General features: G+C 40.0%; 1 protein-coding gene across 6 annotated transcripts; it reads right to left on the reverse strand.

The window, feature by feature from the left end:
* Window positions 1–76663: 76663 nt before the first annotated feature.
* LOC126182569 (histone deacetylase 6) lies at window positions 76664–401720 on the reverse strand. 6 transcript variants are annotated; one of them, XM_049924863.1, is made up of 22 exons: window positions 401621–401668; window positions 401386–401528; window positions 356128–356229; window positions 343865–343995; window positions 326773–326956; window positions 321349–321446; window positions 299681–299854; window positions 289763–289955; window positions 278009–278068; window positions 267012–267101; window positions 252814–252920; window positions 218597–218883; window positions 194342–194423; window positions 194049–194136; window positions 170958–171140; window positions 143444–143601; window positions 139981–140176; window positions 131518–131647; window positions 119287–120293; window positions 115007–115165; window positions 97508–97636; window positions 76664–76984 (listed from the first exon to the last, which is right to left on the reverse strand). In XM_049924863.1, the coding sequence occupies exons 2-22, from the start codon at window positions 401425–401427 to the stop codon at window positions 76910–76912; spliced, it is 3675 nt and encodes a 1224-aa protein (XP_049780820.1). In that variant the 5' UTR covers window positions 401428–401528; window positions 401621–401668; the 3' UTR covers window positions 76664–76909. The 6 variants fall into 6 exon arrangements, with proteins under 6 accessions (XP_049780820.1, XP_049780819.1, XP_049780818.1 ...); XM_049924862.1 differs by lacking the exon at window positions 278009–278068 and adding an exon at window positions 277909–277968 and having other exon boundaries at window positions 401386–401720; XM_049924861.1 differs by having other exon boundaries at window positions 401386–401719.
* Window positions 401721–433346: the final 31626 nt, after the last annotated feature.

The following is a 433346-nucleotide window of genomic DNA, read 5'->3' on the forward strand; positions in this document are numbered from 1 at the left end:
AATAGACCCCCAAAATTTCACTTTCACTTTATTCTAGGTGCATGACAGCAGCATTTCTAATGATTTTTGTTACGATTCGAACCTGATATTAGCTTCCTTACAGGGCCAGGGTCATATTTCTTTAGAATGTCTGTTTGACACCCTGGGATTGAGAAGACACTCGCTGTGCAGATACAAAGGTCAGACGTACAACAAAATTGTGACTCTTCCAGAATGCAAAATTACAGCATTCTGATAGACTGAGGATTTGCTTTTGATAGGTACAGAACACATAAACCTTCCAAAGAATAAGCTGACACAAATTAAACATTCCATATAATTTGTGTTAATCAGAAATTAGTACATCACTTCAGAATAAATTCTAAGAAATTATAGTTCAGGTAATAACATCACCTGAAAACCATCTGTCCAAATACACACACCAAAAAAAAATTGTATCACCTCGGTTCCAAGAGTTCCCGAACCTGTACAGAAAATTTAAATAGAGATCAACATTAACATCATTTCCGCCCTTTTTATTGCTCATCAAAACCACACATTGCATGTTGTACCACCATATAGCGAGACCTTCAGAGGTGGTGGCCCAGATTGCTGTACGCACCGGTACCTCTAATACTCAGTAGAACTCTTGCACTGATGCATGCCTGTATTCGTCATGGCATATTGTCCACAATTTCATCAAGGCACTGTTGGTCCAGATCATTCCACTCTTCAGCGGCGATTCGGCGTAGATCCCTCAGAGTGGTTGGTGGATCATGTCTTCCATAAACAGCCCTTTTCAATCTATCGCAGGCATGTCGACAGGGTTCAAGTCTGGATAACAAGCTGGCCACTCTAGTCGAGTGATGATGTTATCCTGAAGGAAGTCATTCACAAGATGTGCATGATGCGGGTGCGAATTGTCGTCCATGAAGACGAATGCCTTGCCAATATGCTGCCGATATGGTTGCACTATCAGTCAGAGTATGGCATTCACGTGTTGTACAGCCGTTATGGCGACTTTCATGACCACCAGAGGCGTACGTCGGCCCCACATAATACCACCCCAAAACAGCAGAGAACCTCCACTTTGTTGCACTCGCTGGACAGTGTAGCTATGGCGTTCAGCCTGACCAGATTGCCTCCAAACACGTCTCTGACAATTGTCTGGTTGAAGATATATGCAACACTCGTCGGAGAAGAGAATGTGATGCCAGTCCTGAGCGGTCCATTTGGCATGTTGTTGGGACCATCTGTACCATATTGCATGGTGTCATGGTTGCAAAGATGGCTCTTACCACAGACATCGGGAGTGAAGTTGCGCATCATGCAACCTAATGCGCACTGTTCGAGTCATAACATGACATCCTGTGGCTGCACGAAAAGCATTATTCAACATGGTGGCACTGCCGTCAGGGTTCCTCCGAGCCATAATCCGCAGGTTGTTGTCATCCAATGCTGTAGTAGCCCTTGGGTGGCCAGGGCGAGGCATGTCATTGACAGTTCCTGTCTCCCTGTATCTCCTCCACGTCTGAACAACATCGGTTTGGTTCACTCCGAGACGCCTGGACACTTCCCTTGTCGAGAGCCCTTCCTGGCAGAAAGTAACAATGCGGACGCGGCCGAACCGCGGTGTTGTTTGTATAGGTATGGTTGAACTACAGACAACAGGAGCTGTGTACCTCCTTCCTGGTGGAATGACTGGAACTGATCGTCTGTCCGACCATCTCCGTCTAAGAGGCGCTGCTATCTTTGGGCGGTTTTAGTGACACTTCTGAACAGTCAAAGGAACTGTGTCTGTGATACAATATCCACAGTCAACGTCTATCTTCAGGAGTTCTGGGAACTGGAGTGATGCAAAACTTTTTTTAATGTGTGTATTTGAGAAATACCTGTGTCACTTTATTGTTTTAAGGACTATAATAGTAACAAGCTTTTCCAACTTGACACTTTCATTATTTATACGGTTTGAAATCCAAGTGTGCACTCGCCATTGTCAGCATTTCACTTAGCTCTAAGATTATGAACACAGGTCTGCAGACAGTGGTTATAAGAGCTTGTAAAAGACGACAATGCTGTATTCTTCTGTGGTTCTAGTCGGGTTGTACCACAAATTTCTTTCCTCTCTAAATCTATTCAGTACCTCCTCATTAGCCACGAGATCTACCAATGTAATCTTTAGCATTCTTCTGTAGCATCACATTTCAAAAGTTTCTGTTCACTTCTTGTCTAACCCTGTTTTCACTTGGCCTGAAGTTCTGTTCCTCTTGCCACCAAACATCACTAATTCTCGCTACATCTAACCTCAACCTGTCCGATTGCTTTAGTTTACTCACCTTGAATGGCAAGGGGCGATCTGAAATAATTAGTTAAGTGAAGGTGAAATTCTTGGCCAATATTGCTTTCAAACAACCTTGACTGTCGATTAGCCGTTTCTTGGCTAAGAAGTTCACCTTCTCTCAAGTAACTGTCCGTTTCCCTTTATAAATTTCCTAACCTACCTGCCCAATCAAGGATCCAACATTCCACGATCCGATCTGTACAACGCTAGTTTTGTTTCTCCTGATGGTGACATCCTTCTGACTAACCGCTGTCCACAAATCGGAAGGAGGGACTATTTTACCTCCGGAATATTTCAGCCAAGTGGATGCCATTATCAATTAACCATACAGCAGAGCTCTACGACCTCGGGAAAAATTAAGGCTTTGGTTTCCCCTTGCTTTCAGCCGATCGCAATACCAGCACAGCAAAGCCGTTTTGGTTCGTGTTACAAGATCAGACAAGTCAGCTATCGAGACTGTTGCCCATGCAACTTCTGGAAAGACTGCTGCCCCTCAAGTTTGTCTGGCTTCTTAGCAGATACCCCTCCATTGTACATCTACATGTCTACCACGCAATCACACTTAATTACCTGGCAGAAGGTTCATCAAACAACCTACACAATTGTAATTGCACCTGCGATTCGGCTATCTGTGTCACTGAGGCACGCAAGCCACCCTAACAGCGGCAAAGTCCCTGGTTCATGGAGGGAGAGGGGCTGTTATAACCTCTTAATTGCACTGAAAATACTTTCCAGCACTAATTACCCAAGACTCGGATATTTGTTGAAGTCAGAGATTGACAAATGAGAATAACTGTTCATCCAGTTTATACTTTAAATCCCTCAGTTTTCGTATTGCCAAAGTACCTCTATGGGCTCTTTCATTATCCTGATTAAAAATTGTTTATTTTTATTGACCAGTCCTGGCCTCTTTTTATATTTTTTTCCTCTCATCCAGCTGCACCCTCCAAAGTCGTGGTCGGTAACGAAAGATTGTGTGGCGCCGTCAGACTCGGAGACAGTCAGCTAAAATCGTGGTGGTGGAAGAAACGTTCACCCTATAATATCTGACTGGCTAGCCAGATGTCGACGTTTAAACTTCGTGGCGTCCTTTTTGCTATTCGAGGAGGGTGGTTTATGTGCCAGCAACACGTTTCACCCTCTCCCTTCTTTCACTCGCCGGCATGGCACTACACTCTACACAAACCCAACACACCCAACCATATTGGAGAGACACACTGAAGAGATGTCAAGCTTTTCGGAAGAAAGGTGATATTGCACACGAAGAAAGAAAACCCTTCCAATTAGACGGTTCACTCTACCCCTTGGAGTCCCCCAACCCAAAACTGACATACGACTTTACTTCAGCAGCTGAAAAGTCTTGCGCACGACCGACACATGTGTCGCGACTGCAGAGGATCTCTCGGCAAGAATTCTGGCTGACTGTGACGTTGTTCTAACAACGCCATGGTTGTTCAAACGAGGACGAATGAACTTTGTGCCACGATGTCAAATCACGCATAGAAGCATGTGGATTATATGTCACACTGAGTAAGTTGTGAAGACAGAAAAAACTACAATCGTAGTGACGATAAGAAACCTATTAAGAATGAAGAGATGGAATCATACTAAGAAAATACTGCCTATTCCGATCACTGAGTAACAGTTTATATTGCAGAATATTCTTGAATATTAATTGTTTTAATACAGGTATGTAAAAACTTAATAGCTACTCCCAACAAATTTCCGAATGATGGTGCTCCAGGCCTCTGTTTGATATTTCAACAGTTTCATTCTTATGTGGACGACCTGAATAAGAGAACACCACGGTGTTTCCACGTGAAACGTTTTCTAGTTCACTGTAGGGTCTTGTTGATATTGTTACTTCACGGATATCAAATAGCAAGTGCATTTACCGTACATGTCCATGTAAAAGTGATGATTAGAACATATTCGTGATATAACATGATTAGTAGTTATAGGTATATAGAAAAGAGATTAATACGAGGGTCATTGCAAAAGTCAAAGCAACTATTTTTTGTTTAGAAAATTGTAACGAATTAAAAAATTCTTAAATATGCAAGTGGAAGGTTATTTCATACGTAAAACTTGCATGTAGGGAGATCAACGAACACACACACCTCCATAAAGATACAGTATGAGAAAAATGACGAAACAAATTTTGTAGTTTCAACTTGTTTTACTGTCGGTTGCAACAGTTCACAATAGTGCAAGGCAGGAACACGGACCTGCGACATCTTGGAGTTTCTCGAAAGAGTCTTCCAACGAAGCCGTCACACACACTGTCAATGCTGCCGACGCTGTGGAAGACGCCAGATACCCGTGGCCTCACAATGAGCGAATCGTCGCATCTCACGCGTCAGTGCTGTGGCAATGTCTTCATATATTCGGAAGCGGGTTCCACGCAGTGGTTCTTTCAGTTCTGGTGTGAAGTCTTAATCGGAAGATGGTAAGTCTGGTGAATATGGTGGATGCTTCTGTACTTGCTATCCCCATAGCGGGGTTGTCCTGAAGAATTAATGCATTGTGTAGACGTTCAGGACTTCCTCCTCCTCCCCCCCCCCCTCGAAGAACCCATCATAAGTGCGACAATAATACAGTGCATTAACAGTTTGTCCACGTGGGACGAATTGGCACAAAATCATTTCTCTGATCGGTGCATGATGGCCGTTGCTGCTCTGCCACGCCTGAATGCACCTATCCACCGAACAACTGTTCGGTACGATAGAGCAGTGTTCCTTCCACGGTGAACTGCAATCTTTACGTAAAAGCGCTGTTCAAATCGCCTAATATCCATCCTGAAAGGCTGACCAACTCACACTGTGGTCTCACTTCATACTTCGTTCTCCTGGAAAGAACTGCCATCTAACGTCACGCCATGTTACTGTTGGTTCTTGCGTAGGCTCCTGATGCGATGGAATGCGCGTAGTTTGTAATGTACTACTATGTACCGCTGCAGTTGATAGAAAAATGCCTTTGAAACGACAAAATATGTTTCGTCTTTTTTCTCGTGCTACAGCTTTATGACAGTGTGTGTTCATCCATTTACCTCCATGTAATGTTTACATGTGAACAAACCTTCCATTTGCAAAGTTCAGTATTTTTTTTAGTTCGTTACCACTTTCGAGGCAAAAAATAGTTTCCTTGACTTTTGCAATAACTCTCATAGTTTTATAGCAATTTTCTTTTTGGTCTAAAACGATCCCATTGCTTATTAGTAAGTTAACAATCTCAAGTACACGGTGGTTCAGCAGTAATCTTACAAATAGGGGTCTTCTCGTTCTGTTGAGACGCGGAAACTGCCAGGGAAATCTCTTAGACGAATTCTCTCAGTGCGAAAGTCTGCACGCATCGCTGAAAGGCCGAGCCAGCTGAAGATTTATTGCGAGTTCGAGGGTGCGGCGAGGGAGCTGTCAGGGACAACTAGCGACCCATAGCTCAGTTTTTCTTACCTACTATTTCCATGAATATTTCATCAGATATCGGCGGGCAGCCTGCGAAGAGTACTTTTTAGTCATGTAGTGGCGCATGATGCTTCCAGCAGCACGACACAGAACACGCACTATAAAGACCCACAATAAAGACAAAACCTTGTCGATACCATATGCACTGTTTCTTACAATACATCACCCAATGTGAATGGTATATCTTCACCCTTTATATGGAGTAATAAGTCATATGCTTTCCAATTGTGCGCCAGCCAAATTGGTCTGTATAACTCCTGATTTCATGATAATAGATAAGTCTTTTACGACGGATTTGTTGAACTACTTATTTATAATGACCTTTTCGCCTCTAAATGATATGAGTCCAATCTTACCACAATCTTCATCACGAAAACAACTGATAAGGCTGCCAGGAAACTGCAGGTGTACACTCATGCTCATAAATTAAGGATAATGCTGATACCTGGTAAAACAACACTCTGGTGGGCGGTTTGCGGATTTAAATCATCTCGGGATATAACCATGCGGTCGTCGCACGGTGGCGCTGGCAGGAGTCCACATATGCAGAGGTGTGTTGGTGCATGTCAGAGTACAGAGCAGCGAGTAATTATGTAGACGTTTTCAGACGTGCTAATGGTTACTGTGTGTTGAAAATGGCTCAAAGAACACATACTGATGACATTATGAGGGATAGAATACTAGGGCGACTGTAGGCTGGTCAAACAGAGCAGGTCGTAGCACGGACCCTCTGTATGCCACAGAGTCTGACCTCATAATTATGGCAACGGTTCCAGCAGACAGAAACGGGTCCGGGCGCTACAGTACGGGACGTCCACAGTGTACAACCCCACAAGAAGACCGATATCTCACCATCAGTGCCCGCAGATGGCCACGGATTACTGCAGGTAGCATTGCTCTGGATCTTACCGCTGCCACTGGAACATTTGTCTCAAGACACACAGTCTACAGACAACTGAACAGATATGGTTTATTTGCCCGGAGACTTGCAAGGTGCATTCCACTGAACCCTGGTCACAGGAGAGCCCATAAAGCCTGGTGTCAAGAACACAGTACATGGTCATTGGAATCGTGGTCCCAGGTTATGGTCACGGACGAGTCCAGATATAGTCTTAACTGTGATTCTCGCCGGGTTTTCATCTGGTGTGAATCAGGAATCAGATACCAACCCCTTGATGTCCTTGAATGGGACCTGTATGGAGGTCGTGGTTTGATGGTGTGGGGTGGGATTATGATTGGTGCACATACACCCCTGCATGTCTTTGACAGAGGAACTGTAACAGGTCAGGTGTATCGGGACGTCATTTTGCACCAGTATGTCCGCCTTTTCAGGGGTGCATTGGGTCCTACCTTCCTCCTGATGGATGATAATGCACGGTCCCAACGAGCTACCATCAGGGAGGAGTACCTTGAAACAGAAGATATCAGGCGAATCGAGTGGCCTGCCTGTTCTCCAGACCTAAACCCCATCGATGGGATGCTCTCGGTCGACGTATCACTGCACGTCTTCAAACCCCTACGACACTACGGGAGCTGCGACAGGCACTGGTGCAAGAATGGGAGGCTATACGCCAGCAGCTGCTCGACCACCTGATCCAGAGTATGCCAACCAGTTGTGCGACCTGTGTACGTGTGGATGGTGATGATATCCCATATTGATGTCGGGGTACAAGCGCAGGAAACAGTGGCATTTTGTAGCACATGTCTTTTGGGATGGTTTTTTCGATGTATCACCAATACTGTGGACTTACAGATCTGTGTCGTGTGTGTTCCCTATGTGCCTATGCTATTAGCGCCAGTTTTGTGTAGTGCCACGTTGTGTGGCACCACATTATACAATTATCCTTAATTTATGAGCATGAGTGTAAATCGTTGTGACTAGAGATTCAACATAACCAACGATGACATGTCGATAGTAGCGTCAAGATGTACAGGGTGGTTATAACTAAACTTTCGCTACTTGAGAGGGCCCCCACGAATAACGAATGATCGTAGGACAATGAAACTTTGTGGAAAATGAAACTTTGTTGAAACATTTGTAAGGGCATGTGGAAGAAAAATGATGACTAAACCATTGAGAGAAACACATTTTAATCTCCACATGAGAGGGTAACATTTGATAATTGTGTACCCATATATACGTTCCAGGTTACAAAGTATGCTCAATATGATGCTCATTTGCACTCACGACAGCCAGGAACTGCACTAGAGATACTATTTCACAACTCTTTGCAGCACTTTTCGAACAGTGGGCCATGGAATGTTCAGCTGTCGTGACACAGCTTGTGCACTGCTTGAGGACTGCACATTGTATCCAGTGTTCTCAGTCATGGCAACAATAACTTCTTCAAAAACCGGTGGAGCAATTGGTCGTCGGCCTCTCCCAGGAGTAAGTCCCAAATCGCCAGTTCATTCGAACTTCCGAATCATATTCTTCAACTCCAGTACCGAAAGAGGACCTCTCCCTATTCTCCTAATGCAGAGGCCAGATTTTGGTTCGCATGCCCTGCCCCGGCGTGAGAGCTCAGCTTCGCTGCACAGTTCACCCACAGCCATGCCACGTCATCTGAGTGGTTAGAGGTGCGAGAGGGGGAAACTTCGAAAACGTCACCTTTAAATGGCAGTGCAGTAGCACTGCATAAGTCTTGGTTTTATATTTCAGATCTCTCAACATAGCAGATCCAAAGATAATTTTCAGTATTATTTAATTATTTTTGGAGCACCGAAGACAATTTTTATCTGGCACAGACTGTTGGCATACGAACAGACGCAGGCAATTTCACAGACTTTCGCACTCAAGATGCCACGTAATCGTAACTTATTTAGTTTCATAATTGAATAAAGGTCTTTTACGCAAATAAGTCGATCGAAATGTTGCAGCACTTTTACCACCTATTATGGAGACATGGAAACTCTACCTGAGAAAAGTAATGTAAACGTCCTGGACAGTTTTAATGTAGAGGAATTTGTCTTTAAAACGGGAACTACCTTGCAGATCAATCAGTTACATCTGCACATGCACAGGAGAACTTTCAACTGCAATGCCAAAAGATGTAAGATTGACAGTGTGCTCAAAACGTTTGGGAAACTATTTTTGTAGTTCATTCAAGGCCACAATGAATTCTTCAACCCTCTCGTTTTGCTTAATGGCAGTGAGCTTAGGTAACTGGACTGTGTTTGCCAAAATGGGTCCCTTCTACAACAGTGTCTTACTGTAGGCAGTCTGCAGTAAAGTCCACTTAAAATGCGAGGTGTGCAGTCCATTCAGAATGTTCGTTGCTGCATGAGTTTTGTGGTAATATATTAAGTCTCCACACTCTTAGTTCAATTCCATGTTTAATAGTTGCAACTTACAATGGAATATGCATGCGACTCCAGACATTTTCCTGTCCATACCATCAATACCTTCAAGTCCTGCATGCCTTTGTAAAGAACAATGAATCCCGTCTGTTGATCGTGTAATTCTTTGCTCTTCCATTGTAAACTAAATCTTTAAATTCTTTCTGCATGGCATTGTAGTATCGTTTCACTGGACCTGCGAACCTCATCCTCACCACGAACAAACAGCGAAGGAGTAACAGCGCTGACACCACTATTCTGCCGAACTGAAGAGAATTGTGTCTACCGAACCGTAAAATGGCACACCGCACACCAATACTTCCGAGACGGAAAGAGCAAAGGCTATACAGGTGGGTCTTCGCTCGCCCGTGACCCGCACACTCGGTCCGCGTGAAATCTGGCACACCGTGCCCGGCCCTGCTTTAATGCGTCGATACTCGCGAAGAGCAACAGCACTATTGATGTTGTTTTGACAACACAGCTTTACGAATAAAGCCCTGCTCAGCTTGTCCGCATGCATGTTGACTCTTTGCAGATGTGACGCGCACTAATGCTTGTGTTTCCGAGGCCCACGAGAAAGACAGGCACGTGACATTACAGGTCTTCCAGCCGTCTCCGGCCGGGAGCAAGTAACTATTTCAGACTATCATAGTAATTCGTAACTGCGTGTTTAAATGCACCTAAGTTCTCGTTAGTACACGACAAAGTGAAGACATTCAGTGCGCACCTTTCCTGTTACATACTGATTTCTCGTGGGCCCTGCCCGGACACGAGCGTTTGTGAAGTGTTGTAGAGAAGCAGGCAAACGTCAGGTCACAAGATCGTAGCAGGGCCTGTATACCTCGTTGGCACCGTTGTGTTTCAACCCCGCGTCATCGTACCAGTACTGGTGCCTAATGGCAAGACACAACACTAACGCTCCCTACAGCGCAAATCCTGTAGCACACAGTCTAAACATCATTTCTATAAAGAGGGGTACGCATACTGTAAATGGTTTTGTATGTACACTGGCTCAAGTAGTAATTGTTTAACTATAACCAACCTGTGTACCGTATGGTACAGGCATCTATGCATCCTCAGAGAATGATGGGAGGAACATCCTGATCTAACTAGTACATTTCCGAGAGTGGATAATTAAATCTACTGTATGGTGCCAGTCCCTCGCACAATTCAATTCAGACAAGAAGAGTTTGAAAGAACTTTGTCCGAAAATGCTACAACTTTCCTCTTCTAATTAGTTCTCTTTGCGGTGAGTTCGCCACTTAGTCTTTTATTCCCCTCAAGTGCAGTTGGGTTGATTTGAGGGAGGAGACCAAACTACAAGGTCATCAGTCTCATCGGATTAGGGAAGGATGGGGAAGGAAGTCGGCCGTGCCCTTTCAAAGGAACTATCGCCTGAAGCGATTTAGGGAAATCATGAAAAACCTAAATCAGGATGGCCAGACGCGGGATTGAATCGACGTCCTCCCGAATGCGAGTCCAGCGTGCTAACCACTGCGCCACTTCGCTCGATCCCTCAAGTTTTACAAACATTTCTAAAGCTAAGGTGAAGTCTTTGAAGTTATGTATATTCTCAGGAAGTTAGGTTTAATAGTTATTCACACAAGACATCTGCGCCTGACGTGGTCTAGCCATTTAAGTCGTAGCTGACTGAGTAAGCTATACAAGTTAAAGATACCTGCTCGCAGTAGAACATCGATTTTTGGGACTTTGTCCCTCCTAGTGCTCTGGAGGCTCCTTCAGAAACATTGGAACTTAAAACTGTTCAACCTGTGCTCTTGCCTGTCAAGAGTTGCTGAAGTTTCGCTGCTGTAAAGACGTTATTGACTGCAGACGTCCAGTATACTAGAAGCTTGGTATTTTCAGTAGAAGCTTGGTATTTTCTGTAATCAAACTTTAGTCCCAGCCCTATTCCTGAGCCTGAACATAGCAGACGCTGCTCTTGCCGCGACGGTCGTGATTTCAACGTCCAATGAAAGGCTAATGGTTATGGCAGATCTTACACACATTTAGCTATATACTAACTCCAGAGAGGATCGCTGATGGTAAGAATCGATTAGCATTTGTACCTTGTACCACGATGTTTTCTTCACCTGATGTGGTCCCTGAAAGAAGCACCGAGAAAAATATGTTGAAGTTAGTAGGAGTCAATAACAATCTTGTCTGACACAGGCTTGTGACAACTTATCACTGAAACACGTGATAGCCTCCATGTTCTTATGGAATGCTAAGGTGATAGCCACCGGGCAGAAAAAGTATGAAAAGCCAGCTTATGCTGACAAGCTAAGGCTTTTAACAGCAGGAAGGTCAACTCTAAAATCAGACTGAGATTCGAAATAGGTACTGGATCAAAGAATGCCAGGCTCATCAGCACCTTTCCAATTTCACACTAGAGAAAAATTGTTTAGCAGTGGTTGCTGCTGCTATGATTCACTTTCTGCTTGTAAAGTGTGACAATTTAAGCGTCGGTTAGTTTCAGTGGTTCAGGATAACACAAAAGAAGAAAGAAGAATTAACGGTGATATGGACCATCTAAACCACATAAAAAGAAGGTATCAAAATGTCCATTGGTGCAACTGTGAATCCGTTACATTTTTCAACAATTTGTTCCAGTGACTGGAAAATCTTATGGCGCTGCAGCTTCAACCACTCCAGCATCAGCATTAACAAGTCTGACAGAAGGAGGAACTTCAACAGGATCCACTAACACCTCACCCAACTCCGAAGTAATCTCGCCAACAGCAACTGCAACCACTCCAGCATCAGCTACCCTAGCAGCAGTAGTAGTTTAGCACACACAATTACTAGAAGCATGAGGCAGCCAAGATATTTTATTGCCAAAAGGCCTCTGAAAAACCGTGAGATAAGTAGTGCTTTCAACTTGTCAGTTCAAAATTGTGCTATAAATTACATAGTTTACGTACCAAATTACGTGAACTTGAAGTCTTATTAAGCAACAATCTAAAACAGGTTTCTGTATCATGAACCAATGAACACTGGTTAAAAAGCTCACAAATCTTTACTACTAAAATTCTCGATTTAGAAATGACCACCAACTTTTGCTGAGAAAGGTATAACTGTATGTATTTGTATCGGAAATCATCTTATTTATAAAGAAATAAATCCACAGAAAATACTATATAGTCTATATGTGTGAGCCGACAGAGAGAAGTATCGTAAATGTTTGCATATACAGATTACATGCAGGCAATTTTCCCACATTCTTAGAAAGCATAGAATATCTTCAACATGAACTCAGATATAAATCAAAATGCACAATTTTGCTGGGTGACTTCAGTGTAAGTTTTAAAAATAATAGAGTCTAAAATGATGACCTGAACCTGGAAGCAATAATAAATAAAGTCAATAAATATGGAGATAGGTGTGATAATTTAATTGAAAACGTTTTTATAAATTATAATTATGATGCTGAAGTAACAAAGACTGGTTTCTCTGGCCAATTGAAAATTAAGTACAACTGGTTAAAAAACTAAACAAAACAGCAAGATCAACAGTAATCAGTTCCTTGGTCAAGGGATAATCCATCTGTAATTAGTGACACCAGCCAGGAATTTGATCAAATTTTGATGTAGGAGTGGTAAAACTGAGGCACTGAAAGCCTTATTGATGCCGTAGATGAGTTAGGTGACGATAAGTTCGGATGTAGGAAAAGTGAAGGCAGCGGTGAATCAGTTCCAGTGTTGTGGTTGATAATGGAAGCAAGACTAACGAAAAATCAACACACATTCATAGGATTTGTCGACCTGGAAAAAAAATTTGACAGTGTAAAACTGTACAAGATGTTCAAAATCCTGAGAAAAATGGGGGTGAGCTACAGGAAAAGATGAGTAATATACAATATGTACAAGAACCAAGAGGGAAAAATAAAAGTGGAAGACCAAGTATGAAATGCATGGATTAAAAAGGTGTAAGACAGGGATATAGTCTTTTACCACTGCTGTTGAATCTCTACACCAGAGAAGCAATGTCAGAAATGAAAGAAAGGTTTAAGAGTGGGATTACAATTGATTCACTTATGACATTGCTATCCTCTGTGAAAGAGAAGAAGAATTACAGGATCTGTTGAATGCAATGAATAGTCTAATGAGTACAGAATATGGTTTGAGAGTAAATCGAAGGAAGACAAAAATAATGATAAGTAGCAGAAATGAAACTGAGAGAGACTTACAATCAGAATTGGTGATCACGAAGTAGATTAAGTTAAGGAATTCTGCCACCGAGGCTGCAAAATAGCCCACGGTGGATGGAGAGAGGAGAACATAAAAAGCAGACTAGCAATGGCAAAAAGGGCATTCGTGGCCAAGAGAAGTCTACTAGTATCACACAGGTGTTAATTTGAAAAAGAAAATTCTGAGGATGAACGTTTGGAGCACAGCATTGTACTGCAGTGAGACATGGACTGTGGGAAAACTGGAAAAGGAGAGAATGGATGCATTTGAGATGTGGAGCTACAGAAGAATGTTGAAAATTGAGTGGGCTGATAAGGTAAGGAATGAGAAGGTTCTCAGCAGAATCAGCAAGGAATTGAATATATGAAAAAGACTGACAAGAGGAATGGGAAGGATGATAGAACATCTGTTAAGATATCAGGGAATAACTTCCATGCTACTAGAGGGAGCTCTAAAGGGTAAAAACTCTACAGGAAGACAGGAAATTGGAATATTCCAGCAAATAATTGAGGACGTAGGTTGCATGTGCTATTCTCAGATGAAAAGGTTGGTGCTGGAGAGGAATTTGTGGTGGTCCGCATCAAACCAGTCACAGAGAGAAGTATAACTGAATGAGGGTTAAAAGTATAGGGGACGGTCCAAGGCTGCAGGTCAGAGAATAGATGAGGGTTCCAAGGGTTTATCTGTGGTTGGAGGGACCTCTGCAACGTATGGCCCTCTGCTGAACCACTGCCGGGCAAGACAACAATGAAACAAATAATTGGTTTCAGTTGCACAGGATAGTCGAACGAATGGTCGATAGGCAGGTCTGTGCACTTGAGTGTCCTCCAGGGCTCACCATGTAGTGGTAGGCATCCCTCCCACAATGATCCAACCCCTAACCCGTTATAGTTAATGTATTAAAAATGGAATCCACTCTCTCAGAGAAAGCATAAAAATCTGTTCAACTGTTCTTTCATTATCAGTTAGTATTGAGGATAAGGAATCCTTAATATCTAGCCTTCATCAGAGCACTATATGAAGGGGCTCTCCTAAAAGTGTGAAATATGGTGCAGCAGAAAAAAGCAGCTAAAGGGGGTTCGAAAAGAGTGCCTGTCTGAAAAGGCTGGCGAGTTTTTGTCAGTTGGTTATATTGTTTTGATTTGTTTCTGTTTCCAGGAACATTCCAATTGTTGACTCAGTTTGAATTTCTTGCATTTCATGTCTATCCCTCGAGCAGTTCACTTGTGCACAACATATGCTAATCGTGAAAACATTTTATCAGAATGGAGAAAGTTATGCAGCAACTGTCAGGGAACTTTACGCGATTCTAGGGCATAATGAAGCACTGAATGAATCAACAGTTCACAGACTTATGAAAATGTTCTTTGAAACAAGTTCAGCAGTAAACCTTAAAATTCCTTGGTGTTGTCATCCTGGCCTCAGTGAGCAGAACGTTGCAGTGGTTTGTGACAGTGTAGCTATTGCCCAATGAAATTAGTTCGTCACCATTCTCAACAATTATGCTTAAGCTGTTCTTCAGCGGAGAGAATTCTCCAGTTGATCTTCATTGCCACCCATACAAAATTCAGTTGACACAGTAGCTGAAAGTGACAGATCACCAGGAGAGATGACAGTCTGTTGACTGGATTCTCAGAGGACGATGAAAGGACAACAGCTTCACAAACAAAATCATCTTCAGTAATGAAGCACATTTACACTTCAATGGTTGTGTGAATAAGCAGAACTGCTGTACCTGGGGGACAGAAAATCTTCGCATGATCCAAGAATGTGAAATGCATCCACAATGAGCGACAGTTTGGTGTGGCTTTTGGTCGAGCAGCTCAATCAGCCCTTATTTTTTTGAAGATGCGTCAGGGTAAGCTGTGAAAGTCAATGGAGACCAATGATAAAGGAGTTTTTGTGGCCTCATTTAGATAGAATGGACAATGAAGAGTTATAGTTTCAGCAGGATGATGCCACCTGCCATACTTCCCACAAAACAATTCAATTACTATGTGAGCAGTTCCCAGATCAGCTCATTTTGCACAGTACTGATCAATGGCCACTAAGGTCATGTGACTTAACTACTTGTGACATTTTTCTTTGGTGTCATCTTAAGTCAATGGTTTATGCCATAAAACCCCGAAACATCCACGACTTGAAGGATGAAATTTGATGAGTGCTCAGTTAAATGCTGGTGGAAGCTCATCGTGCAATCATAGTGAATTTTGTGGGCATGCCAGTGCAGTAGAGGTGGTCATGTGCCTCACATTTTTCATACACATTTATTTATTTATTTATTTATTTATTCTTGTAAAAATAAACTTCTTTCTTTGATTTTTCAAAACTAGTGCTCTTTTTGAACCACTATGTACAAGTAATTAAAACAGAGTGACTGAAGAATGATCAGGGCAGTTGGCAGAGGAGGTACAGTCAAGAGAACCCCTGGCCTAGCACGTAGTGGGAGACAACCCAACCAGCTAGACCCCCACACTGAAAGCAGCTTAAAACATTAGGTATGATCATAAAAATCACTTCCAGGGGAAACTAGGAGCCAGGTCAACTGTCCATTAATCATCCACCAACTCTAAAGCAAGGAATCCAGACATACATGCTTAAGATGGTGAACTGGAAGAGGGGATATTCCAGCGTGACGTCAGTACTTACTGTCTATAAGGCTCAGCAACCTTGACATGGGGGTCACTCAATTCATAAGATAAGAAAATGTGTTACTCTGGCAGAGGTGACATAGGAGAACGGATTCTTTCCAGGACGAATGGAAGAAAGAGTGCCATGCATGTGTAGTCTTCTTGGTGGTGTGCAGTTTATTAGTGAGCTACCAGATATTGCGCCATCTCTAAGGCCTTATCCATAAATGCAAATCTACTTCTGGGATTGTCAAAGCAAATGTTGTGGGAATAATCATTTCTCTAGCAAAGCTGTCAGCCAGCTCAGTCCCCAGGATAACCAAATGATTTGGACTCAGAGAAAGACAGTATACCAGTGATTCTCAACATTTCTGAGACTATTATCTCTGAATGCAAGCAAATATTACCACCTAACTACACTGTAGAATGAAAAAGAATTTTGTTTTTAACCCTTTTGTTTTTAATGTGAAGGAAGATAAACAATATATAGTTTTCGCAGTTGTTTTATTGCACCATGAACTAATAAGCCAATGAGACAATTGGTTCTGCTTATTCATAAAAACCTTTTTTTATGGAAGGATGAAGCAATTCTCAGTGCATCACCAGTGCAACCTACTACTCCTTCTAAGAAAAGAAAGCAAACTATCCATATTGAGGGTAGATACTTGTTACAAAACATGCTTCCTCTGCATCACACCTCTCTGCAGTGATACTTGCTTCTTCTGCAACCTGTACCACCAGTTAAACCATCCAATTAAAATATATGCACTATCCTTTGTAAATCATTCGACTGAAGGACTCCTTACTTCTGAACTGGCAGAACTTGGAAGACTTCAGGCGGTCTTTGACCACCACCACTAATAATAATAATAATAATAATAATAATAATAATAATAATACTGTGTAGGCCCTACAGCAATGTTGTAGCCATTACATAGTTACTGTTATGTTGTATTCTCATTAATTTCGCTTATCTGTTGTGAAATGTATAACAAAGCAATTACTTGGTCCACTGTAGGAATTACCAATAAATCAGAGAAGGCATGTGGCACCTCTGGTGAGAAGCACCATGTCTCTGGACATGATGTTCTTTGACTTTACTTTAGTTGTCTATGTCTCGCTGTGCCCCATGTTCGAGAGCTTCTCTTGTATTCACTTTGATCAGTAGTAAAATAAATGTTTATTCGACTGCAAAAGTGGTTATTACGGTTCTGCGTCACGTAATACCCACAGTGGTGACCCCGACATCGTCATTAAGTGTTCACAATTATTTTGTGCTTCTTTTCATCATTAATGGACTTCATGTGCTAGTCCACATTGTCTTTGGAACAATGGATCTACCAGTATCTTCCAGTGCAAGTGTAGCAGACCTAATTGACTTTGCTTCCGATCACAAATATATAAGTGTACCTAATGTGGATCTGGTTAAAAGTGAACAGTTACCTATGCCCAGCCATGCCGGCAGCCACTTAACCTTAATCTGCTCAACATGGGCACCATCAAATGCTACTATGCAGCAACGTCTACTGCATGGACAGTGCACGCCGCTTAGTTACATTGTGAACGATAACTGTGTGAAGGACGTTGTGTTTCATGCCTCAGCTAAACAGCCGCCTTCGGGTTGGTTTGATGTACCAACAAAGTTCAAGAACTGTAATTAGAACATTTGTGCACATGGAGCTGCACATTCTTATATGCCTGACACCATTGCAACCCCCACCCCCTGCACACTGCCTCAACTGCACCAGTTTCCACACCCATCACTCCGCGCTCACATCACACTCGCCTTCCACCCGCTCTCGTAATGGCACCAGCCATTTCATCTGTGCCGGTTTCTGGATCAGCCCCTGCTTGGCTGCATCGTGGCCACCTCTGCCCACTGTTGCAATGGCACCAGCTGTTACACCCGCACCGCGCCTGCCTCCGGGCCTGCAGTTGGGACACATAATGCTGTCAGGTGCACCGGCTCACTCCAAATCGGGTGCTGCCTGCGGCCACTCCCCCACATAGACCTCAAGCGACGCATCGTCCACCACTACTGCACTCCCAGCGTCAGGGGCTTCCTACACCGCTCACACAGATCTTCGCCTCCCTGTACTGCATCAACAAGTGTTACCCAGCAAATTTCCTGCCTGCATTGAAAAAGGTCAGTCCTAAGACTTTGTTCACATTGGTGGATCATCTACTGGATATCCACAGGATTTCGGATGACAACGCACATTTCATCTGCCTGGTGAGCCACCTCCATGCTCATCAAGACCTTATCAGTGATCTGCTCCTCTCACCACCTGCCTTGTCCAAGTATTTAACAGCAAAAACATTACTCACTGAACACCTTTCTCGCCCTGCAGCAGAGGCTAGCCACCACATCATCCATGACAAGCACCTTGCCGACCACACACCTTCGCAGTTTTGTCAGCGCCTTCATGCATTAATTGATGACCGAGCTCTAACAGACGCTGTGCTTTGTACTTTGTGGATGGCCAAACTGCTGTTGGACCTACAACTTCACTGGCTATCTCATACAACTGACCCTACGAGGTACATCTACACATGGCTGATTGGGCCTACGCAGTCATTCATCACCGACACCACCTGTCACAGACGACATCGCCATCACCTTCAGTTGGAATGCCTGCACCTTCGGTTCCACGCTCTGCCAGCAGAGACCAGTGTGCTCACCTCAGCTGCCTCTCAGGAGCCTACAGGAGGTACTGCCCGCTGCCCCGACAGCCGCCGATCTCTCCCGAGCAGCAACCTGATCGGCTTCTGGCCCTGATGCAGTCAGCTGCACTGTGCTGGTTCCACGCTACTTATGGGGATGCTACCCGCAACTGCCGCACTCCTTGTGCCTTTCCCAACCGAGACTGGCGGACACGCTTAGGCACCATGTACCACCACGATCCTTCATAGCACCTGCCGCCTGACACCACACCACTTGCTCCGGTGGTGCGACGCCTCTGCATCACTGGCTTGTCATCAGGCAACTGCTTTCTCGTCGACACACCAGTGCCAATGTCAGCATTATCCCAGCCGAACACGTGAGCACCATACTTTCACCTGCTAACCTCACTTTGATCGCTGCAAATCATTCTCTTATCGCGGTCCTTGGCTCCATCAAGATGTGGCTTCACCTGCCACCAGACACCACCTTTCCTTCGACTTTCCATGTCGCCGATGTGGATGAACATGTGATTGGACTTCCTACACCATTACGAACCTTTGCCAGACCTACAGGCCATCACACTCTGCCATTTCCGTGCCATCGCTGTCAAATCTACAAGACACTCATATTCTCACTTCATGGGTTTCCTTCCATCGCATGGCTGCTGTGCCATGCCCTTCATCATCGTCTGCTATCAACGCCCTGCTCATGCCGTTCCAGCTCCACAAGGCCAATGAACTGTCGTCACAACAGCCCCCCTCTCTTACCCTCCCCTGCCTGCCCCCTTCGCGGCTTTCGGCCATCAGCTCGTCACAGAATCTGCACATGGACGTCATAAAGCTGGGCATCTTAACACCTCAAAAGTTCTGTGCACAAATGAAATCACTCACCTATGTCCACCTCTGCCTCGCACTCATTCCACGCTGCCAGTGTTTGTACATGACGACCTGACATCGTGTGAAGTCATTGTGCTACGAGGCAACTCTGTACGGGTGGCCCTGCAACCACCATACTCTGGTCTGCACCGTGTCTTACGCTGCAGAGTTAATACTTTCATTATACTACTAAATGGACTACCGAATACAGTTTCAGTGCACCAATTAAAACCTATGTGGTCCACCTCCAAATCACGTTTAATGCCTTCCACCGACCTTCCTTCGCCAGGGCCTCACCCGCTGATGCTGCCTCCAAAGACTCCCCACCACCTGCGCATGTTCGATGTGGCTTCCGAGACATACCCTTCACACACCGGGCAATGCCTTCATCCGCCACGCTGGCACAAGGATTTTGTGTTGAAGTGAGCTAGCTTTGCCCCTGGGCTCCTCACTGCCAGGGGGGGAGGGGCTCTATGGTTCCTCTGACATGAAGTGCCATGTCTTTGGACGCGATGTTCTTTGACTTTATTTTAGTTCACTTTGTCTATGTCTCGCTGCGCTGCAGGTTCAACAGCTTTTCATGTATTCCCTTTGTTCAATGGTAAAATAAATGCTTATTCGACTGCAAAAGTGGTTATTACAGTTCTACAACACATAATACCCACGGGCATTTTAATAATATATTTAACCATACGTAACATATATGTTTCAATTTTCCTGTCACATATGTATGATACAAAGTACAAAATATGCGTGTAGTGGGTGGATTGTGTGAGAAATATGTTAAGATTTTCATAATATTCTTTTCACAAGCCATAACCTCCACCACATTGTGTCACGCGTTAATGCCAGTATTTTTTTTTTTTTAATGTAATTCCTTTTAACTTGTATAATCAGTTTTACAGTCTCATGAAATAGTGACAAAAGTAATGATATTTTAGTTTTGTGGCCAAAAAACAATCAACTCTTTTCTTTTTAATCCTCAGAAAATTTCATTTTACACCTCAGAGGGTAATTACCTGCAGGTTGGGAACAAGTGGACCGTGTTGCATGATTAAAGTCAGAGGAAAAAAATCATGAATAATAGATACCATAGGTGAATATGGATTGGGAATAAGAAATGAAAGTGGAAGCCGACTGGTAGAATTTTGCACAGAGCAGAACTTTATCATAGCTAACACTTGGTTTAAGAATCATGAAAGAAGGTTGTATACGTGGAAGAAGCCTGGAGATACTGACAGGTTTCAGATAGATTATATAATGGTAAGACAGAGATTTAGGAACCAGGTTTTAAATTGTAAGACATTTCCAGGGGCAGATGTGAACTCTGACCACAATCTATTGGTTATGAACTGTAGATTCAAACTGAAGAAACTGCAAAAAGGCGGGAATTTAAGGAGATGGGACTTGGATAAACTGACTAAACCAGAGGTTGTACATGGTTTCAGGGAGAGCATAAGGGAACAATTGACAGGAATGTGGGAAAGAAATACAGTAGAAGAAGAATGGGTAACTTTGAGGGATGAAGTAGTGAAGGCAGCAGAGGATCAAGTAGGTAAAAAGACAAGAGGTAGTAGAAATCTGTGGGTAACAGAAGAGATACTGAATTTAATTGATGAAAGGAGAAAATACAAAAATGCAGTAAATGAAGCAGGCAAAAAGGAATACAAACGTCTCAAAAATGAGATCGACAGGAAGTGCAAAATGGCTAAGCAGGGAAGGCTAGAGGACAAATGTAGGGATATAGAGTCGTATCTCACTAGAGGTAAAATAGATACTGCCTAAAGGAAAATTAAAGAGACCTTTGGAGAAAACAGAACCACTTGTATGAATATCAAAAGCTCAGATGGAAACCCAGTTCTAAGCAAAGAAGGGAAAACAGAAAGGTGGACGGAGTATATAGAGGGTCTATACAAGGGCAATATACTTGAGGACAATATTACGGAAATGGAAGAGGATGTAGATGAAGTAGAAAAGGGAGATATGATACTGCGTGAAGAGTTTGACAGAGTACTGAAAGACCTGAGTCGAAACAAGGCCCCGGGAGTAGACAACATTCCATTAGAACTACTGACAGCCTTGGGAGAGCCAGTCCTGACAAAACTCTACCATCTGGTGAGCAAGATGTATGAGACAGGCGAAATACCCTCACACTTCAAGAATAATATAATAATTCCAATCCCAAAGAAAGCAGGTGTTGACAGATGTGAAAATTACTGAACTATCAGTTTAATAAGTCACAGCTGCAAAATACTAACGCGAATTTTTTACAGACGAATGGAAAAACTAGTAGAAGCCGACCTCGGGGAAGATCAGTTTGGATTCCACAAAAGTATTGGAACACGTGAGGCAATACTGACCCTACGACTTATCTTAGGAACTAGATTAAGGAAAGGCAAACCTACATTTCTAGCATTTGTAGACCTAGAGAAAGCTTTTGACAATGTTGACTTCAATACTCTCTTTCAAATTCTGAAGGTGACAGGGGTAAAATACTGGGAGCAAAAGGCTATTTACAATTTGTACAGAAACCAGATGGCAGTTATAAGGATCGAGGGACATAAAAGGGAAGCAGTGGTTGGGAAGGGAGGGAGACAGGGTTGTAGCCTCTCCCCAATGTTATTCAATCTGTATATTGAGCAAGCAGTGAAGGAAACAAAGGAAAAATTCGAAGTAGGTATTAAAATCCATCGAGAAGAAATAAAAACTTGGAGGTTCGCCGATGACATTGTAATTCTGTCGGAGAAAGCAAAGGACTTGGAAGAGCAGTTGAACGGAATGGATAGTATCTTGAAAGGAGGATATAAGATGAACATCAACAAAAGCAAAACAAGGATAATGGAATGTAGTCTAATTAAGTCGGGTGATGCTGAGGGAGATAGATTAGGAAATGAGACACTTAAAGTAGTAAAGGAGTTTTGCTATTTTGGAAGCAAAATAACTGACAATTGTCAAAGTAGAGAGGATCTAAAATGTAGACAAGCAAAGGCAAGGGAAGTGTTTCTGAGGAAGAGAAATTTGTTAACATTGAGTATAGATTTAAGATTCAGGAAGTCATTTCTGAAAGTATTTGTATGGAGTGTAGCCATGTATGGAAGTGAAACATGGACGATAAATAGTTTGGACAAGAAGAGAATAGAAGCTTTCGAAATGTGGTGCTACAGAAGAATGTCGAATATTATATGGGTAGATCACATAACTAATGAGGAGGTATTGAACAGAACTGGGGAGAAGAGGAGTTTGTGGCACAACTTGACTAGAAGAAGGGACTGGTTGGTAGGACACGTTCTGAGGCATCAAGGGATCACCAATTTAGTATTGGAGGGCAGCGTGGAGGGTAAAAATCGTAGAGCAAGACCAAGGGATGAATACACTAAGCAGATTCAGAAGGATGTAGGTTGCAGTAGGTACTGGGAGATGAAGACGCTTGCACAGGATAGAGTAGCATGGAGAGCTGCATCAAACCAGACTCAGAACTGAAGACCACAACAACAACAACAACAACAGGGTGACAAGAGTAGACTGCTCACTGAGTCACTGCTCACTGTATCACTACAAATTAAAACACCATTGAGGGAGGTTTATTTAACAAAATATAAGAGGGTATGAGCTACGCCATAAAAGGCTGCATGTTACCAGCAATTAATGTTGTTCCTAACCTCCAAAAAATATAAAAGTGTATTCCATCTTTCCTCTGATTTTAGAATGGTCAGTGTACGAAGGTAGCACCTTAATACTCCTGAAGAACTGAAGGCACAGACTCTGAAAGGTCATAGGGATACTGAAACTTTAGGTGCTTGAAACAGATCCGTCCTAATTCATTTTCTGAGTAGTAACCAAGGAAGAGTGCACAGGAATACATGAGGAGCACATTTGGGGGGGGGGGGGAGCAAAATGGGAGATGGGGGAAATAGATGGAGGTCCTGACAGTGTGTCTTGAGCAAGACAGAATCCATGACTTGCATTTAGCAGGAGAAAAATGAAAGCCATTGTAAGAAACCCAAGTGGAAGTCCTTTGGATGGCCCCTCATTCAGGCAGAGCTACAGCCTGGGAGCTATGCCAGATGCAAAAATCATTGATATACAATGCAGGGATAATCACTGGCCTGACAGAGGTCACTAGCCCATTGATTATGATAAGGAAGCAGGCAGCTATGAGGGACATTATTCTATTGGACCTGTAGGGAGTTGAGCGTCGTTCCAATTCTCACCTGCAACTACCAGGTGCATAAAAGCTGATAAAGAAATATTGACAGGGAGGGTGCAAAGCATTTTCATATAACCTATGTAGGTAAAAAAATATTGCAAAGGGATGTTGATGTTAAAAAGTCTATTTAACTGCCATTTCCATCCTAACCAAACGGTTTATTGTGGATCATCACTCCCAAAAATCAGACTGATAGTGGGACAATAGCCTCTATGATTTGGGAATCCAGCACAATAGTCAGGCTATCAGCCCTTCAAGCAGTTTGCAGAGCACATTGGTGAGTTTAACCTGTTGGTTGCTGTCAACAGACTTGGGGTTTTTGCCTGGTTTAAAGATTGGGATGTCACTAGCTCAACATTGTAAAGGGAAAAGACCTAGCTAAAGACAATTTAAGACCCTGAGTAGCTGGATTCTGCAAATCACATTCAGATGTTGAAATATCTGATTATGAATCACAGCCTGGGATCATATTGAGTCGAGAGCCTGAACCAGTTCCCAGTTGTTGAAAGATCCATTATATAATTTACATCTTTTTTAAAAAAACTTTTGAAAGATAGCCATGTAAGAAGAGGACACTGATGCTGTAGCAAAATGGATCATGGTTCAGCAACAATTGATTCATTGCTAGAAATACCACCATGACAGGGGGGACGCAAAGAGCTTGTCAATCTTTCATGGCCCAGTTGGCTTTAGAGCTTGGCCCACACAAGGGAGCAAGTGGCAAATGTTCCTATGATGGTGACATGTCATTCCCAGCATTCCTTCTTACTGTATTTAATATGTTAGCAAGCCTTTGCACAGAGTTGCTTAAAAGTGATGTGTGTATGATGGATGTTGCCTGACATATTTCAGTGCACTTTGTCAATCCTGAATAGCTGTTGTAATATCTTTGGTGCACCTGATTGCTGTTGCAATATCTTTGGTACCTCATGAAACTGCCAGCTGGCCTGCAAGGCCTGTAGAAAGAGGAATAGCAGTTCTAGTGGAGATCACATTGGAGATGTCTCCAACAATCTTGACAATGTAATCTGACAGAAAGGGGGAAAAGGTGACAGTAGAGATATACAGCTGCCAGTTGGCCCTTCATAGGGTCCAGCTCTCAGGTGGTGGCAAGGACAGCAGAGAGTGACCAATTTCAAAAATAATATCATGCAGCAACGACTGTAGTGAAGCAAATGAGGGAAAAGACATTTAGGTCAGTAGGTGAGATGATGTCATGGACAGCACTAAAGCATGTAGGGATATTGTCACTGAGAAGACACAGATAAAGATCAGAGAGAAGTTGGTCAATCAGAAGGCCTCTACGAGATGATGTGGTACTTCCCCAAAGGGGGTAGTGGACAATGAAATGCTTAAATTGTAAAAAAAAGTGATGAGAATTGTTGGATTCATCTACATGTACATGGCTTTCAAGAAATTCACTATTAAATGTCTGGCAGTGTTTATTGAGCCACCTTCCAAGCTATTTCTCTACTGTTCCACTTTTGGACAAAATGTGAGAAAAACAAACACTTAAATCTTACTTTGTGAGTTCTGAATTCTTTTATTTTATTATAATGACCATTTCTCCCTGTGCAGGTGGATGCCAAAAAAACATTTTCAATTCGGAGGAGAAAGTTGGTGATTGAAATTTCATGAAAGGATCTTATCACAATGACAAACAGCTTTGTTTTTATGACTGCCACCCTAACTTGGGTACCATATCCATGACCCTCTCTTTCCTGAAAGCTCATGAAAATGTCTTACCACAGTGACAAACAGCTTTGTTTTTATGACTGCCATCCTAATTTGGGTTGCATATCGATGACCCCCTTTCCCCTACTTCATGATAATACAGAAAAGCCAACTCAAATGCCCTGCCTAGGGATAAATAAATATTGCAAATGGTGATAAATGGAAATGTCCTGTGGCTAGGGCCTCCCATCGGGTAGACCGTTCGCCTAGTGCAGGTCTTTCGATTTGACGCCACTTCGGCGACCTGCGCGTCGATGGGGATGAAATGATGATGATTAGGACAACACAACACCCAGTCCCTGAGCAGAGAAAATCTCCGACCCAGCCGGGAATCGAACCCGGGCCCTTAGGATTGACAGTCTGTCACGTTGACCACTCAGCTACCGGGGCGGACGCAAATGGTGATCACTATGGTTGTTTGTGTTCACATTGCTATTTCTTCCAATGTGGTGTGAAGGGGAACATATTCACTGATGATCACTGTGCGATCCAGTATACAGACCCCTTCAGATGCTCTAGGAGGCAGTATGGTTCTGACAGAAGGTGCAATAACCTCAAAGGGTTGGAGAATGTTCATTAAAGAGAGAGCAAGACAGACTGCTGAACATGAGGATATTATTTGTTGTAGTTCTGAAAGGTGACGGTAATATCCATTGCAGTTCCACTGAATTATCAAATTAAGGGTGTCTTGGTTAGGCATGAGGGGATCGAAAGGACAGGCCACACACCAGGATCACTGTCTATCAATGGTGGAGGTGGAACAGCATTGAAGAATGTAGGTGCTGAGTCTGAAGGTGTGGGAAGATCAGGTGCCTCTGGGATCACTGGAGTAGCCTTCTCCTGAGATTTCTTCTTTTTCTCCGTAACTACTTTTGAGGGTTGGCACACTTGTGAGAGCTTATCTGCTGTTTAGCTAGGAATTGAAGAGGAGTGGGCAAACCTTGGGAACCACAGTCATGGTTCCTTCAGTCACTGCCTTCTGTCAAGTCTATGGTCTGCAGACCATAGGCTAGACAGGCATTCTGTTCATAAAAGGGTGGATGGCCTTTCAGACCATGATGCACAAATTTTAACACTAAAAGGCTTTTGTACTCAAACAAATCCCTCATATAATTACAAACTATGTACGAAAGCTAATCCAATAACAATAGAGAGTTTTTTAAACCTCGTTAAGGGAGTGGCACATAGATGACAAATATGATGCTTTCCTTAACATAATTCTCATGGTCTTTGAGAGCTGCTTTCCATTAGAACTTTCTAAACGGGGTACTAGCAGTAAAAGGCACCTTGGATGGCTGCCTAGAGGGTAAGGGTGTAGAACAAAGCAGAAATAATACTAAAATGTTAGAAGTAGTCACAATCAAGCTACAGAAACCCATTACAAATAGTATTGTAAGGCGCTTACAAATTTTATTGTGAAGGCAAAGAGTACGTGGTATGCAAATAGAATAGCTAATCCACAGGATAAAATTAAAACCATATCGCCAGTTGTGAAGGAAGTGGGTCAGCAGCACAAGATCAATGACTCAGAGTCAGTTTGTAGTAAAAATATTTCTGTTACTGATAAGTCAGATACATGTACAGTGTTTAACAATCACTATCTGAGCATTGCCGGTGAATTAAATAAAATTTAGTTCCTACAGGGAATCATATAACTCTCTTGGAAAATGCCTTTCCAAGACTGATGCCTCAAGTACACCTGACTCAAATACTTACTGACAAGGGGGTGATGGAGTCAATAATTAAATCACTGAAGACTAAGGACTCTCATGGATATAATGGAGTGTCTAGTAGAATATTAAAGTACCGAGCTGCAATTGTTAGCCTTGTACTCAGCCATATTTGTAATTTTTCCTTTAAGAATGGTCAGTTTCCAGAATGATTAAAGTACTCAGCTATAAAACCACTTTATAAAAAGGGAGAAAGGGATAATGTAGACAATTTTAGACCTTTGTCTTTGCCATCAGTGCTTGCTAAAGTTATTAAAAAGGCTATATATGTAAGGATAATTGATCATTTTATATCACATACTGTAATTTGCTATCAAATGTACAGTTTAGCTTTAGAAGTGGTTTAACAAATGAAAATACCATATTCTCTTTTCTCTGTGAGCTATTGGATGGATTAAACAGTAGGCATATTTTTCGATTTAACTAAGGTATTTGATTGTGTTTATCACAAAATATTGCTCCACAACTTAGAGCGTTATGGAATACAGGGAGCAGCTCACAATTGTTTCACATCTTACTTCAACAACAGACAGCAACATGTCATTATTAACACTGTTGAGAATGGCTGTGATGTGGGGTCTGCGTGGGGTATGGTAAATGGGAGGGGGCGGCGAAAGGGGGGGGGGGGGGTGGTTGCCCCAGGGATCAGTGTTGGGGCCACTGCTGTTCCTTAGTTAAATAAATGATATGCCCTCTGGTATTACAGCTATTCTAAAATATTTCTGTTTTCTGATGACACTTGCTTGGTAGTACAAGAGGTTGTGTGCAATGTTGGCTCTGTTTCAAATAGTGCAGTTCATGACATAGTTTATTTTCTATAAGACATGAACCTAACATTAAATCACAGTAAGAATCAGTTTCTAAAACACAATTCAACGAAGTCCAATGTTTTAATTTCATAGAATGGGCATATAATTAGTGAAACTGAACAGCTCAAATTTCTAGGTGTTCAGATGGATGGTAAACTGCCATGGAAAGCCCAATTCAGCATCTTGTTCAGAAACTTAATGCTGCCATTTTTACTATTCGAATGATAACTAAAGTAAGTGATCATTCGACACGAAAATCAGTCTTCTTTGTTTATTTTCATTTGCTTATGTCGTATAGTATTATATTTTGGGGTAACTCTTCCCATTCTAAAAGGATATTTTTGGCTCAGAAATGGGCATTTCGGACAATAAGTGATGTAAGTTCATGAATGTCTTGTCAACCCCTTTTCATCAGCCTTGTTATTTTGACATTGGCCTCTCAATATATATATTCTTTACTGTCATTTCTTGTTAACAATATCAGCTTTTCCCAAGAATTAGCAGCTTTCACTCAGTTAATAATCGACAGAAATCTGATCTGCATTTGGAACCTTCCTTCACTCTTGTGCAGAAAGCTGTGCAGTATACTGCTGCATCTATTTTCAATTAACTACCACAATAATTCAAAAATCTTAGTAGGAATCCACACACTTTATAACTGAAACAAGAATTTCCTCATAGGTCACTCCTTCTATTCTGTTGAGGAGTTCCTTGAAAAATTAAGCTGATTCTTATGTTACATCATTGATTGCATTTACTTAAACTTGTGGCTTGACCTTTTTTGGGTTGATAAACTTTTTATTTTATCTGCTATTACTTTTATGTTGTAATTTTATGTACTGACACGTTCTGTGACCTTGGAAATTTGCTCCTCAATTTGGTCCTACGGAACTAGATTAGATTAGATTAGATTAGATTAACTATTCATTCCATAGACCCATAAAAGAGGGAATCCTCTTGGGTGTGGAACATGTCAGATAGACACATTACAAAAATGTAATTAGAAAAACTTGAGTTTCATTAATTTTAATGATCCTCAGTAAATAAATAGTAAAATTATGTACATGGATTAAATTTAAACTTCTAATATTTACAGGTTTAATACTTACAACTGCTTTCATTAAATCCATCATTCAGACATTTTCTAGTTTCTTAACTATCAACCAAGTATTGTCAAAAATTAAAGTAAATTAGTCACTTCAGTGATCCTCAGTTAAAAACAGTCAGATTATGTACAAGATTTAAAATTAAACTTCCACTATTCACAGACTTAAGACTTACATCTGCTTTCCATACATCCACCATTCACACAGTAGGTAGTTACTTGCCTGTTAAAAGCAAGTATTGTCAAAAATTAAAGTATAATAAATTTTCATTAAAATGGTCTACTGCACTTGTTGAGAAATTCATGGATGGAATAGAAGGAGTTGGCCACCAAAAATTCTTTTAAATTATGTTTAAATTGTGCCTTGTCTGAAACTAAACTCTTAATGGTTGCTGGTAACTTATTGAAAACATACGTTGCTGAATACTGGACTCCTTTCTGGGCAAGAGTAAGTGATTTTAAATCTTTATGTATATTGTTCTTATTCCTAGTACTGATACTGTGTACTAAGCAGTTAGTTGGAAAAATAGATGTATTATTTACAACAAACTTCATTAAGGAATAAATATACTGAGAAACTGTGGTTAATATACCCAATTCTTTGAATAGGTTTCAACATGATGTTCTTGGATTTACACTACTCATTACTCTTATTATACTCTTCTGTACTCTAAAAATTTTTTCTCTATTTGTGGAGTTACCCCAAAATATGATACCATATGACATAATGGAGTGAAAATAAGCAAAATATGCGTTTTTTTTAAATATTTATATCTCCTATGTCTGACACCACTCGCATTGCAAACACAGACTTGTTTAGGCGCTTTAGCGGTTCGTTAGTATGTTGCTCCAAACTGAATTTATTATCAAGTTGTAATCCCAAGAATTTTACACTCTCAACTTCTCCTATTTCCATGTCATCATATTTTATACACACACCAGAAGGAAAACTCTTGGAAGTTCTGAACTGCATATAGTGGGTCTTTTCAAAGTTTAATGACAGTGATTTGGCTATGAACCACTTATTAATGTCAGTAAAAATTTGATTAGCTGCCCTTTCTAAGTTTATATTTGATTTACTATTTATTGCAATGTTTGTATCATCTGCAAATAAGACAAACTTGGCATCTGGTAATGTAACAGATGACTGGTCATTAATATACACAAGATGCGTAAATAAAATAAAATATATTTCTGTGGAGATGGTTCCCTAAAGTGAGTCATGTCACTGGAAGGAACTAGAAGAGAATGCTGCTTCTGCCACATGTGGCTAGTTGAGCTCCCTGAAAATGGTCCTGAAGGAACAACAAGAGGTGAGGGCCTATCTTTCTGGGCTAATTTACTTGTGCAACTGCCAGAGGTCAACAAAGAGGAACTGGAGGGTGTAAATACTTGTACTGGCAATGACCTGGCCACAGTAATGACGAAAATCAACACCACTAGCATGGCATACAATGGATCATACTTTTTCCAAGCTTCAAAATATGGGAGTGAATCAAATACCCCAACTTCCCGGATTAGGATAGAACAGTTTGGGAACAGGGACAGTAATTATAAGCATGAGTGATACAGGTGGCTATCACATACTGAATTTTCATGAACAAGCCTTCCAAAGTCTTCATAAAATGAGTTGTTCATATAATGAGAATACATACGCTCAAATCACTGACATTTAAAGCACAACGTCAGAGGTAGGAAACATGGCTTCATATCACAATGGTAAATCACAATTTTGAATTTCTCAATACATGACCCCTTCAAAAGCAAAGATGAATGATCAGGCACCTACTTTGTTGTTTGGCGGGCTTCAACGTACATGACATACGAAGTGGACCCATCACTTCATGATATCACATAACTCCTCATCCACCTGCAACGTCAAGTCCTAGTGAGGAATTAAACTCTGTATCATGTTCAGGTACTTAAGAGGAGTTACAATAACGATATATCACCAAAGTTTTTGCAAGAGAGTAATATGCAGTACTGGATAGGACTTTTTTAGACAGCACCACCTTGTAATTTGCTGAGGGAAGAGATTTTTCCAAATACATCTTTGGTATCCTTCACACAGAACATTGGCTTAGTAAGTAAAAAGGACCCTCCAGCAGTCTGAGCACAAAATAGGAACTAAGGGGAGCAAAATTTATGCAGCTCACTTGATTTTGCTTTCCTCCCATGGTGTGGTCATGGAGGGAAAGTTCTTGGATTCATTACACTCTGGTCTGAAGCATTTAGTTCCACCTTTAGACAGTGCTGGGGCCTCATGGCTCTTGACTACAAACTGCTATGATGCTTCTCTCAATGAGGGCTCTCCCCATGAGCACACACCTTGCCAGAGCAGGGGCCACTTGTCTTGGTGGCCATTTCGTGAAGTCCCAGTGGCCCCAAATGAACAGACATTTACTTCTCAGCACCCACCTACTGCTCAGGCATCAATAGTGTGTTCCCTGATTACCACGTGCACCCATTCATCCACCTACCTCACCCCCCCCCCCCCCCCCATCACCACCACCACCACATGGACTGGCTGGGTATTGGGCAATCTTCCCTGCATGGGCTGCAAGAATGTAAAAAATTTTGAACAGGTTGAGATCAAACCCAGATGTGTGAAGTAAACATATGTTAAACAAAATAAGTGGGGTAAGAAAAATAAATGAAGTGGAAATAGTCATAACCAGTGTCCTACAAATGGGCTACGTATTCAACAGAGAATTTGTCCTACAGGTCAAGCCCAAGAAAACTGTTCTTGGCTAGCAATTCCCATTTTTCTGGTCCGTTTCTTTGCATATCATTTGCAAACATTGCAATATGCCTGGTAAAATTTTGTGTTTACAGTTGTTCTCCTCAGAACACACACTGATTGCACTGTGCCCTCAATATCAGAAAAAAAATAATGAGCATGATTGTGGTATTCGATTTTGAGGGCTGTGTCTTTTTATGGTGAGGAGATACATTGATTTTCCATTTTCATCTCAGGGTCATACCCATAGGCCTAAGTTACATCTCCAGCTACACTTTTGGACTTGAAGCTTGGATACAAACGAAGACGATCGTTCAACTCCATGCAAACTGATACACAGTTTTCATTCTGTTCATCATTTACAAGTCTGAGTACAAATTTTGCACCCATTCAACCCATTTCCAAACTGTCGGTTAAAATGCTTTGCATGGACCTGTATGAGATGCTAAGTTCTTCAGTAAGCTCTCCAACAGTTAAACAGGCAACTATTTGGATGAACAATTTTTGCCACAGTTTGCATTTTTTGAGGTTAATAGACACCCCAAAAGCTGCTACTCTTCCACAGACTCATTTCCACTTTTAAAATGCTCTTCTCACTTGTAAACAATCTTGAATGTTACACTGTTATCATCATACACCAATTTCAAAACTTCATGAGTTTATTTGGAACTTTTTTGCAACTTGCACCAGAACTTAATTTTCAAGCTCTGTTCAGAATTCATGATGCGCAATGGATATGGTAAACACAACCTGACTCTTGTGTCTCTGGATGCTAACAAGTCAGAACGTGTTCCTACTTGATGCTGCCTGTCTTAATGGATCAGGCTATCAGACATATAACATCATACAACTGTAGCATCACCAATTGCAGCTAAAAACTTCATTCAAAATATCTTTTGACCACACCTCATGTACATGTAATCCTCATTAATGATGGCAGCATTAGGATTTTTAACAATATACTGCTGAGGATTAAATGGGTCAATGGTCCAAACAAAATTTAGATAGAGAGTTCAAGTCATTTTTCTCTGTTTTAAATACTGCTATGATGAGGCAACCCATTTTAAAATAATTAAAGGCAATCACAAGTCAAAATCAAAATCTTGGTTGACTTCAGGTATAAAAAAAATCAGCAGGCATAGTTTGAAATCTGGGGAAGTATAGAAAGCATAATACAACAATACAGACATTTCTTAGTTGTTACATTAAAGCCTACAGGAAAGTTATATGTGCGGCAGAACAGTTAAACAATGGCTTATCAGAAGAAGTAACAAAAAAAGTTATTTTTGAAAGTAATAAATAATATCATAGGTAAATATACCATGGAACACAATAAGTTCACCACAAAAAAATTAAAGAAAAGTTTATGAAGACGTCAATATATTGTTAATATATTTAATAAATACTACATACATTCAGCATAAATCCTGATTAAAAACTTGGGAAATACAAAAAATAAAAACATGAAAGTTATCATGAATTAAAAGACAATGCTTTTGTAGCCTGTTACATAATCAGAGGTAGGAAATGGTAAAAAATGAGAAGTCTTGTGAATTTCATGGCATGCCTGACAAGGGACAGTAATTAAACAGTCCAAACAAGATAAATACACAATTAACTGGTATAATAAATATTTCTTTTAAGACTAGTGTATTCTCATCTACACTTAAACAATCAACAACAAAACCTACATCTACATCAGAACTCCACAAGTACCCAGATGATGTGTGGCCACAGGCACCTCTGGTGCCACTACCTGATCCCTGCTTTTGTGTTTCCTTTGCGAATGGCAGGTGGGAAAATGATTGTTGGTAAACCTCTGCATTAGCTCTAATTTCTCAACTTTTCTCACTGTGATCATTTCACAAGTTGTTAGGGAGGAATAAATATTTTGTCTGACTCTTATCAGACAGTACTCTCTCAAAATTTCAATAATAAAGCTCTCTCTGATGCACAATGTCTCTTTTGTATGTATGTCACTGCAGTTTGTTGAACACCTCTCTAATGCCCTTGCAGTGACTAAACAATCCCGTGACAAAATGCACCATTCTTCATTGAAGCTTCTCTGTGTCTTCTATCAGTTCTACCTGGTAAGGATCCCAGACTGATGAACAATACTCAAGAATTGTTGAACAAATGCCTTGTAAGCCACTTCTTTCGTGAATGAATTACATTCTGTTAAAATTGTTGCTACGAATCTCAATCTGCTTTTCCTACTGTTTGTCTTACATGGTCATTCGACTTCAAATCATTGCACTTGGTTACTGCTAGATATTTTATGGTAGATACTGTTTCCAGCAATTTGTCATCAGTGGTGTAGTTGCACAGTAGTGGATTTCTTCTCCTATGTATGTCAATATGTTTCATTTATTTATGTTCAGGGTCAACTGCCAGTCCCAGCACAGTTCATCAATCCTCTGCATGTACTTTTGCAAATCGCTACAGTCTTCTGGTGTTTCTGTCTCCATGCAGAAAATGGCATCATCTGTGAATAGCCTTAAGGAACTTCTGACATTTTCTATAGACCATTTATGTGCACTGTACACTGTAACAGCCCTATCACACTTCCCTGGGGTACCCCTGAAATTTCCTTTACATATGTCAATTTTGTTCCATTAAGAGCAACATGTTGAGTTCTTTCTGGAATGAAGTCTTGAATCAAATCACAAATCTGGTTCAGTACTTGGTAAGCTTGTACTTTTTCACTAAATAGCAGTGTGGGACAACGTCTAATGTCTCCCTGAAGTCTAGGAACATGGCATCAGCTTGAGAGCTGATGTCTGCAGCACTGTGGATGAACAGGGCAAGTTGAGTTTTGCAAGATCTCTGCTCAAGGACTTCCTCAAATCCTGCCCTGAAATGAGATCCATCCTTCATGAAATCCTCCCCACTCCACCAAGAGTGTCTTTCCGCCGTCCACCTAACCTTCGTAACCTCTTAGTTCATCCCTATGAAATCCCCAAACCACCTTCCCTACCCTCTGGCTCCTACCCCTGTAACCGCCCCCGGTGTAAAACCTGTCCCATGCACCCTCCCACCACCACCTATTCCAGTCCTGTAACCCGGAAGGTGTACACGATCAAAGGCAGAGCCACGTGTGAAAGCACCCACGTGATTTACCAACTGACCTGCCTACACTGTGAAGCGTTCTATGTGGGAATGACCAGCAACAAACTGTCCATTCGCATGAATGGACACAGGCAGACAGTGTTTGTTGGTAATGAGGATCACCCTGTGGCTAAACATGCCTTGGTGCACGGCCAGCACATCTTGGCACAGTGTTACACCGTCCGGGTTATCTGGATACTTCCCACTAACACCAACCTGTCAGAACTCCGGAGATGGGAACTTGCCCTTCAGCATATCCTCTCTTCTCGCTATCCGCCAGGCCTCAATCTCCGCTAATTTCAATCTGCCGCCGCTCATACCTCACCTGTCTTTCAACATCATCTTTGCCTCTGTATTTCCGTCCCGACTGACATCTCTGCCCAAATTCTTTGCCTTTACAAATGTCTGCTTGTGTCTGTGTATGTGTGGATGGATATGTGTGTGTGTGCGAGTGTAAACCTGTCCTTTTTTCCCCCTAAGGTAAGTCTTTCCGCTCCCGGGATTGGAATGACTCCTTACCCTCTCCCTTAAAACCCAATCCTTTTGTCTTTCCTTCTCCTTCTCTCTTTCCTGACGAGGCAACCATTGGTTGCGAAAGCTAGAGTTTTGTGTGTATGTTTGTGTTTATTTGTGTGTCTATCGACCTGCCAGCGCTTTTGTTGGGTAAGTCTCATCATCTTTCTTTTTAAATATATTTTTCCCACGTGGAATGTTTCCCTCTATTATATTCATATCATTAATTTGAATCCAACAATCACGTTTGTTATTGTTATTGTTATTGTCACTGTTACATTTCGTAGTCTTTTCTGTCATCTTATTTCCTCCTTCTGTTTTTGCCAGCAGTTTTACTTTCTATTCACCTTCTCCTTTTTTACCGTAATCCAGTATACAATTTTATCCCGCCAATATATACTCAATAGTACGTATTAATACGTAACCCACTTCCAAACCATAACCAAAAAAATTTTTTTTTTTTTTTTTCCGCTTTCAACACTACCGCTGCTATAAAATCCACCGTTTCCAGTTCACAAACAGTTCCTTTCAGCTATTAAACAACCCTTTCGGCTAGTTTTAATATCTTTTGCTTTATTTCCATTTCCGTTTTTCTCACATCATCGATCATTTTTAGCCGCTTCCCACAGGTTTTAACGTCATTATTTCTTCATCAGACAATTGTTAGCTTCATTTCCATAATCTGCCACCACCAAACCACCCTTTTAATACATCCTCACGTAGTTTTTTCGAAATTTTCCCGTATTTCTCCACCCTTTAACGTGTTTTGGCGGCAACACAACCACCTAACCTTTGTGCACATCATTATCTACCTACACAAGTTCACCACAGGATCAACATAGCCCAGCTCTAACCAACCCTTTTTCGCCTTTTTTCACACCAGATCTCCATTTGCTTTCCAGTTTTACCTTTATCTCTCCCCATATATTTTTATATTTATTTTCATTTTCATTTCAGCCTCGTGTTCCACTTTCCACCTTCCAGTACCATGTCACCCTCACAACACCTCCACAACGACCCCATTAAGTTTTATTTACATTCCCTCCGCAAACATGCCTTCGCCCTAGCCAGATTACACTCCCATATTTTATTTTCTCAGGCTTGTCTGACATTTGGCATCACCCCCAAAGGCCTCACACTTAAAGTTCCCATCTCTGGCTGCAACCCTTCTTTCCATCAGTCCCTATACCAGTTCCAAACCGAACAATCCATTGCCCTCACCCACCTAATCCTTCACCTACACATCCACTCAGCCAATCAACACACCCATCAACTCCTGTCCCTAATAAAAGTCCTCAATCTTTCCTCTCCCACATCCACACCAGTTGTTCAGAGCATCCTCCTACAGGCCAACCGCAAATTAGAACAGCATGCCACCCTCCACCTTAAAAAACTATCCAATCTCCTGGTTTCCCACCTCCGGAAAGGCAACTCACTCACCCTTCACAACCTTTCCAGCAAACCTCAACCTCCTCTCATTGCACACAAACCCAGTCTCTCCCATCTACTCAATCTCCCACTTCCAGCTCCACTCCCTCCAAAACCTCAAAACTCCAATCAACACAATCTGGAACCACAACACCCCAATTCAGTAGTTAACCTCTCCTCCAAACCTCTCTCCCAATCCGAAACCTCTGTCCTATCCAAAGGCCTCACCTTCAGCCCCACTCCCAGATTTAACCAAACAGCCCTTGTCAAAGATTTACTGTCCTACAGCCGTACTCTCTGCTGGAAATATCACTTTGCCACGAAGAAAAATGATCCTAATCCTACTCCCAATGATCCAACTCCCCAAGATACTATCCAAATTGAACCATGCCTGGAACAGTTCCGTCCTCCGTCACAGCGGGACCCACCTCCTCTTCCTCAAAATCACCCTCTCCTAACCTTCCAGGAATTTCTGACTTCCAGCCTTGCCTCTCAATCCTTCTTAAAAAACCTTAATCCTACTCCCAACATCACCACTGCTGAAGCCCAGGCTATCCGTGATCTGAAGGCTGACCAATCCATCGTCATTCTTCCGGCGGACAAGGGTTCCACGACTGTGGTACTTGATCGTCGGGAGTATGTGGCTGAGGGACTGCATCAGCTTTCAGACAACACTACTTACAAAGTTTGCCATGGTAATCCCATTCCTGATGTCCAGGCGGAGCTTCAAGGAATCCTCAGAACCTTAGGCCCCCTACAAAACCTTTCACCTGACTCCATCAACCTCCTGACCCCACCAACACCCCGCACCCCCACCTTCTACCTTCTTCCCAAAATTCACAAACCCAATCATCCCGGCCGTCCCATTGTAGCTGGTTACCAAGCCCCCACAGAACGCATCTCTGCCTACGTAGATCAACACCTTCAACCCATTACATGCAGGCTCCCATCCTTCATCAAAGACACCAACCACTTTCTCGAACGCCTGGAATCCCTACCCAGTCTGTTACCCCCGGAAACCATCCTTGTAACCATTGATGCCACTTCCTTATACACAAATATTCCGCATGTCCAGGGCCTCGCTGCGATGGAGCACTTCCTTTCACGCCGATCACCTGCCGCCCTACCTAAAACCTCTTTCCTCATTACCTTAGCCAGCTTCATCCTGACCCACAACTTCTTCACTTTTGAAGGCCAGACATACCAACAATTAAAGGGAACAGCCATGGGTACCAGGATGGCCCCCTCGTACGCCAACCTATTCATGGGTCGCTTAGAGGAAGCCTTCTTGGTTACCCAGGCCTGCCAACCCAAAGTTTGGTACAGATTTATTGATGACATTTTCATGATCTGGACTCACAGTGAAGAAGAACTCCAGAATTTCCTCTCCAACCTCAACTCCTTTGGTTCCATCAGATTCACCTGGTCCTACTCTAAATCCCATGCCACTTTCCTTGACGTTGACCTCCACCTGTCCAATGGCCAGCTTCACACGTCCGTCCACATCAAACCCACCAACAAGCAACAGTACCTCCATTATGACAGCTGCCACCCATTCCACATCAAACGGTCCCTTCCCTACAGCCTAGGTCTTTGTGGCAAACGAATCTGCTCCAGTCCGGAATCCTTGAACCATTACACCAACAACCTGAAAACAGCTTTTGCATCCCGTAACTACCCTCCCGACCTGGTACAGAAGCAAATAACCAGAGCCACTTCCTCATCTCCTCAAACCCGGAACCTTCCACAGAAGAACCCCAAAAGTGCCCCACTTGTGACAGGATACTTTCCGGGACTGGATCAGATTCTGAATGTGGCTCTCCAGCAGGGATACGACTTCCTCAAATCCTGCCCTGAAATGAGATCCATCCTTCATGAAATCCTCCCCACTCCACCAAGAGTGTCTTTCCGCCGTCCACCTAACCTTCGTAACCTCTTAGTTCATCCCTATGAAATCCCCAAACCACCTTCCCTACCCTCTGGCTCCTACCCCTGTAACCGCCCCCGGTGTAAAACCTGTCCCATGCACCCTCCCACCACCACCTATTCCAGTCCTGTAACCCGGAAGGTGTACACGATCAAAGGCAGAGCCACGTGTGAAAGCACCCACGTGATTTACCAACTGACCTGCCTACACTGTGAAGCGTTCTATGTGGGAATGACCAGCAACAAACTGTCCATTCGCATGAATGGACACAGGCAGACAGTGTTTGTTGGTAATGAGGATCACCCTGTGGCTAAACATGCCTTGGTGCACGGCCAGCACATCTTGGCACAGTGTTACACCGTCCGGGTTATCTGGATACTTCCCACTAACACCAACCTGTCAGAACTCCGGAGATGGGAACTTGCCCTTCAGCATATCCTCTCTTCTCGCTATCCGCCAGGCCTCAATCTCCGCTAATTTCAATCTGCCGCCGCTCATACCTCACCTGTCTTTCAACATCATCTTTGCCTCTGTATTTCCGTCCCGACTGACATCTCTGCCCAAATTCTTTGCCTTTACAAATGTCTGCTTGTGTCTGTGTATGTGTGGATGGATATGTGTGTGTGTGCGAGTGTAAACCTGTCCTTTTTTCCCCCTAAGGTAAGTCTTTCCGCTCCCGGGATTGGAATGACTCCTTACCCTCTCCCTTAAAACCCAATCCTTTTGTCTTTCCTTCTCCTTCTCTCTTTCCTGACGAGGCAACCATTGGTTGCGAAAGCTAGAGTTTTGTGTGTATGTTTGTGTTTATTTGTGTGTCTATCGACCTGCCAGCGCTTTTGTTGGGTAAGTCTCATCATCTTTCTTTTTAAATATATTTTTCCCACGTGGAATGTTTCCCTCTATTATATTCATATCATTAATTTGAATCCAACAATCACGTTTGTTATTGTTATTGTTATTGTCACTGTTACATTTCGTAGTCTTTTCTGTCATCTTATTTCCTCCTTCTGTTTTTGCCAGCAGTTTTACTTTCTATTCACCTTCTCCTTTTTTACCGTAATCCAGTATACAATTTTATCCCGCCAATATATACTCAATAGTACGTATTAATACGTAACCCACTTCCAAACCATAACCAAAAAAATTTTTTTTTTTTTTCCGCTTTCAACACTACCGCTGCTATAAAATCCACCGTTTCCAGTTCACAAACAGTTCCTTTCAGCTATTAAACAACCCTTTCGGCTAGTTTTAATATCTTTTGCTTTATTTCCATTTCCGTTTTTCTCACATCATCGATCATTTTTAGCCGCTTCCCACAGGTTTTAACGTCATTATTTCTTCATCAGACAATTGTTAGCTTCATTTCCATAATCTGCCACCACCAAACCACCCTTTTAATACATCCTCACGTAGTTTTTTCGAAATTTTCCCGTATTTCTCCACCCTTTAACGTGTTTTGGCGGCAACACAACCACCTAACCTTTGTGCACATCATTATCTACCTACACAAGTTCACCACAGGATCAACATAGCCCAGCTCTAACCAACCCTTTTTCGCCTTTTTTCACACCAGATCTCCATTTGCTTTCCAGTTTTACCTTTATCTCTCCCCATATATTTTTATATTTATTTTCATTTTCATTTCAGCCTCGTGTTCCACTTTCCACCTTCCAGTACCATGTCACCCTCACAACACCTCCACAACGACCCCATTAAGTTTTATTTACATTCCCTCCGCAAACATGCCTTCGCCCTAGCCAGATTACACTCCCATATTTTATTTTCTCAGGCTTGTCTGACATTTGGCATCACCCCCAAAGGCCTCACACTTAAAGTTCCCATCTCTGGCTGCAACCCTTCTTTCCATCAGTCCCTATACCAGTTCCAAACCGAACAATCCATTGCCCTCACCCACCTAATCCTTCACCTACACATCCACTCAGCCAATCAACACACCCATCAACTCCTGTCCCTAATAAAAGTCCTCAATCTTTCCTCTCCCACATCCACACCAGTTGTTCAGAGCATCCTCCTACAGGCCAACCGCAAATTAGAACAGCATGCCACCCTCCACCTTAAAAAACTATCCAATCTCCTGGTTTCCCACCTCCGGAAAGGCAACTCACTCACCCTTCACAACCTTTCCAGCAAACCTCAACCTCCTCTCATTGCACACAAACCCAGTCTCTCCCATCTACTCAATCTCCCACTTCCAGCTCCACTCCCTCCAAAACCTCAAAACTCCAATCAACACAATCTGGAACCACAACACCCCAATTCAGTAGTTAACCTCTCCTCCAAACCTCTCTCCCAATCCGAAACCTCTGTCCTATCCAAAGGCCTCACCTTCAGCCCCACTCCCAGATTTAACCAAACAGCCCTTGTCAAAGATTTACTGTCCTACAGCCGTACTCTCTGCTGGAAATATCACTTTGCCACGAAGAAAAATGATCCTAATCCTACTCCCAATGATCCAACTCCCCAAGATACTATCCAAATTGAACCATGCCTGGAACAGTTCCGTCCTCCGTCACAGCGGGACCCACCTCCTCTTCCTCAAAATCACCCTCTCCTAACCTTCCAGGAATTTCTGACTTCCAGCCTTGCCTCTCAATCCTTCTTAAAAAACCTTAATCCTACTCCCAACATCACCACTGCTGAAGCCCAGGCTATCCGTGATCTGAAGGCTGACCAATCCATCGTCATTCTTCCGGCGGACAAGGGTTCCACGACTGTGGTACTTGATCGTCGGGAGTATGTGGCTGAGGGACTGCATCAGCTTTCAGACAACACTACTTACAAAGTTTGCCATGGTAATCCCATTCCTGATGTCCAGGCGGAGCTTCAAGGAATCCTCAGAACCTTAGGCCCCCTACAAAACCTTTCACCTGACTCCATCAACCTCCTGACCCCACCAACACCCCGCACCCCCACCTTCTACCTTCTTCCCAAAATTCACAAACCCAATCATCCCGGCCGTCCCATTGTAGCTGGTTACCAAGCCCCCACAGAACGCATCTCTGCCTACGTAGATCAACACCTTCAACCCATTACATGCAGGCTCCCATCCTTCATCAAAGACACCAACCACTTTCTCGAACGCCTGGAATCCCTACCCAGTCTGTTACCCCCGGAAACCATCCTTGTAACCATTGATGCCACTTCCTTATACACAAATATTCCGCATGTCCAGGGCCTCGCTGCGATGGAGCACTTCCTTTCACGCCGATCACCTGCCGCCCTACCTAAAACCTCTTTCCTCATTACCTTAGCCAGCTTCATCCTGACCCACAACTTCTTCACTTTTGAAGGCCAGACATACCAACAATTAAAGGGAACAGCCATGGGTACCAGGATGGCCCCCTCGTACGCCAACCTATTCATGGGTCGCTTAGAGGAAGCCTTCTTGGTTACCCAGGCCTGCCAACCCAAAGTTTGGTACAGATTTATTGATGACATTTTCATGATCTGGACTCACAGTGAAGAAGAACTCCAGAATTTCCTCTCCAACCTCAACTCCTTTGGTTCCATCAGATTCACCTGGTCCTACTCTAAATCCCATGCCACTTTCCTTGACGTTGACCTCCACCTGTCCAATGGCCAGCTTCACACGTCCGTCCACATCAAACCCACCAACAAGCAACAGTACCTCCATTATGACAGCTGCCACCCATTCCACATCAAACGGTCCCTTCCCTACAGCCTAGGTCTTCGTGGCAAACGAATCTGCTCCAGTCCGGAATCCTTGAACCATTACACCAACAACCTGAAAACAGCTTTTGCATCCCGTAACTACCCTCCCGACCTGGTACAGAAGCAAATAACCAGAGCCACTTCCTCATCTCCTCAAACCCGGAACCTTCCACAGAAGAACCCCAAAAGTGCCCCACTTGTGACAGGATACTTTCCGGGACTGGATCAGATTCTGAATGTGGCTCTCCAGCAGGGATACGACTTCCTCAAATCCTGCCCTGAAATGAGATCCATCCTTCATGAAATCCTCCCCACTCCACCAAGAGTGTCTTTCCGCCGTCCACCTAACCTTCGTAACCTCTTAGTTCATCCCTATGAAATCCCCAAACCACCTTCCCTACCCTCTGGCTCCTACCCCTGTAACCGCCCCCGGTGTAAAACCTGTCCCATGCACCCTCCCACCACCACCTATTCCAGTCCTGTAACCCGGAAGGTGTACACGATCAAAGGCAGAGCCACGTGTGAAAGCACCCACGTGATTTACCAACTGACCTGCCTACACTGTGAAGCGTTCTATGTGGGAATGACCAGCAACAAACTGTCCATTCGCATGAATGGACACAGGCAGACAGTGTTTGTTGGTAATGAGGATCACCCTGTGGCTAAACATGCCTTGGTGCACGGCCAGCACATCTTGGCACAGTGTTACACCGTCCGGGTTATCTGGATACTTCCCACTAACACCAACCTGTCAGAACTCCGGAGATGGGAACTTGCCCTTCAGCATATCCTCTCTTCTCGCTATCCGCCAGGCCTCAATCTCCGCTAATTTCAATCTGCCGCCGCTCATACCTCACCTGTCTTTCAACATCATCTTTGCCTCTGTATTTCCGTCCCGACTGACATCTCTGCCCAAATTCTTTGCCTTTACAAATGTCTGCTTGTGTCTGTGTATGTGTGGATGGATATGTGTGTGTGTGCGAGTGTAAACCTGTCCTTTTTTCCCCCTAAGGTAAGTCTTTCCGCTCCCGGGATTGGAATGACTCCTTACCCTCTCCCTTAAAACCCAATCCTTTTGTCTTTCCTTCTCCTTCTCTCTTTCCTGACGAGGCAACCATTGGTTGCGAAAGCTAGAGTTTTGTGTGTATGTTTGTGTTTATTTGTGTGTCTATCGACCTGCCAGCGCTTTTGTTGGGTAAGTCTCATCATCTTTCTTTTTAAATATATATATATATATATATATATATATATATATATATATATATATATATATATATATATATATATATATATATAATAGAGGGAAACGTTCCACGTGGGAAAAATATATTTAAAAAGAAAGATGATGAGACTTACCAAACAAAAGCGCTGGCAGGTCGATAGACACACAGACAAACACAAACATACACACAAAATCTAGCTTTCGCAACCAATGGTTGCCTCGTCAGGAAAGAGGGAAGGAGAGGGAAAGACAAAAGGATTTGGGTTTTAAGGGAGAGGGTAAGGAGTCATTCCAATCCCGGGAGCGGAAAGACTTACCTTAGGGGGAAAAAAGGAGGGAAAAAAGGACAGGTATACACTCGCACACACACACATATCCATCCTCATATACACAGACACAAGCAGACATTTGTAAAGGCAAAGAGTTTGGGCAGAGATGTCAGTCGGGGCGGATGTACAAAGGCAAAGATGATGTTGAAAGACAGGTGAGGTACGAGCGGCGGCAAATTGAAATTAGAAATTAGCGGAGATTGAGGCCTGGCGGATAGCGAGAAGAGAGGATATGCTGAAGGGCAAGTTCCCATCTCCGGAGTTCTGACAGGTTGGTGTTCGTGGGAAGTATCCAGATAACCCGGACGGTGTAACACTGTGCCAAGATGTGCTGGCCGTGCACCAAGGCATGTTTAGCCACAGGGTGATCCTCATTACCAACAAACACTGTCTGCCTGTGTCCATTCATGCGAATGGACAGTTTGTTGCTGGTCATTCCCACATAGAACGCTTCACAGTGCAGGCAGGTCAGTTGGTAAATCACGTGGGTGCTTTCACACGTGGCTCTGCCTTTGATCGTGTACACCTTCCGGGTTACAGGACTGGAATAGGTGGTGGTGGGAGGGTGCATGGGACAGGTTTTACACCGGGGGCGGTTACAGGGGTAGGAGCCAGAGGGTAGGGAAGGTGGTCTGGGGATTTCATAGGGATGAACTAAAAGGTTGCGAAGGTTAGGTGGACGGCGGAAAGACACTCTTGGTGGAGTGGGGAGGATTTCATGAAGGATGGATCTCATTTCAGGGCAGGATTTGAGGAAGTCGTATCCCTGCTGGAGAGCCACATTCAGAATCTGATCCAGTCCCGGAAAGTATCCTGTCACAAGTGGGGCACTTTCGGGGTTCTTCTGTGGAAGGTTCCGGGTTTGAGGAGATGAGGAAGTGGTAACCCACCAACAAGCAACAGTACCTCCATTATGACAGCTGCCACCCGTTCCACATCAAACGGTCCCTTCCCTACAGCCTAGGTCTTCGTGGCAAACGAATCTGCTCCAGTCCGGAATCCTTGAACCACTACACCAACAACCTGAAAACAGCTTTTGCATCCCGTAACTACCCTCCCGACCTGGTACACAAGCAAATAACCAGAGCCACTTCCTCATCTCCTCAAACCCGGAACCTTCCACAGAAGAACCCCAAAAGTGCCCCACTTGTGACAGGATACTTTCCGGGACTGGATCAGATTCTGAATGTGGCTCTCCAGCAGGGATACGACTTCCTCAAATCCTGCCCTGAAATGAGATCCATCCTTCATGAAATCCTCCCCACTCCACCAAGAGTGTCTTTCCGCCGTCCACCTAACCTTCGCAACCTTTTAGTTCATCCCTATGAAATCCCCAGACCACCTTCCCTACCCTCTGGCTCCTACCCCTGTAACCGCCCCCGGTGTAAAACCTGTCCCATGCACCCTCCCACCACCACCTATTCCAGTCCTGTAACCCGGAAGGTGTACACGATCAAAGGCAGAGCCACGTGTGAAAGCACCCACGTGATTTACCAACTGACCTGCCTGCACTGTGAAGCGTTCTATGTGGGAATGACCAGCAACAAACTGTCCATTCGCATGAATGGACACAGGCAGACAGTGTTTGTTGGTAATGATGATCACCCTGTGGCTAAACATGCCTTGGTGCACGGCCAGCACATCTTGGCACAGTGTTACACCGTCCGGGTTATCTGGATACTTCCCACTAACACCAACCTGTCAGAACTCCGGAGATGGGAACTTGCCCTTCAGCATATCCTCTCTTCTCGCTATCCGCCAGGCCTCAATCTCCGCTAATTTCTAATTTCAATTTGCCGCCGCTCGTACCTCACCTGTCTTTCAACATCATCTTTGCCTTTGTACATCCGCCCCGACTGACATCTCTGCCCAAACTCTTTGCCTTTACAAATGTCTGCTTGTGTCTGTGTATATGAGGATGGATATGTGTGTGTGTGCGAGTGTATACCTGTCCTTTTTTCCCTCCTTTTTTCCCCCTAAGGTAAGTCTTTCCGCTCCCGGGATTGGAATGACTCCTTACCCTCTCCCTTAAAACCCAAATCCTTTTGTCTTTCCCTCTCCTTCCCTCTTTCCTGACGAGGCAACCATTGGTTGCGAAAGCTAGATTTTGTGTGTATGTTTGTGTTTGTCTGTGTGTCTATCGACCTGCCAGCGCTTTTGTTTGGTAAGTCTCATCATCTTTCTTTTTAAATATATATATATATATATATATATATATATATATATACCTAAAAACAAAGATGATGTGACTTACCAAATGAAAGTGCTGGCAGGTCGACAGACACATAAACGAACACAAACATACACACAAAATTCAAGCTTTCGCAACAAATTGTTGCCTCATCAGGAAAGAGGGAAGGAGAGGGAAAGACGAAAGGATGTGGGTTTTAAGGGAGAGGGTAAGGAGTCATTCCAGTCCCGGGAGCGGAAAGACTTACCTTAGGGGGAAAAAAGGACGGGTATACACTCGCACACACACACATATCCATCCACACATATACAGACACAAGCAGACATATTTAAAGACAAACTCTTTGTCTTTAAATATGTCTGCTTGTGTCTGTATATGTGTGGATGGATATGTGTGTGTGTGCGAGTGTATACCCGTCCTTTTTTCCCCCTAAGGTAAGTCTTTCCGCTCCCGGGACTGGAATGACTCCTTACCCTCTCCCTTAAAACCCACATCCTTTCGTCTTTCCCTCTCCTTCCCTCTTTCCTGATGAGGCAACAATTTGTTGCGAAAGCTTGAATTTTGTGTGTATGTTTGTGTTCGTTTATGTGTCTGTCGACCTGCCAGCACTTTCATTTGGTAAGTCACATCATCTTTGTTTTTAGGTATATTTTTCCTTCATGGAATGTTTCCTTCTATTATAACCATATATATATATATATATATATATATATATATATATATATATATATATATATACACACACACACACACACACACACAGAAATATATATATATATATATAGAAAGATGATGAGACTTACCAAACAAAAGCGCTGGCAGGTCAATAGACACACAAACATACACACAAAATTCAAGCTTTCGCAACAAACGGTTGCTTCGTCAGGAAAGAGGGAAAGACGAAAGGATGTGGGTTTTAAGGGAGAGGGTAAGGAGTCATTCCAATCCCGGGAGCGGAAAGACTTACCTTAGGGGGAAAAAAGGACAAGTATACACTCGCACACACACACACATATCCATCCGCATATACACAGACACAAGCAGACATTTGTTTGTGTATATGCGGATGGATATGTGTGTGTGTGTGTGCGCGAGTGCATACCTGTCCTTTTTTCCCCCTAAGGTAAGTCTTTCCGCTCCCGGGATTGGAATGACTCCTTACCCTCTCCCTTAAAACCCACATCCTTTCGTCTTTCCCTCTCCTTCCCTCTTTCCTGACGAAGCAACCGTTTGTTGCAAAAGCTTGAATTTTGTGTGTATGTTTGTGTTTGTTTGTGTGTCTATCGACCTGCCAGCGCTTTTGTTTGGTAAGTCTCATCATCTTTCTTTTTAGATATATTTTTTCCACGTGGAATGTTTCCCTGTGTATATATATATAGAAAAAATAATTGAAGATCCTGTAAGTGGATATCTGTATCACAGATTCTGGTTGTATGTACAGTTTGCTGGCGGCAAGACACAACCAATGTCTTCTCTGCATGACAGCAATGGAAATACTATCAATGACAGAGCTGCTGAAGCAGAGTTACTAAACACAGCCTTCCGAAATTCCTTCACCAAAGACAACAAAGTAAATATTCCAGAATTCAAATCAAAAACAGCTGCCAACATGAGTAACTTACAAATCGATATCCTTGGAGTAGTGAAGCAACTTAAATTGCTTAATAAAGCAACTGCTCTGGACCAGACTGTGTACCAGTTAGGTGATGCATTGGCACACAGTCAACACAGATTTAAAAAACATCATTCTTGTGAAATACAACTAGCTCTATAGTCACACTAAGTGTTCAGTGCAACTGACATGGGATTTCAAATTGATTCTGTATTTCTAGACTTCCAGAAGGCTTTTGGCACTGTAACTCACAAGTGGCTTGTAATCAGATTGTGTGCTTGTGGAATATCCATCTCAGTTATGTGACTAGATTCGTGATTTCCTGTCACAGAGGTCACAGTTCCAGTCATCGAGTAAAACAGAAGTGATTTCTGGCATTCCCCAAGGTAGTATTATAGGCCCCCTGCGGTTCCTTATCTATATAAAAGATTTAGGAGACAATCTGAGCAGTCGTCTTAGGTTGCTGGCAGATGATGCTGTCATTTATCGTCTAGTAAAGTCATCAGAAGATCAAAAGGAATTGCAAAACAATTTAGGAAAGCTATCTGTATGGTACAAAAATTTGCAACTGACCCTAAATAGTGAAAAGTGTGAGGTCATCCACACGAGTGCTAAAATAAACACAATAAATCAATCAAATCTAAAGCCATAAATTTAACTAAATACCTCAGAATTATAATTATTAAAATCTTAAATTGGAAAGAACACATAGGGAATGTAGCAGGAAAAGCGAACCAAAGACTGTGACTTCTTGGCAGAACACTTAGAAGATACAACAGATTTACTAAAGAGACTGCCCACACTTGTCCATCCTCTTTTCGAGTACTCCTGCACGGTCTGGGATCCTTACCAGGTAGGATTCATAGAGTACAATGAGTAAGTTCAAAGAAGGGCAGCATGTTTTGGATTATCAAGAAATAGGGGCGAGAGTGTCACAGACATGATACAGGATCCCCGTAGATGCAGACGTAGATGTAGATGTAGAGAAGTGAGTGGATCACAGCCATAATGAAAGAACCAGAAGTCTTTGAAATGTGAGGTTCTTGAAAGATGAGATTCTTGAAGTTTTCCCATTGGACAGAATATTCTATAATCTTTTAGGCATGCATCACGCACAGCAATACATTTTCAGTAAACAAAATAATTTCTTCTACATTCCTAAAATGAATCAATAGCATTTTTTCAAACAAAACCACTGGATGTGGCAATGGTAATACATGCCTACAAACTCCACTTCTGTAAGTCTCAAAAACCTTCTGACTTATGGTGAATCAAGCCATAAATTTTACACAGTTAAAGACATTATTCTCAAGAAATACAAAAATTATACTTTCTAGTGTCACTATTGCATTTCTTTTCTACACATAAGACCATGCTGACACTTGACCACTTACAGTGAATCATCAATGCACAGAGTGGAATCTCTGTAACATAAACTTCATGTTTATTGCTTTCCAAACAGGCTGTAACAGTGCAATAAAAAACAAGCACACGAACATGCCACGACACAGGAAGTACTGCAAAAGAAATACACAGTCCATAGTCTTTCTATTAATTCATATTGATAAATAGACAAAACATGTGGTGAAACACTTAGTTTCAACAGGAAATGTTCCTCCTGAATGCTGCCCATTCAAAGTTAGGAATATGGTGATTTTGGTTTACAGTAAAACTGAATGACGATACTTTATTTTTCAGGAACTGGCAGCTGGTTATATAGCAGTGACAAATATCTGCTCACCGGAAAACAGAAAGATTTGCTACTGCCGGTGGATGAATGTGGCCAATGATGTGTCGAATGAAGAACAAAGTGATTTTTGTAACAGCCTTTTTGGAAGTATTTTCTAATCTGTTGATGATTATTCTTTGGCAGGTTTTGGACGTTTTCTCATATCTCGCGAAGAGACCATGAGGATAAGATCAGAGAGATTAGAGCCCACACAGAGGCATATTGACAAACTTTCTTTCCACGAACAATACGAGACTGGAATAGAAGGGAGAACCAATAGAGGTACTCAAGGTACCCTCTGCCACACACTGTCGGGTGGCTTGCGGAGTATGGATGTAGATATAGATGTACTGCCACTTCACACTTGCTCAAAACAGCTTTTTCAGCAGTTGTTTCATTCTGTCTATTTAGTGTACACTCACAGTAACTAGCTACCAGTTTGCTATGTGCTGATTACAGCTGCAGGTAAGCGCCATCTATACTGCTTGCAGTGTACGTCCAGCTTACCCACACGAGTAAATATGTCGCCACTGAATTCATAAAAAACTGGTTTGAAATTGAATTAATTATTACCAATATTCTGTTTGACACTTCCAAGTGAAAGACAGTTACTACAGTATCATTCCATGTAACAGAATGGGACATTTGCATAGCATTTCACATTTCAAAATTATATGTCTATTGACGCAGGAACATATTTTCTGTGGCTGTAAAATGGTATAGGTATAATTTAACTTTATTAAGATAAAATAATTTTATGGAAGTGTTACCTATTAGTGTATAAATAAGTAAAAATATACTGGGGGTGGAATGGGACACAGACAGGATACAAAACAGAATGTAATATAATGAGAATAGAACAAAACAATTTCATTTTAACCTCATTTATTTTGAAATTATTGATTTACAACATTAACAAATACACAAACGTTACATTTTGACAAAAAAAATACACCAGACTAAGAAATATTATTGACACCCAAGTCAGGGACAACAGTCAGCATCAGATGTATCAAGAATTTGAAGAATGTCAGACTTTGATACCCATGCAGTATTATCATCTTTAAATGTAAATTTCTTTACATTGTTCTTCCTCAAGAAGATTACTTCTTCCTGAACAGCATCTACTGTTTTAACCTGCCCTACAAAGTGGTTAATTGACATTTTGGTTGCAAATTTAAAAACTACAGTGGAAACCACATTAACACCTTTCTTTTGTCACCTGTTTGACTATTGACTATTTACTGGGTGTTAAGGAACCACTGTTGTGAAATTTCCTGAAACACGGTTAAATCCAAACTTAATTTTTGATATTGGAATGCCCTCTGTAGATTATTGTGTAGGGCTTGCCCACAATGAACAAAATCTCATTAATATCACAAAAAGGTTCCACAAATTAACTTAAGCTGTCAAGGCTGATCTTCCGGACAAAATGTTACCAAAAATATTAGAACTGAATATCTCACTTTGCGGCATGGCCAGCACTTATAGCATCGCCGACACCTACTACCTACTAACATAGTACATAGTCAGATCAGATTGCATGAAGTCAATCTCTCTCTCTCTCTCTCTCTCTCTCTCTCTCTCTCTTCCCCCCTCCCTTTCTTTCAGCCAGAAAGAGAAAGTGCAGAGGACAAGTAGTCTTGCACTGCAGCATTAAGAAACATAATCACCTAAACTCAGCACATAACACATTCATGACACCAGATGCTACCAGTGAAGAAATAATAACAGCTCGAGAATAGTTTATCGTCACACTGAATAGTGGATGTGTCAGCAGTTCCCAGATGCTAGACAATTTGTGGTACGAGCTATTCACTAAGTCTGCACAAAAACAAATGGAATCTTGGAAAGTTGTCACCCACAAAAGACAATGAGCAACATCATTTGTTACAGAGTTACAAGCAAGTCCATAATTAGATGGGAAACTGGAAACATCCTGAGAAATGGGGCTGGACTCAAAGTAACCATGGTCGGAGGTTGATCTGAGATAGTTCTTCATGTTGGTCCTCACTCATATGAATGGAGCTGTGAAAGTGTGTGCTTCTGCAAAAAAGCAGGTTTGAAACTTTTTTCCATTTTCAGGAACTCCAATGAAGTCCACTGTGAAAATGGGCCAGTATTTTTACATGAAGAAAATGAAGAAGTAGTAAATTTTGTGGAAATCTACCTACCCTGATTCTACTACTCAAGGCACTTCAGGTGGCACTACGGAATTTGGCTCATCAAAGCATCAGAAGTCACTCACATATCCACATAAAGTGTGCCAAAGGTTGAAGAAGAAGAAGAAGAAGAAGAAGAAGAAGAAGAAGAAGTAGCAGTAGTAGTAGTAGTAGTAGTAGTAGCTTTATTCATCCATAGATCTCTTTTTACAAGAATTTAGGACATGTCAAAGTATTTACAAATTTATATCTAAAAAGAAAGATGATGAGACTTACCAAACAAAAGCGCTGGCAGGTCAATAGACACACAAACATACACACAAAATTCAAGCTTTCGCAACAAATGGTTGCTTCGTCAGGAAAGAGGGAAGGAGAGGGAAAGACGAAAGGATGTGGGTTTTAAGGGAGAGGGTAAGGAGTCATTCCAATCCCGGGAGCGGAAAGACTTACCTTAGGGGGAAAAAAAGGACAGGTATACACTCGCATACACACACATATCCATCTGCATATACACAGACACAAGCAGACATTTGTAAAGGCGTCTGCTTGTGTCTGTGTATATGCGCATGGATATGTGTGTGTGTGCGAGTGTATACCTGTCCTTTTTTCCCCCTAAGGTAAGTCTTTCCGCTCCCGGGATTGGAATGACTCCTTACCCTCTCCCTTAAAACCCACATCCTTTCGTCTTTCTCTCTCCTTCCCTCTTTCCTGACGAAGCAACCGTTTGTTGCGAAAGCTTGAATTTTGTGTGTATGTTTGTGTTTGTTTGTGTGTCTATCGACCTGCCAGCGCTTTTGTTTGGTAAGTCTCATCATCTTTCTTTTTAGATGTATTTTTTCCACGTGGAATGTTTCCCTCTATTGCATTCATATTTACAAATTTAGATCAATTTAAAATAAGCTAATTCATATCATTTGATTTACTCCTGGCATACAATACTTTATTTACAAATAACTTATTAAATAATGTAATGCCACATTGTTCACTTATATCTCACTATCAGTCACTGCACACACTATACACACATTGTTTCTTAACACTTCACTCTCTACACACACACACACACACACACACACACACACACACACAATTATTATTATTATTATTATTATTATTATTTATTTGTATAACTTTTTTATCAAACCCCTACTCTGTTTTAGCCAAGTAATCCTTCAATGTATAAAACGTACTGCATAACAGGTACTTTTTAGCTGCCTTTTTAAATAAGTGTATTTTTGCAATTTCTTTAATCTCTTTTGGTAATTAATTGTACAGTTTTATTCCTTGGTAGAAAATGCTGTTTTGAGTTTTATGTTTATTTTTTCTTGGTAAATGTAAATTGAATCTGTCTCTTGTTGCATGGTCATGGACAGAGCTGTTTGTACAGTAATTACCAATGTTATTTTTGATGTGTACAACTGACTGGTAAATGTATTCACATGAAGCAGTTAAAATCCCCAGTGTTCTGAACAGATCTTTACAATGAGCTCAACTACTATTTTTGGTTATTATTCTTATGGATCTTTCCTGGAGTTTGAAAACTATGTTCATATTTTGTGCATTTGTTCCCCAAAAAAGAATGCCATAGCTAAGAATTGAGTGTACATATGGATAATATGTAGCTAAAAGACACTGCATGTTACACACTGATGATAGGATTCTAAGGGCATAACATGCTGATGACATTCTGTTTGCAAGTACCTTTGTGTGTTCACACCACTTCAACTGAGAATCAATATTAATTTCTAGAAATTTTGCATTTGTTACACAGCCTATAGACGTGCCATCTACATTTAATTTAACATTGTCATTTTTCCTCTTCAAACTGAAATCCATGGCATTAGTTTTCTTTATGTTCAATGTCAATTTATTACTTATTGACCATTTATAAACTTCCTTGAGAGTTTCATTTGCTTTCTCGGCAAGGAGTTCTTTTGTTTTCTCAGTGACTATAATAATGCTGTCATCAGCGAAGAGGATTTTTTCACCATGAGTAACACTACTGGGAAAGTCATTGATCTATATAAGGGAACAGTATTGGTCCTAATATGCTACCTTGTGGAGCCCCTATGTAAACGTATTTTGGTTCTGATAAGTGTTAGCTCTATTTGAAGTATGTGTTATCTCTACTCTTTGTACTCTATCTTTTAGGTATGACCAAAACCAGTCATTAGCTACCCCTCTTATCCCTAATGCTTCTAACTTATTTAATAGAATATTGTGGTCGACTGTATCAAATGCCTTAGAAAGATCCAAAAATATGTACACTGTCAGAAATATTATGCATCCCAAAGTGATAATAATACGTGTTAGTAAATTATCTAAATCTACGTGATTACTCTGCTATTCACAATAAAGTGTCTGGTAGAGGGTTCAATGAACCACCTTCAAGCTCTCTCTAGTGTTCCACTCTCGAATGGCACGCAGGAAAAACAAGCACTTAAATTTTCCTGTGCGAGCCCCGATTTCTCTTATTTTATCGTGATGATCATTTCTCCCTATGTAGGTGGGTGCCAACAGAATATTTTGCAATCGGAGGAGAAAACTGGTGATTGAATTTTCATGAGAAGATCCCATCGCAACAAAAAATGCCTTTGTTTTAATGATTGCCACTCCAATTCACGAATCATGTCTGTGACACTATCTCCCATATTTTGCAATAATACAAAACGAGCTGCCCTTCTTTGTACTTTTTCGACGTCATCTGTCAGTCCCACATGATGCGGATCCCACACCGCACAGCAATACTCCAGAATAGGGCAGACAAGTGTGGTGTAAGCAGTCTCTTTAGTAGACCTGTTGCACCTTCTAAGTGTTCTGCCAAAGAATCGCAGTCTTTGGTTTGCTCTACTCACAATATTATCTATGTGATCGTTCCAATTTAGGTAATTAGTAATTGTAATCCCTAAGTATTTAGTTGAATTTACAGCCTACAGATTTGTGTGACTCATCGCCTAATTGAAATTTAGCTGATTTCTTTTCGTACTCATGTGAATAACTTCACACTTTTCCTTATTCAGGATCAATTGCCACTTTTCGCACCATACAGATATCTTATCTAAATCATTTTACAAGTCGTTTTGATCATCTGATGACTTAACAAGACAGTAAATGACAGCATCATCTGCAAACAAACTAAGACGGCTACTCAGATTGTCTCCTATGTCGTTGATATAGATCAGGAACAATAGAGGGCTTACACCACTTTCTTGGGGAACGCCAGATATTACTTCCGTTTTACTCGATGACTTTCCATCTATTACTACGAACTGTGACCTTTCTGACAGGAAATCATGAATCCAGTCGCACAACTTTTTTAATTATAATAAAACTACCTATGTTTCATTCGCATTGCACGATTTCTTTATAAAAAGTAAAATTAGCTAACTATCTTGCTTTGCATATTTCAGTTAATAGTAGTTCAGTTTTTGGTCACTTGTTATTTAATATAAATAGTATAATGAGTAAATGATGTAGTTTTATAAATATGCATGAGTCAGGGCTGAAGTGTCCATTGACTTAAGGGGGGATGTAATGGAAAATGTAGACATTTATTTAAAAAATCATTACAGCCCTATTTATTAATGTACAAATCTAAAATTTTGGATGTGAAAGCAAAAAAGCTGTGTTTTAATGGAAAAATACAATAAAATATGCAGGATTAATATTTTGCCACAAATTTGAATTTTTAATTTTTTTATCGTCTTTTTTATAAAAAAAAGCCATAACTCAGATTCTAATCATGCAATTAATCTGAAAATTTTATTATGGTGTCCTGAGAAGGTTATAAGACCACTGAACTACAGTTATTAATTTATGTTACAAATTGTATCATTAACAGTGTTTTTAATGTAGCACATCCAAAATTAACTTTTTTTTCTACATACAATCATCTAAAAATCAAAATGTAATTGCAGGATCTCATATTTTTTAGTTCCAGGGAGACAGCAACACGTTGCAAACAGTTCCTGAAAATTTCATAGCATTTGTGCATATACTTTTTGAGAAAAGGTTTCTAATAACTTAAAAAATGTAAAACAGAGAAAATGAAGTTCAAATATTTTCTTCTCACATTTTCTACATATAATAAGCGTACCTCACTTTTAAAATCCTCCATACTGATACTCTTCATCGTCCAGGTTTCTCTTCTCTCTTCGTTGAATCTGTCTGGCCTGTATTCGCAGGTAAGACACTGATCTGTTAGCTTTCTTTACCCTGCTCTCGTCAATGGTGTAAAATGCTTTTGTTGTAAACACACCAGGATCTATACCAACTCTCTTCAACGTTTCAATTGTTTCTGTTATTGTAACATAAAACTGCACCATAGACACCCATTTTGAGTACTTCAAGTCCACAGAATGTCCTTTTTGAGCATCTAATCCAGATTAAATTACTGGGGCTTTCATTTACATTTTGTACATTCCGTGAAGATACTTCCTCAATAAATCAGGGTTTGCAAGAAACCTGAATGTGGGCTTAATTGCATTCATAACAGGTTCTGGTAATGAGTGTTAATTGAAGAGAATCAATTTCTTTCAGAATAAGCCTGCCTTTTCCTCATAGTGTTTTCCATCCTCAAGTACTTCACCTTTCTTCTCTTCCAGCAAGTCACAAAGCGTACCACCAAGCCTCTTTTGGATGTGACCAACACATTCCAACTTTTCTATTGTTGTATTGTATCGATTTTTATCTGTTACAGCTCTGAACAAAGAGGAGTCCCTATCACCAAGGTATTTAGTATACGAACACCATACTGGTCCTCAGATCTGGAGAACATCCTCAAAACTGCAGCATCCTCCATGCCCCCACTTGAGCCACTATAATTTTTAGAGCATGTTACTGCAGGTTTTTCTTGCCACAGTTTCTCACTGTCTTCATTGTTGGACATTTTCCTTTTTGCACACTGGTGGAAGTATTTAGACTTAATTTCTACATCTAAAACTTTACCTGAGTCAATACCAATAACAGATGCAACTCCATACAGAGATGTGTAACCCCTTTTCATCCAAATCTCATCTACAAACACATCTCAGCAACATTTGATGGAGATTCACTGTCATGAATATCTACTCCAGGATCTATTGCTTTTGGTTCATTTCTGCCAATTCCTCCAGGGCTTTCTTCATAGAAACTTTGGCAGTATTGCATACAGCATCAGACATTTCTTCCTTTATTTTTTCAAACCTCGCACAAGGTGGAAGTATGTTTAGAAAGCCACACAACAAATTACCTCCTTCCCTGCCCTGTCCTAGGCATCTAAGAGAATATGCTAACCTAAAATTGCTTTCATAGGTACCAGTGTCAGTTTTTTTGGAGAAGGAAAATGAAAATTCATAACCACACCAATTACAAATTAATTTAAAATCACAAGCTATTCCCACTCTTCTTCCTTCAACAACAATCATGCATTCCATATTTTTAGAGCTAACACATGAACATGAAAACTTTATAGCCTGGCAGAGAAGCTCTAAATCAATAAGTCTGGATCCAGTGGAATTCATATCAACATCATTCACATACCTATACAATTCTCTTGTCCCATGTTTAGATTCTCAAGTTCAGAGCTTATCTTCTTCATTTAGAGCTGCTTCCTCTTTTTTGTTGGTAAACCAATTTCCATGAAACCTCTGTTTCCTAAATACAGTTTTTCCACCACCCATTATGCATAAATCTTTACTTCTATGTAAGGGTTTGCGAATTCAACCTTCCACCTACTAATATGTGTTAGTATTGTCAAAACGTAAATAAACCACATGCAAGAAAGTTTTCAGGCAAAGATAGAGACATCAGCCAGAGGTATTAAAAGAAAATAGTCTTTATACTGACAAGAATTCTGCTGAAGCAAGCAGTTTGCCAAATGTTGAAAAAGGTTTGGCTGCCAGTGCAGAGTTAATCAGTTTAACCATTTAAAGGTATTTCTAAAGCTGCTATCGTGATGAAATTCACGCACAACATGGATTAAACTGTGTAGACGAAGAAAATAATATTTTTGAAAAATCAATTTTTTTGGACCAAAATCCATTACATCCCCCCTATCACTAGTGATGTATAGATCAAAATAGGCCCAGGAATCACCCTATTGTGCAAGGCGTAATTGGATACCATTATGTGAGATGTTTAATTTCAATATATAACATAATATACATTTCTACTATATAAACAGAAATGAAAAAAAAATGCTCAAAAACTATGTACTTTGCCGTTTTGCACAAACTTTGAAACAATTATATCTTTTGATAAACTGTTGCACCCTTGGTATTGTGTGAAGATAAAAGTTATAGCAATCGAATTTGTACAGAATCTTGTGCTCTTTTAAAATGGAAATAGATGTCAAAGCACTAGGAGCACAAGAAGCTGAGAGTTTGGATCTTTCCATTAATATGAATGACTAAATGAAATCTACTACCCCACCTTTTGCAAGGTACATCTACCATCTGACTGGACTAGAACCTTGCAAAAGGGCGCTTGATTTTTAATGAGGTGTTTCCCACCTAAAACTGCATGCATTAATATTCATTTGAATTCACTACCAACTCCATTAATAGTGCCTTCTAATGACCTCACTACCATGTTGTATTAGGCTAATACTATACAGAATGTATGACTTTAAATAAGTGTATTAGTTACACTTGTAATAGAAGAAGTAATGTGAGGCTGAAATGGCAACACAACCACCTAACCTTTGTGCACATCATTGTCTACCAACCCAAGTTCACCACAAGAAGTAATGTGAAAATTACGTACCTTAATAAAAATCAAATATTACTTCAAGTACAAAAATCCTACCTTTATGAAAGTTGTTACCTCAACTTTATTAAAATAGTTACTTGAAGTTCATTAGAAGTATGGAATAATTAACTTTCTCTGGATGTCTTCAAGCTGGTCTTTTGAGCTGTGATATAACAGGCCACATTACAAAAATTAATTTGAAAGTAAAAATTTAAGGGCATTCTATGTATTAGTAATGGAAGTACTACAAAATTTATAAAAACTCAAATACAGAAAATTAATCACAACTCACTGTAGAACACTTGTCTTATTAAACTGTTGTTCAAGAGCTTACTCTCTTATTAGCAAACACCACATCAGATCAAAAGTATTAAGGACACCTATTAGTGGACATTAGTAAGGGTTGTGTCCACCCTTTGCCTTTACAATAGGTTGAACTCTGCTGGGGTCATTTTCAGTGAGGTGTCTGAATGTTTCTGGAGAAATGGCAGCCCATTCTTCCTCAAGAGCCAAATCCATGAAGGGATGGAAGACAGGGTCTAAAATAAAGTCAACATTCTTAACTTGTTCCAGAGTAGTTCCTTTGAGTTCGGGTCGGGACTCTGAGCAGGCAGTCCATTTCAGGAATGTTATCATCCACAAATCATTGCCTCATAGATACTAGGTGAACTATCATGCTGATAAAATCCTAATTTCTGAACTGTTCCTCTACTGCATACAATGCTGTAAAATGTGTACATAACCTTCCTCATTCAATAAGGGGACCACACTGTAATCAATCCAGGCATTCGCCAAAACCAGATTGCCATTGGCTTGCCATACAGTGTAGTGTGATTCATCATTCATTTCAATCATCCTCTGCCCGATGGCATCACTCTTTACACCACCTTAAGTATCCATTGCCAATGACTACAGAAATGTGTGGCTTATGACGAGCTTCTCCACCACTGTACCTCATTCTTTTTTAACCTCCAATGCACAGTCATTGTGCTAGTTGGGACTGCTGGCAGCACGTTGGAACTCATGAGTAATTCCTTCCATAGATTTCGTGCAATTTTTACAACCACCTTGCACAATGTTCAATAGTTCATATCCATCAGCACAATGTTCAGCAGTTCATATCCATCAGTACATGATGTCTGTCTGGTGCTGATGTAGCTGTGATTGTTCCTTTTTTCCATTTCCACTTCACAATCACATCATCAAGAGGTGACTTAGGTAGCTTTAAAGGGTTGAAATGATCGCAGGGATTTTTTACTCAGGTGACTACCAACGAAAAGTAAACATATGAATTCACTGAGCTCTCATGGCTGACCCATTTTGTGGTTACTGCTTCTCTACTGACAAAATAATATTCTCCACATACTTTTCTACTGGTGGGTCCACCTCTCGTAACATCTAGGGGCCAATTCTGCATTACCTAGGTATGTCTGGGTACTACTGATCAGACATTGTACCTAGTATATAATAAAAGTCATAGGTTGAACGATGTTCTTTATTAACTCTTAGAACGACGTGTTTTGCCTGGTTAGGGGCACATCAAGTTATGTAACAAAATCAAAAAAAGTTTCTGCCAAAAAACATCCATCAAAAAAGGTATGTTGCCAAATAAAACATACTAAAAGGCAACTTGTTAATTCAGTATCATACCTTCTTTGGTGGATGCTTTTTGGCAGAAACTTATTGACTTTTCAGACATGATCCAGGCCAAAGGTGTCATTCTTGAGTTAATAAAGGACACTGTGCAACCTATGACTATTAAATAGTAGCAATAACGAAGTTGCTCTACAATTACGATAAAATGGAATGGAATAATTTTTATAATGTAGCTAGGTTTGTATACACAATTACGAAGAAAACACAGTGTAGGCAACCTTGAACTCTATTGCAACATATTTACCTACAATAAGCTCTCCATGCTTGTGTATCTTGTGCAAGTCTCTCCATCTTTGCACAACTACTGCAAACTGCATCCACTTGAACTGACTTACTGTAGTCAAGCCTTACTTACCTCCTACAACTGTTACTTCCCATATGTCCCCAGTTTACAGAATCAGCAGTTTCTTGATGGCTCAGGATGTGTCCTATTAACTTCTTTCATTTAGTTAAGTTATGCCATAACTTTCTTGTCTTCTCAGTTTGATGTAGTACCATATCGATAGTTACCTGATCAAGTAATCCAATCCTCAGCTTTCTTCTGTAGCATCACATTTCAGGAACTTATACTAGCTAAACTGTACTCCACTTTAAATTCCTCTTTTTAAAAAATGCTTTTCTTACTCCTGACAACCTGTTCAATATGTCTGCCCTAGTTGGGCCATCATCACTTATTTTGATGACCAAGTAGCACGACTCGTCTACAACTTTTAGTCCCTCATTTTCTAATCCGAAAATTTGTGCAAGATGGTGGAGAAGACCAAGGCGTGTCTCGACAGTGCCCTGACACAACTAGTGAATATAGCAGAAGGAAAACAGAAGCCCAGAGGCAAGTGAAAAGGCAACAAAGAATGCAACAAAGAATTCTCAAAATAAGGTCGGAACAGGCAAAAGAACAGATATAGAGGAAAATGCCAGTTACTCAACAGGAAAACTAGCGACATCTAGTGACCCGAAGCAAGAAGCAGCATACAGATACCAGACACCAGCGACGCCTGCCGGACAGCGGAGCACTCATGGCAGTTAGGAGGTGACACACACAAGCAGTCGGACAGCAACCTAGCAGTGCTGACACATTGTGGCCACCAGGGCAACCCATTCAGCAAAGACAGCAAGAAGATAAGACACGATACTCAACAACCTGCAAAAACAAGCGAGTTGGAAATAGAAGACGTAGACAAACTAGAAGAAAAAATTATAATGGAAGCCATGATGGATCATCTCACCAACAATCTAAGAAATTTAATAGATGAAAAAATCAGAACCGAAACTACACACTTAGCTAGGGGAGGGCCCACAGCAAAAGCAACAGCTGAGACCATACATCTACATCTACATCCATACTCCGCAAGCCACCTGACGGTGTGTGGCGGAGGGTACCTTCAGTACCTCTATCGGTTCTCCCTTCTATTCCAGTCTCGTACTGTTCGTGGAAAGAAGGATTGTCGGTATGCCTCTGTGTGGGCTCTAATCTCTCTGATTTTATCCTCATGGTCTCTTCGCGAGATATACGTAGGAGGGAGCAATATACTGCTTGACTCTTCGGTGAAGGTATGTTCTCGAAACTTTGACAAAAGCCCGTACCGAGCTACTGAGCGTCTCTCCTGCAGAGTCTTCCACTGGAGTTTATCTATCATCTCCGTAACGCTTTCGCGATTACTAAATGATCCTGTAACGAAGCGCGCTGCTCTCCGTTGGATCTTCTCTATGTCTTGTATCAACCCTATCTGGTACGGATCCCACACTGCTGAGCAGTATTCAAGCAGTGGGCGAACAAGCGTACTGTAACCTACTTCCTTTGTTTTCGGATTGCATTTCCTTAGGATTCTTCCAATGAATCTCAGTCTGGCATCTGCTTTACCGACAATCAACATTATATGATCATTCCATTTTAAATCACTCCTAATGCGTACTCCCAGATACTTTATGGTATTAACTGCTTCCAGTTGCTGACCTGCTATTTTGTAGCTAAATGATAAAGGATCTATCTTTCTGTGTATTCGCAGCACATTACACTTGTCTACATTGAGATTCAGTTGCCATTCCCTGCACCATGCGTCAATTCGCTGCAGATCCTCCTGCATTTCAGTACAATTTTCCATTGTTACAACCTCTCGATACACCACAGCATCATCTGCAAAAAGCCTCAGTGAACTTCCGATGTCATCCACCTGGTCATTTATGTATATTGTGAATAGCAACGGTCCTATGACACTCCCCTGCGGCACACCTGAAATTACTCTTACTTCGGAAGACTTCTCTCCATTGAGAATAACATGCTGCGTCCTGTTATCTAGGAACTCCTCAATCCAATCACACAATTGGTCTGATAGTCCATATGCTCTTACTTTGTTCAATAAACGACTGCGGGGAACTGTATCGAACGCCTTGCGGAAGTCAAGAAACACGGCATCTATCTGTGAACCCGTGTCTATGGCCCTCTGAGTCTCGTGGACGAATAGCGCGAGCTGGGTTTCACATGACCGTCTTTTTCGAAACCCATGCTGATTCCTACAGAGTAGATTTCTAGTCTCCAGAAAAGTCATTATACTCGAACACAATACGTGTTCCAAAATTCTACAACTGATCGACGTTAGAGATATAGGTCTATAGTTCTGCACATCTGTTCGACGCCCCTTCTTGAAAACGGGGATGACCTGTGCCCTTTTCCAATCCTTTGGAACGCTACGCTCTTCTAGAGACCTACGGTACACCGCTGCAAGAAGGGGGGCAAGTTCCTTCGCGTACTCTGTGTAAAATTGAACTGGTATCCCATCAGGTCCAGAGGCCTTTCCTGTTTTGAGCGATTTTAATTGTTTCTCTATCCCTCTGTCGTCTATTTCGATATCTACCATTTTGTCATCTGTGCGACAATCTAGAGAAGGAACTACAGTGCAATCTTCCTCTGTGAAACAACTTTGGAAAAAGACATTTAGTATCTCGGCCTTTAGTCTGTCATCCTCTGTTTCAGTACCATTTTGGTCACAGAGTGTCTGGACATTTTGTTTTGATCCACCTACCGCTTTGACATAAGACCAAAATTTCTTAGGATTTTCTGCCAAGTCAGTACATAGAATTTTACTTTCGAATTCATTGAACGCCTCTCGCATAGCTCTCTTCACACTACATTTCGCTTCGCGTAATTTTTGTTTGTCTGCAAGGCTTTGGCTATGTTTATGTTTGCTGTGAAGTTCCCTTTGCTTCCGCAGCAGTTTTCTAACTCGGTTGTTGAACCACGGTGGCTCTTTTCCATCTCTTACGATCTTGCTTGGCACATACTCATCTAACGCATATTGTACGATGGTTTTGAACTTTGTCCACTGATCCTCAACACTATCAGTACTTGAGACAAAACTTTTGTGTTGAGCCAACAGGTACTCTGAAATCTGCTTTTTGTCACTTTTTCTAAACAGAAAAATCTTCCTACCCTTTTTAATATTCCTATTTACGGCTGAAATCATCGATGCCGTAACCGCTTTATGATCACTGATTCCCTGTTCTGCGTTCATCATCATCATCTTGGACAGTTTCCAGCCACTGGCTGGGTCTGTCGGGAACACAAGCCTCTCCATCGTGTTCTGTCTTTCCACCATTCCCCCTCTTCCACCTTCGTCCAGTTCTCTCCTCTTCTCGTCACACATTCCTTCACTCCCTTCACCCATCTATCTCTTGGTCTTCCTCTGGGCCTCTTCCCCTCCAGTTGCAGATCAAACATCCTCTTAGGAATTCTTCCCTTATCCATTCTCTTCATGTGTCCATACCACTGCAGTCTTGATTTTTCTATCCTGTCCTGTACTGGTTCCTCCTTTAGTCTTTCCCTCACATACTCATTTCGCAATCTGTCTCGTCTTGTTACACCCAACCTGCTCCTCTGGAACTTCATTTCGCTAGCCTGTATTCTACTTTTGTCGCTTTTGTGCATTACCCATGTCTCACTTCCGTATGCCAATATGGGGACAAAGTAGGTTCGGTATATAATTCCCTTGGATTTCTGTGGCACCTCCTTGCTCCAAATAAGCCCCCTAATGCATTTGTAGAACTGCCCTGCTTTTCTGCACCTTTCATTTATTTCCATTGCGTTTCCCCCCTTACTTTCAATCACGCTTCCCAGGTACTTGAAGTTCTCTACCACTTGTAGTTTTTCCCCTCCACAAGTTATATCCACATTTGGCCTATTCGTCTTCCTTGTTGTGACAATTATTTTACTTTTCTTTGCAGAGAAATGCATTCCATATTGTGCTGCCGTTGCCTCCCATGCATCTAACTGCTCTTGCACCTCCTTCTCGCAATTTCCCCATAACATCAGGTCATCGGCAAAAAGCACTGCTTTCATTTTATGATCTCCAATTGCATCTGACACTTGCTGTAGGATTTCATCCATAACAATAATAAACAATAAAGGCGAAAGTGCACTTCCCTGTCGCAGCCCATTTTCCAGCTTGAACCATGCAGTACATTCCCTCCCCACTTTCACACAACTCTCACTTCCCTCATACATTTTTCTGACTTTTCGTGTTATCTCTTCATCTATCCCTTTTGCGTTCAGCACATCCCAGAGCTTGTCCCTACAGATACTGTCATACGCCTTCTCAATATCTAAAAAGGCCATGATTAAGTCCTTCCCGTACTCATAGTGCCTTTCCTGCAGTTGCCTTACCGCAAATATGAGGTCCGTTGTTGATCTTCCCGGTCTGAAACCATACTGCTCCTCTTGCAGTCTACTTTCAATACTGCTTCTTATTCTCTTCTCCAGGATCTTTTCATAGATTTTTCCACAGTGGCATAGCAGGGTGATTCCTCTGTAGTTCTCACATCTCCTTTTATCCCCTTTCTTGAAGATCGGGACTATAATTCCTTTCTTCCAATCCTCAGGAATTCTGTTCTCCTTCCACACCACCCTCAGCACTCTGTATAGCCACTGGGTTCCTACTTCTCCTGCTGCTCGTATCATATCCACTGTTACTTCGTCCCAACCTGGTGCCTTGCCCCCTTTCATCCTCTTTATGGCTTCTTCCACTTCATTCCAAGTTAGATCATCAATTTCCCCACTATTATCATCGTCTGCTGCCTTAGGCTCTCCATCGCTGTTAGTTACCCGCTTGGCGGCATTCAACAGATCTTCAAAGTACTCCTTCCAAATCTTTTTGAGCTCATGCATTTCCTCCACAACTCTTCCATTATTATCCATGATCCTCAGGCACTCGCTTCTGTCCTTCCTCTTATTTCTTACCATGGTGTAAAGTACTTTTTTGTTCCCTTCACTGTCCTCTTCTAACATTCTTGTCCATTTTTCCATCCACTTCTTCTTCTCCGCCCTTACTATGGTCTGGGCCGCTTTCTTGCTTTCCTTATATTTTACCCTAGCTTCCTCTGTTCGGGTCTGGAACCATTCTCTGAAGGCTTTGTTCTTTCGAAGTACTGCCTCTTTACATATGTTGTTCCACCATGGGGTTTCCTTACTTCTCCTCTTTGTGCTAGTTCTTCCGCACACAATCTCAGCTGCCTCAACTAGGGCCCTCTTAAAATCTCCCCATTCTTCTTCCACTGTTCTCTGATCTTCCTTTGGCAGCTTCTTCCTGATCAGTGTCTGGTACTGGGTCCTCCGTTCATCCTCTTTCAGCATCCATGTCTTCAACCTTTTCTCCTGTATATCTGTTGCCCTCCTATCTTTTTTCTCTCTCAGGGTGGCTACCAACAGCCGATGGTCACTGTCTAAGGCCTCAGATGGAACGACCTTAACATCTGTGAGTTCTGCGTTAACTTTTTCAAATAGTTCTGGTCTGTTTGTCACCAGAAGGTCTAATATGTTATCGCCACGTGTCGGTTCTCTGTTTAACTGCTCAAGGTAGTTTTCAGATAAAGCACTTAAAAAAATTTCACTGGATTCTTTGTCCCTGCCACCCGTTATGAACGTCTGAGTCTCCCAGTCTATATCCGGCAAATTAAAATCTCCACCCAGAACTATAACATGGTGGGGAAATCTACTCGAAATATTTTCCAAATTATCCTTCAGGTGCTCAGCCACAACAGCTGCTGAGCCAGGGGGCCTATAGAGACATCCAATTACCATGTCTGAGCCTGCTTTAACCGCGACCTTCACCCAAATCATTTCACATTTCGGATCTCCGTCAATTTCCAGGCTGAACCAAACCAAACGAAACAACGTGGAAAGTTCCCAACCCACCAACTACACAAGGAGTCATAATCAAAAACAAGAAAGATGAGGAGACCACACTAAGGGACAACAAAAAGGAAGCAGACTCCAACAAAACAACCAGCGATGAAAACAATCAAGCATGGATTGAAGTCACTTGAAGGAACTGCCAAAGGAATCAACAGACTGTGACCCCAACAGTAGTGGGCACCCAGCAACAACCCCAACAAGAAACAGACTCAACAGACGGCACATTCCAGGCAGCAATACACAGAGCATGGCTCTACATAGGACGGCGACACTGCAACTCCACGCCGGAAAAACTTATCTGACGCCTTGGAAAACTGAATGTGACTGAAATCCAGAGGATTATTAAAAGCCTGCAAAGTAGGCATTCCACTAAATGAATTTAACAAAATCACTGATCCAGAAAAATGGCCTGAAGGGGCCAAAATTAGAAGATACCAGTTGTTTCGCCCCCAAAGCCAAGGTGCCGATCTTGAAGTTTAACCTACTTCTTTGGAATTTAGAAAGACGAATTGATGGAAGGCGAGCTCCTAAGAAGCCATGACATATTTATCCTGAGCAGCACCTTAGACATAATCCTTTACAAAGGCAATGATCTCGAAGTAACAGGCCACAATGTGATATATTCCGCTGCGGGGACACCAATAAAGAAACAGTGTCCAGTGAAAACTACCTTTCAAAATGAAAGAACCTAAATGCACACAATAGAAAACAAAGTACACGAGAAGAACCTCCAGAAAGATAGACGAGAATAAAATATGTGAAAATGGAGACAAACTTACTGTCTTTGAAAACAAAATACAGGAAAAGGACCTAGATGCTACAGCAACAGTGCTAGTAAACATAATTAAAGCCGCAGCCACCACAACCAACAAGAGAAAGGCAGAGAGATGGTTCGATCAACAATGCCACACAGAGAGAAAGAGAGTATTATTAGCCCTCCATGTGGCCAAACACACACAAAAACACGATGACCTGATCACATATAGCAGACTCAGAAAAGAATACAAGAACCTCCCTAAATAAAAAAACGAGACGATTTCACAGAACTTGAGGCTAGAAGAATGGTGGAAGAAGCAAAAGAAAACCCCCAACATAGCTCTAAAGCCACGACAGTCACAGACAATGGGGAAAACAGAGATGCAAGTCTGGGAGGACCACTTCACCAACATCCTAAACCAACAAGGAGTCCACGAAGCTCATGAAAAAATAAGACAATACAAACACATCAGAAGATTCATGGCAGAGGAAATTAGAAACACTATATCAACACCGAAAAACAATAAGGCAGCAGGGCCGGACAAGATATTCAACGAACACATCAAGGTAGCCCCCGGAAGATTTAATTCCAGCAATCACAGACATGATGAACTTATGTCTGCACACAGGACGAATCCGGGAGAGATGGAGAACCTCAACAATCGGAATGGTATACAAGGGGAAAGGAAGATTACATGACCCAAACTGATACCGGGGAATCACACTAGAGAAAAACCTTCTCAAAATACTGACAAGCCTAGTGAAGATAAGACTAAAAGAAGAAATCAACAACAAGATTCCAGAGGAACAATTTGGATACAGGAAAGGCCGAAGCACCCTACACACAGTAAAAAACCTCATAGACGACATGGTAGAAAATAGAGTCCCAAAAGGAAAATTCCAAAGAGTATTCGTCGATGTCACAAAGGTGTTTGACAATCTAAGCAGGGCCATAACATCCGCCAAACTAGAACAGATGGTGGAACAAAAAAAGGAACTAAGCATCTTGACACACAACGTCCTAAGCAAAAATACCATCATAGTATCAAACAATGTAACAACCTCGCAACAAAATACACAGACAAATGGAATGTTACAAGGAGATCACCCCTTTCCCCTTCTGTTCAACATAGCCACACACAACGTGGTACTGGCAATAAGAACTTCGCCTCCATCCCTCAAGATTTATATATATGCAGACGACATGGTGGTGGGATCACACGATACAAATGAACTACAGAAAGGAGTAAATGTTCTTGGAACATGGGCTGAATACAACAGACTGCAGATAAATGCAGAAAAGACTGTACAGACGGTCTTCAGGAAAGGACACCTATCCACGAAGGACAAAATATACCTCAAACAAGAACCTCTACAAATTACGAACAGCCCAAATATCTGGGCGTAACAGTTCAGACAACAGCAGTCTCACACAGAATCCATACAACATAATGAGCAGCAGCCACAACCAAAACCATCTATATATATACTAAGATGGTATCCGTTATTTCAGACATGTCCGAAAGAACAGATAACATCGGTGACCATGCAGCTCGTTAGAATGAAATTACAATGAAATGAACACACTTAGCTGCTTACAGGCGTTGACATACGTCAACGGGGACAGATGAAAATGTGTGTTCCGACCAGGACTCGAACCCGGGATCTCCTGCTTACATGGCAGACGCTGTATCCATCTGAGCCACCGAGGACACACAGGATAGCGTGACTGCAGGGATTTATCTCTGACACGCCTCCCGCGAAACCCACGTTCTCAATGTATTGTCCCGCACTACATTCGTAGTGCCCCCGCCCATTATACTCATTACTCGTGGCGCGTTGCCGATTCCCATAAGAGTTCGGGCACTGTTTGTACATTCGCACAGAAGAAGAAGATGGTAAAGTGGCCGGTGAGCCTTATATATATATACGAAGATGGTATTTGTTATTTTGGACATGTCCGAAAGAACAGATATGGAGACCTACTACAAATGGAAAAAGCGAATGCCAGAGTCCTGTAGGCAGCCCTCGGAATTTCCAAGTACACCAAGTCAAGACTAGCGTACAAACTCACGAGAGAAACATTTCTAGTAGAGGACCTGAGATGGAAATTCAACTTGCCTTACACAGACATCTGGAAGAAACTGTGACTAGAAAGGGAGAAGAAAAAGAAGGAGATATGGTCAGAGTTCTTCTCTTCAAAGGCAATGATGAACAGAGCATGCACCGGCACAAACCAGGAGCTGAGACTCTTCATAACTTCCATGGCGGCCCACAGCTACCATCACGTAATCTGCAGGATGAAGACATACCACGACCCAGACTCGATATGCATATGTGAATTCTGTGAGGAACATTGTGACCGACACCACGTACTAACATGTAAAAACTGTGTGAAATCAGTCATAGACCTCTGTGTTAAATAATGTATCTTCATATGCACAACTTGTGTGCAATAAAGTTTATTATTTCCCTTGCCAGCATCTGATTTAATTCAACTACACTCTATTGCCTTTCTTTTACTTCTGTTGATGTTCATCTTACATCTTTTTAAGACACTGTCTGTCCTGTTCACCTCATCTTCCAACTCCTTTGCAGAATTGCATCATTGACGAACCTCAAAGTTTTTGTTTCTTCTCCCTGAAATTTAATCCCTTTACCAAATTTCTACTCTTCTGCTTGTTCTATGCACAAATGTAAGAGCATAAAGAATAAGCTACAATGTGGTCTCATTCTGTCACATTTTAATGAGGCTGTCACCAGTAATAGTGTCACATGCAGTCTCACTTACAAAGTAAAACTTAATGACTAATGACTAGTTTTGGCTGTCTGCCATTCCTTTTCAAGTTAGAATTAATGGTGTAGTCATCACTTCCTCACAGTCTTGGGGCACAATACAAAGTCAGTGAATATCAACTGGAAAAACTTCCACCAACAAACATCCATGTAGTGTGTCGGGCTATTTGTGCTAGAGTGACAAATCTTCTTCTTCTTCTTCTTCTTCTTCTTCTTTTGTTGGTATGGATTTGCACGAGTGATTTGAAAATAACTCCATGAACATTTCACAACCCTGATCCTACAATCCCATACATTTAATTTCTGTTGCAGTCCACAATAGCAACTCATTACATGAGCTGTAACTAACTAACTAATCTTATAAGACACTACTTTGTTTCAATGCGATGCTCTCAGTAGCTCAATATCTGCCTCATTTGCCAATACATAGCAATTTCAACAGCAGTTAAATCATTATCAGGTAACTTACCTGTTATATTCCTTCAACCTGGAAAATGTTTTTCCTCTTTCCTTTACACACCTTTTTTTCCCAACATAACATTTATCCACTCTTCTGCAGGTAACGACATTTTTAGCTAGCACCAAACACAGATCGGACCAGGGGTGTATATAACTTCATTTTTTCTGAAAAAAAAGAGCATCATGTTGAGATAAAGAAGACTAATTTTGTTGTGTACACCACCTTACTCAGCATCATGCAACTGAGTGCTGCCCATCATTCAGCCCTAGGACACACTCAGCAGGGTGCAGGGGAGGGTGACTCTCCCCCTCTCAACCAACAGAAAATAAATCTTTTCTACCTAAACTGGCTCCTCCTCCACCGAACATACCGACACGTCAACTCAGTAACAGTTTGAAGAAAGCAATCCATTGTTAGATGCAACAGGCAGAAGATGTACTTTTTGGTTCTATACATTTTAGTGATTTTGACGGAGATAAACTCATGCAGCAGTGTTCTCCAACACGCCTTTGTAGAAGTGTGCATAGAAACAGCAAAATGAAAAATCCATGCAATACACATATTTATTGATACATAAAAGCCAACTTCAGAATTGTCCCTTGTGTGAGACAGCATGTACATGATTTGTGTGCCAATTTAAAGTCCCAGATTCACAAATTTTACTATGCATACTACATCTGCATGATCTTTCATTGATTTTATCAATACCTGTTTATATTGTGATATAATGTGAAATTTGTATGGAGTGTAGCCATGTTTGGAAGTGAAATATGGATGATAAATAGTTTAGACAAGAAGAGAATAGAAGCTTTCGAAATGTGGTGCTACACAAGAATGCTGAAGATCAGATGGGTAGATCACATAACTAATGCGGAGGTATTGAACAGAATTGGGGAGAAGAGAAATTTGTGGCACAACTTGACTAGAAGAAGGGATCGGTTGGTAGGACATATTCTGAGGCATCAAGGGATCACCAACTTAATATTGGAGGGCAGTGTGGAGGGTAAAAATCGTAGAGTGAGACCAAGAGATGAATACACTAAACAGATTCAGAAGGATGTAGGTTGCAGTAGGTACTGGGAGATGAAGAAGCTTACACAGGACAAAGTAGCCCGGAGAGCTGCATCAAACCAGTCTCTGGACTGAAGACCACAACAACAACAATGTGAAATTTTGACCATTCGCAAGTGGCACGACAAACTCGTATTGTTATAGGCTTAAACTTAATTGCACTGTCTTAAAATTTTTGAGAACTGTAGGTCTATCCTCATTCAAAACAATTGTTTTCTAATTTCCTTGTATAATTATGTGAGAAATAGGGGATATTTTTGAGAATTTTTGGATGCTTACACAACTATATTTTTGTAAGTTAGAGGTATGAGTATTTTTGATATGTAACTTATTTCGTAGCAAATCAGAGTTTGTGGTTCACAGGTCCTGCCAAGGAATACATCACCCCTGAATTTCATTGTATTTCAACGAGAAAAAAAAGTATGTTTTGAGAATTTTTGGAATCTACCACTGTCCTCTGCATAACCTACAAGCAATCTGTAGTAAATCAGCGTTTGTGATTTAGTTACTGTAGCAGATTTCTAACTAACATATTGTGTTTTGTATAGATTTCCCTTAAAGAGGAGTATCTCTATTTATTGTCTGCATGTATCGTAAATAAAGTTTGTTTTCAAGTTTGCTAACTATAATTAACCTCAAACATTTTAGGAAACTAATAATTTTTATCATAGCTTTTTGTGTTGTTTCAACAGAAATCTCGTTTTTTGTATTCACTTCATTTCTTGTAGAGAATTAGCAACTTTATAGCTCAACAGACTAAAAGGTGATCAGCCGGCTTAGTTTAAAGTTATTTGTTCACTGAATTGCAATATATTCCATCAGCCAAAATCAAAATGCAGGGCCATTGTGAATGCTATTCTTGAACACAGGATGAGTTGTTTGACTTTTGTAAGCAGCTGTAAATCACCCTGACTACCATCAAACGATTGGCACCTACTGCGAATTGGTGTGTTGGAAGAGCTCTTAAGAGTCATGTACCTGTGACATCAGTACCAGAGGTACTGAAGTACTATCCTCTTCTGTGGATCCTGTCTTCTTTGTAGAAAATACAGGACATGTCATTACACATCTACTTGACTGCAAGTGGTGTGTCAATGGTAGGTCTAAGTGTCCTGTACAGGGCAAACAGGGATGAAGGGCGACTCAGGGTGTTGTACTCATCCAACTAGAGATGCTGTCTTTCACTGAAACTGACACAGACACTGTGACTCACTTCACATGCTTTAGGGAAACCTGTTTCATCCAGTGTCAAGAGGAGGCAAATGTTAAAAAGTAGGGGTCTATTAATCATCGGCAGTTCAATTGTACAATGAATGATGGTACCCCTTAGGAAAACAACAGCAATGGGCAGGAAAGGACACTAGGTGCACTCATTATGTATGCCTAGGGAACCTCATTCAATATGCTGAAAAGATTATTCCAGCAACCATTGAGGGAAGAAGATGCAACTAACTGCAGGTTGTGGTGCACATTGGAACAAATTATGCCTGTAGTCTGGGCTCCAAGGTCATACTTTAATCATTCCAGTGACTGGCAGAGAAGATTGAGAAGACAAGACTTGTGCATGGAGTTTCAACAAAGCTTACATTTTGCAGCATTGTCCCAGAACTGATGGTGGCCCTTTGGTTCTGTGTAGACTGGAAGGACTTCGAAGGTTCTGTGACAAGCTAGGCTGCAACTTCCTGGACTTGGGCCACAGGGTTGAGAACTGTAGGGTTCCCTTAAATGGGTCATGTGGGCACTACATGTCAGAGGCTGCTACTCAGGTAGCTGACTGCGTGTCAGGTGCACACAAGGGTTTTTTAGATTAGGGACTCATCATCCACTCCAGCGAACAACAGCTGTAAGAAATCCAGAAGTATCAGTGTAAGTTCATAATAAATACATCACATAGGTGAGAGTATTAAAATCCTAATGGTAAACTGCCAAAGCATTCACAAGAAAGTGCCAGAGTTTGAAGCGCTTCCAAAAAGCAGTGATGCTCATGTAATACTAGATACGGAAAGCTTGTTGAAACATGGAATTGATAGGAGGGAGATTTTTGAAGAACATTTGAGTGCATATCAAAAGGATACGGAAATGGGAAATGGAGGTGATGTATTTGTCGCAATAGACAAGAAACTCAAATCCACCGAGAACTTGAAGCTGCATGTGAGAGTGTTTGGGCAAGACCCAGTATCATTGGGGGGCATAAAATGATAACTGGGTCCTTCCATCACCCACCAGACACATCTCCTGATGTAACCGAAAACTTGAGAGACAATCGCAGATCACTTGTATGTAAGTTCCCTACCATACTGTAATCATCGGTGGAAACTTTCACGGACCAGCAATTAACTGTGAAAAGTTACAGTTTTGTTAGTGGTGGGTGTGAGAAGACATAATGAAATGGAACAGTACGAAATGCCCTCTCTGAAAACTACCTACAACAGATTGTTCAGAACTGCACTCATGATGGAAATATTTTGGATCTAATGGCAACAAATACATCTGTTCTCATTGAGGACTTCAATATCAAAACTGGTATCAGTGACCATGACAAGGCTATGGCAACAATGGTTACCAAAGTACACACAACAACTGAAGCAAGTGGAATATATGTTCACTAAACTAGATAAAATAATCAGTAGTGTCATATCTCAATGAGGAATTTGAAACTTTCAGCATAGAAGAGGAGCATGCACAGGAACTATGGCTCAAGTTCAAAAGAACAGTTGACCATGCACTGGATACGTATGTTCCAAGCAGAACAGTTCATAATGGGATGGAACCTCCATGGTATACTTCTGAAGAAACAGAAATTATTGCATAATAGGTGTAAAACAAAATGTAGGGCTATAGACAGAGAGATGCCGAATGTAACACATTTGGCAGTCAAGAGGGCATCTGATGCCTTCAGTGCCTACCATAGAGGGATATTGTCAAATGATTTTTCACAAAACCCAAAGAAATTCTGGTCATATGTAAAGGCTGTTACTGGCACCAAAGTTAGTGTCCAGTCCCTAGAGAATGAGACAGGAACTGAAATTGAAGGTACCAAAGCAAAAGCTGAAATGCTTAACTCTGTTTTCAAACATTCTTTTACAAAGGAAAAGACAGAATTAACCCAATTTAATCCTTGTACAACTGATAAGATGATTGAAATAATATCAGTGTAATTGGTGTCGAGAAACAGCTGAAATCTTTAAAATTGAACAAAATTCCAGCTATCTTTCCAAATGGAAGGACAATGTCTTGCCACTGCACCATCTCGCTCGGTGCCTTGACAGCCATCCAATCAATCAGCACAAAGCGAAATGTTGAATTTAAATGAGCTATCTGATTTACTTGAAATCTGGACATATAACCCCTTAGTGCCTGAATAAATTTCTAGATGAAAAATGAAAATCAAAAATCTTTGAGATTTAGAGATACCTGAAACACTCAGGAGAATGCAGCACCTGTCAGAGGCATTGGTAGCTTCATGAAGATTAAGCACCTACTGGCACTGGCATTCGAAAACATTTATCACTATGGCAGCTCAGAGTTTAGGATAATTGAGGGCTGAGGCATTTCCCTACTTGTGGACCCCAGTTTCTCCACACCCGAAACAAGCTATTTCTGAAAGAGTTCTCTGGGGAAAGATAACCTTGGAACTCTGCACTGTATGATATGGGACACATTTTGTTTGGTTTCTCTGCTGAGGCTTGTCCAGCAAGGTGACCTTGATAGTATGTACATTAATCAAGGGAACAATGCTCAGCTTCACTGAGATGCTCAAACCCTTGTTCACAGCACTAGAGGCGACTACGTAATCCCATCTGCAGAACGGAAGCCCACCTACCTCTTTCCATCTATTCCGATCTTCTCTTAAATGGTGAACTTCGACTGCGACAGTAAAGCCAACAAAACATACATCCAAACACAAAAGCAACAAGCAGAAGAGGAAGGGAGAGGGGCATACCAATAAGGATAATCACACAGTTTTCTTATTAGGTTGGTGCATACATTGACAGCATTTCTATTTTGCACATTGGTATTCTGGTTGCTATGGGTTTATTTCTTGATTGTCATTTTTTATTTGTAGCCCACTGTTGCTATTTGAGTTTACATATTTTCACTTTGAGGTAGGTATCGGAGCTTGAGACGCTAGAAAATCGAGTGCCTAGTGGAGAAATAGGAACATTTCCAACATTTTCTTCTCTTTGAATTCAATAGGGGACGACAGCACCTGATGCAGCCAGAAACATTTGCACTGTGTATGAGGATTATGCCACTGGACAGGGCACAGCAAGAAAATGGTTTTCTCATTTTAAGGAGGATAACTTTGACATTGTGATCCCTCTACATTCAGAACGACCTTCGAGGTTTGATGAAGATCGTTTAAATGTATTAATCCATAATGATCTACAGAAGCGTGCTCGAAAACTGGCAAATGTGATGAACTGTGATCATTCCATTGTCGTACGACATTTGCATGCAGTGGGGAAGGTTCAAAAATCAAGTGTATGAATGTTTTATGCTAAATCATAAAAATTGATTCGTGGTCATAAGTGCATCTCTGCTTCCTCGTCATCAACTGGTTTGTCAACAACACTGAGCATTCCCATTCTGTACCATTACTGGTGATGAGAAATTGTTTCTTTGAGCTAAGGTAGGGAACAGAAAGGAATGGTTGAGCCCAACTCCCTGTACAAAGAAAGACCTGTGCACAACCACAAAAGATATTGTCATGCAGCTGGTGGAACAGCGACGGTGTGGTGTACTATGAATTTTTCCCCAAAGTGTGGAAGTTATTCCGCACCCATCTTATTTACCTGGTCTTTCACCCTCAGATTTTTATCTTTCCTACTTTCTATCAATCAACCTTCAAGGAACTTCTTTTCCAGATGTGCTCTGAACAAGGCCTGATGAGTAATTTGCCTCAAAACCATGTGGTTTCTACAGTCAAAGAACCGAAAAGTTACCCCTGCATTGGCAGACTATTGTAAATAGTGAACTGTTGTGTCTATTAAACTTATGAGAAAATGCTACGAACCTATGAGCCAACTCAATACTTTTGTCAGGAATGGGACATTTGTAGGTAATCTTCAGAAGTTGCCTTATTTGTTGATGTCCAAAATTTGGAATTTAGAAGCTTCCTACTGTGACGCCATTTGCAACAACAAATAACTCCTTGCTTGTATTCTCAGACTGAATGAAATACATTATTCAGAATTACTACCACGTTCCTCTTTGACTTCAACTAATACTAAAATTTGTCTTGATTTGGAAGGGAACTTAAGGATGTAATAATTAACACAGAGAGAGCATCATTCTTAATTTTGTATTAAGAATGGCAGGTACATATTCTCAAGTACAAAAAGGCTGTACATTCCAAAATAGAGTATTACAAGGAAAAATAATACATTTGCACACTATAAAAGCAAATAGGTCTTTGTCTTCTGTTAATACATAGAACCATCTTAAAAGTATCTTTTATCAGTCATTATTACATTAAAAGTAAAAAGCAGTTTTGTTAAAGCTATGAAAACTGCATATACCCATCTTTACGTCTTAATCGTTATATGACCACGGCATTTCAGTTCCAAACTTGCTGCGGTGAACTGCATTTTTGGCACTGTACAGAACCTGAAACACAAAGACTTACATTTAGAGTACCTTCCCACAGTCCTAGGCTAACTATTTAAACCAACTGTTTACTAAAAGCAAGCACAAATCAAGTATTATTCCATTTGCAGTTTCTACTCAAGACAGAATTGAAAAACCTGCAGACAGGATCGATTTAAAAAATTATATATAAAAAACAATGTAACTACAGTTTTGATATACTGTACTTACCCAAGTGTAAGACGACCCCTTTTTTAAGAGGTTCCTTGAGAAAAATTTATTTTTTAGCATACATTGACTGATCAAAATTATAAACTTTTGCTGATGTAAGGGATCTGTCTAAAAAGTTAACATTAGACCTATTCTAAATTTCTGCCATTTATTGAGTCTACAGGATGATAATACAAGGAGAAATAAATTAAATGAAAGGAAATTGTTTACATTAATTTTTGTCTCCACTGCTTTTTTTTGTTTATTTAGCCTGTTGTCTGTGGTATCACTATTTTTAATCACCACCATCACCAACAACAACAACAACATAATCCAAACAGGACAGCTACGAAATGTATATCTCCATTGTCACAAATATTTGGCTGTTTCTTCTGAGGTTTTGGTTATTATGGGACCCGAGAAAACAGTTATTTTTTACTGGACACACAGCAGATTTCTTTTCTATACTGATACGAGAATGTTACAACATCTCTTGCTTCCAAGCATGCAGCCTGTGTGCCACTCTCTTGTTGGCTGTGTGGAACCAGCAGCTTGAGCTGACACACCCCAATAGTTCCCATCACACTGCATAGTAAGCATTGACAACATTGCTGCATGAAACACGTAAGTAAGCCACTGGCCCCCAATACACTTTTAGCATCTCTTGAAAAAAGTACGCTATTGTTGAGTATTTATACAATTTTAAGGACAACTTGATTCTGAGTACAAATGGATGCAGGAAAACCACAGTTGAAACATGGTTCGTAAAAAGCCAAAGTGTGACAAATTTCTGGCTGCTCAACACTCATTGCAGTTCTCAGCCAAGCTGGGTCACTCCTCCCTCGAACTTTCCATTGTGCTGTAGTTGAGCAACAATGAACATGGACAGCAATATCTTCTAGGGTGCTGGTCATACGTAACAACAGCAATTAATACAGAAATATATGATCGCAATCACTATTCAGTCCAATTCTTGAACTTTCGCTCATCTTCCAATCTTGTGATGTCTGACTGTGCTATCTCCATAACAGGTCTTTCCGCTGTACTTTATTATCGTGTCAACAATTACAGTCCATTTTAATGATTTATTTCATTTATTGGACATTTCATTCTGGATTAATTTTCCTTCCCTTTTCATCTGAATGTCTTCTTCTTGTTCTAAGCCTGATTAAAAGCTGGTAATGATTTTCTCCAGTATTCTAATATGTGTACAGCAACCAAATTTCTCATCTGCAAAGCACTTCATAAATTATTACCTTCCCATAACCAAATAAGATACTGACTTGGATTTAGAATCAAGTAATGGTTTTTGAGGACAAGATTTTCGCCTGTGATTGTTATCTTTAATTAAAAAGCCGCATAAATGTCTGCATACGATATCCATACATGTAAGACAGCTTTTACTGTAAATCTGTTGAAGACAACAAAAGGTTGTGAGTTGATAGACTTTAATGTTATTTCCTCCTCTGTTTCACGAAATTGTCAATTTTTAAGCACAGCGTCAGACTGTTGTAGTGGATAGTTCATTGTTTCTCGCAATCTCTTGCACTAGCACTACGAGCGAAATATCACATGTTTGTTCGAGCAAGATTGATACTGTATAGAAAGCTTTGGTGTATCGTGTATCGGGAAATCTGAAGCCTATTCGAAGGCAAGTATTGTGTGATATGCCCTACCCTTGAGGATTGTCCAAAATAAATTTGTACACAACCTCAATAGCCAAATCTTCATCAGTTAACGTGAGACGACCCCCATATTAATCTATTGAACAATATAAAAACATTGACCTCAGCAGCAAATAGCTTGATCTTCAATTTTACAACCACTTGATATTTTCTGAAAGATGAATTTGGGAAAAAACCTCATCTTACAATCGGGTAAAACAGTATATGTCAAGCTAAAATCTCTGTTAAACACAAAAACAATAAAGGACATTTAAAACTTTGAATTCACGTGATGTTTTTCATGGAAAATTGCTCTCATCTCTGATTAGTTGCAAAATAATTTAAAATTTATACACCTGTATACTCTACATTCATTCAGACTCATTCCAATCAGAAATTGTTGTCATTGTACTATTGCTGGCATTCTGCAATCATTTGCTACACATTCTCAGAGATAACTCAAGAGTTTGAAAATTAATTTTGGAGGAAATACTTTATACATACAGGAACAAAAGGTAATGTAATGATAATAATGATATTAAAAAATCATGACAAAATAATAATGTAAATGATTTAAGAAAAGGCAATAGTTATTATTTTAGAAACAAAAGACTTTGTATTTGAATACTTTTATACGTAAAATTGCACTACTCTATCATTCCTCATGCGACATCATATTATCTGTCCTTACTTTTTCAGATACCAATATCCTCACCCCTTCCATTTGTATTACATTTGCAATAACTGCTTCATATTAGAAAATTAGATTAGATTAATTATTCATTCCAAAGACCCATAAAAGAGGGAATCCTCCTGGGTGTGGAACATGGGAACCTTCATTACAACAAAATTGTTACTTAGTCGAAATGAACATTCTAGCGTCTTACTACATGTACTACTAACGCCCCCATTTACATCACATTTGCAATCACTGCTTTACATTAGTAAATGGCAACCTTCATTACAACAGAATAATGCTTAGTGCAGATCAACATTCCAGCATCTTACAAAATGTGACAGTTGTATCTTGTTATTTTTTCACTAATGGTAATATGGTTAAATACATATTATGAAACTTTTTTATATTTTGCAAGTATTGTGTGTCCTACATTATATGACCTTCATTGGAGTATTTTACTAATGAATGCACTTCTATATTGTTTCAGAACATAATTTGCTGTTGTTCCTATGTTTGTTTATGCAATTAGCACTATGTCTTTTGTCCATTGTCGAGCCTCAAATATAAAATGCCTTAAATTTTCAGCGAACAGATTCAATCTGGGTGTTCTGTAGAACTGCAATTCAAATAGGGGACATGGTTTGTTTCACCTTTTATTTCTCATTTTTTATTTATTTTATTCTTTTTTTTTTTTTTCATTTGGTGCATATTCCTAAAGCTTGCACACACAAATTTTTGGTTTTATTTGCTACTGTCAGGCATTTTATTTAACCTGCCAGTGTTCTACCATGAGACTCCTTAGTATAATTGTGGATTATACATTCAATAGAATAGAACCCAATGAGGATGGGTCAGCTGAAATATGTGCTTACTTAAAAGCTGCTTCGACTTTTGCAGCTGAAAGCTGTTGCAAATGGGTGTGCTGGGAGAACTATTAAAATGAATTTACCTATGATGTTCAAACTACTTACAATATTATGTAATCTTACAAATGCTGTTTCCTTTCCATGAAAGTTTCTTGCAACATGTCCATCCAGTTCACTGTGTGTGGCGGTACAATGTGCAGGATAGCAATGAAGGGAAAGAGCCCAGAATACAACATCCACCAATGCGCAGTTCCCTTCCAAACATGTATAAAGTGCTGTCAGAAACTGACAAGGATCTGAGCTAGTGTAATATACTTACGCAATTGGTAAGCCGTATACACTATGTGATCAAAAGCATAGGGACACCCCCAGAAACATACGTTTTTCATATTATGTTCCTTGTGCTGCCACCTACTGCCAGGTACTCCACATCAGTGACGACAGTACTCACAAGACATCGTGAGAGAGCAGAATGGGGCACTCCACAGTATTAATAGACTTTAAATGTGGTCAGATGATTGGGTGTCACTTGCATCATAAGTCTGTGCAAGAGATTTCCACACCCCTAAACATCCCTAGGTCCATGTGACGTGATACTGAAGTGGAAACATGAAGGGACACGCACAGCACAAAAGCGTACAAGCCCACCATGTCTGTTGACTGACAGGGTCCACTGACAGTTGAAGAGGGTAGTAATGTGTAATAGGAATACCATCACACAGGAATTGCAAATTGCATTAGGATCCACTGCAAGTACTATGACAGGTCGGCTGGAGGTGAGAAATCTTGGATTTCATGGTCAAGAAGCTGCTCATAAGCCACACATCATGCCAGTAAATGCCAAATGCCGCCTCGCTTGGTGTAAGGAGCGTAAACATTGGATGCTTGAACAGTGGAAAAATGTTGTGTGGAGTGACGAATCACTGCACACAATGGGCAATCCGATGGCAGGGTGTGGGTATGGTGATTGCTCAGTGAACATCATCTGCCAGCATGTGTAGTGCCAACAGTAATATTTGGAGGCGGAGGTACTACGATGTGGTTGTGTTTTTCATCGAGGAGGCTTGCACCCATTGTTGTTTCGCATGGCACAATCACAACACAGGCCTACACTGATGTTTTAAGCACCTTCTTGCTTCCCACTGCTGAAAAGCAATACGGGGATGGCGACTGCATCTTTCAACACTATTGAGCACCTGTTCCTTTGTGCACGGCCTATGGCAGAGTGGTTGCACAATAATAACGTCCTGTAATGGACTGGCCTGCACAGAGTCCTGACCTGAATCCTATAGAACACCTCTGGGATGTTTTGGAACGCCAACTTCATGCCAGGCATCACCGACTGACATCGACACCTCTCCACTGTGCAGCACTCCATGAAGAATGAACTCCCATTCCCCAAGATAACTTCCAGCTCCTGACTGAATATATGCCTGTGACAGTGGAAGCTGTCATCCTAAGGCTAAGGGTGGGCCAACAACATATTGAATTCCAGCATTACCAATGGAGGGCACCATGAACTTTAAGTCACTTTCAGCCAGGTGTCGCAGATGCTTTTGATCATATAGTGTACATCACATGTCAGGCCAAAGAAAATGAGGTGGTGGAGAGATCCATTAGCCATCGGCAGTTAAAACATGCAGTCAATAATTGCAGCATGTGACAGAAAGGGGAACTATGTGCACTCATTGTACATGCCTGAGGTGTCTTACAGTAAACAGGCCATGTCAACACCAGTTGAGGTCACAATGTGCAACCAGCTGCTGACCAGCTGATGTTGATACAAGCAATGCCTGAGGCCATACCTGGATCCTTATCACTAATGTTTGGGAAGGTGAACGCAAAGAGTCCTGTCCCTGGTATTATGACTAACCTCGCAATGTGTAGCATTGTCTTCGTAAATGACCATGGGATGCTAGTTTTGAGTTACATGGAAGAACTGGATCAGAAACCAGTATCTGTTAAAGCAGAAACCAGTATGATTTGCACACAGAAGGAGACACACTATCCAGCTGCTACAGAGGACTCCAAAATACATACGTCAGACTTCAAAATATACCTATGATACACTACTGTCCATTAAAATTGCTACACCAAGAAGAAATGCAGATGATAAACGGGTATTCATTGGACAAATATATTATAATAGAACGGACATGTGATTACATTTTCACGCAATTTGGGTGCATAGATCCTGAGAAATCAGTACCCAGGACAACCACCTCTGGCCGTAAAAACAGCCTTGATACACATTGAGTCAAACAGAGCTTGGATGGCGTGCACAAGTACAGCTGCCCATGCAGCTTCTACACGATACCACAGTTCATCAAGAGTAGTGACTGGCATATTGTGACGAGCCAGTTGCTCAGCCACCATTGACCAGACGTTTTCAATTGGTGAAAGATCTGGAGAATATGCTGGCCAGGGCAGCAGTCGAGCATTTTCTGTATCCAGAAAGGCCCTTACAGGACCTGCAACATGCGGTCGTGCATTATCCTGCTGAAATGTATGGTTTCACAGGATTGAATGAAGGGTAGAGGCATGGGTCGTAACACATCTGAAATGTAACATCCACTGTTCAAAGTGGCATCAATGCGAACAAGAGGTGACCGAGATGTGTAACCAGTGGCACCTCATACCATCACGCCGGGTGATATGCCAGTATGGCGATGACGAATACATGCTTCGAATGTGCATTCACTGCGATGTCGCCAAACACGGATGCGACCATCATGTTGATGTAAGCAAAACCTACATTCATCCAAAAAAATGACATTTTGCCATTCGTGTATCCAGGTTCATCCTTAAGTACACCATCACAGGCACTCCTGTCTGTGATGCAGCGTCAAGGGTAAACGCAGCCATGGTCTCCAAGCTGATAGCCCATGCTGCTGCAAATGTCGTCGAACTGTTCGTGCAGATGGTTGTTGTCTTGCAAACATCCCCATCTGTTGACTCAGGGATCGAGATGTAGCTGCACGATCCGTTACAGCCATGCGGATAAGATGCCTCTCTTCTCGACTGCTACTGATACGAGGCCGTTGGGATCCAGCACAGCATTCCATATTACCCTCCTGAATCCACCGATTCCATATTCTGCTAACAGTCATTGGATCTCGACCAACGCTAACAGCAATATTGCGATACGATAAACCACAATTGCAATAGGCTACAATCCGACCTTTATCAAAGTTGGAAACGTGATGGTACGCATTTCTCCTCCTTACACGATGCATCACAACAACGTTTCACCAGGCAAAACCGGTCAACTGCTGTTTGAGTATGAGAAATCGGTTGGAAACTTTCCTCATGTCAGCATGTTGTAGGTGTCGCCACCGGTGCCAACCTTGTGTGAATGCTCTGAAAAGCTAATCATTTGCATATCACAGCATCTTCTTCCAGTCGGTTAAATTTCGCGTCTGTAGCACGTCATCTTCATGGTGTAGCAATTTTAATGGCCAGTAGTGCAGATTGGTGATGTGGTGTCACCGCCAGACACCACACTTGCTAGGTGGTAGCTTTTAAATCGGCCGCGGTCCGCTAGTATACGACGGACCCGCGTGTCGCCACTGTCAGTAATTGCAGACCGAGCGCCACCACACGGCAGGTCTAGAGAGACGTACTAGCACTCGCCCCAGTTGTACAGCCGACGTTGCTAGCCATGGTTCACTGAGAATTACGCTCTCATTTGCCGAGACGATAGTTAGCATAGCCTTCAGCTACAGTTGCTATGACCTAGCAAGGCGCCGTATTCAATTGCTATAATACTTCTGTATCATCAAGACCAATGTTCTACAAATGTGGATTAAAGTTAAGTATTCCAGAAGCTACGTACTTTTCTTTATAGCATTCATTACGTATCCTGTTTCAGACCTCACGCCAGCCTGAGTGAGCTTATAGCGTGCATTTCGGCCTCCTCTAAAAACAGTGTTGGCAATTCTGCCAACACTTCAGGTGATACCTTGCAAAAATGTTCATAAAATGGCACCAGATCTTGAAGTACTATTTAAGGGGAGTTGGAACACCCTATCCCGACAACGTTAAATTTAGTGACTTGGCTTCCCTGTATTTCAGGAACCACTGTAGCTACTGACACGTAATTTTTACAGGAAATTAAACTTTATATTCTGAGTCTACTGAACTACAATAATTGCATTTCAGCCACTGCTTTCAAAAATACAATTTTTTAATTACACGGTCAATTTTTTGTGTACTTTTTTTGTATGTTATCCTAAATATTTTTAATTATAAATAACATTATGTTCTTTTAGTTCAGTAGACTCAGTATATGTATGTTGTTGCTCCCTGAAAATTTGAATACTCTACTCGAAGTGGTTTGTGAGATTTAGGGAAAATGCAACAGAAAATGTAAATTTTCAGGAACGGCTTCTGAAGTTTCAAAAGACTGTAACTCAATATATGCTTAATTTTTTATTTTTAGTCACTCAGAAGCATCCTGCACCATACTATATATCATCCTCTTGATTTTTTTCCAAGTTTTTCCTTCTTTTCTTCGTTCTGGACTCCTTAGTGGCCAATTGTGCTGCATACTCTACTTTATCATTGCGAACATTGTCCATCCATTCAAGTTCTGTGAAGCAGTTTGCTCCAGGATTAATTCCCATATGCTGTAGCACTTTCTCCCTACCAATGTTGCCATCATTAAAAGCAATAACAGCGTCACTGACCCCCACTTTAGTGTCTTCATTCCAACAAAAACATTTTTTTGTAAGCGAGTCTATATAAGATTATCTAACGACTCATTGGGATTTTGAGTCTGACCATGCAGACACTTCTTCAGTAATTCAAGATTTGCCAGGTCCCTGTAAATAGGTTTTATGATAGCCATGACTGCTGCTGGGATGGAATGTTTACGGCTGTATGAACTGTTTGGGTTCTGGGCACTGTGGTAATTGCAGCATGAATCAGGTCCAGGAGGGCGAAGGTGATGTACTGGTTTTTCATCAGTTGACAGCCTTTGGAAGAAGGTAGCCCACACTGCCTGCTTGATTTTCAACAAATCCACAGTATTATTTCTAATGGCCATCCCATAATACTGCTGTAGTTCATCAATCATTTTGTCTGTCAGTCTGCCTCTTATGGTTTTACCATCATAAAGTTTCTTGTCTCTCAAACTTTGTTTCAACTTCCTTTGACTTAAAAGCACTTACTTTAGTTCAAAAAGGAGTCCACTACTCAGGAACACTCATCTTCAATAATTTGCCAGCAAACATAGAAAATTTAGTTACAAATAAAGATCTGTTTAAAAGGAGCCTGAAAGACTTACTAGTGGCCAACTCCTTCTACTCCACTGATGAATTTTTTTAATAGAAACAAATGATTTATTGTGTATATTCATAATATTAGTATTGTTATTTCAGCTTAAAAACAAATTAAAAAAAAAAAAAAATTGACATGTCCCACATCCATGTGGATCTCCTCAGCACGGCTCTATGGAACAAAAAACTAACTAATCTAGAAATCTAACTTGGTGCCCATCCTCTTCTGGACATGAGCAACACATTCCAGTTTTGTGATAATCTTCTGGTGAGAAGATTATCACAAAACTGGAATGCGGCTACTACACTGTTATATGCTTTTGAGTCTCCATCATCTAAGAACTTAGTGTAACACACTCCCCTTTCATTCACAGCTTGACTAAAAATTTCAATAGCTGCAGAGGCCTCCATACCACCACTAGTTCCTTCATAATTTCTGTCACAGATATGCCCTCCTTCATTCCCTGATTTACACTTATAACAATGTTTGGTTAAAATCTGGAAATCCATTACCTTTCCAGTATCCACACTGGTCACCGTATCAACAGAATTCTTAGAACTGTAGCCGCACTTCTGCCAAGTGGCATCCTAAGCTACTGGTATGCCAGTCATACCATCATTTATTTCAACAGCTTCGTTTGCAGCACCCTTCATTGACTCACATGCAACAGATTCCACAACAGCTACAATAAATCCTGTATACTAGTCATGGGCGTGGTATACTCATTACAGCACAAATTGTTTCTGCAGCAGTGTGTCCTTTGCTAGTAGCTCTCAATCCATAAAACCAACTAACATTTACCACAAAATAATTATCTTTACACTTATCAGAATTCCAAAATGAATGAGTATATTTACAACTGGCACAATTAATGATAAGTTTCCTCGCTAGTCCATTTAAAACCTCACTGTCTTCATGTAAACTAACTGGCCCTCCACATATTTTACAACACACACATTCACCTAACACCATTGTTATGGTGTGTAAATATATCAGAATATAACCTAACCTAACCTACCATTTAAATCACTTCTGTTTTGACAAAATTGTGCATTACGACATTTTATTTTAATCTTCGAAGCACTAATTGGTGTTTTTCTAGATACTGATGAGTTTGCCTGTATTTCATTGTCTGTAACTTCACATGCCACATATTGAACACAATGTTTCCCTTCATTTGAAAATCTATTACCATGAAATGCACATTTCTTAAAAACACTTCATTTTGGCATCATGCTTTACGTTTTGAGAGATTTACCAATATGCTTGTCACTTTTCCTCGGAAAAACATTAGCATTTTGACATACAATGGGTGTTTATACTATGAAATGATACGATACTGTTTTTGACAGAGCTATCAATATAAACACGCGATTTAACCTTTGTAACACAGCAATCCACAGTCTTCTATATATAAAAAAATTACCGATTTTATTAGATTTTGAAGAAATGAACGTAAAATTTTAACATTTTCAACCAGTGTAGATTACATTTAAAAAAAATAAAATACTTCCCATGTGAGTTTATAAGTGATACATGTATCATTTTATTCGGAAAATTGCAAATGTGGAAGGGGGGTGGCAGAGGGTACCCTGTATCTCTACTTGTCATTTCTCCTCCTGTTCCACACACAAATAGAGCAAGGAAAAAAACGACTGTCTGCTTGCCTCTGTATGAGCCCGCATTGACGTCTTCCTTCACTCCAACCTGGTAGGGATCCCAAACACTCACAGCAGTCAACAATAGGTCGCACCAGTGTCCTGTGTGTGGTCTCTTATACAGCTGAACCTCTCTTTCATAAAATGCTCCCAATAAACCAGAGTCGACCATTTGCCTTTCCTGTCAGTTTTCACATGCTCGTTCCACCTGATATTGCTCTGCAATGTTAAGTCCAGATATTTAAACGACTTGACTGTGTCAAGCTGGGCACTATAGTAATACTGTGTCTGAACATTACAGGTTTGTTCTTCCTACTCATCTGCATTAACTTACATTTTTCCACATTTAGGGCTACCTGCCATTCATAACACCAACTGAACATTTTGTAATTTTGTCTAAGTCATCTTGAATCTTCCTACAGTCACTCAACTTCGACACCTTACTGTACACCACGGCATCATCAGCAAACAACGGCAGACTGCTTTCCCCCCTGTCCTCCAAAGCATTTCTGTATATACAGAGAATAGCAGCAGATCTATCACACTTCACTGAGGCACTCCAGACAATACCCTTGTCTCTGATAAAACTCACAATCAGGGACAACATACTGGGTTCTGTAACTCAAGAAGTCTTCGAGCCACTCCTATATCTGTGAATTTATTACATATGTTCATACCTTCATTAACAGCCTGCAATGAGGCACTGTGTCAAATGCTTTCCGGAAATCTAGAAAAATGGAATCTGCCTGTTGACCTTCGGCCATAGTTCTCAGTATGTCATGAGAGAAAAGGGCAAGCTGAGTTTCATATGAGCAATGGTTTCTAAAAGGTAGTAGCAAGATTGTGTAAGCAAATCCAAATGTTGGCCAAAAAGATAGGCCCCGTGCGATACAGGGTGGCATATTTTTAACAGTAAACACGAATCGAAAACCAACTGAAGAGAAATGGTTTTAGTATAAAAAATATCTGTTCTATTCCATTCATGAACTGAGTGCAGGAAAAAATGACTGTCTGCATGTCTCTTTACACCCCATTATCCCTCTCATGGATTCCTATTTACATTCCCCAAGCATTCCTATTACATTTTTATATGGGATATTGACCTGTTGTGATCCTGGCCGCATGTCTCTGAGATCACTTAATGTCTGCTGTCATGCCTACTTCATTATGACCCCAAACACTTTACCATTACTCTAGAATTGGTCAAACTGTTGTATAGAATCAGTCACACTGTTCTCAATTGTCCTACACATACATTTTATTTTCCCAGAACCATTCCAAAAAAATCTACTACTTTTAGTTGCCTTTCCTACTACTGATTTTACCTGGTCACCTCATTTCATACTGATTCTCAGTGTAACCTCAAAAATCTTATTATGACGTGATATGTTCAGAGTGTTCATAATGGGATAATATTGGATTCTCTCTCTTTGTTCATGCATCGTCTCACATCTATCCAGATTTAAAGAGAGCTGCCATTCATGTTACTCTCTTTCTGTTAAACAATCACCAGCCAATATAACGTATCAGGATCTATTAGCCCATATTCATTTAGTCATATAAAGCAAACGCTGTTTCTCACGCGTGGTTTCTCTGAGTCCACGATGTTTCTTCGAGAGACTTTTCTTTACCTCAGGATGTGCCAGAATGTTTGATCACAAAATATGCACTGTAATCCCTGCAGACAGACAGACAGACAGATATTAGGATCCCATAGCAGATGGACGTCTAATTCTGTGTCTCCAACCACGCAAAAGTATGCAAAAAATGTCGACCTGTTCAGTAAAAGGAATAAGAAGGATATCATATTATTTCTCAGACAGAAGCTAGTATCATTTGATTCAGACAGTGAACACAGAGGGAACAGTCAATCAAGTTTAAGTGAATAACAAGCTATAGAAATATACGCACTTAGCAGAATAATTAATGATGGTAGATATCCTCCTCGGTACACAAACAATATCAGAAGCTTCTACAAAATAGTGTCTGCTGTACAATAGATACAAAACAAACCATAACTCTGCCTATAGACAGAGTTAAATTAAACATGTTCAGCTACTAGAGGGGCAACGGATGAAGCCTTTAAGTTATTATGAGTTAAATTTTGTCATGGAGCCTGTCTCAAAACCCTGATAAACTCTGGTTGTATATTAAGGCTTCAGTGGAACAAAATTGAAACCCCAAACACTTGTAAGAGAAGGAACCAAAATATAAAATTAAAAAAAATAACCAAAATGTTTTCTTTCTTCAAATGTGCCTATGATTCAAAAGCCATACTTTGAGAGTTGTCAATTTCTTCTACATCACATTTAGGGGCATCAAGGTAACACCAAATTTTTACACTGATCAGCTGTTATTTTACTACATGAAAGACATGGAGAGTGTAGTAAATTGGAAATGTATGTTAATCAATTTAGTGTAAAATTCTGTATTAGTAACTCCAAGTTTACAGAGCTGTTTAAACATTTACAAAATGTTGAACAATGAATGTCAACATATATCAATCCATCATCATTAAGCTAATCTCTGAGAACATCGTGTTTACCTGTTCATTTTGCTGTAGACAACAGTTTCCTGTCATTTTCACCACTGTCCAAAAACATTCTAACAACTCGTATGTTATAAATTGCACATTTTGCCTTGATTGAACTGTTATTACCACACAAAGCCTATGGATATTTTTTCTTAACTTTCTGTACAAGCACACAGCCACTGAACTCATTTAGAAAGTGAATTAGACACTATTACTACGATGTTAATCGTATCAGTGCAACAAGCTAATGTCGAGTGTTGACCCTAGACAATTGATGGCTCTTGCCTATGCATATTTGTAACTGCCAATGGTTTGGAACTTCAGTTACTATTGGCTCATTTAAATAAAGGATCATTCATTATTGTCACAACATTTCAAACTTCAAAGTATTGCTTAGTAATATACAGATTGCATTATTTAAGTTAACTTTGACAACTGACTTGAGCTACAGTTTCAATAAAGCAAATTCGACAAACAGGTCTAATACGATGTAAATTTGCAAATGAGTTATACAAATAAGATAAATTAGTGGAAAAATATTAATTACAGGATTTTAATGTACCATATACAAGGTCTATATGGCACAATTTTTGTAATCATGAAGTACAGGAAAATCCTTACTATAAGGGACAGCTTATAACCCTACATACCTGTGCTAACAAGGAGAGATGATCAGTTCTGGGATTGAATTTTTGAGACAATCTCTAGTATTATGGAGGTTAAGATCCCAGGTATCACATCCTGCAGCCCCCATTACACCCATCACACTCTGGTGGGTCCCTGTTTGTGAGTACTCGCTGGTCAGAATTTTGCAGGATGCACTAAAACTCTAAAAAAGCAATGTTGAGTAGCGTAATGGTGAATTATGTTTTCCCTAGGAAAATGTTGTAAGTTTGAATCTCATCAGGTGCCCTGAAATTTTTTATCTTTAAATCTTTATAAAAACTGCTTTGATCATTATTTTTATTCAATTAACTGGTTTAAACATAATCTTCCTTATTTTAATTCCACTGTCATAGCATTTTAATCATCGTCATATAAAATTTCTCATTTGTTCTCATTTTTTCTTCCCATGATTCTGTTTCCACTTGGAATCTTTGTTCAAGGGCTTTTTATGTACAAACTTAAATTTGATTTCTTCTGTTTTATCATACTATATTTTTTCCCTGTTATTGTATTCATTATTTCCATTCCTTATTTTGTTTGATTTTCATCTTACTTACAATCTCTCCTTTCGTTTAAATCTTCATCTGTGCTATTTTGTTGTTAGTGCAATAAGAATTTATGTTTTAAATGTTTATTTGATGATTACTGTCTATGAAATTTTACATATTGTAACAAAAAATACATCTTTAACACCATTGCACAGTCAATATACATAGATTATTTCGTCTTTTGTTTTTTAACCAACACACTGGCATTTTCAAATGTTTAAATATTATGATAGATTAAAAAATAATTAAATTCACATCCATAAACTTCCAAGTAGAAAAAGAGTGACGGGAAGAAAAAATGAAAGTTACTGAAAAAGTTAATGTGGTTATTAAAATGATATGACAAAGAAATAGAAATAAAATAATTAGATTTAAACCCATCAACTGAATAAAACTAATGATCAAAGTTATTTCAATAAAGATTTAAAAATAAAAAATTTTCAAGTACTTTACAAGATTCAAACCCATAACCTTTTTCATGTGAAGACTATTCCTTACAGTTTACACTAAGCAACCAGTCTGTACAACATTCCCTTTTAAAGCTGCAGAGTATCATGCAAAAGACCAAACTTTTTTTTTTTATCAATTATTTGCAATGTGGGCCCCACCAGGGTGAATGGTTGCAGGATGTGATACATGGGCCCTTAAACTACATCACCATATACAGTACAGTACAACCCTGTTTTTTTACACTCTTGCACTTTGTGTTTTCTCCACTTTTTATGTTTATTTTTGTCAGACCCAACTGCAGTCCTATTCTCTCAATACAATGCTTCCCAATCTTTAACGATTACATGTTACAACATTTCCCACATTTTAAGTTTTCTCTGGCATTATCACGACCTTTAACACAGATTTTCAGACATATTTCTGCAAAAATTGCATTGTATTTCTGTTCAAAGTCAGCCTTCGAATAAAGCCGAAAATGCAGACTATATGCAAAGTTATAGATCGTATAAAATCATGTTACCACGGCTAGCAAGATTTTCATTGTCGGCCTGTTCAGTCACGGCCGTCTGTATTATAGGTTCACAGGGTTTGGAAAGGTGGGAAAGTACTCACGATCTGACAATAGTTACTCTGGTAGTAACCTTCATTCTGCTCATTGTGTTGTATTACAATAGCTTTCATTTAATTACAGTCATTTACACAAACACCACTTTTGAAGATAGCCTTCTCTACAATAGGCTTTACAAATTATTGTTACTGTCACACGAAATATGGTAGTCCATACCAAGTGCACAGTATTAGACTGGTACAACAGACAAAAAAATTTCTCCTCAAGATGCTCATAACTTACAAGACAATTTCCACCCTATTTCTTACCCAGAACTTCCCTGAGCCAAGTGACCTCCTTGTCACCAACAAGCTGTAGATTTCATGCTTACTGTTCTCTGTTTACAAAGACTGCCAAATTCAGTGTTTTAACTAACACTGTGTTACAGTCTTTATTTACCATAATTTTATAATTATTGTCAATAGTAAGTTACATATTAGGACACGAATTTCTTTTTAATGTGGTTTCATGAAAGACTTTTGATTCCATGTTTTATTTACACCACTGGATTGATCGGAACAAAGAGACAAACCGATGAGCACATTTGTGTGTGTAAGCACTCAGCCACTGCTTTTGTGATTATCACAAAGGTAGCGGTTGAGCAATAACATGCTCAAACAAGTTTCCTTTGTTCTGATCACATCCAAGGGTGTAAATAAAATATGGAAGCAAAATCTTCTGTGAAACCACATGAAAAAGATATTCGTATCCTAATATGAGACTTTTTATTGATAGTCATTATAAAATTAGGGTAAATAAAACTTGTCCCACAATATTAGTTAAAACACTATCGGCAGTGGTCGTGCATGGAGAACAATTGGCAAAAAATCTACAGCTTCTTGGCGACAAGGTCACTTGGCTCAGGAATGTCCTTGATGAGAATGAGGGCAGCAACTGTGTTTACATTACAGAGCATCTTGAGGAGGAATGTTTACATCTGACACTAGGGTGTATCAACCTAAGACTCTGTGCGTAGTAACGATTTGTAAAAGCACATTACAAAGACGTCCATCTTCAAAAATGGTGTTTATTTGTATAAATGACAATGAAAAAAAGTAAAGCTTTGTAACACAATGCAATGAGCTGAATGAAGGCTGCTACTAGAGTCATTATCATTAGATCGTTACAGTAACAACCTAATCAACAACATAATCAGACAGGGATTGGTGTTAGCTCTTTCGGCTTTACTCCACTCAGCTCGTATAGCCCGTTCCCCTTTTGCCTGCAGGAAAGTATATTTCTAGGTGTGACTAGGATTACCCAGTTAGACATCACGTACACTATGCACACATTCAAAAATAAACTTATGATTCATTCAGAAATCAACTTACAGAGAGTGTTCAAAAACCAACAAGGATGCGTTTCAAAATCATACGAATAATCGATAGACCAACGTGCGCTGGATGCTGGGCGCTTTGGGAAACAAGGATTTTTTTCTCCTCAAGAATATGAGGCCTTAGAACTTGAATGCACCTCGTATGTGACAGAAATAAAGAAATTTAAAAAATACTCAAACTAATTAAATGAATAAAAATGATGCTCAAAGTACTTGCGATGAAGAGAAAAGGAGTAGGTAGAATCTTCCAGGACTCAATACTGACAACCTTCAACATATCACCTTAATGTGTTACCTGTGGGGTACCCCTCTCCAGTATCTTCAGGCTTTAACGTATATTGAGACATTCTTTTTTTGTCAATTACTCCCAAAAGGCAGCTCACCAGGGTGAAGGGCTGCAGGGTGTGATACTTGGGGCCCTAACTTATACAACCATATGTTGTTGTTGTTGTTGTTGTTGTTGTTGTTGTGGTCTTCAGTCCAGAGACTGGTCTGATGCAGCTCTCCATGCTACTCTATCCTGTGCAAGCTTCTTCATCTCCCAGTACCTACCGCAGCCTACATCCTTCTGAATCTGCTTAGTGTATTCATCTTTTGGTCTCCCTCTACGATTTTTATCCTCCACGCTGCCCTCCAGTACTAAATTGGTGATCCCTTGATGCCTCAGAACATGTCCTACCAACCGATCCCTTCTTCTAGTCAATTTGTACCACAAACTCCTCTTCTCCCCAATCTTGTTCAATATCTCCTCATTAGTTATGTGATCTACCCATATAATATTCAGCATTCTTCTGTAGCACCACATTTCGAAAGCTTCTATTCTCTTCTTGTCCAAACTGTTTATCGTCCACGTTTCACTTCCATACATGGCTACACTCCATACAAATACTTTCAGAAACGACTTCCTGACACTTAAATCTATACTCAATGTTAACAAATTTCTCTTCTTCAGAAACACTTTCCTTGCCATTGCCAGTCTACATTTTATATCCTCTCTACTTCGACCATCATCAGTTATTTTGCTCCCCAAATAGCAAAACTCCTTTACTACTTTAAGTGTCTCATTTCCTGATCAAATTCCCTCAGCAGCACCCAATTTAAGTCGACTACATTCCATTATCCTCGTTTTGCTTTTGTTGATGTTCATCTTATACCCTCCTTTCATGACACTGTCCATTCCGTTCAACTGCTCTTCCAAGTCCTTTGCTGTTTCTGACAGAATTACAATGTCAACGGCGAACCTTGACGATTTTATTTCTTCTCCATGGATTTTAATACCTACTCCGAATTTTTCTTTTGTTTCCTTTACTGCTTGCTAAATATACAGATTGAATAACAACAGGGAGAGGCTACACCCCTGTCTCACTCCCTTCCCAACCACTGGTTCCCTTTCATGTCCCTCGACTCTTATAACTGCCACTTGGTTTCTGTACAAATTGTAAATAGCCTTTTGCTCCCTGTATTTTACCCCTGCCACCTTCAGAATTTGAAAGAGAGTATTCCAGTCAACATTGTCAAAAGCTTTCTCCAAGTCTACAAATGCTAGAAACGTAGGTTTGCCTTTTCTTGATCTATTTTCTAAGATAAGCCATAGGGTCAGTATTGCCTCACGTGTTCCCATATTTCTACGGAATCCAAACTGATCTTCCCCGAGGTCGGCTTCTACCAGTTTTTCCATTCGTCTGTAAAGAATTTGCGTTAGTATTTTGGAGCCGTGACGTATTAAACTGACAGTTCGGTAATTTTCACATCTGTCAACGCCTGCTTTCTTTGGGATTGGAATTATTATATTATTCTTGAAGTCTGAGGGTATTTCGCCTGTCTCATACATTTTGCTCACCAGATGGTAGAGTTTTGTCAGGACTGGCTCTCCCAAGGCTGTCAGTAGTTCTAATGGAATGTTGTCTACTCCCGGGGCCTTGTTTTGACTTAGGTATTTCAGTGCTCTATCAAACTCTTCACGCAGTATCATAACTCCCATTTCATCTTCATCTACGTCCTCTTCCCTTTCTATAACATTGCCCTCAAGTACATCACCCTTGTATAGTCCCTCTATATACTCCTTCCACCTTTCTGCTTTCCCTTCTTTGCTTAGAACTGGGTTTCCATCTGAGCTCTTGATATTCACACAGGTGGTACTCTTTTCTCCAAAAGTCTCTTTAATTTTCCTGTAGGCAGTATCTATCTTATCCCTAGTGAGATAAGCCTCTACATCCTTACATTTGTCCTCTAGCCATCTCTGCTTAGCCATTTTGCACTTCCTGTCGATCTCATTTCTGAGACGTTTGTATTCCTTTTTGCCTTCTTCATTTATTGCATTTTTATATTTTCTCCTTTCATCAATTAAATTCAGTATTTATTCTGTCACCCAAGGATTTCTACTAGCCCTCGTCTTTTTACCTACTTGATCCTCTGCTGCCTTCACTACTTCATCCCTCAAAGCTACCCATTATTCTTCTACTGTATTTCTTTCCCCAATTCTTGTCAATTGTTCCCTTAAGCTCTCCCTGAAACTCTGTACAACCTCTGGTTTAGTCAGTTTATCCAGGTCCCATCCCCTTAAATTTCCACCTTTTTGCATTTCTTCAGTTTTAATCTACAGTTCATGACCAATAGATTGTGGCTAGAGTCCACATCTGCCCCTGGAAATGTCTTACAATTTAAAACCTGGTTCCTAAATCTCTGTCTTACCATTATGTAATCTATCTGAAACCTATCAGTATCTCCAGGCTTCTTCCATGTATACAACCTTCTTTTATGATTCTTGAACCAAGTGTTAGCTACGATTAAGTTGTGCTCTGTGCAAAATTCTAGCAGGCGGCTTCCTCTTTCATTTATTACCCCCAATCCATATTCACCTACTACATTTTTTTCTCTTCCTTTTCCTACTATCGAATTCCAGTCACCCATGACTATTAAATTTACATCTCCCTTCACTACCTGAATAATTTCTTTTATCTCATCATACATTTCTTCCATTTCTTCGTCATCTGCAGAGCTAGTTGGCATATAGACTTGTACTACTGTTGTAGGCATGGGCTTCGTGTCTATCTTGGCGACAATAATGTGTTCACTATGTTGTTTGTAGCAGCTTACCCGAACTCCTATTTTTTTATTCATTATTAAACCTACTCCTGCATGACCCCTATTTGATTTTGTATTTATAATCCTGTATTCACCTGACCAAGAGTCTTGTTCCTCCTGCCACTGAACTTCACTAATTCCCACTATATCTAACTTTAACCTATCCATTTCCCTTTTGACATTTTCTAACCTACCTGCCAGATTAAGAGATCTGACATTCCGAACTTCGATCCGTAGAATGCCAGTTTGTTTTCCTCCTGATAAGGCCATCCTCCTGAGTAGTCTCTGCCCGGAGATCCAAATGGGGGACTATTTTACCTCCGGAGTATTTTACCCAAGAGGATGCCATCATCATTTATCCCTACATTAAACCTGCATGCCCTCGGGAAAAATTACGGCCATAGTGTCCCCTTGCTTTCAGCCGTTTGCAGTACCAGCAAGCAAGGCCGTTTTGATTAGTGTTACAAGGCCAGATCAGTCAATCATCCAGACTGTTGCCCCTGCAACTACTGAAAAGGCTGCTGCCCCTCTTCAGGAACCATACGTTTGTCTGGCCTCTCAACAGATACCCCTCCGTTGTGGTCGCACCTATGGTACGGCTATCTTTATCGTTGAGGCACACAAGCCTCCCCACCAATGGCAAGTCTATGGTTCATGTAAGTGTTTAAAAATCAGTTCCATCATTGGGGTTCCATATTTTTAAGATGGGTAAAAGAAATTGTCTGTGATCTTGTTAGTATAATGATTTTGGGACACCAAGGAAAATCTAAAGGAAAATACCTGGACCAGAAAGAAACCTCACTAATGAAGCACAACAATATTTAAAAATCAGATTAAGTAGATTCTTACTTGCAAGTATAATCAAGCTTTTCTATAACAGATGATTTTTACTTTAATAACAGAGACACTATAGACGGCAATAACAATCAACTTTAATCTGCTAATGATCACTGAAATTCAAACCTGGTTTTCAATATATGCTTCACATGCATAGCACCAGACTGAAATGTCAGAAAAACTGAGTGTGATTGGGTGTGACATTTCCATACCGTGCTCCACCATATGCCCATTTACGTATCGGCCACAGTGAACCTGAGAAAATAAAAGAACTTTACAATTTCCTTGAAGATGAACAGAGGTATAAAGTACTGGATGAAATGGACGAAGTCACTTCATTACTTATTACGTTGTTTGAAAGTTTTTACAAGTTAATTATTTCTACAATAAATCATCATAATCATTACCAGTGTAACTTTAATAAGAGTTTTCATTACATAATGTGCCTTTTAAGTATTACCACCTCACTTTTGATACAGTATTCTACATGCAGTGAGCTATATAATGATGCTTGTAAATATGGCACATTTATTTGCTGCTACTCACCATATGCTGAGCTGCAGATAGGCACGCAGTAAACAACCAACAAGCTGTCTGTCCATATGAATGGCCACCGACAAAATGAGACCAAAAAACAAATAGACCACCCTGTTTCTGAGCATGCTGCCCAACACACTGTTCTTCATTTCAATGACTGCTTCACAGCCTGTGCCATCTAGATCCTTCCCACTAACACCAGCTTTTCTGAATTGCACAGGTGAGAACTCTTCCTGCAATATATCCTATGTTTTGTAACCTTCCTGGCCTCAACCTTCATTACTCACTGTCCTTACCATCTAAACCCTTCCCTGTTCTCATTCCAGCACTACACAGCCCTCTATTCCACCAACGCACCCAGTCTTTTTACTTCTCTCCTTTTCTGCTACCACCGCTGCCCCCTCTCTCGCCCAACATCCATCCAACATATGGACTGTACCTAGCTGTCTTACCCTCTCTCCATGTCGTCCCTGCACACTCCAGCAGCAGCACTTCACCATTCCCCACCCTTACCCTATTACCCCTCCCCGCCCGCCCCTGCCTCTTCCTTACCCCCATCCAGTTGCCTCTTCCATCATGTGTTGCTTTTTTTAGTGTGGCTCCAGGTGTCAGAGACTGTGGTCGTGTGTGTGTGTGTGTGTGTGTGTGTGTGTGTGTGTGTGTGTGTGTGTGTTCTATTTTTGACAAAGGCCTTGTTGGCCAAAAGCTTTTTGTGATAGTCTTTTTGTTGTGCCTACCTGCAACTCAGCATCTCCACCATATGCTGAATAGCAACTATCCTTTTCATAATATTGTTATATTCCATCGTGGATTTCCCACTGTTTGGAATTGCATATTTATTTGTTTTGATCAACCTTTTACAATGACTCTTAACACTGAATACATAGTAATGTGACACATGATTCAAGGAAGTAACACATATTTAACACAAATATAGAATATTACCACAAATTGAGAAACCCACATGCAACAACTTAATTTATACATGTTCTGATATTCCAAATGTGTTAATGAAAATGGCATTAACTTTCCATATAGACTATTTGACTTCAATCGCCAGCATGATATGCTTTTTATATGCAGTCTAACATTTCAGTGTCTTTCTACCTGTGTTAGTATTATATTCATGAACAAGTGAATGGGCAGAAACCTGAGGGCAAAGTTTAGCAATAGGTCAACTGACCAGTTTCTGTAAAATAATTTTCCATATGTAGATCATCATCTGGTGCAAAGCATACCAAGGTACTCTTTCAACTATAGCGGAGCAATGAGTGTATCTCGCCGCCTTACAGTTGTGCTGCTATTCACCACAACAAACCCGAGTTCTACCCAAGTCATATTGTATCCTGCAATCACTTGAAAATGATACTTTCCCGTACACTACCAAGTCATCAGCAAACAATCACAGACAGTTGCTTGCCCTATCCATGAGATTGTTTGTGTGTGTGTAGGGAACAAGAGTTGTTTTATCACTATTCCTTACGGCACATTTGTTTCTGATGGTATACTTGCCATCCAGGACATTGTCCTGAGCTCTATTAGGTAATAGTTTGCATCGTGGCACTGTGTCAAATACTTTCCAGAAATCTAGGAATGTGGAAGCTGATTGTTGTCCTTTATCCATGGTTCACAGGATATAGTACCAGAAAAGGGCAAGCTGAGTTTCACACAAACGATGTTTTCTAAATCCTCAATTTGTGAACAGCTTTTCTCTCTCTCTCTCTCTCTCTCTCTCTCTCTCTCTCTCTCTCTCTTATTAAAAAAAAATATATATATATATTATTCACTGTTCCATTATTGCTTGGGATTTTATGCTGGGTGAAAGATTAGCACTAAATGCAAGCTAAGAAGGGGGCCAATGCCAAAGAGTACTCTCCCAAAAATGAACTGGGATTCAATCCAGAGCTGGCAGCTTATTTGTTGTAAACTCTTCAGTTTCCTTTCAATGCCAGGAATGGCTATTTCTATATCCTCCATATAGAAGCTTGAGCAGTAGTCAAACAATGGTATGTCTTCATGAACTTTCTTGTGAATGATTTCTTAAATGCAAAATTTAAAACTTCAGCTTTCCTTCTGGCATCATATATTGCCACATCAGACTGGTTGATGAGTGACTAAATGTGACTTTGATCCGCTTAGCAATCTTATATAGGACCAGAATTTTCTACAATTCGCAACATGATATTTCAATAAAATATAATGGTTGTAGTTGTTTTATTCTTTACATATAAGTCTTACCAACTTTTGCCTGCTGACATTCCTTCATCATTTTTAGAATCGAGAGTGGATCAATCACTGTCTGCCCATGATTTTTCAAATTTTCTGATTAAAGCACAGTGGTTCTTCTGTATTCTTTACCCACTTACTTCTCAAGACTGTGATTTACAATCCGTTTAAACTTTCCTCAAATTCCTCTACATCCATCATACTGGAAGTAAATTATGTCCAGTCACTGTCTAAGAAAGAAAGTAACGACTGCTTATCTGCTCTTTCTAGCATAAAAATTCTCCTGCCCTTGTTGTCACAGGTATTAATTTTAATAACCATTGCAGCTATGACAGCACCGTGAGCACTAGTTCCTGTCTATATACTGACACTTTTAATGAGGTCAGGACTGTTTTTAGCTACAAGGTCTAAAACAAGCTTTAGTACTCAGTCCCCCCACCACCTCAATCTCAACAATAATTGAGATTAAAGCGCACCGAACTTTCAAAGCAGGTAACAATTGAAGCAACCTTAACCTACACAGCATTCTCAATGGCATATCAGGTGTCTACATTATAAATAACATTAACTGTAGGTGACGTCTTTTGCTCACTCTTCATCTCATTGTAATCCACAGATACTGCTGCTGAGAAACCTAGTGCTGTAACATAGCCTGTCCATCTCAAATAGCTCCATAGAATGCTGCCAAGCTTAACACAGACATACAAAAGACAGTTCACCATAAATAGAGTAATGTGTTCTCAATACAAGAGCCACTGCAGCAAGGTCTGCAATTTAACCCAGGGCACTAGCAAGTTTGGTGATAAGAAACTTCACATCGTAAGTCCCCCTTTGTCAGCAAAATACTAGCAATGAAAATTCATCACAATTCAAGCCAGCTACTTCCAGTGTTCCTACAAGACATTCAGTGAGTTCAGCCAAAACTTATGTAACTGAGAAATCTACCGACAGTTCTTTGCACCGTGAAGTTTATCATCCCCATTAGATGAGGCTAACATTAAGACGAATGAATCTTTGAGAGTTAGATATAAGCTACTACGTATCCTATGGGAAATTCAATTGAGAAAACTGTTAAATTGAAAGGAGACAGGATGGCTGGCCTTTACTTATCTTCAAATACAAAATGTCGAGTACTGGCAAATCACTCAAAACAGAGAAAACTATTCCAAACTTGTACATTTCTGTCTCAAGGACAAAAGAAGGATTTGTTGGGAATGGTTGTAAAAGAGTTGCAGGTCACTCGGACCCCTGTTTGTGAGGACAAGTGTGTGTGTGTGTGTGTGTGTGTGTGTGTGTGTGTGTGTGTGTGTGTGTGTGTGTGTGTGTCAGTACTGTCGCTTATTGATTGATTTTATGTAAAATGAGATTTGGCTGCCAGCTTCAGTGACAAAAGTCTACATCAAGAAAGATGCCTTAGGCCAGAAATGGCCAAACTTTGGTGACCCACAGGCCTGATTCACGTACTTACTTCAGCTTGTGGTCCACCTCCTTATGGCGCAACAGCAACGCTCCTAGCTCTTGAAGTCAGAACTACAGAATTTGTGACCTTATGTTTATTGGCTAATACGTCAATATGAATGGCATCCTATTTGTGACTTGCCATCCCAACAAATTATGCCACAAAACACGTGTTTTTGAAAGTATATTCATTCTATGTTCACTCTGAGTTTCCTCTATGGGCCAGGTTGAAACCAGTCATGGGCTGGATGCAGTCTACAGGCAGCTGGTTGCCAACCAATGTCCTTGCATTTAGAAAGGGGGAAGGTAAATTTCGATTGGGAGAGAGAGTTCTGCTGTTGCGTGAAGTGCAATGAGTTCTTCACCGTGAGTTTGGTCCACAAAGATGTAATCAATAAATTTGTACAAAATCATGTGACCGCAGTTTCTCATTGTTGAGGAATGCCCCTTTCATGGAGCTCATGAAAAAGATTCTATGGGACCACCACAAATGAACCAACACTCTACAGTGGAGTGCGAACTGTACTGAAACCCGGCCAACAGATTTAATCTGATGTGACAGGTTTGAGTCACATTCTGGCACAAAGTTCTAATCTACCAGGAAGTCTCACGAGACACGGCCAGCCTGGTTCCTGTAGTCATTCCTCTGATACTTTTGTAGATCTGGCCCTCAGAAGGGAAGTAGTTATGGGTAAGAATGGTGTTAACTAGAGCGACAATAAGGAAGGTGAGTGGCCCTGTGTTTGTGAGATTTTGGTGTAGAGTGGGGATGGCTAAAGGTAAAAAGTAAGGTTTCAGGTTGGAAAGGAGTGGGAATAGGTCTGTGATGTTGCAGAAAGTGGTTGGTGTATCATGTAACACAGGAGGCTCTGTGGTGAGCTGGAGGTCTAGCAGCTGGGTTTCTCTCAAGCTGTGTTCTGAGTGACAAGCCCCTCCTTTCCAACCTTCCACCACCAATCTGTCCCCTCACCCTCTTTCCCAACTGTGGAAGTAAAATAAAAATTCCAAATGCCAGGAACACTCTCCCATTCTATATTTAAAAGTTCATCCACAGTGCCTGAAATTCTTCCTTCTGAAAGTAAGTGCAAGCGAAATATGCTGTCTCCTTCTAAAATGACAACTATGTATCTCATTCAATAACGATCAACATCAAGCTAAAAGTATTATATTACGCACCTGCTTTACATTGCACAAACAGTTCCCCTGTGGACATCCATCCATCAGATGTGGGTACAAGCAGACATATGGCTCCACTCAGTAGTAAGTTAGATAGTACCTCAGGACAGTGTCTCATGATTAATCAACAGTCGCCACTAATATGATGAACAAGCCCAAACAGACATTATAGAAGTTACTTATAGATGTCAGTCATTGTTCACTGGATCTACAAGCATACCAAAGTTTAAAGCAAATCCGTGCAACTGAACTCTGATCTATACTGTCAGGCACAATCTTCATACTCCAGTGGAGTATTGAAACTTTTATCAGCAAATCATTGTGAATTGTTACTAATCTGTGTTGTCATCTATTTTTGCCGTATCTGTTGCCAAACATTACTTGTCCCTGGGATGACTGTGTATAGTTGCTGTGATCATGCAAGCCATCTCATAATAGCAACTACTTGGTGCTAAGGGGTTCTCCTCCTGCCACTAAGTGTGTTTGGTGAAAACAACAAGTACAGTCTAGGAGGAACATTGAATGGAGAATTTCTCAAGCCATACTTGATATTCGAATATCCACTTTTTAAAATATTAGAACATTTAATTTTAGTTTCTTTCTTGTGTAGCTAAATACTACTGTACAGGAATGATGCTTTTTTTTGTATTATTCCTTTGGGAGATACAATGGTAATATACTTGGATTACAGATATAAATGCCAGAACACTACACACTATGAAATACACTACGAAAATAACACATAGCATGTGCATTCTAAGCTAGTGCAATAAACAAACTGCCAAGCAGAAATGGGTAAATAGGATATTAGTGGCATAACAGTAACTGTAATTATACATGGGAAATAAGAAACTGTATATGCCGCTGAAACTATCAATATACATGAAACATTAAACCAAAGTTAAACAAGATTTTTGTTTAAAAAGAAACTCATGAAACTGATAGTATTGTATATATCATGAGAAAGAAAGTCTCTCATATATTAGAGTTCCTGTGATTGCTGACATGAGGAAACATATCACTCTGAAACGAAACCTGTAGCACAGGTAAGATGCCAAATATTTTGCTTCTAATATTGTCAACAGCAGCATTACTAAGATTAAGTACTAGCTCAGCACGAAAAAATTCACAAATAATCGTCTCACTGGACAAACAAACAAGAAGTATGACAACTCCCTCCTAAGAAAATGATGTGGAAAGAGTGAAAAATGATGGAAAGAATGGTCATTCCAAACCAATCTATTATTAATTTCAGTTCCTTCCCACATGTGGTTTCTCAATCCATGGTTTAAATGGAGTTTCCTTCTGGCTGTAAATTTGTCCTTCCATTTTGCTATAGCTGTATCTATTCCTTTATCATCTTACAATGGAAAATCCAGGATGGAATAATGATAATAATATGAAGAAGATAAGACTGCTACTCACCATATAGTTGAGATGTCGAGTTGCACATGGGCACAGCAAAAGACTGTCAAACAGGTAAGCTTTCAGCATTATTCACTTCACATGGTCCTCCTCCACCCAACAAGTCACCTTCCTCAATGTTGAACTCCACTTCAAAGATGGTTACATCAGTACCTCTGCCCACATCAAACCTACTTAAAACACGAGCAATACCTCCCACTTCAACGAGCGAAGTGGCGCAGTGGTTAGCATACTGGACTCGCATTTGGGAGGACGACGGCTCAAACCCATGTCCAACCATCCTGAGTTAGGTTTTCTGTAATTTCCCTAAATCAGTCCAGGCAAATGCCAGGATGGTTCCTTTGAAAGAGCACAGCCGATTCCCTTCCCCACCCTTCCCTAATACATTGGGACCAGTGACCTTGTTGTTTGGTCGCCTCCCTCCAAATCAATCAACCAACCAACCTCCCACTTCTGACAGCTGCCACTCATTCCATACCACAGAGACCCTTCCATAAAGCCTAGTCACCCATGGCCGTCGCATCTGTAGTGATGAGCACGTCCTCTCGAAATATATCAACGGTCTCACTGAGTCCTTCACAGACTGTAATTAACCTCGCAAGCTTGTACAGAAACAGATTTCCCACATCTTATCTCTCCAGTCACCCACCACCTCCCAAAGTTCCACCTTCCAGTCACAGACAAGCATTCCCCTTGTGACTCAGTACCACCCAGGATTGGAGCAACTGAATCACATTGTCTGCCAGGGTTTCGACTACCTCTTGTCATGGCCTGGAATGAGGAATGTCCTACCCACTATCCTTCCCACCCATCCCACAGTGGTATCCGGTCACCCACGGAACCTCCACTACCCTCATCTTTCTTGACACAACTCCTGCTTCCAACTCTTGCCTCATTCAGGGTGTATACACAGATAGAGAAAAAGAATTTCCGGATTTTCCGGTTAAAAATACACATTTTCCAAGGTGTAAATACATTTTCTCTGTTTTAACTGAAGTATATTTTCCCTTGGAACTCTAAAATTTATCAATCCTTTGAATGGTAAAGGGTTTATACACTGGCCTAGAACTTCTTCCTATTACAAAAGAATAAATACGAATTCCACCAAACACAGCACATTAGTTTCCGAAGCAGTGAAAGCGAGATTGCGATGCACTTTTGTCAGTGAATCATGGCTCGCATCACATCTTGCAAGCCAATGACAGCAGATATTCAGAGCATAAGACACGTGATGTAGTCGGCCAACAGCAACTCAATGTTAAGTAGTGCACAGAAATAGGAAAACTTGCTGGTTTAAATTAATATGAACATAGTTACAAGAACAACTAAGCTTTGGCATATAATATTGGTCTGTTTTGCATTGTGCTACCCTTTAAGATATATCAAATCTGAAATGTGCCACGAAAGTTTTAAATAGTGACTTACATGTCTGGTCTTATGGGTCCGAAATTTTTCAAAGGAGCTGATCCTCAAAGTGTTAAGTTTTGAATGAGGGTCAAATGATGTGTGATTTAAGAAACTCATTAGACATTCTCACACACAACATAATTCATCTTGCATAAAGGAAATTTACTCTGAAAGTAACACTTCTCAAACCACCAACTACAATATTTTTCCTGTGAGCTGTTAGAAATACAAACAGTTGTGACGCCACACTCATCAAAAGCAGCTTTTTGTTATTAAGTATTGCATAGTCTTCATCCTAAAGAATGTGACATAATTTTCTGTCAGCAGACGCTTGCATGCATACTTCATTCTGTTGTCATAATTGGCACATTTTCTTTGCCAACGTACGTTCTATTTTGGTGATTTTCTCTTGTTTATGTTTTACTGCTACAGCATAATTCTGCAGGAGGAGGCTAAAGTAAAATTCTTTATTAGAGTATCAGTTCTTAACAGTCAAACATAGAAAAATTTAACTAAAAATTAGAACAATGAAAAATTCATGGAATTCTAAAAAGTTTCCAGGTTTTTCCCTAGGATGAAAAAATTCCTGGGATTTTCCTGGATTTCCTGGTTGTTGCAGGGTGCATACACCCTGTCATGGCTCGCATCCCTTTAATAGACATAGATGCAAGACCTGTCCCTCATATCCTCCCATCATCATCTACTCCAGTCCAGTCACAAACATCACCTATACAGTCACAGGCAGGGCTACCTGAGAAACCAGTCATGTGATCTATAATCTAAGCTGCAACCACCATGCTGCATTCTATATGGGCATGACAACCCGTAAGCTGTCTGTCCACATGAATGGCCACCAACAAACTGTGGCCAAGACACAGCTGGACCACCCAGTAGCTGAGCACGCTGCCCGACAAAACACTCTTCGATTTAATGACTGCTTCACAGCCTGTGCCATCTGGTTCCTCCCTACCAACTCCAGTTTTTCTGAACTGCACAGGTGGGAACTCTCCCTGCAACATTTCCTACATTCCCATAACCCTCCTGGCCTCAACGTTAGTCCCTGTCTATCACCCACTTATCTCCTTCTCTGTTTGCACTCCAACACTATATAGCCCTGTATTCCACCAACACACCCACAGTCGTTTTACTTCTCTCCATGTCTCCACTGCCCTTGCTCTCTGTCTAACCTCCCGACTGCACCTAGCTGCCTTAACCTCTCTCCACCTCTCCCTTCATGCTCCCACAAGCAGCATTTTACTATACTTCACCCTTACCCTGCTATCCCTTTCCCTCCACTCCCCAGACTACTACTTACCTCCACCACCCAGGTTGCTTCTCCCATCATCCTATCATGTAAAGCTGTTCGCGGTCTGGCCTCAGCAGCCAGAGACAGAGGTCGTGTATATGCGTGTGCTTTTTGTCTAATTCAGAAGAAGACCTTTTTGGCCAAAAGATAACTTGTTTGACAGTCTTCTTCTTGTGCCTTCCGCAACTCAGCATCTGCGCTATATGGTGAGTAGCCATCTATCATTTATCATCTTACAGGGATTGAGTAAAGGTGGACAAGAATATTATGTTCTTACAAAGTGAATCACAAAGTTCAATACGTCTGATATAAATATGGAAAAAATGCTGCTACCTGTATCAGTAAACCACTATCCTAGAACAATGTAACCAGTTGCAGGTTGCGTAACTAGTGAGTTCTATGGGCAATAAACATTTGATTTTTAATATTTTACATAATTATCGACCAAATTTAACTATTTAAAATGCTGTGTCTTGAGGCATGGTAGCTGACGGGGCACAAATACTCAGCCTACATTCATCCAGTATCTGAGAATGAGGGCACGTAGTAACTACCAAAAAACTTCATAAATTCAGACATTTCATAACATTTTTCTCCCTTACATGCTTGAAGTGAAATACTTAGCACATTAACTCATTTCTAAAATAATTAGACATTTGAAGCTGTTTTATATGAACTGCATCCAGAAGCTAAGTTCACATCATGTCCAGAGATGGCACAAGTTGTCGGATAGTAATGTACATGCACAGGAGTAGAGAGTAGGTGAAAATGCAGTTCAGTTTCAGTCTCGTGACAGCAGTAGATACCGCACAGTGCTAGAATAAAATGGCTGCTCTGATACTGTCTCCCAAAAACTTCAAAGTTTGTTCATTTATTTCTGCATGCTCAGAAACAGTCTCCAGCAGAGATCCATCCCCAGTTATCCCACACGTACGGAGACGACTTTATGAGTGACAGTGTGGTCAGACGATGGTGCAGGCAATTCATTGAAGGACAAACCAATATTCACAATAAAGAGCACACATGCCAATTATCCCTGGTGATACCATAACGGATGGGAAGTGTGGGGTATGCAAATTTGTGGAATCAGCATTTCAAAATTCTCTCGTCAATCCCTCAGATGTCTCACTCACTGTTACACGAAACTGTCTTCCTGGTGGCTTGGTTTTCATAAAGTGCATGCAAGATAGGTTCCAAGGCAACTGACAGAGACACAAAACCAACAGTCTGGCCCTAGCATTGACATTCCTAAAGCAGTATGCAGAGAAAGGTGACAAATTTCTCAATCATGTTGTCACTTTGGACGAAACGTGCTTCGCATGTCACACCAAAAACCAAACAACAATCCATGCTTTGGCAGCGTAGTGGTTCACCTGTGAAGACCAAATTGAAGCAGATAGTCTGTCAAAAATCGTGTGAACTGTCTTTTGGGATCAACGTGGTGCCCTGTGAGAGTTTTTACTGCAAGGAGAGACATGAATGCTGATTGCTATTGTGAGACACTGAAAAATCTGAGAAGAGTGATCCAGAACTAGAGATGAGGGATACTGACAAGAGGCAATATGATTGTACATGATAATGTCAGACACCATACAATAATGTCCCAAGAAACGTGTTGAATCAGTATGGAAGAGAGATCTTCAACCATCAACCCAAAAGCCTCAACCTTGTCCCTAGTGGCTTTCATCTTGTCCATCTCGTGAAGTGATTTCTGGCAGGAAAACATTTCCATAATGACGCTGAGATGCAGACTGATGTACCTTCATGACTCTGGATGTTGGCAACAGACTCCTATGATATAGGCATACAAATAATGGTGCATCATTGTGTTAAATGACTCAACAATCGTGGTGTCTATGCTGAGAAGTATCCACTGAATCTACACTATGTGATCAAAAGTATGCAGACACCTGGCTGAAAATGATTTACAAGTTTGTGGTGCCCTCCATCGGTACTGCTGGAATTCAATATGGTGTTGGCCCACCCTTATCCTTGATGACAGCTTCCACTCTCGCTTGTATACGTTCAATCACGTGCTAGAAGGTTTCTTGGGGAATGGCAGCACATTCTACACGGACTGCTGCACTGAAGAGAGGTATCAATGTTGGTCGATGAGGCCTGGCACTAAGTCGGTGTCCCTAAACATCCCAAAGGTGTTCTATACGATTCAGGTCAGGACTCTATGTGCATGTCAGTCCTTTACATGGATGTTATTGTCGCGTAAACACTCCACCATAGACCGTGCACAAAGGAACAGGTGCTCGATCGTATTGAAAGATGCAGTCGCCATCCCCAAATTGCTCTTCAACAGTGGGAAGCAAGAAGGTGCTTAAAACATCAATGTAGGCCTATGCAGTGATACTGCCAAGCAAAACAAGAAGGGGTGCAAGCCCCCTCCATGAAAAACATGACCACACCATAACACCACTTCCTCCAAATTTTACCGTTGGCACTACACATGTTGGCAGATGACATTCGCCAGGCATTCACCATACCCACGCCCTGTCATCAGATCTCCACATTGTGTACCGTGATTTGTCATTCCACACAACGTTTTTCCACCGTTCAATTTTCCAATGTTTACCGTATTTACTCAAATCTAAGCCGCACTTTTTTTCTGGTTTTTATAATCTAAAACACCGCCTGCGGCTTAGTATCGAGTGCAAAGTAAGCGGAAGTTCTGAAAAATGTTGGTAGGTGCCGCCACAACTAACTTCTGCCGTTGAATATATGTAGCGCTACACAGGCATGCTTTGCAGGCACAAAGATAAATACTGGCGCCTAAACCTCTGTGTCAGTAAAAAAGGGTCGAAGACGAGCTTTTTTTCTCTGCCCCGAGTTTCGACCACTGCATTTTCATACACTATCCAACGAAGTAAATACAAATTCAGTATTGTTCATCTTCGAATGTAGCAGCATTTCAATGTACTACGAAAATTCGACTGGAAAGACTGTGTGGGATGTTAGTCAATATGGCCAACTCTACATCCTGAATTTTTTCCTACCTGTGAGAAGAGATGGTCGCTAATAGGAGCTTTTATGAATTGTGAATCACATGCAGTATTCTCTTCGCCATAAGACTAATACGAATATAAACATTTTGCCATGTATTCTTTCATGTTTGCTGCTATCTCATTTAAATCCTGTCTGCCTAATAAACTACAAAATTAGAGTGAGACAATAGCAAAAGCGGAAGAATATACATATCATGTCATGTTGATATTCGTATTATTCTTATGCCGAATAGTGATACAGTCAGAAATGAAGCACGACAACTGACTAGATTTTTAAATCTAAGATGACTCTAATTTCTGTGCAGAATGTAATGTACTAAAGAGGCGCCTGCAAAAATTTTCAAACGGAGAAAATTTTTCGCTAAACTCTTGTTCAGAACATCTTCTATCATACGCAGTCTATTGTTTGGTTCTTGTTGATCATTATCAAAGAAAGCAGCAGTGTAAGTAGCAACAAATAGCAGTCTCTTGCCATTGTTTCCCTAATGAGACAATTCCTCTTTTTTTATTGTAAGCGGCGGTAGCGCACATAAAAGCAAGCCATGCCACGAGCGGCGACAGGCCGTAAACACTCATTATCAGAATGCGACAAACAATGGATGACACAGTACAGTAATGCATTTTCAGCTTAGAATGACGTAAACACCTATAACAAAGAGAACGGCACTTACCAGATCAAAGAAAAATAAGCAATCAATTCAAACCAGACGAAGCATGTGAAAAAGGAAGGGTACCCGTATAAATATGGACAGAGCGCCTGATGCACAACAGTGGCTACCTGGTAAAGCTTAACTGCTAAGCTTACGACTCGAACCAAACTACTGTAGGTATCTCGTCATTCATTCGACCTAAATTGTGTCTCATATTACAATGGACCAACTTTGTTTCGATTTGGAGGTGCGGCCTAAAACTTTTCTCTCTCCTTGAATTTCGAGTGTCAAATTTCAGGTGCAGCTTAGATTCGGCCAAATTTTATTTTTTCCTTGATTTTGAGTCTCATTTTTCAGGTGCGGCTTAGATTCGAGTAAATACGGTAGCTCCTTACACCAAACAAGGCGTCGTTTGACATTTACCAGCATGATGTGTGGCTTATGAGCAGCCACTCAACCATGAAATCCAATTTTTCTCACCTCCCACCTGTCATAGTACTTGAAGTGGATACTGATGCAGTTTGGAATACCTGTGTGATGGTCTGGGTAGATGTCTGCCTATTACACATTATGATCCTTTTCAACTGTGAGCGGTCTCCGACAGTCAACGGACGAGGTCGACCTATATGCTTTTGTGCTGTATGTGTCCCTTCACGATTCCACTTCAATATCACACTGGAAACGGTGGACCTAGGAGTGTGGAGATCTCGCATACAGACATATGACACAAGCAACAACCAATCACCTGATGACGTCTGAAGTCCGTGAGTTCCGCAGAGTGCCCCATTCTGCTCTCTCACAATGTCTTATGACTACTGAGGTCACTGATATGGAGTACTTGGTAGTAGTTGGCAGCACAAGTCACCTAATATGAAAAACATATGTTTTTGGGGGTGTCCAGATAATTTTGATCACATATTGTAAATATGCCAATAAATATTTATTATTTAGTGATATCTTTGTTTTCTATATTGGTCACCAGAATTTACCTTCTGGACACACCTAATAGGTGAGAGTTTGATTGTTTAAACAATCAAGGATTTGCTGTAATATTTTGAAACATAATGTCTGAAAAGTAAAATTATGAGTTTTGTACAGGGTCTTTCATAAGTACCTCCGGGGTTTCAGAAGAAGACCACCTGAAGAATACAAGCCATACAGGTGATGTGCATGACGGAGTACCAAGTTTTGTTGTGTGTGTGTGTGTGTGTGTGTGTGTGTGTGTGTGTGTGTGTGTGTGTGTGAGAGAGAGAGAGAGAGAGAGAGAGAGAGAGAGAGAGAGAGGTCTATCTGCAGGCATGGCTAAAAAGATGCAACCATACAAAACATCTGCCCCTTAGTGATGCATTCTACAACTATGCCACAACATATATTATGAACTGAGACTTGGAGAGATACTCTGTCCACTGACACTTGTCATTAGTATTGCAGTTTTCACACTGTCTTTTGAAATGCTGGAGGTGCATACAAATAACTAGGACCTGGAAATATGAATTTGCAATAAATACGAACACAGACGCAAATTTTGCCTCAAAATACAGAGATGTGAAACTACCTAATAAAGACTGTTTCATACCTAACTGCATCTACATGAATATTTTATTAGAGATAATTTAAATACATTTATTTTCTGCATACAAATATGGAAAATGTAATCAATTTTCAGTTACTGGAACTATTCATCACCTGGCGAAGGTAATTGTAACGGATCTGGGGAGCAGTTGTAATGGATCTGGGAGATATGTTATTTTTCTTACCGTATTTATCGATACCAAATTGTGAATGTTTTCTTATAATTTTTGTCAGAATATTTTTTATTATAATTTGCTTAATTTAAGTAAATAAAAAATAGTGATCATATTTTCAACTTGTGTCTTAGCCGGGATGCCATATTTCATAATCTACATAAGAACACGTTCGCAAAATAAAAACCACAAGTGCATGTAGGACTCCTGCTCTAATGGATCTACGTATATAAATAGTTCATCCATAGGTTATGATGAGTGATTTTATGAATATCAAGATATGGCCGTATCTTTTGATTGTGTTGTCTTAGAAGCTTAAATTTTTTACACCGTCAAGAAAGTGTACACGTAAGTATTTGAAATGCATTTCAACTTGAGACCATGACACATTCCTGAGATAACAGATGGACAAACAGGTGGACAACAAATTGATCCTACAGGGACTCCATATTTACCGAATGGAGTACAGAACGCTAAATAGTGCGCAAATGCAATTTATAAAGGTCCCTGAAAAGAATTAAACTTGTTTCTCTAATTTGTTGTTTCCTTTGCACAGGTTTGTAAAAGAAGCAAGTATATGTATCAACAAAGTTTATCAAAGTTTAACCTCAATTTTAAAGCCCCAAAAGATTTTGATATCGATTAAAAGCATTTCTTGCAATGTGTATTTAAAAATTTAAAAAAAGGAGGGGGAGAGGGTGTGTGTGTGTGGGGGGGGGGGGGGGGGGGGGGCAAGACACTGGTGCAGGGAATGGTTGAAATTGAAAGAAAAAGCTAATGAATGTGCATTAATATTTGACAAAAATGGAACATGCACCACACACATCACCTGTGGAAGAAATTGAGAGCTTCCATTTTTATTTTATTTTATTGCATTCCCATCTGTACATTGTACGATTTTCTTCTTAATGTGTTCCAGCCTAATACAAGGCTGTAAAAGATGTAATACCTCTCCCATTTTGGTAACTATCAGTGCACTTTTGTTTTTATCCATATATTCTATTGGCTGTAGTTTCCACAATATTGTAAACCCATGATACGGTGAGAAAATCTCTTTCTCACTCAACATGTGTGGTGAAACATCATAAACAACACCAAACATCTCATCAAATCAGCCGTCAATCAAAATTCCTCTCAAAAACATAAAACATCATCAGTGCTTAGCAAACACAGCAAGCAGAGCTGCACTCTACCACATAATATGGCAAATCACTGAAGTTGACAAACTGTTTGTTTGTTTGTTTGTTTGTTTACAATGGCGTAAAGAATCACATTGTGTAATGCGACATGGGACTTTGTTGTTGGACCTAGCATTTTTTAGAACACAGAAATGTGTACATTTGTCCACTAGCTGAAACGCAAAAGTTAGTGTAAAATGGCAGTTTTAGGTGGTGGTTATTTTGAACTATGGTTGTGTCAAATACTAGAAGAGATCGGGCCTGAACTACCTCATTTATGACATCGTGAACCGAGGTATGCAACTGCACAGCATCCATTCCTGAATGCTTTGCGCTGTGCATTCTTTTCATATCTTGAAATGATTGAAGAGACCTGCGAGAGACAGGCGGGGCTTTTTCCCTCCACACCATTCCTCCAGCAGCCATAATTCTACTTTCTTCACACACGAGGCAGACTGCCAATTTACAGTATCCATACTCTGCACCACACCAACCAGAGAACAAAATCTGTGAATATGTACTCTGATGAGGCTGAGTCATACTTTCAGTTCTACTTCTATGCTAAAAACCTTGTCAGTCATGAAAGGTCAAAATCAATATTCTGCCTTTATCAAACTGAGTGCGAATAGAGAAATCATGTCCAGAAACAAATCAGTGAACATAATCTGTTCACTGGCAGGAAAATTTTGGTCCTTCTCAACAGAAAAAGCTTACATAGAGCAAAAAGAAGAAAACAAGCAAAAGCCATTTCAGTGATAAAAGCAAACATTCCAATACAAAAGCTCCACATCACTATTATTTTGAACAGTCAATTTCAAAGTAGTGTGGCAATTTCAGGCATGTATCGTGACAAACTTTCAAATTTGTACATCTAATCATTTACAAAGAAAAATAATTTAGATGCACAATTAAAAGACACTTAGACACAAGCTTTCGGCCACAGCCTTCATCAGAAAAAGAAAGAGAAATACACATCAATCACTCACAAGCAAGCGCACTTCACACACACGACCCCAAACTTTGGCCAGAATGCAAGATTATTTAGCCCAAGCTGCCAGATCCAGAGTTGGCAGTCATGTGTGTGTGAGGTGTGGTTATTGGATGGCGTGTGTTTCTTTTTCTGATGAAGGCTGTGGCCAAAAGCTTATGTGCAAGTGTCTTTCAACTGTGCCTAATTTCAACTTAATGCGTCATCTTTATGGTAAGTAGCAATACATTTTGTCTTACATTTTTGATGTTCTGACCTGGAGTTTCCGCTGTGTAATAATTTAGATGCGAATTTTGCCAGAAATGGATGCAAATCTTGTGGAAAATAAAGATACTACATTTCAAATTACCCTCTTACATTACAAATAACCCTCTATTTATGTGATCCATGTGGTATGAAGTTCTGAATAACACATTTTTGTAGTGATCAAAATAAACACATCTACACAGCTCACTGTACACAAGATGATAATATTTTAAATACACACATATATAAGTGCAGTGTTATAAACTTACAGTATAACATTCAAGACAAATCCAATTCTCTCTTGTTGATCCACACTCAAGACAAGGTAGAGTGCAGTTTATTCCACATGGAGGCACTTCTCTTACACGATCCAAGTGAGGACAACCAGGCAATGGTACAACAGCAAACATTTCTCCAGCCACCAACATCTGCAAAAAACATTATTATGAAGGCAATACTTCCATATATAGCTTGTTTAGTTCATTCCTTTAGGCAATGTGTTCCTCAGAACCTGTCATGAAGGACAACATTGATAGATGCGGAAAGAGTCAAAGCATATGCTAATAAAGAGAAGCAGCTGTACGCTGTACTAACAATTACACATCAATCTGTCTTCAAAAGACTATAAATCAACCAACTGAAACTAGCAAATACTGCTCCTACTTAATAAAAAAAGTAGTTGCTTTTTCCAGTGATACAAAGTAGCCTATATTACCAACATGACTACACTGATTACCACCAAAGAATGACACTAACTACCTCTGTTGACAAGAGTTTTCCATTCTTCGACGAAGACTTTCAGATTAGTACTTAATTTTAATTTACTTGCTTAAGGCAAGAAGAAAAACACTTTGTGTGCCACAGATACAATACTGATATCAAAGAAATTTTGTATTTGTTATTGATACATGCTTTGAAATGATCAAAGTCAAGTGGCAAAATGAGTTGTGGAATAGTTTTCAGCATATAGATCATTGAAGCAGTTGTGTTGTCTGTCTGTTTATTCAAACAGACAAAACAGAATACCATGCATTCATCAACAGAAACTCATCCTAACAACTGAAAGTCCAAGATGGAATAACAATATAGATAGGCTGATAGTCACCACATAGAGGAGGCATTGAGTTACAGACAGGCACAATGAAAAATAATGCAACAAATATTCAACTTTTGGAATAAGTCCTTCATCAGAAGTAGAAAAATCACATACGTTCGAAGAAGCACAACTCATACACTCATGGCCACTGCCATCTTTGGGCACTAAAGTCCGACTGCAGTCTCCTTACAACCTGGAGATGACAGTCACTCCACCCCCTCCCTCCCCCCACCCCCGCCCCCCTTTCCTCTCTCTCTCTCTCTCTCTCTCTCTCTCTCTCTCTCTCTCTCTCTCTCTCTCTGTGTGTGTGTGTGTGTGTGTGTGTGTGTGTGTGTGTGTGTGTGTGTGTGTGTCACTTCTGATAAAGGTCTTAGCCTGAAAGCTGAAAACTTCTAGCACTCTCTTTCACTGTGCCTGTCTGCAGCTCAATACTTCCTCTTTGTGGTGAACAGCAATCTATCCTTTCCACATTGATGAAAATTTATATGCAGTCTGTTTCTTCACTTTCAACAGTTATTAAATTTGAATGACCCAATGTACTTGTACATTATGTGAAGAACATTACACATCTACACCATCTTCGTTATGAAATTGATCAGTACATTGAAATGGTGAGGTGTTTTCTTGATGATTATCCTCATGAAGAAAGTCTCAAAACTGTAATCACTGAAGAAATTATCAAAAAAGTGTACAACATGGTAATGGATGGTTGACAGTAAGAGATGTAAGAAAAAGTTGACACCATAAACATATCAAAAGAAAATTACTGCAAATTTACGTGAAGAATTTACGTGGGCATAGTTCTTTCACAATAAGAACAACAGAAATAATGAATTCTAGTTAAGTGGAGTGTGTCTACTTGCTGTAATCCCACTCTTTTAATATATAATTTTTCCATTTTCTTTTATCTTTTCTACGCATAATTCATACACCATGATTACATATAATTCATACATTCTTATTCACAATAAAATTTGCTAAACTTGATTACTCAATGTATTGATTTCAAGCCAACCATAACAATAGTCAATTTGTGACTAAAGTCGTGAATACCTCCAAAAAAATTAACAGCCACCATTCTCTTCTTGCTAAAGAATGTATTATCTTTTCCTAAAACTTAGTACTTCAAATGTTATTTCTCATCAAAATTACATTTTAGAAAGCTCAAATCTTAAAATGTAATACTTTAAAAAATCCAATGTTATTGTATGGCAGCCTTAAATTTTGTGATATCAGAAACGTAAATTTTCCTTGAATAATATGTCAATTTATGAAATAGTTAAATTAGAGAATTTAAGTTTCCAGAAAATTATTGATGGGCTTTGGTAGATCTAAGTGTGCACCAAAACTTCTGCCTCATACTACTGAGTAATTATTTATACCAGTTTAAGAAAATACAGTTCATAGTTAAACAGATTTACTTCACTTTCTAATATGTTGATGTATTTTCTATTTTTCTTTTACATTAATATTTAAAATATATGAGCTTTCTATTTTAACACTTTGTAATTTCTCTTCTACACACGTCTTTTTAAATGGGCATCATGCATGAAGTTAGTAGATCCAGTCATTTTCCGTCATTCAGTATGCACAGTTGTGTGTCAGTCAGTTGGCAGCTAGCATTCAAAGAGGGAAGTTACTGTGTTTGTTTTATGAACCATTTGTGAATTTTTATTAGGCCATTCTTAAGCAATTGAGCTTATTGATCTGTGTTGTTAAATTTATGTAATTCATTACAAGCAAAGTGGTGATCATGATCGTATTTAGTTGCAATAAATGTGAATGAAATGAAAAGTAAACTTGGCAGTGCTGTGTTGAATTACTTAATAAGTGTTTAAACACCATACAACGATCAGGAGATTATTAGTAGAAGAAGATATACAAGACTTGTGGTGAATCAGAATAGGTCAGCAAAGTTGCAATAGGGGATAGATTTAGGTGTGTTATGAAATTTTTACAATTTGTTATAAGTGAAAGAAGATCAATAAGATTCATAATAGAGAAGTTCTATTTAGTGCCACAAGTCTGGAACCATTTTAATGAAAACTGTTCTCTTGTTTATAGTCGAGGATAAAACATTACAAATGGCGAACAGTTCTTTACTACTAAACACACACACACACACACACACACACACACACACACACACAATTTACACGCTATTTGGCTAATAGCTGGATAAATTCAGCATCAAATTTTGATTAGCAGTTGTTGTGAAGCCAAATATCTGCTCAACAGGTTTCCATATCTGGGAAAGGATGAACATCAACCACAGATTTAAACCCTTTCCAATATGTTGCTAAGAAGCTTGTGATACATCACAACGAGTAAGGGTATTAGCTTTGTTGATACAGTGAAGCATCTGAGAAAAGACACCAACTTCAGTAACAATATGAAAAACACAACTGTGTGAGACTACTGTGATGAAACACAATGAGACAACCTTGTTCCTCCAACAACACACTAAAAATAAAAATTCTCATTCTTAATACACTTCATTCTAGTGTAGCTCTTAGGAATGATTGAAAATGTCTTCCAGAAACTCTGTAATTATATAATAAAATTAAATATGGAGAGAAAATACTGACCAGCTGACTAGAAAATATTAACTGAAAGTGGCCTCATGGAAATCACCAAGGCAATTATTTTTACAATACATTGAACTACACTGGAATAAATTCAGACAATCATTTAAAGAGAAAGTTAACAGCTGTCAACAGTTTCCCCATTGTCTTAGATGAGAACTATGATACGAAAACATGAAAAATAGGTGCCAAAAAGTATTTCCTATAATAAGCGAGCACTGGGTCAAATAATGAAGACAAACCAGCAAGTAAGAAATGTAGATTGTAATGTTTCAAAACATGTAAACAAAATGATTGACAAATGTCAGAAACCTGTAGATGGAAAATTTATGAAATTTATCTCCAAGCACTACATTGTTTCCATTCATGACTGATGATTAAAGGGAAACACAGTTTTACATTACTTTATTCTTAGCCCAAAACAGAGTCAGTCACAAACTATAATGACAACTATAGAAAACAATGTACAACTTCAATTTGAATATTCTCCTTAAAAATAAAGTTCTTTTCTTAAAATATAAAAAAGGGATAAGCTCCGCCTGTTTGAGCACTGTCATGGTTACAGGTACATAAAGCCTTATGTTTCTTGTGTGACAGAATGTAAATTATAGGATGTGCAATATGTAAAATAAGGGAACAAGGTCTCACACAACATTTCTTTGTCCAAAATGCCTTTCATGTTCATTAACAATTAACTCATTCTACATAGTTTCCATAATTTCATACAAAAGACCTACAGAACATGTGACCAACATCCCAAAAGTAATTTCAAATGTATGGCTATTCCCACCCCATTTGCCCAATTACCTTTGACATTATAAATTTACAAATTATGATAATGTTGTAAAACCAAAAGTAGTGTTCTCACCTGCATATTTTCAGCTAAGTAGTCCACAAGACGACGTGGTCTGCTGCTTGACCCAGACGCAGCAGAAGAATCAGCAGCATCCCCACCATCTGCAGAATTACTTGCCCCAGCTTGTTGGGAGTTGCTTCCACTGCTGCTTGTATTATTATCTGCCATTCTGCGAAGTGATACTTCGGTATCTCCTATACCTTTTGGATGTTTTTCTGTGATTGGATTCTCATTGCTATCATGTCCTAAATCTGACAAAAGTGAAAGTTCAGAATTTTTTCTTGCTACATTTCTGTTTTTCTCATCTAGTTCAAGTTCAGCTTCAATTTTGTCAGAAAACTGTGTATTTACAACTGTTTCATTACAAACATTCTCTGGTATTGTGACACTGACTGGTGGGCTAAGAGACCAAGATGGGTTACAGTCTCCTGGAGAAGAAATTGGGCTTATAAGTGAACTTGTTCCTGAAAAGTCCATAGGACTGTCTGGAGACTTGTCTTCACCAGAACTTGAGAAATAATTGCTATCATTTAAGTAATTATCTTTGGTTGTTATGTGACTAGATGCAGATTTTGAATAGTGTAGTGCCACTTCCTCTCTTAAATTTATTCTAGCGAATGTATCTTCCAATGAAATCGAACTGGCATTGGGAATCTGTGCTGACATTTCTTCTTTGCATTGTGAACAGCTGCTTACCACATCAGTATCTCCCACTGCTTTCATATGGTCAGTCAAGTACTGCTGATCAAGGAAAGAAACTCCAAATCTAAGACAAGACCAATAATTACTCTGAACTTTTACAACATTGCGAATTGTATTTATAGCACTTTGGCTAGGAGCTAACTTTGCTTGTAATGGTGGTAAAGGATCACCAAGAAGAGCTTTTGAGCAAAGTGTCATAGCATAGGAGATTGATGTAATATTGTATCCGCCTTCTAAACATAAAATTATTTTGCCATTTGCTAATGAAGACAGCCAATGTGCCATGTGACCATATGCTTCAGGTGTTACTTTACAACCTGTAATGAGAAAAACAAAAAATTACATATGAATTATTAGTGAGATATAAATAACAGTTTTCAAACTTTAAAATGGTGTGTGTGTGTGTGTGTGTGTGTGTGTGTGTGTGTGAACGGGGTAGGGGGCTATATGCTAAAATGCTAAATTCAGTAACAGACAGCTCTTTATCATTAAGGCTCTGATCAAAACCCAACATGCTAATTGGAGATAAGTAAATGCTGATGATATACTTTTATTATTTTAAGAGGGCATTTGACTCCATAGCCAGACATACAATTATAGTAGTTGTGAGAGTTTGGAATGGACAATAGCGTCTATACAACAAACACTCTGGAGCACCCGATCATAAGTACTTTTGCGCAAAATCTGGGGCAGCTACAAATGGTAGGTTTGCCTTGTATTGCATGTTCCTACATTTCCCCAGAACCCAACATGATCTACCCCAAGGTTGGTTTCTACACATCTTCTCATTTTTTTTGTAAATTATTCATGTTGGTATTTAGCAAACATGACTTATGAAAATGACTGTTCAATACTATTCACACCTGTCAACAACTGCCTTGGTTGGAACTGGAGTTGTTATATTCTCCTTGCAGTCTGAGGGTGTTTTGCCATAAACGGTTCTCCCTTGTGTAGCTTATCAATAATTTAGAGTGCATGCCTGGGTTTCTTTGTTCAGCTTAGACCTTTCAGTACTTCGTCCAATTCTTCTCGCAGTATCATGTCTCCCATCTCATCTTTTCCTAATTCCTTTTCTCCTTCTGTTATACTGTCTTCAAGTTCGTTTCCTTTATACAGCACTCCTACACATTCCTTTCACCTTTCAGATCTTGTTTCTTTTGTTAGCATTTGCTTGCCATCTGAGCTAACCATTTCTCATGATTTATGCAGTTCTTTTGGATGGAATGTGCTAAATAAAAGTGCAAGTCTGATTAAAGTTTAACCAGTAGTTTCCAAAATAAGTGTGAAATGCATTCTTAAAGCAGAATTAATGTTACTTGTATTAAATCACTAGAACTTTAGACCTCTTAAATAAATTTCCTTAACTTTACACAAATAAAAACTGTTTTAATCTTTTCCTTTCTTTTTGTGACTGCCAGTCTGAGAAGTATGGCACAGAACTATTGGTGGTGCAAATGTAATGTTTTAGTTATCATATATAAATATATGGTATTTTGTAAAATAGTACCAAAATATAGTTATTACTAATGAAATGGAGTATGATAAAATTTCAGTAATTATTTCATAATTGAAGTTTATGTTCATAATTATGACATGTAGACTGTCCTTGATTAAAGAGTTTTCTTGTTACAGGAACATCTGGAGATTAAACTGGACGTTTTGAAATTGATTACATAAATAACAAAAGACATATAAGTTGCAGTCAGTGGATTCTATTTTCATTTTATATTTCTGTCTTGTATGATCTACACTACTTGTGGAATGGGGACATGATTTCAAAGAAACTGTTTCAGAAGCAGTGACACATCTGAATGCATGTTATCACTGAAGCTGGTCAACCAGTTCAAAGAAACATGGCTCAAAACTCCTGCTCAATATGTGTGATACACTATAAAATGCTGAAGTGCAGTACACCCTAGTGACATCTATCAATCCATTTAAGTGGACATTGTGTACAGATATGCTTTCAGAAACATGTGCACTGTGTTCTATATTTGTAGTGAAAACTCTTGCTTTAAATTCTGCAGGTCTTATGATTTTCAGTCTTAACTTATTGATATTTAATCCAAAATGATATGATTTAAAAATAATGGAATAAATAAATCTTGTACATTGTTTATGTATGTAGTAAAAAATAAACTCTCCCCAGAGTTAATCTGACTGCACACTGTGTCACTCCTCACTTAAATATGTGGAAGTGCCACCGCAACCTCTTTTAAGAGCAGAGCTATATCTTGAATTGCTGTGTTGTGTTGAACTAAAGCAACAATCCGGAGTGGGGTAGAGAAGGGGAAGGGATAGCAGAGTAGGGGTTGGAGAGGGGGGGGGGGGGGGGGCAAGCCTGCTGTCTGGCGGAGAATGCACAGACTAGACAGCAGCAGGACAAGGCTGCCCGGCAAAGCATTGGGAGGCTGTGGGACAGGGGAGGTGAGGGGGAGGGGGGCAGGAGGAGAGGAGTAGCAGAGAAAGGAAGAAGATCCATGGGTGCGATGGTACAGAGCAGTGCACAATGAGTGTGAGAGGACATGTAATGGTTGGAGATGTGAGGAGAGAGGGGGCAGAAACCATTGGATGAAATGTCTGGGGACACTAGATTACTATAAATTGATGCCAGGATAATTTCAGGAGTGGAGAATGGGTGGTTAGGATAAATCCCAATTCACAGTTCAGAAAAGTTCTTCGAGGAGTAAAGGATCCACATGGCCTGGGCTGTGATCCAGCCACTGAAATAAAGCATGTTATGTGTAGCTTCATGTTGCGCCAGAGGGTTGTCTACTTTGCTCTTGGCCAAAGTTTGGCAATGTCCGTTTATGCCAATATAAAAAGCTGTGCAATGATTGTAGCAGAGCTCATATACATCACTGTTAAAGGAGGGGTGGGATCCAGAGAAAGGAATTTTTATGGTTAGGCCATTGCAGGAGGGGGGGGGAGGGAGAAATTCCATGGTTTAGGCAGCATTTAAGGAATGGGATGTGGGTCCAGGTTTCAGCCAGGGAAAGGGATTCCATTCCAAAGGCTTCACTTTGAGGCCTACACCCAAATTTACCCACGATGGACTTGTCAAAGACCCACTCTCCTCCTATCAGTTCCTGCAATGGAAACACTTCTTTGTCCAACCAAATCCTAACACTAAACCTGAACCTGCCTCATGCAGTTCATATCGCCACCCAACGGTGATCCTCCTCTGTTGCCTCCCACCTAACCACCGACTAGTCATCTTCCAGGAATTCCTTATCTCCAACTTGGCATCAGCATCCTCCTCTAGGTATCTTCCTAAGAACACCAACCTTCCAGCACAAGAAAGGACAGCCATACACAGCCTCAAAACAGATCCTCACCTAATCATGCTACCTACTGACAAAGGTTCCACCACTGTTGTTATGAATCACAGTGACTACCTGGCAGAAGGCCTCTGCCAACTGATTCTTTCACTTATAAACTCTGCCAGAGAGATTACTAGGCAGTTCCTGGAACTTCTGCCCTGAATACATTTCCCTTCTCACCCCTATGGCACCCACACATCCACTTCCACATGCTCCTCAAAATCCAAACCCAACAATACTGGACACCTCATTGTAGCTGGTTATTGTGCCCCCACTGAAAGAATTTTGGGCCTCAATGACCGACACCTCCAACCAATTGCCTGAAATCTAGCCTCCTACATCAAAGATACCAACGACTTCTTTCACTGATCCTCGACTGTCCCACTCCTTTGCCTTCTGCATTCCTGCTCGTCACAACTGATGCCACTTCCCTATAAACCAGCATCCCTTATGACAATGGTCTTGACTCTAGTGAAAACTACCTCCCCCAACGTCCTACAGACTCAAAACCCACTACCTCATTTCTCATACACCTTACTAACTTTGCCCTAAGACATGACTACTTGTCCTTTGAAAAAAAGCCACATAAACAAATCTGCAGTATGACCAACTCCTATGCCAACATGTTCATATGCCATTTAGAGAACCATTCCTAGTGTCCCAAACCCTCAACTCTGGGTCTGGTTCAGGCCACTGATGATATCTTCACGATCTGGACCCAGGGCCAGGGCAACTTTCCTTCATTTCTTCACAACTTCAACACATTCTCTCCCATCCACTTCACCTGGTCCTCTTTAACCAAACGTGTCATCTTCCTGAATGCTGACCACCTCTTCTCTGATTGTTCCATCCACACCTTTGGCCACATTAAACCTCTTCAGTCCTGAGACTGGTTTGATGCAGCTCTCCATGCTACTCGATCCTGTGCAAGCTTCTTCATCTCCCAGTACTTACTGCAACCTACATCCTTCTGAATATGCTTAGTGTATTCATCTCTTGGTCTCCCTCTACGATTTTTACCCTCCACGCTGTCCTCCAATGCTAAATTTGTGATCCCTTGATGCCTCAGAACAAGTCCTACCAACCGGTCCCTTCTTCTTGTCAAGTTGTGCCACAAACTCCTCTTCTCCCCAATCTTGTTCAATACCTCCTCATTAGTTATGTGATCTACCCATCTAATCTTCAGCATTCTTCTGTAGCACCACATTTCGAAGGCTTATATTCTCTTCTCGTCCAAACTATTTATCGTCCATACAAATACTTTTAGAAGCGGCTTCCTGACACTTAAATCTATACTCAATCTTAACAAATTTCTCTTCTTCAGAAACACTTTCCTTGCCATTGCCAGTCTACATTTTATATCCTCTCTACTTCGACCATCATCAGTTATTTTGCTCCCCAAATAGCAAAACTCCTTTACTACTTTAAGTGTCTCATTTCCTAATCTAATTCCCTCAGCATCACCCGACTTAATTCGACTACATTCCATTATCTTCGTTTTGCTTTTGTTGATGTTCATCTTATATCCTCCTTTCAAGACACTGTCCATTCCGTTCAACAACTCTTCCAAGTCCTTTGCTGTCTCTGACAGAATTACAATGTCATCGGCGAACCTCAACAATTTTATTTCTTCTCCATGGATTTTAATACCTACTCCAAAATTTTCTTTTGTTTCCTTTACTGCTTGCTCAATATACAGATTGAATAACATTGGGGAGAGGCTACAACCCTGTCTCACACCCTTCTCAATCACTGCTTCCCTTTCGTGCCCCTCTATTCTTCAGGGTGTCTACGTGGACAAGGAAAAAAAATTCCAGATGTTTCCCGGATTTCCCGGTTAAAAACACACTTTCTCCCGGATGACAGTATATTTTCCCCTATCACTCCTTTGAATGGTTATGGTTTTGTACACGGGCGTACAATTTCCCGACACTTTAGAAAACGAAACTCAGAGAAAAAGACACGTTTTGGAAATATCTTTGATGTGCAGCAACATGTACGCTGCGTATTTTCGTATTACGAAAACATACATTAGAAAATCCACCAAACACCGCATGTTACTTTCCGAACCATTGAAACAGAGATTTCGAAGCGCTTTTGTAAGCCGTTCGTAACTCATGTCACGTGATCTCGTCAGCCGATGACAGAGGATATTCAGAGCATAGGACACGTGATGTAGTCAGCCAATAGCAACATCAGTGTTAATAGCGCGCCAAACAGGGAAAGTTAATAGTTTAAATTAATATACATAGTGTTGTTACAAGAAAAGCAAAGCTTTCACATAAAATATTGGTCTCAAGCCGCAAGAGAAGCTAAGCTTTCGCATATACTGTTGATCTTTTCTGCGCGTGTTACACTTTAAGAGATATCATACAAATGTGCCTGTAAAATTTTTAATAATGACATAAATGTCTGATCTTCAGGGTTCGAGGGTTCGAAATGCTTCTAAATGGCTCGTCATAAGACGCCTGATTTTTAAATGAGAGTCAAACGCTTTGTGATTTAATAAATTCACGGTCCATTCTTGTACGTAGTTCAACTTACGTAAAAGGATATTTACTTTGAAAGTAACGCTTTTCAAACCACCAATCGTAATATTTTCCCGCGACCTGTTACAAATAGGTTCGTTTCAGCAGTTGCCAGAGAACTCAGGTAACAGGCGACACTGCGCTTGGGTAGATATCATGACTTAGGAAGCCCATATGTACGTACGTGTAAAAGATCATCAATGAAAGATGATACTGCAAGAGCATCGGAATTTCGTGAACCATGTTAAAATGTGCACATTTAAAGTGCATACTTAAAGGCACACTCATATGTCCAGATTCCCAATGAAGTACCGTAGACCCCGACCTGATATTAAGCTTTTAAGTGTGGTTTTCAGGATGTAAACTTTCTTGGAGCACCAGTACTGTATTATATCATGTTTGGCTCTTTATTATGGCATAATGCCATACGTGCTAGAAAATGAAAACGTGCAGTTGAAATGCAGCGAACAGTTGAAACTACCCATTACTGTGGAATTAAACATTTCGTTTCAGATACACTGACTGCCTCTGCGGAAAAGATTAGCAAAAGTCAAATTTCTTTAGCAAACAGACAAAAATAACTTCATTGTTCCGCAAGGCGATTAATGCTTGACTGTCAGAAAGGTGGAAATAAAATAAAATCTGAAACTAATGACATATTTCAGCCTTTAGTAATTATGTGAATGTGTTTTAATTCACTTGATAGCTCCCGGCCACATATATCCGTTTTGTTTTCATTTGACGTGAGAGTAAACGAAGGGGAAACAGCAAAATCACTGAACGTAAACACGGGTCACGTGGAGACTACCGGTACCCACTATAGCTCAGATTGTTCTGCGCATCAGCCCCGGATCTACGACATTTGCGAACCGGGTCAATACTAAAAAAAATCGAATTTTCAAAATATGTTCATCTTGTAGCGCACATCTTTCTGAAAAGTCTGAAACCTAAAACGTATGTATTCGAGGAAATGTAAGACATATTATTTGGTCTTAAGTATGCCCAAGTGCAGTTCCATGCCTCTTTTTCTACTGCACGTCCAAACTATATTCAGGAGAGTGGAAATTGAAATGTCCTCTGGTGCCTCTCCTGCTCCCAGTCGGCCGGTTTGGCAGCCTGCCTCTCTTTAAAAAAAAATCTCGCAATTAATAGCAGATGGGATTATTTGTAATCGAGAGAACAAGAACTCTTCGGAAAATCTGAACTCTTCATTGCCCATTAGTTAATAACTTGCTGTTTTGTGTGTCATAAAATTAAATATAGGATATATAAAACCAGTACTGACAAGAGATAAGCAAGAACTTACACATTTCTTCAAACCTTAGCTCCTAGCATTTTTTTTCTCTCTAATCTTGCTACAGCTTTACATGGCGTGTTTTCCTTTCTGTGAAAGAATCTTTTACCTCATCAAAGTTTGTCAAACTTTTTGCTACATGGAAAATCGAAATGTAGTTATCTAATACTGAAAAAGCTGTTAATACAAATAATACCCAAGACTGGTGTGGTTTCTCGATCTGATTACGTCTATTTTGTCACTGTCTGCTAGATAAAACAAAATAGGCCTTTCTAATACGGCAGTAATTTTATAACACACCAAATAAACGAGACTGTTTTGGCACAAATGGTCATTTTTATAACACGACAGAATATAATCCAATAAGTATCAATATCAAATGCCTATTAGGCCTACTACACGCAAAAAGCTTTATGTTAGTAAATAGTTTCACGTTTCATTCATATGCACCAGATTCTCTAGCATGGCATCGAAAACTAGTATTACGAAATTTTTATATAAATTTGGAATCGTCTTATTCTTCCATAATTTGTGTGATGTCCTTGTTTCTTCTCCGTCCTCATTCTAACAAACAATCCTGTCATCACCAATTCTTTAGCTATTGCTGCCACTGTCAAAATTTGTTCGCCGATTAACTTCACTAACCCTGCCAGAATCACTGGTTTAGTTCTCCCGCAATTATTCTCCTGTTAGGCGTTGTTACGTGTTCGTACAACACGTTTTCCGTGTTACTTCCATAACAGAACTTAAGCGGCTGGTAGCCGGGGACTGTACTACTGGTCCTTACTAGTGTAGCGATCTGGCCAAACATTTTCTGTCAAAACTTCATTTTCTTGGACACACCGAGAAGATAATACATAATCTCTCTCACCTGTTATTCCTGTCAGTCGTTTATTTCCATTCTGATAGTGTGAATCTATGGATTTCGCTAGTAATTATAACAACGCTGAGCCGGCCGCGGTGGTCTAGCGGTTCTAGGCGCGCAGTCCGGAACCGCGCGACTGCTACGGTCGCAGGTTCGAATCCTGCCTCGGGCATGGATGTGTGTGATGTCCTTAGGTTAGTTAGGTTTAAGTAGTTCTAAGCTCTAGGGGACTGATGACCACGGATGTTAAGTCCCATAGTGCTCAGAGCCATTTGAGCCATTTTATAACAACGCTGATCATTCCCACACTCAATCAGCCACATAATCAGACAGTGATTGCCATTCATCCATTCGGCTTTACTCCACTCAGCTCGTATAGCGCCGTCCCCTTTTGTCTGTAGAAAGTTTATTTCTAGATGCGACGAGGATTCTCCTGACAGAGACATCACGTACACTATGCATGCATTCAAAAGTCAGCTTATGATTCATTCAGAAATCAACTTAAAATGTGAGAAGCGTTTCAAAATCATATGACTAATTGATAGGCAAATGTGCGCTGGATGCTAGGTGCTTTGTGAAACAAGTTTTTTTTTCCCCTCAAGAATATGAATTAGGCGCCCCCTTTTCCCGGAAGTATCTAGCTGCTTGCTGCGACTGCTTGCACAGCCAACAGCCACATTCCTGTTTACAGAAGCGGGAGAATCTACTACTCAAACGTGACACTACTGCGCATGCGCATGAGCCCGCGCGTTAACTGCTAAAACAAATCGAATGTAAACAGTTGCGACTTCACACTGATTGGAGGCAATTTGTTGTTATGAAGCACTGCATAGTCTTCCTAAAGCCTTTGACACATTTTCAATCGGCAGACGCTTGCATGAGCACTTGTGTCGTCGTTTTATATGGCGCATTTCCTTTGCAATTTAAGTTATTTTCGTTTTTTTTCTCTCGTTTATGTTTTATTGTTGAAGTATTATTCTGCAGTAGCGGGATACAGTAATATCCTTTGTTAGTGCGTCGGTTCTTACTAGTCAAAATTACAAAAATGTAACTGAAAACTAAAACAATGAAAAATTCCCGGAATTCTAAAAATATCCCGGGTTTTTCCCGGTTTTCTCCCGGATGAAAAAAATCCCGGGTTTTTCCCGGATCTCCCGGTTGTCCCGGGTCGTAGACACCCTGTTCTTATAACTGCCATCTGGTTTCTGTACAAATTGTAAATAGCCTTTCGCTCTTTGTATTTTACCCCTGCCACCTTCAGAATTTGAAAGAGGGTATTCCAGTCAACATTGTCAAAAGCTTTCTCCAAGTCTACAAATGCTAGAAACGTAGATTTGCCTTGCCTTAATCTATTTTCTAAGATAGTCGTAGGGTCAGTATTGCCTCACGTTCCAACATTTCTGCGGAATCCAAACTGATCTTCCCCGAGGTCGGCTTCTACCAGTTTTTCCATTCGTCTGTAAAGAATTCGCGTTAGTATTTTGCAGCTGTGACTTATTAAACTGATAGTTCAGTAATTTTCACATCTGTCAACACCTGCTTTCTTGGGATTGGAGTTGTTATATTCTTCTTGAAGTCTGAGGGTATTTCGCCTGTCTCATACATCCTGCTCACCAGATGGTAGAGTTTTGTCAGGACTGGCTCTCCCAAGGCCTTCAGTAGTTCTAATGGAATGTTGTCTACTCCTGGGGCCTTGTTTCGACTTAGATCTTTCAGTGCTCTGTCAAACTCTTCACGCAGTATTTTATCTCCCATTTGATCTTCATCTACATCCTCTTCCATTTCCATAATATTGTCCTCAAGTACATCGCCCCTGTATTAAACCTCTATATACTCCTTCCACCTTTCTGCTTTCCCTTCTTTGCTTAGAACTGGGTTTCCATCTGAGCTCTTGATATTCATACAAGTGGCTCTCTTTTCTCCAAAGGTCTCTTTAATTTTCCTGTAGGCAGTATCTATCTTACCCCTAGTGAGATAAGCCTCTACATCCTTACATTTGTCCTCCAGCCATCCCTGCTTAGCCATTTTGCACTTCCTGTCGATCTCATTTTTGAGACATTTGTATTCCTTTTTGCCTACTTCATTTACTTCCAGGCATAGTCCGCACAAAGTTTTCTGTGCCATATCCCCCACACACTCCAATTCTCCAACCAACTGCAAAGGAGTGCCCCCTTCATCATCTAATAACATCCTGGATTGGAACAACTGAACATCATCCTTCATCAGGGTTTTGATTATCTATGATCAAGCTCTGAAATGGTGAAGAACCTACCCAAGGCCCTCCCCACCCTCCTAATATGGCGTTGTGTCCACCATTTGACCTCCACATCATCTTAGTCCATCCGTATGCTGCTCGCAATCCTAACCCCTTGCCAAAGAGATCACATCCCTGTGGAAGACATAAGTGCAAGAGGCTGGGCCACCTCCAAAAGCAGCCACCATGTCACATACAAGCACCGCCAGAGTCATTGCATAGTTTTTTTACATTGGTATGACAACCAGCCTGATGTCCAGCAGGACGTGTGTGTGTGTGTGTGTGTGTGTGTGTGTGTGTGTGTGTGTGTGTGGGGAGGGGGGGGGGGGGGGGTGTTCTGAAGACGGCTTTAGCCGTAAGCTGAATGTGTTGCCTGTCGGCAGCTCAAAATGTTATACATATGGAGAGTAGCAATTTATCCTTTTCATAATATTGTTGATATTCCAACATGGACTTTCCACTGTTTGATAATTTTCTGACTGATGGATTGCAGTGCTAAGGGACAATATTGCCAGCATGTACCTGGCTTTGCTTGACGAAGCTCTACTTGTACCTATTAAACAGTAACACAAAGAGAACTACAACTGGCCAGCAGCTGGCACCTACCACCAACTCACTGAAACCTAGTTATTTTAATCCAAGCATACCAAAGTGGGGCCTTATGTTCTCACTCTTTAGTTTCCTTAGAGACTATAACATAAAAGCTGCACATTTCAGTCTGTTCTGTGATAAAATTCACTTCTAGTCTTTTGTTTATCAAAATATAACAGAGTTGGATGAGAAATTTTGTCAGCAGCTATCATTCAGCTGGAAAAAGAGGTAGGTAGACAGACAGACAGACAGACAGACAGACGAGAGAGTAAGAAAGAATGGAAAGTACTGATATAACTAAAAGAGGCATCATAACTATGTATACTTTATTTTGTGACTTAAAAACATAACTTTTTATCCCATAAAGATCGCAATTTTATTTTATTTAATTACTTGTGTATGTATATATCACTGGCCACAACATATTAGAATAAACACATGTAAAGAATCTGATGATGGCAACAGATGAAACTATCTATTTTAAAGAAATTAAAATCGCAACTTTGAGGTAAAATTGTTATAAAAGGCATGGACTCTTGATTTTTTGTGTTGAATAAATTTACACACGTAAGGCAATAATACCCTAACATGATTAATACCGTCATGGCTGCCTAAAGAACTAGGTAGTTGCGACAAAGCAATTCAAAAAACACTTAAGTGAAAATTATTAAAGTGTATCTATATACCTCCTAATGGATCACCAATAGCAGCATCAAAGCCAGCAGAGACAAGTACCAGTTCTGGGTTGAACTGATAACACACAGGAAGCACTACCTGGTGAAACGCCGTGACGTAATCTCCATCACCCATTCCACGCTTTTTAAACAAATCAGTAAGAATCAAATTAAAGATGTAGCTACAAAAATATGATGATAGTACTACTGATTCAGTTGTCTTAATTGTATGACATGTATAAATTCAGTTGCATACATTTATCTGTTGCACGATTTAAATGGTATAATGTCAGCATCACGATGAAATGGGAGTACTGTCAAACGGGGTGATTTCGGACGGTTTTGTCGTTATTTTGACTGTAACTTTCGTATATATTGTTAGATTAAATTGATTGTTATGGAAGTGGTAGGGCATGTTGTTGTTGTTGTGGTCTTCAGTCCTGAGACTGGTTTGATGCAGCTCTCCATGCTACTCTATCCTGTGCAAGCTTCTTCATCTCCCAGTATCTACTGCAACCTACATCCTTCTGAATCTGCTTAGTGTATTCATCTCTTGGTCTCCCTCTACGATTTTTACCCTCCACACTGCCCTCCAATGCTAAATTTGTGATCCCTTGATGCCTCAAAACATGTCCTACCAACCGATCCCTTCTTCTAGTCAAGTTGTGCCACAAACTTCTCTTCTCCCCAATCCTATTCAATACCTCCTCATTAGTTACGTGATCTACCCACCTTATCTTCAGCATTCTTCTGTAGCACCACATTTCGAAAGCTTCTATTCTCTTCTTGTCCAAACTAGTTATCGTCCATGTTTCACTTCCATACATGGCTACACTCCATACAAATACTTTCAGAAACGACTTCCTGACACCTAAATCTATATTCGATGTTAACAAATTTCTCTTCTTGAGAAACGCTTTCCTTGCCATTGCCAGTCTACATTTTATATCCTCTCTACTTCGACCATCATCGGTTATTTTACTCCCTAAATAGCAAAACTCCTTTACTACTTTAAGTGTCTCATTTCCTAATCTAATTCCCTCAGCATCACCCGACTTAATTTGACTACATTCCATTATCCTCGTTTTGCTTTTGTTGATGTTCATCTTATATCCTCCTTTCAAGACACTGTCCATTCCGTTCAACTGCTCTTCCAAGTCCTTTGCTGTCTCTGACAGAATTACAATGTCATCGGCGAACCTCAAAGTTTTTACTTCTTCTCCATGAATTTTAATACCTACTCCGAATTTTTCTTTTGTTTCCTTTACTGCTTGCTCAATATACAGTATTGAATAACATTGGGGAGAGGCTACAACCCTGTCTTACTCCTTTCCCAACCACTGCTTCCCTTTCATGCCCCTCGACTCTTATAACTGCCATCTGGTTTCTGTACAAACTGTAAATAGCCTTTCGCTCCCTGTATTTTACCCCTGCCACCTTCAGAATTTGAAAGAGAGTATTCCAGTCAACGTTGTCAAAAGCTTTCTCTAAGTCTACAAATGCTAGAAACGTAGGTTTGCCTTTTCTTAATCTTTCTTCTAAGATAAGTCGTAAGGTCAGTATTGCCTCACGTGTTCCAACATTTCTACGGAATCCAAACTGATCTTCCCCGAGGTCGGCTTCTACCAGTTTTTCCATTCGTCTGTAAAGAATTCGCGTTAGTATTTTGCAGCTGTGACTTATTAAACTGATAGTTCGGTAATTTTCACATTTGTCAACACCTGCTTTCTTTGGGATTGGAATTATTATATTCTTCTTGAAGTCTGAGGGTATTTCGCCTGTCTCATACATGGTGCTCACCAGATGGTAGAGTTTTGTCATGACTGGCTCTCCCGAGGCCATCAGTAGTTCAAATGGAATGTTGTCTACTCCCGGGGCCTTGTTTCGACTCAGGTCTTTCAGTGCTCTGTCAAACTCTTCACGCAGTATCTTATCTCCCATTTCGTCTTCATCTACATCCTCTTCCATTTCCATAATATTGTCCTCAAGTACATCGCCCTTGTTTAAACCCTCTATATACTCCTTCCACCTTTCTGCCTTCCCTTCTTTGCTTAGAACTGGGTTGCCATCTGAGCTCTTGATATTCATACAAGTGGTTCTCTTCTCTCCAAAGGTCTCTTTAATTTTCCTGTAGGCAGTATCTATCTTACCCCTAGTGAGACAAGTCTCTACATCCTTACATTTGTCTTCTAGCCATCCCTGCTTAGCCATTTTGCACTTCCTGTCGATATCATTTTTGAGACGTTTGTATTCCTTTTTGCCTGCTTCATTTACTGCATTTTTATATTTTCTCCTTTCATCAATTAAATTCAATATTTCTTCTGTTACCCAAGGATTTCTATTAGCCCTCGTCTTTTTACCTACTTGATCCTCTGCTGCCTTCACTACTTCATCCCTCAGAGCTACCCATTCTTCTTCTACTGTATTTCTTTCCCCCATTCCTGTCAATTGTTCCCTTATGCTCTCCCTGAAACTCTGTACAACCTCTGGTTCTTTCAGTTTATCCAGGCATATGTGTAACAAATAAAATATCCCAGAACCAGAAAGTGTATGTTTAGGTATATTTATCTGAGGTAGTTAAATAAAGTGCTCGAAGTCACCCCATGGATTGGGATGATTTCGGACACCTGTTTTTTAAATCTCTGTCCAAAGTTACAGTATATAGAGGGTGAATTCGGACAGTTACTGCCTTTTTCTTTTTTTTTAATTCTACATGCCTTTTATTTGCTTTTGGCGCCGTTTTACACATTTTAAGGTAGTCCTTCGTTATGAATAAGTGATATGGAATGATTGTTTCATCATGGTTGATAATGTTGCTAGGTGGGAGGTTTTCCAGCTTTGCCTTGATACTGGAGAAAAACATCTTAACCGTCTCTTTGTTCATTTCTGCACGAGCTCATTTAATATTTTCGCTTAAGAAAACAGAAATATCTTCTGACTGTCGTTTGAGGAATAAATGCACCAATTCTTCTCCTGGCAAATTAATATGAAATTTCTTCTCTTTTTGGCCAGATTTATCAAGGTAGCCTTTAACTAAATATCTAATACCGAATTTAGTGAAGTGAAATCCCCAATGTGCAGCCCTCAAGATACCTTGCTTCAACATTTCTTCTTCTTTTTAGCACTGGCTGCTCTCACATTTTTTTCGGATGTGCTTCCTGCACTTTTTTTTGTAGGGTTGATTTAGGTATACCATACAAATCACAAGCTTTTCTGTACGATAATTTACCACTCTGAATATCGCGAAAAGTTTTATGTAAAAGTTCTGGGTCATAATTACACCGTACTGTAGCACCTCTCCTGCTCTGATATGTTCTCGGCATTGTCCAAAATCACCCCATACAGTACACAGTTTTACAAAAATCGTCATTATTTTATAACCTTGCACAAGAAACTCGACAAACTTGTACAGAAATTGTCTCAATGCTGTTAGCTACGTAGCACATCGACAATTACGGTTACAATAACTTCCCGAATGGATTTTTAACACTCAGACTGTTCGTCAGTTATTCACCTAGGGAAACAATTGACGCAAAATAAAAGTTGTGGAAAGTGACAAATGCAATCTTGTGGTTAAAATAAGTAACTCTTTGTTTCTATGCAGTGGCAAAGAGCAAATAAGCCGTACTGTCCGAATTCGCCCTGGAGTCCGAAATCACCCCATTTGACGGTACACTTCTAGTCTCAATGGAGAAAATTTTGAAACTGAAATACCAATGAGGAAGCCACAATAAACTAATATAAATTAGGTCAAGTTCAAAGATTCTTGATTTTGTGTAAGACTGTTTCACTTAGTCGAAATGGAACTCATTATATGACATTGTTCATGTACTCTGTCCAGTCTCTTCAAAATCCTTCTGGGTGTACTATTGTCTTATAAAATACTTAATAGGTCAGTTACTTGAATGTTAATTTTTTATAAGATGACGCAGTAGTACACCCAGAAGGATTTTACTGATACCGGCCACAGAAACTTATGGCTCTATCCCATGCCTGAACTATATTACCACAATGTCAACAAAATATCCATCAGTGGCTATTGTTAATTGTTTCATTGTACTTAAAAACATTTCTTTCAATGTGTCAATACATAAAAAATTCAAGATAATGACAACTGTAGTAAATAAGGCAAATGTTCTAAGAATCCATATTTCAAATCTCTCAGGTTCTCCAACACCAAATCCGTTCTGTGGGTGCATCACACCTCTTCTCACAATTTTTCAAGCCAATTGGCCCAATAGATTTCTATAGTATTTGCCTCTTGGTTGTTATGTTATGAAGAGTTAAAAAACAAGAATAATACCTCGGGCCTTCCAGAAAACACTACCCACAATCTTTCAGGCACATGAAACAGACTTCATTTGGTAGAGGGCTTTCTCCAACCCACTGCTACAACAGCTGCTTCACTTCTACCTTGAAGTGGTGGACTCTATTCTCATCCACAATTACAAATTGACAAAGTCAAACATTTTGCTTTTGGTCAGAATTCAAAAAATTGGCACCAATCTTATATAAAATTCGTTATAATTAATTCTTCATGTAAAAAATGAAGCTATTTTTGTTTTAATTCTGAAACACCTATAGCATCAGATTATTTATACACTTTTATTTGTAAATTTTATATCCTTATTACTTCAGTCATTGTCAATTATTCTGCTGTCGAAATAACAAGATTCATTTACCACCTTTAGTGTCATTTTCTGACCTAATTCTCTCAGCAGTGCCTGTGCCTGATTTACCATATTTACCCAATTATAAGACTAGGTTTCTTCCCAAATTTGTCATTCGAAAAATAGGGGATCATCTTATATTCGCAAATTAAACTATTGCTGCTAAGGTCAACATTTTTACATTCTTTAATGGATGAATATAGGGGTTATCTTACATTTACAGATGAAGCTTTGGCTTTTGCGTTTTGGTACAAATTTATTTCCAAGGATCCCGTAGGGTAGGGCTTAGAAAACAATACTTGAGTTCAAATAGGCTCAAGATTTCCCGATACACAGAAGCACTCCTGTGATCGATACAGTATCGACCTTAATCGAACAATCACGTGACATTCGACTTGTGGCACCAGTGCACGAGATACTCGCAAAACTATGAACTAGCCACAACAATATTCTAATGATCTGCTTAAAAACTACACAGGAGGAAACAGCATTAAATTCTATTAACTTATGAACTTTTGTTGCATTTGAACAGGTCTGCAATAAAAGTTCTCGTGTATGTATGGATATTGCATACATACATTTATCTGCTTTTTAAGTAAAGCTAATTTCTAAAGGCTAAAATCTTGTCATTCAAAAACTATTGCTTGATTATGAATCCAAGTTAATACTTTATTTGTTTATGAGAAACTCGAATGACGTACCATGTGGGTTGCAAATGAGAAATTCGGTCACTGTTCACATCTTAGAATACCATGAGAGAATGTTTCCAGCTTTAGAACAAGATGGCGACAGTCAGATTAAATGAGAAAGAAAATTAATTCAGAATTAAATGTCTAAGATACGAAATTAATCATATAAACTGACTGCAATTATTATTGCAAAAGTAAGTTGCAGCAGAAAGACCCATTATGTAGACAGTACCAACAGATGTGACTAGATCGCCGGTCGATGTGGCCGTGCGGTTCTAGGCGCTTCAGTTTGGAACCGCGTGACCGCTACGGTCACAGGTTCGAATCCTGCCTCGGGCATGGATGTGTGTGATGTCCTTAGGTTAATTAGGTTTAAGTAGTTCTAAGTTCTAGGGGACTGATGACATCAGAAGTTAAGTCCCATAGTGCTCAGAGCAATTTGAACCATTTGACTAGATCGTGGGACAAGTGGAAGTCTGAGAACTTGACTGAATTGTGATTGTGTTCTTTCATTTATATATTAGCTGCTGCTTTTACATATGACCTGCACCCTAGAAAATACTGACTTCCGTGTTCCACATTTGCTCAAGCACACCATTACAGAAGGGTTGGAGGGAGAAAAGTGACATCAGCAACATTGAGAATTGAGAACTATGATGATGAATGCGAGGAGGGGAGAGTTGAGCAGGCAGCAAATTTCACTGTGTTGCAAACTATGGGAAGCTATGGCTTTTTATTGTCATCTACCATGTATAAACTGCAGTTTGCCTGAATTGATTTGTACTCTGAATCAAACCGACTTTAAAATTGAACAAATACTCAACAACAGTGCACGCCTCTGCAGCAGATGGTAAATGTCTAGGTTGAAGGTAGTAGTGTACTTATGTGTTTCGCACAGCAATGTTATCAACTCTTGCCACCTGGTATGACAAGAACGATAGGGGATGCATCAGTTGCTGGATCTACACAGCAAATGAGAGAGTGGTGGGCAGACGATGTATTTAGAAGCAAGAAACACAGTAACATTCTCATGTCAGTATAAAAGTGAAATCCACAATTTATTCAGAAAAAATAATTGTGGCCCACTGTAACCACCACCTTAGAAATCACAACCTATTCGGAAGAAACAGCCAAATATTTGTGATATCGAAGATATAAGTTTTACACCTGTACTGTTAGGAGGATGATGATGATGATGATGATGATGATGATAGTTGAAAATAGTAATACCACTGATACCACAGACAGGCTAACCAAACAAAAGGCAGTTACGATGAAGATTAAGGAAAACAATTTCTTTTTGTTTATTTCTCTTTGTATTAAGAAAATGCAGACAACCATTAAACGGCATACGTTTAGAGTAACTGTAACGTTAACCTTTTAGGCAGATACCTTACGTTAGTAAAAGTTTGGAACTTTGATTAGTAAGAATATGTTAAAAATAAATTTTAATCAAGGAGCCATTTAAAAAAAAAAAAGAGGGGAGGGGGTGATTGTCTTATGTTCAGGGTCATCTTATACTTGGGTAAATACAGTAGATCAACTATGTTCAATTACATTGTTTCACTTTCTCTCTGTTTGTCCTATAACCTCTTTTCAAGACACTATCCAGTCTAACTTTATCCTGCTCTTTCAGCAAGTCTCTTGCATCTCTACAGTTACACTGGTATCAGCACATCTTAGTTTTTGTATCTCCTCCCTCAAGATCAGCATACCTTAATTTTTATATCTTCTCCCTCAACTTTAATTCTATTTCAAAATTTTTCCTTGATTTCCTTCACAGACTGTTCAATGTACAGATCAAACAACACTGGGGATAGCCTGCTCTCCTGTCTCACTTCTTTCTCAATGGCTGCTACTTTTTTATCCTTCAACTCTTATGACAGCAGTCTGGGTTCTATGCAAGTTGCATATAACCCATTGTTCCAATTGTTCCCTGTATCTTAGCCCTGCTTCCTTCAAAATTTCGAAGCATGTAATTCAGTCAACATTGTCAAAAGCTTTGTTTAAATCTATATATTCTGTAAATATACGTCTGCCTTTTCTTCAACCTACCGTGTAAATCAAATGGTTGTATTGCCTCTCATATTCCTACATTTCTCTAAAATCCAAATTCATCTTCAGTTTGAAGCTATGACTTATTAAACTGATAGTTAAGTAATATTCACCTATGTCAACTCCTGCTCTCTTTGGAATTGGGCTTAATGCATTCTTTTTTGAAGTCTGAGTGTATCTCACCTGCCTCACATTCTTGCATATGAGGTGGAATTGTTATGTCAGGCTACTGCCAAGGATCACAGTAATTCTGTGGGGCTGTTGACTAGTCCAGATCTTTCAGTGATCCATCTCCATCAAATTCTTCTCACAGAACCCCATCTCCAATCTACTCCTGTTTCCTTCCAACAACACAAGTCTTCTAGTTTGTTTCCTTTGTATATATTCCTCCCATATTTCAGCCTTCACTTCTTTGCATTGGCTTTCCAAGTGAACTCTTCGTTTTCACACAGGTGTGTCTCACTTTCCTGTAGCTGGCATCTATCTGCCCCATATTCATGCATACTTCTACAGCTTTCCATTTCTCTTCTAGCCATTATTGCTCTGCTATTTTGAATGTTATTTCAATTTCATTTTCTTTTGATGTATATAACTCTAATAGATATCGTTTATCCGGCTATGATGAAATTTGTTCTAGATAAAAGATCATGGGCAAATTAATCCATAGATTATGAAGTTAAGCCTCGAACCATACAGATTTTCAAATTATTCATGAAATAAACCACTTCACCATTTAAGCAGGAGCAAAACCAAGTTTTATTGGTGAAGACCAATAGTAAACAGGCAGACAAGCAGTTAGCTGCTAGGAGATAACTCTGTGGATTCTGTTTTTATGTTGCTCTATTAATGAAATACAAGTGATGTTAAAATTGGGTACATACTGGATTTTCATACATGCTAGCAAATTTTGGCAAAGAAGATTCAACGAATGTTGGAAGAATGGAATTCACAATTTTACAAAAAGTTTAACAGTTTGAACAATAACTTTTATTTTGCTTTTGTTATTCACCTATAGTTCTCAACTTATGAATAATCCTGTATTATAAATTAGTAATACAAACCTTGTTCCAAGGTATATTGATATTATAACCTTTTCCTGGACCCACACCAACTTCTGTGTAGTTTGCATCTGTTGACCCCGGAAAGAAACTGCCATTGTCATACCGATGAAGTGATATGTATAGAACACTAGGGTCTTCCTCAAACATGTGCTGAGTGCCATTGCCATGATGAACATCCCAGTCAAGGATAAGAACTCTGTAAAAATTATATTAATACAACCACAAATAAGAATACACACACACACACAAATTACATTAATAGAACCAAATATAGAGCGCGCGCGCGCTTGGTGTTATTGGCATTGACTATACTGCATTGTACTGCTTGTCTCAAAATGAGAAAGTTGAATGCCATGTGCTATTTAGGAAGATAGTGGTAAGTATGGTGCTGAAAAATTCACATTTGCAATATTCCATATTTCTAGATTTCCGGAAAGCATTTTACATGGTGCCCCATTGCAGATTGTTAACAGAAATACGAGCACATGGAATAAGTTCACAGACATGTGAGTGGCTCAAATACTTCTTAAATAATAGAACCCAGTATGTTGTCCTCGAAGACAAGTGTTCATCAGAGACATCGGTATCATCAAGAGTACCCCAGGGAAGTGCGATAGGACTGCTATTGTTCTCTATATACATAAATGATTTGGCAGACAGGGTGGAAAGCAGTCAGCAGTTGTTTGCTAATGATGCCTTGGTGTACGAAGATACAAGACAACTTAGATAAAATTTCCAGTTGGTGTGATGAATGGCAGCAAGCCCTAAATGTGCTAACATGTAAGTTAATGTAAATGAGTAGGAAGAACAAACATGTAATGTTCAGATACAGTATTACCAGTGTCTTGCTTGACACAGTCAATTTGTTTAAATATCTCAGCATAACATAGCAGAGTGATATGAGGTGGAACCAGCATGTGAGAACTGTGGGAGAGAAAGCAAGTGGTTGCCATAAGTTAATTGGGAGAATTTTAGGAAAGAGTGGTTCACCTGTAACAGAGACTGCATACAGCACACTGGAGCAACCTATTCTTGAGTACTGCTCAAGTGCTTGGGATCCGTACCAGATCGAACTGAAAGAAGACATCAAAACAATTCAGAGGCAGGCTACTAGATTTGTTACCAGTAGGTTTGAACAACACACAAATGTTATGGGAACTCAAATGGGAATACCTGGAGGTAAGGCAACATTCTTTTCGAGAAACACTATTGAGAAAATTTAGTGTACCAGAATTTGAAGCTGACTCCCAAACGATTCTACTGCCGCCAACATACATTGCGTGTAAGGATCACAAAGATACGAGAAATTAGGGCTCATACAGTTGCATACAGACAGTAGTTTTTCACTCTCTATTTTTGCAAATGGTACAGTAGGGGAACTGACAAGTAGCGGTACAGGCTACCCTCCGTCACACATCCTATGGTGGCTTGCGGAGTATCTATGTAAATGTAGATGTAGATTTAGAAATGCAGATATAGACTTGGATTCTGCCTCAAAATGAGAAGTTATCTAATAATGCTATTTAACAGGGAATTTTATCTGGATGAATTATTTTACCAAACATAGTACGAAATAGCTATACTTTCTGCAAATATCGAAAAGAACCCTATTTTTGGTTACTGGTGCTAAAAAGGTCTGGTGAAGCTCAGTTTCAGAAGAGAGCATACAAACATGTTTACAAATCAATGATCGTAACTTTGCATGATTGCAACGATATACCAGTGCTCTTTATAAGTTATTCTCTGATGCCATGTCAGCTGTGGGGAGTATAATGATTTATAAGAAACAAGTTGTGGATGGCTATGTAGATATCATGCCATGGACCTAGAAACTTAAAAAACACAGAAACCTGTACTTCTTTGCTAGTTAACATTGGTACAATGCGGACACTTTAAAGTTACAGTTTATTTTAAGTGGGAAGGTACTCTGAACTATGGTTGCTTTAAGATACTGGTAGAAGGCAGGCTTGAACTAGCTCGTTTATGACACTGCCAATCTCAACAAGCAACTGTGCAGTAGCTGTTGTCAAATGCTTGTGCAAATTGCTCTGATATGTGTTTCACTTCATTCATTGCTTTCTTTTCTTATTTTGAAATGAGTAAAGACTCTAACTCACATCAATCACAGTGTTTGAGTTTGACTATCTCAACGGCAGAAGGAATTGATGATTATTATGACAAAGTGTCAGTTTTGTTTCTGCTACAGCACAGAAAACTGGTGAAGGCTATCTGCTTTGTGAGAGGGAGGCATGGCTTGTTCTCCCAACCATTCCTCTTCTGACAGGTAGTCGACATTCTCAATTGTTTACACTCGTGGCTGACTGCATTTCAGCATATTTTGTAATTCTTGAAGTGGGTGGGGAAAAAAGATAATTTTGAGAAATGTCTTAAGTCACAGAAGCACTCTGTTCACTGGAAAGATAGTACTGCCGCTTGTCAACAGATATAATCATCTGATGAAAGCTTACACACAGCCAAAACAAGAAAAACAAAGAAAGTCCATTTCAGGGAAAAACTGGAGTTTTTGCACAAGCAAATATTCCAGTGAAAAACCTCTTATTATAGAGAAGATCATATATTTATTCTCTTTTAATATCATTTTATTTCTGATCACTGGTTCCCTCAGCAAATCAGCAACCAAAAAAGATACCAACCATACTTTCAACAAGGAAACACTTACAGAAGTCTAAATTAAGCCCACAGGCAATATGGGTAATGACAGTACAAAGCACAACCAGCAAACGAGAAATACTTCATCGGGTTGACAATTAGCAATTACTGTGAGATGTACTACTGATCATTATGAAAATGTTGAGTGCCACAGAGACAGGAGCGATAAATATTTGCTTAACTTTCTTAAGTCTTGTTATTTTGCATGTCAATTTAAACACAGTTGCACACACATTACAAATGCCACAGTATGTCAGGCAAGCTGTGGCACAGCCTGAACAGTGTGGGAAGGCATTTATGTACAAGTGAGTGGAAGAAGAGCATCGCAGGTGCATAGCAAGACGTAGGAAACTTCCACACAAGAGTGAAGGCACGAGCTGTTCCAATCCAGGAGAGGACAGGGGAATGGAAGGGTCTGTTGTGAAATCTAGACCATCTGTCTTATACTACATGGATGCTTTTCTCCCATTTCCTCCCCATCCACAGCATAGTAGTGAAATACTCTTAATACCAATCTACCACAGTCAGCACTCACCACTGTTACTTTCTCTCACACTTCTTGCACTCTAATCCTTCAACCTTATCCCATTTCTCCTACAGCTCGCATGGTAAGAGCTGTTGTGTTTGCACGTAAGTTTTCAAAAACATTCGAATGACGCAACTAGCCAAATGATACAATACATATGATTTACAAAATGTCCACAAATTTTAAACAAGAGTTATACATAACAACAGTTATGTTTTTACAAATAAATTCACTACCTTCAAAACAGAAAAATCTATTCTATCATACCTTTTCAGACCATGTATCTTCACAGCATATTTTGCTGCTAAGGCAACATTGTTGAAAACACAAAAGCCACATGGTTCACCTTCCTCTGCATGGTGTCCAGGAGGTCTTACAATTGCTACTCCTGATCGGCTGTCTCCATTTAGAACAGAGTCTACCACCTATAACATTTATCAAAAGCAAACAGATTCTTTTAAAAGACAATTACTAACAATACAGTCAGTGGTGTATATAAGCTAGCAGCTCTCACAATAAGAACAATGAAAAGAAAAGAAAATTGTCAATCTCATCAGTATAAAACGCATCAAAAGCTTCATAAATTCTCACGTAAGTCTCAACACACTGCATCCTAGAGTGAAAGTTAGAAACAACGTGAAAAATCAAATTATGAGTACAAGCAATCCTGCTTAAATATTACAAACTGATAAAAAAATAAGTGAAGAAAGCATGGTCAGATATTAACTACAAATGCGTGCACACGCACATTTACAGATTGGAGGGGGGGGGGGGGGGGGGGGTGGAGCACGCGCACATGCACGCACACAAATCACTGGGTGCGTAAATGATTAGAGTTGCAATTCTCTGCGACAGGTAGAATGACCTCCAAAGAGCATTCGAATTAGTTGTATTTCATGTTGTTTCCATGTCTGGTACAGCATATAAGGGGTATGAACAGCATCATACGTTGAGTGTTCACTGTGAAGGACATGTGAGGTGCCCTGTACTCATGTGAGACAGTGTTTGAAAAGGACCCATTGTGGGTCTCCATTTGACCAGCTGGTTGAATTACATGACTGTGACCTGATGTTGGACTGCATGGATGTGTATTCAGGCATACATGTCAAGGTTCAAGTCGAACACCTCTGACTACCACATGGCACATGTCTCTATGAACTGTCCGCATTATGTTGTGATACTCCCAAGGGTAGCAAGATCCCCAGGTCTGTCCCCAACACAATATGTGGGACCAGCTTGGAAGTCGACTCTGTCCCAATGCTAGAGTCAAGGACATCAAGAGCAACTGCAACAGTTGTGGGCCAGTTTGTCTATGGAAGATACAACAGCTTTAGGACATCCTTCCCAACTGAATCAGTGCATGCATTCATGCCAAAAGGGGTGCAACGTCATGCCGATGTGTGAGTTCATATAGCCAAGTTCTTTGTAAATTTGACTCGATACTGCCATGAGGTGTAGGACATAAAAAGTGATGTAATAGTTAGCATCACTGGCTGGTGTGCTGTGGATTTCCAGTTCAAACCCAACCACCAGCAATTATTTGTTATTTGGTGTTTATCATTTCTGGATGGTTCTTGAAATATCTTATGTTTGCAATGTCTGTATATTCTGGAATACCCCATGTTTATATAAATACCAGCATTCTGGAATGTTCAGCGTTTGTATAAATACAAGGGTAATCCCAAAAGTAAGATCTCTTATTTTTTTATAAGTACATAGACCTGTTTATTTCTACAATGGTTTACATCAGTTTACAGGCTTGAACATTTAGCTATTTTTCAACATAATCACCATTTCTGTTGATGCATTTTTGTAGATGCTGTGGCAGTTTTTGTATGACCATTTCATACCAGCTTGTTGCCATGATGTTCGGAAAGTTATGAGCCTCTTCTTTCACCTCATAATCGGAGCTGTATCACTGGGTCCACAATTAACGCTGACAGGTACTGTGAGACTCTGAAAAAACTCAAACGAGCAATTCAGAAATGGAGAAGAGGAATGTTGAGAAAGGGCATACCCATTCTCGATGACAACGCTCGTCCACACATCGCTCGGCAAACCGTTGCTCTCTTGCAACAATTTCAGTGGAGCATAATCACCCACCCACCCTATAGTCCCGACTTGCACCCAGTAACTATCACCTGTTCCATAGGTTAAAAGAACATTTGGCCGGAAAACGATTCAGATCCGACGATGAGGTGAAAGAAGAAGTTCATAACTTTCTGAACAGCATGGCAGAGAGCTGGTATGACACGGGCATACAAAAACTGCCATAGCATCTACAAAAATGCATCGACAGAAATGGTGATTACGTCGAAAAATAGCTAAATGTTCAAGCTGTAAACTGATGTACACCATTGTAGAAATAAACAGATCTATGTACTTATAAAATATAGGAGACCTTACTTTTGAGATCACCCTTGTAGTTGCACACACACTGTCCAAGAGGTCAGTTTTGCTGTATGTTAGTGTCAGTAATAAATGTGCTTTCAGTTTTAAGAGCTGTGCTGTGCTGTGCTGTGATGACCCTGCCTTTGGAAAGTGTGCTTTTTAGGTGGCAATATCGTAACATCACCTAACCCCTAAACCTGTGAAATTTCATTTCGATTGTCCTCCCCTGCTGGACACTGTCTCTCTCTCTCTCTCTCTCTCTCTCTCTCTCTCTCTTTTTCAGTCAATGTATGTTTGTTCATTACACATGCATCAAACTTTCTCTGCTGTACACTGTACTTGAAAAGGTTACTTATTTTAAAATAAATAAGTTGAACAATTTCTGTAAAACAGGCAAAATAATGGCTATGTATCTACAATGTTTGTCATGCAAAATATTATCCCCCTCCTCCCACTATTACTGACACTCAAGCTCTTGAAATTATTACCTCTGTTGAAATTATTCACTCTACCCATAATTTAGCTGTTTGTAAAATAGTTACTTGAATAAATGCAACTTGCCATGCAATTTACAGCAATCGCCAGAGTACAGGTATGGAGAACAAAAAGAATAACAAGAACAACAACTGACAAATAATTCTGTGTATGAGAAAGCAACAATTCAAATGCAAACAAGAAGAAAATAAAATTAAGAATACAAAACGGAACCGAGTTTCTCAAAATGACACGCGCGCGCGCTCGCTCACTCGCACGCACGCACGCACGCACGCACGCACACACACACACACACACACACACACACACGAGAGAGAGAGAGAGAGGGGGGGGGGGGGGGGGGGGGGGGCAAAACATTGTGAAAATCCACTGCATCATGTGTTGGTCCACCTTTGTAACACAATACAGCAGTGATTCTGCATGGCAAGTTTCATCAAACTTTTGGTAGTTTTCAGAGGGATGAGGCACAGGTCTATGCGTATGACACACAATTCCCAAAAATGTATATGTGGAGCTGGCTCCAGATATCATTCCATATGGTTCAGGTCAGGCAACTTTGGCAGCCAAAACATCAATGCAAGTTCATTTTAATGCTCCTCAAAACACTGTAACACAAGTTTTGCTGTGTGACATACACAGTTATCAAGCTGGAACACACCATCTCTGTTGGGAAAGACATTAAGTGTGAAGAGATGAAGGTGGTCCACAGTCGTGTTCACACAGTCCATAGTTGTCACACTGCCTTCAATTATCACCACAGGTCCCATGACCTACTGGCCTATGCCTGCGACTTGCTGCATTTTGAGCAGACATTTGTCTGGACACAAGCATCCACCTGGTGTAACAAGAAATATGATTCATCTTATGAAGCGGACATTTTCATTTGATTAATAGTCTGATCTCTACGATCCCATGCCCACTGCAATTGTCAGATCTGCTGCAGATTGCCACCTACCCTGCTTTCTATAGAATGCAACATTCCAACCTCTACATTCTATGATTAGGCGTGGGCATCTAACACCTTGTCACCTACTCATGGTTTCCCCATCCTTCAAACACTTTCCATATGTGCTTAATACAGCACCAAGCAAACCACCAACTACATGCACGCAAAATGCTCTTTCCCTGGCACCTGCCTAGAACAATCTGCCCTTTACTAAAGACACTTATGTCAGTGTACTCCACCATTTGTGGCTCGCATCATCACTAAAATGATACCGCATTCATCTTCACGCGTTTAAATACATCCCTGGCCACACTATGTGCCCACAACCCTACTAGGAGGCATTCAATCTTACAGTGGTCATTCTGTTTTACTTCATCAGAACGTGTGTGTGTGTGCAGAAAATAATGACACTCATAAGAAAAGAAACTGTATTAAATGTTGGTGACCATTATCTCTAGCCTCAGTGCTGTTATTATATGGCAATGCCCAAAGCACACTGATTTCATAAAAAGCACAAGAAAGCAACAGTAAGGTATGACTACAACAATTATGCGCTTCTCTAGCACTGAATGTTCTGGATTTTATGGTATTTATCACCTTGCACTCGCAGTGGCAGAATAGAATAGACACACTGACCTTATTGGGCACTGTCCAACTGTCTTGCCACAAACCTTAGTGGATTAGTATCACATAACTTCTACAGCCACATCAATTTCCAGCCCATTATTGGCAAAAGACAATGAACAATATCATCCACTTCAGTTTACAAAATTTTTGAAAATTAAGATATAATATTGGATAAATATTTAGAAAAACACTTCAAGAAGCAATGTGACATCTACAGTTTAAAAAGCAAGTACTTGTAACGGGTGTTTGTTAGATGAAGAAGAGATACATCTTGGGTTCATATACGAAGATGGCATGATCTTACTTAATTTAAGCAGGAGAAGACAGTGGGGATCACACATTCTGATAACAAACACAATGGGTTAGAAGTGAATGGAACAGACTACTTCTGAAACTGTGTAGATATTTAACATTACAGAACTACAGAGTCAAATGTGCACTAGCAATACTGGACCAAATTGTTAATATTCATAATGGCAATTTGGCTATCAGTGTTCAGCAGACCAACACACTTGCATAATTCTTAACATCAATTACAGATGATAGACATAGAAAAATATTAACATTTACCAGAAAGAGATCACAACTAATAATTCAAACAGGACATCTCTAAAAATATCACCTCAATAATTGCAAGGAAATTCAACACAACCAACACAAAATTTCTACTTTGTGTAATAAATGAATCATTGACAAATATGGATCAGTATAAATTAATAGACATAAACAATAGGAAGAAATCACCAGTAGTTCACTAAAGCATTGTGCACAGCCTACAAGCAGTACAATGAATTAAAAATCTACAACTATCATTTTACAGAGATATGAAGTGGAAGGAAGAAAATTAGTTAAATTACAGAAATAAGCTGTTGGGTAATTTATATAATTATTAATTGACAAACTATGATATTATTTTATACCATACCTCACACATCTCAAGTAAGGACAACGAGAAAGTATACAGGATAATTGGATTTCCATGGAAACATTTAGTTAATTTACATTTACTTCACTTGTGAATGCAAAAGGACATTAATAACTGATAATAATATGGAATATCTTGCACCATGCACTGATAAGTGACTTGTTGAATATACATGTAGTGCTCAATGTGAAACTGAAGGAATTTCAACATGGCCATAAGGGCTTCATTTTACTTCTGTCACTATTTTTTTTAACAAAGGAAAGCTGAATGCACTCATGGAAGATGGTTTTGTTTGCAAGTTTCAGAAATTTTTAATGGAATATCAAAAAATACTACTTGCTGGCATAGTAGGTAAAGGAACTTATCTATTGACAGCAAAAGATGGAGGGCCAACATTTTTAATGTCTGCAAACAGGGCAGCATGGTATCCCTCACCTAATGTGATGTATTTTGTGAAAGTCTCAATGCTTACAGTAGCTTGCCCAGTTTATTTTGAATGAATCTGAGATACTGCCTGAAACATTCCATCCACAACCTATAATGTGCCCATCTACTTTGTACCTGTGACAAGATTATGCACAACCTCATTACCTACAATGTCACCCGAGGTTTTGAAATGTACGTCAGTGGCTCAGATACTTTGCCTGGGGGGATCTTCATAAGTGTGGTGCTCCGCTAAATATAGCCATTGACCATCGTGGGAGAATCACACCTCTGAAAATGCCACATGCAGCTGCAATTGAAATGTCAAAGAGATAATGCACACCCACTGGACTACAGCCTATGGGCCTGTTAAGTAGAGAACATATTAACATCACTGGCTGTCAACACCACAGTATGTATGTAAGTCCTGGCAAATATTTAACCAAATGTATGGTGCACACACCCTTTGGGATTCTTATCTTGTTCAAGTATTTTCTTCTTCCCCTTCAGAAATTGGATAATATAAAGTTAGGAAATCATTATTTTGAAATGAAATCATCCATTTTGAGATTACTTAAATTGCTTTGCAAATAAAAAATAAATCCCTTTGGCTTCTGCCTCGGGTTCTTTGGCCAATGTATGTTTGATGATTTTCGTAACATTTTACCAGTACGAGTGGCTGGCAGTGTCAAAGCTTCACGCTCCAAAGCATGTAACGAACTGCAGTAAATCTTCGCAATTGCAGATTAAAAGTGCCTGTCGCACCAGTGTCTGAGCACTTTTTCCTGGTTATTACTGCTGTGGTTCTCCCCTTGTTACCTGCAACAGTCATTCACGGCAGCACAGGAGTCTAGGATCCATTTAGCTTGAGGTTTTCCTCTTTTCTGTTGAAGTTAATTTCCCAACTTGTCCCAACATGCAACACCATTTATTTTCAGTGCTCCTGGTGTTGATGGACTGTGCAGTCATTCCCACATAGATTTTTCCACTTGCGCTGAATATGCTGTATATTCCTGAACGTAGCAAGTGGTTTCCTTTTGTCATTTGCTGATCTGAGACACTCTTTGATCTTCTTGGTCCATTTGTAAATAGTCTTTACATCGCATTCACACAACATGGAGCCAAATTTGTGCCTTGGGATATATGGCAGAAAGGCCAGACCCTAAACTATTATTTTCAACATGTCACTCTGCCAAATGTAAGATTTCATGATACTTCTTATGCAACTGCTGGCGTAATTAATGCTCCTCAGAATGTTTTCCAGATCTAGCATTTCATGTCTAATGTGCCACAACACACAAATTTATCTCAAGGGCTTTACAAAAGTATTAATCATTCCTTTTTCTGACTTGCATGGTGAGTTCCCAGTTTGCACAGGTTTTCAACAGATGCTTTGTACTGGATTCTTCTTTGTGAAAAAGCTGAGGAACTATGCACTGAAACTGGCAGGATACCGTGCCAACCAAAACCACCAATTTGCAATATGAAAAAGGAACCGTTACAAGCTATCGAGAGTCTCTACGGTGATAAGGGTACATTACTGCATGCCGACAAGTGAAGTGTGACTGCTGTAATGAAGACTGAAGATTACGAGCAGAAGATTCAGTACCTTTTAGATCCGACATCACGCTGAAAGCTAAGAGAAGATCCGGTGCAGTGGTTCACACAGAATACAGGTTGGTTAATCAAGAAATCTTATCACTCAGTGGACATTCCTGTACAACACCAAAGCTCAACACCTCAGCTGAATCGATTACCAAAATTCCATAAAGATTATGTATCACTAAGACCAACTGTATGTGCTCCTGGTTCATGGACACAAAAACTGACAAAATATTTGATCACTCTGTTTCCTCCACACAATCATCATCCTGGCCAGCTTTGTTGCTGTTGTTTTTTTTTTACATGTCACTCAATGATTCCCTGGAGCATACTGACTCCATTTTCCTCACATGACGTCAACAAGCTCTTTCATGGATATCTTGGCTTGAGCTACTTCATGTGAAATAGCAATTTCTATGAACAGGTACACTGAAGACGCCATTGTCGTGTGTAGCCATGTTGAGGAACAGCTTGATGACTTCATAAGACACCTGCACAGCCTCCGTACCAACATAAAATTTACTATGGAGGAAGCAAAGGAGAAACAGTTACCCTTTCTAGATGTATTAGCATATGAGGGATGGTGAGAATCTGTGACACAGTATCAAAAACTGACATACACTAACCAATATCTGTACAAACTGTCAAATTATCACCCAAACCAGAAAAGAAGAATGATTTAACACGCTAGCAATGCCAGCAAGATGAATATGTAAGCTGCAGCACCTTGTAAATAAGATGCAACATCTGGCAAGCATTCTGAGGAGCTCTGGGTGCTCCAAAGCATGCACAAGAAGTGTCACGAAATCTAACACTCAATGAAGTGACACATTGGTAGAAGAAATCTGAAACATCCCCACAGTTACAGACTAAATTGGTCATATTTTGCACAAACATAATGTAAAGAATATTTACAAACATACCAAGAAGATCAACGTGTGTCTCAAATCCAAATCGTCACAGGACAAAAGGCACCAACTTGCAATGTTAGGAATACATTGCATATCTAGTACATTTGAAAAAGTCTATGTGGTTATGACTGGATGGATCATCAACACCACGATCACAGTACATTAAACAGTACTACAGGTTGAGACAGGTGAAGAAATCTGCATGGTGGAGCACGCAATGTGTAAGACTGGCCACATAATAAAATTCATCAACACAGTAGCGCTTTCTGAGGATAAGAGCTACAATGCTCGAGTGTTTAAGGAAGCCACAGAAATTCATAAAAATGACAATAGCTTCAACAAGAAAGACGAAGGTCTGAAGCTCTATGGATCCACGATTCCTGTGCTGCAGAGAACGGCTGCTGGAAGATAGCAGGGCAAGGACCAAGCAGTAACAACTTGGGAAAAGCCCTGACAGGTTGGTGTGACAGGTACATATAATCTGTGGCCATGAGCTCGACTTCAGTCGGCCACCAGCAATGGATGGTGAAGCTTCAACAATACCAGCCACTTGAGCTGACAAAATGCAAGAAAAATCATCAGACAAATATCGACTGAAGAACCAAAGACAACTATTCTGACTGACATTTGGTATTAGAAAAATACAGTAATCAAGAATAATGGAACTTTTGATACAGCCTATTAGTGTTACAAGATGAGCCTAACAAATGGCATTTCTCCTTCTCCTCCTAACAACTTGTTCAATAATTGAGTCCCTTACAGCACAAGTGGTACAATGCCACTTCTTCTTCTTCTTCTTCTTCTTCTTCTTCTTCTTCTTCTTCTTCTTGTTAATAGGGCAGAGATCTTGTTCAGTAACTGGTGTTTGCTAACATTTCAAACTGTGTAATTCCTACCTCACTTAGAAACTGTACAGGTTGATAGACACATCTAACTACTGAGAGCTGAAGTGGTGCAGTTGGGAGTTACACCAAAGTGGCTAGTATTGTTTTTCCCCCCCTATTTAATGTGACCACATACTTTTTACTTTATTAGAAAATGTACAACAAAGATGATGTGACTTACCAAATGAAAGTGCTGGCAGGTCGACAGACACACAAACGAACACAAACATACACACAAAATTCAAGCTTTCGCAACAAACTGTTGTCTCATCAGGAAAGAGGGAAGGAGAGGGAAAGACGAAAGGATGTGGGTTTTAAGGAAGAGGGTAAGGAGTCATTCCAGTCCCGGGAGCGGAAAGACTTACCTTAGGGGGAAAAAGGGACGGGTATACACACACACACACACACACACACACACACACACACACACACACACACACACACATATCCATCCACACATATACAGACACAAGCAGACATATTTAAAGACCATGTCTGCTTGTGTCTGTATATGTGTGGATGGATATGTGTGTGTGTGTGCGAGTGTATACCTGTCCCTTTTTCCCCCTAAGGTAAGTCTTTCCGCTCCCGGGACTGGAATGACTCCTTAACCTCTTCCTTAAAACCCACATCCTTTCGTCTTTCCCTCTCCTTCCCTCTTTCCTGATGAGGCAACAGTTTGTTGCAAAAGCTTGAATTTTGTGTGTATGTTTGTGTTCGTTTGTGTGTCTGTCGACCTGCCAGCACTTTCATTTGGTAAGTCACATCATCTTTGTTTTTAGGTATATTTTTCCTACGTGGAATGTTTCCTTCTAAAATATATATATATATATATATATATATATATATGTTCTGTCGAGCTAGGACCCTTATTTATTAAACCTTCTAAACCTTCGGTTTCATCACCTTACATAAAGATGAAGTACGTCTGCTTCAGACAACTCTTATACTTGTGTTACCTCGATGTTGTAAATGCTTTATATCTCCCCATATAGAAAATCTCATTGTCCTACATCTCATTGTACTGTGGACATTTGGTGATACCTTCACTACTAGCAATGCTTTCCAAAAAAGTGATTTGTTTGTTCACAAAGTAAATGCATTTATTCTTTGCTGTCCATTTCTCAGACTAAGATTAATGTGAAGCCATAATATAATACATACATGATCTAAACAATTGTTACAATCAGTTCTTGCTAATGCTATTTACATATTTTGTGTAAAACTTTAAAAATATATGACCCTTCCAGGATTAAAGCTTGTGGCCTTTTCATCCACAGTCAGATGAGCTATCCATTGCGCCACCAAGCGTTTATCGTAGTACCATTTCTGCCAAATGCCTTCCATACAGAAAATCAGCACTAAGATTTGAGAATAATAATTAGCTGATAGCTGATTATCTAGTTATAAAACACAGATCCATTTGCTAAAATTCTATGATTCCTTAGTCTTGAGTGAGTTTAATGATGTTAAAAGTGAGCAGGGAAAAGAATGCCCGTCACTGCACGTATCGCTGTTCTAAATGGGTGGAGTATAAATGCATAAACTTTCATAAGGTTTCAACAATCAGTGTTCACAAAATTCCTTTCTATTGTTACTTAAAAGTTGTAATTGAGCTTTCCATCCCTAAATAGCTAAAACGTTTGTAGAAGTAGTATATAAAAAAACCTTATAACTTTAGCTAACACTCATGTAACACATTATAGCTTCGTCTCACACCTAGTCTGTGATGCCATCGGAGCTTCAGCCAACAACAGGGCATTTTCTATCATATGACCAAATCTTGATATTTAATGATTTTTTAAGCTTTAGTTACGTAAGAATAACAGATAACTTGTGAGGATATTAACGATAGATGCTATCTGAGTGTTGTAATCAATCAGAATAACAACGATCTGAACCATATTTTTCACATAGGAAAACAGCCTATTATTACACACTATTATATGGCCTGGGGAAAAAAGGAAATTCCACCATGTCATCAACCAACAAAAGGCAGTAAAAATTAAAAAAAAGCTGCAACTAACATTTTTCATGCAACCACTGATAGATGAAGTGAAACAGCATGCAAAAAATATTTCCAGGAAACATTAAAAATCTGTGATGGTAGAATGACCAAAGCCGTGAAAAAGATAGTACACGCAAAATCACCAGGTGAAGACAAACAAGGTAAGAAAGTTCCTGGTAACAAAAACCCAGAAGAAAAAATGATGATAATAGGTAACTTCATAGCACTGTTCCCCTCTTATCAATCACATTATGCAAGATCCCACAACCCAAGCAGAAGATATTTATCAGAAAATATGAATATCTGACTACTCTATAATTTGTACAAAAAACAAAGTCAAAGAAAAAACGCAGTTAAAGAAAACATTTACTGTAGAACTTTTAACAAAGAATTCAACTTGCATTTCCATGCTCCTCACAAGGACACCTGTGCACAATGTGATATTTTTGTAAATAAATGCAAACATTCAACAGATGAAAAGGCAAAGGCATAGCTTCAACAAGACTGTGAATTGCATCTTTACAAGGCACAAAAAGCTCTTTATATATTTACAATTTGGTTGTCACGACCTGTCATCAAAATTAGAATTCGTGTACTGCTGGGATGAAGAGACTGGATCTCGAGGTTCCCAAGAAATTGTTGGTCCCTTGGTCAAACACACTGAGACATAAGCACGGCTCACAAGACATGCTGTCATGTACACTGATGAAAGTTTAGCAAATATAGAAGCTAAAAGAAAACTGATCATCATTTGGAGAGGACAACGACTATACCTCTCTGACAATCCCGAATACCATGGAGTAAAGAATGACCACTCCCTTACATTCAAAGCCACATCTGAAATAGTAAAGCTCAAAGTATCAGCACGGAACATCATCATCGGTAAACTTACAGGAACAACTTGGGGTGTTCAACCAGAAGTGCTTCAAAGATATACCCTGGCACTATGTTTTCCAAAAGATATACCCTGGCACTATGTTTCCCATAGCGGAATATTCTGCACCGGTCTCGCAAAATACTGTAAATGCCAAACAAGTTAATACAGTTTTGAATGAGATTGGATGCACTATGATAGGCTGTCTATGACCAATTCCTGTCAGCACACTGTACCAAATTCTGAATATAGCACCACCAATTATTTGTAGGAAATCACCTGCATAAGTGGGGAAGACGGAACAGGAAACTGATCCCATACATCGGTTGTCTGGACACGAGCCTCAATGACCAAGACTTGGATGAAGATAAAACTTCAGGGGCTGACATCTGCAACAATTCTTTCATCACCTGGAACTCATCAAGTGGAACTTTGGCAAGTAAAATTGGTTGGAAGTAAAGGAGGGGTCATGGGTCATGCTTGGATTTCTCAGTCGGTAGAGCACTTGCCCCTGAAAGGAAAAAGTTCCGGATTCAAATCTCGGTCCAGAACACAGTTTTACTCTGCTAGGAAGTTTCATATCAGTGCATGCTCTGCTCCAGAGTGAAAATTTCATTCTTTGCCAAGATTGTTTGCTTGAGGCCAACCGAACAAATGATGAAGAGGAACTATTGGGCATGGAAGACACTGAACAGACTGAGAATGGAGATGTCACTATACAAAGTCAACCTCAGAAAAAGGGACTTCAGCACTTGTGATGAAATGTTCCTATGTGGTGACCATCAAAACCAACAACGTCTGTCCTACTGGTGATTTTGCTGCAGCTACAAAACAGAAGTCACACTGCCGAATACTTCACTCATCACAGAATATGAAGAGAATTACCATTCTATTTCCCCCCTCCCCCTTTTTCATTTTTATTGTTATTACTCTCTGTCTTTACTTTATTGAATTTTCCCTCAAATGGATACTTTGTATGTAATTAACCTCTGTATATCATTAATGCTTTACCAGCAGTGCAATTATTTTGTGTCCTTGACACACAAAATAAAATAAATAAATAAATGTACAGAGCATGACAGGAATTTGAAATTAGCCATGACATTAAATGAAACTAGTTTTAAGTGAAAAGAATAACACTGAAATAGTAGACCAAAGGCTCATGAAAAGTGACTGATTCTAACTCCCCAACAATGATGATTTTGGCTCAATAGAAAACTGCAGCAAGACAATGGTACATTTTGTCCCAATGATTGGTACTATTTTTCTGCTAACTCAAGGGGAAAATAAGATCTCTTTCATGTCGCTTTAAAGACAAACAATGGCTTCTTGTCAGTGGAAAACTTCAGTTCAATCATCAAATGGAAGACTGACAAAAGCATCCAGTGTCATAGTTAAAGATGCAATGATTATGTACCAAAAGAGTGATCCATTTACACTATTTTTCGAGGAAATTCTTTCAATGGACAAGGGATTTCACAAGTTGGGCTTACAGCCAGAATTTAAAAATAGGATCCACAGTCTCTCTGAGTAACATACCTCAGGGAAAGCTGTACACAAATCCACAGGTGGTAAAAAAGAAAGTAGGAGGACATGGAAGAACTTTTGCCCTTCATTCCAAAAGCTCATCACCATAACTTTCAGAGTCTTCCGTCTTTTCACAATGCTGAAGACAATGCCCACAGAATGGAAAAGATGGTACTGAAGATGAGTAACAAAAATTATGTAAATACAATATTGTTCTTTACGTCAGTTGTATTTTCATAGTACATAAAATCCTTTACCTGAATATATCACAAATTATCATCAGTTCTGTAATTGGATAAAATTTATTGGACTTGTTAATCTGAATGTTTAAAAAAAACTATTTTTATAATATATATCATAAGAAAGTGACACAGACAGTATAGCTGAATTTTGTACAACAATACTAGTAAACCAGTAAACAAGAATAATCAGCGTGACACCATCTGGACTCCAAGGGGCTCTATTATGAACCCAAAATGGACCACTTTCGTAGAAGGCACCAATGAAATGCATACCATCAAACTACTACCTTTAAAAGAGCAATTGTGTTCCACTTAACTGCATAAGGAATTTTTATGCTTAACAAGAACACTAAAACTAACAGGAATTTGATCAACCAAAAAATAACCATCTGATGCAATGTTGGAAAATTTATTAAACATACATTTAAATATAACGAAAATAATCAGTTATTGACAATATAATGTAAATGGATATATAAGAAAATCTATTCACCAAACGGTGGCAGGGGAACACACACACAATAGGGTTTAACTTTTACAGGCTTCCAGAGCCAGTGGCTCCTCCTCCTGGCAGAAGAGCTGAATGGGAAGGAGGATGGGTGAAGGGAAATGACTGGAGAGGTTTAGGGAAAGGAGTACAGTTCAGAAAAGTCACCCAGAAGTTCAGGTCAGGGGAGACTTACCCGACGGAATGAGAAGGAAAGACTGATTGCTGGAGACTGCAGCAGTCGAGATTTGAAAACCAGAGACTTTAAACGTGGAAGGCAGGGTAATATACCCCACATACAAAGTCGATCTGCTGCTGAACATTTCCTCAGTCAACGACCACCTGATTCCAAACCTGTGACACCCTTCTTGCTCACCTTAATCAACTCTATACTCACCAACAATTACCTCAACTTTGAGGGGCCAACATACAAACAGATCAGCAGTACAGCAATGTGTAACGTTCCCTGGCAGCACACACACTATTAATAAAATGAAATGACATTTAATTGTACTATGTACGCCGCTACGAAGCAATTCGTATGTACGAGGTGCATTCAAGTTCTAAGAACTCCGATTTTTTTTCTCCGGACTGGAAAGAGATAGAAACATGCGCATTGTTTTAAAATGAGGCCGCGTTCATTGCCAATACGTTCCAGAGATGGCAGCACCGTACGGCAGATGGAATTTTACCGCCAGCGGCGAGAATGAGAACTGTTTTAAATACTTCAAATGGCGACATTTTCCTTACTTGAACAGCGTGCAATCATTCATTATCTGAATCTGCGTGGTGTGAAACCAAAGGAAATTCATCGACAGTTGAAGGAGACATGTGGTGATGGAGTTATGGATGTGTCGAAAGTGCGTTCGTGGGTGCAACAGTTTAATGAAGGCAGAACATCGTGTGACAACAAACCGAAACAACCTCGGGCTCGCACAAGCCGGTCTGACGACATGATTGAGAAAGTGGAGAGAATTGTTTTGGGGGATCGCCGAATGACTGTTGAACAGATCGCCTCCAGAGTTGGCATTTCTGTGGGTTCTGTGCACACAATCCTGCATGACGACCTGAAAATGCGAAAAGTGTCATCCAGGTGGGTGCCACGAATGCTGACGGACGACCACATGGCTGCCCGTGTGGCATGTTTCCAAGCAATGTTGGCGCGCAACGACAGCATGAATGGGACTTTCTTTTCGTCGGTTGTGACAATGGATGAGACGTGGATGCCATTTTTCCAATCCAGAAACAAAGCGCCAGTCAGCTCAATGGAAGCACACAGATTCACCGCCACCAAAAAAATTTCGGGTAACTGCCAGTGCTGAAAAAATGATGGTGTCCATGTTCTGGGACAGCGAGGGCGTAATCCTTACCCATAGCGTTCCAAAGGGCACTACGGTAACAGGTGCATACTACGAAAATGTTTTGAAGAACAAATTCCTTCCTGCATTGCAACAAAAACGTCCGGAAAGTGCTGCGCGTGTGCTGTTTCACCAAGACAACGCACCCGCACATCGAGCTAACGTTACGCAACAGTTTCTTCGTGATAACAACTTTCAAGTGATTCCTCATACTCCCTACTCACTTGACCTGGCTCCTAGCGACTTTTGGCTTTTTCCAACAATGAAAGACACTCTCCGTGCCCGCACATTCCCCAGCCGTGCTGCTATCGCCTCAGCGATTTTCCAGTGGTCAAAACAGACTCCTAAAGAAGCCTTCGCCGCTGCCATGGAATCATGGCATCAGCGTTGTGAAAAATGTGTACGTCTGCAGGGCGATTACGTCGAGAAGTAACGCCAGTTTCATCGATTTCGGGTGAGTAGTTAATTAGAAAAAAAATCGGAGGCCTTAGAACTTTAATGCACCTCATACTGTAATTGTTTAGCAAAAAAATATTATTTAATTTTGTATAAAGGACATTTGTTATTATTGTAATATTTTCTGTAATAATATTCTCGATGTATTTATGATTGTAATATTTCTATACTCATAACGTAATTACGAAATATGTTAATATCTGCGATTAAAAAAAAAAAAAAATAGAAAGAAAAAAAATGTAAAATATAGCCACAGAGGAGAATAGTGTTGTAGGATTACAAAGAGATGTTAATGGTCAGCAGTAGTATAAAAAGCACCACGTAGTGTGTATTCTTTGTCGTCTTCCTCGAGAGGTGTGAGCGAGAGGAACCTGTGACGTAGCACTTTTATGAATGAGTAGACTTCTTTTGCCTGTATCTGTCTTTAGCCGCCATTAGAGGAGAAATTACAAAGTAATGTAAGTTTAATTATTGTTGTGGTCTAAATACATTATAATTTATCAAAATTGTGTATTACTGATGTAAATTAGCTTGCCCATGTCATCTATAATATTTCTTTAAAGAATTTTCAGCATTTTTAGCGATTATCGTTGGTGTTGCTGGGCTGTGCCGCGACCAAACAATTTGCAGCGGCGGCACATTTAAGAAATTGTTCCGCTAAAAAAAAAATTAACCAAACCCGTAAATCGGGAGCAGATAAAATTAGCAGTCAATTACGAAATCTTTTTCCTTTACAGCGATCCTGAGGCTGACTGAATTTATTACTGGTTTTACATTTGTGCATTCATAGGCGGATAATTAACATTCAAGTTGTTAATCTGTTGGTTCTTTCAATTTCTAAAGCAAATAAACGTATAGTGAAGTGTGTTTTGTCAATGATAATTAAACGTTCAGGTTGGCTTGGCAATATTTAACCATTTTATGCTAACAGAGACAGTCTTGTGTTCCATAGCTAACGCCGGGAAAGAATTCAGTAACTATTTTAAAAAAAAACCACTGCATTTAGAAAATGTGTGCCAAGGCCGAAATACGTAAAAAATTTAATTTATACAATTTTCAAATAAATGTTATTAATCAGTTAGTATGAATTTATCAGCATGAGAGGGTTGCTAAGGTTCACGTAATTTTAAATGTGCTTCATTCTGTCTACATGAATTTTTATTACCACACGTAAATAAGGGGTTCTACAACAAAGTTCGTACTGAAAGAGTAAATAACTAAAATATTTAAAGGCATTTTTTTCCATCAGTCCCTATACCAGTTCCAAACTGAACAATCCATTGCCCTCACCCACCTAATCCTTCACCTACACATCAACTCAGCCAATGAACACACCCGTCAACTCCTATCCTTAATAAAAGTCCTCAATCTTTCCTCTCCCACATCCACACCGGCTGTTCAGAGCATCCTCCTACAGGCCAACCGCAAATTAGAACAGCATGCCATCCTTCACCTCAAAAAACTATCCAATCTCCTGGTTTCCCACCTCCGGAAAGGCAACTCACTCACCCTTCACAACCTTTCCAGCAAACCTCAACCTCCTCTCATTGCACACAAACCCAGTCTCTCCCATCTACTCAATCTCCCACTTCCAGCTCCACTCCCTCCAAAACCTCAAAATTCCAATCAACACAATCTGGAACCACAACACCCTAATTCAGTAGTTAACCTTTCCTCCAAACCTCTCTCCCAATCCGAAACCTCTGTCCTATCCAAAGGCCTCACCTTCAGCCCCACTCCCAGATTCAACCAAACAGCCCTCGTCAAAGATTTACTGTCCTACACTCGTACACTCTGCTGGAAGTATCACTTTGCCACGAAGAAAAATTATCCTAATCCTACCCCTAATGATCCAACTCCCCAAGACACTATCCAAATTGAACCCTGCCTGGAACAGTTCCGTCCTCCGTCACAGCGGGACCCACCTCCTCTTCCTCAAAATCACCCTCTCCAAACCTTCCAGGAATTTCTGACTTCCAGCCTTGCCTCTCAATCCTTCTTAAAAAACCTTAATCCTACTCCCAACATCACCACTGCTGAAGCCCAGGCTATCCGTGATCTGAAGGCTGACCAGTCCATCGTCATCCTTCCGGCGGACAAGGGTTCCACGATCGTGGTACTTGATGGTCGGGCGTATGTGGCTGAGGGACTGCGTCAGCTTTCAGACAACACCACATACAAAGTTTGCCAGGTAATCCCATTCCTGATGTCCAGGCGGAGCTTCAAGGAATCCTCAGAACCTTAGGCCCCCTACAAAACCTTTCACCTGACTCCATCAACCTCCTGACCCCACCGACACCCCGCACCCCTACCTTCTACCTTCTTCCAAAAATTCACAAACCCAATCATCCCGGCCGCCCCATTGTAGCTGGTTACCAAGCCCCCACAGAACGTATCTCTGCCTACATAGATCAACACCTTCAACCCATTACATGCAGTGTCCCATCCTTCATCAAAGACACCAACCACTTTCTCGAACGCCTGGAATCCTTACCCAATCCGTTACCCCCGGAAACCATCCTTGTAACCATTGATGCCACTTCCTTATACACAAATATCCCGCACGTCCAGGGCCTCGCTGCAATGGAGCACTTCCTTTCACGTCGATCACCTGCCACCCTACCTAAAACCTGTTTCCTCATTACCTTAGCCAGCTTCATCCTGACCCTCAACTTCTTCACTTTTGAAGGCCAGACATACCAACAATTAAAGGGAACAGCCATGGGTACCAGGATGGCCCCCTCGTACGCCAACCTATTCATGGGTCGCTTAGAGGAAGCCTTCTTGGTTACCCAGGCCTGCCAACCCAAAGTTTGGTACAGATTTATTGATGACATTTTCATGATCTGGACTCACAGTGAAGAAGAACTCCAGAATTTCTTCTCCAACCTCAACTCCTTTGGTTCCATCAGATTCACCTGGTCCTACTTCAAATCCCATGCCACTTTCCTTGACGTTGACCTCCACCTGTCCAATGGCCAGCTTCACACGTCCGTCCACATCAAACCCACCAACAAGCAACAGTACCTCCATTATGACAGCTGCCACCCATTCCACATCAAACGGTCCCTTCCCTACAGCCTAGGTCTTCGTGGCAAACGAATCTGCTCCAGTCCGGAATCCCTGAACCGTTACACCAACAACCTGACAACAGCTTTCGCATCCCGCAACTACCCTCCCGACCTGGTACAGAAGCAAATAACCAGAGCCACTTCCTCATCCTCTCAAACCCAGAACCTCCCACAGAAGAACCACAAAAGTGCCCCACTTGTGACAGGATACTTTCCGGGACTGGATCAGGTTCTGAATGTGGCTCTCCAGCAGCGATACGACTTCCTCAAATCCTGCCCTGAAATGAGATCCATCCTTCATTAAATCCTCCCCACTCCACCAAGAGTGTCTTTCCGCCGTCCACCTAATCTTCGTAACCTCTTAGTTCATTCCTATGAAATCCCCAAACCACCTTCCCTACCCTCTGGCTCCTACCCTTGTAACCGCCCCCGGTGTAAAACCTGTCCCACGCACCCTCCCACCACCACCTACTCCAGTCCTGTAACCCGGAAGGTGTACACAATCAAAGGCAGAGCCACGTGTGAAAGCACCCACGTGATCTACCAATTGACCTGCCTACACTGTGACGCATTCTATGTGGGAATGACCAGCAACAAACTGTCCATTCGCATGAATGGACACAGGCAGACAGTGTTTGTTGGTAATGAGGATCACCCTGTGGCTAAACATGCCTTGGTGCACGGCCAGCACATCTTGGCACAGTGTTACACCGTCCAGGTTATCTGGATACTTCCCACTAACACCAACCTATCCGAACTTCGGAGACGGGAACTTTCTCTTCAGTATATCCTCTCTTCCCATTATCCACCAGGCCTCAATCTCCGCTAATTTCAAGTTGCCGCCACTCATACCTCACCTGTCATTCAACAACATCTTTGCCTCTGCACTTCCGCCTCGACTGACATCTCTGCCCAAACTCTTTGCCTCTGTATACGTCTGCTTGTGTCTGTATATGTGTGGATGGACGTGTGTGCGTGTGCGAGTGTATACCCGTCCTTTTTTCCCCCTAAGGTAGGTCTTTCCGCTCCCGGGATTGGAATGACTCCTTGCCCTCTCCCTTAAAACCCAAATCCTTCCGCTTTCCCTCTCCTTCCCTCTTTCCTGACGAAGCAACCGTTGGTTGCTAAAGCTAGAATTTTGTGTGTATGTTTGCGTTTGTTTGTGTGCCTATCGACGTGCCAGCGCTTTCGTTTGGTAAGTCACATCATCTTTGTTTTTATATATATATATCATTAAATTGGCACCCAATAACGCGGGGCTCGAATAAGCAGTGGCCACAAAGTACCCATGAGATAATTAGGGAATTATTGTAGTCGAACTTTGTTGGAGAACAATTAATAATATTTTCATGTACTGTATGTATTGCCTAACCAATATTGTGTGGTAATACCTGTATATGATTTTTTGCATGAGAACACTATATACCCAGAGGCAAGCTGAAGAAGAGAGCTCATTATATCAAAAAATTAATTACCTACCACAATACCAGGGGGCAGCTGCCCCCAAGATAGATCACCAAAAGGTAAAGCTACAGTGTAGTTGTCCTGTGGGTAGTAAAGCAGCCTCAGTGCGGTATTCTCGGATCATTAGTGGTGTGCTTGTTGTTAGTGTTCTTTTTTTTAAATAACAGGACATTTGAGTAGTTAGTCATCATAGTATATAATAAGTGTGTTTCAACAAATGACCATTTCTTGTGTGTTGTGTGATTATGTCAGTGAAACCTGAGTGTTAGAATATTTAGTTCAGATTTTGATTCTTTTGTTGACTATGGTTAGATTGCGTAGTCAGAAAAATATAAACATGGATAATGAACAACAGTTAGCAAGCAGTGATACCGAGTTAGAAAGTGGGGCACAAAGTAATGTTAGTGGCGTAGTTCAGGAAGTACAATGTGAGAATCTGGGGGCAGAAGGGCAAGAAATGTTGCCACTGCCAGCCAGTGATTCAGTTGAAAATAGAAATACTGTGCCACCCACAAGCACTAGACACAGACCAGAGAGTGGTGAGGTGTCACAAGTGCAATCATTAAGAGTTATGTTCGAGCGCATGCTCAATTTCCAAGCTGCGTTTATGCATGAACAAGCAGAGCGTGATTGACGCCAGCATGAGAGAGATTTGCAGTTAATGCAATCTTTGGAAGCTATGCAAAGGGAGATTGTTAGTTTGAGACAGAACTATGAAACCATACCCAAAGCGGTGCAAGAACTGAGCGAAAGAGTAGATAATATCCAGGTGGCTAACGCCAGTATCGTAGATGAAATCAGTGTACTGGCTAACAGGATGGAAAAATTAGAAATTGGCACAAGTCAAGCAATAAGAGCAGAAAATGTCCGAACAGGCGAACAAAATTGAAAAGGAATTTACAACAAAAATAGGCGAGAAGGTGCATGCTGCGATTGAGGCCAAGGACTTGGGCTCGAGTGCGGAAGTGCAGGACCTAAAAAGGGCGGTGCACACTGACATTCCGCTGTGGCAGCGGAATGTCAACCATCGTCTTGCGGAGCTGGAGAGCAGCTTGTTGCACGGCGACGCACAGGCGTGTGTCACGCCAGCCAGGTCCAACAATGATAGGCATATAAATACAGCAGTGAAAAATTGCGACTGCGAGACAGAACAGGCAACCAATGTTAGCGAAACAAACAAATGTCACTCCAAAATAGTGATTGAAGAAAGCCTGATTAAAAACCGACACTTTCAGATCTTCACAACGGAGAAGAAATCTGTTCACCCTGTAGTATTTATCAAGAGATTAAGAAACATTTTGCCTAGCATTTGGAGTCATACACAGAAAATACAGTTCGTTATGTCTTACATACAAGGAGATGCTACATTATGGGCAACCGAAGCAGCTGACAGTTGCGACACATATGAGCAATTTGAAAACGCATTCTTGGCCAAATATTGGTCAACATGTATTCAGGAGAGATTACGTAAAGAGGTATATAATCCAGAGCCGCATTCCCCACGATTAGGCAATTTGAGAAATACATTAATAAGAACTGTTACTGGGACGAGCAGATTTCATCCCGGGATTTGATCAGACTTTTGAAATCACACTTGCCGATACACGTAAAGGAAAAACTTATACACGTACCGGAGAACGACATGGAACATTTCTTGTCTGTTCAGGACTCAATTGACCTGATTCAGGAGGATGTTAAGGCAGCCTCTGAACAGGCTATAAGTAACGGAAACGGTTACAGAAATGGTTGAAATAACACGCCTCCACCAAATAATGGAAACGGCGGAGGTAACAATAGGAGACAAGATTATGTACAAAACGGGAATAGAGGTAGAGACCGGAAAGGCAATAGTCCGCCGGTGGATAATGACAGGAAAAGGAGGTTCGATGACCGATATGAAACAGGCCCACCAAGCAATAGTAGATGGAAAAATGCCAGGGGGCCGTGGAACACCAATACCTATAACGATACAAACCGAACTTGGCCACAGAACCAGAGGCCCAGTCCGGACCGGCAAAACAGTGAAAGATATGACAATAACCGACCGCCACCACAAAATGCGCCAATTGCGCAACCGTGGCGGCCGACGTAACACAACTTACACATAGTGGAGGTCAGCAACACAGAACAGCCACACCCATCCACCAGTAATAATCCAACAAACTAGATTCAGCCGAGATACGCTCTCCATCGTCAGCAAAGGTTTGGAGTGAGAGCAGCCCGACACAGAATAAAACATCGGAAATCTGTATCCTCAGGTATAATGACGGGGTACAGATGGGACATGAATTAATAACTGAACCACCTAAGTGCATAAAGGAGCACAAAGACAAAGTACAAGCGATAATAGAGATCAAAATTAACAATATTGATGTGCAAGCAATCGTAGATACAGGTGCTACTGTCAGTGTCATGAGTATGGACTTATTCAGAGTACTGGGGAAAGAAAAGCGTATGCTGACTTTTCCTGTGAACAATTGCAAAGTCACTGGAGCCATCAGTGCACAACGACAAATAATTAAACTCCAAGTACGGGTAGAGATGTATATAGGGGGGAGAAGCCATAGCGTGCTCGTTCCTGGTAGTAAAAGGTTTAAAGGTAGCCTGCATTTTGGGGGTAGATTTTTTGAGAGAAAGGGACGCAGTACTCGACCTTTCTCAGGGAAAATTAAGTTTGATGAACACAGGTAGGAGGATAGAATTGTCCATGCTCAGATCTGAAGAGGTACCTGTGCCTAATTGTAATGCTATTAACATAAAATTAGGAATCAGTGGATACTACATTTAGACAATCATTCTCTAGGACAAAATCTCTATTATCCAGACGTACAAAGTGATCAATTAAAAGCAAATGTGGACGCACTTGTGAACAAAGTATCACAGTCCGAAAATTTGAACTCATTGCAACAGCAGGATTTGGTACAGTTATTATCTAACTATGCAAATGTTTTTTTCAGAACGACCAGGAGTTGTTAAGGGATATCAATACAATATCGAGGTGAAGCCTCACAAAACCTACTATCGAGCCTCATACTCCATTCCTTGGTCCAAGAAGGAAATGGTAGCTATCTCTTAGCAGATCCCCACTCAGGGAGAGTACGGGGACTGTATCCGCATAAGGATGTGAAAATATTCCTACAGTAAATGACTAATAGTCCTATGTGTTATGTGTAAAAAGGTACACCATTCTTTTGGAAATGAATGAACATTAATGATGTGTGATCTGTAGAGATAATGTACTAGTGTAGAAGTATTTAGTTATAAGAATATGATTGACTTTCTCTTTTGTTTATGATTATTTGTGTTATGTCTTCTTTTCAATTAGTGTTAGCTTAAACACGCTCTAAATGTCTGCACAGATAACCTGATTAGTGCAATTACTTGTAGTGCTAAATTGTGACAGAGATCAGTCAGGAGGAACATTTTAGTAGTACTTAGTTTGTGTACTGCATGATATTCTATATGTGTGTCACACTTGAAATATTGCGCGCGCGCGATTGTATACCTGTCCTTTTTTCCCCCTAAGGTAAGTCTTTCCACTCCCGGGATTGGAATGACTCCTTACCCTCTCCCTTAAAACCCATATCCTTTTGTCTTTCCCTCTCCTTCCCTCTTTCCTGACGAGGCAACCGTTGGTTGCGAAAGCAGAATTTTGTGTGTATGTTTGTGTGTCTATCAACCTGCCAGCGCTTTTGTTTGGTAAGTCTCATCATCTTTCTTTTTAAATATATTTTTCCCATGTGGAATGTTTCCCTCTATTATATATATATATATATATATATATATATATATATATATATATATATATATATATATATATATATATATATATATATATATATATATATATATTTTCAATTAAAAATTGGAACCAGGATGCCAACCTTTTCATGGGTAACTTGGAGGAGGCTTTCCTGGGCTCCATAAGCCTTCAAACCCTGGATTGGTTTAGATACATTGATTACAACTTTACCGTATGGACTCATGGTAGGGCTGAGCTGTTAAAGTTCCTGGAATCTCTAAATAACTTCTCCCAATTAAATTTCATATGGTTATATTCCAAATCCTGTGCCACTTTCCTTCATGTTGATCACATTCTCACCGAAGCCCAGCTACAGACTTCCATCCGCTGAGAAACAACAGTACTTATATTTTGACAGTTGCTATCCTTTCCATGTCAAATGTTCCCACCCATTCAGCCCTGACATTCGATGCAAACCTATTTGTTCAGATGTAGACTTTACAGCAATATACCACCATTCTCACTTTAGCCTTCACTGTATGTAATTATCGCAACAGCCTAGTTCAAAAGCAGATTTCCCAGGCCATCACATCAAATCCTGGTACTGCTAATCCCTCCAAACAACAACTTTGGAGTACACCACTTGTCACCTTGAACGTATTGATCAGCTACTTTGATAAGGCCATGACTTCCCAAAATCATGTTGTGAAATGAGATCCATTCTGTCTCATATTTTGCCCACCACACCTATAACAGCTTTTCATCACCCTCCCAATCTCCGCAATATCCTTGACAGACCCTATGTTGCTTCTGCATCTGTCTCCCTACCCTATGGCTCCTACCCCTGTGACCATCCCCACTGCAAGACTTGTCCTATGCACCCTCCTACCACCATCTATTCCAACCCTGTAAATGGCAAAACACTTACTATCAAAGGGAGAGCCACTTATGAAACAACCCATGTCATATACCAGCTGTTATGTAAACACTGTTCGGCCTTTTACATCAGCAAGATTACCACCCACTTAACTGTCAGAATGAATGGGCATAAGCAGAGGGTGTATACAGGCAACACACATTATCCTGTTGCACAGCATGCTGTACAACATGACAGTCATCACCTTGGTTCCTGTGTACCACATGCGCTATCTGGATTCTTCCCTCAGACAGCAGGTTCTCAGAACTCCGCAAGTGGGACCCAGCACTACAGCGCATCCTTGGTTCTTGCCATCCATGTGGCCTCAATTTACATTAATGCTTTTTTCACTCCATTTTAGTTTTCTACGTCTTTCATTTTCTGATCTGTCTATTTTTCACTGTCCCCCTCCCATCAGTTAGACACAATGCACTTTACTTTTCACTCTTATTAACTCATGCATGATGTTTTAATAGTAATCTCTGTCTTGCATATTACCCGTCTTCCAACTTTAAGCCCTCAGGTTTTCAAATCCTGTCCAGTGCAGTCCCTAACAATCAGTCTTTCCCTCTCATCCCGTCTGTTACAGTGTCCCCTGACTCAGGGTTCCAGGTGACTTTTCTGGCCTGTACCCCTTTCCCTAAACCTCTCCAGTCCTTTACCTTCATCTCTGTTCCTTCTCCTTCAACTCTTATGCCAGGAGGAGCCACTGATACCGAAAGATTGTAGAAGTTAAACCCTTTTGTGTATATGTGTGTGTGCGCGCGCGCTCGCGCGCATCTTCTCCTGTCTCCACTTTGTGAGTACATTTTTTATCTATCCACATACATTTAAATCTGGCATTCTAACAGGGTGGACTTTTCCTACAAATACGAGGCGTGTTTTTTAAGTAAGTACCGTTTTGAAATTTAAAAAAGACGTGCTAAGATATCTCAATAATTTTATTTTTACATGAAAGCCTGTACCTTAATCTACTTTTCTACGTAATTTCCGTCCATATTGAGGCACTTGTCATAACGTCATACCAGTTTTTGAATACCCTCCTCACAGAAGTCTGCCGCCTGACTTGTTAACCACTGCACCACCACTGTTTTGACTTCGACATCATCTTGATGACGCTGACCGCCCAGGTGTTTCTTCAAGTGCAGGAACAGATGGTAGACACTGGGCACAAGATCGGGGCTGTACAGAGGATGATCTAGAGTTTCCCATCGAAAAGATATGACGAGATCTTTGGCCTGATTCGCCACATGCAGACGTACACTGTCTTTCAGCAAAACGATGCCCTTGGTCAACTTGCCATGTCTTCTGTTTTGAACTGAATGGCGCAAATTGTACAATGTCTTACAGTAAGCTGCTGCACTGATTGTCTCCTTACGAGGCATAAATTCCATGAGCAATACTCCTTTTCTGTCCCAAAAAACTGTGCACATGATTTTCCGGGCAGAAATTGTTTGCTTAAACTTCACTTTTCTGGGTGAATCTGAATACTACTATTCCATGGACTGTTGCTTTGATTCTGGTGTGACATAGGCCACACATGTTTCATCACCCGTAACAATTTGGCGTAAGAAATCATCACTGTCGTCATGGTACCACTCAAGGAAAGTCAATGCACTGTCTAAACGTTTGGTTTTGTGCACATCCGTCAACATTTTAGGTACCCAACGGCGCACAATTTTCGGTAATTCAAGTGCCGAGTCACAATGCCATACAAAACACTACGTGAAACATTAGGAAAGTCATCCTGTACCAAACTTTCATTAACGACCAAAGGACGCCCACTCCATTGTTCATCATGCACATTTGTGGAGCCATCTTTAAATGCTCTCACCCACTTTCTTACTATTCCATCACTCATAATGTTTTCTCCGTAAACTGCACAGATCTAATGATGAATATCAGTCGCTTTTAGGCCTCTAGCATTAAGAAATCTTGTAACTGCCCGTACTTCAAAGTCGGCGGGACTCACGATTATCGGAGGCATCTTAACTGCGCATGTGCAGAACGCCAACTGCAGCGCTGCGGCCGCGGTGTGGCAAAACGGTACTTCCGTTTGTGTGTGTGTGTGTGTGTGTGTGTGTGTGTGTGTGTGTGTGTGTGCGCGCCCACACACACACACACACACACACACACACACACACACACACACACACACACACACACACACAGAGAGAGAGAGAGAGAGAGAGAGAGAGAGAGAGAGAGAGAGAGAGGGGGGGGGGGGGGGCAGAGAGAGAGAGAGAGAGAGAGAGAGAGAGAGAGAGAGAGAGAGAGAGAGAGAGAGAGGATCAGACACCAATAATTTCTGAATTTCTGTGGAAAGTTGTCTTACGATTCTGAAAAGTGTAATTAATCTGCAGCAATAAATGTTGATTGTGAGATGTTAGGAAACTATGAACAAGTTAATCATACTAATCATTCATACTAACCTCAAGCACTGATCCAGCTGCAACTGCGGCTGATTCATAAGTTTCTGGGTGCAAATACATTGATGAGAAGTCATCCTGCATCTTAAGGATGTCATTCAGTTTCATGTTTTTTATGTCTTTCATCTTCTTTATATGATCCCTCGAATGCAATAGCTCTAGTTCTTCATCAGTCACAGGACGAGCCTATGAAATAAATTCAGTTTTAGTATCCAAACATAAAAGACACTTTTTACTATTTCATACACTCAATTATGGAACCCTTCCTCTATTATCATCATTTTCCCCCAAAGTTTACAGATGATAACCATCTCCACTGTGGCCACCATGAAACACCCACACTGCTTTGAACATTATTGGTATGCAGTCGCGGGGCTCAAGGTCTTCGCACACCTCAACACCTCTAAGCCATCAAGGAAGAGACAGATATGATGTGAAATTCAATATGTATATGTTCACCAATACTTATTCATAGTTAGCATCTGACGGGCGACAATATTATTCGTGTCTCCTGGTCAGTTCTAAACAAGTAACACCAATACCAGCACTAGACAATCCTAGATAGCTCTTGGCATATAAAAGATGAGCACACACAAATCAGATATGACTAAGCACAGCAAGAACCCTTTTAAGGACCATCTGCACAGAAAATTTGGTCTCAATGTTAAAAAGTGCCAAACACTGAAGGCATTAGCGTCAACCATAGACCACATTCAACACAAAATCCTGTAGGAGTATGAAATTGATTTGGTAGCTATAGAAACTGAAGAGCCACTTAACTCAAGCCATACAATATCTTGATCCAATTTACTTGGTGCTGCATATGACTTGATCTGATTTACTTGGTGCAACATATGAAGGCGGAGGGTATGCTGTACCACTACTAGTCATTTCCCAACCTGTTCCACTTGCAAATAGAGCGTGGGTAAAATGACCGTCTATATTTTTAGACAACATAATTGTATTGATACTGACAGGTTTCAGATAGATTACATAATGGTAAGACAGAGATTTAGGAACCAGGTTTTAAATTGTAAGACATTTCCAGGGGCAGAAGTGGACTCTGACCACAATCTATTGGTTATGAACTGTAGATTAAAACTAAAGAAACTGCAAAAAGGTGGGAATTTAAGGAGATGGGACCTGGATAAACTGAAAGAACCAGAGGTTGTACAGCGTTTCAGGGAGAGCATAAGGGAACAATTGACAGGAATGGGGGAAAGAAATACAGTAGAAGAAGAATGGGTAGCTTTGAGGGATGAAGTAGTGAAGGCAGCAGAGGACCTAGTAGGTAAAAAGACGAGGGCTAGTAGAAATCCTTGGGTAACAGAAGAAATACTGAATTTAATTGACGAAAGGAGAAAATATAAAAATTCAGTAAATGAAGCAGGCAAAAAGGAATACAAACATCTCAAAAATGAGATCGACAGGAAGTGCAAAATGGCTAAGCAGGCATGGCTAGACGATAAATGTAAGGATGTAGAGGCTTATCTCACTAGGGGTAAGATAGATACTGTCTACAGGAAAATTAAAGAGACCTTTGGAGGTAAGAGAACCACTTGTATGAACATCAAGAGCTCAGATGGAAACCCAGTTCTAAGCAAAGAAGGGAAAGCAGAAAGGTGGAGGGAGTATATAGAGGGCCTATACAAGGGCAATGTACTTGAGGACAATATTATGGAAATGGAAAAAGATGTAGATGAAGATGAAATGGGAGTTATGATACAGCGTGAAGAGTTTGATAGAGCACTGAAATATCTAAGTCGAAACAAGGCACCGGGAGTAGACAATATTCCATTAGAACTACTGACAGCCTTGGGAGAGCCAGTCCTGACAAAACTCTACCATCTGGTGAGCAAGATGTATGAGACATGCGAAATACCCTCAGACTTCAAGAAGAATATAATAATTCCAATCCCAAAGAAAGCAGGTGCTGACAGATGTGAAAATTACCGAACAATCAGTTTAATAAGTCACAGCTGCAAAATACTAACGCGTATTCTCTACAGACGAATGGAAAAACTGGTAGAAGCTGACCTCGGGGAAGATCAGTTTGGATTCCGTAGAAATATTGGAACACGTGAGGCAATACTGACCCTACGACTTACCTTAGAAGCTAGATTAAGGCAAGGCAAACCTACGGTTCTAACATTTGTAGACTTAGAGAAAGCTTTTGACAATGTTGACTGGAATACTCTCTTTCAAATTCTGAAGACGGCAAAGGTAAAATACAGGGAGCGAAAGGCTATTAACAATTTGTACACAAACCAGATGGCAGTTATACGAGTTGAGGGGTATGAAAGGGAAGCAGTGGTTGGGAAGGGAGTGATACAGGGTTGTAGCCTATCCCCGATGTTATTCAATCTGTACATTGAGCAAGCAGTGAAGGAAACAAAAGAAAAATTCGGAGTAGGTATTAAAATCCATGGAGAAGAAATAAAAACCTTGAGGTTCGCCAATGACATTGTAATTCTGTCAGAAACAGCAAAGGACTTGGAAGAGCGGTTGAACGGAATGGACAGTGTCATGAAAGGAGGGTATAAGATGAACATCAACAAAAGCAAAACGAAGATAATGGAATGTAGTCGAATTAAGTCGGGTGATACTGAGGGAATGAGATTAGAAAATGAGACACTTAAAGTAGTAAAGGAGTTTTGCTATTTGGGGAGCAAAATAACTGATGATGGTCGAAGTAGAGAGGATATAAAATGTAGACTGGCAATGGCAAGGAAAGCGGTTTTGAAGAAGAGAAATTTGTTAACATTGAGTATAGATTTAAGTGTCAGGAAGTCATTTCTGAAAGTATTTGTGTGGAGCGTAGCCATGTATGGAAGTGAAACATGGACGATAACTAGTTTGGACAAGAAGAGAATAGGAGCTTTCGAAATGTGGTGCTACGGAAGAATGCAGAATATTAGATGGTAGATCATATAACTAATGAGGAGGTATTGAATAAGACTGGGGAGAAGAGAAGTTTGTGGCACAACTTAACTAGAAGATGGGATCGGTTGCTAGGACATGTTCTGAGGCATCAAGGGATCACCAATTTAGTATTGGAGGGCAGTGTGGAGGGTAAAAATCGTAGAGGGAGACCAAGAGATGAATATGCAAACAGATTCAGAAGGATGTAGGTTGCAGTAGGTACTGAGAGATGAAGAAGCTTGCACAGGATAGAGTAACATGGAGAGCTGCGTCAAACCAGTCTCTGGACTGAAGACCACAACAACAACAATTGTATGGGGATAAACAGCGATTAATTTACTTCTAATCGATTAGTCAAAATGACAGTCACAATTGCATTATTTATTTTGCTGCCAACCGGTTTCAACCCACGACTGGGTCATCTTCAGGCAATTTACACCATATGGTCGCTCACTGGAGTCATCACCCTGCCTGTGCACGGTTGGTAACTATCATACCAACCTTGCACAGGCAGGGTTGAAGATGACACCATCGCAGGTTGAAACCAGTTGCCGGCAAAATAAATAATGCGATTGTGACTGTCATTTTGAATAATTGATTGTCTATATGCCTCTGTAAAAGCTCTTATTTCTCTTATGTTCACAGCCCTTAGGTGAAATGTACGCTAATGGGGGTAGGATTGTTCTATAATCAGCTTCAAATATCAGGTTTCTAAATAGCATTCCTCCAAAAGAACATCACCTTCCATACAGGGATTCCCATATAAGTTCCCGAAGCATCTACATAATACTTGCATGTTGATGGAACTTACCAGTAACAAAACTAGCAGAATGCTTCCGAATTGTTTCGGTGCCTTCCTTCAATCTGACCTGGTGGGGATCCCAAACACACTAACAGTACTCAACAATGGGTCACACTAGTGATCTATATGTGGCCTCTTTTACAGATGAGCTACACTTTCCTAAGATCTCTCAATAAAATGAAGCTGATCATTCACCTTCCCCCACTACAGTTCTTACATGTTTGTTCTATTTCATACTGCTTTTCAGTGTTACACCTAGATATGTAATTGACCTCACTGCGTCAAGCAGCACACTACTGTCACTGTATTTGAACATTACGTAATTGTTTTTCCTACTCATCTGCACTAACTTACATTTCTCTACATTTAGAGCTAGCTGCCATGCATCACACCAATTTTGTCAACTAATATTTTATCCTTCTACAGTCACTCAATGACACCTTCCCATACAACACAGCACCATCAGCAGATTGCTTCTCAGCCTGTTCATCTGATCATTTATATGCTTTCTAAAACCATGCTGGTTTGTGGTCAGAAGCTTTTCTGCCTCAAGGAACTTTATTATATTCGAACTGAGAATATGTTCAAGAATTCCGCACCAAATCAACGTTCAGGATATTGGGTTGTAATTCTGTGTGTCAGTTCTTTTAATCTTCTTATATACTGGAGTCACATGCACTTTGTCCCTGTTGTGAGGAACTTTGCACAGGGGAGATGGGCAGGAGATTCGCGATAAATGCAAGCTAAGTGAGGGGACAATGCTGTAGAGTACTCTGAGTAAAACCAAGTTAGGATTCCATCTGGACCTAGGAACTTTTGTTTTCAACTCTTTCAGTAGCTTTTCTACACCAAGGAAGCCTATTACTACATCCTTCATGTGAGAGTCTGTGTGGTGGTCAAATGAACAAAAAATTTAAAACTTCAGCTTTCTTTTTGCTACCTTCTATTGCCATACCAGATTGGTCAATGAGTGACTGGATAGAAGTTTTTGACACACTAAGCAATTTTACGTAGAACCAGAATTTTCTCAGGTTCTCAACTAGATTCTTTGCTAAGGTATGAGGAAGGCAGCTGTCGTATATTTCACACATAATCCTTTTTACAGGTGCACGAATCTCTGCTAACTTTCGTGTGCCAGCATTTGCACATTCTATTCTAAACTAAGAGCGCACCAGTCTCTGCTTCCTCAGCATTTTCGGAATTCTCTTATTAAACTTGGGACATATTTCTCCAGAGCACATTTCATTTACAATCTTTTTAAACTTTGCCAATAATTGCTCTACTTCCATCATATTGGAACTAAATGATCTCCATTCATTGTCAGAATGGGATGCTTGCATCTGCTTATCTGCTCTTTCTAGCAAAACTACTGTCATAGCCTTTTTGGCTGATTTATTAACTTTAATAACTGTCATCACTACAATTGTATCATGATTAGTAATCCCTGTCTCTACACTGGCACTATTGACAAGGTCATCTAAAATATATCCACTGCCTGTAGGCTGCCATGCTAGCTGCTCAGGACAGTTTTTCAAAAATGCTTCAAATGACTCTGAGCACTATGGGACTTAACTTCTGAGGTCATCAGTCCCCTAGAACTTAGAACTACTTAAACCTAACTAACCTAAGGACATCACACACATTCATGCCCGAGGCAGGATTCGAACCTGCGACCGTAGCAGTCACGAGGTTCCAGACTGTAGCGCCTAGTACCACTCGGCCACCCCGGCCGGCCAGGACAGTTTTCTGAGAACATGTTCAAAAGTACATCTGAAGTACTTGACAGCCTATAAGCGGTTGACTGAAGTCACCTCCAACTAGTATTGCATGATCTGGGTATTTCCACGCTACTGAGCATTTACTTTCTTTGAATGACTCTAAAAACTGCCATGGTATTATTGTGCAGCAGATAAAAACAAACAACAATTAAACTGATTTCACCTAGACCTGTTACAAACCTCCAGATAACTTCACAGTCACACTCTTTAGAGACAATATTTTTGTTTACTGCAATGAACACTCCCCCTCCTATAACATCCAATCTGTCTTTCCAATATATGTTCCATGACTCGCTAAATACAGTGATCAGTGAGAATATCATTACCACCTAATAGCCAGCATGTCCACCTTTGGCATGGATAACAGCAACAACGTGTAGTGGTATGGAAACAATGAGGCCTTGAAAAGTCGCTGGAGGGAGTTAGCACCACGTCTGAACACACAAGTCACCTAATTCCCATAAATTCTGGAGAGGGTGGCAATGAGCTCTGATGCTACATTCAATAACATCCCAGGTGTGTTTGATCAGGTTCAAATCTGGCGAGCTGGGGAGCCAGCACATTAACTGAAACTCATCACTGTGTTCCTCAAATCATTCCATCACATCTTGTGACATGATGCATTATCGTATTGAAGAATGCCACTGCCGTCATGAAACACATTCGTCACGAACTGATGTGCATGGTCGGCAATCAGTGTCCTATACTTATGGCTGTAATGGTGTTTTGAACAAGCTTCACTGGACCCATGAAAGCCCATGTGAATGTTCCCCACAGCATAATGGAGCCATCGACAGCTTGCCTCTGTCCCACAGAACAGGTGTCAAGGAGTGTTCACCTAAAAGACGATGGATTTAAGCATTCCATTCAGCATGATGAAGAAGGTATCAGGATTCATCATACCAAGCAACGGTCTCCACTGCACCAATGGCCAGTGCTAATGGTCACGCGCCCACTTCAGTCGTAGCTGCCAATGTCATGGTGCTAACATTGGCACATGCATGAGTCATTGGCTGTGGAGGCCCCTTGTTAGAAGCGTTCGGTCCACTGTACGTTCAGAAGCACTTATACTCTACCCAGCATTATAGCTTGATGTTAGTTCCACCATAGTTCACCACCTGTCCTGTTTTACCAGTCCGGTCAGCCTATGACATCCAAAGTCTAATGAGGGATGGCCATCCAAACCCACATCTGGACGTGGTTTCACCTTGGTTTCGTCAGGTGTTGAAGACATTCACTACGGCACTTCTTGAACACACGGCAAGTCGTGCAATATACAAAATGCTCATGCCGAGCCTCAGGGCCATCACAATCTGCCCTCAGCTGAACTCAGATAGTTGGGGCACCTTCCCCACTCCACACACGGACAGCACGCTCAGTGATACTACATACACTGTGCATATGTCTGACGAGCAGTCATTAATCACCAACCGACAGTGCTACCACATGGACAGGTTTATATCAATATTAGGTTGGTGGTCATAGTGTTCTGGCTGATCAGTGCATTTTGGAGCTTTCTATACTGGGTTTCATCCAGCTCTTAGTCCCAAGAATAATTTGAGTGCAACAAATTTCCTGGAGGGCAGCAAATTCTGGAAAGATGCAGTATACAAAAGATCCACATTTTATCTACCAGTAACACAAATAATATCCACTAAGTCATCTTCACAATTGGTGGAGTAATTGTAGTGAATATCTTACAAGTCACATGGAGCCACGTACTGGAAACCCACGACAACCATATGGTGCAAATGGGAGACTACAATAGCCATCATGAACTATGGATATACAAATGTAATGATGAAAATGGGAAGATGCTGGTTGATTGGTAAGAAGAACGCAACCTCCACCTGGTTTATGATACTTAAGATCTGTGTATATTCTGTTCTGGTGCCTGTAAAACAGATCACAACTCTGATTTATGTTGTGTGTCCTCCAGTAATAATGGCCTGTTTTACCAGTGTCAAGTCAAGTCCTGGATGACTTCTCACACAGCCAACACTATCCAGTACTACTCAAAATAGTTACAAGCATACCTTTCATAAGATCATTTCCCAGAGCTAGATGGAACTTTGAAAGTGCTAATGACTGAATTTTCTAAAGTCTAGCAAATGTGTGGGATAGATCCCACCAGTAAGGACAAATTAGAGGAAGTTCACTGGAACTGTTATGCACAGCAAAGAAATGTATCCCACGAGGCTTCCGCAAGAATATTTACTGAATGGACAGAAAAGTGCTATATTTTATACAAAAAGTTTTTAACAATGACTTTGAAACAGCTGACAATTTCTACACAGAATCAATGCAACTTGCCATATGCAGTGCACTAAAACAGTTCAGGCCTTAGATTTACACACCTCAAGCAGAAAAGCTTGGTCCTCATTGAGAAAATTTGTAGGAGCCAACTCACCAGACCGAATGCAGGAGGCTGTTACTCCCAAGCACGTAGCAACTAACATTGTGTCCACCTCTAGAACACCTCTGGTTGTATCACATACAATTAAGGTCAAAAGGGAAATGACAACAACTCTCAAACTAGCCTCTAAATCTAAGTCCAACTATTTTTGACCTTTCAGCAGTGAGGAAATGACAACAGCTCTCAGAGAAATGAAAGTATGGAAAACACCTGTTTTTGACGGCATCCATTCAGAATTCCTAGTTCGCATTGCAAAATAAAAGATGGCTAGAAGCATTCTTTACTGATATTCTCTAAACTGTTAGCATACGCCATAATTTGGAAAGAGTAAAAAATCACAGCCATCTTTTAGTCAGGTAAAACGTATGATGGCTCCTGCTGCAAGCCACAAAGACCTGGGCATTGTGAATCTGTCTCGACCGAATATACCTACAAATTGTTGGCACATACTTCTGTAACTCGAGGTTACAACCAACTGCTGCCAAAACAGAAGTCACCCTTTGCCTACCAACAAGTAGCCAATGAAAAAACACACACACACACACACACACACACACACACACACACACACACACACACAAAGTCCTACTTCATTTGGAATTATTTGGAGAAAGATGACCACAGGCAGTTTGGATGAATATTCTGTGTTCCGTTGCCTTTTACAAAGCTCACTGTAGTTGTATTTCATTCTGGCACCTATTTTGATGGGCTAATTTATGAACACAAAATACAGGCTTTACATGCAATACAAAGTATGATTAAGCCTACAGGGATAGTAGAAAAGAGTTTTAGAAATCTAATATGGCTAACAGACAAACTGGCCAATGGCCTGGAGCAATTGTGGCAAAAGAACCAATTGTCTGGTCCGAGTCTTGAATGGATGGGTTCTGCAATTGTTTATAGATTATTCCATGAAGCTCAAAACAAAAAGGGCTTGTTAGCCTCATGAAAGCCACAGTTGGAAGACTGGGAGAGTAGCCCTGAAGGATTTTTGACACACTGAACAAAAAAAAGTGCATAGAGTGTAGAACATACTTTCTACAATTTAGAATCTTATAAACACACATCTACAGTATTTATGTAATCTACTGACTTCGGAGCTGCCAGCAGGAAGTTTCAAGGTCTATCATCATATGATTTTACAGTGCGTTCTTCTGTAAAGTGTCTGAAGGTCTATTTTGTTTTGTTGTAGAGTGCAAAAACAACTAGGGTAATATGCACCCACATCTAAACTATAGGACACAAAAACAGAGAGGGGTCAAAAAATGACTAAACATCAATCCCAACTGATATAAGACAACTAAAAATAAAGATGTGGAGAAAAGGCTACTGAAGACACCATACAGAAACAGAGGTCCAAAACTAAAAATTAAATAGCCTTCGCCATACTGCTTTGACAGATAAAAAGTAAAACACGGTCAACAGCCCACGCATTATTTGCTAAAACAACCGATAACTTAGGCGGCAAACTCAAGTGGGAACCTAAACAGTTGAAAAATGGACATTCTGTCAGGAAGTGATGGACAGTTGGGCCCAATGGGTACAACGTAGTAGGGGAGTGCAACTTATCAAATGACGATGGATAAAAAGGCAGTGCCCAATACACAATCTAGTTAAAATGACCTCCTCCCAGTGGGAGGGACAAGATGAGATTGTCCAAGCCGCTGGGAGAGGCTTAATAATCCTGAGCTTATTCCCATGAAGGGAGGATCAATGGCGAAGCCAAAGGGACACCACCTCCTGACAGACAGCCACACAGAGATCGTTGGAGGGAATATAGGAACTAGAGGGCGGGAGGGCTGAGGTACGAGGACTACAGCCTTGGCAGCAGCGTCAGCAGCCTCATTTGCTGGAAGACCAACATGGCCAGAACCCACATAAACTGCACAGCGAGCCAGAAGGCAATATCTAAAGACGCGCACGGCAATGACGAAGGCACACCCGACAGCACGGTCAGTCCAAGAACCATCAGTGTACACAAAGGTACTCTCACGCAATTCCATGTGAAGATCATGAAACTGAAGGCAATAGAGCGAGGCTGGAATAGTGTCCTTAGGAAGTGGATTAAGTCCAAGGTTATCACAGGCCACTACAGAAAGCCATGGTGGCGAAGGGTTCACACCCACCGGGAAAGTTGCAAGTAGTATGAAGTTAAGCTGCCAAACCAAGTGCCAAAAGCGGACTCCAGGAGGTAACAAAAAAGAGGGACACATCCCATAATGACGATCAAAGTAATCATCGAAGAAGAAGGTATAGGATGGGTGGCCATGCATAGCAGACATACGGCATGCATACCTGCTGAGGAGAAAGTCATGGTGGCAGGACAGTGGTAATTCCGCAGCTTCAGCATACACACTCTCAGCCAGGCTAGTGTAAAAGATGCCAGTGGCCAAACAGATGCCACATTGGTGGATAGTTTTGAGACGGCATAAGAGGGATGGACATGGAGACGCATAAACAAAGCACCCATAGTCAAGTTTCAAACGGAAAAGCGACCAGTAGAAACGGAGGAGGGTGGTTCAATCGGCACCCCAAGAAGTACCACTGAGGATACGTAGTACACTGAGGGACCGCGTACAGCAGGCTGCCAGGTAAGACACATGGGAGGACCAAGAGTGGTTCCTATTGAGCATGAGCCCCAAGAATTTCGTAGTTTCAATGAATGGAAGAGCAGTAGGCCCAAGATGTAAAGAAGGTGGGAGAAACCATTTGCACCACCAGAAATTCATACAGACAGTTTTGTCAATGGAAAAACGAAAGCCATTGTCGATGCTCTAGTAGTAAAGACGATCAAGACATCATAAACGAAGCTGCTCAGTGAGAGAGGTCCATGGAGAGCTGTAATAGATGGTAAAATCGTCAACAAAAGGGGAGCCAGAGATGCCTGTCAGGAGACAGGACATTACAGGGTTAATGGCGAAAGCAGAGAGGATGACGCTCAGGACACAACCCTGAGGCACACTGTTTTCCTGGATAAAGGTGTCCAACAATGCAGAACCCACACGTACCTTGTAAACTCGGTCTTTTAAAAATTCCTGAAGGAAACAGTGCAGCTGGCCACAGAAGCCCCATGTGTAAAGAGTACGGAGGATACCAGATCTCCACCAAATGTATACCTTCTCCAAATTGAAAAACTCGGTCACAGTCTGGGTTTTCCACAGAAAACCATTCATGACATGGGTGGACAAAGTGACAAGAAGGTTAACTGAAGAATGGCATGCTCGAAATCCACACTGTGCGGTGGCTAGTAAATTGTGAGACTCTAGCCACCATACCAGACAGGCAAATGCATCTGGTGAGAAAGATGGGGCAGTAGCTAGAAGAAAGGTTTTTGTCCTTACCAGGCTTAGGTAAGCCTAGCCCCCTCTACTCGTTTTTGATGGAGGAAATTTCCGCAAAATGGTGGCCCAAGGTGTTGGAGATAGCAACAGGGTCCACAATAACATCATCTGCTACCATCAGGCCAAAGAGCCGCAGGAAGTTGGCCCACACGGCAAGGAAGAGGTGGAACTGTTAAAAGAAATAGTGAATAAAACCCAAATAGCTTTTTCGCTAAACCAAAGAATGCAATGAGACTTTTCACACATCTGTCTATAATGAATGCAGTTTGCCACTGTAGGATAATGGGTAAAAACGTGAAGAGCACATCTCCGTGCGCTAATTTGTTGTGGCATGCCTCAGTCCACCAGAGGACTGGGACACAGCATGGTAAAGAGGAAGTGTGAGGAATGGTACGTTCTGCAGCAGTAAGGATAACTTTTGTGAGATATTACACCTGGTCATCACAACTGGAGAACTCCTCTTCTTTGAAGGTCACCAGGAAGGAGTCAAGTTGCTAGTTGGCCTTAGTAAGCTGCCTTTTGGGTGTGCACGCAGGGGGTGTAGGAGTCAGCAAACGGATAGCACATGGGAAATGGTTGCTCGAGCAGTTGTCACAAAGAACGGATCACTCAAGACGATGGGCTAGCTGGACAGAGCAGAAGGATAGGTCTAAATGGGAATAGGTGTGCGAGGAGTTGGAAAGTAATGTTGGTGCTCCAGTGTTAAGGCAGAAGAGGTCGAGTTGATTAAGATCATCAGCCAAGAGGGGACCTCTCTGACAGGTCCTGGGAAAACCCCAAAGGTGATGATGTGCATTAAAGTCACCAAGTAGCAGAAATGGGGGAGATAGCTGCCCAATAAGCTGAAGGAAGGCTGCCCTGGTGACATTGAATAACAGAGGGACATAAATGGTACAGAGGGAAAAAGTCAAATGGGGAAGGAAAAGGTGAACTGCAACAGCTTGAAGATGGGTAGTCAGGGAGATGGGTTGACTATGAACATCATCCTGTATGAGCAGCATGATGCCCCCATGAGATGGAATTCCAACCACAGGGGGTAGCTAAAAACGAACCAGGAAGAAATGTGAAAGCTCAAAGTGGTCATGAGGACTCAATTTCATTTCCTGAAGGCAGAGTAAAAAGAGTAAAAGCAGCCGCAAATCCTCTTTGTGGGACCGAAGGCTGCAAACATTCCACTGGAGGAGAATCATGATGAGGAAGAGATGAAGGGGTGTCGCCTCAGCCACTGCCAAGTGACGCCTGCGAAGAGTCGCTGCTAAAGGGCACAGAAGCATCGGCTTGCTTAAGCTGTCGGTCTATGGAGTCCAACACAGAAAAACAGTTGGTGGTGCACACCAGCAAACAGAGGCTGGCCAGGCTAAGGGATCGTGTGCAACACCGTCTAAGAGGATCTTCGAGTCAGTGAAGGAGAAGACTGTCTGCCTGTGGTGGACTTCTTCGAGCCTTTCCGGTTAGCAAAGGAAGACTTGGATATTCTTTGGCTGGAGACGACTTAGGAAGTCTTCACAGGAGTAGTCCTTCTGTTCTTTCTGGCCTACCGGTTGTGAAGCTGGTAGCTTTGCCCCTCGAGGTGAGAGTTTGATGGAGTGTTGCACAGCTGGATGGGGGAATGGTGATGCTAACTTGAGACGGAGCGAATTCACAACCTCAGAGCTGAATTTGAGGTCGCATGTCTGCGTGGCGATGTCCTTCATGGAGCGAAGGCAACAGGAACAGAACAATAGAAGTGCCGACAGGAGAACACAGGGTTTGCGTCGAGCCAATAACTTGCAATCGACTGGGTAAGACACTTTTTCCTTTTCCCGGATCTCTTGGCAGCCAGCTCATCAAGATACACGGGACAATCCCGAGAGGAGGCAGCATGGCCGCCACTGAAGTTGATACAGCGGGGAGAAGGAGGCAGACAATCGCACTTGTGCGCATTCGTAACACAGGTTACACATTAGGCTGGGTGTCAACAAGACATTCTAGAGTGGCTGAAATGATGATGCTGGTAGCAGCACATCGGGTTCAAAATGTACAGCCGAACTGTGATAATTTCATGCCTGCTTTGATCTTGGACGGAAGCACCACTCTATCAAAGGTGAGAAAAAGAGTGCGGGTGGGCAATAAGGAGGAATTTACATTTTTCATTCCCCAATGGACGGCAATGACACCCTGATCAGAGAGGTAAGATTAGATTTCAGCCTCACTCAGACCGTCGAGCAGCGTAAATAACACCACAAGAAGAATTCATAGTTATATGGGCCTCAACAAGAACAGGGTAGCCATGGAGAAGCAAGGTGCCAAGCAGTTGTTATCCTTGTGAATCAGAAGTAGTCTCCAACAGCAAAGTGCCATTCCATAAATGAGAGCAGGATTTCACAGGGGCAGCAACTGCTTCAACACCTTTCTGAATAATAAATGGAATTACAGTAGCGAAGGACAGACCGTCTTCAGTATGTGAGACCACAAGGAACAATGGTGCTGGTGGAAGGGTCTTTGAATTGTTAGCCTCATTATGTTTACATTTGATAGATGTTGATTGTAAAGATGAATGGCTCATTGCGAGAAAATCTCCCATGATTGCCAGCGTCTCTGATGATGTGCTCCTTCCAACTGGGGGCCCCCTTCACAATGGGGCACAGCCACCTTAGATGATTGTTCACAACTAAGGTCACACCTCGAAGAAAAAGAGGAACCTCAAATGCTAAAGTGGAGGAATGAGAAGAGAAGGGAAACAAACAAAGGAAAAGGGAACAGAAAACAGTGGTGAGACTGTTCTTATGTCAGCGACAGACAATGCAGAACATTCCCAATAACCCCCCAAACATGTTCCCCAAGGGAGGGGAAAAAGAATATCAAGAGGATAGACATGCAGCACAGAAGGGAAAATATGCTGCAAAGGCTGGGGCCCCGTGGTAGACAAGCACGAACCCACCAAAGAGTGGCGAGCCACCTGGGGGGGCTGAAGGTCTGTGGTTCTCCACAATCACAAAGTGGAGACAGTTGCTCACATCATGTGTGTAAAAAATATGCATTAATTGCCATTCTGTATTTTAATTCTGTCTAGCACTGACCATGTTTTGTGTGGAAAGTCATATCCCAGTCATTTTTAGGTGATACACAGCATATTAGTATTTTGTAATAGAGTCTATTCTTGAATCCATGGAATAGTAATGTTGAACTCTGCAACCCTTGCTGTTACTGTCAGTGGTTATCTAAAGCAGAGTCAGTTATGGTTTGCATCAACAACATTTTCATGGATTGGTAGATTTTTGCTAACCATGATCTTTTTGTTTTGGAGCTCATTCATGAAAGCATTAATGTGACGTACATGAGAAGGTTGAATGTGGTTAAAAACTTGCAGCTATTTTGTAGGAGTTGATTTAATAGTGCCAGCTATCATTCTCATGGCATTATTTAGTTGGACAGCTATAGTTTGTGCATGTGGGCTGTTTAGCCAAACTGGGCCACAATATTCACCAGCTGAGAAGAAAAAACCCACAGCAGAGAACATAGGATAGATGCTGATGCTCCCCAGGTTGTGCCACATAGCTTTTGGATGATGATGATTCTTGTTTTCAATGGCTGTTTTTGTCAGATGTTCCCTGAATAATAAGAGTACTACCAAGGGTTGTGTCATGAGCGAGTGCAGTGTTTTCTAACTGCAGGTGGAGTTTTCTTCTGGCAAGTTTATTAATTAGGTGTAAGCAGGAAAACCTCCATTTTGTTGGTGTTTGGTTCTAGTCTCCACTTGCAAAAGCACCACACCAGAGAACAGAGATAAACAGAGATAAAGACGAGGATAAATACAAGGTATAAGATATAACAAACGCTGCCTAGAAAGCAGAGTGACCCCAAAATATGCCACTGTGAACACAAAAGTGGAGACATATGTAGCACAGTTAGTAAATAAGGAAAGTGAATGCAAACGAGTACAAGAAGAATGCCATTGATTAGTATATAAACAATACAACTGAAACTGTTAAATATGACATAATAAGAAATGTATAGTTCTTTTAACTAGTATCACCTGTATTGAAGGTAACTCTTCCAACAAATCTGAGTTTAAGTTTCATGAGAAAGTTACTAATGTAACAGACCTCATTCTCAATAAGAATGAAATAAATTTGTTACAAAAGGGATTAAAATATAATCTGCCACAAAAACCAAAAGCTACCGCTGTAGTTTCCAATGATACGCCACGCAACGGTAGTACTGGACACGGGTAAAACTTCCTGTATTAGAGCAAAACAGTATAGCTAGTAAAATTATCAAAGTCATACATCCTTTTACAACATATAATATGGTAAGGGAAAATGATAACCCAAAACAGGAACTACAACATATGTACAACATTAAAAACAAACTAAAAGCACATAATACCTTAGCATTAAAAGCAAACAATGGTAATACCATTGCCTTGATGAAAAAAATGGGTATATAAATAAAATTCCTGAATCCTTTAAGGCAAATAACATCACACATATAGGTAAAGACCACGCAAACAGACCCCAAGCACTAATAAAAAGAGCAATCAAAAAATCTGGATTTCTCTTAGCACAGAAAGAACAGAACAGGTACTGAGTCATGAACCCACAATGCCCGAGGCTAACAGCACAGTCGAAAGCATACAAACCAAAAGTTCCAATTACACCAATTGTAAACGGTCCTGCATACTTAATTGAGATAAAGCTGAACCAAATTAAATGTGACAATTAGATGAATCATAGATGATATACCATCAAAAACTTGCTACACTTATTTGGAGAAATAAAAGGCATAAAAATCCTGGACAGCAGCAGATTCATTTCCTTATATGTAACTAATCTATATAATGATGTACCTATTTGTTAAACCCTTGACATCATAAAGGAAAACCTCTTGAACTAAAAAAAGTATATCATCAAGTGGAGGTTTACAAATCTGTGGAACTACCAACCATAATATTACCCCGTATCTATTTTAGCTTCAACAACCACATATTTTCACAGGAAGACGGTCTTGCAATGGGTACTTGCATGTCTAGCACACTAACAAGTGCATTTCAAAACACAGAAAATAAATTCTTTGAAAACAAGACCACTGGAAAAACAAAGTAATATACTGTTTAAGATACGCAGCTGGCACAATTATTTGATGTCATGGATCAGCAAAGGAAATTAGATATTTCCACCAACAGTTGAACAGCATGCACAAAAACATCACCTTCACAATAAAACACAAACTTAACAACAGCATTAATTTCCTGGAGTTAATTGTCATGAACACAAAGTCAGTACATTCTTTCAATATCTTCCACAAGTCCACGACTACAGATATCATTTGAAACAGCTCATCACCCAAGGAGCCATGACGAGGCATACTTTCGATCAGCAGTAGATCGAATCACGAAATACACTCTCAGCAATGAAAATTTTAAATCAGAGCTGAACACCCTCAGAGCTGAACACCCTCAGAGCTGAACACCCTCAGAGCTGAACACCCTCAGAGCTGAACACCCTCAGAGCTGAACACCCTCAGAGCTGAACACCCTCAGAGCTGAACACCCTCAGAGCAGCAGCAATCAGTATTGGCTACAACCCAGAACTAGTCCACAAACTATATACAAAGAAATTAAATACAAACGACAAAGACATCAAAGATGAAATCACACTGACAAAGACTGAAACAAAAAAGAAAGATAAATTTGTAGTACTCTCATACTGGGGCCACGTATCAGATAGAATGAATTACACACTAAAGAAAGCAAAGCTCAGAATAGGGTTCTACATCAGCAACACATTAGGAGCCAACATCATTCATAAAATAGACAAAACACAACAATAAAATCATTCTGGCATTTACAAAATCGAATGCAGTGACTGTAACAAAGCCTACTTTAAACAGGCAGGCAGAAGTTTAAACTGAGGTAGAAAGAATACACAAACATAAGGAAAAATAATCTTTCAGCTTTCATCACACAGACAGAATAACCACTCCACTGAAAATACTACACTATCATATGTGGTGTCAACTGAAATATAAATAAAACAAAATGTTTCATCTCAAACAGTGCTAAAAAGGAAAAAAAATTGATTGTATCACTGTGATGTTATGGAACACTATATCTCAAACTGAACATAGTGCTATTAATACGAGTGTGAAGTAAATTGAAAATACCATGTATTACATAAGACCTCATAATAAAATTCTCTGCATCATCATCTCTCAAAATTATGAAACGCCAACAATAAATAAGCCAGCATGATACACAGTGTAATCTAATCAGAACAAATTTTCCATTGTGTGTATAATATTATCGTCACATTGATCACATCAAGCTGAAAGCCTCGGAAAGCAAAGACAGAGAGTGAGTGAGTGAGTGAGTGAGTGTGTGTGTGTGTGTGTGTGTGTGTGTGTGTGTGTGTGTGTGTGTGTGTTTCAGAAGAAGGCCTTCTGGCCAAAAGCTTTCGTGTTTAGCAGTCTTTTTAATGTGCCTGTCTGCAACTCAACATTTCCAGTATATGGTGAGTAGTCACCTATCCTTTTCATAACATTGTCCTTATTCTGTGCTAGATTTCCACTGTTTGTACACATTCTACATCTCAGGGTGTATACGTGGACAAGGAAAAAAAATTCCAAGATTTCCCGGTTCAAAATACACTTTCTCCTGGGTGAAAATACACTTTTCAGCGTTAAGTGACAGTATAGTCTTCCTCGGCACAGTAAAACTCATCAATCCTTTGAATGTTTAAAGTTTTATATACCAGAGTAGAATTTCCTGGCACTTTAGAAAACGAAACTCAGGGGGAAAAACAAGTTTTGAAAGACCTTGGATGTGCAGCAACATGTATGCTGCATATTTTCGTATTATATCTAAAAACAAAGATGATGAGACTTACCAAACAAAAGCGCTGGCAGGTCAATAGACACACAAACTAACACAAACATACACACAAAATTCAAGCTTTCGCAACAAATGGTTGCTTCGTCAGGAAAGAGGGAAGGAGAGGGAAAGATGAAAGGATGTGGGTTTTAAGGGAGAGGGTAAGGAGTCATTCCAATCCCGGGAGCGGAAAGACTTACCTTAGGGGGAAAAAAGGACAGGTATACACTCGCACTCCCCCTAAGGTAAGTCTTTCCGCTCCCGGGATTGGAATGACTCCTTACCCTGTCCCTTAAAACCCACATCCTTTCGTCTTTCCCTCTCCTTCCCTCTTTCCTGACGAAGCAACCATTTGTTGCGAAAGCTTGAATTTTATGTGTATGTTTGTGTTAGTTTGTGTGTCTATCGACCTGCCAGCACTTTTGTTTGGTAAGTCTCATCACCTTTGTTTTTAGATATATTTTTCCCACGTGGAATGTTTCCCTCTATTATATTCATATTTTCGTATTACGAAGATATAAATTTGAAATCCACTAAACACCACGTGTTACTTTCTGAAACATTGAAATCGAGATTGCGATGCACTTTTGTAAGACAATCATAGCTCATGTCACGTGATCTCGCCAGCTGATGGCAGCATAGGACACGTGATGTAGTAAGCAAGATCACTCTTCAGTAGCGCGAACACACAAAAAAGAAAAGTTAATGGTTTAAATTAATATACATAGCATTCACATATAATATTGGTCTCGAAGATTAATAAGCTGGAAGAGAAGCTAAGCTTCCACATATAATGGTGATCTTTTTGTGCATGTTACACTTTAAGATACATCACACAAATGTGCCAGTAAAATTTTTAATAACGACTTAAATGTCTGATCTTCTGGGCTCGAAATTCTTCTAAATTGTCGTCCTCAAGGAGATGATTTTTAAATGATAGTCAAACGCTTTGTGATTTAAGAAATTCATTCTACATTCTCGCACATAGGCCTAGTTCATCTTGCGTAAAAGGAAATCTGTTTTGAATGTAACGCTTTTCAAACCACCATTCGCAATATTTTCCCACGACCTGTTAAAAATAGGGTCGTTTCAGCAAGAGAGCGCCACATAACAGGCGTCACCACGCTTGCACAGCTACGATGATACAGGAAGCCCATATGTTCGTATGTATAAAACATTGAAAAATCTTACATATGTCATAAAAGAAACAAGACATCAGACAATACTTCAAGAGCGTCGAAATTTCGTGAACCACACTAAAATGCATGATTCAGCTTAAAATGCACATTCGTATGTAAATTTTCTTGGAGCACCAGTCTGTACTATCTAATGTTTGATTTTTTTGTTATGGCATAATGTCATATGTGCACTTGAAATGCAGCGAACAGTTGAAACTAGCCAATAGTGTGAAACTAAACACTTCGATTCACACAAATTGACTGCCTCAGCAGAAAAGATTAATTTTCAGCCAAATCTCTTTAGCAAACCAGCAAAAATAACTTCATTGTTCTGTAAGGAGATTAATGCTTGACTGTCAGAAAGGCGGAGATAAAATCTGAAACTAATGACATATTTTAGCCTTCTGTAATTACGCGAACGTATTTTAATTCATTTGACAGCTCCCGGCCACAAAAATCCGTTTCGTTATCATTTAACAAAGAGGAAACAACAAAATCACTGAACGTAAATAAAGGTCATGTGGAGACACCCCACCTCAACTCAGACTGCTCTGTGCATCAGCCCCAGATTTACTGTATTTCTGAACTGGGGCAATATTAAGTAGTGGCATCCAGCCACACTTCTGTAACCAGAAGCAGGAGAACGTATTACTCATACGCGACTCAACTGCGCATGCTCAAGAGCCTGCCCGCAATAGCTCAAACGAATCTAATTTAAACAGTTGTCACGTCACGCTCATCGGAGGCAATTTGTTATAAAGCACTGCATGGTCTTCCTAAAGCCTTTGACACATATTGCTGTTGGCAGACGCATGTATGAGCACTGTTTTGTTGTTGTATACAGTGCATTTCCTTTGCAACTTTAAAGTTTTATTTTCATTTTTTTTTCCCCCCCCCCCTCTCGTTCACGTTTTGTTGCTGCAGTATTATTCTGCAGTAGCCGGATACAGTAATATCCTTTGTTAGAGTATTGGTTCTTACCAGTCAAAATCACAAAAATTTAACTGAAAACCAAAACAATGAAAAATTCCTGGAATACTAAACAATTCCCGGGTTTTTCCCGGTTTTCACCCGGATGAAAAAATTCCTGGGTTTTTCCCGGATCTCCCGGTTGTCCCGGGCCATATATACTCTTTACACCTCCACTCAGACCAAATTTTGTTCTCTATAATAGCTGGCCTGTGAAAATGTGCACATCCTGAAAATAGTCAGCCAATAAATAAACAGCAGTTTGGTGTTAAAATGTATTTTCTTCAATTTTTTAGAGCTATAAGATCCGATGTACTAAAAACTTTGACAAACTTTCTTGATTTTCTTTAATTTTGATTTTGTTTACAAGACTTCTGCAATGTACAAGGTGGAGATAAGTGGAGCAAGGACTGCTTCCTGTAATTGGTCATTTTTTTTTTTTTTTTTTTTTCAATTTTCTTTGGGAGCTGTGTTCATATCCCATGACTACTTGGTATAGTCACTCATTTAGCATATTGTTGATTAGGTGAGCAACTGGATTGCAAGCATAGCTGTAAATAGGGGGGGGGGGCATCTCTGAATAAATGGCTCTCAGCCGTGAGATGCCCCAGGAATGGCAGATATTGCGCACTGTTGTCTCTGAATTCAGTTGATGGAATACAGCAGTTTCTGTGCCATTCTTGTGGAGCAGCAGGGTCGAGCTGGTAGGATGACACAGGTACACAAGTTTCAGCAGTCTGCTCATATCTCCCGCAACCAGATCTAGCCTCCCACCCCTACCCCCACCCCACCTGAAACCACCAGCACATGGTTCATATGCAGATTTATATGAGCAGCCAAGTACAGCCTCCACTGGTTTCTGTATTGCTGTACATTCGATCATGTGATGGGCATAAGATCAATTACTGTGAGTAGTACCCATGAAACTGACAGGGTTCTTGAAACACTCGTAAGAGTTTCTCGAAGCATAGATCGTTTCAGAAAATTATGCAGTTTAGTGATGGATTTATTAATAATCCACACTGAATTGTTAATTAAAGATGATTACATTTACAAATTGTAAAATAATTTCAATCTGGAGCAAAACCCAGATCTAACAATCTTCTATGTCGATGATCTCACTATGAAAAACAGTATGAAAAAGCATCCTCCTTGAAACTTTGAGCAGTACATAATGCACTCACTCTGGAGTTGTAATTCAATATATTAATACTGTTGGTAAACAGATACATCTTTCTCTCACAATACATTCTTTCAAATTCACACTGATTCTCAGTGTCTATTGCAATAGTGACACACCTGAAAAGTTATGTCATGTTTCATAGCTTCCATGATGATATTTCAGCACATTATTATCTGCAGACTCTCACCACTTATCAAATGAGAGGGGGGGGGGGGGGGGGGGGGGGGGGAATTCAAAATTTTAATGCAACCTAATATAGCCACAGTATAAAAATATGGTGCATCAACTTGAAGTATCTTTATATATATATAAAGTCTTTAAATATGTCTGCTTGTGCTTGTATATGTGTGGATGGATATGTGTGTGTGTGCGAGTGTATACCCGTCCTTTTTTCCCCCTAAGGTAAGTCTTTCCGCTCCCGGGACTGGAATGACTCCTTACCCTCTCCCTTAAAACCCACATCCTTTCGTCTTTCCCTCTCCTTCCCTCTTTCCTGATGAGGCAACAGCTTGTTGCGAAAGCTGTCGACCTGCCAGCACTTTCATTTGGTAAGTCACATCATCTTTGTTTTTAGGTATATTTTTCCTTCGTGGAATGTTTCCTTCTATTATAACCATATATATATATATTTAAAAAGAAAGATGATGAGACTTACCCAACAAAAGCGCTGGCAGGTCGATAGACACACAAATAAACACAAACATACACACAAAACTCAAGCTTTCGCAACAAACTGTTGCCTCATCAGGAAAGAGGGAAGGAGAGGGAAAGACGAAAGGATATGGGTTTTAAGGGAGAGGGGTGGAATGTTTCCCTCTATTATATTCATATATATATATATATATATATATATATATATATATATATATATAAAGGAAACATTCCATGAAGGAAAAATATACCTAAAAACAAAGATGATGTGACTTACCAAATGAAAGTGCTGGCAGGTCGACAGACACACAAACGAACACAAACATACACACAAAATTCAAGCTTTCGCAACAAACTGTTGCCTCATCAGGAAAGAGGGAAGGAGAGGGAAAGACGAAAGGATGTGGGTTTTAAGGGAGAGGGTAAGGAGTCATTCCAGTCCCGGGAGCGGAAAGACTTACCTTAGGGGGAAAAAAGGACGGGTATACACTCACGCACACACACACACATATCCATCCACACATATACAGACACAAGCAGACATATTGTGTCTTTATATGTCTGCTTGTGTCTGTATATGTGTGGATGGATATGTGTGTGTGTGCGAGTGTATACCCGTCCTTTTTTCCCCCTAAGGTAAGTCTTTCCGCTCCCGGGACTGGAATGACTCCTTACCCTCTCCCTTAAAACCCACATCCTTTCGTCTTTCCCTCTCCTTCCCTCTTTCCTGATGAGGCAACAGTTTGTTGCGAAAGCTTGAATTTTGTGTGTATGTTTGTGTTCGTTTGTGTGTCTGTCGACCTGCCAGCACTTTCATTTGGTAAGTCACATCATCTTTGTTTTTAAGTGTATATATATATATATATATATATATATATATATATATATATATATATATATATATATATATATATATATATAAAGGTAAAACAATGTCCATCACTTTTTTTAATTTATTTTCTGGTGTGTCCAGTAAAGCACAAGAAACAAACAAAAAAAGTTACCTTCAATCTCAAGCATCTGTCTAGCAGTCCATATTCTTCATGTTTAAGAAATATGGCAGAAATTCTTTCCGGTTTTTCTGGGTGAGTACTGGAACAAACAAACACGTAAGCCAAATACCAAGTTTTGTGAAATTATAAAAATCAATGTGCCACAACATAAACATTGCTAATAAAAATTACAAGTAACATTTCAAGTGAACTGTGATTTGTTATGCTTGCTACAGATCATATTTACAGGAAACCGTTATTTTTAGAATTATGATGATGCAAAGAACATACAAAAAAGTACTTACGGTTCAGCAATGTTCTTGTGTTTCATCATCACTTCATCATACACAATGCAGACTCGATTTGGTGCAAATGATAAGTTAGTACCTAACAAATTAAAATTTAAATGTGACTATTTACATCAACTAAACATATCTCAAAAATCCAACTAAATAATGTACAGGAAAAAAGAAAGTAAAATAATAAACATACAACTTCATCTGCCACCATAGTATGAATATTTCACTCTGCAGGTGTTTTATGCTATTTTGAAACTCTGCGGTGGATTCAAAAGAGGTACTGGCAGAACTTCAATTGTGGCAACATGACATGAGAGCACTGCCAATAAAAGTTATGGTTCCAGGTTCAAGTCTGGTCTACCACACAGTTTTAATCTACCAATGAAGTTTTAAGACAACATATACCTCATTGCAAAGTGAAAAATCCATTCTGTAAAATATTACATACTTGATCTCATTATTGGGGCAAAATTTCAGAATAAACAAAACATATCAATTCAATTTATGTAATTTTACATGTATGTGCATTTTCAACCAAGTATAAAGTTTATACAGTTACAATTTTTTTAGTTTATATTGCTTCTTATTACATTATAATTCATGATAAATTCAAGTTATAAGGGCAGTTTTGGATAAGCCACCGCTTGACTCACTTTTTAAAAGTATCCCCTGTCAATACCTTAACTTCATTTGGTACCAAGTTATTAAAAACAGCATCTTTGACATATGGGCTTTTCACTGTTACAGTTAATCTTCTGTTAATCAGAAGAGTCTTTTCTATGCCTCGTTTCATAGTTGTGAAAATCCATGTTTCTTTTTGTGATCTTAGTGTCTTCTTTCACTAGCATTATAGTTTCTAGTATATACAAGGCATAAACATAGGCTAAAACCAGAAAATATCAGTCTCCTGAATAAACATACAGGCTATAAACTGGCTACCAGCTTTTGTAGGACCAATGGGTATGGAGGCTCTTGCATACTAGTTCATTCCTCGGTAGACTATGATATCAGACATAATTTAAGCCATCTGAATGAAGATGGTACATTTTAAAGTAATGGTATAGAACTTAAAGAGTATAACATATTAATTATCAGCATATATCACACCCCTGGGTACCAGATAACCTCTGTATTTTCAGACAAGTTTGATACATTGCTACATAAATGAAAAAGTGAGAAACTGCACAAGAAAGTGGTTATATGTGCTGACTTCAACACAGATGTAAGGACTGAAGACAAATTTTCTTCGCACTTAAAGAACCTTGTAGCCACAAATGGGCTAAATCTCAATTTTGATCAGTATACAAGAATTACAGCAACCTCTGCAACATGTATTGACAATATTGTAGGTAGTTATAATTGTTATGTAAAAGAAAAGTTTCTTCTAGATTTAGAGTATCAGACCATAAAGCGCTATTTGTATCACTACCGAAGCAAAATTCAGTCTGTACAACAAAAAGATGTAGGAATTTCAGTCAAGAAAATGTGGAAGTATATTGTAAAAAACTAAGCCAAACCAAGTCGACAGTCAGCAAATACACTTCCAGAAGTGACAATTACAATAACTTTTTAACTGAATTCTTGGGTATATTCAACGAATGCTTCCCTTTTGTAACAGTGAGGATCAGGTCCCATAAAAGTAGATCATGGGTAACAAAAGGAATTAGAGTGTTCAGTGCTACTAAGAGGAAACTGCATATAGAGGAAAAAGTAAATTGAAGCCCTGAATTTCTTAAGTATGTAAGCACATACAAAAAACATCTGACAAACTAGTTAAACTAGCAAAACTTACTGCAAATAATAACTTCATTTCAAATGCAAAAAACAAATCAAAAGCTGTTTGGTCTGTTATAAGAAGCGAAGTTGGCAGTGAGGCAGAGAGACAATGCCCTTCTGTTACAGAATCCAGTGCAATTTGTGAATCATTCAATGACTTTTTCATAAACTGTAACAAATTTGGTGACTGCCCACCACCAAAAACAAAGCCCAATATGATAGACAGTAATCGCCCATGTTTTAAGTTTTCTCATGTTTCCATCTCAGATGTCATCAAAATCATAATGTCCCTAAAAAATTAAAAATCTGTGGGGTGGGATGAGGTCCCCACTGAAATAATAAAAATAGTCTGGCACAGTATTGCATATCCACTCTCTTTCATAATCAACCAATCTTTTGATGAGGAATGTTTCCCAGATCCATTAAAATACGCAGAAGTTCGGCCAGTACATAAAAAAGGCAAACAAGATGAATTGGGCAACTATAGGCCAATCTCACTGTTACCAATTTTCTCAAAAATATTGAAAGAGCTGCATGTGATCAGATCAAAAATCACAATTCATCTAACAGCATTATCTTATGCAATCAATATGGTTTCAGAAAAGGCCGCAGCACAATCCATGCAATAAATGAATTAGTCACAAAAGTCAGCAGATGTCTTGATGATAGAATGTGTGTGTCAGGTATCTTTTGTAATCTGTCCAAAGCCTTCGACGCAGTAAATCATGACCTGCTTTTCCAAAAATTGGCACACTATGGTTTTCAAGGCAAATCTCTTAGCTGGATGTCACCATACTTGGCAAACAGAAAACAAGGAGTACTTATTAACATCAATGGCAAGAATTTTCTCTCTGGCTGGAAACACACACAGTTAGGTGTTCCACAAGGTTAAATATTAGGGCCACTAATTTTTCTGTATTATATTAATGATATGCCATGCCAGGTCCAGTCTGATACTATCCTCTATGCAGATGACTCAACAGCTGGACTCTGTTGTAAAAATGAAGTAGACCTAATTTGTCATATTGAACAAACACTTGGGGAAGTGGAGGCATGGGTAAAAAACAATAACTTGACTTTAAATTTTGCAAAAAAAGAAATTGTTCATTTCACCACAAAACAATCTGCACAGTCTATATGTGAAATAAGGTATATGGACAAAAAATTAGAGACTGCAGACTGTGTCAAATTCCTTGGTGTATTAGTCAATAAAAACCTGTCATGGAGTCACCATGTGGACGACATATTGGGTCGACTGAATAGCCTTACATATATTATGAATATCTTGTATAGTATTACTGATTTAGCTGTAAGAAAAACTGTATATAATGTATACTTTGTTTCAGTCGTTAGGTATAGTATTTTCTTGGGTCTGCAGGAAAAAAAAAATTACTTAGAGCTACATATTTACTTAGAACTACAAAAAAGAATCATCCGAGCAATGGTGGGAGCAAAACCAAAGCAACATTGTAAACCTTTTTTTGTAAAACTAGATATAATGAGCATATCAAGCATATACATCTATGAAACTCTCACTTTCATGAAAAGAAACCCACAACTTTCTGAGGGCAACTGCTTCTTGCATCAATATGCTACTAAATATAGAATGAGCTACATGTTACCTACCCACCGATTAAAATCACATGAAAAACCCCATACTATATGGGCATGACATTTGTAAATAAAATATGGAAAGGTGTGGATCACCCAAATGTAAAAGGTACCAAAAGAGACATGGAAAAAATATCTGAAAGATAAATGTTACTACAGTGTAGAAGATTTCTTGAATGTCAACAATGCATTATAATTGTAATTATAATACCTCTTTGAAGATGTTACACCATATGTATTATTAGTTTACTGTCTATTTTTAGTATATTATATATAGTATATATATCAAGAGCTCAGATGGAAATCCAGTAATAAGCAAAGAAGGGAAAGCAGAAAGGCGGAAGGAGTATATAGAGTGTCTATACAAGGTCGATGTTCTTGAGGGCAACATTATAGAAATGGAAGAGAATGTAGATGAAGATGAAATATGAGATATGATACTGCGTGAAGAGTTTGACAGAGCACTGAAAGACCTAAGTCGAAACAAGGCCCCGGGAGTAGACAACATCCCATTAGAACTAATGACAGCCTTGGGAGAGCCAGGCCTAACAAAACTACCATCTAGTGAGCAAGATGTATGAGACAGGCAAATACCCTCAGACTTCAAGAAGAATATAATAATTCCAATCCCAAAGAAAGCAGGTGTTAACAGATGTGAAAATTACCGATCTATCAGTTTAATAAGCCACGGCTGCAAAATACTAACACGAATTATTTACAGATGAATGGAAAAACTGGTAGAAGCTGACCTCGGGGGAGACCAGTTTGGATTCCGTAGAAATGTTTGAACACGTGAGGCAATAGTGACCCTACAACTTATCCTAGAAAATAGATTAAGGAAAGGCAAACCTATGTTTCTAGCATTTGTAGACGTAGAGAAAGCTTTCAAATTCTGAAGGTGGCAGGGGTAAAATACAGGGAGCAAAAGGCTATTTACAATTTGTACAGAAACCAGATGGAAGTTATAAGAGTCGAGGGACATGAAAGGGAAGCAGTGGTTGGGAAGAGAGTGAGGAATTAAAATCCATGGAGAAGAAATAAAAACTTTGAGGTTCGCCGATGACATTGTAATTGTGTCAGAGACAGCAACGGACCTGGAAGAGCAGCTGAATGGAATGGACAGTGTCTTGAAAGGAGGTTATAAGATGAACATCAACAAAAGCAAAACGAGGATAATGGAATCTAGTCGACTTAAATCGGGTGATGCTGAGGGAATTAGATTAGGAAATGAGGCGCTTAAAGTAGTAAAGGAGTTTTGCTATTTGGGGAGCACAATAACTGATGATGGTCGAAGTAGAGAGGATATAAAATGTAGACTGGCAATGGCATGGAAAGCATTTCTGAAGAAGAGATGTTTGTTAACATTGAGTATAGATTTAAGTGTCAGGAAGTCGTTCCTGAAAGTATTTGTATGGAGTGTAGCCATGTATGGAAGTGAAACGTGGACAATAAGAGAATAGAAGCTTTCGAAATGTGGTGCTACAGAAGAATGCTGAAGATTAGATGGTTAGGTCACATAACTAATGAGGAGGTACTGAATAGAATTGGAGAGAAGAGAAATTTGTGGCACAACTTGACTAGAAGAAGGTATCAGTTGTTAGGGCATATTCTGATGCATCAAAGGATTACCAATTTAGTATTGGAGGGCAGCATGGAGGGTAACGATCATAGGGGGAGTCCAAGAGATGATTACACACTAAACAGATTCAGAAGGATGTAAGTTGCAGTAGGTACTGGCAGATGAAGAAGCTTGCACAGGATAGAATAGCATAGAGAGCTGCATCAAACCAGTCTCTGGACTGAAGACCACAACAACAACAACATATATATAGTGTAAAACTGACAAGTCACATATGTCACAATCTTTGATTGTATAAGGCATGTTATGTGATAATAAAAATGGAGAGGGAAACTGTGAGAATATTGTATCTAATGAGTAGGGGTTTGCAAGAAGTTCCTGGTTTTACTTTTGCTATGATCCTTAAGGCTCACTTCTGCAATATGAAAACTCTTTTCATATTATTTTGGCATGCCCCACCCCACAACACTATTCCACAAGACAAGAAAGGGTACACTAAACCAGAATACACAGTCCTTGGGGTTTCAGAATTAAAATATGGTGATAATCATCTTAATACATATAGAACGCCCCCCCCCCCTCCGCCACACACACACACACACACACACACACACACACACACACACACACACATACATACACGGCTTGATGCTTCCATTTAAGTCCACCATCTATGCATTAACCCAAGAATTTACAATCTGTACAGGCTTTTGGTTGGTAGAATTTCATCAATCACAGTATTTTGTCCGTCTGGGCCACTCAGTTTAAAATTAATAATATTAGTTTGTTTCTATGTTTACTTTTAGGTTGTCTCCTTCAAAGTGAGCTCTTACCTTTTCAATAAATTTACTTATCTCTTTAGCTCGCTAGGCTCACTGTCTGCTCAGCAGAGCCCAGATGTATTGTCTGCATACATAGTAATCAATTGCTTATTGTCAAGAGAACTTGGGAAATCATTTACATAGCAAATGAATAGGACTTGAGTTAAAATGGAGCCCTGAGGAACACCGAACTGTATATTTCTTAAACTTGATCTTCTCCTCTCCAGTAGTTCTCCATTGGAGTATGTAATATCCATACACTGCTGCATACCCTTTAAATATGTTTATAGCAATTGCACGAGTTTTCCAGTGACACCACCCTTTGCAATTCTTGATAAGAGCATGTCATAATGCACTAAAAAAACACCTCGAGAAAAACACCTCGAGAGGTCCAGGAATACACCTACAGCTTGGGATTTTTAATTTATTTTTTTGAGTACATGATGGACAAATTTTACTTCTGTTGATGTGGTACTTTAACCTCTTCGGAAACCACGCTGGAAATCACCTAATATGTCAGCATTGTTGTAATGTTCCTGGATTTGTTCAAATAACATTTTCTCTTTCAATTTGCTAAACGTGAAGATTACAGAAATGGGTCTGTAGTTCTGTACATCACCATAATAAATAATTTACTTACTTTTCCCCCCCCCCCCCCATCAGTCTCATTTTCATTTGCTGTATACCAATTTCTTGAATAATACATAAAACCATTTCTGACACTATCAACAGAGGCAATGAGTCCTCAACCACCTTTGTTCACAACAAAGCAGCAAAGGTGGGACACTGCAACAGGATATGGGTCACTGACATAGGCAACAGAAAAATGGGGTGGGTCCTCTCACCTGAGGACATGTCTATGAGTCTGCCAGGTGTGTCTAGTATGGAGCCAGCAAAGGCTAGGGGCAAAGGGAAAATCGCCATTACGTTGCGGATGCTTTCAGTGTTCAAATGGTTCAAATGGCTCTGAGCACTATGGGACTTAACATCTATGGTCATCAGTCCCCTAGAACTTAGAACTACTTAAATCTAACTAACCTAACGACATCACACAACACCCAGTCATCACGAGGCAGAGAAAATCCCTGACCCAGCTAGGAATCAAACCCCGGAACCCAGGTGCGGGAAGCGAGAACACTACCACACAACCTTTAAGTGTTCTAATGGCCATGGTGTGTCATTTCATATTGTGACGTTCCAAAAGTTGAAGACACAGTGTTGACCGCAAGTCTGGACCCATTGATTCACATCTTGGTACCTCATTCTGATAACCAATAAAGATCGTATATGACTGATACTGATGGCATCTTAGAATAGCACTGTTTTACAGTGTATAGACTGCTCAGAAAATTACAACAGATTAGGGAATTCTTGTGAATGTGATACATACCATTTCATTAGTGGTCACAAGTTCTGCTGTAAAAACACTGCACTCATTTTGTGATCCTCACAGTGTTAACACATAACCAATGTGACGGTCAACCTGTGAGTCAGCAGCATGACTTCTGAATCAGGAAATTTGCTAAGAACTGAGAGTAAAAAAACACTAAAAACCGAAGAGTCTATATTTTTCTTTGGTCTGCAGGATAGGTCCCAGCAGATCCTTGGGGGTAGAGAGGCTTTACAAAGTCAACCTGGCAAGAGGGTTCAACCGAAGAAGGTGGAGGTCAGAGTGAAGAGACAGAGACAAACTGTTGCAGGGACATCAAATTCGATGGAAAAACATGCTGACTCAGATATTCAGGGTAGGACGTGTAATGTAAAATTCAGCAGTAGATGGTGGTGACAGAACTGTAGAGGAGGAATCCAAACCTCGCCAGGAAGGTGTCCATACGCATCATCCAATTTTTTTTTTTTTTATATATATTTATTTATTTAACATGGAGCAGTCCGTACTCCATGAGATGTGACTAAGACAGCAGAGGTTGTCCAGTTTAAATCAGGATTTGTTTTTAAACTAACAAATATGTGGAAGCCACATAACCATGATAAAATGAAAGCCCCAAAAAGTGATTGGACAACAACATTGAGAGGCTATTTGTGAGGATAAAGTTCTATATGTGGATGAACAATTCTATGTCAGCAGAAGTGCACAACATATGTTTTGACAGTGGAAAACTTGGAGCTATGTGCATCAGCCCACACATGTTCTTTCCTTATGGCAGACTGTCACTGACATCCAGCATCAGTCATAACTGAATAACTGTAGCAGCTTCTCTTAAGTCAAAGAAGACAGCAATAAGGTGTTTGGTGATATGCAAAATTCATCCAGTTGAATTAAAGTTGTCTGTTACATACTGGCCCTCACAAAATCCATTCAAGGAGCTGGCAACAGACTCGCCGCCTCACAAGATCAACACAGACACAAGTTCACTATTTATTCAAATAACTTACAAGGAACAATCACGTGGCTGGTATGTCTATGGCTTCCCATCTCAAATGGTTTTCCCCATTTTCCAAAATGGGACAACCTTGGCAATATGCAAGCCCACACTGCATTTGGGAATTCAACCTTGCACCATATATGATTAAAGACCACAAGAATGTGGTGTCAGCAATCTACATACAGGTGTTACAGCATTTGAGTGTGGATTCTACCTCGTCCTGCTGCCATTTGATAACCAACAGCCAGGGTGCTGGAGATTTTCCAAAGACTGAAAGTAGCATTATATGATTCACTACTTTGTGAGGTGAAAGACTGGTTGTTGTTAGCCACTAACCATCACCTTTTGTGTAGTCCAAGGTCAGAGCGATAGTTGTTAGGTGTAGATGCCCATGCTACGAGTTCAGCAACATGTTCTCCAATGACATAGCCATCTAATAGGACACCGGGAATACTAGCTGCTATCTCGCAGCCAATCACAACACAAATTGCTCCAAATCAATGAAGAACAGGCACAGCATACTATGAAAGCTATGTATCGTTCCCAACATTCCTTCTGGTGTTTTCCAAGATAGCATGCAAAATACAAACCCTTTGAACACAATAAGAATTTCCACTGGGAGATGACACATTCTTGCAGAGCCCACCAATGATCTTTGGTGGCCTCTACAATATCCTTTGATCACCAAGAGATTTGTTTACAATGACATGGGGTTGGTTTCCAATGAATGTTCCTGAGGAAAGAGGGATTGTTGATTCTGCAGATTTTCATATTGCAGTAGTTATATCTTATGTAGTATATCATCGTTGTGGAGTAGCATCAAGCAATAAGGCAACACTGAAAGCATCCCACTTCTATGCACTCTCAGTGTGTTAAAGGCATGCAACAGACATGACAATTGGGTAAGAGCACTCCTGCAAAGTTAGAGATAAAGAGGATAATGACCGAATATGTTGTTTGTGCCACACTAAAATAGGTGGGAATGCCAACAGTTTTACAAACAAATGTCAAGATCTGTAACTACGTGTTATGTTGGATTGCTTTTGATTGCATTATAACACCTCTCCCCAATGGATTTTGGGCGTTGGAAATTCCCCAGTAAGTGGTAAGGCGGAGGTAGAGTGCATGCAGTGAGCAGTCAGCTGGGCATGCGTTGGGACAGCAGTAGTGGTGGGGCTTACAGGAGGGCCATCAACCTGCTATACGGGAAGGGGTAACTACATGCTGAGCGCTGGAGGGGAAGTGCCATTCTAAACTAAAGCCAAAGTTCAAATTTTTTTGTAAATATTAAGTGGGGCATCTCATGCCCAAACTTCCATGGTGAACATCCAAAAATATCTGCCACCTCTGCTTTGGCTCGTATCTAAAGAGAATTCCACTGAAAATGCAACAAAACAACAAAAGTATGATTTACATTTTCCTGACTTTGTAACCCTTTGTAACTTCCAGAAAACCATCATGAATAACAACTTTCGAGTAAAATCTACATTTCTCTTGTCGCCCTGTTAAAATTCGCTTCTTTCACAAAACACAGCAGATCTGACACATCACCACCTCACTAATACATTGTGTAAATGCAACTACGACAGAATCTTGAAAAAGAGGTTTATTAAGCGAGGAACAGAGGACAAGTAATATCAATAGCTTATGAAAAAGCACAGCCTCAGTACAAAAATAAAAGTGTAATGCCTTCCCTTCTGTTGTTCCAAAGCCAACAGCAATTCTCGTTTCACTAGCTATCAATGGCCCTTAAAAATTACATGTTTCTTTCAAAAAAGTCTGTAATTGGTGGAATAACACAGTAGATAAAGAAATTTTATATTAAGAATATGGAAAAATACTCTCCTCTTTCCATGCTACCATTTGCCAAAATCTTGTTTCGGTATCTCAAACCAATTATGAGATATATCTAAAAACACAGATGATGTAACTTACCAAACGAAAGCATTGGTATGTTGATAGAAACACAAATACACACACAAAATTCAAGCTTTCGCAACCCACAGTTGCTTCATCAGGAAAGAGGGAAGGAGAGGGAAAGACGAAAGGATGTGGGTTTTAAGGGGAAGGGTAAGGAGTCATTTCAATCCCGGCAGCGGAAAGACTTACCTTAGGGGGGAAAAAGGACAGGTATACACTCGCGTGCACACACACACACACACACACACACACATATCCATCCGCACATATACAGACACAAGCAGACATACGCAAAGGCAAAGGGTTTGGGCAGACATGTCAGTCGAGGCGGAAGTACAGAGGCAAAGATGTTGTTGAATGACAGGTGAGGTATGAGCGGCGTGTGTGTTTGTGTCTCTATCACCATACCAACGCTTTCGTTTGGTAAGTTACATCATCTTTATTTTAGATATATTTTTCCCGCGTGGAATGTTTCCTTCTATTATATTCATATCAATTATGAGATATGACGAATATGGACATTTCATTCTACCTTTATTGCTGCTAAATGAAATCGCAAACGAGTCAGCTGGATAAAACCAATTTTCTCTAGTTTGGTGACAGATACCTCCACCAAAGCATAAAAAAATTTTCAATATGTTTGACAAATTTCATCAATACTAACATATGATGGGATATGCACCAAATGCAAAATTATAACAACTCTAGTTTTTCATCGCAAATCTATTTGAACTTCATGCTCTGTCTTACTTTAATGCAAATATCATAATAACTATGACTATTAATGAAATGATGGTCACTTCATGATGAAGCTGACATATAAAGCTATAAATAACATAAAAATTTATTATTTTTTACTGAATAGTTTCTGTAAAATCATTTGAGAAAGACTGCAAGTTGTGTGCTCAGAATCTGACAGTGCAGCGCACCGCCAACCATCCAGAAGTGGGCAAACAATGTCGGCCTCCCCTTCTGGACAAATGAATGAATTTGCCAAGCACTACAGATGAAAATTTGTTCAGCTCTCTACCTGGAAGGAGACATATGTTACTGGAGGTAAAATCCACAGCTGTTCTTATGAAAATAGCCAATATGCCTAATGCTGTACTGAGTGGTATTTTGTCGGCTGCAAGTACCACTGTACAGAAACTACCTGATGTTATTTCAGGGCTAACTTTATTTTTGAAAGGAGCACAGTGATTATAAAAGAGAGGGGTCTACGTTTCAGGGAACCAATTTCCCTGAAGGTCTATACACACTGTTGGATAAAATGATAGTATGTGTACACATTAACTAGGTGGAAAGGCACAGTGGAACTTTGATTTTACACTCTCAAATTTTACATTTTTCACAATCCTATGCCATAAATTCATACCCCCCATGGAAAACCCAAAAGATCAATGCTAAAAATTCTCCCATTTTACATTTCTTTCTAGTAGAGTTTATCTCAGTTCTACATTCTTACTTGACGTCTAGCTTGACTTCGTGCCATTTTCTTCCTGTTGACATTCGATAGGACTGAACGAGTTATAAGTGGCACAAAAGACAGATGGTTTGCACCACAGGTGGTGGTGGAGTTAAGATAATATTGTAGGCCACTGCAGAAAGGGAAGACACAAAAGACGAAGTGCTGACACAATCCACAATCAGCGCTGCCAACACAACTTGCAAAACTGTGCAATTGTGATAGAACTACTGCTAGGTCACAGCAGCAATGGAAAAACAGGACAGTCGACATGAAGTGTTCCGGATCGAGCCAATACGTGATGAAGGGAATCAGCCGCACCTTTTCTTGTGCCTCTTATAATGCGGTCTCTTTTTTTTTTTGCATGTGTTTCCGATGTACTGTAATCAGCAACGATACTGACTGTCAATTTTTGAAATTCAAACCCTGAGTCTTGAAGAATATAGCTTGTCAGAATGAACGATACAGTGGCCATTTCCGGCTGGTGAGCTCTTATTGGCTCATGACTTGTTACGTCACCCAACAACCAGCACAGCCACCACACCAAACTAACACAGATAAAATGAGCTCGCCTGCAGGATATGTGGAGAGGGGAGTGGCCTTTCAATAACCTGAGTGCAGGTATGTGTGAAAGAATTTTGTGAAGTGCTGAAAATACAATTTTCATGCAGATCATATGCCAAGGCAAAGATTTCACATGGAAGTAGAACAAAGGCTTTGTTATAGCATATTTTGAAGAGTTTCGTGTTCAAATCTGACAGGAAACAGTTGTAACAACTACATACACTACTCACATACATACTCTGCACCACTCACTGTAGATCATACAGACTGGCACCAATGATAGAAGGCATGAAGAGAAACTGTAGCGCCTGAGCTTTGTCTCAAATTGACATATTATTTAGTGTACAGAAATTCATTCATTGAGCTGACTTCCAATAAGATTGTAATGTCAATTGGGGAAGTAAACTAATTTTTTCACTATATGTCACTATACTGGCATCATCAGAGCTACTGAAGCAAAACACCCCTGTCCTCCCACATGTTAGATTCAGATGACTTCCACCATACTACGCAGTTTTTGGTTTAATTCAGCATGTTCATCAATTTTTGCTTTTTACTGTGTGAGCACAAAAGAAAGATCTCTCAAAAACCCATGTTTCGATGCATAATTTGTGGTCGTATCATTTCAGAAATTAGCTCGATTACCTTGTAGCCAGATACAAATTTCTATTTTTTTTTAAGAGTTTTTACTTGCTGTTAAACATCTGTGGTTTTTTTTAGAACCGATTATATTTAATACCACAAATTATTGTATGAACATTATATTTGACACTTAATTTCCTTCACTTATAAAGGTTTTATACAATGTTTTGGAGGGGACTGCGATTTTTATTCATATATGCCAATTACATACGTTTTTGCTTTTTTTTTTTTTTTTTTTTGGGGGGGGGGGGGGGGGGGGTCGTAACATTTTCATCGGTTCTGCATTTTCCTCATTTTTGCATTTTTTTAAAAACTGGATCACACGAAAATGTAAAATAATGGGGTTTCACTTTTTTCAAGTTTCAGCCTCTGTCTGCACCGTCTGTTGAGTACGGACAATGTCAACAAGCACAATTTCAAATGCCACCAGTTGGAAATGGGAAGAGTTGCTTCCGGTACAGATGGGACACAGCTCCACCTACACCTTTGATTTTTTTTCTTGGCTTGTTGCTCCATTTTATCTTGACTTTTCTTCAAAAGATTTTAACTCTGGTTGGGGGTATCAAGTTCTGTATCTGCAAAAGAGGACAAGTGAGCTGTTCTGTGGTCTTCACCCCGTGCCTCTATCAAATGCAGGCTGATGTCAGGTTGGACAGGAAATGTTAATCAACCAGGTGTGCTCCTTATTTAGTATATTCACACAAGAGGTGCTTAAAGATAGGATTACAAAGGGCATGGATCAGGTAGAGGAAGAGGGACGTTTGCACTAAGTTGGGTAACCTTCTGCACATGGCCTACATTACTGCAAAATTTTGAAAGAATGGAGGTTAAACCAAGAAGTGACAAGGACGTAGCCAAAATTTTGTCTAAGGGGGAGAGGAAGGTGTCCATTTTGTTAAAGAGGATCCTAAAAAGGCTCTTTTTTATTTCATGCTGAAAGCACACATTTATTTATTTATGTTACGTACATGATTTGCTTTCAGGAGGTCTTCATACAAAGAGTATTTGGCCTATAAAATTAAGCAAGAAAAACTTTTCTTAAAAATGGACAATGTCCAATTAAAATATGATAACTTTAATTTATTGACAAAAAAATTAAAATTCGAAAATATTGTTGCCTCGCTGGTAACAAAACACAGCTCAGTTTTCTAATATAAGGTACACTATTACAGAGCAGAAGAATCATAACAGTGGATTTAATAACTTGTAAAATTAAATGGGTTCAAAATTCTTTTGGCAATAGCTATATTTCTCCTACCACAATCTGGTATATAGATTTTACTTATCTGTAACCCAGTCATAATTTCTTCAGTACATCAAAGCATCCCAAGTTCCTCAAATTCCTTAAATAATCAAAACTTTTCTTTTAAATTATTATTTCAACAATCAATTTGAAACTACAGCAACAAATTTATTTATAAAACAAAACGGAATACACTAACACTATTAGGTACAGTTTTGGGACCATAACACTGATTCACACATTAATTTCAACTAGACTTTTAACGTATACGAACTCACATAGTACCAAATGATGATCGCTAGTGCCTTCCAAAGTAAATGTGGCTTTTAGTGCCAGGAATCCCCAAAGAGAAGTTCGGCTAACCTTTGAAGCTGTTATTTTCATTTCAGCAGATAGGCTGCATCCTTAAGGGAATTGGAATGTGTCAGGAAAAAAAGGAATGCAAAAGGCCTACAGTAAGCACCAACGCTGAAATTTTTTCTAAACTGAAACTGGCAGATCATAGAACACCATTTTCAAGGTTATTGGTGGATAAATTCGAATCACTTCACCTCCAAAATCCAGAGATTGTTAGCTCAGTGCTTCACGGCGCATAGCTACACCGTTTGGTGGAGAATTTGGGAAACCTGATGGTATGCTGTTTCCAAATAAAACAAAATGCATCACTAAAAATGATGGAACTCTGATATTGCATGTTTTTCTTTTAATTGTACATGTTTTGTCATCTGGTAGTGTATGAATGCATGCATATTTTAAGATTTAATTGCACAAGTAATTTATGGCTTAAGTTATTATAGTATTACAAGAGCGAAAATATGTTTTCGAAGAAAGGGGGAGGGGGATGCAGGGCACAGTTGGCTCAGACAAATTCAAGTATCCCACAGAAAAAAATCTTTTAGAAACGTAGGAAATAAAGAAAGTGCTGTCATCAGACACCCCTTCCACTCTTCAGAAACTCCTCCTCTTCAATCTGTAACAGAATCAGTTTCTCATAATTATGTACCACCCTGGTGACCAAATTGGGCAATATTTTGCCAATAATAATAGAATTTTCTAAAAGAAATGCAACCATCCTCATTTTGGTGATATTTTAGATGATCAATGCGATTTTTGGGTAACACAGGAAATCCAAGAGTATTTTTATACACGGATTTTAATTTAATGTTGTTTTTAATTATGTTTACTGCTCTGCTGCATTATGAAATACTGTAATTTTGCAACCGCATAGTTCTATCCATCTCCAAATAAAGAATTCAATGCTAACATTAAACTGCTATAGACTGGTAATTAGACCACTAAAGTGGTGCATACCTATTTTGAGTTACCATAATGTTAATGGATGAATCAAAATTGGTTTTGTTCTTCTTCCTTATCACAAACTCATCCATAATTAGAAATTATCAGACCAGCACACTGCACAAAAACAATAAACAGCGGCATTTGCATTATCAAATAGAAGTACGAAATGAACTGATCAACAAAACAACTGCACTCTAAGTAAGGCCAATAAAGTTCAATAAACAGAAATAGGCGGTAACAGACAGTGGTATTGATATGTCGATAGTTTGAATATATTGATGATATTGTTGACTACCTGAAAATCAAAATATAACGAGTGATCAAAAAGTTTCTGTTTGAGAAGTTACTGTAACAAAAACAAAACAATAATGTTCCTACTGTCTTCAAAGTAACTGAAACTGTCCGAGATAAAATACTTGAAAGTCCATTAGTACACTCAACTTGATAAAGTTTGAGAATTTAATAACAAAACATATTTCATTTTAATGGATCTATAACTACACCTATATCTACATGGATACTCTGCAAATCACACTTAAATCCGTGGCAGAGGGTTCATTGAACCACCTTCAAAATAATTCTCTATTATTTAACTCTCAAACAGCACATGGAAAAAATGAACACCTTTATCTTTCTGTGAGAGTTCAGATTTCCATTACTTTACTATGATGATCGTTTCTCCCTATGTAGTTCGATGTCAACAAAATATTTTCAAGTTCGGAGGAGAAAGTTGGTGACTGAAATTTTATGAGAATATTCCGCCACAGCGCAAAACGCCTTTGTTTAAATATTGTCATTGTGTATCATGTCCGTGACACTCTCTCCCCTATTTCACAATAATACAAAGGGTGCTGCTGTTCATTGAACTTTCTCGATGTCCTCCATTAATCCTATATGGTATGGACCCCAACACTGCTCAAAAAGAGGACAGATAAGCGCAGTGTGGGCAGTCCCATTGGTAGATCTGTTACGTTTTCTAAGTGTTCTGCCAATAAAAGACAGTCTTCGGTTTGCCTTCCACACAACATTTTCTGAGCGTTCTTTCCAATTTAAATTGTCTAGATTTGACTGATTTCTCATGTAACCAAAGTTTAATCGATTCCTTTTAGCACTCACGCGGATGACTCTCACTTTTCATTATGTAGGGTCAATTGCCAATTTTTGCACCAAACAGACATCTTTTCTAAATTGTTTTGCAAATTGTTTTGATCATCTGATGACTTTACTAGTCGATAAACAACAGCATCTTCTGCAAACAACCTAAGGCAGCTGCTCAGATTGTCTCCCAAGTCGTTTATATAGACATGGAACAACAGAGGGCCTATCACACTACCTTAGGGAATGCCATAAATTACTTCTGTTTTAGTCGATGACTTTCCATCAATTACTAGGAACTGTGACACCTCTGATAGGAAATCACAAAGCCAGTCACATAACTGAGATGATATTCCATATGCATACAATTTCATAACAAGCCACTTGTGTAGTACTACATTAAAAGCCTTTTGGAAATCTAGAAATACGGAATTAATTTAAAATCCCTTGTCAATAGCACTCAACAGTTTGTGAGAGTAAAGAGCTAGATGTGTTTCACACGAACAATGTTTTCTAAACCCGTGTTGACTGTGTGTCAATAGACAGTTTTCTTCAAGGTAAGTCATAATGTTCGAATACAATATATGTTCCAAAATCGTACTACATACCGATGTTAATGATATGGGCCTGTAATTTAGTGGATTACTCCCATTACCTTTCTTGAATATTGGTGTGACTTGTGCCACTTTCCAGTCTTTAGGTACAGATCTTTCGTCAAGCGAACGATTCTATATGATTAAGTATGGAGCTAATGCATCAGCATACTCTGAAAGGAACCTAATTGGTATACAATCTGGACCAGAAGACTTGCTTTTATAAAGTGATTTAAGTTGCTTCACTACTCCGAGGATATTTACTTCTACATTACTCACATTGGCAGCAATTCTTGCTTCGAATTCTAAAATATTCACTTTGTCTTCTTTCGTGAATGAATTTTGAAAGGCTGTATTTAGTAACTCTGCTTTGGCAGCATTGTTGTTGATAGTATTTCCATTGCTATCACACAGAGAAGACATTGCCTGTGTCCTGCCACTAGCAGACTTCACATACGACCAGAATCTCTTTGAATTTTCTGCCAGATAAAGTTTTACTGTGGAAACTATTGTAAGCATCTAGCACTGATGTTCACACTAAATTATTAGCTTCTGTAAAAGATTGCCAATCTTGGAGATTTTTCATTCGTTTGAATTTGACATGCTTTTTTGTTGTTTCTGAAACAATTTTCTGATCAGTTTTGCGCACCAAGGGGGATCAGCTCCGTCAATTGTTAATTTATTTGATATAAATCTCTCAATTGCTGTCAATACTATTTCTTCAAATTTAAGCTACATCTGGTGTACACTTACATTGTTAATTTGGGAGTAGAGGAATTGTCTCAGAGGAAGACATCAGGTGAATTTTTAACTGATTTTTTGAATAGGTATATTTTTCATTTGTTCTTGGAGGATTTGGGGATTACAATATTCAACTTGCTATGAAAACCCTGTGTTCACTAATCCCTATATCCATTTTGATGCTTGTTATTAGCTCAGGATTAATTGTTGCTAAGAGGTCAACCATGTTTTCGTAACCATTTACTACTCACATGGGATCATGAGCTAACTGCCCGAAATAATTTTCAGAGAATGCGATTAGCACAATTTCTGATTAAGTTTTATGCGTACCTCCGGATTTAAACATGTATTTTTGCCAATATACCGAGGGTAAATTAAAGTCACCACCAACAATAATTGAGTTGGGTACGTGTTTGAAATTAAACTCAACTTTTCTTTGAACCTTTCAGCAATTGTATCATCTGAGTTAGGAGGTCAGAAAAAGGATCCATTTATTATTTTGTTCCAGTTGCCAAGAATAACCTCCACCCATACTAACTCGCAGAAACTATCTGTTTAATTTTGCTACAAGATAAACTACTTCTAACAGCAACAAATATGCCACTGTCATCTGTGTTTAGCCTATCCTTTCAGAACACCATTAGATTCTTCGCAAAAACTTCAGCTGAACTTATCTTTGGCTTTAGCATCAGTGCTTTCTATTAGTGCTTGGAGCTCTGATACTCTCCCAACACAGCCATGACAATTTACATGTGTTATACCAATGGTTCCTGCACCAATGTTCTTCCTATGTTCGAACTGCACCCTTTTAGACTGAAGCCCTTTTTGTATTTCCCTGAGAGCCTCTAACCTAAAAAACTGCCCAGTCTACGCCACACAGCCCCAGCTCCCTGTGTAGCTGCCTCCTGCATATAGTGGACTCGTGAACCATTCAGCAGAATCCAAAACCCCGCCACCCTATAGCGTAAGACGAGGAATCTGCTGCCTACATGGTCGCAGAACTGTCTGAGCCTTGATTCAGACCCTCCACTCAGTTTTGCAGTAAAGGTATGCAATCGGTACTGTCAACTATGCTGCAAAAGGTGAACTCTGTTTTAATCTTGCAAGCAAGATTGGCAGTCTTTATCACTTCTGTTAGCCACTTGAAACCACAGAGATTCTCTTCCGATCCAAAGTGACACACAGCACTGGTACCGATGTGAGCTACCATCTGCAGTTGACTGTATCCTGTGCTCTTCATGGCATCTGGAAGGACTCTTTCCATGTCTACAATGACTCCATCTGGCATGCAAACACAGTGCACATTGACTTTCTTCCTCTCCTTGGCAGCCATGTCCCTAACAGGCCCCATAACTTGCTTAACACTGAAGCTCCCAACTACTAATAACCCTACCTTCTGCATTTGTCCAGATCTTGCAGACTGTGAGGTTCTCTCTGAAACAGAACAAGCAATTGCATTTGGCTGAGGGACAGTGTCAGCTACAGACAGCAGTTGACACCTGTTTATCAGACTAACTGGGTAGGCCTTACATGTGGCTCCCTGGGAAGCGTTTCCCTGCCTGCTGTGCCCTGAGGCGACCAATTCGACCACGGTTGAGCGGTTAACCTCAGTGTAGGCAGTAACTGGGCTGGTCACTGGTGCGAGCTGATCAGCAGATTCAGATGCTCTGGACGTCCATTGGATCTGCATGGCCACCCCACAACAGTGATGCCCATCCACTGCAGCTTCAAACTGTATAACCGAAGCCATCACAGCCTGGATCTGAGAGCGAAGTGTCACCAATTCAGCTCGCATCCACACAAAGCCATCGCAGTCCCTATCCGTACTAAAGATTGTGGAAAACTACACTACACAGACAAACAAGTTCAATCGACACACACTACCGAACTCTACTGTAGACACAAAGGAAAACTCAAGAACTGTGTCTAATAAATTACATTAACAAGCACAGATTCAAAAACTGAACTACCAAAGCACACAGGTGAGATAAAATAATTCGCTGATTAGGAGCTTGAATATGTCACAAAATTGGTTTACTTTCCGACACAAACAAAAACCTGAGAACTCGGTCTATTAAATATTAAATTAACATGCAGAAACTCAAGAAACTAAAGCACACAGAGGAAAACTACGCAATTTGCTCCTGGTTAGGGGCACAATCTTTTACTTCCCTGTTGCTGCTTGTGTTATGACCGGCTGCTAGTATATATAAAAAATATTGAATACTTTCTCCCTAGCATGTTTCCCAGCGTTAATAAAAATTTATTTCATTTTACTAATAACAGTCTTTTGAAAAACAATTTGTAAGTTCTTTAAAGTAGTCTATTTACATTATTTGTAATTACTGTTCCTGTTAATTACAATAATTATGTTTCACACGGACAGGATAATACTTGGCAATTACATAGTAAGACTCGGATTTTAATTTAATTCTGTTTTTTAGTTTCAAACAACATCGAGTTTAAAATATATCTCATAAACAATTATCGTAACCATATTTTTGAGATTCTAAGTAAAAAATACAGTTTCAAACATTCCTACCAATAACGATATCTACTTGAGGCATAACGAAAACTTCATACAAGTTTATTTCATCATAACAGTTCCGGAGTTGTAGTATTAGTTATGTTCCGGAAGTGTAGTATTAGTCATACTCCCCACATCTGGCCTTTGCTTTGGATTGCTGTTGACATGTTATTAGCTTTTCAATTAATTAGTGTGAGTGAGAATCTGATGATAACAAACTTTATAGAAAAGGAAAGGCCATAGCTGTTATGTTCATGTTTGAAGGCCGTACAGTCCTGAATTGGGACACCACTAAGGCCAAATCACCATGAGCATAGAGGCGTTCATCCCACTAACGTACCAGGTTGAAGATACCCATTTGGTAAAACACAGTGTCCTGCTGCGAGAAGTAGTCTGTAACTGCCCGTTGCACTTTCACATCCAAAGCGAATCATCAACCCTTCAAGGCCTTTTCTTAGGAACTGAAGTTTTTGGAAAGAACTTTGATGTGCAGAAACATGGTTGCTGCATATTTTTGTATTATGGAAGTATAAATTCAAATTTTACCAAACCTATTGTATTAGTTTCTGAAGCATTAAAATCTAAATTGTGACACCCTTTCGTAAGCCAATAGTAGCTCGTGTCAGCCGATGACAGCAGATATTCAGAGCTTAGGAGACCTGATGTAGTCAGCCAATAATAACAGCAATTAAGTAGCGCAAACACACAAATAGGAAAAGTTAATAGTTTAAATTAATATACATAGTGTAGCTACAAGAAAAGCTAATCTTTCACATATAATATTGGTCTTGAAAATTAATGAGCTACACGAGAAGCTAAGCTTTCACATGTAATATTGGTCTTTTGTGTGTACATTGTACTTTAAGATACATCACACGAATTTAAAATAATGACATAAATGTCTGGTCTTTTGGACTCTAAATTCTTCTAAGTGGCTGGTCCTTAAAGTTATAAGTTTGAACGAGAGTCAAGTGCTCTCAATTTAAGAAATTCATCACACCTTCTCATCTATAACATAGTTCATGTTGCATAAAAGGAAATTGACTTTGAAAGTAAACACTTTTCCAACCACCATTCAGAATATTTTCCCAAGACCTGTTAGAAATAGGTTTGTTCCAGCATTGCCAGATAGATTACTGCATGTGCACAGCTACGATGATGTAGGAAGCCAGTATGTTCATATGTATAGAGCATTAAGAGATCTTACATTGCGCTATAAAAGAAACAGGACACCAGATGATATTCCAAGAGCATCAGAATTTCATAAACCATACTAAAATGAGTAATTCAGCTTGAAATGGACATTCGTATGTTCAGATTCACGATGAAGTAGGTAGGCTCCAACCTGATAGTAAGCTTTTCAGTGTGGTTTTCAGGATGTACATTTTCTTGAAGTACCTGTACTGTACTAGATCATGTTTGGGTTCTTTATTATGGCATAATGCCACACAAGCCAAAAGATGAAAATGTGCACTGCAAATTCAGTGAACAGTTGGAACTAGCCAATACTGTGGAATGCAACACTTCATTTCACATAAATTGACTGTTTCAGTGGAAGAGATTAATAAAAGTCCAAATTTCTTTAGCAAACCGATGAAAATAACTTCATCGATCTGCCAGGCGATTACAACTAAACAGCCAATAAACTGGAAATAAAATCATGAAACAAAATAATATTTTAGCCCTCCATAATTATGTGGAAGAGGAAACAACAAAATCACTAAACATAAGCACGGGTCACATAGAGGCTATCCCTTTCCCACTACAGCCCAGAGTGCTCTGCACATGCACGAATCTGGCAGCTTGAGCATGCCACATAATTTTTTCGGTTTGCATCTGGCTGCTTGCTGCTACTGCTGATATAGCTAACAGCCATATCTCAAGTAGCTAGAAGCGGGAGGAAGTACTGCTCGTACTCGACTCAACTGTGCATACGCCCGCTGACAGCTGCTAAAACTAACCTAATGTAAAAAGTTCTGAAGTCATGCTCATCAGTAGCAGTTTGTTGTTACAAAGTATTGCATAATCTTTGTCCTAAGGCCTTTTAAACATTTCCGTTGGCAGACGCTTGTGTGTGCAGTGTGTTCTGTTGTTGTAAATGGTGCATTTCCTTTGCAACTAAAGTTTATTTTGGTTTTTTCTCTCTTTTTTGTGTTATCGCTGCAGTATTATTCTGCAGTAGTGGGATACAGTAATATTCTTTGTTAGAGTATCAGTTCTTACCAGTCAAAATTACAAAATTTAACTGAAAACTAAAACAATGAAAATTTCCCAGAATGCCAAAAAATTCCCATGTGTTTCCCAATTTTCTCCCAGATGAAAAAATTCTTGGGTTTTTCCTGCATTTCCTGGGATGTATACACTCTGTGCCTTGTAAGTTTTAAGATATATTTTTTTCTTTTACTTGCTAATCATGTTTTTGTTTCCCAAGGTAACTGCTTTCCTCACTTTCTGTTTGCAGTTTCTGGATTTCCACATATCAACCTCTACAGGACTTCCATTGTAACTGTGTGACTGACAACACCACCCTTTTAGACTTTTCATAAGTCATCACTCAATAAGAAGTTATTCTGAAGCATCTCAGACCGTAGAGCTATTAGTGCACTGGACCTGAGATCCTTTGCTTCCTAATCATTATTTAGTATCTTAACAATGCTGTGTTGGTCCAGCACTTAATAGTATTGAGTTAGTGAATGAATATGTTCTATTTCCAGACGTCTTTATCGACTGTACCAAACACTCTGCCAAGAATACAGCTGTGATCACGAAAAGAGGAAGAACATACCAGCTTACTAAATTTTCTGCTTTCGACCATGAAGGCCATTAGCGTACACATGGTTAATGTACTTATATTTTGATGAGCGCAAGAGTCAGAAAATAAAGGAATTTCACTTTGACAATTTTCTGACTGGGGCACCTCGCCGTTTTTGAGAAAATCCAACTGAGCGAAGGCTACTTGGCTGAACCCTTTTGGTCCTTCTGTTGCAAGTCAAGTATAAAAACCAATCCTTTCCCTTGTATCAGCTCAAGAATGACTCATAATGTGCAAATTGTATAGGCAAACATGTCTTGAATAGAATATTTCAACCATGGCGTGCTTTGGTATTGGCCAATTCTGTTGTAAAGTACATCAAACCACACTTTAAGCACATTAGGATTTTCCTCTTTCATTATCATACATAACTTCTTTGCACAAAGTGTGGACAATCTATGATTTGCTATTAATTGATTCTTTTCCTCCAAACTTTGTTCTGTTTGAGAGTCTATGTTTGGGATGTTGCAGTACATCCAGGTACTGCCTAGCCAGCTTTTTTCTTATGCTGTACTTTATTGAAACAGCATTTTTCCTTGTTGTTTCTTTCTTTATGTTCCTTCACCTGACAAAGCTGGCTTGAGCTGAGCAATAATCAGGAGTTAATTTCTATTGTTGGTTCTGGCAGTGTGTGCTTTCCTACAGTTTACATTATTTTCTTTATTGCAGAAAACTCTCATATTATCACTGACAGTGGCATCCTACACCGTCGTTCTTCATTCAGGTCTCTCAGAAGTAAAGCCCATTTACTTTTATCGACTTTTGCTTTAACTGGTTATGAGTAAATATTGAGATTAGCAAAAACTCTTAGTTTTCAGATCTCTATAACAACAGAAAATGTCAGCTTTTGGCAAAATTGTTTCAATAAGTCAAGTAGTACAGATAAAACTTCACTCTAATATTCTTCACACGTGTACAATGACAGCAATAATAATAATAATAATAATAATAATAATAATAATAAACTATTAGGAAACAAAGGAAAGAAGTATGGAGATGATTATACACACTGATTTACTTCAAGAACGTGGTGGACCACCACTGTTCAAATAAATGTGGGCCTTTTGTTTAGAAATACTTGATCTGTTACTAAACAATAAAAATAAGAATGAAGTTTTCTTTTCACTGAAAAAACTCAAAAATAGCATTTGTTCCAATCAATAACATTAAAAGAGGATATATTACTCACCAACTATTAATTTATTTAGTGTAGCATCCAGCTCCTTGAGAAGTGCTTCACTTTGGACAGGGTAACAATTCCGTGTTTCGTAGTGTTCTGGTTTTTCAGATGACCCCAGAAAAAGAGTTGGTGGTATCTGGTACAGCTTTACGACTGCTGACGTCATCTTCTCCTCCCTTATCCTGTTATTTGGATTTGTTTCTGCCTCTGTCAATTTTTTATGCACATCTTGAATCTGTAGGCTCTTCCAGTAGTCTCGATGGGCATATATCACATTCAGAATTGATTCTGTAATGCTGAAAATGAAATTTAAATGATTTTGGAGTTGTTTCTTATTCCGCAATAAAAATGCAGGGGACATATCTGTAAATAAACTAAACTATCCTCCTGGACCAAGACTAACAAAATACAATGACTCTTCAAAATAGAGGCAATTTCACTGATCATTATAATCATGAAAAGCAAGTTTTTTATTTTGTTATCTTCCTGAAGAGGTGCAGCAGCATTTTCAGTAGTTGCAGGGGCAATAGTCTGGATGATTGACTGATCTGGCCTTGCAACACTAACCAAAACGGCCTTGCTGTGCTGGTACTGCGAACGGCTGAAAGCAAGGGGAAACTACAGCCGTAATTTTTCCCGAGGGCATCCAGCTTTACTGTATGGTTAAATGATGATGGCGTCCTCTTGGGTAAAATATTCTGGAGGTAAAATAGTCCCCCATTCGGATCTCCAGGCGGGGACTAATCAAGAGGACGTCATTATCAGGAGAAAGAAAACTGGCGTTCTACAGATCGGAGCGTGGAATGTCAGATCCCTTAATCGGGCAGGTAGGTTAGAAAATTTCAAAAAGGGAAATGGATAGGTTTGAAGTTAGATATAGTGGGAATTAGTGAAGTTCGGTGGCAGGAGGAACAAGACTTTTGGTCAGGTGAATACAGGGTTATAAATACAAAATCAAATAGGGGTAATGCAGGAGTAGGTTTAATATTGAATAAAAAATAGGAGTGAGGGTAAGCTACTACCAACAGCATAGTGAACGCATTATTGTGGCCAAGATAGACACGAAGCAAATGCCTACTACAGTAGTACAAGTTTATATGCCAACTAGCTCTGCAGATGATGAAGAAATTGATGAAATGTATGATAAGATAAAAGAAATTATTCAGGTAGTGAAGGGAGATGAAAATTTAATAGTCATGGGTGACTGGAATTTGAGAGTAGGAAAAGGGAGAGAAGGAAAGATAGTGGGTGAATATGGATTGGGGGAGAGAAATGAAAGAGGAAGCCGTCTGGCAGAATTTTACACAGAGCATAACTTAATCATAGCTAACACTTGATTCAAGAATCATAAAAGAAGGTTGTATACATGGAAGAATCCTGGAGATACTAGAAGGTATCAGATAGATTATATAATGGTAAGACAGAGATTTAGGTTCAAATGGCTCTGAGCATTATGGGACTTAACCTCTCAGGTCATCAGTCCCCTAGAACTTAAGAACTACTTAAACCTAACTTAACTTAAGGACATCACACACATCCATGCCCGATGCAGGATTCGAACCTGCAACCGTAGCGGTCGCGCGGTTCCAGACTGTAGTGCCTAGAACCGCTCGGCCACCCCGGCTGGCCAGAGATTTAGGAACCAGGTTTTAAATTGTAATACATTTCGAGGGGCAAATGTAGACTCTGACCACAACCTATTGGTTATGAATTGTAGATTAAAACTGAAGAAACTGCAAAAAGGTGGGAATTTAAGGAGATGGGACCTGGAGAAACTGACTAAACCAGAGGTTGTACAGAGTTTCTGGGGGAGCATAAGGGAACAATTGACAGGAATGGGGGAAAGAAATACAGTAGAAGAAGAATGGGTAGCTCTGAGGGATGAAGTAGTGAAGGCAGCAGTTGATCAAGTAGGTAAAAAGACGAGGGCTAGTAGAAATCCTTGGGTAACAGAAGAAATATTGAATTTAATTGATGAAAGGAGAAAATATAAAAAAGCAGTAAATGAAGCAGGCAAAAGGGAATACGAACATCCCAAAAGTGAGATCGACAGGAAGTGCAAAATGACTAAGCAGAGATGACTAGAGGACAAATGTAAGGATGTAGAGGCTTATCTCACTAGGGGTAAGATAAATACTGCCTACAGGAAAATTAAAGAGACCTTTGGAGAAAAGAGAGCCACTAGTATGAATATCAAGAGCTCAGATGGAAACCTAGTTCTAAGCAAAGAAGGGAAAGCGGAAAGGTGGAAGGAGTATGTAGAGGGTTTATACAAGGGTGATGTACTTGAGAACAATATTATGGAAATGGAAGAGGATGTAGATGAAGATGAAATGGGAGATACGATACTGCGTGAAGAGTTTGACAGAGCACTGAAAGACCTAAGTCGAAACAAGGCCACGGGAATAGACAACATTCCATTGGAACTACTGACGGCCTTGGGAGAACCAGTCTCGACAAAACTCTACCATCTGGTGAGCAAGATGTATGAGACAGGCAAAATACCATAAGACTTTAAGAAGAATATAATAATTCCAATCCCAAAGAAAGCAGGTGTTGACAAATGTGAAAATTACCGAACTATCAGTTTAATAAGTCACAGCTGCAAAATACTAACGCGAATTCTTTACAGACGAATGGAAAAACTGGTAGAAGCAGACCTCAGGGAAGATCAGTTTGGATTCCGCAGAAATATTGGAACACGTGAGGCAATAGTGACCCTACAACTTATCTTAGAGAATAGATTAAGGAAAGGCAAACCTACGTTTCTAGCATTTGTGGACTTAGAGAAAGCTTTTGACAATGTTGACTGGAATACTCTCTTTCAAATTCTAAAGGTGGCAGGGGTAAAATACAGAGAGTGAAAAGCTATTTACAATTTGTACAGAAACCAGATGGCAGTTATAAGAATCGAGCGGTATGAAAGGGAAGCAGCGGTTGGGAAGGGAGTGAGACAGGGTTGTAGCCTGTCCCTGATGTTATTCAATCTGTATATTGAGCAAGCAGTAAAGGAAACAAAAGAAAAATTCGGAGTAGGTATTAAAGTCCATGGAGAAGAAATAAAAACTTTGAGGTTCGCCGATGACATTGTAATTCTGTCAGAAACAGCAAAGGACTTGGAAGAGCAGTTGAACGGAATGGACAGTGTCTTGAAAGGAGGTTATAAGATGAACATCAACAAAAGCAAAACGAGGATAATGGAATGTGGTCGAATTAAGTCGGGTGATGCTGATGGAATTAGATTAGGAAATGATGCGCTTAAAGTAGTAAAGGAGTTTTGTTATTTGGGGAGCACAATAACTGATGATGGTCGAAGTAGAGAGGATATAAAATGTAGACTGGCAATGGCAAGGAAAGTGTTTCTGAAGAAGAGAAATTTGTTAACATTGAGTATAGATTTAAGTGTCAGGAAGCCGTTTCTAAAAGTATTTGTATGGACGATAAATAGTTTGGACGAGAAGAGAATATAAGCCTTCGAAATGTGGTGCTACAGAAGAATGCTGAAGATTAGATGGGTAGATCACATAACTAATGAGGAGGTATTGAATAGAATTGGGGAGAAGAGAAGTTTGTGGCACAACTAGACAAGAAGAAGGAACCAGTTGGTAGGACATGTTCTGAGGCATCAAGGGATCACAAATTTAGCATTGGAGGGCAGCGTGGAGGGTAAAAAATGGTAGAGGGACACCAAGAGATGAATACACTAAGCAGATTCAGAAGGATGTAGGCTGCAGTAGGTACTGGGAGATAAAGAAGCTTGCACAGATAGAGTAGCATGGAGAGCTGCATCAAACAAGTCTCAGGACTGAAGACAACAACAACAACAACAACAACAACAACATCTGCTGTGTGCATCTTGCAATTTACTCTACCAATGGCTTAAGACACATGAATACAAAAATGTTTCTTTTATGAAAATTTTCCAGAAGTATCACTTCTTCACAGCAGAAGTAATAAACAGAAATGTGTGCTTTCTGACATTTCAAAATAGAGTCACTGAAACAGATTGAAATAATTTGATATAATCTATTCTTACCTAAGTACAACGGTTACAACCAGACAGAAAGCACTAGCTGTTGACACATAACAGGCTGTTTCTTTAAGAAGTTTCAGAAGAGTCATTCCATGTCCAACTGCCAAACTGCCTAATTTTTTAACATTTTCCTGCTTGCCAATCACAGATGAAATTTTATGTGCACATTCACACACATCCCCAATGAACACTGCTAAAGTTTGAAGTCACTGAAGCACTACTGGACAAGATATCGTCACTTGTTTGACTCCATGCATGACTTTGTGCAGAGCGCACATCAATTTCTGGCAACTTTGAGCTGCTATATCTTGGACAAAATTTTGTTGAATGATATGAAATTTGGCCATCTTGCACAATTTCACTACATTCTCTAAATAATAATAACTAAAAGAATTCTGTGAGCTATATTCATCCAGAAAACTTTAGGCAAAGTTAAAGAAAAAATTGGTGCCTGAAAAAATTTTAATGTTTGGCTTCTTGTATCTCAGGGAGTAACAATATGACAAACTTGAAACTACTTGTATACTAACGTAGCAACACAGTGTTCTCAAATATGGAGAGTTCAAAAAGAAACGAACCGTAGTCTGGAACGAGCAAAACAGTGACAGGAGGGTAATATTGTGGTGTGTCTAACAAGGTGTGGTTCCCACCAGAGCGTGAAAGTTCACAGCCCATTCCTAGAGGGCATGCGTGCATGACATGTGACTATACAGAGCTAGCAGTAGTATGCATCAATCATCCAACGCTGCCAGTCTAATTGCAAACAGTGACATGGAGGTGCCAACAGAAGAGCAAAGAGGTGGTGTTCTTTTTCTGACAGCACAAGGAGTAGGAGGTACAGATATTCATAGACAAATGTCACAAGTGTATGGCGAACACTGCATGTCCCTTGCAAGGCACAAGCACTTCAGGGAAGGACGAGTGTTGTTAGCCGATGGTGCATAGTCTGGAGCACCACGCTGCATTACCAATGACATCGTCCAGCTGGTGGATGGTCTCATTACCCAGGATTGCCTAGTGACAGTGAAAGCCATAGACGCCGTGGTCAGATTGAGCGTCGGAAGTGTTCACACGATCATGATGGAACGACTGCACATCCACAAAGCGTGTGCCCAATGGGTGCCCCGCAGTCTTCAACCACACCAAGAAGCATGTCGAATGGCCCATTGTCTTGCTCATCTACAGCGCTATGCTCAGGAAGTGAATGCTTTCCTGGCAGGAGTGGTAGCTGGAGATGAGCCATGGTGTCATCAGTTCGAACCAGAATCAAAACGGCAGAGTCTCCAGTGGAAGTATCCAGGGTCACCAGCCTCAAAACAAGCCAAGGCCATCAACACTAGTGCAGAAAAGGTTACACTGATGTTGTTCTTTGACCAAGATGGCCCCCTTCTAATTCACTTCCTGCAGTACGGGACAACGGAGAATGCTAAGCATTACTTGCAAACGTTGACCACCCTTCACCAAGCGATCAAATCAACACAACCAGGCAATCTCAGCCGTGGGGTCATTCTGCTCCACGACAATGCAAAGCCTCATATGGCCAACACAGTCACGGCACTCCTGCAGAAATTCAAATAGGATGTTCTCGGCCACCCTACATACAGTCCTCTCTGTGATTATGCCATTTTTGGCTCCCATAAATGGCTCTGGCTCCCGTAAACGGCTCTGAGGGGCAAACAATTCATCTCGAACGACAATGTCCAGCTGTATGTGCGGAACTGGTTAACATTGTAACCCCGGGAATTTTATGAGGCAGCCATTCACCACTTTGTGTCACAGTGGGACAAGTGTGTCAACAGCCAGGGTCAATACTTCTAACATGCATGTACTACTTTACGTAATTATGCCTCTGGCTCATTTCTTTTTGAACATCCCTTATAAAAAGTTTCCTTCATGTAACTTTTCCAATACTGAATACACTACGTGTAAAGCTGAAGCTTTCGTAAAAACATGAAAATGGGATGTTTCTGAGAAAAACTTAATTCTATAAACTCTCCCAACTGAGCTTGTTAGAAAAACTACAGTTTTAACCATAAAAAAGTATTTCATTATCCAATACGGTCTAGCAATGCTAGATAATTTGAATGAAAGTTGGGGGGGGGGGGGGGGTGAAAATTGTTTCACAAAAAAAAAAAAAAAAAATTTAACTTTGATTTCTTACACATCGTAGAGCAAACATATACTGACTTGAAATTTAACAAGCAATAGGTTGGCAGTTCTAGGATGTGGAATACAAGATTTCATTTGCTTACTATTTCACAATCATTTACAAATTTGTTGAAAACATAATGATTTTTGTGAAAAGATGAAAGTAGGTAGTACTTGTTACAAGTATGAATGATATCTCTACAATGTTTAGTTCTTGAGCAATAACTAATTGAAAGTGTTCTTAGACTTTATGTACACACTGTACAAAAATTTCCATATAATAATAAATCGAAGAAAATAAGTTTTCAAGAACAATGGCAAGAAAACACAAATAGTAAACGGTTGTAAAACACCCTTGACCTCTTAGCAACAAATAATCCTGAGTCATTACCGAGCATCAAATCTGATACAGGGATTAGTGAACACGGGGTTGTCATAGCAAGATTGAATATCGTAACCCCCAAATCCTCCAAAAATAAATGAGAAATATACCTATTCAAAAAAGCAAATAAAAATTCACTTGATGCCTTCCTGAGAGACAATCTCCACTCCTTCCAAATTAATAATATAAGTGTAGACCAGATGTGGCTTGAATTCAAAGAAGTAATATCGGCAGCAATGGCTAACAAAATCCAATGGCTAAAAAAATACAGGCTGACATCTGTGGAACAGTTAATAACTCTGGCTCAAATACTTCCGTTCGTCTTCTCTGCTCCCTTGGTTCCCGATTCAAAAAGTGTAATGATGGATGGAAATTCTTAATGGAACATAGAGACATTGCAGCAGTAAGAGCAAAGTTTTTGCATACAACACACTTCTTGCATGCTGAAGACACCAGGCCTGCAGTGTACTTGGATGAAACTTCGGTTTCACAGAACCACACCAATAAGTATATACGGCATGACTCCAAAGGAAATGGAGGTTTGAAAGTGCCTACTGGTAGAGGTGGCCAATTAATCATTGCCCACGCTGGTTCATTAACCAAAGGCTTCATACCAGAGGCCAAACTTGTTTTTCGTGGTGGTAAAAGTTCTTGCCAATCCGATTACCATTCAGAAATGAGTGGAGAAGTTTTCAAGAGTTGGTTTATTTGTCTGTTGTCTGCACTGGAAGAAGTGTCAATTATCATGATGAATAATGCCAGCTACCACTCCATTCAGATAGAAAAGCTGCCACGTTCAAATTGGCACAAGGCAGATATTATGGAATGGCTAAAGACAAGGAATGTTTCATTTTCAGTCAATGAAATGAAGGCTGAACTCCTGTCTAAGGAAGAAATCGTAGGTGCCAAAAAGACTTATGAATTAGATCAACTAGCAAACGAAATGGGACACCCAGTGGTACTATACCACCGTATCACGGCCAGTATAGTCCTGCTGAATTGATTGGGCCTCCAAGTAAAGCGAGTTGTAGTGAAAAGAAATACTACTTTCAAACTTGCTGATGTTGAGAAGCTAACACACGAATCTCTTGACAACGTTACTCAGCAGGACTGGGAGAGGTGCGAAAAACACGCAGAAGCAATGCAAGAAACCGATTTCATGAACCAGGGTTTAAAGAGAGACCATAGTGGAAGCTGTGATGGTACACCTGCCTGAAACAGGCGACAGTGAATCTGAAGACACGGAGCCAGAAGATCCTTCAGTTTAGGTAAGTAAAAAGCTATGTAAAAAGCTGATTTGATTTAAATGTTTGTCTGTTCATTTCAGTTACAGAGGACATACAGCAAATGTTTTTCCCTTACAGTTGATGTCTAGTGAATTTATCACAAGTGGTGGCAATTAGTTTACTCGACAGTAACTGGCAATTAGTTTACTCGACAGTAACTGTCAATTAAAATAACATTGGCAATTCTGCATTAATTAACAACAGTTTTTCCTAAAAACCTGTATTGAATGTCTTACTGCGTTCGGTTTACTTGTACATTTGAAATTTAACTCCTTTTTTTCATATAAGGATTTACTGGCTGTTTCGTAGCAAGGGTAATGCAGTTCATAAAATGACAAAACATTGTGGTGCTTCTATATCGACTGTATACACAAACAGTGCAGTAACATCACAACAGTCCCAGCACCTATTCTGATTCTCCAAGAAGAGCATAGAAATTTATGATATTGGACCATTTTTACAAAAAGAAAGAACATAGAATTGTATTACTTCAGTACGACAGAAGATAGTATTCGATGGCTCGAGAAATACAGGGTAATGTCCATGACAAAATTGATTATTTTGGACAGTCACTTCAATGCACTGTCTTCTCCGCCCATTTGGTTTTTAATTCAGAAACTGTAATGATGAACAAAATTTGTAACACAAGGACACTGCAGTAGTAAGAACGAGGTTTCTGTGTACCAAGCACGTATTGCGTGCTGAGAATAATAGGCTTACAGCAAATTTAAATAAAACTTAGGTTTCACAAAACCTTTCAAGGAAATACTTTGCTCGACTTCAGTGAAAATATTGGCTTTAAAATAACTACAATTACTTTAGTGTAGTGTATATTGTCATTTTGAGAGATGGATGCAATGACAAAGGACATCTATTAGCTGCCAGTAAAATATTTTTGGGAAGCATGGTATATTCTCGGTTGTATTAAAGTGAGCCGTCCGAACAAAACTCTTGGCGGCGGCCTACAATGACTCGTGCACTGCTGCGCACGGAATATCGTGGAAATAATTTGCCTCTGTACGTGATACAATACAATAATAATGTCCGAAATGTTACCAAAAATAATTTTGTAGTTTTCTTAACTATTTTCTCATGGGAAGTTTCTTCGCAGCCCTACAGAATGAAAATTCATCAGCGACTAACATTTTTCACTATGCAGTCGGCACAGTTTCACACCTATAATATTTTATTTTTTATCCCAGAATACTTCTATGTTTCCGAAATAAAAGATGCAGTATATGCATCTGTAAATTTTGAAGGTATCCAATTTTTTCCCCTCAATCCAATTACATTAGTAATTCTGTTACTACCACAGGCTGAAGTAAAAAATTACTTTCCTCCAAAATTTCTTGTATTTCATTTTTTTCCTAGCAGCTAGTGAGAAATCGACCCTCATATCGTACAGGCTTTCGCTTGTTTTTTGTTAGTAAAGCTCAGTGTCAGATAGACTGTCAGTGACAGAGCACTTCGCGTTCCTGCTGCTAAGAAGGTGAGTACACCGTTCGTTTGTTGTGTATTTTTACGAGCTTCAAATGGGAGTGACTGCAGTAATGGATAGGAACTGCGATTGCTGTGTACAGATGCGAGCTGAGTTGGCGACCCTTCGCTCACAGCTCCAGGCTGCTTTGGCTTCCTTTACACAGCTTCAGGCTACTGCCAAGGGGCATCACTGTGGGGGGGTCAGACACGGGGATGCGAGAGACGTCAAGCACATCCCACGTGGCCTCGTTCGGTCCACTGCTGAGACCTCCCAGGGTACTGCCTGTACTGAGGGTGACCCCTCACCCAGTAGGAGATCATTCCAAAGTCTAGCAGGCAGCAAAAAAACTTTCCGAGGGGCCGATCGTACGGTCTCCCTGGTTCATTTGACGGAAAGGTTTCAGGCATTATCTGTGGCTGACAATGTCTCTGAGCTGCATGCAGTCATCCACCCTGTTCCAGAGGAAGCTTCTCAGCCCGCAGGGTCTGGACCTTCACAGAGGGTGGGTTTGCTGGTAATTGGAAGCTCCAACATGAGGCGCATAATGGGGCCCCTTAGGAACATGGCTGCCAGGTGCGGGGGAGGGGGGTAGGGGTGTGAAGAAAGCCGGAGTGTGCACTCCATGTGCATACTGGGGGGAGTCATTCCGGATGTGGAAAGGCTGCTTCCAGATGCCCTGAAGAGTACAGTATGCAGCCAACTGCAGGTGTCGGCTCATGTTGGTTCCAATGATGTATTTCACTTTGGATCAGAGGAGATTATCTCTGGTTTTGGGCAGCTAGCGGAAATGGTAAAGACTGCCAGTCTTGCTTGCAAGATTAAGGCGGGGCTCATCATCTGCAGCATCGTCGATAGGGCCGACTGTGGTCCTTTGGTGCAGAGCCGAGTTTAGGGTCTGAATCGGGCTAGGGCACTTCTGTGACCCTGTAGTCTGCAGATTCCTTGACTTGCACCATCGGATGGTGGGTTTCTTGGTTCCGCTTAATAGGTCAGGAGTTCACTACACACAGGAAGCAGCTACACAAGTAGCAGGGGCTGTATGGAAGGGGCTAGGCGGGTTTTCAGGTTAGAGGGTCTCAGGAAACACACAGAAAGGGCATCCGTCTAAAATGGGGGCAGGTAAAACACAGAAAGGTACTTATAGAAACGACCAGTATTGTAGTTGTAAATTGTCGTAATTGTGTTGGGAAAGAAACAGAGCTCCAAGCCCTAAAAGAAAACACTGAAGCTCAAATAGTTATAAGTACAGAAAGCTGGCTAAAGCCAGAAATAAGCTCAGCAGATATTTTTTCCAACAATCTAATAAGTGTTCAGAAAGGATAGATTAAATGCAATTGGTGGTGGAGGATTTATTGCTGTCAGAAGTAGTTTGCCTTGTTGTGAAATTGAACTAGATAGTTCCTGCGAAACAGTATGGGTAGAGGTTATACATGACAATCGGACTAAACAATAAATTAGGCCATTTTACTGACCCCCCCCCCCCCCCCTCCCCGACTCAGAAGATATAGTTGCTGAACAGTTTAAAGAAAACCTGAGTCTCATTTCAAATAGATACCCCACTCATACAATTAGAGTTGGTGGTGACTTTAATCTAACCTCAATATGCTGGAAAAATTATACGTTTAAAGCCAGCGGCAGGCATAAAACTTCATCTGAAATTGTACTGAATGCTTTCTCAGAAAATTATTTTGAACAATTAGTTCATGAGCCTACTCTAAGCGTAAATGGTTGCGAAAGCATACTTGACCTCTTAGCAACAAATAATCCTAGACAAATAGTATCGTGATGAATACAGGGATTAGCAAACACAAGGTGCTAGGCTTAATACCGTAACTCCTACAACCAACAAAAAGAAACGCAAAGTATATGTATTTAGAAAAGCTGATAAAAACGTCCTTAACACCTTTTCAAGAGTAAGTCTGCACTCCTTCCAATCTGATAACGTAAGCATAGAAAAGTTGTGGAATGATTTTAGAGACAGTATCAACAGCAATTGAGAGATATATACCACATAAATTAATAAGTGATGGTACTGATCCCCCATGGTACACAAAACGGGTCAGATCGCTGTTGCAGAAGCAGTGAAAAAAGCATGCCAAATTTAAAAGAACGCAAAATCCCCAAGATTAGCAAAGTTTTACTGAAGTTCGAAATATAGCACGTACTTCAATGTGAGATGCTTTTAATAATTTCCACTACGAAATTCTGTCTCGAAATCTGACAGAAATACAAAAGAGATTCTGGTCATACATAAGCCACACACAACAATTCACACGCAAGACGCAATCAATACCTCCACTGCGCGATAACAATGGTGAAGTCACTGATGACAGTGCCACTAAAGCAGAGTTATTTAACACGGTTTTCCGAAAGTCCTTCACCAAAGAAGACGAAGCAATGATTCCTGAATTCCAATCAAGAACAACTGCCAAGGTGAGAAACATAGAAGTAGATATCCTCGGTATGACAAAGCAGCAGAAATTACTTAATAAAGGCAAGGCCACTGGTTCAGATTGTATACCAGTCAGATTCGTCTCAGAGTATGCTGATAAAATAGCTCCATATTTAGCAATTACATACAATCACTCACTCACAGAAAGATCCATACCTAAAGACTGGAAAATTGCTCAATCCACACCAATACCTAAAAAGGAAAGTATGGGTAATCCGTTTGAATTACAGGCCCATATCACTAACATCAATTTACAGTATGGTTTTGGAAGATACTGTATTCGAACACTATGAAGTACCTCGGAGAAAACGATTTATTGACACGTTGTCAGCACAGATTCAGAAAATATCACTCTTGCAAAACACAACTAGCTCTTTATACTCATGAGGCAGTGAATGCTATCGACAGGGGATGTCAAATTGATTCCATATTTTTAGATTTCCAGAAGGCTTTTGACACCATTCCTCACAACCGTCTTCTAACCAAACTGCATGCATATGGAATACTGCCTCAGTTGTGCGACTGGATTTGTGATTTCCTGTCAGAAAGGTCACAGTTCGTAGTAATAGATGGAAAGTCATCGAGTACCCAAGGGGTCATTCCAAGCTAAGTGGTCTAGAGGCTCCCACATGACCCTCATGGATTTTGATGAAATTTTGTATGAACATTCACACATGTTCTCAATGAACACTGGTAAAGCTTCAGTTTCAAAAATTCAATGCTTGCAGAGATATAGTCACTTGTTTCAAACCATAGCACAGCTTCCAATAGTGCATCCTTGAATTTTCAGCAAATTTGAAATGAGATACCTCTGTCAGTATTTGCTTGAAAGAAACAAAACTTGGCCATCTTATACAACTTTTAGAGCTCTTTAAAGTAAAATATTAAGAAAAGGATTTCTGAGCAATTTTCATATAGATAATTTGAAGCAAACTTTTAAAAAAAATGCGAACTTCAGTTTTTTATATCTCAAAAAGTAATTGTGGGATGTACATGAAACTTTGCACACCATAACTCACCAACACAAGGTCTTAGAATATAAAATTTCATTCTCCTATTGCTTTCCATTATTTCACAAATCTAGGGTGAAGTTGACGATTTTTCAAAAAGTGCTAAAATGGGTATTTTTAGTCAAATTTTTCAAAAAAGTGTTTTCTCTAAACTCTTCTAAACTATGGTCATTAGAAAGAGCATATTCTAAACTATCTAGAAAAGTGGATTTGGTTTTGCAATGCAAGCATATAAGGCCCTAAAAAGTAGCACATCAAAGAGGCGCACTGGAAGTTTGAACACATTTTTCTGGCACTCAAATTATACCTGAAATCTCTTATTTTGCCTTATACATGTTTATTAATGTCTGGGATAAGTGAAATAAGAAGTCCTGATGAATAGGACCTAGCTTAATCTGAATAGCAAAGGAATAAAAATAGGAACAATGTTATTTCTTAATTGTCGCCTCCCCCCCCCTCCCCCACGCGCTCTCTCTCTCTCTCTCTCTCTCTCTCTCTCTCTCTCTCACACACACACACACACACACACACACACACACACACACACACACACAATTATTATTAAGAATGAATGTAAATCGTAAAATTTATTTGCATAATCATCTAATTATTAGTGTCGTGTTTAATGAACAACACCAACAACACCAGCTTACTGATGGAAAAAAAGTGTATAAATGAGTTGCTATGGTCCATGGTGGCTTAACCACTGCTAGTTTCATTCACCTGAGAAAACCAGCATTCCCATTGCCATAGGGGCCACGGCCGATAGCTTAGCAACAACAGCCACGGGTGGGTTTCTTCACCACAGGATCCCAAGCCTGATAAGGGTTTCTTTACACAGGTTACCAAGCCTGATAGTAAAATTATTTAAGTGTCCTGTGTAAAATTAGAAGGCACTCTTGGGTTCCTTAGATTGTTTCCTCTAACCTATTTCAATTTTTGATATGCTACATTAATTTTCTGATGAATATCAAGTGGAATGGTGTATTGCCGGCCAGAAGAATTTACTGATGGAGCTGGAATAACTGCAATAATGTGGTGTTCCGGAACCCAGCACTAGTCACTTCTTGGTGGCCAATAAAATGAATTTGCTGGACCATGTGGGTGCATAAAGTTTATTAATGCATCCCTTTGCTCTGTGGAGGTCTCTCAGATATTCCCAATCCACCACATGTTTTCATAGATGCATGCAACATATTGTCCTGGTTGGAGAGCAGACATTAATATGCCTCCTTCATTACTGTGACCCATTTTAGCTATAAAAGATGAACAATCATTTGAAACTCTGCTGACCTGAATTGTTGTTTCATCAATAGGTAAAAAGTGATGATTTTCTCTAGTGCCTGCTACAGTTTTTCCAAGTTTAAACCTCTCTTCTTGTGACACAATATTTTTTTCAATTTCATCTTTACTGACGAAAACAAATTTAATTCCATTAATGTTTTCAGAGCATAAGTGAAACAGATCTAGGGGAGTAAGAATTTGTCCATTAAGTGGCCGTTGCAAGCTTGCTCTTGCTGCTAACCGCTTTGTTGTACCTCCAATCCCATCACAAGGTGATTTCCCGTGACTAGTAGCAAAAAAATTCCATTCGGATGTCATTCCAAAATCACTCTTATGATAGCACAAATTTAGGAAATTCTTGAAATTTTGATATTGAGCACTGGATCCATCACTGAAATAATGAATGTGGGGTATCTGTGCAAACTGTGCTTTTATATATTTGATGAGCTCCTTGATAAAAACGTGAACTGTAATAGTGTCATGCTGCAAACAATCACTGATAATGCTAAAACTTAAAGATTCTACTTTCTCATTTTGACGAAAGTAGATAACAAATGGATGAATTGTTGCTTGACTATTGTCCCAGTGGAAGCCTTGCACAGCATCCTGAATGATTAAAGAATAATTTTCTGCAAAATCCATTAGGACAACAAGCTCTTCGTCTTTCAGATGACATTTAAGGCCTTTAAGATGCAAGCTTTGATGCTTGGCAATGTAATGATGGCATGACAGACTCCATAGTTTATTTTTTACATCTTCAATAAATTCATCCACTACCATTTGCTTCGTGTCCAGTGTGGCCCGATCGCTATGTATCCATTGCTTAAACACAATAACTTCCTGTGGCTCATGATCTAGGAAATAGCTGGCAATTTCAGATGCTATAGCTTCGGGCCCAGGACACCTTTCACAGCAATGTAGCATGCACTGTTTTAGAGTTCAAACTGCAAACTGCCTTGCTGAGAATCTCCTTATAATTTTCACGTATACCAGCTCCGCTAAGCATAAGCTTAACATTTTGGTGAATTGCAAAGATGCAAACTGTCATGCATTCCAGCTGATCCTACTGTTACACACCATTTGGGTCTAAGTTCACAAAACTTTGAGAACCCTATTTCTGGACCATTTATATTCTTATAGATAACATACATTTCCCGTCAATTGCAAAGTAACAATCTTTTCTGCATGTATGTCTTCCTATCTAAAAGTCTAACTGAAATACTATATTTTTTTCCAGGGCACACCCTACTATACTCATCATCTTCAAAAAAATTTCGCACTCTACTAGCAACTTCTGCTGGTAATTTCCTGCTTTGCCTATTTTTGGGAAGTGCCAGAATGCCCTTCTCTGCCTTAAGCTTCCAAACATTCTTCACCATTCTTTCGGACACACCGAACTGAGCTGCTGTTTGTCTGACTGTCCAACTTACAGGTGCCAAGGTTAAAATTTGCATCTGTTCTTTATGAATTGCATTCTACATCTTGGCTTTCACAGGGTGTATACGGGGACAAGGAAAAAAAATTCCCGGATTATTCCCGGATTTCTCCCGGATATTCCGTTTAAAAAATATGCTTTTTCCCGGGCGAAAATACACTTTTTCTGTGCTAAGTGACAGTAGGTTTTCCGTAGATTTTCCCTCGGAACTGTAAAACTTATCAATCCTTTGAGAGGTTAACATTTTATACAATCGCAGAACTTCCTGGAAAAAAAAGAAAAGACGGGGCAGAGAAGTTTTGGAAAGACCTTTGATTTGCAGCAACATATACGCTGCATATTTTCGTATTACGAAAGTATAAATTCGAATTGCACCAAACACAGCGCGTTAGTTTCCGGAGCGTTGAAACGGAGGTTGCGATGTCCTTTTGTAAGCGAGTCATATCTCAAGCCACGAGATCTCGCCAGCCGATGACAGCAGCTATTCAGAGCATAGGACACGTGTTATAGTCAGCCAATAGGAAGATCACTAGTTACATAGCGCGAACACGCAAGAGGAAAAGTTAACGGTTTACATTAATGTACACAGTACCGTATATCTACAAGAAAAGCTAAGCTTTCAAATATAATTTTGGTCTCTAAGATTAATATGCTACAACAGAAGCTAAGTTTTCACATGTAATATTGATTTTTTTTTTTTTTTTTTTGCGTATGTTACACTTTACGATACATCACACAAATGTGCCAGTAAATTTAAAATTCTGACATAAATGTCTCGGCTCGAAATTCTTGTAAGTGGCTGGTCCTCAAACTGTTCAGTTACGAACGCTCTGTGATTTAGATATCCATCCCACTTTCTCACACGTAACATAACTCAGAAATTTACTTTGAAAGTAACGCTTTTCTAACCAACGTTCGCAATACTATCCAGAGACTGGTAGAAATAGGTTCGATTTACCAGTTGCCAGAGAGCGCCAGAAAAACAGGCATTATTGTGCGTGTGCAACTGTATTGGTGTAGGAAGCCCGCATGTTCGTGTGTATAAAGCACTAACAGAGCTTACATTACACCATAAAAGAAACAGGTCAGCAGAGGGTACTCCAAAGAGCATCGGAATTTCGTAAACTATACTAAAATACATAATTCGGCATTGGCTTTTTCCAGCTTCACAATGAAGTAGGTCCCATCTGATATTAAGCTTTTCAGTGTGGTTTTTGGGATGTAAATTTTCTTGGAGTACCAGTACTCTGCGATTTCATTTTTGGTTCTTTATTATGGCATAATGCCATGTATGGCAGAAGATGATAACGTGCACTTGAAATTCAGCGAACAGTTGGAACTAGGCAATACTGTAGAATGAAACACTTCGTTTAAAACAAAATGACTGCCTCAGCGGAAAGATTAATAAAGCCAAATTTCTTTAGCAAACTTGCAAAATTAACTTCACTGTTCTGCAAGGCGATTAATGTTTGACTGCTACAAACTTGGAAATAAAATAAAATCAGAAAACTGAAATTAATAATATATTTTTACCCTCCGTAATTATGTGAATGTATTTTAATTCACCTGATATCTGTTTTGTTTTCATTTGATGTGGGAGCTGTACACGAAGAGAAGCAGCGAAATCACTTAACGTAAACACGGGTCACGTGGAGGTTAGCCCCCTCCCCACTACAATTCTGTGCAAGAGTGAATCTGGCAGCTAGGGCGCGGGAGAAAATTTTTTCTCGTTTGCATCTGGCTGCTTGCTGCTACTACCGATACAGCTAACAGCCAAACTTCAAGTAGCGGGAAGCGGGAGAAGGTACTGCTTATACGCGAGTCAAATGCGCATGCGCAACAGACCGCTGGCAATTGGTCTAACGAACCTAATGTGAACAGTTGTGACGCCATGCTCATAGCAAGCAGTTTATTGTTACGAAGAATTACAGTCTGCGCCCTACGGCCTTTGACATTTTTGCTATTTGCAGACGCTTGTGCGTGCACGGTGTTTTGTTGTTGTAAATTGCACATTTCCTTTGCCACTAAAGTTTTATTTTTTTCCCTCTAATTTATATTTTCTTGCTGCAGTATCATTCTCCAGTAGCAGGATACAATAACATTCTTTGCTAGAGAATTAATTCTGCAGTCAAAATTACAATAATTTAACTGAAAGCTAAAACAATGAAAAATTCCCGGAATTCCGAAAAATTCCCGGGTTTTTCCCGGTTTTCTCCCGGATGAAAAAATTCCCGGGTTTTTCCCGGATTTCCCGGTTGTCCCGGGTCGTAGACACCCTGTTTCAGTTCAGTCATCAAAGTTTCCACATTCCTTAATTTCACTAGCATCTTCAATTTGTCCGTTTACTCCCATTGCATTTACAATTCTGTTTTTAATCACATTTTGAGCCTTTTGAATTTTCTTCTTCACATATTGGGACTTACCTCTGCAGCTTACTGTTCTCTTCAGGGGTGAAATACCAATAGACAATAAGCTACTATTTAATTCTTCTTTTGGTGTAAAGTCCTCATCAGAATGTGATGATGAGGCTGATAAAGTTTTGTCCAAGTGTTTATTTAAGGTAGTCCTGCAAGCCGGACAAATTTTCTGACCCGGCTTTATGTTATTAACAAGCTGCTTCTTCAACATATCAGAAGCCTTATTAGCTGTTTCAGTATCAAGAGTGCGAATTCCTGCCTTAGCATTATGATTCACCTTCCCAAAGGGATTGAAGCTTTTTTTTTTTTTTTTTTTTAACCTCTCATATTGTGTCAATAACAGGGCTTCATGGTGTAGGCAAACTTGAGAGGTATTGTCCAGCTTTGCTTCAGAATGTCGGACCAACAACTCTTTTTTCCTCATCACTAAAATCCGCAAACCATTTTAAAGCAGCTTTTTTGGCAAAGAAAGTGACAGGACACTTTGTTCCACTATCTCCTTGCCCAATTGAGCAGGAAGGTATGCTGTTCCCTTCTGCATCCATCTCTAATCAGTAACTAAATAATGTATTTGGCCTCTAAGTGCACATTATAATCTGCTTAAATTTCAGACAAATTGCTACTGAACGAAATTATACACAATGTATAATACCAATGAAAAAATTTAAACAGAGATATATGCTATAAAAGACACAATCAAAACATTTTTTTGTAAATTGGATTACAAACTTTGATGGTCTTACGAATCACTTAACAAGCCACACTCAGTCTAGAGAACCCACTCACTATGCTGCAAACACACCACTGAAATACTGATTGTTCAAACAAGGCTCACAATAATGAAACAATCTGATTGTTAAAGTAATTGTCGTCATTATATTTTCTATAAACAGTTAATTTTCTCTGTGAAACTAGTGGTTACATATTTACCAAGGTAGTAGGCTACATTTAAGTGTGACTAAATACAAAATTAAATCTCTTTAGATGTTTAACCAACCAATTTCACATTTTCCCTAATAACTTTAAGACAAAAATCACAGATTACAACACCTAGGTATTAAAATCTCTGCAATATTTATTAGAAAATTTACATCACTTGATGCATGATTCAAGCAAACCGATTCTTTTTTGGAAAAATGTTTTATACAATTGAATCCAAAAATCGGGTCTTCATTTTCCACTTGTCGATATTTACAATTTTGAAAAGTATAAAAGAATATGAAGCTATTATTCATTGAATTCTTTATGATCTCTCTCTCTCTCTCTATCTCTCTCTCTCTCTCTCTCTCTCTCTCTCTCTCTCTCTCTCTCTCTCTCTCTCTTTTCCCAAATGAGAAGAGTTTTATGCAGATGAACACTTATGATAAAAGCAGAAGGGCTACTTCTCATAGTTTTCAAGTTTTTCTGACAGTCTCATTGCCTATTTACCAGATCTTTTTATTTCAATTATTCAAGGCACTAATAAACATTTATTAGGCATAATAAAAGATAAGGAACACCGAAGTAATAAGGAGAATGGAAATAAAAGAAAGAATAGATGACGTAATGGATAGGAAGAAATTACAGTGGTACGGGCATGTACGACGAATGGAGGAAGCCAGAATACCAAAATTGATACTGGAGTGGGAACCGGAGGGGAGAAGAAGAAGAGGACGACCTGTGACCACCTGGCTCCAAAATGTACAGCACACAATGAGGAGAATGGGCGCAGAGGACGAGGACACGCAAGATCGAAACACATGGAGAAATATTTTAAGAGTATAGTTTACGAACGTTTATTGTTTGTATTGTAATTTCCAAGTAAATTATTATGTTGGAGATAAGCCTCTGTAATGAGGAAAAGCTCAAAAATACATACATACATACATACAAAAGATTTCAGGTATAATTTGAGTGCCAGAAAAATGTGTTCAAACTTCCAGTGCGCCTCTTTGATTATGCTACTTTTTAGGGCCTTATATGCTTGCATTGCAAAACCAAATCCACTTTTCTAGACAGTTTAGAATATGCTCTTCCTAATGACCATAGTTTAGAAGAGTTTGGAGAAAACACTTTTTTGAAAAATTTGACTAAAAATACCCATTGTTAGCACCTTTTGAAAAATCGTCAACTTCACCCTAGATTTGTGAAATAATGGAAAGCAATAGGAGAACGAAATTTCATATTCTAAGACCTTGTGTTGGTGAGTTATGGTGTGTTAAGTTTCATGTACATCCCACAATTACTTTTGGAGATATAAAAAACTAAAGTTCACATTTTTTTTAAACAGCTATTTTTTCGTCCAACTTTGCTTCAAATTATCTATATGAAAATTGCTCAGAAATCCTTTTCTTAATATTTTACTTTAAAGAGCTCTACAAGTTGTATAAGATGGCCAAGTTTCGTTTCTTTCATGCAAATACTTACAGAGGTATCTCATCTCAAATTTGCTGAAAATTCAAGGATGCACTATTGGAAGCTGTGCTATGGTTTGAAACAAGTGACTATATCTCTGCAAGCATTGAATTTCTGAAACTGAAGCTTTACCAGTGTTCATTGAGAACATGTGTGAATGTTCATACAAAATTTCATCACAATCCATGATGGTCATGTGGGAACATTTCTCGATATTAGACCACTTGGCACGGAATGGCCCCAAGGAAGTGTTATAGGCCCTCTGTTGTTTCTGATCTATATTAACGACATAGGAGACAATCTCAGTAGCTGTCTTAAGATTGTTTGCAGATGATGCTGTCATTTACCATCTTGTAAAGTCATCAGATGACCAAAATGAATTGCAAAATTATTCAGATAAGATATCAGTATGGTGCGAAAAGTGGCAACTGACCCTGAATAAAGTAAAGTGTGGAGTTATTCACATGAGTAATAAAAGAAATCCGCTAAATTTCAATTACCTGATAAGTCACACAAATCTGAAGGCTGTAAATTCAACTAAATACTTAGGGATTACAATTACAAATAACCTAAACTGAAATGATCACATAGATAACGTTGTGGGTAGAGCCAACCAAAGACTGTGATTCACTGGCAGAACACTTAGAAGGTGCAACAGGTCTACTAAAGAGACTGCTTACACCATGTTTGTCTGTCCTGTTCTGGAGTACTGCTGTGCGGTATGGGATCCGTATCAAATCGGACTGACAGATGACGTCGAGAAAGTACAAAGAAGGGCAGATCATTTTGTATTATCGCGAAGTAGGGGAGATTGTGCCACAGACATGAAACATGAACTGGAGTGGCAATCATTAAAGCAAAGACTTTTCCATTGCGATGGGATCTTCTCAAGAAATTTCAACCACCAGTTTCCTCCTCCGATTGCGAAAACATTCTGTTGGCACCCACCTACATGGGGAGAAATGATAATCACGATAAAATAAGAGAAATCAGGGCTTGCACAGAAAAATTTAAGTGCTTGTTTTTCCTGTATGCTGTTCGAGAGTGGAACAGTAGAGAGACAGCTTGAAGGTGTTTCATTGAACCCTCTGCCAGGCAATTTATTGTGAATAGCAGAGTAATCACGTAGATGTAGAGGATTTTCTTTTGACAATTACTCCATCACATTCTAGACTAAAAATAGAGTTCCCCAATTTTTTTTTTAATTTTTACAAACATTTGAAACTATCACCATTAAAAAAACTGTCGATGCTGAAAGGCAGTGAGATGACCTTAAAGCCCTATTTTCAGACTGACCACTACAGTGACAATGTCACCATAGACCAATTCAATATAGTAAGACATTATTTGTCAGTTTAATAATAAACACCACATGCAACGAAACATGGACAACAGGTTGCTGCAATGTAGCCTGTTGCCGTGGTACATTCCCTCAAATCTGTCTCATTTTCCGGTACTGCTGGCACATGCTCTTTCCAACTGTGATTAATTTAAAATCAGTTATGGAAAACAGATTTTCTAAAAGCAAACTGAAATCAATCCATTTCTGTACTTTTTACAAAAATCAAGTCTGAAATGATTTTGCACAAATTTTGAAAGTAGTATGTTGTAAGATGTTGTGTCTAAACTTTCATGTTTCTCACACAAATAAGAAGAGAAAGTTACAAGTTTATTCACAATACAAGTTTTCCACCTACTTTTCCTCAATTTATGTAGTACTGACAGCCCATGTTGGAAATTACACCAACTGTTTGGGGGTGGAGGCTAAACACCCGGTTTCGAATGAGACTGGTTTTGAAGCTTTAATAGAAAACAACATTTGAAAAGGGAGTGTTGAATAGACCATATTTCCCCTCTTCACAAAAATCACAATCTTTTTGATGAATATGTAGTTTATTGGAAAACAGTATGTGAACAAAATTTTGTATTCCAGATTCCTGCACTACCGACCAATTGCATATTAAGTTTCATGTTCAACATGTGTTTACTCTGCAAGGTGTAAGAGTACCAGTAGAAAGCTTACATTTTTGCATACCACAATTTTCACACTCAACTTTGATCCATATTTCCCAGCATTGTTAGCAATGTTGGATACTCAAATACACTTTTTTTTTTTAATTAAAACCAGGGACTTTCTATCGAGAACAGTTTTTAAAGTTTTATAGAACATTCTCTCTCTCTCTCTCTCTCTCTCTCTCTCTCTCTCTCTCTCTCTCTCAATACCATGTTGAAAATGCATTTTTGACCTTGTTACAACTCTTCAAATTTGCACTTAATTTATTGAGTATTGAAAAGTGTTACATAAGTGGTACTTTATATTTGAGACTGCTGCATTGTTAGGTTACTACATGCTATGTTTCATGTTTGACACATCTTTAGTCCCTGAGATATAAGAAGCCAAACCTTGAAACTTTTTCAGACATCAATTTTTCCGAGGAATTTTGCCTAAAATTTTATGGCTGAATATGGCTTGTCAAACATTTTCATTATTATTCCTGAGAGAACACATGACGTTGTACAAGATAGCCAAATTTCATTTCTATCAACAAAATATTGCCTGAGATATAGCAACTCAATGCCACCAGAAATTCACATTCATTCTGTGCAGTCACACATGGAGTGAAACAAATGACTACTTCTTAGCCATACTGCTTCAGTGAACATCAAGCTTTACTGATGATCATCACAGACATGTTGGAACATTCACATAAAATTTAAATGGACTCCTTGATGGTCAAACAACGAGACCTAGACAAGATGATACAGAATGGCACAAAATACTTCCTCTGGACCCAACTCCACCAAAGCTAGTATAATTAGGTTAGCCATGGCACGTAAGTCTGAATGCTCAGGGGAACATTATTCCTTCAAAGTGCAAGTCTAATGACGTAACCAGTGCATTATCTGGGTTAGTAGACTGGTACGGGAAGGTTATATAGTATTAGTTGAATGTACAATACTCTCGCAGACTAATATCAGAAAAGATGAGAAAATGACAAATGCATGCATGCGTTAATGGAAGGACGCATACCACATATGTGAAATATAGAGCTCAGAGTAAAGATGTGTGTGATCGCAATTAGTTTGGAAGGATTGGACCATATACTGTGAGAAATTATTACTCAAAAGGCAAGGAGCCTACCCACTGGAGAGCATTTGTAATCTCCGTGGAACAAGGAGGAATGAAGGAGCTCTGGTATCGTGGAAGATTTCCAGCACCAAGGAAGACAAATATTATGTATACAAACAATAAGCGATTGTGATCATATACTATCCATCGAAAGTTAACGAGGAGTCTGAGACAGTAATATTAGTTGGTTCCTATGTAACGTGTATCATTTTGTGAAAGTTTGTAGCAATATACAGAGTTAACTGAATCAAACTATTACTTTACTTAAGTAAAGAGGCAGTGTTTTGTTTTATAGCCACTTCACTTATAAAAATCTGCATGGAAGAAAAAAGTTTGATGCCAAGGAAGAACATAACACAGCATAGTTGGACACTGAAGCACATCACTAGAGATATACGGCTGAATATCTACTCCAATCTAATAAAGGAGTGTTAAGGCACTGATGTTAGGTGTAGTTGTATGGAGTAATAGGTCTAGAAAAGACATTGCTTAAACAGTTAAGACATCACCACTCCTAGCTAAATACAGCAGACACTAAGAAACACTCCATGTGGCAACCCTATGGCTATAGGTGGAAAGTGGCATATACAAAACAGACTGAAAAGAAGAAATTCCATAATAAATCAGTAAAGAGAAGACGCATTGCCAAGGACAACAAGGAGCATAAGCAACAACATCAATGCACCTGGGCAAAGAGCGTCCATCTAAGCCAACAAAAAACACAGCTACTGATGACCCACCCAAAGCGAGCACGCAGCCAGCAACATCGGAATAGCATGCAGCCATCGACGACTGATCCGTCAGCATGTAGTCTACACCATCACAACATCAGCATGCAGTCTAAAGCAATGCTTAGTCATCACACAATCAGTAACAACCATACCATCACCAGTACACAGTACAATTATGGTGAGCTACACCAGCATTTCACTTCAAAATTGCTTTTGTGGGTGTCGTGTGCTGTGGTGTGGTGTGGTGTGGTGTGATGTGGTATCGTGATTTGGTAATATTTGTTAGTTTGTGTACATCGGTGATAACAAGGAAATTGTGGAAACATTAGTACAAAAACTGGAAGACACATAGATACACTTACGAAATCAGGTTGAAGACGCTCATGAGCAAGTAATGGAAAACCAAAACAAACTGCGACAAGAATTAGAAACTCAGATTAAAGACACTCATGAAGCGTTAAAGGCGTGTTTAAGACAAGACTCAACTTGTTAAGGGAAGAAATACACACCGAAGTCTTGAAACAAAGTTACTTAGTTCTGGAAGAGACACGAACATATTAAAGATTTGTGTATGAAAGTAGACAGTTTAAGTAACTTTCAGAAACAGAATGTGAGTTGGTAAAAGATCAGATATCTGATGTTCAAAACGCATGGATACTTTTGAGCAGAGAAGAGACAATGGAGATACCATATATTCGCACAACATACACTCATGTTTGGGGGAAAAAATACAAGCATTGTTAGATTAGAAATTTCAGGAGATTTTATGCACTTTAGAAAACGGGCAGCTTTCCAGAGACGAAGCTACTAATGCCACAAATGGGATAAATTCGCAAAAAATAGAAGGAAATTAACAGAAAGTCAAGTTAAAGGTGAATCTTTCAATGCAACAGCACTGTAAGAGAAATTGCAATTGGGAAACGGGAATGAACTTTTATAAACTTTCCAAAGTTATACCAGATGTGGAAGCACATCCAACGTATTCCAGGTCATTGCTACCAAAATTGGAAGACTCTAGAAAGACAGATTTCGTTTTGAGTTATTTGCTTGGGGATGCTGCTGAATGGGGAAACATCGACATGCAAGCATTTACCTCATGAGACAATTTTCAGGAGAAATTCAAAGCATAAATGTTGGTCTAAAACAATACAACAGAAACTGATGCTAGAATTACTGGGCCTGAAACATTTTAACAGTTCATGGGGTAATTTCAAAATGTATATCGAATGGCATCTAACAAGATCTAAGTATTTAGGTAATTCTTGATATTCATATAATAGAGGGAAACATTCCACGTGGGAAAAATATATAAATGTGCGGATAGATATGTGTGTGTGTGTGCGCGCGCGCGCGAGTGTATACCTGTCCTTTTTCCCCCTAAGGTAAGTCTTTCCGCTCCCAGGATTGGAATGACTCCTTACCCTCTCCCTTAAAACCCACATCCTTTTGTCTTTCCCGATTTACTGATGAAGCAACCTTGGGTTGCGAAAGCTTGAAATGTGTGTGTGTGTGTGTGTGTGTGTGTGTGTGTGTGTGTGTGTGTGTGTGTGTGTGTGTGTGTGTGTGTTTATTGTCTCTATCAACATACCAATGCTTTCGTTTGGTAAGTTACAGCATCTTTGTTTTTATATATATTTAGGAAATTCATGATATGAATATAATAGAGGGAAACATTCCACGTGGAAAAAATATATCTAAAAAGAAAGATGATGAGACTTACCAAACAAAAGCGCTGGCAGGTCGATAGACACACAGTCAAACACAAATAAACACACAAAATTCAAGCTTTCGCAACAAACGGTTGCTTCGTCAGGAAAGAGGGAAGGAGAGGGAAAGACGAAAGGATGTGGGTTTTAAGGGAGAGGGTAAGGAGTCATTCCAATCCCGGGAGCGGAAAGACTTACCTTAGGGGAAAAAAGGACAGGTATACACTCGCACTCCCCCTAAGGTAAGTCTTTCCGCTCCCGGGATTGGAATGACTCCTTACCCTGTCCCTTAAAACCCACATCCTTTCGTCTTTCCCTCTCCTTCCCTCTTTCCTGACGAAGCAACCGTTTGTTGCGAAAGCTTGAATTTTGTGTGTTTGTTTGTGTTTGTCTGTGTGTCTATCGACCTGCCAGCGCTTTTGTTTGGTAAGTCTCATCATCTTTCTTTTTAGATATATTTAGGAAATTCAGTAGACAAAATACTTCTAGCAAAGGTATTGGTCAGGCATTTGCCGTACTATGTAAGGAAGGAAATTTTATAAAGAGGTTGGTCTACCATGAATGAACTGCTGTTGATTGTTGAAAATTTGGAAAGAGGGATTTTTTTTTTCTATAAGAGGTTAATTACTGTCATGTAAATAAATGTCAGAATAGTAAATCCAAACAACAAAGATGGGGAGTACTGGTCATGATTCAGGACATGTCCAACTAAGTGTAGGTCCATATGAAAAAAAATTAACATCCACCTTGTAGCAACGAGCACCGTGATGGATTTAGAGAACACTTTGGAGACACAAAGCACACTGCAAGAACTAATTATGAAGAAAGCTTAGGAATCTGATCTGCTGCCTGAATTACAGAAAAATGAGATTAGATTAGATTAGTTTTTCGTTCCATAGATCCGTGTTGAGGAGATCCTCGTGGATGTGTCAACAAGTGACAGATGTGCACAAGTGATTTGGAGAACTTTGTGCATAGTGTTATGTTGTTTTGAATATGTCAAAATTTATATCGAAGCAAGAATTCATGGACAGCATTATTTTTTTGTTTTCATTTGAAGAAAACTGCAGCTGAATTTAACTAATTACTTAGAAGAACTCCTGGTAAACGTGCTCCATTGCAAGATTAAGTATGAACAATGGTTTCGATGCTTCAAAAATGGTGACTTCGATGTTGCAAACAAGGAACATAGAAATCACGCAAAAAAAAAAAAGGTACTAAGGTGTGGAATTGGAAGCATTGTTGAACAAAGATGATTCACAAACACAAAAACAATTGGATGTTAGTCAACGAGCTATTTCCAATTGGCTACGAAAGATGGGAACGATTCGAAAGACCTGTAGATGGGTACGACATGAGTCTAACAACAGGCAAATGGAAAAGTGCACAAACACGTGAGATTTTGCTCATTAGGTACATACAGAAGTCATATTTGCATCGTACAGTTAGAGGGGATGAAAAGTGGATTTATTTTGAGAATCCCAAGCACACCATCCACATTGACCGCAAGACTGAATTGCTTTGGGAGAAAGACGATTCTCTGTGTTTGGTGGGACCAGAGGGACATCATCTATTATGAGCTGTTATAACCTGGGAAAACGGTTAAAAGTAAACTTTACTAACAACAATTGACAGACCTGAAGACTTCACTGCTTGAAAAAAGGCCTCAATACTGAAAAAGATTACACAAAGTAATTTTTCTTCAAGACAATGCTCCTTCACACATGGCAAAACTGGTTCGCAACACGTTGCAAGCAGTTGGGTGGGAAGTTCTACCCCATGCGGCTTACTTTCCAGACTTGGCTCCTTGCAATTACCATTTGTTTGGATAAATAGGTCACGCACTTGCTCAGCAGTGCTTTGGTTCATACGAAGATGTGAAAAAATGGCTCAATGAATGGTTTGCAACAAACATGGAAAATCTTTACTGGTGTGGTATTCACAACAAATTGTCCAAAATGTGGGAAAAATGTATAAAAAATGAAAGGAGCATACTTTGAATAAAGCGCTATTTATCAGCCTTCAGAAATTAACATGTTTTTTTAGACAAAAAAACCTGCATTTCATACTTCTACACCTGATAAGAATGAACATACTGTGTGCACTACGTATATCTGAAACTTGCTAGAAGATGAAAGACAATAATCAAGTGATAACATACAAGTTATGTCCAAGAGTACCTTAAGGCTTACATGACCTCACAGCTTCTAACTCCTTTGGCCAATTACCAATTAGTAAAGGGGAAATGGGGGTAACTTATATATATGTCCTAGGTGTTGGTCTAAATAAGTTAAATTCTATCCTGGTAAGCAAGCCAACACAGAGATGACACTTCGATGTCCAGGACTGTTTCTTGGAGATAGGAAGGCCAAGTAAATTGCTGACAGACAGTGGCCTACAGTTTGTGAATACAGCCTTTAAAGAGTTTTTAGCATGGAAAAAATGTTAGACAAATTGCTTTCTCAAAATATCACCAGCGAAGTAGCCCTTGTGAATGTATAGTGAAATAAATTGGTACTTTATGTAGAACATACTGATCGAACAGACATACAACTTGGGCACAGAAAATACCAGTACTCCCAGTAATACTTGATGAACTTCCACATGTAACTACTGGTTTATCTCCCATCGAAATAATGCAAGGTAAATTCATAGACGAGCCACTGTCGACATCATTTACATGACCAGACTATGTGCTTCCTCCAAAGGCAAAAATACAAATTAGTGGAATTAATGATTAAGACCTGAAAGTGCTTTCAAAGAAAGCAATGTAATTATGGTTCATTCAATGTCTGTATGATAGCCAAGTTGAGGAGCTATTAAATCTAAAACAACTAAATTAATGAAAATTCTGATTCAAAGATGTTTGGTCTTCAGTATAGATAGTGACTGTGATCATTGTGTGTGGATGCAAGCAGAGTTGGTGACACTTCACTCTCAGCTCCAGGCTATGATGGCTTCAGTTACACAGCTTGAGGCTGTTGTGGATGGACACCACTATTGTGGGTCAGCCGTGGGGATCCAACAGACATCCAGCATGTCCAAGTCCTCCGATCGGTCTTCACCAGTGGCCAGCCCTCTTACTGCTCATGTTGAGGTTGACCTCTCACACGTGGTCGAATGGAAGATTGTCCCGGGGCATAGCAGGTAGCAAAAGACTTCCCAGGGGACCGCACACGTAAGGCCTTCCCGATTAGCCTGACAAACAGGTTCCAGTGATTGACACTGTCACTGAGCCAGATGCCGTCGTCTTTCCTGTTTCCGAGGAAACCTCTCACCTTGCAAGATCCATACAATCACAGAAGGTGGGATTATTGGTGGCTAGGAGCTCCAACGTTAGGTGTGTTATGGGGCCCCTTAGGGACATGGCTGCCAATAGGAGAATAAAGGGTGGAGTCATTCCAGACATGGAACAGGTCCTCCCAGATGCCATTAACAGCACAGGGTGCAGCCAAGTGCAGGTGGTGGCTCACGTCAGTACCAATGGTGTGTGTCACTTTGGATCAGAAGAGATTCTCTCTGGCATCAAGCACTAACAGAAGTGGTACAGGCTAACAGTCTTGCCTGCAAGATGAAAACTGAGCTGACCACTTGCAGCATAGTCGACAGAACCGTTTGCAGACCTCTGGTACAGAGTCGAGTGGAGGGTCTGAATCAGAGGCTCAGACGGTTCTGCGACTGCACAGGCTGGAGATCCCTCGACTTGCACCAAAGGGTGGTTGAGTTTCGGGTTCCACTGAATAGGTCAGGAGCCCACTACACGCAGGAGGTGGCTACACGGGTTGCAGCAGGGGCTATGTGGTGTCGGTTGGGCAGTTTTTTAGGTTAGAGGGTCTCAGGAAAACACAAAAAGGGCTTCAATTACAAAGGGTGCAGGCCAAACGCAGGAAGAACTTCGATACAGGAACCATCTTTATAACAGTTGTAAATTTTCATAGGTGTTTTGGGAAAGTACCAGAGCTCCAAGCACTAATAGAAAGCACTGATGCTCAAATCGTTATAGGCACTGAAAGCTGGCTAAAACCAGAGACAAGCTAACCCAAAATTTTGGCAAAGACCTAACAGTGTTCCAAAAGGATAGGCTAAACACAGTTGGCAGTGGCATGTTTGCTGCTGTTAGTATCTCATCGAGAAATTGAAGTAGATTGTTTCTGTCAGTTGGTATGGGCAAAGGTCATTGTTAGCAATCAGAATAAAATAATAATTGGATCCTTTTATCGATCTCCCAATTCAGATGATACAACTGCTATAAGATTCAAAGAAAACTTCAGTTTGATTTCAAACACGTACCAGACTCATACGATTATAGCCGGTGGTGACTAATTTACCCTCTAATATGTTGATGAAAATACACATTTAACTCTGGAGATACACATAAAACATCATCCGAAATTGTGCTAAATGCATTCCCTGAAAATTATTTCGAGCAGTTAGTTCATGAGCACATGCAAATAATAAACGGTTGTGAAAACATCCTTGACCTCTTAGCAAGAATTAATCCTGAGTTAACACCGAGCAACAAACCGGATACAGGGATTAGCAAACAGACTGTTGTCATATCGAGATTAAATACTGTAACCCCCAATCCTCCACAAATAAATGAAAAATATACCTATTCAAAAAATCAGATAAACATTCCACTTGACCTCTTCCTGAGAGACAATCTCCACTCATTCCAAATTAATGATGTAAGTGTAGACCAGATGTGGCTCGAATTCAAAGAAATAGTAGTGGCAGCAATTAAGAGATGTATACCAAATAAATTAACAAACGACAGAGCTGATCCTCCTTGGTACACTGTTGCAGAAACAACACCACAAACATGCCAAATTTAAACAGATGCAAAATCCCCAGGATTGTCAATCTATTACAGAAGCTTGAAATTTAGCCCGGACTTCAATGTGAGATGCTTATAAAAGTTTCCACAGCGAAACTTTGTCTCTAAACATGGCAGAAAATCCAAAGAGATTCTGGTCAAAAATGAAGTATGGTAGCAACAAGACACAATCAATGCCTTCTCTGCACAATAGCAATGGAGATACTATCAAAGACAGCACAGCAAAAGCAGAGTTACTAAACACAGCCTTCCAAAATGCCTTCACAAAAGAAGACTAAGTAAATATTCCAGAATTTGATGCACAAACAGCTGCCAACATAAAGTGGAAGTAAATATCCTCGGAGTAGTGAAGCAACTTTAATCACTTAATAAAAGCAACTCTGGTCCAGACTGTATACCAATTAGGTTCCTTTCAGATTATACTGGTTCAACAGTTCCATACTTAACAATCATATACAAAGACAGTAAAGTTGCACAGGTCACACCAATATTCAAGAAAGGTAGTAGGAGTAATCCACTAAGTTACAGGCCCATATCATTAACGTCGATATGCAGTACGATTTTGGAAAATATATTGTGTTTGAACATTATGAATTACCTCGAACAAAACAGTATATTGACACACAGTCAACATGGATTTAGAAAACATTGTTCTTGTGAAACACAACTAGCTCTTTACTGTTATGTGCTATTGACAACGGATTTCAGATTGATTCCGTATTTCTGATTTCCGGAAGGCTTCTGACACTGTACCACACATGCAGCTTGTAGTGAAATTGTGTGCTTATGGAATATCATCTCAGTTATGTGACTAGATTCATGATTTTCTGTTGGAGAGGTCACAGTTCGTAACAATTAACAGAAAGTCTCCAAGTAAGAAAGAAGTGATTTCTGGCATTCCCCAAGATAGTGTTATAGGACCTTTGCTATCCCTATCTTTAAAAAAAAAAAAATTGGGAGACAATCTGAGCAGTCATCTTAGGTTGTTTGCAGATGACGCTGTCATTTATTGACTAATAAAGCCATAAGAAGGTCAAAACAAATTGCAAAACAATTTAGAAAAGGTATCTGTGTGGTGCGAAAATTGACAATCGATCCTAAATAACGAAAATTGTGAGGTTATCCATATGAGTGCTAAACAATATACTTCGGCTACACGGTAAAGCAATCAAATCTAAAGGCCGTAAATTCAACTAAATACCTAGGAATTAGAATTACGAACAACTTATATTGGAAGGAACATATAGAAAATGCTGTTGGGAAGGCTAACCGAAGACTGTGTTTTATTGGCAGCACACTTAGACAATGTAACAAATCTACTAAGGAGACTGCCTACACAACACTTGTCCGTCCTCTTTCAGACTACTGCTACGTGTTGTGGGATCCTTACCAGATAGGGTTGATGGAGTACACTGAAAAAGTTCAAAGAAGGGAAGCACATTTTGTATTATTGGAAATAGAGGAGAGAGTGACACTGAAATGATACAGGATTTGGGGTGGACATCATTAAAACAAAGGCATTTTTCATTGCTGCGAAATCTTCTCACAAAATTCCAATCACCAACTTTCTCCTCCGAATCCAAAAATAACTTGTTGACACCGATCTACATAGGGAGAAACGATCACCATGATAAAATAAGGGAAATCAGAGTTCATATGGAAAGATATAGGTGTTCATTCTTTCCATGCACTATACGAGATTGGAATAATAGAGAATTGTGAAGGTGGTTTGATGAACCTTCTGCAAGGCACTTAAATTTGATTTTCAGAGTGCTGATGTAGATGCATGTATGTATGTATATAGTAATTTTCTCTTTGTGAGGGATATGTAATGATCATTCATGGAAGGGTATGTATCATGTACATCAAATACAGTGCTCCGAGTAAAGATGTGTATGATCGCAATTAGTTGTAAGGATTGGACCGTATACTGTGGGAAAGTATTACTCTAAACATGTGTGGAGTCTAACTACTGGAGAGCATTTTTAATCCCCATGGCACAAGGAGGAATGAAGGAGCTCTCATACAATGGAAGGCATTTCACTTAAAGAAATCTGCATGGAAGAAAGAAGTTCGATACTGGGAAAGAACAGGACATAGCATAGCTTGACCCTGAAGTAAATCAGTTGAGTTGGAAGGCTGAGTACCTACACCAATCTAATAAGCAAGTGTTAAAGTGGCAGTGTTAGGTGTAGCTGTATGGAGTACCAGGTATAGAACAGATTTTGCTCAAGCAGTCAAAACATTGCCACACTAGCTAAATACAGCAGTCATCAACCACTAATAAACACTCCAGTATCATTATGTTAGCCATGGCATGTAAGTCTGAATGCTCAGGGAAACACTAGTCCTTTAAACTGCAACTCTAATGTCTTACTCAGTGCACTGTCTGAGTTAGTAGAATGGCATAGGACAGTTGTTTAGTATTAGAAGAACATACAACAGAAATGATGGGAAAGTGATGCATGCATGCTAAATGGAAGTGCCTATTGTACCAAAATATTCTGTGTGTTCCAATGCATACAAATAGCTTCTGGAAAACAATCATTAATGAAGCCAATAAAATTAAATTTACATATAACTGCCTCAACAAACATAACAACATGCAGCAGATTAAAGTATGTAAATCCACTCTCTCAAAACTATAGCTGCTGTGATACTCAAAGTGAAAGATTAGAGTAGCTATATATCTTGGTAACAAAGGAACTGGTTGTCCTTGTATGGATAAGGTTTGCTGGAAAATGGCAGAAGACAAACATATATTCGTATATGAAAACAACATCTCCTCATTATACTTAACAGTGCAGCATCCACAGAATGCAAATTCTGATCATCATTTCAAACTACACTAGAGAGAGAGAGAGAGAGAGAGAGAGAGAGAGAGAGAGAGAGAGTGGAGGTGCAGTCTAATACCTCCCTCACACTGATATTTGCATGATATACAACATCAAATGAACAAGTGTACATGAAGGTGTTAGTCACTGTGGTGTAGTGTGAGTAAGTACCATTAATTTTTTCCTGAATTTTTTAGGAATACCCTAAAGCATGGGATGGACTGACAGGATACTAGTAAAATGTTTTTAAGTTCTACACTGAGAGTTAACAATCCAAATAGTTGCCTGAAGACATTTCTGTGGATCGAAATACTACTATGCCAGTGTCTGAGGCACTACACTGCCTCCTTCAGGCTGTGCTGTGTATGTTAATGCATGTAGTAACCACTATAGATGCAATACAAGTTATAAACAAAAAGGTTTCATTTACTTCAAATGAGTGAATTTTCTCAATCAGAAAATTTCATCTTACTAAGTATTTCAAATTTTCATAACATTAATTTGTAAAATGCCTGTTAAAAATTAAAAAAAAAAAAAACACTGTACTGCATTTTAATGCCTTCTCCCACACATTAAGTTACTGCTTAGTAGTACCTAACAGTTATCAATGTTGTGCCTCAAACAATGTGTAGCAGAAAACCTAGTATTTATTTTTATAATATCACACCTGTCACTTGGAGCAGGAAGACTTGGTAGCGGTGGGCAAGGATCTCCAAGCAAGCATCGCAAAGTAAGTGCAGCACCTTCCGCTAAGGATTTCAGACAGTACCCTCCCTGTTAATACAAAAAACACAAACTTCACATTAAAGAAACAGAACAACAACATAGGAAATTAATATTCAATATTATAATTTTTTATTATTACCATAGTAACAATGTAAACATTCAGAAATTACAAAGTTGTCTCCAAAACACAACAAGAAACAGAAATGGTTAATGAAAGAACTCCTGTGACGATAGCTAATATGACATAAGACTATACAAGGTGAAAAAATATTGAAACTCACTAAGCACAAGTTTGAGTTAGATGATAAACATAATTCAAGAATAAATAAAGAGAACACTGTAGAGCAAGAGGAAACAACTGACTTAAATACAAGAAATGACTACATAGTAAACTCCCAGTTATCTATGTTAATATGGATCAGAGATCAAATGCACAATTTAATATATGGAAAATTCAAAATACATGTTTTTCCTGGAATCTGCTGCTTACTGTATGTACAAAACATGCTACATGCCACATCAGAATTACCAGTACTTAGTCACCAGAAACTGATAATTCATTTACAAAATTACACTTCAAGTACACTGGATTTCATTATCAATTGCTTGCATTAATTTTTTCTTCTTGATGATGTTTCCCATTTTCCAGAAAGCCAACACACCAAAACAGTCAAATAAATTTTTTTCCAGCATACTCTATACGAGATAATTGCATTTCAGTGCCTTGATGTATGTGATACAGCTTGCTCAATCGCTTCGGCTTTGCTCTCTTCATCTATCGAACACACAATGTTCACTATATCCGTGTCACATAGCTGCTCAAATGCAGATTCACAGGCATCTATGCATACACCACTCACGAATTTTTCATCATCTACATTCCCACAACCAAAAATTTATATTCGGAACAAATAACTAGGTTGAGACTTAAATAGTGGCAACACTGCTGTGGAGACACTACGCAATGCAATCTACTATAGTCGCTGATAGCACAAGTTGTTGACATACCTACCTTACCTCCGAGCAAATGGACTCATCCATCCATATCACCGGCATGCGCACAATCGAGGGAAACACAGTCACTTGTGAACGATCAAACTAACGTAAAAGTGTTACTATGTTTTCGAAACAGGAACAATGGAGTTGGATCAAGATTGAATGTGCCAGAGGTCGTTCAGCATGACAGTGTCATCAAGGTCTTCAAGAGGCGTGCAGGGAATCGGCATTGCTGTACAGAACTGTGGCATGTTGGGTAAAAGCCTTCAACGAAGGTCGGAAAACTGTGGCAGACATGCATCGGGCAGGTCATCCTAGCATCTCTGAAGTAGAACTGCATGCTGTTGCTGCATTAGTGGATGCCATATGATTCGTGAGCTTGCCCACAGAACCAGATTAGCGCATACGACTGCTTCGCACCCTGAAGGAATGCCTGGGCATGCGAAAAATTGCATCACAATGGGTTCCGCATGACTTGACGGAAATGAAGAAATGGATGCAGTGCGTGAGAGGGTGAGAGAAGCAAGGAGGTGGAGGAGAAGGGAAAAGCGGGAGAAACAAAGGTTGACAGGTGGTACGCAGAGGCAGCATGGGCATGGGATAGGGAATGAGGCAGGAGTGTGAGGGAGGGCGGGGGGGGGGGGGGGGGGGGGGGGACCACACATGTGCATCCGCAAATTTTATTGTGAAGAGGTGCAATAGTGTGCTGTTCACATTAAACTGACTGACGATGAGAAGGAGAACAGTGTGACACTGACGGCAAGGAATGCAATCGAATGTGTAAGGAGAAGTTTATACCAAAAGCGAAAGTTGATTAAACTGATTGTGTTCAAATTACAGAGGAGAGAGAATTTCAAGCAGCATGGGATTCACAACTCCACCCTAAAATAAAATGCCAGACGAACACAATAAATAATTCATTGGCAATTTGTGTTGTTGTAGTAGGACCTTGGTTTGTAGGTTTTAACCTTATAGAACCTAGAAAATGCTAATAGAATTTAAAGGACTTAAAGGTCTACAAAGAACAGTACAGGATTTTCATAGCAAAAGTAATGTGGATTTGCACATTCTAAGAAAAGACATAATAAATAAATTTATACACTGCAATGAAATCAAGAATGTGTATGGCACAATATCACTGGTCCTTATAACTCTATAAACTATCGCACACTGTTGCATCTGTAACAATCGGGTCTACTTATTTGTTAATTTGGAAGGTAGAAAAAACACAGCCCGCACTGAAATCAGCACTGAGTATGAAGCATTGTCGCTTTGAGAAAATGTCCACATACCACTCTGTTTGCATAAATCCAGCCAACTTTTACTTAATTGCTGTCTGACACTAGAGGGATGTACTAAAAGAACAAATCAGTGACTCTTAAAGGTATTTATTTTTGTAGTTATGAAGTAAAGTTGCATGGTGTGTTCACTCATCTTAAGCAGTGCATTTTAGGTGTAATTTTGTCATGCCTAAACAGAAATCGTCAAAAACTGGTCTCTTCCAGCAGTGGATTTCGGAAGACTCCAATTTCACAACTGATAGCTAAGTAATTTTTTGCTAAGCCTGCCAAAAACATGTAAGTAAAAACAGATTACTTTTGTCATTATTTTACCTTGCCAGTCTTTGCCTCTGTGATTTTCGACACAAAATTTAAAATTAGTTTATTCACGCGCATGTGCAATTCAACTGAAGATGACATTCTACATGAATATGTTCTTATCTTTTAGTTACTGCCATCTTAGTGTTTATACGTATGCCATGATAAAAAAAATCAAATTTACTTCAACACAAAAATTCCACAGTTCACATTACGGGCATCACTAGCAATAACAAACAAACAAAATATTCAATCAATAATTTCCTCTATATCAAGCAGTGTGCTAGTCAGCTTTGATGTAGGATTGTGAGCGGCTTCAGTGTCGGCTAATGTGCAATTAAACTTTCCAAAAAAAAAATCTACCTTTAACGGCTTCTTGGTGAGTATTAGCAGCCGCATTGTACCCGATGAGTCGACATTGTGCAAAAATTATTTGAAACTAGTGTATGTAAAGGCTATTGTTGATACTAAAATTGACACTGATGACCACTATATTTGGCTTTCATTCGATGAGAAAACAGGCAGTTGTTTGCAGGCCACCGAGTAGAGTTATGAATGAAATTCAGACAATGTTAATTATCTGAATATCATCACTTCCATATAACTTAGGCAATGAAAGCAGTGCATGTCAGTGAAGTTGTCTGGAGGCACGAATCTTATGTGTACCAAAATTAATTGGCATCTGCTGTGACATCTCAAAGCAATGATGGGGGCACACTAATGTAAGTGATAAATTCATATGCAGTGCAAGCACTGTGTGCAAACCTTGAGTATGTGAGTGATGCAATATACATCAGCAGCTGGCAGACGTGGCACAAATAAAAGAAAAAAAAACACACATGGTCTATATGAGTAGCTCATGTTACAGCACTCCTCCTCTCAAGCTTATTATGCACTGTGGTGCATTGTTGAAACTCATTGTAACAATTCTTTGTTGTGGACTCTTTATGGCAGAATTATTTGCTGTGCCATGCAGAGAATCTTTTTCACATCTAGGTTTGATTCAAGGAAAGCAGAACTTAAAATCAAGTCCTCTGTTGCATTGCTGAAAAAATCTAATGTATATAAATGAAGCAAAGTTGCTGAAGTAGTGTTTCAGAAGTCTTTCTACTGGTAGCATAAAAATTAAAACTACATACATTTTGGATTTGCATACATTTTCACTATGCAACTATTCTCAAACAATAGCAGGAACACTATTGGTTAAAAATATTTGATTCTTTCAAATTGCAAGTGAAGAATCTGCAATTCATTAAGAGCATGAATTGCAATTCATAATCCGAACCAAGCAGTAATCTCTTTCTCACCAGTGGAGATTCGTTTATCAGTCTGCTGTATAATTTGGAAGTGCCCAAATAAATAATACATGAATACTTTTAAGTGCACACAAACTGAGTGCATTGTGCCGAACGCATTCCGCCCATTGACAGTACATGAAAGGAAGAGGTGTGCTGTGCAGAGCTGTGGGTACAAGGAGTTTTGCAATTCATCACTAGATAGCAATGGCATCATTTTCACAGCAGCAGTTGACTATATCTTCATAGTTCCACCAATCTGCCATGACAAACTTATAAATTGTATACACAAACCTTCCAAATCAGTGTACCTATTATTAAAAACCATATCAAAACCTCTGCAGTAATTCCTGAGGTGAGTCCCAACGTACGAAAAGAAGCAATCAAGAGACTTCAATGTAGATATGTAGACCCTTAGCACACATAGATTCATTAATGAGCCTCACTGCCACAGTTTTGTGACACAGGCTCTTTGTGGCAGACGTTTTCACCCCACCATGCAAAGAATCATGTTCGCATCTATGTATAACTGAAGAAAATCAAAGCTGGAAGGTGAGTCATCTGATGTGCTGCCGCAAAACTTACTTTACGTAAACGAAGCAAAACTGCATCTCACGCTGGAGAAGATTTTTCATAAACATTTTATTTTATAAATAAAAAAATTGAAAACCACAAGTTTTGTATTCACATGTTTGTTCAATATGCAACTGTTATGAAACAACTGACCTCAATTGAATGCCATTTAGACAACATGCATGCCCCTAACAAGTTATCCAACCTGGGAAAGGAGAGCAGAATGTGGAATCTGAGCCACATTTCGTTTCTGGAGAATTGCCACATGATTGAGAGGTGATGCTAGGTTAAGATGCAGAATGAAAAGAAGTGACTGAGCTGGGATTTGATTCCACAACCTTTCAGTTTCTAGCCACATGTTCTACTATCAGCCTACCACATCAGATACTAATTTAATCACGCTTCCTGCTCTCTCGAGACACTGCTGCTCTCTCTCTGGAGTCTTGGTAGCTGTTCGCTACACAGCAATGGCATCATTTTCACTGTGGCAAGGAACTTTAATTTATCATAATTAAGACAACTTCTATGAAATATTTATAAATTATATACACAAACCTTCCTTGTGAATCGGTATATTTACTAGTCTAATCCGGATTAAAATATAAAGACAGACAAGATCAGACAACTTGAATTTATATACATAGATACATCACACTGGGAAATTAGATTCCATGGCACCAGGAAAACTTTACCTACTACTGTGTAAGGAACTGGGAAAGATGAATACCAGTACTATAGCCTGCGCTGTCAGGGATGCCCTATGCATCCTTTGGCCAGGGAAGGATAGGGATGATAAAGCTTTGCTATTGTTGACAGACTGTGTTGCCCATACGTTACAAGTGGGAGCACCACTGAAAGAATTCGATCCCAATATGAACCATTGCGTCGGTCTTGCCTATGACTTACACCATGTGGCAGAGGGCATCTGAAATAATGTTCCTGTGGGTTAACAGTGTCATTTCTTCTGTTAAGAAAGTACTGTTTCGAACCACATTCAGTCCTTTCAGGATTTAGCTCCCAACATTTGCCTTTAACCTAACCCCAACTTTCACATTGATGCACCTGGCTCTTAGAAGCTTTATATTATGCCAGATATTAACAAAAAGTCAAGGAGGTAGTACACACATTTAAATATAATGAATCAGCTTTTACTGAAAAAGTTCACACAGCTCTTAAGACTGTTGCATCCTTGGCATTTTTAAGAGTTCACTGTCAACATCCACCAGTTTCAATTCAACGATTGTAGTCCTCATCTCTATCACAAAAAGATAATGTAGACGTGATCTCTGATGTGCACATTTATCTGGAGAAGGTACCTGGTTCAGTGGGTATACAATGCCTCACTACATTAAGGGACAGTCTTCTGAGGAATACTGGATATAAAGAAAGTGTGTCATTTTTCCAGGGGAGAAGTTCGAGGGTGGATTGTAATGGAGGTAGATTTCGAGCAACTGTGTTGAAATACAGTGAAACCCCTATTTTACGTTTTCGTGCGGTCCAGACTTAAAAAATGCAAATTTTAGGAAAATTTAGCACAGGGAAAAATGTTCAACAAAAACACATGTATTTGGCATATATCATTAAAAATTGCAATCCTCTCCAATACTTCGTACAAAATGTGTCTAACTGTAGGAAATTAAATGTACAATACAATGTTTATACAATAATTTGTAATAATGCATTTCCTCAGTTCTTAAAAGATCACAGATGTGTAACAGCAAGTAAAAACTTATCAAAAAATTGAAATTGGTATCTGAGTATAAGGTTATAAAGCTGTTTTCTGACATGCTAGAACCGCAAATTATACATTCAAAACAAGTGTTTTTGATATATCATCCTTTGTGCCAACCCAGAAAAAAGCAAAAACTGATGAACAGTTAAATTAAACCAAAAACATCACAGTAGCTAAGTCATTAAACCGTTTGCATTAAAGTGGACATATGCTTAATGACACACTTTGTTGTCATTGCTGTTATTCTTTAACGCTTTTCTTATGGGCTATGCTTTATATTCTCACCACCATTAAAGCGTTATTTTAGGCTTGATGAGAGAAACAGAGATGTGAACAAATGAGTTTACCTCCCCAATTGACATTGCAAACTTACTAGAAATTATTAGAAGTCAGCTCAGTGAATTTCTATACACTGTCTAAAATGTAAATGTGAAAGAAAGCTCATGTGCTACAGTTTCGCTTCATGTCCTCTTCTCACTTATGCCAATGTTTATGATCTACAATGTGTGGTGTGTGCAGTGTAAAGTATATACATTAGTAGTGTATGTAGTAGTTGCAACTGTATCAAGTCATAATTGAAAATGTAAGTCTTTAAAATGGGCTACCGCAAAACCTTTGTTCTATTTCTGTGTGAAATCTCTGTCACAGAACATCAGCTGCACAAAAACTATATTTTCAGGACTTCACAAAATGCTTTCAACCCTATCAGCACTTCTGTCATTGAAGGGCCACTTGCCCACTCCACACATCCAGCAGGCGAGCTCATTTTGTGTGTGTTAGTGTGGTGTGGTGGCTGCGCTGGCTAATGGGTGACTTAACAAGTCGCCAGCAAATAAGATTTCACTAGCTGGAAATGGGCGACACTTCCTCAATTATGACCAAGCATATTCTTAGAGAGTCAGTGTCTGAATTTAAAAGGTTTGCAACTGATATTGTTGCCAAATACAGTACACTGGAAATACATGCAAAAAGATGAGACAGAGTTACAAGTGGCACAAGAAAAGGCGGTGGCTGGGCCCCTTCCTCACATTCTGGCTCAGTCCAGAACACTTTGCATCAACTGCCTTTTTTCCCATTACTGCTGCAACCTAGCAGTAGTCGTATCATAACTGTGCGGCGAAGCTAAATATTGCACTTGTGTTGGCAACACTGATCATGGATTATGTCAGCATTTCCTCTCCCACATCTCCCCTGTCCACAACGGCTCAAAATATTCCCTTAATTCTGCCACCACCCATGGTGTAAACCATCTGTCTTTTTATTTATTTATTTATTTATTTATTTATTTATTTATTTACATGTCAAGTTCCATAGGACCACATTGAGGAGTAAATCTCCAAGGTCATGGAACATGTCAGTACATGAAATTACAACATAAAAGTAACAACAGATAAAAGTAAAATGTTTATGAACCCAAAAAAGTCTAGCCGTAAGTTTGAGTACACACAACAATATAACATAAGAACCAGCTTAATTTTTCAAGGGACTCCTCAATAGAATAGAAGAAGTGACCCATGAGGAAACTCTTCAGTTTCAATTTGAAAGCGCATGGATTACTGTTAAGATTTTTGAGTTCTTGTGATAGCTTACTGAAAATGGATGCAGCGGAATACTGCACACCTTTCTGTACAAGAGTTAAGGAAGTCCGATCCAAATGCAGATTAGATTTCTGCCGAGTATTAACTGAGTGAAAGCTGCTTATTCTAGGGAATAAGCTGATGTTGATGAGAAACGACAGTAAAGAATACATATATTGAGAGGCCAATGTCAAAATACCCCAACTAGTGAGCAGGAGTCGACAAGACACTAGCGAACTTACGCCACTTATTGCCCGAAGCATCCATTTACGAGACAAAAATATCCTTTTAGAATGGGAAGAGTTACCTCAAAATATAATACCATATGACACAAGCAAATGAAAATAAGCAAGGATGCAATTTTCATGTCAAACAATTACTTACTTAAGGTACTGTTCGAATAATAAAAATGGCAGCATTAAATCTTTGAACAAGATCCTCAATGTGGGCCTTCCACGACAGTTTACTATATATCTGAACACCTAGAAATTTGAACTGCTCAGTTTCACTAATCATATGTCCATTCTGTGAAATTAAAACGTCGGGTTTTGTTGAATTGTGTGTTGTTGTTGTTGTGGTCTTCAGTCCTGAGACTGGTTTGATGCAGCTCTCCATGCTACTCTATCCTGTCCAAGCTTCATCATCTCCCAGTACCTACTGCAGCCTACATCCTTCTGAATCTGCTTAGTGTATTCATCTCTTGGTCTCCCTCTACGATTTTTACCCTCCACGCTGCCCTCCAATACTAAATTGGTGATCCCTCGATGTCTCAGAACATGTGTTAGAAGCTGTAAAAACTGAGTCTTTCTTTCATTTAGTGTTAGTTTATTTTCCACAAGCCACAAACTTAGGTCAGGGACTGCACTGTTTGAAACAGAGCCAATGTTGCACACAACATCCTTTACTACCAAGCTAGTGTCATCAGCAAGCAGAAATATTTTAGAGTTACCCATAGTACTAGGGGGCATATCATTTATATAAATAAGGAATAGGAGTATCCCCAACACTGATCCCCTTTGACCGTACCCCACAGCCATTCTCAACATTGTGAATAATGACCTTTGCTGTCTTCGTTAAAGTAAGAAGTGAACCAGTTGTGAGCCACGCCCCGTATTCCGTAATGGTCCGACTTCTGGAGCAATATTTTGTGATCAACACAATCAAATGCCTTGGCTAAATCAAAAAAATATGCCTAGCATTCAAAACCTTTTGTTTAACCCATCCAGTACCTTACAGAGAAAAGAGAATATAGCATTTTCAGTTGTAAGACTTCTAAAGCTGAAATGTTCATTTCATAGCAAATTATGGGATATAAAATGATCAATTATCCTTACACAAACAACTTCTTCAATAACTTTAGCAAACACTGATGGAATCTCATTCTGGAAACATCCCCCAGGCTGTAGGTAAGCCATGTCTCCGCAGTATCCTTTCTTTCAGGAGTGCTAGTTCTGTAAGGTTCGCAAGAGAGCTTCTGTAAAGTTTGGAAGGTAGGAGACGAGATACTGGCAGAAGTAAAGCTGTGAGTACCGGGCGTGAGTCGTGCTTCGGTAGCTCAGATGGCAGAGCACTTGCCCGCAAAAGGCGAAGGTCCCGAGTTTGAGTCTCGGTCGGGCTCACAGTTTTAATCTGCCAGGAAGTTTCACATCAGCGCACACTCTGCTGCAGAGTGAAAATCTCATTCTGGAAACACTGATGGCATAGAAATAGGTCTAAAATTGTCTACATTATCCCTTTCTCCCTTTTTATAAAGTGGCTTTACTACTGAGTACCTTAATCGTCCAGGAAACTGATCATTCCTAAAGAAAAAATTACAGATATGGCTAAGTACAGGGTTAACATGTGCAGGACAGTACTTTAATGTTCTGAAAGTCGCTCCATCATATCCATGAGAGTTCTCAGTCTTCAGTGATTTAGTTACTGACTCAATCTCCCTCTTGTCTGTATCACAGAGGAGTATTTCAGACAATCTCGGAAAGGCATTTGCCAAGAGAGTTATATGATTCCCTGCAGAAATTTAATTTTTATTTAATTCACCAGCAGTGCTCAGAAAGTGATTGTTAAATACTGTACATATATCTGATTTATCAGTAACAGAAATATTTTCTACAAACTGACTTTATATTGTCAACCTTGTGCTGCTGACCACACATTTCCTTCACAACTGACCATATGGTTTTAATTTTATCCTGTGAATTAGCTATTCTATGTGCGTACCACATACTCTTGCCTTCCTAATAACATTTTTAGGCACCTTACAATACTGTTTGCAATGGGCCACTGTAGCTTGATTGTGACTGCTACTAACATTTTGATATAATTCCTGCTTTATTCTATATGATATCCTTATCCCACTTGTCAGCCACCCAGGCTGCCTTTCACTGCTGGTACCCAGTTTAGAATGTTCTAATGGAAAACAACTCTCACATAGCATGCAAACTGCATTAAGGAAAGCATTATATTTGTCATCTATGTTATCAACACTATAAACATCTTGCCATTCTTGTCCCTTGACGAGTTTAAAAACTCTCTATTGCTGCTGGATTAGCTTTCATACATAGTTTGTAATTATATGTGACATAACGTGTGTGTACAAAAGCCTTTTAGTGTTAAAAATTTGTGCACCGTGGTCTGAAAGGCCATTCACACTTCTACTAACAGAATGTCCATCTAGTTATGAAGAATGAATAAAAATATTGTCTATGGCTGTGCAACTGTTCCCCAGCACCTTAGTTGGAAAAAAAACCACAGTCTGCATCAGATCATATGAATTTAGGAATCTACCAACATCCTTTTTTTGCACAATCATATACAAAATTAATATTGAAGTCACCACATATAATTAATTTCCGGTACTTCCTATAAAGTGCCACTTATGACTCATTCAGTCACATCAAATGTCAACAGGAACAAAATGGGACAAAGTCAACCGAGATGCCAAGTAAGAACTAAGAACTGAAGAATTTTTAGCATTGATCTTTTTCACAGAGGCTACAGATTTAGGGTGTAGAAATGCGAAAAAAGGAAAATCAGAGAACGTAAAATCAAAATTCCACTGTGTACGCCACTGACCTCTTGTGCTACACAGAGGTCTTTCTCGGCCTACAAAACCATACTGAGAGACAATATAAAAAATTTCATTTCACAAAAATTAGGAATGTAAGTAACTGTGTATCACAATACCAAAATGCACCATGAAATTTTACTAGTTGTAGCTTATTAGCAGGAGCTTTTGGTCCACTGACCCCAAATCACCACCAATTGCGACTTCAGTTGTGTCAAGCGAGAGCTCATTGGAGGGCAAGCTGAAGGTCTGTTGTTTTTCCTGGTGGAAACTAGTTCTGCATCGTGCTGGTGATGGTCTTGTGTTGGTTAGAAGTAGGCCAGCCGGTCTGCGGCCTACACACCCTGGACCTGGAGTTCTGGTCTGGAGTGCGATTTTATATAACAGCAGGAGCACTCTCACAGTTATCCCACACATCCTGACAGCACATTTATATCTCAGTTCAGTGATTCAATTTGTTGTGCTGCCATTCATGAACAACATTCCAGGGGATGTCTTCCAGCACGATAATGTTTACCCATAAACCAATGTTTTAAGCCACCATGTTCTACAGAGAGTTGACATGTTACCTTGACATGTTCAGTCACCAGATGTGTCTCCAATCATCCGACAACAACTCCACCACCATCCATAAGAAGCATTAACCATTCACGCATTTACCAACCTAGTAACTCCGTGCCACAGACTGAGATTGAACACCTGTGCGACACAATGCCTGCATGTTTGCATGCTTGCATTCAACATTCCAGCAGTTATGTTGGTTATTAATGTAAGAGCATTTCATGTTTCTGATAGCTTTTGTAGGCTTATATAAATACGTGAGCTTGCAACATTAATCACTTAAAATACGTGGGCAAATGTATTCCTGTAATTTAATTACTCTAAATTAGGCTAATTATCTTTTCGTGCTTGGATTTTATATTCTGGCAGTGTATAACCAAAATGCAGAAATGAAGAAAATTCACAGCAAAAATGCTGAAACAGGCAAAGAATTCAACTACTTAATGGTAATCAAAACTTGACAAGTGGATGAAACTAAAAATTGTTTGGATTTAATCTGTGAAACCGAATGTCACATTGATGAGAAAATTCGACATATGTAAAACTAGAAATAATCTGTCTCTGCACGTAGTTTTAATGTTCGATTATTACACAATGTTAAATACATAGATCATTCTTGAAACTCAATAGATGGCCAGGAATCACTAGACAGAAATTAGAAATATGAAAAGCAGAACCAAGGTAGAGAAATAGATGATCGAAAAGGTAAGAGTTCAGGATGTCATAGTGACTTTCATGAAAATGGAGATGGGTGGAACATACACAAGAAAGACCTTTCTTTCCAAAATCTCTGGGAACTTTTCATTTTTTCCTCCAAAAAGTGGAATTCCTAAAATAGGGGTTTACTTCAACAGCACTGGAAGTGTGAGCAAAATCTGAATTGCAATAGTTTTAAGATATTTCAGTACTCTTTGATCAAAAGTTCACTGTGTTGGAAACTAAAATATAGATAGCATCAAACTGACAGGTCTTCATTCTTATTCAAAAAATGTTTCATTCTTCTAATTGCACAGGAGGAACAAGATTAGTAAAAACACTCATTAAATATCATCTGTTTTCATTGATAATAGAAGATTTCTTATTCTTGAAGCACGATGTATTGACAGGAGTTACTGCTACTGCTGACTGAAGCTGACTAAAGCGGAGCAATTTAATGCAAAATATCTTATCAGTATCAAATTCTAGCAAAACTACAGCAAATTTATCTGCTGGTAACTACTACTTTCCGCACTGTCCTCGCCCCCATCACAACAATCTACTTCCACTCACTTAACAGTAAAGATATCATCACAAGAAACAATCCTGAAATATCTCACTTGCTAAAACTTGTGATGACTTTCCACTCTTCTTTACAGAAATAATGATCTTCTACAGCAACTAACAGTGTAAAATAGCCAGCTTCTTAAAATCAGTCCAATGCAGTCTGTTGATTCCATAACAAATATGTTCAGACAATAACAAATATGTGCACAGCCCATAAAATGTTCAATTTCATTACTTTTTCTGAACAGTCATTCAGTAGTTAGCTTTTACACAGTGAATTATATCTAGGTCCTGGGATGTGCTGAACATGGATTTAGCAAGACAAAAACAATAATGTTTCTTTGGATGTGGAGAACGTCAGTCTATAATAAGAGCTCCTTGCTCTGGTATAAACTTTGCATTTAAATTTTTAAGATATCCTGCTTTGCTCCAATAGCAATCTACTGTTTCAATGTTGTTATTACTCCTGGAAGTTCCATTGTTAAATCATGGTTTTAAACTTCAAATTATTAATTCTGGAAACTTTCCATTTTCATTAACTTTAACACAAAATTATGCTTCATATTTTCTTTGCTATTTTTATCTTAGTCACATATTCTAACTTTAACAGAGTAAATGTCAGTTGGAAGTAATGAGTAAAGCAAACCCAATTCCACAAAAAAGAAAATGTTTCTGACTTCTTATCATCCATCAAAAAGTACTATTCTTTCAATATTCCGTTGACTCCACATAAATTTATTGCATTTCTACACCAGTATGGACAGATGAATGGTGTGCCAAATCGTGGGTGTGATTCCCCATATTCACTCGCAATACAATTTCACCTGTAGGAACAGTTGGTTGGTTGATTTGAGGGAGGGGACCAAACAGCAAGGTCATTAGTCCCATTGGATTAGGGAAGTATGGGGAAGGAAGTCAGTCACGCCCTTTCAAAGGGACCATCCTGATTTAGGGAATCACAGAAAACCTAAATCAGGAACGCCAGGCATGGATTCGAAACATTGTTCTCCCAAAAGCATGTTCAATGTGCTAACCACTACGCCAGTTCGCTATATATAGGAATGTATGCACTCCCCAAGCAATGTATGCACTCATGAAGCAGTTTAAGAGCACTATTATCATCCTTTGGAGGCCAAAAAAATTATTATTTTTTGTATTTCAAATGTAGAAACCTTAGCATCAACATTCAAATTCTCTTATTTTTCCATAAACAACACAAAGAAAACTGTGCCAAACTATATTTCCTAGCTGTATCAGCCTCTTTAACATTGCAATTGTTTTGAGATTACAGAGAACAGCTGCTGGTAAATAATAAGTTTATTTATTTTACTGGTTACAATCATACCTAAACTTTCATTGCGTGTAATCTGACATTTTGATAAACAACAGAATGTGGTGGTGATTTTGTTTAATATCAGAACAGTTGCTAAGTATATTCATAAAATTAATGTAACAATCAATTTCAGAACACATCACTCACCTCTAGCACCACAACAATTTTTCCACTTGCCAGACACATTAGAGAAGACAGTAAATGGGCATAGCACACAGGAGTTATGTTCATTTCCCCCTGAAAATGATAAAAATTTAAATTTCTACACATATTACTGAAAGCAACAGTACAAGGTAAGCACAAAATACAAAAATTCATCAAAACTTGATGAAGAATAGATGAAATGGCATATACAGAACAACAGAAGGGAAATAGCAGATGCATGGACAGAAAGGATGCATGGGGAAAGAAGGAAGCATGTACAGAGCATGAAGCAGGAGGCAAAACAAGAAATGTGTACAACGATGGACAGTAGAAGAAAAAGTTAGCAGGTGTTAGGCGGAGGGGTCGGGTGTGGAGGAGATTGTTGGCAGAGGGTAGGTGTGATGGACAGGGCTATAGAAGGGAAGGTAGGAGGGGGACATGTGAGGTACATGGGGGGCTAGGTGGAGTAGAGGGGGCAGGGGGGGGGGGGGCAGAGGAATGGAATGGGGCCACATTTGGGATTGCAAGGCAGCCACGTGGACGTGTGGGGGGGGGGGGGGGGGGGGGGAAGAACAGGGAACAGGGGTTCGGGTGTGGACAGGAGGGTAGGGGAGAGCGGCTGCCAGAGGTGAGCAGGGGAGAGGGATAGGCAGAGAAGAGGAGGGGGGAAGAGGGAGAAGCAAGGAGGGGAAGCGAGAGGAGAGGGCAGAAGAGGGCGGGGCAAGGAAGGGAAGGGCAAGGAAGGGAAGGGAAGGGAAGGGAAGGGAAGGGAAGGGAAGGGAAGGGAAGGGAAGGGAAGGGAGAGGAGAGGAGAGGAGAGGGCAGAAGAGGGAGGAGCAAGGAGGGGTAGGGAGAGGGGAGGGGGAAGAGGGAGGGAGCAAGAAGGGGAAGCGAGAGGGGAAGGGGAAGGGAGAGAGGTGGGGAAGGGAGAGGGGAGGGGGAAGGAGCAATGAGGGTAGGAGCTAGGAGCAATGAGGGTAGGAGCTAGGAGCAATGAGGGTAGGAGCTAGGAGCAATGAGGGTAGGAGCTAGGAGCAATGAGGGTAGGAGCTAGGAGCAATGAGGGTAGGAGCTAGGAGCAAGGAGGGTAGGAGCATGGAGGTTAGGAGCATGGAGGTTAGGAGCAGGACGAGGAGCAAGGGGGGGGGAGGGGCAGGGCAAGGAGAAAGGGGGGGAGGGGCAGGGCGAGGAGCAAGGGGGGGGGAGAGGCAGGGCGAGGAGCAAGGGGGGGGAGGGGCAGGGCGAGGAGCAAGGGGGGAGGAGCAGGGCAAGGGGCGAGGAGCAAGGGGGGAGGAGCAGGGCAAGGGGCGAGGAGCAAGGGGGGAGGAGCAGGGCAAGGGGCGAGGAGCAAGGGGGGGAGGGGCAGGGCAAGGTGCGAGGAGCAAGGGGGGAGGGGCAGGGCGAGGGGTGAGGATCATGGAGAGGAAGGGCAGGGCGAGGGGCGAGGAGCAAGGAGAGGAAGGGCAGGAAGGGCAGGGCGAGGGGCGAGGAGGGGAGGGACAGAGGGAGGAGCTAGGAGGGGAGGGACAGAGAGGAGCAGTGAGGGAAGGGACAGAGAGGAGCAGTGAGGGAAGGGACAGAGAGGAGCAGCGAGGGAAGGGACAGAGAGGAGCAGTGAGGGAAGGGACAGAGAGGAGCAGTGAGGGAAGGGACAGAGAGGAGCAGTGAGGGGAGGGACAGAGGGAGGAGCAGGAAGGGGAAGGAATGGGATGGGATGGGAGGGGATGGGATGGAATGGGGGAGAGGAGAGAGGAGAGGAGTACAGAGAGGAGCAGTGAGGGGAGGGACAGAGGGAGGAGCAGGAAGGGGAAGGAATGGGATGGGATGGGAGGGGATGGGATGGAATGGGGGGAGGAGAGAGGAGAGGAGTACAGAGAGGAGCAAGCAGGGGAGTGGAAGAGGGACAGGGGAGTGGAAGAGAGGCGGAGGGAGCGGGAGAGAGGCGGAGGGAGCGGGAGAGAGGCGGAGGGAGCGGGAGAGAGGCGGAGGGAGCGGGAGAGAGGCGGAGGGAGCGGGAGAGAGGCGGAGGGAGCGGGAGAGAGGCGGAGGGAGCGGGAGAGAGGCGGAGGGAGCGGGAGAGAGGCGGAGGGAGCGGGAGAGAGGCGGAGGGAGCGGGAAGAGAGGCAAAGGGAGGAGCTTGCAGGGGAGTGGGAGAGGGGTAGACAGAGGAGTCACAACAGAGGGTGGAACATGTGGCATGAGTAAGATATGGTGGTGTGGGTGACATATTGGGGAGTGTTCTATTACAGAGAATCTCATAAAGAAAAATATTTCTTTTGTGAGTGACAGTACAATATTAGAACCTGGTTTAGAAACAGCACTGAAATATTTTATTTTGCTTTTCTTATGTTGGCAGAAGTTGAACTACACTATAAGGTACGTATGCATTTTATGTATGACGTAACTTATTTTTACAGCTCTATGAAGCAGTAGTCTTTTGAATTATTTTAACAAATGTATAAAACTGAATTCTGCACCACCTCACAATGGCCTAACTTTCTTTCATCTTTTTAAGAAATTATCTATTGAACTCAAATCTGTGATACAATGTTTTAAGACAGACCATGTAAAGGAACCATAAACCTGTAACCATACTATAAAGCACTAAGAAAGTATACAATGTAAAGGATAGGTTGCTACTCACCATATAGTGGAGTTTTTTAATCACAGACAGACACAACAAAAATACTGCTAAACAAGTAAGCTTTCTGCCAAAAAATCTTCTGACAGCGCGCGCGCACACACACACAAACACACACGCACACACACACACACACACACACACACACACACACACACGCGCATGTGCACAAAACCAAATCGCACACACATGACCACTCTCTCCGGCTGCCTTGGAAACCAGAAACAGTGGTCCTGTGTCATAAGAATGCAAAAGCTTATTTGTTTAGCCATCTTTTTGTTTTCTCTGTCTGTGACTTAACATCTCCACTATATGGTGAGTAGCAATCTGTCCTTTCCATAATATTGCCATTATTCCTTCCTTAATTTTCCACTGTTCAAAGTAGAAAATGTAGATCAAACAATCATTGATTAAAGATGCATGATACAGATGATTGAACTGGCAAATCAATAAAAGGAGAAAATTTTATACAAATAACTACAACAAATCTTTATGGAGGCTGGGAGGGATTCGATGAATGGTGACCCAAAGCAAACATGGGAGTTATTTAGTGAGTCATGGAACATACAAAGAAAAGAAGGAGGAGGGGGAGTGTTCACTGCAGCTGACAAAAATATTGTCTCTACTGAGGTCAAAGTTGAGTGTGACAGTGAAGTTATCTGGTCAGTTATAACAGGTCTAGTTTAAACCAAGCAAATTGTTGAATTTTTTATCAGCCAGCAGTCTCCTGTGACAATTCTAGAGTCATTTAAAGAATCTCTTTCGTCAGTAGCGCATAAATACTCAGATCATGCATTACTAGTTGAAGGCGACTTTAACTTACTGAGTATAGACTGGAATGTCTACGGATTCAATGTAGCTCCTAGACACAGAGAGTCATGCGAAGTACTTTTGAACACAGTTTCTGATAATGGTCTTGAGCAGCTAGTTCAGCTGCCCACACACAATGGAAATATCTTAGGCCTTGCAGCTACAAATAGTCTGGACCTTATTAACATCAGTAAAGAAACAGGGATTAGCGATCATGGTGTCATTGTAGCGACTATGGGTACAAAAGTTAATAATCATTCAAGGATAGAAGAGTACTTCCGCTAGAAAGAGCATACAAGCAGTTGTTAGCATTTCACTTAGAAGTGAACTGACATCACTTAGTTCCAGTAAGATGAACGTAGAGGAGTTATGGGCAAAGTTTAAGTAGATTGTTAATTGTGGTCTGGAGAATTATGTGCCTAGCAAGTGGATTAAGGACAGAAAAGACCCACCATGGTTTAGCAATGAGATCCAGAAAATGCTGAGGAAGCAGAGGCTGTTGCACTCTCGGTTCAAAAGAGAACATGCAAATGATGATAAGCAAAAGTTAGTAGAGATTTGTGTATCTGTGAAAATATCTATGTGCAAATCACACAACTACCATCACAGTCATACCTTAGCAAAAGATCTGGCAGAGAACCCTAGAAATTCTGATCCTATGTAAAATTGCTACGTGGGTCTAAAGGTTCCATCCAGTCACTTGTTGACCAGTCTGGTGTGGCAGTTGAAGATAGCAAAACGAAAGCCAAAGTTTTAAATTTTGCATTCAAGAGGTCATTCACGCAGGGGAATTGTACAAACATACCATCGTTTGACCATTGAACAGACTCCCCTATGGACAACATAGTAGTAAGTATCCCTAGCATACAGAAAAACTTAAGGAGTTGAAAACAGAGAAGTGATCAGGTCTGGATGAAATCCCAAATCAGTTTTTCAATGACTATTCTATGGCACTGGCCCCTTACTCAGCTTGCGTTTATCTTTGATCTCTAACCCAGTGCAACATCCTAAGTGACTAGGAAGAAGTACAGGTGACTCCTGCGTATAAGAAAGGCAAAAGAACAGAAATGCAGATTTCAGACCAATATCCCTAACATCAGTTTGCTCCAGAATCCTTGATCATATTGTCAGTTCAAATATAACAAATTTTCTTGAGACTGAGAAGATTATGTCCACAAATCAGCAAGGATTTAGAAAGCATTGCTCATGTGAAACTCAGCTTGCCTTTTCTCACTTGCTATGCTGTGAACCATGAATGAAGCCCAACAAGCAGATGTCATATTTCTAGATTTCTGGAAAGCGTCTGACACAGTGCCCCATCGCAGGCTGTTAAAGAAGGAACAACCACATGGAATAGGTTCACATATATGCAAGCAGCTCGAAGACTTCTTAAATAACAGAACCCAGTATGTTGTCCTTGGCAGTAAGTGTTCATTAGAGACTGGGATACTGTCAGGACTGCCCCTGGGAAGTGTGACAGGACCATTATTATTCTCTATATACATAAATGACTTGGCGGACAGGGTCTGTAGCAATCTGTGATTGTTTGCTGATGATGGAGCAGTGTACAGTACAGTGTCAAAGTTGAATGACTGTAGAAGGATACAAGGTGACTCAGATAAAATTTCTAGTTGGTGTCACGAATGACACAGTAGAGAAATATCATTTACTGCAGATGAGTAGGAAAAACAAACCTATGATTTACAGATACAGCATTAGCAGCATGCTGCTTGATACAGACACATCTTTTAAATATCTGGGCATAATGTTGCAAAACAATATGAAATGAAATGAGCATGTGACAATTGTAGTAGGAAAGGCAAATAGTCAACTTCAGTTCATTGGGAGAATACTAGAAAAGTGTGATTTATCTTTGAAGAAGATCGGATATAGGAAGACAGTGCGAACTATTCTTGAGTACTGCTCGAGTGTTTTGGAATCCGTACCAGGTCAGATTTGAGAAAAAAATAGAAAAAATCCAGTGGCGGGCTGCCAGATTTGTTACTGATAGGTTCGAGAGAGAAGAGGAGTTTGTGGCACAACTTGACTAGAAGAAGGGATTGGTTGGCAGGACATGTTCTGAGGCATCAAGGGATCACCAATTTAGTACTGAAGGGCAGCGTGGAGAGTAAAAATCATAGAGGGAGACCAACAACAACAACAACAACAACAACAACAGGTTCGAACAACACACAAGTGTTATGGAGAATTTAGAGAACTGGCATTTGAAGCCGACTGCAGAACAATTCTGTCACCTCCAACATATGTTGCGCGTAAGGACCATGAAAATAAGATACGAGAAATTAGGGCTCACATGGAGGCATACAGACAGTTGTTTTTCACTAAATCTATTAACAAGGGAACAGGAGAGGAAATGAGCAGCAGTGGTGTGGGGCACTTAGCTGATTCTGTGCACACTCCTAAACTGGCATGCCAAAGAATAACACTGCAGTGTGAGTTTATCTTGGTCAACATCGCTAAAAGATGCAGCACCAACAGAGCACATCTTTTGCCCGTTGCAGCTAACACTCCACCATGCACCATGAAGTGCACTGTGGAGTATCAATGTAGATGTAGATGTAGATGTAGATTTAGATTTAGATTCAGTTGGGAAGGGCATCACAATGATGTTATCTCTTGTTTTGAGACGAGCTGTCCCACGTCTGTCGTAACTGTTCATCGATATGCAGAATACTGGCACTGGGACAGAGTTGACATCCGAGCTGATCCAACGTGTTCCATAAAGAACATATCTGCACATCTTAACTCAGGAACATATCTATGAGTCTTACTGCCCATAGCAGTACATCAACATCACACACAGAGTTCAGAGAGACATGGGCCACATATGAACGAGCGTTGTCCTATTGAAAAATTCCACCAAAATATCGTTGCATGGGAGGTAAAACATAAGGACACAGGATACCTTTGATGTACCAGCCATGACTTGCAGTCATACCCAATGGCTCCCCACACCATGATGCCAGGAGTAACACTGGTGTGCCTCTCCAAAACATTGGAGGAATGGGACTTTTTGTAGCTGCATAGGTGTGATGATGCCACAAAACCATCCTATCAGCACAAATGTTGCTACTCTAGCTGATGGTGGATGTGCACCCCAGAAACCTTGTAGCTGGGCCCTGAAAGAGGAAAAGAAACTTGACATTCAGTCAATCTATGGGAGAGCAGAGAGTCCAAACACTGCATGGAGACAGGCACAGACACAACCAGCACAAATAACAGAAGCAAATATGAGCATGGTGTGTGCTGAAGTCAGGTCTGAGGTAGTCAGTCTGAGCATAAGAACTGAACTTGCTAGACTTAGTGCCACTGGCAAACAAGCACCTGGGCCAGTAGGTCTGCCCATACCACACACCACACAAGCTGTCCATGAGAGCTTTCTTACTACTCTGCTGCCTAGATCCACACGGACTCATCTGTGTTCTTCTGTATTCAGGGTGGCAGCGATATTAAAGGACCTCTATCCAGGTCACCATCATACTCGCCAATGATGGTCAACAGGGATGGTGCAGACCAGTGACTTTAATTGCTGAACACAATGCGACACCATTCATTATCAGTCTATGCTTCCTGGTCATGGCACCACTCCAAACGCAGCCATTGGTGGTTTTGTGTTAATGGCAATCTATGCACTGGATGGTAATTCCCTTGTCCAGCTGCTACTATTCTCTGATCAATAGTGCGGGATGACATAGAATGTTGAAGGAAGTCGATTGCCTGTACTCACATGGCAGATGAAGATGTGAAGGGGTTATGATGCGCTTGATGCACAATACATTGCTCCTTCCTCAAGGTGGTCAGACAAGGTTGACCAGAATCTTGATGAGAATGCCTTCCCTCACATTCCCATGTAGCCCAATATCAAGCTACTGTCACATCCTGCCCCAAAAGTCTGGATGCTTCAAGATCCGATAGCCAGTCAAATGGAGACCCACAATGAGTTCCCCTTCGAAATCGGTCAGGTCCAGTATGCAGTCTTTCTGCGTCCTTCAAAATGATTAACATCTAACACTGTTCATGCTCCTTACATACCCTGTCAGGTCTGGTAATATCATTAAAATGAACAAAACTAATGAATGCTGGTGGCTTTTCTATCTCTCAGAGAGAATTTCAACTCTAATCATTTACATACTGTGGATGAAATAGACACGTATGGAGATCTAACCATGTCTTCTGGGTACTTCACTTTTTTTTTCAGACACTGTACATTCTCCATGGAATATGATGTCACTAAAGTAACAGAAAATTGATGACATACTTCCAGTTATACAGCAAAGTTGTCACTTTATTTTATACGCAAATTTCAAAGAACAACCCAGTCATCATCTTCATGTGCTGTGAGCTGTGCTGTTGTGTTTACCTGCTGTCTGGACTCTAATCAAACGGTGATCTGTTGTTGGTCCTGTGTCACTATTTATAGCTAAATGAGAGTTCAACTCTCTATGCCAACTATGTGCTTTGACATTCTTTTGCTTTTCAGAACCAATACTGGTATTCTGTGAAATCTTTATTCTCTTAGTTTTTCCCAACTCTGGTTTGTGATATCTGGCAAGATATTAATAAATTCAGTGCCAGACACAAGCTATGTTTAAATTTAAAACTCTGTCTCTATTTATTAGGTTTTCTTACATCTTAGCTTTAGTAGAATCCTTAATTACACCATCCCACGACCTTGGTAGTTTTAGTCTGGTGAATCTCTAATGTCCCTTCCATCTTCTGTCAACTGTTCTAATATTCTGCACCACGTAAGACATGCCATGCCAGAATTCAGATATCTATATCAACATTACAAAAAGAAAAGATGCTAAGACCATACACGTTTCAGAAAATATCAGTACAGGCTCCGAAAAGCAGAAGAGCATATAGTGGGTGTAGGGAGTCAAATTCACAATCAGCTATAAATAGTGGCAAAGGACCAACAATATTCCACAATCTGGTTGAAGTCCACGTACTGAATACACAAAGTAGCACAACTCTCAGCATCCGAAGACTAAGGCTGAACCAGTCATTGAAATAATGAGCACAAAATGGAAATGAGAACTCTGTTGTACACTCAGAAGCAAACCATTAATCAATCATGCTGAGAAAACCTGAGAGATCATGTGATACAAAATTGTTCTCACCACAAGGCATTCTCCAAAGTTCTAGACTCTTCCACACATAAGGAATCAACAGATTTTGAAACTGAGATGACATTTTATGAACTGTTTAGAAATGTTTCTACATTATTGAAGTGTTCTGAAGAGTGAGTGGATGAATTTATTTCAGTCGATGATAATACTGAGTGCAGCACTAATTATGGCAGATGAAGACATTTTGTAGACTGTTTAGAGCTCAAAAAATTACAGAGAATTAGATAACAGATTTATTACGTGATCAATATTTTAGTTCCTGTCCTCACTACATCAGAAATGCACATCATCACATAAAGTATGCACAGCTATTAATATGTACACTGCAAATGGCAAAACAAAGGAAACAATGGACGATATTTAACAATTTGTCTCAATTTAATGGTGAAAAAGACGAACATATATTTTCCTCAAAACCAATATAACTGTAAATCAAATTACTGTACTGTGGTATCATTTGACAAGCAACAAAATACCCCTAGCTTTGGAGTCCTGAGCTGGGTATATTCAGACTTATGATAGCACCTATGGAGTTACCTGAATAATAGGTAGCTCTTCCGAAGTCTGGAAAATTGTTATCAGCTAAGAGAATGATATGCAGAGCCTATATCCATGCAGTGCACATCCAAATTATGCCATTTGGGAGAAAACAATACAGAGATCTGTCAGCATTGCACGTTCCCCTGGGTCTGATCACAACACCACTTTAATGGGAAAAAGTATTGCAGGCCCATCAGTTTAGTGTTAAGGTGGGTAGACGTCAAACGGGCTGACTTGGAGCTGGAGAGGCATCACAGGACATTTTAATTTCCACTATCCACACTTTTACAAATAAATTCATAAAACTTTGTCAGCATCACCAGGAAGGATTCAGGATTCACATTCATTGCAGTGGAAGTCCGAAAACATAACCTTTTTTTTTTTTTTTTTTTTTTTTTTTTTTTTTTTTTTTTTTTTTTTACGTGTGAAATTTCATCATTGTTTCACTTACTAATGGCTGCATTTGTTGCTATAGGTACACTTTTCTTCAAAAGTTAGAGAGATTCTTCGATGAATTTTGCACAGCATACAAACCATACTTACAGGTGTATGAAACTCTAGAATTTATTTAATTTATGAAAAAACGAATGAGCTGTTATATTTTAAACTTCATGTTTAGAAAAAAACACAAATTTTCTAGTTAATTACCTCAATTTTTAATAGATTTGTAAAATTCTAGAGTTTCATACACCTTTGAGTATGGGTTGTATACTGCGCAAAATTCATCAAAGAATCTCTCTTACTTATGAAGAAAAGTGTACCTATAGCAATAAATGCTGCCACTAGTAAGTGAAAAAAATAATGAAATTTCACATGTGAAAAAATTATTTTGTTATGTTTTCGAACTTCCACTGCTGTGAGTGTAAATTCTGAATCCTTCCTGGTCATGCTGACAAAGTTTTATGAATTTATTTGTAAAAGTATAGACAGTGGAAATTAAAATGTCCTGTGATGCCTCTCCTGCTCCCAGTCGGCCCGTTTGACGTCCTACCCCCCTTAAGCTGTTTTCAATTTAAGTCAACTTTAGAGGCTTATCTTTCTGAAAAACGGCATTTCAGTGCCAGAGCGAGAACTTTTTACACTCCCTTTGTAATTTGCTGAGGCAAAATATTTCATCATCTGAAGAAGGATTCAAACCCTAAACTGCCACTACAAAATTAAATTTGATGAGGCAATTTGTCTTAGTATCTCTCCCCCCTCCCCCCTTTTCTTCCTACATTTTACATTGGTCAATGAGTCTTACATCCATAAAGGATACTCAATTGGACATTATTTCTATCCAAAAACCATCTTCATTGTGAAACATGCTTTTTTGCATCCTTGAGAACAAGTTTTCTTTCTCTCTTTGTAATACTGAACCAAAAATATCCTTTTAAGTACCCTTATACCCATAGCAAGAGTGATCATTGTCAGCTATGTTTTCATTATGTGTTTTCTTGTTCAGAAATAATACCAATGAAAAGCTAATGAAAAAATTATCTAACCTCTGTTTAGTACATACTGTTTCCTCGAATGAAGGAAGCTGCCAAAGCAAAGAAGCACTCTATCAGCATACATAGTTTCCCATATTCATCCATTACACACTCCATGCTGATATTTTACAGATTTAACATGACTATGCATTGTGATAGTACACGTTATGGTACATGCAGTTTTATCTGATTACATATTAACACATAGTTAACAATAAATATATAATCTTTTCTCATGCTCACAGCTTTATAAAATCATGTTATAAACCATAAAACAAAACTACCTTCTCATCGCCCAAAGCTGAGTCATAGCCCGCAGACACGATCAACAGCTCAGGTTGAAACTAAATAAAAAATAAAAAAAAGTAGTAAGTAAATTCAAACCTCAGGGCATCCTATAGCAGCATCATATCCTGCTGATATCAGGATCAATTCTGGCTGAAACTAAAAAGAAAAATTATATTTAAAAAATTGACTGCAAACAAATGTTCAGTTCAAAATTTTAGTTATTTATTGCAATGGTAGTATCAATTATTTATTTAAAGTGGGAGAATCTTTTATCATGCAAACAGCAGTAAATATGGCTTCAGTGTCAAAGAATTTTCTTTTTAAAGTAAAGTAGTCAACACAGACAATATCACAAAACTATTTCCACTAATCTCGAGGAAGCCCTCATATTCTTAAACTGGAAAAGTAAGAAATGCGTATGTGCTAATGGAATATATCTGAATTATTATTTCGGATGACACTACACAGCTTGCCTCAAAGGCAGACAAACTTCAACAACTAATGAATTAACGTACTAGAGCAAGATAAAAAGTAGGACAGAAAACCATTTATGATTTTATGAATGAAATAATGTAAAATCAACATCTTGAAACAAAATTGAGCAAATTAACAGTGAAGTAACAGAAATGTTGTGAGTTCCTACATTTCGGGTAGGTGAAGACAGGAAATGGATGGACAGCAAATGAAACACTCAAAAGAATGCTTTTCATAAACAAATATGGTTTCCAAAATACAGTTTCTCATAGGTCAAACAGAAACTTTTTACTTGTGGTTGTAGGATATTGACTTTTAATAGAAAAACTATTCAAAAACTTGTTGCTGCTGAGTGAGCAACCCAAAGATGCATGTTGGGAACTATCACATTTACCCGAGTATAAGACAATCCTGATTATAAGACAACCACCATCTTCTCAAGAGGTTTATTGAGAAAGAGTTATTTTTAACATATTCTTTCTAATCAAAATTACAAACTGTTTTCCTGACACAAAGTATCTGTCTAAAGAGTTTACATCATAACTATTCTAAATTTATGCCACTTATAGTTTGTCTACATTTTGATAAAACAAAGAGAAATAAAATAAGAGAAATGTTAAACATTTATGTGCAGACCGTTTTCTTTCCTACATTTTTTGCTTACTATTCCTGTCGGATGTGGATCAACATTTTTAATAATAATAATAATAATAATAATAATAATAATAATAATAGTAACAACAACAACAACAACAATAATAATAATGACACAGCTGTGAAATTTATATCTTTATTATCACAATAATTTCTTCCGAATTAGTTGCGATAGTGGTCAGAGGAATGTGACCGCGAGAGGGTCCCTCATACCCTGTGGCACACCATTCCAGAAAAGAATTATAAAACCCCACCAGTGCATGAGCAATATTATCTAGCTAATGAAGAATATTATATAAAACAGAAAAGAAACAAGAAAACACTAGAGTTATGTGCACCATGTAAGAAAACAAAGTAGGTGAAACAATCAGCAAGATATATAAAACAGAGATGTTCAGTGGTTAAAGTAGGCACTGGGCACAAATAATATGCCTAGCTATTTGTTTCGTAATTTTTATATTATCCTGTGTACTCAGAAAGCTGTTTTATTATTTATCTCACTATCTATAACATAGCCACTTGAGTGTATGTCAATTACTATCTCTTAACTTTTTCCTTTTCAACAATCAAACTTTTGTCATGTTTTATTTCATTACTTCTTATTACTGTAAAGTCTCTTATAATTTATAAGCCCATTACAGACTTTACTGACTGTATCCCCCATTATTTTACATCATACAATTAATCACTGAAGAATATGTGTATGCCAACAGTAGCGACATCTGGCGAATTTGGAACACAAACATTTTGTGGCTACTGTACGGCAATTTATTTGGAACAGTAGTGCTGCTGACAAGATTACTTTCATATATACTATTATTTATATATATTTGACGATGCTGGCACTGATTTTGTGTTTAGCGTTTGGCGATGCCCCTATGGCTCCAGTATATTACACATATTTTTATAAAACAGGTATGCCTCTTCATATTTAAAGCGCACAAATGCACATGTATGTCAGTAATAATTTTTATTGTGGCCTATTTTATTGTTTTAAGCTGTGAACAATGTGCTAGTATATTTCTGTTTTTCCCATACTTTGCTGCAGATCTAAAGATAGTCATTATAGCTCAAAACCGGTAGTCTGATGACAAAAAATTTGTGACCGTAGACCTGAAGTAAAGGAAATTTAAAAATACATAAAAGATTGCAATCACGATTCAGTCCGACTCTTTAACTTTCGCTCATCTCGTGACCTACTGAGACATGTTGGTACTATCTCCACAACTGTTCTTTGCCACTGTTATTTATTCTCAACAATAATTATAGTCAACAAAAATAATCAATAGCTGAGAACATAATTTGATTGGAATCTATTCACGAAGTGGTGACAGGAAAACACACACACACACACACACACACACACACACGCACACAAAAGTGGAGGTTTAACATACACAAGCTTTCAGAGCCATCGACTCTCCCTTCTGGTACAAGAGTTGAAGGGGAAGGAAGAGGGCTGAAGGAAAAGGACTGGAGAGATTTAAGAGAAGGGGTACAGTTCAGAAAAGCCACCCAGAATCCGGGGTCACGGAAAACTAACCAAACGGGATGACAAGGAACAACTGATTTTTGGAGACTGCACTGCGCTCAAGCTGTCCGTCAGCATGACTACTACCCAGTTATCAGTCAGGATGAATGGGCATAGGCAGAGGGTGTATACTGGCAATACACAATAGCTTGCTGCAGAGCATGCTCTACTCATGACAGTCATGACCTCAATGCCTGTTTCACCATGTGCGCCATATGGATTCTTCCCCCAGACACCATTTTCTCAAAACTCCGCAGGTGGGAACTAGTGCTACATGTCCTTTGTTCTCACCACCCACCTGGCCTTAATTTATGTTAATTTCTACTGTCTCAGGATTTCTTCACAGTAACTACTCCTTTCTTCACTCCATTTTAGTTTTCTCCAACTTTCATTTTCTGACCTGTCTATTTTTGACCATCTCCCTCCCACCTCTGTCACAGACAATGCACTTAGCTTTTAACTCTTATTAACTCATGCACGATGTTTTAGTGGTAATCTCTGTCTTGCATTTCACCCTGTCTTCCACATTCAAGCAACCGAATTTCTCACTTGCAGCTCAATTAGTAAATGATTACATTATCTTATAATCGAATCAAATATTGATATGGATTCAGAATCAAGTAATGATTTTTGAAGAACAACATTTCCACTTTTGAATGTTAACTTTACTTAAAAAGCAACAATAATGTTTGTACACGGTACCAGTATCCACACATGTATGATAACTTTCATGTAAACCTGCTTAAATACAACAACACAATAGTTTGTAAGATGATAGATGTTAGTGGTATTTCTCCTGTGTTTTACAAAATTGTCAAATTTTAAGCAGGTGGCTAGTTCATAGTTTCTCATGTATCCCTTGCACTAGAGTCATGACTCATATGTAGAGGCACCTGTTTTTCGAAAAAGCGCGAAATTGTGAAATTTTCACGTAATTTTGCACATTTTGCTGAAAACGCAAAACTATTTACTTTTAAGCCACATCACAAAATAATTGACGAAACTTTGCAAAATCTCCTCATTTGAACTTAACTGTGGAAATTCAATTGGAGTTATGGTGATACAATCCGGATATCGATTGTACACCATTTCGATATATATAATATATCGAGTATTCCAAAGACATTCTACAGTGTTCTGGCGATGTATTCAGTATTGTGTGTTGGAAATCGTTGTGGATCGCCGGTGCATTGAGTGTGGTATTTTGTGTTTTGTTTTCGTGCTACAGATGATTAATATGGCAGTGACAGTTTTCGATCAAGAAAAGGAATTTTCGTCCGAAGGATTTTACATTTTCGACAAAAGTAAAATCACTTATGTGCAAATACTGCAATGTGCGCATTGAGTGGCAGAGGAAGGACATGTGCCTGAAACACATTAATAACAGTTCTTCCCATAAGAATAACAAGGAGAGGGCGTTAACAACTACTGGTATAAAAAGACAAGCTACGCTCACGGAAGTCACTGCAGCGGCGAAACGAGCAAAAAGTGATAAAGAATAATTCATTTTATTGACTACTCGAGCTTTCATTGAGGCTAACATTCTAATGGAAAAAGTTGCATGGATGAACAAATACATACCAGGTTTGTGTAATAATTAATTTACCGTCTGCTAATCGCAGCAAAGATTAGGTAATCTCAATAGCCAATAATTTTTGTTGGTTGGAATAGGCCTTTATTAAAAATATTTTTCCCTTCAAGCACCCTCTTAAAAAAGTCTTATAACTGGGTAATGTGGTAATTTAATTCATTACATAGTACTCTAATAGCAGTTCTATTGACATTTTTAAGATGCTGGAGACTTACCCTCCGCTGGAAGACTAAGGGAAGGTTACATACCTTGAATCATCAAAGAATAAGAGGAAAGATTAAAAGGAGCCGTGAAAGACGAAAGAGTTTCAATTCTGTGTGATGAAACGACAGACAGAAAATGGCAGTGTGTGTTCGTAGTTCTGATAAAAGTACTTCGTTGTGGCGATGGTGCATTCCAGAAATTATTTGTCTGGGGAGTGAAAGTTATTGCAAATGCAAGTGCTACAGAATGTGCACAAGCAATTATGAGTGTCATACAGAAACTTGAAATTCAGTACAGAAATGTAGTTTCTATAACTTCAGATTCAGCCCGTTATATGGGCAAGTGTATAAATGCAGTTAGGGTTTTAGTTTCAGAAGGGTTAAAACACATACAATGCTGGGCTCATAAATTAAATTTGGTTGGCAATGTGTGGGCTGTGGAACATTGTGATTTGAACCACTGTGTTTTGCAGACAAAACACATCTTCCTTAACACCCGAAAGAGAAAGCATGCATACATTCAGTTCTTAGCGCAGAAATATATATGTGTACCCACAAAAACTAAACTTTTCCCTATTCCTGGCATCACTAGGTGGAACTCGTGGTTTGAAAGTGTCAAGTACCTTGGAGAATATCTCTGTGATATAGTAGAATTTGTTGAAACTGTTGAAGATGAGAGTGTAGCTGTCAATTATTTTAAAGCTTTGACTTCTGCTGAAGCAAAAAAAAATTCAATGCCTAGCTATTTTCCTTGTTGAGCACTGCTCAAAATGTTGCAATTTGCTGCTGACATTAGAGAGCTCCAAGATACCGTTAATTCATCTTCTGCAGTCTAAGCTTGGTGACCTTGCAAAGAGCTTTAAGTTACTAGAGGATGCATTTTCTTCGAGACAACCACAGAAAAACTTAAATTGCCAGAGCATATGCAAGTACAGTTAACATCACTCTTCCAGTCTATAGGTAGTGCAAGTCCTACAAAACTGAACCACTTGATGGAGTGTGATACAGGAAAAATTGTCATTTCTTCTATAGGTAAATTGTTTGATCTGAGAAACATAATAAAAGGCAATTTAGACAGTGTTGAAATCTCTCAGCTGATAAAGAAAATTCCCATTCTACAAGAACTTCCAATGTCAGAATTTCTTGTACCATATACATTGTCTAGGGATTTAGTAGCTAGTTCTTTTAGAGATGGTAAAGGTGTTGATGTGATTGGTATTCTTCTTTCCCTGGAAGCAGTGTATGAACTTTTTGTGGAAGCTGCAGTGAAGGCTTTGTGGATCCCAGTCAGTAATGTTGATAGTGAGAGATCATTTTCTAGATATTGCAGTATAATGTCTGACAGGAGAACAGCTCTGACTCCCAGTAATATGGAAGTCATGGTATCCTTGTCTTTCTCAGACTGACTTGTGTGTTGTGTACATAGACTAGGAAAGGATAAATTTTTTCCAAACTTTCATGATTTGGTATTTGTGTTTTAATAAGAGTTATAATTTTTATGCTTTTTCAGTTTATGTAAAATAAAAGATTTTTCACTGCAAATGTGCCATAAATGTATTTCCTTTACCTTTTACTGCTGAAAAGTGGAAATAAAATTTAGTGAAATTCTTGACGAACTGAAGAAAAAAAGAACTAGTGAAAAATTTACTGAAATAACTTTTTAAAAATGACGAAATCGGGCAGAAATTTTCACCACAAACAGGTGCCTCTAGTCATATGTCATGCAATTGTTCAAGCAACATTGATACTGCGTAAAGCGTTTTGTCGTATCAGGAAAACCTGAACCTGTTCAAATGCAAATATTGTTTGCCCATACCTATCATCCTGATTTCTTCAAAATAAATCAGCACATGACCTAAATATTTAAAGCCTCATATGTAAAGGGGATCCCTATATAGCCTATTAAACAATGTAAAAATGTTAACCTCAGCAAGAATAACAACCTGTGAATATAAGACGAACCAGTATTTTTTGAATGATGAATTCAGAAAGAAAACCTCAGATCTCATCTTATAATCAGGTAAATATGGTGCTATGAGAGACCAGAAAACAAACAAACAGATCAGGAAACAGACTGTATTTGAGCCATATGACTACTTCATTTAAGCTACAGTATCAATACTGTTTTCACTATTTAAAACACTTATTTCTCATTTGCTACTGTGCAGTTAAATAATTTCCTTATTATTTTTAATATAACATTGAAAATAATAAATTAGGCGTCCACATCCCAACAGCAACAGCCTCTAAAGGTGTTTGAAGAGGTACACACTCGATGTGAAAAGAGTTAAGGACATAGATGCAAACGCCACCAGATACCCTCTCAGAAGCTGCCCGATTCTTATCATATCGCCAATAGTCATGGAGGGCAGGGGTTTGCATTGCCAGAAGCCAAGTTTCCTGGAGAGCAATGCAGAAGAAAGGGCAAAGAATGATAAGATGTCTGAGCTTAGCAAGGTGGTGGAAAAAACCACTGCAATTCCACTGGAGAATGACATTGTCCATGGCGTGAAGGGACCAGAAGACAGATTATGATGCTGGGTCAGCTGCTGTCACCGACGGAGGACATGTGTGATTGACATCCATTGTGTCTTCAGGGTCCGGTGAGATCTAGGTCCTCAGAGGACGCCAGAATCTCCACCTCATGCTCAGACACAGAGCCTGTAGGGAGCGGTGGGGTGGGTGTCACCGCAATTTCCTTGGTCTTATAGGTCTTCTTCTTGGACTTTTTTCTCACTGCGCCTTGGGTTTTACTGGCTGGGAGGGCTTCACTGATTCAGTCTTTGGGACAGAGGAGGATCGTGAAACCCTACGACCAGCTGCTTGTGGGCACTTAAGCCACTAGCAGGCATCATCTTTCCCACTGGTGGAAACCTGGGAAGGGAGGGACCCAAGGGACCCCTTGTGAGCGAGATGAGCCGAAGAAGTTGGACACTTCTCCAGCTTAGAGGTGGGGACGGATGCCCCCGATGGGTGGGGGGATGTTGCTCCTGAAGTAGGTGGTGCCCCCCCCATGAGCAAGGGGGCAGGCGTGGTCTTCCAGCTCTGGGAGGTGATTGTTGTAGGTGGAAATGATGAGGCTAGAACAGTGGTAGTGGCGGTGTAAGAGGTGGTCATACAAACAGAATGAAGGCGTTCAAACTTCCGCTTAGCCTCAGTGTAGGTCAGTCGTTCCAGGGTCTCATATTCAATTATTTTCTGCTCTTTCTGTAAAATACTGCAGTCTGGTGAGCAAGGTGAATGATGTTCTCCGCAGCCGACACAGATGGGAGGCAGAGCATAGGGAGTATTGGGATGTGATGGGCATCCGCAATCTCGACATGTGGGAGTGAAAGTACAGAGGGAAGACATATGGCCAAACTTCCAGCACTTAAAGCACCACATCAGGGGAGGGATATAGAGCTTGACGTCACAGCGGTAGACCATCACCATAACCTTCTCAGGCAATGTATCACCCTCGAAGGCCTAGATGAAGGCACCAGTCACAACCTGATAATCCCTCAGACCCTGATGAACACGCCGGACGAAATGAACACCTCGCCACTCCAAATTGGCGCGCAGCTCGTTATCAGACTGCAAAAAGACAGTCCCTGTGGAATATAATACCCTGAACCATATTTAAACTCTTATGGGGTGTGATGGTAACAGAAACAACCCCCAACTTGTCACAGACGAGTAATGCTCGTGACTGAGCAGAGGATGCTGTTTTTATTAAAACTGACCCAGAGCGCATTTTGGACAAGCCCTCCACCTCTCCAAACCTGTCCTCTAAATGCTCGACAAAGAACTGAGGCTTCATCATTGTGAAAGACTCCCCGTCAGCTCTCGTACATACTAGGTACTAGGGCGAATAAGCTTCACTGCCAACCTTAGCCTTTTTTTCCTCCCATGGTGTGGTCAGGTAGGGGAACGATTTGGGGTCATACGTGTTTGCATTAAATTAAGCCCTCGAAAGCTTAGAGAGTGCTGGTGGCTGGCCACCAGCAAGAGATGACGTACCATGCTTCATTGCTTGTCATCTGCCCTGATGCCACCGACTCCAACCAAGGGTCCTCCCCATGGGTACTACCCAGGTGCAGCAAGGGCCACCTGGCAGGATGGCCTTTGCCTGGAGTCCCAATGCACCAGGGAGATAGGCACCTACTCCTTGGTATACGTGGGGAGTTAACGGCGCAGCAGAGTGATTCCTGTGTTGTCAGGGGGCTACAACCAACAGGTTAAATGGCGACCCCACCACAACGGACTGGCTACCATGCTGGATATCAGGTGCAAAGAAGTCCAAGGTCGTCATCAGCGCAGAAACAAACACTGCATAGTGCATGGCTTATCCTCGTCCAAGATATGGAGAATGGGTGTGACTGCAATGTGACGACGAGAAAGGCGCTAAAGATCTCAATGCACAATGGACACAATGCACCAAGTAAGGCCACCCCTCCCAAATTGGCTCGCTCTTTGGAATAAATTTGAAATATGGAGGTCAAACCTGAAAGGGGACCATCACCTAAGGGCCGAGATGTGTGAGACTCCTTTTAGTCGCCTCTTACAACAGGCAGGAATACCACGGGCCTATTCTAACCCCCAGTCCCACAGGAGTGTGTGGACTGATGTTGAAGCTGACCTGTTAAAATTCCTGTAATCTGTAAGTACCTTCTCCGAACTAAATTTCACTTGGTCCCATTCTGAATCCTATGCCACTTTCCTTCACGTTGATTTCACCCTCATCAAAGGCCAGCTACACACTTCTCTCCACATTAAATCTACTAACAAACAACAGTACTTACATTTTGACAGTTGCCATCCTTTCCAGGTCAAACATTCCCTCCCATACAGCCTTGGCATTCGAGGCAAATCTATTTGTTTAGATGGTGACTCTTTACAGCAATACACCACCATTCTTACCTCAGCCTTCACAGAAGCTAATTATCCCAAGAGTCTAGTTCATAAGCAGATTTCCCAAGCCATCACATCCAATCCTGGTACTGCTAATCCCTAGACAAGACAGCTTCGGAGCATATCACTTGTCACTCAGTATTATCCTGGTCTTGAATGTATTAATCAGCTATTTCGACAAGGGCATGACTTCCTAAAATCATGTCCTGAAATGAAATCCTTTGTGTCTGAGATTTCGCCCACCACACCTAAAATAGCTTTCCATCGCCCTCCCAATAAAATAGCTTTTCATCGCCCTCCCAATCTTCACAATACTCTTGTCAGACACTAGGCTACTTCTACACCCATCTATTTACCCTATGGCTCCTACCCCTGCGACCATTCCAGCTGCAAGACTTGTTGTGTGCACCCTCCTAGCACCACCTATTTCAGCCCTGTAACTGGCAAAACATATACTATCAAGGGAGAACCACCTGTGAAACAACATGTCATATACCAGCTGTTATGTAAATAATGTTTGGCCTTTTACATTGGCATGACTAGAACCAAATTATCAGTCAGGATGAATGGGCTTAGGCAAAGGGGGTATACCAGCAACACACAGTATCCTGTTGCAGACCATGCTGTACAATATGACAGTCATGACCTCGGCCCCCGTTTCACCACATGCGCCACCTGTATTCTTCCCCCGGAAACCAGTTTCTTAGTACTTCACAGATGGGAACTAGCACTACAGCACATCCTTGATTCTCGCCACCCACCTGGCCTCCATTTACATTATCGCCTTCCATCTCAGCATTCCTTCACAGTAACTACTCCTTTCTTCACTCCATTTTAGTTTTCTACATCTTTCATTTTCTGATCTGTCTATTTCTCACTGTCCCCCCCCCCCCCCCCCCCAATCTCTGTTACATACAATGCACTTAGTTTTTCAATCTTATTAACTCATGTACGGTGTTTTAGCAGGAATCTCCTTCTCGCATATTATCCTGTCTTCCACCTTTAAGATCTCCAGTTATCAAATTTCGTCCAGTGCAGTCCTCAACAGTTAGTCTTTTGCTCTCATCCTGTCTAACAAGTCTCCCCTAACTCAGGGTTCCGGGTGACTTTTCAGAACTGTACCCCTTTCCCTAAACCTCTCCAGTGCTTTTCTTTCACACCGCTTCCTTCCCCTTCAACTCTTCTGCCAGAAGAAGGAATCACTGGCTTCGAAAGATTGTAAAAGTTAAAACCTTTTGTGTGTGTGTGTGTGTGTGTGTGTGTGTGTGTGTGTGTGTTTGCCTGCCACCCTTTGGTGAGTACATTTTTAATCTATCCATTTACATTTTATTATTTTTAATGATATATTAGTTTAAACTGAAACATCAGTAATAAAATATTCATACAAATAAGCAAACGGATATAAGAATGAGGAATGGAAGAGCAATATCCAGGATGAACTGTGCTTATGGTGAATAATACACAGACACACGGCAACATAGTTTCTAAGTGTGTGAAGAAAGACAAATACACAAAAACCAATGAAATGTGGGTGACAGGTTTATTCAGCAATATAATAATGGTTAAGTGGGTGCTGGAAACATATGTTCTACATCATTGTGAGATCCTGTGCATGGGATTTGCGAAAGAAACGAAGCAGCTCTCCAACTGAACACATTCCAGAGGAAGTTCATTCTTGCACAAAAACCGATCTCTCAGTAGAACACACGTTTTCATTCATACAATATACATAATGTTCTCAAACTTTCCATTTCATTTGGTGCATTCAAGTTTTGGCAGCATATTCCTATCCAGTATCTAGTATATCTATCTACACCTATTATACTGAGTGCACCATCGTCCCCTTTGCATCCTTCTGGTTTGTTATTGCCCTCTTTTCTGGATTTCATTAATTATAACTGAACTCCCTGTAATTATGGTTTTATCTCTGCATGAGATTATAAAATAACAAGAGGTATTTAAGACTATTAATACTTTTGTTTGTAAATAGGATCTCCAAAGAAAGATAATCACCATACTACAAGGCACATTCAGAAGTAAGATTATAGCATCAGAGCCAAGATAATGCTCACACATGAAAGGAAATGTGAGAGGGGGTAGGGGTAGTTCTTAAACTTTAAAAAAGGAGGAATTCAATGAAAACCACAATTACTTGAAAAAGTGAGGATTCAGAAACACACTGGGAATTAAAAGTGTGTAGTAACTGAAAAACTAAAAACAAAAAAAACAAAAAACAAAAAATAAAAAAATTATAAAACCATAAGTGAAAATGAAGAGTAACGTGCATACACAGGCACTTCACTTGAGGGAGTTCTGTGTCCCCAAATCAGATTTTAAAATGTAGTCTAGTTTCAAATAAATCAGTATTGATTATTGCATTTTTCTACCCACATAAAAGGTATATTTATTAATACAGAAAACAGATGCTACTAAATGTTCATTTAATAACTCTGATTATTACTGCCCATTAAAACTTGAAGAAAGTAAGTGTAGTTAGAAATACATACCTCCAAAACCACTGGTAATAAAACGTGATGAAAAATAGCTAAATAATCAGCATCAGTCATTCCTGTTTTATTCAGTGGTACATTAAAGTTGTATCCTTTTCCTTTTCCTTCCCCAATGTAGTCATAATCAGACTCTCTCAAATTTGGCCAAAAGGAGCCATGTTCATAACGATGAATAGAAAAGTACACAACCCTATAAAAGAAGTAACAGTTTTATCTTTTTTGTCATTAATATAAAATTACTGCATTTTCTTTCTGTTTAACTGTACGAATATCCTTTGAAGGAAAATTAAAAAGAGGAGCTGCTGCACGAATATCATGAACTCACGTGGCAAGTCAGTACTAAATAAAAAAGGGAAAGCGGAAGTTGGGAGGAATATGGACTTTAAGACATTTATTTTCAAAAAGAGGAAGAAAATAAAAATTAGAAAAGAGATATGATACTGTGAGAAGAATCTGACAGAGCACTGAAAGATCTAAGGCAAAACAAGGCCTCTGGTGAAGACAACATTCCCGCAAAATTACTGAGTTCCTGGAAAGAGCATATCACAAACAAACTATTCCACCTAGTATCGGATTGGTGAAATACCTTCAGAATTCAAAAAAGAATGTAATTCCAGCTCCAAGCATGGCAGGGCTGAGCAGTGTGAATATAACCAAATTATCAGTTTAATAAGTCGTAGCTGCACAACACTGACATGAATTATCAGTTTGGGCTGCAGAGAAATGCAGCAACATGTAAACCAATACTGCCACCAGAAATAATGTTAGAAGGTATGTTAGAGGAAGGCAAAACTTTATTTAAAACATTTATATATATTTTGAAATATGCTTTTGACAATGGTGACTGGGATGCTCTTGTAGAAAAGTATCCCTACCTAACTTAATAAAATAATCACAAAAATTAATCTGAAGATGAAGAATTGAGAACACGCTTGCTGGGTACTGCATACTGTATAACATTCACAAGGGGTTAGTAAAAACTAACAGAATGATCTCAAAATTTAATAGTTCTTAGTGAGAGTCACTTGCTGGTGTGATAACACTAAATAAAATAGCCGCATTCTAAAAACAGCATCCTTAGTGCTGACTCCCCCAAAAATAAATACTCCTTACACAACCAGGTGAGTATGGGATACAGAACACACACCAACTTCTTGTGGAGTATTCACCAGCACAAACATCAAACATCACTCTTGCAGACACAAGGATTGAAACTTTGTTAGCAGTGCCTTTCAGCACGAAGCACTATTTTACATATCGATAGGTGGGATGGTGCAGTGCAGGTAAGTGTCAATACTTTGTATCTGACATGCTTGTCACAAAGTGCATTGCCATGTAGTGTGTTCGTCACGGCATATGCTTAAGCCTGAAATCTGATAATGTCACCATGAAGGAAAGACCCAAACGGAGAATGAGGTTACACCGGTGGAAGCCTACCTGTGCCTGGAGCAAGGGTCTATGTCCCAGTATGCAGTGACCCTGGTAGACAGATGTCCGGTCAGACAGCAGAATCGAGAGCTGTTGGCGGAATTAGCCACACAAGGAAGAAACTTGTTGCATTAGCAGACAGCCGTAGAGAACTAGACATATACAGAATGGGGCCAGACTGCTAAGGCCGATATGTGGTGAAGGGCCATCACACACTCTCTGAAATAGTGAATGTGGCAGCGATACAATACAGGGAGAGAAATTTTATCTACACCTAGTGCAGAAACCAGATTCCAGTTAGACACAAAGGACAGGAAAGGGAATCATTAACTGAGAAGGAAAGTGTGATAAGTTTGGAGTCCACCCCTAATGTTATTCAATCTGTACATTGAGCAATCTGTTGGTGAAAATCAGAAAAATTTTGGAAAGCAAATTAAAATTCAGAGAGAAGAAATAAAAACTTGAAGGTCTGCTATTGACATTGTAATTCTGTCAGAGGCAGCAAGAGACTTGGAACAGCAGCTAAAGAACACAAATAGTGTTTTGAAAAAAAGGGTATATAATGAATATCAACAAAAGCAAAACAATAGTCAAAGATTGTTGTCAATTTAAGTCAGGTGATGCTGAGGGAATGAGATTAAGAAATGAGACACAAAAAGTAGTAGATGAACTCTGCTATTTGGGCAGCAAAATAGCTGATGATCACCAACGTTGATACGATTTAAAATGCAGACTGGCAGTAGCAAGAAAAGTTTTTCTAAGAAAGAGATATCTGTTAACATTGACTATAAATTCAAATGTAGAAAATCTTTTCTAAAGGTATTTGTCTCAAGTGTAAGCCATGTACAGAAGTGAAACATGGACGATAAACAGTCCACACAAAGAGAAAGTGGAAGCTTTTGAAATGTGGTGCTACAAATGAATGCTCAAGATCAGATGGGCAGATCAAGTAACTAACGAGGAGGTATTGAACCAAATGGAGGAGAAAAGAAATTTATGGCACAACCTGATTTAAAGAAGAGAGGCCTGACATAATTACCTATTTTGTATGGAGGGAAGTGTGGAGGGCAAGAACTTGTAGAGGGAGACCAAGGCTCAAATATAGTAAGTACATTTAAATGGATTTATGTTGCAGCAGTTAGTAGTTATGCAGAGATGAATAAATGTTCACAGAACAAACTAGTGCAGAAAGCCACATTAAACAAGTGTTCAGGCGGAAGATCACAATAACAACAAGGTATAAACGTCTGTAAATTTTACTAGCTACATATAGATAAAAGCAAGTAAAAGTGAACAATTTTCTCAAAAGGAACACATATGACAGCAAAAAATTAACACATTGATGCAAAAGAATAATGAATTTTGTTATTCATTACCCCAGTATGAAAAACATTAATATGTCTTAACAACCCCAAAGACCTTATATCTCATTGTTCATCTTTCCTTTCTTGCTTAATGACAAGAAACACTGTTTACCTAGAGCATAAATAATGTCTCTTAGTTGTGTGGCAATTTTACACACAAAAAAGACGAAAATTTTTGGTCTTTTATTAGTCACATTCTGGGCAGAGTGGAGGGAGAGACAGCAGAGAATCAGTTCACACTTAAGTACTCCTAAGCAGTTAGGTATTAAAATTCTCATAAATATGAAGAATTAGACAATGTTGCAGTTTGTCGAAGTATGGAGGTGGCTGAATGTGTTAACACATTGAAAACTAAGTGTTATTCTAAATAACAGTTGCACAACATTGTTCTAGTATGAAACATCACCTAAGTCAGCGGATGTAAAACACTGCCGTTAACATATAATGCAAATAAATGCAATGGTAGAACATAGTGGGTGACAATTATTGAACTATATCGAAAAAAAAAATTTACAAACTACAGCATGTACACACTTTATTCAACATGTAAACATCACTACAGATATTCAGATTTAGGTTATGACGTGTTCAATCTGTCACAGACGAATAGCAAAATTCTGCATGACCCACTGGAGTGTTGGAACATCGATGCTGTCAATGACCTCCTGAATGACTATTTTCAGCTCAGCAATGGTTTTGGCATTATTAATATAGCCCAACAAAAAGGAGTCGCATTTGTTCAAATCCGGAGAACATGGCAGTCAATAGAGGCCCATGCTAGTGGCCTCTGGGTACCTCAGAACCAGACTGCAGTCCCCAAAGTGCTCCTCCAGGACATCAAACACTCTCCTGCTTTGATGGGGTCGAGCTCCATCTTGCACGACCACATCTTGTTGAAATCTGGGTCACTTTGGATAATGGGGATGAAATCATCTTCCAAAACTTTCACGTACCATTTGGTAGCCATCGAGCCATCACGGAATATTGCACTGATCATTCCGTGACTGGACATTGCACACCAAACAGTGACAATTTGAGGGTGAAGAGACTTCTCCATAGCAAAATGTGGATTCTCATTCCCCCAAATGTAGCAATTTTGCTTACTGATGACCCCACCCCATCCAAACGAAAATGGGCTTCCCCACTAAACCAAATCATATTCACATCAAAGTCCTGTTCAACAATTCTGTGGACAATAGCATTGGCAAAACACAACTGCTGTTCTATGCCCCTGGGGCTTAATGACTGGTGGGTTTAAATTTTGTATGGGAAGAGATGCAGATCTTCAGCAACAATTTGTCACAGTGTTCGTTGAATGGTTGGTTTAAAAGGGGAGGAAAGGGAACAAACTGCGAGGTAATCAGTCCCTTGTTCCTAGTAGAACAATCACCCAAAGGAAAGAAGAAAACAAAGAAGACATATGGCACAACAACAGGAGAAAGGAAGAACCAGAAGAACGACAGAACGACAACAAACACAGCAATGGACAAAACAGGGGAAGAAAACCACAGACACACACAAGAAAAAGGGAGAAGAGATTAAAAACAAGAAAGCAGATTACCGTGGCTGGTTGACCATGAGAATGAAGAAGGAGAAGTCAGTCACTCTGCAACACATCAAAACCTCCACCCTAAAAGCCCTAGGGTGGAGGACACATACGGACAAAGGACATGCGCTAAGACTCAGATCAAATGATAAAACCCACCCTCATGAATAAAACGTAAAACTATAGCTCCTATTGAGACACTGTCGCCCAACACCAAAGGTAGAATACTGGGAAAGTTAAAAGTCCGCCGCAGAGCGGCTAAAACTGGGCAATCCAGCAAGAGGTGGACGACTGTCATTTGGGAGCCACATCAACACTGAGGTGGGTCCTCAAGATGGAGGAGGTAACGTCTGAGCCACGTATGGCCAATGCGGAGCCGACAAAGGACAACTGATTCCCTGCGAGAAGTCCACAGGGAAGACTTCCACACATTCACAGTCTCCTTAATGGCATGCAGTTTGTTGTGCATACTGTTATGCCACTCCGTCTCCCAAAACCAAAAAACACTGAGGTGCAAGACAGAACACAGGCCAGTTTCAGAGGTGTCCATCTCCAGGAGCGGTTTCCGGATAGCCTGCTTGGCCAACCTGTCAGCAAGTTCATTTCCTGGGATTTCGACTTGTCCCGGGGTCCACACAAACACCAGTGAACGACTGGACCGTTCCAGGGCAGAGATGAACTCCTGGATGTTTGTTACCATAGGATGGCGAGGATAGCACTGGCCGATAACTTGTAAGCTGTTCAGGAAGTCAGAACAGAGAAGAAACGACTCACCAGAACAGGAACAGATGTACTGAAGTGCACGAGATATGGCCACAAGCTCTGCAGTGAATATACTGCACCCAGCGGGCAAGGATTGCTGTTCAATATGACCTCTGTGGACATAGGCGAATCCAACATTACCATCAGCCATCGATCTGTCGGTGTAAACAACTTCAGAGCACCAGAACATGTCAAGAATCGAGAGGAAGTGACAGTGGAGAGACACCTATGGAAGGCACCAACTTGGATGGATGGATGATGATTAGTGTTTTAGGGCGCACAACAACGAGGTTATCAGAGCCCGGCCAACTTGGACACGGAAAGTACAGAACTACAAGTTTTGGATAAAAATCGAGAGTGGGCCCCGGAGACCTCACTCATACAATGTGGCAAGGATATGATGTCACCAGATCATGTCGTATGCTTGACATAAGTCAAAAAAGATGGCAAGCAGGTGTTGGCATCTGGAAAAAGCTGTTCAGATGGCAGACTTGAGGAACACAAGATTATCAGTGATAGAGCCACCCTCGTGGAAGCTGCCCTGACATGGAGCCAGTAGGCCACTTGACTCCAGGACCCAACCCAACCGCCGACACACCACACGTTCCAGCAGCTTACAGAGAACGTAGGTGAGGCTGATGGGCCGATAGCTATGCACATCAAGCACATTTTTAGCAGGTTTTAGCATCGGAATGATGGTGCTCTCCCGCCACTGTGATGTAAAGATGCCATTACACCAGATCCGGTCGAAGATGATGAGATATCACTTGTAGTCAGACAATAGATGTTAAATGATCTGACTGTGGATCTGATCTGGCCCAGGAGCTGTGTCGGGGCTATGTGTAAGGGCGCTGAGGAGCTCCCACGCTGTAAATGGGGCGTTAGAGGGTTCACTGTGGCATGTAGTGAACGAGAGGACTTTCCATTCCATCTGGGGACTGAGGGTGCCAAAGGCTGGGGGGTAGTTCTCCGACACAGAGGCTCGAGGATAGTGCTCGGCAATTGCGTTTGCGTCGGTAGACAGCACGCCATCGATGTTAACACCTAGTAAACTGTTGGGGTCTGGTACCCAAAAAGTTGACTGATCTTCGTCCAGACTTGAGAAGGTGACGTATGGCACCCAATGGTCGAAACGTACCTCTCCCAACACTCGTTTCCATAGTTTTATAAGCAGGCGAACATGGGCATGGAGCCGCTTAAAGACTATTAGGTGCTCTAGGGAAGGGTACCACTTATGTCACTGCAGAGCTCACTGACGCTCTTTAACTGCCTCAGCGACTTCTGGTGACCACCAAGTGACTGTCTTTCGCCGGGGGCAACCTAGAGGAGGAGGGATCGCATTTTCCGCTGCAGAAATTATCGTTGCAGTGACCTGCTCAATCACAACATCAATGGCATCACATGGAGGAGATTCAATGGTGACAGCAGAGGCGAAGGCCACCCACTCTGCCTTGTTTAAATCCCATATGGGTAGGCATCCGTGTGCATGATGCCAGGGGAGTGACAGGAAGATGGGGAAGAGGTCACTACCACACAGGTCATCACATGCTCCCCAGTGGATAGATAGGAGAAGTCCTGGGCTGCAAATTGATAAATCAATGGCCAAGTAACTACCATGAGCCACACTGAAGTGTGTGGCGGCCCTAGTATTTAACAGGCAGAGGTCGAGTTGGGACAGTAAATTTTCGACATCTCTGCCACGGCCAGTAAGCATGGTGCTATCCCATAAGGGGTTATGGGCATTAAAATCACCCAAAAGTAGGAAAGGTTGAGGGAGATGATCAATCAGTACATCCAATATGTTCAGGGGCACCACACCATCTGGAAGGAGATACACGTTGTAGACAGTTATTTCCTGTATCGCCATACCCTAACAGCCACAGCTTCAAGACGAGATTGAAGGGGCACAGGTTCACTACATACAGAGTTCAGGACATAAACGCAAATGCCACCTGACACTATTATATGCACTACGGTTCTTGTAATATCCCCTGTAGCCACGAAGGGCAGGGGTCCGATTGCCGGGAACCAGGTTTCCTGGAGGGCAATACAGAAAGCACGTGTAAAGCTTAACAGTTGCTGTACCTCAGTCAGGTAGTGGAAAAAACCTCCGCAATTTCACTGGAGGATGACATGATCTTGAGACTGGGAAGGCATGAAACACTCAATGATGCAGTCTATGCCTCAGGGTCACCTGCTGCCACTGACTAATTTCCTGAACAGGCTATATCTATTGTGTCTGAGGGTCTGGCGAGATCTAGGCCCTCAGCGGATGCCAGAATCTTCACCTCATCCTCAAATGCACAGCTTGTAGGCAGTTGTGGTGTGGGTGCCACCGCAATTCCCTTGACCTTGGGAGTCTTCTTTCTGGATTTCTCTTGCTGATCCTTGGGTTTCTCTGCCTGCGAGGGCTTCACTGATTCAGTCTCTGGGACTGAGAATGATCGTGAAGGCCTACAACCAGCTGCTTTAGTGCACTTCAGCCACTGGCGAGTGTCATCTTTCACACTAGCAGAAACCTGGGAAGGGAGTGACCCAAGGGACCCGTTCCTAGCGAGAGGAGCCGAAGAAGACTTACGCTTCTCCGGCTGAGAAGTAACGACTGGTGTCCCCGATGGTTGGGGGGACAGTGCTCCCGAGGGACGTGGTGCAGGAGCAACAGGGAGGGAAGTGACCCCACCATCAAGTGGGCAGGTGTTGTCTTCCGGCTCTGAGAGCCAACTGGAACTCACGGAACTGATGGGGCTACAACCGTTTTCGTAGTGGCGGCATAAGGTCTTGTATTCCATGATTTTCCTTTCTTACTGTAAAATCCTTAAGTCTCGTGAGCAAGGGGAATGACGCTCTCCGCAGTTGACACAGATGGGAGGCAGGGCACATGGAGTATTGGGATGGGGTGGACATCCACAATCTCGACATGTGATGCTGGAAGTCCAGCGGGGAGACATATGGCCAAACTTCCAGCACTTAAAGTACCGCATCGCGGGGAGGGATATAGGGCTTGACGTCACAGCGATAGACCATGACCTTGACCTTCTCGGGTAATGTGTCATCCTCGAAGACCAAGATGAAGGCACCGGCGGCAACCTGATTATCCTTCAGCCCTGATGGACGCGCCGGATGAAATGAATGCCTCGTCGCTCTAAGCTGGTGCGCAGTTCGTCATCAGACTGCAAAAGATGGTCCCTGTGGAATATAATACCCTGGACCATATTTAAGATCTTATGAGGCGTGAAGGTAACAGAGTAACGCCCATGACTGGGCAGAGGATGCCATTTTTATCAAGACAGATCCTGACCACATTTTGGACAAGCCCTCCACCTCCCCAAACTTGTCCTCTAAATGCTCTTCAAAAAAACTGAGGCTTCATTGAGACAAAGTTGTCCCCATCAGCTCTCGTACGTATGAGGTATCGGGACAAATAAAGTTCACTGGCATCCTTAGCCTGGTGTTCCTCTGATGTTGTGGCCAGGGAGGGGGACGTTTTTGTATCAAACTTCCTTGCACTGTACTGAGACAGAGCAGTTAGAGACTGCTGGCGTTTGATCACTAGCAAGTGATCGTGTGGTATGCTTCATCATGCATCATCCGCCCTGATGCCACCCTTCCGCATGGGTGCCACCCAGCCGCAGCAAAGGCCACCTGGCAGGATGGCCATTGCCAGGAGCCCCAATGGCCCAGGGTGACAGGCATCTATTCCTTGGCATACTTGGTGAGTTAACAGCGCAGGCATCAGCAGAGTGATTCCTGTGCAGTCAGGGGGCTACAACCAACAGGGTACTTGGCGGCCCCACCATAATGGATTGGCTACTGTGCTGGATATGAGGTAGAAAGAATTCCAAGGTCATCATCGGCACAGAAAACAAAGACTGCATAGTGGGTGAAGGAAAACACACCCAGGAAGGTGTCCTCATTCAAGAGATGGAGGATGAGCAGGACTGCAATGCCACAACGAGAAAGTGGGCTAAAGATCCCAATGCACGATGGACACGATGCACCACGTAAGGCACCCTTCCCCAATTGGCTCGCTCTTCGGGAAAATTTTGAAAAATGGAGTTCAAACCCTACAGGGAACCATCACATAAGGTCCAAAAGGTGTGAGACTCCTTCTAGTTGCCTCTTACAACAGGTGGGAATACCTCAGGCCTATTCTAACCTCGGGCCCCTGCGGGTTTGTCACAGTGTCTCCCGATTGAGTCTCACCTGTTGTACAGCTCATCTTATCAATTTCCCGGGGCTCGTTTGAAACACAGCACCTGTCTTCTCAATGTTTTCAAGCATTTCCACCTTTTTTTGGATGACTGACATTGGTAAAACTGTCATCACGAAGACTACCCATTCTCTCCAACTTGCGAGTCAAATTCTTGATTGTTAGCACACTTGGGTCGTCTGTCTTGAACTCTGTCATGAACTTCCTTTGAGCCGCAGTTGGGCTGTTACTGCTTGCACAGTAGGCCTTCAAAACCACTATACTCTCAGGCACACTGTACCGTGACATTTTCACATGTAAATGGCCGACAACAACAAGGTGCATGGGCATGTGCATGTGCATGTGCATGTGCATACTAATTCGCATCATGCCCTGTGGCCAACCGAGCAGTTTGAACATCCTAACACAAACCATTCGCAAGTTGTTATGATTTTATTTCATATAGTTCAATAATTGTCAGCCTCTAATATTCTCCATAATTTTCCTTCATAAGGATATGTATACAAAATCTCCATGATCTGTAGCACCTTACAACAATACACACAAAAGGTGTTCCCAAACTTAATTTACACTGCATTCCATGACATCTAATCCCCAACTCTTACCTAGGATCATCATAAAACATTTGCTGAGTTGCCTGACCATGGTGAACATCCCAATCAACTATAACAATACGTGATATATCACAATTATTCAAGGCATGTTCTGCTGCCAACGCTACATTGTTAAAGAAGCAGTAACCACAGTATTCACTTTTCATGGCATGATGACCAGGTGGCCTGCAACGAAAAACACCAATGAAAACATGTGCCACACTCTTAAAATGTAATAACAGTAATTCCTACCATTTCAACTCTTCTCAAAAGACTATAATAGAAACACACAGGCATTCACAACCAAGACCACAATCCTCATCATCATGTTGCATTAAGATTGCATCATCATCCACAACATATAAATATCATGCACACAAATTTCAGTCACATGATGATCTTACCAGCCCTTAAATTGACACTGTACATGCAATAATTTATCACTTTAAGACACCCCTAATGCAACAAACAAGAGTTTGTTTCGTCTTCAAACCCACTGACACTGACAAAAGCCAAATACTTGTAATTACTCACATCTTGATTGTTTTGCTTAACATGGCAACACCATGAAGGTGGCAAGTAACGAATGTCAAATTACCATCAGCAATTTCAGTGGAACTGCATAAAGTAGGCAGGAGCAATACCATCTATATTACATATATAAGAAATTATTTTGCAGCAGAATGTCGATTGTCATGAAGAGATCATGTTACACCTTGGGTAAGAAGGCAATTGTTCAAATTCGACACCGACAGGATTGTGGCATTTCGAGATTGCAATTAATCACTCCTCAATATTGATGCTCACACTGGGCTCCCATTATTTTGACAGGCATATATAGTATAGATGGGCTCAGGATTGTGATACTCAGCACCATGCAGCATCTCAACAGTCCCCTGTGACTAGTGTCAAAAAAGAAAGACATACTGTTTGTGCGGCCATGCAGGATTGTACAGCCATACCATGAACCTTGCATCAGGAAATGGGATCCTGCTACAAAAAAAGTATCCACACAGACAATGCAACAATGTCTGGAGTACCATGGACTGTCAGTACGGTGATCATTATTGTGGCATCCTTTGACAAGGAAGCAGATAGATACATGCCAACAGTGGAGTACCCGACAACACTGGACACAGGAGTGGCAATGCGTTGTCTTTTCACCTGAGTCCAGGCTCTGCACACAGTTTCACAATGTGTGTGTGTAGGCTCCAAGGAGAATGACCATTGTCATAATACATTCCTCTTTACCATATAGGCCTAGCATCTGGTTTGATCGTGTAAGGCACCACTGGATACACACCACCACCACCACCACCACCACCACCACCACCACCACCATCATCATCATTTCTGGTTGTCATACTCAGTAACTTGGACAGCAACTATACCGTATTTTACTGCAAACTTTTTCTCAAAAAATTTTCTTGAGACGGAGGGAATTATACAAGTAGTAGAGTGGTGCTTTTTAAGAATTCAGAAAGACAGCAAAATAATGTACTAGGTACATAAAAGTTAAATTTACGGTAGTTGTGAAAAAGTGGTATCTGCTATTACTTATTTTCAATTAACACAAAAGAACTGGATTCATACCACAGTTTCATTATGTCTGCAATGAAGAGCAGCAATGTAGTGTTCTCTCTCTCTCTCTCTCTCTCTCTCTCTCTCTCTCTCTCCCTCTCTCAGCATCATTTTCATCACTGTCATCACTATTTTCAGGCTCAGATAACACATCATCATCTCCATTTTCACTATTCCACAACATGTCTTCTTCAAATCCATCAATGGCACAAGAAATTTCAGTTGTTTTAAAACTCTTATTAATAATATCGACATTAATTTTCTCCCGTGCATGGATCCACTCGCACATCGTCTATATTGATGGTTTCCTTATCTTGCCTCCTGGAGTCATCTGATAAGATCGCACCGCCATCCTTTCTGAATACAGGTGTCGAAGATGCTCTTTGAAAGGTCTGTTGATGCTGACATCTAAATGTTGAAGAATGGAGGTTAAACCTTCAGGGATGGTGACAAGATGGGACTTCATACATTTCAATTTGTACTTTACAGCTCCCATAAGGTCATCCCAGAAACTGTCTAGGTCAAGAAAGAACTTCTTTTGTAATAATGTCCCTGGTCATCCTCCCAAGACTTTCTCCCCGCCATCAAATCTGCTATCATTCAGTCCTTTTCCTGAACTCATAAGTAAATTCCATGAGGATATTGGTAACGTCTTACTTTTAAAGATGGCATACGGTGGAAGTTTATTGCCGTCTGCTGTAGTGCACATCATTGTGCCTCTTAGTTTCTCCACTCCAGCCACCTTAAGAAGTACACTTTTCGAGCCAGATGGAGCAACGGTGGTGTTATGCAACATATCAAAAACATTGGCGTCTGGTCAGCGTTACCAACCTGGAAGAGCAAATAGTCACATTGCTACTGCACTTATGTTATGTAACAATGGAACTCAAGTGCCTTATCTATGTTGTCTCACTGTAAACGCTGGTATGAAGACGGTCTCCTTCGTAGACTGAGATTATGCCATCTCGTAAAACAAATCACCCAACCAATGCTTGCTATAAAATCCTTTCTGTCAATGTTGAGCACAGTAGCTATCTCGCAATCTTTGTTCTGACTCATTTTGTAAGAGACAGCACAACCACTACTCCGAAGTTAATTGACATATGCAATTACACATTAACAATTTTGGGATATTTCCCTGTTTTAGGACCCCAGAATGATTTGGAGCTTGCCTTTGCAGCCATGAGTTTATCTTTTTATCTCCGTCACTACTGTACTGAAAGAGGATCAATGGAGAAATGTCTTCCTGCAGCTTTCATTCGGTTGTATCAGTGTAAGATAAAACATTTAATTTAAATTTTGCTGCGTAGTCTGAATATTTCAATATTATAATGACTTATAACAAACTGAACTAGAAATACATCTGCAATTCCACTTGTTAAATTTACAGTATGTTGTGACAATGGAAATATTTTTATGTCAAGTACCACTGTGTCCAGTGTTGTTCACTGTCAGGTCATTTGAAGGTCACTCCATTAAGAATGAACCAGGAGAGGGAACTGTGTGTGATATTAATAAAATAATTTTTAATGATGAAAAATCTTATGAGGGGAATATGCAAGGGGAAGCTTATGCCATAAAATACCGTATGTCTTTGATGTTTTGAGGCCCGTCTTTGAGGTCTCCGTGACATCATCTTTCAGCAAGATAATGCAATATCACATGTTGCCCATGCTATACAGACCTAACTCAATATGGAGGGTGTTTGACTGTTGCCCCGGCCAGCACATTCTCCAGACCTCTCACTCACTGAAAACATATGGTAACGTGTTTGCTGAGACAGTTAAACTCTGTCACAGAATTGGAATAATGATGTAACTGCATGTGTCAAAAATGTTCAAATGTATGTGAAATCTTATGAGACTTAACTGCTAAGGTCATCAGTCCCGAAGCTTACACACTACTTAACCTAAATTATCCTAAGGACAAACACACACCCATGCCCAAGGGAGGACTCTAACCTCCACCAGGACCAGCCACACAGTAAATGACTGCAGCGCCTTAGACCGCTCGCCTAATCCCGCACGGCAACTGTATCCGACATCCACGCTCAGTTCGACCCAACACTCAACCAGGTTAGAGCCATTATTGCTGCCAGAGCTATCAGCTCTGTGCACCAATTTTTGCACTCTGAATATTTCCAAATCACCAACTCACATATTCTTCCTGCTAACAGTATACATATAGTAAGTAAAATTTGTTGTTTGCTAACCTTCCTGATGCTGCAATTTTAATGGTCAGCAGTGTACTTAAACTGTGTTTCTGGTGCTAAAAGCATTTAATAAGGACGTCACATTAAAAAAGTTTACACTTCTGTTATGTCCAAGAGACCCCAAAGTAACACTGTCTCATTCTGATCCTTGCCAAAGGATGTTATGTTGAAGCAGCAACATCCACCATTAAGACCACTAAAACAATTGTGACTAAATATTTAGAATATCATGCATAGCACTTTTCAAGAGAAAAAGGGAGGAATTAGAATAATCAAACTGAAACAACACACAAAATGAACTCAAGTGAACCAGTTGGTAAGAGTTTTGAAGGGAAAAAATAGCTCTAGACGCACAGCTGTTTGTTGCTGTTTCTGTTGTTGTCGGGGCTATGGGCATACCTAAATGGTCATCGGCATCCAGTCACTAAGATGAAATTCCTAATAAATTAATCACATGGTAAAATGTGTGAATTAAAAGTAACAAAAGAGCAAAATTCTAAAAATGACTAAAGATATGAAACTGGCAAAAAAAAAAAAAATGTAAACAGCTGCAAACTAGAAAATTTTTAAATCTTGGGTGTTACAGCCTAGTCTGAAGAGCTAGTTGTACCATCCTAGCACTTTTGGACAAAGATGCAAAGATATACAAAAATGTTTTAGAGGTATGAAAGATTTTCATCACCCAAAATAGAGTGTGTTAAATACAACAGCCACCCATGCGATACTAAAGAGGAAGCAAACCCCTTAAATGTTACAAGCTGATGTTCACATGCCACAGCCAACATGCTGGTGGTCTTCTTAGCAGAAGGTGAATCATGTCATATAATGATAGCAGTTTGCTATCACTAACTTCCAGTCACCCAATTATGTACAGTATCACCTTCTTCCCTAAATGTACTAAGGCAATGGCAGGCATCATGGATGTAATGGAGCGCTGGAAACATATAGTGAAAGATTTTAGTGTATGCGAAAATGCCTGAGCTGCTGAAGAATTTTGTAGTTTAAATACATCTCGTCTGCTGGAGTCCCTTCAAGATTATATAAAAAGCTGTGATGTCTTCAGTGAAATTATTTGGTAAATAGATCTTGACAATACCACTGAGACAAAATTAAATTGGTAATTAAATGCGGTACAGGAATAAGATGTCATAAAAGTACACTTTTATAACGGAATATGGAGTAGAATTTCTTTAATGCTGCAGATAAAAATTAGCTTTTTGAGTATTCAAGTTAGCAGTCAACTTCATCCTCTAGTGCAGACTAGAATCTGGTAAAAAAAAATCAGACTAGTCTACCATCGTGCAGATCAAAAAACGCCGTATCGCTTGTGAACATTTGATGAATGCCATTTCCTTGGGGACACACTCAAACAGGCCAAATATTAGCGACTGTGGTCAGACAACAACCTATATGAGTGATAGGCCATTAAGAACAGTCACCAGATGGTTCTATATTTACATTCTACATTTATACTCCGCAAGCCACCCAACGGTGTGTGGCAGTTTCAAGGCAGGGCAGTTTCAGGGCAGAGGCTGGGGATGGGGACAGGGCTTGTACTGTATGCATCTGTGACCAGCCTAAATGCCTCATGTAGATAGTGTCAGTCACCTTTAGACATGCTGCCCTGCTGATACTGAACCCAGCACCCATAATAACCCTCTCTCATGTGAAAACTTGAAAGACTTGGAGTCATAATGTTATATAGGCTCCCCACAATCTATGGTCTCGTCACTGGTGCATCTAATTTGCAACTGTCTAGATATAGAAACCAAAACCATTTATAATCGAGCATTAAGTCTAAAACCCCCATTCAATCTTACACTTTCAGAACTAAGTACCTCACAGATAATGCAAATAGATAATAAACATTTCTTGAATAGTGAAAATCAATGTATATAGACTTCTCCCTGTAAAATTTAAAGTCTATCTGCTCTGTACAGCCCTTCAGTCTGAAGAAGGCACTTGCATTTGGCAAACAGTAGTTACAGGACTGGTTGAGGGGCAAAACTGTCCATCTACAATGAGCACTGCATTGGTCTACAAAACAAGGTTATTATGCTGTTAATTAAGATGACATCAGTAGTATCACTCAGGAAAACACCTCAAACACGATCTGTATACTCAACAGCAGAGGGAATTAACTTTGTCATGTAACCAGAAACATCCATGTTCCAGTTCAAAGTAGTGCACTCTGTTGTCTTGCATCTGTAAGCACTGAACGTTATCACAGCAAGAATCTTTGTGGGAAAGCAAAATTGCTTGCTGATAGCAGCCATAAATTTATTGATCACAAGGAGAAAAGTACAATAGCGCAGGTGAAGAAGCTGATGGAAGTTCTAGAGCAGAACAGTGAAGTTAAGTAAGTTAATGGTATGCACACTGAAAGAAGTTGGTTAGGATGCCATGAAAAATTAGACTTAGCCTCCAAACTAAAGAATAGAACAAAGCAGCTGTTACTACTGCAGCATCGTAAGTCACTCTCCTTACTACCATAAACTAGTCTTGCACTCTGGCATCTGAATGCTCAATTTTAAATAACCAGAACAAACATCTTCTGTACATAAATGATCTAAGCTCAAATACTGATGCACACAAAACAATCATATTTTCAGATGACACCACGATTCTACTAAAAGGAGACGACGATTAACAGTTAAGGTCACGAAACAATTTAGCAGCTGGGCACAGAATAATCAGCTTGTAATAAACAGTAAGAAAACCGTTGCTCTAAAATTCCACAATGTTCCTAACAAGGACATGTTTATCCCATCAGTCTCTATTAATGACGAACCAGTTGGTAACAGTACTGAAACCAAATTCTTAGGACTTTGGCTGCAGAGTAACATCAGATGGAATAAGCATATTGAATATCTCAGTAATATCAGATGGAATAAGCATATTGAATATCTCAATGCAGAACTGCGCAAAACATGTTACCTTCTTTGTTCATTAAAATCATGCTCTGGTGAGAAAACAGTATTGAATGCATATCATGCTTACTTTCATTCTCGTCTTAGATATGGGGTCACCTACTGGGGAAACTCTAAAACAGCTAATAGCACTTTTAAACTACAAAAAAGGGTCATTAGAATCTTGTTAGGGTGGAAGCCTAGAGACTCTTGTAAACCCCTGTTTAAGAAATCTGGTATTCCTCCATTACCATGTGTATACATTATGGAAACCCTTTTGTTCTTTAAATTAAATGTAATAGGCAAGGACTGGAGACTGCAAAAAAACTGTGATATACATGAGCACTTTACCAGACAAAACAGAAACTTACAAATGACTCAAATCAGCACAGCACTGTGCCAAAAAGGTACTTTTCACATGGGAGTTAAGCTTTATAACAAACTTCCTGAAAACATAAAAGCTATCACTGAGGTCAATACATTTGGAAAATCTCTAAAGTCATATTTACAGCATCACTGCTTTTACTCCATTGAAGAATATTTAAATTTATGAAATGTGTTATATAGATACTTACGTGTAAAGTGTATTATTGTAAGCTTAAATATGCAAGACTTGAAATGACTTTCAGCCTGTATATTTATAACTTGACTTGTCCAATGTCTTATGCATAAGCTGCTATGTAGACAACAGGAACAATAAAATACAATCTACAATCGAAATGCTGCACGATCTGAAAACACACTTTACTCTGAAGAATAAAAAGCAAAGTGCTAATGATACTCCAATGCCAATATGGATAATTATTGTGACTATGTAATTTGTTGCTGAGGTGTTTCAAAGGGATTTCTACCCAGATTTTGATAAAGACCTCCAAATTCCTGTATAAAATCATGGTGTCCCTTCCTCTACCCCACCCAAATTTCTTGGAAATGTGAAATATCTTTTTAATTTAAATTTTTAATGACACTGCTTTACAGTAATGTTGCAACTCGTGAAAATTTTCTCAAAAGGGACATAAGAACAGGGGCAAATAATGAAAAACAGATTATCTCATTCCATCACAGCCCCTCAGTTTTTCAAGTAGTTGTTGCGTCTGGCACCATTCTGCACAGAATGTGTTATGCCAAGTGGCCACACCAGTTTCTGATAGAATAACAATATGTATAACAAAAGTGTATCACATAACTGGATGTCTAACAATACTACTGATAATCACTCTGAATACGAGATCACATTGGAGCAGAGATGACTATTATCATGAGAGGGCCCGTGAGCTGGCAATTGTACCATCATTACTTATGCAGTGAGCTCCATGTGCAATAGGCGAAGTCCTTCACTGTCGCTAGGACATCGAACAGTAACCAACAGTTTGTTGCCCTTTTAACCTTGTGGATGCCAAGTACTTCAGATATTCAGCAGGTTGACCATATTATTGGTGACACAGGCACAAACCAGACATAGGCCGAAATAATCTAGGAGCTGTAACTGTACATACTTGTTTCTGACTCTCTCTTCTTTGAATATAGATGGCCTGATTCCAGCTAACTAAGCAGACTGGGATTTTAAGACATGTTCTTCCTGTAAACTGTATGAATGTTTGTGGATCAGTAAATATTGGTATACAATCCCCCACTGCCTAGACCTAAATACTCAATAGATACTGATTAGGATTGTAATAAATGGAGAGGCAGTAACCAGATGGCAGACAGGATGAAATCCCACAGCTGATTTTGTTTGTGTTATTAATTTCCCACAAAGATGTAGCAAAGAACTTAATACCATGCAGACCTGACACAGAACACGAGGCTTGCCCAGTAATTAATCTCAGTTTGCAACCCTGTGGGCTAAAGAAGTGATGGGCAAGTGAGGTTGTCAACCCGACCAGTCAGGTCCAGCAAGTTGCAATCAGTTGTGCAGACCCACTATCAGTCAGGTTGATTTTATATATACCTGTGTGTGTGTGTGTGTGTGTGTGTGTGTGTGTGTGTGTGTGTGTGTGTGTGTGTGTCCGGGGGGGGGGGGGGGGGGGGGAGCTCCCCTGCCCACTAGGCAGATGATCCAAATTCCCATTCACACCTATGTCCACTTTGTATCCTCCCCCCCCCCCCCCCCCAACCCACCCCCTCCCCCCAAACTGGAACAGCATTTCACAGGCTCTCCAGCTATATCGGAACAGCACCTCAGCATCACACAAAATGGGGGATTCTGCCTGAAACCAGGGAATAGGTGCTTTAATCAAATTAAACTATACAGTTCCAATAACCTTTTCAAGCCTCACACATCTATGACATATATATGCAGACTGAAGAAACAAATGAATTTCTGTACCACGGCCCAGATTCAAAACCGGGGATCCTGATCACTAGACTGAGCTGCTATTCCAATACAGTTGGACAGACTTTGCAATTATGTTTGAGTCAGGAGGAATATCAAGTGGGTTGAGGCATGGATGGGAATTTGGATCAAGAAGCAAGACATGCAGTTGTGCAAAGTCAGTGTGCCAGGTTGACACAGGGGTTAGCGCTTCTGCCTAGTGAGCAGGAGACCCACATTCAAATTCTGGCCTTGGTACAAATTTTCATTCGTCGCTGCCATCTGCACATATGCATCATAGATGATTGAGACTTGGAAAGGTCTCAGGAAACACAGTTTCATTTGACCATGAAACATGGGCTGGACAAACAAACTTGCAGCATACAAGACTGTATTACAGTAAAATACCACATTAACAGAGCCACTTTTAAGGAATTCCTACCTTTAACAAATGTTTCTGTCAGTACCAAGGAAATTTCCGTAAGAACTATTTTACTGAAATTTAGTTTTAACAAAGCAAGCTTAAACATAACATCCTCTTTTAAAGAATAGCAGTTCGCCGAGCGAGGTGGCACCATGGTTAGCACACTGGACTCACATTCGGGAGGATGACAGTTCAAAACCACATTTGGCCATCCTGGTTTGGGTTTTCCATGATTTTCCCTAAATTTATACAGGCAAATGATGGGATGGTCCCTTTGAAAAGGCACAGCCAAATTCCTTCCCTTTCCTTCCCTAATCCAATGGAACCAATGACCTCAATGTTTGGTCTCCTCCCCCAAATCAACCAACCAAACAGTTCGCAACAAAATCCTGTTCTGAAACTAAAACCCATTTTCAAATGAACTGCAATAAACTTCTAACAGAGAATAATTCACAATAAATTCTAATTGCCAATAAGATTGTCATAATATCTGGTCAATAATTACAAACAAATTCCAATTTCTGCAGGCATGTTGTGATGTGGCATCATAGGAGACATTGCCATTAGGTCCCAGTGCATAAGTTGATCCCTCTGTGTGTTCTATCAAAGTGCTGAATTCTACATTGTAAAAGTTTTGTGAAGTTATGGCAACCAAAAAAAGCATTCCGAAGATAATCGGAATATATATGAGTGTGTGTGTGTGTGTGTGTGTGTGTGTGTGTGTGTGTGTTTTGTTTCTTTTTTCCGAGTTTATGTGCACTCAACAGCAAGGTTATCAGTGCCCTTGCACATAGTAAAAGAAACAAATGTGGATAAAATCACTAAAATGTTGCACACAGTAAGAATGAAACTACAATGTGAGACTCAGACAACACAACTCAAGGAAAAAAAATTAAAGGGGTAAAAAGTGCTATACGAGGGATTAAAATGTTAGTAAAATGACAGAGCAGCTAAAACACTGGCATAGGGAAATGAGACCAGCTGACCACTTTCAAAAACATGGGTGAGCTAGTCACCTTGCTACCACATTAACACCATATCACTAAATATTAGGAAACATGCTGCTCAATTCACAACACTTTAAAATTCTAACCACGCCCATTTGAAGGTCACTTAAAATGGAGCGCACATCTGTTGGACAAATCTGCCTCTGCCCCCTGGTCTGAAAACAAAACCCAGTCTAATAAAATGTGGCGCACTGTGATCTGTACACCACAAGTACCACGCATTGGATGGTCCTCTTGCTGGAGCAAAAAGCCATGCATAATAGGGCTGTGGCCTATGGGAAGAGGAGTAAGAAGGACCTCGTCCCATCTACATGGCTGGAAGGAGGTACACCACAACCATGTTGTGGGCTTCACTAGATGGAGCATACTGTCTATCACTTCCTGCCATTCATCCTACCATTGACACATGACTCCGTACATCAACAGCAAGGTGACAGCATGCAGAGGGACAGCACACCAAACTAACTGAGGAATGCGACACACCACCTTGGCTGCTACATCCACCCCTTCATTCCCTGCAAGACCCATGTGCCCTGGCACCCAGCAGAAAGACATCTCCTTCCCCTGTCTCTGTACTTTGAAGAGGGCATCCTGGATATTCTGAGCAACTTTATCTGCTGGAAACAAGCATTGGAGCGAGTGAAGGGCACTCGGGGAATCAGAACAGACAGGGAGTTTAGAACTCAAAACACGTCTCATCTGCTCCAGTGCCCGCAATATTGTGTACAATTCCAAGTCATAGACAGTAAGCCTTGAGGCAGTCGGACCTGAGGACACGGACAGGGAAAATAATTGGGCAACCAATGGAATCCCCATGTAAATACAGCTGCAGAGTTAAGGTGATTATTTAAGACTAATGTATCACAAATAAATGCAGGAGTGCCACCTCTGCTGTACTGCACTAAATCTAAAATTACTCTGGGCCTCTTCAATAAGCAGGGTGGCAGTTGGTTAAAACCCCAGGTTTAAGCCTTTACATGCCCCACACCAAGGGACTCCAGCACACACTTCAGACACATCCCAAACATCCTCATTGCCAGCAGACGATTGGTAAAGAAATGTTCCATTGCTGGATGAGCAAACAGTATGTTACGCTGGGGAAGTTGGAGTAGCGAGGAACTAACACAACTGTTGTCCTTCAGGAAGCTGTCGCTGGATGGTTATTGGCGGTTCACCAGCCTCGGCACAGAGACAGGGTATGGGGCTAATCCTATAAGTGCGCATCACCAACCGGATCCCCTCACGGTGTACAGTGTCAACGACCTTCAGTTACAAAGGCCTCGCTGGCCCATACACTGTGCACCCATAGTCCAGCCCTACGAAAGCCCTATAAAACTGGAGCAGTCGCACCCTGTCTGCACCCAACAGCCTGTGGTTAAAACACTTCAAAATGTTCAATATTTTCTGGGCCTTGGCCTTCAGGTCCTTTGCGTGTGGTAACCATGACTGTCTGTAATCAAAAATGAGGCCCAAAAACCACAGAGTCTAACAGGGAGGATGGTGTTCCACACACACAATTCAGGTAAATTAAAAATACAACAAGAATGATTAAGATAACCACACATGGATTTCTCTGAAGAAAATGTAATAGCAGTCTGTGTTGACTACTCCTCCGGACTCTTCACTGTAAGTTGCAACTGACAAGTTGTTGTGGCAGTATTGGGGAAGGAAGAAAAAACTGCAAAATCATCCACAAATAAGGAGTACTGTACAGGACTTCTTAACACAGATGTGTTACTGCTTATGGCTGTGACAAAGAGGTTAACACTTAAAACACTGCTCTGAGGAATAGCATTCTCCTGCTTGAAACTATTTGGCAGCACCTCACCAGCTCTGTATTGAAAACGCAATTTGATAATAAGGATGAAATCAAGGTGGGGAAATGGCCACAGAAGCTCCACTGGTGGAGCTACCCTTGAATAATGTGACTCCATGTAATGTAGTATGCCTTACTACTATCAAAGAATACACCTACCTACACAGCGCTGTTTACATAGGAAAGCCTTCTGGATAATCATATCTAGCAGGCTCAGGTTGTTGACAGTGGATTGACACCTTCTGAATCCACACTGAGAGTGACTCAGGGGCTGCCTGGTCTCTAACATCTACACCAGATGAAGGTTAACCATTTGCTCCAAGGTTTTTCCTACACAGTTTGTCAATGCAATACTCCCGTAACTACTGGGCCACATTTGGTCCTTTCCTGGTTTGAGGAGAGGTATCAAAATTGCCTCTCTCCATTTGTTTGGGAAGTGGCCTGTCTGCCATATCAAATTAAAACATTATAAGATGCTTGTTTCAAGGGTCCACAGCATGCTGTATCGGATTTGGTCAGGAACAGGTGCAGTATCAGGAGCGTCATTCAGTGCCAAATCAACTCCCTCATGGAGAATGGGCAGTTGCAGCACTCTGAAGTGTTGGACCGTAAGTCCAACTCACTTCTTACCATGCTGGCTGTGTAATAACAGAACGCTTGATCCTGGCTGGCAGTGGCAGTAGTAGTTACAAAATGCTCTGCCACTGCTTGCATGATGTGGCGTTTGTAGACACTCCTGATTCAACAATGCTGCTACAGGTAGCTGAATGTCTTTACCAGAAATCCTCCTGATGGCTTACAGTACTGTAGCAGAACAAGCAGAACAGTTGATAGGGTCCAAGAATGCTTGCCATGACCTTTCCTTGCTCCCCTGGATGATGTTGTCGAGCCTTTGCACTTTCTATGTGAAAGGCTACGAGATTTTCATCCGTTGGGCAGCACTTAAACCACCACACACCTGACCTGGATTACTAAACGAAGTCCACCAACGAAAACCTGAAAACGTGGCCTCCTAAGATGACAAACGGCCATCAGGATGGAGAAGTCAGCGGCTTGGTAGATCACTCGTGTGATGTGGTCCAACCACTCATGCATACTGTGGCATCGTTCAAACACAGCCAGCTGACTGAACAGTGTCCAGTTGGTCCTGCGGATCATCTATCATTACTGTGTCTTTTCGGAGAGAGTGCCATCCTATAGGTCACCCAGAGTGGAAAATGGTCACTGGAATGAAGATCATCAGTACTTACCACTGAACAGTGAGCAAACTGTGATCCTCTGACATGCGCAAATTTCAACTGCAACTACTTGCAGATCAGTAGCCAGGGAGAGAGCAAGGGAGTGGTGTGTGTACAAACACAATGACCACTCCCTTGACCCTTTCCTCAGTCAGGTCATACTTGTGATGGAGGGCACAGCCCCACATTACAGGGTATCATATGCTTTAAAATGCGAACACAAGCACAGGGGGTGATCCTCTGCTAAGAGTTTCAATCTCTCCACATGTGTCCTGCACCTGTACCATTGTGGTCTGGGTGCCATTTATCACAAGTGTAGCATTTTCATCCTGTCTTTCCAATGGTGAGGGGAGCCCATAGTGGGCGGAGACAGTATTGGGGTGAGATGATTGCCCCATGTCGACATGAAGGTCCATCAGCTCTGAAGAAGGCTCATGAGAGATGTCAAAGAGCATAATGTCAACACCGTCAGACTGTCTGACTCAATGGTTGACACTTTGTCTTTGATTTTTTTGCCCTGGGTAGGCTTCAGAACCACACCCGTTTCTGATATTCTAGGGGGAGATACACGCTTCTAAACAGTTGCAGCAGCACAAGTACATTGACAAATGCACAAACTACCGCTGACACTAGCAACCTCCATTTTTTTGGCAGCATCAGATTTTTGGACTGGTTGTTTAAGAACTGAAGCAAAGGAGGCAGCAACCATAGGTAGCTGCATGGTCTTCTAGATTTTTTTGATTCACCATACACAATGTGTTTTGTTGTTTTTATCTCTTCAATCTTCCTTTCTTAAAGAAAGACACTGTAGTCCCTACTACAGACACGGATAACTAGAGCAGTTTAGACACTTAAGAGGAGATGAACAACCAACTCCTTCATGAGCATTCTTACCGCATTTGTCACAAGTGGTTTCTCCCTTACAACCACGAGTAGCATGCCCAAAGCACTGGCATTTTGAAAGGTACACTAAGTTAGGGAAACACAGCCATATGCTTAGCAAAAAGAAACCTGCCTTGACATGCTCTCAAAGTTTCATGCTATTGAAAGCAAGTATAAATGAATCTGTCTTAACCAGATTGCCATTCATCTTTTTCATTATATTTCGGAAGTCAACAATGCCTTCTTGGACTCCTTCAGCTTTCAGTTCATCTTTGAGAATGTAGACCAGATCCCTGCATGTCACCAACACCTTTGCTGCTGTTCAAGGTGGTATGGAGCTCAGTCTCAATGACATATTCCTCAAGGCTTTTGGTTTTCTGCAGATTAGTTGGTTGTTGGGAACTTGAGGTTTTGAATAACAGTGTCCTATTCCACAACCACTTGTTGCATATCTGCATTCACCTCTAAAACCTTCTGAATGTAAAAAGGTGAGGAGAGAATTTCTACAGGTCCATCTCGGTCCCATGAGCAGCTAAGGAAATAAAAGTTCGCCTAGACTAGACAGAGCCCCATATGCGTAGATAAGCCTTATACAATTGAGGTGCAGAAAGTTCCCCAGAGGTTGTCTGCTAATGATGATTGTTCCACCTTGACAGCCATGAATTCCGTCACCATCACCACGCAACAAACCTGGAGAGTGAGTTATATATATATAAACAAAGATGATGATACTTACAAAAACACACAAACAAACACAAACGTACACACAAAATTCTAGCTTTCGCAACCAACGGTTGCCTCGTCAGGAAAGAGGGAAGGAGAGGGAAAGACAAAAGTATTTGGGTTTTAAGGGAGAGGGTAAGGAGTCATTCCAATCCCGGGAGCGGAAAGACTTACCTTAGGGGGGAAAAAGGACGGGTATACACTCGCACACACACACACATATCCATCCACACATATACAGACACAAGCAGACATATACAGTATATGTCTGTTTCAACTCAGTTTCAAATCTTGGCCTTTTAATATGTCTGCTTGTGTCTGTATATGTGTGGATGGATATATATATATATATATATTTGTGTGTGTGTGTGTGTGTGTGTGTGTGTGTGTGTGTGTGTGTGTGTGTGTGCGCGCACGCGCGCGAGTGTATACCCATCCTTTTTTCTCCCCTAAGGTAAGTCTTTCCGCTCCCGGGATTGGAATGACTCCTTACCCTCTCCCTTAAAACCCACATCCTTTCGTCTTTCCCTCTCCTTCCCTCTTTCCTGAGGAAGCAGCCGTTGGTTGCGAAAGCTAGTATTTTGTGTGTATGTTTGTGTGTCTATCGACCTGCCAGCGCTTCTACGCTCTACTGCTACACTGTACAGTTGTAACTGAAGCATGCCCAGAGCTTACAATACAGAGAACTGGTGGCACTCACTAGTCACCAGCTTAGAAACCCCAGGGTCACCAAGCCCAAGCCCTCACCCAGCAAGTGAATGCTGGGCCCCTGAGGGTGATGATCAGAATATTAAACTCTTTGACATGACGAAGAGTTACAACCTGGTACAGTTTTCTTTGTGCAGTATACACTGAAAAATTTGCAGGCTTTCCTGAGTCCTGAAATTCAATGCCCATCTGCATTAAAAAGGGAGAACATTCAGGCTTCGTCATTTAAAAGGGGTCAACACACTTTAGTTTAACTGTACAGCTATCTGTTCCATTTAAAGCATGTACATTTATCTGAAATTAAGCAGTGTACACAACATTCTGTTTTTCTCTCATTTCTCTTAATTCTGGGGTTCTGTGCAGCATTTGTGATGATCAAGTGACAATGGGGAACAGAAAAGAAGAGGAGCTGCAGTTTGTTGTGTGGTTGCGGGTATATTGCTTCCTCAATTCTTTCCAAAAAGCAGATTGACAGTTCTTTATTTTCTTCACTACAGCATCAAGAATCACATTAGGCTCCAGAAGCTTTTAGTTTTTATATATTAAAACACTGTAAGCAGGCATAATTGGAACATGAAACGTACACTGTATCCCAATATTCATGAAGATTCCAGAAATCTTCAATAAAACTGGAAAGTGTATCTTCTTTTGCATGGAGGTAACGATGGCAGCAATTGAGGTTTAAGTGACTGGTAACGAATAGAATAGAATGTGAAAATTGAACAATTTTCTGAAGGAATTGCAAAGTTGTTTAACATGATACACGCAGACAGTTTATTGCTCAAATATGATGTCACACATAATAAGTTGTACAGCTAAACTGAAGGTGTGTAGGCCCTTAAGGACTTAGAAACCATCCTCCTATAAATAAGACAGCTTCATGAAACATGAAATTTATCACAGGAGAAGATCCGCTAAATCATCCCAAAGTGTCTTAACCTCTTTTACCAAAATTTGTGTGGAAAAAGTGAGGAGTAGACTTCAAGAGTATTGAAAATGGCAAGACAAATATTTTGCCATGGCTGAAGACGGATTTGAGCGCACAAATATTTTCAATTATAATGGAACTGGGATCTTATTTCCATCAAACACACAGGCCTAATCTGCCTAGACGGAAAAATGTCAAGGAGAAGAGGGAAAAGAAAGCAAAATGTTTCAGCTATTAATAATGGGAACATTTTAAACACCCAGACGATCTATAACATAACAACACTACTGTACACCTATAATTTTGTGATTTTGTTATCGCTGCCAGGCTGACTACTCAAATTTGCACAAAGTTTCTTCGGACTTAAGGAACCAAGATGGTTCTCATTATTAATGGATACCATTTCACATCCAAAGGCAACGACATTCTTCAACAAATGTTGATGTGTTTCTTCCTGGTAACTGTACAAAGTCAACTGCAGCTTCTACATCTAGGCATAATTCTTCCTGTGAAAGCTAAGTAAAAATGGCTGTTTTGTAAAGGTTCTCAAAAGAAAGGATGTAGTGAGAATCTACACGCTATGCACATTTTTGTTGCTGCTGGGAATGCTGTAGCACAACAGACTCTGTTGAACCCTGCTCCCTTTGCGTCAGTAACAGTTTCTGAAGATGATGATTTCCCTGAAGGCTGTCAATACAAGTGTGACATTTTACGACGTTGCTGTGATGCTGACAGCCAGACTTTTGCGCATTAGGTACATGTAAGTGACTGTCCGATACTTTAATAAAGAACCAAGCACGCCTAGTGAAAGGTTGGGGGGCGGGGGTGTACAATGAGAATGATTCAACTGCTCCAAGTTTTGTTTCAGATGTTGTAAACTATTTTTCCCCATTCAGTGTAAATGAGTTGATTCTAGCTAATATCAACTAAACAGAGCAACAACTTTTTCTAATGATTTTTTGCTGGCAGGAAAAAGCAAACTACAATTCTTGATTATTTCATTCAAGAAATAAAGGACAATATTTTAGGATTTTTCCTTTTCATGTAATCATATTTTAGTCTTTTGGTGGAATAAAGCAAAATTTGAATGTAAACTAGTTCTTCTTCACTCTGAATTCTGTTTTTAAAGGGAAACACCATTTCATGATTTAACATGTAACTTTAAAATGAATGCCTACCAAGTCAGTGAAAAGTTGTCGCACTATTATATGTTTTAGGATTTGCTAGATAAGTCACGTGGATGTGCAGTTGAAGTGTCATAACTATAGGACCTAAAAATATTAAAATTGTGATTATACGATTTTGTTGACATACTGGAGCTGAACTTTTATTTAAGAGAGAAAAAAAAACATTTACGGAAAAAATATTTCAAGGTGTTGCTGTATATTCACAAGAAATTACATTTCATCATTTGTTATCTTCCCTGATTTTGCAATTTTAGTGTTTATTTTTAATCGCCATATTTTCATCGCTACAGAGACAGTCACTATAATAGACAGTAATTACAATATACCTACAGCTCTCTTTCTTCTGTGGAATGGAACTATGTTTCTTATTTGTTACTGGTTTTTCTTATTTGCAAATAATTATAATTTTTTGATTTCCTTATGACAAATGGGGGGGAAGGAGATTTTAGAATACTTTTTTTAGTGAGGCTCAGTTCTTGATTAGATAAATTCCCTCTTTTGTGAACAAATCATTTTGATCCAAAATATTAACTACTCTTCTTCCAGTTCTGTATCATGACTACTAACCTTATCGTGGATAGGATAATGTTCCAGCCAAGCCAGATGCTTAAAGAACACTAGATAACACACTGCATCATTTCAGTAAGGCATATGTGAGATTATGGTTATTGTGTTCCTGACCAACCCGAACAGAAGTAGGAGGCCTAGTAAAGTTCAGTACACCAAATCTACACAAAACAGAGGAATATGTTATAGATGTTCACACTGTAGCACCACCTGGAACACTTAACAGGTTGAGAAGATAATTTTATAGAAATGCTAAAACACACACACACAGTTTGGAGGTAGTTTTTCTAGTCAACTGCTATATACAGGTCACTCTTCTGTGGATAACATTTTGTTCAACTGGTATTACCATCCTATAGTAGTGTCTTAAAGTTAAGCACAATTAAGAAATTAGGACAAATTTCCTGAACAGGATTTTGGAAGGGTTACAGACTAAGGTAAGTCACAAAACATCTTTCATTCAAATCCCTGAAACATGCATTTAGAAATATTCTGAATTCAGAGAGAGATATTTAGGGACAGAAACAATACCACAAAAATGTATTTCACAATAACAAAACTGTTGTTACTATAGGTTATCTGTCTTGAGCTGACTGCAGTCTAATTAAAAAGAATTACACCAGATGCGTTTCGCTTTTATTTACATACATCTTCCTTAGTTATTGGTGTTTCTTTACATAATCTGCTCCTTCCCTTCTTGCTAGCAGTGGTTGGTGTCGACAGGTTTCATTTCGCATCTGCACCTGGCAGTCTTTGGCATTCTGTAGTATTTCCTTAACTCAAGAGTTAAGAAAGACAATTGTAAATAGTGCAGTGCAGGAAATACTGCAGAATGCCAAAAACTCCCAAGTGTGGTTTCAGTTGTCTGAGATTGCGGTCATCTATGTGAGTTGCATTTGTGTGAGTGAGAGTAACAGTAAGAGTGAGAGAGAGAGAGAGAGAGAGAGAGAGAGAGAGAGAGAGAGAGAGTCGTCTATTTTTGACAAAGGCCTTACTGGCCAAAAGCTTTATTTGTGACAGTATTTTTGTCGTGCAACTCAGCATCTCCGCTATACTGTTAGTAGCAACTTTCCCTTTCATAATATTGTTACATTCCATACTGGATTTTCCACTGTTAGAGCTAGTGAACTGATTTTTGTTATCTTTGACTTAAAAGCCTTAGCAAAACAGAAATAACCCTTTTCCTGCACTGATCGCTTAACTGCTGTTTTTGATTAAATATTTATGACCATTTACAGTGAGTGTACTGTGTATCACCTCACTTTTTTGCTTTTGTCTAGAAAAAATGTACATATGAAGTTCAAAATGTACGTATGTACAATTCACATGTATAAAAAAGAAGGCATTGGTTAACTCAGAAATGTGGTGACAGTATGACAGATTTCCACAAAACTTTATGTTTTACCAAAGGTGTCAAGTTGTAACACCACAGCTCTTATGCTGTATGGATTTATTTTGCTTTTGATTTATTTAATGTCACATTGTTGATCTTCTGTAAATGTGTTTAAATCGATAACATAAAATTGTGTACTCTTTTCTTTATTAAAAAACTTTGGTGTCGTGATTTGATTCTATGCAAAGTAGTGTATCTGTAATTTAAAGTTCTTTGTCCCATTTGGAGGGAACTGAATGTATTGTATATAATTGTAATTTTGTGTGAATAATTTTTTGTAGAAGTGTCAATATGTGAAAATGTTCTGTTTTATTTAATGTAATTGTTTGCTGTTATGTAAATTGCTGATCCTCACTTAGGGTTCTTAGTTAGTTTGTATGTAAATGGTGTAGTGATTCCCCTCTGGAATGGAACTGTGTAGCGCGCGCAAATTGTAGTTGGCCTAGGTGAAAAAGGTGGAACTGATAGTCAGTCGGGGAAGAGCAGTCAGTCGGAGACTAGCTACCAAACTGTGCACTGCCATGTAAAGTGTGCTTATTGTGCTGATTCCGGGAGAGGCTTTTACTGTTTCTTTCCAAGGCCTCGGATGGACGGATAAATAGCTGGAACTATTCTGGAATTTGTATGAATCATCGCTATGAAGATACGATAAAGTCCGGCAATTCTACCTGCAATTCCACCTACCAACATGCAGTTGCCACCACATTGCGCAATCACTGTAACGTAATACTATATTGATGTACAGTGAAGGATCAGCCTAATGGATGTGTTAGTGTGCTGAAATATAAGGTAATTCATATCTGAAATTATGTACCTACCTTGATTTTACTCCTCATCATAATACCTCTCAGGGTCCTCTCCGTTTGAAGTAAAGTGATTACCGAGTGTCCTTACTGAAAGTACATTTATGACCAGAGTTTTGCCAATTAATGCCTCTTGAACTTAGTAAAGAGAAAGTTAAAACCAATGATGCTTGTTGAAATAATTTTCCTAGTAAAACTGCTTACTAAAGTGCTGTTACCAACTTCAAACTTTAGGCTGAGGCTTATAAAGTAAATGATCACGTTGTTGTCTGTGATAAATTCTAAAAGGTGAGTCAGTTTATTGCAATTTTGTCAACATTGTGTTTCGTTGTAGTAAAAGTGAGAAAGCTGCAGTTGTGAAACGTTACATTCTCATGTATGCCAAGTGTTTGTCTCTCTTGTGTGCATATTAACAGTATAAAGACCACTCAGTTTGTGTAAACCCTGAAAGTGATAGTGTTTTTCTGTACCTGTTATAATTTTGAAAATAGTTCCTGCTGCTCTAACTGTTAGCTTCAATCTTAAAACATATGTGCGTCAGAGTTCATTGCACTCGCGTGTTGCTAAGTCTAGGTTGTGTCTGTTGTGTTGTCCATTATAGTTACTTATACCTACTTTCATAAACGAGAATGTTAATCTTCCTCTTGCCTAATTAGGCTGGCGACCGTTTCCCTTATTCTAGGAATAGTATAGCTAGGCAAAATTTTGTTTATCACTATTCCAATATTTAAGTAATTCTTACTTTCATTTCCGATAAGCTACCTCCGTTAGGAACAACACGGTCAAACTAACAAAATTCCTCTCAGAGGGTAACACTGCTCTGTTGCTTTGTGCCATAGTTTCTTTTACAAAATTGTTTTATGTTACAACCTGCTTCTGGCATTGAGGTTATGGTACAGTAGTAGCAGAGAGGAAGTGTTATAAAGTGTCACATACTGTCTGAAGTAATGAAAGCTCAGTTTCCAAAACCAATTCAAGGTGTTCATACCTGACAATTGCCATTCCATTTTGAATCTTCTTTCTGCATACCGCATCAACAATTTCAATAGCACAGCCAGCAGCCAGTAATGAAAGTTGGTATGTACTCTACAAAAGTTTGACAGAATTACTAGATATTTCTAACAAAAGAAAAAAAACTATAAATTCTGAGACAGAACTGCTGGCCAGAGTCTACCTTCAGAAGGCAGAATATCATTACTGCCAACAGATGTACATAAAAACACACAATGGTATCCTGGCTTTCATAAATAACAGTTCCTTGCTAAGGAAGGAAAAGGGGGGAAAGCTCAGGAAAGAAAAAAGTTAGCCAGGATTCTGAGTGACCTGCCCTTCAATTTTAACTTTCCTCTACCTCCCTTCTCTGCTCGCCAGGGAAGGAACTATTATTTCAAAAAGCTAGGATAGTGTCACATATTTTTGTATGTGCCTATTGACAGTAATGATACTTTACCTTCTCAGACGACACGATGGCCAGCATTTCTGTCTCACAATTTTATAGTTTACTAGATATTTACCTGTGGAAGAGATATTTGTGGAGCATAAGTGCAAATAAATATTGGAACTACATATCCATAAAACAAAGTAAATATTAATCATATATTGTTAGCAATATCAGTAATAGATTTCTTATGATACATAAAACTGGAAAAGATGCAATATCATTCATGGGTCACAAAGATATTCATAAAAACTTTCAACATAATCAGAGAAAGGATAGATTGCTATACACTATATATAGGAGACCTTTAGTAGCAGACAGGCACAACAAAAAGATTGCTATACGCTTAAGCTTTCGGCCAAAAGGCCTTTAACAAAGAATCATGAAATAAAATTTTTTATGTGAAAAAATGTAATGGTAAGGCAGCTTTGAAAACCAGAATTTAAACTGCTGAACATTTCAGGTGCAAGTGTGATCTCCATATTAAAATTGCAAAAATTGGAGAAATATAGGAAAATAAGGAGATGTGATAAAACTGAAAGAACCAGAGGTTGTTGAGAGTTTCAAAGGAAGTAATAGGTATCAATTTGATGAATAGAGGAAAGGAATGCAGAAGGTGAGATGGGCAGCTTTGAAAGATGAGAAACGGTGAAGGCAACAGAGGATCAACTAGGCAAAAAGACAAGGCTCAGTAGAAGTCCATGGATAACACAGGATGTACTCAACTTAATTCAAGACAGAAGATACAAAAATGAAGCAAGCAAAACAGGACACAGACATCTAACAAATGACATGTCGAGAAGTGCAAAATGCAAGGCAAAAATATCTGGTGGACAAAGGCAAGACAGCACAAGATGACTTGACTAGGGAAAAGGTAGATGCTGTCTATAGCAAAATTAGAGACATTTTGAGAAAGAGTACCTCGTGTACAAATTTCAAGGGCTCAGATGGCAAATCAGTACTAAGCAAAGAAAAGAAAGCTGAAAGGTAGAAGGAGTATACAGAAGGGCTAATAAACTTGAAAATGATAATGTAGAAAGGGAAGAGGAAGTACAAGATGATGAGGTGCAAGATGTGATACTGCGAGAAGAATTTGATTGGTCATTATGAGACCTATGTCGAAACAAGGTTTCTGGAGTAGATGACACTCCCTCAGAATTTTTGAGATTCTTGGGAGAGCCTCCTATGACAAAACTATTCCACTTGATATGTAAGATATGAGACAGATGAAATACCCTCAGACTTCAAGTGAAACAGAATAGTTCCACTTCCACCAAGGGCAGGTGTTGACAGTTTAGTAAGTCATGTTTGTGACATACTGATAAGAGTTATTTACAGATACATGGAAAAACTGGAAGAAGAAAAGTTTGTAGAAGATCAGTTATTGTTTCAGAGAAACAAACAACTTACCTTAGAAATAATAAATCCAAAATTATGTTTGTAACATTTCTAGATCCAGAGAAAACGTTTGACATTTTTGGCTGGACTACATTCTTAGAAATTCTGTTGCCCAAGAACATGTTCTCTTATCACTTTTCCTTTTCTTCTTTACCCTACTATCATATTCCAATCCACCCATCATTATAAAATTTTATGCCCCCCTGAACTATCAGAATAATAATTCTGATAGTTCAGGGGGCAGAAAATTTATCTCATCATACATTCTTCCAATTTTCTCATCATTTGTGTAGTTATTAAGCATATAACTTATACTACTATGCAGATGAAGACTACATGTCCATCTTTGCTATTATAATGTGTTCAACATGCTGTTCTTTGTAAATTATCTGCATTCCTACTTTCTTATTCATCATCATCATCATCATCATCATCATCATCATCATCATCATCACACCTATTCCTGCATTTACCCTTATTGCTTTCATATTTACAACCCCTAACTCACCTTATCAGAAGTTCTGTTCTTCTTGCCACTGCATTTCACTAATTCCAACTATATCTAATTTCAACCTGCCCATTTATTTTTTTAATTCTCCAACCTACCTAGCCCATTAAGGGATCAAACATTACACATTCTGGTCCCCGGATTGCTAGCTTTGTTTTTCCCAATGCAACATCCCAGACCAGAGATCCGAATGGCGGGAATTATTTCACCTCCAGAATATTTATCCAAGAGGATACCATCATCATTATGCCTTGTAGTGGAACTGCAAGGACTTTGGAAAAATAATGGCTTTTGCTCCTTTCCTTCTGAACTGTTTGCAGTACTAAAATAACAAAGCCCTGCTGGTTAATGTGACAAGATCAGACCAGTCAACTGATAGGCTGTTGCTCCTAAACTACTGAAAAGGTTGCTGCCCCTGTTCCGGAACCACAAGTTATTCTGGCCTCTCAACAGAACCCCTCCATTGTGGTTATAGCTGCAGTACAGCTATCTGTATCAATAAGGCATGCAAACCACCCAATCTAAACAAGGTCCATGACTCATGAAGGGGATCCTAAGTGGGACAAATATAAATTACTTACCCACAGCAAATAGTCTAGGAGTGATAACAGATGAAAGTCTAAACTGTAGAGCAATAAAGTGCAAGAAAGCATTGGCATCTCTCTACACCCTCATAAAATATATATAAAAAAACTCTTTTTCACCTGAAGAAGAAACTTAACTTTTACAAATGCTTGTATTTCCAGGTAATGATTACAGCAGTGTTATTCTGCAAGGCCTTTTCAAAAAAAAGTCACTGCTCTTCCAGATTCTGGCTGATGATGTAGGTCTACAAACAATATATCTACAACATTAAACTTTTATTATATTTCAAGATACTGTTCACAGCTATGTTGGCCAAGTGCAAGCAAGTGCACTAATTCCCAAATACGTTGTCTTTTTTACTTTCTTATTAATGTATACAATCCCTCATGTCTTCTCGACCTTGATACTCTTGGCTAAACGGTAGAAAGATCCACTTTCACCAAGATAAAGTTTTTCTATACCATTACACCACTCAGTTGCCTTCTCCAAGTTCTTTTAGCAGCAGGAACCTGATTCTGGAATGTATTTCTCACAACACCAGAGAACTAAATAACAACTCCAATTTCAAATGACAGCTAATGATGTGTGTAGCAGCAGCAGTCATCTTATCACTATTAGTTCTTAATCAGAACTACTATTCCAAATGGCATTAGATACATCAATTTTTCATTTTATTACTATAATTTCAACACAATGCATCCACTTAAAAGTAACATCATTTTTTTTACAGTAACCATGATTTAGAAAGGATTCTATACGTAAAACCCTAATATGATGTAAGAGGAGGGCTGACAGTCCTAACCTAATCATGTTAAAACAAATAAAACATAAATACAACTGAAGTTCCCAGAATGAGATTTTCACTCTGCGGCGGAGTTTGCGCTGATATGAAACTTCCTGGCAGATTAAAACTGTGTGTCGGACCAATACTCGAACTCGGCACCTTTGTCTTTCGTGAGCACGTGCTCTACCAAGCACAACTCAAGCTCCATCCTCACAGCTTTACTTTTCAGGAGTGCTATTCTGCAAGGTTCGCAGGAGAGCTTCTGTAAAGTTTGGAAGGTAGGAGATGAGATACTGGTAGAAGTAAAGCTGTGAGGACAGGGTGTGAGTCGTGCTTGGGTAACTCAGTTAGTAGAGCACTTTCCTGCGAAAGGCAAAGGTCCCGAGTTCGAGTCTCGGTCCGGCACACAGTTTTAATCTGCCAGGAAGTTCCACAACTGAAGTTGTGAGATGAAGTCATGAGTTGAGGATGGATAGATCAGTCAGTACAAGCACTGCCGCCCAAGGCGGCATTCTGGGTCTTGAGTCCAGGTTGGTACATAGTTTTAATTTGCTAGGAGTTTCAAAATAGCAGATTGAGAGAAGACATGAAGATACTCTTCTAAAGTTATAATTTTGTCACAAATATTGAAATTATTTTTCCTTATTGATCCTGCCGACAAGTACTGTAGAACAGCTAGATATCAACTCTTTGCAGTGGAAGTGCAATAAACTGCAAGCTGCCTCTGTACAGCTCTGGCATCACGAACTCAACATTTTAAATATGTGGACATAGTTGGCAGCAAGTGGGTGACACAAAGAGAAACTCACAGAAATAACTTCTATTGGACAAAACACATCATTTCATTCAGAGGAGAAAAAACAGAGCTGATTTTAGTACCTCAGTCAATGAAATAAAAGGTTGTCCCAGGAATTACAAGAAATAATATAATGATTGAGATTTTAATAAAGAATAAAATGCCTGTAGTATTTATAAAGTAACAGAAACTGTTAAATTTTCACACATTCATAGTAATAAATAAGTATATGAAAGTCATTGGGGAGGGGGGGGGGGGGGGATGTATGACACAAACCTCACTGTAAAAAAATAATGCTAGGCTACAGACAGATAATGTTTCTGGGTTTATATATCCCTATCCTCAGCATCATGCTGAGCCTTTATTGAGTCAAATAGTGGTCCATCCTGAGGGACACAGGTATATCACTGGAGAGTCAAGACCATGAGAATAGAGTGTGCTCAAGGCCTGAAATAGGAGATGTTGAAGGGAGCTGAGCCATGAAAAGTAACAATGACTCTTGAGACCAAGAAGGGTTGTAAATCAGTGGTACAACTTCTAGTCAGATGGCTACCATTTTTCTTAGAATTATATTGTCAGCTATTTGTGGCAATTAAGTGTAGCACAATTCAGAAGAAATTTCATTAGGATTAATTTTAGTAAAGTGTGGATCTCTCAATCTGCTACTTAGAACAAAGAAGTACCTGCCTAGTTTTCTCTCTTCATACATTCTCTTTCCACATATAAATGTACACACTTAACTGCAATCATTAAACACATAGAAGCTTTTAAACTATTGTTTTAAAATGATTATGACAAGGCATCAAAGATATATGTCTTGATCTCAGTTTGAATAACATAGACAATAAACTCTGATTCACATAAGACCGACAGAAATAGGACTCAAAATTATGACATACTCACTGGATGAATATAGATGGCATCATATTTGGAGGACAACTTCTCTAGGGATTCCTCATCTTTACAGTTCTCTGTTGCTTTGAGAATCTCTATATGTCTTTCTTCATGTTTGTATAAGACTTCATATTCTTCAGCAGTTCGCGGAGTAATGACAGTACAACGAGAAATAAGGCCAAGTTCTTCACACCTGCAAGTAATGAAAATGCAATTCCATGACAAATATTAAATTAAGACACAAAATCCAACAAATAAATCTTTAAAATAGTCTTATACCCTGAAAGACAAATACAAACACACTCACGAAAACAAACTGTCATATTAATGTCCACACAAACAAAATAAACTTTTCTACAATCCGTATTACTATTCTTTCTTCAACAAAGTGCTGGATCCAGAATAGGAAGATGGAAAAAGCAGCAAGATAAATGATGAATCATTCAGAAACTCTCAATACATCAACACATGAAGCAAACGAATTCGCCATCTAAATCTACATCCATAATCTGCAAACTGTTCAGTGAAATGCATGGCAGAGGGTACTCTCAACAGTTATTAGGGCATCTTCTTGTTCCATTCACATATGGGGCACGGGAAAAACGTCTGAATTATTAGAACAGATGCACTAAAATAGCTGCTTATAACAACAAATATTTATTTATGACAGACTGTTTTGACATTTATCGCCATTGTCAAGTACATGTAGACTGATGTGACATCCATTTTACGTCATTAGTGAACTGTCTTATAACTGTCACTGTTTTAATAAGATGGTAAATGTAAGACAGTCCGCTAATGACATAATACGGATGTCACATCAGTCAAGGTATACTTGACAATGGCGACAAATGCCGAAAAGATCTGTCACAAATAAAGATTTGTTATTATAAGCAGCTATTTTGCTGCATCTATTCTAATGATCATGTCATTATCAGACATGTATTATGCTGCTGGCCCTAAACAAGAAGAAAAAAGAATGTTGAAATGCCTCAGTGCATACTGTAATTAATGCACTCTTGTACCCATGATCTTTACAGAATTGATATGCAGGGGATGTTAGTATATTCGTAGATTTATCATTTAAAGTTAGTTCTTGAAAATTCATAACCTTTCTTAGGATAGTTTGCATCTATCTTCAAGTGTGCATTGGTTTATCTTCAGATTAAGATTCAAAAACATGACAAAAATGAAATATGACATTCAAAAGCAAATGGAAAATCAATCAACACATATATTAAAACATTACTCTGGACTAAAAATAATAAGTACCCAAGGTTTACACATAAAATAAAAACGCTACATTCACACCAAGCTCAATTCTTGCAACTCAGCTACCACTGTGACAGATGCTACTGCACCTCAAACTTTTAGTGCAGTAATTTTCCTTCAAAACCTCAAACAAAAGATGAGGAACTGTAATGCTGAACAAGGATGTAAGCAATAACACAAAAAAGAAAATGAGATAACATGTTTTTACTATTTGAATATACAATTCACTGAATATTTCTTGTAAGTTTAAAGGGTATCCCAACCAGGCTCAAGCACAGGCAGATGCCTTTCATTATGACTGCTCTTTCAGTTGAGCCCTCTGTGCATGTCTCATAGGTCATGTCACATCATCAACCTGACAGTTTCTCTTCGTATCTTCTACATTTAACAGAGGTGCCCCTATCACACTGAGGCTATAGTCAAATCAAACTCCTTGGTAAATTCTTTTTCTCGAGAGTAATGGTCCTGAATATCTGGTGGGCTGAGCAGGAAGTGCTTGGGTTTGATCTCAGCTTGTCACCCATCTTAAATTTTTCATAAATGTTCAAAACATTGGTAGGCAAGTTTCAAGAAACATGGCCCTGTTGTTACAAATGCTCACAAATTTAAAGTTTGCTTGAGTCTGGTTGGGAAACAGTTTAAACTTCCAAGAAATATTCAGTGAATTGTATATTTTAAAAGTAAAAACACTTCATCTCATGCTCTTTTTTTAAATTTTATTAATTTTATTAACCTTAAACAAGATGCACCATCCATGGGACAGGATTCCCTAAGTGTTCTGTCAGGGGAAAAGTTTGAGAACCCCTGCATTGGTCCCTCATCTCTTAACACTTATATTCACGTATCACACCATAAGTGCAAATCAAGAGTATGTCCACACTTAAATATGACGTAATCTTCTTCACAGAATAAAAAACCTATTCCATTAAAATGTAGCATACTGACGTAAGATCAGAGGTTGATTGATTAATTGAAGAGTATGGGACCAAACAGCAAGGTCATCAATACCGCGATTCCAAAGTGAGTTACAGCTCCCTGCCGCCATTGGATAAGCAGCTGCCAGCAGCAAGTCGTATACTCTTAGCTCACTTATTTGTTACATAGTTTAATCTTTAATTTCTTTGCGTGTTTTTGGGTACTTGCATTGTTTAATTCATAAATTTCGAGTTTATTATAGTATTTGAGAGTTGTAGCATCGCGTTTTAGTACCTGAATAGTGTAAAATCGCGTAGTCTCCTCCCGCCGCCAAGTAGTGTGTCAGCAGTGCGCAAGTAGCAGCATTACTGCATTTACTAGGCAATCTTGTACTTTAATAACCATTTAAATTTTGTGTCTAATTGTTTGTGCTCTCTGTAGATTAGTTCAGACGTTCTTTGCACAACAATATTTAGCATGGATAGGGACTGCGACTGCTGTGTTTGGATGCGGGCTGAGTTGGCATCCCTTAGCTTCAGGCAGTGTTGGCTCCAGTCACACAGCTTAAGGCTGTTACCAATGGGCATCACTGTGGGGGTCCGGATGGGGGTTTGTCGGGGAGGGCCAGCTCGTCCCACACATCCCCCAATCGGACTACGGCTGTGGCTGAGCAGGATACAGCCCACATTGAGGCTGACCCCTCACTTGTGGTAGAGTGGGAGGTCATCTCGAGGTGTGGCAGTGGGCAAAAGACATTCCGGAGGGCTGAATGGAAGGCCTCTCCAGTTTTTCTGACGAACAGGTTTCAGGCTCTATATCCGGCTGATACTGATCTTCGGCCAGACATGGCTGCTTGTCCTTTTCCAGGGTTGCCCCTCAGTCTGCAAGATCCAGGCGGTCGCAGAGGGTGGGCTTACTGGTAGTTGGGAGCTCCAACGTCAGGCACGTAATGGGGACCTTTAGGGATATGCCAGCAGGAGAGGGGAAGAAAACCAATGTGCACTCTGTGTGCATACTGGGGGGAGTCATTCCAGATGTGGAAAGGGTCCTTCCAGATGCCATGAAGGGTACAGGGTGCACCCAATCTGGACGTGGTCGCTGATGTCGGCACCAATGACGTGTGTCGCTAGGGATCGGAGGAAATCCTCTCTGGCTTCCGGCGGCTATCTAATTTGGTGAAGACTGCCAGTCTCACTAGCGGGATGAAAGCAGAGCTCACCATCTGCAGCATCGTCGACAGGACTGACTGCGGACCTTTGGTACAGAGCCGAGTGGAGGGTCTGAATCAGAAGCTGAGATGGTTCTGCGACCTTGTGGGCTGCAGATTCCTTGACTTACGCCATAGGGTGGTGGGGTTTCAGGTTCCGCTGGATAGGTCAGGAGTCCACTACACACAGCACGCAGCTACACGGGTAGCAGGGGTTGTGTGGCGTGGACTGGGCGGTTTTTTAGGTTAGATGGCCTCGGCAAGTACAGAAAGGGCAACAGCCTCATAGGGTGCGGGGCAAAGTCAGGACATGCGGCGACCAAGCAGCAATCGGTATTGTAATTGTAAACTGTTGAAGCTGCGTTGATAAAGTACCGGAACTTCAAGCGCTGATAGAAAGCACCGAAGCTGAAATCGTTATAGGTACGGAAAGCTGGCTGAAACCAGAGATAAATTCTGCCGAAATTTTTACGACAGCACAGACGGTGTTTAGAAAGGATAGACTGCATGCAACCGGCGGTGGCGTGTTTGTCGCTGTTAGTAGTAGTTTATCCTGTAGTGAAGTAGAAATGGATAGTTCCCGTGAATTATTATGGCTGGAGGTCGCACTCAACAACCGAGCTAGGTTAATAATTGGCTCCTTTGACCGACGTCCCGACTCAGCAGCATTAGTGGCAGAACAACTGAGAGAAAATCTGAAATACATTTCACATAAATTTTCTCAGCATGTTATAGTCTTAGGTGGAGATTTCAATTTACCAGATATAGACTGGGACACTCAGATGTTTAGGACGGGTGGTAGGGCCAGAGCATCGAGTGAAATTATACTGAGTGCACTATCCGAAAATTACCTTGAGCAATTAAACAGAGAACTGACTCGTGGAGATAACATCTTGGACCTCCTACTGATAACAAACAGACCCGAACTTTTCAACTCTGTAAGCACAGAACAGGGAATCAGGGATCATAAGGCTGTTGCAGCATCCCTGAATATGGAAGTAAATAGGAATATAAAAAAAAGGGAGGAAGGTTTATCTGTTTAGCAAGAGTAATAGAAGGAAGATTTCAGACTACCTAACAGATCAAAATGAAAATTTCTGTTCTGACACTGACAATGTTCAGTGTTTATGGAAAAAGTTCAAGGCAATCGTAAAATGCATTTTAGACAGGTACGTGCAAAGTAAAACTGTGAGGGACAGGGAAAACCCACCGTGGTTCAACAACAAAGTTAGGAAACTACTGTGAAAGCAAAGAGAGCTTCACTGCAAGTTTAAACGCAGCCAAAACCTCTCAGACAAACAGAAGCTAAACAATGTCAAAGTTACCGTAAGGAGGGCTATGCGTGAAGCGTTCAGTGAATTCTAAGGTAAAATTCTATGTACCGACTTGACAGAAAGTCTTAGGAAGTTCTGGTCTTATGGTAAATCAGTAAGTGGCTCAAAACAGCATATCCAGACACTCTGAGATGATGATGGCATTGAAACAGAGGATGACACGCGTAAAGCTGAAATACTGAATACCTTTTTCCAAAGCTGTTTCACAGAGGAAGACTACACTGCAGTTCCTTCTCTAAATCCTCGCACAAACGAAAAAATGGCTGACATCAAAATAAGAGTCCAAGGAATAGAAAAGCAACTGGAATCACTCAACAGTGGAAAGTCCACTGGACCTGACGGGATACCAATTCAATTCTACACAGAGTACGCGAAAAAATTTGCCCCCACCCCCCCCCCCCACCCCCCCCCCCCCCCCCCCCCCCTTCTAACAGCCGTGTACCGTAAGTCTCTAGAGGAACGGAAAGTTCCAAATGATTGAAAAAGAGCACAGGTAGTCCCAGTCTTCAAGAAGGGTCGTCAAGCACATGCACAAAACTATAGACCTATATCTCTGACATCGGTCTGTTGTAAAACTTTAGAACATGTTTTTTGCTCACGTTAAGTGCCTTCCGCCACACACCGTTGGGTGGCTTGCGGAGTATAAATGTAGATGTAGAAGAAAGAGGGTCTGCTAAAAGTGGACAGATCCAGTCAGGGGACTCAAATTACAAAATAATGAACATTTAACACACACAATAAAAGCATAAAAGGTGGGACCAAATCTAAAAACTGGAAAAGGGGGGTGATCTAGGGATGACAGACTGAGGAGACTGTAAAAGAAGTTCCAACCACAACCAACCTGCCCTTGCTCCAAGCCTAAAGGAGAACATTATATCTGGAAATAAAAACCACTTTCACAGACAAAACCAAGGACCAGTTCAACCATCCATGGATCATCTGCTAATATTAAATTTAAGGAATCAGGAAGACTATACTTAACACAAAGGACCGAAAGAAGGGAACATTCCACCAATATGAGAGATATCGTCAGTCTGGCTCCACAACCACACTGCGGGTGGGGAGAAAGGAGGAGGAGGAGGAGGAAACAATGGTTGAGCTGGGTATAACCAATGTCTAAACAGCATAAAACAGTGGACTCCTTGCGAGAGGAGTGGAAAGAAGAGTGCCAAACTGCAGTAGACTCCTTGACGAGTTTATTACTAAGAGCAGTAGCGCTCCAGATGGCATTCCACTGTTGGGCAAAGAGGTAAGTATCTGCTTATCTAGCCAAAAGGTCAGCCAATTCATTCCCTGGGATGCCCACTTGACTTGGGACCCACATGAAGTCTGAACAAATTGAAACACTGTGGAGGGAGGCCTGAGAAACAAAAAAGAGGGCCCTGTGAATGGCTACAAGCTCTGCTGTCAACACACTACATCATCCCGACAATGAATGGTGCTCGAAGCTAGTAGGAGACGTAAAAGCAAATCCCATCTCATCAATAGTCTTAAAAGCGTAAGTATAGACGATGGTGGCACCTAGGAACTCTGGAAGGATGGCACATACAAGACGCTGGTAAACCATAGGAGCAACAAAGAGCTTAGGACCCTGGAACAGATCGGTCCTAATCCATGCTAAAAGCCCCATCCGGGTGGGGGGGGGGGGGGGAGGAGGAGGAGGAGGAGGAGGAGATTAGTGTTTAACGTCCCGTCGACAACGAGGTCATTAGAGACAGAGCGCAAGCTCGGGTGAGGGAAGGATGGGGAAGGAAATCGGCCGTGCCCTTTCAAAGGAACCATCCCGGCATTTGCCTGAAGCGATTTAGGGAAATCACAGAAAACCTAAATCAGGATGGCCGGAGACGGGATTGAACCGTCGTCCTCCCGAATGCGCTGGGTGGGGGTGGGGGTGGGGGGGGGGGGCAGTGTGTGGGGGGAGGGAGGGGGGTTGTATGGGAGGAAAGACCTGGGTTGCAGTCTAGTGAGTGGAGATGGAGACCCCAACAGGGGGAAGTGATCTGCATGCCAATCGGCAATCCCACCCCTGGGCGGGTGTTCCGAGGGAGACATTCCTCAGTGGCGAAGAGCACAGGGTACACAGGATGGTCAGGAAATTGGCAAATGGTGACTGCTTAAGAAACAAGGAGTTGGCTCCATTGGATGTGTAGAAGGGGAATTCCCACTTCTGTGAGGAGACTACCAACAGGAATAATGCAAAAGGCACCAACAGCCAGACGCACTCCACAATGATGGACAGGGTCAAGGAGTTTCAAAGTGGAAGGAGCTGCTGAGAGATAAACCTGACTACCATAATCTAGTCCGGACAAGAGCAGAGCATGGTAAAGATGGAGGAGAGTGGAATGGCCTGCACCCCAAGATGTGTGGGCCAGGAGGTGGAGAGCATTAAGCTTCTGCATAAATGTAGTCTTTAGGTGGTGAATGTGGGGCAGCCATGTCAGCTTGTTACCAAAAATAAGGCCCAAGAAACGGGACTGTGTTACAACATCGAGGAGCTGGTTGCCTAAATAAAGTTCTAGATTGGCGTGTAATGTGGACTGATGAAAAAAATGCATAACCTGCGCTTTGGAGGGAGAAAACTGGAAGCCATGGGCGGTGGCCCATGCAGAGGCCCTTCAGATGGCGCCTTGGAGCTGGCACTCAGCAGATGATACTGAGTGGGAGCTGCACCAGATGCAAAAATCGTCGGTGTACTATGCCAGGTAACCAGAGGCCCAACAGAGGTCGCAAGCCCATTGATGACAATGAGGAAGAGGGTGACACATAGCACAGAACCCTGTGGGATACGATTCTCCTGAATCTGAGGGGCACTGAGTAAAGTCCCAACTCGAACCCGGAAGAGCCAGTAAGATAAAAGCTCTCAGATAAAAATCAGAAGGGGACCATGGAAGCGCCAGACATGGATGGTATCTAAAATGTGATGGCACCAAGCCATGTCATACACCTTATGTAGGTCAAAGAAGACCGCGACAAGGTGCCAGCGGTGAGTAAAAGCCTGTTGGATGGCTGATTCAAATCGGATAAATGGTCAGTTGGAGATCACCCTGCCTGGGAGCCACATTTATACAGGGACAAAAGGCCCCAAGATTCAAGTACCCAGCATAATCTAAAGTTGACTAGCCTTTTGAGCAGTTTACAAAGTACATTCATAACGTTAATTGGGGGGGTAGCTGTCGAGAGACATTGCGTTTTTCCCGGGCTTAAGGATGGAGATAACTATACTGTCTCACCATTGTGATGGAAAAGCACCCTTGAGCAAAATGTGGTTGAAGACCCTGAGGAGCTGTTGCCTCTGTGGAACGTCCAATGTCGGATCATCTCGTTGTGGAAGGAATTTGGCCCTGGGGATGTCTCTCATGAAGAGCTAAGAGCCTGCACAATTCCCATTCAGCATTATAGGGCTCAACGTGGTGTGGGATGAAACAGAGGGGGGGGGGGGGGGGTCTGTTCAACTCTGCATTTCTGCTAGAGAAAGGTAGTAGGGTAGGAAGAGGATGACGATGACCTCACAAAGTGTGTCGCGAGGTATTCTGCCAGAACCAATGGATCAGTGGACACAGCACCCTGGAGATTAAGACCCCGGACAGTTGTCCGTTGACTGTTGCTGGCGGCCCAGAAGGCTACGGAGCTATGACCAAACCTGGCCTGGTGGTGAAGAGGCATACATCCCCAGGAAAGAAACGTAGCACTCCCAGCATTCTTTTTTACGCAGCTTAATAAGGTAACAAGCCTTAGCTCGAAGACACTTAAAAGTGAGGAGGCTTGTCTGTGAAAGGTGTCGCTTAAATCACTGCAGCACCCGTTGGCGGTCCTGGACAGCAACTGTGACATCCTTGGTCCATCGTGGTACCAGTCGACAATGAGGGGGACCTGTGGATAGGGGAACAGCAGTGCCAGCAGCATGAGGAAGAGCGGCAGAGATGCCTTGCATGACTACATCAATGGAATTCAAAAGGGGGATGTCAAAGTGGACAGCAGACATATATAAAGGCCCATTGGCCCTGCAGAATGTCCAACGTGGGGGCCTGTCTGCAGCAGGGGAACGATAGAATCACCAGAAAATGGTCACCGTCGCAAAGGTCATCATGGGATGACCAACATACAGAAGCCATGAGGGCAGTGGAGGAGATCGTGATATCGATAGCAGAGAAGGTGCCGTGAGCGTCATTGAAGTGAGTAGGGGAACCATCACTGAGTAGACACTAATCGAGGTCTGTGATAAGTTGGTCAAATAGGATACCCCTAACCGTTGAAGTGATACTCCCCCACAGTGGATGGCGGGCACTGAAGTCCCCAAGAAGCAGAAACGGGGGTGGGGGAGTTGCTGGATTAAGGTAGACAGAGCAATGTAAGCTAGACAGTGCAACGTAAGCAACTGGACTACTTGGAGGGAGGGAGACATGCAAATGGTGATTGCCCGAGTCATTTGCACTCAAACCACTATCACTTCCAAGGTGATATGTAGGGGGATCCAGTCACTAATAACATTGGAGCGAACCAAAGTGCAGACCTCACCAAATGCTACCCCAGGGCCAGCACGGTTCCGACAGAACACATGATAACCATGAGAAGTTGGAGAGTGGTCATCACGAAAATGCATTTTTTGAAGAACAAGACAGAACACAAAATAGGAGACAAGACGTTGCATTTCCGGTAGGTGACAATAGTATCCTTTGCAATTCCACTGGATTATTGTGTGGCTTGAGTCCAAGGTACACATGAAGAAGCCGAGGATGAGATCAGGTCACTCGGTCAGTAGTTTTCACCGACAAAGATGGGGTGACACCCATAAATAAGATATCAGACTCAGGATGCGAGGGGGGAGATGGCACCTCCGGGGGCACCAGGGGTGCATTGTCTTGCGATTTATGTTCCTTCTTCTTCTTCTTCTTCTTCTTCTTCTCTTTCTGAGGTGGAATAGGGCGGGGCACAAGCGGAGTACACGCTTCTACAAGATCAGGAACCGAATGAGGGTGAGTGACCTTGGGGCGCACAGATGGTGCACCTTGTGGCTGAGTGGTGGTAATAGTCTTTTGGCCTAAGAGACACTGGGGTGAGGAGTCCCGGGGCAGAGACCGGTCACCGGCTAATGCCGAAGAAGGATGGCACTTCTTTGGCCAGGGAGGAGGAGCAGCTCCCTGACGGGTGGTTGTGGGAACTGCTGGGGTGGGGGTGGGGGAGGGGGGAGGGGGACAGGGCTTGGGTAAGGACGGGGCAGGAAGATGAAAGGACGTAGCAGAGGCAAAAGTTGAAGATAGTGACACTGGATCTCCTTTTCTCTCTTGTAAGCTGGGCAATCCGGCAAGCGAGGGGAGTGGCAGTCAGAGTAATTGACACACACAGGAGGCAGAACACAGGGGCTTCCCTCATGGAGTGGGTGGCCACAGTCACCATACAGCGGAAACACATATGCCAAAAATACAAGCACCGAAAGCACCGCATAGATGTAGGGATGTACAGCTTCACGTCACATATGTAGCATATAGCCTTGACTTTCTCTGGGAGGGTATCCCCCTTGAAAGCCAGAATTAAGGCGCCAGTATAGGTGCATTTGTCTTTGTGACCCTTCTGCATACGTCAAACAAAATGAACGCCGTGCCGCTACAGACTAGCCCAGAGTTCCTCATTAGTTTGCAGAATGAGATCCCTACGAAAAATTACTCCCAGGACCACATTCACAGATTGGTGAGGAGTGGTAGACACCGGGATATTGCATAGACGATCGCGAAGAGCTGCAGATTGGGTGACAGATGAAGCTTTGATCAACAGGGAGCCCGACTGCATCTTACTAAGAGACTCCACTTGAGCAAACTTGTCCTCAATATTTTCCACGAAAAACAATAGCTTTGTGGCAGTGAATGTGTCCCCATTCATCCTAGTACAGACAAGGTAACAGGGATAGGGTTTCATCCCAAGACGGCGAACCTGGCCCTCCTCCCATGGTGTAGCCAGGGAAGGGAAGGTTGCTGGGTCATACGAAGCAGTATTCAAGAATCCTCCACCATTCGAAGAGATGGCCATTTGAGAATGACCAGATTTTTGCAGCTCGATACGCTTCATGCACCAAGCTCCACCCTGATAGCACCCACTCTGACCAGGAGCTCTCCCCATGGACGCCAACCACCCACAGCAAGGGCTGTCTGGCACGGCGGCCGTTGCCGGGAGTTCTGATGCTCCAAGAAGATAAGCAACCACTCCTTGGCACACATGGGGAGGGAACAGCTCAGGTATCAGCAGTGTGATCCCTGTGTTGTCAGGGGGCTCAGTCATATGGATATATAACAGCCCCACCACACAGACTGACTATACATGTTGGTGACGAAGGGAGAGGGGAAGGAAGGGGTGAGAGGAGTCCACATCATAGATGCTACGGAGGGAGTTCTTCCCCATATGGCTCATACTAAAAACAGGAAATTTTGAAGTGAAGGTCAAACCTCAAGTCAGGACCTAAATACCAAAAAGGATGAAAGAACAGACAAAAGGAACAATATTGCAACCAATACAGGAAACCAGTTGTATAGCCAGGTCGACATAAATCAGAACACAGAGAGGGGAAGGAGGCGGCAACAGGGAAGGAGCGAGGATAGAGGGGGAGGGAGCAGGGTGAAGGAAATGCAGCCAGGAATGAAGAATGGGCCGCAATAGCTCGAGGCCCCATGTGCACCATGCACGATCTCATGAAAGAACCGTGAGCCCCCTGGGGGAAGATGCAGAGGTGTTTAAACTAATGGATGATCTAGTTATTGCATGGCGCCATAGACATCTCTGCCACCATACACACAAAGAATCTCTCATCATTTAAAACATTTATTCATCAAGGGTACGTCCTACATGAAGATGGATTGTAACTACTCTAACGTATCTCAGCAACCTGAAGAAGTAGCACCAAGGGTGTACAGTTGCTTCCAAGGACTACAGTGAGCTGTTCAATTTCACCCATCCTCTCCCCCCTCCAAATTCCAGTGTGCCCTAGTACAAAAAAGGACACACTTGTCCCTTCATTTTGTAGCAGAAGGGAGCTCTGTATGGTATGTTCCATTTTTTCTGCTAACACCTTTTGCTAAATGGTTTGGCTTGCACTATGAGAATTGGAGTAGGTAAGAAACTTACTTCCTTAGTCACATATATCTGCATTAAGTTTTGTCCTAACCCACTTACAAGCTTGTTTGTCCTCCGAAGAAAACCACAGCACAACATGGTTAATACAGTTGTAATTGTATCATTTGATGGCTTAGGTTTTTAAGTTGTACGTTTCTCCTTCTATGGAACTGGCAGAAAGACAGGCAAAGTAGTAACTAATGGGAGGGAGAGGGGGCAATTTTCAGCACTGTATTTCAGCCTGGACAAGGCCATGACACTATGCATACAGATGCATCACCTTTCATCTGGTCTGTGTAAGACAGTGGGCTTTGTGCTAGAGGCATATTACATGTGTTAAGCCTGTGACCTCTTTTGACATACCAGTAGGTACTTCCGCATTTCTTAAACACTTCACTGATTTCAGCATCCAACAGTCTCTCAAGAGTTTCTCTTAAAATGACAAAAACACATTCTGCAAAGCTGTGTATCACTTTACTACTATCAGAATTCTATTTCAAAATAACACTCTCAGAGAGACTTCTTGTTGATGGTGCTCCTATCATCTTCAGTCTAGAGAATGGTTTGATGCAGCTCTGTAAGCTAGTCTATCTCATAATCTCTGCATAATTTGAGTCTGCATACCAGTACTGCAGTGAAACTTTGGTATCCCTCTACAATTTTTACTCCCACATTTACATCCTTCCCAAATTAATTACTCTTTGATGCTATCAAGATAGGTCTTATCAATTTATGGCTTCTTTTAGTCAAGTTGTGAAATAAAAATCTTCTCCATTCTCCCAATCCCTCTTAATTTGATTCAGTACCTCTTCAACAGTTAACTAAACTACCAAAAAAACTTTCTACATTATTCTGTAGAACTTCACTTCTAATACTTCTATTCTATTTTTCTTTGTACAGCTAATTGTCCACATTTCACTTTCATTTAATGCTACACTAGAGACAAATACTTTCAGAAAAGACTTCCGTAACACATCAATTTCTTTAACCATACATGTTGAAATATTCATCTTTTTCAGAAACCTTTTCTTGCTAGTGCCAATTTACATTTTATAACTTCTCTATTTTCATTGTCTCCAATTATTGTGCTGACCAAGTATTAAAACTATCTTCTACCTTTAGTGCCTCATTTCATAATCTGTTTCCCTCACAACTGCCTGATTTGATTGGACCACACTGAATTACCATTGTTTTATCTTTGTCTTTTGAAGACACACCCCTTTTCATTCAACTGGTCTCACAGGTTCTTTGCCATCTCTGACAGAGTTATGTCACCAGCAAACCTTTGCCCTGAAATTTAATTACCTTTCCAAATTTCTCTTTGTTGCTCGTTCCATGCAGAGCAGGGAATAGACTACAACCCTCTCTCATTCCCTTCTTAGCCACTGCTTTCCTCCCAAGCCTTTCAACTCTTGTAACTGCCGCCTGGTTACTGTACGGGTTGTAAATAACCTTCCACTGCCTGTATTTTACACCCACACCCCCCCGCTCCTTTCCTTCAGAATTTCGAACAATGTCTTCAAGTCAACAATGTCAAAAGTTTTCTCTACATCCACAAATGCTGAAAATGTAGGTTCGCCTTTCCATAACGTCTTCTAAGTTATAGGTTCAGCATTGCTGTGTGTGTTACTACATTTCTCCAGAACCCAAAATAATCTTCTCCGAGGTCAACTTCTACCAGTTTTTCCACACTTCTGTTGATGACTTGAGTTAATTTTTTTTGCAGCTGTAACTTATCAAACTAAAGATTCTGAAATATTCACAGCTGTCAGCTCCTGCATTCTTTTGATTGGTACTATTACATTTTTCTTGATTGTCTGAAGGTGTTTCACCTCTATCTTGTATAATAGGTGGAATAGTTTTCTATTATTGTTCCTACCATGGAGGTCAATAATTCTAAGGGGTTTTTGTCTACTTTGAATACCTTAATTCGACTTAAATCTTTCAGTGCTTAGTCAAATCCTGCTTGCAGTATCGTATCCCCACTTTATCTTCATATACTTCCTCTTACCCTACATAATAGTGTTGTGAAGTTTCTTTCCTTTGTATGACCCTGGTGTATATTGCTTCCGCCTGTCAGTTTACTTTCTTTGGTTATTATTGGTTTGCCATTTGAGCCCTCCATATCCATATGACAGCTTCCCTTTTCTCCAAAGTTTTCTCTAATTTTCCTACAGGCAGCGTCTACCTTTCACCTATTCACACAAGCTTTTGCAGCATTACATTAGTCCTCTAGTCATTACTGATTGGCTGTTTTGAAATTTCTGTCATTTTCTTTTTTTAGATATTTGTATTGTTATTTGCCCCTTTTCCATTTGAGGGAATTGCTGCAGTGTATATGCAATATATCGTGACTCCAGTGCTGGTACGTAAGCAGTTACAGGTAGGCAAGCAATTTGGGTGGCACTGTCTTTTTCCAATGTGTGTGCAGTAAATGTGGAGACATGAACTATGGTGACATTATTACCTGAAGCATCCAAACAAGGCCAATGTGCTGTTATCATTTTCTTGGCTGCTGAAGGACAAACACTGGTAGACATTCATTAGATACTGAGGAATGTATCTGGGGCAGCATGTCCATCGAAAACCTCCATTGTGTAATGGTTGTCAAGTTCCATGCTGGTTGCGATTCGACACAAGACACCAGTCAATATCAAAGGGCAGCCTCAAGTGGGAGACACAGGAGTACCCACCCTACAGTCCTGATCTCTCCCCATGCCATTATCATGCCTTCAGTCCCTTAAAAAAGGCCTTGAAGGGCTGCCAATTCCTGTTGGACAAGGAAGTGTTGCAGGCAGTTACAGACGTCTTCATGCAGCAGGACATGAGTATCTTCAACTGTTGTCAGAGGGATTTCATCAATGTTCTCAGCAATTTGCTTGATTAGTGTATCGATTCTGAACTGTACAGCCTTCGAACATAAAATTTTTGATCGCCTCTTATATTTTCTCTTTCCATTAATTACATCCAATAAAAAATGGAAATGAGCATACGACATCGTTGTCCGGGAGGCCCTATTCAGGGAAGTTCAACCGCCAAATGCAAGTCTTATTTCATTCGAAGCCACATTCGACGAGTTGAGCGGCAGCGATGAGGATGAAATGATAATGAGGACAAAGCAACAACCAGTCCCCGAGCGGAGAAAATCTCCAACCCAGCCGGGAATCGGACCCGGGACTGCTTGCATGGGAGGCAAGCACATTACCACCCAGCTAAGCAGGCGGATAATATTGGCTGTGTTATCCAAGGATTTCTACTGAGCACCAGCTTTTTGCCTAGTTGATCCTCTACTGCCTTCACTATTTCTCTCTCAAAGCTACCCATTCCTCTTCTACTGTATTCCTTGTCTTTGCATTAGTCATTGTTGACTGTGTCTCCCCTTGAAACCATAAACAGCTTCTGGCCTGTCATCTTATTCGGACCCCATCTCTTTAATTTCTTACCGTTACTCGTCTACATTTTCGATCTGCAGTTCATAATCAATCAATTACGGCCAGAGTTCACATCTTCCCTTGGAAATGTTTTACAGTTTAAAATCTGTTATCAGAATCTCTATCTTATCATTATATAATCTAAATGAAACCTTCTGGTGCTCCAGGTCTCTTCCATGTGTACAATGTTCTTTCATGATTCTTAAACCCAGTGTTAGAAATGATTAAAACGTGTTCTGCATAAAACTACCATGCAGCTTCCCTTTTTACTTATGTTTTCCTACTACTCTAACTTATCTTCCTTTTCCTACTCTCAAATTTCAATCCTCCAACCACAATTAAAGTTTTATCTTCCTTAACAATCTGAATAATTTCTTTTACCACACCGTGCAGTTTTTGAATATTTCATCATATGAAGTGCTGGTAGACATATATACTGTACTGTTATGGTAAGCATCTCAAGCCAGAATGCCGGAGTCTCTGGACCGAGATGCTAGATTTAGCGGTTTTGTGTGTGTGGAAAAAACTTGCTTTCAGCCATTTACAGTACTAACATAGAAAGATCAATATTCCAAGGCCAGATCAGCCAATCATCCAGACAGTTGGCCTCTGTAACTGAAAACACTGTTGTCTCTATACTGAAATATTACGTTAATCTGGCTTCTCTGCAGATGCCTCTCCAGGCACTTGCACTTAGGGTACACGTTTTAGAATTGTAAAAGCGTGTAAATTCACAATGACAAAGTCCATGGTTCATGTAGGGGCAGAAGGACTAATAGACTATAATTCATTGGATGCTATTATATCCTTCAGAATTCCAACTACCCAGAACTAGCAAATATTCAGTTTTATGGTCCACAACAGTCTCTTGAGATAGGTGAAGTAAGTTGTCCAAGCAGAGCATTGTCAGCTTGACTGTGTTAATGAAAGTGGGATGCAGTAGGTTTCCTTTAAATGACACACTAACTTTTTCCCACTTTACTGCCATATGTCTCTCACACTTACTGGTTACATTTACACTAAAGATTTTGTTTCAACATTTTTATCTGCCATACACCAAAAACCCTCTACCACGCACCTCGTAGTGGTTTGCAGAGTATACATGTAGATTCAGATAAACAAAAATTTCCATTTCTCCTATAACATGAAGCAACTGGTCTTAACCCCTAATAATCTCCATTTCTCCTATAACATGAAGCAACTGGTCTTAACCCCCAATAATCTCATCTTAATATGCTCTTCTATCCTTCCACCCCGTCAACTCTGCACTGTTTTGCAACTTGTGTTCCCAATTAGTAGCTCTCATTTTTTTTCCAAATATAAATAAATAATTTCCACTTTCTTTCTCCTGTTAAAAGCTCATTTTCCTCAATTTTCAACTTCTTTTCTGCTTCCTTGTTTATTCTCACTTTTTACACTCCTGACTTTTCCTCTGTACCTGGCCTGTCGCTTGCACTTCCCAGCTGCAGAGCAACAAATAAAATACGTGCAATTTTTTCAGTGTTGCAAGATAACATTAGAGATAAAATGTTTGCTTTTGTCGACATTAATCTAAATATTACATAGAACCAAAACCAACAATACTCTAGCATATTGAAAGAAAACTGTATTATCAAGATTCTGATTTAAAAGCCTGAAATCACAAAATAAAATTTCTAGATCACAGAACAAAAGTAGTAAACTAATTTTGAGACTTATTTGTTCAATTTAATAACAATTCCATTAAACTTGCAAAATATATTACTTAGAAAAAATTACAACTCTACATTATGTGGTTCATGTCTAATTTTCTGCTCTATTATTTAATTATTTTTACAATCAAGAGAATTAAATACATTACTAACCTGTGTAGTACTCTTGAAAACCTCTCTGGGCTTTCTGGATAGTTGGAATCCCACAGACAGTGATGCTCTACCATCCGTCTGTCAAAAATGACCCCAGTTGAACCACGAATCATTTCTTTACATTCCCTTGCCTATTTTATGGAAAGAAAACTTTTATCTGCAATTAAACAATTCACTAGTTTCTCGGTATTTAAGGAGACTATGTTAACATAAATAGCAGAAAAAAAAATAAATAAAAGAACAGTCCTCCACCAGCAATAAAAAAAAATTGCTACGCAACTTATATATCGCAAATATATTTACAACAACAGTATATGGTAGATATATACAAGTTTTCAGAATCCCTTCACAAATAAATGAACAGCTTTTCAAGGCTTCTATTCTACTCTTCTAACTAAAGCTTCAGTTACACTTCAACCAATTCTGTAGTACTTCAATTACAGCATTGAACGTTATGCCCTACATTAATATGTTAAGACTAAAATCATAACAAACTGATTCCTCCACCTCATTGCTATTCTGAGTTAAAGGCTATTTTCACTGTCGACTCCCATTTCCAGCTTCCATGTTTGGTTCAAGTGTCATATTTTGTGGTTGCATGGATAAGTGTCAAATTACAAATCCTGAGGGTCACTGATCCATCCTCATCTGATCCTAGAATTTTTATTTACAAATAATTTAAGGTTCATCTCAAATAACACGTTAAACTATAGGTTTCCTTATAACTGACACAATGATTCTGTTATGAGATTTTAAAAAAATACAGGAGCATACCACCTCCAACAGGAAAGATTGAGCACGGTAAATGGATTTTCAAATAAGATTCTGGAGACAGTCAACTGTTCTTCATTGTTCCCTTGTGCATGGACAGTGCCCCAACTTCAGTCTTTACACAAAGTAGTGTTGTTCACAGAATAAGAATTTTTGAGCACAAGTCAGCTGAAAATGGCAGTGATTAAAGACACTCTCTCTCTCTCTCTCTCTCTCTCTCTCTCTCTCTCTCTCTCTCTCTCTGGTGATTTGTAGCTTTTTAGCTACAACAGGAAGCTCCCTCTCAATTTTCTCAAAATATCAGAATTTTAGAACTTTAATATAACTTACAAGCATACAAGCAATCATTAATGAACTTCAGAGCACTGCTCGGTTGTGTAGCTCAGAAAGAACCTGTGGCGTTATCTGACAAGATAAGGAAACAGTAGATGGTATGGACACAGGATTAAGTATGTCTTAACTATCAGAATTCACTTTACATGATTAACAAGAACCTTGGAGACCTGAATAAAGGTGGTCAGATCTCGTATAGGTTGAGTGTTTCAACACCAAAGTTTTTTGATCTAATGTTCCACACAGGTAAAATATCAAACAAAACTGTAGAATGGTAAATTATGCCACTAAAAGCAGGCAAGCACAAGCTGCATTGCATTAGAACATATACCCACACAGAGAAACCAATTATGTTAATGATTTAAATTAAAAGCAAAACTGTAAGCCAAAAGCATTGAAAAATCAAGGTTACCAGAATACAATGTGAGAATATCATATGCCGCATGCAAAATTTTATCAGCAAATGTGTCTAGCAAGCAGAAAAATCTTATGATTAAATTTATTTTAGGCACAGCATCTTAGTGCACCAAATAGTACAGAGTATGAAACCACTATCTGTTATACTTCTATAGTATTTAGCTTAAGATTTGTATAACTGTTAAAACTCTCATAAACTGCCTGATGCACTCCAGCTGATCACACAGAATATGCTTCACAAAAGAATATCAACACCTGCTGTAACACTCAACACTTACCACTATAAACTCAAAATATATTTAATGCTAGCATCAGAGTTGGCCACCACAGAAATGATTTTGACAAACTTTAGAAGCTCTACTGTGTTCCATTCAGCTGCGTCAAAATGTTGTAAAATGCCTAATGTAACAGGAACATGGCATAAGCTACAGCTTATGCTATTGCTACTCCTTTCTTTAAAATAAAATTTGCATTACTCATGCGCTCTTTAAAGTATATTTCAGTTCTAGCCAATTACAAATTACATACACAAAAAGATTCTGACATTGTTTTTTCATGTATTACCATTAAATTTGATTGTAAGAACAGACTATGTCCAAAATGGTTGATTAACTGTAGTATATTTTTATTATGTTGTGCCCATTGCATATCAAGTGACTCAATCTGCAACATCCTCTGAGCTCAACCATTCTGTTGAAATTTGCGCAGAATATACGCTATGCAATGAAAAGTATCTGGACACCTTGCTGAATATGACAAGTTCGTGGCACCCTCCATCGGTAATGCTGGAATTCAATATGGTGTTGGCTCACCCTTAGCCTTGATGACTGTTTCCACTCTCGCAGGCATATGTCCAATCAGGTGCTGGAAGGTTTCTTGTGGAATGGTAGCCCACTTTTCACAGAGTGCTGCACTAAGGAGAGGTATTGACGTCGGTCGGTGAGGCCTGGCACGAAGTCAGTGTTCCTAAACATCCAAAGGAATTCTGTGCATGTCAGTCCATTACATGGATGTAATTGTCGTGTAAGCACTCCACCACAGGCCGTGCATTATGAACAGGTATGCTCGATCGTGTTGAAAGATGCAATCGCCACCCCCAAATTGCTCTTCAACAGTAAGAAGCAAGAAGGTGCTTAAAACATCAACGTAGGCCTGTGCTGTGATAGTGCCATGCAAAACAACAATGAGTGCAAGCTCCTCCCATTGAAAACATGACCACACCATAATGCTAGTGACTCCAAATTTTACTGTTGGCACTACACATGCTGCAAAATAACATTCACCGGGCATTCGCCATACCCACACCCTGCCATCGGATCGCCACATTGTGTACCACGAGTCATCAGTCCACACAACATTTTTCCACTGTTCAATTGTCCAAAGTTTATACTCCTTACACCAAGTGAGGTGTCGTTTCACATTTACCAGATTGATACATGGCTTATGAACAGCCACTCGACCATGAAATCCAAGTTTTCTCACCTCATGCCTCACTGTCATAGTACTTGCCGTGAATCCTGATGCAGTTTGGAATTCTTGTGTGATGGTCTGGATAGGTGTCTGCCTATTACACATTACGACCCTCCTCAACAGTCGGCAGACTCAGTCAGTCAACAGATGAGGTCAGCCTGTACGCTTTTGTGCTGTACATGTCCCTTCATGTTTCCACTTCACTATCACATCAGAAACTGTGGACCTACAGATGTTTAGGAGTGTGGAAATCTCATGTACAGATGTATGACACAAGTGATACCCAAACATCTGACCACATTCGAAGTCCGTGAGTTCTGCGGAGCAGCCCATTTTGCTCTCTCACGATGTCTAATGACTACTGAGGTCGCTGACATGGAGTACCTGGCAGCAGGTGGCAGCACAATGCACCTAATATGAAAACATATGTTTTTGGGGGTGTCTGGATACTTTTGATCACATAGTGTACCTAAGAGACTTGCATGAACTTCATGCTCCGCCTACAACTTGGTGTAGGTACTGGAGCCACATTCACAAGAGCACATTTATTCAAATCTGGAAATGTCCGAAAAAATCCTCAACTTTGGCTTTCCTGAGCTAACAGGGTTGGGATCCTATAACTCGCCACCCTGGAAAACTTTTGCCTCGAATATAGAAATAGCATAAATGAAGATAAGCAGTGCCCATGGCACAGTCTCTCTTCAAAGTTCCAAAAAAGTGCTGTTGTGATAAATTTTCCCCATATTTTAACAAGGAATAGGTAGTAAGTAAAATGCAATGGCAAGATAACCATTTGTAAGTGCATTCTCTGCCTGCTTGTCAGAAAATTAAAGAATTGTGATCTGTCCTACTAATGTATTCATTATTTTATCAGCCTCTAAAGTTACCATAAACGTACCAATTTTGCCTATCTTCGACACCATGTGCCTTAAAATTGGCATGACACTGACATTTTATAATTTTTAACAGCAATTAAAAAGTGAGTTTAAGTATATCACGAATAACTAATTTAATTTTGGTGCCATTTCAAGAAAATGCATAATTATTTTTTACATCTGTAAGAAAAAAAGGGAAAGAAAGAAAAGAGAAGACTTAATTCTAGTGTTGGTCTGTAGGGGCTACACCGCTATCCAGTCCCATTGCATTCTGATGTATTGCGCACAGACAAACCAAGTTTGAGCTGTTGCATTAACATTCACACATTGATTTGGATGTTATTTCACAAAATTTTGAAAATTTCCATTTTCAAAAGGAATCAACATTTATTTCAAATTGCTCAGTGGCATGTACTTTAGCTTCTGAAATTTATCTCCATCTACTTGAATGGAAAACACCCTTCCTTTCCTGAACAAATTTGGCTAAACCCTTGATCATACAAGAATTTCACAGCTTTGTTTCCTGGGTGCTTCTTACCACACTTGCTTTTGGATATGCCAATCCTCCTCTTTCCATCTTCAACTTCCTTGCAACATATGCCATTCATTCTAAAGCACACAATTGTTCCACAGTGTTTTTAATGGACCAACTTAGCGGGATTAAAGTCAAAACATATATATATATTTTTTTTTTCATATTGATTGGCTGTATTTCTTTTAATTCTGTGATCACTTGGTTGTAGTGTACACAAGACACTGCTTGCTTGCACTAATTTGTTTAAGTCCACAATCATCAGGCCCACCAACCATTGCAATAATCTTAATAATTGCAGCTTCAACCTCATGCAGCTATTGCTTAGCAGAGACTGTTTTTTCTATCTCTCAAATCATTTCATTGAAACTTTAATGGTAATATTTCAACTGATCTCATTAGACTCATACAGTTGAGATCAAATTAAGGTATTTTGAGCTTTCTTTGTGGAAAAATCTTTTCTGCACAATGGGCATGGTTTTGGACTAGTTTTATATCAGATTTTGTCGTTCATTTTGGCTGACTAAGCATTTTGAAATCAGTTCTGCCCAGACATTTTTGTATTGTATTATTCACGTTGCTAAAAGTTTTAAAGAAGTTTGCATACCTTTACAGTCTTTGTACACAATAAATGGCATACAAAATTGTTAATATTATCAAAGCTGCATATATTTAACTGAACTTCCTCCACCTCCATATAAAAAATTAACTGCTGTTAAAACAAGAATAGTTTCAGGTCAATATGAATACAAGAACTATTTTATACACTGGGCAACTGCAGCTGTTGAAAGGCATGATGTTAGGAAGAACGTACACAGCTAGTAAAATTGTTGTTTATTGAAACACGACCAGTTTCGCAGCTTTAAGCCGCATCATCAGGTGAGCCTACATGGTAAAAAGCAAAGTACAGTGTCACCACTTTCTGCAGATGTTAAAAATAGTAAAGGAATGTCTAAAATATACTCACAATGTTAAAAGATCATAGGCATACCCATCACTCCTAGTCAAAATTTACTATTCAAAGAATATCGTCAATGTTACGGTGAGGGAAAGGCTAAGAAGTAGTGCCCATTCTTTAAAATTTTCTTGCATATAAAAACAAAAAAGAAAATATTTTATAGCAAGCAGCCAATTTAAAAAAAAATAAAAAAAAGGAGGCTGGGTTGGTGACAAAGAATTGTCATTGCTGACATGATTAGTCTCGGCACATGCAAATTACAATGTGGAAAGAATCAGGTGGCAGTGTCTTACCAATATGACAGCAGGACAACTCTGTGCTGGGCAAGAGGGTCACAGCATTACAAGCCCTTCAGAAAATTTAAAAACACTTCATAAAAAAAGAAAAAAGCCATATTTTGAATATATAGTAGAGGAAGGGGAAAAAACTTATACATAAAAAAGAAAACACACAGTTTATGTTGAATAACAAGTTGGAATTAAAGCACCATAGCATTCTGGCTAATTTTGATTGTTTGTATGATAAAGTACTTGTATGTAATAAAATTCTGTACTATTCTCGCTTGTAAAGGTAGCAACACATTGCTCCTGGTCATAACTTTATGGCGTCACACTGTCCACAGGGACAGCTTCCATTCTGCCAGCCAGCAAGTCTCTCTGTCATTTGTGTGGGCCGCTTTCTGGTAAGACACTGCCACCCGATTCTTTCCACACTGTAATTTACATGTGCCAAGACTAATCATGTTAACAGTGAAAATTCTTTACCACTAATCCAGCCACTGCTTTCTTAAAGAAGTTAATTGTCTGCTTACTATAAAATATTTCCTTTTTTGTTTAAAGAATGAGGCACTTCTCCTTTGCCTTTCGTTCGCTATAGTATTGACGACATTCTCTAAATATTAAATTTACACTAGGAGTGATGGGTATGCCTATGATCTTTTAACATTGTCAGTATAAGATACTTCTTTACTACCTTTTAATATCCACAAAAAGTGAGGACACTGCACTTTTCTTTTTACCTTGTACTTTCACCTGACGATGCGACTTAAAGCCACAAAACAGGTCATGTTTTAATAAACAACCATTTTACCAGCTGTGAGCAGCTGAATACAAGACATTAAGATGTCTTGAAATCTTGAATTGATTAATGTAATTCAATAAAACAATGAATCTATTAGGCAAAATTGCTCCACACACGTATTTTAGAAAAGAAATGGGGAACAAAAAATTTATTGGTGATAAAAATCTTCAGAGCCATTAGGCAGCATCGTATTCCTCTTCAAACCTCCTCAGTGCCTGGTATTTGGATCCTTCTGCAGGGATCTTAGTGTCTTGTTCACTTATAAATAGTTATTTTACCTACACTTTTTTGGGGACGTGGAGTTACTGGATAAATGTCTTCAGTCTGCTACTGGTGGACTGTTGTTATTGGTGAAATATTGAAAGAGAGTGGCAATCCAAAATTATATTGGTGCGCCATCTCAGTTGCCTCCTGGTAGTTGTTTGTGTTCTTCACTCACTAGGGCTGGGTGTTTAATTTCATGATAACAGACAGCCATGAAGATGGAAGCCTGTAGCTATCATCTCTACTGAAATTGTATTCAGTTTCCGATATTTCATCTGCTACATGGCCTTTATATAGATATTACTTTTTCTGGATATCACACATATGTTCTTGAAATATATAACCTGGGCACATACTTCCTGATGCTTTGCTACAGCCGATTTTACACTCTGTGCCATGCATGCTCTTTACTGCATTCTTTTATTGTCCTTCCAGTATCGTTGATAGATGCTTTGCCAAACACTCCCACAATGTTGAAGCAATCAGGCACATCCGCTGTAGACCAGAAAAAAATCCTTCAACCATTCTTCAGGAGGAATCTGTTTATGTGGTCAGCTACTCCAAATATAAATAATAAATTCGCAGAATGTGCAGGAGGTTCTTTGTTGTTCTTGTTTCATTATTATTATTATTATTATTATTATTATTATTACCACTTCTTTTGAAGGACCAATTTACGGAAATGTCGGCCTTGTTGGCCATCAATATTTTCACAACACACACTCTTTCTGTCACTGCTTAGAAATCACAACGAGGTCAGAGCTTTCACAGCAGCTTGCTCCTGGGCTTGATGGTGAAGCAAACCAGCATCTAGATAACAGTTTTTGTTGGTATGTTTCCTATAACTCTGTGTCCTGGAGTATATCTTCTGTAGATAAACACATGAAAGTACGAGAGGCCAACCTTACTCTCCATCCCCATGACTAAGCAGATTTTTGGATGGAAGTCATTCAGACAACTGTGGAATGTATGTCTCTCTTTCCTATTATGTAGCAATACAATACAACGAACGTATTATCCTATGACAATGGCCCTGAAAGCATGCAGTTTTATAAGACATTTTATTGACCGTTAAAGCAACAAATTTTATTTAAATAAGCATACTGATACACTTACTTGACTGGCTGTTAACAAATGGAAAGCTAAATAATTTTTATATACGTGGTGTGTGTAAAAAGTCCAGTGAATGCTATCAGACAACAAACAGAACGAAAGATACAAACAAATGTTTGTTATTGCCCTTCAAAATAGTCGCCACCCGTTACAACATACTTTTGACGTTTGTACAGCTGGAAACTATCAACAAAGGCCTCCACTGGAATCAATCGCAGAATGTCTGTCACACGATCTTTGATGGCATTCACAACTGCACAATGTTCACCTTTCATGGCCGCCTTCAGGTGGATGCGGGAAGAAGTCCGTAGGAGCCACATCAGGGGAGTACGGAGGATGTTCAAAAAATTTACCATCTTCTGCGCCAGGAATTGGCACACACGAATTGCACATTGTGCAGGGGCATTGTCATGGAGCAGCATCCATTTTCCAGTCCTGTGCAACTCTGCTGAACCAGCCAGATACACTGTAGCAATCGGTTCAAAACGGACTGGTAAAATGCAACATTAATGGTTTGACCTGCAGGAACAAATTCCTTGTGGACAATAATGTTCTTGTTGAAGAAGGCAAACAGTGTCTTCACCTCGGATCTTTGCAAACAGCTTTTTCTTGGACATGGGGAAGATGGTGAACACCATGACATCGAGTGCTGTTTTGATTCCAGATCAAACTGGTAGCACTAGGTCTCATCTCCCACAACGATGGTGTTCAGAAGCAATGGATCCTGGTCACACGTGGAAATGAAATCACCAGAAATTTCCATCCATTTTGCTTTCTGCTCATCTGTGAGCTTGTGCTGCCCAAATCGGAAGCAGATATTCCTCTTACCCAAATCATTTCAGACGATGGTGTGCACCATGTACTTCCTAATGCCCAATTCCTCCGCAATCATCTGAGAGTCCATCGCCAATCTTGTGCCAGCATTTGACACACTGTCTTGATCTTTTCTGGGGTTCTGCTTGTCAATGGCTGACCTAAATGTGATCAGTTGTTTCCTTCCTTCTACGGAGTTGTTTAAACAACTCACAGACACATTTTCTGCTCACAGCTTCACTCCCATACATCTGCACCAACATTCTGTGTGTCTCCGTTGCAGTCTTCCCCTATTTGTAGCAGAACTTGATGTTTATACATTGCTCCACTGTGCTGTGGCACTTCCTCTCACACTGACTATGTTCAACTCGTTGCAGTCTGTTTACATAGCCAGTCAGTCACATGCTGTGTATCGATTCTCCTGAAATCTCTGATGCATGCACAAACGTGCTACATTGCCATTTAGATATGACACCATTCACTGAACTTTTTAGACACACCACGTACAATCTTTGCTTACATGCTGACACTAATTTTTCACAAAGTCACCATTGAAAATGAAACATCTTTTGTATTGCAACATGAGCTTTTTTACACCTTCGCCAAAGTGGTTGCCGGCTGGTGCTTCACCATTTCTTGACAGAATCCTTGAGTTCATCTTCATTTGTTAAGCGCTGAGTAGCCAGTCAGGCCTTCATTGTGAGGAAAAGATGAAAGTTGCTTGATGCCAACCCTGGACAATAGGGAAGATATTGATTATCTCCCATCCAAAAAGCTTGATTTTTTTCCTTCATTCAACATGCAGTGCATGGTTGCACATTGACGAGAAGGAGAATGGTCCAATAGGTAGTCACCCGGTAACATTTATTTCTGACTGTCCTCCAGAGACACTCACAGAAAATCTCTGATGTCACAGTGTTCTCATGCATTAGTCTCATGACATCTGTTGTCAAAATTTATTTGCCATTCCAAATAAACTGTAACTATCTTCCTGAAAACATTATGAAAAGGAACGATTGCTACTCACCATATAACAGAGATGATGAGTCGCACATAGTCACAACAAAGAGACTTAACTAGTTAAAGATAGTTGTGTGTGTGTGTGTGTGTGTGTGTGTGTGTGTGTGTGTGTGTGTGTTTTATCTAATTCTGAAGGAAGGCCTTTTGACCAAAAGCTTACTCGTTAATAGTCCTTTTGTTGTACTTATCTGTGACTCAATATCTTCGCTACATGGTGAGTAGCAATCTATCCTTGTCATAATATTGTCATTATTCCATCCTGGATTTTCCATAGTTTAGCTATTGTTTTGCACTTCACACATGCTTCCTTGAATTTTTGGGCTTATTGGGAGAATGAGAGTCTATCCACTGTTTGGACTTTTCCTTAATTTCAGAGCTGTCTTATCCTCAATAATTATTCTGTTCAGACAATACCCCCTCTTCATGGTAGTGCTGAAGAAACATCAAGAAAGTTTGGCACCAACCATACCCAAAATTTATGGAATCCTAAGCTCTCCATCACAATGTTGAAGCAGATTCTCCTTGAAATCTCAAACACGTCATCTTAAAATTCAGAAGTGATGCCTCACACAATTTCGTCCACATGCAGCACAAATTCATCAGTCACATCTGAATGTCTTCCTGGACCATTGTATTGTGCACATCCATGGGACCAGGTTCAAATTTTTTGCGCCACTCCCACTTTACACACCATCACACATAACAATATTCCATATACATCACACACTCGAGAATGAATCTCACAACTGTCTCGAGGTGCATTAACACTGTACATTTCAATTGCTTGCTTCTCACACACTGATGAACAAAATACCCACGTGACTGGTGCAAAGTTACCTACAAAGTCTCCTTTTCCAGCCACACAAGCACCACAAAGTTAGAAGCATTTGTTTATTTTTAATACTCAATGCGAAGTTAATATATGAATAGCCCTCATACAATGAAATATCATAAATTTGAGACAATTTTTCATCTTTGCTGAAATGACATAAAAATGAAAATAAGCCTTTCAAATAGACTTACGTGTGCTTTTTCCAATGGTGTAAATGATTATAAAATTAGAGGAGCCAATTTTACGGTACACAGTGTTCAAAATAGGCAAAATTTAGTACATTTAATATTTCTGGTAACTCTGGAGGCTGATAACTTAGTGATAAATTTGTAGGACACTTTATAATTCTGTAATTTTCAGACAGGCAGGCACACAATGCACTGACAAATGTTTCAATTTCCAGTGCCTTTTATTCATCACCTATTTCTTGCTAAAACATGGGGAAAGTTCCTCACAATAATTTTTTTCTGCTAATTTGAAGAGAGACTTTGTCATGAGCGTTGCTCACTTTCGTTTATGCTATTTCTTACTTACATGCAAAAGTTTGTCAGGACGGCAAGCTACTGAATCCCAACTCTTTCAGCTCAGGAGCAATGGCTTGCCAAAAGCTGAGATTTTTTGAGTCTTTTCAGTTCTGAAAATGTATCTCTCTCCAAATACTGGTGGAGCCACAACTTGGCAAAAGTTCTAGTCGGACTCTTGAGCATTGCATAAAAATTGTAGATGAGAACAGCTGGGACCTAGGCTACATGTCAATTAATGACTTGCACCAGATATATGTATAGGAGTCCAGGGGAAAATATAATTACTGTATAAAGGTACATTACTACTCAGTGATCAGAGGTGATGCTGAAAATCAGAGACACACACAAAAAAATGTCACGACAGAATTCCTCATAAGACAGCTAAAAGTCACCCTTCCACCCCCAACCCCCTTCACAACACACACCCACACTAACTCACTCTCTCTCTCTCTCTCTCTCTCTCTCTCTCTCTCTCTCTCCCCAAATATTCCAAAACTGAGCCTCCATTTTCTATATATGTCTGTATGATACTCAACGTATCTATATGGTGAGTAGTAATCTATCCCCAATCTCATAAATATTTACAGATATTTGATTTCCATCACTATGTGATGACATAAGAACATTAAAATCTTTTAATACTCAATTATTTCTTTAAGTATATCAATATGTCATTACTCATTATAGTAATTTGCATGAATACCAACTTTCGTAAACAGTAATAAGTACGCCTTCTACTTTCCTAAGAATGTAGAAAGGAATCAAAAAGGAAGACGGAAAAATGGAACACCTTTCTTTCTACTTTTAGGAATCAAGCATTATAACATAAAAAATGAAGAGCACTGCTATGTAACAGCAGCATCAGTAATTGAAGGGTAAAAAGAAATTTCATTCTGCATCAGTAACGAGTCCACTGTCATGCAACCACCATGCTATGTGTAATAGCATAATTTGAATTTTAAATGTCAGTCTTCTGGAAGGGCAAAATAGAAATAGGCTTCAATTCTGCTGACAAGAGGACAAATAGCAATCTGTGAACCATAAACAAAATGTTGTACACACAAATAAGAGTGAGGCATAACCCTTGCTGCTGGAATGTGAGTAAAACAATGAATCAATTATAAACAAACAAGTTCTATTACATGGGACGTCAACGGATCCAGGAACACATGCCTTATGAACTGTTTCTAAAGTGCAAGTGCAATGAGGCATACAAAAAGATGACAAACTCCATGTTAACTTTCTTCCATGGAATACTTACACTCTCATAAATATCCTTTATAATGATTTCTGCTTGTTTTTTAGATGTCTGCTTCAACTTAGCATTCCTTTTGGCTGCCACTATAGCCTGTGAAGGTTTCACCTTTAAAAAAATTGAATAAATGACCAATTACTGTTTGTAATGGGATGTCAACATTGTACTCAATAGTGATGGAGCATTTCTGCACACATCTGACAAACATTTGGGGTGGAAATGAGCAATACATCATCTAAATAATCTTGGTAAGTGCACGAATCAAGAATGGAAAACGTAATCTCATGTAAGGCATGAAGTACTGTCATTACCGTTCATGTATTAAATATTAGAAGTATGCCTGTCCAGTATAAAGTTGCTTTAATTATTACAAGTTTTGTAAACAAGAACCTAGTTTCTACTAGGAAGAGACGATTTGTATACATGATCACAACATACTCATTCTAATTATGCAAGGCAAAGACTACTTGTCACACAAATTTAAACACAAAAATAGCCTTCCTACCCTTCTATACTGTTTCCTATAGTGTCCTGCCATGATTTCGTCCATAAAAACGATTTCTTTTTTTGTAAAAAGAGGCAAAGTTCACTTTCCAAATGCCATATCGGCTCAGTGAATACTTGATGGGAACTGGGTTCTGGTCCATATTTACATTTCCAATGATGAAGCAATTCCAAGATTTTTTTTATTTTAAATTCCATTCAATTAAAATCAGTTTACCACATTTGCTTTCACTTACAAGTTTCTTTTTTTCCCCCATCCAGTCTTCCTGTACATTAAAAAACTCAAAAAAATATGTTCATCTGAAGAACAAAGTCTGGCCAGTTTGAGAAAATGAATGTGTCCAGTGAACAATTGAAAATAACACTCATTGCAACTACAAACAGATTCAGCTCATCTTTGGAATTTTATCAGCAGCCGACTAACACTCCACCCAAGTATTTTAATATTGTAGTTTATAGTCAGCACACACACTACTAACACACAAACAAGATCCTGGTTTGGATGTCTGTCAATAAAAGCCTAATGACTAATTCCCGGAGTTCTAAAACAATATTCAACATTATAATTCATGAGGGAACATGGTTGCCACATTACTGACAAGACAAACTAACAGCCACACATAGTGGCTTTTGCTCAATAATATTAATACAATGAATAAGAGTACAAGTATCTGAGCAGTACGTATTTGTTCTGCTGCAAGTGGAACCGTTGTCACATCATTCATGAAAAACAAAACTGCAGGAAGAACAGTAATTAGAGATTGTTATGCTAAAAACAGTTTCCTAATCTCTTCAAAAAAAAAAAAAAAAAAAAAAAATAGAAAAAACAACCAAATGAGGACTTTCATGGAACAATGTCCCATCACATCCAGAACTGTTCACACATTGGCTGTAGCACAGATATCACAGAGGACATCTGAAACAATAAACTTTCATACCTATGTCATTGCCCAAATATTGTTCAAAGTAATTATCTCCCATCCCAAAAAGTAGCCATTTCTGCCCACAAGATGATCTTACAAGGGAAATCTAGCATCCAATCTTGTATAAGTGGTCTGAGAGAGTGCGCTGGTGCAACAACTTCAGAAGTAGTACTTTGAAAATCTATGAATGTTGCCAAAAAAGCATAACTTTGGATTACTTGCTCAAAACTTTCAGAGTGACAAGTGTATGACCCCCAACTTCAAATAAATCAATTTAACATAATGATCATTTGCATTGTTAACTGGTTTTCCTAGCACTGGTCATGAGAAGGTCACTAAGACAAAGCAAACATCAGAGCTAAGGAGTAAACAGATCAGACAATATAGTGGACAGCAGCTTCTCAATCCGATTCCGATACCACAAGTTTGGAAAACTCAGAATTCTTTTTAAATAGTTCCACACTTGGTGGGGGGGGGGGGCGAGGAGGAGGGGGGGGGGGATAAAATCATTTCCATTTAGGGCCCGTTAACAAAACCACTGTACACATCAAGATTGTGCACAAGATAATCATATTCCAAACTGGAATTCCTTCTGCTATACAAAATGGATAAACACCAGTACAACATGCTTAAAACATGTTACAAGTCATCTCATACTTTAACTATATATAATTATGTTTTCATCTTTTACTAACACATTGTCACATTTTTTACACTTTGGTTATGTTCCAACATTTTCAAGGAAAACATTTTTGAGCTGATGATACTTTTGTGATTTTCCCCCTTGATTATGGAAATCAGAGCACAACTGCACAACAGGAAAAACATTCTGATCATTCTTTTCTTTTACATTTTGTAGTGGAGTTATTTACACTGTCATGTAGCAATACTAAGAAACAAGGTAAATTTTATGCTTAATAACAGACATTCTTTGTCAATGCTATAGCTTCCATTACCCTTCAGGGTGACAAATTCAGAACTGAAAGTGGTGCTAGGCAAGGAGATTTCATATCATTTAAATTGTTCATAGCAGCCACTGACAGGGTTTTCAGATGCTTAAACTGAGAAAATTAAGAAGGAAAAAAGTTAATCCAACATATCTAAATCACGTTCATTTTGTAAATGACACCGTAAAGCTTGCATCCACTGCAGATAAACTAATCAAAGAAGTTAACAGATTAAATGTAATATAAACAGCTCAAAAACAGCGTTTTTCCTTTATGGGAATCCTCTTTCTCAATAATTTTTTGAGCACATGAAACAGCTATGCCCAACCACCTGTGTAATAAAGGAAAAGGAAATGTGCTTTCTCAGTGCAGTTTAGCTAAGCATACTGTGTCTCCAATCATGAATGAACAATCTAGCTTGTGTGCACTACACAGTATGCCAACCTGCCTCAACGGGTCATTTCAAGCTAAGCTTAGAACATGCAGGTATTGTCGTTTTATGGCATACAATGCATTGGCTTCACTCAAATGAATCCACTATTGAGCAACACAGAACATGAGGATCTGCCTTGTAGCGGTTGGCCAACAATACCAGCTGATGAACACTACCTACAATTTACGACTTGTAGGTACCCTCAGGGAAAAGCAAAAGAACTTCTCATTGCAATTTTTATTAACAGTAATTTGACAGCTAAGCAAAGTCCTTCAACCTATTCCAACTGTACAGTCAACATTTCAGTGATGGGTTCCTCTTTTAAGTCCATAATGGATGAGCACACCTACTCATATTGTGAAAACCCCCCTCCAAAATACAGGAAGCAAACAAATAGAAATGACTGCAGTATCTGTTGATAAGGAATTGATTGTGAATGTTTGGCACCAGTTAATACTTGCAGTGTGTCATCACCTCTCCACACACCAGATCATCTCAAGAGGACCAACACCAAGAAGTGGGATGGCTATAGCAATGATGTCTTGAGGACCATATAAACAAGCTGCCAAAAGGGGGAGGGGGGGCGGGTGGCTATAGGGACGGGTTCAAGTATATTGCAACATATAGGATGGAAATGTTAACTGATGGGCTGGACAATAGGTTGGAAGAGCCGACACGGATATTGCACAGGCCTTAAATTACCCTCGAAAGCGGTGAAACATGTCCAATATCCACTTATGCCAGACCGAAAGATAACTAATTCACCTCTCCAAGGAATGTGTGGGAGTGCATGCCTGAGATGTGCATTGGTGCCTGCTGCCTCTAAACTCTTCTATGACAGTTACACATCAGGCATCCGAAAAATATTGCACCAATTGCTGACAAGAATCTGATGCTAATGACTGCAGTTCCATTTCAGATTTTCTCTTGCTCACTTTCCTTGTGCATCATTGTGTTGGAAAGGAGGTGGGTGGATTGTAGCACTGTTTATAGTGGTTGCCTTGATACCAAACTAATCATACATAGAGGGATGAGTGCTGCCCGAATTGACAGTCATCCCAGCTGCATTCAAAAATGCAGGAATCAGCTCTTTTGTATTCTCCTTGTGGTAATGAAGAGCCATAATTTGTAGGTAGTTGTCAGTTACTGTTGGCCACAGGTAACCACTACACGACAGATCCTCAACATTTTCTGTCACATGATAGCAGGTTCATTTAAATGAAGTCACAGTGGTGTATGCCAGTTCGGTGAGCAGCTTCCTGTGCTGACAACTCCTTTTGCCATGAAGTGATAAAACCTGCACGGTCTAAGCTGTCCCCAAAACAGTACTAAAAATATATTTCCAATGAAAAAGTATTTTTTTAGCAATTTACATATAACCATTATTTTAGTCTTTGTTGTTATTGTGGTCTTCAGTCCGAAGACTGGTCTGATGCAGCTCATAACTTTAGTCTACCCTGTGCAAGCCTCTTTATCTCTGAGTAACTACTGCAACCAACATCCATTTGAACATGCTTATTCTATCCATTTCTTGGTCTCCTCCTACAAATGTTACCCCCTCGCCCCACACATACTTTGCTCCAATATTAAACTGACAATTCCTTGATGTCTCAGAATGTGTCGTAGCAACCAATTCATTCTTTTAGTCAAGTTGTGTCATAAAGTCCTCCTTTCCAATCCTATTCAGTACCACTTCATTAGTTGTGTGGTCTACCCATCTAATCTTCAGCATTCTTCTGTAACACCACATTTCAAAAAACTTCTACAGTAAAATTTGGAGTAGGAATTAAAGTCCAGGGAGAAGAAATAAAAACTTTGAGGTGTGCCAGTGACAATGTAATACTGTCAGAGACAGTAAAGGACTTGGAACAGTAGTTGAACAGAAATGTACAGTGTCTTGAAAGGAGGATCTAAGATGAACATCAACAAAAGCAAATTGAGGATAATGAAATGTAGTCAAATTAAATCAACTGATGCTGAGGGAATTATATTAAGAAATGAGACACTTAAAGTAGTAGGTGAGTTTTGCTATTTGGGAAGCAAAATAACTGATGATAGTCGAAGTAGGGCAGATATAAAATTTAGACTGGAAATGGCAAGAAAAGTGTTTCTAAAGAAGTGAAATTTGTTAACATCGAGTATAGATTTAAGTGTTAGGAAGTGCTTTCTGATAGTATTTGTATGGAGTGTAGCCACGTATGGAAGTGAAACATGACGATAAACAGTTTAGACAAGAAGAGAGCAGAAGCATTTGAAATGTGGTGCTACAGAAGAATGCTGAAGATTAGATGGGTAGATCACATAACTAATGAGGATGCACTGAATAGAACTGGATAGAAGAGAAATTAGTGGTACAACATGACTAGAAGACACATTCTGAGGCATCAAGGGATCAAGGCATCAAGGAATCACCAATTTAGTACTGGAGGGAAGTGTGGGGAGTAAAAGTAAAGAGAGAGAGACCAAGAGATGAATACAGTAATCCGATTCAAAAGGACATAGATTGCATTAGTTACTCAGAGATGAAGAGGCTTGCACAGTATAGAGTAGTACGGAGAGCTGCATCAAACCAGTCTTTGGACTGAAGACCACAACAACTATCTCTTCTAGTCTGAACTTATCATCATCCATGTTTCACTTCCACATGATGCTACACTCTAGGCAAATACCTTCAGAAAAGACTTCCTAACACTTAAATTAATATTAGATGTTAACAAATGCCTGTTTTTCATAAATACTTTTCTTACTAATGCCAATCTACATTTTACATTATCCCTATTTCGTCCATCATCAATTATATTTCTCAAACAGCAAACCTTTTACTGTCCCACTTCGTGTAATTCCCTCAGCATCACCTGACTTAATTGAACTGAATTTCAATGCCCTTGTTTTGCTTTTGTTGATGTTCATCTTATATCTTCATATCCACCTTTCAAGACACTGTCCATAAACAACTATTCATCCAAGTCCTTTACTGTATCTGCAGAATTACAATGCCAGCAACATGCATCAAAGTCTTTGTTTCTTCTCCCTGAACTTTGATTCCTTCTCCAAACTGTTCAAGTGGTTTTCATAACTGCTTGCTTGATGTACTGATTTAACAACGTTGGGGATAGGCTACCTCCCTGTCTCAGTTTCTTCACAACTACTGTTTCCCTTTCATGCCCGTCAACTATTGTAGCTACTGTCTGTTTTCTGCAAAGTTGTAAATAGCCTTTCATTCCCCATACTTTATCCCTGCTATTTTCAAGTATTTTAAGGAGTTTATTCCTCCAGTCAACATTCTCAAAAACTCTCTCAAAGTTCACAAATGCTATCAGCCCAAGTTCACCTTTCTTTAAACTGATCTTCTAGGATAAGTCATAAGATCAGTATTGCATCGCACATTCCTAGATTTCTCTAAAATCCAAACTGATCTTTCCCAAAGCTGGCTTGTTCTGTAAATAATTTGTGCAAGCACTTTGCAACCATGCCTCAGTAAACTGATGTTTGAGTAATATTCACACCTGTCAACATCTGCTTTCTTTGGAATTGGAATTATTATATTACTCTTGAATTCTTAGATTATTTCACCAGTCTCAAACATCTTGCACACCAGAGGAACAATTCTGTAATGGTTGGCTCTCCTAACCATATCAATAAGTCTGAGGGAGTGTCATCTATTACAGAGGCTTTGTTTTGATTCGGATCTTTCAATGCTCTATCAAATTATTACTGCAATAGCAATATCTCCCATCTCATCGACTTCTTCTCTCCTACCGATATTACTGCTTCAAGTCCAGGTCTCTTTTATTGTCCCTGTAGATATTCCTTCCACATTTCTGTTCTTTGCTTAGTTCTGGTCCAAAGTCCAGGTCTCTTTTATTGTCCCTGTAGATATTCCTTGCACATTTCTGTTCTTTCCTTAGTTCTGGTCCTTGATTTGAGTGCTTGATAGTCATAGAGCTACATCTCTTACCTCCAAAGGTCTCTCTAATTTTCCTATGGGCAATATCTTAACTTTCCATAGTTATACGTGCTCTTGTGACCTTGCATTTGCCCTCTACCCATTCATGCTCAGCCATTTTGCACTTTCTATCATGCTCATTTTTTACACGTTTGTATTCCCTTTCGCCTGCTTTATATTCTGCATTTTTTTTTTTTTCCTTTCATCGGATGAATTCAATATCTCCTCTTATGTGCAAGGATTTATACCAGGGCTTGTGTTTTTACCTATTTGATCCACTGTTGCCTTCACGATTTCATGTCTCAAAGTTACTCACTCTTCTTCTACTGTATTCCTTTTCCCTGCTGCAGTCAATCTTTGTCTAATATTTCCTTTAAAATACATAGCCTCTAGTTCTTACAACTTACCCAGGCCCAATCTCCATAACTTCCTAGCTTTCTGCAGTATCTTCAGTTCATTACCAAATAAATTATGGTCAGAGTACACATCTACCCCCACACATCTCTTAGTTTAAAATTTGTTGTTGTTGTTGTTGTTGTTGTTGTTGTTGCTGCTGCTGCTGCTGCTGTATTTATTGGTCCTGTTGTCTACAAAGCAGCTTATGCATAAGACATTGGACAAGTCAAGTTATAAACATACAGCTGAAAGTCATTTCTAGGCATACGTATTTAAGGTTTCAGTAACACACTTTATACATAAGTATTTACATAACACACACTTCATAAATTTAAATATTCTTCAATGGAGTAGTGGCAGTAATGCCATAAATACGACTTCAGAGATTTTCCAAAGCTATTGACCTCAGTAATAGCTTTTACACTCTCAGGAGGTTTGTTATAAAGCTTAACTCCCATGAGAAAAGTACCTGTTTGGCACAGAGCTGTGCTGATTTGTGTTATATGTAAGTTTCTGTTTTGTCTGGTAAAGTGATCATGTAAATCACATGGTATGCATTTGTTACTGTTTTCTCACTACAGCATGATTTTAGTGAGCAAAAAAGGTAACATGTTTTGCTCAGTTCTGCACTAAGATGTTCAATACACTTATTCCATTTGACATTGCTCTGCAGCCTAAGTCCTAAGAATTTGGTTTCAGTACTAGTTCAAAACTGATAAGAGACCGATGGGATAAACATGTTCTTGTTAGAAGCATTGTGGAATTTTAGTGCAATGGTTTTTTTACTCTTTATTACAAGCTGATTATTCTGTGCCCATCTGCCAAGTTCTTTCGTAACTACATTTACAGCTGATGTTAACTGTTCACTGCTGTCCCCTTTTAGTAGAAATGTGGTGTCAACTGCAAATATGATTGTTTTATGTGCATCAACATTTAAGTTTAGATCATTTATGTACAGAAGGGGTCCCACTACTGATCCTTGGAGTACACCACAATTAATTTGCTTATTGTCAGATAAGTGTTTGGATACAGTTTTTAGTTCAATGTTTGTGTGCTTGATGCACACTGTCTGCATACAATTAGTCAGGAAGAAACTGATCCATTTGTTGGACAGACCTCGAATACCATATGTTTCAAGCTCTGGGCGGGTTCCTCTTATTTCTTTTCCCGAGTTCATATTCTCTTACTATTTTTCGTTTCCTTTCTTTTTCTACTATCAAATTCCAGTTCTCAATCACAATCACATTTTCCTCTCCCTTAAGTATCTCAGTAATTTCTTCTATCTCGTCATACATTCTTTCAATCTCTTCATCACCTGCAGAGCTAGCAGGCATATAAACTTATACTACTGTGGTGGCTGTTTGTGTGCTTACAGGATTTGAAGCTCAGTGCTCACCTATCAAGTTCCTAAGGTAGTAAGGAGCAATTCTAAAAAATTAGTTTTGATGGTTAGATGGTTTCTGAGTGCTGTATTAAATATTTGCAACTCATTGACATTTCTCAGCATCTGAGTACTTAGTGCAACATCTCTAGTTGAAATTACACAGGTAACAACAGTTTTTTACTTTCATTTATTTTCTATCTTTATTAACAAATAATGACTCAATTTTTTTAATGAGAAAACCTCTTTTTATTTTAAATATGAAATATAAGAAATGCCAGATTTCGCAATAAATTTAAAATTTGGTGGAAAAATGCCAAACAAAAAATTATTAAATTTTTATTTCTAAATACTGAACTGTATTATTGACACACAGTATATTGTTTTCTCATTTAACATCACAGCATTTCTCATGTCTGTAACAATCTTCTTATAAGAGCAGTAATTAAAACTAAATGTATTACTGAAAAATTATTATTCAATGTTTGTTCTACTCCTCAGATTTGATCCAGTGACTTAATAATTACGAGACCTTTATACTAACCAAGACCTTTATATTAAGCTCTCAGCTTTAAAGGTAATTTTTTTCATGTTTTGAGTATTTTATCATAGTGCTTTAGAAAATTGATGTCCAGGCAATGATCTTCAAATACTATAAGTACGAAGAAATTCGAAGAAGACCAGTCTATAAGGTCTAATTTGTCGGAGGGATTACATAATGGTAAAATAGAGGCTTATATACCCAATTTTAAATTGAATAATATTTTCTTCAGTAGATGTGAAATCTGACCTTAAGTTATTGTTATGAAATGCAGATTAAAGTTTAAGAAACTGCAGTAGTGTGGGATTGCAGAAGTGCGGGAAAGTTGAAACAACTGGATATAGACAGTTTTTTAGCAAGTCATCCTACACCTACCCATCCATGTCATCTCGTACACCATCTTAGAACTGAATGAAGCTTTGCTTATTTTTTTCTCCCTATGCACAAAACAACCCATACCAAATTTTAGTACTTTAGCTCTGTTTCCATCTTATGGCACTTCAAAGTTTGAAAATCTCATCTTTTTAACATTGTAATGGCACAAAATAACATTACCAACATACTGAAAATAAATTACCGTCTCTCTAATTGCCATCCAAACAATGTGAAATTTTAAAAGAAAAAAAAAATATCTCATGCCTTTAAATAATAATAGGGAAAAATATATGCTCACATTTTAGTATTTTATTTTGCTAAAAAAAATATAGATCACTTTTTACATCAAATATCACACAGGGTGAATGGAATAATCCCTAAAAATTGTTTTACAAAGTAATGTTCGAAGGATGAGCCAACACTTGGGAAAATAAAGTAATGAGCCTTTGTCATCTTTTTTTTTTTTTGGTAACAAATAACAGTTTTTGATTTTTTTTCTTGAGATCCTAAAATAAACCATTGAAATATTAAGGCTCTTGAGTAATATACTTTTAAACTAATTAAAAATTTATATGATAGAACTTATGAAGGAAACAGTCTCAACCACCAGTATTTTTTTTAAAAAAGCTCAAGTTAATTCAGTTTTTCCAAGAATACCATACAGTTTTACATCTGACGACATGAAACTGTGACTGATTTAATTAAATGTTAAAAAATTCCACCATGGTAGTGATGATTGTGCAGGGCAAAAAAGTAATTCTAAAACCCTAAAATGATTTTAATATTAATGCTAAATGGTCATTCTTAGGGCACTAAAAACTAAGTGTGATGACATACAAGGGACAACTAGATTACCACAACAGGAGATTTTTACAAAGATCCACAGGAATTGAAAAACTACCTGGATCAGATTTGTTTCAGTTTGGTAATGTTAATGGCATCATAGTTAAGCATTATTTTATTTCTTAAGAGGTTGGTAAGTCAGGCACAGCCTGACCTTGCAGAATGCTCTGAAGAATTTCAAACATTTCCAGGAACTGTAAGTCTCCATAATTTTAAGCCATTAGATTATTTAGGGAGTTTGGAAGCAATGGAGATTAGTAGTGATGCGGGGCCCACCTTCAAATACAATTTAAGGAATAAATTAGCATCCTGTATGATGGAAGATATTTTGATCCCACCTTGTAGAGATGCTTATATGTGGCACTTTGGGATAATCATTGAACAGGACATGATGTTACTATACATTTTGTGCATCCTTCAGTTTGTTTGTTTTGTTTTGTTTTGTTTTAGGGCACAAAAACAACTACGGGCATATGCGCCCATCTCAAAACTGTAAAACACGATGACAAAGAGAAAAGTTAAAAATGACTATACGTTAATCTCAACTGACGAAAGACAAGACAGCTAAAAGCTGGGACATGGAGAAAGGTCTATAGAATACGCCATAGAGAAACAGTGGCCCAGAACTAAAAATTAAATGCTCTTCGCCACATTGCTATGTCAGATAAGAAGTAAACGTGACTGACAGCTCGCTTGTCATTTACTAAAACAGCCAATAACTCAGACGGCAAACCCGAACGGGAACATACACAGTTAGTGGTTTTTTTTTTTAAGGGGGTATTCTGTCAGGAAATGGCGGACAGGGGGCACAATGTGCACAAAGTGGTGGGGGAGCCACGGCAAAGGCAGTGCCCAATACGCAATCTAATTAAAATGACTTCCTCGCAGCAGGTGGGCCAAGAGGAGGTCGTCCAAGTTGCTGGGAGAGGCTTAATAATCGGGAACTTATTCCCATGAAGGGAGGATCAGTGGTGATGTCAAAGTGACACAACCTCCTGACAGATGGCAAAACAGAGATCATCAAAAGGAATATAAGAACTAGTGGACTGAGATATAAGGACTGCAGCCTTGGCAGTAGCCCCTTCCTGTCAGATCGACATGACCAGGAACATCACTGTGGCTCATCAACAGTGAGCACGTGACAATTTTCCTGGACCCGTTACACTACGTATGGACAGTGTACAGCGCACAGAGGCTTTGAATGGCACTGAGAGAGACTGAGCAGATGACACAATTGAAAAGCCTGTGTTGCCGGATGTACTCCCTGGCCTGATGCAGGGTGAAGAGCTCTGCTGTAAATACTGAGCTGTGTGCCAAAGGCTGATACTGAAAAACGTTGGCATCAATGACGGAGGCAAACCCGACACCACAGTCAGTCCGAGAGCCATCAGTGAACACAGTGGTATTATCACGAAGTTCCATGCAAAGGTCTTGAAAACAAGGGCAATACAGCGAGGCTCAAGTAGTGTCCTTAGGCAGCGAATTAAGCCCAAGGTAAACACAGGCCGCCACACAAAGCCAAGGTGGTGAAACCCTTCACCCACCAGGAAAGTTGCACGGAGCGTGAAGTTAATCAGCAGAGTAAAGAGCCAAAAGCGAACTGCAGGAGGTAACAGAGAAGAGGAACGCGGCCCATACTGGCGACTCAAGGAGTCATCAAAGTAGGAGGCATCGGATGGTTGGCCATGCACGGCAACCAAACGGCAAGCATATCTGCTGAGGAGAAGGTCACGGAGGTAGAACGGAGGTATTTCGGCACCTTCTGTACACAAATTCACAGCTGGGTTAGTGTAAAAGGCGCCAGAGGCCAAGCGGATGCCACAATGGTGGATAGTGTTGAGATGCCGTAAAAGGAATGGACGTGCAGATGGATAAACAAAACACCCATAGTCAAGTTTTGAATGGACATCGGACCGGTAAAAATGGAGAAGGGCAGATCGATCTGCACCCCAGTAAGAACCACTGAGGTCATGTAGGACACTGCGGAAATGCGTACAGCGAGCTGCAAGGTAAGACACTTGGAAGAACCACGGGAGTTTCCTATTGAGCAGAAGCCCCAGGAATTTCGTAGTTTCAACAAATGGAAGAGCAACAGGCTCAGGATGTAAAGTAGTTGTTGTTGTCGTCTTCAGTCTTGAGACTGGTTTGATGCAGCTCTCCATACTGCTCTATCCTGTGCAAGCTTCTTCATCTCCCAGTACCTACTGCAACCTACATCCTTCTAAATCTGCTTTGTGTATTCATCTCTTGGTCTCCCTCTACGATTTGTACCCTCTACGCTGCCCTCCAATACTAAATTGGTGATCCCTTGATGCCTCAGAACATGTCCTACCAACCGATCCCTTCTTCTAGTCAAGTTGTGCCACAAACTTCTCTTCTCCCCAATCCTATTCAACACCTCCTCATTAGTTATGTGAGCTACCCATCTAATCTTCAACATTCTTCTGTGGCACCACATTTCGAAAGCTTCTATTCTCTTCTTGTTTAAACTATTTATCGTCCATGTTTCACTTCCATACATGGCTACACTCCATACAAATACTTTCAGAAACGACTTCCTGACACTTAAATCTATACTCGATGTTAACAAATTTCTCTTCTTCAGAAACGCTTTCCTTGCCATTGCCAATCTACATTTTATATCCTCTCTACTTCGACCATCATCAGTTATTTTGCTCCCCAAATAGCAAAACTCCTTTACTACTTTAAGTGTCTCATTTCCTAATCTAATTCCCTCAGCATCACCCGACTTAATTCGACTACATTCCATTATCCTCGTTATGCTTTTGTTGATGTTGATCTTATATCCTCCTTTCAAGACACTATCCATTCCGTTCAACTGCTCTTCCAAGTCCTTTGCTGTCTGACAGAATTACAATGTCATTGGCGAACCTCAAAGTTTTTATTTCTTCTCCATGGATTTTAATACCTACTCCGAATTTTTCTTTTGTTTCCTTCACTGCTTGCTCAGTATACAGATAACATCGGGGAGAGGCTACAACCCTGTATCACTCCCTTCCCAACCACTGCTTCCGTTTCATGCCCCTCAACTCTTATAACTGCCATTCGGTTTCTATACAAATTGTAAATGGCCTTTCGCTCCCTGTATTTTACCCCTGCCACCTTCAGAATTTTAAAGAGAGTATTCCAGTCAACATTGTCAAAAGCTTTCTCTAAGTCTACAAATGCTAGAAACGTAGGTTTGCCTTTCCTTAATCTAGCTTCCAATATTTCTACGGAATCCAAACTGATCTTGCCCTAGGTCAGCTTCTACCAATTTTTCCATTCGTCTGTAAAGAATTCGCGTTAGTATTTTGCAGCCGTGACTTATTAAACTGACAGTTCGGTAATTTTCCCACCTGTCAACACCTGCTTTCTTTGGGATTGGAATTATTATATTCTTCTTGAAGTCTGAGGGTATTTCACCTGTCTCATACATCTTGCTCACCAGATGGTAGTTTTGTCAGGACTGGCTCTCCCAAGGCCGTCAGTAGTTCTAATGGAATGTTGTCTACTCCCAGGGCCTTGTTTCGACTCAGGTCTTTCAGTGCTCTGTCAAACTCTTCACGCAGTATCATATCTCCCATTTCATCTTCATCTACATCCTCTTCCATTTCCATAATATTGTCCTCAAGTACATCACCCTTGTATAGACCCTCTATATACTCCTTCCACCTTTCTGCTTTCCCTTCTTTGCTTAGAACTGGGTTTCCATCAGAGCTCTTGATATTCATACAAGTGGTTCTCTTTTCTCCAAAGGTCTCTTTACTTTTCCTGTAGGCAGTATCTATCTTACCCCTAGTGAGATTAGCCTCTACATCCTTACATTTATCCTCTAGCCATCCCTGCTTAGCCATTTTGCACTTCCTGTCGATCTCATTTTTGAGACGTTTGTATTCCTTTTTGCCTGTTTCATTTATTGCACTTTTATATTTTCTCCTTTCATCAATTAAATTCAATATTTCTTCTGTTACCCAAGGATTTCTACTAGCCCTCGTCTTTTTACCTACTTGATCCTCTGCTGCCTTCCCTACTTCATCCCTCAAAGCTACCCATTCTTCTTCTACTGTATTTCTTTCCCCCATTCCTGCCATTTGTTCCCTTACGCTCTCCCTGAAACTCTGTACAACCTCTGGTTTAGTCAGTTTATCCAGGTCCCATCTCCTTAAATTCCCACCTTTTTGCAGTTTCTTCAGTTTTTATCTACAGTTCATAACCAATAGATTGTGGTCAGAGTCCACATCTGCCCCTGGAAATGTCTTACAATTTAAAACCTGGTTCCTAAATCTCTGTCTTACCATTATATAATCTATCTGAAATCTGTCAGTATCTCCAGGCTTCTTCCATGTATACAACCTTCTTTTATGATTCTTGAACCAAGTGTTAGCTATGATTAAGCTGTGCTCTGTGCAAAATTCTACCAGGCAGCTTCCTCTTTCATTTTTTAGCCCCAATCCATATTCACCTACTACGTTTCCTTCTCTCCCTTTTCCTACTACTGAATTCCAGTCACCCATGACTATTAAATTTTCGGCCCCCTTCACTACCAGAATAATTTCTTTTATTTTGTCATACATTTCTTCAATTTCTTCGTCATCTGCAGAGCTAGTTGGCATATAAACTTGTACTACTGTAGTAGGCGTGGGCTTCGTGTCTATCTTAGCCACAATAATGCGTTCACTATGCTGTTTGTAGTAGCTTACCCATACTCCTATTTTTTTTATTCATTATTAAACCTACTCCTGCATTACCTCTATTTGACTTTGTATTTATAACCCTATATTCGCCTGACCAAAATCGGGCAGAATGTAAAGATGGTGGGAGAAACCAACTACACCGCCAAAAATTCAAACAAACGGTTTTGTCAGAGGAAAAACTAAAGCCATTGTCAATGCTCCATGAGTAAAGACGATCGAGACATCACTGAAGAAGCCACTCAATGAGACAGGTCCACGGAGAACTGCAATAGATGGAAAAATCATCAAGAAAAAGGCAGGTTGAGCTGCCCAGCACGAGACAGGCCATTATAGGGTTAATGGACATCCAGGACAGAATCCTGAGGTACACCGTTTTCCTGGGTAAAGGTGTCCGACAAGGCAGAACCCACACATACCTTGAAAACTCCGTGTTTTAAAAATTCCTCAAGGAAACGGGGCAGGCAGCCATGGAAGCCCCACCTGCAAAGAGTACAGAGGATACCAGTCCTCCAGCAGGTGTCGCAGGCTTTCTCCCAATCGAAAAACACAGCCACAGTCTGGGATTTCCACAGAAAACCATTCATGACATGGGTGGACAAAGTGACGAGATGGTCAACAGCAGAATGGTGCGCTTGGCATCCACACTGTGCGGTGGTTAGCAAATTGCGAGACTCAAGCCACAATACCAGACAGGCATGAATCATACGTTCCATCACCTGGAAAACACAGCTGGAGAGAGAAACGGGGTTGTAGACACAAGGAAGGTGTTTATCCTTACCGGGCTTAGGTACGAATATGACAGTGGCTTAACGCCAGCATCTGGGAAACATGCCATCTGACCAGATGCAGTTGTACATACTAAGCAGAAAGGGCTTGCCAGCAAGGAAAAGGTGCTGCAACATCTGAATGTGGACAGCAACTGACCCTGGGGCAGAGGATCGGGATGAACTGAGAGCATGATCTATCCCCCTCATAGTAAAGGCGACATTGAAGCACTCATGATTCTGAGAAGCGAAGGGTATCGCCCGAGCGGCTCCGCTCATTTCAGATGGAGGAAGGGAGGGTGATAGTGGGAAGAGCTCGAAATTTCCGCAAAATGGCGGCCCAAGGAGTTGGAGATAGCAATAGGGTCCTCAATAACATCGTCTGCTACTGTCAGGCCGGAAATTGGGGAATGGATCTTGGTACCAGAGAAGCGTTGGAGGTTGGCCCACACGACAGAAGAGGGAATGGAACTGTTAAAAGAACTAGTGAATGAAATCCAGCTAGCTTTTTTGCTATCCTAAAGAACGCAGATTGCACTGCGGCACACCTCAGTCCACCAAGGGACCAGGGTATGGAATGGTAAAGAGGAAGTGCAAGGAATGGAACGCTCTGCAGCGGTAAGGATAACGTTTGGGGAATCTTGTTCGTCAAAGCTTGGCAGGGAGGAGGAAAGCTTCCAGTTGGCCTTAGTAAGCTGCCACTTGGGTGCGCACACAGTTGGAGTAGGAGTCAGCAAATGGATAGCACACGAGAAATGGTCGCTCAAAGGATAGCACACAAGAAATGGTCGCTCGAGTATGTGTCAAAAAGAATGGACCACTCAAGACGATGGGCAAGCTTGGCAGTGCAGAAGGATAAATCCAAATCGTAACAGGTGTGCAAGGAGTCTGAGAGGAACATGGATGCTCCTCTGTTAAGGGGAGTTGGAATGCCCTATCCCGACAACGTTAAATTTAGTGACTTGGCTTCCCTGTATTCCAGGAACCAATGTAGCTATTGACATGAAACTTTTACAGGATATTAAACTGTGTGTTCCGAGTCTACTGAATAACAATAACTGCATTTCAACCAGTGCTTTCGGAAATACTAATTTTATAATTACATGGTTAAAATTTTGTGTACTTTTCTTGTACATTATCCTACATAATTTTAATTATACATAACATTATGTTCTTCTTGTAGTTCAGTACACTCAAGATATACACGTTATTACTCCCTTAAAATTTGAATACTCTACTCTAAATGGTTTCTGAGGTTTAGAGAAGAATGCAACAGAAAATGTAAATACCAATGTTGCCATCACATCATTAAAAGCAATAACAGCATCACTGATCCCCCCTCCCAATTTAGTGTCTTCATTCCAACAAAAACATTTTTTGGTAAGCAAGCCCATATAAGATTATTGAACGACTCATTGGGATTTTGAGTCTGACCATGCAGACACTTCTTCAGTAATTCAGGATTTGCCAGGTCTCTGTAAATGGGTTTTATGATATCCATGACAGCTGCTGGGCTGGAATGTTTATGGCTGTACGAACTGTTTGGGTACTGGGCACTGCGGTAATTGCACCATGAATCGGGTTCAGAAGGGCAAAGGTGGTGTACTGGGTTTTCATCCGTTGACAGTCTGTGGAAGAAGTTAGCCCATACTGCCTACTTCATTTTCAACAAATCCTCAGTATTATTTCTAATGGCCATCCCATAACACTGCTGCAGTGCATCAATCATTTTGTCTTTCAGCCTGCCTCTTATGGTTTTACCATCAAAGTTTCTTGTCTCTCAAACTTGGTTTCAACTTCCTCTACCTGGTGCCCATCGTCTTCTGGACATCATCCACACATTGCAGTTTTGTGATAATCTTCTCGCCATAAGGTTGAGTGGCTACTACACTGTTCTATGCTTTTGAGTCTCCACCACCTAAGAACTTAGTGTAACACACTCCTCTTTTGTTCACAGATTGACTAAAAATTTCAATAGCCGCCGAGGCCTCCATTCCACCACTTGTTGCTTCATAATTTCTGTCACAGATATGCCCTTCTTCGTTCCCTGATTTACACTTATTAACAATGTTTGGTAAAAGTCTGGAAATTTATTACCTTTCCAGTAACCACACTGGTCACCGCAGCAACAGAATTCTTACAACTGTGAGTCATACCATCATTTATTTCAACAGCTTTGTTTGCAGCACCCTTCATTGACTTGCATGCAACAGATTTCACAGCACCTCCAATAAATCCTGCATACTTGTCGATTTTACAAGGTGGGCGTGGCATATTCATCGCGGCACACATTGTTTCTGCTGCAGTGTGTCCTTTGCCAATAGCTCTTAATCCATAAAATCACCAAACATTTACTACAAAATAATTATCTTATAATTATCTTTACACTTACCAGAATTCCAAAATTAATAAGTATATTTACGACTGGCGCAATTAATGATAAGTTTCCTGGATAGTCCATTTGAAACCTCACTGTCTTCATGTAAACTAACTGGCCCTCCACACATTTTACAACACACACATTCACCTAACATCCTTGTTAGAGTGTGTAAATCTATCAGAATATACCTACCATTTACATCACTTTCATTTTGAGAAAACTGTGTATCACAACATTTTATTTTAATCTTCGAAGCACTAATGGGTATTTCTCTAGATACTGATGAGTTTGCCTGTATTTCATTGTCTGTAACTTCACACGCCACATGTTTAACACAATGTTTCCCTTTATTCGAAAATCTATTACCATGAAACCCACATTTCTAAAAAACACTTAGTTTTGGTGTCATACTTTACTTTTTGAGAGGATTACCAATCTACTTGTCACTTTCCCTCGGAAAAACGTTAGCACTTCGACATACAACGCATGTTTATACTATGACACGATACGAAACTGTTTTTGACAGTGTTACCAATACAAGAGGGTAATTTAATCTTTATAACACAGCGATTCACAGTCTCCAATATAAAAAATTACAAATTTTATTAGATCTTGAAGTAACGCACGTAAGAATTTTAACATTTTCAACCAGTGTAGATTACATTTAAACTCCCCTTAAGGCAGAAGAGATTAAGTTGATTAAGTAGGTCAGCCAAGAGGGCACCACTCTGACAGGTTCTGGGAGAACGCCAAAGGGGATAATGTGTATTGCAGCCACCGAGCAACAGAAATGGGTGAGGCAGCTGCCCAGTAAGCTGGAGGAAGTCAACCCTGGTGACATCGAATGACGGAGGGATGTAAACAGTACAAATGGAAAAGGTCAAGTGAGGAAGGAAAAGGCAAACTGCAACAACTTGAAGACAGGTAGTCATGAAGATGGGTTGACTATGAACGTCATCCCCTATGAGAAGCTAGATTCCCCCGTGAGATGGAATGTTGCCCTGGGGAGGGGGGGGTCAAAACGGACTGGGTAAAAACATGAAAGCTCAAAGCGGTCGGAGGACACAAAAAAATGGCTCTGAGCACTATGGGACTCAACTGCTGAGGTCATTAGTCCCCTAGAACTTAGAACTAGTTAAACCTAACTAACCTAAGGACATCACAAACATCCATGCCCGAGGCAGGATTCGAACCTGCGACCGTAGCGGTCTTGCGGTTCCAGACTGCAGCGCCTTTAACCGCACGGCCACTTCGGCCGGCTTGGAGGACACAATTTTGTTTCCTGAATGTGGAGTACAAGTACGAACTGCAATTCTAAAAGAAGCCGTAAATCCGCTTTTTTTGGATCAAAGGCCGTGAACGTTCCATTGGAAGAGAGTCATGATGAAAAAAAAATGAAGGGGTGTCACCTCGGCAGCTGCCGAGTGCCAGCCTGCAGACTCTCTACTACAGGGCATAGAGGCAGGAGGACCCTGCTACATGAGGTCCACGGAAGCGTCAGCTTTCTTCTGTTGTTGGCCTGCAGAGTCCAATACAGATAAACGGTTGGTGGTACGCATTGGTGGTACAGTGGCGACATCGTCGAAGAGGATCTTCAAATAGGCGAAGGAGAAGACAGTTTACCTTTGATGGACTTTTTCGAGCCTTTCCAGTTAGCAGAGGTAGACTCAAGTGTTGGTTGGCTGGAGGGACATAGGAAGTCTTCACAAGAATATAACTTCTGTCCTTCCCGGCCTGCCAGTTGTGTAGCTGTTAACTCCACTCCATGGGGTGAGAATTTGGTGGCTTGCTGCACAGCTGGACAGGGGGATGGCAATGCTACCATGACAGTGGACGATTTCACAACCTCAGAGCTGAATTTGAGGTCACATGTCTGCGTGGCTATGTCCTTCATGGAGCAAGATGTCACAAGAACAGTACTGTAAGTGTCAGATGGTAGAACGCAGGGCTTGCAACTAGCCAATAACTTGCGAGCGACTTTTTCCTTTGCTCAGGTCTCCTGGACAGCCCGCTCATCGAGATCACAGGACAATCTCAAGAGGAGATGGCTTGGGCACCATTGCAATTGATACAGAAGGGAGAAGGAGGTGGGCAATCGCCCTTATGCGCACCCCTACCACAAACTACTCATTTGGCTGGGTGTCGACAAGACATTAGAGTGTGGTTGAAACAATGACATTGGTAGTAGCATATCAGGTTCACAATGTATAGTCAGACTGTGATAACTTCAAAGCCTGCTTTGATCTTGGATGAAAGCACCACTCCATCAAAGGTGAGAAAAAGAGCACATGCAGGCCCTAAGAAGGAATCTACCTTTTCCATCACCCGATGGATGACAACTACACCCTGATCAGAGAGGTAAGATTAGATTTCAGCCTCGCTCAGACCGTCGAGCAGTGTAAATAACACCACAGGAAGAATTCAGAGTTCTATTGGCCTCGACACGAACAGGATAGCCAAGGAGAAGTGAAGCGGCAAGCATTTGCTGTGCTTAAGAATCAGAAGTAGTCTCCAGAAGAAAAGTGCCATTTCCATAAATGAGAGCAGGATTTCACAGGACCTGCAATTGCACCAACACCTTTCTGAATAATAAACAGATTTACTGTTGCTAAGAGCTGACTGTCTACAGCTCACGAAATCATGAGGAACTGTGGTGCAGCTGGGTATGTCTTTGAATCAGGAACTTCATTTCATTTACATTTAGTACACATGGACTGCAAAGATGATGATTGGCTATTGTGAGGAAATATCCCATGATTGCCAGCATCCCCAATGGCACGCTCCTTCCAACTGGGGGCCCGCTTCACTAGGCGGTGCACTAGCCTTAGGTGATTGTTCACATCTCAGGTCGCACCTCCCGAACACCTGACAGAGGGACGAATCGTCAATTTGGGAAGGTAGCAGTTCAAGCAATCACCCCTCCCTGGGCCTGACTTGAACCACGGGGTACGTTCGAACCCTACCTGTTGGCCCGGGGCTGGGAATTATGCGTAACCCAGTCACCTGTCATGCGTAGACAAGAGGGCCGGCCTTGAAGAGCACACTGGGAGGAATAAGAAAAAATAGGAGCCTCAAACACCGAAGTGGACGAAGGATAGGTGAAGGTGAATGAAGAAAGGAAAAAGGAATGAAAAACAGTGGTAAGACTTTGTATGTAAGCTAAGGACAGTTTGGAACATTCCCAAAACACCCCAGACATGTTACCCAAGTGAGGGGAAAAAGAATGGCAAGAGGATAGGCATGCACAGCACAGAAGGGAAAAGATGCTGCAAAGGCTGGGGCCCCTTGGTAGCCAAGCATGAACCCGCCAAAGAGCAGCGAGTCACCGGGAAGGGGGACTCAAGAAAAAAACTGTTACAAAACAAAAAACAACAATCTTTCATTAATTTTATTTTCTTCAGTAATAATAGCCCATGCTTTGATAATTATTTTGAGAGAAAAAAAAAAAGTTTATCCCACTCCCTGTAGTTGATATTCAATGAACTGCATTTTTTTTTTGTAAAATATATTCTAAAATATAGGTACGTATTTTATTCCTGTCTTGGTGGTTTTACCTACATGTATGATGAACACTGAATAAATTTTCAACAGCTAAGGTCATTTATCCATATACGTTACTGGTTTCAGCTTCTCTGTTGCCATGGGACCAAAAATGCTAGGATACAGCAACTAACATAACAGCACACGCAATTATATCCAAGATTTACAATACACTGAATAACAACATACCTATGCTTACATCAATACACAACCTTCTCTTTCTGTACAGTAAGTGGCGCTATACAATGCATGTCTAAATAGGTATCATGAGCTATACAAGAAGTATTTTAAAATAAAAATTTAAAATAACACCTATGTACACATGATACTGCACTGATTACAAGTGCTCACACTCATCGCCACTCTAAAACTGGCAGATCCAAGCGTAAACATTCTTAGTGATACATAAGTACATCAGATGGCACAGTTGTAGTACAAATCAATATCGTCCATCTCACATATAACATTAAGGCATAGATCTACTATTACATATAATTACATATGCCTATGTTATTATCATAATGTATAAGCCAAGTCACTCTTCTCCAGTTTCAAAAATCTGCCAGTAAAATCATGTCTCATTCATAAAACATAACTTACATAAAACTTTTATATCATTTTCGACTTTTTTAAAAAAATTTATACAAATTCTTAAAATTTCTTTATCAAATTTTTCTTTATATAAATTCACAAACAAGATGACAACCTACAACCACTTAAAAGCTCTCTATATACATCTAATCGTGTCTTCTGTAGGTTGTTTTAATACATCCAGGAACAGCTCAATACAACTGCATATTTCATCAAGAAAAAATTCAAAGTACATATACCAACAGCAGAGTTATTGTTTGTGCTGTTACTATTCATTATGATGTTTACATGATCTTATTGACGACACCAACAGGGTGCTCAAGGTCTAGGTGAATTCTCGTCACTTGACACCTATGTGCCACCTGATATCCTGGTGATCACTCTTCCAATGCTTAATAAAACCAATGTACAATTATTACACCACATGGGATTGCAATTGCAATGAAACTAAGCATATGATCTAGCATTACCAGCTCATTCTTACAAATACATTCACTTGAAGTTGGATACCAAAAATGTACGGGACAGACAGATATCTATGTACCATAAAGATGACACATTAAGTTGCAAGCAGGGACAATTCAAAGACACCTACAAATAACCTTTTGGCCATAGCCTTCATCAGAAAAAGAAACACGCACACATTCATTCACACAAACAAACACACCTCACCTATACATGACCGCCACCTCCAGCAACTCAGAACAGAATGCCAGTCTGAGCTGTCAGAGATGGCAGTCATGTGTGCATGAAGTGTGCTTGCTTGTGTGAATAAATGTGTGTGTGTTTCCTTCTCCGACAAAGGCTGTGGCCGAAAGTTTAAGTGTCTTTTAATTGTGCCTGTCTGCAACTTAACGTGTCATCTTTAAAGTAAGTAGCAATCTATCTTTTTCTTGAATTGTTGATATTCATACTAGATGACTAATGTCAAACATACCATCGTGTAAGAGAATATGGCCAGTGTCCAGATCATCACAATTTTAAAAACATTTTTGCAACAATACTTAAGACAAATTTTCATACAGAATTACATTATATGCCACTCTTTATCCCAAAAACTTTTTCCAAAAATGTTCTAGAAGTGTTTTAACAATTCTTTAGCACAAATGACATAAGGTAAATAAAAACTTTTAAAAAAAATCTTATGTATGTCTTATGATACCATATGTGAGCTAATTTTATTATGTCCATAAATACTTGAAATCAAAGGTGCGATAAATTATTATATTTTTCATCTGCAAAATATATACTGCATATACACCGAAGTGACAAAGAAATTAGTATATGCATGTATATTCAAATACAGAGATATGTAAACAGACAGAACACGGTGCTGCAGTCGGCAACACCTATATAAGACAACAAGTGCCTGGCACCGTTGTTAGATCGGTTACTGCTGCTACAATGGCAGGTTATCAAGATTTAAGTGAGTTTGAACGTGGTGTTATAGTCAGCGCACAAGCGATCGGACACAGCATCTCTGAGGTAGTGATGAAGTTGGAATTTTCCTGTATGACCATTTCACGAGTTACCGTGAATATCAGGAATCCAGTAAAACAGCAAATCTCTGTGATCACTGCGGCCAGAAAAAAATACTGCAAGAATTGCTCCTAACTGAGCCTTTGAACTATATATTTTGAAAATTCTTCTCTTTTTATAAGATGTAATGTACAAACAAGCTTATTTACAACAACATGTTGCATGACATCTAGGTTAACTAACATTACCCAAAGTCTAAGTACAAACTCATCATCCAATGTTAAAGGTATGGGACATTACTTATACAATCCTTAGAATAAAGTTCATAATGTTCAAATTTTACACTTTATGGATGATAAATAAATAAATAAATAAATAAGAGCATTCGATTTGATTAGATTAATACTTGTTCCATAGATCCTGAATACAGCACTGTGTAATGATCTGGAACATGTCAGTTTAACAAAAGGTTTCTTTGCATGCCATAATTCAAGATTTACTAATTCAGAACTAAAAATTCATTTAACAAAATGCAGTGAGAGTCCAGTTGCAAAGAACAACTTAATAATTTTCTCAAAGACATTATTAACAATTTCATCAGCTAATTCTTTTTTGCTGGGTCTGATTCCTATACTTGTACCACCACCAAACAAGAATTACTGTAGCATCACATCTTCATGAATACAGAGTGCCAAGTCATTACAATACATTAAGAACAATAAGGGAACCAAGATTATACCTTGCAGGACCCCATTTTCGCTACCTCTCCAGTTTAAGGAATCTGCTGATTTTTGCGCATTATGTGAACTGTTTATTTCAGTCTCTGTACTCTTTCCAGTTAAATACGAATTAAACTATTTGTGCACTGTTCCACTCGTACCACAATACTTAAGCTTATCTAGAAGAATTTCATGATTCACATACTCAAAAGCCTTTGAGAGATCACAAAAAATCCCAGTGAGTGATGTTCGGTTATTCGGAGCATTTAATATTTGATCAGTGAAAGCATATATAGCATTTCCTATTGAAAAGCCTTTCTGAAAACTAAACTGAAATTTTGATAGTTATTCATTTATACAAATATGTGAAGCTACTTATGAATACATTGCTTTTTCAAGAATTTTGAACAAAGCTGTCAGAAGTAAGATTTGGTGGTAGTTGTTGGCATCAGACCTGTCCTCCTTTTCATGCATCACAATGTTAAAAAAAACGAGACTTCCCATCCTTTAAGTGCCATAAAATAGAAACAGAGACATAAAATGGTAAAATTTGGTAGGGTTATTAATCTCTCTAGGGGGAAGAAGTAAATAAAGTTTCATCGAAAAGTGAGACGGTTAGTGAGATGGCTTGATGAATTGTTTTCTTGGAAACTTTCTGCATCCAGTTGTTCCTACTATCCTACACTTCTGTGGTATCTTCCACTTTAACCGCGTTTCATGACAAATTATGATCAGAGTTCATAACAGTAGAGGAAATGTTATGCAACTGAAAATCTGATTTTTAAGACATTGCATGTTTTTAAGACATGTCTATTTGACAAGGGGATATTACGGGTGTCCTCTTCGAATTTCTTCAAATTTACAGTATTTGAAGGTCACTACCCAGATATAAATTTTTCTACTGCAGTATGGCGCAAAGAGGATGTAATATGCAGACTATCAATAGCAAGAAAAGTGTTTCTGGAGGAGAGAAATATTTTAACATTTAATACAAATTTCAAGTGTTTGAAAGTCTATACTAAAAATGTTTGTCTGGAGTGCAGCATTATATCAAAGTGAAATGTGAACAACAAATTGTATGAAAGAGGAGAGAAAAGAAACTTTCAGAATGACATGCTATAGATGTCTGCTGCAGAGTACATGGATAGGTCAGTTTACTAATGAAGAGTATGAAAGATCTTTATGGCAGAATTTGAGAAAGTAAGACTCCTTTTATTTTTAAATCACCTAAAACAAATAACTCTTGTTGCCCTCAATACACAGATGTTTGTGAAAGGAAAATCTGGCATAAAGAAATACACAGTAAAGGAAGGTTAAAACAGCTTTTCCAGAATTTTTTGCTCAAGACTATGGTTAGGATGCCATTTTAAAAAGTGGGTTGTCACAAAACAGCATCGAGAGACTAGGCAGCTTATAGGTTTGTAACCCATATAAATTTTTATTTATGAATGAAATTTATTTAATTTGGTGTCGCTGGCCAGATACATGGATCGATCATGACAAATTATTAAAAGGCCCGGAATTATGCACACAAATGGTTACAAATCTGTAATAAAAATCTTTTCTAACGGTTATCAGAATCACCACCTTAATTTTTTCTTTCACATAATGCCCAACATCATACTTTTCAACACAAAAAAAGATCAAAAGGGTATTTTTTTTCTTTCTTGCTAGATCTTCAGTTTTTCAATTGCTTCAAATGGCTAAACAGCAATACATGAAAAAAATGAAAAATTCAGTCCATCATTTGCACTCACAGACAACACAGGTCGTGTGTGTGTGTGTGTGTGTGTGTGTGTGTGTGTGTGTGTGTGTGTGCGCGCGCGCGCGCGCGCTCTCTGAAATCTGACTCTTTCGTCTTTTGATTTTTGTGCTTTCTACGCATCTGTGTTTCTTTAGATGTTACTTCTTTCAACACATATTCCATCTGAAAGCAACATAAGAAGAGTTTTAGCTAGAAAAGAAATGGAAGTGCTGTGAACTGCGAGTGCTGAGCAACAGTTTTATAACTGTTCTTAAACTGAGCATGCAACACACAGATTCCTGCTATGTCAGAATTAAATCTTATTTGCTCCCCAACATGAATGTTAGAGAACACATATAGTAATCATTCTGCTTTTGATTTGTTCATAACATTTTTTGTCAAACAGGAAATAAGTTGACGAAAGAAATTGAAACTGACAATAATATCGATATTCCTCAGTTACAATTGACTGAGGCGGTGAACAAAGCGAGTGGAGTTACAATTGTGGCATTCAGACTTCCTTATATATTTACTGAGAATAGGTTTCAGGCATTTTGGCAGCTGGTATGCATATGAGTCAATATTCTATTGGTCTCAGTCTTATTGAGTTTCATTGCTCAATACCTAAACTTAAGAAGAATATATTGGCACACTCTTGAGTGAAAGAACGAAGAAATGAGGCAGCATGTAGAAATGAAACGAAAGAAGAAAGGCAATTTGCTTCAGAAGGAGAACAACTCAAAGTGCAAAGTGTGTAAAAATGTATAGAGTTACAGTTTTCAACTAATTACCGATGATGTGCGAGAATCCAATGTTGCTTTTATATCTGCACACACAAAAAAAAAATATTTGCCATACAACATACAACCCTAAAAGTGCAGATGGAACTGAAAAATGCTGATCAAGCAGTGGATCAACATCAGCTAGTACAAAAATACAAGGTGACAATTATTAAACTATATGAAAAAACTTAACTTATTTACAAACTATGACATACACACACTTTATTCAAAATGTAAATGTCAAACAGATATTCGGATTTAGGTTATGACATGTTCCATGTGCCTGCCATCATTGGCAATGACATGGAGCAGACAAACTCTAAACTCCGTCCGAACAGACCTTGGAAGGCCCAATGAAACCGACTGGTCGCCATGTCATCCTCAGCCCACAAGTGTGCCTGGATGCATATACGGAGGGGCATGTGATCAGCACATCGCTCTCCTGGCCATATGTCAGTTTACAAGACCAGAGCCGCAACTTCCCAATCAAGTAGCTCCTCAGTTTACCTCACAAGGGCTGAGTGCACCCCACTTGCCAGCAGCACTTGGCAGACCGGATAGTCACCCATCCAAGTGCTAGCCCAGCCTAACAGCGCTTAACTTCAGTGATCTGACAGAAACCAGTGTTACCACTACAGCAAGGCCATTCGTATGTGGTGCAGACAAACAGTGAAATTCTGCACGACTCGCTGAAGTGTCGGAATATCAATGCCGTTGATGACCTCCTGAATAGCTGTTTTCAGCTCAGCAATGGTTTGAGTTTATTGCTGTACACCTTGTCTTTAATATAGCCCCACAAAAAGGAGTCATATGTGTTCAGATCTGGAGAATATGGAAGCCAATCGAAGTCCATACCAGAGCCAGAATGTGGTCCCCAAAGAGCTCCTCCAGGATATCAAACACTCTCCTGCTTCATTGGGTTCAGGCTCCGTCTTGCATGAACCACATCTTGTTGGAATCAAGGTCACTTTGGATAAGGGGGATAAAATCATCTTCCAAAACCTTCACATACCATTCGGTAGTCATCACGCCATCAAGGAATGTTGCACCAATTATTTTGCGACTGGACATTGCAAACCACAATGTGACCCATTAATCGTGAAGAGGCTTCTCAATTGCGAACTGTGGATTCTCAGTTTCCCAAATGCATCAATTTTGCTTACTGACGAACCCACCCAAATGAAAGTGGGCTTCATGGCTAAACCAAACCATACAGTGCATACTACTTTCAATCATGCCCCGCAGCAAATCGTGTTTGAACGTCCTAACGCAAACCGCTCAGAAGTTAGGACGATTTTATTTCATATATTCAATAATTGTCACCCTGTAAATGGAAACAGTGTCTTAAAAAGTACGTAACATGCCATTATCAAACTCTTGTCCTACTAATCCAAGCATAAAAAACACATTACATTATTGGTTATAGGTCTCTGGTTCTGCTAAGTACCAAGTGGAACACATCTGATTACATCTTAGTGAGGATTCTTGAAACAAGAAAGGTAAATATTAATTGTCCAATCCAGAATTTCACATTCGTGTAGTTATCACCCTTCACTGATTTTAGCAGAGCAAATTTCATTGCTCCCTCAATTAATCTAAATATAAAAATATTGCAATCAAATGAGGTTAAACAGAGCAAAATAGATCTCTGAGGCGGCAACTAACCTAACATGCATTCCAGTGATGTACCATTACTGAAGGACAATGTGTCATTTAAGTTACACATTGAGAAGAGATAGGTACATTCCTATTGGTTGTGTAAAATAAATCTAACTGCCCCTTCTATGGAATTTCTCAATTTACTTCTGAATTATGAATGTGGAGTCTTTATCAAGATGAGATATTACTTTGCAAAAAAGAATTAGCCATTGGATTTCCTATGTTAAATAGAGATATTAAAAGAACCCCACCATTTAATATGACAAAGGCGAGTTTTTGCTCCATTCTTACGAGAACTCCCTTTGAAGAACTTCCAAACATTTGTGTCTGCTGTGGAATGATCAACAGAATTTTAAAAAATCTTGCCACAACTTTTCCTTATTCTCACAACACAAAACGATGCTCTCTTAACGGACTGGACCTGTAGCTTCAGACTGTCACCCAACTGAATCAGTTTGGACAGCAAAGAAAGCCTCTTATTTTGTCTTGAGGTCTTTGGTACGGATGCTTCAGTAGTGGTGTAGTATTGAGCCATCTACACAGTGTCTTTACATTCAAACCAAGTGAGCTGGCTGTTCGTCAGTTTCACAGCACCGAGCACACACTTCCGCAACGTCTGTGAAGGCAGGCAAACAGAAGGAAATGTCTATGATGAAGGACGTGCAAGCATACAAATGTAGGTTTGTGCCCTCCTGCAGTTGCAGCTGCCACCCTAATGTTTTCAGACTGAGGAGGGGACTGGAACTGGTGTTCCAGCATTTACTTGACTCTTGCCCTCTGCTGTTTAACCATGCAAATTCATGACCCTTCCTCCTCTTTTTATAATCATATGTTGTGTTACCATTCTCCTCTAATTACTTTCAGGTTGTTGCCTCCTCAGAAGATTCTCATATATTTTCTGCAATAACCATCTTTCAAGTCATCTTGTTATTTGCTTCATGTTTAACTCGAGATGAGAGTTAAACGCTCATCTCTTGAACATTCCATTATGTATGTCTCAAAATTAGTAGTGGTTCAAAATTTGTTTCAGGGATGTCAACCCACTTTTATTTCAGAATTTTCACTTTCTCCCATACCACTACAAACTTTTATTTAGATGAAAATAATGAAGCAGGCTTTGACCCACAACAGCAATATCTTCAGTTTTCTTGTGCCCCCCTTCCCCCATTTAGAGTGATTATTTCCTCAGTTCAATGCATGTACCTACTGTACCTTTATTCTTGTAAACTTTGTTGCCCATGTAACACAATGTCAATGCAAGTAACTGTAAAATAATGACACTATTGTTTCCCACACTTACTCCAATTTTGTTTTGTGTGGAATCATATCTACAAGGCCTCACTGAAGTCACATTTAAGAAACATGCCTAAAACTGGATGATACAGCTCTTCTACTCTACAGACAAAATCCTACAGCTAGCCACTGAACTTTTGTTATTCTCATAATACAGTAGGTCTCTGGAAGATCTGAGATCAATTAACAATCTTTCAGTGTGTGTGTGTGTGTGTGTGTGTGTGTGTGTGTGTGTGTGTGTGTGTGTGTGTGTGAAAAAATTCCTGAACTTTGCTTCAAGTTAGTTAAAAAAACAAAAACAACCTATCTTTCCATACTATTAATTCACTGAACACAAGCTTTTAGAATCAAGTAAATTAATTCATCACTTCAAAGAACTCTAATAAATTGTACAGAGCAGTACATTAATACAATTTTGTAGCAACTTTTCATTACATTTTCTTTGTGGCATAGTCATATCAAATACTCTAAGCCCTTACACTCAATCAGTAACCTTGATTGTTTCAATAACACGTTCACTTAAACAGTAGACATTCAAAAAAGAGGAAAGAATCCCATACATCATGCAACTGCCTTCGAAACCCATTGCCAAGGCCCAGGCAACAGCTCCCAGTCCAATGTCCATTTACTCACACACAACTATTTATTCTAGTCCCACCACCAGCAAACACATTTTGTAAGCCAGCAAAGTCAACTCACCTGCCACTGTAGCCCGGCACTAATGAGTAAACATGCTGATAATTTTCAAGTATCTCAAAACTCCATCAACTAGGGGCACAAATGGTTTGCATATTAAAATGAAATGGAGTAATCGATGACAATTTAGCAATGACAGAGAGAACACATCTTTCATAACTCTTTTTAGTCACTACAAATAAACAGTTTTGCCTACACATTTTTTTATCCATTCCTACCTTATTCCTCTGAACTGAGATTCCAGTCCACTTATTCCAACAGCCATCTGATGACCATGTTTGCAAATAACCTTCTGGAGTTAGTAAATAATGCCACAGTGCCCACACTGACCGACAATGTCATGAATATAGGGACAACGCTCAAGAAACGACCAATTCACAATTTCACTAACAACATAAAAAAGATTACCAAAACAAAGACCAACAAACTAACAGGGTCTCATGGGAGTACAGGATTTTTGGATGGGAACGTTTCTGTTATTAACACCTGCAGACACATTTAAACTTTAATAATACAGGACCACAGTTGGAAAATAGGAATTTTCATAGAAGACAATATAAGTATGGGACACACAATGAATACAAAATGTATATACAATGACATGACACATTTGTTGCCTTTGTCATCTCACAAACAAACTCTAGCCTCCAGAATGAAATTTTCACTCTGCAGCGGAGTGTGCACTGATATGAAACTTACTGGCAGATTAAAACTGTGTGCAGGACCGAGACTCAAACTCGGGACCTTTTACTTTTGTGGGCAAGTGCTCTATCACCTGAGCTAACCAAGCACAACTCACGACCCATCCTCACAGCTTTACTTCTGCAAGTACCTCATCTCCTACCTTCCAACCTTCACAGAAGATCTCCTGCAGTCCGGCACACAGTTTTAATCTGTCAGGAAATTTCATATCAGTGCACACTCCGTTGCAGAGTGAAAATTTTGTTCTGGAAACAGCCCCCAGGATGTGGCTAAGCCATGTCTCTGCAATATCCTTTCTTACAGAAGTCCTTGTCCTGCAAGGTTTGCAGGAGAGTTTCTGTGAACTTCGGAGAATAGGAGACAAGGTAATGGCAGAAGAAAAGCTGTGAGGACAGGTCGTGAGTCGTGTTTGGGTAGCTCAGATGGTAAAGCACTTGCCCGCGAAAGGCAAAGGTTCCGAGCGCAAGTCTCAGTCTGGCACACAGTTTTAATCTGCCAGGAAGTTTCGAACTGTAGTCTTCCTACTTAAGTTAAGACCACGAGGTATGCTATAGATCAGTCACTGCAACCCTCATTTTAAAGACTTTGTTTTGTGGCACATTCGTTTGTTTGCCAACTGACAAGCTATCTTCCAATTTAACCTAGACCTTGAGCTACAGTGCATATCACTCTTCACTGCCACAATATACATTCAATATTTTACAATTCATGACCACCAGATTGAGCACCAAGGTCCTGAGTTAAATTCCTAATTTATCTGCAGAATTTCATTGGGTAACAGCAGTAGTATGTGATGCTGTCAATGGTGATTCATCCACAAGATGGGATTGATTCATTCTCTCTCTCTCTCTCTCTCTCTCTCCATGGAGACAGAGGGGAATGGAAACATACAATATGCACCTCACACAGAAACCAGCACAGAGAAAGGAGTGAAGCAGAAAGTACTATTTGTCCACGACAACTTGACAATTGTACTGATGCTGCCAGAAGCGGAAAACATTGGCGCTAGTTGAAAGACATTCATTTATCTCCAAGTGCTGCCAATATTACATTTCCCCTAGATGTGAAATATGACTGTAAACGTTGTTAAGGACAATGCCAGCACTGTGCCAAGCAGCCAACACCACCTTTCCATCACAGTTCCTCTCCCCTTAGCAGTACAAATATGAGGGTGATGCATATGTCCTACCATTCCTAACAGCCACCACGCAAATCAACAACTTATCACGGGCAAACAGTCCAGGTGCCACCTCCCTTCCACAGTGCAGGCAGAAAATTCAAGATTTGTAACTAAATATAAGTTGTCCAGCTCAAAGAAAAGGTCAGTGTGCATTTATTAAGGTGAAGATAATACTGGTGTCATCACTAAAATAAAGGAGTATCCCTAAGCCATATTATGGGCTGCCTTCTTGTTAGTACACTAGGTGCACTCTTTCAAATGCATGGTGTAAGTCATATACCACAAGCACCATGTACTGCTCACCATTTAGATTTTATCATCTCACACTTTCAGCCACTCATCCACTCATTGTAATTGGAGACTGAGCCTCAATGCAAGATCCTACATGTAGGGGTATGTTACACTGTCACATTGCAAATGTTATGCAGATTTCCTAATCACAATGTAACCTCCACTTATCTTAGAATTTACTTATTTGCTTTTTCTGGAAACTGAGTATTTAAGTATTCATACTTGAATTCTTTCTTCCCTTACAATATCTAGCATATAAAATCAAAAGATCAAATCAAATAAATCAGAGGCAGCAGCATTTGAAAAATGATAATCAGGTGTCAAGAGACTTGTCAGTTCAGAACAACAATTCTGCACTCTTGTGGTTTAATGCACCTAATATAATGGTACACAAAATCAAATGGCCATTTACTGTTTGTCCATGATACCCTGGGTTCATTCCACGTCAAATCATCCAGAAATTTAAGAAAATGAAACCTTACCCTCAGAGAAAACTTTCAAATTTTGTGTTGTAACAATTTAGGAACCAAATTGTATTGCATTTGGTTAAATGATTGCAACACTATGATAAGAATAAATTAGGGGATTTTGTAACCATATTTTAGAAAGCTTCATCTGTCAATGAAAGAGGATACTGTAGTTTTGAAAGTGACATTCGTTTCCTTTGTCTTACATTGCTTGTTTCTATACAGATGACATAAAACCATAGCCTACAAATTAATTTACTTTTCCCCAACTTCCCTCTTTTGGATTTTGTTCAAAATTTTACGGGGTCATTAAGAACCAATATAGACACCATAGAAAAAACAACTGTTTTGGAGAAATAAAAGGAAATACTGAAAATGCCTCAATTAAAAAAATAAAAAAAAACTGCCCACTGCAGTAAATCATTTATGGACAATATACAATTAACTCAATATTTCATTCATATCCTGATATTACCTATTCTGGTCTTTACATAAAGTTATTAACTGCCGACTTAAAAAATATTTAACTGTCAAAAGTTTCATTTTACTTAAAAATTTCCCACATAAGTTCCTCTGTAATGTATGTTCTGAAGTACAACGATTCCTGAGTTTTTGTAGTTTCTATCAGTTTAGTGTAGTTTATTTAAATCATTTTATCATGAGTCAAGAAATCACTAGTTTTGTGTAAAAATATTTTATTGGGAGAAAATATCTACCAACAGTAGACACTCATCAACAATAATAATAAAGCAGTCCAGTTATGAAGTTAGGGGATTTTCCCTTGTTTTAAATTTGCGATATTGTTATGCCTTTTATCCTCTGTGATATAGCAACATTCCTCTGTCTTTATAATAATTTTAAATCCTTCATAGCTTTCATTAACAGACTGAAAAAATTACTGTCATATTATTTTACTAATTTTAGATGCTTTCCATTGATATTCCCCATATTTTCTAGGGTAAATAATGGAAGACTTCGCAAGCAGAGAATGTTCTCGGAGATGATACATTGCAGATGGATGTGATGGTCCCGTGACAACTATTTCTGAGTTAACTGAAGAAGAGCTGGAGTTACTATTATGGTGGTGTGGTGCTGCATCTTTGCCAGTAGATCAAGTGTACTTATGTTCTAAACAAAAAGGAATATACTTATTAAGGTTGTCACTACATAAAAAGTGATGCGTTGTTCCTTTCAGGTGTCACAAAAAAATGGTGTCTTCTGGTTTGTGTGAAGCGACATTACAGCAAGCAAAGTAACTAAGAGAGAAAGGACTTTCTATTGTTCCTGCTGAAAAGCTACGCCCAACTTGCAGAAGGACGATTACAGTTTATAAGAAAGGAAATTAAGGAACTTCTTTAAGGATACCAATGAAACTAGAGAAAACAAATTTGAGACTGCCTAACTTTCACGTTTATTCAGTGTTGAATTGAGAAAGAACTACGAGCATGATAACTATCACGTGAACAGAAAGTAATCCATTTTGATAAATTAATGGAACAAATAAAAGAGAAAATGAAACACTCCAATAATCAAGAAAAAATTAAATTTTTGACTCTTATGTCAGATGCTTGGGCTCCACAAAAAGTATGTGAAATGTTTCAAGTCTCTGAATATTTGGTACATCAGCCATGCATTCTTTTGAAAACAAAGGGAATTTTTATTATGCCTGAACAGAAAAGGGAAATGATTACCACAGAAAACAGTTTTTGACAGAGTACAAAATTTCTATTTGGATGATGAAAACTCCAGAATAAAGGCACGAAAGAAAGACAAAGTGACATCAGGAAAAATGTAAATGAACAGAAACAACAGATTTTAAGTTAGCTAACTGACCTGTACTCTCTACACAAAAGAAATTTCCTGAAAATAAAGTAGGCTTTTCTACATTTGCTCATTGCTGTTACATGCCATTAACCTTTTAAAAAAAAAAGGTAATCCTATGGGAGTAATAACTTGCAACATGAATTACAGAACCTGTATGCTATGTTCCTGTGACAAATATCCTCCTACATCACTACTTCGGGAACATCTGCAAAATCAGACTTAAGATTTTGAGCCTGATGAAAGACTTCAATACGTCCAATGGGTTACAACAGACAGTATGAATTTGGTTCTTCAAGTAAGTAAACTGTTAGAAATTTGTGAATTGCTGGTACAGAAGATAAAGAAACTTGCACCTCGTTCCTTCATTGCAAAATCTCAAAGTAATTACTTTAAAATGAGAACAGAAACTCTTCAAAAAGGGTCTGTTTTAATGTTGATGGATGTCAGTGAAAATTTCGGCTTCGGCGTGCAAGATAGAGCACAAGATTATGACTGGAATAATGACAGTTGTGTACTATAAGAAAGACCAAAGTTTTCAATTTCAAAGTCTCTGCATTCAAAATGCAGCCACGATTCATTAAACTCAGAATACTTTATTGCAGTTCTTGGAACAAGAACTTGAACTGCCTATAAGTGATACTGTATATTTCTTTCACAGACAGTTGTGCTGCACAGCACAAAACCTACAAGACTTTTTTTTTTTAATACATTCAACCATGAACATGACTTCAGAACTAAAACGCACTTGGTCATTTTTTGCAACAAGCCATGGTAAATCTCCCTGTGATGGAATTGGTAGCACTTGAAAAGGCTTGTTACAAAAGCAAGTCTGCAAAGACTGTTTCACGGACAAATACTTAGCGCTGCACAATTTTTCAATTTTATAAAGACAACCTGAAACAAGTGTCAGTTTTCTTTATTTCAAACCAGGAGCCAGCTAAAGTTTGTACTTGTCTTTCTGCGCATTTTTCACCTGCAAGAACTGTTACTGGAACTAGATGCTTCTTACCACTTTCAGCAACTCAGACTGGAGCCAAACACTTAAGCTGTGATAGCAGTTTGGATGTCATATTTTGTACCTGTCAAAGTGAGCCGTTAATGCCTGAAGTTCATGCGCATGCTAATTGCTATTTCGCTTGTGTGTACAATTCCTTCCGGTATTTAGGTATTGTTTTGAAAGTGAATGATGTGAAAGTGATGCAACAGTTAGATATATACATCCAAATACGCCATCATCATCCTTTCACTAGTCTGAAAATAATACTTTTAATATTACATTATCCCACATTTTATATCAAGTAGAAATCAACACAATGACAGCACTTACTTTTACTGTAAGTCACGTCTCTTCTAAATTTGTGGAAGCAAAATGGTCCTTATTTAAGAGTAAAATGAATGAGCAATGAGACACATTAAGGATCACGGCGTTGGTAAGTGGTTTGTGGTTTTACTGTAAAACTGGCTCACAGCTGACTTATGTTATGCCTAATTGGTTGTAATTATTGCACTAATATCTAAGCTGAGAGTGTTTGCCTGCAGTGATTAGGTTCTGGTGAAAGACATACCTGAATAATATTTTCAAAGGACTTGGATCTAGATAGTGAGAAGCCACATTTTTTTAATCTATCCTGTTAAAAGACAAACTAAACTGGCTGTTGTTATACATTTTTAACAGAGGTTCTGCTTATTTGTCCCATTTCCAGTTCCCTAAATAAAATATTTTAACCTCTTCTTTACCTCATCTTCCATTTTTCCGTAAGATGTGTGCTGCTTGTTTCAAAAAAATTGTTGCATTCCAGAAGGTGGAACATTGAAAATAATTTTTACTTTATTTTAAACCTCAGTTTGTGATGAATGTTCAATGCACATTCCATAATTTTAGAAAAACTTATATGGAAACTGTGATCATTTAAATTAGTTTTAGAGTTTTCAAATGAATTGTGCAGCATGTTACATCCGATTTCATTACTACGAGTATAATTAAGATACTATTATAAAAATTGGCCAAAATCCATGATATTATATATCAAACAAGTACACAAAGTTTTAACATTATACTTCATACATGGGTACAATGACCTGGATGATTTGACATGGAATGACACCATGACCTTGATGATTTTATGAATGCTGCCAGAAGTGGACAAAACTGGCTCTAGTTGAAAGATATTCATCTATCTCTGAGCAGTGCCAACCTTAAGCTTCCTAAAGACTTAAAAGTTGTACTGTGCACATTGCTCAGGATAATGACCCCAACACTGCCTCCCTCTGACTACTCCTCTCACCTCTGCAGTTGTAATGCTGGGGCATTCTGCCATTCTCTATAGCCACCATGTGAATCAACTTATCGTGGACAAACTGTAGGTAATGTGGGTTGCTACAGGAAAGTTGGAACATCACGTAAATGAAATAGTACTAGGCAATTTAAGAGTAACTTTACCATGCACAATCAGTGAATAAATTTAAGGAATCAAAGGAAGCGTCCAATTCCACGTGTTGGCTTTGACCCATTTTTACGTAATGGTGGTGGTGTGTGAGATGTCATTACAGTGCGGAGTTTTTGAGCTGGTTGTGTTTGTAGACCTCATGTTGTCATATTTGATGGTGTCCCCTGGTGGTGGATGTGAGCATGCCGAGTTTAACATATGGAATTGGGTTCATTTTAATTTTGGTTGTCAGTGTGCTGACCTGGTTTTGAGTTTCGGTAGCTGGTGCGGTAACGTGGACTGTGGAAGTGCTTTCAGTAAGCGATTAAGGTTCTTTTTTTGTTGATGTGTTTGGAGTTTTTTCCCCCAAGTCTGAATAATTGGTGTTTGTTGTGTGGAAGGAAGTCTTAACTTTTTAATTGGTTTTTGTTAGTTATGGATATGACAATGAAGTTCATGAGGGTGTCATTACTTTCTGAGATAGGTGGTGATGTGATGTCTGTCATATAGTTTCCACAGATGTTCGGTCTTATTGCTGAATATGTTAGGTATCACATTTGTGGCAACAACATGAGGTTGACAGGAGTTGTGCCAGCTCAGGCCAGGGACATGTATATTTGGATTTGTCGGCACTTGTACACACCTGTGTATGCGTTGGCCAACCTAAATGGTATTACCGGAGGCTTTTATTCATAAGTAATTTTTGTTCTGGTTTTATTGTATAGTAATAGTGATGTTTTGTGTGTTGTATATTTATGATAAGTCAGCTGTGTTTTAATTGATGTAGTGAATATGAGGTATGTGTGCTTTTGAGTTGTTGGGGTTTTCGTTCCACTTTTCAGAGATATAGGTCTTTTGGTATCGATAGCTGCAGTTGAGCTATATAGGTCAAGGGAAATGTCCAATTCCTGTGGTTTTGTTGGTGTAGTGGAATGCTATAATTTAATATTTTTTTGGATATTATTTGTTTTGGGATGGAGTGGTGTTTTTCTATTGTTGTATATGTAGCTTGTCCCAGCCCAAACCACCTCAGTTTACCGCAGCTGCCCCATTACTTTCATTTTATTTTTGGAGTAAGATGTTATTGTGTTATTTTTATTTTTGTTCTTGTTTGTTCACCTGCATATGTAGTGTCATCATTGTCGTCAGTCTATATACATTGGAAGTAACCGTTTCCGCCATACTAATCATGTCATGGGTCAAAGCAGATGAGTGGAATCAGATGCTTCTGTAACGCCAATTTAAGATAGTTTACAAATAATTACAACATTGATCACATGAAGGAGATGGTGGTATACTCCAGATTCTTATTAAGCCAAACAACAAAGTTCGTAATTTTAAAATAACATTAAGTCATTGGTAAATGTCTAAGAAATCATTTCCATGATGCAGTCCTCAAACCAAAGTAAGACTGGTAAATTATCTCGGCATAGTAAAGAGACCTTGACATAAGAGATTTCTCTCTCCCTTTCTGACAGTTCCATGCAGTTCATAATTATTTACTCATTTATTCCTACAAATTTAAGCACAGCTATGAGACGGCAACTGTACAGGAATATGATATGTATAATACAGCCAAATAGTGCAATAAGTTTCTACTTTAACCTGGTTTTCACACTGACAATGTGTGTCCATGAGAAAATCCAAACAATTACATGTAGTAAAAGACGAACAGATTTAAGAGCAAAATTTTCTTGTCGTATAATATACTTCATAAGAAGATAATATTTAAACCATATAAAATTACAGACATTGGAACTGACATAAAGTAGGTAACTGTCAGTAAAATTACAGCTACATGGCATAGCACATGATACATTGCTAAGGGCAGTACGAGGAAACAGTCGCTGGAGGTGACTAAGCTTAGTCTGAAGCCACATTCAGTGCCTGTTTCCTCTCACAGTCCTTAGCAGCACACAGTGTGATATGCCTTTAGCTATAATTTTACTGACAATTACAAACTTTATGTCAGTTCTAACAACTGTAATTTTAAGTGGTTTCAATATAATCTTCTTATGAAGTATCTGTCCATTGGTTACTAAATGTAACTGTTTGGATTTTCTGGTGAAGGAACCCAAGGTTGGTGTCAACATGACGTTAAAGTAAAATCTTGTTGCACCGGTTGCTGTATTATATAGTAATTCATTTATCTATTGTACGCGCAAATAAAAGATGACACTCAGCGCGCTGGCTGATGGGAGCAGCTGTAAACGGGAAATGCCTTTGCAGTCGCTCCCATCAGGCACAGGGCGAGTGTCAACTTTGTTTGTGCGTACAATATGCTGTAGATTCCACCAAAGACAACCATCTGGGATGTCCAATGAGTCAAAATACAAATTAAGAGAAGATAAGCAAATCATATAAACTTAATCTGCATCCTGCAATAACAATAAACGGTCACTATGGCATAATCCATATCACTTCATGCAGGGCGGGGGGGGGGGGGGGGGGGGGGGGTGTACCTTTACAGTCTCAGATGTTATTGCGGTTAGCATATGTTAAAATTCAGTAGTACATAAGAAACACGTATTTTTTTGATTTCTCCAAAACAATTCCTGCCCCGAGATATAGGGCTCCTGAGTTGACACTGCAAATACCATTTTGAAGATGCGAATTTCGGAATTTTTTTTAAAATGCTGTATCTCTGTAACAGTTCTGGATATTTTGTTAGAGGCTTTTTTATTTGAAAGATAATTGCTTTATGATTACAATGGTATCCTCCATTTGGGCAAATCTGTCAAAGTTCTTTTACTGTCACCTTTTATTTTTATTTTTTTATTTTTATTTTTTTACAGAAAAAAAAATTTTTTTTTTTTTTTTTTCAAAAATGCCAATCCAGAAAAGTTAGTTTTTTCTGTTGAATAGTACCATGTAGTACTATATTCCTGTAAAGGAGAGCTTTCACTTTTAAGTTGGACAGGTTTTATTTTTTTAAATCTTTTAACTTTCAAGGGTAATGTATGTCTGCACTGAAGTTGTTTCTTACTAATTTCTTTGTTACAATGTTTATTTCTATTGTCTTTGTTGCAGTTATTTCTTGTCACTTCCTTTGTAGCAGTTATTTATTTTCACTTTCATTGTTGCAGATATTTCTTACACTTTGTTGTAGTTTCTTGTCTGTTTTTTTGTCATGGTTGTTCATTGCAGGTTTCTGTACTGTAGTTGTTCGGTGCTGATTTGTTTACTGAAGAGGCTTTTAAGAAATCTGAGACCATCCAGTGAGTTCTGTGTTTTTGTTAGGAACTTGCCAGATGACACAGTTGTAGTGTGTTTTTGTGAAAAGGTCTGTTTAAAATGTCTTCTGACTGGGGCCACAGGGGAGTGAAGTGTGCTGACTATTTGCATATCCATAAAAGAGTGATTAAAAAAAAAAAAAAAAAAAAAAAAACCCACACACACACAGACTGTTCAGGTTGGGAATAAGTGTTCTCATTTGAAGATTCTGTATCAAAGTGAAGACATTTCCAGTGACAACTTTTTGTGTTCTAATGTTTTGACAGAATAACGACTATGATAGTACCTGAACAGGATGAAGCCTCCCATTGTGCAGATGATGTAGATTTTGCATCAATATAGGAATATACCCTGAATCAGTCAACTACATATCTAGGTGTCAGTCCTGTTAAGAAACTGTGGGCAGTGAAGTCGAGTCATAAGCACTATGCATCAAGAAAGCGCAGAGAAATTACTAAAGCTATGGACGAATACACTAAAGCAAAACTGACCACAGTCTTCAAAGTAGAAATTCCATCTTCAGAAGAAAATGAACCAAAAAAACACTCTTGCCATGAATTTTTCACAAATATCAATTCAGCTATTGAATACCATGCATCCTACAGTGAAAAGGTGCAAGTTTTAGCTATTACTCCAGAGACATTTTCAAAGAAAACTATGTTCCATCAGTATCTATATCTACATCCATATTCCACAAGCCACCTGACGGTGTGTGCTAGTATCTAAGTACATAGTAGACAAATCAAGAAATGTGAGGTCTGTAAAAGGAATCTTTGGAAGACCATCCTGTAGAAGCAGCTCAAGTTCAAATAGGGCAATCATTTTATCTGGAAGATAAATGGGACTGTTCTCGCCAGAGTGCCAACAAGAGAGACACCATAAGTGTAACAGTCAAAAGTCAAAAAGTTGCAAAAGCAAAGAGGTAAATGACTCGCAGTATTAAAGAAACTTTTGCAGTTTATAAGAGCAACTATACATCTTCACATATTGGAAGGTCAAAATCTTATGCACTATGAACTAAGTGGGTAGTTCCATACCCACCTAGAGATATCTGTTTATGTGTGTACTGCGCAAATTTTTGTGTGGTAACTTTAAAGAACTTACAGGAGCACGTGACATATGACACTTTGGTTGGGTGTGTGAAGTCATTAGCAATCTGTGATGTAAAGTGAGAGACTTGTTTGTTTCAATAATGTGGTGACTGCCCTGGAAAGGGTGGGCTGTGTTTACAGACACTTGGCCTGGAAGATGTAGCATATAACTCTGCAGAAATTACATACGCGACATGGGAGGAAAATAAACTAATTAAGAAACCTGTTGTCTTTGACAGTTTCATTGATGAACTTGGTAAATGGTCAATGAAAGCAGTAACGCAGAAACATCTGAAGAAATTGCAACAACAACACATTGCAAACGTGAAAGGATGTGTACAGGCTGAAGAACTATGTTTAGTGCTTCACTGCAATTTTGCTGAGAACTGGTCCGTAATTCTCCCACAAGAAGTATAATGGTATCACTGAAGTAATGACCAGATTTCAATTTTCACAGGAGTGACCACAAGTGTCGCAGTTATAAATGATGACACAGGACATGACTCAGCAAATGCGTTCCTAGCAATGCGCAAAATTCTCCAACTGCAAACAGGGGCAGAGAAGATGGTGCTCCTAGTCATTTTAAAAATCGTTACCAGCTGTTTGAATTGAGTAAGTTGCTTGTGCCAACTGACTGGGTATACAGTGCAACTGGTAACGGGAAGGGGTCTTGTGATGGTGTAGGAGGCCTGCTGAAGCATCATGCTACAGAACAATCTTTCCAGACCAAATACAGCTGTGATTCAGAATGCTGAGGATTTTACGAGAGTCTTGAAATCTTACACATCCACAGCCCTCATTCTTTTGTCCAAAGAGTAAATCTAAGAATTCCGTGAGCAGAAAGAAGAATGGTCCAAACAAACTACTCCTATGAAAGGAATTCAGAAGACACATTTTTGGACTCAAAGTGATGGGCAAACTCATATTGAATGCATTTTAAAGAGCAAGAAAGAAGAAATTTTGTTCATTTGGCCAACACTTGAGAAACAGCAGGGTAATATTCAGATTCACAACCTGAGAAGGTGGATTTTTGTGGCGTGTGTGTATGACTGTGACTGGTGGATTGCAGAGATTACAGAGACCAGTTATGAGTTAAACGAAATGGTAGTGAATTTTATGATACCACACGAATCTGCTGTTGGATATAAGTTTCCAGCTGAAGGGCAGCAACAACACCGTCAGTGCACACTTCCTGTTCACAATTTGAAAACTGTTAAAGTGCTCCAGTTTCTATCGGATCAATAGGAAGGCATCACTTTATATCAAAGGAAGATACTGAAGCGGTGGAACACATTTTTTAATTCAGCGACTGGCTAATTTCAGTACAAAACAGAATGCACAGAAGTTGCATAAATTGAAACCTTTAAGTCTTTGGACCTTTCACATACATTTTGGAACCATTTAAAATGTTCAAAAAATGAGTCTCTTTACTCATCTTTCAAAAATAAAATTATGTTTTAAATAAGGCTAGATTCTGATTTTTATGAGCCTGTTATGTGATAATGTGGTAATAAAACAGGTTTTATTTATGATAAAAATTTCAATTGTTTATAAAACCTGTTCATCTTAAAAGTGGAAGCTCTCCGTTTCAGGGAATGTAGAACTATTGGTATTAATCAACAACAAAAAATTATGGATTAGCATTTTCGAAAAAAAAATCCAATAATTGCAAAAAAGTTCAGAACACTGTAGTAACAGAACTTTAACAGATAAGTCCAAATGAAGGAGTTCTTTGTAATCATAAAGCAATTACCTCTCCAAAAAAATCTAGAACTGTTCCACAGATACAGCATTTTAAAATTATTTCCAAAATTCACATCTTCAAAATGGTAGGCCTATGTGCAGTGTCATCTTTGGAGAGCTGTATATTGCAGCAGAATTTTTTTGGAGGAAACAAAAAAAAAAGGGTTCCTTACTTAGTCCTTCATTTTGCTACATTCAATAACATCCAAAGCTATGAATGTAAGGTTTTTTCCTAGCATGCCTGAATTGATATGAACTATGCCTATACTGCTCAATGGCATTATGCTTATACCAGACAAATGGAATCATGTAAATTAGAAAGGAAATGCTACTTTGAAAACAACTGCTGCCTCCTCAGTTACATTACATAGCTGCTGCTTAGCTCCTATTGGTAGCTTCAATTCCACTGCTATTTTTGAATGAAAACAATTACCTACATCCATAAATACTGTATCCTCTTTACAATGAAAGAAGGTAGTAAGATTAGGGTCTGATATATCCTAATTATCAGAGACAAGAGCAGAAGCTCTGGTTGAGGAACGAAATGGGTCATTCCTTTCTCGGAGGAATCATTCATGCATTGGCTCTGAGCAACATGGGGAAGAAGATCACTGAAAACACAAACAAACACAGAGTTGACATGGCAGTAGTGTTTTTCAAGCATATGCTTCACACATATATTGATCTTTCTTCGAGAAGTACTGTAACAATGAATACTATTTTCATTAGGAGCATCCCCCCCCCCCTCCAAAAATATATTTGCAAGACCAGTTTCTAATATACGCAAGAAGTAGCTAGAAGTAAGTATTCCAAAAGCATTCCAGTGACAGACTGAGCAGAAAAATGCACTGAAGCACAGAACTCAACTTTGAACCTCCAGTCTTAAAAGAGAACGTAATGGTTCCAATATTCCTTTCACATATGTAGTGTGAATTATTACGAGAACTTTCAAGAAAATTTGAGGTTTGCTACCGTCTTTCCGAAATAGCTGCTATTTTATTTGTTAAGTACATATTTTTAGGTATTTACATGTGCAGTCGGCGAACATCTTGACAAAAACAGCCGTAAATCATTTCCCTGCAGCTGAAGTTCAAAAATTTGAAAGTGATTGCAGCTCTGTAGTGTCGGGAAATATTAACGCGAAGTAAACGGACTTAATTTAACAATGTACAAACCTGGTATAATAGAAAAATCTTCACTGAGGGAATTTTATTTTCATTAACTCATAAAGAACAGGCACCTGCAGCTATATTCGGACTGCTGATAAAAAGTTCCACTGACATACAACTGTTACGCCGAGATGAACTGATTGGGCCTAATGCATAACCGGAAGTTACGAACACTGCAAGAACGCACCATTCGCTGGAAATATTTTGAAAGCACTTCACTACTCCAGTGATTCAAAAAACATTTTACAGTACCTAGAACTGGGGTTAACTATACAGTCGCGTGTGCACATTTTTCCAATGTCAAACGAAATCACTTTGTTAAATGCATAAATACTAGGATATAAACAACAGGTTCTAACAACAAACGCTTTGTTTGCCCGAAATTTTAGGGGTCTTTGTCCTCGATGACGTTCAGTTTCTTCTAACACAATCCACACCTGTAGTGTTTATGGGCGTTATCACAGAAACGGAATCATGTCCAGGTTGACAGTTGACATTACTTACCCGTTCAAGGGGTTTGGAGGATTTCTTGTTCGATCTTTTCATTCTATAATCTGGTTGCTGCTCCTTGGAGAATCAGACGTACAAATTAGGATGTTAACCGTCACTACCGAATCGTTTTAGCTGTATTTCGCGAAATGCCGCATCTGAGATAACACCAATTTTTAAATCACCATACCCATTGTTTCCCGAACAAAACCTCCAACTTGCAGCCACATCACAATGACGGAATCCCTACCGTTTGCACCGTGCTCCACATATGAAGTCTTCCTTGAAATACCCACGCACCCATTTCCCACGCAAAAATCCAAACACAGGCAAATCGAACCAATGACAACAACACAACAGTAAACAGCGAAAGTCATAGTTGCTTGTATTCCAAGCGTGGTCTGGCATCGTTGGGAATCATGCAGCATTTACTACAGTACGCCACTACAAAAATTGATCTACACTCCGAATATTTCTTTTCCCGTTAGATGCAGGCAGCCAAAATTAGGTATTTGTTTAAAATCTATTTAATCCAAAGTGTACAGACGAGTCCACACCCTAAGCACATATAAAGCTTAAAATGTACACGTCTGCTATTATCTGTCTGTGCAGACAAGTCACAGATTTAAAATGTCGGAAGATGTAGTCTCAAGTTTGATCGAAATAGCACAAAACTGTGGAGTTATATAACATCTGTGCGCACAAATCGTAGTGTGTGGACGGGAAATCCCCGCACACCTGGAGCGCAAAATTAGAGTAACCTTTGTGTTTATTCAGGCTAATGTTTCTCGTCCTTGCGTGCACACTGAATTCTTGAATTCTTTTTAACATGGCTGATAAGCGCCAGTGCTCCAGAAAATTAATGGTTGAAGCTTGGTTGATTGGTTAATTTGGGGGAGGGGACCAAATAACGAGATCATGGGTCCCATCGGATTAGGGAAGGAGGCTGGCCGTGCCCTTTCAAAGGAACCATCCTGGAATTTGCCTGAAGCGATATAGGGAAATCACGGAAAACCTAAATTAGGATGGTTGGACGCGGTTTTGAACCGTCTTCCTCTCGAATGCGATTCCAGAGCATGGCTGAAGGTATTGAAATCTTTACGAGCGACACATTTTCGAGGTACATATAGAGCAAGAAATACAGCTGATCATAATTATTTAATACGGGAAACGAGAGTAGTTACTCTACAGCAAGCAGAGAAACACTAATAAAAAAAGTAATTGCAGAACGAGTTAAACAAGATAACGAAATATATTTGTAGTGAGATACCCCATTTGCCTATATGAAATAAGTGTTATAGCTCTGTACAGTGGCGAAGCGTCCATTAAGTCTCTAAGACTGACTCTACTCAAAGAATTCCAAAATAATACGTCCAAACTGAATGTAATCCAATCTCGTCACGTACCCTTGTAATTGTTTTCAGATATTTTACGTTTGAACTTCGTGTATGAACGCAGCAGTATAGTGCATCACTCCTCTAGCTTTGCAGCCCATAGCAGCTCGCAATTCCGCGCTTCTTACGAGCATGCACAGTAAGCCAGTTTCTTTCATATGGCAGACTGAGGTTTCTACAGCGTGGATACAGTTTTTGGAAGCTGGAGTTAGATTTGTTCCTACTTCTCGCCAACAAGTAGTATGACAAATCATTCAGCAGTTCCTTAACAGATATGGCTCTTTGCATCATCTAGAACGCTTGATGCAAGCCGGGAAGAATAAGAAACCATTAACTTTAATTTAATTGTTTCTTTTTTAAACACAAAGAACAAGAAGACATTCATAATTTATAGAAAATAAATTTGAATGTATAATTGTATGTTGTTGTAAGATGACAGGAAATAGCTTACTTAATATGTACTTTCATTCTTCCTCAGATTAAAATTTAGTAGCCCTACTCATTTCAAATGTTGGTAGCACCGTAGCGTGTCAGTAGATTATCATACCAACAGTATTAGACATGCTTATTGTGAGACCTGGAACATGAGAGTCGTAGTTAAAATGTTGCAGGTAGTGGTAGCGATTAACTAATTAGAAGGGTATATTTCGGTGTGCCTTTACCCACAGGAATAGCAGCGCCCCAAGCGGATGACTGCGAATATTAACGTTTATGTTGTTTTTTTATAGTTTTTACAATAGGGAGTGTATGTAATTCCATAAAATAATTAACACCAAATCTGTCATTATTTACTTTTCTAAGAAGGCTGGGAGGTACGAAATGATAAATTACATGACAGATTGTTATGATTCTTTTGTAATGTACAGAAATTTTCTGGATAATATTGTACTTGTTTAATAACAAGAAACTGCTTGCCTACATTATTTAACACATCAAATAAATCACCACAACTGCAGCACAAGTAAAACCACTAGATGAGATAATAAATCGTCAAACGCAATAGAACAGTTTTCGAACATAGAAGAAACCAACTCCACAATTCTTGCTAAATCTGTGCCACAAATGGCAAGAGTACCGTAATTAACACATTCGCTTTTTATACAAAAGTAATTACATTTACAAAAATATTCGCGTATGAGAAAGTCGAGTGAAGTGTAACAATGGGATAATCGTTAGGCTCCACAAAAATATTTAATTGTCAAAGAATGTGCCTGATAATAACAACAGAAATTTGTCCTCCCCATGCATGAAGTATGTGTTTTTATTCCCTAGCTTTCAATGGAATAAGCTGCAAATATACACATATTCCAAAGTATTTCTTCATGAATAATTTGTAGCTTACGTCTTTGAGTCAGTGTGATTCAGCAGTTTTTATATTGTATCGCGATAACTCATGTGTATTGGTAATTTACTAACGCATGGAACACAAAAATATAACAACCATTACGTTAATTAAATAGAAAATAATTAAAAACAAACATTATCCTTACGACGCATGTGACTGTCTGCTTTCTAACCACTTGGAGCGCTAGTGTCGCTCTAGCTGTCACGATAACAACTTTCGCACCAGAGAGTGTATTGACTCTATGTGTCATCGTAAGTACCGTCTGCCTCACGCCTGCTGTGCAGCGAGCTACGTTAATTTAAGTGTTAACTGTATTTTTCTTACTTGTCACTTCTTCTTCCGTGTGTTTTTGCTTTTAGGAAGCTTTAATTGTCGAGTGCTCGTAATAGTGTAATAGTGTTCCATAGATTTCGTGTTTGTTTTGAATACAGTTAGAGAGTGTCCCTTTAGTCAACCATAGTGCCAGTCAACGACCTATAGAAACAACATGGACTGGCTATGGCACCGCCATCTTTGAAACAACTTGAAAACTGAGCCGCCATGTCTTGTAAGGTCAAGGTGCAGCCTACACGTCGTAATACTGGATGTTGTTATTGTTTACTACGCATCAGGAGAAAAAAAACTGGCGTTCTACGGATCGGAGCATGGAATGTCAAATCCCTTAATCGAGCAGGTAGGTTAGAAAATTTAAAAAGGGAAATGGATAGGTTAAAGTTAGATATTGTGGGAATTAGTGAAGTTCGGTGGCAGGAGGAACAAGACTTTTGGTCAGGTGATTACAGGGTTATAAATACAAAATCAAATAGGGGTAATGCAGGAGTAGGTTTAATAATGAATATAAAAAATGGGAGTGCGGGTTAGCTACTACAAACAGCATAGTGAACGCATTATTGTGGCCAAGATAGACACAAAGCCCATGCCTACTACAGTAGTACAAGTTTATATGCCAACTAGCTCTGCAGATGACGAAGAAATTGAAGAAATGTATGATGAGATAAAAGAAATTATTCAGGTAGTGAAGGGAGACGAAAATTTAATAGTCATGGGTGACTGGAATACGACAGTAGGAAAAGGGAGAGAAGGAAACATAGTAGGTGAATGTGGATTGGGGCTAAGAAATGAAAGAGGAAGCCGTCTGTTAGAATTTTGCGCAGAGCATAACTTAATCATAGCTAACACTTGGTTCAAGAATCATAAAAGAAGGTTGTATACATGGAAGAATCCTGGAGATATTAAAAGGTATCAGATAATTATATAATGGTAAGACAGAGATTTAGGAACCAGGTTTTAAATTGTAGGACATTTCCAAGGGGCAGATGTGGACTCTGACCACAATGTAACAAACGTCTCAAAAATGAACTGTAGATTAAACCTGAAGAAATTGCAAAAAGATGGGAATTTAAGGAGATGGGACCTGGATAAACTGACTAAACCAGAGGTTGTAGAGAGTTTCAGGGAGAGCATAAGGGAACAATTGACAGGAATGGGGGAAAGAAATACAGTAGAAGAAGAATGGGTAGCTCTGAGGGATGAAGTAGTGAAGGCAGCAGAGGATCAAGTAGGTAAAAAGACGAGGGCTAATAGAAATCCTTGGGTAACAGAAGAAATATTGAATTTAATTGATGAAAGGAGAAAATATAAAAATGCAGTAAATGAAGCAGGCAAAAAGGAATACAAACGTCTCAAAAATGAGATCGACAGGAAGTGCAAAATGGCTAAGCAGGGATGGCAAGAGGACAAATGTAAGGATGTAGAGGCTTGTCTCACTAGGGGTAAGATAGATACTGCCTACAGGAAAATTAAAGAAACCTTTGGAGAGAAGAGAACCACTTGTATGAATATCAAGAGCTCAGATGGCAACCCAGTTCTAAGCAAAGAAGGGAAGGCAGAAAGGTGGAAGGAGTATATAGAGGGTCTATACAAGGGCGATGTACTTGAGGACAATATTATGGAAATGTAAGAGGGTGTAGATGAAGACGAAATGGGAGATAAGATACTGCGTGAAGAGTTTGACAGAGCACTGAAAGATCTGAGTCGAAACAAGGCCCCGGGAGTAGACAACATGCCATTTGAACTACTGATGGCCTCGGGAGAGCCAGTCATGACAAAACTCTACCATCTGGTGAGCATGATGTATGAGACAGGCGAAATACCCTCAGACTTCAGGAAGAATATAATAATTCCAATCCCAAAGAAAGCAGGTGTTGACAGATGTGAAAATTACCGAACTATCAGTTTAATAAGTCACAGCTGCAAAATACTAACGCGAATTCTTTACAGACGAATGGAAAAACTGGTAGAAGCCGACCTCGGGGAAGATCAGTTTGGATTCCGTAGAAATGTTGGAACACGTGGGGCAATACTGACCTTACGACTTATCTTAGAAGAAAGATTAAGAAAAGGCAAACCTACGTTTCTAGCATTTGTAGACTTAGAGAAAGCTTTTGACAATGTTAACTGGAATACTCTCTTTCAAATTCTGAAGGTGGCAGGAGTAAAATACAGGGAGCGAAAGGCTATTTACAGTTTGTACAGAAACCAGATGGCAGTTATAAGAGTCGAGGGGCATGAAAGGGAAGCAGTGGTTGGAAAAGGAGTAAGACAGGGTTGTAGCCTCTTTCCGATGTTATTCAATCTGTATATTGAGCAAGCAGTAAAGGAAACAAAAGAAAAATTCGGGGTAGGTATTAAAATTCATGGAGAAGAAGTAAAAACTTTGAGGTTCACCGATGACATTGTAATTCTGTCAGAGACAGCAAAGGACTTGGAAGAGCAGTTGAACAGAATGGACAGTGTCTTGAAAGGAGGATATAAGATGAACATCAACAAAAGCAAAACGAGGATAATGGAATGTAGCCAAATTAAGTCGGGTGATGCTGAGGGAATTAGATTAGGAAATGAGACACTTAAAGTAGTAAAGGAGTTTTGCTATTTAGGGAGTAAAATAACCGATGATGGTCGAAGTAGAGAGGATATAAAATGTAGACTGGCAATGGCAAGGAAAGCGTTTCTCAAGAAGAGGAATTTGTTAACATCGAGTATAGATTTAAGTGTCAGGAAGTCGTTTCTGAAAGTATTTGTATGGAGTGTAGCCATGTATGGAAGTGAAACATGAACGATAACTAGTTTGGACAAGAAGAGAATAGAAGCTTTCGAAATGTGGTGCTATAGAAGAATGCTGAAGATAAGGTGGGTAGATCACGTAACTAATGAGGTGGTATTGAATGGGATTGGGGAGAAGAGAAGTTTGTGGCACAACTTGACTAGAAGAAGGGATCGGTTGGTAGGACATGTTTTGAGGCATCAAGGGATCACCAATTTAGCATTGGAGGGCAGTGTGGAGGGTAAAAATCGTAGAGGGAGACCAAGAGATGAATACACTAAGCAGATTCAGAAGGATGTAGGTTGCAGTAGATACTGGGAGATGAAGAAGCTTGCACAGGATAGAGTAGCATGGAGAGCTGCATCAAAGCAGTCTCAGGACTGATGACCACAACAACAACAACAACGCATGGTGTAAAAAAAAGCCAATCTGCACTGACAATCTGATTTCTCTACTGTAAAACATATAGTGATGAAGGCTAAAAGAAATGAAACACACTTTTGACATCGATTTATTGAAAAGTTTATTACGAAATGTTGCTGTTCATTTCGCTGCAATGCCATATAGATTATGTCAAAAACAATTTTAAATAGTTCAGTAGGTCCAAAAACGATCAATTGACAGCGCAGGACCTTTCATTGTCCCTTAAACCATATAAGTTTGTATATATTTGCCGAATATGTTTCCCTCTTCCTTCCATTGGCCTGGTTTTTGCACAAATGGTGTAACCTACAATTAAAATACTATTTTAACAGAATCCTGACTAGAAAAGAGCAATGTGACTCTTCTCCAAATTCAGCTGGCACCATTAGATGGTCAAAATCGCGTGAATATATTCGGCCTGTCACCCACCATTCTGAACAATTCCACACACAACTACAGAAGGAATTTCTTCTTCCATATTAAGGTTTGACAGTCCCTGAAAACTCTTTCTGCCACTGTTAACAATTTGAACACACCCTTTGAAGCAGTATAAAAACTATTTTTGATACATTTTATTGCAATGAAACCTGTTTTCCATCAGTTTCCTCCAATTTACGGAAGTACTGCTGCAGTAAATTAAGTTTCAGACTTGCTGTTAAACCATTAAGAAAACGATAGCGAACAGTAATTTTCCAACTCTTATTAATCCCAGTGACCATAAACACTAGTGCCTCTTTTGCTATTTGGCTATCATCACTTTCTTCACATCCTTGCCCTAAGTCAACATAACCCCAGACCTTATTACCATCCCATATTAGGTCTTTTTTAAGAGCAACCGCATCGAACGTAAGTGCAGCTAAAATAGGTATTGAACTTCGTTGAACCTCATTTGCTAATTTTTTTAAGCTTTCTTCTGTAAATCTAGGACTGCCATTTACTGTAGTTGCCCACCTGCGGAGTGTTCGAGAATGGGGTAATTTAACAAACTTCCTCAAATAATTATAAGCTTTGGAGGAGTAAAAAATAGAGTGTAAGGGCAAACTGTCTAATTTCTTTAGGATATTCAGGAATTGAACATTTGTTTTGCATTGCAAAAGTTGCTTCAGAATAGCACTATTTTTGTCACATCCTATCACTTCAGAAGCGCAGTCTTGAAGTCTCTTATTTAGGCCTACAACCACTGTCTTATACGTCACAATTTGTTTCTTCTTTCTTGAAACACTTTGCCTTGCATATTTCGCTTGCTTCCTCAGCTTCTCGGTCCTTTTCTGTAGTGCCTCATAATTCTGTTTCAATTTTTTGTGGCTAAGCAAACAATAAGAATGATCTGTATGATCATTCTGATTCACTCTTTCACCTACAAAAATGAAGTATTATCATTAAGGTTTATTTTTCTTTAAACATAAATTGATTAATAGTAAAATTCACACATAACCCATATAGCAAATAAATAACAGCAAACTATTTTACCTGGTTCATTTGATAAGGAAGCTGATTCTTCACTGACAGGCCGTTTCATTGGTTGTCTCTATACTATAGTTGTTTTCTGCAGATGGTCAGGAAACGTAAATATTATCGGTACTGCGTTTGTCAGAAGTCGCCTTTCCTCGTTTGCACTATACATATATCTATCTTCAAAGTGAAACGAGCATATGTAACTATACTGAGTTGGCTGCCACTTATCTCGCCTCACATTGGCTACCCACCGACTTAACAGCTCCTTCTTTTTCAGAGGAGAACTAAAAACAAAGGGACGTGTATACAGTAGCATATTTACGTTTTGTATACAGCTTAAACATGAAAATGATGCACAAGACGCTAAGCACAACACGCATTTAGATACTCATCTGAAACATGATATTCCAGTTGTTTTATCACTTTTATAGCGCAATTGTACACTGCACATACACTGGGCATGATTCGCGATTGGTCAATAAGACTTTTAAAACAAATTACAACCGGAAAACAGTGATTTTCTAACGCCAGAACTATGCACCAAATGTAAATATACTGACATGTAGACGTCTCAAAAAATGGCGCCCAGTGTTGCTTTTTGCTGCCGCTGGGAGTGCTGTTACCTCACAGATAGCCACTCTATGCAGTTTATATACCTCCTTGGCGCCAGTAGTGCTAGTGTTTGTTTTCAATGCAGTCCAGAGACAGGTAGTACTATTTTCATTGTTTTCTACAAGAAGTGTCTAGCAACCACAGTTTAGTCAACAATCAGCTGCCTTTAGTGAATTAGCAGTCTAGTTAAAAGTTGAATAACTCTCTACAGTAAATTGATTTCTTAGGATGCATAGGATGTGTGATTGCTGTGTACGGACGCAGGAGGAGCTGGCCACGCTGTTCATGAACAGCTGAACGCGTTGATGGCCATGTCAGCCATCTTCAGGCTGCTGCCTCAGAGTGTAGCGGCAGTGGGGAGTCTGGTGCATCGCATGGTACACCCCAGGTGTTACATGCTTCACCCACTGTCCCTGCTGTCGAGACATCTTCTCGGGTACCAGGTGCGGTTGGGCCACCCTCTCCCCATGGGGAGTGGCGGGTTCAGCGGCGTTCGCGGCGCATGAGGCAGAGGATCAAAGTTGGAGGCTGGCCGTGTGGCATCGCCCGCTCTGCCTGTGGGTGGACATGTGGCCGCTCCTTCAGCAAGGTCCGAGCAGGGACACGGGGTGAGGGGTTTATTAGTTATTGGGAGCTCCAACGTTAGGCTGGTGATGGAGCCCCCTAGGGAAATAGCGGCAAGGTCGGGGAAGAAGGCCCGTGTTCACTCTGTCTGCTTGCCGGGGGGTCTCATCGCCGGCGGCGATAGAGAGCACTGGGTGCACCCGACTGCAAATTGTTGCTCATGTCGGCACCAATGACTCCAGTCATCTGGGTTCAGAGGTCATCCTCAGTTCGTACAGGCGGTTGGCGGAATTGGTGAAGGCGGAAAGCCTCGCTTGCAGGGTGGAATCTGAGGTAACTATTTGTAGTATCGTTCCCAGAACCGATCGCTGTCGTCTGGTTTGTAGCCAAGTAGAAGGCTTAAACCAGAGGCTCAGACAATTCTGCGGAGATCTGGGGTGAAAATTTCTCGACCTCCGCTATTGGGTGGAGAAATGTATGGTCCCCCTGAATAGGTCAGGCGTGCACTACACGCCGGAAGCGGCTACAAGGGTAGCGGAGTACGTGTGGAGTGCACAGGTGGGTTTTTTAAGTTAGAGAATTCCCTCCCTAGGCCCGACAAGACGCCTCCTGAGACGTGGCAAGGTAGGAGTAGGCAAAATGCAACAAGGAATAACAATATTAATGTGCTAGTAGTAAACTGCAGGAGTGTCTATAGAAAGGTCCCAGAACTGCTCTCATTAATAAACGGTCACAATTCCCATATAGTACTAGGGACAGAAAGTTGGCTGAAACCAGACGTAAACAGTAATGAAATCCTAAACTCAGATTGGAATGTATACCGCAGAGACAAGCTGGACAGTGAAGGGGGAGACGTGTTTATAGCGACAACAAGTGCAATAGTATCGAAGGAAATTGACGGAGATCCGAAATGTGGAATAATTTGGGTGAAGGTCACGGTTAAAGCAGGCTCAGACATGGTAATTGGATGTCTCTATCGGCCCCCTGGCTCAGCAGCTGTTGTGGCTGAGCACCTGAAGGATAATTTGGAAAATATTTTGAGTAGATTTCTCCACCATGTTATAGTTCTGGGAGGAGATTTTAATTTGCCGGATATAGACTGCGAGACCCAAACGTTCATAACAGGTGGCAGGGACAAAGAATCCAGTGAAATTTTTTTAAGTGCTTTATCTGAACACTACCTTGAGCAGTTAAACAGAGAACCGACTCGTGGCGATAACATATTAGACCTTCTGGTGTCAAACAGACCCGAACTATTTGAAACAGTTAACGCAGAACAGGGAATCAGCGATCATAAAGCGGTTACTGCATCGATGATTTCAGCCGTAAATAGAAATAATAAAAAAGGTAGGAAGATTTTTCTGCTTAGCAAAAGTGACAAAAAGCAGATTACAGAGTACCTGACGGCTCAACACAAAAGTTTTGTCTCAAGTACAGACAGTGTTGAGGATCAGTGGAAAAAGTTCAAAACCATAATACAATATGCATTAGATGAGTATGTGCCAAGCTAGATCGTAAGAGATGGAAAAGAGCCACCGTGGTACAACAACGGAGTTAGAAAACTGCTGCGGAAGCAAAGAGAACTTCATAGCAAACATAAACATAGCCAAAGCCTTGCAGACAAACAAAAATTACGCGAAGCGAAATGTAGTGTGAGGAGGGCTATGCGAGAGGCGTTCAATGAATTCGAAAGTAAAGTTCTATGTACTGACTTGCCAGCAAATCTAAGAAATTTTGGTCTTATGTCAGAGTGGTAGGTGGATCAAACCAAATGTCCAGACACTCTGTGACCAAAATGGTACTGAAACAGAGGTTGACAGACTAAAGGCCGAAATACTAAATGTCTTTTTCCAAAGCTGTTTCACAGAGGAAGACTGCACTGTAGTTCCTTCTCTAGATTGTCGCACAGATGACAAAATGGTAGATATCGAAATAGACGACAGAGGGATAGAGAAACAATTAAAATCGCTCAAAAGAGGAAAGGCTGCTGGACCTGATGGGATACCAGTTCGATTTTACAGAGTACGCGAAGGAACTTGCCCCCCTTCTTGCAGCGGTGTACCGTAGGTCTCTAGAAGAGCGTAGCGTTCCAAAGGATTGGAAAAGGGCACAGGTCATCCCCGTTTTCAAGAAGGGACGTCGAACAGATGTGCAGAACTATAGACCTATATCTCTAACGTCGATCAGTTGTAGAATTTTGGAACACGTATTATGTTCGAGTATAATGACTTTTCTGGAGACTAGAAATCTACTCTGTAGGAATCAGCATGGCTTTCGAAAAAGACGGTCGTGTGAAACCCAGCTCGCGCTATTCGTCCACGAGACTCAGAGGGCCATAGACACGGGTTCACAGGTAGATCCCGTGTTTCTTGACTTCCGCAAGGCGTTCGATACAGTTCCCCACAGTCGTTTAATGAACAAAGTAAGAGCATGTGGACTATCAGACCAATTGTTTGATTGGATTGAAGAGTTCCTAGATAACAGAACGCAGCATGTCATTCTCAATGGAGAGAAGTCTTCCGAAGTAAGAGTGATTTCAGGTGTGCCGCACGGGAGTGTCATAGGATCGTTGCTATTCACAATATACATAAATGACCTTGTGGATGACATCGGAAGTTCACTGAGGCTTTTTGCAGATGATGCTGTGGTGTATCGAGAGGTTGTAACAATGGAAAATTGTACTGACATGCAGCAGGATCTGCAGCGAATTGACGCATGGTGCAGGAATGGCAATTGAATCTCAATGTAGACAAGTATAATGTGCTGCGAATACATAGAAAGATAGATCCCTTATCATTTAGCTACAAAATAGCAGGTCAGCAACTGGAAGCAGTTAATTCCTTAAATTATCTGGGAGTACGCATTAGGAGCGATTTAAAATGGAATGATCATACAGGGTGGCCCAAAAAGGATGGTCACATTTTAAATAACTATAACTCCATCAGTTTTACAAATTAATTTTATTCAATTACGTAACTAAATGCTCCCAGGCACCCAATTACAAGAACTAACCACAAAAAATCATGTACGGAAAATGACTTCCGGAAGATGGTGTCCTTCCTCGGTGATGCATTCCACAAGTCTTTCCTCGAAATTTTCCATCACTTTCGCTACTGTTTCTTCTTGAATTGCCATAATTTCCGCACTGATTGCCTCCTTCAGATCAATTAAGTTTCGGGGCTTCTGTACGTAGACTTTTGACTTTAGGTATCCCCAAAGAAAAAAATCACAGGCTGAGAGGTCAGGTGATCTCGCGGGCCAGTGGACATCTCCAAAACGCGAGATGATGTGGTGGGGGAACATCCGCCTTAAAACACACATGGAGTCATTGGCTGTGTGGGCCGTGGCCCCGTCCTGTTGAAATCAAATTCGATCTCGATTTATATGTAACTCTCGCAGTTTCGGCACCAAAAAGCTACGTAGCATGTTAACGTAACGTTTCGAGTTCACTGTGACTGTAGCGTTGTTCTCCTCAAAAAAATAAGGACCAACAATCCCCAATCTTGAAATTCCACACCAGACTGTTACCTTAGCACTATGAAGAGGCTTTTGGTGCAATTCTCTGGGATTATCTGCTGCCCAATACCGGCAGTTTTGTTTATTGACATAGCCGTCTAAATGGAAATGGGCTTCATCTGACATAAGAAGCACAACATCATTATTAGAGTACAAAATGTCAAGCATTGATTCACAAAATCGTCTTCGCTGCTCAAAATCACGATCATACAGCTTTTGCGTGATCATAATTTTGTATGGGTGAAACTGTAACTCACGGCTTAAAATACGCTGCAACGAACTACGGCTGAGGCCTAAAGTTTGAGCACGACGCCTAGTGGAACGACGCGGGCTTTGCAGCACTGACGCTCTAACATCATCAATGTTCTGTGGAGTAACTGCCGTACGTGTACGCCCTGTAGATTTACTACTTTTGACAGACCCTGTTGTCCGGAATGCAGTCACCCAACGTGATATGGATCTGCGATCTGGAATGGGTCCATCACGCGCTACACCAAAACGTTGTCGAAACAATCGTTGCACAGTAATAAACGATTCATCATTTCTGAAAAACTGTTCCACAGCAAAAACACGATGCTCGACCATCCACTGCGCCATCTCGTGGCAAACTGGGTGTAATGGCCGACTTGCAGACGGCCAGCAGTGGTCCCCCCTCCTCACCTTTCAATGGTACTACGCAGTTCAAATCCGACCATCCTTTTTGGGCCACCCAGTATAAAGTTGATCGTCGGCAAAGTAGATGCCAAACTGAGATTCATTGGAAGAATCCTATGGAAATGCAATCCGAAAACAAAGGAAGCAGGTTACAGTACGCTTTTTCGCCCACTGCTTGAATACTGCTCAGCAGTGTTGGATCCGTACCAGATAGGGTTGATAGAAGAGATACAGAAGATCCAACGGAGAGCAGCGCGCTTCGTTACAGGATCGTTTATTAATCGCAAAAGCGTTATGGAGATGATAGATAAACTCCAGGGGAAGACTCTGGAGGAGAGACGCTCAGTAGCTCGGTACGGGCTTCTGTTAAAGTTTCGAGAACATACCTTCACCGAAGAGTCAAGCAGTATATTGCTCCCTCCTACGTATATCTCGCGAAGAGACCATGAGGATAAAACCGGAGAGATTAGAGCCCACACAGAAACATACCGACAATCCTTCTTTCCATGAACAATACGAGACTGGAATAGAAGGGAGAACCGATAGAGGTACTCAAGGTACCCTCCGCCACACACCGTCAGGTGGCTTGCGGAGTATGGATGTAGATGTAGATGTATGTATTAGAGCGTGGTGTCATCGTCAGTTAGTCTTGTCATTGCGTTTTCGAAAGGAAAACTGTAAGTTGTCTAATATTCAAACGATTATCTTGTAAAGGATGGTATTGCTGACTTCTTCAAACTACCATGGACGTGTGTATTTCATCATAAGACCCAATGAAATTTTAAACTGAAGACGCTGCGTACTCCTCTCATCTTTCTTTCACAGATAAACTCCTGGTGAAAGAACCAAAGCTGACGACAACTCTGTCTATTAAAAAATCATACGGAAAATCTGTAAGTCGTTTCCAGGCACAATTGTACAATTCAAAACCGTGGTTAAGCGGCAGCTTTAAAAGGAACAAACCTCTTTCTTTTTCCTGTGTATTTTTTGGAATTGATAATGACAGTTTTAAATGGCATAAGTGGGGAGTAGGCGAAGAGAGTCTCCAGAATGTTTTTTATCGAAAGCTTAAAAACAGGAATGTTCGGATTGACGTATCAGCAGCTGTTAAATCAGCTAGTTAGAGTAAAATTTGACCGTGCATTTTCAGAAACAACACACATGGAGCTTTGAAACATAATGAAAAGTCTGATCGAAACAGAAGAATAACGAAGAGACTTATTTCGACTATCTGTTTTCTAGCATGGCAAGACTCAGGTCTTTCAGACCATGACAAATCTGATACGTCGGTAAATAAGGGAAACTGTTTAGAACTTTCAGATTTCTTGGCAGGAGAAGAACCATACATGAATGAACATTTAGCATCCGATGGAGTATTTAAAGGCACTTCCTCTGACACACAGAATGAATTAATACTTTTATTGCAGATGTTGTTAATGAATAAATTTCAAGTGAAGTTAAAAATGGTCATTTATATGAGTACAAGCCAACGAATCAATGGATGTCTGAACTGGAAGTCAAATGAGAGTAATTTTTCGTTTTGCAAATAACGAATCAGGAGGAATACTAGAGAGATTCGTAGGGTTTTATGATGTATGCAAAGAAAGGAGCGGACAGGGCATAGCCACTGTTTTATTGCAACGCACATCAGTTGAACCCAGTCCTCTTCTATGATACTGAGCATAAAAATTGAGCAAGTAAAATTTTTGAGACGAATCTATCAGGATTTCAAGCAGTTTTTAGCATTCCCAGTAATATAAGTGAATTTCTGAGGCAAAGGGGATTTAAACTACCAAATGCGTGTGAAACAGTGGCGGATACATATGGGATCGCGCGGGCGCGACCTCTCCTTGTGGGGCCGCCCGCATTGCCACCCATGCTGTCCCTGCCATTCGGCCCGCTCGGTATTCGTTCGTTTCTTTCGTCAGTCGACTCAACTGAATCGAGTTATCGAGTAATTGTACATTCCTATGTGGCACTTTCTAGTTGTACTTTCCTATGAAGGAGGATTAACTTAATCGTTTAGCTCTGTTGAACACACACCCTGACAATGATTGTCCTATTGACGATGTAATTAACCGATTTTCCAGGAAAAATAGGCGCATAGATTCCTCATCTACGGAAGAGAACCACAACAAAAACTTTTTTATATCATAAGACGGCATTGTCTTGTATATGTGTGTAATCAGTTTAAATAAAACTTTCTTAAACTTTGCATGTGACATGATTATGTTTTACTACAGTAAAAGGAAAGGTAGCTCAAGATAGCGCCCTCTCCTTGAGGTTTTTTTACATCCGCCACTCGTGTGAAACAAGGTGGAATTTTTGGTAGAATTTTTATATATCGCTAGTAGTGGGACAACCTTCATGCCACGCTATGTTGCATTGTTGCCAAATTTATCAAAGAAGGCGGATCCAAAATGGTGGCCATTGAAGTAGCAACATCGCAGTGTCATTGTGGTGCGAAGTTCAAATTTTGGAGGGAAAATAGGTCAATTGGGTTACCATCACTAACATAACCCCCTTCCCTGCCCCATCCTCCATCCTTTTCCCATCTGAAAAGTGGTGGGAAAAGGACACAGTCTGTGCTGGGCTGTTAGATAGGACAGACATGAGTCTTCATTTTATATACATTGCTCCCCTCCCCTCCTTCGTCTCATCAGGAAATTGGGAGGAAAAGGATTGACTGTGCTGGGCTGCTGTAGAGTATGAACATATGTTTTTATTTTGCATGCATTGTTTATTTAAACAATTTGAGTTGTCATAGACAGTAGCTCCATCTAGTATATTCACCATGAGGTCCAGAGTCCAACTGACTTAGTTCACAACACCGCCACAGAGGGCGCTTTCGTGCCTCCCTCTCTCCCCTCCTCTAACATAATCCAAGATAACGGTCTGGGAAAAATGGAGTGAAAACGACTCAATCTTTGTCTACCTCCTTGACTGGGTGGACAGAAATAATTGTTTACTGTTTTGAATGGATGAGACTTCTGTGCTGGAGGAGGAGTATATTAGCCTTTGAGGACTGAGTTGATAGCAATGATATTTGGTGAAGACGAATACGCTTCATGAAATAATGAAGATGGGGCTAAGTTATGCTTCACAACTCATGCTGATAAATGCACGTGCTGTAACCATAGATCATTCAATAAAATTTAAGTCCGTCTTCCGACGTGCAAGAGGCGAGACGTTCATCCCTGAGTCTCTGCACCCTGCTGGAAGAGACGCAATGTGCCGGCTTACGCAAGGCCAGGGAGGGCACTGGCGTATGGCATGGTCGCGCGGTAGCCGCAGGGCCGCTTGTTAAGCACTTCCTGTCGCAATGGAAATACCCGCGCCTTCCTCCTTCCCATCCCTGGTGCACGGATGCCCTTTGTCGTTGAACACGAACTGCTTCGGGATTTATTACACCTGGTGTTGCGGAATATTATCACATACATAACTTGAAGATATCACAGGGCCTAAATGTACCACTGCACAGAGAGAGAGAGAGAGAGAAAGAGACAGCTTTGTAGATGACACAAGAATATTTAAACAGTTACACTTTTTTTTTCCAAGGAATACCGCCAGCGCCACACTTCAACACAGACTCTTAAAAAGTTCGAGACACACTTGTGGAACTATCACTGATACACTTCGCCCGCTTGTGTGGGAAATATCCCTGTCCTTGAACACAACCTGCTTCAGGAGTTACTAAATCCAGTTGAATATCTCTTTCAATGCACTTTCAAAAAATTCACTTCAATTTTGCGATGGATACCGCCACACTTGAACACAGACTCTAAAAGAAGATCGCAGCATACTTGTGAAACCATCCCAAAGACACTTCATGCACTTTTGTGGGAAATACACTTGTCTTTGAACATGGGCTGCTTCAGGAGTTTCTAAATCCAACTGCATATGTCTTTAAATACACCTTCAAAGAAGATCGCTGCATTGTAGTTGTGTTAGTTTTTCGATATATACCGCCTCACTCAAATATGGACTCTAAAAAGGTCGCTGCACGCTTGTGAAACCTCCCTGAGACACTTCACATGGTTTTGTGCGAAACAGATCCGGAAACCGATATCAGCTGCAATATCTGATTTTACACGCCAAAACAATGACATTTGGAAGTCGGAATAAATACCTCTGTAACTCTAAACAGGACGCTCACCATTATCGAGTTTTAGGTACTTGTTTGAAGACACTGCCTGAGAGAGAGAAAACTTTCTGAGTCCTACACCTGCTGTGATGTTCATCACTTTTCTGATAAGGTGAGTGGGCTTAGTTTTATATTTGTTGCTGCTGCTGGAGTCAGGGATGTTACTTTCCTCGCTTCTCGGAGCACTGTCTAAGCACAGATGGGAAAATCAGAACAATTATGCAAGCGGAATTTGAAGCATTGTACTAAAGACGAGAAAAATGTTCTTCAGCTGCTGGTCTGGAGATGCTCTAAAGCCACAGTAGTGGATGAGGGACAGCATCCCACCAGACTGGATGGTCTGCTTGGACATGTCTCTGAACACTCCAACAAAGGGGACATCATGTTACTCTCAGACATCACAGAACTTTCCATAGATACCCTACCCGCGCCTTGTTTGAACCAGTTTGTTGAGGCTCCTATGCCCCACACAAACGACGTCTTTGAATGGAGCATTTTGATTGATTCTTACAGAATTTACCCGCCAAACTGCTGCTGCTGCCGGTGAGGGAGCACTGTCTGCCATTTTCTGCAAGCGAGACTTTCATTGGAAAAACTATTTTGTACAGATCGAAAAGAAAAAAACATACACCAGTCATAGTGCACTGACAGTTAAACCCTGCAAAAGTGCTCTACAGATCATAAAATACAGAAATTATCGCCAAAGACACTTCCTCAAATACACTAGCTTGCTATTGTCGAGGAAGGCATGAGTTTTCTGGTGTGAAACCCGCCAAACTGCTGCTGTTGCCGATGTGGGAGCACTGTCCGCCATATTTTTCTGAAGACAGACCAATTACGAGAATTTCAGCGGCAGCACTATGGCTCGTTTCACACTGGGACACATGTGACGGTCACCGGTGACGGTCACCGGTGACTGTGGTGAACACTCCTGGGTCACTGGTGTCTCACACTGCAGCTGTTGCCAACTGATTAGTTGGTGAAATGGACTCGAGCGAGGAGGAACTGTTGTTAGTACTTGTAATGAGGAGGAGGGGGAGAATGAAGACAAAACGTTCATTACACATACATCCACTGTTACGTGATCGGCTGGAGAAAGGATTGTATTACACCCTTTATGACGATCTGAGACAATCTGAGAAGAAGTTTTTTCAGTATTTTCGAATGTCAAAAACTTCATTTGATGAACTACTAGAAAATGTGAAAGAAGCAATCACAGGAAAAGACACTATACTAAGGAAGGCTATTCCACCAGAGGAAAAACTTGCTCTAACATTAAGGTAGGTTCTGTAGCATTATTTTATTTTATTAAAAGCACATTTTACAGATTTTAACTGGTATTAATATACATTACAAAATATTGTAAAACTTTCACTGATAGTTTTAAGTTCATTGTTTCTCTGCCTGTACTGTTGAAAAGTATATTAAGGACTCGTCACTGTACTCGGAGGCCGCTGGCGAGCACACAGCTGGTAACTGATCGGACAACCTCGACTGTCCTCCAGTGTAGCCTTGAACTGTTCCATGATATGCACGGTCGTGATGCGGATCCCCCGTAGCGTAATTTGGTACCGGCGCAAATCCTATTTGGGACGAAGAGGAAGCAGAAGCGCTGTAATATTGTTGGGCATTAATAATGACATTCATCAAATCTGATTTCACTTTCAATCTTGCATGACTGGGTAATTTTTTTAATTCAGGTACTAAAGACTGCATAAACAAGCTATCTTCGTCGGCTTGCTGTGATGAATTGTCTTTTCTGGCGTACTTTTCCTTCAAAATGGTATATAGGATATCTTCTTCTTCAAGACTCTTCTTTTCACGTGGCCTTTTTTGCCGTCGCTCAGCAGTTTTTTCACGTGCCTCCTGCTCTAAATTTCCTCCTTCATCAAACTCATTTCTGTCATCATCATCATCATCATTGTCAATACTAGAAGTAGTGCTCTTACAGTCAGTTGTTAGGAATCGCAGCTGATCGAAGTAGATATACTTCTTCCTACCAGTTGCTGCAGAACCACTCTTTTCTGTTTTTTGCCTTAATAACTCTCTGGTATAACTGGCCCTTAAGCTCTTCCATTTCCTTTAAAGATTGTCCCTGCAACAAACAAAAACCACCATAGTATTGTAATATCTAATATATAAAAATGAATGTTTGTTTGGTTTTGTTCGTATTTTATGCGCAGCCGTACCGTTCATCTGATTGCGATGAAACTTTGTCACTTGCGCGAAAGTTATAGGCATAGTACAATTATTAACATTTATTAAAATTATAGTTGCCGGGTGTTTCAGCTGGTTATCTATAATGTCCACGCGTGCGTGCGTGTGTATGCTTGTGTGTAACCTGCATAATTTTGTAGTTTTGCTCCATATGCTTTATCTTTTTTTTTACAGGTACTTGGGGGCCGGATCATCCATGATGGACTTTCATTTTCAATACAGAATTGGAGTATCAACTATCTCGTATATTATACGAGACGTTTGCTCTGCCATATGGCGTAAAATGAAGTCAAAATGTTTTCCCGACCTCTCGAAAGATCTATGGCTTGCCTCAGGTGAAGGATTCCATAAGAGGGCCAACTTTCCTCATTGTGTGGGTGCAGTGGAAGGGAAGCACATCAGAATTGTAAAACCCACTTCCAGTGGTTCACTCTACTATAATTATAAGAACTATTTTTCCATTCTGTTGTTAGCTGTTTGTGATTCGACGTACAAATTCTTATTTATAGACGTTGGAGCATATGGGAAATCGTCCGACTCAACTGTGTTTCGTAATATAGTGTTAAATAATAAACTACAAGATGGTACGCTAGATTTACCTGCACTAAAACAACTGCCATTATCGTTTGAAAGACTTACGCCATTCATGTTAGTAGGAGATGATGGTTTCGGATTGTCAAAATTCATTTTGCGCCCTTATGGTGGAAAGTATTTAGACATTAAAAAACGTGTGTTCAACTATAGACTGTGCAGAGCTAGAAGGTACATCGAGTGTACTTTTGGAATTCTTGCAAACAAGTGGCGCATTTTCTATCGACCACTGGATGTTAAATTAGATTTGGCAGAGTCTATTGTGAAGGCATGTTGCCTCCTCCATAACTTTGTGCGTGATCGTGATGGAATACAGTTTGAGGATACGTTAACTATTCAGGGATTGCAGGACATGTCACCTTGCTTGGTCCGTGGAGGAAATATTGCGAACGGTATCAGAGAAGATTTCGCAAACTACTTCATCAGCCCTGAAGGCGAAGTGCCATGACAGCTGCAAAAAATCTAAGTGCTAGAAATGTTACGTGAACATTAATGTCGTTAGGCCTAAATGTTCATTGGAATTGTATTTGAAATGTGCAGTGTTCAATTATTACCATGTTAACTGTAACTAACCATACTGTTGCGTTCACTGAACTGATTAAAACTTGCAATTAAAATTATAATTACAATGCACTTTTTTGTATTACAGTTGTGTGTACCTACTTGAACAGAACCCAAGCACGAGCACTGTTCACATTCGGGTGTCAAAAACTTGTAAGTCAATAGTATTATGGTAAATAAATAAAATTCAGTATTATAGTAACAACACATGCGTAAATTTTTGTTGTTTTGATTAATATTTTAACTGTATTTTTCGGGCCATAAGGCGGAGCGCCTTATTAGACTACGAAAAGACGTACACTTAATTTTGTTATGAAAATGTTGAAATAAAACTATTTATTTTATTTCACTTTCATTCGCCCTGTAGGGGTGAGTCATGGTTTCCGCGCTCATGCATTTTGTCCATTCTTCTCTCATTGAGACTGCATAACAGTATACTTGCTATTGGTAATGCAAAAGAAAAGGGGTGAGGGATAGCATTCTCCTTGTAGGTTATTAACCTCCTAGCCTCGTACAGGGGTAGAAAATATATTTCGCTATTCTTGTGGTCCGAAAAATACGGTATTAAAGTGAAAAAATGATGTAGAACTTACCAATTTTGTTTCTTTCATCTACGCTCTTTTCATCGAAATGATGCACTAACTTCGTAATAATTTCTTGCCACGCTTTCATTTTCATGACTTTGTTACTGTAGTCATCGCTTTTCATATCCCAAATAACGGGACGACTTTCCACTTCCCTTATAAAACTTCTGTGTTGATGAACTCTAAACTGATGGCTGCACTGTGTGGAGAACCACTGGGCTCAGCAACGGCTGCCTGTCTGTTGGCAACTCTGCACTGCTGTGTCTGTGATCGGTGTCCCAGTGTGAAACTCCAATACAAGCTAATGCATGTCCGGTGGTGACCGCAGCGAACACAGTGTCGGTGTCCGTCACACGTGGCGAGGGTGAGTCACTGCTGGGCCACCGTGACTCGGTGACTCAGTGCAGAGTCCCGGTGTGAATGCTCCAATTCAAACGAATGTATCTCTATCAGTGACCGTCACCGGTGACCGTCACAAGTGTCCCAGTGTGAAACGAGCCTATTTTTTACAGATCGAAAAGAAAAAAGATACAATGGTCGTATTGCTCTGACAACTAAACCCTGCTAAGGTGATCTAATGATCATGAAATATGAAGGCTATCGCCAAAGACACGACAGCCGCTGTGGCCGAGCGGTTCTAGACGCTTCAGGATCTGCGGTGCTGCTTCGGTCGCTAGTTCGAATCCTGCCTCGGGCATGGATGTGTGTGATGTCCTTAGGTTAGTTAGCTTTAAGTAGTTCTAAGTTCTAGGGGACTGATGACCTCAGATGTTAAGTCCGATAGTGCTTAGAGCCATTTGAACCATTTAGAGCCAAAGACACTTCCTCAATTACAGTGCTCTGCTACTGTCGAGGAAAGCTTGTATATTTCGGCGTCAAACTGATCCTAAACCGGGCTATATCAATACATACCTCATCGATGTTGTAAACACACCACTCGTATCCTGCACCATACAGATTCATTACTTCTCCATCCTGCATCTAGCTATCGACCACCAGACTCTTGTACATATACTGCAAAGACAGACACTTCTCAAAGAAACAAACATAAGCTCTTGCACCATATATAGGCCTCGCAGCACTAGATATTTCCCGCGAGGTCGGTCAGTCGGTCACCCAGCGTGGCCAATGGTCACAAGTCAACTGCTGCCAAACAGGCACACTGGCCCTACACGCGATCAGAGTGCCCTCAGTGTACTGCAGTCAATCTCTTAACTGTTGTACAAAGGCTGGGCTGGTTCCCCTCGGCACAAAGGCGTTACTGTTTCTGGCCCTGACCTGCTTGCTTGCTTACTTACTGCCATGCTTTCCACACCTATTTCCATGCTCTGGGACTACTAGAACACATGTATTTTCACATGGTTTGCCAGAATATCATACTATTTACGCGATAATTCTCGATGTCAAGCACATAGCATTATCGCTTGCATAGCAGTATCGCTTGCACAGTATAATTCCGAAGATAAAGAGTGGAAATTATTTCTCCAGAAACCCGAAACTTTAACGAGGTGGAACATACTGTAAACCACTGAGTAACTAGAAACTTATCTCATCTGCAAAGATCTTTACCTGAAAACTGGAAAAAATAGAGTAGTGCGGTTTCCGACCTATTAGTCATTTGAAGTGCAGTGCTGTTAATATTCCAGTGTAATAAATATATTTCCAGCGCATGACATACATTCTCCTTGAAGATTTCTCTACGATAAACTATGGTGACAAACTGTAAAATGAAAAAATGACTTCCTTAAAACATCGATTCTTTGTGATAAATTGCTTTGCACAGATGTGTAGCACCCACTGTTCACATCCGATCACGGTTCAGAAATTATTCTAAGCTCGCATCAGTCCTATTAAATGATCGTTAGTAGCCGAGAATGACCCTTACAATAAAACAGACAAAAGCACATCAGCAGTGTTTTCCATGTGGAATTACACATCATGCCGTCAATAATTCGTCAAACGGGACATCTGTCAAACAGATGTATACTAATTTACCTGTCGCTAACTTAAAATCACCATAGCTATGAAACTGAAGAGTACATTTCATTCCCAAGATGCTGCTGGGGGAATGGAGTATATCGCATAAATCTTCGTTCTTCTAGAGGAAAGAGCCGAAACTGGATGGACATGTCATATGATCATCACACATGAGATGGAAGTCTTCTGATGACTGATAGATTTGCTGTTAACGATAGCAAGTAGATAGTGCTCTAAGTCACATACAAAACATGCAGTTGTACACGAGTTGAACTCAAGTTGTGCCACACAACTGATGCTCCCCGACAGAACAATGGAAAAAGAAGGTTAAATGACCTGCAGCAAAATCTTCCTATCTATCTAGAATGCATCATCAGTCTACCATTAAATCATACCTCGTTACAACTCCATCTCAACTGATCACTCCATCCAATTTCTGTCATCCTTCAACACAGATGCAAATAAATTTAGAGGTGAATAGTTCTCTTTCGTCCTGGAGAGCATCAAAGACAGCAGCCAGCTCGCGTGTAGCACTATTACCCCAACAGAAATAAAATAGAATGCTGCTATACAGCTACTGCTTGTTAACTGACACAGCAAGGTCTTGATTCGCGGAGAGTACAGAGAACCACATTGTAAATACTGTTTGTTAGGGTTTAAAACACCTAATCACTCCTGTACAGGGTCAAACAAGCGATTCATTCTGTGATTGTACATTGCAATCACCCCAGCTCGTAATACAACGGTCTTTAGCTAAGGACACATAGCGTCTCGCCGTCTGCCACGTACAAGAATTGTCCTACACCAAGCAGAAAACATGCATGTAATCCTGCATTTCGGCGTATTTTTTTTTTCTGTCAACTTTTTCCTAATTATATGTCACTTATGTCGACGCCATCATGACACCACTTCAAGCCACATTCTAAATTTGCTTGTAAATGTGGTAGTACAGCACATGCACTATTTTTCTGGTCGGACGGTATAGTATATCACTGTACTCGAATGCAGCTCCAGTGCATTTGTTCCTATTTCTGTATGCCCTTGTATCACCAATGGTTCACGGAGGAAGGCAGTGTTGTTTCGTGTTTACTGCTGGCTTCACGTGGTCACAAACAAAGAAGGCTGAGGTGTTTCCCAAGAGACAGCAAGTGTGCCTAGCACAAGCGGCCCCCTGAGGGCGCGCCCAGACTGGTGTCGCGCGGCCGGGCAAAAGATACGTGTCGCAGACGATGGGACGCTATGACTTGTGATCTGAGCTAAGGAGCGTTGTATTACGAGCTGGGGTGACTGCAATATAAAATTACAGAATGGATAGCGTGTTTGACCCTATGCAGGACTGATTAGGTGTTTTAAACGCTAACAAACAGTATTTACAATGTGATTATCTGTACGCTCTGCCAAACACAACCTTGCGGTGTCACCTAAGAAACAGTTGCTGTATGGCAGGTAATACTGACACACGCGAGTTGACTGCTGTCTTCGATGCTTTACTGGACAAAAGAGAAACATCTGCCTCTAAACCTATTTGCACCTGTGTTGAAGTGGATGGAGTGACCGATTGAGATGGAGTTGTAGCGAGGTATGATTTAATGGGAGACTGATGATGCATTCTAGAGAGATAGGGAGATGTTGCTGAAGGTCATTTAGCCATTTTTTTCGTTGTTCTGTCGAAGTGCATCAGTGCATCATAATGATGGTTAACAGCAAACCTCTAAGTCACCAGAGGACTTCCATCTCATATTTCATGGGATGAAACATGTGCATCCTGTTTTGGCACTTGCCTCTAGACAAACAAAGATTTATGCGAATACTTCATTCCCCTGCCGGATCTTGGGCATCAAATCGAGTCTACAGTTTCATAACTACGGTGATTCTAAGTTAGTGTTTGTGGAGGTACCGCAATTCCCATGTGTAAATCTGCTTGACAGATGTCCTGTTTATGGAGTTAGTGACGGGATGACACGTAATTTCACATGTCATACACCGCTGGTATGCGTTTGTTTGTTTCCTTGCAAGAGGCATTCTCGTTTACTAACAATCATTTTATAGGACTGATGCAAGCATGGTATAATTTCTGAACTATGATCGGATGTGAACAGTGTGTGCTATAAGCCTCTGCAAAGCTATATTATGCGTGTATCACAAAGGATCGATGTTTTAAGGAAGTAGTTTTCTTCATTTTACATGTTGTCACCATAGTTTATTGTAGAGAAACCTGCAAGGAGGCTGTACGTCATGCACTGGAAATATATTTATTACACTGGAATACTGAACAGTGTTGCATTCCACACGACTAATAGGTCGGAAACCGCACCACTCTAACATTATAGCATGTTTTAAGTGCAGAACTGTGTAGCCTTAGGCGTACACGTGTTTATGTCCTCTCTTAGCAATACTTTCTTGGTACTGATCCCAGACACTAGAATAAATACTTTAGAATTGATAGCGCAGTTGATTTAGATAAAATGCTTCAAACTCCATCCGTATGGAGCTCCATCACATATAAAAACCACCTGTTCTTCTACTTAATCATCTGCTACTATATCACAACACTTCCATATCTACTACTGTACGACGACAAGGGGTGCTAATCTCCTCGACATGCACGCATCTGCTGAAATCTTGTGCCCCTGGGTGAGTACCATGGGCAATATTGGTGCAGAACAGCAGTTATGTACCCAGCTTGTTTTGTTCTTTCACGAGATGTGGAATGTAGCGCTCTACTTCTGGTCAGGTGCAGATTAAATTAGTGACAACGCTGGCGGGAGGGCCGGTAAGTAAGAGAAGTTCATTCAATCTCTAACTTCATCCTAAGAATGCGAGAATGATCTGTGAACCTCCATCCACATAGGTAAAGATCGTAAATTACGCACTATGATCGAAGTGCTAGAAATATGTAAATCGTTGTCTGGTATGTTTTGGTGTATATGTTCTAGAATTAACAATGAATGGACGTACTGCACAGTTATCTATCTACATTCGCAATCACGTGTATGGTCCTCGCAAAGTAGTGAAGGGGCTATTTGGCAATGATTCAGAAATTTGAAAACATGCTGCTGCATCATTGGTCAGTGTTGAAATTATGGTAAAATTGCTAAAATTGATCGCACTATCAACTGTGATGCTTATTCTGTCCCATCTGTCCACTCGTACGCTGTTGATTACCACATAATGATTGACTGACATCACTTGTTTGAGATGGAGAAAGTGTCTCGGTGAAGGCGCAACACCTTCCAGAGATGGCTGGCACTGAAACAGTGATCGCATCCATGAGTGCAATGTGAAGAATCAATGGAAACGGAACACCGAGGCATCATTTGTCCTGTCACTGTGAAAGATGAGTTCAAATTTAGAGGCCATCAGCCACCTCCGATCAGCTGTTTGCAAACACTCCACAACGCCGCAAAACTCTTCCAGTTTCCATATGTTGTGAGTGTTTTTTATTTAAAATCGTCCAGTATGTGTGTTGTGCAAGCAGCAGCAACATAAAGGGGGTTGGAACGCCCTATCCCAACAATGTTAAATTTAGTGACTTGGATTCTCTGTATTTCAGGAACTACTGTAACCATTGACATGAAACTTTCACAGGACATTAAACTGTATGTTCTGAGTCTACTGAACAACAATAACTGCATTTCAGCCACTGCTTTGGGAAATACAATTTTTAATTACATGATTAAAATTTTGTGTACTTTCCTTGTACGTTATCCTAAATAATTTTAATTATACATAACATTATGTTCTTCTTGTAGTTCAGTAGACTCATGATATATACGTTATTACTCCCTTAAAATTTGAATACTCTACTCGAAGTGGTTTCTGAGATTTAGAGAAGAATGCAACAGAAAATATAAATTTTCAGGAATGGCTTCTAAAGTTTCAAAAGACTGTAACTCACTTAATATATGCTTAATTTTTAGTTACTCAGAAGCAACCTGCGCCATTATGTATATTATTGTCTTGATCTTTTTCCAAGCCTTTTCTTCTTTTTTTCTTTCTGGTCTCTTCAGTGGCCAACTGTGCTGCATACTCTGCTTTATCGATGCGAAACTTGTCCATCTGTTCAAGCTCTCTGATGCAGTTTGTTCCAGGATTAATTCCCATAATGCTTCATCATTAAAAGCAATGACAGCACTCTGACCCCCCCCCCCCCCACTTCATTTCAACAAAAACATTTTTTTGGTAAGCGAGTCCGTGAAAGATTATTGCTCGACTCATTGGGATTTTGAGTCTGACCATGCAGACACTTCTTCAGTAATTCAGGATTTGCCAGTTCTCTATAAATAGGTTTTATGATATCCATGACTGCTGCTGGGATGGAATGTTTATGGCTGTATGAACTGTTTGAGTACTGGGCATTGTGGTAATTGCACCATGCATCAGATCCAAGAGGGCAAAGGAGGCTTTTCATTAGTTGACAGTCCATGGAAGAAGGTAACCCATATTGCCTGCTTCATTTTCAACAAATCTCCAGTATTATTTCTAATGGCCATCCCATAATACAGCTGTAGTTCATCAATCACTTAGTCTGTCAGCCTGCCTCTGGTAGTTGTTAGCACTTCCACATACAGTGTGTGTTTGCACTATGATATGATACGATACTGTTTTGGCAGTGCTACCAATATAAACACGTAATATAACGACGCCTTTACTCGGCTGATCACCCGAGAAGATTTCACGAATGGAATACGCCGAGAAAGTCTCAAATCACATTTACGTAATATAACCTTTATAATACAACAATCCACAGCCTTCTATATAAAAAATTAGCGATTTTATTAGTTATTAAAGTAATGCACGTAAAAATTTTAACATTGTCAACCGGTGTAGATTACATTTAAAAAAGTAAAATAAAATATAATAATTCTCATGTGAGTTTATAAGTGATATATATATATATATATATATATATATATATATATATATATATATATATATATATATATATATATATATATATAATTTGAGACAAAAATCTGAAAATGTGAAAAAAATTTTTCCATTCTAATTCCCTTTAATTTACACCATGCAATGTATAGTTTTCTGTGAGAGCCAATGGTCCGCTCAGTTCCGACTTAAATTGGAACTATCACATGCACAAAGCTGCAGAGACTGAGGAACAATTACAATATGCATAGGAGCTGCCTAAAAACGCACTTTGGAGTTTTACTGTAGCTGATAGGTTCGAAAAAGGCGACTCATTTCGAAATATGAGTTCCACGAATAAGATTCACTAGTGATTGCAACGATTAAAAGACTTCTCCATAGAATCCAATGCAGGTATGTGGTTGAATGGAAAGACTTGATTCCAAATCACAGACAACATTTATATCAGAAAGTGTCACACGACAGATGTGAAAAAAGCCAGTGTATTGGTCATAGGATTTTGTACATTTCGTATGACCAAAATTTAGTGTTACATTTTTTTAGAGTGATTTGTCACATAGCACACCATCTACTGTATGTGATCATCCTCAATCAACTCAGTGGATATATCACAGAACCTGTGATGTGGCATCGGGATAGATTGGATTACAAATAGTGGAAAAATATCTAGTGGTGGCATGAGGGAGTTGCAAATACTGGCTTCATATCACATTCCACAGTCGAATCACTTTCTAAATTCGGTGATTTTTTTTACTAGGTACACTGCCGGTGACATGTATCTGCACTTTTGGTCTGTTAATACACACCCCGACGATCGTTGTCTATATCAATGTCGTGGAACTTATGTGGAAAACCACTTAATTCAGAAGCAATACTGTACCTCGATTTATAATGTTCATATAGTTTTTAGCATGGATACCATTAGCCATACTTGTGTGCGTCTGTAGATTCAAGACCGCTCTTGACAGTAATATAGCAATTGTGATCTTGTTTTTAACCCTCGGTGGCTTGTAAGACGATTATGTCTCTCTTTCTAAGACACACTGGTACCACTCGCAAGAAAAACTTATGAGACATGTCCATACATTGCGGATTTTTGCTCAGTATTATTTGGTATCGCCAGCATTCAGTTACTGGCGAAGTATTATACTTAGCTGTAGGGGACGTATGATGGATTGGTTGTGATCAGTGGGCTTATAAAGTATCTGTACTGTAGTTAGTGTTCTGACAAGTATAAAGAAAATGACTTTGGCTTGTCGTAAAAAGGTGTGGATTTGACATGGAAAGTTGTAATAGTGTAAAGGAATGAAAGTTTTTTTTTACGTGGAATATTATGTCGTCATAAGAATGGTACAGGCATTATATTTACAGAGCCATTGCTGTCATGAGGGGGTATCTATGATAGTTCACTCATTGTAGAATGTCTTCAGATTGAGGCTGCAGTCGTAATATTTTATTGTAAGTACAGTGAGAAAATAAAAGTGGCTGATTTCCTAGGATGATTTGGTCTGGAGTGGGGCCATGCGGCAGCAATGGCCTGTCCCTGAAATGACTGAAGTTCTGGCTCACTATGAAAGACATCCAGACTCATGAGCCCGGCTGGGGTACAGGAATGTAGCTGACCTAACCCTGTCGCTCTCTAGGCGGGTGAATATCAAACTAATACTCAGTCTGTATTGGGCAACCTTCACGATCACATGTGTTGTCCATGGACATTTGAGAAGATTCAATATGGTTGTATGCTTTCAATGGACTGTTATTCCCTCCCACGTAAATTTCCTGTCTTTATTTGGTTAAGAGAATGTCGATTGTGGTGCATGTTGTGTGCACCTAAATGGTGAAAGACAGTTGGAAGAGACCTTTGCTGGTCCTCTACACGTGAAAAACACCTTAGTTAACTTTGTGAATTAGAAGGATGATTTGGTATCAGTTATATCACGAACTTAGGTATTCGTGAGTCAAACTAGCAGTTTCCTCTATTTTCACCAGTTTCACATAAAGATCTTCATAGATTATATAAGTTTCTAGTTGCTCAGTGGTTTACAGCACGTTTCACCTCGTTAAATTTTCAGGTTTCTAGAGAAATAATTTCCACTCTTTATCTTCAGAATTATATTGTGCAAGCAATATTTCTATGTGCTTGATATCGAGAACTATCACGTAAATGGTATGATATTCTGGCAAACTATGTGAAAATACGTGTGTTCTTGTAATCCCAGAGTGTGAAGATGGGTGTGGAAAGCATGGCAATAAGCAAGCAAGCAGGTCAGGACCAGAAAGAGTAACGCCTTTGTGCCGAGGGGAGTCAGCTGGGTAAATCCAGTAAGAACCAATCAGAATGCTCCATCCACAAGACAACCTTTGTGTGAGGCATAGGAGCCTCTATAAACTGGTTTGCACAAGACAGGGGTAGGGTATCTATGGAAAGTTCTGTGATATCTGAGAGTAACATGATGTCTTCTTTATTCGAGTGTTCAGAGACATGTCCAAGCAGACCATCCACCTTAGGCAGGATGCTATGAACCGTGTTCATCTTCTCCAGATATCATTGCTATCGACACTGTCTTCAGATGCTGATATACTACTCCTTCTCCAGCAGACACATCTTGTCCATTGAACACAGTAAACCATTACATCTGTCCTCGCAGTCAAGCAGCTAGACACAGACTGCATCCTTTTCCCGCCATTATCACAGACCACCATCTTGGATTACATTATGCAAGTGGTGAGGGAGAGGGACAACAGCACCCTCTGGTGGCGGTGTTGTGAATTATGTCAGTTGGACTCTGGACCTCATGGTGATGCAGCTACTGTGTATGACAACTCAAATTGCTTAAATGAACAATGCTTGCAAAATAAAGACTTACGTCCATCCGATCCAACAGCCTAGCACCGACTGGGTCCTTTCAGCAACAATTTCCAGATGGAAGAGAGGAGGAGAGTGGGGGCGGGGGATAGGTTAGTAGAGGTAGACCAACTGACCTATTGTCCCGCCAATATTTGGACTTCCTGCCTTCACTGCAATGTTGACACCTCTATGGCGCCATTTGGAAACAACGCAGTGTGGGGTGGTACAAAGGTTGTCCCACTACTATCGGTATCACACTTTCCAAAATAAAGAATGTCTCTAGGATAGATATACAACACGGTGCAGCAATGAAACTGCATGCAGGCCTGCATCCAGACTGTGTATCAAAAGCACATCGTACAGCACAATCTCGATTTCAAAGCTTCCGAAGCTGTCATGTCATATTTGGTAGATTTGGTATTTATACTTGCTTATTGCGCAAATATGCAGTTTCAGTGCTGCATCGTGTTGTAGATCTATCCTAGAGACATTCTTTTTTTCGGAAAGTGCGATACCGATAGTAGTGGGACAACCTTTGTACCACCCCACATTGCGTTGTTGCCAAATTTATTCAAGATGGCGGCATAGATGTGTCAATGTTGCAGTGAAGGCAGGAGATCCAAATATGCATGTTACCAATGCTTTTGCAGCTGTTCTTCATACATGGCACATAAATAGCTGATTTTGAATATAATTCATATTTGCACTATTCATTTTTTATCTTATACTATTAGTTGTGCCACTGATTCTTGTGAGCTGTCATGTTTCTGAAACTGTAATAACAACAAAAAAAGTCTAGTCAGCAATGACAGGCAGGAGTGTCTCTTATTTGATGTAGTTAAATTATCAACACTATGAACAACTTTTACAGTTTGTCATGTGGGAGAATTAAATATGCAGCTGTGAGTTTGATGATGTGAGCTCTCAAGTGTGCAATGGCTACAATGAGAAATCAGTATGTGTGATAATTCAGTGCAGAGCCTTAGGGAAGATAATTCTCTTCTGTTGTTTGAAGATAAGCTCCATATGGAGGACCTAGGTAGACTGTCACCAAGAATCATGTTAGTCGTGTGAACTAAAAAAATTGTGAGAATTTTCAAG

Source organism: Schistocerca cancellata, chromosome 1, assembly GCF_023864275.1.
Source record: "Schistocerca cancellata isolate TAMUIC-IGC-003103 chromosome 1, iqSchCanc2.1, whole genome shotgun sequence".
NCBI lineage: Eukaryota > Metazoa > Arthropoda > Insecta > Orthoptera > Acrididae > Schistocerca > Schistocerca cancellata.

Excerpts from the sequence above, each read along its gene's own strand:
- LOC126182569 (XM_049924862.1), bottom strand. The coding sequence starts at position 401,427 with ATGAAAAGATCGAACAAGAAATCCTCCAAACCCCTTGAACGG. Across the intron at positions 326,957-343,864 it reads TTTTCAAGAGTACTACACAG|GTGTGAAGAACTTGGCCTTA; the intron begins GTTAGTAATGTA and ends CATTACTTGCAG. Across the intron at positions 140,177-143,443 it reads AAGATACATGGTCTGAAAAG|AGTTCTTATCCTTGACTGGG; the intron begins GTATGATAGAAT and ends TAATTTTTACAG.